This window comes from Bufo gargarizans, chromosome 5 (genome assembly GCF_014858855.1).
Source record: "Bufo gargarizans isolate SCDJY-AF-19 chromosome 5, ASM1485885v1, whole genome shotgun sequence".
Taxonomy (NCBI): domain Eukaryota; kingdom Metazoa; phylum Chordata; class Amphibia; order Anura; family Bufonidae; genus Bufo; species Bufo gargarizans.
Genome location: NC_058084.1, coordinates 119,223,511 through 119,800,226, shown reverse-complemented (window position 1 = coordinate 119,800,226; position 576,716 = coordinate 119,223,511). Strand labels below are relative to the sequence as shown.

The 576,716-nt window shown below is 44.2% G+C and overlaps 4 protein-coding genes and 1 non-coding gene across 9 annotated transcripts in view; 3 read left to right on the top strand and 2 right to left on the bottom strand.

The window, feature by feature from the left end:
- The window catches only part of PRKDC (protein kinase, DNA-activated, catalytic subunit), a 408,896-nt gene extending 358,271 nt beyond the window's left edge, over positions 1 to 50,625 (bottom strand). For both annotated transcript variants that reach the window (XM_044294047.1, XM_044294048.1), the window contains exons 1-5: positions 50,348 to 50,625; positions 46,048 to 46,124; positions 34,632 to 34,724; positions 19,551 to 19,625; positions 19,335 to 19,443 (exon numbers count right to left, since the gene is read on the bottom strand). In XM_044294047.1, coding sequence (XP_044149982.1) covers positions 19,335 to 19,443; positions 19,551 to 19,625; positions 34,632 to 34,724; positions 46,048 to 46,124; positions 50,348 to 50,552 — 559 coding nt within the window. In that variant the 5' untranslated portion in view covers positions 50,553 to 50,625. The remainder of the gene's footprint in view (positions 1 to 19,334; positions 19,444 to 19,550; positions 19,626 to 34,631; positions 34,725 to 46,047; positions 46,125 to 50,347) is intronic.
- Positions 50,626 to 79,667: 29,042 nt separating this feature from the next.
- Positions 79,668 to 97,108, top strand: MCM4 (minichromosome maintenance complex component 4). Its single transcript, XM_044293422.1, has 17 exons — positions 79,668 to 79,779; positions 81,763 to 81,836; positions 85,078 to 85,242; positions 85,512 to 85,675; positions 85,751 to 85,852; positions 86,448 to 86,543; positions 87,337 to 87,432; positions 87,988 to 88,126; positions 88,559 to 88,779; positions 89,089 to 89,209; positions 89,669 to 89,928; positions 90,512 to 90,877; positions 91,053 to 91,180; positions 91,260 to 91,467; positions 93,557 to 93,785; positions 94,411 to 94,544; positions 96,696 to 97,108. The coding sequence occupies exons 2-17, from the start codon at positions 81,767 to 81,769 to the stop codon at positions 96,786 to 96,788; spliced, it is 2,592 nt and encodes an 863-aa protein (XP_044149357.1). The 5' UTR covers positions 79,668 to 79,779; positions 81,763 to 81,766; the 3' UTR covers positions 96,789 to 97,108.
- A 19,714-nt stretch (positions 97,109 to 116,822) lies between these two features.
- Positions 116,823 to 116,895, bottom strand: TRNAA-AGC. Its single transcript has one exon. It is a non-coding gene; the product is annotated as a tRNA-Ala (tRNA).
- Positions 116,896 to 117,037: 142 nt separating this feature from the next.
- UBE2V2 (ubiquitin conjugating enzyme E2 V2) lies at positions 117,038 to 159,636 on the top strand. 3 transcript variants are annotated; one of them, XM_044293709.1, is made up of 4 exons: positions 117,038 to 117,178; positions 121,024 to 121,169; positions 123,824 to 123,949; positions 143,237 to 144,103. In XM_044293709.1, exons 1-4 carry the CDS (start codon positions 117,163 to 117,165, stop codon positions 143,378 to 143,380), a joined length of 432 nt encoding a protein of 143 aa, XP_044149644.1. In that variant the 5' UTR covers positions 117,038 to 117,162; the 3' UTR covers positions 143,381 to 144,103. The 3 variants fall into 3 exon arrangements, with proteins under 3 accessions (XP_044149644.1, XP_044149645.1, XP_044149643.1); XM_044293710.1 differs by lacking the exons at positions 117,038 to 117,178; positions 143,237 to 144,103 and adding exons at positions 117,204 to 117,347; positions 159,112 to 159,636; XM_044293708.1 differs by lacking the exon at positions 117,038 to 117,178 and adding an exon at positions 117,218 to 117,347 and having other exon boundaries at positions 143,237 to 144,104.
- A 4,177-nt stretch (positions 159,637 to 163,813) lies between these two features.
- On the top strand, positions 163,814 to 378,910 carry LOC122938527 (chloride channel protein D-like). 2 transcript variants are annotated; one of them, XM_044294077.1, is made up of 18 exons: positions 163,814 to 164,045; positions 170,708 to 170,759; positions 202,343 to 202,501; positions 203,197 to 203,326; positions 203,614 to 203,694; positions 204,856 to 205,031; positions 208,509 to 208,601; positions 211,856 to 212,099; positions 213,157 to 213,351; positions 214,127 to 214,218; positions 226,087 to 226,187; positions 227,245 to 227,416; positions 248,900 to 249,071; positions 288,135 to 288,301; positions 291,616 to 291,792; positions 344,271 to 344,361; positions 357,916 to 358,011; positions 376,035 to 378,910. In XM_044294077.1, exons 1-18 carry the CDS (start codon positions 164,036 to 164,038, stop codon positions 376,260 to 376,262), a joined length of 2,436 nt encoding a protein of 811 aa, XP_044150012.1. In that variant the 5' UTR covers positions 163,814 to 164,035; the 3' UTR covers positions 376,263 to 378,910. The 2 variants fall into 2 exon arrangements, with proteins under 2 accessions (XP_044150012.1, XP_044150013.1); XM_044294078.1 differs by lacking the exons at positions 163,814 to 164,045; positions 170,708 to 170,759 and adding an exon at positions 202,149 to 202,275 and having other exon boundaries at positions 202,346 to 202,501.
- Positions 378,911 to 576,716: the final 197,806 nt, after the last annotated feature.

The following is a 576,716-nucleotide window of genomic DNA, read 5'->3' as shown; positions in this document are numbered from 1 at the left end:
TGATTAATCACAGTCATTAATCCAATAAACATCCCTCCATACATGTTTCACTATAATAGCCTATGCTCCCAGGGATTTGCTTTCATAGCTATATAAGTTTCGCTAATACGTTAGAAAAAAAATCAATTTTTGTGTATAGAAAAGTTCTACTAGAGTAGCAGTAGGATTCATTTTCCAACCTTTGCATATAAAAATTCAATTATATTGGAGCCCTGGCAAACAGATGTTTATGGATCAAGCCGGCTTTATGGGAGGAATTAACAGGGCTGCTGGATTAGTAGCATGTGCTCCATCACCTGTGTCAAATGCTTGAAGACACCTCAGGTTCATTTAGGAAGCACATGCAATTCACCGAGGATTGAGAGAATTTAGTCATTACCGCTATGTGGAGACATGTTCATTTTACCACAACTCTCTGGCGGAGATGTGTTATGTTCCCTACACCTGCATGGATTTTGGATTATTCTGCTTGAATGAAAACTTAACAATAGTTAAAAGCTTTCTTAGGCTCATAATCCTTGAGAGAGGTAATTAAAAGGCTTCTGCTGAGGTTTTGGGTGCGGTATTTATTTAGACATTTTTTTTCCCTCCATTTTGTTGCATATCACCAAAATACAGTACAGGCTTAGCATAACTCGGTTTGTCATTTAGATACTGTTTCTGCATCATAAGTCCTGTAGAAACCAAATACAAAGATATCAACATATGTGGCAATAAATGACAAAATCTGGTCTACACATTAATGTTGTGTGGGATCAACCTACCATCTAATGTGCATGGTTAACTTCCATCTCATTCCCAAAGGCAGATGTCGGTGGAGATATGGATCGAGCAGTTGGATTTTGAGTGTCTAATCCTTGTTCTTGGGGGGTTAAGCAGGTATGGAGGGATCTGGCAGCAGATGTCTCTCTCTCCTTGTTCAGGATATAGCTATGATCAACTGAGATGAGCAAACAAGTGTGTGGGGGTCAGAAGAGAGAGAGCTGTCAGCCAAAGGAAGATTCAGTTGACCGCTATCTATGTGTATGGCCAGCCAAACTCAGCACTGCTACGTTTGTATATGGTTTTACGTTTGCTGTTTGTGTTACATGTAACCTATTGTTTATGCTACTTGGCAGCTGTCCTGTCATCTGTAGAAATCTGCATAAGTTCTATGTAGATGGTCACTCACTTGTTTTGGGTTATCCCAGTCCCAATGCAGCAGTTAGAAATAGGTGCAACACGGTCAGTGGTTCTATTGTACCTTTGCTGAGCCCTATTTTTCACATCAAAGTGACAGACAACTCAGTGAAACCTGAAGGACCCTATTATAAGCGAAAAAGGTCCATTGGGTGATACAAAAAACATCTCTCTGTTTCAGGGACCTCACATGCCCATTCTTGATCAGGATGGCCTATTGACTCCAGTGGGTATCCTGTAATGCATCCTTTCCCATGTGGTGCTGCAGAGAAATTGAATACTTGCTGCCGAGGCAACTTGTGGTCAACGCAGCTTCAGAGGACCTGTCTAACAAAAATGGATTGCAAAAAGTAGACAGCAGGGTGGCTCAGTGGTTAGCACTGTTGCCTTGCAGGACTGGGGTCCTGGGTTTGAATCCACAATATCTGCATGGAGTTTGCATGTTCTCCCTGTGTTTGTGTGGGTTTCCTCCCAAAAAGACATAGTGTTAGGAACCTTAGACTGTGAGTCTCGTAGGGGATAGTGTGATGCTAATGTCTGTAAAACGCTGCAGAATATGTCATCTCATTCTCTATATAAGTGAGTCTAATGATTAAATGAAATTAACCATCTATTTTAAAGGGGTTTTCCAGTTATAACACTTTGAAGCAAGTACATGCCTTTGAAGCAAGATTCATACTTACCTACTCTAGGCCGCCCCAATCCTTTGAATTGTCTCCATCTTCTGGCCCCCATACTGTTTACATCCGGCGGCGCATGGGCACGACAGCTGCTGGTCATTGACTGGAGGGATGTGTGGGCACTTGCTTAAAAATCATTATCACTAAACTTCTTTAAGGCTGTATTTGTCAACTGTTTAATATATATTTGGCAAAAAAAGGAAGCAAAAGCATAGTATCCTACACTTTTCTATCCTGCTGAGTGTAGCAAAAAAAAAAAAATATAATAATAATAATTCACTGAAAGTGGATAGATAGAAGATAGATAGATAATAGATAGATAGATAGATAGATAGATAGGATACCTTAAAAAGGTTATCTTAGAAAAAGATATGTATGACTTATCCTAAGGATAGGTCATTATTATCACATTAGCGGCGGTCCCGGCAGGCTCCCGGCAGCTTGCCAAGGACGGAACTGTAGATCATATAGTGGCAGTGCTTGGTATTGCAACTCAGTCCTATTGACTTGAATGGGGCTGAGCTGCAAATAGGCCATGTGACCAATGTACAGTGATGTCACAGGCCAAGGAACTGGCTGCGGCGCTCAAGGCCTCTTCTAACAGCAGATAGGTGGGTGTCCCGGATGTTGCAACCCTGCAGCTCTGATAATTATGACCTATCCTGATAAGTCATAAATATTTTTTCCTGGATAACCCCATTTAAAGGGGTTCTCTGGGCTTTTCATAAAGTCATGGCATCTTCTGTTCTGCATACAAAAGATAGTTTCATCAGTATTTACCAGTCTGTCACGCTGCCAATTCCGCCATCTCTGCAGCACTTACACTGGCAGCGGGCTCATTAGATGTGTTGCCAAGTCTTCCTGTGAAGCTGCACATACAGTATATGTAGCTGAAAAGGAAGACCCAGGACCACGTCCAGTTGGGACCCGAGCCCACAGCCAGTGTGAGCCCAGCAGAGACAGAGGCATCAGTGGCACAACAGAGAGGTACTGACCAATCCTTCTTACACTGGACAGAAGATGCCAGGAATAAATGCAAATCACAGGTCATATAGGCAGCGTAAAGGAAGCATGCAGCAAGCATGTATTCAGTAGTGTTGAGCGCGAATATTCGAATTACGAATTTTTTTCTCGAATATCGCAATTTCGAGATTTCGCGAATATTTAGAATATCGTTCTATATATTCGCGAATTCGAATATTCGTATTTTTTTTTTTTATTATAATATTTTTTTTCTTTCCCACTTCTCTAAAGTTGTTCTTACCTGTCCTTTGGATTCCTGGCTTCCTGGCTGCTCCAGTCAGTGGCGTTTCCAACTTACTGCTATATTCCATATTAGCTAAATTACAATCTAATCTATATGTGTATTTTACGAAATTTCGCAAGTTGCGATGCGAGTAATATAACACGAAATAATCGCATGAAGATTTCAATTTAGCACTGCTATATTCCATATTCTAGCCTAATATGGAATATAGCTGTGCTAAGTTAGCACTGCTGTATTCCATACTAGGCTAGAATATGGAATATAGCAGTGCTAAGTTGAAATCTTCATGCGATTATTTCGTGTTATATTACTCGCATCGCAACTTGCGAAATTTGCAAATGTTCTTAATATTGCTCTAACTTCGTCTTTTAGAATATTACGAATATTCTAAAAGACGAAGTTAGAGCAATATTACGAAATTTCGTAAAATACACATATAGATTGTAATTTAGCTTATATAGTGCTATAATCCCTTTTTTTCCTCTAATTTTTTTTGCCTCTTCTGAACTTAAGTTTTGTAAAATATGTACACTGTTAAAAAATATTACTATAGCAGTATATTAGCTTAAATACAATCTATGTGTATTTTACGAAATTTCGTAATATTGCTCTAACTTCGTCTTTTAGAAATTTCGTAATATTGCTCTAACTTCGTCTTTTAGAATATTCGTAATATTCTAAAAGACGAAGTTAGAGCAATATTAAGAACATTTGCAAAAGCCGAAATTGCGATGCGAGTAATATAATACGAAATAATCGCATGAAGATTTCAACTTAGCACTGCTATATTCCATATTCTAGCCTAGTATGGAATATAGCAGTGCTAACTTAGCACAGCTATATTCCATATTAGGCTAGAATATGGAATATAGCAGTGCTAAGTTGAAATCTTCATGCGATTATTTCGTATTATATTACTCGCATCGCAATTTCGGCTTTTGCAAATGTTCTTAATATTGCTCTAACTTCGTCTTTTAGAATATTACGAATATTCTAAAAGACGAAGTTAGAGCAATATTACGAAATTTCGTAAAATACACATAGATTGTATTTAAGCTAATATACTGCTATAGTATTATTTTTTAATAGTGTACATATTTTACAAAACTTAAGTTCAGAAGAGGCAAAAAAAAAATTACAGGCAAAAAAAGGGATTATAGCAGTATATTAGCTAAATTACAATCTATATGTGTATTTTACGAAATTTCGTAATATTGCTCTAACTTCGTCTTTTAGAATATTCGTAATATTCTAAGAGACGAAGTTAGAGCAAATCACGAAATTTCGTAAAATACACATATTAGCCTAGCCATAGTCAATTAGCATAGGAACGTTGCCTTATACTATCAAGATAAATAATCGCAATACGCGAAAAAAAATTCGTATATTATTCGCGATAATTGGAATAATTACGAATATTCGATTTCGACGAATATAACACGAATATTCATTCGAATATTCGCGAAATATCGCGAAATCGAATATGGCACCTCCCGCTCATCACTAGTATTCAGTACATCATTTATATTCAGGTAATTATATAAAAATGATACAGTAATGTGTGCAAAATTAGGTGAGGTTGAGGTTAAAATGAAGGGAACATAATGATCCATGTCATGAAAGACATTTTGACAAGAGCAAATCTGTGTAGGTATTTTCTGTATATATAATTCAGTTATCTAATATATAAAGCTGAGTGTGTGTGTGTGTGTATGTATGTATCTCCACTAAAGGAATCCACACCATCGCATTTATAATCACGAAATTTGGCACACAGGTACATCAAGTGTCCGGGAAGGTTTGAGACGTACTGTTCCCGAGATATTCCCCAAAAATGTATAAGCCAATCGAATCTTGGTCACATGACCCCTATCAGCCAATAGAAGCTTGCAGGTCCTCCAGCCTCCAAATTCACAGTTTTACTCCAGGTTTCCATAACAACCCAGCCATTTATCTTCACTGCTTTAGGAGAGCTTTAAAGGAAATCTGTCACCAGGGTAATTGCTATTGAAGTAAAGCCATGGCCTAATAGCACTTAGTACCTTATTTCAAGATGTGCCTTTGTTCCAGCAATAAATGTTTTTATCCTCTGAAAATCCAGTTTATTTGGTATGCAAATGAGTCAGTAGGGTGCCCCGAGGGGCATCACTCTTGCAGGAAGGAGCCCAGACATGCCCCTTGCCACAATGTGTCCACCCTGAAAAGACTTAAAACCTCACCCCCAGGCCACACTAAGCCACGCCCCTGATCTGGTTAGGCCATGCCCCTCCTACTACTGAGCCAACAGGGAGTGAAAAAATGAAGGTAAAAATCTACTTCTGTCAGCTGCAGGGGTGGGAGGGAGGGTGACTTTCTCCCTGCAGCTTACACTCAGACAGTACAGTGCTGCTGTATTAGAGTGAGCTGTTCAAAAGGACACGCCACTGATCCAGTAAAAGCCACCGTTAAGGGGGCGGACCCCTGTGGAGGTCATTGTCAAGGGGGTGGTATGCTGTGAAAGTCACTGTTAAAAGGGAAGGCTGCTGTAAAGGTCAAAGTTAAAGGGTGGGGGGCTGTGGAGGTCACTGTTTTGGGGCGGGGTTGCTGTAGCTGTCACTGTTATAGTGGATAGTGTTGATATATTTTAATAACACACACCCGAAGCCGGGTCCTTCAGCTAGTCAAACTATAAATATGAATTGAGGCCTACTACACTGCTACAGGCAAGCTGTTAACAATTACAGACAGCTAATTATGGTAATGTATGTGTAGTGAAAGGTATCAATTATCCTTCATCTTACTATAGTCATAGAAAATATAAAAACTAGCAAAAGCATCTGTCAATCCAGTTCTAGTATCAGTAGTCACAGTGGTACTGAATCTGCTGTGTTTTTTTTTTTTTTTTTTTAACCAGCTGACTATATGTAATGGGTCATAGTTTGACTCTGAATGTGAGAGACATTGTAATTTTCAAATTGCTTACTATAAATAGCAAATACAAGACCACAGTTTTCTTTCTATTATTTGTCCTAGCAGTACGATTACAATGCACTGTTACATTTGTATTATATCTCGATCAAACCAGGGCTATGCTGTGCATTAAAACGCTTCCAAAGCACAGCAATAATAGTGTCAGGGTGAATCAACTATTAATAATAATAATAATAGTAGATACATAAAAAAATAATACGATTTTATAACCTGAAGATAGATGCATCTGTGGATGGACGGACAGACAGTTATACAGAAGGAAAGCTAGACAAATCGTCTTTATTCTCTACCATATTGGTAAATGCAAGACAGAAGATATTCAGGATTCCTCACATCAGCAATAATTTGTTTTACTCTTCTCAAAGTTATCATCTACTGATGGTAAAGTATAACCTACGGTAGTATTTTTCAATCTCAGTCAAACTGCCAGGTCTTGTTTTAGAGTGAATCCTGGAATACGGGAATAAGTAGGCTTGCACAACAGCTAAGTGAATAATGATAACTAAGTGTGTTGAATAATATTACAAACAGTGTAAAGCAAATATAAAAGTCATACACAGCATTTTCAGCTAGTAAACAGCTTACTCTCCATGAAACACACAGAGAATTTATACTTTTAGTGCCCATGCTAAGTTGGGCACAGAATATTCCAGAAAGACTCAGAGATAAAGATAATTTTTGTGTGTCCTGTGCTTATGCAGTATTAGCTAGTACTCTCTCCAATTTAGATATGATTTACTTTATAATTTAAAAATAAAAAATAATTATTATGACACCTATGAGTCATAATATGATACACATAGAAGCCCTCATACCCGTACCAATTTTTTTTATAGCATATATCATATTCAGTAGTGGACTTTACCAACATGCAAACCAAACAAATGCTTGGGGTCCCAGAGACCAGGGGGTTCCCCGATGGCCACAATGGGTTGGCTAAAAAAAAAAAAACTGAATGGGGCAGACATACCACAGGTATTGCCAGTTCAGCTGCACAGGATCCCACAGCGGAGAGTTTAGGTCCTTCCCAGCACTCGACTCGTCCAAGTGCTCAGGCTACTGTTGAGAGTAGGACATACTGGGCCATGAGGCCCAGAGCTTAGAGGTGTGACATAATTTTGTTTGTGGTTAGGGAAGTGACAACTCTGCCTCTGTATATAATCTATATATAAGTGTCCTCTATCACAAGATGCAATATTATGGACATATTCTCCCTTCAAAGCATTGCTTGAGAAGAATACTTCCCTAATACACTCTCATAGAGTGCAACTACTTGCAGCAAAGTGTTCAACCTACAAATATGTGGTGTGAAAATCACAAAGTTGTAGACTCGATATTGGCTCCCTATACAGGGCTCTACATTCCAAAATTGCTCCTTCACACACAATCCTCCAAAATATGACTATTATTTTAACATGATCAATTTCCACCATTTGATCAAGCACAGTAATGTCATACATACCTAATCATGAAATATACTGTACATACTTTATGTGAAAATTATATTGTTGTTATTATTATTCTATATCAATCTGTCAGCAAGGTTTCTATCAAAAAGTACCTTGACACAAGAACATATGGTATACTCTAATAATATGACCAGCCCTTTAGCATTAGCTATTCCTGTTGTTTTTTAAGGCTGATACAATACTGACTTAATATCCCGGAGGCATCAGACTGTTAGACAGCCAGATCACTTCACTTTTCAGATAATGCAGAAGATACACTTATAGCTTTTCAATGTGATGCCATCAAATTTGAAGTCAGAGGATGTCATGGGTATTGTTAAAAAACCATCACATATTTACTTCATTGCTTGTACGCTTGTACCTTGTCACATGTGAAAGACCATCATCTCACGTGAAGGTCAGTTTATTTAGGACTGTCTCTAAGCTTTCTGGTTCTGCTGTTGGGTCTTCTTGCCGTTAGCATCTTGCCGCTGGGCTGTGGCCATCACTTTGTTTAAATTGAAAACTGTGCTGTAATGTTTCATTTTTCTTCATTTTTCCAGTCAATACAGAGGAACAGATTTTCCAATTACTGTATTCTTATCCTCAGCTTCTTAAGTCTCAGAATGAAACAGTATTTTCACTTTTTCCCAAGCCGGGGCTGAGTGTTTCTGAGCCCGTAATTAGCAGAATTGGTGGTGATTGGAGAGCTAATGCATTATCTAACAATGTAATGGTTGAGCTATTGACAATGCTCCAACCTTTCAAAACAATGCTCTGCAAGAGAGAATGAGTACAGAAACAATGGCTCAGAAAGTAATGTTCCTAAATATACAGTTAGAGGAATAAAGTAATGACAAGAAGTAGACCTACAAAAAAATCACAGGTTGCTTTCATTACGTTGCTTTGACTGATAGCATGCTAGCATGGGTCCTTTGTATCAGAACCCATTGTGAGAACTTTCTAAAATCATAAAGATATAAAAGAAATGTCTGTTAACCAGAGAAAATATCATTCCAGCTAACAATCTCATTAACTATTGTACAGTGATATGCGAAGAAACACCAGAAGTTTAATCAGTGGCTTGATGCTTAATGTAGCATCAGAAAATGCCCTCTTGTTTAAAAGATTTTTTTATTTTTTATTCTTCAAGTTACTTTATTACAAAAATACTGACCGCTAGTTTCGTAACTGATTGACCTATGCTGCTCTCTAAATAATTTTTTCAGCAGTCATCTTATTATCATGACAAGCAGCATTGCAATGAAAAATAATGCCTGTGTAGGGATAACATAGGATCACACCATTCATTCCTCTGCACAATAACTACTTACCGCTGTACAGGACACAGCAGAAAAACAGAGAAAACTCTCTCTTAGAAGTTAATGAACATCTCCAGTCTACAGATTTGGATGGAAGAAAGGGGTTTGAATCTTATCAAATGACAGCAGTGTCAACAGTGCCGTCCCTCTCGCATTAAAAGCAGTTGGGTTGAAGATCTGAGAATTCTTAAACATTCTGAGGCAGATGTACTGTTGAAAATGCACCAGTACTTTGGTACAATATGCACCCCAAAAAGTTATGCATATGCTATGCCCCACAATTAATAACAGTTTTATATGCATCCATTAAGGGTGTTTGGCTTAGCGGAAAAAGAATCAGACTTCATGGGAAAGTGGTTGTGGCTTAAATCTGACATTGTGCATCAAAAATGTGCCAAAATGTTGTAAAATGAGTAATAGTGATGTCAATAGATTACAGGTGAAACTCGAAAAATTAGAATATTGTGCAAAAGTTAATTTCTTTCAGTAATGCAACTTAATAGCAATTGCTTTAATGCAACTTAAAATTAGAATATTGTAAAAAGTTTTAATTTTTTAGGCTCAAAGTGTCACACTCTAGTCAGCTAATTAATCCATACCCCCTGAGCAAAGGGTACCTGAGATTGGGACTTTGGGGTTTTTATAAGCTGTAAGCCATAATCATCCAAATTATACCAAATAATGGATTGAATTATCTCGCTTTGCATGTGATGAGTCTATCTCATATAGTAGTTTCACTTTTTTAAGTTGCATTACTGAAATAAATGAACTTTGCACGATATTCTAATTTTTAAAGCTTCACCTGTATGTAAAGTTGAATGGGTTCTCTGACTTCATCAGAATAGATCATCGATATCTGATTAGTGGGGGTCCAATTCTCGACACCACCGCCAGTCAGCTGTTTGAAGAGGCCACAACACTCTGTTGGGTGCCACGGCCTCTTCCTAGACCAGTGATGTCACAATCATTGGTCACATGGCCGCGTTGCAGCTCAATCCATTCAAGTGAATAGGCATGGGCTACAATAGCAAGCACAGTCACTATACAATGTATGGAGCTGTCCCACGACTTTGGACCCCCACCAATTATATCTTGATGGCTTATCTTTAGGATAGGTCATCAATACTGAGCTCAGAAGTCCAGCAATACAAATAGCAAGCTTATACTAAGACAGGGTAACAATGTGTAAAACAATCAGTCCAGCAGGGGTACCCTGTTTGTTTGTTAGATAGCTGAGTTTAATAAGAAGTTAAGAATTTACATATACACATACATATACGGTTCTATGCAGTTGATCCAAGGAGAGGCCAGAGTCTGAATATATACCTAAGGTGAAGGTATATAGAGCGGGAGGCCGGGGAAGAATATCCCTAGCACCGATTCCCTAAACTGGTCCTCTGCCCAGGGACGTCTCCTGGTGGTGGGGGCGCCCTGTCCACGTGCCTAATCTCCAGCTCCTAGCTATCTCTGGTAAGGTGAGTGGTGGAGTGAGAGGCAATACGTGGTGTCTACATGGATCAATAGCACGGACAGAAAGGATTCGTTAAAGAGGTGTCCACTGTATACTGCCCTCGTGGCGTAACCAGGAGGTACAGGGCACACCAAGAGGATAAAATTCTTGTTAGAAAAAAATACGCACAATTCAGCATAGATATATTAAGATAGATAACCTACAAGCCCCGACGCGTTTCACCCATACAGTGGGCTCATCAGGGGGTTATATGTGGTAGGTGTGTTAAGGTCCTGGGACCATTACCAATGGTTATGGCCGTCCCAGTTCAATGATGCGTGCGTGAATAAATACATACAGGGAAAAACAACAATCCTTATTGACACAACAGACCCAAGGTAATTAGATGGTTGCCAAATGGCAGTTTACATACGGTTTTTTGGCGGCATGGTTAGTGACCTCGACTGCCAACATACACACTGCAGAAATAGACATATAGGGCCCAGGTTAGTACAGATAAGATAACAGAGAGTGATTGCCCTTAGCGCTGAATGTTAAATATAGATAGATACCTGAGGTTAGCAATGGAAGATTGCGTACAGACCGTTACTGAGAAGGCTCATAGATAAGAGCATGTATCTAACTGGCTGAAATACACCACAAGAGATACAGGCGCCCCAGTTAATTCAACCAAGATGTAGGGCTAACCACCCAGGAGATACCTAAAAAAACATATATGCCAAACATAAAATTAGGGCTATACATAAAATGTGGATATACAAGAGATGTTGTCAAGTACTTACATAGTGTGATCAGTAGTGTGGAGGAATGGGTCTGAGGTGGTAATCCTCAGTTAGGCCCTCCCTTTATATATCCCAGACGCCCAGTCACAGGTGAATGTAATTACGAGGCTAAGATGTGGCCATAGTAATCTGAGCGTTGCGAAGGGGGACGTCCTTAATATTAACTCCATGTTAGTGGTCTGCCCGGCGGATGCATGGAGGAAATGTTCCAGACTGTCCCGTGTCATTAGGGTTCCGGCCTGCGTGTCAGCTTGGGCCGCACGCCAGTATGCGTGTCAGCGTGGACCGCATGCCGGAAGTGACAAGATTGCCGTCACTATCTGGCCGGAAGTGCGGGGTGTGCGTGTCAGCTTGACACGCACCCCGCAACTGATGCCTCACAAGAGGTGCCGCGCCGGACGTGGGCAGTCCCAATAGAGCGAGACAGTGGGTTGCTCATGTAGTGAGATACACTATGATAATCAGAGATAGTGTGTGATCCGGATGGGCCAGACCACCAAAAGGATGATGTCCATGGGGGTAAAGTTAAGGAGGATGGGCATATTTAGGGGGGACATATAGAGGGTGGGGCATGAGGAAATGCTGTGCCAGGGAAGATGCACATAGGACTGTTAATATACATGCATGTAAATGCTAGGATGTAAAAAATGTATAAACGGGGCTACCTTGAAGATAACAAGGATGCCCACTAGGGGGTGTGACACTGTGCAAAGACACCCCAAAACTGTAACGTTCGGGTACTTAACGTACCCTGGCTATATATCATAGGAATTAATATCTAACTGAGGCCAAAGATGCAAAGGGGATGGCCACCGGACGGGGATACCCCGCAACGAGGCCTGAGCAATAAAACAAAAGGGAATTTAACAGCAGGATGGATGTTGTTATTAATGTAATTGGGCATACAGAGAGAGTAAGTAATTATAGAAAACAAGAAAAGGTCAAACTCTCGTTGAGTCCTCGGGGTGATTGGGAGCGAAACCTATGAATCCACTCGCTCTCCTTCTGTAAAATGCGTCTGTCCAAGTCACCACCTCTTGGAGAGGGGGATATCAATTCAAGGACAGAGAACCGGAGGCAGGAGGGGTCACCACCATGGCAGTCATTCACATGAGTGGCCACGGGTGTGGGTTCCTTTTTGATAACATCGTTCACGTGTTCTAGGATTCTTCTCCTGAATTTGCGTATCGTTTTGCCAACATAATCCATGGGGCATGGGCACTGGCACAGGTAGACCAGCCCGCTGGATAGACAGTTGGCAAAATCCCGGACCTGGAACGAGTGACCTGTAACCGAGCAGGTGACTGATTTAGTGGTTAGAATATATTGGCAGGCCTTACAACGACCGCATTTAAATATACCCATAGGTTTCCGGTCGAGCCAAGAGCCAGCCTTCTGGGGTGGTGAGAAATGGCTATGAACCAGACGGTCCCTAAGGCTCCTGCCCCGCCTATAGGAGACCGATGGGTATTTGCTTATAATATCTGAAATATCAGCATCCATATGTAGGATCAGCCAATATTTCTGTAGGATCTCTCTGGTTTCACGATTGGCGGCATCAAAATTGGCGATGATGCGTGCCGGTTGAGGGTCGTCATAGGTTTTTCTTCTTGGGACTAGGAGTTCGGTCCGCGGTCTAGTGGATGCTTTCTGAAAAGCCTCCCGAAGTATTCCTTTCAGGATACCCCCTTGCCAGGAATCTATCCTGGAGCCTACCAGCCTCGTGAAAAAAGGAGGAGTCATTGGAACAGTTTCTCCTCACTCTTAGGTATTGCCCCTTGGGTATACCTCGTCTAAGAGGGGCAGGGTGATAGCTGCTCCAATGGAGAAGGGAGTTGGTGGCCGTGCTCTTCCGATAGATGTTGGTTGATAGGCTGTCTCCCACCTTAGTGACCCTTACATCAAGGAAGGTAATGGATTCATAATCCCATTCACAGGTGAACTTGAGACCCACGGTATTGGCGTTCAGGTCCACAACGAATCGTTTAAAGCTAAGAGGATCACCCTTCCAGACTATAAACACATCGTCTATAAATCTGGTCCAAAATTAGATGTAATCAGCCCACCAGACGACGTGGTCCGGAAAAACATGAGTGTCCTCCCACCAGCCCAGGAAGAGGTTGGTGTATGACGGGGCACAAGGACTGCCCATAGCCGTCCCCCTGAGCTGGTGGTAAAACCGTGCATTGAACAAAAAGAAGTTGTGATTGAGAGTGAACGTCAAGAGTTCTCGGATAAAGGCATTGTGCAGGAAACAATGGGTGCCTCTGGTTTTAAGGTAGTGATCCACAGCCCTCAAACTAGCTCTATACCACATGAGCACGTACAGAGCCTCAACGTCAATGCTACCGAGGATACATGCTGGATCCAGATTCAAGGTATTGATTTTATTGAGGAAGTCCATCGTGTCCCTCGTATATGCGGGGAGGGACACGACGAACTCCCTCAGAATCTGGTCCAGATATACACCACTGTTCTGTGTCAGGCAGTTAACGCCTGACACAATTCGACAGCCTTTATGAGGGGAGGTGCCCTTGTGTACTTTAGGTAGGCCATAAAAAGTAGCTACCAAGGGTTTCACTGGTAATAGAAATGCATATTCCGTGGTGCTGATGACCTTATTTTGTAAACCCGTGTTCAAGATATTTTTAAGTTCACCTAAGTACCTAGCAGTTGGATTGTTCTGTAGCACCTCATATCCCTCCCTGTCTTTAAGGAGGTCAAGGCACATATTTTTATATAACAGGGAGTCGAGGATGACAAGGTTGCCACCCTTATCGGATGGCTTGATCACGATCGTGTTATCCCTCTCCAATGACCTAAGTGCCTCCATCTCCGAGACTGAGATTAAAGGACTTGGGTCTCACATGTCCCAACTGGTCAAGATCTCGTGTGACCAGCTGGAGGAATATATCAATATGTTCTGAACTCAATGGAGGTGGCATTCTACTGCTTTTGGGCCGCAGCTTGGTGAACGGGCCTGTGCCAGGGATACTATTGTGCTCACTATTGAGATCAACAAGGTCCTGCAGATCCCCATAGTCAGTCTCTTCCAAACCTAGTCTTCGGCACGTGTCCCTGTTGGAATTCTTAAAGAACTTGTGCCATTTAAGTCTTCTGCAGAAGAGATGGAGGTCCTTAGTCCTCAGTCCCCGCCTGAGGACCCCCATCTCTTCAGCACGAAGTATCCGGGCAGAGAGATTAATAATTTGGAGATCATCTGCAGGCACCTTCCTTAGCGGTTCCGAAGCGAATAAGGGTTCATAGCCATAGCCATAGCTCGACCGGAAACCTATGGGTATATTTAAATGCGGTCGTTGTAAGGCCTGCCAATATATTCTAACCACTAAATCAGTCACCTGCTCGGTTACAGGTCACTCGTTCCAGGTCCGGGATTTTGCCAACTGTCTATCCAGCGGGCTGGTCTACCTGTGCCAGTGCCCATGCCCCATGGATTATGTTGGCAAAACGATACGCAAATTCAGGAGAAGAATCCTAGAACACGTGAACGATGTTATCAAAAAGGAACCCACACCCGTGGCCACTCATGTGAATGACTGCCATGGTGGTGACCCCTCCTGCCTCCGGTTCTCTGTCCTTGAATTAATATCCCCCTCTCCAAGAGGTGGTGACTTGGACAGACGCATTTTACAGAAGGAGAGCGAGTGGATTCATAGGTTTCGCTCCCAATCACCCCGAGGACTCAACGAGAGTTTGACCTTTTCTTGTTTTCTATAATTACTTACTCTCTCTGTATGCCCAATTACATTAATAACAACATCCATCCTGCTGTTAAATTCCCTTTTGTTTTATTGCTCAGGCCTCGTTGCGGGGTATCCCCGTCCGGTGGCCATCCCCTTTGCATCTTTGGCCTCAGTTAGATATTAATTCCTATGATATATAGCCAGGGTACGTTAAGTACCCGAACGTTACAGTTTTGGGGTGTCTTTGCACAGTGTCACACCCCCTAGTGGGCATCCTTGTTATCTTCAAGGTAGCCCCGTTTATACATTTTTTACATCCTAGCATTTACATGCATGTATATTAACAGTCCTATGTGCATCTTCCCTGGCACAGCATTTCCTCATGCCCCACCCTCTATATGTCCCCCTAAATATGCCCATCCTCCTTAACTTTACCCCCATGGACATCATCCTTTTGGTGGTCTGGCCCATCCGGATCACACACTATCTCTGATTATCATAGTGTATCTCACTACATGAGCAACCCACTGTCTCGCTCTATTGGGACTGCCCACGTCCGGCGCGGCACCTCTTGTGAGGCATCAGTTGCGGGGTGCGTGTCAAGCTGACACGCACACCCCGCACTTCCGGCCAGATAGTGACGGCAATCTTGTCACTTCCGGCATGCGGTCCACGCTGACACGCATACTGGCGTGCGGCCCAAGCTGACACGCAGGCCGGAACCCTAATGACACGGGACAGTCTGGAACATTTCCTCCATGCATCCGCCGGGCAGACCACCAACATGGAGTTAATATTAAGGACGTCCCCCTTCGCAACGCTCAGATTACTATGGCCACATCTTAGCCTCGTAATTACATTCACCTGTGACTGGGCGTCTGGGATATATAAAGGGAGGGCCTAACTGAGGATTACCACCTCAGACCCATTCCTCCACACTACTGATCACACTATGTAAGTACTTGACAACATCTCTTGTATATCCACATTTTATGTATAGCCCTAATTTTATGTTTGGCATATATGTTTTTTTAGGTATCTCCTGGGTGGTTAGCCCTACATCTTGGTTGAATTAACTGGGGCGCCTGTATCTCTTGTGGTGTATTTCAGCCAGTTAGATACATGCTCTTATCTATGAGCCTTCTCAGTAACGGTCTGTACGCAATCTTCCATTGCTAACCTCAGGTATCTATATATATTTAACATTCAGCGCTAAGGGCAATCACTCTCTGTTATCTTATCTGTACTAACCTGGGCCCTATATGTCTATTTCTGCAGTGTGTATGTTGGCAGTCGAGGTCACTAACCATGCCGCCAAAAAACCGTATGTAAACTGCCATTTGGCAACCATCTAATTACCTTGGGTCTGTTGTGTCAATAAGGATTGTTGTTTTCCCCTGTATTTATTTATTCACGCACGCATCATTGAACTGGGACGGCCATAACCATTGGTAATGGTCCCAGGACCTTAACACACCTACCACATATAACCCCCTGATGAGCCCACTGTATGGGTGAAACGCGTCGGGGCTTGTAGATCAAGTCCTGGTTTAACCAGAGTGCAAACTCAGAGACCACTTTAGCCACCCAAGCAGAGGCGAATATGGGCCGAAGCGCTGAGCCATTTGCCGCAAAAATGGATTTCGCCCAAGGCTCCATGCGGCGATCCACTGGGTCCTGCAGGGATGAGCCATCGGCTACCGGAATGGTGGTGTTTTTGGCGAGGCGTGCTACCAGAGGGTCCACCTTGGGAGGGGAGGACCACTTAATCACCCAGTCCGCCGGAAAGGGATACAGCAGATCACGAAAAGTCGACATGTAAGGGGAAGGCATTAGGATTCTGCCTGGCTCAGAGAAAAGACACTCCCTGGTGACTCATTGAGGGGGAGTCGTCCTGTACCTCGAAGGTGTCACAGACAGCAGAAACTAAACTGTCCACCATGGAAGCAATCTTGGAAAATTGTTCCGGATCCATATCCGAGTCGGAGACATCAATTTCCCCATCTGACAGAACTTCCCCTGGGAGGGAGGATGTGTCCCAGCGTGACCCATGGGGGGAGGAGATGCTGAAGTGTCAGAGGAGGAATGACATCCTGCTCTGAGCCGCTTGTGCGAAGGTCTGCCCCTAAGGCACTCTCCAGAGGATGGCGCTGACGGCTCAGGTGGAGATTTATCAACTAATCGACCAGCTCCCCCTTGGCTGGCGGGAATCAGGGGAGTTGGGCTGCCCTCGTCCACTTTTGCCTCTTGGGGAGGTTGAGCTGTGTTTTCCCTACCTAAAAGGGAAAGAGATAAAACAAAAACAAAAAAAATAACAAAAGGAAGCTGCCCTGCACGCAGGGAGGTCTGCCTCCTAAGACACTAAGGTAAAAACTGATATGTTCTCTCCAGGTTGGAGGAGGAGCTAACAACACTTTTTAGCCTAGTGTCGCCACCTAGTGGCAGCAAGCAGCTATACCCATGGTTCTGTGTCCCCCAATGATACGAGCGAGAAAGATACGTTTTTTATCTGCGGCCTTAGTAGAGGACATCTAAGTTGTTCCTGTACCACTTTCAATGTTCTGCTGGTAGACTGTGAAGGTGTTACCCCAAAGGCCGCCTCTTTTATGAGCCCTGACATCCGCTTTCTTGGACCTGGTTTTATGCGCACTAATAGCCTTAATCAATAGCCCCCTCCGATATGCTTTCATAGCATCCCACACTGCATGTGCAGACGCTTTTCCCGCATTAAAAGCAAAGTATTCTTTAAGGGATTCAGCCATGCCTATCAGGTCACCCAAAATCTGCACTCATATTGCATTACATTTCCATAATTTCGGGCCCCAGGCTAGCCCCTCCGAGACTTAACACCTTTAATATGGAGTGGTCTGATAGCGATCTAGACTGATATTCAGAGGAGTGGACAAATGGAAACATTGCATTACTCACCAACGCCAAATCAATTCAGGATAGAGTGTGAGAAGTGGATGAGCTGCAAGAGTATTTACGTTCTGCAGGATGCCTCACTCTCCATACATCTATCAGACCTACCTTCTTCATAACGTTGCATAGCGCAGAGCTTCCAGGGGATCTCCCAGAGCCACCCACCCTACATCTATCTAATCGGTCGTCCGGTGCACAGTTATAGTCCCCAATGAGCATCCACAGAATTCCACGATAGTCAGCCACAATAACTAGGATCATTCTCAAGGGGGTCGGTGCGAATGGCGGGGGGGGGTATAAATCGCCACCAGCATTAATTGAATACCTTCTATATTACATAGCATACAGACAAATCTCCCTTCCTCATCTAGAAACTCTTTAGTGCATTGAAATCTAACACTCTTGTGTACTAATATACTAACTCACCTGGAATGCGAGAATACTGCATGAGCCGCATATCCCACCCATGACTTCTCAAGCCAATGTATTGTATTTTTAGTTAAATGCGTGTCTTGTAAACAGCAGCTAGCCGGCTAAAACCGCGATAAGTAATTATAAATGCTAAGTTGCTTATTCGCGTCAGCCAAGTCCCTCACGTTCCAGCTGAACATTTTAAATCATGTGTGTCATATTCCATAGTCCAGGTATATCTGTGATCCCCAACTATTAAAAATACCTGCATCACTAATTCAAAGTGCCGTACTGTTCCCATAACCATACCGGAGTGAGTACCCTCCCCCCTCCAATATAGGATCTAATCCAAAAGACGTAACTCCTAAACAACTCTTGCATAGGGCACTCCCTAACCAGCTTGCCCACCTTGGTAAATAACATGTTCAACCCTTCAATTTCTATTTACATAAACAGTAAGAAGAAAAAACATAAAATTGTTAACAGCACTTTCTGTGCAACTCACGATCCTGCATCAGAGGAACTAGTAGTATAGTGTTCATCGGAATGTTCCATCCATGGAACCGTCCCAAGACGCGTAGACCCCCATAGTATAACCCTTTAAAGGTAACTTGTCAACTGCATTGTACTGCCCTCACTACAGGCAGCATAGTGTAGTAACAGACCTGCTGATTTCTGCAGTATGTCACTCTGTGATGGTATTTATTACTTTTAAAGGTACTGACCTATGATAGCTTACAGCGTACACCAGCGCTGTGAGAGAGATAAGTCTGATGCTGCTTCTGGACAATGATTGAAGGGTTTCTTTCCTGTTGTGCATAGGAAACAATCCTGCCAATCATCATCCAAAGTCGGGAGAGGGCAGGGGCAGCATCTCTCTCGCAGCACTGTGTGCTTTGGCATGTCAATACTATAAAAGCCATAACAGCAGTGAGAGTAGGCTGCAATCAGTAGGTCTGCACTATATTATGCTTCCTTTAGTGAGGACAGCATAGTGAAGCTGACAGGTTCCCTTTACGTTTTACTGTTCCTTATTTTGGCACCAATAAGGGTGACAGGTGAATCTATTAACAGTTGCTATCTGCCCATAATGACACAGAGATGGACGTTTTATCCGTGCCTGCTATTACTGCTTGTTGTCCCTTATGCAAATGCATTGAAGATGTGACGCATCTTACCTGTGTCGGATAATTTGGTTTTATTAGCCAGTTCACCGTAAAATTTATTGAAAAGTTCACTGATCTTAAATTCTTCAATTGTGTAGGATTTCTTCAGAATCTGCAATAACTGAAATTACATGAAAGAAAACAGAATGTTCAACACCTCACAAACATAGATTATAGCATGACTTACCGTATATCAGTAAAGGACTCGACAAACCTTATCATAGTTACCTTAATTAGAAGATCTAATGCAGCTACTTTGCACTTAGCGTATTTTTCTTTCGTGTATGCAATGACACATATTTTCTAATGAAAAAGAAACATGAAATTAGGTATAGAAAGATGCTCGACCAACTCCATTACATATACATCTTAGGCTACTTTCACACTAGCATTCGGGCGGATCCGTTCTGAACGGATCCGCTCATATTAATGCAGACGGAGGCTCCGTTCAGTACGGATCCGCCTGCATTAATAACTTTAAAAAAATTCGCAAGTGCGCAAGTAGCCTGCGCGGATCCGTTCAGACTTTCAATGTAAAGTCAATGGGGGACGGATCCGCTTGAAGATTGAGCCATATGGTGACATCTTCAAGCGGATCCGTTCCCATTGACTTACATTGTAAGTCTGAACGGATCCGCACGCCTCCGCACGGCCAGGCGGACACCCGAACGCTGCAAGCAGCGTTCAGCTGTCCGCCTGTCCGTGCGGAGGCGAGCGGAGCGGAGGCTGAACGCCGCCAGACTGATGCAGTCTGAGCGGATCCGCTCCATTCAGACTGCATCAGGGCTGGACGGCTGCGTTCGGGTCCGCTCGTAAGCTCCTTCAAACGGAGCTCACGAGCGGACCGACGAACGCTAGTGTGAAAGTAGCCTTAGTCTCCACTTATATCAGAAACCGCAACACATTGCAGGATCAGTTACGCAAGGGACACCAACAGCGTGCAATGGACCTCACTGACTTATTACAAGGACCGACAGGTTCGGCCGAGATCTCAGTTGTTTTGACTGGAAAAATAGCAATGCATGGAATATGACACAAATCTGCAATGAGGTCTCTGAAAGGAGCTCAGGTGAGCATAGCCTAAAAGAGTAATGCAGTTTCATCCAACATTACCATTCACTTGCCGATAATGCTGAGGAATTATGTGTGAAAAAGTAGCAAAACATGCAGGACTTAACAACTTACGGCTTATCCTTGTCCTGCTCCCATTCACTTTGAAGGGCCGGAATCAGCCCAAAGCAGCCAATCATAAGAGTCAATAGAAAAATTCTGTACAACCCCATTAGGACTCAGTTCACATCTGTATTACAGTTTCTATTTTTAATGGAAACCACAACGGACATCATGGACAACCGACGCACCTCATTGACTTAAAATGCTTGCATCTCTCGAGAAATCTGCTCGAGAGGCTGATAGAGCCTCTAACACACATGAACAAAGGCTATGCTGCACTTACCTGGACTATAAATATACAGTAAAGTTGGGCAGTATGAAGGAAATTATCCATTTGTAAAAAGAACTTGTCACATCAAATATGGGAGTATGGACCTTTGTAACTATGCTTGCTCAGTGTTTGTAAGCCAAGTACCACTAAGACAAAGTAATTCAAAGCAAGTTCTCCAAAGAACAGCAATTTTGAACAACGCTTCAGTAAAATCACACTACAGTGGGCTGTGAATATTATTACGGCACTGTCCTTATAAAATAGCCAGCAAGCGACAATGATACCATAACAGAACGAGCATACAATTCATAACAGAGCCGTCATGCAATGCCCCTCCTGGGTAACAGGGCAACCAACCAACAGTGCCCCCATAACAGAGCCAGGATGCACCGCTGTCCCCTGCAACACTATTTTCCATAAAAGAGTCATCATGCAACAGAACTATCCTGAAAGAAGGATCCTACACTAGCCTGCACCCTACTGTATGAGTGGGAGGAAGAAGAGGGACAGAAGCCTATCCTGCTGGTTCCAAACTTACATCACAGATGTGAGTCATGCATCCCCTCGGGCAATGGTCATAAGCCAAGCTCCCTAAAAGCTATGACCATACACTGCGCTGCCTAGAAACACTGCATAAGCACGTCTGGAGAGACACGGATATGTTTTTTCTAAAATTGAAATGGGGAGATCTAAACCCAAACCCAGGCTGATTATTTGTGTGATTAAGGCCGAATGCACACGGCCGTGTTCCGCGGCCGTGAGCGGTCCATGGTATGCCGGCCTGGATTCCTGCTGACAGCAGGAGTGCACGGCGTCATTGGTTGTTATGACGCCGTGCGCTTCATGCCGCCGCTGCACTGCAGTAATACACTCGTAAAGTTTTCTAAATTTTAATCTCTCTGCTTTTAAGACAGATAGTGATGCCTCATATTATACTCATTAATTCACCATATGTCTACTTTATGTTAGCATCATTTTGTTAATGTAATATTTTTTTAGAACGTCAGAAGGTTTAGAATTTTAGAAGCAATTTTTGCAATTTTTAAGAAAAATAAATAAAAACAATTAAAGGACTAGTTAAGTTCTGAAGTCATTTAAAAGGAGCTCACAGAAAAGAAACCACCCATAAATGACCCCATTTTAGAAACTACACCCCTTAAACGATTCAAAACTGGTTTTAGAAATGTTGTTAACCCTTTAAGTATTCCACAGGAATTAAAGCAAAATAGAGGTGGCATTTCAAAATGCCCCTTTTTTTTTTGCAGATCCATTTAATCAATTGTTTCCTATAACACATCAAAGGTTAACAGCAAAACAAATGTCAATATCTATTACCCCGATTCTGAAGTTTGCAGAAACACACCATATGTGGTCATAAACCGCTGTATGGGCACATGACAGGGCTCAGAAGGCAAGGAGCACCATATGGATTTTGGAGGGCAGATTTTGCTGGATTGGTCTTTGGGTGCCATGTTGCATTTGAAGAGACCCTGAGGTATCCCTACAGTGAAAACCCCCAAAAAGTGACCACATTTTATAAACCAGATACAAAAGAAAAGATAAGCAGCTCTCCTAGCCCCTTAGTGGGATAAATCCATATTCAATGTTCAAGTCACCTGGTATGCATCCTGGGCAATGCGGTGCACGCAGTAAGGGGTCCTGGCTCGGGATCCCAGTAGAAACAGCAATGTAGAGAAATCCGCAGCACTCGTCCAATTCAATTAGTGGTGTTTTATTTAGTAGTTAGGCAGCATACATAGCGACGTTTCGACTCTCAAGTCTTTATCAAGCAGTGTGAAATATAACACAGGGAACCTTAAATAGACCACTAACGTGGGTGTAACCATAAGTGACCACCTCCTATAAATAAAAAGGTCACTTATGGTTACACCCACGTGTTAGTGGTCTATTTAAGGTTCCCTGTGTTATATTTCACACTGCTTGATAAAGACCTGAGGGTCGAAAAGTCGCTATGTATGCTGCCTAACTACTAAATAAAACACCACTGATTGAATTGGACGAGTGCTGCGGATTTCTCTATATCACATTTTGCAAACTACACCACCCAATTTTTAATGGGTGTAGTGAGCACTTTGACCCAACAGGAGTTTCATAAAATGTATAACTCCGCCTGTAAAAATGAAAAGCCGGAATTAGACTTACCGGTAATTCAGTTTCCACGAGATTACCACGACGGCTACGAGGAGATTGACCTCTAACCTCTGGAGGGGCAGGAACAGAGAGAGGGTTTAAATCCCCCCCCTCCCACCACCAACACCAGTGTGTCCAAAATTAGAGAGACAAAAAAAGGTGGTGAGAACAAAGCATAACAAATCAAGAGGGTATTACTTCATAACCTCCCAAGAAAACTTAATAAGGGGTAGGGAAAATACGTGCCGTCGTGGTGATCTCGTGGAAACTGAATTACCGGCAAGTCTAATTCCGGCTTTCCACCTCATCACCACGACGGCTACGAAGAGATATAAAAAATTATAGCCTGGGGGAGGGGGGGCCGCCTGAAGGACCTTACGTCCAAAAGACAGGTCTGAACTGGATAGGTCTAACCTATAGTGCTTAGTGAAGGTGTGGATGCTAGACCAGGTAGCAGCTTTACAGATATCATCAAGGGAAGCTCCTGCCCGCTCGGCTTGGGAGGAGGACATAGCTCAAGTAGAGTGGGCTCTCAGATTTGTGGGGCAAGGAAGGCCCTGAGACTCATAGGAAATAGAAATAGAATCCCTGATCCACCGAGCTAAGGAGGACCTGGAGGCTTTTAGACCCCTATTCTTACCTGAGAAAAGGACAAAAAGGTTATTGGATCTACGGAAATCTTTAGATACCTCGAGATATCGCAGGACTGAGCGTCTCACATCCAGAGAATGGAAGCTAGACTCCCTATCATTAGAGGGATTACTGCAAAAGGAAGGTAATACTATCTCCTGGTTACGGTGGAAGTCTGATACTACCTTAGGTAGAAACCCTGGATCTAATTTAAGGACAATTCGATCATCGGTGATACGGAGATAGGGTTCCTGAATGGATAGAGCCTGAATCTCGCCTAACCTTCTTGCGGACGTGATGGCCACTAAAAAGGCTGTTTTTAGAAAAAGATGTTTTATAGAACATCTGGCCAAGGGCTCGAACGGGGCGAGGGTCAGGCCTGTGAGAACCGTATTGAGGTCCCAATTGGGGATCCTGGTTTTCAGGGAGGGACGAAGTCGAGAAGCAGCTCTCATAAATCTCCTGATTCAGCGATGATTGGCTAGATCTTGATTTTAAAAAAAACAGGCTAGGGCCGAGACTTGTACCTTCAGGGTGGAAGGCCTGAGACCCAATTCAAGTCCCTGCTGGAGGAAATCTAAGATCTTCTGGAAATTGGGTGGCTCTAGATTTGGGGCAGGACTGCCGCTCCAGGAACAAAATCGCTTCCAGATCTTCAGATATATTGAGAAGGTAACTTTCTTCCTACTTGCTTTTAGGGTAGAAATCACCTGATCAGAGAGCCCCTGAGATCTCAACCTCTGGACTTCAGGATCCAAGCAGATAACTTGAGGAAACTCGAGTTTGGGTGAAGTATCGGCCCTTGATGAAGAAGGTCCCTCCTGGAGGGAAGAGGCCATGGGTCTTCTATCGATAGGTTCTTTAAGGAAGGGAACCAGCTCCTTTTCGGCCAATAGGGAGCTATTAGGATCAGAGTCGAGTTTTCTAGGTTGAGCTTTTGAATTATTCTGGGAAGCAGAGGCAAGGGTGGGAATGCGTAGCAGAGATCCCAGTCCCAAGGAATCGTCAGCGCATCTAGAGCCCAAGGGTTGTCTCGAGGGTTCAATGAACAAAACGTCGGCACCTTTGCGTTCTTCTTGGAGGCAAACAGGTCCACCTGTGGAGTGCCCCACTTTTCTACCAGAGTCTGGAACACGTCCTGATTCAAAGACCATTCGGTATGGTCTATCAACTGGCGACTGAGATAGTCTGCCTCCACGTTTAGTATCCCTTTCAAATGAATTGCGGAGATGGACCTCACGCGGGACTTTTTCTTGCGATGGACATCAGCTTCTCCGATCTCGTGCCTCCCTGATGAGAAAGGTACGCTACCGTCGGAAAGTATTTTTATGTGATGACCCACAAGGAGGACTTCTGCTGCCTTCAGAGCTTTTCGGACCGCTTCCAGCTCCCTGAAGTTGGAAGATTGGGAGCGGGTTACCGGAATCCAGGAGCCCTGAAAGAAGTAATCTCCCACTTTCGCACCCCATCCTTTTTCGCTTGCATCCGTAAGGACTTGGATGTAGGGGGTCTTCTCCCAGGCGACTCCCAAGGACAGGTTGGCTGTGCATTTCCACCAGTTCAGGGAGACCTTCACCACAGGGGAGATCAGAACCTTGTGGTTCAGTGAGGACTGTCGTCTGTCCCAAGATCTGAGGATTCATAACTGAAGATATCGAAAGTGGGACTGGCTCCAGGGAACGGACGGGATGCAGGACGAAAGAAGGCCCAGGAGGCTCATGGCTTCCCTTATGGGACAAGACCTCCTGTTCTGAAACCGACGAATCTTCAGTTGGAGGCTTTTGATCTTGTCTGGTGGAAGAAAGGTACGTTGAGCCCGGGAGCCCAGGATGACACCTAAAAACTGGATAGTGCTGGAAGGTACAAGATGTGACTTTTTCTGGTTCACCAACCATCCTAGATCCTGGATGAGAGATAGGAAGGTTAGTAAGTCTGATCTCAGATCGTCCTCTGAATTCCCAACCAAGAGGAAGTCGTCCAGGTATGGAACAATCACTAGTCCCTTGTGTCTCAGGAAGGCTACCATCTCGACTACCAGCTTCGTAAAGACTCTGGGTGCAGATGATATCCCAAAGGGGAGGGCCGTAAACTGGAAGTGGCTGGTTACCCCCCTGTGGTCCTGGATAGCAAATCTTAGGAACCCGCCCGACCAGCTCTTCATCCACAAGCCGCGGCGGGCAACGTTGGAAAGCCCAGCATCCTTCGCAGCGAATCTAACAGATTAGGCCGAGGCGTCTGCCATGAAGGCTGTGGCGGACTTCAATAAGGGGAGGGACCTAAGTAGCTCTTCCCTGGGGGTATTATCACTTATGTGAGATTCTAACTCGTCAAGCCACAACCTCATGGACCTAGCTACCGAGGTGGCCGCGATGTTAGCTTTTAGATTAAACATGGCCGCTTCCCATGATTTCTTCAGGAGACTATCCGCCTTCCTATCCATGGGGTCACGCAACTGTGAGGTATCTTCAAAGGGCAAGGCAGTCTTTTTATTAACTTTAGCGACCTGAATGTCCACTTTGGGAGTCTCATTGAAGATCTTCCCCTCATTAGAATCGAATAATAGCCGGTTCTTGAAGGCTTTGGATACCCCCAACCGTTTCTCAGGGTTGGACCGTTCGTCCAGAACCATGTCTCAAATATTTTCGTTAATCGGAAACACACAGGTTTTCTTCACCCGGAGTCTCCAGAACATCTCATCTTGTATTAAGTGGGCTTTTGGGGTGTCTTCTATCCCCATCGTGGCCCGGACAGCCCTTAGAAGGTCTGGCATCTCATCGAGCGAGAAACAAAATTTCCTCTCTGACTCAGCAGTGTCAATATCAGAGGAAGCCTCCTCGTCCTCCCAGGCTCTAGATGTAGAGGCATCTTCCCCTGTTACCTCCGGAGGTGGAGGCGGGTCCCTGAGAGGGGGGGAAATTTGGGATAAGGAGGTCTTTACTTCATCATGGATCATAGACCTCAATTCATCAAGGAAGGAAGGCTGTTCTTCCGCAATGACACTAGAAATGCAGTCCTTGCAGAGTTTCTTGCGGTAATCGTCCGGAAGCCGTTTGAGGCAGGACGCGCATTTGGCCTGTTTCCTGATTTTTTTCTGGGCCTCCTTAGGAACCTGGGGGAAATGATCCCTATCAGCCATGAAATAAATGAATGGAGATAAAGCCCCAAGCCTGAGAAGTGGAGGAGGAGGAGGAGTAGGCAACCTGGTACAGTGTTTAAAGAACAAGTAGCAGAGTAACAAGCGCTTCCCCACAGGGGACTTACAGTAGGCAGCACAGGAGGGTCTCCAGGGGAGCGGGGTTCAGCCGACATGACCGCACACAGACTCCAGGTATGCCAGTACAGGAGGCATTCAGCGCTTGCTGGCGCCAAAATTTGAAGCTGGAGACGCTTCCTGGATGACGTCACTTCCCTCGTCCACCAGAAGTGACGTCGGCCGCCTTCAGAAGCGCTTCGATGCGCCCCCGGCGAACGCCCCAAGGGCTCGGCGTGAGATCGCAGCCGGGAGCAGGTTCACATCTAATAATGGAGCGAGGCCTCCCTCCTTCACGCCCAGCATTAGTACGCCGACTGCAGGAGGGCAGGGGGAACACCGGTAGGTGCCAGGAAAATAACCATCTTCATCTCCCCACAGGGAGACTCTCTCTGCCCCTGTCCGCTGTAGGGACAGGAAACATGGTGTTGGTGGTGGGGGATTTAAACCCCCTCTCTGTTCCTGCCCCTACAGAGGTGTTGGTGGTGGGGGATTTAAACCCCCTCTCTGTTCCTGCCCCTACAGAGGTCAGGGTCAATCTCCTCGTAGCCGTCGTGGTGATGAGGTGGAAAAAGGAGATTTTTGTATAACTTACCAGTTAAATCTCTTTCTCGCTCTTCCTTGGGGGACACAGACCTTGGGTATAGCTCAGCTCCCTAGGAGGCGTGACACTAAGTAAAACTGTTAAGCCCCTCCTCCATCAGCTATACCCTCAGCCTGGAGATAGAGGCTACCAGTTGCGTGTCCAAGTAGTGAAAGGAAAACAACCAATAACAGGAACAACCAACCAGCAACCCAACGGGGCGCCAAACCATAACCCTGTAACCAAACACAGAAGGGTGGGTGCTGTGTCCCCCAAGGAAGAGCGAGAAAGAGATTTAACTGGTAAGTTATACAAAAATCTCCTTTTCTCGCCCATTTTCCTTGGGGGACACAGACCTTGGGACGTTCAAGAGCAGTCCAAGAAGGGAGGGACCACAAACCCAAGGCGGAAAACCACCAGAGCATCAGGAAACCGCTGCCTGCAAAACCAGGCGGCCCAAAGCAGCATCCGCTGATGCATGCGTATGCACTCTATAGAACTTTGTGAAAGTGTGCAGAGAGGACCAAGTGGCTGCCTTGCACAACTGTTCAGCCGAGGCCCGATGCCTCTGCGCCCAGGAAGCACCGACTGCTCTGGTGGAATGAGCAGTGATGCCGAAAGGCGGAGCTCTGCCCTGGGCTCGATAAGCCTCAGACACCGCCAGTTTAATGAAACGGGCAATAGCCACCTTGGAGACCGCCAAACCCTTGCGCGAACCCTCCGGAACCAAAAACAGGGAGTCCGTGCGCCGAAAGGATCCGGTGACCTCCAAGTAAATCCTCAACGCCCTGACCACATCCAGACGGTGCAGTTCCCGTTCTCTGGGGTGGGAAGGAGAGGGACAGAGCGACGGAAGGACGATGTCCTCATTGATGTGAAAGGCGGAAACCACCTTTGGCAGGAAGGTCGGGACAGGCCGAAGCACAACCTTATCCTGGTGGAAGACCAGGAAAGGGTCGGAGCAAGAAAGAGCCGCTAACTCCGACACCCGTCGGAGAGACGTGATGGCCACAAGAAAGATGACCTTGCAGGACAGAAGACGAAGGGAGATTTCCCGTAAAGGCTCGAAGGGGGCGGATTGGAGCGCCGAGAGCACCACATTCAGGTCCCAGGAAGGAACTGGAGGGCGGTACAGCGGAACAGAGTGAGCCACCCCTTGTAAGAAGGTCTTAATGGGCCCTAGAGGGGCCAGGGGACGCTGGAGAAGAATAGACAGCGCCGAAATCTGTCCCTTCAGAGAACTGAGGTTCAGCCCCAGGTCCAGACCCGACTGGAGGAAGGACAGGAGTGTGGGAAGGGAGAATCGGAGAGGAGGGATGCTCCGGGACTCACAGAACCCCAGATAGGACCTCCAAACCCGATAGTAGATCCTAGAGGATACAGGCTTACGAGCACAGATCATGGTGCGGATTACGTCCGCGGAGAAACCCCGTCGCGTTAAGACGGCGGTCTCAATAGCCACGCCGTCAAACGTAGCGAGCCTAAATGCTCGTGGAAGATCGGTCCCTGAGAGAGAAGGTCTTCCCTGGAGGGCAGTGGCCACGGTGCGTCTGCCAACAGCAACATTAGGTCGGCGTACCAAGACCGGCGGGGCCAATCCGGGGCGATTAAAATCGCGGGAACGCCCTCTGCCGCGATCCTCCGAAGAACCCGTGGCAGGAGGGGAAAAGGAGGAAAGACGTACAGAAGGGAGAATTCGCGCCACGGAAGGACGAGCGCGTCGGCGCCGTATGCCTTCGGGTCCCGTGCCCTGGCCAGGTATAGGGGGACCTTGTGGTTGAATTTGGAAGCCATGAGGTCCACGTCGGGGCGACCCCAGCGAAGACAAAGGGCTTCGAACACCTCTGGGTGCAGGGACCATTCTCCCGGGTCGATGGTGGACCGGCTGAGGAAATCCGCCGCCCAGTTGTCCACCCCCGGGATGTAAATCGCAGATAAGGCCGGCACGTGCGTCTCCGCCCAGAGGAGAATGAGGGACACCTCTTGCATCGCTGCAGCGCTGCGAGTGCCTCCCTGATGGTTTATGTATGCCACAGCCGTGGCATTGTCCGATTGGATCCGAACAGGGTGGCCCTTCAGTAGATGGGTCCAGTGTCTGAGGGACAGAAAAATCGCCCTCAGTTCCAGAATATTGATTGGAAGTCTGGACTCCGATAGAGACCAAACGCCCTGGACGGACCGGGGAGGGAAAACCCCCCCCCACCCCCGTAAGCTGGCATCGGTGGTAATCACCAGCCAGTTCAGTGGGAGGAAGGACTTCCCCCTTAGAGGGATATGCAACCACCAGCTGAGGGAAGCCCGAGCCAGGGGAGGCAGAAGAAAGGTCCTGTCCAGACTCCCCGGCGATTTGTCCCAGGCCGACAGAATTGCCCTCTGAAAGGTGCGGGATCGGAATTGTGCGAACGGCACCGCTTCGAAACAGGCAACCATCTTTCCCAACAACCGCATGCTGGATCTGAGGGAAGGGCGGCGATGACTGAGGAGACTGTGAACCGACCCGCGAAGGGCCAGACGCTTGTCCGACGGGAGGCGGACCTCCGCCAACTCTGTATCCAGGAGCATCCCCAGGAAGATCAGCCGTCTGGAGGGGATAAGGGAAGACTTGGGGTGGTTGATAACCCAACCGAACCACGTCAGGGTCTCCAGGGTGAGGTCCACACTGCCGGATGCCTGAGAGAAGGAGGGTGCCTTGACCAGGATGTCGTCCAAGTATGGGAGAAGAAAAACACTTCTTGAACGTAGAAGGGCCAAGACAGGGGCCAGGACCTTGGTGAACACCCGAGGAGCCGTCGCCAGACCAAGGGAAGGGCGACGAATTGGAAGTGATCGTCCCCCACCGCGAAGCGCAGGAAGCGGTGATGACATGGAGCAACCGGAACGTGGAGGTATGCATCCTGAATGTCGATCGAAACCATGAAATCCCCTCTTTCCAGGGAGGCCACTGCGGACCTGAGAGACTCCATCCGGAATCTCTGTAGTCGGAGAAAACGGTTCAGGCGTTTTAGGTCCAAGATCGGTCGCACTGAGCCTTCCTTCTTGGGAACCACAAAGAGGTTCGAGTAGAACCCCCTGAACGTTTCCGTCGGAGGCACGGGGGCGACGACACCCTTGTCCATTAGAGAGCGAATAGCCGCGAAGAAGGCGGCCGCTCGTACGGGATCCCGCGGAGGACGGGATCGGAAGAAATGGTCTGGCGGAATGGACGCAAATTCGATCTTGTATCCGCAAGATACAATCTCGAGCGCCCATGCGTCTGAGATGTGGGCCCGCCATACGTTCCTGAACAGGAGAAGGCGGCCCCCCACCCGGGTGGGTGGGGGCGCACCTTCAGGCAGAGGGCTGCTGGCCTGTGGGAGCCCGTGCAGGCTGGGACTTGCGCCAGGTAGGTTGCGTCCGAAAAAACGGCTTCTTGCGCCTATCTTGGACTGGGCCAGAGGAAGAAGAACTGGCCACGGGTCTAGACCCGGTGGTCTTGCGAAAGGACCGAAACCGGGACGAACCAGCGCGACCACGGGGGGCGCCCTTTGGCCTGGACTGGGGGAGGAGAGTACTCTTCCCACCCGTGGCCTCTGATATAAGTTCGTCCAGACGGGTCCCGAACAGGCGGGAACCCGTAAATGGTAGGCCGGCCAAAGAGCGTTTGGAAGCGGCGTCCGCCGCCCAAACCTTCAGCCAGAGTTCCCTCCTGACAGAAACTGCCAGGGCAGAGGAACGGGCAATGAGGGCACCCGCATCAAGGGAGGCCTCACAGACGAATTTTCCGGCCTGAACAATTAGTTGGGCTAAGGAGCGGAGGTCCTGAACAGGGACGTCCGACCCTAACTCCCGTTCCAGTTGCAAACCCCATTCAGAGACCGCTTTACCAACCCAGGCTGAGGCAAAGACCGGTCTAAGGGCCGAACCAGAGGCAGTAAATATGGCCTTGGAGAGGGATTCCGTACGACGGTCCTCAACAGACTGGAGGGAAGATCCGTCCTGTACCGGAATAGTAGTGCTTTTGGACAGGCGAGCCACGGGAGGATCAACCTTAGGCGGGGATGTCCACGTGGTCACAGAATCCGCTGGAAAGGGATAGCAAATGTCCAGCTTTTTGGGTGTAATAAAGCGGACGTTAGGCCGGGTCCAAGCCTTGGATACCACAGAAGAAAAATCAGCGTGTATGGGAAAAACCTTGGAGGCCTGTCTGGGGCGGAGAAAGGACACGCCGGCCTGTTCGGAGCTGGGGGGGTCATCGTGTATCTGAAAGGTATCACGGATGCTAGCGATAAGATGCCCCACCGCGGACGCCAATTTGGACGGAAGCTCTGAGTCCATGTCCACGTCCGAATCCGCCAGTTCTCCCTCAGAAAGCGTATCCCTTTGAGAGGATAGACTCGACTGAGCTCGCACGCATGGCGGAGAGAGCGAAGCATCTGGAGAAGATGTGCGCTCAACCCTTGAACGTTTCTGAGTATGCCGGGCCCTGGAAGATTCGCTGGGAGGCAGGGAACCAGTGGGGGCGGCAGAAACGGTAGTCCCAGCGGGTGCGACAGGGATTGTGGCAGCCTGCGGGAGAGGCGGTCTATCCACGAGACGGCCCACTACGTGTGTAAGGCTTTCCACTGCCTGAGACAGAGACCTAGCCCAGTCAGGGGGTTCAGAGGCACCGGGGGTCGCAGCGGGAAGCGGGCCCTGCATCGGGGCCTGACATGCAAGGCAATGCGGCTCAGATTGTCCACGCGGAAAAAGTTCCTTACAGGCGGTACAGGCATGGTACCAGGGTTTGGGGGCACCCGTGGGATCTGACATGCTGAAAGGTGGTTGTACTCTAATACAGAGACCACAAAGGGTTATAGCAGCTATGGCCAGGAGGGTTAGGAGAGGGTTAACTGTCCTACCAGTGCCTCAGAAGAACGTCAGGAGTAGAGATGGAGCAGATCAGCAGCAGCAGAGAGCAGCAACAACAGTGAGCCAGCAGATAGCGCCCACAGAAGCCGAGCGATGTACACAGGAGTTTAGAGTCCCCCACCGTGTCTCAGCTTCCTGTCAGGAGTGAGGAAGCGCGGGAAATCTCAGCAGAATCGCGGGGAAAACAAGCTCCGCCCCCTCCAGCGCTTGCTCCGCCCCCAACAGGACGCGCGCGTAAGCCACGCCCCCTGCTGCCGAAAATGCTCTCAGGGCTAAGAAGAAGCCAGATGCCAGAAAATAAAGGGCCCGCAGGCCCCTGGAGTGCGGCGATTTGCCCAGGTGGGTGACCCTCTGCCACCAAGTCCCCTGTTTCGCCGAGAAACAAGCTCCACCGCGATCTGCCCATGTCGGGCATAAGCCCCGCCCCCCGATCGGAACGGAGCGGGCGGCGGCGGGAAGGGAGAGAGGGAGAGAGAATGCCGGGCTGAAGAAAGCAGCGTGGGGGGAACGGCGTGGAGGAAGGCGGCCCCCCTGCTGAGGATAACGCGGCCCCCCTGCTGAGGATAACCTGAGGGGAGCTGGGGAGGGTCTGCTTGAGCGCTCAGAATAAGCGACCACGGGTGCCCCCCTTACCCAGAGGGGTAGGTGCTGCAAATAGGGACGGGGTATGGGCTGGAATAGCCATCTCACCGAACGACGTCTTCACCCTCAGTTCCTTCCAGCAGGGTCGCCCCTTCAGCCACTGGCACCGCAGTGGCAGGAAGCTGGTAGAGGGGCTTGGCGTGCGGGCGACCCCCTAGCTGGCGGGATGTAGGGGAGCCATTGCTGCCCAGATCCTCCTATTGCTTCTGTGGGGGAGGCAGCAGTGCAGATAAATTGGCACTGGCGCAGCTCAACCCCGGGAGAGCAGAGAGGTCCATGCGTCTCTGGTATCCCTAGGAAAAAGTAAAATAACAAAATTAGAAAAATAAAATATCAAGGAGAAAACAGCCCTGCAGTAGCAGGGAGTGTCTTGCCTCCTTGGACACTAAGCTAAAACTGGTAGCCTCTATCTCCAGGCTGAGGGTATAGCTGATGGAGGAGGGGCTTAACAGTTTTACTTAGTGTCACGCCTCCTAGGGAGCTGAGCTATACCCAAGGTCTGTGTCCCCCAAGGAAAATGGGCGAGAAATTAGCTTTTTATTTATTTTTTTTAACAAGAAAATTGTGCTTTAGGTCCAAACTGTCTTTTTCACAAAAGATAACAGTAGAATATCCCCCACAATTTGCTACCCATTTTCTCCTCAATACAGTAACATCCCAATTGTGGTCGTAAACTGTTATTTGGGGATACGCCAGGATTCAGAAGGGAAGGAGCGGTATCTGAATATTCTGCCATGGTTTTTAAAAACAATCATTTTATTTATTTATTTTGTTGACTGAGCTGCTTATTTTTTGTGGGACAAGCTGTAGTTTTTATTGGCACTATTTGGGTTACATTTGGCTTTCTGGTTGCTTTTTATCTAATTTTTTGGGAGGTGAACTCACAAAAAAAAGCTGGTGTCATTTTTTCCTATATTTTTTTCACACCATTTACTTAATGGGGTAGATCATGTGATATTTTTATAGATCCGGTTTTTATAGTCTATTTTATTTTTTTCTATTTTTATCATTTTTTTATTGACTTAATAGGGGAATTTTATTTTTATTTTTACATGTGAAACACATTTTTATTTTATATTTTTGGCCCCCATAAGGTCATACAAGACCTCTGGGGGACATTTAACTTCACTGAGGTCTACATTTACTATTGTGGTTGTGGCGGAATTCTGGAGTTATCACAAACAAATTGGGGCATTTTCCGAACAATTTGTCAGATCTCATTTTAGACATATTTATGAAGTAAGCAAGCCAAAAAGAATAATTCACTGCATCTTGTCCATTAAAGGGAGCATTAATATCTAATTGGCATGGGTACGACACCGAGCACACCCACTGATCAGCTGTCTTGAAGTAGCTCCGGCACTGGAAATAAATGGCTCCGTCCATTGTGCAGTGAATAAAGCTCATTACTGCACCACTGCTCCCAAGCACTCCAATGGCAGTAGCTCTACAGTACCAGCTTCATCCACCACATAGTGGGGACAGCAGTGTAGTTCTAGTGCCGACTCCCAGCGCCAGAACTACTGCAGAGCAGCTGACTGGCAGGGGTTCGGGGTAGTATCCCTGCAAGGTATATAGGTAAGTAAAATATGTTAATAGGGTCTTACAAAATATCTGAACATACCCTTTAGCACAATGACATTAACAAAGTCATAAAAGACAATGCACTTATCAAGATTGGCACAGTTGCTTAAAAAATTATAAAAAGATACAAGAGTTTACCTTGATTTCTAAGGCATATGGTTGTGAATTCTGGCCTATTTTCTCCAGAAAGGTGACCAGGAATTTTAATGCTTCTTCTCGACAGTCTCGATACTATAGCCAAACAGAAATCACATTGGAAAACCAAGTAATTAGAGTAAATACATGAAACTATAAGGGCTCTTTCACACAAGCGGATGCCATGCATGGTATCCGCTGCGCGAAAGAGAGCCCAGTTCCGGACAGCAGAGACATGGAGTATTAACATGATTAATAATGCTCTGTGCCTCTCTGATCTTTTTACTACAAAATCACAGTGACTTTATCTCACTGTGATTTTGTAGTAAAAAGATCACAGAGAGGCACAGAGCATTATCAATCATGTTAATGCTCCGTGTCTCTGCTGTCCGGAATGGGGCTTGGCTCTCTTTCACGCACGGCATCCGCTTGTGTGAAAGAGCCCTAAGACAGCAATCATGTACCAAAATATAGCACTTATCACCCACCCATATTATTTCTCTAATCAGAGGTTTTTTTTTCCCCTAACAAATTCATACACAATCTGCATAAATGTGAAAAAAAAATTGTGGCATGCTCTATGAAATGCCTTATTATGTAGATCGTCTCCATTAGAAGAACCAGCCAGAAGAGAGTGCTTCACTGAAGTGTCATATGGATACATAGCGTGCCTACAAACCCGCAAGCACTCTTTGATGCCGTGTGCAAGAGGACCTAAGTATGTATGCGTTACTTACAGCATGGCCAGTAGTAATAAATGCCTGCACAGTACTCTTAGGGCTCATGCACATGAACGTATTTTCTTTCCGTGTCCGTTAAGTATTTTTTGCAGACCATATGCGGAACCATTTATTTCAATGGGTCCGCAAAAAAAATAAAGTTACTCAGTTACTCCGTGTGCATTCCGTTTCCTTATGTCCGTTCCGCAAAAGAATAGAACATGTCCTATGGACAAGGATAGGACTGTTCTATTATGGGCCAACTGGTCCGTTCTAGAAAAACGCGATTTTTGTATAACTTACCAGTAAAATCTCTTTCTCGCTCTTCCTTGGGGGCACACAGAAGACCTTGGGTATAGCTCAGCTCCCTAGGAGGCGTGACACTAAGTGAAAACTGTTAAGCCCCTCCTCCAACAGCTATACCCTCAGCCTGGAGAGAGAGACTGTCAGTTGCGTGTTCAAGTAGTGAGAAAAGGCAATGTCCAACAAGTGGAACCAACAAGCCAACTACCCAACCGGGTAAACCAAGTCCGGAAACCGTGTAGAAAAAAAAAACAATGAATGGGTGGGTGCTTTGTCCCCCAAGGAAGAGCGAGAAAGAGATTTTACTGGTAAGTTATACAAAAATCGCGTTTTCTCACCCATTTTCCTTGGGGGACACAGAAGACCTTGGGACGTCCAAAAGCAGTCCAAGAGGGGGGTGGGGGAACCACAGCTCCAAGGCGAAGCACCCGAAGGCATCAAGGAACCGCCGCCTGCAAAACCAGGCGGCCCAAGGCAGCATCCGCCGAAGCCCGAGTATGCACCCTGTAGAACTTGGTAAGGCGTGCAAGGAAGACCTGTGGCCACCTTGCACAATTGCGCGGCCGAAGCCCAATGTCTCCGACCCAGGAGGCACCGACCGACCTCTCTGGTGGAATGAATGGTGACACCGAAGGCGGAATGCTGCCCTTGGTGCGGTAACCTCAGCAATAGCCATTCTGATGAAGCGGGGGAAAGCCACCCTGGAAGCCATCAAACCTTTGCGCGGACCTCCTGGAACCACAAGAGTCCGAGCGTCGACAAGAGCAAGTGATCTCCAAGTAAAACTGCAAGGCCCGAACAACGTCCAATGGGTGAAGCGTCCGTTCCCGGGGGTGGGAAGAGGAGGACGATGGCCTCGTTGAGATGAAAGGCAGATACCACCTTCAGAAGGAAGGAAGGAAGGAAGGAAGGAAGGGAGGGACGGGATGGAGAACAGCCCTGACCTGGGGAAGGACAGAAGCCTCGGAACAAGCAGGGCCACCATTCAGACACCCGTCTGAGAGACACGATGGCTACAGAAACACAACCGTACAGGACAGAAGGAGTAGAGAGAACTTCTGTAACGGCTCCAAGGCAAAGCTTGGAGCGCCAAGAGCTCAGTATGTAGTTCCCAGGGCAGTCCAGGGGGACGGTACAGAGGAACCAATGAGCCACTCCGTGGAAGAAGGTCTTGACAGGCCCAAGAGGGGCCAGGGAACGCTGGAAGATGATGGACAGCGGCGACACTTGACTCTTCAAGGAACAGAGTCCCAGTCCCAGGTCCAGGCCGGACTGGAGAAGGACAGAACCATGGGGAGAGAAAGGCAGAGTGGGGGAATGCCCTGCTTCCAACAGAACCCCAGGTAAGAACTCTAAGTTCGATAATAGATCCTGGACGAAGCACAGCCGGGAGCGAACACTAGCGTGCCCACTGGAGTCGCCTGGGCAAGCGGGGAAAAACCCAATGTGATCAGGCGCAGACCAGTAACACGGGCAGAAGAGTTCAACAAAACTGGTCCCGTCGGCCCCCGAGCAACGTCTTCCCGTATCCACCCGGAGTGGGGGAGCAGAAGGGCAGACAGAAGGAACCGAAAGGGTCCGCCGAGCATCCGACAGATGCCAGGACAAGACAGGCTAAAGTCCATGTCGATGTTGCCACCAGAGGAAGGGGTTCTACCGTCCCGGTGTGGGAGATCTAAGGACAATCTTGACCGAAGGGTAGTCCTCCCAAGTTACTGAGAAGGTAAGTCTACAGCAGGACCATCGCCTAGAATGGAAAACGCAATCTGCACCCAAGCGGGAGGACAGAACGCGGTAGACCCGGTAAATGGGCGCACAGCTAGTACTGCCAGTGTGAATGAGGGAGACGGTATGAGGCCACAATGAACACCGGAACCATCCAAGTGAAGGAACAGCTTCTGAAGCCTGGCCGGGGCAGAAGCCACATCAGAGTGATATGCCCCGAGTGGGAGCCAAAACAGAGCCGGCGAGAAAAAGCAGTCGAGACAGAGACCGGCATAACACCCTCCAACCGAAAGGAGGAGTGGGTAACAGGGTAGTCATAGTAGGACAGCTCAAAATCAGAACACCCGCTATTCTGTGAGACGCCCGGCTCACCGCCTCGCAGAAGGCAAATACCCTGAAGAACCCAAAGTGGAGGTCCCCCAGACCTGGATAATCGAGCACCCAAGAGAAGTTGGGTGACCTTCCCGAGGAGAGCGGGCCGAACCTGGTAGCAGAGCAGAACTGAAGCGCAGAGGGCGCCAATAGGAAGGACTCATACCACAGTGCATCCGAAGAGGAGGAAATGGTAGTAGGCGAGGGAACCGTAGTCCCGCCACAGCCAACATAGAACTCGAGTGGAGCTGCAGACAGCACTCTCGTCCATGTGATCGCTTGCACAGGGAAGCAATGCCACGGGAGGACAAATGGGTACGCATCTAGGAACCACAAACACTCCCCAGGTGGAAGGGCCAACGAACATGGTGAATACCATCACAACGGAACAGCAATATATGATCCAAACCCAAGAATGAGTACCGCCTAGCTTGGTGCAGTAAAAAGCAAGTAGCACCCGTCCGGGTCAGGTGGAAGCAGAATGATCTCTTCAGAGAAGAGTGCAAGGCTTGCGGCAAGCATTGTATCCCAAGAGAAACAAGTATGTCGCAGGAGGAAGGGAGGCATACGTACGAGCAGCCCCGTAAGCAGCGAGAAGGCCAACCCACCTACGGGAGGAGAAGGCATACACGGCCCAAACAACGCACAGAGCGCACAAGAGCGTCCGCTCACTGCAAAATAGTCAGTCAGCGAAGGGGGGCCTGCCACAGAGTCCCACAGTATCTACGGAAGTGCAAAGTGCAGCCTGGAAGGGAGTTATGCACAAGACTAGTACGGCATGCGATGGAACGCAAGCAGTCCGCCCAGAAAGGGGGGGAAATGTACCTGGCAAACACTGCAGTCGGCAAGAGTGCAAAGGCCCGCCCCAAAAGGGGATGATGCACAAGGCCAGTACCAACTTCAGAGAAGTAGGACATAGCATATTCCGCCCAGAAGGGGGCCATGCACATGGCCGCACAGTATACAGTAACAGTATACAGTAACGCAGGAGGTCCGCCTAGTGAAAGGGGGACATGCACAGGGTTATCCTAGCATTAAGCGATTGTGCAATAATCCACCCAACACCGAATTTCGTGAGAGTGCAACTACTCCGCCAATGAAGGGGGACATGTACGAGTCCAGCACAGCATATGCAAGGACAGCCGTGAGTCTCGTGAGCGTGCAAAATTCCGCTCATGCACAAGGCCAGCACCGTATCCAATGGGAGTGCAAGCATTCCACCCATGGAAGAGGGCCATGCTCATGGCCAGAAATGTATCCAGTGAGAGTGCAGTATTCCGCCCAGAAAGGGGGGGTCATGCACATGGCCAGCATCGCATCCAGTAAGAGTGCAAGCACCCCGCCATGGATGGGGGTCATGCACATGGCCAGCAATGTACCGGCGAGAGAACAACCACAGTCAATGAGAGTGTATGTATGGCGCAGCTCAACCCCGGGAGAAACAGAGAGGTCTATTGAGTCTCTGTTGTCCCTGATGGTCTGGAAGAAAAAGAAAAAAGTAAAAATCTAAATTTAAACAACAAGGAGAAAATAGCCCTGCAGAGCAGGGAGTGTCTTGCCTCCTTGGACACTAAGCAAAAAACTGTCAGTCTCTCTCTCCAGGCTGAGGGTATAGCTGCTGGAGGAGGGGCTTAACAGTTTTCACTTAGTGTCACGCCTCCTAGGGAGCTGAGCTATACCCAAGGTCTCCTGTGTCCCCCAAGGAAAATGGGCGAGAAATATCTAATGCACACCAACGTCATCCGTATTCTTTGCAGACCGCAAAATACATACGGTCGTGTGCATGAGCCCTTAGGAACCTTTCACACCATATTTTTATCTTCCATTAAAGTGGTTACCTGGCCTAGGAGCAAACAACCCCTACGGTCCTAACAAAAAAAAAAAAAACACGCAAGTGCAAAACATTTTTTTTTTTATTGTTTTTTCTGTATTCAGAATGCTATTATTTTCCCTTATAACCATGTTATAAGGGAAAATAATACAGTGAATAGACTGTCACCTAGCAACCATGCGTGAAAATCGCACCGCATCCGCACTTGCTTGAGGATGCTATGCGATTTTCACGCACCCCATTCACTTCTATGGGGCCTGCGTCGCGTGAAAATCGCACAATATAGAGCAATTTTCACTCAACGCACAAGTGATGTGTGAAAATCAACACTCATGTGCACAGCCCCATAGAAATGAATGGGTCAGGATTCAGTGCAGGTGCAATACGTTCACCGCACGCATCGCACCCGCACCGAAAACTCGCCCATGTGAAAGGGGCCTAAAAACGAGATTTTTGTATAACTTACCAGTAAAATCTCTTTCTCGCTCTTTCCTTGGGGGACACAGAAGACCTTGGGTATAGCTCATCTCCATAGGAGGCGTGACACTAAGTGAAAACTGTTAAGCCCCTCCTCCACAGCTATACCCTCAGCCTGGAGAGAGAGACTGCCAGTTGCGTGTCCAAGCAGTGAGAAAAGGCAAAGTCCAACAAGGAACCAACAAGCCAACTACCCAACGGGTAACAAAAACTTGGAAACAGTACAGAGAAAAACAATGAATGGGTGGGTGCTGTGTCCCCCAAGGAAAGAGCGAGAAAGAGATTTTACTGGTAAGTTATACAAAAATCTCGTTTTCTCGCCCAGTTTCCTTGGGGGACACAGAAGACCTTGGGACGTTCAAAAGCAGTCCAAAAGGGGGAGGGACCACAGCACCAAGGTGAAGCACCCGAAAGGCATCAATGAACCGCCGCCCGCAAACCCAGGCGGGGCAGGCAGCATCTGCCAAAGTCAGAGTATGCACCCTGTAGAACTTGTCAAGGCGTGCAAGGTAGACCTGTGGCCGCCTTGCCCAAATGCATGGCCGAAGCCCAATGCCTCCGGCCCAGGAGGCACCGACCGCTCTGGTGAAATGAACGGTGACACCAAGACAGAACCCTGCCCTAGGTGCGGGAACCTCAGCAATAGCCAATCTGAGCAAGCGGAGGACAACCACCCTGGAGTCCGTCAACCCTATGCACAGACCTCCTGGAAACCCAAGAGGCCGAACATCTACAAGAGTCGGAGATCTCCAAGGAAAAAAACGGCAAGGCCCAAACAACGTCCAAATAGGTGAGGTGCTGAAGCGAAAGGCAAACACCACCTTCAGAAGGAAGGAAGGAAGGAACGAACGAAGAAAAACGGGATGTAGAACAGCCCTGTCCTGGAAAAGACAGAAGGCTCGTAACAAAAGAAGGGCCATTCCGGCACCCGTCAGAGAAACGACTGATACAGAACACAACCGTACCGGACAGAGGGGTTAGAGAGAACCTCTGTAACGGCCCCAAGGACAAGATTGGAGCGCCGAGAGCTCAGTATATAGTCCCAGGGCGGTACCGAAGGACAGTACAGAGGAACCAAAGAGCCACTCCGAGGAAGGAGGTCTTGGCAGGCCCAGAGGGCCGGGAACGCTGGAAGAGGAAGAACAGCGCCGACACTAGACACCCCAAGTAAACGACAGAACCATGGGGAGAGAAATTCAGAGTGGGGAATGCACAGCTCCCCACAGAACCCCATACAAAAAAACCCCAAGCCTTACGACAGATCCTGGACGAAACACAGCCAGGAGTGGACAGTAGCGAACCCGCTGGAGTCGCCTGGCAAGCGGGCGAAAACCCAATGTGATCAGGCGCAGACCAGTAACACGGGCAGAAGGGTCGACAAAACTAGCCCCGTCGGCCCTCGAACAACGTTGTCCCGTATCCACCCGAGTGGGGGAGCAGAGGACAGATGGAAAAAACCCAAAGGATCCGCCAGATACCAGGAGAAGACAGGCAAAAATCCATGCTGATGTAACCACGTTGTACAGCCCCGGTGTGGGAGATCAAAGGACAATCCGGATCGAAAAAGGTAGTCCCCCCAAGTTATCAAGAAGGCAAGTCTACAGCAGGACCATGCAATCTGCACTCAGCGGGAGGACAGCACGCGGTAGACTCAGTAAATAGGCACACAGCTAATACAGCCAGTGTGAACCAGGGAGACAGCACGAGGCCAAAAGGAACACCGGAACCATCCACATGAACAACCATGCTCTCCCCAGAGGGGAGGACAGTGAAAGAACAGCCTCTGAAGTCCGGCGGGAAGCCACATCGGAGTGATCCGTACCGAGCGGGAGCCAAACAAAGCCGGCGAGATAAGGCAGCGGAGACAGAGGCCGGCATAACACCCTCCAACCGAAAGGAGGAGGGGAGGGCAACAGGGAAGCCATAGGCCAGCTGAAAAGCAGAACCCGCTACACTGAGAGACGCCCAGTCCACCGCCTCGCAGAAGGCGAATACCTTGGCGAACCCAAGGCGGAGGTCCTCCGGACCTGGGTAATCGAGCACCCAAGAGAAGTTGGGTGACCTTCCAGAGAATAGCAGCCCGAACCTGGCAGCAGATCAGACAGAAGCGCAGAGGCGCCAAGACGAAGGACTCATACCACACTGCATCCGAAGAGGAGGAAATTGCAGCAGGCAAGGGAATCGCAGTCCTGTACGAGCCAACGAAGCATTCGAGAGGCGCTGCAGACAACAGCACTCTCGAGCATGTGACCACTAGCGCAGGGGAACAATGCCGCGGGAGAACGAATGGGTACGCATCTAGGGACCACGAACACACCCCGGGCGGAAGGGCCACGAAAGGAATGAGCACCACCCAGCCAGGTGCAGTAGCGAACAAGTAGAGCCCGTCTACTGATAAAAAAGGTAGGTACCTTGAATACATTGGGCATTCATCTGCTGTTTGTTGGACACCACCTCAGGCCCACACAGTTGGACCGAATGAGCTCCTTAGAGAATAGTGCAAGGCTTGCTGGAAGCACCATATCCCAAGAGAAAAAAGTACATCTCAGGATAAAGGGGGGCATACGGACGAGCAGCCCCGTAAGCAGTGAGAAGGCCAACCCACCAATGGGAGAAGGCATACACGGCCCAAACAACGGATAGAGCGCACAAGAAAGTCCGCCCACTGCAAAAATAGTCACTCAGCGAAGAATCAGCCAGAGTCCAACCGTAGCAATGGAAGTGCAAAGTGCAACCCGAAAGGTAGTCATGCACAAGACTAGCACGGCATGCGATGGAACGCAAACAGTCCGCCCAGAAAAGGGGGAAAATGTACCTGGCAACCACTGCAGAGGCCTGCCCAAAAAAAGGGGGGGATGCCAAGGCCAGAACCTACTCCGGAAAGGTAGGACATACCATACTCCGCCCAGAAGGGGGCCATGCCCATGGCCGCACATATCCAGCAGAACGCAGGAAGGTCCACTTTAGTGAAAGGGGGCATGCACAGGTTATTCTATCATTAAGTGATTGTGCAAAAAAATCCACCCAACACCGAATGTCGTGAGAGTGCACCACTCCTCCAATGACGGGGGACGTGTACCAGTCCAGCACAGCATAAACAAGGACAGCCGTGGATCGTGTGAGCGTGCAAAATGCCGCCCATGGAATAATGGGGGGTTAAGCACAAGACCAGCACCGTATCCAATGGAAGTGCCAGCATTCCACCCAAGCTAGAGGGCAGGCTCCTGACCGGCAACGCATCCAGTGAGTGCAGTATTCCGCCCAGAAAAGGGGGTCATGCATATGGCCAGCCACGCATCCAGTGAGAGCGCCGCCATGGATGAGAGTGCACGTATGTCGCCTGAGGAAAGGAGACATGTCCATGGCCGGCAGCGAATCCAGTGAGAGTGCGGCACACCACCTACGGAAGGGGGGGTGGTCATGCAGATGGCCTGCAACGGATCCAGTGAGAGTGCAGTGTACCTATGAAAGGGGTTCACGCACACGGCCGGCACCGTATCCGGTGAAAGTGCAGTATTCCGCCTATGGAAGGTTTCATGCACATGGCCGGCAGCGAATCCAGTGTTCCGCCCATGGAAGGGGAACGTGCACAAGGCCGGCACCGTAACCGGGGAAAGTGCAGTACACCTCCTTATCCGGGGAGAGTGCAGTAGACCTCTCATGGAAGGGGTTCATGCACATGGCCAGCACCGTATCCGGTAAGAGTGCAATATTCCACTTATGGAAGGGTTCATGCACAAAGCCGGCAGCGAATCCAGTGAGTGCAGCGTCCCGCCTGTGGAAGGGGGTCGTGCATATGGCCAACACAGCATCCGGCGAGAGTGCAGCAGTCCGCCTAGAAAAAGGGGGATCATGCATGAGGCCAGGCCGCAGCCAGGGAGAGTGCAGTATTCCGCCTAGGAAGGAGGGTCATGCACCTGCAGCCACCAGAACTGGAGTGGGTGACGAAGTCTGGTCAGAAAAAAATTTGCATGCACTTGGCCAGCGCCGAATCCCGGGCGAGGGCAAGAAAAAACCGCCTGGGAGGCGCCGCGGCCGGGGAACACGACACACCGCCTAAGAGAGGGGGGCATGCATACAGACAGCAGTACTGAATGATGAGGCTCCCGCATCCTGCGCAGCCCACAAGTCCAGTTATTTAAAACAAAATAATAGTATTTTTTTTTTTTTTTTTTTTTTATTATTATTATTATTTCTATTATCATTATTATTTATTTATTAATATTACAGCCTCCCTGAGGCAGAAAGGGGGCCACCATACAGGGGCACAGGTCGTACAGGCCCTCAGGAGCCGGCCAGTACCCCAAGGGTTAACCGGCATCTGGCCTGGGGGCGGCGCAGCGAACCCCTGGGGGTGGGGGAACCTCCAGGCGGGAAATCAGCGCCTGGAGAGTTCCCGCCCCCCCCCCCCAGAGGCCAGAATGTTGCGGCCTAGCAGGCCGTGAAGCCGGGGCCTAAATTTTTGCGTCGCCCGGCTGACCGGGGCCGCAAGTATTTAAAGTATCGGCCGGGCCTAAGCCGGCCGCGGGAGCACCCGTACCGGTCGCGGGTGCCCAACCCGAGCGCCGGAAGTGCGCAGCAGGCCGCTAAACAAACTATGCAGCGCCCCGGCCGGCCGCGCCGCCATGGATGAGAGAATGCACCGACGGCCGGCCGGGACCCGTTGGAACACAGCGCTATCCAATGCCGGCTGCGGGAGCCCACCCGGCAGCCGGGAGAATCAGGGACCCGAGAGGAGCGTGAGGTGCGGCCCAGTAGGCCGCGATGTCTGGGCCCAAAGTTGTGGCGTCCGGCCAACCGGACGGATGGTCGGCCGGCCCAGTTATAGCATAGTGCGCACATGCAATGCAGACCGCGGGTGCTCACCCCGCGGCCCGGAAAAGTCAGGGGCCCGAGGAAAGAGCACCGGATGGTGCGGGCCAGCAGGCCGCGAAGCCTGGACTAAATTGTGGCTGCGCCCAGGATTACCCATGCCGTCAGGAGCGGCAGCAGGTCCTGAGCAGCGCACCGGTAAGCGCCCCCTCTTCGGTATGATCTATGGCGGGAGAGAGAGGGAGCAGATTGCCGCCTTGCGGCACCCCAGGGACCACCCTAGGTCCAGCAGGGCCACCCTATAGCCACTCTGCTATAAGAGACAAACATATTAAAACTGTCTTAGGTAAAGCAATGTCAGCCAGAGTCCTATGGGGGGTCAGTCACGCAGGAGACCGGGGAGGGAGGGGACGTAGGGCTGGAGAAGCCACTCTCTCACCACAGATGTCTTCGCCCTCGGTCCGTTCCAGCAGGGTCGCCCCTTCAGCTACTGGCACCGTAGTGGCAGGACGCTGGAAGAGGGGCTTGGCGTGCGGGCGACCCTTCCGCTGGCGGGATGCAGGGGAGCTGGGCTGCCCTGGTCCACCTTGCCTTCTGTGGGGGAGGCAGCAGTGCGGATGACCGGCACTGGCGCAGCTCAACCCCGGGAGAAACAGAGAGGTCTAGTGCGTCTCTGTTGTCCCGTATTCTGGAACAAAAAGAAAAGAAAAAGTAAAAATCAAAAATTTTAAAAACAACAAAGGAGAAAAGAGCCCTGCAGAGCAGGGAGTGTCTTGCCTCCTTGGACACTAAGCAAAAAACTGGCAGTCTCTCTCTCCAGGCTGAGGGTATAGCTGTGGAGGAGGGGCTTAACAGTTTTCACTTAGTGTCACGCCTCCTATGGAGATGAGCTATACCCAAGGTCTTCTGTGTCCCCCAAGGAAACTGGGCGAGAAAGTACTTGCTTCATTCATGTAAATACAGCGGGTACTTGTAATTACACCACGCTGCGTAGTGTAGTGAAGAAGAAACAGCGCTCGCATGGAGCACCAGCTGATCGGCGGGGTGCCGGGTGTCAGACCCCTGCAGATCTGATATTGGTGACCTCATTACTTTAAATAGAATGGCTGCGTTGTACTATACTGCAGTGCGGCCATACCCTCAGCGAAAAGTCAGAGCGGATCGTGTAAAACCAACTTACTTCTTCCATGATCAGGGATTTGTGGATGAACTCCAGCAGACCATAATCCTTAGAAAAGACCAGGGATGTGTTCAAAGCTTTGAAGAGAAAAAAACATTTCCAAGTGAATATAATTAAAGATGGATTTTCTTCAGTCCATCTCATTACCGGTAGGCGACATAGGATAGACGGTGTAGCAGCACTAAAGGGTATACTGGCCTTAATGTGGTGGTGCACGCGGTGTTGGACGCTAGTCCGTAGCGTCCCTCCAAGCAGGTAACCGGTTGCATTACTGGTAGGCGAGACGTTATTACTAGATGACGTTGTTGTGGAATACACACCTAAGTAGTCAGAGGACGGCCACACGGGGTGGATTTTGCTGTGGATAAAGGTGTTATCCCACGAAATGTATTTATCATCTATAGGTCGCATGCACACGACCGTTGTGTGTTTTGAGGTCCGCAAATTGCAGATGGTGTCCATGTGCATTCCGCAATTTGCGGAACGGCACAGACAGCCATTGATCTAACTGCCTATTCTTGCCCGCAAAACGGACAGGTTTTTTTTTTTTGCGGACCACGGAACGGATGCGGAAAGCAGACAGAGTGCTGTCCACATCTTTTGCGGCCCCATTAAAGTGAATAGGTCCGCATCCAAACCGCAAGCACTGCGGCTCGGATGCGGACCAAAACAACGGCTATACACAGAATGAATTGTGGGGTCCCAGAGTTCTCTATATGGTGCTTCTGAGTGAGAAAGTCAGGCCAGTGTCACACAAGCTTATTCAGAGCAGAAAACGTGCTCCGTGTGAGCGCTGTATTCCCCGGACTGAACACTGCTCCTCTGAAGTGAACTCACAGAATCATGATGAATGATTTATGATGCTGTGAATTCCCTTCTCACAGTGGGTCCACTGAACTGTAGTCTGGGAAATACCACTGCCGCATGCAGCTCGTTTCCCAGACCGAGACTGAAGCTGTGTTCTCCTGTGCATTGTACAGGGTATAATATATCACCAATAGCTCAGGGACAACTGAGCATTGGGGCTCATGCACACGACTGTATGTTTGGTCAGCATCCGATAAGTATTTTTTGCGGATCAGATGCAGACCCATTTTAATGGGGCTGCAAAAGATGCGGATAGTGAACTGTGTGCTGTCCGCATCCGCTTGTCTGTTCTGTGGCCCCGCAACAAAAGAGATGATGATGTCTTATACTAGTGTGAAAAAGAAAATGGCAGCAAGCACTTTCCGGGATCTGTCCTTTGCGGTTGCACAATTTGCGGACTGCAAAACACTAATGGCCATGTGCATGAGGCCTCAGAGACAGCGCCTGCAGGGAGAGCGAGAAAACTGCTAAAGATCTGCCACATACAGTTTCGGCCCGATCACGATAGTAAATAGGGTCCGGTGGTGGATAGCAGTATCCAGCTCTGCCTGCGTTACCCTACTAGCAGTAGTTGCATTCAGCACTTGAATAAGCAGTCTAAGGGTACTTTCACACTAGCGTTAAAGTTTTCCGGCATTGAGTTCTGTCCTAGGGGCTCAATACCGGAAAATAACTGATCAGTTTCATCTCCATGCATTCTAAGTGGAGAGCAATCCGTTCAGGATGCATCAGGATGTCTTCAGTTCAGTCCAGTCCATTTGGACGGAGAAAATACCGCAACATGCTATGGTATTTTCTCCAGCCAAAATTCCAGAACACTTGCCGGATCCAGCATTCATTTCCATTGAAATGTATTAATGCCGGATGCGGTACTAAGTGTTCTTGAAATTGCTGCATTGATGGATCCGGTTTTCCAATCTGCGCATGCACAGACCTTTAAAAATGTGAAAAAAATAAATACCAGATCCGTTTTTCTGGATGACACTGGAGAGACTGTTCCGGTATTTCAATGCATTTGTAAGACGGATCCGGAAACAAATTTTACCCATTTGCATACAGATTTCCGGATTCAGCAGGCAGTTCCGGCAATGGCACTGCCTGCCGAATTCTTCTAACGCTAGTGTGAAAGTACCCAAAGGCTACTTTCACACTTGCATTGTTGTTTTCCAGTACTGAGATCAGTCACACGGTCTGTTTAGTCCTCATGCATTCTGAATGGAAAGAGATCCGTACAGGATGCATCAGGATGTCTTCCGTTTCGGGAACATTCCGTTTTGTGACCGGTCACCCATTGACTTTCAATGTTTTTAGTGACGGATCAGTTTTGATTTCACACAACCGCATCCTAACGGGAACGGATGTATCCTTAGGGTACTTTCACACTAGCGTTTTTCTTTTCCGGTATTGAGTTCCGTCCTAGGGGCTCAATACTGGAAAAAACGCTTCGGTTTTATCCTAATGCATTCTGAATAGACAGCAATTCGTTCAGTATGCATCAGGATGTCTTCAGTTCAGTCCCTCTTACGGTATTTGGCCAGAGAAAATATTGCAGCATGCTGCGGTATTCTCTCCGGTAAAAATTCCGGAGCACTTGCCGGAATGCTGGATCCGGCGTTAATTTCCACTGAAATGTATTAATGCCGGATACGGTACCAAGTGTTCCGGAAAACCAGATATGGTTTCCCGGTCTGTGCGGACCTTTAAAAAATGCGAAAAAATAATAATCTAAGGATCCGGTTTTCCAGATGACAGCGGAGAGACGGATCCGGTATTTCAATGCATTTGTTAGACGGATACGCATCCGGAAACAAATGCTATCTGTTTGCATACAGATTTCCGTATCCGGCAGGCAGTTCTGGCAACAGAACTACCTGCCGGAATCATTAAACGCAAGTGTGAAAGCAGCCTTAGACACACCTGTGCAGATCTGTTGAGCTCTAAGGAGAAGACACTTTTTAAAAATAAGTAGATTCCATGTTCTGAGAGGACGGGCCCTTGCCCACTGGGGGCCAAAGTTCATCCCTCTTGTCAGAAAGACCCTCGTTCCCTTTGTTAATAGATAGGGCCAGGCGTCTGTGTGCTACTCTCTCCAGTCCCACAATCTTGCGCCCTTGCCTGAGTTTAAAGGGATTCTGTCACCAGGTTTCACCCCTGTCAGCTAAACATATTCTGATGTTCAGGGCCTCATCAGGATTCCTAATGTGGGCTTCTAAATGTGATCCGTAGCCTTATTTTGCTAAAAAAAACAGGTTTTACTCAAAGAAATAAGGTTCCCAAGGGGATGTCAAGGGATGCAAGGTGCCGGCCGCACCCACCGCCGTTCGTGCCCTCCCTCCCTCCTCCAAGATCTCGCGCGTGCGCACAGGGCTCTGAGAGGCTGGCGATCTTACAGGAGGAGGGAGTGAGAGGCGCCACAGAGGATTAGGAGGCGGTGCAGAAGTCTGGAAAGGCGGCGCTGGGTGCGGCCGGCACCTTGCTTCTTTGAGTGACAGGTTAGTAAAACCTGTTTTTTAGCAAACTAAGGCCACGGATCACATTTAGAAGCCCACATTAGGAATCCTGATGAGGCCCTGAACATCAGCATATGTTTAGCTGACAGAATCCCTTTAAGCGCATGCGCGGTACAGGTCTTCACTCCCGGCCAGGTACGAGATTCTGGCGCTCACTGCAGTTATGAGATTTCAGGGACAGGTGAGAGGACACAGCAAGGAGAAAGAGGGGCTTCATGAGAAGACAGGTGGACCAAGGGGCAAAGGCCCGCCCTCAGTGCTCCAAACGTCTAATGTGTATACAAGGGCTTTTTTTCCCCTCAACCCCTTTAAAGGGAGTCTTTCACCTAATCTGAGCGTTTTAGACCGCTCACATCAGGTTATAGACTCTTTGACCCTCATTACAATGTTACCTTTCTCTTCTGTGTCCCTCGTCCAGATAATGAAAATAACACTAATAACCAACTAAAGACAGCCGGCCGGCGCATGCGCAATACGAAAGGATGTTCCTCTGCCCATAATGGGCAGAGCAAGTGCGCAGGTGCGGGCCAGTTTCCAGCCTGTCGCCCTTTGGTGCCGCTCGTGACGTCCGCCAGCTGGAGGTGTGTTTTTCTGGGCACATCGCCCAGTAACGCCACCCCTGGGCACCTTCAGAAGATCATTTGCATAAATTTTAAAAGTGCTATTTTCATTATCTGGACGAGGGACACAGAAGAGAAAGGTACCGATTGTAATGAGGGTCAATGAGTCTGTAACCTGATCTGAGGTCCAAAACGCTCAGATTAGGTGAAAGACTCCCTTTAATTATGGGATAAGACATAAGGTGGTAGACAGGAATCCTACGGTAAATACACATTACAGGAAGAGTGACCAGACAGTGAACTGCAGAGCGCACACATGTAGTATATAGGAGCTCCTGTCAGCCGCCCGGTCTGCACACACACCCAGCACACTGCTCCCTGGCGCCGAGATCACACACTCCTCTCCCAGGCTGCGTAAGAGGCCGAGAGCCGCCGCACAAGTGCCGGGATCCCCGGAGCCGAGCAGGCGCTTGAGTTCGTGAAGACTGGCCAAGATGCCGCCGGCCGTTTCTGCGGGGCCTCCATCTCCTCCATCAGAACGGGATGTACCGGCGCCGAACGAAGACATGTCCGGGCCAGTAGTGACAGCCAGGTGAGGCGGGAAAACTGCACGGGGACGAGGCGGCGCTGGCAATACTTCAAACACGGGACGCTAGAGGGCGCACGTTGTGTACGTCAGACAATGAGGAACTAGAAGAGCTTCCTGTACACAGGGGCAGCCGTCAGCCTGACCAAGAAACAGCGTCCTCCACTGCAATAAGTCAGGAAATCATATAAATAATATATGTATTTTTTTATTTTAGTTTTTTTTTGGGGGGGGGGGGTTGCTGTAAGGGTAGGTGCACATGGAGATGGAGGAGGTTTTAAGTCCTCCTCGAAGCAAAGTTGCCAACCAAAGTTTATTTTATGTGGAGAATTTATCCAAAAATCACGGACAGACAATATTTTTTACAGACACATGGGAAAACTACAAGTCTATAGGTTAGATACAAATACTGAGCACATTATGAATACTGTGAGCTCTAAAATGCTGAGAATTAGGCCCTTTTCACACGAGCGAGTATTCTGCGCGCGTGCAATCCGTGAATGCGCACTGAATCCGGACCCATTATTTTAACGGGTCTGTGTGCATGAGCTTTGTTTTTCACACATCACTTGTGCATTTCGTAAAAATCGCAGCATGTTCTGTATTCTGGGTTTTTCACTCAATGTTGGCCCCATAGAAGTGAATGGGGCTGCATGAAAATCGCATCTGCAAGCAAGTGCGGATGTGATGCGTTTCCGAGATGTTTGTATACCTTCAGTTTTTTTATTACGCACGTGAAAAACGCATTAAATCGCATTAGAGCCGCATGATAAAAATTGAACGCTATCGCATACAAAACTGAATGAATTTGCTGGTGAAATCGCACATTTTTCACTGAACACATCTGGACCTAATCCGCTCATGCTCGTCTGCAAGGGGCTTTAGGCCTCTTGCACATGAACGTGCCATGTTTTGCGATCCGTAAATTATGGATCCACAAAACACAGATGCCGCCCGTGTGCCTTCCGCAATTTGCAGAATGGAACAGACGGCCCATTATAGAAATGCCTATTGTCCGCAAAACTGACAAGAATAGGACATGTTCTATAATTTTTGCGGCGCAACGGATGTGGACAGCACATGGAGTGAATAGGTCTACACCTAAGCCGCAAAAAATGCGGCTCGGATGTGGGACCAAACCATCGTCATGTTCAAGAGGCCTTACAAAGTGACCTGCTCAAGTACCACCAGCCTTCCGAAAAATCGGACACATGACATTTTCTTTCATGGACACTGGAAAACAGTCACCTATTTTTACGGACAGTATCAAAATTTCTGGACGGTTGGCAACTCTGCCTTCAAGCTCCATGTGAACCTACCCTTAAAGCATACTGGCATAGGAAGCAGCGACTGCTGCCTATAATGATGAAGCAAGAGCCGTCGTCGGCTCTTTGCTTCATCATTCCTCTCCCTGTCTGTGCTGCAGGTCTGGGCAGAGGGCGGGGCCGAACAGGAGCTCCCTGTGTCCTGCTGTTGGTGTTGCTACTGCTAGGGAACGAGGTGAGTATGTGGAGTTTGTTGATTTTTTTTTTATTTTTTTTTTGTCTGTGAAAGGGGCACAGCTGGGTATATTACTGCATGTGAAGGGGGTACAACTGGGTATATTACTGCATGTGAAGGGGGCACAGCTATGCCTATTACTATATGTGAAGGGGGCACAGCTGGGCATATTACTGCCTGTGAAGAGGGCACAGCTGGGCATATTACTGCCTGTGAAGGGGACACATAACTGGGCATAACTACTGTGAGGGGGCACATATCTGGTCATAACTACTGTGAAAATTTGGGGACATAATGTCCCTCTTCCTTCTTTTTAAAAGTTGGGAGGTACACTGCCTGTCCAAAAAAAAAAGTTGTCACCTGGATTTAACTAAGCAAATAGTTATGAGCCTCCTATTGGATAATTACTGCATGGGCGATTATCTTTCAGCTGGCAATAAGTTATTTAACCCCAACTGGTGCAATAAGTTGCCTCTCATTTCTTAAGCAACCATGTCGAAAGACAAATCTCGTGGTCGTGAAAAAGATGTTAGTCTGTTTGAGAAGGGTCAAATCATTGGCATGCATCAAGCAGAGAAAACATCTAAGGAGATTGCAGAAACGACTAAAATTGGGTTAAGAACGGTCCAACGCATTATTAAAAACTGGAAGGATAGTGGGGAGCCAGCGTATTAGAGGAAGAAATGTGGCGGGAAAAAAATCCTGAATGATCGTGATTGGCAATCACGTAAACGTTTTTGTGAAATCAGATCGAAGAAAAACAACAGTAGAACTCAGGGCTATGTTTAATAGTAAAAGTAAGAGCATTTCCACACGCACAATGCAAAGGCAACTCAAGGGATTGGGACTGAACAGCTGTGTAGCCGTAAGAAAACCACTAATCAGTGAGGAAAACTAGAAAACAAAGGCTTTAATTTGCCAGGGAGCATAAAGATTGGACTCTGGAGCAATGGAAGAAGTCATGTGGTCTGATGAATCTATATTTACCCTGTTCCAAAGTGATGGGCGCATCAGGGTAAGAAGAGAGGCAGATGAAGTGATGCACCCATCATGCCTAGTGCCTACTGTACAAGCCTGTGGGAGCAGTGCTATGATCTGGGGTTGCTGCACTTGCTCAGGTCTAGGTTCAGCAACAGTATGTGCTCCAAGAATGAGGTCAGCTGACTACCTGAACATACTGAATGACCAGGTTATTCCATCAATGGATTTTTTCTTCCCTGATGGCACGGTATATTCCAAGATGACAATGCCAGGATTCATCAGGCTCAAATTGTAAAAGAGTGGTTCAGGGAGCATGAGACATCATTTTCACACATGGATTGGCCACCACAGAGTCCAGACCTTAACCCCATTGAGAATCTTTGGGATGTGCTGGAGAAGGCTTTGCGCAGCAGTCAGACTCTACCATCATCAATGCAAGATCTTGGTGAAAAATTAATACAACACTGGATGGAAATAAATCTTGTCACATTGCAGAAGCTTATCAAAACAATGCCACAGCAAATGCGTGCCTTAATCAAAGCTAAAGGCTTTTTTTTGGTGGCAACATTTTTTTTGGACAGGCAGTGTATGTTAAATGGGTATTGGTTGGTTGAAGTTATCCCCTACCCACAGGATAGGGGATAGCTATTAGATTGATGGGGGTCCTACCGCTAGGACACCCACCGTTCATGAGAACGGGAGACCCTTACCCTTACAGCTGCCCTGAAATGAACAGTGGGTGGTGGCATGAGTGACATTGCTCCATTTATTTCTATGGGAATTCTGGAGATAGCCGAGTACAGTGCTCCACTATCTCTAGAACTCCCATAGAAATGAAAGGAGCGTTGGCATATATGCCCGACCACCCCATCTGTTGATTTTAGGGGAGCTGCAGGGGGTTACGGAGCCCCCTTTTTCATGATCGGTGGGGGTCCCAGCGGTAGGACCCCCACAGATCTAATAGCTATCTACTATCCTGTGGATAGGGGATAACTTCAACCAACTCAAAAACCCTTTTAAAACACCAGAATAACTGCTTGTGGTTTTTTAACCCTACTGTGTTTATGTATCATATTCTTTGTGGGCTTTTTGAATTGTTTCTTGCAAAAAATTGCCCACTGTCATTTTCTTTATGATATTTTTACACTATAGAGAAGATGGTGTGAAAATGTCTGCTAAAAAAAAAACACCAAGAGCTACAGCATGCTCATAATTACCAAAATTTTAGTTGGTAAATTCAGGGCATGTAAGCCCTGTCCCCCAGTAACTCCCCAAACCTGGCAGGTGGAGCCTAAATTTGCCAGAATTTTCTGTGAAGATTTGACTTCATGAGCACAACCTTGTCTGCAAACCACAAATCTGCATTTTCCAGGACGTCCTCCATGACAGCACCCATGGAGGATGCCCTATTGGCCCCTGTTGGGACAGGAAGAGAGAGAGAAATTAAAAGGCCCCTCCCCATCCCCTCTCTCCAGTGTTCTTCCTGTCCCTACGGGGATAAGGGGAGAGAGGAAGAAGTCCCGTATGGGGTGGAATATGGAAAGAGGGTGAGTCTGGTCAGGGGGTTATGCCTCTCCTCTTCAGACTCATGCAACCCCAAAAATCAGCACCCCTCTGTGAGTGGTCCCCTTTGTGAGGGATGAGACTCAATCTTGGTGTCTGCAGCAAACATTTTACATTGTATAACCTCTTTGAAGTTAACTTTGACATGCAAAAGTCCCTGCAGGAAGTAACTTAGCCCCACCTTTGCTATTTTCGATAGATGGAAACTGCTAGCTATAAAACTTATTTCCTGTATTCTGAATTGTATGCGTCTGCGGTTAATTGACATATACATTTTCGGTTTCTATAAGCACATATATGTACAAATATACCGTAGTCATGACATTCATTAAATGTGTGTGTGTGTGTGTGGCTTTTCCACCCCCTTCCTCGCCAAGACAGTATAATATGATATGCATTTTGTTTGAATAAACAGAGACTTGTTTGATCACTGAGTGTCGGTCAATCAATGCTCCAGATGGGTACCTATTACTAAATCTATGGGCAATGATTATTTGGAACTCAGCATAAATTAGAGTAAGGGGTCTTTGCCCCCACAAATTCTTTGGCGCCCAACGTGGGGCTTGACCAGTAAACTCTGACCTTACGGTTCCGGCCGCAACAGGAGCAGACCCGGACTCACAGATACTACAAACAGCGCTGTAAGGTAAGAAGCTTATTCTTACAAAAATATATCTATGTTTCCTGTGTCTTCATCTGCGACCGAGACAGTGGGCCTATTGAAGTTTCTCTGACGGTCAAGCCTTTTAAAATGGTAAGACCCAATTTATGCTGAGATATGAAATTTGATTGGTCCTGGTCTTGGGAAACGTTTGGTTATTGGTGTTGTGTTTTTCGTACTGGTTGTTGTTTGGATTTTGTATCATATCACAGAAAATGCCCGTAGAGGAAATAATGAACCATGGAGTCCTCTGAGAAAGTGTTAAGACAATATAGAGTTTTCCTATGTGTAATATAGTTGATACATTAACAGGAGATTAATGGGGAAGTCAGCTATAAGGAAGCAAATGGATGATTGTACAGTAATAACTAGATATTTCAGACGTCTGGTAGAGAAATTCTTAACACATAGACATGGGCAATATGAAGAGTATACCTGAGGGATATAAATTAGCCAAGCACTCTAGCACATAGTCAAAGATATAGGAGGAAAACAAGACAAGAAAAGACAAAGAAGGTGTTACAGAAGGCGGGTATGAAACATGGTAACTTAGATTCTGAAGTTTGGGAAAGGTTCAAAAGAACACATAGTGGTTGGATGAGGGATCAGAAATGTGAGGAGGTTGTGGAATGTTGGTGGGCAGCAGAGAAAGTGAAGAATGAGAAATGGCCAAATGTAACATTTGGAGGAAATTTGTTTTATGACACAAGTGTAAAACATAACAGTGAGACAGAAAAGAAAATATGTGGGGGCGTGGCCAACTGCCGGCATGACCGCACGCACTTGAGAGCGGCTCCGGTCCCTGGACTATATCCTGACTAATCCTGCCAAGCTGCATTCCTCAAACTCAGAGTGGCAAGTGCAGAGGAGAAGGAGGAAACCCAGACACCTCGACATGGGTCCCAGCAAAGCGCAGTCCGCGGCTGACAAGCTTAAAGAATATGCCCGCCAGGATAACCAACATGGCGCCGTGGCTCCCGCTACTCCACGTGCAGCGGTGACGCGTGGGCAGGCCGCACAACAGACAGAGGCCGAAGATGCTGGGGAACCGGAGATAACGCTGAAAGTGGTCTCTGAGCAGCTCCTCACAGCAATATCCTCCTGCCAGTCCTCCCTTACCTGTAAGATAGAGGAGGTGCGGGTCGACTTGGGCCTGCTGAGACAGGACGTGCAGCAGCTGAGAGAAAGAGTTAAGCACACTGAGGATCGGGTGTCGGAGCTGGAGGACTACACCAGACCGCTGGACTCAAGGCTGACGGAGGTGGAAAGAGTTGTGGGATTATGGCGGCAGAAGTGCGACGACCTGGAGAATCGGGCCCGGCGCAACAACGTGAGAATACTGGGGTTGCCAGAGAGAGCGGAGGGGAGAGATCCTGCCAGCTTTCTGGAATTGTGGTTTAAGGCCCAGTTTCCTGATGCCACGTTCTCTGCGGCCTATGCTGTGGAAAGGGCGCACAGAGTTCCGGCCAGACCACCGCCTCCAGGCGCGCCACCGAGGCCCCTGCTTGCCCGCTTATTAAACTGGAAGGATCGGGATTTAATTCTTAGCCAGGCAAGGAGCAAGGGTGCGCTGACGCACGAAAACGCCAATGTGTCGCTTTTCCCGGACTTTTCTGCGGATTTGCAGAAGAAGAGGGCCACCTTCGTTTTGGTCAAAAGGCGCCTCAGGGAATTGAATTTACAGTACTCGATGGCTTATCCGGCGCGACTACGTGTAGTGGATGGCGACCGGCCTATTTTTTTCACTGATCCGAAGGAAGCTGAGGAATGGGTTGCCAGACGCTTAAGACCGCACTGACCTGGCACACCGGGACTGAGTTGCAAGTATTGTTGGCCCCTTGAAAGGCGCGAAATGGATGTCTTGTCACTGAGTTAATTATCCTTATTATACGGTGCTATGTTTAGCCTTATTTACATGTCATGTGTTGCTCGCTTAGATACCAGATTGTTGTGTTCATAGATACAGTTATGGGGTTAATACTGTTCTATAGGTGGGCTGGTTAGACATATATGCACCTACTGCAGCTTAGTCACATTGCAGCTGCAATATCTACATTGACCGGGGAATGACCGGCTACCTGTGCGGGCATAACATCTTCTTCCCGCACTGGTCCCCGAATATATTGTCACGTTATTAATACTATAATGCATACACTGGATGTTTGCTCAGAGGTATTAAGAGTTTACCTGTTATGTTCTGTGTTTATTAAGTTATGGAATGCATGGTCACATCAGTTGTTCAATAGGAGTGTGTTGGGGAGGCGATCCATTAAGCTGAGTGGGGTGTCATCCCACTTGCCGGAAGGCGTTCAGCATTACTGGAGGGATAACCCTATGCTTGAATTATGGGATCTCTAGTGGTGATGTCCTGGAACGTGAGAGGCTTGGGTGATCCGAACAAAAGGATTGCGGTATTTTCGCATGTGCAACGCTATTGCCCTCACGTCCTGGGACTTCAGGAGACTCATCTGACGGCTGACACTGGGCACAGAATTGTTAAACAGTGGGTGCAGTGGTCACTTCAGTCGTACGGCACATCAAATTCTAAAGGTACGGCCCTATTAGTGCGCAAGGGACTCTTGTGGGAACCGCAGCAGTCTGTTGCTGACCCAGAGGGAAAATACTTACTGGTGTATGGCTTTATTGATCACATTCCGTATGTTATTATTAACATGTATAACCCCCCCCCCCCCCCCCGGCTAGTCTTTCACTTCTTCATGTTATTCTGGGGTTCGCGGCGCAATATCCCTCAGCCAGGCTGATTTGCATGGGAGACTTTAACATGGTCATGCAGGAGGAGTTAGACAGATTTCGACCACCTGAAGGGAGGGGGACTGGGGTCCATTCGACAACCACTCTGTTTAGAATTGCTGCAGAAATGGGATGGGTGGATATGTGGAGACTTAGGAACCCGCAGCTGAGGGAATACTCCTGTTTCACTCCCGCTAGGGGGGCACTTTCGAGGATCAACTATGTCCTGGGAAACGCTGCTATTTATGCGGATCTGGTAGCAATCACTTATGAGCCGCAGGGCCCCTCAGATCATGCTGCGGTTGTGGCACGTTTTGATATTCCCGGGGTCCTGTCTAGAGGGGGGAAGATGAGAATCCATCCCTTTTGGCTTTCCCTATTTACACAAAATGATAGGATTCCCGATCAGATGAGAGTTTTCCTAGACGTGCAGGGAGAGGAAACAGAAGGTTTGTTATTGTGGGATACCCTGAAGGCCTACCTGAGGGGATGTTTGAGGTCCTCAATATCTTATGTAAAAAGGGACACGTCTCGACGGGAACTGGAACTGCACACTAAATGTAGGGAGGCTGAGGCATCCTTTTGTTCCGCCCCCACAGAAGAGAATAGGATAGAGTGGATGATTAGAGGCAGGGCGTATATGATGTATCTTAAGGAGAAAAGTGATCGGAAAATGTTCTTCATGAAGCAGCAGTCATTTGAATCGGGTGATAGGGCGGGTAAGCTTTTAGCCCAGATTGCTAGGACCAACCAGTCGTCTCCCCCGGTGCTACGAATTTTGAACCCGGAGGGACAATTGGTGGAATCCCGTGAAGGAATACTGGATGGATTCGAACGGTTCTACCGATCCTTGTACAGTTCAGCAGCTCACTATACGGAGAGGGAACTAGATGATTATATTTCGGAGGTGGAACACCCTAGGCTCAGCGCGGCGGAGGTGGCCCTCTTGGATAAGGGCATAACTCTGGAGGAAATCCAGTTAGCCATTCATGATATACCAACTGGGAAGGCACCGGGCCCAGATGGGATCCCGATTGAAGTTTACTCTAGGTATAGTGAAATTCTTAGTTCCCAACTTCTTAAGTTGTACTCTGCATCATTCCAGCGCCATCAGTTACCTGAGACCTTATATGATGCTACTATTGTGGTTTTATTAAAGCCGGATAAGGATCCTACCGCGTGTGGCTCTTACAGGCCGATTTCATTGCTTAATTTAGACTACAAAATTCTGACTAGACTGTTGGCTTCCCGTTTAAATAAAGTAATCACGTCTATAATACATCAGGATCAGGCAGGGTTCATGCCAGGGAGGACCACCTCTGATAATATTAGGAGAGCCCAGGTCATTGCTCAGATAGGAGTAGCGGAGGGTCGTGAATGGGCCATGGCGTCACTCGACACGGCCAAGGCCTTTGACTCTGTGGAGTTGCCTTTCTTGTTGAGGATCCTGAAGGAATTTGGGTTTGGCCCGGGGTTCATGCGGTGGGTTGAGATTCTATACCAGAGACCTAAGGCGAATATACTGGTGAACGGAACCCTGTCGGATTCATTTACTCTACATAGAGGCACAAGACAGGGCTGCCCCCTTTCCCCCCTCTTGTTTGCGGTTGTAATTGAGCATTTAGCATTGCGGGTCAGACAAGATGGAGCCTTCAAGGGGATTTCTAAGGGAGATAGAGAGGAAAGGATAGGTCTGTACGCAGATGATCTCCTTCTGTTTATGGATGAGCCTGAGCGGACCCTCCCCATTGCAATTGAGGTAATTGAGAAATTTGGCATATACTCGGGCTTGCTCATAAACTGGACGAAATCAGCTATTATGCCTCTTTGGGATCATGGATGGCCGGAGTGTATACATAATTTACCGGTAGTGGACCAGTTTAAATATCTTGGCATTGTGATTACAAAAGACCCTTGCGTGTCTGTGGCGAGAAATATAGAACCGATAGAGTCCTTATTTATTGATAAATTTAGAACATGGAAGGCATTGCCGATATCGGTGATGGGGAGACTGAATTTGGTTAAAATGATTTTGCTCCCCAAGGGTCTGTATCTCCTGTCGCATGCATGCGCCCCGGTTCCTAAGGCCTTTTTTGATAGGTTACATTCCCTGGTTACGGCTTTTGTGTGGGGTAAAGCTAGGAGGAAGCTTTCACAGAAAGTGCTACAGAGGTCTAAGACGGGGGGGGGGGGGGCGGCAATACCGAATTTTTTTCTGTATTATCTGGCTGGCCAGTTGAAGTATGTAGCGGCATGGGTTAGGCAGGGTGAACTGCCAGGGCCGGAATATTGGCTGAGGGAACATCTTAACCTTTCTACTCTATGGCCTGTACTGGAGTATCCAGGTTTAGTCCCCGGGAGGTTACTTCCTGCTCATAGATTGGCTAACCAAGTATGGAAAGCAGCCAAATTTAACTCGTATGTAGATGTTCCAGATGCAACTCCGCTCTGGGATAATCCCACGATGCCGCACTTGATATCCTTGGGGGGGGGGGCCGAGACATGGAAGGGATGCGGGGTGCGGACACTGGCTGAGCTGTATGATGGGGGGGGTACTGCGGACTTTGCAGCAACTACAGGAGAAATTTGAGATTCCCCACTCTATGTTTTATAGGTACCTCCAATTGCTCAGTTTAGGGGGACGGGTCGCAGTATATCTAAATACCCTTTGATAGGGGTGCTGAGATCACAGGGACCCAAGGGCATTATTTCTATACTGTATACATACTTACTGGGTGATCGCATGGTTCTTCAACCATTGGAGGTAGAAGCGAAATGGAAGGTTAATATTCCAACTCTTGATGCTGAGGAATGGGAGGAGGCTATGTTGGTACCCACAAAGGTTTCCCCATCGGTAAATAATAAACTGATACAATTGTTCATATTGCATAGGAGCTATCTGTCCCCTCTTAGGTTGTATAGGATGGGGAGATTGCCCAGCAGCAGGTGCCATAGATGTCAAGAGGAGGGTGCCGATTTCTGGCATTTAATGTGGGGGTGCAGATATTTGCAAGTTTTTGGGGGTAATGTTCTAGAAATTCTCTCTGCAATGGTGCCTGTCTCGATAGGAGTCTGCCCTAAAATATGTATCCTGGGGATATTGGAGGAGGAACAGTGGACACATTACCAGAGAGTATTTTTGGGGGAGGCTCTCTTCTTGGCTAGAAAGGCAGTAGCGATGAGGTGGATGGCGGAAAGACTTCCGACGGTGGGCCAATGGAAGACCTTGATGAACCATGCAATGAATATGGAAAAAATTGTGTATATACATAGAAAGTGTCCAGGGAAATTCCAGAAAGTGTGGGGGGAGTGGTGCTCTTCGAATCACTCCTTACAGTCTGTGCATTTGCATTCCGTATCGGAGGATCCCAATGCGCCGGGTGTCTGAATACTGGTCTGCAGGTCTGTAGCACCTATGGATGCTAAGTTGTGGTAATATTGTCGGTACTTACCTAACGCACTATGTATCATGACTGTATTGTGTGGAGTTGGTGGCTCCCCTGCGTGGGCGGTCACTGCTCCGGAATCTGATGAACCATGCTTGTTGTTAAGCTTCAATAAAACGAGTTTAAAAAAAAAAAGAAAAGAAAATATGTCCACCACCTTCAGCTCCCCCACCGTCATATTCTGGGACGATGGACAGACCAGGCTGGACATGTACAATGTGTGAAAACCAGAATCTTAACTGGACGGAAACTTGTAGAGTATGTGGGGCACTTCGAAGCTTCATACTTACCAGCGAGCTGCGATGTCTGTGACCGGCCGGGAGCTCCTCCTACTGGTAAGTGACAGGTCTGTGCGGCGCATTGCCTATAGCACAGACCTGTCACTTACCAGTAGGAGGAGCTCCCGGCCGGTCACAGACATCGCTGCTCGCAGGTAAGTATGAAGCTTCTACAAATTGCTAAGCAACCATGGCAACCGGGACTGCAGTAGCGTCCCGGTTGCCATGGTTACCGATCGGAGCCCCAGCGATTACACTGGGACTCCGATCGGTACTCTCCACTGCCACCAATGATAGGGGGGGCGATTTTAATTAGGAGGGGGAGGGAGGGGTGAGGGCCCACTGGCCACCAATGAGTTATCTACAGGGGAGGGAGGGGGGCCCACTGGACACCAATGAGTTAACTACAGGGGAGGGAGGGGGGGCCCACTGGACACCAATGAGTTAACTACAGGGGAGGGAGGGGGGCCCACTGGACACCAATGAGTTAACTACAGGGGAGGGAGGGGGGCCCACTGGACACCAATGAGTTATCTACAGCGGAGGGAGGGGGGCCCACTGGACACCAATGAGTTAACTACAGGGGAGGGAGGGGGGCCCACTAGACACCAATGAGTTATCTACAGCGGCGGGAGGGGGGCCCACTGGACACCAATGAGTTAACTACAGGGGAGGGAGGGGGGGCCCACTGGACACCAATGAGTTAACTACAGGGGGGGGGGGGGGGTCTGCAGTCATGTACACAGTTTTTCAGTATATTCTAACCTGAAGCGTCCCCATCACCATGGGAACACCTCTGTGTTAGAATATACTGTCGGATCTGAGTTTTCACGAAGTGAAAACTCACCTCTGAAAAAGCTTTTATGCAGACGGATCTTCGGATCCGTCTGTATGAAAGCAACCTACGGACACGGATGCCAATCTTGTGTGCATCCGTGTTCTTTCACGGACCCATTGACTTGAATGGGTCCGTGAACCGTTGTCCGTCAAAAAAATAGGGCAGGTCATATTTTTTTGACGGACAGGATACACGGATCACGGTCTCGGCTGCAAAACGGTGCATTTTCCGATTTTTCCACGGACCCATTGAAAGTCAATTGGTTTGCGAAAAAAAACGGAAAACGGCACAACGGCCACGGATGCACACAACGGTCGTGTGCATGAGGCCTTACTCTCAGAACCAGGGTTCAGTGCACACCACTGGTCCGGTGACCTCACAATAGGAAGCTGGCAACCCCATGTCCTTATCTGCCATGACTGCAGCAGCCGTGGGCTGCCAAATTGAGAAACCAGTCCAAGTAGGCAACCAACAGGTTCCTTTCTTAATAGACACAGGGGCAGCCAAGACAGTGATCAATCCTGATTATATTAAGCCATGGCAGATAAGCACACAGTGTGTCCCCGCATCAGGGTTCACAGTGGAAGTGGTCTTCATTCCAGAGACCATACCTATGAAGTTAAAAATCAAAGACAGTACAGTGGTGACTCAGTTGTTAGTAAAAGAAAATATCCCATTCAGTTTGTTGGGTACTGACGTCCTGCAGGCACTGGGGGCTCATATTCACTTTAATGAGGATGGTACCACACATGTAGATATTGACACCCCCAATTATGTTTTAACTTAATTTAAGGGGTATTCCCTGAGACTACCCAAGAAAAAAAGCATGCCTGTCTTACAAATGGGAGGCTAGCAAAGTACCGGAGGCCGCTGCGATTGATAAAAAATATCAAAACTGATTTTTTTCTTATCGCCGCAGCGTTTGTAAAGTGATTGTGCAGTGATAAAAAAAAAAAATAATTGTCACTGCGGCGGGGCGGGAGTGGGTGAACACACGTGTGGGCGACCGATCAGGCCTGATTGGGTGGAGGGCGAGCTAAGGTGACACTAATACTATTATAGATCTGACTGTGATCAGTTCTGATCACTTACAGATACTATAAAAGTACAAATGCTGATTAGCGATACGCTAATCAGCGAATCAGTGACTGCGGTGCGGTGGGCTGGGCGCTAAACGATCGCTAAACTACCTAACCAAGGGGCCTAAACTATCCCTAAAACCTAACAGTCAATACCAGTGAAAAAATAAAGTGACAGTTTACACTGATCACTTTTTTCCCTTTCACTAGGTGATTGACAGGGGCGATCAAGGGGTTAATTGGGGTGCTGGGGGGTGATCTGGGGCTAAGTGAAGTGTTTGGTGGCTACTCACTGTGATGCCTGCTCCTCTGCTGAGACCAACCGACGAAAAGGACCAGCAGAGAAGCCATTTAACACCTTATATTTATAAATATAAAGTGTTAACTGGCTTCTGATTCGATTTTTTTAAAAATCATCAGCCTGCCAGCCACGATCATTGGCTGGCAGGCTTTGCCCGAAATCTCACGTCTCGGGAGATGACGCACCGGCGCGTCCACCCAGAATAACAGGGCCGCCGCCAGCGGTCCTGAGGTGGTTAAGAGATGGGTCGCACCTGGTTTCTCCACTATTGCCAGTAGATTTGTACAAAGCTGTATGATCTGTGCTCTAAACAACCCCTGACAGGTAGTTAAAACACCTAAGAAACATACACCTAGGCCATTTTACCCATTTCAGAGACTGCAAATAGACTATATACAGTTACCGAAGGTAGGAACATACGAATATGTGCTTGTGTGCGTTGATCTCTTTTCAGGATGGCCGGATGCTTACCCTGTATCTACTGCAAATGCCAAGAATACTGCAAAGAAGCTGGTCAGTGAACTTGTGTGCAGGTATGTAGTCCCTGAAGTGATAGAATCAGACAGAGGAAGCCATTTCACAGGGGAGGTGATGGGAGCCTTGGGGGTCACTCAGGCCTTTCACGCAGCCTGTCCAGCGGCCGTGTGGAAAGACTGAACCGCACTATTAAAAATCCAGAAGGCTATGAAGGAGACCGGGAAGCCCTGGACTGAGTGCCTCCCCTTGCCCTGTACTCCATCCGCACCCCAGGGAAAAGGTTCGCCTATCCCCATATGAAATCTTGTTTGGTTGTGTACCCAAACTGAGGCTGTATTTTTCTCAACAGTTGCAGCTCCAGACTGACAGCATGGTCAGTTACATGAAGACCCCCACAGTGATGGACCATGTGATTGGAGCATGTGATCTGACGTCACCAAAGGTCCTTTAGCCGACAGCTCATCAGAAGAGACCGGGAACTACACGATCAAGAGGAGAAGGTGAGTTAATTTTTATTTTATTTTTTTAACTCTCAATTGACCACCTACTAAGCATTCTGTATTCAGAATGCTATTATTTTCCCTTATAACCATGTTATAAGGAAAAATAATACAGTGAATAGACTGTCACCTAGCAACCATGCGTGAAAATCGCACCGCATCCGCACTTGCTTGCGGATGCTTGCGATTTTCACGCAGCCCCATTCACTTCTATGGGGCCTGCGTTGTGTGATAAATGCACAATATAGAGCATGCTGCGATTTTCACGCAACGCATAAGTGATGCGTGAAAATCACAGCTCATGTGCACAGCCCCATAGAAATGAATGTAGTCCAGATTCAGTGCGGGTGCAATACGTTCACCTACTGCATTGCACCCGCGCGGAAATCTCGCCCGTGTGAACTCAGCCTAAGGGGTCTTTGCCCCACACCCTGGTTTTCCCCACTACCTGAAACTGACTCCTTTCCAGGTGAAAAACAGGCCGCAGGATCGGGGACGCCGATGCCGCTTCTCTGTCATGGCTGAGGATGGGGAAAACCTTCAGCCATGCGATGACAGAAGATGGTAGTCACGACTTGGCCAGAACCACAGAACTAGGGAGCAGGTCACCTCCTATTGCTTCCCTAATCTGACCCTAACTCCTAGCGACATGAGCCGACCTTGAAGGTAGGAGGGCTCATGCTCTGGAACCTCGGGTCCCTACTAGCCCTCTGCAGGTCCCTAAGCTAGGAGCTGGTTAGACTACCTGTTGCTCCTGGACATGGAGCAATAGGAGTCTAAGATGGCCAAACTATAAAGAAAGGGGAAACAGAAACAGTAGTATGGCAATGGCAGGTAAGTGCAACTAGTACTAACACTTACCTGCCACAGACACAGAGCCTGGGACCCAAGTATCAGTGCTGCTGTCCACAAACACAAAAGACAGAGCACACACACCACACAGGACACCAGGAAACCATACACTGCAATAAATAGACATGACACACAAACACATCCTCAGAACATCGTGTATAACAATACATAACAATTTGTTTATGACCACAAGGGTGGCCCCCACTGGCAGATGGAATTACCAGGAGGGTGTCTCCAGCAAAGCATGGCTGAAGAACCCCCTCAGCTTCTGATCACCAAAGAGGCTTTATAGCCCAAAGTGGCCACACCCACACAGACACACAAGGAGAGGTAATTAACCCTTCCAACACTAACAGGGAGTGAAACCACTTAAAGGGGAAGTGTCCAAATGCATATCACACTGTAGCTGTTACCGCAGGCAACGACATGGGTGGCAACCATGTCCTGGGAGTCAGCCAGAAGGCCGGGACACTGCCACCACATGTACATCATACCTAACGTTGCCACGGGCAGCCACAGTGAAGGGAAAGTGTCACAGTGCACACCTAACATAAACAGCGGCGGGAGGGGGGCCCACTGGACATACAAAGTGCATAACATACACACACAAGCCAAGTGCAACCGCATGCACAACATAGCAAGCTGCCACGTACAGCTCAGGCTGCTATGCTGCCATATAAATACTGTTGCCAGCGGCAACCACAGGTGAGGCAAATACCACAGCACTCACCTGTGATTGACAACCAGACCAAACCGCTGACAACCGCATGCGGTTCAGGAGTCACGACCATGACCATGGTCGTGACATTCTCCTTTAGGAGCTCTGGGCTCGGCTGTGTGTCACTACCAGAGCTTTGAGACGTTCTCACAGCCCTGTTTCTCCACCCCTGTGATGATGTCACTACTAGAGCTTGGAGGAGTTCCCTCTGCCCTGTTTCTCCGCCCCTGTGATGAGGTCTTTACTTTCTGTTTCCTTCCTCCCAGCTGTCCCTCCTGTGTTTGATTTCGCTGCCTTTAAATCACCCCTCCTCCTTTGTAGAGGTGCGGATTATACTTTTCATTTGAGCTGTATCTCTCGCTTGAGTATCTTCACCTATGTGATTTCTTTTCACTGGATCTGTGTTCTGCTGAAGCAAGTACTTCGGATATTGTCTGCTGACTTTGGATCTGTTTTCACTGCAGCTGCAGCTCCTTCAGTTAAGTGTTCAGACATTGTGTGTTTCTGTTTCTTTGCTGACTGGATCCGAGGCGACCCCGGTTCCCTCCATATACTGAGCAGGGCACCGGTGGCCGTGCCCCTTCCACTATTGTAGGGGTTTCAGTGGTCATCAGCCTTAGGTACGCGGGCATGTCTCGATCCACCATCTGGATCTGGACATGTGCTTAGCAGCTTAGGGAGAGCATTTAGGGTCTGACAGGGGTCACCCTTTTATCCTCCCTAGTTTGGGTCCGGTCAGTTGCTATTCACTGTGTAGGCTCTTGTTGCTCACTTACAGCTGTGACACTGTGGCTCCTGCGCTCCCCTGCGGCGTGGTCCCGTGACCAGAAGTTCGGACTGCATCACCGGAAGTAAGATGATGGCGCGCATCACATACTGGAGACCTCAGGAACAATGAAGTACTGCATGCATGGGGGTTGACTCTTCCTAGGAATAAGTCCCCCTGGAAAGAACAGAGGAGGCGGAGCTAAGCAACGACGGGGGGGGGGAGGACCGATTAACCCCTTAGGGTTTCTACTCTAGGGGTGCATCATGGCGCTTCAAATGGGACATGGTGTCAAAAAAAACAGTCCAGCAAAATCTGCCTTCCAAAAACCGTATGGCATTCCTTTCCTTCTGCACCCTGTCGTGTGCCCATACAGCTGTTTACAACCACATATGGGGTGTTTCTGTAAACTACAGAATTAGGGCCATAAATATTGAGTTTTGTTTGGCTGTTAACCCTTGCTTTGTTACTGGGAAAAATGGATTAAAATAGAAAATTGGCCCAAAAATGTAAATTCTGAAATTTCATCTCCATTTGCCAATAACTCTTGTGGAACACCTAAAGGGTTAACAACGTTTGTAAAATCTGTTTTGAATACCTTGAGGGGTGTAGTTTCTTAGATGGGGTCGCTTTTATGGAGTTTCTACTCTAGGGGTGCATCAGGGGGGCTTCAAATGGGACATGGTGTCAAAAATACCAATCCAGCAAAATCTGCCTTCCAAAACCGTATGGCATTCCTTTCCTTCTGCGCCCTGCGGTGTGCCCGTACAGCTGTTTACAACCACATATGGGGTGTTTCTGTAAACTACAGAATCGGGGCCATAAATATTGAGTTTGGTTTGGCTGTTAACCCTTGCTTTGTAACTGGAAAAAAAATATTAAAATGGAAAATCTGCCAAAAAAGTGAAATTTTGAATTTGTATCTCTATTTTCCATTAATTCTTGTGGAACACCTAAAGGGTTAACAAAGTTTGTAAAATCAGTTTTAAATACCTTGAGGGGGTAGTTTATAGAATATAATTTTTGGGTGGTTTCTATTATGTAAGCCTTGCAAAGTGACTTCAGACCTGAACTGGTCCCTAAAAATTGGGTTTTTGAAAATTTCTGAAAAATTTCAAGATTTGCTTCTAAACTTCTAAGCCTTGTAACATCCCCAAAAAATAAAATATCATTCCCAAAATGATCCAAACATGAAGTAGACATATGAGGAATGTAAAGTAATAACTATTTTTGGAGGTATTACTATGTATTATAGAAGTAGAGAAATTGAAACTTGGAAATTTGCCTTTTTTTCAAATTTTGGTTAAATTTGGTATTTTTTTATAAATAAAAAAGATTTTTTTTTAATTTAATTTTACCAGTGTCATGAAGTACAATATGTGATGAAAAATCTATCTCAGAATGGCCTGGATAAGTCAAAGCATTTTAAAGTTATCAGCACTTAAAATGACACTGGTCAGATTTGCAAAAAATGGCCAAGTCCGTAAAGTGAAATAGGGCCGAGTCCTTAAGGGGTTAAGGTAAATACCTATTTACTGACTGATAAAAATAATTGTAATGTTGCATCATGGAGGTCCAGACGTCTGCCAAGCAGGAAGCTTGCTCAGACTCACTCGTCCAGGCCCTGGTAAGTGGTTTCCCTGCCATTGGCTAACAGGGTTACTATGTGGTACTAAAATGTGAGTGTTTCTCCATTTTTTCCTTAGACTGGGAAGGAGACAGGTCACAAGTCTCATGGAGACCCAAAAACGAAGGGGAAAAGTGTGCAACTTGCCCAATAAAGCTTCTGGATTCATATAAAAAATCATTATGCCCAAAATGCTTGTCAAAAATTCTTAAAGAGGAACAATCGTCCCTACTTTCTGAGTTAAGAGCTATAGTAAAAGAAGAGGTGGAGCATGGAGATGGACCACCTCTTCTTTTACTATAGCTCTTAACTCAGAAAGTAGGGACGATCGCTTCCCCTATTAAAGATGGCTTCAGGGTTTATGGCGGACGCCTCAGCGGAATCAATGAGATTCGCAGGTAAGACGCAATCCCTAACGAACACAGCCAGACGTGCCCTCTGGCTGAAATCCTGATCTGGGGATATAGCATCTAAGAATTGTGAAAAATTTTAGATTTGAGCAGCTCTCACCTGCCGAGGATTCCACTGTTATAGCACGGAACAACTCCTTCACCCGAATCAGGAGCAATGACGAAAATATGGAAAAAGAGGTTTTGTCCAGCTTGTGGTTGTGGTAATCCAAAAAGGCTTTATTCAAAATTCAATAAAATTCAATAAAATCTGCATTTTTGTACCTGGATTTTATTGAATTTTGAATGAAGCCTTTTTGGATTACCACAACCACAAGCTGGACAAAACCTCTTTTTCCATATTGGCATCTAAGAATAGACTCTCTGCAATACCGTTTACAGGTTCCTTTGTGTTTGGCCCAGTTCTAGACTCCATCTTGGAAAACGCGGCAGATAAAAAGCAGGGGTTTCCTGAGGAAAAAACAAAAAAAAACGCAGCCCTTTCGTAAACCCTCTAGTCAGGACAGGTCGTATAGAGGGAAAGGGAAATCGGGTAGATGGAGCTACTCAAAAGGGGGGAGAGGAAGGGGGTTCCTCTTCAACCCCAATACAAACACAAGGAAACAATGACGTCAGACCAGTGGGGGGAGACTACGACACTTTTGGCAAAATTGGAGACGGATCACCCAGAATCAGTGGATCCTGGACTCCATCAGAGACGGCTTCAGAATAGAGTTTCGAAGTTCTCCTCCTCAAACCTTCCAGCTAACAAAGTTCGAGTAACCCCATCTACAGCAACAGCTATGGTCAGATCTAAAAAAACTATTAGATCTGGAGGCTATTACACAAGTCCCTCCTTATCAAGAGTTTAAGGGTCACTACTCTAAGCTATTTGTGAAAAAAACTGACGGGTCAGTCAAGACTATCATCAACTTAAAGTTTCTGAACAAATGGGTGACCTATCACAGATTCAAGATGGAAAACATAAGATCCACAACCCCTATTCACAATCCTATCCACAATCCTATGCATGTTGGATCCCCATATATCAACAACACCAACAGTATCTGAGATTCGCAATCAGGAGCAAAGGGAAGATTCTCCATTAACAGTTCCAGTGTTTGCCGTTCGGGATATCATCAGCACCCCGCATTTTCACAAAAGTCGTCTCAGAAATCATGGCCTATCTATGCCAGAGTCAGATCGTGATCGTGCCCTACCTGGACAACTTCCTACTCATCGCAGATTCAAAACAGAAGTTGGAAGTGGACATTTATCACACCTTGTCTCTATTCAAAGATCTGGGGTGGGTCATTAACTACAATGACCTGATACCAGACACAAGGAAGAAGTTCCTCGGAACTCTCCTGGACACAGTAGGGCAACATTCATTTCTTCCAGAAAGAAAACAGATCAACATAAGAAGGAGAATAGAACACTTCAGGAAAAAGAAGACCCACACTCTGAGAGAGGCTATGCAGATCCTAGGTTTAATGACCTCCTGTATCTCTTGTGCCTTGGGCTCAATTCCATTTGAGGGTCCTTCAGGAAGCAATATTGGGGGCTTGGGACAGAAATCACCAATCCCTTAATTCCACAGTAATAATGCTGGACACAGTGTTGAACTCACTATCCTGGTGGGTGACGACAAAATATTTAAAGAAAGGAGTCCCTTGGAATACGACTTAGTCTAACAGTTACCAACAGTTACCATGAATGCAAGTCTCAGAGGCTGGGGAAGTCATTTGAAAGAGCTCTTCTTTCAGGGGACATGGTCCCTACATGACGAGCTAAGGTCTTCAAATTAAAGGGAATTGAAGGCTGTGTTAAAAACACTGAAAGCGGCCGAGCATCTTCTCCAGGGACAACATGTCAGAGTCCTATCAGACAACATAACAGCGGTCTGCTATCTAAAAAAACAAGGAGGGACCAGATGTCCACACCTACAGGGTCTAGCGGAACAGATTTTCACATGGGCAGAAAAGAAAGTCCTGTCAATTTCAGCAATTCATTTGAAAGAAACTCAGAACTCCAGGGCAGACTTCCTCAGCCACCACATAATCGACTCAGGGGAATGGAATCTAAAAAAACTGATTTTTCAACAAATCTGTCAGAAATGGGGCCGACCAGAGAGAGATCTTTTCGCATCAAGGGAAAATTCACAGCTGGATTGTTTCTTCTCTCTAAATCCCAAAGAAAATCCAATGGCGGTAGATGCTCTAGTTGCTCTACATAATCTTGATTGCACCAGACTGGACCAAGAGAGCCTGGTACCCCATCGTAAAGGAAATGTTGATCAGGGATCCTTTCCCCCTTCCATACAGGAAAGATCTACTATTACAGGGTCCGCTGGAACATCCAAATCTCAACAAACAGATTGACTGCCTGGATCCTGAGAGATAAACCTTGAGAAAAAAGTGACTCTCGGATAAGGTAATATCAACATTTAAAAAATTTCGTAAATCTGTTACTTCGGCCATATATAGCAAAATATGGAAAAAGTTTTCATCCTGGCTCTCCCAGATTCACCCAGATACCAGGACGCCATCAGTAGGCTGCATATTGGATTTTGTACAGAATGGGTTTGATTTGGGTTTAAAACCCAGCACACTCAAAGTCCAAATTTCTGCTCTAAGTTGTTTTTTACACATCCCCTTAGCAGACTATAGATGGATCAAAAGATTCATTAAGGCAGTTTCCAGAATGAGACCTACCTTGAGACAGATGTGTCCCCCCTGGGATTTAAATGTAGTATTAAATAGCCTGTGTAGTTTTCCCTTTGAACCAATTGATCAGATATCAGATAAATGGCTATCATTTAAAACTGTGTTCCTGTTGGCAATCACTACAGCCCGTAGAATAGGGGAAATACAGGCCCTGTCAGTTAAAGAACCCTTTCTTAAAATTCTAGATGATAGTGCAGCGTCCCACTCAGGACATGTGGGAACTGCAAAATAGCTTTGAAACTGCATTACAGTGTTGCATGTCATTCTGCATTACATCACCTGTTGTATCCCTGTTCATAGGCTGGTTAGGTCTATTTTTCTACATCCCACCACTAGATGGGGATAGCACTTAGGTTATATAAATACTTAGGTCAGGCCTAGTGTAAAAAGAGAGAAGAGCGGAGCAGAGTCAGTTGTTAAGCTGAGGCTACACACCACAGAGTAGTGGGTGAAGTCTGATGCAGCAATGAGGTAGAGCCAAGGAATGAGGGGCAGTAGAGCGTTTTCCTCCTGTGATCCTCTTAGTTCCCTTATATCCTACAACCAGAGGATAGTGTTGCGTCCCTGGAAGAAATCCAGGCTGAAAGAGAGACATCTGTGATAACAACCTCTACCTAAGGCTTAATGGGCACCTTTGCACATGGTGTCACGGATTATATTGCAGATAGCTGGAAGATATGGACAAACATCCGACTGGCTTGATCCCAAACTAAGGAGCATAAAGGTGGCCCCTGCAAAACCCTCAGACCTCACCCTGACTGCTAAGCACATACATGGGTCTCAGAGGTAGACAATTGCATGCCCTTGTACCTAGACTGTGTGACACCTGAAAACCCTATAATAGTGAGGGGACACGACCACCGGCTCCCTGCACTTAATATGGAGGGAGTCAGGGTCACCTAGAACCAAGCCAGAAAAGAAACACAATACAAGAAAGGACTTATCTGAACAAGCAGTAACAGAAGTCTCCAGCAGTGATCACTTCAATCCAGGAAGTAGTATAAACCGCAAAGTGAGGCAGTATGGGAGGGAATATAAAGGAAGGCAATTAGTGTGAATAGGTGACAGCTGGGAGAAGGAAAAGAGATGACAAAGTGAAACCAAAACAAAGAACATCATGCAAGAGGTACAGAAGAACATCTGCCAGACCTTCTCAGAGAGCTGGCGGTGACACATGGTGGAGGACCACCTAGCTACAGGCAGCCTCACCATACATTAAAGAAGACAGATTAGCTACCCAATCAAGGGCTTGGAAGATACAGAAACAATAGGACTAAGCATACCAGTGAAGTACTACAGACAACCTCACCAAATTACTCTGGTTCAAAAGGGACCTTGAAGCAAAGTCAAAACCTAGCCAACCCTATTAACAGTGGATCAACAGAATTCTTCTAAATATCAAAAGACTGTATTCTGTCTGGATGTATATGCTGCAACTAAAACCAGCCACAGTAAAAGTTGTGAGTTGTATCCTACCACTGTGTACTTCATTCTTCAATACCAACACTACAACTGGTTGTACCACCATTAACGGTACTGGCGTCACAACAAATACCACCAAGGGACCCAGCCGCCACAAGCACCCTAAAGTCCACTGCCATCAAGGGCACCTCAACCTCCATCTAGCCTGGTGCTTCCCTACCACAGAGTGTGCCGCGGAGGATTTTGTGCTGTCTTCCTCATCACTGTGCTGCTGGCCCAGGGGGGCTTTCTGCTAACCATGAGTAAACCGATGAACTGTATTATTACTGGCCCCTCATCGGCCCACCGTGCACCTCCCGTGTAGCCCCTGCGGTTCTGGCACGCCACAATAGAATAATACTTAAATTGGACCAATCCTTTTTACCTAAAGTTGTCTCTGTTTTTCACAGAGAACAGGAGATAATACTTCCCTCATTTTGTACCGCCCCCAAAAACTTACAGGAGGAACGGTTCCACTGCTTGGACGTAAGAAGAACAGTTCTCGCCTGCATTCAGTGGACTAAAGCAGGGTTCCCCAACTCCAGCCCTCAGGGCCCACTTGCCGGTCAGGATTTAGGAGTATCCCACAGAATGAATACCTGTGGTAAATCCTGATGGATGGACACTAATTATATCAGCTGCCCAATACTAAGGAAATCCTAAAAACATGACTGGTAGGTGGGCCCTGAGGACCACTGGACTAAAGCATGGAGAAAATCAACAAATCTGTTCATCCAGTTTGGTGTAAAAAATAAAGGATTCAGAGCTTCAAAGGCTTCATTGGCACGCTGGATCAAGAAGACTTTAAGAGAATCCTATGGACTACAGAACTTATCCTGTCCTATATCCTTAAAAGCCCATTCGACCATAGCCATGGCAACAACATGGGCAGAAAAGCAGAGGCAGGGGCCTCAATTGATCAAATTTGCAGGGCCGCAACCTGGTCTACTTTCACAACCTTTATTAAACACTACAGACTGGACGCTATGGCCAATCAGGATCCTGCTTTCGGTCTTAAGGTCCTACAGGCAGTGGTCCCCCCCCCCCCCCCCCTAAAATTTCGGTTTAAGTTGTTAGTTCTCCATGGGTGCTGTCATGGAGGACGTCCTGGAAACATATATTTAGTTTACCGGTAAATGGTTTTCCAAGAATCCGAAATGACAGCACCCAGTATTACCCCCCCCCCCCCCCTTTTTTTGTTTGAATTGTGTGGATCTAACTCTGTATACAATGTGAAATTAACATTGACGTTCAAAATAAATTAGTTAGATCCTATCCGGTGTAGTAAGTTGTAAGAACACTGGAGAAAGGGGGTGGGGAGAGGCCTTTTAATTTCTCTCTCTCTCTTCCTGTCCCAACAGAGGCCAATAGGACATCCTCCATGGGTGCTGTCATCCCGGACTCCTGGAACTCCCATCACTAGAAATGACTATTCGGGTTCGCAATACGGAGAAGAATAGGATGTGTTCTATAATTTGTGGAAAGGATACACAGTTGAAAATTGCGGATCGGATATGGATGAAAAATACAGTAGTGTGTATGAGCCCTTGGGAGCTCCCCAAACCCACCAAGAATGCCCAGTTAGAGGCACGGCTTACCCTAGTCCCACCCATTTTACCCCCGAACAACCCGAATTTGCTGGGACTGTCTCTGAAAATCAGTGACAATCCATGCACATTGGGACAGTTGGCAACTACATATGCTTTCTTTTTTAAAAGAAGCCAGAAAGAAAAAAAATGAACAAAAACTCCATCAGCAAAAAGGACCAGGTAAACAAAAGCCTCCCTGTTATAGAAAGGCTTGGTCTTTATTGGGGCTTGATGCCTGTTTAGAATTATTGGGTTTATATTTTTATTTAGGGGCACAGTGTGGGATGTTTGTATTCAGGTGGCACTATATGTGACACTAATTTTCGAGTGGATAGTGTGTGGATGTGCTGCAAGGAGCAGAGGGACATCTAGGGAGGCAAACTGTAGAGGGGAGTGGTGACTGGGAGACGTCTTCATGATGGCATGGACCAAATAAAAAGCAGAAGAAAAATAATAGGGGTATTTACTAAGATCGCCACTCTTGGCATAAAAAAGTCACAAGACCCTGTTTTACAACTTTTTTTAACACCTGTGCAGCAATATTTTGGTGCACGGGCATTTTCATGCCATCCTCGCCACACAGAAGTCGCCTGACACTTTGGCCCATACCAATTTACCATCTTTTACATTCACATTTTCACTCCAGATGCACAGACTCACAGACACCCAGAGATGCGCCTAATTTTTTACAAGGCGCACATCTCATCTTAAAGTAGCCAAATCCTCAGGTAGAGCGGGGGGAGGAGGGGGCAAAGACCAGTGTAAATGACCCACATAGACTCAAATTACAAGAAACTCACATGACTCACTAAATGCAAGGGTCCATTAACACGTCCGTAGAATGGGTCCGGATCCATTCATTCTCTATAGGGCTGGATGAGATGCGGACAGCACACAGTGCTGACGGATGCAGACCCATTTAACTTCCGTGGGGTTTCTGTCAGTGCCTCCGCACCACAAAAAAGTAGTGCATGCACTACTTTTTTGCGGTGCGGACCGTCGGAGGCAGATCGTGGACGGCACTTAAGTGAATGGGTCCGCGTCTGCAGACGGTGGCCACACAGTCAATGCCCCTGCATTGCGGACTGCAACTTGCAGTCCACAGCACGGACCTGGCCGACACATTTGTGTGCATGAGCCCTTATACTGATTTATAATGCATTAGACAATCTTTCACACGAGCGTTACGGATTCTCTCATGAGGTCTGCTCAGGGAAAAACTGATGGTTTTGCAAGCAAGTTCAGTCAGTTTTGTCTGCAATTGCATTCAGTGTTTATTTTTTCCACACGGGTGCAATTTTTCATACATTTTTCCCATGGAAAAAAAACCTGAAGATTAACAATCTACATCTAGCAACCATCAGCGAAGAACGCATTGCATCCGGGTTCAGCCCCATTCACTTCTATGGAACCAGAGCTGCGTAGAAAAACGCAGAATATAGAACATGCTGCGATTTTTCCTGAACACAGAAATGATGCGTGAAAAACATTGAAATGAATGGGTCAGGATTCAGTCCGGATGCTATGTGTTTGCTTCACGCATCACACCCTGACGGAAAGCTCACTTATGTGAAAGAGACCTTAGGCCTCTTTCACACGGGCGCAACGCGGGTGACATGCGGGAAAAGATGCGGGGGCGTTGCAGGAAAATGCGCAATATTTCCCTGTGAGTGAAAAGAGTTTTAATGCGTTTTGCACGCACGTGAGAAAAATCGGCATGTTTGGTGCCCAGACCCGAACCTAGACTTCTTCACAGAAGTTCGGGTTTGGGATCGGTATTGTGTAAATTTTATTATTTTCCCTTATAACATGGTTATAAGGGAAAATAATAGCATTCTTAATACAGAATGCTGAGTAAAATAGGGATGGAAGGGTTAAAAAAAATTATAACTAAACGCACCTCATCCACTTGTTTGCGCAGCCTGGCTTCTCTTCTTTCTTCTTCTTTGATGACCTGGGAGGAAAAGGACCTTTGGTGACGTCACTGCGCTCATCACATGGTCCACCACCATGGTGATGGACCATGTGATGAGCGCAGTGATGTCACCAAAGGTCCTTTTCCTCCCAGGTCATAAAAGAAGAAGAAAGAAGACGAGTTGGGCAGCACGCACAAGTGGATGAGGTGAGTTTAATAAAAAAAAAAATTAACCCCTCCATCCATAATTTACTGTAGCATTCTGTATTCAAGGGTTTCTACCACCTCATTTTGACCGAATTAGCTTTCAGACACTAGCGATCTGATAGTGTCTGATCTCCATAACCATGCAATTCTCAGACCTTTGTGTGGAGCGGTTTCATTAAAAAACTAACTTTTATTCCAATGCAAATGAGCCTCTAGGTGCTATGGGGCATCTTTTCAGCACCTAGAGGCTCGGTCTACTCACACTGTTTGCCGCCCCGCTCATCCGTCAAGTCCGCCCATCTCGTCTTGAATGCCTGCCTCCATCTCAGCCATCGGACGAATTCTCGCTCCTGCACCGTTCACTTCTGTCTTCGGCGCAGTGAGTGAATGATGCGCTCCTGGTGCCGGATTCCTCACTGCGCCTGCGCCGACTACGTCACAGTGAGGAAGCCGGCATCAGGAGAGCGGCCTTCACTCACTGCGCCTGTGCCGAAGACAGAAGTGAACGGCGCAGGCGCGAGAATTCTTCCGATGGCTGAGATGGAGGCAGGCATTCAAGACTAGATGGGCGGGCTTGACGGACGAGCGAGGCGGCATACAGTGTGAGTAGACCGAGCCTCTAGGTCAGTGATGGTGAACCTTTTGGAGACCGAGTGCCCAAACCGCAACCCCAAAACCCCCTTATTTATCGCAAAGTGCCAACGTGGCAAGTTAACCTGAATCCTACAGTCCAATATAGTATATATTCCTATGTACTTTATCATGTAGTAGCTATAATAGCCTGTCTACATTCAGTGCGCTGCCTGTGCTGTTCATGGTGCGTCCTGCGCTGATGAATGGCAAGAAAGGTCTAAGGCATATTGGTACACTCAGACTTTTTCCATTCGGGTGCAATGCGTTTTGATGCGTTTTTCACGCACGTGATAAAAAAACTGAAGGTTTACAAACGACATCTCTTAGCAACCATCAGTGAAAAATGCATTGCATCCGCACTTGCTTCCGGATGCAATGCGTTTTCACTGAAGCCCCATTCACTTCTATGTGGCCAAGGCTGCATGAAAAACGCAGAATATAGAACATGCTACGTTTTTCAGGCAACGCAGAACTGATGCGTGAAAAAAGTGCTCATGTACACAGACCCATTGAAATGAATGGGTCAGGATTCAGTGTGGATGCTATGTGTTCACGTCACGCATTGCACCCGCGCGGAAAACTCACTCGTGTGAAAGGGACCTGCCGGATCCGACAATCTGTATGCAAACGGAATCCATTTGTAGACGGATCCGTCTCACAAATGCATTGCAATACCAGATCCGTTTCTCCGGTGTCATCCAAGTCTGCGCATGTACAGACAGGAAGACCGGATTCGTCAATGCGTCAATTTTAATGCCGGATCCGGCACTAATACATTCCAATGGAAAAAAATGCTGGATCCGGCATTCTTGCAAGTGTTCAGGATTTTTGGCCGGAAAGAAAAATGCAGCATGCTGCTTTTTTTTCTCCGTCCAAATACCGTAAAAGGACTGAACTGAAGACATCCTCAACGGATTGCTGTTCTGGCGGATAGTTTTATTCCAGCCGCCTCGGCGTGTATGCTGTGCTGCTGCTGGAACTCCGTCCCATCCCCATTATAGTCAATGGAGCCGGAGTGGTAGTCCGGGGGCACGCGTGCTCACGCGGCAGCACAGATCCGACAGGCTGTTCACCCGCTGGAACAGCCTGCCGGAGTTCCTTGCCGCTAGTGCCCTAAGCACAGTGCCATACATTGTACAATGGCTGTGCTTGGTATTGCAGCTCAGCCCCATTGACTTGAATGGGGCTGAGCAGCAACTGGTGCACGTGACCAACAAACGGTGACGTCACTGGCCTAGGAAGAGGCTGCAGTGCTCATGGAGAGCTGTCCTCTTCTAACAGCTGTTGGCGGGGGTCCTGGGTGTCAGAGCTTCTACGGCCGGCAGTCTGTGCTCCTGGCTGGAGCAGTTTTTTGCCAATATTTACACCTGGAAAAATTGCATAAATGTTAGTAAATTTGCGACTAAAATAGTGGCAAGTCTCTACCTGACAGCCGTACTGCACATAACAGTGTGGCCCAGTAAAATAATGCTAGCAGCCATACTAATGAAAGCTTCCACTGCATTTCTTGTATTTTTTTCTTCTTGAACTTTCCGAACCCCGGCACTAGATGGCGCCCACGCTCCCTCAGCACTACCGAGGCCATATCACGTCTCGCTTTGTTGCCAGTAGAGGTCGGAAGTCGCGGTGACTGTACCATTAGGGAAAGAAATCTATTTTATTACATATAATTAATTAAAATAATACGGTATGCTCATATTTACGAATGCGTTTTATAAAACCACTCTTGCTAACTTTTCTGTGCTTGGGGCATAAGAGAACATACATTTTCTAGTAGTTTAACTTTACTCCCCCCCCCCCCTTCAAGGATCGAACATTCCTTCTAGTCAGAGCGAAGAAGAAAACTCCCGCGAAACTGGTCACGTGACACCGCGATTGGCGCGAATTCTTCTGGCGGGAGAAGAAGCTGCAGCCGGACAACAACGTGAGAGAGTTCAGAGCGGCTCCTCGGGTGAGTGTGTGGCCCCCACTAGGGTGCGAGCTGGACACCTCATTACTGCACTTAGTGTTGGTGGAGAGCTAGAAACCTCAGTGGACACTGGTTAGATCAACGGAATGGCTTCAGTTCTCTGCTTCTGGATTCCGGCTGTGTTTCCTGTGGGCGAGTGAATGTGATTGCCTAGAGCCAGGCTCTCTGTACACGCGTGTTTACATTGTGTCGCTATGCGGTTTTAACGCTTTAGAAGGTTTCTGTCACATAATAATAAATGTAAAGTTTAACCCCCCCCCCCCCCACACCACCACCACCTGCCGATAAAAATCTATTTCTTCTTTGATTCATGTGAACAGAGTTCTAGAAATCCCTTTCGCTTGGATGCACGTTTGATAAGAATTTTGTATTGTAAATCCCACACAAGTACTCCAGATCATGTGCTCTAGTCGGGCAGCATTATGTGAGCGCAGCTCTGCAGTGTGGGCGGATGTGATGGAGGCCCTGGCCAGTCTGGGTTTCTGGCGATCACCTGGTCTTGGCTCACAATCACTGATCCCAAACCACACATTGGTCTAATGGTTCAGAGGAACTTGATCTTCTCTATGTAACTCCTTATCCTACCTATCCATCAGATCAGTAGGGAGAGAGCTGAGCCCAGGACTTGGCTCTCTCTGGATCCCCCATAGAAAAGCGGCCGTTCTATCCATGGGAGCTGCAGCGATATGGTGCTGTTCTCGTGGTTGGTGGGTGTCACAACAGTAGGACCGCCACTGTTTTAAATTGTCCCCTGTCTTGTTGATGCAGGATAACTTTAACCCACTGGAATACCCCTTTAAATGGGTATTCTCTCCTAGACATTATGGCATATACACAGGACATGGGTGGGTGGCCCCACATGCAGATTTCTCCACTTCCATGGGAGCTAAAATAAATAAATGACCAAGTAAACTATTTCCAAACGCCAATGGAAGTGAATGGAGAAATCTGCACCTGAGCGGCCACCTCTCCATTAACAGCGGCTGTGAGATGGAAGTCTGTTCTCCATAGTTGCAGGTGGGATCTACGTCTGATATATTTATAGCAGCTTTTGGGGATATATACTCCTTATACCTATGCAGCATCCAAGGAGTTTGATAGCGGGAGGGTGCTCCTTTTGTCAATAAATTAGTACCCCCAGTGATGTCATTGTGGGGGGCTTAAAGTTGGACAACTGTTAGGTGCTGGCATAGCAAAAGTCAACCTTCGGCACATGGCCGTATCCATTTTTGTGATCAAGGATACCGGCTGAATACATGCCGCCATTTTTATTTTTATTTTTTTATAACTCCTGCAGAAATGTCCTTGTCCGAAAAACAAACAAGAATAGAACATTTTCTATCATTTTTGTGGAGCTGCGGAACTGACTAAAGTCTGCATGCCATCCACAAAAAAGGCCGATTGGATGCCGACCAAAACTAGGGCGTGTACACGAGCCCTAACGCTGAGGCCTCATGCACAAGACCATATTTTCAGTCCGGATCCGATTTGCATTTTTTTTGCAGATCTATTCTAGACCCGTTAATTTCTCGTCCGTGTGCTGTACGGCCGTGCCGCAAATTATGGAAAGTGTCCTATTGTCTGTCTTGCAGACAAGAATAGGCATTTTTACAGTGGGGCCTGTAATTTTTTTGGGGATGTACACAGACTGCATCCATATTTTGCGGGTCACAAAACGGATACTGTCGTCTGCAGGAGGCCTAAGGCTGAGGTCACGTTTGCATTGGAGGCTCCATTTAGTATTATACATGTGACTAGCTTTTTTTGTGAAATAATGTCGGGGGCGTGCAGCCTCTGATTCTCATTCTCACAGCAGACTCATCTTTTAAATGGGCATCAGTTGAAACGTATTTTGACATTTGTAACTTGTCATTTACGTAGTGAACTGAGCTTTATGTGCACAAGTCTGGAAAACCCATTTATTGTCATCTCTGAGAATATAATTCTTGTTTCATTCATTTCCAGCACCATGTCTTCCCCATCATCCACACCAAGCCGCAGAAGGAACAAGCGAGGGCGAGGCAGCAATCCTCCAACTCGTAAGTAATTCTTTATTCTGAGATGTGCAGTTGTTTGTGTCTAAGGCTACCTTCACACTCGCGTTTTGTGCGGATCCCTCATGGACGGATCCGTTCAGATTATGCAACAGTCTGGTTCCGTTCAGAACGGATCCATTTGTAGTATCTTTAACATAGCCAAGACGGATTCCTTTTTCTGTTGTGCCAGATTGTGCTTCCATGGGGGTTCTGTTCTGCATCTCCGGGTTTGCGGACCTATTCAAGTGAATGGGTCCGCATCCGTGATGCGGAATGCTCACGGAACGGTGTCCGTTTATTGTGGATCCGCATATGCGGTCCGCAATACGGAAAAGTAACCCATACATTCGTGTGCATCAGCCCTTATAAACATGGGCATAAGCTTTAACTGTTTCACTGCCAGGTTTTTGGGGGGCATTTTGCACCTCTGTTAGCTAAGGCAATGTGTGTATAGATAAAACCTAAATTATCAAAATCATACTAATCCCCCGTACCCATATATTTTCTGAAAGTAGACACCCTGCGCATTGTCAAAATGCTGCTTAGCGCTTCATACTCACACCATCATGCAATTTTGTTTCAATCTATTTTTTTTTTGAATCAAATCGTTTTTATTAAACCACTAAAGACAGAAGTTTACAAATCAATACAATGTCTTTTCTTACTCTATCCACATTACGGAATCAGTGTACATCAGTATCATATCAGTACCAACACACTTACAATACAAGTATCTGCATGTACTATATACTCATAGGAAAACAATAGACACCAGGAATTATAAATGTCTAAACCCTCCCAAACCCCACCCCCCGCCCTGTAAACTAGTCTTGTATCTGTCTGAGCCTATTTGACCACATGGGTATGAGATAACCAATCACTCCACAGTTTATCAAACTTCTGAGGACACCCTCTTTTCACAAACACGTTTCAATCTAATTTTAACTAATTTGAAATTGGTGAGGTCAGGTGACATTTATCTGATGCAAAGATTAATGACGTCTGGTGCACCGAAGTGTTCCATTCACTTCTGAGAGTTACTAGAGCAGCTGAGCAAGTACACATGCTGGTAGTTGTAGTTTCACAGCGGCTGAAGGTTGTCAACCCCTCATCTAACATGTACGGCCAGTTTCTCTTTAAAAGGCCTCATGCACACGACCGTTGTGTGCATCCGTGGCCGTTGTGCCGTTTTCAGTTTTGTTTTTTTTCGCGGACCCATTGACTTTTAATGGGTCCATGGAAAAATCGGAAAATGCACTGTTTTGCAGCCGAGGCCGTGATCCGTGTATCCTGTCAGTCAAAAAAATATGACCTGTCCTATTTTTTTGACGGACAACGGTTCACGGACCCATTCAAGTCAATGGGTCCGTGAAAGAACACGGATGCACACAAGATTGGCATCCGTGTCCGTAGGTTGCTTTCATACAGACGGATCCGAAGAGCCGTCTGCATAAAAGCTTTTTCAGATCTAAGTTTTCACTTCATGAAAACTCATATCCGACAGTATATTCTAACACAGAGGCGTTCCCATGGTGATGGGGATGCTTCTAGTTAGAATACACTACAAACTGTGTACAAGACTGCCCCCTGCTGCCTGGCAGCACCCAATCTCTTACAGGGGGCCGTGATCAGCACAATTAACCCCTTCAGGTGCGGCACCTGAAGGGGTTAATTGTACTATCATATCCCCCTGTAAGAGATCATGGCTGCCAGGCAGCAGGGGGCAGATTCCCCCCCCCCCTCCCCAGTTTGAATATCATTGGTGGCCAGAGCGGGCCCCCCTCCCTCCCTCTATTGTAATAATAGCTTGGTGGCCGGTGTGCGCCCCCATCGGGGCCCCCCCCCCCCCCCTTCCTCCCTCTATTGTAATAAATCGTTGGTGGCACAGTGTGCGCCCCCATCGGCCCCCCCTCCCTCTATAGCAGTAACAACATTGGTGGTCAGTGTGCGGCCTCCCATCCCCCCCCCGGTCATTGGTGGCAGTGGAGTTCCCATCGGAGACCCAGTTTAATCGCTGGGGCTCCGATCGGTAACCATGGCAACCAGGACGCTACTGCAGTCCTGGTTGCCATGGTTACTTAGCAATAGTAGAAGATTCATAGATACCTGCTTGCTGCTGCGATGTTTGTGTCCGGCCGGGAGCTCAACCTACTGGTAAGTGACAGGTCTGTGCGGCGCATTGCTAAATGATCTGTCACTTACCAGTAGGAGAAGCTCCCGGCCGGTCACAGACATCGCAGCAAGCAGGTAGGGGGGGGGAGATGGGAGGCCGCACACTGGCCACCAATGTTGTTACTGCTATAGAGGAAGGGGGGCCCGATGGGGGGCGCACACTGTGCCACCAACGATTTATTACAATAGAGGGAGGGGGGGGGGGGCCGCACTGGCCACCAATGATATTCAAACTGGGGAGGGGGGGGGGGGGGTCTGCTGCCTGGCACCCCTGATCTCTTACAGGGGGATATGATAGTACAATTAACCCCTTCAGGTGCGGCACCTGAGGAGTTAATTGTGCTGATCACGGCCCCCTGTAAGATCGGGTGCTGCCAGGCAGCAGGGGCAGTCATGTACACAGTTTGTAGTATATTCTAACCTGAAGCGTCCCCATCACCATGGGAACGCCTCTGTGTTAGAATATACTGTCGGATCTGAGTTTCACGATGTAGCTCATATCCGACAGTATATTCTAACATAGAGGCGTTCCCATGGTGATGGGGACGCTTCAAGTTAAAATATACCATCGGATTGGAGAAAACTCCAATCCGATGGTATAAAAGAACTCCAGACTTTACATTGTAAAGTCAATGGGGGACGGATCCGTTTGAAATGGCACCATATTGTGTCAACGTCAAACGGATCCGTCCCCATTGACTTGCATTGTAATTCAGGACGGATCCGTTTGGCTCCGCACGGCCAGGCGGACACCAAAACAACTTTTTTTTCATGTCCGTGGATCCTCCAAAAATCAAGGAAGACCCACGGACGAAAAAACTCTCACGGACCTACGGACCCTGTTTTTGCGGACCGTGAAAATAAACTGTCATGTGCATGAGGCCAAACTCAGAATCTTTCACATTACCTTTATAATATGTAAGCTTTTGTAGGTTTCAGTTTTGTATGTTTGAGGTGCCTTAATATTTATCGGTTATCATGCCTAAGCAAGCTAGTGCACAAGGAAGGAGGCAAGATGTAAAGTAAAATCGCATGCTGATTTTTTTATTTTTTAATTTTTTTTTAAATCAAGCACGCAGTGAGGAAGTTCACTCACCTCCATCTCAGAGACGAAGGACTGAAGATTCCACATCGATTAGTGAACTTTTGCCCATGCCAACTTCACCATCTGGTGATCAACAGAGCCCCAGTGGACAAGAACTGCTATTCTCTAGCCCAGCACCATCACGACATTCAAGTATGTTTAGGTTTCTGTGCAGTTATATGTATGTTATGTACCTTGTAAGTTCGATTTTTACCTGTTGTATTTTGTGTTGCCTTTTAAAAAAAAAAAAAGTTTTTTTTTAAGGTGAAATGTGGTAAATCAGTGTGGTATTTGCAGTTTTTATAGGTGATCCACACTGATTTGACATGTTTAAAAATTAATACAACTGTAGTAGATGTAAACTATCTAAATGTAAAACTTAAATATGTTAAGGTAAACGTTGCTGTTTTATGACATTGCAGTTGTTCAGAGTGAACTGGACTTGAGCTCTCCTTTGACATATGGAACTCCAAGCTCTAGAGTGGAGGGGACGCCTCGGAGTGGTATCCGAGGCACTCCTGCTAGACAAAGGCCTGATTTAGGATCAGCACGCAAACTAAAGCAGGTGGATTTGCAGTCCGACCAGGTGGGTTTATCATTATGTAGTGACTGATAAATTGCTGTGTCCTTCTCTACAATATACCTTTTCTGCTATTTGCAGCCTGCAGCAGAGGAGCTGGTGACTAATGAACAATCCATGGAACAAAAGTTAGTGATTTGGGGAACGGATGTCAATGTGATTACATGCAGGGAGAAATTCCAGGTGAGTAAACGGTAAAGGATCCTTTACTTTAGTTTTCAATATTTACCTTGTTTACCAGAGTTTTGACGCCATCATGGGCAATCGGACCTTTAGTAGGTGAATTGCATGCAGCCAGAAGTTAATGAAGCCGATCAGCTGGTGCATTTCTGTAAAAACATAGCTACTTAGTTGGAAGGGTTTGTCCTGAACACTAACATAAAGGGTCATGCCACACAACATGGCCGTACGGGCTGCAGCAGGCTCTTAATAAACGAATGAAGGACGCACTGTTCAGTCAGTCTACATTGTTAATTGCTTTGCGTTATTGGAGGTGCCATACGGCTGTTAACCATGCACACAGTAAATATTGTGGTCTTAATTGATTAAATTAGAACCCTCTGCTCCCCTGTACAGCTGCATGGTAGTTGACTGCAGCACAGGCATATCCCACATGAAGAGGGCACACTTATTTTATTCACACGTGTGAATGTGCTAGCTTTTTGCATAATTTTTTTTTTTTTATGTAAAATTATTCGTACTTCTTATTATTGCAGTACCTGGTGCAAAGTTTTGTTTGTTTTTTTTCAAATATTGTAACACTTTTTTTTTTTTATAGCGGTTTATCCAGCGCTTTATTGATCCAGCTGCCAAAGAGGAGGAAAATGTTGGCTTGGATTTGAATGAGCCTATTTACATGCAGCGTCTTGAAGAGGTCAGGTTGATGCTTAATTTAGCATGTATGTTGGTGATAAAGGGTTTTATGAGATTTTACTACTGATGATTTATTCTCTGGATAGGTCCTCGGTATCTGATCGATGGAGGTCCGATTCCCTGGGACCCTTGTTGTTCAGCGGTTTGAGAATGCACCAGATTTCCTGTGAACGCTGCAGACTTCTCTGCTTTTCCTAAGGCCCCATGCACACGGCCGTGTGCGGGCCGTGGAACCGTGGCCTGGATCCCTCCTGAGAGCAGGAGCGCACGGCGTCACTGGTTGCTATGACGCCGTGCGCTCCCTGCTGCCGCCGCAATACAGTAATACACTGGTATGATCTATACCAGTGTATTACTGTACTTTGCCGGCAGCAGGGAGTGCACGGCGTCATAGCAACCAGTGACGCCGTGCGCTCCTGCTCTCAGGAGGGATCCAGGCTGCGGTTCCACGGCCCGCACACGGCTGTGAAACACGGCCGTGTGCATGGGGCCTAAGCCAGTGATATCACTCATCTTTCATGTGGCCTAGGAGCAGCTCAGCCCTATTGAAGTGAATGGGGCTGAGCTGTGATACCAAGCACAGCCGTTGTACTATGTAAAGTGCTGTAAGAGCGCAGTTGCTTCTCTAGAACAGCTGGTCGTGGGGGTCCGATCAAATACTGATGATCTATTCTGAGCATATGTCATCAGTTAAAAAAAAACTCAGAAAACCCTTTTAACTTTTTGTTGTTTTACCAGTACATGTTGCTGCTCTACCTAACACCCTGCCTTTTTTCTTTCCACAAATTTTATAGATCAATGTCGTTGGCGACCCATTCTTAAATGTTGATTGTGGGCATCTCAGAACATTTGATCAAGATCTGTATAGACAGCTAGTTTGCTATCCACAGGTAATAATGCATAAATAAATGTAACCAGCCCTTAAGTGGCTGTAAACATGGCAAGTAAAGTAAGCAGTTAAGTCCTTGTTAACTTCTGTGTATTGCTTCCCATTAACCTTTTGGGTTCTGTTTTGATCTGACACTTAACAGCAAAATAGCAGTTTTTTTTCTGCCTCCTATAAAAACTGGCCCAAAAAGTTGTACCTCAAAATGCCACCAGTCCCACAAAAAACAAGCCCTCTCGCATTGATGTTGATGGAAATTAAAATGTTTGTCTTTTGAATGCAACAGTTATTTTCGAGTATATATTTTTGTTGTGGAAAGTAACAAATAAACCCAAATTTGGGGTACAAATACAACCCAATATGTTTGTACCCTGCTATGGTGCCATATCAAAACAGACCATTATACTCTTGGTAATCAAGTGTATTCAGTTCACCTGTTAAGATGCATGGGAGTTTTGGAGATGAAGTGGAATGTTTAAATTTTTTTTATTTTTTTTTTTGTATGCCCTAAATATTTTTCGTCTGAAATCATAACTTATCCCTATCAATCTTTTTCTAGGAAGTTATTCCGACTTTTGATATGGCAGTTAACCAGCTTTTCTTTGAGCGTTACCCTGATTCTATTTTGGAACATCAAATTCAAGTGAGACCTTACAATGCCTTAAAAACTAGAAATATGCGAAGTTTGAATCCTGAAGGTAATGCTTGTTACAGTACATGTGCAGATATTTAAATTTTTGTTTTGAGTTAATGCCCAAATAAGATTCTGTAATCTTAACGTGCCAATAGACTTGCAAAGTGGTAGCAACCAATCTCTTCTGTCCAACATTTTTTGGGGGGTTTTAAATCAAAGGCGGACACTAACACATGAATAAAAACCAGCCTTTGTTGCCAGTAGTAAATGTTCTACATAAAAAAAAAAAATTCAGTGCGGTTTAACGTGAAATTCAGTTTCCTGTGGTCAATAAAGTACCGGTATATCGAGTATCCTTCATGAATATGAAAATAGTAATTGACGGTCTTCTCACTTGTTCTCTAACACTTAATAAGACATTGGGATTTCTATTTAATTAGCAGCTGAAAAGAAATTCAGTGGGGAGTGATGGTTCACTTTCAAAAATATTTTACAGATATTGATCAGCTGATCACAATTGGCGGAATGGTTATTAGGACTTCGCAGATTATCCCAGAAATGCAAGAAGCTTTCTTTAAATGTCAAGTGTGCTCCTTTAGCACAAGAGTGGAGATTGACAGAGGTCGGATTGCAGAACCAGCTGTCTGCAAACATTGTAATACCACACACAGCATGGCGTTAATCCACAATCGCTCCATGTTTTCGGATAAACAAATGGTATGTCTGATTTACTCATTACTGTATTCTGTGCTGTCTAACAAAGGCTAGGCCAGCAGAGCACACTTTCTTTTGTAGATGGTAATAACTATTCGAAGTAGAATGATTGTGGGATGTGACTGAGCCTTAATAATGTAAACTGTAGCAGCACAGCTGTTCACATGAGAACATCTACCATAGTATAATGTATACTCTCCTTGCTTTCATGAATGGAAACATTTGTTAGTAAAAAAAAAAAAAAAAAGATTTCAGCAGCTGTAGGGATTCTTGGTCTGAAAATGCACTTTTGATATTGATGTTACTTTTCAGATAAAGCTACAAGAGTCTCCTGAAGATATGCCTGCTGGACAAACTCCTCACACTATAATTTTATATGGACACAATGACTTGGTGGATAAAGTGCAGCCTGGAGATAGGGTCAATGTGACCGGTAAGGTCCAAACTGTTCATAAATGTTTTTATCTTGGAATCTACAGTAATAGTTACAATACAGACCAGGAGTATAGTGCAGGTTTTATTTCTGTATACCACGGTCCACATTTACTAATGTGAGTGCATCAAGGTTTAGGTTTAAACTGTCCAAAAATTTGACGCATCTAGGATTAGAGAAAATTGTCTTTTTTCTATTCTGACAAGTGTGAAAGGGGACAAGCAACATTTTGAACCAAAATTGCACACAACTTCACAATTTTGGTGTAAAATTCTACATTATACTAATGTTAATATAGAGACTAGTGTGCAGCCATACATCAGGTTTGTAATCCAGCCTGAGCCGCTGTTAACTTTGGTTCCTCTGTAGACAGATGCGTTGTTTACACTGGTGAAGCATTGTGGGGTTTTTCTTGTTGTAGTGGAACATGTTAACTTAATTTTACATGTTAACTTGCAGGCATTTACAGAGCAGTTCCCATCCGTGTAAACCCCAAAGTTAGAAATGTCAAGTCTGTATATAAGACTCACATTGATGTCATCCATTATCGGAAGACTGACTCCAAGCGTTTACATGGAATTGATGAGGAGAATGAGCAAAAGATGTTCACTGAGGAACGTGTACAGATGTTGAAGGAACTGGCTGCTAAACCTGACGTCTATGAACGGCTTTCTTCAGCTCTAGCACCAAGTATATATGAACATGAAGATATCAAAAAGGTATATCCTTAAGCCACTTGGGTTTCTGCATGGCTACATTTTGGTTTATTGAAGTACATCCACACAGGGTGAAAAACCTTTTGGCTTTTCTGTCAGGATTTGTGGATGGAAAATCTGCTGCAGAATTTAGTTGAAGCAAAGTGGATGACGTTTAACAGATTTCATCCACATACTGCAGAAATCTGCTTTTAAATGTACCTTCTCAATGTAGTAGAAAAAAAGAAACCAAGATATGACATTTGAAAGGTGAATATATTCCATGATTGGGGAAGGGCGATACATCATAAAGGTCATTTATTGTATTCTGATCTGTGGAATGCTGGCAGTTGGACCCCCACCTATCTGATATTGATGACCTATTCTGAGGATTGGTTATCAATATAAGATAAGTGGACAACCCCTATAAGGTATATTACATAATTTGATGTTCAGCTGTACTGACTTATTCAGTTTGTACAGTGACCGTTTAAGCTCCAGTGCTATTTTAGCTGTGGTAGGATTTGTGGTCAAGATGTGAAAGGGTTAATGAATGTTAAGTCAATTTATTTTCTGTTTAGCTTTAAATATTTCTATGTCTGTGCAGGGTATTTTGCTGCAGCTGTTTGGTGGCACACGGAAGGATTTCAGCCATACAGGAAGAGGAAATTTCAGAGCTGAAGTTAATATTCTTCTGTGTGGTGATCCTGGCACAAGTAAATCACAACTTCTCCAGTATGTGTACAACCTTGTACCTAGAGGCCAGTATACTTCTGGGAAAGGTTCAAGTGCTGTAGGTTTAACAGCCTATGTGATGAAGGACCCCGAGACAAGACAGCTGGTTCTCCAAACAGGAGCTTTGGTGCTAAGTGACAATGGCATTTGTTGCATTGATGAGTTTGACAAAATGAGTGAGAGTACTAGATCTGTACTTCATGAAGTCATGGAACAGCAGACACTATCAATTGCTAAGGTATGTGTGCATACTGGTACAGCCTGAAAGCATTTGATTGTGTTTTGGGCTAAAATGTTAATTTTTTTGTCCCTCATAAAACAAGTTTAGTGCTTATTTCAGACTGCACTGAACAATGTGGATACCCAGATGTCTAAATGCTTATGGATGTTTTTCTTTGTTCTCCGTTCTTTAGGCTGGGATTATCTGTCAGCTAAATGCACGTACATCTGTTCTAGCTGCTGCAAATCCTGTGGAGTCTCAGTGGAATCCTAAGAAAACCACAATTGAGAACATCCAGCTTCCACACACCCTTCTATCAAGGTAAACTGGTTTTGGATTCACTGGTTTCTGGAGATGCTGCATAAAATCAGAAGTTCCAAACTCTATCTGTTTTTCTTAGATTTGATCTTATATTCTTGATGTTGGATCCACAAGATGAGACCTATGACCGGCGCCTGGCTCACCATCTTGTTGCTTTGTACTATCAGAGTGAGGAGCAGTTAAATGAAGAGCAACTGGATATGGCAGTATTAAAAGATTACATAGCATACGCTCGCACTTATGTCCATCCACGACTGAGTGAGGAAGCCAGCCAAGCTCTTATTGAGGTAATGGCTATGGACAATGCAGCTGTTGAAGCTAGGGGCATCTACAGAATTATATTTGAAGGGTTTTCTGGGATTTTAATATTGATGACCTATTCTCTGCCATGGCTTTCTCCATGCTCACCAAACACAGTACATTGTATAGCGGCTGTGCTTGGTATTGCAGCTGAGCCCCATTCACTTCAATGCGGCTTAGCTGCACCTAGGCCATGTGATCGATGAACGTGACGTCACTCGACCTGGGGAAAGCAGAGAGAAGGTTGTGGCCCTACTGCAAGCGCCACTGCCTTCTTGAGCAGCTGATCAGCGGGGGGTCCTGGATGTCGGATCCCCATCGATCCATACTGATGACCTATTTATAAGGTTCATGCACATGGCTGTATTATGGATCTGTTTTTACACAATAGTGGACTTCATGAAGCCCCTGAATGCCTTGATTTTCATTTGTAGTTATCTGACAGAAAAATTAATAATTCGGGCATGCTCTATGCATGTCAGATGTATGAGACAGTTATAGATGACATGGAGGCCATGTGCACTGCAGGGCAGACTTTGTGCGTGCATTGCAAATCCTGTAGATTCTTTAGCAACATGTATACAGTCCTTGTTTCTCCATGGAATTGAGTTCAATTTACTGCTAAGGCCTTGTTCACACATCAGTTATTGTGAGCGAAAACCAGGTTCGGGTCAAAAACACAGAACGGTTACAGATCTTTTCATTATGCCTTATCTCTGTGTAGCCTCCACTCCTGGTTTTGGCTCACAAAAACTGATGGAAATAACTGATCAAAAATCTGATGTGTGAACAAGGCCTAAATTTGGCATGTTTAAAAAAATAAAAATAAGTTACTTAAAAGGGTTGTGCCAAAATTTAACTGTATCCCGCCCAACAGATTATTGCAGGTATATCACTTTCCCCTAATTCCACCATTTATCAAAACTGCCTTATTTCAAAGTTGTTAGCCTATCGATGCGCCCCGTGGCAAGTCGGTTTCGATTTTCAGCTGCTGTTAGTAATGTCCTGTATTGGCGCCTTGTGATACAGGACGCACATGCTCATGGCACGTCTATGCTTTCCTTTTAATAACCACTCCCCTATGTGCAGTCAGTTACAGATGGATAGACCGGCAGATAGATAAACAGAATGTGGAATATTTATCAAAACTGGAACAAAGGAAAACCAACTTAGTTTCTCATAGTAACCAATCAGAAAGATCCTTTCATTTTCCAGCAGAGCTCTAAAAGAATTAAAGGTGGAATCTGGTTGCCTTAGGCTATGATAAATCTCCCCCCAATGATGAATTTTGTTATAAAAAATAATGAACAATCCTGTTACAGAGCATTGAGTGTGTGGAGGTAGAAAATGAACTGGTTAATGTCACATCTCCTGCAGATGTCGGGACACCTCTCGCTGCCCTAAGGCATGATGGGGCAGTAATTGCAAGACAAACCAGAAAGTAAGATTCAAGCATGGGGAATAATAAAGGGGAAAAAAAAGGCAAGTGAGGTAAATTTGAAGAGAATTGGGGGGGAAAAAAACATTCCAAGAAGGGGAATGAGAGCTAGAGTAAAATTAACCTAAGGGTCCATTCACACAACTGTGTATTTTCTGTCTGCATCGGTTACTCAGTTTTGTGGATTGGCTGTGGACCCATTCATTTCAGTGGGGCTGCAAAAAGTGAGGACAGCATGTGCTGTCCATATCCGCACTTGTGTTCCGCAGCCCAGAAAAAAGATAAGAATACTTATACCTGTCTGCAAAAATGGACAAGAATAAGACATGTTCTATCATGGGGAAGGACGTTCTGATCTGCAAAATGATATAGTTTTGTGAATGGACCCCTAGAGTGAAAAGCAGTTTATGGCACAGCCTCTATAATGTTCATTTATCAAGGGAGAACAAAATATCACTACCTGGCAGTTCATAAATCTCCTCATATAAGTGGTCCTTCAGGCAGAATGATGGCTTTATATTTTCCCAGCACCAAAAGAGATTTACAAATGCTTACCTTACAGCTTTATTTACTAGGTCTGTTTAAGACCTGAGGTGTAAAATGTTTTCAATGTTCCTATATTGCTTTTTATTTCAAAGGCTTATGTAGACATGAGGAAAATTGGCAGTGGTCGTGGAATGGTATCTGCTTACCCAAGGCAGTTGGAGTCTCTGATCCGTCTTTCTGAAGCTCATGCCAAAGTGCGCTTTTCCAGTAAAGTGGAAACCATTGATGTAGAAGAAGCTAAACGTCTTCATCGTGAAGCTTTAAAACAGTCCGCAACAGATCCAAGAACTGGCATTGTAGATATCTCAATTCTTACTACAGGTAAAGGCAATTTAGTAATACTTGACTAAATCTTCCATTAAGAAAAGTGTTGGTTTGACTTCTTTGAATTGGCGTGCGTGCACTTTGTGCATTGTCTTATTTATGACCTAACTGGTCCTTTTTATTTTCCTATGGGAGTGAAATTTGTTTGACAGCATCAGTTATGTCATTAAACAGATGCTGTATGTCCAGCTGGTGCCCAAAATGTCTTTGGTGGCTCTACATAACTAAAAAGCAATAATAAAACTGACCGGAAGGAACTGATAGAAGTACACAGTCTCAGACCTCTCATAGCTGGTTTAAATTAATGGGGCAGATATATTAATAGTGCAGAATTGGACTAGACAGTCTGAAAAATGCACTAGGCTTATCACAATGGCTGATGGTAAATATGGTAGACCTGCAGACTGTCAAAGCTTTTCCACCAGTTTGGTGATTTACTATGTAGCAGAATCTTACTCCTGATTTTTGGGCTTTTATGTTAACCATGCCCCTTTTTTGTTCTGTGAGGCAATATTAAATCTGCCCCAATGTGTGTGAATGTGGCACCCCCACTCCCCCCATAGGTTTTTAACTTTGTCTGTCGCTAGCGTGTTTTCTTACCCATATAAACTGAATTTTCTAGGAATGAGTGCTACAGCTCGCAAACGCAAAGAGGAACTGGCACAGGTCCTGAAGAAACTGATCCAATCTAAAGGCAAAACACCAGCGTTAAAATACCAGCAGTTGTTTGAGGATCTTCGAGGGCAGTCTGATGCGGTAAGCTTGCGGCTCTTTACTCATTGATTTAATGTTAAGGATCTATGTTTAAATAAAAATGTATATCTCTGACTAATCAGAAATATTACAACATACTCTTTTAAATCCAGTCTATTTTCTTTAAAGGGATTCTGTCACCTCCCCTAAGGCAAAAAACGATTTAAAACCAGCCATGCAGCACAGCTTACCTGGATTAGGCTGTGCTGTTCAATCTTGAAATCCGTCCAGCAGTTAGTTCAAAAAACGAGTTTGATCAATGAGGAAATGCGTCCTGAAGGTGCCCAGAGGGGCGTTTTTTTCTTCTGAGAGAGCCCAGTCCCGCCCCTTTTTCAGTGCCCAGCCCGCCTTCCTTTTACTTCCTAACCGCCGCCCCCAGCCTGCCACAGCCTCTCCTCCCTCTCCTCCCCCTCCCTCTTGCCGAACGAAGTCTCGCACAGGCGCAGTACCCACTGAGGGCTGCGCCTGTGCGATCATCAGGAGACTGAGGGCGGCAGCTTCATCTTCGTCACTGGGCATGCGCCGAGCCCAGTGACGTCCGATGCTCGCTCTTCCCTGCTGAGGGAAGAGCGAGCATCGGACGTCACTGGGCTCGGCGCATGCCCAGTGACGAAGATGAAGCTGCCGCCCTCAGTCTCCTGATGATCGCACAGGCGCAGCCCTCAGTGGGTACTGCGCCTGTGCGAGACTTCGTTCGGCAAGAGGGAGGGGGAGGAGAGGAAGGGGAGGCTGTGGCAGGCTGGAGGCGGCAGTTAGGAAGTAAAAGGAAGGCGGGCTGGGCACTGAAAAAGGGGCGGGACCGGGCTCTCTCAGAAGAAAAAAACGCCCCTCTGGGCACCTTCAGGACGCATTTCCTCATTGATCAAACTCGTTTTTTGAACTAACTGCTGGACGGATCAGTCTTTCCGGTGTCATCCGGAAAAATGGGTCTGGCACTTTATACTTTTTTATTTTATTTTTTTCGGTCTGTGCATGTGCTTACCGGAAGGACTGATCCAGCACCAATACAGTCCTATGGGGAAAAAAATGCCAGATCCGGCATTCAGGCAAGTGTTCAGTTTTGCAAAGGAAAACCGTTATAAATCGCATGTGAAATCTACACCAGCCCCTGGCTACTATAGGTTTCAGGCACATGGATCTCTCAAGATGCCTTAATATTGAGATGTGCATTTCTTAATAAGATGTTTCACTGGCGTAAGGTGGAAAGATGTACTAAATTTATTAAGACTGGCATACAAATTCAGTAAATTGGCCCAATTGTGTTCTCAGGACTGGTCCAAATTTGGAAAACTATCAATTTTAGTTGAAGGAACTCTGTGCCTGCACAAAATAATGTCAGTACTTTTATAGGAGGCTATTCCAACAATGGGTATTTTCTAGAATCGGACTATGGCCACTTTCACAGTATTTTGCTTCACTTTTATAAGTGGAATCTACAGATAAAAATGTAATAGATCTGCACATCTGTGTTAGATCTTGGATCCACTACTGTGTGAGTGGCCATAAGGTGAGTGTGTTGATGATGTGGCTCATGGCCTTAGACTTATTCCACACGCGTGATATGGAATGTGTCTGGGTCTGTTGATGGAAAAAAATTGTTTTGCTCACAAGTTGAGGTTTGTCTGTGGTTGCATTCAGTGTTTCAGTTTATCGATCGGATGCAATCAGTATTTTAAGCTTTTTCTATAGTTGTGAAGCATGTCACTCAACATCTAGGACTAATTAGTGAAAAATGCATTTCATCCAGATGCTTTCCATTTTTCACACAAACCCCATTGATTTCTATTTGGCCAGGGTCTCCATGCAATATGTAGAGAACGGACAGCGCCCTGACTGAATTCTGACTTGTTCATTTCAGTGGGTTTGAGCATATGAGTAGGGATGAGTGAACTTGTGTTTTCAAGTTCGGTGTACAAGGTTCGGGTTATCTAAGAATTCCATCATGGATTCCACTACCACAGAATCCATAGCTGAATTCTTAAATGTTTCTCAGTAGCGAGTTTGTCTTGTGTGACCATCTGCCTTTTTGAAGTTAATGGAAACACCAAGTGAAGAGTACTTCTGGATGCCTGTAATTTTAGCTTGTGATATTGAACTCTTTGGGTTTTTAAATGCTCTTTATAATTAGGAATTGCTTTTTTCTTCTCTGTGCAGGCTATTACGAAGGACATGTTCGATGAAGCTTTGCATGCCCTGGCAGATGAAGACTATTTGACAGTGACTGGCAAGACTGTTCGCTTGTTGTAAAAGACGTACTTGTAGTGTTTGCCGCTTTTCCTTCTTATTGAAGAATCCGAACCAGCATTTGTGACTTGTTATTCTTGCAAATGTAATGGGTTTATATCAATGTATGTAAATATATTTTGCTTTTTATGGATCACTGATTCATAGCATTCACAATAACCAGTGGTTTGCCATAGTTCATTATGTGTAACTGTTTTAGGCTACTAAGCAAAACACTGATGTAAGATTACAGGATAACTGTATTTTTCAAAATGTTGCGTTCTTGTAGAGTAATTTCTAAATGTTATTACATGCAATTAATAAACTTTTTTGCAAATCTGGTATAAATGTCTTAGATTTTATTCCTTTTCATTTGTGATCCTTTTCATTTGTGACTTTGAAATGCAATTGAACAGGTGCAGCTCCACTGTAACCAGCCCTGGCTACTACACAGTGGACAGGGCTTTGTAGTTTGGGTGTCTTAGTTTTTGAGCTACTGTAAGGCAGCTGATCAGTGGGGTTGTGAGGAGTCAGACACCATGCTGATCTGCTATTGATGACCTCTCAGGATCTTCAGAACTATCCTTTAGTAGCAAGGTCCTCCAAGCCTTGAGTGGGACAACCCTTTTCAGGAAGTGCACTGTCCAAGAGGCAGGTTTAGCACCAGGTCTTTTGTAGTGCTCATCTTCAGGGGCTGGCAAATTAGTAAAAAAACAAACAAAAAAAAAAACATGCTGCCCTTTGCACACTTTTTTGCTGCATTTGTTGTGATTAGTGCAGAACTGCCTTGTTTTTTTTATACTGTTGTGCTTAAAGCAGTTTTGCCAATTTTGGAAAAACTGCATCTGGACAGGGTGAAGGACAATCTGTGTCGCATGATTATTCTTAACCCTTTCATGACCAAGGGTCATTGATGCCCTAGTGTCAAAGTCAAAATTTACAAATCTGACATGCGTCACTTTATGTGGTAATAGCTTTGGAACACTTACTTATCCAAGCCATTCTGAGATTGTTTTCTCGTGACACATTGTACTTCATGATAGTCATATATTTGAGTCAATATATTTCACCTTTATGAAAAAAATCCAAAATATACCCAAAATTTGGAAAAATTCACAATTTTCCAAATTTCAATTTCTCTGCTTCTTAAACAAAGTGATAAATATTTTATTAGGTAACATTCCCCATGTCTGCTTTATGTTGGTATCATTTTTGAAATGTCATTTTATTTTTTTAGGACGTTAGAAGTTTAGAAGCAATTCTTAAAATTTTTAAGAAAATTTCCAAAACCCACTTTTTAAGGACCAGTTCAGGTCTGAAGTCACTTTGTGGGGCCTACATAGTAGATACCCCCATAAATGACCCCATTGTAGAAACTACACCCCTCAAGTTACTCAAAACTGATTTTACAAACTTTAACCCATTAGGTGTTTCACAAGAATTAAAGGAAAATGGAGATGACATTTCAAAATTTCACTTTTTTGGGCAGATTTTCCATTTTATTACATTTTTTTTTCTTTAACACATTGAGGGTTAACAGCCAAACAAAACTCTATTTATTGCCCTGATTCCGCGGTTTACAGAAACACCCCACATGTGGTCGTAAACTGCTGTTCGGGCATTTGGCAGGGTGCATAAGGAAAGGAATGCCATACGGTTTTTGGAAGGCAGATTTTGCTGGATTGTTTTTCTCAACGCCATATGTTTATTTTTCTGCCAATCGTCTTGTGTAGGGGCTAGTTTTTTGCAGAAAGTGTTGGTTTTTATTGGTACCATTTTTGGGTACATAGGATTTATTGATCATTCATTACACTTTATGGGGCAAGGTGACCCAAAAATTGGCTGTTTTGGAACAGTTCATTTATTTTTACAGCTGTTCATCTCAGGAGTTAGGTTATGTGATAGTTTTATAGAGCAGATCGTTACGGACGTGGCAATACCTAATATGTATACTTTTTCTTATTTACGTTTTACACAATAATAGCATTTCTGAAACCAAAAAAATGTTTGTGTCTCCATAGTCTGAGAGCCATAGCTTTTTTTTTTTTTTTTTTTTGGGCGATTGTCTTAAATAGGGTATCCTTTTTTTGCGGGATGAGGTGACTGGTACTATTTTGGGGGTCATAAGCCTTTTTGATCGCTCGCTGTTGCACTTTTTGTGATGTAAGGTGACACCTTTTTTTTTTCTTTTTTTTTCTTTTTTTTTATGGTGTTTATCAGACGGGGTCTATCATGTGATATATTTATAGAGACAGTCGTTACGGACGCGGTGACACCTAATGTGTATTTTTTCATTTTTATAGTAAAAGGCAATTTATTTTTTTAATTTACATTTTAATTTTTATTTCATTTTTATTTTCACTTTCTTTTTTTATCAAGTCCCTCTTGGATCATGAAGATCCAGTGGGGGCTTGATAGCTGTACTATACTTTGCAATGCTCTTGCATTGCAAAGTATAATACTATTAGATGCCCTGTAGGTGGCAACAGCAGACGCTTTTGCAAAGCGTCCGGTTGCCATGGCAACCATCGGGTGCTGCAATCACCCCGCTGGTTGAAAGAGGGAGCTCCCTCTATTAACCCCATGATTGCCGCAACCGCGGCATCTACGGGGTTACTACAGAGTGTCGGCATAGAGCTGACACTCTGCTGATGGCGGCGGCTCAGGAATGGAGCCGCCGCCATCACACACAGCAGGGGGGCGGGGGGATGTACGCCCAGCAACATTGAGGGAGGCTGGGGCGGGGAGAATGAATGGGGAGGGGGCGGAGGACCGCATCAGGGCAGGAGATGAGCGCCGGAGACGAGCGGCAGGCGGACACAAGGGGCGCTTGGAGCACAGATTAGGTGGGGGACGACGACTAGGACACTATCTGATTTCAGGCTCTGATCTGAACCGGCATTTTAACACTGCCGCGATCCGATTTGGTTAGTCTGCACAGACTAACCAATCGGATTGATTGCCGGCAAGGGGCCACTCTGATTGGACCCTTGCCGGCATTACTGCACTGTATGCTGTCCGTGACAGCAGCAGTGCAGGGGCAGAAGCTTTAATCCAAGCGCTTTGCAGCTGCCAGAACATTTTATATATGTGATAGGCTGCATGGGGCATGTGCAAATATCACGTATATAAATATATTACAGTTGTGAAGTGGTTAAAGTTGACTCTAACAATATAGAAATTAACACATCTGAACAGGCAAGACATACTACCTCTAATGTGCGTGATAAAATGCAATTCCCCCAAGCAGAGGCATGAACCTAGACATTTTCAGAAAAAAATATGCTTAGTCGTGATCTATTTCTATAACAAACTAGTTCTGAAAAAAATAAGCTTGGCATCTGGAAAAAGCTGTTAGATTTTTAGCATACTTTTTTCATCTGAAATAAGTCAACAGTCCCAACCTTTTCTATATCATTTCCACCTAGGTGAAAAATCGTGGTGTTTGGATTCAGGAATCTTCATCAAAAGAATTTTATTCAGCAGGTCATCCCATATTAGGCTACTTTCACACTTGCGCTTGATCGGATCCGTTCTGAACGGATCCGATCAGATTAATGCAGACGGATGCTCCGTTCAGTACGGATCTGTCTGCATTAATAACTTAGAAAAATTTCTAAGTGCGCAAGTAGCCTGAGCGGGATCTGTTCAGACTTTCAATGTAAAGTCAATGGGGGACGGATCCGCTTGAAGATTGAGCCATATGGTGTCATCTTCAAGCGGATCCGTTCCCATTGACTTACATTGTAAGTCTGGACGGATCCGCACGGCCAGGCGGACAGCTGAACGCTGCTTCCGCCTGGCCGTGCGGAGGCGAGCGGAGCGGAGGCTGAACGCTGCCAGACTGATGCAGTCTGAGCGGATCCGCATCCATTCAGACTGCATCAGGGCTGGACGGAAGCGTTCTGCTCCGCTCGTGAGCTCCTTCAAACGGAGCTCACGAGCGGACAGCAGAACGCTAGTGTGAAAGTAGCCTTAGTCAGTCATTTTGATGCAGTTTTGAAGTCGTATCCAGGGGTGGCGTTAAAAAAGAAGAGAACTAGTATGTGCCCTTAGTATTTCTTCTGCTTTTACAATACACGCCTCGTTTTGGCATCAAGAAACCTGTGTGTGGCAGTACCCTAATTCTTAGCCAGTAGACCTGCACCTTTTCTTGGACTAAAGTTTTTACTAAAGCAAAGTTGCATGGCTCTAATCTTGAGCCAATGTACAAAAAAAGTGGCATAATAATCATACTTGTGTCCTGTAAAAATTGTAAAATGCATATTAATCCAATAAAGCTGGCCATCATGAATTAAAGGGGTTGGCCAATTTCCTATGGCATTTCTCAAAAGGTCATAAGCAGTCATATATGATCCATACAATTATACATGACTGTATACTGTCCTAAGGAAGGACCTGGCTGCCCTGGTATCAGTGGCGTACTAATGCTCGCCTGCGATCCTCTGTATTCATAGGCTGCCAGATGACTGCACTGTCTTCTCGGTGTGTTTCTGAGGACATGTAATGTATTTCTGCTCAGAAGCTAAACGGTAACTGGACACCTCCACAGCATGTGGAGATGCAGGGGATCCTGCTGCCTATAACTGCATATGTGCTGGACACATTCACTTGCCATTCAGCGCCTGCGCAAAATGACAGCTACGCAGAAACATCCTAAGGGAACTGCTGCCATCTTACAGCCCATGGATGTAAAGAGTGACGGGGAAGTATGTTTACTTCTCTGGGGGCATAGTCATGTATGCTTGTATGGAGCACACATGACTATGCAGTGGTCCTGCAAGTTACAGTATTAATTGGTTCTGATGAAACCATTGTAACTTGTATCAATAATTGTATGGAAAACTAGTGCAACATCTGACAGCGGCAAAGGGTCCCTTTATGAAATATTTGTGACGCCAGTTGCAGTGAAGCAACAACAGGACAGAGTGCCTTTTAATAAATGGTGGTGGTACCCAGGCGTAGGAATGGCCGAGTGGTATAGGGTGGCCTACAATGTCCCTTAATGTCTTGTATGTGTCACAGTGCTCCTACCTGGATACAGCTGGACCTCAGGCATTGTCTGCCGAAGTAATAAAAGGGGGAAAGTTAACTTGGGGATGAAGTTCAACAACAGCTTTACTTGCAATAGACCTTTCCCCAAACAGGTTACAGACTTTGTCTTGGTTCCAGCAGGCTTTAGCGTTAAAACTTCTGGCAGGCGGGGGGCGTGGCCAGCTATCCAGGAGTGAGGACGTGTGTGCTGCCAGCTCCTCCACAGCACCAGAGATAATCCACCGCCAGCGACCCTTTAGCAATGGGCAAAGTTACTAAAAAGAGCAGGGCCTGCTCTGTGGTCCCCCTGACTTCCTCACAGGGGGACATACCCAGGCTCTTCGCCAGACAGCCTGCGACACCGGGCCCCGACATGGCCGAGCGCTTTCAAGATAGCGCCGCCAGCCCTGATGCGACTCCGCTCGCGATAGAATTAGCGGAGCCAGGATCTATCCAACACTCACCGGATCGACGCTTCACCAGACACACAGATCCTGGCTACCTCTACAGCGTCAGCCTCCCAGGGTTTTCCACCATCGCCCCAGAGACCCGCGTCTCATGCTCCTCAGTGTGACGAGGACTCTCGACCACCTACCATGGCGGACTTACGCAACCTAATGTGCTCGCTCCCCACCAAGGCAGACCTCTAGCTTTGCAGCTAACATTTTACAAGAATGTAAAAGAGAATTCACGCAAGTACGCTCTGAGATGGCCCTGATTGATACAAAGGTGGACGCCATTCAACAGGAACATGATTCCTTGTCTGCAGACGTGCAAGCCTTGAAAGACAAACTACAGTCCCACGACGCGCAACTGCACACCTTGCAATATCATCTGGATGATGTTGAAAATAGGAGCCGCCGCAACAATATTCGTATCAGAGGCCTTCCTGAGTCAATAACACAGGCGGTGCTTTTACCTACCATTGTGAAAATTTTCAATGACCTCCTGGGACGTCCACCAAGCTCCAACATCGATTATAATCTGCATGTCTACTTAGACATTCCTAACTAATATTCTTCTGTGATTTATATTGCCTGATGTCGGGTGTTGTGCACCCACTACAATTCTATAGACATCATACTTGTAATGTTAATATCGCTTGAATTTGCACTGGTTTCTATTTATTATGCTTCAAAAACTCAATAAAACCTAAATGAAGAAAACTTCTGGCAGGCAAACTTGTCACTGCTACATCTGTGGCTCTCTGGCTCTGCTGTACGGACAGACTGGCTATAGAACTCATCTTCTTTATGCTGTACTTCGCTTTGTAGTCTGGTCGGTCTGTAGATTTGCCCAATGAAAACTCCTGGCTTCTGAGGCTATAAGCTGTGGCCTCCAAATCCAGCGGAGCTGAAGGTGCTTTAGCTGGCTTGCTTTGCTAAGCTAGGGCATGTCCAACGGTGATGTGCCCAGCCCTTGCTTCCTTTCCCTAGCAGGAGGTAAGCTAGACTGCTCTAGAAACTGGTCCCACCCTTCCTGCAGAAAGTGCTACTCGCCCACTCCTCCACAGAGGGGGGGGGGGGGGGGGGTTAGAATGGAAAGCTCCATTCTATGTAACTGTGTAGCTCTGCCGTTCTTGCTGCCACCTGCTGGTGAACCAGGCACATTACACATGAACATAACAGTTGCAAACTAGGAAATGTGCAGTGTTTGCACCTGAAATAAATACATATGATGACATGAGGTTAACCAGTAAAGACAGTAGCGAGGTGCAAAGGTGTTAATGCCACTCTGGGGTGTTACATTCCCCCTTACTTAAAACGAAGCCATCCTTGGCTTGTGCTTAGGAGGTGCTCTAAGGGTGCCAAAGAAAAGTTAAAGTGCTGCATGAGAATATACACACATAAACTGACCATATAAAGACTGCTACCAATAGGTTTCTGCCCTTATGTGTAGGGTGTCCATTCACAGTTTTCCCTCTCCGTATAAACCAGTAAACCAAATAAGACTGCCCAAAGCGCTCAAATACTCCCGTTGTGGATACCGGATCCTAGTACCACCGGAAGCGTGGGGGTGTCATGTACTGTAATCTCTCCATGATGCTATGAGATGCCCGCAAATAGAAGGGTGGCTTCATCCTGTATTCCCTTCCAAGCACCAAGGTCTATAAATAGCTTTTCGCGGGGGCGCATGCGCGAGGCTTACGGAGCAGACATGTCTCTGTGGCTCCACTCCGACCGCTGGCGTTTACCCTTCATTTGGCTCCACAAGCCCTGAGCAGTCATGCAGGGGTCGCAGAAGACCACCCGAGGCAAGAGGGGATCGAAAATCCCGGGAACACCTGTTGCATCGCAGACCATACCGGAGATCTTCCGGACCATGAGACACTCCATCATGGCCGACAGCGTGGCTTCCCCGGCGAGCCCGGCCTCTTCAACTGAGAATGAACGTCACGTGGACGCGGGTTCTCCACAAGCAGGTCAGGCAGAACTTTATGCTAACATCGCAGCTCTCTTTAAAACCGAACTGTCCCAGGCGGTTGCAGAATTCTCCCCCCAGATTAATAGTTGGGAAACAGGGTCTCTGACCTAGAGTCCAGAACCGACGAGCTAGCTGATGCCATGGGCGCTGACAGAGAGGCGCACTCCCTCCAGCTACAAGCCCTTGAGACGAAGATAGAAGATCTGGAGAACAGATCAAGGAGAGGGAACTTGCGTATAAGGGGCTTACCTGAATCCTTTCAGGACTTACCAAGCACGGTGGGCGCACTGTTCACAGCCTTAAAAGCTCTACGGTGGACCGAATCTTACTACTATAGGTATGCTAATAAACCCGATTAAATGTTAGCCCGTCAACTCAAAGCTAAGCAGACCATTAACCAGGTATTTAAGATTAGATCAAAGTCAGGCAAAGTTTCTTCCAACCCTGAAAACATTTATCAGATCTTTCACACATTTTACCAAAAACTGTATGCTAAACAGAGTGATAAACAGGGGCAGAACCTTAACAACTTCCTAACCTCCATTAGATTACCACAGGCAGTGTGTGATCTAGGCAAAGCAGTGGTGAATGAGCAGGTGGAATTATCGATTAAGTCCCTGAAATTAGGCAAAGCACCTGGCCCGGATGGACTGTCAGCCCTTTACTATAAAAAATTTGCCCCCCTCCTAACTTCACATATCACTAAATTTTGTAACCATATAATGCAAGGTAATACCCCACACCCTGACTTTTTGGCAGCTAACATAACAGTTATCCCCAAACCCAAAAAAGACCACCTATCTCCCTCCAACTATAGACCAATTTCCTTATTGAACTTGGACAAAAAAATTCTCACGTCTATCCTGGCACGCCGGCTTAATGGTCTGCTTCCTAATCTTATTGGAAAAGACCAAGTAGGGTTTATTCCAGGTAGGGAAGCCCCTGATAACATATGTGAAATCCTCAACCTGATCCAAGTAGCAACTAAAGGGAATACACCATTAGCTGTCCTGGCCCTTGATATAGAAAAGGCTTTTGACTCAGTCACATGGGATTACTTGTACTTAGTCCTCCAGTCTATGGGTATTAAAGGTCCATTTGTACAGGCTATTAGGGCCCTTTATTCAACCCCAGTTGCATACCTTAAGCTCCCGTCCCTGAATCCTGCCCCTATTCAAATACTTAGAGGCACACACCAAGGATGCCCCCTGTCTCCGGTACTTTTTGCCTTAGCGATGGAACCTCTGGCCATCTCTATTAGAACTGACCAGAACGTGTCAGGGGTCAAGGTTGGAGACACGGAACACAAATTGAGTCTGTTTGCAGATGACCTCCTCCTTTCCCTTACCAACCCTCTTGTCTCACTGCCAAACCTCTTACGACTTTTAGAAAACTTTTCAGAGGCCTCTGGACTTCGAGTTAACCATCAAAAATCCGAGCTTATGTTATGTAATACCTCACCCTCCCTGAAGTCTCTCCTTCTAAAAAACTTTCAATTTCACTACTTGCCCAGTCACATACCATATCTTGGTACGATAGTGCCCACTCATCCTCACATGATGTATAAGATGAACTACATCCCTCTGTACCGAACCAACAGGGAAGACCTTAAAACCTGGAACACATTACCGATATCCTGGATAGGTAGAATACATGTAATCAGGATGGTAGTCTTGCCTAAACTCCTTTACTTATTCAGGACTATACCATTACCGGTCCCGGGTGGGGACCTCCGCGACCTACAAAGGGAGGTACTGAAGTTTATATGGGGCAATAAACGTGCCCGTATAGCTCGGGCTACCATGTGCCGACACAAAACACAAGGTGGTCTATCAGTTCCTGATTTCATAAAATATTACAAAGTGGCTAGACTAGCCCAACTTTTCTTGACACATACTAAACCTGAGACACAAACCCCTCATGGGTTTCGATGGAACAGTCCCTCCTTTCTCCTTGGTCGTGGAGAGCCTTACTCTGGTCTACACTACCCATTCTGAAAAGAATTCGCTCTGACTCTCCACTGTCGTACCAGGCCCTGCTGTTATGGAGATCAGTTAGGTTTAAGTTTTCACTACAATCAAAACTCTCTCCGCTCCTCCACATAATAGGCAATCCTGCCTTCCCACCGGGATTGAAGCCTTCCAATTTCAAGTGGTGGATTGACAATAAACTGATTGCCCTGAGTGATTTTAGAGATAAATTTGACCTCCCTAGAGGTGAATCATTCACGGCTAATCAAGTATTCTCATTTTTCCACTCCTTGAAGACTGATAATCAGACCTTGGACTTTACTCCCTTTGAACAATTTGTCAATTTTTCTTTATGTAGACTGTAGACAGGGATTATTGTCCAGACTGTATAGTATGCTGGACCCCTCATCTGAGGGGGTTCGTCTCCCGTACATGGTGGAGTGGGAGAGAGATACACAGGTGGAATGTCCACTATCCGAGTAGTTCCTTCGTTTCCAGATTTTGACCAAAACTTCTTGGCAGACCACGCTAGCAGAGACCTCTGTGAAAGTTCTTCACAGAACTCATTTAGTGCCATTTCGGTTACACCGTATATATCCAGATGTATCGCCATTATGCTTTAGAGGATGTATTGAAGATGGTACAGTATACCATATCTAGTGGACATGTCCTCATGTTCAACTGTTCTGGTCTAAAATTGGCAGGTTGCTTATCACAATTCTAGGATGTCCTTACCAAATTACGCCCGCTTTATGTCTTTTGGGGGATAAGCCTCCTGGGCTAACTTTTGCCAAATTCAAACTGTCACAACATATTTTAATGGCTGCCAGAATTCATATAGCGTTCAAATGGAAAATAAGTACCTTAAGCTACCAAGCAGTTTTGGACAGAGTTAATAGGATACTACTCTCAGCAATTCGTGCGGACTCTTTCGAAGCGTTTGAAAAGTTATGGGAACCCTGGGTCTCCTCACCCTATTCCGCCAATGTACAACGTAGTCTATCTTTGTAATGCACATTATGCCGTATGAGGCTATCTCAAATTAGACATGCATAGTCCGTTTAATTATGTGATGCTATTATAATATCACTTACTACTTTCTAGCTGATGATCGCTACTGGATTTCCCTTTGACGAATGTTATTGTCCTTTTTGTATTATTTCTTAATTATTATTTCCTTTTATGTCTATACCTAATGTATGATTGAAATGCATTTGTTTTTGCATTTGTTTTTGCTGCATTAAGATGCTTTTATGATGATGAAAAATACTTTTCAATAAAGCATTTGAAACATAAATAGCTTTTCGCACAGTCACCTTGATGACTAACAGGTAGCTACAAAATTTTTCTAAAGGTGGCATGCAAGGCCGTAGGCACAGTAAATTAGGAGGAGGAGGCAGTGCTCTCCCATATCTCCAGGAGGACTATTCCCTCCAAACACATAATTGCAGCGGGTTACCCTTGACGATGTTAGATCTGCTTGTGACTTACCACTTGGTCCCCCTTGTGTAGCAGAAATACAATACAATGCCTAGGCTTTCTGAGCTAACTCTGAGTCAGTCCATATGAGCATTGAAGTAAGGTTGCTATCTACAGTCAGGTCCATAAATATTGGGAGATCTATACACCACCACAATGGATTTGAAATGAAACAAACAAGATTTGCTGTAACTGCAGACTGTCAGCTTTAATTTGAGGGGATTTACATCCAAATCAGGTGAATGGTGTAGGAATTACAACAGTTTGCATATGTGCCTCCCACTTGTTAAGGAACCAAAAGTAATGGGACGATTGGCTTCTCAGCTGTCCCATGGCCAGGTGTGTTTTATTCCCTCATTATGCCAACTACAATGAGCAGATAAAAGGTCCAGAGTTCATTTCAAGTGTGCTATTCGCATTTGGAATCTGTTTCTGTCAACTCTCAAGATGAGATCCAAAGAGCTGTCACTATCAGTGAAGCAAGCCATCATTAGGCTGAAAAAACACAACAAACCCATCAGAGAGATAGCAAAAACATTAGGCGTGGCCAAAACAACTGTTTGGAACATTCTTAAAAAGAAGGAACGCATCGATGAACTCAGCAACACCAAAAGACCCGGAAGACCACGGAAAACAACTGTGATGGATGACCGAAGAATTCTTTCCCTGGTAAAGAAAACACCCTTCACAACAGTTGGCCAGATCATGAACACTCTCCAGGAGGTAGGTGTATGTGTGTCAAAGTCAACAATCAAGAGAAGACTTCACCAGAGTGAATACAGAGGGTTCACCACAAGATGTAAACCATTGGTGAGCCTCAAAAACAGGAAGGCCAGATTAGAGTTTGCCAAACGACATCTAAAAAAGCCTTCACAGTTCTGGAACAACATCCTATGGACAGATGAGACCAAGATCAACTTGTACTAGAGTGATGGGAAGAGAAGAATAAGGAGAAGGAAAGGAACTGCTCATGATCCTAAGCATACCACCTCATTAGTGATTCAATAGAAAAAAGGAATATCCCACGGCGCAAAAAACACCCAGTAGTTGGATTAATGAGGGTTCTTTTAATTAAGCAAGCGGTACAACGCATTTCGGGGATATACCCCTTCTTCAGGTACAATTGATTTGCAAGTCAATTGTACCTGAAGAAGGGGTATATCCCTGAAACGCGTTGTACTGCTTGCTTAATTAAAAGAACCCTCATCAATCCAACTACTGGGTGGTTTTTGCGCCGTGGGATATTCCTTTTTTCTATTGAACCACTGGCTTTCTGAGGGATTCCAGGCATCCCTGAACAGAAGTATCTATCCCGGGCTGCATACCATCCGTTGTGAGGGGCTTATGCCAACTTGATATATGTCTACATTAAAGTTGTGCCTAATCTTGCACAACTCTACCAGGTGAGCCTCCATTTATTGGAGATACTACTTTGTATCTATTTTAAATGTTATTACCCCATTTTTTTGTTCTACAATGGAACGAAGCCTGCTTTATAATACCTCATTCGTGAAGCATGGTGGTGGTAGTGTCATGGCGTGGGCATGTATGGCTCCCAATGGAACTGGTTCTCTTGTATTTATTGATGATGTGACTGCTGACAAAAGCAGCAGGATGAATTCTGAAGTTTTTCGGGCAATATTATCTGCTCATATTCAGCCAAATGCTTCAGTACTCATTGGACAGCGCTTCACAGTGTAGATGGACAATGACCCAAAACAAACTGAAAAAGCAACCAAAGAGTTTTTTAAGAGAAATGTTATGCAATGGCCAAGTCAATCACCTGACCTGAATCCGATTGAGCAGGTGTTCTGCCACTTTTCTATACCCGGACAAAAGTCTATACCCAGAAGTGATGTAGCTGCACCGGAAGTCACGTGGACGCGTTGGAATCATCTGGAGGAGGGGGTGTGCGCGCTGCGCAAGCGCATTCGGCTAAAGTATAGTAATCTGGCAGAACGCCGCAAGCCCGTAATCTACATTAATTTGTACCCTCGCGGGCTCGCTTTGCTCGCCACTCATCGGGCTCGGCCTCACTGCACTCGGCATTTGCTAAAACTAACTCTATGCCACCATTGATAGTAAAGAAAGAAATGGATGGTAAAGAAAGAGATGGATGGTAAAGAAAGAAATAGATAGTAAAGAAATGGAGGGCTGTGAAAATGCAGGGTCGTTCTGCCAGAATAACATACTTTAGAAGAATTCGCTTGCGCAGCGCACCCCCCCCCCCCCCTCCTCCAGCTGATTCCAATGCGTCCGCGTGACTTCCGGTGCAGCTACATCACTTCCGGGTATAGACTTTTGTCCAGGTATAGAAAAGTGGCAAAACACAGGCATTTCAGTTGCTGACGACAAAGCTGAAGGGAAAATGCCCCAAGAAGAAGCAGGAACTGAAGACAGTTGCAGTAGAGGCCTGGCAGAGCATCACCAGGGATGAAACCCAGTGTCTGGTGATGTCTATGTGTTCCAGACTTCAGGCTGTAATTGACTGCAAAGGATTTGCAACCAAGTATTAAAAAGTGAAAGTTTGGTTTATGATTATTATTCTGTCCCATTACTTTTGGTCCCTTAAAAAGTGGGAGGCACATATGCAAACTGTTGTAATACCTACACCGTTCACCTGGTTTGGATGTAAATACCTAGATGTCTATGACATTGTCTGCCTACCTTTAAGTCTTCTGAAATAATGATCCCTAAATCCCTTTCCTCAGATACTGAGGTTAGGACTGTATCACTGATTTTATATTCTGCTCTTGGGTTTTTACGTCCCAGGTGCATTATCTTGCACTTATCAACATAAAATTTTAGTTGCCAGATTTTTGACCATTCCTCTAGTTTTCCTAAGTCCTTTTCCATTTGGTGTATTCCTCCAGGAACATCAACCCTGTTACAAATCTTTGTGTCATCAGCAAAAATACACACCTTACCATTAAGGCCTTCTGCAATTTCGCTGATAAAGATATTAAACAATATGGGTCCCAGAACAGATCCCAGAGGTACCCCACTGGTAACAAGACCTTGGTCTGAATATACTCCATTGACTACAACCCTCTGTTGCCTGTCCCTCAGCCACTGCCTAATCCATTCAACAATATGGGAGTCCAAACCCAATGACTGCACTTTATTGATAAGCCTTCTATGCAAACTGTTGTACTTCCTACACCGTTCACCTGGTTTGGATGTAAATACCCTCAAATTAAGCTGACAGTCTGCAGTTATAGCACATCTTGTTCGTTTCATTTCAAATCCATTGTGGTGGTGTACAGGTCCTTCTAAAAAAAATAGCATATTGTGATAAAGTTCATTATTTTCTGTAATGTACTGATAAACATTAAACTTTCATATATTTTAGATTCATTACACACCAACTGAAGTAGTTCAAGCCTTTTATTGTTTTAATATTGATGATTTTGGCATATAGCTCATGAAAACCCAAATTTCCTATCTCAAAAAATTAGCATATTTCATCCGACCAATAAAAGAAAAGTGTTTTTAATACAAAAAAAGTCAACCTTCAAATAATTATGTTCAGTTATGCACTCAATACTTGGTCGGGAATCCTTTTGCAGAAATGACTGCTTCATTGCGGCGTGGCATGGAGGCAATCAGCCTGTGGCACTGCTGAGGTGTTATGGAGGCCCAGGATGCTTCGATAGCGGCCTTAAGCTCATCCAGAGTGTTGGGTCTTGCGTCTCTCAACTTTCTCTTCCCAATATCCCACAGATTCTCTATGGGGTTCAGGTCAGGATAGTTGGCAGGCCAATTGAGCACAGTAATACCATGGTCAGTAAACCATTTACCAGTGGTTTTGGCACTGTGAGCAGGTGCCAGGTCGTGCTGAAAAATGAAATCTTCATCTCCATAAAGCTTTTCAGCAGATGGAAGCATGAAGTGCTCCAAAATCTCCTGATAGCTAGCTGCATTGACCCTGCCCTTGATAAAACACAGTGGACCAACACCAGCAGCTGACATGGCACCCCAGACCATCACTGACTGTGGGTACTTGACACTGGACTTCAGGCATTTTGGCATTTCCCTCTCCCCAGTCTTCCTCCAGACTCTGGCACCTTGATTTCCGAATGACATGCAACAGTCCAGTGCTGCTTCTCTGTAGCCCAGGTCAGGTGCTTCTGCCTCTGTTTCTGGTTCAAAAGTGGCTTGACCTGGGGAATGCGGCACCTGTAGCCCATTTCCTGCACACGCCTGTACACGGTGGCTCTGGATGTTTCTACTCCAGACTCAGTCCACTGCTTCCGCAGGTCCCCCAAGGTCTGGAAACGGTCCTTCTCCACAATCTTCCTCAGGGTCCGGTCACCTCTTCTCATTGTGCAGCATTTTCTGCCACACTTTTTCCTTCCCACGGACTTCCCACTGAGGTGCCTTGATACAGCACTCTGGGAACAGCCTATTCGTTCAGAAATTTCTTTCTGTGTCTTACCCTCTTGCTTGAGGGTGTCAATGATGGCCTTCTGGACAGCAGTCAGGTCGGCAGTCTTACCCATGATTGCGGTTTTGAGTAATGAACCAGGCTGGGAGTTTTTAAAAGCCTCAGGAATCTTTTGTAGGTGTTTAGAGTTAATTAGTTGATTCAGATGATTAGGTTAATAGCTCGTTTAGAGAACATTTTCATGATATGCAAATTTTTTGAGATAGGAATTTTGGGTTTTCATGAGCTGTATGCCAAAATCATCAATATTAAAACAATAAAAGGCTTGAACTACTTCAGTTGGTGTGTAATGAATCTAAAATATATGAAAGTCTAATGTTTATCAGTACATTACAGAAAATAATGAACTTTATCACAATATGCTAATTTTTTGAGAAGGACCTGTATAGAGCCAAAATGTTAGAATTGTGTCCATGTCCCAATGTTTATGGACCTGACTGTATGTAGCTAACAATATAAAGTCCTTTGAAAAGTGCATAGGATCACATTGCGGCACCTGCAAAAGAATACACACAATGGGCACAATTTTTTTAAACGTTGCTTAACATAGAAACATAGAATGTGTCGGCAAGAACCATTTGGCCCATCTAGTCTGCCCAATATACTAAATACTATGGATAGCCCCTGGCCCTATTTTATATGAAGGATGGCCTTATGCCTATCCCATGCATCCTTAAACTCCTCCACTGTATTTGCAGCTACCACTTCTGCAGGAAGGCTATTCCATGCATCCACTACTCTCTCAGTAAAGTAATACTTCCTGATATTACTTTTAAACCTTTGCCCCTCTAATTTAAAACTATGTCCTCTTGTAGCAGTTTTTCTTCTTTTAAATATTCTCTCCTCTTTTACCTTGTTGATTCCCTTGATGTATTTAAAAGTTTCTATCATATCCCCTCTGTCTCGTCTTTCTTCCAAGCTATACATGTTAAGGTCCTTTAATCTTTCCTGGTAAGTTTTATCCTGCAATCCATGTACTAGGTTAGTAGCTCTTCTCTGAACTCTCTCCAAAGTATCAGTATCCTTCTGGATATATGGTCTTCAGTACTGAGCACAATACTCCAAATGAGGTCTCACTAGTGCTCTGTAGAGCGGCATGAGCACCTCCCTCTTTCTACTGGTAATTCCTCTCCCTATACACCCAAGCATTCTGCTAGCATTTCCTGCTGCTCTATGACATTGTTTGACTACCTTTACGTCTTCTGAAATAATGATCCCTAAATCCCTTTCCTCAGATACTGAGGTTAGGACTGTATCGCTGATTTTATATTCTGCTCTTGGGTTTTTACGCCCCAGGTGCATTATCTTGCACTTATCAACATTAAATTTTAGTTGCCAGATTTTTGACCATTCCTCTAGTTTTCCTAAGTCCTTTTCCATTTGGTGTATTCCTCCAGGAACATCAAACCTGTTACAAATCTTTGTGTCATCAGTAAAAAGACACACCTTACCATTGAGGCCTTCTGCAATTTCGCTGATAAAGATATTAAACAATATGGGTCCCAGAACAGATCCCTGAGGTACCCCACTGGTAACAAGACCTTGGTCTGAATATACTCCATTGACTACAACCCTCTGTTGCCTGTCCCTCAGCCACTGCCTAATCCATTCAACAATATGGGAGTCCAAGCCCAATGACTGCACTTTATTGATAAGCCTTCTATGTGGGACAGTATCAAAAGCCTTAATAAAGTCTAGATAAGCGATGTCTACTGCACCTCCTCCATCTATTATTTTAGTCACCCAATCAAAAAAATCTATAAGATTAGTTTGACATGATCTCCCTGAAGTAAACCCATGCTGTTTTTCATCTTTCAATCCATGGGATTTTAGATGGTCCACAATCCTCTCCTTAAGTTTGGTTTCCATTAATTTCCCCACTATTGATGTCAGGCTTACTGGCCTATAGTTGCCAGATTCCTCCCTACTACTTTTCTTGTGAATTGGCACAACATTTGCTAATTTCCAATCTTCTGGGACGACCCCTGTGACTTATTTGTATTAATTTTAGACAGTTGACTTAGAACCTCTTCCTCTGTAAAGACACATGCGTCAAAAGATTTATTAGTCTTCTTTCCTAACTGAGGTCCTTCTCCTTCATTTTCCTTTGTAAAAACTGAACAGAAGTATTCATTGAGGCACTACTCCTATCTGTGCCGTCACTACCACTCCTATCCACCTCACGGCTCTCCCCCTGCAAATCGCTGCAAAAGTCCTTGGAGAACTATACTGATTTAGTTACACTAATGTCCCCTTCACAGGGGCATCGCAGGTGAGGGTCGGATGCGTTCAGGGTGCATTACGGGAAACCCGCGCGAGTAGGCACGCAATTGCAGTCAGTTTTGTCTGCAATTGCGTTCTGATGTTCAGTATTTTCCGCGCTAGTGCAATGCATTTTGCATGCACGTGAGAAAAAACTGAATGTGGTACCCAGACCTGGACTTCTTCACTGAAGTTCGGGTTTGGGTTGGGTGTTCTGTAGATTTTATTATTTTCTATTTTAACATGGTTATAATGGAAAATAATAGCACTCTTTAATACAGAATGCTAAGTATAATGTCAATTGAGGGTTAAAAAAATAAAATAAAATTAACTCACCTCATCCACTTGATCGCGCAGCCAGCATAGTCTTCTTTCTTCTTCTTTCAGGACCTGCAAAAGGACCTTTGATGACGTAATCGGGCTCACCACGTGGTGAGAGTGGTGACGTCAGCGCAGGTCCTGCTGAATGAACATAGAAGTATCTTTTATCTTCATTCAGCAGGACCTGCGCTGACATCACCACGCGGTGAGCCCGATTACGTCATCAAAGGTCCTTTTGCAGGTCCTGAAAGAAGAAGAAAGAAGACTATGCCGGCTGCGCGATCAAGTGGATGAGGTGAGTTAATTTTTATTTATTTTTTCTAACCCCTCAAGGCACATTGTACTTAGCATTCTGTATTAAGAATGATATTATTTTCCCTTATAACAATGCTATAAGGGAAAATAATACAGTGAATAAACTTTAATGGGGTCTGGGATTGCTTTCATCCCTATCATCTCCTAGCAACCATGCGTGAAAATCGCACCGCATCCGCATTTGCTTGCGGATGCTTGCGATTTTCACACAGCCCCATTCATTTCTATGGGGCTTGTGTTGCGTGAAAAACGCTGAATATATAACATGCTGCGATTTTCACGCAACGCACAAGTGATGCGTGAAAATCACCTGCACAGCCCCATTGAAGTGAATGGGTCCGGATTTAGTGCGGGTGCAATGCATGAGGTGAACGCATTGCACTTGCGCGTGTGAAAGGGGCAAGATGAGCTCTCTCATCTTCACATGAAATGTGAATTCCTGCGCGCAGAACCACAACACCTTTTCATCTGTATTAGAGTATGACCACACCGTGCAGCGGTGCCATTTATGGGATACAACTGTATTGAGGTTCAGTACCGCTTAGCCTTGCCGGCTGCAGTGGGGTTCAATTAATTTGGTCTGCATTGTTTAGTCAATCTTCATTGTTAAAGGGATATTCCCATCTGCGACAATGAGGGAATATTCATAGATTCTTTTTCAAATGCCCAAGATTTGAAATAGCAGCATTCCTGGTGTCTGGTAATGCTGGTCATCCATATGTGCTTGGAAGCAGAAAAAGAAGATAACTTTTCTCTATTTCTGAACATCCCGTATGCCCAATCAGATAAAGCCGCTTATGGTAACTCACACAGGACTTCATTAATGTAAATGAGTCCATAAAAAACGGATTATATGCGCTCCACCTCCCTAATGTATACATCTAACAGCCACTATACAATTCCCATATGTATATTCATAAAATGACTGCCCCAGTAGTACTAATACCCCCTAAAATGCCCCCAGTAATAATAGTAATAATGCCCTCAGTAATAATTATAATGCCCCTATAGTGCCCCCAGTAATAATGCTCCCCATGCTGAGCATTTCAAATTTTCAGCACAGGTGAATTTACATTGCAGATTTTAATTTTTTTATTTTTTTTGCACTGTGTGGAAATGTACTATATGCTACAAAATTGCTACAAGCAAATCTACAGCAACAATTCCACTACATGTGAACATAACCTTACCGGCTGCCCGGCGCTGTGCTTGATAAACTGTGAGGAGGCAATGGCGCTCATTGGAGCGCTGCGGTCTGCTCAGACAGCTGATCGGCGGGGAAGCCCAGAGTCAGAACCCCCGCCAATCACATCAGTATTATGTGGTCATCCGTATTAAATTGTTGAACACCTTCAAACAATAAATAAATCACAAAAAATACCCCACCTCCCCAAAAAATGCTCTCGTGCAACTAAGTAAGACTCTATTGTAATTTGACATGCAATATATATAAAGTTACAGAAGGCAATGACAAATGCAAACAAAAAGTTTAATATTACTGCAAGAAAAATACCTAATTATAAAAAACTAACTTTTTTCAATTAAATTCTTTAGATTGATAAACTTAGACATTTTAAACCTCCCTGCAAAAAATAATGCATAAAATATTAGTGGACTAGTAAAAAATGAAAAGCCTGAATTATTCCCTACAAAAAATCCAGCAACAAATAAAAAAGTTGCAACTGCAAATCTAACGCACGTCAAACTGGGTCTTGTCCTGAAGATTAAAATCAGCCTGCTCCTGAACCGGGTAAACAGTGACTGGTATATATAATAAATAAATACAAAAAAAAAAATTAAAACATTTGGAGAATGCGGGCATCGATCCCGCTACCTCTCGCATGCTAAGCGAGCGCTCTACCATTTGAGCTAATTCCCCAGCTCTGTACACAACCTCTTCCATACTCCCTTCTATCTCCACACTGCCCCATGCGGTCATACTTCACACAAGCACTCGCCATACATATAATTGCGACCACCTCTAATACCGAGCAAGCTGCCTGCCGCCGGTTACCGCTGCTGCTGCTGGCTAATGTACGGAGCACTCTTTCACTTTCGTCTCGTGACGGAAATGACGCCTCCCGGTAGAGGGCGTTGAGCGTGCTGACATCAGCTGCGTGGGCTCCGGTGCTCGGAGGCCGAGAAGATGGCGGTGAGCGCAGGTTGGTGGTGGAGTAAAGACTGGGCAATGGTCACACATGCTGGAGAACTCCCATTATTAGTCACCGCCGTGTGTTATGGGCTGTCCGGTCTCCTCTGCCCCGGGTGTCGTCTCCTCGCCGGAGGTTCCATCATTCATTCCAGTGCCCCGCCATGTCCGCTGTCACCTGTGTACAGTACATACCTGTATATATATATGTATATGTGTGTGTGTGGTGTACAGTACATACCTGTATATATGTGCGGGGTATGTGAGCCCTGCACTGCCCTGTGTCAGCTGTGTACAGTACATACGTGTATATATGTGTGGTGTACAGTACATACCTGTATATGTGTGTGTGTGGTGTACAGTACATACCTGTATATATGTGCGGGGTATGTGAGCCCTGCACTGCCCTGTGTCAGCTGTGTACAGTACATACGTGTATATATGTGTGGTGTACAGTACATACCTGTGTATATATGTGTGTGTGTGGTGTACAGTACATACCTGTGTATATATATGTGTGTGTGTGGTGTACAGTACATACCTGTATATATGTGCGGGGTATGTGAGCCCTGCACTGCCCTGTGTCAGCTGTGTACAGTACATACGTGTATATATGTGTGGTGTACAGTACATACCTGTATATGTGTGTGGTGTACAGTACATACCTGTATATGTGTGTGGTGTACAGTACATACCTGTATATGTGTGTGGTGTACAGTACATACCTGTATATGTGTGTGGTGTACAGTACATACCTGTATATGTGTGTGGTGTACAGTACATACCTGTATATGTGTGTGGTGTACAGTACATACCTGTATATGTGTGTGGTGTACAGTACATACCTGTATATGTGTGTGGTGTACAGTACATACCTGTATATGTGTGTGGTGTACAGTACATACCTGTATATGTGTGTGGTGTACAGTACATACCTGTATATGTGTGTGGTGTACAGTACATACCTGTATATGTGTGTGGTGTACAGTACCTACCTGTATATGTGTGCGGTGTATGTGAACCCTGCACTGCCCTGTGTCAGCTGTGTATATATGTGTGGTATACAGTACATATATGTGTGTGGTGTACAGTACATACCTGTATATATGTGAGCCCCCCCCACTGCCCTGTGTCAGCTGTGTACAGTCCATACATGTGTATATATGTGCGGTGTACAGTCCATACATGTGTATATATGTGCGGTGTACAGTCCATACATGTGTATATATGTGCGGTGTACAGTCCATACATGTGTATATATGTGCGGTGTACAGTCCATACATGTGTATATATGTGCGGTGTACAGTCCATACATGTGTATATATGTGCGGTGTACAGTCCATACATGTGTATATATGTGCGGTGTACAGTCCATACATGTGTGTATATATGTGCGGTGTACAGTCCATACATGTGTGTATATATGTGCGGTGTACAGTCCATACATGTGTGTATATATGTGCGGTGTACAGTCCATACATGTGTGTATATATGTGCGGTGTACAGTCCATACATGTGTATATATGTGCGGTGTACAGTCCATACATGTGTATATATGTGCGGTTTATGTGAGCACTATGTGGGGTTTCTCTCCGTGCCTCTCTTTTTTTTTTTTGCGGTGCGGACGGATCACAGACCCATTCAAGTTGAAGGGGTCTGGATCCGTCTGCGGAATCTGCACGGATGTTGCCCGTGCATTGAGGACTGCAGATTGCTGTCCTAAATGCATGGAACGGGCCGACCAACGGCCGTGTGCATGAGCCCTAATCGTGATTTTTTTGGGGGCTATTTTGAGCATTACTCGCGCTCAGTTTGTGTGTGTTTCGTCAGGTTTCAGTTATTTTTAGTGGAAAAGAGAGCACAGCAGGCAGGATAAGTGCAACCCGACCGGACTGACACAAACTGCGCACAACTAATACTTGTCATATTAGAACAGAAATACAGGAAAAAAGACTGATGTGAACTCAGCCTAACGTGGAATGGGAATGGTGGGAGAACGGTGAGGTAAGTACCTGTTATTTTATTGTTTTACGCGTTCTGAGCCGGTGTTCAGCGCCTGGACATATTTAATAACAGCAATTTCAACCAACTATAAAAAGGGTTTCCGATTTTTTTTATTTGCCACCTAGGCAGCAGTACCTGCGGAGAAACCGTGTTAACATAGTTCCCACCACTCAGGGTCATGTGCACTGCTGCAGCGGTAACAGGACCCCAGGCGGCATGTCACTGCTGGGTCATTGGTTGCAGCGGCACATATGACCCCGCTGAGGTCCGGTGAAGAGAACCTGTTTTACTCTCTACTGAAGACACAGTACCGAGACATACAGACATCCCCGCGACAGTGAGTGGCAGGAGATCTGTGAGATTGGCAACACGTGGTTTGATCTGACAGGTTTCCTTGTGGATTAATAGACATCTGTGTTGTTTCTGATACTGGCCAACCACAATGCTGTGCGGTTTATAGCTTCAGTGGTATCTGTGGTCTGCTGGTGTTTGGTTCTCGGCTGAGTTCCTGTTGCTGCCATAGCTATTGGAAAGTAAAGTGTTTTCTTTCCCTTTTGCGTTTTGGTTTATCTGTGTGTTGTTTTTCCCCTGCCCTTTGTTGTAGGCCTGAGGGAGACTCCTGTTCATCCTTCCTTTCTGGAGGAACAGGCAGTCTCAGTCCTGTCACTATCGCCAGGGTCTTATAGGGTGAGTTAGGACTCTAGGTACTCCTTCGTATGAGCTCACCTACCTTTGGGGTCTGTTCATACTGATAACCAGTCAGGACTGTGACTAGGGATTTGACCAGGAGGTGTCCTTCTTTCTTCCCTAGCTTTCAGGTCTTGTTCCTTGTTCCCTCTCCTTCTTCTTCCGGTGTGGTTATCCCTCCCACGCACGGGCGTGACAACAGGTGATCATGGCCAGGCCGCCCCAAATCCCATTCACAACCTCTCGCAAGTACAGAACTGGGCACTGGTTGCCAGGGTGTCCAATTTTTCTGTTCCTCAGGTTACTTTCACATCTCCGGTCAAAATATCCAGCAGGCTAATCTGGCAGAGAGCAGCCTTCCAGAGTTCACCAGATCTGACATATTAATGCCAGATTCTACAGTTCACTGTCTTATCCCCATTGACTATAATGGGATCTGGTGCTCATCCGGCCACTTTCCGGCATAAATGCCGGCTTTCGTCCAGGCAAATACTGCGGCATGGAACGTTTTTAGTCTGGCCAACATTTCTTCCGGAACAGCCCTCCGGATCAGACTTGCCGGAGATGTGAAAGATGGGACTAAGCGCTAAACCCAGGTGGCCGGGCCTACAGGAACAAGCCAAGCAGGCCGGTTGTTTCTATAACTAATTATAGTGAATGGGAGCTAGGCAAACCATGTATCAGAACAAGCCTCTCTGCTTCCATAACTCCCCGGTAGATTCCTTACTTTAAATTAATCGCTTTCTGAGTCCTAATAAAATTGGGTTTGAAGTCAGTAAACCCCTTTTTTGACCCAAAATGTAAAATCAACAAGTCTTCTAATATTCCACCTACCCTGTTCTGCTCCCATGCCTTGCCACAGCTTTTTGCGGGGTTACAATAAACGGCCAATCAGTTTGCACCATAGTGAATATTCGTTCATAGAAATTGGTGCAGACGTCATATCATCGTTCCACTTTCAGAACCATAAGCAGCAGTTGTCACTGAGAGGGTGTAATTGGAAAGGGAAGTATATTGAAAGGTGTTTTTTTTTATATTTTGGGTTAATGAAACCCTAATTTTGCAAATGGGAAAACCCTGTGTAACTTTTTTTGCAAAAAAAATTAACCACTGTATGTAGAAAATATTTTGCATGATACCTAATGTCATCATCTTTTTCACTACCAGTTACAGTTCCTCGTAATTTCCAATTACTGGAAGAACTTGAAGAAGGGCAAAAAGGAGTTGGAGATGGTACGGTTAGTTGGGGCCTTGAAAATGATGAAGATATGACTCTTGCTAGATGGACTGGAATGATAATTGGGCCTCCACGGGTGAGTCAGCAGCAATCCTATGTATCAAAAGGCTACAAGGTTTCACAGGGGAAGGCAAACTTGGGGACATACAATGCATTCAGAAAGTATTCAGACCCTTTCATATTTTATGTTGTAGCCATGTCCTAAAATAGGGGAAAAAATGTATTTTTATTTTTTTATCAGTCTGCACTATGTACCCTATAATATGAAAGTGAGAACAGAATACTTCAGATCTTTGCAAATTTATTGATAAAGGAAAAATGAAAACATTACATTGACATAAGTATTCAGACCCTTTACTTGGGACTTCGTTGAAGCACCTTTGTCAGCAATTACAGCCTCCAGTCTTCTTGGGTATGATGTCACAAGGTTTGCGCACATGGATTTGTGGATTTTCTGCCATTCTTTGCAGATCCTCTCAAGTTTTGTTAGGTTGGATGGGGACTGTCCATGGACAGCCATTTTCAGATGTTGACTGGGCTCAAGTCAGGGCTTTGTCTAAGCCACCCCTGTGTTGTCTTGGCTGTGTGTTTAGGGTCATTGTCTGAAGTCCAAAGCACTCTGGATCCGTTTTTTATTTAGGGTATTCTGTACTTTTCTCCATTTAGCCTTCCCTCAACCCTGATCAGTCTCACTGAAAAACACCCCAAGGACATGATGCTGCCACCACCATGCTTCACTGTAGAGATGGTATTGGACAGATGATGAGCTGTTTTGGTTTCCTCCAGACATGACGCTTAGAACTGACACCAAAAATAAAAATCTTGGTTTCATAAGACCAGAAAATCTTGTTTCGCATAGTCTGAGAGTCCTTTAGGTTCTATTTTGCAAACTCCAGATGGGCTTTCATGTCCAATCAACTGATTTTACCACAGGACTCCAGTCAAGGTGTGGAAACATCTCAAAGATGATAAGATACATGGGAGGCCCCCAGAGCTAAATTTCAAGTGTCATAGCAAAGGGTCTGAATACTTATGTCAATAGGAGATTTTAGTATTTTCTTTTTTAATAAATTAGCAAAAACCTCTAAAACTTTGATTTCACTTTGAGTGTATATTGATGGGGAAAAAACTTTTTTAAATTTTTGTTTTGTGATGGCACCCTATTTTCTGAGATTCTGTTTCCTAGTACAGTGATAGGCCATATCATATTGGTATACTCATACATTATAAAAGCCATGTCCCCTGGTGAGAGTAAAAAAGTTTCTTTATAAACACAAATAAATAAATAAAACTATTTTCCCATGAAAAAGTGGTATCATTTTGTAAAAGTGGTAACCCCCCCCCCCCACATACATGGTATTGCGTTGTGTTCACCACAACCCATATAATAAAGATATAATGTTACTTACACCGTCCCATGAACAATGTAAAAATAAACAAAACGCAAAAGATAAAGGAATTGTTTCTTAAAAATAAATATTAGTCAGACAGTCCCATGTACCACAAAGTGGTACCAATAAAACCACAACTTGTCCTGAAAAAACAAGCCCGTATGTGGCTACAGTGGCAGAAAAATGAATAAGTATGACTCTTGGAATGTGACAACATAAAAAAACAATTGTTTTTGCATGAGCAGTGCCATAATTTGCAAACGTAGCAGAAAATAAATAAAACTATACATATTTGGTGTCACCATCCTCATGCTGACCCATACAATAAAAGTAACTTCCTAATTATGTTGCACAGTGAATGTCATATACTTAAAGTGCAAAAAACAATAGTGGAATAGTATTTTTCCATTACATTATGCTAGTGATGAGAAAAGCGGTTCGTCCCCATATGGACAAACACAATTTTGTCATCATATTATCTTTACTGTGGCCGAGGGACTGTCATTAATGCGCTGTTAAAATGTATTGTTTCCGATGTGGTTACTTTAAGATGGCCTCCAGTCTCGTGAGAACACCTTAATCTTGCGCCTGCTCCATTACTGTAAGTAGTGATGCATGCACAAATATACTTCATTATGAATCCAAACTTGGATTCGTTAGTATTCGTCACAAATCCCGGGTTCAGATTCGTAATGTAGTATATTTGTGCATGCACCACTACTCACAGAAACAAAACAAAAATTTACAGAAAAATGATAATATATAAAACCTGTATGGGAAAACCCTTGCACGTTGTATACACAAATCTACAGTATAGTATTCCAAAATATATCTTTATTAAAGTTATAAAATAACATAATAGAAGACATAAATGAATTGGCAATGGCAGACACAAACAGGTGTGCCAGAATAGGGTCAGAAGTGAATGAACATGAGATAAAGTAGATTCAAGAGGTTGGTGTATCCAGCCATATGGCTCACCCTCCTAGAAGTTAGAAAAGTTACACAGGACCCGCACCTATCAGACAATGGGGGGCATATCCTAGCGATATGCCCCCATTGTATGTGATGGTAAAATCCCTTTAAATAACATGAATGCTTATGAAAATAGGTATAATTCTGGCTTTTTAGTCCCCTTTTCTTAATTCATATCCCCACTTGTACTTTGCTTGAAGTTGATGGATAAATGTCTTTTTTCCAACAGTACTTACTATGGTTCTGTAGGTTATAATGCCAGGGTTATGTGACGGCATACTTATTGTCATGCCCTGTTGATCAGTTTGCATGTGTGGTGATGTACTAATATCATATGTGTATTCATATTGTGTCCATTTTTTAGACCAATTATGAAAATAGAATATACAGCTTGAAAATAGAGTGTGGACCTAAATATCCCGAAGCCCCCCCGACACTTAGATTTGAAACAAAAATAAACATGAATGGTATAAATAGCTCCAATGGCATGGTGAGTACGCATAATCTTGGTTTAAAATTTAAAAGGGCTTACCAAGATTGTAATACTGATGACCTTTCCTCTGACACCTGGGACCCCCACCGATCAGCTGTTTGAGAAGGCACCAGGGCTCCTGTGAGCGCCGCGGCCTTCTCTAGCTTATCAAGCACCGCCGTACATTGTATAGTGGCTATACTTGGTATTGTGCTTGGCCACGATGAACGTGTCGTGACAGACCTAGGAAAAGCTGTGAGCGCCGCTGCCTTCTCAAACATCTGATCGGTGGGGGTCCCGGCTGTTGGACCCCCACCAATCAGATACTGATGACCTATGCAGAGGATAGGTCCTCAGTATTAAAATCTCGGAAAACCCCTCTAAGGGTGACAAAATGTCTTTGAGATTTCAGTTTATAAAATAATTATTTAATACTTTTCTTATTGTTGTAATTGTGAGAATTTTTAAATACAGTTGTGTATGCCACTTGAAAAAATTCTTGACAAATCTATAAATTGTGGAAAAAACCGTGCATTGTATAGCAGCTGTGAGCCATGTCACTGATGAGGAGGCACTGTTGACAAGAGCTCTGGCACCTTCTTAACCACCTCCGGACCGCCTAACGCAGATGTGCGATCCGGAGGTGGCAGCCCTGCGCACGACGACGCATATACGCGTCATCTCGCGAGGGCCGGGGTTTCCTGTGAACGCGCGCACACAGGCGCGCGCGCTCACAGGAACGGAAGGTAAGCGAGTGGATCTCCAGCCTGCCAGCGGCGATCGCTCGCTGGCAGGCTGGAGATCCGAATTTTTTAACCCCTAACAGGTATATTAGACGCTGTTTTGATAACAGCGTCTAATATACCTCCTACCTGGTCCTCTGGTGGTCCCTTTTGTTAGGATCGACCACCAGAGGACTCGGGTAGCTCAGTACAGTCGCACCAAACACCACACTACACTACACCCCCCCCCCCCCCCCCGTCACTTATTAACCCCTTATAAACCCCTGATCACCCATGATCACCCCATATAAACTCCCTGATCACCCCCCTGTCATTGATCACCCCCCTGTCAGGCTCCGTTCAGACGTCCGTATGATTTTTACGGATCCACGGATACATGGATCGGATCCGCAAAACGCATACGGACGTCTGAATGGAGCCTTACAGGGGGGTGATCAATGACAGGCGGGTGATCACCCATATACACTCCCTGATCACCCCCTGTCATTGATCACCCCCCTGTCATTGATCACCCCCCTGTAAGGCTCCATTCAGACGTCCGCATGATTTTTACGGATCCATGGATACATGGATCGGATCCGCAAAACACATGCGGACGTCTGAATGGAGCCTTACAGGGGGTGATCAATGACAGGCGGGTGATCACCCATATACACTCCCTGATCACCCCCCTGTAAGGCTCCATTCAGACGTCCGCATGATTTTTACGGATCCATGGATACATGGATCGGATCCACAAAACACATGCGGACGTCTGAATGGAGCCTTACAGGGGGGTTATCAATGACAGGGGGGTGATCAGGGAGTGTATATGGGTGATCACCCGCCTGTCATTGATCACCCCCTGTAAGGCTCCATTCAGACGTCCGCATGTGTTTTGCGGATCCGATCCATGTATCCATGGATCCGTAAAAATCATGCGGACGTCTGAATGGAGCCTTACAGGGGGGGTGATCAGTGACAGGGGGGTGATCACCCTGATCACCCCCTGTCATTGATAACCCCCCTGTAAGGCTCCATTCAGACGTCCGCATGTGTTTTGTGGATCCGATCCATGGATCCGTAAAAATCATGCGGACGTCTGAATGGAGCCTTACAGGGGGGGTGATCAGTGACAGGGGGGTGATCACCCTGATCACCCCCTGTCATTGATAACCCCCCTGTAAGGCTCCATTCAGACGTCCGCATGCGTTTTGTGGATCCGATCCATGTATCCATGGATCCGTAAAAATCATGAGGACATCTGAATGGAGCCTTACAGGGGGGGTGATCAGTGACAGGGGGGTGATCAGGGAGTCTATATGGGTGATCACCCCCCTGTCATTGATCACCCCCCTGTCATTGATCACCCCCCTGTAAGGCTCCATTCAGACATTTTTTTTGGCACAAGTTAGCGGAAATTTTTTGTTTGTTTTTGTTTTTTCTTACAAAGTCTCATATTCTACTAACTTGTGTCAAAAAATAAAATTTCACATGAACTCACCATACCCCTTACGGAATCCAAATGCGTAAACATTTTTAGACATTTATATTCCAGACTTCTTCTCACGCTTTAGGGCCCCTAAAAAGCCAGGGCAGTATAAATACCCCACATGTGACCCCATTTCGGAAAGAAGACACCCCAAGGTATTCCGTGAGGGGCATATTGAGTCCATGAAAGATTGAAATTTTTGTCCTAAGTTAGCGGAAAGTGAGACTTTGTGAGAAAAAAACAAAAAAAAATCAATATCCGCTAACTTATGCAAAAAAAAAATAATTTCTAGGAACTCGCCATGCCCCTCATTGAATACCTTGGGGTGTCTTCTTACCAAAGTGGGGTCACATGTGGGGTATTTATACTGCCCTGGCTTTTTAGGGGCCCGAAAGTGTGAGAAGAAGTCTGGGATCCAAATGTCTAAAAATGCCCTCCTAAAAGGAATTTGGGCCCCTTTGCGCATCTAGGCTGCAAAAAAGTGTCACACATGTGGTATCGCCGTACTCAGGAGAAGTTGGGGAATGTGTTTTGGGGTGTCATTTTACATATACCCATGCTGGGTGAGAGAAATATCTTGGTCAAATGCCAACTTTGTATAAAAAAATGGGAAAAGTTGTCTTTTGCCAAGATATTTCTCTCACCCAGCATGGGTATATGTAAAATGACCCCCCAAAACACATTGCCCAACTTCTCCTGAGTACGGCGATACCACATGTGTGACACTTTTTTGCAGCCAAGGTGGGCAAAGGGGCACATATTCCAAAGTGCACCTTTCGGATTTCGCAGGCCATTTTTTACACATTTTGATTGCAAGGTACTTCTTACACATTTGGGCCCCTAAATTGCCAGGGCAGTATAACTACGCCACAAGTGACCCCATTTTGGAAAGAAGACACCCCAAGGTATTCCGTGAGGGGCACGGCGAGTTCCTAGAATTTTTTATTTTTTGTCGCAAGTTAGTGGAATATGAGACTTTGTAAGGAAAAAAGAGAAAAAAAAAAATCATCATTTTCCGCTAACTTGTGACAAAAAATTCTAGGAACTCGCCATGCCCCTCACGGAATACCTTGGGGTGTCTTCTTTCCAAAATGGGGTCACTTGTGGCGTAGTTATACTGCCCTGGCAATTTAGGGGCCCAAATGTGTGAGAAGTACCTTGCAATCAAAATGTGTAAAAAATGGCCTGCAAAATCTGAAAGGTGCACTTTGGAATATGTGCCCCTTTGCCCACCTTGGCAGCAAAAAAGTGTGACACATCTGGTATCGCTGTACTCAGGAGAAGTTGGGGAATGTGTTTTGGGGGGTCATTTTACATATACCCATGCTGGATGAGAGAAATATCTTGGCAAAAGACAACTTTTCCCATTTTTTTATACAAAGTTGGCATTTGACCAAGATATTTTTCTCACCCAGCATGGGTATATGTAAAATGACACCCCAAAACACATTCCCCAACTTCTCCTGAGTACGGCGATACCAGATGTGTGACACTTTTTGCTGCCAAGGTGGGCAAAGGGGCACATATTCCAAAGTGCACCTTTTGGATTTCACCGGTCATTTTTTACACATTTTGATTGCAAAGTTCTTCTCACACATTTGGGCCCCTAAATTGCCAGGGCAGTATAACTACCCCACAAGTGACCCCATTTTGGAAAGAAGACACCCCAAGGTATTCTGTGAGGGGCATGGTGAGTTCCTAGAATTTTTTATTTTTTGTCGCAAGTTAGTGGAATATGAGACTTTGTAAGAAAAAAATAAAATCATCATCATTTTCCGCTAACTTGTGACAAAAAATAAAAAGTTCTATGAACTCACTATGCCCATCAGCGAATACCTTAGGGTGTCTACTTTCCGAAATGGGGTCATTTGTGGGGGTTTTCTACTGTTTGGGCATTGTAGAACCTCAGGAAACATGACAGGTGCTCAGAAAGTCAGAGCTGTTTCAAAAAGCGGAAATTCACATTTTTGTACCATAGTTTGTAAATGCTATAACTTTTACCCAAACCATTTTTTTTTTATCAAAGACATGTAGAACAATAAATGTGGCGAAAAATTTATATATGGATGTTATTTTTTTTGCTAAATTTTACAGCTGAAAGTGAAAAATGTCATTTTTTTGCAAAAAAATCGTTACATTTTGATTAATAACAAAAAAAGTAAAAATGTCAGCAGCAATAAAATACCACCAAATGAAAGCTCCATTAGTGAGAAGAAAAGGAGGTAAAATTCATTTGGGTGGTAAGTTGCATGACCGAGCGATAAACGGTGAAAGGAGTGTAGTGCCGAAGTGTAAAAAGTGCTCTGGTCATGAAGGGGGTTTCACCTAGCGGGGCTGAAGTGGTTAAACAGCTGATCGGCAGGGGTCCCGGGTGTCGGACACCTTTTGCATTGAAATTTATTTTGTTTGTTTGATTCTTAAATGCAAAATTAAAGATAGTCTTTCGGCAATTTTGACCATGCTAAACTTTTGAAAGCACTAGTTAGGGTCTATGAGCAGCACAAACATACCTTTTCTCATATGAGTAGCGTGAATGTAAAGTTTTATTCTACCAGATTCTGCTCCTTAAGTGCAAAGGAGGCGGAGCATTACTCTGAAGTGTGCTAGGCTCAAAGTGAGCTGCTTCACAATCCCTCCCTTCTGTTTTAATAGGCAACTGTACTGGTCTCTAAGTTGGATGCTACAGATGTCACTCATGATAGAGGGGATAGGGGATAAGTGTCTGATCGGCTAGGCCTGTTCTCCCCTGTTTGAATTTAGTGGCAGTCCCACATGCGCACTGCTGGCCCATTCAGCTCTATGGGGCTGCCAGAAATAGCCAAGCACTTGTACTCTGCTATCTCTGGGAATTCCATAGAGTTAAAGGGTTTCTACCACTTCGGTTTCACATATTTAGCTGTCAGACACTAGCGATCCGCTAGTGTCTGCTCTGGCCAACCATCCTAATATAATTGCTTTTGGGGCGGTGGTTTGGCTAAAAAAACTACTTTTATTAATATGCTAATGAGCCTCTAGGTGCTATGGGGGCGTCATTAGCACCTAGAGGCTCCGTCTACCTTCAGAAACTGCCGCCGCCCAGCGCGTCCCTCCAGCCCGCCCATCTCCTCCTGAATGCGATCCTCCTTGTGAGCGCCTGTATTCGGCGCATGCGCAGTAAATGTCTGACAGCTTCCCTGCTCAGACATCTCCACTGCGCCTGTTCCTCGGAGCACTATGGCGTCATCGCGTAGGCGCAGTGGAGATGTCTGAGCAAGGAAGCAGTCAGACATTCACTGCGCATGCGCAGAATACATACGATCGCATTCAGGAGGAGATGGGCGGGCTGGAAGGACGCGCTCGGCGGCGGCAGTTTCTGAAGGTAGACGGAGCCTCTAGGTGCTAATGACGCCCCCATAGCACCTAGAGGCTCATTAGCATATTAATAAAAGTAGTTTTTTTAGCCAAACCACCGCCCCAAAAGCAATTATATTAGGACGGTTGGCCAGAGCAGACACTAGCGGATCGCTAGTGTCTGACAGCTAAATATGTGACACCTAAGTGGTAGAAACCCTTTAAGTGGAGTGACGGACGTGCATGCCTGTCTGCTGCTTCATTCAAACTCAGACACTTACGGGAAAATTCTTAATGAAACAATCCCTTTAACCCCTTAGTGACCAAGCCAGATTTTTTTAAATCTGTCATGTGTCACTCTAGCATGGAATAACTTCGTAAAGGTCTTGCACATCAAAGTAATTCTGACATTGTTTTCTCATCACATTTTGTTCTTTACTTAGGTGGTAACATTTTACCGATAAAATATGTGTATCTTAAAAAACGTAATCTATAAAAATTTGTAAAAATTGCCATATTTTCCTATTTTCAACTGCAATATTGCAGAAGCAGCCCAGCGAAGTGGAAATTGATGAGCTGGGCGGCACTTGAAAACGGCGGTTGGGGTGCGTGTGTGCGCCCATGTGGAGCTGAAACGCCGCCCCTTGGGCAGAAAGAAGAGCGATTACATTAGGTTATCAAACATGATTTTGCTGTATTTATAAGGTGGACAGGGGTTATACTTATGTTTTTAATACACATTAGAAGACCTATGCAGTCATATATATAGCTAAATATGCTTATTGGGTCTGTCAGTGTCCCTTTAACCACCTCCCGACCGCTGTACGCGTATATGCGTCCGGGAGGTGGTTGCTTTACTCCTCCTGGACGCATATACGCGTCTTCTCGCGAGACGCGAGATTTCCTGTGAACGCGCGCACAGGCGCGCGCGCTCACAGGAACGGAAGGTAAGCGAGTGGATCTCCAGCCTGCCAGCGGCGATCGCTCGCTGGCAGGCTGGAGATCCGAATTTTTTAACCCCTAACAGGTATATTAGACGCTGTTTTCATAACAGCGTCTAATATACCTCCTACCTGGTCCTCTGGTGGTCCCTTTTGTTAGGATCGACCACCAGAGGACTCAGGTAGGTCAGTACAGTCCCACCAAACACAACACTACACTACACTACACCCCCCCACCCCCCGTCACTTATTAACCCCTTATAAACCCCTGATCACCCATGATCACCCCATATAAACTCCCTGATCACCCCCCTGTCATTGATCACCGCCCTGTCATTGATCACCCCCCTGTCAGGCTCCGTTCAGACGTCCGTATGATTTTTACGGATCCACGGATACATGGATCAGATCCGCAAAAAGCATACGGACGTCTGAATGGAGCCTTACAGGGGGGTGATAAATGACAGGCGGGTGATCACCCATATACACTCCCTGATCACCCCCTGTCATTGATCACCCCCCTGTCATTGATCACCCCCCTGTAAGGCTCCATTTAGACGTCCGCATGATTTTTACGGATCCGATCCATGTATCCATGGATCCGTAAAAATCATGCGGACGTCTGAATGGAGCCTTACAGGGGGGATGATCAGTGACAGGGGGGTGATTACCCTGATTACCCTGTCATTGATAACCCCCCTGTAAGGCTCCATTCAGACGTCCGCATGCGTTCTGTGGATCCGATCCATGTATCCATGGATCCGTAAAAAATCATGCGGATGTCTGAATGGAGCCTTACAGGGGGGGTGATCAGTGACAGGGGGGTGATCACCCTGATTACCCTGTCATTGATAACCCCCCTGTAAGGCTCCATTCAGACGTCCGCATGCGTTTTGTGGATCCGATCCATGGATCCGTAAAAAATCATGCGGATGTCTGAATGGAGCCTTACAGGGGGGGTGATCAGTGACAGGGGGGTGATCACCCTGATTACCCTGATCACCCCCTGTCATTGATAACCCCCCTGTAAGGCTCCATTCAGACGTCCGCATGCGTTCTGTGGATCCGATCCATGTATCCATGGATCCGTAAAAAATCATGCGGATGTCTGAATGGAGCCTTACAGGGGGGGTGATCAATGACAGGGGGGTGATCAGGGAGTCTATATGGGTGATCACCCCCCTGTCATTGATCACCCCCCCCCCTGTTAAGGCTCCATTCAGACATTTTTTTTGGCACAAGTTAGCGGAAATTTTTTGTTTGTTTTTGTTTTTTCTTACAAAGTCTCATATTCCACTAACTTGTGTCAAAAAATAAAATCTCACATGGACGCACCATACCCCTCACGGAATCCAAATGCGTAAACATTTTTAGACATTTATATTCCAGACTTCTTCTCACGCTTTAGGGCCCCTAAAAAGCCAGGGCAGTATAAATACCCCACATGTGACCCCATTTCGGAAAGAAGACACCCCAAGGTATTCCGTAAGGGGCATATTGAGTCCATGAAAGATTGAAATTTTTGTCCTAAGTTAGCGGAAAGTGAGACTTTGTGAGAAAAAAAACAAAAAAAAATCAATATCCGCTAACTTATGCAAAAAAAAAATATTTCTAGGAACTCGCCAGGCCCCTCATTGAATACCTTGGGGTGTCTTCTTTCCAAAGTGGGGTCACATGTGGGGTATTTATACTGCCCTGGCTTTTTAGGGGCCCGAAAGTGTGAGAAGAAGTCTGGGATCCAAATGTCTAAAAATGCCCTCCTAAAAGGAATTTGGGCCCCTTTGCGCATCTAGGCTGCAAAAAAGTGTCACACATGTGGTATCGCCGTACTCAGGAGAAGTTGGGGAATGTGTTTTGGGGTGTCATTTTACATATACCCATGCTGGGTGAGAAAAATATCTTGGTCAAATGCCAACTTTGTATAAAAAAATGGGAAAAGTTGTCTTTTGCCAAGATATTTCTCTCACCCAGCATGGGTATATGTAAAATGACCCCCCAAAACACATTGCCCAACTTCTCCTGAGTACGGCGATATCACATGTGTGACACTTTTTTGCAGCCAAGGTGGGCAAAGGGGCACATATTCCAAAGTGCACCTTTCGGATTTCACCGGTCATTTTTTACACATTTTGATTGCAAGGTACTTCTTACACATTTGGGCCCCTAAATTGCCAGGGCAGTATAACTACGCCACAAGTGACCCCATTTTGGAAAGAAGACACCCCAAGGTATTCCGTGAGGGGCACGGCGAGTTCCTAGAATTTTTTATTTTTTGTCACAATTTAGCGGAAAATGATGATTTTTCTTTTTTTTTCTTTTTTCCTTACAAAGTCTCATATTCCACTAACTTGCGACAGAAAATAAAAAATTCTAGGAACTCGCCATGCCCCTCACGGAATACCTTGGGGTGTCTTCTTTCCAAAATGGGGTCACTTGTGGGGTAGTTATACTGCCCTGGCAATTTAGGGGCCCAAATGTGTGAGAAGAACTTTGCAATCAAAATGTGTAAAAAATGCCCTGCAAAATCCGAAAGGTGCACTTTGGAATATGTGCCCCTTTGCCCACCTTGGCAGCAAAAAAGTGTGACACATCTGGTATCGCCGTACTCAGGAGAAGTTGGGGAATGTGTTTTGGGGTGTCATTTTACATATACCCATGCTGGGTGAGAAAAATATCTTGGTCAAATGCCAACTTTGTATAAAAAAATGGGAAAAGTTGTCTTTTGCCAAGATATTTCTCTCACCCAGCATGGGTATATGTAAAATGACACCCCAAATCACATTCCCCAACTTCTCCTGAGTACGGCGATACCAGATGTGTGACACTTTTTTGATGCCAAGGTGGGCAAAGGGGCACATATTCCAAAGTGCACCTTTCGGATTTCACCGGTCATTTTTTACAGATTTTGATTGCAAAGTACTTCTCACACATATGGGCCCCTAAATTGCCAGGGCAGTATAACTACGCCACAAGTGACCCCATTTTGGAAAGAAGACACCCCAAGGTATTCCGTGAGGGGCATGGCGAGTTCCTAGAATTTTTTATTTTTTGTCGCAAGTTAGTGGAATATGAGACTTTGTAAGGAAAAAAGAGAAAAAAAAAAAAATCATCATTTTCCGCTAACTTGTGACAAAAAATTAAAAATTCTAGGAACTCGCCATGCCCCTCACGGAATACCTTGGGGTGTCTTCTTTCCAAAATGGGGTCACTTGTGGGGTAGTTATACTGCCCTGGCAATTTAGGGGCCCAAATGTGTGAGAAGTACCTTGCAATCAAAATGTGTAAAAAATGCCCTGCAAAATCCGAAAGGTGCACTTTGGAATATGTGCCCCTTTGCCCACCTTGGCAGCAAAAAAGTGTGACACATCTGGTATCGCCGTACTCAGGAGAAGTTGGGGAATGTGTTTTGGGGTGTCATTTTACATATACCCATGCTGGGTGAGAAAAATATCTTGGTCAAATGCCAACTTTGTATAAAAAAATGGGAAAAGTTGTCTTTTGCCAAGATATTTCTCTCACCCAGCATGGGTATATGTAAAATGACACCCTAAATCACATTCCCCAACTTCTCCTGAGTACGGCGATACCAGATGTGTGACACTTTTTTGATGCCAAGGTGGGCAAAGGGGCACATATTCCAAAGTGCACCTTTCGGATTTCACCGGTCATTTTTTACAGATTTTGATTGCAAAGTACTTCTCACACATATGGGCCCCTAAATTGCCAGGGCAGTATAACTACGCCACAAGTGACCCCATTTTGGAAAGAAGACACCCCAAGGTATTCCGTGAGGGGCATGGCGAGTTCCTAGAATTTTTTATTTTTTGTCGCAAGTTAGTGGAATATGAGACTTTGTAAGGAAAAAAGAGAAAAAAAAAAAATCATCATTTTCCGCTAACTTGTGACAAAAAATTAAAAATTCTAGGAACTCGCCATGCCCCTCACGGAATACCTTGGGGTGTCTTCTTTCCAAAATGGGGTCACTTGTGGCGTAGTTATACTGCCCTGGCAATTTAGGGGCCCAAATGTGTGAGAAGTACCTTGCAATCAAAATGTGTAAAAAATGGCCTGCAAAATCCGAAAGGTGCACTTTGGAATGTGTGCCCCTTTGCCCACCTTGGCTGCAAAAAAGTGTGACACATCTGGTATCGCCGTACTCAGGAGAAGTTGGGGAATGTGTTTTGGGGTGTCATTTTACATATACCCATGCTGGATGAGAGAAATATCTTGGCAAAAGACAACTTTTCCCATTTTTTTATACAAAGTTGGCATTTGACCAAGATATTTTTCTCACCCAGCATGGGTATATGTAAAATGACACCCCAAAACACATTCCCCAACTTCTCCTGAGTACGGTGATACCAGATGTGTCACACTTTTTTGCTGCCAAGGTGGGCAAAGGGGCGCATATTCCAAAGTGCACCTTTTGGATTTCACCGGTCATTTTTTACACATTTTGATTGCAAAGTTCTTCTCACACATTTGGGCCCCTAAATTGCCAGGGCAGTATAACTACCCCACAAGTGACCCCATTTTGGAAAGAAGACACCCCAAGGTATTCTGTGAGGGGCATGGTGAGTTCCTAGAATTTTTTATTTTTTGTCGCAAGTTAGTGGAATATGAGACTTTGTAAGAAAAAATAAAAAAAATAAAATCATCATCATTTTCCGCTAACTTGTGACAAAAAATAAAAAGTTCTATGAACTCACTATGCCCATCAGCGAATACCTTAGGGTGTCTACTTTCCGAAATGGGGTCATTTGTGGGGTTTTTCTACTGTTTGGGCATTGTAGAACCTCAGGAAACATGACAGGTGCTCAGAAAGTCAGAGCTGTTTCAAAAAGCGGAAATTCACATTTTTGTACCATAGTTTGTAAATGCTATAACTTTTACCCAAACCATTTTTTTTTTTGCCCAAACATTTGTTTTTTAATCAAAGACATGTAGAACAATAAATTTGGCGAAAAATTTATATATGGATGTCGTTTTTTTTGCAAAATTTTACAGCTGAAAGTGAAAAATGTCATTTTTTTGCAAAAAAATCGTTACATTTTGATTAATAACAAAAAAAGTAAAAATGCCAGCAGCAATGAAATACCACCAAATGAAAGCTCCATTAGTGAGAAGAAAAGGAGGTAAAATTCATTTGGGTGGTAAGTTGCATGACCGAGCGATAAACGGCTGAAAGTAGTGTAGTGCCGAAGTGTAAAAAGTGCTCTGGTCATGAAGGGGGTTTCACCTAGCGGGGCTGAAGTGGTTAAGAGACTTTGAAGGGTTTCTATCATGAGAAATAACGTTATGTAGCTGACTGACATTAGCAATGTGCTAATATCAGCAGTACATAACAGTATGCTTTATAACTCCCTGCCTGTCGCCGTTCTCTTAAAATTAAGACTTTCAAAATATGCTAATGAACCTCTAGGTGCTATGAGGGCGTTGCTTCAGCACCTAGAGGCTCGGTCTACGCACCATTTGGCACGCCCAGGTCCAGTTGATTGACATTTGAGTTCTCCTCAGTGTCCTGTAAATCCGGCGCCGTCCTGTTTAGTATTCGGCACAGTGAGTGAAGGACGCACTTCTGCTGCCGGCTTCCTCACTGCGCCTGCGCCGAAGGAAGGAATCTGGCAGCAGGAGCGCGTCCTTCACTCACTGCACCTGCGCCGAATACTAAACTGGACGGCGCAGGCGTGGGATTTACGGGACACTGAAGAGAACTCGAAAGTCAATCAACTGTACATGGGCGTGCCAAAGGGTGCGTAGACCGATCCTCTAGGTGCTGAAACAACACCCTAATAGCACCTAGAGCCTCCTTAGCATATTTTAAAAGTCTTTATTTTAAGAGAACAGCGGCAGGCAGGTCGTTATAAAGCATACTGTTATGTACTGCTGATATTAGCACATCTCTAATGTCAGTCAGCTACGTAACGTTATTTCTCATGACAGAAACCCTTTAATTTTAACATTTTTGAAGTACATATTTTTTTTTCCTGCAACAAGCTAAGTTTGCAGAGGCTTATAAGCGTCAGAATAATATAATCCCTCCAAAAGTGACCCCATTTTGAAAACTAGACCCCTTAACGTATTATCTATGGGTGTAATGAGTTTTTTGACCCCCTAGTTTTTTAAAGAAATGAATCCTTTTTTACACAAAAGTGTCAATTTAAAGACAGGTTTTTTTCTACAAAGCACATGAAAATGAAGAAGTACACCCCAAAATGTATCACCCCATTTCTCCTGAAATATCCCCATTGTGACCCTAATCTTATGTCTAAGGAGCACCTGGGGCCTTTCAGATAATAAACTGAAAATGGTGCAGGCCCCATTGCACACATGTAATGGCGTTGAGCTGTAAAATGATAAAAAAACCTAGATCCCTTAAAGCATGCATCTAGTGGTGTAGTGAGCATGCGGAGTGCAAAATTATTATAGGATGAAATAATGAGTATATATGGTTTTATTGTTAATAAAATATTTTTAGATGGGTAACCCTAGAAATCAACCACATTCTTATCTTTGTGGCGCATACAGATGAGAAGTAAAACTGTGCACTTATAAAGGAGGCAGATTTCTAAAAAGGCATTTGCCTGTACATATGACTATGTCTCGCCAACAAAGCAGTTGCCCTGCATTTCTTTTGTTCTGATGCTGTTGTGAGCAGCGTTCTGGTCTGACATATACAGTAATTACTAATTGCAGAAAAAAAAACTGAACTGTAGTGAAAAGCAACATGTCCAAGAAAACGGAGCAAAATGTCTCCAACTATATTGCAAATTCCAGTTTGTTCGCAAGATACAAGAACACCGATAGGGCTGTAATGACAAGCCAGGATTCAAGGACAGTGACTGCTTGTACAACGTCTCTTTAGCCCCATCAATCCCTATATGAGAGATGAATGTGCTAAGTGACGCGGTGCACCATAACAGGCCCCTGCCCGCCAAGGTAGAAACCACTATGCACACAATCAACCAGTCACCTACAGAATATATAAAAGGACAGTGTCCAGAACCGTCTGTAGGAACAGTAATGGATTACTACATCCCAAAATGATGTCAGGATTTCTAGATGTGTTGTGGGGTGTAAGAGGTGCACAAAAGAAAAATTCTTAATAAAGCCCTTAGTGTACTGGTGAGGAACAGATTAATCATTAGAGATCCTCCAAATATAAAAAAAATATCATGCCAATATCATGATACAGTAATGTGAATGGAATTAACAGCTTTGTGTGCAGGACATAGTGATAAAAAATGAAATAATGAAAATTAAGAAAACAAATCCGAAAAGGTAAAATTTGTTCCAATGTCTGAAAAAAAAAATTGCTCTACAACCCTTCCCAAAAGGATCCATCTCTCCCTGGAAAGCCCACAAACTAAACAGAAAATGAGAATAAATTGACTTCCTGAAAAGACCCATCCCCCCCCTTTTTGGTATTAAATAAAATGTATAATTCGCAACCGTATGGTATGTCTCAAAACAGGGGTAATTGCAGAGGCCTGGTTGTGATGGGCAACTGGGGCAGTAAAATCGGGTGTCCCTCCTCCTTCCATGTTTGCTACGCATCGCTTCTGAGGATATGTCTTGCTGGCAGTGACGGGTGAGGGAAGTGGCGTTCTGAAAGCCTTTGAACATCCTTAGAATCAACGGCTTGCCCAGATGCGGGGGACTCAAACAGGAGACTCTCAATCACCTTCTACTGGAACTCAAGGAAGTTGAGGGTTCCACGGGCCCTTTTTTTTCCCAAATGAAACAAAACTATTATAGGTAGCAATCTGAATGAGGTAGATTGCTACCTTTTTATACCAGGCCCTGTTTTTTCGCTTTACCAGGTAGGGTTGAAGCTCCTGGTCCGAGAGGTCTACAGCTCCCATAAATTTATTATAATCTGTCACACAGACTGGTTTGTGCTTGTTCGCCGTAGCCCCCCTCTCCCTAACTGCCACTGTGGTGTCTGCATGCACGGTGGTCAGCATGTAGACATCCTTCCTGTCCTTCCACTTCACTGCAAGCAGCTGGTCAGTTGCAAGGGCGAAGGATGTTCCTCTCTCCAAACGCTTGGACACCGGCGGTTGTGGGTATTCCACTCTATTTTTACGGACTGTCCCACAAGCCCCTGTGTTTGCAGCATGGAGGAATTTAAAAAGGGGTATGCTGGTAAAAAATTATCAGTGTACACGTGGTACGCTTTGTTTAGGAATGGCGCCAATAGATCCTACACAATTTTTCCTGATGCTCTTGCACACCTTTATATAATTTTACCGCATGTCTGGCACGCTTGGAGGGAATAAACTGATGGAAGGAAAGGTGGCCTTTACAACTAAAAAGGGATTAATCGACGGATAGATTTTTATCAGGGGTACATACTTTTAAGAATAAATCCTTAAAGGGGTTGTCCGGGTTTAGAGCTTCGGGACATAACTGCTGCAAACACAGGGGTTGAGTGGACAGTACTCGCAGCCCAATAGGATTAGACAGATGGCTTTTTTTTTACAATGCCCATGTCCAGGGTAAGCCCCAACATTTTTTTTATTTCGCGGAACACTTGTGGGGGTCCTCCGTCTTATATAAAAAGACGTGGGCTTTTGTACAGCAGACTGTGTGGCGTACAGATTAGTTTGCTGCACAATTAATTCCAGGACTTTATCGTCCACAAATTAATGTGGATGTCACCAATTTTACCCCTTATGATTTTTTTCATTTATTTGGGGAGTAGATAAAAATTGGGGTACTTCGGGGGTGAAAATGATGAAGCAGGAACCCACGTAGTAGACGGGAAAGGGAACGCTGGGTGGTGAATGAGAAGAGGTGGTGACTTCTACCACCATAGGGCTATAGGGTCTAGGGATGGAAGCGGACCTAGAGTCCCCGCTATCGGAAAATATTTCCGCCTCTGAAGCGGTGTCGGATTCAGAGTTTTCAGAGCATAGAAATTCATATGCCTGCTCTGCACTATATAATTTTGAACCATAAATACTCAACACAGCCGCATAGAATATAAGATAGAAAATCTTTATTGTTACAAAAACAACATATTGATAAGACATATATGTACGTGGCAATACAGACACAGGAATGAATAAAGACAATGATAGCATGTTTATACATGTAAAACTCCTAACGAGTACCAGGGGGATAAAACCCCAATAAATCATGGTAAAGTGCATTAAAACAGAGATGAACATAGGAGAGATAGCTGCCCAGTATATACAGACCAGATAGTCCTAACCCCAACGTGCGTTTCGCTGTCGCCTCCTTGGCCTTATAAACCCATTTAATTGAGTAAACGCTGAACACATGTGATAAGGTAAATAGCCGCCAAATACCCTGTAGTTGATACTGGAAATGACGTAGGTTGCTAGGGAACGCCTAAGCGTCACTTCCTGTATCGAGTAAACCTACACCCTGACATGTAAATACACCCATTTATAACTCTAATAGCTGCATAAAGCTACCTAGTATCAATCGGTGCTCCTCATCGCATCGCCTAGGAAAACTCTGCCATTCTGTGATGAGAATATCAGGGGATGGAGAAATCGCGGGCGCTCAGCCGGAAGGCACATGCTCCGCATAAAATGTGCGACGTGTGCATCATCACCGGCCGCCTGCGGAAACCCTGCGCCACGTCACATGATTGGACCAGCCAGGTCCTGAACGAGACGATATTGCATAACCCTTAATCCACATAACATTATCAGAGGACACCAAAAAGTGAATATTAAGGCGGATAAAACGCATATCGTAGATATAGTGTATAAGTAAGTCATATAAAAAAAGATTATATATAAGAAAAATCATCATATGCGCACAGTGTATATACATACAAACAATATATTGGACAAAGGATATCAACCTTTATATATATGGCCCATCGTGAGCCAAGTGCGTACAACTAGCACAATGAAAGACCAGTGCTAAGTGAAGTGAAAAAACGTGCGGTGCTCAGTGCAAACATGCAAAAACCAAAGTGTCAACATTTCATTGCAACAGTATGACAAGTGAGAATTAAGATAAAGAATTCCATCTATTTTGACCATATTGACAGCATTATGAGCTATGGTTTTGTAAATAAACATGTCGGAGGTGTGACTGGTATCCTAAACACAGGGTGCGTTTTGAAAACCAGTATATTATCTTTTGAGACACTCAAACACCATAGGTCCTTAACGTTACTCAATCTGCAATAGTGATCTGACTGTAACAGGCACTTAATGACGGACGCCCACTACCCGCCAGTTACGGACGGACAGTTTATAAATAGATTTTTCTTTTTTTCCACAGTAAGGATCCATTCACATGTCCGTAAGTGTTCTGCGGATCCGCAAATTGCGGATCTGCAAAACATGGACACTGGCAATGTGCATTCCGCAATTCGCAGACCGCACATCGCCGGCACTATAAGGGTCCATTCACACGTCCGCAAAATGGGTCCGCATCCGTTCCGCAATTCTGCGGAACGGGTGCAGACCCATTCATTTTAAATAGGGCCAGAATGTGCTGTCCGCATTTGCGGTGCAATTGCAGACAAGATTAGATGTGCGGTCCGCATATTGCAGAATGCACATTGCCAGTGTCCGTGTTTTACAGATCCGCAATTTGCGGATCCGCAGAACACTTACGGACGTGTGAATGGACCCTAATAGAAAAAGCCTAATCTTGTCTGCAGTTGTGGACAAGAATAGGACATGTTCTATTTTTTTGCGGATGCGGAAGTGCGGACAGCACATTCCAGCCCCATTGAAAATAAATGGGTCTGCACCCGTTCCGCAAAATTGTGGAATGGATGCGGACCCATTTTGCGGACGTGTGAATGGACCCTAAATCGCACGGCCAGGACAGAAGTCTGATCTCTCTCTCCTCACAGAACAACTGCACTGAGGGGGGAGAGAAGCACAGCCCATGTCCTGGCTGTGTTAGTAAATATAATGGATGTGATCTCCATGATCGGTTTATCATGGAGACCACATGATCAGGGACCAATATTAATGGTCCCTGATGGTTTATTTGCTGAGGGCAGATCTTCAGCACAGTAGCCAGTGTGCATATCTGCGCCATTTTTCTTATTCTATGGGGGGGGCTCCTGCCCTTTATTAAAATGTTTGGGGGCATAATTCATTACTCTCTCTCCTCTCCTGAGGAGAGAGAACTACTGTAAGAGTGGCCGGCATATAGTCTGCGCATGTGCCGAGCTGCCGTCTCCATTTGTGTTAAGGTACTGGGGGGGTGGGGTGAGGGTCGGGACCCAGCTTTCCCCTATGGGGAAGCTGGGGGACCCGATCCTCGCACCGAAGACTTTCTCCCTCCTCTCTTACATGAGAGGAGGGAGAAAGTTTACTGCCGGCAGCTCTGCTGCTGGCCTTTTCGGTGATCACAGACCGCTTGTCAAGGTCTCTGATCACTGCCCCCAGCTACCTGCGCTTTTTTATAGTGCTAGCTTGGGCTGAAGTGCCGCCGTAAAAAGGGTAGTCACTAAGGGGATAAGCATGGTTAATACTCCTAATAGTCTCTTTGGCTTTCCAGTCTTCGTTAAAACTTTCCTACCATTTTGCTTCTGCAGAGAATATGTAAATCCTTCACCTAGCTGTTGGTGCTTGTGAAACAAAAATCCATCAGAACACTATCCCTTTTTCTGATAGTTTACAAAATTGAACAAGCAGGATCTTTTTTTCAGCCAGTTTTAATGGATGCAGCCGGTTGTATTAAATCAAACAGAAGCATTTTCCTCTGGCTTTAAGTTCCCAGGCCGGATCTTATAACCGGAAAGGAAATCACATATGTGAAAGTAGCCTTACAGTAGCATGGATTATTAGATCTGCAGTCGGGCTGGGGTTTTGTGGCTAAAGTGTGCCCACATTATAGCTGCCGGAATGAGATCGTAGAGATAGCAGAGTGGACAGCAGGTGAAAGAAACCAAGAAGGGCAGTTCACACATGCTCTACATAGGAAAGAAAGAACACACATTGCACAGGAACACAGCAGAATCCTGTGCACAGAGCCAGCATTGATTACATGAGAAAAGTCTGAGATAAGGAGCAGGTTGTAAATGGAATATCACAGGGTCTGAAATTTAATTAAAAAAAATTTAAACTTTTTTTTTTTTTTTTTTGCTGCTAACCACTAACATATGCACATCACTTTTTCCATGTAAAGCTATCCATAGCTATCCATGTGCCTTTTTAAAGGAAACTAATAATGAGCTAATTTTTTCATTTTAATGCAACCTGGACCCTACCCATCCTGTGGTACCTAGGGCTCAGTTCACACCTAGTCTTTTTCCTTCCATCAGTGGTACATGCTGGGAGTACTTCCTGATATATACCTCTGACAGAAGGATGCAATGTCTGTCGCTGTATAGGCTCATAGTGTCATATGTCACCCATTGACTCCCATTGTTAAAAAAAAATCAAACATAAACCATGAGACGTATTGTTTTGGTAACTGTATAGGAAAGTGCAGCAAACCACCCTTTTCTGTACAGTGAAAAATAGGTACGTCGACACATATCAACCCAAAGTATCCTAAAAGGTCTCTCTTTTGGGTGCATGGGACCCTATGGATATGTTTGGTCTATGTGCAATGGGCTTTCCCGGTGCATATGGATAATGTAATGAAAGAAAGTAAAGTTGTGACCAGAGCCGAACACTGAGTGAGAAGACTCCTGTTCACCCTATTCACTGGAAAAACATCAGTATGATCTGCAGTATATGTGAACCATAGGTATTTGAGTTAAAGCTATGGTCTAAGGTTGGCACGTGTTGGCCCCATGTACACTACAGGATGGTACACTTATTCCAATTAAAGTTTTTACTTTTCTTTTCTTTTCCTTTAGGTGGATTCACGATGCATACCTGTTTTATCTAAATGGCAAAACTCATATAGCATTAAAGTTGTCCTCCAAGAACTTAGACGCATGATGATGTCCAAAGAAAATATGAAGCTCCCACAGCCTCCAGAAGGACAAACCTACAATTAAATAATGTGGGAATGTTTCCATTCTTCCTCCCAGCCCCTTCCACAAATTTCTAAAAGGCCTGCAATATGTATTGTTGCATGCCTCTGCCTCTCCAGCTCTGAGAGGGAAAGCCCTTTCAGCCCTGAAAACTAAAAACTGGGCACAATTTGCACATGACTTCTCATTGTTGTCTTGGATGTCTCCTAGTTTTGACTCCCATTGGTCATGGACATATTATGCAACGTGTGTTGCAGTGAAACCCCTATACACCTGCACAATAGAGAAAAAAAATAAGATAAACAGGGCAATGGGGTTCCAAATAAGTATTTTCTCTGATCTAGAGTTGCTTGATTTAAGGATTTTCACATTCATGATATTTTTGTTTCCTTAAAGAGCAGCAGTATTTTTTCTTTTCTTACATCTTTATTATAGGGTTCTGAGATTTGCTGTGTGACATTTTCATTTGTGTCAGATGCACCTTAGTAACAGACTGCATATTGCCTTCAACAAGATGTAGTCTGTTGCTAAGGGCCATCTTACAGAATTTTTAATGTTGTTTGTATCAACAAACACAATTTTCGGGTTGTACATAGATATAGTCTACATATTACTAAATGATTACTATGCATTGCTTCTCATCTGATCCCGAGTTGCAATCTGCTGGTTATTAAAGGGATTGTCTCACTTCAGCAAATGGCTTTTATCATGTAGACAGAGTTAATACAAGATACTTACTAATATATTGTGATTGTCCATATTGTCTCCTTTGTTGGCTTGAATCATTTTTCCATCTCATTATACACTGCTTGTTTCCAGAGTTTACAACCACCCTGCAATCCAGCAGCGATGGCCGTGCTTACACACTGTAGGAAAAAGGCACCGGTCTCTTCCCAGGCCTACTGGAGTGCGCATTGGCATGCACCTTTTCCTACAGCGTGCAAGCGCGTCCACAGCTGCTGGATTGCACGGTGGTCGTAACCATGGAAATGAGCAGTGTATAGTGCGATTGAAAAAATAAATTAATCAGCAAAAGAGGCAATATGGACAATCACAATACATTAGTAAGTGCCTTGTTTTAACTTTCTCTACATGATAAATGCCATTCGCTGAAGTGAGACAACCCCTTTAATGGAAACAATGAATAACACAGCTCAGTGGAGTTCCTATAATGCAGATAATATTGCCTGGTGTATACACAGCGCGTCCCAGAATTTAATTACAAAGGCAAATCTATACATAAATTAAGCCTGAAAAGGATTTTCAGAGATTTCAGCTCTGAAGCCTGCATAAATATGAATGAAGGTCAGGACTACAATAAAAGTAGTAGAATAATTTTAAATGTCATGCAAGAAATCTCACCATAAGGAAGGTTCTCGTTTAAGGTGTCACAGTAAACATGAATGTACTTATAAAATACATTGTTCCTTGTTAGCGCCTGATATTTATCTAGCTGTCGCAGGAATGTTTCCTTCTGAGATGGTTATGTTCTGAGACATGTATAGTATCTCAGAAGATCTTCAGCCTTTGAAGCAATGTGATTGTGTAAAGCAGTTCATAGTCTACTGGATAGCCAACACTTACTGTAAGCAGACGAGACGTCTACCTGTCCGCTTTATACACAGGGAGGGATCTCTCTATAGCGTAGAGACTGGATTGGACACACAAATTGGGCAGTTTACAACCAGCTTTAGTCCTGTACCATTTTTTTGCAAACTGGTAGCTCTTCTATATACGGAAGGAATCATTTTTGAATGGGATTTCTTGAGCTGTAATGTGAAAATGCAGAAAATTGCATTATTCTTGTTGGTTTCCTAAATTCAGCTACATCCCTTATCCATGTTCCCTATGGGGCCAAGTATAGAATATTATTGAAAAGTTATAGGTTTGGTAATGTTTGAGTGTACAGTATTATACTGTGGTATGGTTAGCATTAATATGACGATGGGGGTCATTAGCTTCAACGTACAAAGTGTTACGACCCACATCGAACATTTGTTGGTTAGTTACTATGGGTATGTGCACTTTTGGCTATGGCATTTCTGGACACAGTCAATAAATAAACCCTGTTGTGTCGCATTTACCGTATTTGCAGGGACTTAAGAGAAGAGCACGGCATGAATTACTTCTCCTTCCTCGGGTTCATATTGCCACATGTAGGGCAGATAGACAGGGCTGCACATGTTCATCTTCCCGTTTCTAGAGCAATGTGAGAATGTTTTATTTGCCTCAGTCATGCATATGTCACAAGAGAATAGCATGGGGATAGAGTGTAGTCACATTGACGTCAATATATATCACACTTAGTCAAGACGTAAAAAAATGAAAAAATAAAAAAAAATCTCTCTATACCCTGTTCGGCAAAGGGAATACTATTTTAAAGTCCATTGCTGCTGGAACACATGCTGGTGTTTCTTTTTGCGAGATGCATAGAAGCAGACTAGGAGACTATGTTGTGTCAAAGTGTGTTCAAGTCCAATCTTTTTCTTTGAATTTGAGATGGGTAACTCTGCGGAGCAGCTCCTGTTTGTTACTTATAACAGACAGCAAACATTTGTTTACAGCCTTTATTCCAATAAACTGCATTCTTATATAGCAGACGTCTATGAAAAGGATATGGATATCGTGACCTGAGACTGCAGCTAGTCTTACAGTGTAAATAAAATGTTGAGAGTGTTAGAAGACCTTTGTGTTTTTATTTCAAAGGGGAAAATCCTTAAAGAGTCACTATTTTGGGGGAATACAATATCTACTCATGGAGAGCGCCTTAAATGGCATGAGGACTCATAGGCCAGGCAACACTCCTCTAGAATATTGGGAAGAGGGTATACGAATGAGCTCTTAAAAAGCTCCATCTCTTTCAAATATCTTTTTATTAAGACAACATAGGAGTTACAACACCACCTAGGAGTACATTTTCCTGGTCTGCAAAATGAAGATAACAGTCTGGAAGATAGGTATGTGCCATACATATGACCATTGAGCTGTATCCAAAGAAGGACAAGCTTGATTGAGACCCCATACCTAAAAGCTCAATCCCCAATGCTAACAGATGTAAGGCAGCTATCCTATTAGTCAATGTTCAACCTTTTAAAAGGCCTTGAGATATGACTTTGAAAATAATTAAGCCAGCATCTATCTCATCTGCAGATAGCTGTATCGGGGCGATTGCTTCTCATCAGTGCAGAGCACAGAGTCATGGCTTAACTGGTTGAAAGGCCTAGGTCAGGATTTGGGGAATACAATATCTCCTTAAGGAAAGCGTCTTAAACAGTGTCAGGAGTCTTATAGGCCAGACAACAATACTCTGGAATTCTTTAAAGAGTTACTGTACTTTCACACAATTTCATTACATCTAATCTAACCACTTCAACCCCGCTAGCTGAAACCCCCTTCATGACCAGAGCACTTTTTACACTTCGGCACTACACTACTTTCACCGTTTATCGCTCGGTCATGCAACTTACCACCCAAATTAATTTTACCTCCTTTTCTTCTCACTAATAAAGCTTTCATTTGGTGGTATTTTATTGCTGCTGACATTTTTACATTTTTTGTTATTAATAATCAAAATTTAACGATTTTTTTGCAAAAAAATGACATTTTTCACTTTCAGCTGTAAAATTTTGCCAAAAAAACGACATCCATATATAAATTTTTCGCCAAATTTATTGTTCTACATGTCTTTGATAAAAAAAAAATGTTTGGGCAAAAAAAAAAAAGGGTTTGGGTAAAAGTTATAGCGTTTACACATTATGGTACAAAAATGTGAATTTCCGCTTTTTGAAACAGCTCTGACTTTCTGAGCACCTTTCATGATTCCTGAGGTTCTACAATGCCCAAACAGTAAAAAAAAAAACACAAATGACCCCATTTCGGAAAGTAGACACCCTAAGGTATTCGCTGATGGGCATAGTGAGTTCATAGAACTTTTTAGTTTTTGTCACAAGTTATTGTAAGGAAATTGTAAGGACATTGTAAGGAAAAAAATAAAAATAAAAAAATCATCATTTTCCGCTAACTTGTGACAAAAAATAAAAAATTCTAGGAACTCGCCATGCCCCTCACGGAATACCTTGGGGTGTCTTCTTTCCAAAATGGGGTCAATTGTGGGGTAGTTATACTGCCCTGGCAATTTAGGGGCCCAAATGTGTGAGAAGAACTTTGCAATCAAAATGTGTAAAAAATGGCCTGCAAAATCCGAAAGGTGCTCTTTGGAATATGTGCCCCTTTGCCCACCTTGGCTGCAAAAAAGTGTGACACATCTGGTATCGCCGTACTCAGGAGAAGTTGGGGAATGTGTTTTGGGGTGTCATTTTACATATACCCATGCTGGGTGAGAAAAATATCTTGGTCAAATGCCAACTTTGTATAAAAAAATGGGAAAAGTTGTCTTTTGCCAAGATATTTCTCTCACCCAGCATGGTTATATGTGAAATGACACCCCAAAACACATTGCCCAACTTCTCCTGAGTACGGCGATACCAGATGTGTGACACTTTTTTGCAGCCAAGGTGGGCAAAGGGGCACATATTCCAAAGTGCACCTTTCGGATTTTGCAGGCCATTTTTTACACATTTTGATTGCAAAGTACTTCTCACACATTTGGGCCCCTAAATTGCCAGGGCAGTATAACTACACCACAAGTGACCCCATTTTGGAAAGAAGACACCCCAAGGTATTCCGTGAGGGGCATGGCGAGTTCCTAGAATTTTTTATTTTTTGTCGCAAGTTAGTGGAATATGAGACTTTGTAAGAAAAAAAGAAAATCATCATTTTCCGCTAACTTGTGACAAAAAATTCTAGGAACTCGCAATGCCCCTCACGGAATACCTTGGGGTGTCTTCTTTCCAAAATGGGGTCACTTGTGGGGTAGTTATACTGCCCTGGCAATTTAGGGGCCCTAATGTGTGAGAAGTACTTTGCAATCAAAATGTGTAAAAAAATGACCAACGAAATCCGAAAGGTGCACTTTGGAATATGTGCCCCTTTGCCCACCTTGGCTGCAAAAAAGTGTCACACATCTGGTATCGGCGTACTCAGGAGAAGTTGGGGAATGTGTTTTGGGGTGTCATTTCACATATAACCATGCTGGGTGAGAGAAATATCTTGGCAAAAGACAACTTTTCCCTTTTTTTTAATACAAAGTTGGCATTTGACCAAGATATTTATCTCACCCAGCATGGGTATATGTAAAATGACACCCCAAAACACATTCCCCAGCTTCTCCTGAGTACGGCGATACCAGATGTGTGACACTTTTGCGCATCTAGGCTGCAAAAGTGCCCAAATTCCTTTTAGGAGGGCATTTTTAGACATTTGGATCCCAGACTTCTTCTCCTGCTTTAGGGCCCCTTAAAAGCCAGGGCAGTATAAATACCCCACATGTGACCCCACTTTGGAAAGAAGACACCCCAAGGTATTCAATGAGGGGCATGGCGAGTTCATAGAAATGTATTTTTTTGGCATAAGTTAGCGGAAATTGATTTTTTTTTTTTTTTTTTTTCTCACAAAGTCTCACTTTCCGCTAACTTAGGACAAAAATTTAAATCTTTCATGGACTCAATATGCCCCTCAGCGAATACCTTGGGGTGTCTTCTTTCCAAAATGGGGTCAGTTGTGGGGTGTTTGTACTGCCCTGGCATTTAAGGGGCTCCGCAATCATTACATGTATGGCCAGCATTAGGAGTTTCTGCTATTCTCCTTATATTGAGCATACAGGTAATGAGATTTTTTTTTCCGTTCAGCCTCTGGGCTGAAAGAAAAAAATGAACGGCACAGATTTCTTCATTCGCATCGATCAATGTGGATGAAAAAATCTCTGCCAAAAAAAAAAAAAAGGAGGGGAAAGGCGTCTGCCAGGACATAGGAGCTCCGCCCAACATCCATACCCACTTAGCTCGTATGCCCTGGCAAACCAGATTTCTCCATTCACATCAATCGATGTGGATGAATAAATCATTGCCGGGATTTTTTTTATTTCTTTTTTTATATTCAAAGTGTTTGCCAAAGCATAGGAACGCCGCCTCCTCCTCAGCTCGTATGCCTTGGCAAACGTATCTGTTACTGCAGAGTAGAAATCTCGTCTTGCAGCGCCGCATACACCGACTTGCGTGTAATCTGACAGCAGCGCAATGCTTCTGTCAGAATGCACATCAGTGCTGCAGCTAGTAGATCGGTTGGTCCACCTGGAAGGTAAAAAAATAAGAAAAAACCAGGCCACAACGCAATAATTTTATTAACTTTGGAACAGAATACATAAACTTTAACTTTTTGAACTAAACATTAACCTGTTTGCTTACTGGTGTTTTTTTTTTTTTGTTTTTTTTTTTACCTTTATAGAACAAACCTCTCCTTCCCCATGGGTCAATGTGCAAAGCGCAAATCGCCCAAAGATGTGGCGAAGTGCGTTATGCACTTTGTCCCATGTGAAAGGAGACGTTTGCAGCAGCTGTGAGTGAATGGGCCCTAATAGCCCTGTGTGCCTGTCCTGGTGAGATGATCCCTATGCTAATAGTGTACCTGTGAGTGGTACTTCCGGAAACACTCTCCAAAGCATAGGGCAGGGTGGTCAGGACAGTCAGGACAGAAATAGTGGGTGTCATGCCTTATTCCACTCCTGCTACAGACACAACATTTTTTTCGGGGTGGCGGTCGGTTTGAGGTACCAGGAACGACACTGGGGAAATGTCGCTCGTGTAGACGGCTAACTACACTGGTGGATGGGGCCACGGAACCTCCTGGGTACAGGAGGTTCGCGATGATCTCTTACTGAAATTTGAGGAAGGATCCAGTTCTCCCAGCCTTACTGTAGAGAACAAAACTATTGTACAGAGCCAATTGAATTAAATATACAGACACCTTCTTATACCAGCGTCTGGTTCTGCGGGACACTAAATACGGAGCCAACATCTGGTCATTGAAGTCCACCCCTCCCATGAGCAAATTATAGTCGTGGACTGAGAGGGGCTTTTCAATGACACGGGTTGCTCGCTCAATTTGGATTGTCGTGTCTGCATGAATGGAGGAGAGCATGTAAACGTCACGCTTGTCTCTCCATTTCACCGCGAGCAGTTCTTCGTTACACAGTACGGCCCTCTGCCCCCTTGCAAGACGGGTGGTAACGAGCCGTTGGGGGAAGCCCGCGCAACTAGTTCGCGCGGTACCACAGGCGCCAATCCGTTCTAGAAACAAATGCCTAAAGAGGGCCACACTTGTGTAAAAATTGTCCACATAAAGATGGTACCCCTTGCCGAATAAGGGTGACACCAAGTCCCAAACTGTCTTCCCACTGCTCCCCAGGTAGTCAGGGCAACCGACCGGATCCAGGGTCTGATCTTTTCCCTCATAGATCCGAAATTTGTGGGTATAGCCTGTGGCCCTTTCACAGAGCTTATACAATTTGACCCCATACCGGGCGCGCTTGCTTGGGATGTATTGTTTGAAGCCAAGGCGCCCGGTAAAATGTATCAGGGACTCGTCTACGCAGATGTTTTGCTCAGGGGTATACAAATCTGCAAATTTCAGGTTGAAATGGTCTATGAGGGGCCGAATTTTGTGGAGCCGGTCAAAAGCAGGGTGGCCTCTGGGACGGGAGGTGCTGTTATCACTAAAGTGCAGGAAACGCAGGATGGTCTCAAATCGTGTCCTGGACATAGCAGCAGAGAACATGGGCATGTGATGAATTGGGTTTGTGGACCAATATGACCGCAATTCATGCTTTTTAGTTAGACCCATGTTGAGGAGGAGGCCCAGAAAAGTTTTAATTTCGGAAACTTGGACTGGTTTCCACCGGAAAGACTGGGCATAAGAGCTTCCCGGGTTGGCGGATATAAATTGTGTGGCATACCGATTTGTTTCGGCCACGACTAAGTCCAAGAGCTCCGCAGTCAAGAACAGCTCAAAAAATCCCAGGGCCGAACCGATCTGAGCTGTCTCAACCCGAACTCCAGACTGGGCAGTGAAAGGGAAAACTACAGGTGCGGCTGAAGTTGGGGACTGCCAATCAGGGTTTGCCAGCACCTCAGGGATTCTAGGGGCTCTACGGGCACGTCTTTACGGTGGCTGCGACGGGGTCACTACTGCTCGTGCCACCGTACCAGCTTCAACTGCCCTTCTGGTGCTCGCCACTTCACCAGGTTGTACGGCAGTGCTGGTACTAGGTCCAGGAAGGGCTGGGCTGCTGGTGTATGCCTCACCACGTAATCCGACAGCACCAGCCCCACTCTGCTGCTCTTGAAGTGGATCCTGCGCAACCTGCGGTCTAGCGACACGGGGCCGGGTACGCCTGGTGCTATCAGGGACCTCAGCCTCCTCGTCCGAACTTTGGGTCAGAGAGCCACTGCTTTCTACAGGTTTGTATTCTGACCCGCTGGATTCATCAGATGAGGGTTCCCATTCCTCATCCGACTGGGTCAGAAGCCTGTAGGCCTCTTCAGAAGAATACCCCCTGTTAGACATTTGGGCAACTAAATTTAGGGGTATTCCCTGAGACTACCCAAGAAAAAAAAAGCAAGCCTGTCTTACAAAGGGGAGGCTAGCGAAGTACCGGAGGCCGCTGCGGTTGATAAAAAATATCAAAACTGATTTTTTTATCGCCGCAGTGCGTGTAAAGTGAATGTGCAGTGATAAAAAAATAATAATTTTTTTGTCACTGCGGTGGGGCGGGCGTGGGCGAACGCACGTGTGGGCGACCGATCAGGCCTGATCGGGCAAACACTGCGTTTTGGGTGGAGGGCGAACTAAAGTGACACTAATACAATTATAGATCTGACCGTGATCAGTTTTGATCACTTTCAGATACTATAAAAGTATAAATGCTGATTAGCGATACGCTAATCAGCGAATAACGGACTGCGGTGCCGTGGGCTGGGCGCTAACTGATCGCTAAACTACCTAACCAAGGGGCCTAAACTATACCTAAAACCTAACGGTCAATACCAGTGAAAAAAAAAAAGTGACAGTTTGCACTGATCACTTTTTTCCTTTTCACTAGTGATTGACAGGGGCAAGAAGGGGTGATCAAAGGGTTAATTGGGTGCTGGGAGGTGATCTGGGGGGCTAAGTGTGGTGTTGGTGGGTACTCACAGTGATGTGTGCTCCTCTGCTCCTCTGCTGGAACCAACCGACCAAAAGAAGGAGCAGAGGAGCACAGTAGCCATATAACCCCATCATATTTACTAATATGATGGGTTATCTGGCTGCTGATTCGTTTTTTTGAAAATCATCAACCTGCCAGCCAATGATCGTGGCTGGCAGGTTGATGACGAACTTGTTCTTTGAATTTTTGCCGGCCCGCGATGCGAATGCGCGGGCCGGCTTCCCCGGAAATCTTGCGTCTCGCGAGAGGACGCACCGGCGCGTCCACCCAGAAGAGCACGACCGCCGAGAAGACGCAATCCTGCGTACGGCGGTCGTGAGCAGGTTAAACAGTGTCAGGAGTCTTATAGGCCAGACAACAATACTCTGGAATTCTTTAAAGAGTTACTGTACTTTCACACAATTTCATTACATCTAATATAGAATGGTGTAACTAGCAAATCTCTAAGTCATTTCATTTTAAAAATCTGCCTGCATCCACCTGAAAAAAACAAAACTGTAAAGTCATTGTCACTTGGGGTCAGGCAAGGGTAATTTGCAATCTGCTTCCTGTTGTCAGGCAAGATCTGTCCCAAGTAACAGAGACACAGAAGGCGGCTCACAGGAAATGGGGGTGTGTCAGATCTAGCTGAAATCTGAGCCTGATAAGAGAACTGCTTCTACACTGCTTCTGAAGATTGGGTGGCTGTGTGATTTCCTCCCCCCCCCCCCCCCCCATCTATTCTTTGAGCTCCGGAGCTGAAAACAAACATAGTGGGAAGTAAGGGAAAGACGCCACAGCAGTAGAGTGCTGGCGGATTCCACAGAAGGCAGGTGCCCCCTACTTCTGAGAGAAATGCATCTACCTGTGCAGCCGAAACACGGAATAATATGGCTGAACAGACCGAGGTCAGGACAGGTGGAGTATGTGCTGTATGGTAAACGGCCCAAGGTCAGGCAGAAAGGGGTTAAGATGGAGATCAGGTCAGGCAGCGAAGGGTCACCCTCCAGTAAACAGGCTGAAGTTGATACACTTTTGCTAGCATCTGACAGGGGAAGGTGCCTTATATACCCCACAGTTGCCAGCCATTGGCTGGTGAAGATATGGGTACTCACACCTGTTTTTTTCTTTTCACGGATAGCACACTGACCCTTTCATTTGTATGGGGCCATGCACACATCCTTTTTTTTTTCTCGCGCTCCATCTGCAAATCTTAGCACAGGACCTATTCTTGTCGGTATTTGCGGATGAGAACAGCCCTTTATTTTTATGGGGATGCACACAGAAGCTATGCATATTTTGCAGACCAAAATACGAGCACGCCTTGTGCATGAGTCCTTGGGTAAGAAGATAGAGGGTTGCAGAAGGTGAATTTATTCATTTTGATATATACTGTTAAGGTACAGGTGTGATTATAGTGAGTATAGAGTCCTGATCTCAACTCTCTGACATCTGGACCTCCACAAATATGCTTGGCGTGAGTCATTCCTCAGTAACTGAATACATGCCAAGGCTAGCGATCATTTTCCAATAGAAATGTTCATTAGAGTGAAGGCTACTATGAGAAACATGGGGTGGCACCATCTCTATTTTAAAAGGGTTTTACCACATTTCAGTATTCCCTCTTTTTGGGCCTTATGCTGGAAAGACCCAGACACTGTGTAGTTACAAATAAGCTGACCTTAGAATACAATAATTGTGTTGTAATCGCGGTGGTCATGGTCTTGCAGCTACAATACTAACAATTGACATTACTGCCGGGGCGGATTGGCCATAGACCCTACAGGGAAATTTCCCGGTGGACCGATGCCTTGGTGGGCCACCTAAGCCCTCCTCATGGCTGCACATTATAGGTACATAATAATCTGATTCTCTCCTACTAACCTGGCCAGCAGCCCTCCTGAATTTAACTGTATCGACATCCTCAGGACAGTAATACAGTTGAATACTGTGGCACAGATGGCAGTATTTTGTGCTGCTCTGTGGTATTTGGTTCAGCTGGGGAGGTATATTGCTCTGCCCTATGGTATTGCTGATCCTCTTATTTCTGTTGTCCCTGCCTAATTATGTTGCCTTCTTTCTTCTTTCATAACTTTACATTTGTCAGTGTTAAACCTCATCTGCCACTTATCTGCCCAAGCCTCCAGTCTATCCAGATCCCTCTGTATACTGTCCTCTTCAGTGTTAATTACTTTACACAGTTTAGTGTCATCTGCGAAAATTGATATTTTACTATGCAAGCCTTCTACAAGATCATTAATAAATATATTGAAGGGAATAGGGCCCAATACTGACCCCTGAGGTACTCCACTAGTGACAGTGACTCAATCTGAGTGTGTACCGTAAATAACCACCCTCTGTTTTCTATCACTGAGCCAGTTACTTACCCACATACAGATGTTTTCTCCCAGTCCGAGCATTCTCATTTTATATACTAACCTTTTATGTGGTACAGTGTCAAATGCTTTGGAGAAGTCCAGATATACGACATCCGTTTATTCGCCGCTGTCAAATCTAAAACTTACCTCCTCATAGAAACGCATTAAATTAGTTTGACACGACCGATCCCTCACGAAGCCATGGTGATAGTAATAATGCAATAAACTCTAAAAGGACCACGCACTGCCTTTTGTCGTCACTGTTTTAGAGGGAGCTGTGAGCACCCCTGCTCTACGAATGGACTGAAGTAACACCTCTGGTTCTTAGAACAGCCTTGTGTTCTAAGGCCAGTATCGGGGGTATCTCCAGTCCCAATAGTTCAAACCTTGGTTGCCACAGTCTGTGACCAAATCATGATCAAAGTGGATTTCCCTCTCTGGTTAAGTCCAAGTGATCTGATCGGAGGCTGGGTAACCCTCTGCATTCAGTCCTGAGGACCTAGATAGGACCCCAGGAATGTACATTTAGTAATCCTGCTATTAAGGTACACTACTGTTGCCCTAATCGCAGCCTGTGCTTAGAGACACACAACAAAACCTATCAGCATACAGGACTATGCTAAAGCATTAAGTATAAAATAATTCCTTAATGGCATTATAAACAAATGTAATAAAAAAATAAAAAAAAGCTTGCAAAAAATAATAAGCAATTTTCATACATCTCATTGTGCATAATTTATGTAAATGACATAACCTGAACAATACATGTAACAGGCTTTTCAGTGTGAAATATGTACAGTAAAAAAAAAGAAAATAGCAATGTGGAAAATAACTTTTTCTACATTTGTGACACAAATACATATATAAATTATATAAAGTAATTTGTACCTTCAAACAGCACAGAAATTGCAATTTCTCTCTCATAAAACTGCTGCATTTATACAGCCATGTCAATGAAGAAAAAAACTAAAAATTATATAGCTGCTTAAACCTGGAGAGGTAAAAACTGAAAAAAATAGCTGTTCATTGAGGGGTTAATAAAAAATAAAAAAATAAACATTATTACATTTTCTAAAAATAGTAAACAATCTCTTATTGTGTACAGTCGGGATTATTCCACATTTTAAAAGAACAAAGCATAAACTCTTGCAGACAGTGACCTCTAGTGGTGAGACTAAATGTTGCACTTTTCTTTCCTAGGCAGCCTCTGGATGTACTGTAGGGAATATTTCTGCATTTATTTCCCATGGTTTATATATTGCTAGCATATTCCACAGTCGTGTGCAGAGATTCTCATCACATTAGTCCCTTTTCTGAATGCTTCTTACTATCTAAAGGAGAACAGTGTGGTGTGCTTCACCCAAAACCTAGCTTCCTTTGCAGTCTTCACCTTGTCCCTCTCTGTGTGTCCTCCCTCACAATAGTGACAATTGACATATAAACATACATTATTTACATATACATACAGGTGGTTAAGTGGGTTTTCTGGAACCCCAAAAATTGTAGCGAAGGATTGGAATGCTTCAGCTCAAATTCCCTGCTGTTTTAGCACCTTGCACTATACTTTTCGTGCTGCCACAGAGATGTGCCTGATTACTCCACATAAATGCTACAGCCAATCACTGGCCTCCGTGGTCACCTGTGGTAGTATTGCATGTCCATGCTGCAGCGATCTGTATGCAGCAATAACTTCCCCAACTACATCATTTGAACGCTGAGGCCAGTGATTGGTTTCAGCGGTCATGTGGTGTAGTTTCTCATGTAATCACTGGTGTGGGATTGAGCAGGTAAGGTTTCTTTTTATATTCTATATCATTCCCAGTTTTTCCCACACTTTCTCAGCACTGAAAAACCCTTTAATGCGTAAATTGTCTGTTTTGTAAAACATGTTTTTTTTGGGGGCGAAAGTAGAAAAAAAATAATAATGATATATATATATATTTTCAAACCAGCACCTGAATCTGAATACTTTTTGTAATTGTTAAACATTTAGTATAGCCATTATTCTCATTATTCTCGAAATTATTATCATTACAGAGTTATTCTCTGAAATCTATCTGTATAGCGCTACCAGGGGTGTAGCAAGTGAGCAGAGGGAGCAGGGGGGAGCCCTGCTTCACTGTTCAGCTGAGCTCCAGTGCTCCCCGGCAAGCCGCACATCTCGCTGCTGATTGTGATACCAGCAGCACGATATTTGTGTGGGAGCGCGTCATTCTGCTGGATGTGCCAATCATCAGAGAAGCAGGTAAGGATTTGTTAAGGATCCGGAGAACGCACCAAAAGGGGGGGGGGGGGATTGGTGTCGAACACAGGGAGGACAAAATGACTGTGAAGAGGCACAAAAGTGAACATAATTACTGTGAGGGGGCACAAAGGTGGGCATGACTACTGTGAGGGGGCACAAAGGTGGACATAACTACTGTAAAGGGGCCACAAAGTGCGCATAACTACTGTGAAGGTGGAAAAAGGTGGGCATTACTGTGAATGAGACAAAGATAGGCATAACTACTGTGAAGAGGCCACAAGGTGAGCATAACTACTGTGAGGGGGCACAAGGTGGGCATAACTACTGTGAGGGGGCACAAGGTGGGCATAGCTACTGTGAAGGGGCCACAAGGAGTGCATAACTACTTTGAGGGGGCACAAAGGTGGACATAACTACTGTGAAGGGGCACAAGGTGGGCATAACTACTGTAAAGGGGCCACAAGGTGCGCATAACTACTGTGAAGGTGGAAAAAGGTGGGCATTAGTGTGACGGAGACAAAGATAGGCATAACTACTGTGAAGAGGCCACAGGGTGAGCATAACTACTGTGAGGGGGCACAAGGTGGGCATACCTACTGTGAAGGGGCCACAAGGAGCGCATAACTACTTTGAGGGGGCACAAAGGTGGACATAACTACTGTGAAGGGAGACAAGATGGGCATAACTACTGTGAGGGGGCACAAATATGGGCATAACTACTGTGCGGAGGCACAAAGGTGGGCATAACTACTGTGAAGGGGCACAAAGGTGGGCAGACTACAGACTACTATGAAGGGGGAAAAGCTGGGCATAACTGTTCTGAAGGGGCAAAAGGTGGGCATAACTACTTTGAGGGAGCACAAAGATGGGCATAATTCCTGTGAGGGGGCACAAACATGGGCATAACTACTGTGTGGAGGCACAAAGGTGGGCATAACTACTGTGAAGGTGCACAAAGGTGGGCAGACTACTGTGAAGGGGGAAAATTTGAGCATAACTGCTGTGAAGGGGACACAAGGTGGGCATTAGTACTGTGTGGCAGCACTAAGGGGAAATACCCTAGATTATCCTGTTATACATTGAGAAGGCTCAGTCTTACAGGGCAGCTCTGAGAGGGGGTGTTGCGATCCTGAATCCTTGCCCTGTGTGCGGGAAAGTGTAGATACACCTCTGAACACCACCTGCTATTTGCGCTTTTTCTAAATTCTCTGTTGTCCAACTCAGTGAGGTTGACATAAACATGCTCAGTTCCATCCTTTAACTGCCACCATCTGCAGCACAAAGGACATGCCCCCTGGGAAAGGACACACCCCCTGAGCTGCCAGCTCAAATAAATCTAGCAGAGCAATTGCAGCAATAATTGGGCAGATCTTTGGATCCATGTGAGGTACAGGGCTGGTTCTAGCTTTGTTAGAAAGAGATCATTCATCATGTACAATACGATTTTCATTTTTCCATTACTCATGGGATAACCCTTTTAACTTGTAATTTATACTGCTTGGTGAATGACATTAAAACTAAACCCAAAAAGCAAACCCCCACAAAATTTGGGATTTTTTTAAAAAAAAATTCCATTCCCCCACAAAGAAAAGCAAAATCATAAAAGTTTCTTAATACATTATATATACCCTTAATGGTGCCATTAAAAATAGCATCTTGCTCCACAAAAAAAAAAAGCTCTCATGACAGAAAAAATAATAATTTGCGGCTCTCAGAATTTGTATGTGATCCAAAATGGTACCAAAACTGCAGCTTGTCCCACAAAAACAAGCCCTTACAAAGCTCTGTAGATATAAGCAAGATATGGGTGTCAGAACATGGAGATACAAAGACATTGTTTTCTTCAAAGTTTTTTTTTTTTTGTACTAAAACATAATAAAAAATATACAAATTTGGTATAATTTGAATTGCACTGACCTGTAGAATAATGTTGTCATGTACCGTAATTTGTAGTGTTATGCAGTGAACGGCATAAGAAGAAAAATAAAAAGAATCACATAATTTGGTTTGTTTTTTCAATTTTTACCTCACCTTTTCATATTTTTCATTGCAGGACATGGTGAAATATGGCTCGTCCTGCAAAAAAGAAAACAACTCTCATACGTCTATGTAAAATGAAATTTTTCAAAATTATGGGGGGAAGGAAAAAAGCTAACTCATAGTAACTGTTCAACATTGATATTTTACCAGCCCAGGATTTCCCTACAGAATGTGAATCGTCACAGTGCGGTTTCTTGTTTTGTAGTCTTTTGAGTTTGCCACAGACCAGTTCAGTAGGGAAACATTGCACAATTTTTGGTAGTGACGATATTTGTCACTGAGGGACCTTCAGACGCATGGTGTTTACTGTCAACATGGCATGACATTCCTGTTCTGCCAGATAGAGAGAATTACACCACAGGTTCGAGAAGGAGGCATGTCATGATGAACACGTGTCTACATTAACTTTCAATGGTGGAGTAGAGCTAAGGATATCATGGGTGATTTCTGTAAATTCCCCTCTATCGTCTTTTCCTAGGAACTAATGTGAGAGTCAAGACAACAGAAACATTCAAATCATCTAAACATCTTCTCTCTGATTTTAAAGTGCAGAATATGTTGCGCTATATAAATAAAGAGTATTATTATTATTATTACTAGCAGAAGGACCCGGCTTTGCATGGTTATATTTCATCTATTTCATTTAATGTTTGTGTGTGTCGTTAAAAGATATCAACAGTATCCACTATAACAGTGACATCTGCCTAACCCGCCCCTTTAACAGTGACCTCCATAGTGGCCTGTCCCCGTAACAGTAACATCCACAGTATCGCGTCTCATTAATAGTGATTTCCACAATAGCCCGCCCCCTTAACAGTAACCTCTACAGAGCTCTGTTACCTTAAAATGTGACCTCCACAACACCCCGCCCCCTTAATAGCGACCTCTACAGCAGCCCGCCCCTTTAACAGTGACTTCCACAGTGGCCTCCCCTTTATTAGTGACCTCCACAGTACCCCATCTCCTTGACAGTGATTTCCACAACACCCCGTCCCCTTAACAGTGGCCTCTACAGCAATCTGCCCATTAACACTGACCTTCATAGCGGACCGTTTCCTTAACTGTGACCTTCACAGAAGCCTGCCCCTAGGATGGCCAGAGGTTCGGTTTTAGGCCGTACAGTCTGGTTTCAGACTACCTGTCCTCCGTCTGGCGCAGGGCCTGGACGGACACAGGGATGTCGTTTTGAACAGCTCACTCTCAGACAGCAGCACTGTGCTGTCTGAGCGTGAGCTAAGCCATGCCCTTGACCCGGTTAGATCACGCCCCCTCCCACCCCTGCAGCTGACAGAAGTAGATTTTTACCTTCATTTTTTCAATCCTTGTCGGCTGCGGAGTGCGAGGGGGCGTGATCTAACCGGGTCAAGGGCATGGCTTAGCGGGACCTAGGGGCGTAGTTTCTAAGTCCGTCTTTTGAGGGTGGCCTGAATGGATACCCTACCTGCCCCCTTAACTGTGACCTCCACAGCACTCCACGCCCTTAACAGTGTCATCCACAGTGCCTTGCCCCTTTAAAGCTGACCTACAACAGTGAAAAAAAATGGCTGGGTTGTTATGGAAACCTGGTGTAAAACTGTGTGTATGTGGAGAATAAGGGCCTGTGAGCTTCTATTGGCTGATAAGTCATGTGACCAGACTTGAATTAGCTAATGCATTTTTTGGGAATATCTCAGGAATGGTACATGCTAGAGCGCTGAGACCAGGTCTAAAACCTTCCCGAACACCTGATGTACCTGTGCGCCAAATGTCGTGATTGTAAATGTGACGGTGCGGATTCCTTTAGCGGACATACACACATACACTCAGCTTTATATATTAGATTATTATTAGACTAGACAGTTGTGCTTGACCAGGCTCATTTCATTTGATTTAAATTCATATGTAGCAGAACTACGTTGTAGTTTGTATGTAAGCAGCAATAATCATGGTGAGGTTTTCAGCAGGTGAAATTACATTGTGATTTTATTGCCCTCTAATTATGTTTTTTGCTCCTCTGTATCTTTATACATTGCTATAAGGATGGAAACACTTATGCCTCAGTGATTTCCATCAGTGATTTTGAGACCAGAACAAGTGCAGATCTTTCCCTAAGGCTTCGTTCACACCAGCGTTCAGCCTTTCCGTTCTCCTGCTTCGTTATAGGAGCAGGAGAACGGAAAGAACGGATTCAGCACATAACTGAGCCGAGCGGAGCCTACGGACCCCATAGACTATAATGGGGACCGTTAGATTTACGCTCAGAAGATGATTTTGGAGCGGAGACAAAAGTCCTGCATGTACTACTTTCGTCTGTGCTCCAAAATCATCTTCTGAGCGTAAACCTAACGGACCCCATTAAAGTCTATGGGGTCCGTAGGCTGCGTTCGCCTCAGTTATGTGCCCAATCCATCCTTTCCGTTCTCCTGCTCCTATAACGGAGCAGTAGAACGGAAAGGCTGAACGCGGATGTGAACTCAGCCTTATACCTTATGTCTGTGGAGGCTCCAATCCTGCTTTTGGCTCACAATCACTGATGGAAATCACTGACCAAACACTGACGTGTGAATGAGGCATTACTAGCAATCACTATAAACATCTCCGTCTTTACGGTCACATAAGCTGCACGCTCAGCTTCTGGTAACCATGGGGGGGAATGTTTGAAATCAGTTTTACTTGATTCTGCGTTGATGTTACAGGTCCTTCTCAAAAAATTAGCATATTGTGATAAAGTTCATTATTTTCTGTAATGTACTGATAAACATTAGACTTTCATATATTTTAGATTCATTACACACCAACTGAAGTAGTTCAAGCCTTTTATTGTTTTAATATTGATGATTTTGGCATACAGCTCATGAAAACCCAAATTTCCTATCTCAAAAAATTAGCATATTTCATCTGACCAATAAAAGAAAAGTGTTTTTAATACCAAAAAAGTCAACCTTCAAATAATTATGTTCAGTTATGCACTCAATACTTGGTCGGGAATCCTTTTGCAGAAATGACTGCTTCAATGCAGGCGTGGCATGGAGGCAATCAGCCTGTGGCACTGCTGAGGTGTTATGGAGGCCCAGGATGCTTCGATAGCGGCCTTAAGCTCATCCAGAGTGTTGGGTCTTGCGTCTCTCAACTCTCTCTTCCCAATATCCCACAGATTCTCTATGGGGTTCAGGTCAGGAGAGTTGGCAGGCCAATTGAGCACAGTAATACCATGGTCAGTAAACCATTTACCAGTGGTTTTGGCACTGTGAGCAGGTGCCAGGTCGTGCTGAAAAATGAAATCTTCATCTCCATAAAGCTTTTCAGCAGATGGAAGCATGAAGTGCTCCAAAATCTCCTGATAGCTAGCTGCATTGACCCTGCCCTTGATAAAACACAGTGGACCAACACCAGCAGCTGACATGGCACCCCAGACCATCACTGACTGTGGGTACTTGACACTGGACTTCAGGCATTTTGGCATTTCCCTCTCCCCAGTCTTCCTCCAGACTCTGGCACCTTGATTTCTGAATGACATGCAAAATTTGCTTTCATCCGAAAAAAGTACTTTGGACCACTGAGCAACAGTCCAGTGCTGCTTCTCTGTAGCCCAGGTCAGGCGCTTCTGCCGCTGTTTCTGGTTCAAAAGTGGCTTGACCTGGGGAATGCGGCACCTGTAGCCCATTTCCTGCACACGCCTGTACACGGTGGCTCTGTCCACTGCTTCTGCAGGTCCCCCAAGGTCTGGAATCGGTCCTTCTCCATAATCTTCCTCAGGGTCCGGTCACCTCTTCTCGTTGTGCAGCGTTTTCTGCCACACTTTTTCCTTCCCACAGACTTCCCACTGAGGTGCCTTGATACAGCACTCTGGGAACAGCCTATTCGTTCAGAAATTTCTTTCTGTGTCTTACCCTCTTGCTTGAGGGTGTCAATGATGGCCTTCTGGACAGCAGTCAGGTCGGCAGTCTTACCCATGATTGCGGTTTTGAGTAATGAACCAGGCTGGGAGTTTTTAAAAGCCTCAGGAATCTTTTGCAGGTGTTTAGAGTTAATTAGTTGATTCAGATGATTACGTTAATAGCTCGTTTAGAGAACCTTTTCATGATATGCTAATTTTTTGAGATAGGAATTTTGGGTTTTCATGAGCTGTATGCCAAAATCATCAATATTAAAACAATAAAAGGCTTGAACTACTTTAGTTTGTGTGTAATGAATCTAAAATATATGAAAGTCTAATGTTTATCAGTACATTACAGAAAATAATGAACTTTATCACAATATGCTAATTTTTTTAGAAGGACCTGTATTTATGCCAAATTTATCATGGTACTTTGCTAAATTTGGAGCATCTTTACAAATAACTGTATTGTCTAGTGATAAATACTCTATTTATTACGACATTCTCCCTTACTGGAGTAAGTGCTGATGCTCTGAGCCTTCCTTCCTCTGAAGCCACGGAGTCATGTTTTTGGCTGCAGCGATAATGTCCCCCTATACTACATCCAATCACTGGCCTCAGAGGTATATGGGACGGGACCAGTGATAGGCTGCAGCGGTCATTTGCAGTATACAGGCATGTCACTGCTGCAGTCAGTAAAACAAAGCCCATCAGAGAGGACAGAGCGGCAGCGCAGGGATGGAGGGTGGTGAGTATACTTTTTTTTTTTATGATTCTAATACTTAACTTGGACAATCCTTTTAAGATAAAGGGGATAGATGGCCTGCACTGTAGTTTGCATTAGTCTGCTGGGGAGGGGAGCAGTGGGACAAGTGTGGAGGCTTCTGTCTCCTGTTATGACTATAAACAAGACAAAATGAAACTTAGTTATTTTTTTACCCAGTAAAACTGTTGATGGAATAACAGAGTGGGCTACACAGAGAAGCTTTCAGACCGGACAAACCTACCGTCCATACAAGGAACTCTTCTAAAAGGTGTTAAATCAAAGGGAAAGGGATCATCATAATTTATCCTACACACCATGATTTCAGGTAACAACCCATTGTCGTAATATATAATAAGGCTTAAGTGTGCAGTTGTATAGAGCTTTTTATTTACTGTTCAAATTCATATCAAATACATGTTACATGTTTCTTTTTAACAAATGAATTATTAGATGTGAGTATCATACTATTAAGAGTGGTTTCACACCCAGCGGTTTTTGCTTAAAGAAGCCACTGGATCCAGGTGTACAAGTCCTTCTTTTAGATTTTCCATTCCTTTTGAAACCACTTCTGGCTTTGGCCATACCCTACATGAAAAAGTGCCTCAAAAATAGTTTTACTGTGTGTTTTTCTGAAACAGAAAAAAAAGCTCTGTTTGCGTTAAATTTGTCATTTAGGCTTAGGCTACTTTCACACCAGGGTTAATATTTTCCGGTATTCAGATCCATCATAGGGTCTCAATACGAGGAAAAAACGCTTCAGTTTTGTCCCCATTCATTGTCAATGGGGACAAAACGTAACTGAACAGAACGGAATGCTCCAAAATGCATTCCGTTCTGTTTTCATACCGCATTCTGCGTTTTGCTTTCCGTCCTGGGATGCGGAGCAAGACGGATCAGTCATGACCCACAATGCAAGTCAATGAGGATGGATCTATTTTCTCAGACACAATAGAAAACGGATCCGTCCTCTATTGACTTTCAATGGAGTTCATGACGGATCTGTCTTGGGTATGTTAAAGATAATACAATCAGATGCATTCAGAACGGATGCAGATGTTTGTATTATCAGTAACGGAAGCGTTTTTGCTGAGCCCTGCCGGATCTAGCAAAAACGCTGGTGTGAAAGTAGCTCACATATGTGGTAAGAGATCCAGCAGGCTGTTCCAGTAGAGAACAGCGTCGGAGCTCTCTGGTTCCTGCATTGCCAATCAGTATCGAAATGCCCGCGGCCCCATGAACTATAATGGGTTCTGGATGAGATCCGACCGCTACCTGGCAAATATCCTCAGAATCCGTCCGACAAAAACTGCTGCCTGCATCAAAACTGCATCAAAACTATGGTGGTGGTTGTCAAGCAAAAACCGCTGTATGTGAAACCCCCCTTAATAGTAGCAGTGTTTTTTGTCCAGTCAGTTCTCAACATATTTGATGGGTAGGACCCAGATCTCCCCAGACCCCATTATATTTAATCGGGCTGGCAAGCATTCTGGTACCGACCGGCAATGCTGGATCCAGAGAGCTCTGGCAGGCTGTTCACTGCCGAAACAGCTTCCAGATCTCTTACTGAATATGTGAAACTAGCCTTACCTGCAATGCCATGTAAAACCCTTAGATAACAAAAGGTGATATCACAACAATTTGTGCGCAATGACAAGCTCTGCTTTCTGTATATGTGCCTATTCTGTTCTGTATATAGATTATACAACACATTTGATAGTGTTTATAATGATATTCATGATAATCATGCTTTATTTATTTCATTTTTAATCTGCATTATATGACCATTCTAGTTGTGGGTATACAGTCAGGTCCATAAATATTGGGACATGGACACAATTCTAACATGTTTGTCTCTATACACCACCACAATGGATTTGAAATGAAACAAACAAGATGTGCTTTACCTGCAGACTGTCAGCTTTAATTTGAGGGTATGTACATCCAAATCAGGTGAACGGTGTAGGAATTACAACAGTTTGCATATGTGCCTCCCACTTGTTAAGGGGCCAAAAGTAATGGGACAGAATAATAATCATAAATCAAACTTTCAGTTTTTAATACTTGGTTGCAAATCTTTTGCAGTCAATTACAGCCTGAAGTCTGGAATGCATAGACATCACCAGACGCTGGGTTTCATCCCTGGTGATGCTCTGCCAGGCCTCTACCGCAACTGTCCAGTTCCTGCTTGTTCTTGGGGCATTTTCCCTTCAGTTTTGTCTTCAGCAAGTGAAATGCATGCTCAATCGGATTCAGGTCAGGTGATTGACTTGGCCATTGCATAATATTCCACTTCTTTCCCTTAAAAAACTCTTTGGTTGCTTTTGCAGTATGCTTTGGGTCATTGTTCATCTGCACTGTGAAGCGCCATCAAATGAGTTCTGAAGCATTTGGCTGAATATGAGCAGATAATATTGCCTGAAACACTTCAGAATTCATCCTGCTGCTTTTGTCAGCAGTCACATCATCAATAAATACAAGAGAACCAATTCCATTGGCAGCCATACATGCCCACGCCATGACACTACCACCACCATGAGGTTGGATGCTTAGGATCATGAGCAGTTCCTTTCCTTCTCCATACTCTTCTCTTCCCATCACTCTAGTACAAGTTGATCTTGGTCTCATCAGTCCATAGGATGTTGTTCCAGAACTGTGAAGGCTTTTTTAGATGTCGTTTGACAAACTCTAATCTGGCCTTTCTGTTTTTCAGGCTCACCAATGGTTTACATCTTGTGGTGAACCCTCTGTATTCACTCTGGTGAAGTCTTCTCTTGATTGTTGACCTTGACACACATACACCTACCTCCTGGAGAGTGTTCTTGATCTGGCCAACTATTGTGAAGGGTGTTTTCTTCACCAGGGAAAGAACTCTTCGGTCATCCAGCACAGTTGTTTTCCATGGTCTTCCGGGTCTTTTGGTGTTGCTGAGGTCACCGGTGCGTTTCTTCTTTTTAAGAATGTTCCAAACAGTTGTTTTGGCCATGCCTAATGTTTTTGCTATCTCTCTGATGGGTTTGTTGTGATTTTTCAGCCTAATGATGGCTTGCTTCACTGATAGTGACAGCTCTTTGGATCTCATCTTGAGAGTTGACAGCAACAGATTCCAAATGCAAATAGCAGACTTGAAATGAACTCTGGACCTTTTATCTGCTCATTGCAATTGGGATAATGAGGGAATAACACACACCTGGCCATGGAACAGCCGAGAAGCCAATTGTCCCATTACTTTTGGTCCCTTAACAAGTGGGAGGCACATATGCAAACTGTTGTAATTCCTACACCGTTCACCTGATTTGGATGTAAATACCCTTAAATTAAAGCTTACAGTTTGCAGTTAAAGCGCATCTTGTTTGTTTAATTTCAAGTCCATTGTAGTGGTGTATAGAGCCAAAAATGTTACAATTGTGTCAATGTCCCAATATTTATGGACCTGACTGTATCTTAAAACACACATTGTCATTTAAAGGGTCTTGAGTAGATCAGGCCTACAATATCAGGCACATCTAATGGGCAAGTCTGGTGCTATTTATTGCCCATTTTCTTAATCCAGGTCTAACTTTAAGTCAGTAAAACACTCCACATGACATTAGGGAGGCCAATAACTTTGTATGTTGTGTCATATACTCACCTGGCTGTGCTCCCATGGCGAGTCCGGCTAATCTTTGTTGGCGTTGCCATCGTTGCGCCATTGCCGTGTCAGCCGGCAGGGCTGGTCAGCCTATCAGTGTGCAGGGACAATAGGCCAGCCTTTTGACTTTGCCTCTGACTGATGATTTGATCATTGACATTTCTCCCGGTGCTGACTCTACCTGGTATTACCTGTGTTTGTTTCTCGTTCTGGTCTTGAAGTTACTCTCTGGTTTAGACTTTGGCTTGTTCGTGGTTCTGGATGTGAACTCTGATTTGTTCTTGCCGTTCCCATCAGTTTTTGACCAGGTTTGTCTGACTACCCCTCTAAGGTCTCTTAGAAAAGTTAGTGTCCGTTGCTGAGTTGGGAGCCGCCATTTAGGGCAGATCATCGAAGTAGGTAGACAGTGGCATGGGTGGAGTTTAGGACTGCATTGTAACCTGCCTTACGTGACACTATGGAGACAAGGTTGAATGCAGTGAGTATTGGTGCATCTAAGTATATCACTAAACAAATGCACAGTAGTAATATGAAAATGGAAAAAAATCTAAGGTGTCCAGCAAACTAAAACATAACCACATGCTTTCTTTCTATGAGGACACGCAAAGTACCAATATCCACCCAGATGTTACCAGGTATCAGTTCCATAGTGCTGATACAATATTCCCTGTAACATATATTGCATGTGCCAAAATATATTTGTACCAATGTATTTCCTATATAATAGTGTTAATCATATGTAAGTGCCCAAAGAGTAATACCGATTTTAGTATCAGTCCTGCTATTTCAGTGCCCAGACAATAGAGCCAACCATTATAGTGTCTATTAACAATGTCAGCAATAGTTTCCATTTATACTGTGAGCCATATATACTATTGTATCTATAGCTGTCACGGACGTTCACGCGACAGGTGGCAGGAGATCTGTGAGACAGGCAACACGTGGTTTGATCTGACATGTTTTCCTTTTGGATCAAATGAAGTCTGTGTTGTTTCTGGTGCTTGCCACACCTTCTTTCCCCAGGTGTTGCTATTGTGGTCATTTACCCTTCCCTATTTATTGTTGTTTATTCCACTATGCTATGCGGTTTATAGCTTCTGTTGGACTTGTGGTTAGCTTGTGTTTGGTTCTCGGCTGAGTTCCTGGTGCTACCAAAGCTTCATTGAATATAAATATTTCTGTTCCCTTTTGTATTTTGTTTTGATATATGTGTGTGTTGCCTTTCCCTGTTTGCCTTTCCCTGTTTGTCATTAGGCCTGAGGGAGACTCCTGTTCATCCTTCCCTTTGGAGGAACAGGTAGACTCAGTCCTGACATTAGTTCCAGGGTTCTATAGGGTGAGATAGGATTCTAGGTATCCGGTGTATGAACTTGCCTACCTTTGGGGCTTGTTCATACTGGTAGTCTGTCAGGACTGGAGTTAGTGTTTTCTCTAGGAGGTGTCCATCTAACAGAAGGACCCGGCTTCGCACGGGAATATTTCATCAATTTCATTTAATGTTTGTCTGTGTTGTTAAAAGATATCGACAGTATCCCCCATAACAGTGACCATTACAGCACCCCACCCCTTTAACAGTGAACGCCATAGTCCTCCACCCAATCCCTATCGGCTACGGAATGGGAGGGAGCAAGGCCTAACCGGATTGAGGCGAGTCCTGGGGGCGGGGTTTTTAAGTCCGTCTTTTGAGGGTGGCCTGAATGGCCACCCTACCTGCCCCCTGAACTGTCACCTCCACAGCACTCAGCTCCCTTAACAGTGTCATCCATAGCTCCCTACCCCTTTAAAGGTGAAGAAAAATGGCTGGGTTGTTATGGAAACCTGGTGTAAAACTGTGCGTATGTGGAGACTAAGGACCTGCGAGCTTCTATTGGCTGATAAGGAACATGTGATCGTGTGTATGGCAGTTGGGATATGAAGAGAAAGATCTGCAGGCTTCTATTGGCAAATGTAGGTCATGTGAGGTGCCATAGTTGCATTTTTGGGGAATATCTCAGGAACGGTACGTGCTAGAGAGCTGTGACCCCCACAAGATTTCTTTCCAGGTAGCAAGGGATGTGTATACCAAGTTTCGTTTAAATCGATGGTTGCGTTTTTGAGCGATCGCAGAACATACATACATAAATACATACATATATACGTCCTTCTTTATATATATATATATAAAGTTAATACAAGACACTTACTAATGTATTGTGATTGTCCATATTGCTTCCTTTGCTGGCTGGGTTCATTTATCTCACGTTATATACTACTCGTTTCCGGGGGCTATGACCAACTTGCAAACCCAATGCATGTTTACCCATTTCCTCTGTTACTGAGTTTATCAATTTCACTTGTAGCCCCTCCATGAGGGGTGGCTCCTTCTCTCCCACCCTTCTTCCTTTATTAGTTGACTATTGTTCCCTACACTATTTCCTGGTCATTACTTTTAGTTTATCTTGCCTATTGTTCTGTTTAGATCCAATGTTAAACTTTAACAAAATTTAAATTATATAAAACATTTAAAAAAATTAAAAATGAAACTTACACTATGATTTGTTGCTTTGGACAAACAGTTGTCCAAAAGCAACAAATCATAGTCTCTGTCTATTTATTTTAAACCACTCTTGATGTAGAAGTGATTAGTTGTCCACATGTTGTAAAATCCCTACTTTTCTTATAGTAAAAGAAAAGGTCTAACAATGATTGTCTGATTTTGACAATCCCTTTTTAAAAATATGAAGCGACTCTGGCTTATTTAACTGCAACAAAAAGAAAGAACGCTGTGCTGGTGGCTCAGTGGTTAGCAGCACTAGGGACTTGCAGTGCTGGAGTCCTAGGTTTGAATCCACATGGATTTTGTATGTTCTCCCTGTATTTGTGTGGTTTCCCCTGGGTACTCCGGTTTCCTCCCACACTCCATAGACATACTTAGGGACCTTAGATTGTGAGCCCCATTGGGGACAGTTCGTACTAGATTGTGAGCCCCATTGGGGACAGCGCGAACTAATGCCTGTAAAGCGCTGCAGAATATAGTAGCGCTATATAAGTGCATAAAATAAATGCTTTATATGCAAAATAAAGCACATCAATAAACTTGCATGCTGAAAAAAATTTAAAAACCCTAAGTAAATCTAGAGAGCTGCCAGAAAGATGCACAAATAATGAAATGCTTCCAAGGTGCAGACCCATAATAAGGTCAGTGTCGTAACATACAGAAAAACAGATCTCTTATTGGGCATATGGAAATGGGTTGTCATAGCAAGACTAGCATTAAATACTATGAAGTTCTCAACTCCGCACAGAACAGTTACCTATTGAGTTTCATTGCTAACTGTTGAAAATCATGGAATTCTAAATGTCAGTTTTTTTTCCTGCAGCTTGCTGGAGGTCTGGATACACTCTAATTAAGGACTCCAATCCATCAACCCGGTAAGTTCAGTCTGGTGCTATAAGCTTGCAGTAAGGCCTTATTCACATGTCACTGATCATGTCCATTTGCAGTTTGGGTTCTCCATATGTATTTTCGGACAACATTGGTCTACTACTTTGGCTTGCTTTGCAGACGGAACGCACTCATTTTACTCAGTAGGTCCATGAAAACCATGAACAGGACACGGATGCCATTTGTGGTCCATTCTTCAGTGATCCATTTCATAGAAAATTGACAAAGCTTGTAAAAGCCATAGTGAAAAAACACTGTCTTGTCTTGAACTCGGTCTTTTAAAGAAAAACTCAAGAGAAAAATGGTCTAAGTTTTTGTTTCTGTAAAACAGACGAGGTCGTGTTAATATGACTCAGGGGGAAAAGTGAATTCTTTCCTAACCTTCTCCTCTAGATGCTGTCTCTCTCTTCTGCCTTACAGTCAATGACATCTGATAACTTCTACTTGATGATAAAACTATGTTCTGTGACTGCTTGTCACTTTCCTTTCCTTATTCCCTATAGCAGGTCATACAAACTACTGTATTTTTAGACTATAATATGCACCAGACAGCAGCGTACATAGAAATCATTGGGCCCGATAACAAGAATCTGAATTGGGCCCCCTAACTCCGCCCACTACCCACCCTGGACCATTCCACCACCTGTACTGGCTCCTCCCATGCCACACCCCCTTTGTATTCCTACAGATCCAGAGAATGAAGGGCAGCACAGGTCAGTTTTGCCGCAAAGGGAACACCGTAGGAACAAAACCCGTAAGAGGAATTTTTATTTTTTTTCAATTCCACCTCATTTGGAATTTTTTGCCTGCTTCCCACTACATTGTATGCCATAATAAAGTACAACTTGTACCGCAAAAAAATAAGCCCTCATATGGATATATGAACGAAAAAATAAAAAAAGTTGTGGCTCAAGGAAGATAGGGAAGAAAAATGAAAATGCAAAAATGAAAAAACCTCTGGTATCTTAATGGTTAAAAGGGTTATCCAACCCCTATTGTGCCCCCCAAAATGCAACAGTTCTTCACCCTTATGGCCCTAGAATAAGCGACATGCCCCCTCCCCTCACAGCAATGAGTTCTCCTCACTCACGGCATCTGAGAGTGTTAAAAACCGGATGTGTGGGATTCCTCTTCAGGCGCGATTTCGCTCAGCAGAGATCGGGAAAAGCACCATTGTTGTATAAATAAGCCACAGCCTGTACTAGGCTTCCAGGCTCATTGTTAGTATATCCCAGTTCCGGCCACTAGGTGGCAGCACTGAATTGTGATAGAGTGATTTCTATACAGACTAATGGAGCAATTTACATCTGATGATTGTAAGTTGTGGACCACTTGAGGACTTTGAAAATATATAAAAAAAAATTAAAATTAAAATCACCCCCATTCCCCAAAATAAAAAGAAACAAAAAATAGCATTATGGGCATCGCCACATGCGAAAACGTCTATACTATTAAAATACTTTAAAAAGTTAGCCCATATGGTGAATGCCATAACAGAAATTATTTTTAAGAACAGTCCGATTCGCATTTTTTCATCACTTTATCTCCCAAGAAAATTGAATAAAAAGTGATCGTCATACACACCTCAAAATGGTATTTTCAAAAATGACAGATCGTCCCATAAAAAATGAGCCCCCACACGTCTCGGTAGACATAGCTATAAAAAAGTTATGAAGGTCAGAATATCGCAATGAAAAGAATATTTTTTATTTTTTATTAATTGAGTCCTGTGTATTTAAAGGGAATCTATCACCTGGTTTGAGCATTTTAAGGTGTTACTACTGCCATGTACAATACGATACCTTATTTCTTGCTGTAGTCTTTATTTTGTGTTTCGTCATTTCATTAGCGATAAAATCCACTTTTTATGTTATGCAAATGAGTATCCAAGGTGCCCAGAGGGGTGTTATTATCCTTCTCTGGAGCCCATTAACTCCCCCGTACAGTGCCCAGCCCGCCTTCCTTTAGAGCCCAAGCACGACTCTTCCAGCATAAGTAACTGCCCACACCCGAACTCTTTGCCGCCGCTGCCCCCCTCCGCTATTTGAAGCTGTTGTCCTTAGGAGCTTCTACATGGCGCAGGCAGTCCACGGTACTGCGCCTGCGTGAGATTTCACATAGTGGAGGGGGGCGGCGGCGGCGGCAAAGAGTTCAGTGTGGGCAGTTACTTATGCTGGAAGAGGCGTGCTTGGGCTATAAAGGAAGGCGGGCTGGTCACTGTACGGGGGAGTTAATGGGCTCCAGAGAAGGGTAATAACGCCCCTCTGGGCACCTTGGACACTCATTTGCATAACATAAAAAGTGGATTTTATCGCTAATGAAACCACAAAATGCAAAATGAAGACTACAGAAAGAAATAAGGTATCGTATCGTACATGGCAGTAGTAACACCTTAATATGCTCAAACCAGGTGTCAGATTCCCTTTAGTTTTATTTAGACTCTATTTTTAAAATGTTTCTGTGGGGATTTGAACTCACAACCATCTACATTAAAGGCAATAACCTTAACCACTGGGCTATAGAGCTTAAAGGGGTTTTCCCATCTCAGACAATGGGGGTATATCGCTAGGATATGCCCCCATTGTCTGATAGGTGCGGGTCCCACCACTGAGACCCGCACCTATATTGAGAACGGGGCCCCGTAAGTGAAGGAGGGTGCACTGCACATGCGCAGCCACCCTCCTTCCATTTCTATGGGGACGCCGAAAATAGTAGAGTGCTAGCTCGGCTATTTCCTTCGGCCCCATAGAAATGAATGGGAACCAGGGCCGCGCATGCGCTGTACGCTCCCATTCACTTCTATGGGACGGTGGTGGACGGACCCCGGGAAAATCTGGAGTCCTCCAGCCACAGCTCTCCCCGCTCTGTTCTCGTTATAGGTGTGGATCCCAGCAGTGGGACCCGCACCTATCAGACAATGGGGGGCATATCCTAGCGATATGCCCCCATTGTCTGAGATGGGAATACCCCTTTAATGCTAAGTCATTGCTGAAATATAAGTTTCTCTTATATTAAAAACCTCATAGAAGATTCTCTTGTATGACACAAGAGAAACTTCTATGAGGTTTTTCAGTAATGACTTAGCACTGAGATCTATAGCCCAGTGGTTAAGGTTCTTGTCTTTAATGTAGATGGTTGTGAGTTCAAATCCTCACAGAAACATTTCAAAAATAGAGTCTAAATCAGACTTGTGTACACATAGTGACCATGTTTGGGAGTACCCCTTTTACTTTCATAACACTGACTCCATATATGGACACATCCATATATGGAGTCAGAAAAGGGACTGAGCACAGGGGAAGCAAGCAGGGCCCGGAACAGAAGAAAAGTAGGCGGGTCCTTCCTTGCGCTCCGGGCACCACGGGCCCCATAGCAGCTGCATGGTCTTCCTATATTGGCAGTATGCCACTGGGCAACTAGGATTTGGAGGAGGAAAATAAGAAAAATTGTCTCAGATTAGACGTTAAAAAAAGAAAAAAACGTATTTTGCTTGCTTTGGACAGCGCTGACACTCACTGCTCCCTGGTCTTCTTTAAGCCCATGCTGCACTGTGACCTGAAGTTGCACAGCATCAGGGTCCAGAAGAAGACCAGGGTGTCAAAAATAAAGGGAAGGGGAGGGACACAGAACTAGGCCTCAAGGCTAGGGAGAGGGGAAAGGTCACCTCCTAGGAAACCCCTAAACCTGGCCCTGACTACTGTCAGTATGGATAGAGAACCTAGATCCTAGGAGCCCTGAAATGTCCTTGAGGTAGTGAAAGGGAATGAGACTACTGGTTCCTTCCCAGGTGAACTAACCAGCGTCTCCCTGAGGCCTAGTAACAACAAGCACAGGAGAACAACCAAATACAAAGAGTAGTATAACTTAATTTAAAGAAAATGGATGAGCAGGAACACAGGAAAGGTCCACACACCAACTCTTCCAAATCCAAGCAGAGAATATCAACCGCATGGTATGAAGTGTGAGACCAAACTAAGTAGGGAATGCAGTAATGACCACAGCTGCACCAGACAAGAGGTGTGGTCATTACCAAGCAACAACACTGAGAATCAAGAGACTGTCAGTTAACCCCGCGTGCAGCCAGTCTCTCAGATTTTCTAACCTCTGTCACAGGAGGTACCGTGACACAGGGAGGGTGAGTAGAGCCAGTGCACCACTTCTCCATGTGCCCCCTACATGCCGATGACCACTTTCATAATGGAAGCGGTCATCGGACTATAAAACCATAAGATGCACTGCCACTTTTCCCTCGCTTTTGGGGGAAAAATATTTTTAGTCCAAAAAATAAGTGGCATAACATAATAAGAGGGGATAATGAACAAAAGCAAAGGTACTTCACGTGGTAAAAATAATGGGAAATAGTTTACCTTTAAAGGAATTGTCTGAGATACTTAAAAATCTCTGACATGCCCCCAAATGGTCGAACTTAAAAAGTGAAGGTAAACTTATTGCTTTCTCTGGCGCCATTTCACTGGTTTACTGGTCCGGTTCTCCTGCTTGTTTACAAACTGCAGCTGTGACATACAGGTATATGGCACTGACTGCTGCAGCCTATCATACAAATTGCCAGCTGTCTATCTAAAGTCCGTCATATAGGAACAATTATGTTAAGCCCTTTCAGGATGTCCTTTTGTAGGGCCGGAGAGTAACATAGTAACATAGTTTGTAAGGCTGTTCAGTCCAGTTTAGCATGTTAACCTGCAAGGAATTTTTTTTTTTTTTTTTTTTTAGGGAGAAAAATGTATTCCCAACTCCAATCAGGCAATGAGAATAACTCCCTGGATTAATTACCCTTTTTCAGAAATCTAGTAACTATAACTAGGGATGAGCGAACTCGAACTGTATAGTTCGGGTTCGTACCGAATTTTGGGGTGTCCGTGACACGGACCCGAACCCGGACATTTTCGTAAAAGTCCGGGTTCGGGTTCGGTGTTCGTCGCTTTCGTGACGCTTTCTTGGCGCTTTTTGAAAGGCTGCAAAGCAGCCAATCAACAAGCGTCATACTACTTGCCCCAAGAGGCCGTCACAGCCATGCCTACTATTGGCATGGCTGTGATTGGCCAGAGCACCATGTGACCCAGCCTCTATTTAAGCTGGAGTCACATAGCGCCGCCCGTCACTCTGCTCTGATTAGCGTAGGGAGAGGTTGCGGCTGCGACAGTAGGGCGAGATTAGGCAGATTAACTCCTCCAAAGGACTTGATTATTGATCGATCTGCAGCTGTGGGTCATTGAGCTGCTGATACTCAATTGCTCACTGTTTTAAGGCTGCCCAGACCGTTTGTCAGTCACTTTTTTCTGGGGTGATCGGCGGCCATTTTGTGTCTTGTGGTGCGCCAGCACAAGCTGCGACCAAGTGCATTTAACCCTCAATGGTGTGGTTGTTTTTTGGCTAAAGCCTACATCAGGGTGAAGCTGTCACACCAAGTGCATTTAACCAGCAATAGTCTGTTTATTTTTTGGCCATATACTACATCAGGGGCAAGCTGCGCCTGTCACCAAGTGCATTTAACCCTCAATGGTGTGGTTGTTTTTTGGCTAAAGCCTACATCAGGGTGAAGCTGTCACACCAAGTGCATTTAACCAGCAATAGTCTGTTTATTTTTTGGCCATATACTACATCAGGGGCAAGCTGCGCCTGTCACCAAGTGCATTTAACCCTCAATGGTGTGGTTGTTTTTTGGCTAAAGCCGACATCAGGGTGAAGCTGTCACACCAAGTGCATTTAACCAGCAATAGTCTGTTTATTTTTTGGCCATATACTACATCAGGGGCAAGCTGCGCCTGTCACCAAGTGAATTTAACCCTCAATGGTGTGGTTGTTTTTTGGCTAAAGCCTACATCAGGGTGAAGCTGTCACACCAAGTGCATTTAACCAGCAATAGTCTGTTTATTTTTTGGCCATATACTACATCAGGGGCAAGCTGCGCCTGTCACCAAGTGCATTTAACCCTCAATGGTGTGGTTGTTTTTTGGCTAAAGCCTACATCAGGGTGAAGCTGTCACACCAAGTGCATTTAACCAGCAATAGTCTGTTCATTTTTTGGCCATATACTACATCAGGGGCAAGCTGCGCCTGTCACCAAGTGCATTTAACCCTCAGTAGTGTGGTTGGTCAAGCTGTCACACCAAGTGCATTTAACCAGCAATAGTGTGGTTATTTTTTGGCCATATCCCAGTCTAATTCTGTCAGTAAATCTATACCTGTCACCCAGCGCCTAAATACTAGGCCTCAAATTTATATCCCGCTAAATCTGTCGTTACCGCTGTACTGTTCTGGCTGGGCAAGTTATTTAGTGTCCGTCAAAGCACATTTTTTGTTCTGGGTTGAAATACAATTCCCAATTTAGCAATTTCCTAATTTAGTGGTTTCTGCTGTATCAGAGCTATTTGAAATCTATCCCTAAAAGGGTATATAATATTCAAGGTGCACATAGGGTCATTCAGAATAACTTCACACACACGCTACTGTGCATTTCCAAGTCTAATTCTGTCAGTAAATCTATACCTGTCACCCAGCGCCTAAATACTAGGCCTCAAATTTATATCCCGCTAAATCTGTCGTTACTGCTGTACTGTTCTGGCTGGGCAAGTTATTTAGTGTCCGTCAAAGCACATTTTTTGTTCTGGGTTGAAATACAATTCCCAATTTAGCAATTTCCTAATTTAGTGGTTTCTGCTGTATCAGAGCTATTTTAAATCTATCCCTAAAAGGGTATATAATATTCAAGGTGCACATAGGGTCATTCAGAATAACTTCACACACACGCTACTGTGCATTTCCAAGTCTAATTCCGTCAGTAAATCTATACCTGTCACCCAGCGCCTAAATACTAGGCCTCAAATTTATATCCCGCTAAATCTGTCGTTACTGCTGTACTGTTCTGGCTGGGCAAGTTATTTAGTGTCCGTCAAAGCACATTTTTTGTTCTGGGTTGAAATACAATTCCCAATTTAGCAATTTCCTAATTTAGTGGTTTCTGCTGTATCAGAGCTATTTTAAATCTATCCCTAAAAGGGTATATAATATTTAAGGTGCACATAGGGTCATTCAGAATAACTTCACACACACGCTACTGTGCATTTCCAAGTCTAATTCCGTCAGTAAATCTATACCTGTCACCCAGCGCCTAAATACTAGGCCTCAAATTTATATCCCGCTAAATCTGTCGTTACTGGTGTACTGTTCTGGCTGGGCAAGTTATTTAGTGTCCGTCAAAGCAAATTTTTTGTTCTGGGTTGAAATACAATTCCCAATTTTGCAATTTCCTAATTTAGTGGTTTCTGCTGTATCAGAGCTATTTTAAATCTATCCCTAAAAGGGTATATAATATTCAAGGTGCACATAGGGTCATTCAGAATAACTTCACACACACGCTACTGTGCATTTCCAAGTCTAATTCTGTCAGTAAATCTATACCTGTCACCCAGCGCCTAAATACTAGGCCTCAAATTTATATCCCGCTAAATCTGTCGTTACTGGTGTACTGTTCTGGCTGGGCAAGTTATTTAGTGTCCGTCAAAGCACATTTTTTGTTCTGGGTTGAAATACAATTCCCAATTTAGCAATTTCCTAATTTAGTGGTTTCTGCTGTATCAGGCCTACTTTAAATACATCCCTAAAAGGGTATATAATATTCAAGGTGCACATAGGGTCATTCAGAATAACTTCACACACACGCTACTGTGAATTTCCAAGTCTAATTCTGTCAGTAAATCTATACCTGTCACCCAGCGCCTAAATACTAGGCCTCAAATTTATATTCAGCTGAATTTGAATACAATACATTGGGCCAAATAATATTTTTGTTGTTGTGTTGAACGATAACAATGAGGAAAACATCTAGTAAGGGACGCGGACGTGGACATGGTCGTGGTGGTGTTAGTGGACCCTCTGGTGCTGGGAGAGGACGTGGCCGTTCTGCCACATCCACACGTCCTAGTGTACCAACTACCTCAGGTCCCAGTAGCCGCCAGAATTTACAGCGATATATGGTGGGGCCCAATGCCGTTGTAAGGATGGTAAGGCCTGAGCAGGTACAGGCATTAGTCAATTGGGTGGCCGACAGTGGATCCAGCACGTTCACATTATCTCCCACCCAGTCTTCTGCAGAAAGCGCACAGATGGCGCCTGAAAACCAACCCCATCAGTCTGTCACATCACCCCCATGCATATCAGGGAAACTGTCTGAGCCTCAAGTTATGCAGCAGTCTCTTATGCTGTTTGAAGACTCTGCTGGCAGGGTTTCCCAAGGGCATCCACCTAGCCCTTCCCCAGCGGTGGAAGACATAGACTGCACTGACGCACAACCACTTATATTTCCTGATGATGAGGACATGGGAATACCACCTCAGCATGTCTCTGATGATGACGAAACACAGGTGCCAACTGCTGCGTCTTTCTGCAGTGTGCAGACTGAACAGGAGGTCAGGGATCAAGACTGGGTGGAAGACGATGCAGGGGACGATGAGGTCCTAGACCCCACATGGAATGAAGGTCGTGCCACTGACTTTCACAGTTCGGAGGAAGAGGCAGTGGTGAGACCGAGCCAACAGCGTAGCAAAAGAGGGAGCAGTGGGCAAAAGCAGAACACCCGCCGCCAAGAGACTCCGCCTGCTACTGACCGCCGCCATCTGGGACCGAGCACCCCAAAGGCAGCTTCAAGGAGTTCCCTGGCATGGCACTTCTTCAAACAATGTGCTGACGACAAGACCCAAGTGGTTTGCACGCTGTGCCATCGGAGCCTGAAGCGAGGCATTAACGTTCTGAACCTTAGCACAACCTGCATGACCAGGCACCTGCATGCAAAGCATGAACTGCAGTGGAGTAAACACCTTAAAAACAAGGAAGTTGCTCAGGCTCCCCCTGCTACCTCTTCTGCTGCTGCCGCCTCGGCCTCTTCTGCTGCTGCTGCCTCGGCCTCTTCTGCTGCTGCCGCCTCGGCCTCTTCCTCCGCCTCTGGAGGAACGTTGGCACCTGCCGCCCAGCAAACAGGGGATGTACCACCAACACCACCACCACCTCCGTCACCAAGCGTCTCAACCATGTCACACGGCAGCGTTCAGCTCTCCATCTCACAAACATTTCAGAGAAAGTGTAAATTCCCACCTAGCCACCCTCGATCCCTGGCCCTGAATGCCAGCATTTCTAAACTACTGGCCTATGAAATGCTGTCATTTAGGCTGGTGGACACAGACAGCTTCAAACAGCTCATGTCGCTTGCTGTCCCACAGTATGTTGTTCCCAGCCGCCACTACTTCTCCAAGAGAGCCGTGCCTTCCCTGCACAACCAAGTATCCGATAAAATCAAGTGTGCACTGCGCAACGCCATCTGTAGCAAGGTCCACCTAACCACAGATACGTGGACCAGTAAGCACGGCCAGGGACGCTATATCTCCCTAACTGCACACTGGGTAAATGTAGTGGCAGCTGGGCCCCAGGCGGAGAGCTGTTTGGCGCACGTCCTTCCGCCGCCAAGGATCGCAGGGCAACATTCTTTGCCTCCTGTTGCCACCTCCTCCTTCTCGGCTTCCTCCTCCTCTTCTTCCACCTGCTCATCCAGTCAGCCACACACCTTCACCACCAACTTCAGCACAGCCCGGGGTAAACGTCAGCAGGCCATTCTGAAACTCATATGTTTGGGGGACAGGCCCCACACCGCACAGGAGTTGTGGCGGGGTATAGAACAACAGACCGACGAGTGGTTGCTGCCGGTGAGCCTCAAGCCCGGCCTGGTGGTGTGCGATAATGGCCGAAATCTCGTTGCAGCTCTGGGACTAGCCGGTTTGATGCACATCCCTTGCCTGGCGCATGTGCTGAATTTGGTGGTGCAGAAGTTCATTCACAACTACCCCGACATGTCAGAGCTGCTGCATAAAGTGCGGGCCGTCTGTTCGCGCTTCCGGCGTTCACATCCTGCCGCTGCTCGCCTGTCTGCGCTACAGCGTAACTTCGGCCTTCCCGTTTACCGCCTCATATGCGACGTGCCCACCAGGTGGAACTCCACCTTGCACATGCTGGACAGACTGTGCGAGCAGCAGCAGGCCATAGTGGAGTTTCATCTGCAGCACGCACGGGTCAGTCGCACTGCGGAACAGCACCACTTCACCACCAATGACTGGGCCTCCATGCGAGACCTGTGTGCCCTGTTGCGCTGTTTCAAGTACTCCACCAACATGACCAGTGGCGATGATGCCGTTATCAGCGTTACAATACCACTTCTATGTCTCCTTGAGAAAACACTTAGGGCGATGATGGAAGAGGAGGTGGCCCAGGAGGAGGAGGAGGAGGAAGAGGGGTCATTTTTAGCACTTTCAGGCCAGTCTCTTCGAAGTGACTCAGAGGGAGGTTTTTGGCAACAGCAGAGGCCAGGTACAAATGTGGCCAGCCAGGGCCCACTACTGGAGGACGAGGAGGACGAGGATGAGGAGGAGGTGGAGGAGGATGAGGATGAAGCATGGTCACAGCGGGGTGGCACCCAACGCAGCTCGGGCCCATCACTGGTGCGTGGCTGGGGGGAAAGGCAGGACGATGACGATACGCCTCCCACAGAGGACAGCTTGTCCTTACCCCTGGGCAGCCTGGCACACATGAGCGACTACATGCTGCAGTGCCTGCGCAACGACAGCAGAGTTGCCCACATTTTAACGTGTGCGGACTACTGGGTTGCCACCCTGCTGGATCCACGCTACAAAGACAATGTGCCCACCTTACTTCCTGCACTGGAGCGTGATAGGAAGATGCGCGAGTACAAGCGCACGTTGGTAGACGCGCTACTTAGAGCATTCCCAAATGTCACAGGGGAACAAGTGGAAGCCCAAGGCCAAGGCAGAGGAGGAGCAAGAGGTCGCCAAGGCAGCTGTGTCACGGCCAGCTCCTCTGAGGGCAGGGTTAGCATGGCAGAGATGTGGAAAAGTTTTGTCAACACGCCACAGCTAACTGCACCACCACCTGATACGCAACGTGTTAGCAGGAGGCAACATTTCACTAACATGGTGGAACAGTACGTGTGCACACCCCTCCACGTACTGACTGATGGTTCGGCCCCATTCAACTTCTGGGTCTCTAAATTGTCCACGTGGCCAGAGCTAGCCTTTTATGCCTTGGAGGTGCTGGCCTGCCCGGCAGCCAGCGTTTTGTCTGAACGTGTATTCAGCACGGCAGGGGGCGTCATTACAGACAAACGCAGCCGCCTGTCTACAGCCAATGTGGACAAGCTGACGTTCATAAAAATGAACCAGACATGGATCCCACAGGACCTGTCCGTCCCTTGTCCAGATTAGACATTAACTACCTCCCCTTAACCATATATTATTGTACTCCAGGGCACTTCCTCATTCAATCCTATTTTTATTTTCATTTTACCATTATATTGCGAGGCTACCCAAAGTTGAATGAACCTCTCCTCTGTCTGGGTGCCGGGGCCTAAATATATGCCAATGGACTGTTCCAATGTTGGGTGACGTGAAGCCTGATTCTCTGCTATGACATGCAGACTAATTCTCTGCTGACATGAAGCCAGATCCTCTGTTACGGGACCTCTCTCCTCTGCCTGGGTGCTGGGCCTAAATATCTGACAATGGACTGTTGCAGTGGTGGCTGACGTGAAGCCTGATTTTCTGCTATGACATGCAGACTAATTCTCTGCTGACATGAAGCCAAATCCTCTGTTACGGGACCTCTCTCCTCTGCCTGGGTGCTGGGCCTAAATTTATGAAAATGGACTGTTGCATTGGTGGCTGACGTGAAGCCTGATTCTCTGCTATGATATGAAGACTGATTCTCTGCTGACATGAAGCCAGATTGTCTGTTACGGGACCGCTCTCCTCTGCCTGGGTGCTGGGCCTAAATTTATGAAAATGGACTGTTGCAGTGGTGGGTGACGTGAAGCCTGATTCTCTGCTATGACATGAAGACTGATTCTCTGCTGACATGAAGCCAGATTGTCTGTTACGGGACCTCTCTCCTCTGCCTGGGTGCTGGGCCTAAATTTATGAAAATGGACTGTTGCATTGGTGGCTGACGTGAAGCCTGATTCTCTGCTATGATATGAAGACTGATTCTCTGCTGACATGAAGCCAGATTGTCTGTTACGGGACCTCTCTCCTCTGCCTAGGTGCTGGGCCTAAATATCTGACAATGGACTGTTGCATTGGTGGCTGACGTGAAGCCTGATTCTCTGCTATGATATGAAGACTGATTCTCTGCTGACATGAAGCCAGATTGTCTGTTACGGGACCTCTCTCCTCTGCCTGGGTGCTGGGCCTAAATTTATGAAAATGGACTGTTACAGTGGTGGGTGACGTGAAGCCTGATTCTCTGCTATGACATGAAGACTGATTCTCTGCTGACATGAAGCCAGATTGTCTGTTACGGGACCTCTCTCCTCTGCCTGGGTGCTGGGCCTAAATTTATGAAAATGGACTGTTGCATTGGTGGCTGACGTGAAGCCTGATTCTCTGCTGACATGAAGCCAGATTGTCTGTTACGGGACCTCTCTCCTCTGCCTGGGTGCTGGGCCTAAATTTATGAAAATGGACTGTTACAGTGGTGGGTGACGTGAAGCCTGATTCTCTGCTATGACATGAAGACTGATTCTCTGCTGACATGAAGCCAGATTGTCTGTGACGGGACCTCTCTCCTCTGCCTGGGTGCTGGGCCTAAATTTATGAAAATGGACTGTTGCATTGGTGGCTGACGTGAAGCCTGATTCTCTGCTATGATATGAAGACTGATTCTCTGCTGACATGAAGCCAGATTGTCTGTTACGGGACCTCTCTCCTCTGCCTAGGTGCTGGGCCTAAATATCTGACAATGGACTGTTGCATTGGTGGCTGACGTGAAGCCTGATTCTCTGCTATGATATGAAGACTGATTCTCTGCTGACATGAAGCCAGATTGTCTGTTACGGGACCTCTCTCCTCTGCCTAGGTGCTGGGCCTAAATATCTGACAATGGACTGTTGCATTGGTGGCTGACGTGAAGCCTGATTCTCTGCTATGATATGAAGACTGATTCTTTGCTGACATGAAGCCAGATTGTCTGTTACGGGACCTCTCTCCTCTGCCTGGGTGCTGGGCCTAAATTTATGAAAATGGACTGTTACAGTGGTGGGTGACGTGAAGCCTGATTCTCTGCTATGACATGAAGACTGATTCTCTGCTGACATGAAGCCAGATTGTCTGTTACGGGACCTCTCTCCTCTGCCTGGGTGCTGGGCCTAAATTTATGAAAATGGACTGTTGCATTGGTGGCTGACGTGAAGCCTGATTCTCTGCTGACATGAAGCCAGATTGTCTGTTACGGGACCTCTCTCCTCTGCCTGGGTGCTGGGCCTAAATTTATGAAAATGGACTGTTACAGTGGTGGGTGACGTGAAGCCTGATTCTCTGCTATGACATGAAGACTGATTCTCTGCTGACATGAAGCCAGATTGTCTGTTACGGGACCTCTCTCCTCTGCCTGGGTGCTGGGCCTAAATTTATGAAAATGGACTGTTGCATTGGTGGCTGACGTGAAGCCTGATTCTCTGCTATGATATGAAGACTGATTCTCTGCTGACATGAAGCCAGATTGTCTGTTACGGGACCTCTCTCCTCTGCCTGGGTGCTGGGCCTAAATTTATGAAAATGGACTGTTGCAGTGGTGGGTGACGTGAAGCCTGATTCTCTGCTATGACATGAAGATTGATTCTCTGCTGACATGAAGCCAGATTCTCTGTTACGGGACCTCTCTCCTCTGCCTGGGTGCTGGGCCTAAATATCTGACAATGGACTGTTGCATTGGTGGCTGACGTGAAGCCTGATTCTCTGCTATGACATGAAGACTGATTCTCTGCTGACATGAAGCCAGATTCTCTGTTACGGGACCTCTCTCCTCTGCCTGGGTGCCGGGGCCTAAATATCTGAGAATGGACTGTTCCAGTGGTGGGTGACATGAAGCCAGATTCTCTGCTATGGGACCTCTCTCCAATTGATTTTGGTTAATTTTTATTTATTTAATTTTTATTTTAATTCATTTCCCTATCCACATTTGTTTGCAGGGGATTTACCTACATGTTGCTGCCTTTTGCAGCCCTCTAGCCCTTTCTGGGCTGTTTTACAGCCTTTTTAGTGCCGAAAAGTTCGGGTCCCCATTGACTTCAATGGGGTTCGGGTTCGGGACGAAGTTCGGATCGGGTTCGGATCCCGAACCCGAACATTTTCGGGACGTTCGGCCGAACTTCTCGAACCCGAACATCCAGGTGTCCGCTCAACTGTAACTATAACCTCTAATACTATTACACTGTAGAAATACAGTACATCTAGACACCTCTTGAATTCCTTTATTGTACTCACCATCACCACCTCCTCAGGCAGAGAGTTCCATAGTCTCACTGCTTTTACCGTAAAGAATCCTCTTCTATGTTTGTGCACAAACCTTCTTTCCTCCAGACACAGAGGATGTCCCCTCGTCACAGTCACAGTCCTGGGGATAAATAGATAATGGGAGAGATCTCTGTACTGACCCTTGATATATTTATACATACTTATTAGATCTCCCCTCAGTCATATTTTTTTTATAAACTAAATAACCCTAATTTTGATAATCTTTCAGGGTACTGTAGTCCCCCCATTCCTTATTTTACTTGCCCTCCTCTGTACCCTCTCCAGCTCTGCTATGTCTGCCTTGTTCACAGGAGCTCAGAACTGTACACAGTACTCCATCGGTGGTCTGACTAGCGATTTGTAAAGTGGCAGGTTTGTTCTCATCACATGCATCTATGTACCTTTTGATACAACCCATTATCTTATTGACCTTGGCAGCAGCTGCCTGACACTGGTTTCTACAACTTAGTTTGCTGTACATCTTGTCGACACCATTGTGGTGCATGCACAGTACATAAAGTGAGGCTGATGCCCAATTATATACTGCAGTGCACTGGCATTATTCAGGTCCGCGCCTGCACGAGATTTGGAGTGAGCAGAAAGTAGACGTTGCAGGCATGGGGGGACGGCAACAGTGATGTCACAGGCCAAGGGGACAGAGCTTCAAGCACAAAGGGGAGGTACTAGCAGCAACAGAGAAAGCGGGCATAGGCTCATTGAAGAGGCTATAATATATGCCCCAAAATAGAGCTATTTAATGATATCACTCGTCCTACAAAAATTAAGCCCTCATACAGTATATTTATGTAAATTCAAAAATAAAAATGTGACTGATGACTGTCCCTGCAAATTCGAGCTGTCTTGGGTCAACATAGCAGCCCCATTTGGGGCAATCCCTGGGGTGGGCCTATTTGTCTCAAATTTACAAACTGCAGAGTTCATAAATATGCATTAAAATCAGATCAGTAGGGGTCCGACACCTGTTTGCAGTAGCCACCGCATAACAGTTAAAGGGGTTGGCCACTTTCTGGTTATTGTTGACCAATATGGTATTTGTTTTAAGGCTGCACCATTTTCTATATTTCATAAGGTATTTTTCCTTGTTTACAAAGTCTTTTGTGCTGTCCACACAGAGGTCCTGTCCATAAGATGGCCACTGATGGAGGGTCATGTGACCAGGAAAATCACCTCCATGTGTTGTCTCCTCCATTCAAACACACTGCATCTGCTATCTGCACTTGTTCTGTTGGGAGTTTAGTGCAGGTGTAGTGTGTTTGAATGGAGGAGACAACACATGGAGGTGATTTTCCTGGTCACATAACCCTCCATCAGTGGCCATCTTATGGACAGGGCCTCTGTATGAACAGCACAAAAGACTTTGTAAACAAGGGAGAATACCTTATGAAATATAGAAAATGGTGCACACCTAAAACAAAGACCATATTAGTAAGTGCCATATAATCATCTCACAAACACATTGGTGAACTGTAACAGTAAGGTGGACAACCCCTTTAATGGAACCGGAATCAGAAGGCTCCATCCACTATGTAGCATCTCTGCTGCTGTAAAGCTCAGCTCTGTTCAAGTGAATGTTATGTTTCTGATGCCAGCCCCTTGGTGGGTGTGCCAGGTGTCCTTTGGATTGATCACCAATATCTAAATGATGGAAAACCACTTTAAAAAGGTAAAAAGAGTTTTACCCATTAACAAGATTTATCACCAAACCACAGGAAAGCTGATAAATAGTAGATCTCTGCGAGACTTTCTGGTTGAGCCACCCAGTTACTGATATGGAGAACCCTAATCCCCTTTCCTCCTCAGTAACACGTGCAGTAGGCAGGATTTGTACTGACCATTCTGACTCCACTGTCTATATACTCCTATAGATATGCTGTATACAGGGCAGCACCATGCATGTTTGACCGCAGCTCACTCCAACGCCTTCTCACAGCAGATATGCTGCTGAGGAATAATGGGAAGCTTCTGTCCCACATAGTAGTGATTCGTGGGGTTCCCTACAGTGGTCTCTCAGCAATCTAATTTTATGTTAGTAGGAGTCTTTTGCGTGTAGGAAAACCCTTTAAGTTTTCTTTGCATTACATCAGAAATATCCTTGAAATAATTACCAATCTACATATTTTCACAACTTCCCTGTTCTTTTAATTTTCCCTTTTTGTCAGGGAAGTGCATATTACTAAACACAGTTCATCAGGTGAGCCAGCCGGTCTGGGTGAGAAATACAGGCATGTGGGCTTGTTATATTCCAAGGCAAAACAATCATTTCTGGTTTACAGTAAGCATCATGTATCATTTTATGTCGGAAGCAGCGTGCGGTGATTCTACTATTCACTATACTACTGGTAGTAACAGTGTAACATGTAGAAGTTCTAACACAATAAGAGGTACATATATCAGGGCCAACACTCTTTTATCTGAATCTAAAAGTCACTAAATCCCTGAAAATATATTAGAAAATTACATAAGCTTTCATTATACAAAGAATACAAAGAAAATTTATTAAAAGCATAAATCCCTTTATTGTTAATCAAAAATCTCAGACAAGCCTAATATGCCTTAAAATATTTTTTAAAAAACATGTTAAACTAAACCATTTCTCCAGTGCAGTTCTCTGCGGCGCTGCTTCAGTTCTGCTGCTATTTCTTTACAAATAGCAGTGGTGACGTCCTGAGATAGGGTATGTTACTTCTGCAGCCTGTTCTCAGTGGTAGACCGTATCCTGGTATGTCACTGCGTACGTCACTGCTGCTGTTTGTGAACAAACAGTGGCAGAAGAACCAGAGACAACGCTGCAGAGAGAGGAGCTGGATAAAGAGGTGAAAATAATGTTTTTTAAAATGATCTTAAGCTATTTTAGGGCTTTTGCAAGATTTTTTATTATTCCGGACAATCTATTTAACCCTTTCCTGAATCAACGATTTTCATATATTTTTTTTTTTACTTCTTGCCTCACTTTATTGAGATTTTTCAGGTTAATAAAACAAATACACTAAACAGAGTGTATAGACTGTAAAGACAATACAAATAAATATAAAACCAGGAGAATGAATAAGAACATGATCCATGAAAGAACAGAAATTTGTGAGACGCACAGGACTGAGGAAAAATATGGAGGAGGTGCTTCCAGTAAAGAGGATCCGCCCTTCCTCTGATAATGGATAAATACAAATAAAAAATACTGGGCACTCTCACTTATGCAGAATCATACACTTTATTTACGTACATATAAATTATAATTAATTATTCTATAAACGCATAATCACAATAAAAATAAAATGGATAAAATAAATTCCCTAAAATCACTAAAACACAAAAAAATGGATCCGACCCGCCGTAGTGGGACTAGAGCTGGGGGGTAATCAGTCCATATGCATAAAAAATCCCGAGCTCCCGACTGGTGGCTTACAGTAGTTTTATAACTACAGATGGAACTTTCACAATGTCTTATACAATTCGCAGTCCTAATCCTTTGGAGGAGAGTGACAATACTGCGGTTCAGAGAAATTCACTTGGGTGAGTATATTCGCGGCGTCCCGCTTGTACTCACTGTGCAGTGCGGTTCTTTCAGATCATCAGCTTGTAATCCAAGATCACTCTTGTCTGCTCCTGTCGTCGCTGGATAATGCTGTGGCTTTCTTGCCCGTGTCTTTAAGGTCCTCTGGCTGCCGCTCCGTAGTGACTAAGAGCCGGCAGACACTGGGACTTAAACTTGCTACTATGTAACCTCGTGTGCTGCGCTTGTAGCCGCCGGTGTATCAGGGATTTAATAAGGCACGGAATCCTCAGTTGGTCTGAATAGCAACACAGACTTTATAGTTCCAGTGTATCTTGCTTTAGGATTACTCTGGGGGTCTCTTCACCAAACGCGTTTCGGGGTACTTGCCCCTTCCTCAGTGATCCATGATCCATGAAAGAACACAGCGAGTGATGGTCCAGTATTTATTGTCTGACATGCAGTGAAATATTAGGGCAGTGGTTGTATCTATGTAGTGGCTGTTCAAGGGGAATGTAACAAAAAAGAGCGCAACGCTGGCCAGACAGAACGAATCATGTAGAGCTCAAAGGCGGAAAAGTCAGGTCACAACCTGCAGCCAGTCCAGAGTACCGTCTGTCAGATACCATTCGCTCAGAGTGCAACTGTGCAATCTCTGGAATCATTCAGATACCTAAAAATAATTCTTTGAAAAATATATGTGCATGATTCTCTTTTTTTCTTTATGGTTCCATGTGCTTAATCAACAATAAGCAATTCAATTGTTTAGCAACATCTTGATGGGACGACATTGCGGACTGCAACCAGCACTGCAAAATTCAGAGTGGCCCATGAAAAAGTAGCCTGCCTCCAACCATGGTGCGACAAGATGAATGAGCAAGTGGATTTTTTTTAATTTTTATTACCCACCAGTCACAAAAGATGTTGAAAGTGGTCCCCGTTGAGATCTATGCATCTTTGGGCACGTTGGATTATGCTTGTGGATGCTGCGGATGGTGTTTGTGATGTTTTCCTTGAGTTTATCCAGGGGATGTAGACACTTTCTGTTTTAAATTTCCCCACTGATAAAAATCGCGTGAGGACAAGTGTGGGGGACATAGTGGCCATAACCCCTTGCTCACAGTTCACTCCTCTGTAAACAGTTCTGTGAGGAGTGGCATGTTGCCCCATCTTGTTGGAAAAAGCAGGACATTTCTTCTTCTGCAGCATCACTGATGAAGAGTCAACATATTCTGACATGCCCAAAAATGCACAGATGTGAACGGGGACCTTTTTCAGCATCTTTTGTGACTTGTGAGTAATTAAAAAAAAATAAAAATCCACTTGCTTGTTCATTTTATTAGATGTTTCTCCCCAATAGAAACAATGGCAAATTATTTGACAAAGTTTCTAACAATTGGGATACCGCAGATATCTCCTTATCTTAGGTTGACCCCCTCTGTGTTCCCAAAAACAAAAGTTCGGACTTTGTTTTCTGTAAAGCTGGAAAAGAAATCAAAATGCTGCATGACGTAGCTCTTTTGACAATTTTTTGGGTGATCTTCCGTAAATAATAATTTGTCAGTGAATAAAGTGACTCACATAGTCACAAATTAGGATCCTGCAAAAAGTCTGTTACCTGTCTAAGAATCTAGCCAGGGGTTCTAGTGCCAGGTTAAAGAGGAGAGGAGACAGGGGGCATCCCTGCTGTGTCCCCTTGCCTGAAGCAAATTGAGTAGATAAGTTTCCCTGTGTGCTAATCTGTTCCTGTGGGTTTTTGTATAGTGTCTGACTATAAACCCGTAAGGGGCCAGTCTTGCCACCCTGTCAAACACCCCTCCAGCCACTTCTACTAACAATATTGCACGCTTTTCCTGCATCTAAAGTGACCAGAGTGGGTGCCGATGTCCTAACCTCCCTGTTTCCATAAAGCTAAGGCTACTTTCACACTTGGGTTCAGAGCGGATCCGTCTGAGACGGATCCGCTCATATAATGCCGACGGTGGATCCGTTCAGAACGGATCCGTCTGCATTATATTGTAAAAAGTGTCAAAGTGTCAATTTCTAAGTGTCAAAGTAGCCTCAGATGGATCCGTCCAGACTTTACATTGAAAGTCAATGGGGGACGGATCCGTTTGAAAATTGAGCCATAGTGTGTCATATTCTAACAGATCCGTCCCCATTGACTTACATTGTAAGTCTGGACGGATCCGCTTGCCTCCGCACGGCCAGACGGACACCCGAACGCTGCAAGCAGGGTTCAGGTGTCCGCTTGCTGAGCGGAGCAGAGGCTGAACGCTGCCAGACTGATGCATTCTGAGCGGATCCGCGTCCACTCAGAATGCATTAGGGCAGTACGGATCCGTTCGGGGCCGCTTGTGAGCCCCTTCAAACGGAACTCACAAGCGGAGCCCCGAACGCTAATGTGAAACTAGCCTAATAGTGCTTTCCTGATATTTGTTACCACCGATCTCGCCTTCGCAAACCCAACTTGTTACAGGCGGATGAAGGTGGGCAAAACACCTGCCAGTCTGTTTGTGATTAGCGTTAAGTCCTGGTTTATTGACGAGATCAGGCAGTATGATGCCAGATTCTCTAGGTCTATTTCCTCCTTCACAAGCAACTTAATATGCATCATGTTCACCTGTGTAGACAGATCCATCCCCACCGGTATTCCATTACACAGGCATGAAATTTCCCTGAGTGGCCACATCCTAGAGACTTTCCCACAGGCAGCTGAATCATAGTTTGTTGAACCTCCTGTGCGGTTATCACGGCATTGAAAGCCTTCAACTGCTCCTCCACCCCAAGTTTAGGCAATTTCACTGTCTCTCAGAAGGCTGTTCCTTCAATGAGTCATATGGATTCTGCTCAGTGTTAGGGACATACAGTGAGGAACAGAAGTATTTGAACACCCTGCGATTTTGCAAGTTCTCGCACTTAGAAATCATGGAGGGGTCTGAAATTCACATTGTAGGTGAATTCCCACTCTGAGAGACAGAATTTAAAAATTTTTTTTTAGGGAATCTCATTGTATAATTTTTAAAGAATTTGTCTCGCACTGCTGCACACTTGGCAATCAGCAAGAATACTGACTCTCAAAGACATGTTACTGTGCCTTAAAAAGGCTACCTCTACTTCACTCATTAATCTAACTTAGTAGCACCTGTCTGAGCTTTTTAAAGACAATGGTCCGAGCTCTTTAAAGACACCTGTCCACCCCACAGTTAGTCAGACTCCAACTACTACCATGGACAAGACCAAAGAGCTGTCAGAAGACACCAGAGACAAAATTGCCACTCCACAAGGCTGAAAAGGGCTACGGGGAAATTGACAAGCAGCTTGGTGAAAGTAGATCAACTGTTGGAGCAATTGTTAGAAAAAGACGACTGTCAGTCTCCCTCGGACTGGGGCTCCGTGCAAGATCTCACCTCGTGGATGATCCAGAGGAGGCATGGGAGAAAGTCATGTGGTCAGATAAGACCAAAGTTTACTTATTGGTCTAAACTTCACTCATCGTGTTTGGAGGAAAAAGAAGGATGAGTTGCATCCCAAGAACACCATCCCTACTGTGAAGCATGGGGGTGGTAACATCATGCTTTCTGTGAAGGGGACAGGACGACTGCACTGTATTAAGGAGAGGATGAATGGGGCCATTTATTGTGACATTTTGAGCAACAACCTCCTTCCGTCAGAGCATTGAAGATGGGCCGTGGCTGCGTCTTCCAACATGACAATGACCCGAAGCACACAGCCAGGATAACCAAGGAGTGGCTCCGTAAGAAGCATATCAAGGTTCTGGAGTGGCCTAGCCAGTCTCCAGACCTAAATCCAATAAAACATCTTTGGAGGGAGCTAAAACGCCGTGTTGCTCAGCGACAGCCCCAAAACATGACAGATCTAGAGGAGATCTGTGTGGAGGAGTGGGCCAAAATCCCTGTAGCAGTGTGTGCAAACCTGGTAAAGAACTACAGGAAACGTTTGACCTCTATAATTGCAAACAAAGGCTTCTGTACCAAATATTAACACTGATTTTCTCAGGTGCTCAAATACTTGTGTTCATCAGTGCAAGACAAATAAATTCTTAAAAAATCATACAATGTGATTTCCATTTTTTTATTTTTTATTTTTAGCTCTCCATGCCATTGACCAGCTCCTCCCTTGTAGTTCTGGTCTGATTCCTCACCTTTCTTATCATCAATGATAACCCACGAGGTGAGATCTTGCATGGAGTCCCAGTCCGAGGGAGACTGACAGTCTTCTTTAGCCTCTTCCATTTTCTAACAATTGCTCCAACAGTTGATCTATTTTCACCAAGCTGCTTGTCAATTGCCCTGTAGCCCTTTCCAGCCTTGTGGAGGTCCACAATTTTGTCTCTGGTGTCTTCTGACAGCTCTTTGGTCTTGCCCATGGTAGTAGTTGGCGTCTGACTGACTGTGGGGTGGACAGGTGTCTTTGAAGAGCTCAGACAGGTGCTACTAAGTTAGATTAATGAGTGGAGTAGAGGTGGACTTTTTAAAAGCACAGTTACAGGTCTTTTAGAGACAGAGTTCTTGCTGTTTCTTAGGTGTTCAAATACTTGTGTTCAGCAGTGCAAGACAAATACATTCTTAATCCATACAATGTGATTTCCTGAATTTTTCTTTATTTTATTCTGTCTCTCAGAGTGGGAATGCATCTACAATGTGAATTTCAGACACCTTCATGATCTCTAAATGGGAGAACTTGCAAAATCGCAGGGTGTTCAAATACCTCTGTCCCTCCCTGTATATGTGAACTCAGCCTGTTATTGCCATGTTACAGGAGTTTTTCTGAAAACTCTGCAGCCTGTGTCTATTTATTTTAGGATTTTTGACTACTTATATTTCCTGAAGATTACATTTTTTCCCTGCAATGATTGATGTTACAGGATTGTTAAAACATACAGGAAAAAAAGTATGTGTGCAGCTTCAGGTCACCACAGAGAGCAAATACTTCAAGGTACAGAATATTAATCGATACCAGACCCTGATATAGAATACTGGTGCTCGGATTCTACATGACCAACATCACAGTCTAGTCATACAACAATGAGATACAATGTATCTGAATGTTTTGCCTTGTTATGTCTACCAATGCCTTGTTCTGTCTTAATCTGTTTCATTTTTCCTACCATATATGTAGCAGCATTATTTCTTCCATATTTTTTTTTTTAGATCAGTTTGTATTATCTTTACAGAAACACCGAACTTGCTCTTGAAATATTAAATTTCTTATGCGGAAATTAAATACCACCTCATGCAGGGATATTACGCTGGCAGAAAGACAACATTTATGCTAGAAACCTGCTGAATCCTATTATAGTGAATAGGGATCCAGCTGTGTCCGGCTATGCTGGATACGGTAACTCTGGTAGCCTGCTCCTCTGCTGGAACAGACTACCAGATTTACCAAATGGAGATGTAAACAAAGCCCATATATACAGGTCCTTCTCAAAAAATTAGCATATTCTGATAAAGTTCATTATTTTCTGTAATGCACTGATAAACATTAGACTTTCATATATTTTAGATTCATTACACACCAACTGAAGTAGTTCAAGCCTTTTATTGTTTTAATATTGATGATTTTGGCATACAGCTCATGAAAACCCCAAATTCCTATCTCAAAAAATTAGCATATCATGAAAAGGTTCTCTAAACGAGCTATTAACCTAATCATCTGAATCAACTAATTAACTCTAAACACCTGCAAAAATTCCTGAGGCTTTTAAAAACTCCCAGCCTGGTTCATTACTCAAAACCGCAATCATGGGTAAGAATGCCGACCTGACTGCTGTCCAGAAGGCTATCATTGACACCCTCAAGCAAGAGGGTAAGACACAGAAAGAAATTTCTGAACGAATAGGCTGTTCCCAGAGTGCTGTATCAAGGCACCTCAGTGGGAAGTCTGTGGGAAGGAAAAGTGTGGCAGAAAACGCTGCACAACGAGAAGAGGTGACCGGACCCTGAGGAAGATTGTGGAGAAGGACCGATTCCAGACCTTGGGGGATCTGCGGAAGCAGTAGACTGAGTCTGGAGTAGAAACATCCAGAGCCACCGTGTACAGGCGTGTGCAGGAAATGGGCTACAGGTGCCGCATTCCCCAGGTCAAGCCACTTTTGAACCAGAAACAGCGGCAGAAGCGCCTGACCTGGGCTACAGAGAAGCAGCACTGGACTGTTGCTCAGTGGTCCAAAGTACTTTTTTCGGATGAAAGCAAATTTTGCATGTCATTCAGAAATCAAGGTGCCAGAGTCTGGAGGAAGACTGGGGAGAGGGAAATGCCAAAATGCCTGAAGTCCAGTGTCAAGTACCCACAGTCAGTGATGGTCTGGGGTGCCATGTCAGCTGCTGGTGTTGGTCCACTGTGTTTTATCAAGGGCAGGGTCAATGCAGCTAGCTATCAGGAGTTTTTGGAGCACTTCATGCTTCCATCTGCTGAAAAGCTTTATGGAGATGAAGATTTCATTTTTCAGCACGACCTGGCACCTGCCCACAGTGCCAAAACCACTGGTAAATGGTTTACTGACCATGGTATTACTGTGCTCAATTGGCCTGCCAACTCTCCTGATCTGAAACCCATAGAGAATCTGTGGGATATTGGGAAGAGAAAGTTGAGAGACGCAAGACCCAACACTCTGGATGAGCTTAAGGCCGCTATCGAAGCATCCTGGGCCTCCATAACACCTCAGCAGTGCCACAGGCTGATTGCCTCCATGCCACGCCGCATTGAAGCAGTCATTTCTGCAAAAGGATTCCCGACCAAGTATTGAGTGCATAACTGAACATAATTATTTGAAGGTTGACTTTTTTTGTATTAAAAACACTTTTATTTTATTGGTTGGATGAAATATGCTAATTTTTTGAGATAGGAAATTTGGGTTTTCATGATCTGTTTGCCAAAATCATCAATATTAAAACAATAAAAGGCTTGAACTACTTCAGTTGGTGTGTAATGAATCTAAAATATATGAAAGTCTAATATTTATCAGTACATTACAGAAAATAATGAACTTTATCACAATATGCTAATTTTTTTAGAAGGACCTGTATACCTAACAAAGACAAATTAACAGAACTATAAATACCTAAGAACGCAATATCGACGACAACCAATCACCCAGGGGCACATAGTAGGAAAAGCACAAAGTAATATGAAAGCCAAAGGACCGACCAGCACATGCATTCACTGAACAACGATCTCTAATATCTTAGGAGTTGAAGTCTCACGAGAGTTGCTACAGATGATTGAAAGAACACTAGAAAAGGGGAAGTCAGCATCAATTTACCAAACTAGAGATGGAGGCAGTCGAAATAGGCCAGATCGCATGGATTTTTTTCTGGGATCCCACAATATATTTATATATAAATAAATTAGTTGTTAATATTGGAGGGAGCTATTCACAGCACAAATCCATTGAGCACAGGATGGTATAATGTCAATTATCTAGTTCCTAGCGATTCATTTCCTAGCTTGAAAAAGTGCTTAATGTAGGAAAAGAGCATGTGGTGGAGAAATTCATAGTGATCCTACGAGACCAAGTAGGCAAGTCAGAGGGACCGGAACACCCATAAGATCATTTAAGAATTGAATAACTTGTGCCCAATATCCCTGAATTAGTTTATATTTAGGGCATAAATCTGGTCTGCCCGACAATATGTAGCCACTCTAGCTGTAGTCAGGTATGCTTGGTGGACAATGTATAGCTGGAAGACTCAGAGTATTTGGGGGAGGTTTTCCTTTGGACCAATCTGTAGAAATCTTACCTATTACCATTTCCATTTGGATTTACTTGGTGCATTAATGTTAACTTGACGATAAGTGGGGAGGAATTTATAGATCGTAGAGATACTCTTGGTTACCTTTTAGTATAAGCGATGGTATAAGGAAGTCAGACAGAACCAGGTTCTGTGTCCCAAATTGCACAGTGTAAGCATGACGCAATTGGAGGTATCGAAACAGCATACGGGTAGACAAGTGAAACTCTTCCTCTAAAGTTTGAAAAAGGGTTAAATGTTCCCATTAGCAACAGTGTGGCCAAGATATTGTTTACTCGATCTAAGTAACAACTCCAGGTCTGGAATAGAAAGGAATTCTGGAAGCTGACTGTTAAACCAGAGAGGGGTATGGACATGATATAAGGCAGGGGCGTTGCTAGGGTTTCAAAAGATCCGGGGCCCAAGCACCAATGCATATGGCCCAATTCTCTAAGTTGAACAACCGCACCCCCCCCCCCTTCCCCCTGCTAGCAATAGAACTGAAAACATTTTGCTGTATTTGCTATACAGCAGCACATACCTCTCACATCCAAGGCCTCCCAGGTGACGTCTCCTCTGATGTAGATCTTCTCTGTCATCATCTTCTCCATTCGGTCCAGACAACTTCTCTCAGCTGCATCTCGTCTCTGCAGAGTGTGACACACAGACATCTTGGCTTCCTTACTTTTCTGTACCCCCAAATACTATCCTGAAGAAAAATGAGTTCCATGCAGATAATCATTCCCCATAGTAACAGTACTCCTCATAGACCCACCAATAGTAATTCCCTTCTAGAATGCTCTCATTAGTAATACTTCTCCCTACTGGACCCAACAGTGATAAGGCTCCACAAGAGTGCCTTCATTAGTAGAGCCCTCCAGTATTAATAATGCCCTTACAGAGCCCCCAGTATTAATAAGGCCCTCTATTGCCCCCCCAGTGGTAATAAAGCTCTCTACAGACCCCTCAGTAGTAATAAGGCCCCCCATAGTGCTCTTAGTAGAAATAATGCAGATCCCTCCTATAGTGCCCTCAGTAGTAATACGACGCCTAATGTCCCCTGGATTTAAAATGCCCCCACATTGCCCTCAGTATTTATATCACCCCTTACTGTTATGATGCTCGCCCTGAAGTGCCCCCAGTATTTATAATGTGGCCTGCAGTGCCCCCTGTAGTTATATTCCTCTGTTTAGTGTCCTTAGAAATTATAAGTCCTCAGCACCTCTGCCATACAGTCCCATGTAAATAACACTATTTCCCTCCCTCCGCCATAGAGTCCCATATAAATACCATCACACCATTTCTCCAGCCCCCTCCAATATACAGTCCCATGTAAATAACATCCCTCTCTTTCTACAGCCCCCTCCAAAATACAGTCCTATGTAAATAACATCACAGCATCTCTCCTTCCCCTTTCAATACACAGTCCCATGTAAATAACATCACCCCCTCCCCAGCTACCTTCAATATACAGTCCCATGTAAATAACATCACCTCCTCAATATTCAGTCCATATAAATAACATCACTCCCTCCCCCAGACACCTTCAACATACAGTCTGATGTAAATAAAATCACCCCCTCCCCAGCCACCTCCAACATGCAGTCCCATGTAAATAACATTACCCCTTAACATTCAATTCATAGAAACATAGAAACATAGAATGTGTCGGCAGATAAGAACCATTTGTCCCATCTAGTCTGCCCAATATACTCAATACAAGCCCTTTTCCCTATCTTATATGAAGGATGGCCTTATGCCTATCCCATGCATGCTTAAACTCCACTGTATTTGCAGCTACCACTTCTGCAGGAAGGCTACTCCATGCATCCACTACTCTCTCAGTAAAGTAATACTTCCTGATATTACTTTTAACCCTTTGCCCCTCTAATTTAAAACTATGTCCTCTTGTAGCAGTTTTTCTTCTTTTAAATATTCTCTTCTCTTTTACCTTGTTGATTCCCTTTATGTATTTAAAAGTTTCTATCATATCTCCTCTGTCTCGTCTTTCTTCCAAGCTATACATGTTAAGGTCCTTTAATCTTTCCTGGTAAGTTTTATCCTGCAATCCATGTACTAGTTTAGTAGCTCTTCTCTGAACTCTCTCCAAAGTATCAGTATCCTTCTGGATATATGGTCTTCAGTACTGAGCACAATACTCCAAATGAGGTCTCACTAGTGCTCTGTAGAGCGGCATGAGTACCTCCCTCTTTCTACTGGTAATTCAATTCCTCTCCCTATACACCCAAGCATTCTGCTAGCATTTCCTGCTGCTCTATGACATTGTCTGGCTACCTCTAAGTCTTCTGAAATAATGACCCCTAATTCCCTTTCCTCAGATACTGAGGTTAGGACTGTATCACTGATTTTATATTCTGCTCTTGGGTTTTTACGCCCCAGGTGCATTATCTTGCACTTATCAACATTAAATGTTAGTTGAATCACTGTCGTTTGGAACGCTACATTTCTGTTAAAACTGTTACTTTATTAATCAGAAAAACAAAAGGGAAGGGGGACTAACCTATATTAAAAATTCTAGGACACCATCCATTCAGTATAGGGTCGATATGAGGACCTATGAGCCGCATACACGGTAAATGCAACTGCGGGTGGGGTCACTAGAAATGCCGCAGGCTAGTGCTATACTGCAAGTGAAAGCAGAGGGCCATGGGGCCGTGCTAATTGATTCCACAGAAGTAAGCACTATGGCGCGGTCAGAGTGCTCTGAATCACTGCCAGCTCATGGATCCCTCGACTAAAGTTATGGATAGACTAATCCAGTGATAAACATCTGCCTGCAGAAGCCGATCTCAATTGAATCCATCCGTTCATGTGAAACGGATGTCTAAGAATCGGCCCTGCAGACACGAATCACTGGATCTAAGCTAAGCTGGGTGAAACAGACAGATCTGGATTGCTGTTGCTCATCTACCTGCAGAGGGCTGAGAGCCGCAGACCTCAACTGCAGTGTGAGCGCAAAGCAGATACATATGAACATTAATTCATCCCCACACCACACTCGACGCGTTTCGCCATAAGGCTCGTCAGGAACGTGTATCTGTGGTTAACAGGATAAATATTCAAAGCTGCTAAGCCTCCATTACAGAGGCTGCAGCTGTAAGTACGAGGTGGCCAAGCTTTCCCCTACAGTTATATCAGATACCAAATTCTAAAAAAGTAAGATTTGAATTCCATGTAAATATCACTCCCTCCCACAGCTGCCTTCAATATGCAGCCCCATATAAATAACATTACCCCTCAACATACAGTACCATGTAAATAACATCACCCTACCCCAGCCACTTCCAAATTTAAGTCCCATGTAATTAACATCACTCCACCTCACTGTCCCATGTAAATAACTTCCCTCCCTTCAGCACTAACATACAGTCCTAGTTAAATAACTACAACTCCCAACATTGCTCTGCCTCTCACACTGAGTAATCTAGCCCTCACTTACCTCCCCTCATGTAGCAAACCTCACCACAGCTTCTTCCCAGGGCTTTTCTTCACTGCTGAGGTCCTCTCCTGCACTGGTCACGTGATAGTGACATCATCCCAGGTCCTTTTCAGCTACTGCATTTAGAACTGATCACATGACCTGTGAGGTCATCACAGGTCCTTCAGCTCTTGCAGGGCATTAGATTCAATTGTATTGCCGTCCTGAGGATGGCAATACAGTTATATCTAACAGGCAGGCAGGACATTCGGGGCCAGGGACAAAACATCAGGGGCCCAGGCCCTGAATGTATTGACCTAGCAACGCCCCTGATATAAGCACACAAGCCCACACTTGTCTACTTGTTGCAATATGAAATTTAAGGAAGTAGGGAGAGAGGATACTCTCTATTTGATAAAAATAGCATATCTGGGGTCTGCAATGGGCATGGGTAAGTCATCCACCACTAGAACACGAGTCCTCTGAAGCTCCAAATCTTCCCAAGCAGTGAGTTGAGAAAGTTAAGCAGAAATATTTATTGTAAGGTGTATTGAGTGCTTTGACCCCACAAGAAAAATATTTTTTTTCTTCCAGAAAAAGTCGCTTTAGGCCCAAATGTTTCACTTTCACAAGGGCTAACAGGAGAAAATGGACCCCGCATTTTGTTACCCATTTTCCCATTTTTTATATAAAAATAATATATATTGAACAACAACAAAGAGAGTATATGAAATTCCTTAAATGAAATATGTTTATTAAAAATTATTAAAAAAGTGTACATGACACTAATACAAACAGTATATATAATGAGAATTTCCAAAGTTTACCGCAACTATAACGCCCAATTTACAAAGTAACAAAACAAGCAGTCATATTCAAGCAAAAATGTCACCTTGCGGTGTTGGTGGTAATTCACACCATGCGGCAATTCTGCCTCAAAGAGTCCTTGCTCATGGCAGCACCAACTGGTTTTCACGCCAAACAGGTAGCAAGCCTTCTTCCAGACACAAGGCTCCCAGATCCCAACACAGAGCCATGACTTCTGAGTCCAGCTGCCTATTTAAGGACAGCCAGGTGCTGCCAAAACCCGGATCAGCACTTAAAATCTGGTCCGGTATTTTACCTCACCTGGCTGTAAATCAGCCCAGCAGCACATGCTGGGAGGAAAATACCTGTTTTCCCAGACCAAACCTCTCACTGTGTCACAGTATATATTAGTGTTGAGAGAATTGAAGCATCCAAAGTGGAATTCGAATAAAATTTCGATTGGCAACGAATCCGAACTTTCTTGCACTTTGTGATAATGAAGCGTTTTTTTCCTAAAATGGCGGCTACACGTGTTACAAAGTGAAAGTTAGAAGCCCAGGAATGCGATATGACCCATAATGCTATTCAAGCAGCCAAACAGCAGATGGCCATCCCCTGTGATGTCACAGCCCTTTAAAAGCCTCATCCTGCACGATCTCCGCCATTTCTCTGTGATCTGAGCATGGGGAGAGACGTGACAAGCGCTAGGGACAGTGTTCATGAAGCCTTTAATGTAGAGAGATTGTAGGGAGAGTTTTTACACACTGTACTGTGAGCATGGGGAGAGCATAGAGAGACTGCAGGGACAGTGGAGACTCTGTGTACCAAACCCTGGTGTCCTCTGCCTGACCTTGGGGGAGACAGGTGCTGATTTACTCAGCACCAATCACCCCCGTCTGAACCCCCTGCAACACCATAAATGGTTGCCGGCGCTGCTGAAGATGGGATGGGCCGGTCTTGATTGCAGCAATCGGAGCTGCAGGACGGTGGAAAAAGCTGTTTGTGCCTTTAGTTAAGATGGCAGAGTAGCCATTTTATCCCGGTCACCATGCGATTAGGTGCGCTGACCGGAGTTTGCTATGACGTACTAGTACGTTGAAGGTCATCAAGTCACTTGCAGCCATGACATACTAGTATGTCAAGGAGTTAAGAATTATACATATTATGTTATTATAAGTACAATACATGTATTTTGAAACTTTGAAATGTATAACCTGTATCTCACTGATGATTAATGCTTCTTATGTATCTGTTCAGATAACTTCATTGTTTGTTGTCATGTTCTTCTTCTATGAAAAAATAAACAATAAACTCAGATTAAATATTAATTATGTTACTAATAACTATTTTATATTGTAAGTACAGTATATAGACGTGATCAAGATAAAACAGAACATGTCTGGTGTGTCCTAGTAACATGTAATAAAAACTACTTCAGCCAATCCCTATGATGGGCAAGATTTCGTTTTTGGTTTATTGCATGATTGATGTTCTTCTCCTGATTGCCAGTCTACGAAACTGGAGCTTTGGAGTATTTCCTTCCTTGGTAGTGGTGACCTTCTTGGAGTAGTGGATTCTTTACACTAATCGCCTAGTCATTTTATTATTGTTGCAAGAATTAGGGTGAGGACTCACTTTTTTGCTATAATTTTGTTTATGGGATTAAGAAAATTATGTCTTTGAAATCCAGCAGAAAACAGAAAGAAAAATCTGAAGATGCAGAAAATGGAACAACACAAATATTGCCCCCCAAGGCGACAAAGGTCCTCTCTGGAATACATGAAAGTCTGGACTACTTACCTTCTCATAGTGAAGTCTATAAAACATGGCTAAAACTGAAGCCCTACAGGTAACATAACTACTTGCTACTGTAAACTGAAGCGACTATACCTACAGTATATTTGTAAGTTTCTTGTTATAATGCTGCAAGCTGATTTATGGAGAAGCAGCTCCTTCCTTTACTTCTAGTCAATACTTTCATTTTGACCATTTAATCAATATTTTACGTAGACACATTCATATTAATGAGGCATAAAAAAAATTTGGCAACAAATCATCCTGTGAAAACAGGGATCTGCTGCCAACAAGCAATTAATCTCTATGGGGATGAAGAATCTCGGTAGTGATCGTTTCTTCCCATACAGAGGAGATGATTGCTGTATGTAAATATATTTCACACGATTGGGAAACAAGGCATTTCTAATCATGATAGGTAGTATCAGAATATGCAAATGGGCGCTTAGACTATATAGAACTTTTATTAGGCACTATAATGATTATTTTTAATTAAGATTATCTAATACTGTTACTTCATAAAATAAATAATATGGAAATTTACGAGGCAAAAGTGGAAGGTGCCGCAAAGTGTTCCAGAACAACCCATGTACCTCAGCTCTGTCTCTGCTGGTCTTTGAAGACCTACAAACATCTCATATTCTTTAATATTTACAGGCCACATTTCCACGTATGCTGGTGATATATTAACTGATTCATTTTGGATTATACAACCACAGTGAGATCAATAGCCATACTTTTTATCCGTAGGTCAGACTGGGATCGTTGGCTGATGATGGCACTTATTGGAATTGTAGTGGGCATAGTGGGTTTCCTAATGCACCAAATTATAGATACTTGTTTTGAAATGAAGTGGGAACTTGCTGAACAGTATATCAGGGTAAGTGTCTTCTGATATTGGACTAATATTTACATGTGACTTTTAGAGCTCCTACACCTGTGCAAAGCTTTGCGGAATGGAATAGTGCAGTCTGCTTCTATTAAATACAACTGATAAAGGTATGTCAACGTAAACCAGACCAATGGAGGCCAAAAGGACCGATGGATATGTTTGATTTATGTCCTGGGAGCTTTTCCACAACCAATTGAGTTTGAGTGTTGCCTAAAAAGAGAGAAAACAACTGAGAAGATATCTTCATGAAATGTCTATGTATAATTTCATTTCAGCATGGTGATTTCTTCACAACTTGGCTTATTATCCTTGGTATTGGCTTTGGCATGGTTTTTTTTGCATCTGGACTTGTGTTGGTAAGTAAAGATTTTATAATTGAATGAAGAAAATTTTAATGTTGTCAGTGCCTGAATATACCCTATATACTGTATATCAGTCTGGTGTTTAAGCCCAAGATGAAATGACCTTTATTGTTGTATCAATTATGTTTTTATGTTACATGTTTTTATTTTATATTGTTATACTTGTTCATACTACTATCTATATTTAAACAAAATCCTGAAATATTGCAGTTTTCACACTGATAACTGAACCTCACAATATACTGATACTTCAAACTCTGCAGTCATCTCATTAAGAAAAGTAACACATCTATTATAAAGGCAGGGGCAGATCAAGCTATTGACAATAGGTGATGTTCACAGCTCACTTCTTCCCCCTCCCTTCATAACCTCCTCTGCAAGGGTATCTCATAGAAACTAATGAGTTATCTCCAGGCACCGCTTTTCTATGTCCATAGAGCTGCTCTTAAGTGAATTTCCTAACTGATGTTCACAGTGCAGCCGCTCAGGCAGCCCCTGAGACCATAATCTCACACTGAAAACAGAATAGAAAATGTACAATCATACAATAAAAAGAGATTTATAATAAGGATGGGAAAGCTGATATTTAGGAATATTTAAATTATAGCCATGATACATGAATTGGTCAAGGCTGAATGTATGTATAATATAATAATAATAAAAAGTTAGACATCTTCCTTGTATAATATACAGGCAGATTACTTGTGTGAACAATGTAGAAAATTGATCCAGAAATCTGTGTGATAGTTGAACATCCGTATGGTCCAGTACAGTCATATGCATAAGACCTAATAGAATCCATGAATGGGTTTTTACCTACAGTAGTGATATTTCTTTTAGGTAAAGCCCATTCATTCAAAGCAAAGCATTGCATTTATAAGCAAAACAGGGGCCATGTTACTGGACATGGATAACAGGGAAAAAACACACAATGAAAACAGATGTTCCTAAATTCCCGTGTATGCTCATTGTCAGGTTCCTTGTTTATATGGATCACAGTCCTTGAAATTGGAAAGCTTTGATAAAATACCTAGCGGAACTTCACTTTAAAATATCTCTATACATGGCAATGTGAAGAATATCAAATACATGTATAAATGAAATATTTTTGTGTTCATTCAAAGTAAATTATATCTGTCATTCATGTCCTTTCAGTTTTTATGTCCAGCTGGATCACCAAGTGGCCTCCCTGAAGTTATTGGCTATTTAAACGGAGCATCAATAAGACACATCTTTAACATAAGAACATTTTTTGGAAGTTTTTTCTCATGTGCCTTATCTGTGTCAGCAGGACTCTTTTGTGGACCAGAAGCACCGATGATCCATATAGGGTAAGAGTATTCATAGGTATAGTTCAGGCTCAATGAACGAATGCATTCAGTCACTTTGCTCTAACTAGTATACTTGTGCATGTCAACTATAATAATGTCTTAACCTCTTACTAACATATGCTGAGCATGCTTGTCAGAAGCAGTTGGCATGAAGATTGTGCGGCACTGCTAGAGGGCTTCTAATGGCATTGAACGGATCCTCACAGTTCAACCTTTTGTGTGCCACAACCATGGCATAAAAAGGGAGATACTCAGGTTTAACCACCAGAATGTTTATTCACTCAGATTCAGTAACCCTCTAATCTTCTACCCTTCCTTGGTTCGTAAGGGGCAGTTGTCCTCAGAAAATGACCTATTATTTAAATTAAGGTGGGAATTTAACAAGCTGAAATATGCCTATATTAGGCGTATTTCAGGCGAACAGCTAGTTGTGATGCAAGCTGCGACTTCTCCCCACTCATGCCAGGTCTAAAATTGTAGGAGTGGTGTGGTCGGGGGAGGGGATGGGCCGGCAGGCCTGTCTCATTTACCATTTTCTACACCTGTTTCAGGCATAGAAAAAGGTCTAAATGTAAGATCCGTTAATGTTATGGAGAGGCCGGCGCCTCGACATAACTCGGGCAGATCCTCCGCCTGCTTAGGGCTTTATTAAGACCAGTGTCTAAAACGCCGCTCTTAATAAATGTTCCCCTAAATTTTTATTTTTGTCATTTTTTTTTACCAATTTTTATTTTAATTTTTTTTATTTTTCATGTCTCATGTCACCATTTATATTTAAAAATAAATACTAAAATCCCTTAATTGTATACTGATCACTTGCTGCCCCATAATAAAAAAATAAAATAAACAGAAAATAAAATTCAAAATGTAGCGAAAATAAAAGCAGATTAGCAGATAAAATATGTATTACTATCTGGTTTCAGTTATTAAAACATATAGATGATACATTCCCTTGTCTTCAGTCATATATGGTTATTCACCAACCGTGCGATGTTTCAACTTCACAGAGTCTTTTTCAAGCATATGAATTATAACAGTGAAGAGCCCACTTATATACACCTAGTACCAAATAATAAAATTGGGGGACTGCCCTAATCAGGATCCTCCCACCCTCACATAAATAACACCTGTGTTTAACTAATAATATAAATCACTTTGTGCATATATATCAAATAATACATTTCACATACCACACTTGTTCCCAATACATTCTAATGTCTGAATGGAAACCTCCCGTTTCCCAATACTTTCTAACGTCTGAATGAAAAGGAGCGTCTTGGGTTGCCTGGAGACGCGAGGCTCCACATAGGCATGACTACTCCAAGCGCTTCACCTCCTGTCCGACGGTACATTCTAGTACCAGGTCGGGATTATACTAATGGGATTGTTATAATTTATAAGTATAGGGATGTATTGTTTTATTTGATGAAAGGGGAGTTGAGGCTGTTAAGAATATTTTATACAGCAATCATAAATGGACATTTGATTTAACGATTACCTATGAACTTTGGCAATGCATGCACAATGGGGATTCAGAGATGCTGAGAGACGCCTTCAATGTCTAGTACAAGTGGGCTCTTCACTGTTATAATTCATATTCTTGAAAAAGACTCTGTGGGAAGTCGAAACGTTGCACGATTGGTGGATAAACATACAGTCCTGATCAAAAGTTTGAGACTTGAAAAATGGCAAAAAATCATATTTTACATTGTTGGATCTTAACAAGGTTCCAAGTAGAGCTTCAACAGGCAACAAGAAGAAATGAGAGTGAGACAAAACATTTTTTGAGCATTTAATTAATAGACAATAACGATTAAACTGAAACAGGCTGTTTTTCAGCTGATCCAAATTTTAGGACCACATGCCTTTAAAAGGCCAAATCTGTGCAAAGATGTGGATTCATTGTCATTTTCTGTCAGGTAGTCACACGTTGTGATGGCAAAGGCCAAAAAACTCTCCCTTTTTGAACATGGTCGGGTTGTTAAACTGCATAAGCAGGGTCTCTCACAGCGCGCCATCGCTGCTGAGGTGGGACGCAGTAAGACAGTCATTTGGAATTTGTGAAATTATCCTGAGGGTTGTGGAACAAAATGATCCTCGACCCAAATTAAGGCCCTTACTGGTGCTGACTGCAGCCCCATAACCATCAGACGGCATCTGAGACTGAAGGGCTTCAAAAATAAAAAACATCTTCAAAGACCTCGTCTCCTTAAACGCCACAGAACTGCTCGTTTGGACTTTGCAAGAGAGCACCAAACATGGGACATTCAAAGGTGGAAGAAAGTTTTATTCTCTGATGAGAAAAAATGTAACATGATGGTCCTGATGGTTTCCAACGTTACTGGCATGACAAGCAGATCCCACCTGAGATTTTTTCTACGCGCCACAGTGGAGGGGGCGCCATAATGGTCTGGGGTGCTTTTTCCTTCAGTGGAACAATGGAGCTTCAGGAAGTGCAGGGGCGTCAAACGGCCGCTGGCTATGTCCAGATGTTGCAGAGAGCATTCCTCATGACTGAGGGCCCTCGTCTGTGTGGTAACGACTGGGTTTTTCAACAGGACAATGCTACAGTACACAATGCCCGCAGGACAAGGGACTTCTTCCAGGAGAATAACATCACTCTTTTGGCCCATCCTGCATGTTCCCTTGATCTAAATCCAATTGAGAATCTTTGGGGATGGATGGCAAGGGAAGTTTACAAAAATGGAACACAGTTCCAGACAGTAGATGGCCTTCGTGCAGCTGTCTTCACCACTTGGAGAAATGTTCCCACTCACCTCATGGAAATGCTTGCATCAAGCATGCCGAATGTTTTTTTTTTTTATGATAAACAATAACGGCGGAGCTACTCATTACTGAGTTCATGTTTGGAAGTTGAATTTCTGTTTTGGGGGGGTTTCGTTTTTTTTTTTGGGAGGTGTGGTCCTAAACTTTTGATCAGCTGAAAAACATCCTGTTTCAGTTTATTCATTGTTTTTTTTATTAAATTGAATGCTCAAAAAATATTTTGTCTCACTCCCATTTCTTCTTGTTGCATATTGAAGCTCTGCTTGGAACCTTGTTAAGATTCCAGCCATGCTAAATATGATTTTTTGCCATTTTTCAAGTGGTCTTAAACTTTTGATCAGGACTGTATATGACTTAAGACAGAGAGTGCTGCGGTAATTATTCTCTTCTATGGATTGCTGGGGGCCCGTCGGGCTTGGACCTAACACCGCAGGCACCGCCACCATTGGGACAGATTTCTGAATACAACCAGCGAGTAGTGTTGTTTTGTTCTCTAAATTCCCTTTAAGAAGCACTATATTGCATGTATGGCACATATGCATGATATTGGAATCACATTTGCCTACCAAAATTGTTAGGGGATATCACACAAATATCGCATAGTAGGTAAAGGAAATGTTGTGGTAAGATGATAAACACACTAATTATTGTAATGATGATTATAATCTGAGCAGCCAATTATTATTTCAGAGCGGTGGTTGGATGTGGTTTAAGCCAGTTTAAGTCTGATACTTTGCGGATAACTCTTCCGTTCTTTACAAGGTTTCGAAATTCAGCAGATAAGTAAGTACAGCCCAATTATTTGTTATGTGGTGGCAGAAACTGTAGATCCTATACCAGTGGTTAGGATCATATATATATGGACACAAATATGTTGTGACCTATATCATTGAATGCAATATTTAATATCATGTGCCTTTTCTGATGTTATAGATAATACATATGTAGCAGTTTTAAATTTGAGTGTGAAAACACCTCACATCGTGATATCACGTCAAAAAATCATTAAAAGCCATTGAAAATAAAAAAGTGTAAATGTTTCTTGCCATTGTTTACTTAACATTTAGAATCAAGATGAGGCATGCTACATCTGTAGGTTTTGTGGGTTTACAGATGAGTTGGTATGGTGACCTACATGATGTACTATATGTACAGTGGGGAAAATAAGTATTTGATACACTGGTGATTTTGCATCAGTGATTTTGCACCTACAAAGAATGGAGAGGTCTGCAATTTTTATCGTAGGTATACTTCAACTGTGAGACACAGAATCTAAATAAAAAATCCAGAAAATAATATTGTATTATTTAATTAGCATTTTATTGCATGAAATAAGTATTTGATACAATAGAAAAGCCGAACTCAATATTTGGATATATTATTTATATTATGCAGTTGCAGAAGTCAGACGTTTCGTGTAGTTCTTGACCAAGTTTCCACACACTGCAGCAGGAATTTTGGCCCACTCCTCCATACAGCTCTTCTCCAGATCTTTCAGATTTCTGGGCTGTCGCTGGGCTTCATTGAATTTCACCTCCCTCCAAAGATTTTCGATTGGGATTAGGTCTAGAGACTGTCTAGGCCACACCAGGACCTTGAAATGCTTCTTATGGAGCCACTCCTTAGTTGCGCTGGCTGTGTGTTTCAGGTCATTGTCATGCTGGAAGACCCAGCCATGATTCATCTTTAATGCTCTTACTGAGGGAAGGAGGTTGTTGACCAAAATCTAACGATACATGGCCCCATCCATCCTCCCTTCAATACAGTGCAGTCTTCCTGTCACCTTTGCAAAAAAGCACCCCCAAAGTATGATGTTTCCACTCCTATGCTTCACGGTTCGGATGGTGTTCTTGGGGTTGTACTCATCCTTCTTCTTCCTCCAAACACGGCGAGTGGAGTTGATACCAAAAAGTTCTATTTTGGTCTCATCTGACCACATGACCTTCTCCTATGCCTCCTCTGGATCATCCAGATGGTCATTGGTGAACTTCAAACGTGCCTGGACATGTGCTGATGTGAGCAGTGGTCCTAGCTTTTCTCATCATTGATCGGGTCCTCCCGTGTAGTTCTGGGCCAATTCCTGACCTTTCTCAGAATCATCCTTACCCCACAAATCTAGATCTTGCATGGAGCCCCAGACCGAGGTTGATTGACAGTCATCTTGTGCTTCTTCTATTTTCTAATAATTGAGCCAACAGTTGTTGCCTTCTCACCAAGCTGTTTGCCTATTGTCCTGTAGCCCATCCTAGCCTTGTGTAGGTCTACAATTTTGTCCCTGGTGTCCTTAGACAGTTCCTTGGTCTTGGCCATGGTGGAGAGGTTGGAGTGTGATTGATTGTGTGTGTGGACAAGTGTCTTTTATCCAGGTAATGAGTTCAAACATGTGCAATTAATACAGGTAATGAGTACAGAGTAGGAGGGCTTCTTAAAGAGAAACTAACAGGTCTCTGAGAGCCAGAATTCTTGCTGGTTGGTAGGTGATCAAATACTTATTGCATGCAATAAAATACAAATTACCGTATTTTTCACCCTATAAGACGCACCGGCCCATAAGACGCACCTAGGGTTTTGGGGAGGAAAATAAGAAAAAAATTTTTTTAACCAAAAGGTGTGCTGTGTGTTTGGTGTGTTTGGAACTAATGGTGGTCTGTGAATGGCACTATTACTGGGGATCTGTGGATGACTGACACTGTTATGAGGGGGATCTGTGGATGACGGACACTGTTATGTGGGGGATCTGTGGATGACGGACACTGTTATGGGGAGGATCTGTGGATGACGGACACTGTTATGGGGGATCTGTGGATGACGGACACTGTTATGGGGGGGGATCTGTGGATGACGGACACTGTTATGGGGGGGATCTGTGGATGACGGACACTGTTATGGGGGGATCTGTGGATGACAGACACTGTTATGGGGGGGATCTGTGGCTTGCACTGTTACAGGGGGATCTGTGGATGGCACTGTTACACGGGGGGATCTGTGGATGGCACTGTTACGGGGGGGGGGGGATCTGTGGATGGCACTGTTACAGGGGGGATCTGTGGATGGCACTGTTATGGGCTGGGGGGGATCTGTGGGTGGCACTGTTATATATGTGCCATCCACAGACCCCCCAGCCCATAACAGTGCCATCCACAGACCCCCCCAGCCCATAACAGTGCCATCCACAGACCCCCCCCAGCCCATAACAGTGCCATCCACAGACCCCCCTAGCCCATAACTGTGCCATCCACAGATCGCCGCCGCCAGTATACTAAAATAAGATGTCATATTAAAGTAATACTTATTAAACATGCCCCCTCAGTCCTATTACTACCTTACATCCTAATCGCTTGTGTAGAATTCAGGCAGGCAGGCCGGGCGGCCGGCGCTTCTTTCACTGACGTCACTTGCCTGCGCCGCCTGCTTCATTCATAAAGTAGGCGGCGCAGGCACGTGACAAGAGTTACGCTGCCGCCCGCCCGCCCGGCCTGAATTCTACAGCAGCGATTAGGATGTAAGGTAGTAATAGGACTGAGGGGGCATGTTTAATAAGTATTACTTGGATATGACATCTTATTTTAGTATACCGGAGCGGCGGGGCGGGGCTATACTACACTGACTGCACCGCCCCGCCGCTATTGCCAGCCCCCAGATCCTCCTCCCAGTCCCTCCCCGAGTCCCCGCTCGCTCGTACATCGCAGCTTGCGATGTAAAACTGCAAGCATTCGCCCCATAAGACGCAGGGGCATTTCTCCCCCATTTTGGGGGAAGAAAAAGTGCGTCTTATGGGGCGAAAAATACGGTAATTAGTTAAAAATCATATAATGTGATTTTCTGGATTTTTTTATAGATTCTATCCCTCACAGTTGAAGTATACCTACGATAAAAATTACAGACCTCTCCGTTCTTTGTAGGTGGAAAAACTTGCAAAATCGCCAGTATATCTAATACTTATTTTTCCCACTGTATGTATGTATGTGAATTGTGAATGACGATTAAGGACACCGATATCAATTATGCTTTTACTAAGAAAATTGTTTATTCCTCAGGCGTCAGTTTATTACAGCTGGTGCAGCTGCCGGCATCGCTTCTGTATTTCGGGCTCCAGTTGGGGGGCTTCTCTTTGCTCTAGAGGAGGTGGCATCTTTCTGGGACATTAAACTGGCCTGGCAAACATTCTTCTGCTGTCTAATGGCTGCCTTCACCACAGAGGTTTTCTCTTCTTCATTCGGTGGATTTGTATATAATGGTTATTTTGGATTTTTCAAAGCTGAGCAGAGAATCTTATTCTGGGTATGTATTGGCTATACAACCAAACAAACGGACATTTTAATAATGCATAATGTTGGCAATGTATCCTTCATTTTGATACAGTATATGTCACTTATTATTCTGTTTTCTGTATGTTAGAGGTTTTTTTTATTTTTTAGTGTATAATACAGTAGGATTACTGAAAGCAGTACATGTGCTTACACTTCATAACAATAATATCTGTAGTACTAGATTTCATACAGTTCAACTTTAACCCCTTAAGTACCCCTTAAGGCCCATTTTAGTTTTTTCCTCCCCACATTCTAATAGCCATAACTTTTTACATTTTCTGGTCATATAGCCATATGAGAGCTTATTTTTGTGGGATAAGTTGTATTTCTTAATTGATATTACAAAAAACAAAATGGCTGCACACCGTTATATATACAAACAATAGAGCTAAGAAATGGGGGTCATTCTAGATAAAAGTGGTACAATACCGACTATACATGAATAATGGAAGCTCTTAGCGCACATACGTGTCAGGCCCATCTACCAGGCGTCAAGGTGGCTTCCACAGATGGGTCCCTATCACTAAAGATACTGCCTCATCTTTGGACTTACTTAAGCCTCCAATATTCAGGGCTGTGTAGGAACCAGCTACAAACGTACTCTGCTCGGAAGTCCCAGGTAGATGGGCATCTTCAGTCTAAAAGAGGTGCATTCACTATGCACTAAAAATGACACAATAAAAACATCTTTAAAGTGGTAGGCATGTTTTATAAGTCAGATAGTACAAACATCCAAAAATCCTTTTTAATTCTAGGTTGTAATGCAACCAAACAGGAACAACATCAAGGTGGTGAATACATTTGCAAGGCACTGCATATTGCTGTCATAATAATTCCTGATACTTTTTATGTGCCGGCAGTAGACTTTAGTTAGAAAATACTGTTTAAATGAAAAAAGTTAATGTCACTTTTGTAAAATAGTTGCCTACAAAGCGAAGTTAAAGAAGCCTGCAGATCTAGAACATTGATATAACATTACACAGAGATATTGATGTTAGTTTAACATCCCTTTTTTTGTTTGACTGAAGGTGAAGGACCTATTGAATGTGAGCGTTTTGGCCTTTATCCCCACCATTATCATTGGCATTATTGGTGGTTTACTGGGTGCCTTGTTTGTGTTTCTGAATGTGAGGATCAATAAGTTGCGTCTGAGGCTATTTAATTCAATTTCGCACAAACTTCTGAGACAGCTGAGTAAGCTCCTTGAGGCTTTGATATTGTTGGTAAGTAGAATAAGATACTTCAAAAGAGATCTTGTGTGTCCTATCAATGTTGAAACTAAGGAAAATTTAAAGGGGCTGTCTGCCATTCTTAAATATCCCATTAATGAATTTTCAGTTATCTGATGGGTGTGATGCATTCAGGGCCCTCATCTATTATCCAGAATTGGGCATATTTACTAAGCCGGTAGATGGCGTAAACTTAGACTGGCTGGCTAGACCTGCTCCAGATTGGATGATAAATCTAGTGCAGGGATGGACACTTTTCTCTCTATACCAACTATTGGTTGGCTTACTTTGGGGGAGAATCTTACGCCAGAATTGTGGTGCGTTTTTGTCGAAAAGTGTTGCATCACAGCCCTTGCCCTTTTTCACTAGACACGGAGACTTTCATTAAACCTAGATGTGCCAAAGTGAGCCAATTTATGGAACAATTTATGTCACTATCAAGGTGCACTCATTCGTTAATATGGGTCAATGGGTGACATTTGATGTGGCCCAAAGTATGCCAATGCAGAATTAAGCAAAACTGACTTCAAATATTACCTTAATAATAAATTCCCCCCTATGTGTATGTGTAACAGCCCCCCAAACAAGAGAACAAGCTAAACAAGGAAGCAAAAAGAACAGGGGAAATGTATAATTGTAGCAATACAACCAAACAGTACTGTGATCATTGCTCAACTGCTGATAAAAGCCACTTGTATAAAGAAAACCTCTTGCCAAATGATGGTAATGTACATAATGCATTACAATTTACTTTTATCTATTATTCCAGGTAGTAACCATGACAGTTACTGTCTACCTGCCATTTTTCTTTCCATGTAATCCAGACTCAACCTTGCCCCATGTTACAAACTCATCTCATGAGTAAGTATATATCTTTATTTGCCTATTAATATTAAATTTTTATAGGAAACCAAAATTAATTGTGTTTTAGAGACACACCATCAGCAATGAACTTGCCTAATGAATGCCATGTATCGGCTTTTCATCTATAACTCCAAAGGAGCAGTGTCACGACCATGGTTATGGTCGTGACTCTTGTGGTCGCATGCGGTTGTCAGCGGTTTGTTCTGTGTTGTCAACCACAGGTGAGGGCTCTGGGTTTGTTGCCTGACGTGTGGTTGCCGTTGGCAACATATAGTTTGGTGGTGTAGCAGCTGGAGCTGGTTGCTGGGCTGCTTACTGGGTATGCATGCGGTTGCCTATGGCAACGTGTGTTTATATGTGTGCACTTTCCTTGTCTGGTGTGCACGGGGTTTATTGTGTGTGTATTCCCCTTTAAGTTGCCGTCTTACCCTACTCCTAGTCCAGGGCCACCCTGAGGGCTAGTAGGAATATTAGGTTCCGGAGTATGAGCCCTCCTACCATCAGGGTCGGCTCATATGGCTAGGAGACAGGGTCAGAATTAGGGATTGATAGGAGGCGACCTGTTCCCTGATTCCTGTCCTGGCCTTGCATCGACCATCCATCTTCTGGCATCGCACGGCTGAGGGTTTTTCACTAAATGGAGCATTAAGACACGTGGGTACAAGGCTGTCCTCTCATGATGACTATTGCACACATATTCTGATGCATACTCCATAGAGAAAGCCGTGTAAAATCATCTAGTATTCCACCTACCATTGTTTTCCGTTGGGATCCACACTGTAGTCCATACTGTGCAGATTCTTATTTGTGCAGATTTAAAATCCTTACTAGTGCGGAAAAAAAGTGACGTGACCTCTTTATGAGAAACCATAGGCAGGTAACCACATGCAAGTTAAGCCCATTCAATGGGGCTGATCCACATTTGTATCAGTGGCATAACAAACTGCAAATTTGTGACAAATCTGAGGGTCAGCCTTTTTTCCATGGATTTTGATTTTTGTTGTTGTTGAAAAATCTACCATGGAAGCCAAACCTGCCTTGTCAATGTTTCCATGGTTCGGTTAAACTGTTGGATTCTAAAACCAGGGTTTTCTACACTAACCATTGAGATGCATTTCAAGAGGTACTGCAGCGGTGCATGGTGTAAGAAGGCCCTAGGGTAGAGGATGAGAGCACTTCCCTGGGGCCATGCACAGTGTGGAGAGGCCATACATATTCCCCCAGGGCACACCATGGTGAAAGAGGTCTCCTGCCAGTTGGTAGGTGGGATGACCTTTATGTTGAAGATGTGATAAGGTGCAAGGTCAGGTATCTGGTACAGCAAAACAATGATTAGGCCAACTTGGTAAAAAAAAGTAACACGTTCTTTACTGAAAACTTTTCAGTTGGCATAATGCGCGCACTTGCAGAAGTAGGCACAGTTCTTATTAAAATCCTGGCTGAAATAATAGAGTTGATGCAATGCACCACATCCAGCTGCTCTTTCTTCTCTGTGTTTCAGCCTGGGGTGTAATATTACCTCAAATGGTGCTTCTACCATGCCTACGTGTAGATGTTTAACAGACTTGTAATCTGTCTCTGTCTTAGGCTTTTATACCTAGTCAACACACTGTGAAGTCCAAAAGCCAGAATACATGCGTTACCTCTTCACAGGCAATAGTCCTCATTCTTCCCATGTGGAGACAGTATGGATGGGCTTTAGGAATTTCCCTGTCAGGCCCCACTCTTGTCTGTGGCTCCACTTTAGACTGCTTTAATAGCAGTTTGCTCCCATTATGACAACCTAGGAACGCTCACATTAGGAATTTACCAAGTCTCTGGTGACTACTGCTAAGCTATAGGTTGACTTTTAGTATTCCAGCTAGAAGTTACATGACATTTCAAAAATATAATACTAAATCCTGTTCACACATTAAAGAACATAACATATATCAGACCAGAGAAAGAGAACCATCTCGCTAGTGTCCTATTTTGGAAAGGGTTCAAATGAAGGACACTAGTGAGATAGATCTCTTTATCTGGAAAAATATACTTTTTTGCATGTCATTTTCCCACGGAGCATTGCCACTAGGTCTCCATACACAGCCGCTCTCCTTAAGGAGAGACAGTCCCTCTAAGCTATGACCAAACTATGATAGATATACTTGTAATTGTTGCCTTTAAACTAAATCCATTTGAATCTGTTGCTATATATGACTGCACTTATTCTAATTATTTCCTTGTGCAATACCAAAGCTAGCCACTAGTGGGTATTGTTTGACAGCTTTTGATATTGTGATACATCTTGTTAACATCTCTAGTGTATGTTCTGAATGAACATAGACTGGTCTGAGCTTATAATAAAGTGGTGGTCATACATAATATGGTCTTGAAGGACCTATGTATTTTTTCAACTTATGCAACTACAGTATGTTACTGAATCTTGCAATAAGCCAAAACTTTGCCTAAGGAAAACCTCATTACTGGTCACTTTGGGAAGAGATTTACTGTGTATATTTCCATTTTTTGCCTTATAATAAATTGATCTAGCAATAGTCAGACTTGCTGCACATAAAATTAACATGCCAAAGTTAAGCAAATCACTTACTAATGTATTGTGATTGTCCATATTGCCTCCTTTGCTGGCTTGATTAATTTTTCCTATCACATTATACACTGCTCATATCCAGGAGTTATGACCACCCTGCAATCCAGCAGCGGTGGTCATGCTTGCACACTATAGGAAAAAGTGCTGGTCTTTCTGGGGTCGGGACCGTGGGAGTGCGCATAGTCATGCATGTGCAGCTGCTCCTGTCCCGGACACCTTGTATCTGCACTGCATCGTTGGCCGTAACTCCTGGAAATGAGCAGTGTATAGTGTGATGGAAAAATGAATCCAGCCAGCAAAGGCAATTGTCACGGTCTCTAACGTGACAGGTGTCGGAAGATCTAAGAGACTGGCATGTGATTTGATCTGACAGCCTCTTTGGTATCACTTGTTTTCAGTGTTGTTGCCGGCATGACCACACCTCTTGTCTCAGGTGTAGCTTAGTGATCATTACTACTCCTCTATTTAGTCTGGCTTCACCCATCATGCTATGTGGTTGATAGCTTCAGTTTGGTATTGGAAGTGCTGGTGTGTGGTCCTCTTCTGATTTCCGGCTCGTCTATTTACTTCAGAAGTTAAGTGTTACTTCCCTTTCATATTTTGTTGTTCCCCTTTGTCTTTTGTTACTAGGCTCAAGGAGATGCTGGTTCTTTCATATTGGAAGGAACAGGCTGTCTCAAGTCCAGACACTACTCCAGGGCTATTCGGGGTCTCCAGGGTCTTAGGTTCCAGTGTATGAACAATTCTACCCTCAAGGTCCGTTCATACGGATAGGAGTCAGGGCTAGGATTAGGGTTTCCATAGGTGGTGACTGTTTCCCTTTCCCTAGCTTTGAGGCCTAGTTCCTTTTTCCTTCCCTCCTGTTGTCGGTGTGGTGTTTCCTCCCACATCACTACGTGACAGCAATATGGACAATCACAATACAAACCGGATTCCAAAAAAGTTGGGACACTATACAAATCGTGAATAAAAACTGAATGCAATGATGTGGAGGTGCCAACTTCTAATATTTTATTCAGAATAGAACATAAATCACGGAACAAAAGTTAAAACTGAGAAAATGTACCATTTTAAGGGAAAACAAATCCCCAAAAAGTTGGGACAAGGCCATTTTCACCACTGTGTGTCATCTCCCCTTCTTCTTACAACACTCAACAGATGTCTGGGGACCGAGGAGACCAGTTTCTCAAGTTTAGAAATAGGAATGCTCTCCCATTCTTGTCTAATACAGGCCTCTAACTGTTCAACCGTCTTGGGCCTTCTTTGTTGCACCTTCCTCTTTATGATGCGCCAAATGTTTTCTATAGGTGAAAGATCTGGACTGCAGACTGGCCATTTCAGTACCCGGATCCTTCTCCTACGCAGCCATGATGTTGTAATTGATGCAGAATGTGGTCTGGCATTATCTTGTTGAAAAATGCAGGGTCTTCCCTGAAAGAGATGACGTCTGGATGGAAGCATATATTGTTCTAGAACCTGAATATATTTTTCTGCATTGATGGTGCCTTTCCAGACATGCAAGCTGCCCATGCTACATGCACTCATGCAACCCCATACCATCAGAGATGCAGGCTTCTGAACTGAGCGTTGATAACAACTTGGGTTGTCCTTGTCCTCTTTGGTCCGGATGACATGGCGCCCCAGATTTCCAAAAAGAACTTTGAATCGTGACTCGTCTGACCACAGAACAGTCTTCCATTTTGCCACACTCCATTTTAAATGATCCCTGGCCCAGTGAAAACGCCTGAGCTTGTGGATCTTGCTTAGAAATGGCTTCTTCTTTGCACTGTAGAGTTTCAGCTGGCAACGGCGGATGGCACGGTGGATTGTGTTCACTGACAATGGTTTCTGGAAGTATTCCTGAGCCCATTCTGTGATTTCCTTTACAGTAGCATTCCTGTTTGTGGTGCAGTGTCGTTTAAGGGCCCGGAGATCACGGGCATCCAGTATGGTTTTACGGCCTTGACCCTTACGCACAGAGATTGTTCCAGATTCTCTGAATCTTTGGATGATGTTATGCACAGTTGATGATGATAGATGCAAAGTCTTTGCAATTTTTCGTTGGGTAACACCTTTCTGATATTGCTCCACTATCTTTCTGCTCAACATTGTGGGAATTGGTGATCCTCTACCCATCTTGGCTTCTGAGAGACACTGCCACTCTGAGAAGCTCTTTTTATACCCAATCATGTTGCCAATTGACCTAATTAGTGTTAATTGGTCTTCCAGCTCTTCGTTATGCTCAAATTTACTTTTTCCAGCCTCTTATTGCTACTTGTCCCAACTTTTTTGGGATTTGTTGAAACCGTGAAAATTTGAATCAACGTATTTTTCCTTTAAAATTATACATTTACTCGGATTAAACGTTTGATCTGTCATCTACGTTCTATTGCAAATAAAATATTGACATTTGCCATCTCCACATCATTGCATTCAGTTTTTATTCACAATTTGTTTAGTGTCCCAACTTTTTGGGAATCCGGTTTGTACATTAAGTAAGTAAGTGCCTTGTAAATGTACATGATAAATGCCATTTGCTGAAGTGAGACAACCCCTTTAAAAAGTGAAAATTAAAAAAGAGAAATCAAAAGACTTATAGCATATTTAGGTATATATATGTCAGTACAGGTCTTCTAAAGTCTATTAAAATCATCTAAGTAGCCCCCCTGTTCACCTTATAAATACCGAAATATAACGTTTTATAACCTGCCTGTCCGGTCACCAATCTGCCCAAGGGGCGGCGTTTCATGTCAAAATGCGCCCAGCCAGCCGCTCCCAACTGCCGTTCTGAAGCCCCGCCCAGCTCATCAATATTCACTTAGCTGGGCGGCGGCTACAACTCTCCCGACTCAAGTGCCCGGCGCATGCGCATAAAGCAGAGGCTGCAGCGCTCTGTACGCAGGCGCGATGTGACCCCGGCCGGGCGCATGCGCTGAAGATTGGACGGAGGACGTGCCCAGAGGATTGAATGGGCCATGCGCAGGATCGTGAGTTGGGAGAGTTGTAGCCGCCGCCCAGCCAAGTGAATATTGATGAGCTGGGCGGGGCTTCAGAACGGCAGTTGGGAGCGGCTGGCTGGGCGCATTTTGACATGAAACGCCGCCCCTTGGGCAGATTGGTGACCGGTCAAGCAGGTTATAAAACGTTATATTTCGGTATTTATAAGGTGGACAGGGGGGCTACTTAGATGATTTTAATAGACTTTAGAAGACCTGTACTGACATATATATCTAAATATGCTAATTGGGCCTGTCAGTGTCCCTTTAAAGGGTCATTTAAAGGGGGTTGCATAGAGTAACTTGAAAATCACTTCCAAATTATTGCAGTCAAGTGATCTGCTGGAGTGATGTACTGGAAATTCACTGCAATGTATTAGTTGAATAACTTCGGTACTTGAATTTTAAATTGGAAAACCACTTTAAAACTTGGAACCGAACCTCAGTTCCAAGGTACCAAAAATAAATTATTAAAATGAGTTCCCTGTTTTGTGTTGGTGGTTTCGATATATATATATATATATATATAAAAAAAAAAAAAAAAAAAAAATCGGACTGCACTCCAAGCGTATCTACTCAAAAGATGTTTTTAATCACCCATATGATGGCAAAAGCGACGTTTCGGCTCAAGCATGAGCCTTTTTCAAGCATTGGTGAACAGTGAATCACAGGTACATAAAGGTGTGTCAATACATACAATTCATCAAACAACATGATTGGTACTTTACAAATAATCCATGTTTACAGTATACAAATATGTGCAAAAACCGCATGATAGTCATAATTAATAAAGTGTCTTGTGCATTACATAAAATAAACTCTGTAATATGGCAAATTACATATGAAAACTCCATAAGATATAAGATTTGTTACACCTGCAACACATCAATATATCATTGGTGCATCAACTGCAATAATGCACATGTGCAAATAGAAACAACTAATGAATTACTACCAATGATATATTGATGTGTTGCAGGTGTAACCAATCTTATATCTTATGGAGTTTTCATATGTAATTTGCCATATTACAGAGTTTATTTTATGTAATGCACAAGACACTTTATTAATTATGACTATCATGCGGTTTTTGCACATATTTGTATACTGTAAACATGGATTATTTGTAAAGTACCAATCATGTTGTTTGATGAATTGTATGTATTGACACACCTTTATATACCTGTGATTCACTGTTCACCAATGCTTGAAAAAGGCGCATGCTTGAGCCGAAACGTCGCTTTTGCCATCATATGAGTGATTAAAAACATATTTTGAGACGATACGCTTGGAGTGCAGTCCGATTTTTTTATTTTTATAAGTGGGTAAGCACCTGTTACCATACTTGGATTTTGCACCCGTTTTCCTTTTGTACCATTTGAGGGTGGTGCTGCCAGTGGTTTCTTTTTCCTATATATATATATATATATATATATATATATTATGTATAGTTTTAGATGAACGAGCTGATAATGGTGACAGTTGTCGTTAGCAAGGACATTTGAATTTTTGGGGGATTTTATAATATTTTTAACTTGTTTTCTAACATATTTTTGACACATAATATGTCCCAAAAGAGTTAATAAAAAAAAAACTCAGGGGGAGTTTTTTGCATGTTTCCCTTCTTATTTCTATCCTTTGTTTGTACTTTATTATACATTTTTTCTATAATTTATTTTTAATCATTTTTTTGCTTATTTTTAAAATATATATTTGCTGCATAATATGTCCCCCAAGAAGTCATTGAAAGACCTCTGGGGGACACTTTTTGTTTGTATTTTGCGCTATTTCTACTGTAACTGGGGCATTTAAAGGAGCCTCACTTACAGGGAAAAACAGCCCCCTGTGTGGGCTTTGTGAAAGGCAGAGCTGATCAGGGTCTGCTAAGACCCTGCAGCTCTGCACCGTCCCTGAGACACCCTGCCATCACGAGATTGCCAGGTACAGTTGCTAACTCTGTTTCTGCATAGCACTCATTTGCTAGAGATGAGAAAACTACTTGAAATTCATTTTGTTATGGATTTGTGAATTTTTTTTTTAAATTCCATTAGCCTCTGAATTGCTTCTACACAAATCAAATATGCTCCAATTGGCCTGAAAATTGGTATATGAAACTGTGAGGTCACATATATTTTTATATCTTTTCTTTATTTTTTATTTTATTTTTAGAAATTTTTACTCTCTCCCCTTCCCATATGTATGAGACCAATAGCAAATAATGACACTGACATATATAGCTTTAGGTAAACGCATTGTTGATGGGGTTAGCAAACTGTGTTTCAAAACACACTACGTCGTAGCATTTGCTATGCTTTTTCATATTAGAAACCATCCAAAAAGTGTTGCTTATTAGAGTGAGATGGTGTTCAAACACACACAGTGTTATCAGAACAAGACTGTGGCTTGTTGGGAACAAGCATCCAAAAATGATCCCTTAAAGGGAACCTATCACTATAAAATTACAGTGTAATCTGCCCACAGCATGTTATAGAGCAGGAGTAGCTGAGCAAATTCATATATAGTTTTAAAGAAATAGATTCAGTATAAGTTGCATTTCAGTCATTTAAATTCATGCTCATTCTAGGCTTTGAAGTCAAGGATTCGGAGTCATAGAGGGAAGGCTATCAATCACTGATAGGACTGGCTCCTTGATTTCAAAGCCCATAATTGGCAGGAATTTCAATGAATAAAACACAAGTTTTTCTGAATCTTTCCCCATAAAACTATATATCAATCTGCTCAGCTCCTCCTGCTCTATAACATGCAGCCTACAACTCAGACACCATATTCCACGTGACACGTGACAGGTTCCCTTTAACTGTGGCAGATGCCTGCCCATGTTTATAAACAAAACTATTTTACAGGAATCAAATATTCTCCAACGGGCCTGAAAATTGGTATATGACACTCTGAGGTCTCGTAGGACTCAGATTTTTTTAATACCTTTTTGTTATCTCTTTTTAATTTAATTTAATTTTTTTCCTTCTCTTTCCACCCTTTTAAGATATTTAACAAAGCTGTGGTTTTGTGTGCTGGCCTTGTGGAGAAAACACAGCACACGGGAGATACTCAGTGAGAGCTAATGGCCGCCGAGCTTGGCCTAGATTTGGCACATTTTGTGCCTGCTCCCACAGTATCAGAGGCATCACCAAGTCCAGACCTGACCACAATAGAAGCAAATTTGGCCCTGGCAGTTCATTTGGAGGTTTTGGATGTATGTCACCTCAGCTTTTTATTGTTGCCGTGGCCACCACCCTTCTCCTCTGATGTCTCGCCCTCCTTCTCAGCATACCGATCAGACTGCCAGGTCCTGTCCAACACTCAATCATGATCCTAGACCTCACCACATTTTTCAGACTGCATGTTATCCTGCTGCATGGGCTCCTTGGCCCTCTTACCAACTCCCTGTGCTGTATTTGCCTGAGTGCCACTGTTGCTACCAATGCCCCTACTGCAATCACCTTGGCTACTAGTGCCACTAATACCAACACAGCTATCCATAGGATCCCCTGCTCGGCCTGACCCTTCTTCTCATGGCAGTCCAAATGTTGATGCTTCTCACAAAAGTCTTCAACAGGAAGATTCTCTTGAGGATCTTCCATAGTAGAGTTTTGCTGCCCCTTCTTAGGAAAAAAGACTGTGCCCCACTAGGAGGGGGCAGTGAAGACAGAAGTGTGCAACTGAAAGGCTTCTCTGGGGTTGCAAGGAGGAGGAGCAGGAGGAGTTCAGATGTCAGAATCAGAGGTAACATCCACATCATCTTGCTGTGACTGAGAGGAGGAGTGAATCTTGTCTTTTGCCTCAATAATAATGTGATGCTGATTTAAAACCAGGGAAAACTGTGGCCTATTATGACTATTACTGACCAGATGGGATGGTGCTGCTACTGTTGTTTGCACTAATGCACACATTCTGACTCTTGGACGATGAGACATGGGTCTTTCGTTTGCCTCTCTTCCATTTGCCAGATATTTTCTTATGAGGCCTATAAATGAGAAGTTACATGTTTGGTATCCAGATTATTAAACGACACTAGAACAAAGGCAAGTGTTTTTTTTCTGTAATTTAAAGGCGTTTTCCGAGATCTTACTACTGATGTGTAAGCCGTGTGCCGTGCTGGGCTCCCAGAATACAGCGAAGTCACGAACGAGGAAAGCAACTCCAACACCAGCTTTTGCTAAAACAGTATTTTACTTAAACGTGGCAATGAGCACAACCACAAATGCTGGGAACAGACAATAAATTTAAATACACCCAGCCCGAAGGCTGAGACCCTTGTGCTGCACAGTGCGGCACCCTCCGATGGATGCCAGAGAAAAGAGCGGTAATATACCTACTGGCGGGCACAACTAAGCAGCCACACCTTACCTGTGATTAGCCTAAAAAATCAAGAACAACTGTTTGGGTGTGTGGTACGGGCTAGCCTATGGTGCAGCACAACAGCTTGCAAACTTACAATGCTCTACAGTATTCCCCCTCCCATAACTGGTCTTGTAGCATGTGCCTGAGGATTCCTTCTGAGCAAAATGCCAGCCTGGCTTGAGTTTGTAGGAAAGTTTATCAGCTCTCCAGTGTGAAATGTCACTTTCAATTGTGGAGTCCTTGCAATGAACAGCCAGCAACACTCGTGCCCTGACACAAACAGAAACCCTATCTAACTCTAAGCCTGGTCTCAGTCTCTAGAGTTCTAGGCGCCAACACTGGGTCTGTTCTGCATCTGCTAGTGGATGTGGACCGACAAAAGCTTCTCCAACAAGCATGCAGTGCCACAGAGTGTTTCTTTGCTTCTCAGATCTCATCATCATTCCTGGAAGCAATCCTCGTTCCTCTGGACAGGATCAGGGCCTTGGACACAATCAGCTTCACTAGGCTGTAGTTCTGATTACCGAAGGGTGCTCCCACACCTGGATGTCAATGTATTCTCCTCACATACAGCCCCTGAATCCTCTTCCAAGCTCTCCCCAAGATGGCTGCTCTATCTTTTCCTCTCCAGGCTTTTGTAACTCCACCTCTCATTAATATGGAAAAATTGCAGTCTGTTAGGTCTTTTTAGGAAAAAGGGACATCTTGTGGCCAAACAGCATAACGTCAATACAGATATTTAACTTAATTTACACAGTGTTCAGACAATGAGAGCTGTTTCTCCATCTCACAGATGACCTGTCCTCTGGATAGGTTATCAGTATCTGATTGATGGGCCTCTGACAACTGGGACCCCCAGCAATCAGCTATTTGAGAAGGCACTAGCACTCGCAGTAGTGCTATGGCCTTCTCTCAGTATAGTCTAGGCAATGTGATGTCACATTCATCGTCAGGTGGCCTAGGCACAGCTGAGCCTCATTGAAGTGAATGGGGCTGAGATGAGATACCAAGCACAGGTGCTATCAAACAGCTGATCAGTGGGGGTCCCAGGGGTCACCACCCCCCACCAATCAGATAATGATGACCTATCCAGAGGAAAATGCTTTTAAAGACAGAGGCACAATGAAATGTCTCTCCCCTTCTACAACCACACTGCACACAGGTATTGCCAATTTACAATGGCAGTAATGCAGTTTTTGCATTAAAATGCATTCGCTTTAACACTGAAAGGTATCTTGCAGTAATATGCAACACGTTTACCAGGTTATAGTGTTCTAGTTTCCTGCAAAGATGTGCTGTTCTTCATTTGGTTGCCCATGTACTGACCTGCCTGCTTTCCATATTTGACCCTTCGCTGCCTGATCTGACCTCTGTCTTATCTCCGCTCTGACCCTGAGCTGCGTGTCCTGACCTAAGACTGTTTATCGGATTGCACATACTCTGCCTACTTTGAAGTCGGCCTGTCCCTGACTATGGTTTTGTCTGATCCCTTTGTGCTCTGCATCGGTGTCTCTTGATCTCCATGGGTCAACAGTCACTTGAACAGAGACTATTCCAAGGGGTAGCGGCCTGGTGGTTCCCCTGCAGCAAAGTCCAGGTCCCTGTATAGGAGTTAAAGGGTGAATACCAGAGGGAGCACTTAGATAATGCCCTTAGGAGTAGCCCCTAGTTAGAGCTGTGTCACTGTGACAAAGCAAATCCACATCTGCCTCCCTAACGCAAGATCTAAATTAGGATCATCACAACTAGAACATAGTGCAGGTGGGGATACCTGTTGCAGATTTTATATTCAGATCCAGCAGCTTCAAGTTTTTCGTCTGCAACTACAAACTAATTTCCCAATATATTGTATGCAATGAGAATTAACAGGTTCAATACTGCAAGCAGAAGTTCAATGTCCTGTATTTTATATTTTCACAGCACACATGAATTGTGGGATGTCGCTGAATATAATTGTCCAGTTGGGTCCATGGTTCTTGAATCAGATGGGTTTCTAAATTCAAATCGTACAATTAATCAAGGTAATAATGCATTTGTACAGAAAACTATATGTTGAGTGGAAATATTTCTCTACTACTGTATTTGTGGTCATTTACATTCTAAGAAAACTTCCCTCCTCATTTAATAGGTTCTGCAGTCGAAATTAGATCCCACCATTGATTCTCACACTAGTTTAGCAAGTGGAGACCTACAATCTCTGTACTGAAGTATAGGATGAATGATCTTTATGATAGCACAAATGCATTAAAAGGCCTTATTACCAGAGGCAGAAAGTTCATCTAGTACCAGTATATTAGTGAACTATGGTAATTCTCTGGTCGTTAATGAAAGCATATAATTGATTGCCAGTATTGCTGATATTCTCATTCAAACATATTGCGACTATGAATTGCAAAGGGTAAAATCTGTGATGAATAGCCATAGTCTATATTGACTTGCTGCAGGTTGTAAATCCCAACTACACGTCAATTACGATGCATATTTTTTCCGAGCCTGTGGGTAAGATTTCTTAAAATCTCATCCACTTTGCTGGTACTGTAAGACACTGTGCATTTGCTGCATGCAAATCAGCAGTGACATGTCTGAAGTATTTGCACCATGTGTAAACATACCCATACAGGAAAAAATGATTGGGCCTGTTGATATGCAACAAGCTTGGCCCTCTTTCCCTGAAATTTGCCATCAGGAAATAGTAAGCGGCCACATATACATTAGATTGTCAAATGATCCCATCAAAATTGTCAGGTTCCAATTTTATGTAATCTGTATGGTCAGTTTGGAAGTTGGAATACATTACAAGTAACCAAAGGTAATGACCACACATTCTGTGTACAGCCCTGTAGAATATGCTGATGCTATATACAGTACATAATTGACGATATAATATGAAGGGTATGCCGTATATTGCAGTAGATAATGTTTACTTTTACCATGATGTGTTGCAGTCTTCCTGGTTATCTGTTGACAATATACACATTTTCTTTCTAGTCATTTAATGTATGTCCGTTTTTTAAAAGCATGAAAATAATTTCCATTTCTATTTTTCTTATATATTTTTTTCTTTCTCTTTTTAAATAGCTGCTGCTCTTCTAGTTCAGAATGGGAAAAAAGGCATCATGCTTCTGTTCCAGCGCGGAACTCATGAAAAGTTTGGATTTCCTGCACTGTTTATCACTCTTATATTCTACTTTACTATTTCCTGCTGGACGGCTGGAACTGCAGCTGCAACTGGGCTTGTTGTACCCATGCTGTAAGCAAAGGATTAATCCTATAATTTTATCTATGCTATTGACCTTTAAAGTGATACTCTGGGCAAAATCTGAAACTATACTTATAGCCTAGGGTGATGGCACCCATCTCAGCCCTAAAGTTTACTTGGTTTCCACTGTTTGGGGATTCACCAGTGTTTTCTGGAACAATGCTCGGACAACAGCATTGGACAGAAGTTCCTTGGGCCCAGAAGAGGTCATGATCCTAAGGGATCACCCTCATAAAGGGCTCCTGTGCAAGAAAAGTATATGTATCAGCTACAGTAGTTTGTTGAGATTGAGGCGCTTATCATTAAACTCCTTTCTAGCAAATTGTTTAATGATGTACCAACTTCTCTTGTTGATTTTAATCCACTAGGAACAGCCATGACAATAGTTAAACAGTCCTTTACATGCAATGAAGTAGACACCTTGATAAAACTGTAGTGGATCCCTTTTCCTACCAGGAAGCTGCACATATTTAATTAGTGTTGAGCGAATCCAAGTTCACAAAGTGAGATAGAGGAAAAATTTGATTTGCCACAAAGCCGAATTTCCTTGTGGTTTGCGGTAACTAGTGCTGGGCGAACATGCTCGTCCGAACACCATTTTGACTACGCAACCAATAAATGCGTGGGGAAGTACTGGCACTCACTGTAATGCTGTAGCCATGTTGGTTACTAGCATTAAAGTGATTGGCTGGCCGGAACTAGTCATCGGGTGCTATATAGTTTGGTTCAATCTTAGTCAGGGAGAGCAGCAGCAGAAGGGACAGATAGTGTAGGGACAGGAATTTTTTTTTTTTTTCAGGCAGGGTTTACTGTTGAAGGGTGTTAGAGAGACCCAAAAGTCCTTTTAAGGACTAATTTTTTTATATGGCTGCAATATGTATTATTAGCGCAACCTGCGCGTGCAATTGCTTGGCCACTGCTGGCAGTGACACAACCTCTGCTACATCTGTTGTGTTACATTTGTGCATCCTAAATATCTGTGACATTCAGCGCAATTGTTTGGCCGCTGCTGACAGCGACAACCTGCTCTACATCTCCTGTATAACGTTTGCGCATCCTAAATATCTGTGATATTCAGTGTCATTTATTTGCGCATACACTTACAAAACCTGCGCTACTGTACGTGTGACATACTTGCAAGCATATATACCATTTAATATACTCAAGGCGAGCAGTAAGGGATGGGGTAGTGGCCGTGCTGCTGATGGTGCACGCAGAGTCCGCGGCCCTGGGCGCGGGGAAACTGTGCCTGCTGCCAGAGCACAAGAAACACGCTCATCCACGATACCTAGCTTCATGCCCCAGTGTGAAGGACTTTGATGCAATTGCCTATATGCTTCAGTTTAATTCTCTCCCTGCTATTTTAAGGTCTATATTGTTTGGTTCCAAATGTCAAGAATGAATGTATTCGTGTACCGAACAGGGAGGCTGAAATTATGTTTGTATGTGGGATGGAAAGTACTTTTCTGAAAGTGTTAAAAGTTGTAAATGTTCTGGCCAGCAGACAATTGAGCTGTGTGTATTCTGAAAGTGTTAAAAGTTGTAAATGTTCTGGCCAGCAGACAATTGAGCCGTGTGTATTGTTAAAACTCAATTATCTAGCCGGGCCCAGAGGAGGAGTTTTATGCTGCATAAATTGTGAGTTCTGTGCGCCAGTAAAGTTAGTCTCGTGTTTCCAGCATTAAGTTGACTCATGTGTGGATTACTCGGCGATTCCAGGGATATTCCTACTCGTGGAATATTGGGTGACTTTCTTTCATGGGAAGAAGGGAATGCTTGACGGGGATATTTTCTACTACCGTCACACCCAGTTTGCAGGGCGGCACAGGACACCACTCTCGAAGTCACACCATTGCGACCAGGTAGTCGGTTGGATTGCAGCAGATAATGCTTCCAGTCGGTTAAGCACCACCATGTCTTCCACAAAGTCCAGTCTCAGTAGCCAAGAGTCTGGTCAACAGAATCCTCACCCTGATCCTCCTTCCTCCCACCATGGAGAGTCTTGGCAAACAAGTGATCCCACACTCGGATATTCCGAGGAGCTCTTTTCAGTGCCATTCCTTGATTTGGGACTCTCACCAAGCCCGCTCGAAGAGAGACATGAGGAGATCTTGTGCACTGATTCCCAAACTCTTGAGCATCCACAGTCAGAAGAAGATGACGGTGGGGAACGGCAATTAGTGTTTCACAAGGTGGATGATGATGATGAGACACAGTTGCCAATAAGTGAGGTTTTTGTTAGGTCAACAAGTCAGGAGGATGACCAGAGTGAGGAAGTGGAAGAGGAGGTGGTGGACGATGAAATCACTGACCCAACCTGGGAAGGTGGCAAGCCGAGCGAGGACAGCAGTACAGAGGGGGAGGGATCCGCAGCACCACAACAGGCTGGAAGAGGCAGTGGGCTGGCAAAAGGGAGAAGGCGGGCCACACCAAACAGGCCCGCAACTATTCCCTGGAGCACCCCCTTGAAGCAATCTCTATTGCCAAGGGGTAGGTGTTCCGCAGTCTGGCACTTTTTTGAGGGAAATGTGGACAATAAAATAATTGTCATTTACAACCTGTGCCCTACCAAAATGAGCAGGGGCGTGAACACTAGCAACCTCACCACCACCAGCATGATCTGCCACATGGCATCAAAGCGCCCTAATAGGTGGGCCGAACGCCTGGGTCCACAATCAGTGTCTGCGGGTTATATCACTGCCTCCTCTTCCCCATATTACGTGCTGGCCAATCCCCTGTTCAAGACGCAGGACCAAATGAGTTTTTCAGAGACAGCACACCAATGTAGTTTGCAATTCAATCTTTATTTTACCAGTGGTATATTCTCAAGTTATTTCATGACATTTATTGCTGTTTGCAACGTTTCGGGCCCATTCGGTGCCCTTTGTCAAGCTATAAATGCAAGAAACAAACACAAGACGATATTAAAAACAAAAGGAAGACAATTCATATCTTCATAATTCAGAATTAATATACACACATATATACGTATACACAAACGTACACACACGTATACATATATATATACACATACATCTCAATTCACTTGAACCATATTGTGTCATTACTCTTTTATAGATGGGAATTTCATTCATGATATAATCGTTCATAATTCATATCCTTCAAAGGACTATAGTTCATATTTCAGTACTGGGTTACTAGCATAATAAAACAAGCTGTATGTGAATTGCCCGCATACATCAATTCATAAAGAAGAGTTGCGGGGGAAGGGGTAAATTCCCTGCACGTATGTGCATCAGAATCAAAAACAAGCATGATTCAAGCGAAATTCATAAGAACAGTTCATAATTTATAACAAAATTCATGAGAAATCACAGTTCATAATTCATAACAGATAAGACATGATTGAACAACAGCACGTGATACATGATTCGACGGCAACCTGGTTGAGGCATAATTTAGATAGTACATGATTCGGGTAGGATATATCAAGTTAGGGTAGAATATATACAATATATACAAAGAGAGGCTCCATGGGAGGCAATAATAGTGGCTGATTAGATTAATAATTGAACACATGATGACAGTATCAGATAGCAGGTTGTGTCCTTACACATTATTCCTATGAGCATTTCAATAGGGGAGAGAGGGGCGGGCATACATGATCCAATAAGGTACAATGCAATGTGGGACAGCAGAGACATGTGGCACAAGCGAAAGCATTAGAAACCTCCCTATTCAATAATATAGAACCAGAAGAAAGCACCAATATCAGAACCAATCTGACCCAGAAGATTAACTTCTTCAAAAGAAACTTGGAGGACAGAAAACGCACAAAATTCTTGAGAGATAGTCAAGATTACGAGTCCGGTTACGTCTACAGAACCCCCCAAAGAAACTCAACAACGTACCAACGGGGACGATCTAGAGCCTCCGGATCCTCCAACGCCAGTGACACGGATTTTTTGGAGGATACCCGACCACGCAGAGGAAGACGCCGAGGAGGTCTGGGAGGAAACACCGGAAGAGACACCCCCAATCCCAACTCATACAGACGGGATCCAATACAGACCAGATCCAGCAACAGGAGCAGATAGATGAGTACAGAGGACCTTTGACTGAGGACCCACCCAATTTGGTGGTAAACCTATCCAATACCACATTGGATCCAATCACTAATCTAGTCTTGAATAAAGGACTTGGATTCGCTAGTACCAACCATACCAATCCTTTCACTTTGGACCAAGAAATGGCGAAATTCTACCGTTTACTTCGGCTGAAAGCGCACATCAAATTGGACAACCCAACATGGGCGACCACAGATCCTACATCAACTCCGACCATCTTTCACTCAAGAACTCAGCAATGCAAACCAAAGAGCACCTTTGAACCACCACATGTTCACGACGCAGTGGAGACCTATATCTCTTTCGTCAAAACCGACCTATTGAAACTGGAGAAAAAGGGAGCATCCATAAAGGGATCACCAGAAGATCTACAGATTTTCCATGGGGACCTGAACGCAGCGGTGGGATCCATTGCCCTCTCCCTTGAGACCAGCCAAACTGGAATCCCGTTCCTAGACGTCCTCCTTCAGGATCATCACTCACCACAAATCCCCTTGGGGCCCATATAGAACGTCTACTTTAGACCTCCTTAGTCCTTACTTATACATCACTCACTCTGGGTATAGTATGCCTGTAGTTATAGGTTGAAATAAAAATGTACATGTTCGATACACAGAGACCTGTGGCACCACAGAAAATCGTGTACCTTAATGATTGTTTTAGGATCACCACATACACCTAATTGAAGTCATAATCCATGAGTGGATCCAGTCCCTTTTTATCCTAAATCATAATAAGGAACCCTATGGCAGCGCTGCAAATATGCTATGTCCTCTCCCATTCTAGTGCCAGTAACCAAAATGGCGCAGCGCACACAGGGCAACATTGCGCATGCGCCAGGCACCTCCGCACCTGAAGCCTCTTCACTCCTCCTCCCTGGGGCCGACCTCACTACCTTGGACCCGCCCCTCATGTGCCGGCAATTGCCGGATATCCGCCGGGACCTCTGAATAAAACACACCACGGCGTGCACTGCAGCTACCGCACGCCGTGGAAACATGAGGACCGGTCAATCAGGTATGTAACTCTGCCTTAGAGTACGCCAGCCCCACTCTTACTTACCCTGCGCTGCAGATAGATGACACACATAACTGGTGTTCTTACGGCTTTCGCTTGTGCCACATGTCTCTGCTGTCCCACATTGCATTGTACCTTATTGGATCATGTATGCCCGCCCCTCTCTCCCCTATTGAAATGCTCATAGGAATAATGTGTAAGGACACAACCTGCTATCTGATACTGTCATCATGTGTTCAATTATTAATCTAATCAGCCACTATTATTGCCTCCCATGGAGCCTCTCTTTGTATATATTGTATATATTCTACCCTAACTTGATATATCCTACCCGAATCATGTACTATCTAAATTATGCCTCAACCAGGTTGCCGTCGAATCATGTATCACGTGCTGTTGTTCAATCATGTCTTATCTGTTATGAATTATGAACTGTGATTTCTCATGAATTTTGTTATAAATTATGAACTGTTCTTATGAATTTCGCTTGAATCATGCTTGTTTTTGATTCTGATGCACATACGTGCAGGGAATTTACCCCTTCCCCCGCAACTCTTCTTTATGAATTGATGTATGCGGGCAATTCACATACAGCTTGTTTTATTATGCTAGTAACCCAGTACTGAAATATGAACTATAGTCCTTTGAAGGATATGAATTATGAACGATTATATCATGAATGAAATTCCCATCTATAAAAGAGTAATGACACAATATGGTTCAAGTGAATTGAGATGTATGTGTATATATATATGTATACGTGTGTGTACGTTTGTGTATACGTATATATGTGTGTATATTAATTCTGAATTATGAAGATATGAATTGTCTTCCTTTTGTTTTTAATATCGTCTTGTGTTTGTTTCTTGCATTTATAGCTTGACAAAGGGCACCGAATGGGCCCGAAACGTTGCAAACAGCAATAAATGTCATGAAATAACTTGAGAATATACCACTGGTAAAATAAAGATTGAATTGCAAACTACATTGGTGTGCTGTCTCTGAAAAACTCATTTAAAGCCATAATCTCACTCCGCGGGTGGAAGGAGGCACCAGGAGACGAGCACCCACAAAAGCCACTCAAGACGTGTGCTGAGGTGTCAGTATAACTAAGAAGATTTTGATCCACTCAAGAGACCTCGAGTCACCGTCCCAGGCTGATTATACATCACTTTGTCTTGATGTCTCTTTCCCATATTCAACGAGATACCAGTGGTACCTTCTCTTACACAGATGAAGATGCCTTGAGGATCACCGCAAGTGTGACGGCATCGAATGAATTCCTGAACAGCTCAGGGCCTAACGCTTCAGTCTCAACTCTTGAGAAATCACTTAAAAAAGTGACCGCATTGGAACTCCACGCTGTCACTTTGGCAGAATATTACAGAACCAGACGCATCCCGAGAGGATTAAGGTGCAACCTACGTCCAACATTATTCGCAGAGGATCCAGAATTCTGTCACAACTTCGAAAAAATCCTAAATAAGGCGTCCTTCGATATCATCTTACTGATTTTGGAACGAGCCGACCGAGAAATCAAAAAGACGAAAGAAGAAATCACTGCATTAGAAACCTCCCTATTCAATAATATAGAACCAGAAGAAAGCACCAATATCAGAACCAATCTGACCCAGAAGATTAACTTCTTCAAAAGAAACTTGGAGGACAGAAAACGCACAAAATTCTTGAGAGATAGTCAAGATTACGAGTCCGGTTACGTCTACAGAACCCCCCAAAGAAACTCAACAACGTACCAACGGGGACGATCTAGAGCCTCCGGATCCTCCAACGCCAGTGACACGGATTTTTTGGAGGATACCCGACCACGCAGAGGAAGACGCCGAGGAGGTCTGGGAGGAAACACCGGAAGAGACACCCCCAATCCCAACTCATACAGACGGGATCCAATACAGACCAGATCCAGCAACAGGAGCAGATAGATGAGTACAGAGGACCTTTGACTGAGGACCCACCCAATTTGGTGGTAAACCTATCCAATACCACATTGGATCCAATCACTAATCTAGTCTTGAATAAAGGACTTGGATTCGCTAGTACCAACCATACCAATCCTTTCACTTTGGACCAAGAAATGGCGAAATTCTACCGTTTACTTCGGCTGAAAGCGCACATCAAATTGGACAACCCAACATGGGCGACCACAGATCCTACATCAACTCCGACCATCTTTCACTCAAGAACTCAGCAATGCAAACCAAAGAGCACCTTTGAACCACCACATGTTCACGACGCAGTGGAGACCTATATCTCTTTCGTCAAAACCGACCTATTGAAACTGGAGAAAAAGGGAGCATCCATAAAGGGATCACCAGAAGATCTACAGATTTTCCATGGGGACCTGAACGCAGCGGTGGGATCCATTGCCCTCTCCCTTGAGACCAGCCAAACTGGAATCCCGTTCCTAGACGTCCTCCTTCAGGATCATCACTCACCACAAATCCCCTTGGGGCCCATATAGAACGTCTACTTTAGACCTCCTTAGTCCTTACTTATACATCACTCACTCTGGGTATAGTATGCCTGTAGTTATAGGTTGAAATAAAAATGTACATGTTCGATACACAGAGACCTGTGGCACCACAGAAAATCGTGTACCTTAATGATTGTTTTAGGATCACCACATACACCTAATTGAAGTCATAATCCATGAGTGGATCCAGTCCCTTTTTATCCTAAATCATAATAAGGAACCCTATGGCAGCGCTGCAAATATGCTATGTCCTCTCCCATTCTAGTGCCAGTAACCAAAATGGCGCAGCGCACACAGGGCAACATTGCGCATGCGCCAGGCACCTCCGCACCTGAAGCCTCTTCACTCCTCCTCCCTGGGGCCGACCTCACTACCTTGGACCCGCCCCTCATGTGCCGGCAATTGCCGGATATCCGCCGGGACCTCTGAATAAAACACACCACGGCGTGCACTGCAGCTACCGCACGCCGTGGAAACATGAGGACCGGTCAATCAGGTATGTAACTCTGCCTTAGAGTACGCCAGCCCCACTCTTACTTACCCTGCGCTGCAGATAGATGACACACATAACTGGTGTTCTCACGGCTTTCGCTTGTGCCACATGTCTCTGCTGTCCCACATTGCATTGTACCTTATTGGATCATGTATGCCCGCCCCTCTCTCCCCTATTGAAATGCTCATAGGAATAATGTGTAAGGACACAACCTGCTATCTGATACTGTCATCATGTGTTCAATTATTAATCTAATCAGCCACTATTATTGCCTCCCATGGAGCCTCTCTTTGTATATATTGTATATATTCTACCCTAACTTGATATATCCTACCCGAATCATGTACTATCTAAATTATGCCTCAACCAGGTTGCCGTCGAATCATGTATCACGTGCTGTTGTTCAATCATGTCTTATCTGTTATGAATTATGAACTGTGATTTCTCATGAATTTTGTTATAAATTATGAACTGTTCTTATGAATTTCGCTTGAATCATGCTTGTTTTTGATTCTGATGCACATACGTGCAGGGAATTTACCCCTTCCCCCGCAACTCTTCTTTATGAATTGATGTATGCGGGCAATTCACATACAGCTTGTTTTATTATGCTAGTAACCCAGTACTGAAATATGAACTATAGTCCTTTGAAGGATATGAATTATGAACGATTATATCATGAATGAAATTCCCATCTATAAAAGAGTAATGACACAATATGGTTCAAGTGAATTGAGATGTATGTGTATATATATATGTATACGTGTGTGTACGTTTGTGTATACGTATATATGTGTGTATATTAATTCTGAATTATGAAGATATGAATTGTCTTCCTTTTGTTTTTAATATCGTCTTGTGTTTGTTTCTTGCATTTATAGCTTGACAAAGGGCACCGAATGGGCCCGAAACGTTGCAAACAGCAATAAATGTCATGAAATAACTTGAGAATATACCACTGGTAAAATAAAGATTGAATTGCAAACTACATTGGTGTGCTGTCTCTGAAAAACTCATTTAAAGCCATAATCTCACTCCGCGGGTGGAAGGAGGCACCAGGAGACGAGCACCCACAAAAGCCACTCAAGACGTGTGCTGAGGTGTCAGTATAACTAACAAGACGCAGGACCAGATGCCTCCCGCCCTGCACCTGGAACTTCGCAAGCACCATCAGCTAGCACATCCACTTCTGTGTCCCAGCGCAGCGTACAGATGTCCATACCCCAGGCCTTTGAACGAAAGCGCAAATACCCAGCCACCCACCCACAGGCCATAGCACTAAATGAGCACCAAATTGCTGGCCCTGGAAATGTTGCCATTTAGGCTTGTGGACACTGAGGCTTTCCGCAGACTGATGGCGGCGGCTGTCCCTCGTTACTCAGTCCCCAGCCGCCACTATTTTTCCTGGTGTGCAGTTCTCGCCTTACACCAGCATGTGTCCTGTAACATCACCCATGCCCTGACCAACGCAGTTATTGGAAAGGTCCACTTAATGACTGACACATGGACAGGTGCTTTTGGCCATGGATGCTACATTTCCTTGACGGCACACTGGGTGAACGTTGTGGAGGCCATGACCGAGTCGTACCCTTCATTGGCACAGGTGCTACTGACACCAAGGATTGTGGGCCATACTTCCATCAGGATTTTCGCCACCACATACATCAGTGGCTGCAACCCGCCCTTCTCCTCCTCCACTTTTACCTCTGAATTCTCATCTTGCAGCACCAGTCAGCCATCAGTCAGTAGCTGGAAGCAGTGTAGCACTGCAGTGGGGAAGCGGCAACAGGCCAGGCTTAAACTAATTTGCTTAGGTGACAAACAGCACACCACCGCAGAGCTGTGGCAGGGTATAAGGAACCAGACTGAGCTGTGGCTCTCGCCACTCAACCTACAACCAGGCATAGTTGTGTCTGATAATGGCCAGAACTTGGTGGCGGCTTTGGAGCTCGGCAAGCTCACACACATACCATGCCTAGCCCACATGTTCAACTTAGTGGTTCAGCGGTTTCTCAAAACCTACCCCAATTTGCCTGAGCTACTGGGGGAGGTGCGCTGCATGTGTGCCCATTTCTGAAAGTCATCTACAGCTGCCGCCGGTCTGGCAACGCTGCAGCAGTGCTTGCAATTGCCAGCTCACTGGCTGTTGTGCGACGTGAGCACATGCTGGAACTCCACGTTCCACATGTTGGCCAGGCTTTGTGAGAAGCAGAGGGCAGTAGTGGAATACCAGCTGCAACATGGTAGTCGCCTTTCCAGTCAGCTTCCGCTCTTCACAAGTGATGAGTGGGCATGGATGTCTGACCTCTGTGAGGTTTTACGCAACTTTGAGGAATCAACACAAATGGTGAGCGGCAATGCCGCTATTATTAGCAGTAACCATCCTGCTTTTGTGTCTACTGAAATGCTCGCTGCTGACAATGAAGGCGGACGCTTTGCACGTGGAAGAGGTGGAAATGGGGGGAAGACAGTACACAGGGTGATAGCCAGACCACCCTCAGTTCGTCTTCTCAGTGCAAATTGGATGATGATGGGGTGGAGGAGGAGCAGCAGGAGACGGTTGCCTCCGCTACAGAAGGTAGTACCCATAGCAGATTTATTCCATCTGTTCAGAGTGGATGGGCCGAAGAGGAGAAAGAGGATGAGGAGATTGAGAGTCATCCTCCTGATGAGGACAGCAAAGTCTTGTCTGTTGGAACTCTGGCACACATGGCTGACTTGGTTATGCTGCCTTTCCCGTGACCTTTGCGTTATATGCATTTTGGCCAACACCAGTTACTGGATTTTCACCCTTCTCGACCCCTGCTACAAAGAGAACTTCTCATTTCTCATTCCTGTGGTGGAGAGGACTAGCAAAATGGTGCAATACCAGAAAGTCCTTGTGGAAAAATAGCTCCAAAGATTTCCAGCTGACAACCCTGGCGGCAGAGTACGTAGTTCCTTGGGCAACCAAGGAAGGGAGAAGAGGGGAACACACAGCAGTTCCAACAGAGGCAGGGCAACGCTCTCCAAGGCCTGGGACAGTTTCATAACACACCGCCAGCACCCTCACCATGATGCGTGGCATAGTGTCACAGGGAGGGAAACGTTTTGGAAGATGGTGAAGGAGTACGTAGCAGACCAGTGATCCCTCTGTGCCGTACAACTATTGGGTGTCCAAGCTGGACACGTGGCATGAACTTGGAGGTGCTGGCCTGCCCTGCCGCCAGTGTTTTGTCAAAGCAGGTATTTAGTGCTGCTGGGGGCATAATAACTGATGAGCGCATCCGCCTGTCAACTGAAAATGCTGACAGGTTGATTCTTACCAAAATGAACAAGGCCTGGATTGCCCCCGACTTCTCTACTCCACCAGAGGAAAGCGGCTGAACATAAAGGCATTTTAAATGTGGCTTTCGTGGTGTATTGCATACACTGTATTCCCATGCACCCCTTCCACCACAAAAAAGGGTATATGGTTCAATCTTCCTTTTCTCATCTTCCTCCTCCATCATTTCAACATGCTTATTAGGCTGCCCTCGCCCCTAATGTTTTAGAGGGTCAGCTCAGCAGCAGACCCTCTCACATAATGTTTTAGATGGTCAGATCAGCGGCAGGCCCTCGCCCCTAATGTTTTAGAGGGTCAGCTCAGCAGCAGACCCTCACGCCTAATGTTTTCGATGGTCAGAACAGCAGCAGGCCCTTGCCTCTAACGTTTTAGAGGGTCACCAGCAGGCCCTTGCTCCTAATGTTTTTGAGGGTCACCAGCAAGCCATCAATCATAATTTTTCAAGGGTGTGTATGATGCCCTCCTTTATGTGTAATAAAGGGTGTATTGTAGTGCCGGTTCCTTGTAATTTTTGGCAGCCGTTTCACTTAGTGCATAGGCTTTATGAGTGTAGGAGTCCCACTACCTGAACAATTGTACCACAATGTGAATGAGGCTCTCCTTTATGTGATATACAGGTTGTATCGGAGTGCCTCTTCTTCAGAGCAGGGGGGGTGCCTGGTTTAATGCTCGGGTTCCCCCATTGACTTCCATTGTGCTCTGGTGCTCTGTAGAGCACCCAAGCATCCCAAAGTGTTCTACTCAAGCACCAGAGCACTTTGGTGCTCGATCAACACTAGAAACATAGAAACATAGAATGTGTCGGCAGATAAGAACCATTTGGCCCATCTAGTCTGCCCAATATACTGAATACTATGAATAGCCCTTGGCCCTATCTTATATGAAGGATGGCTTTATGCCTATCCCATGCATGCTTAAACTCCTTCACTGTATTTGCAGCTACCACTTCTGCAGGAAGGCTATTCCATGCATCCACTACTCTCTCAGTAAAGTAATACTTCCTGATATTACTTTTAAACCTTTGCCCCTCTAATTTAAAACTATGTCCTCTTGTAGCAGTTTTTCTTCTTTTAAATATTCTCTCCTCTTTTACCTTGTTGATTCCCTTTATGTATTTAAAAGTTTCTATCATATCCCCTCTGTCTCGTCTTTCTTCCAAGCTATACATGTTAAGGTCCTTTAATCTTTCCTGGTAAGTTTTATCCTGCAATCCATGTACTAGTTTAGTAGCTCTTCTCTGAACTCTCTCCAAAGTATTAATATCCTTCTGGAGATATGGTCTCTAGTACTGCGCACAATACTCCAAATGAGGTCTCACTAGTGCTCTGTAGAGCGGCATGAGCACCTCCCTCTTTCTACTGGTAATGCCTCTCCCTATATACCCAAGCATTCTGCTAGCATTTCCTGCTGCTCTATGACATTGTCTGCCTACCTTTAAGTCTTCTGAAATAATGACCTCTAAATCCCTTTCCTCAGATAATGAGGTTAGGACTGTATCACTGATTTTATATTCTGCTCTTGGGTTTTTATGCCCCAGGTTCATTATCTTGCACTTGCACGTATCAACATTAAATTTTAGTTGCCCAATTTTTGACCATTCCTCTAGTTTTCCTAAATTCTTTTCCATTTGGTGTATCCCTCCAAGAACATTAACCCTGTTACAAATCTTTGTGTCATCAGCAAAAAGACACACCTTACTATCGAGGCCTTCTGCAATTTCGCTGATAAAGATATTAAACAATATGGGTCCCAGAACAGATCCCTGAGGTACCCCACTGGTAACAAGACCATGGTCTGAATATACTCCATTGACTACAACCCTCTGTTGTCTGTCCCTCAGCCACTGCCTAATCCATTCAACAATATGGGAGTCCAAACCCAAAGACTGCAATTTATTGATAAGCCTTCTATGTGGGACAGTATCAAAAGCCTTACTAAAGTCTAGATAAGCGATGTCTACTGCACCTCCGCCATCTATTATTTTAGTCACCCAATCAAAAAAATCAATAAGATTAGTTGGACATGATCTCCCTGAAGTAAACCCATGCTGTTTTTCATCTTTCAATCCATGGGATTTTAGATGTTCCACAATCCTCTCCTTGAGTATGGTTTCCATTATTTTCCCCACTATTGATGTCAGGCTTACCGGTCTATAGTTGCCCGATTTCTCCCTACTACCTTTCTTGTAAATTGGCACAACGTTTGCTAATTTCCAATCTTCTGGGACGACTCCTGTTACCAGTGATTGGTTAAATAAATCTGCTAATTGGATTACACTAGCGGTAACTAATCGATTTAGGAGGTAAAAATAATAATAATTTGAAAAAAATCATATTTACCTCATCCATTTGAGTGCACAGAGGGCGCGGCGGCCGTCTTGCTTGAAGCTCCTGCGCATAATCTTAGCACCATGATGACGTCATCATGAGCCGCGCAAGATTTTGTGCTGCGTCTTCAAGAAAGATGGCTGCGGTGGCCTCTTCGTGCTTAAATGGATAAGGTAAGTATGATAAAAAAAAAAAAATTGGGGTTGATCAACCCCTGAATGACCTTAATATTCTTCTCAGATGCCGTGATCAGCGACGAAGGCGGCATCTGAGGGGTTCAATGATGGGTGGCAGCTCAATTGCTGTTCCCTGTCATTGTACCCACTATTTACAAATTAATCCGCTTCGTAACAAAGTAATTTGCCACAAAGCAAATTTTTTTTAAAAATTCGGCGCAGCAGACGAATCAAATTCTTGAGAACTTCGCTCATCTTTATCCTTAATGACTGTTTATTTAACATCATCTAGGGGTATACAATCTGATATCACTGAACAAAAACATCTTAATATGTAACTTTTAGTATTAGTATTTAGTATTAGTTGCATTAAGAATCGCTCTGGTAGACAGGATTAAGGGCTCTTTCACACTTGCGTTCTTGTCTTCCGGCATAGAGTTCCGTCGTCCTAATGCATTCTGAATGGAGTGAAATCCGTTCAGGATGCATCAGGATGTCTTCAGTTCCGGAACGGAACGTTTTTTGCTCCGGCCAAAAATCCTGAAGACTTGCCGCAAGGCCGGATCCGGAATTAATGCCCATTGAAAGGCATTGATCCAGATCCGGCCTTTCTCAATTGTTACCATGGCTGCCGGGACGCTAAAGTCCTGGCAGCCATGGTAAAGTGTAGCGGGGAGCAGCATACTTACCGTCCGTGCGGCTCCCGGGGCGCTCCAGAGTGACGTCAGGGCGCCCCAAGCGCATGGATCACGTGATCGCATGGCACGTCATCCATGCGCATGGGGCGCTCTGACGTCATTCAGGAGCGCCCCGGGAGCCGCGCAGACTGTAAGTATACCGCTCCCCGCTCCTACTATGGCAACCAGGACTTTAATAGCGTCCTGGGTGCCATAGTAACACTGAAAGCATTTTGAAGACGGATCCGTCTTCAAATGCTTTCAGTACACTTGCGTTTTTCCGGATCCGGCGTGTACCTCCGGCAAGTGGAGTACACGCCGGATCCGGACAACGCAAGTGTGAAAGAGGACTTAGCAGATGCAGTATAGAGGCAGCAACAAGTTCTTCGGGTCAAACAGTTCAGTGTTTTATTCACACTTTAGGCAAAGACAGAAAGTCATAATCAAACAAAAAGTCACCTTGCGGTGTTGGTGGTCATTCACACCATGTGGCAATTCTGCCTCAAAGACTTGATGGTCATTAAACATAGCAGCACCAACCTGTTTTCACGCCAAACAGGTAGCAAGCCTTCATCCAGACACAAGGCTCCCAGATCCCAACACAGAGAACTGGCTTCTGAGCCCAGCTGCTTATTTAAGGACAGCCCGGTGCTGCTAAAACCCAGATTGGCACTTAAAATCCGGTCCAGTATTTGACCTCACTTGGCTGTAAATCAGCCCAGCAGCACATGCTGGGAGGAAAATACCAAGACAAAACCTCTCACTGTGTCACATATATTAAATTACATTTTTACATTTAAATTAACAAATGATATAAAAGACAACCTCACAGATAATACTGTGTTAAGGAAACAAGGGTCACCTCAGACACTCACAGGGTGCAACGTAGATGGGACCTCAAATTTCTTAGGTCCTTACTTACAGTCAGATGAATTCATAGAGTTGGTGAAGGTCACTGCAGAATTCACAGTTAAGAACCACCCTAAGATCTCCCTCTAGTACCCCTGCCTACAGGCGGAGCACCCACCCAGACAGGGGCGACCCCACCTCTAGGTGGCTAAACCCTGTAAGTATCCTATTGTGGCCATTACTCTCAAAGAATCGTGTGTCCCGATGCGTGTTCTTCCTCGCCACCAGGCTGGTTCTGGTACAAAAAAATAAATACATTTTAGGTCCACCCCTGATCTTATTCCAAAATCGACACCAAGTGAAATTCTCTTCTGCCTGATCTTAGGTACCCTGTTTTATTAAGGATCCTTTGTTGTACCTGAGCTTGGGCCCAAAGAGGATCCTCAGATCCTCTCGTGGGCCATTCTAACCCTGTTCAGCAGTATTACTGTACGCTCAGATGTGGGCACTATTGGTCATGAACTGCCCTGGAAACTGTATTGGAAGTAACTCATTGGATGCACAGTTGTTAAAGTAAACCACTTCCTATACTGGTTCATAGGTGGATCATAACCATCGCCGTCCAAAATCCAGGGCAGACTGAGAACTTAAAGTGACCCTGGAAAAAAAAACTAAAAGTGGCCACATGTTGTAGGCGGATCCAAATTGACAGACGGCAAAATACCACCCCAGCAGAGCCAATTGCTTCAGTGCAACACAATAAACTGCCTAAGCAGCATCAAAAGCCACAGTGTAGCACAAAATACCTTGTCAGAAGCTGCTCCTCTGTGGTGCCAGCTCAGCTGCCACATTCTGTCCTTCTTCTCAGTTGCCTCAGGATGGTAAAACAGTTGAATTCAGGAATCAGAAATGCCCCCAGCATTAATTAAAGGGGTTGTCCAAGTCATATTTATTGATAACCTATCCTCAGGATAGGTCATCAATATCAGATCGGCGGGGGTCCGACACCCGGCACACCCTCCGATCAGCTGTTTGAAGAGAAGGCGTGTGCGGTGTCAGCGCTGCCTCCTCTTCACTGTTTACCTTCTAGCCGTTGCATCTGCAGTGGTGAGCAGGTGTAATTACACCCAAGCCTTCCTATTGAAATGAATGGGACAGCTTGGGTGTAATTACACCTGCTCACCACTGCAGATGCAACGGCTAGAAGGTAAACAGTGAAGAGGAGGCAGCGCTGACACCGCGCATGCCTTCTCTTCAAACAGCTGATCGGCGGGGGGGCTGGGTGTCGGACCCCCTCCGATCTGATATTGATGACCTATCCTGAGGATAGGTCATCAATAAATATAACTTGGACAACCCCTTTAACTCTGGGAATGACAGATCATTCAAAAACAAACACAATGCAACAGCACTCTGCAAACACAAATAACAATTTAATTACAACAGTGCCATACTTACTATAGAAAATGTACTACACTAAGTACTACTTCCTCTGGTGCCATACTGGCCTCCATTAAATTCAGGGGATGCAGGTTCCACATCCATGCAGAGCCTACACTATACTATACCTCTTTTGGTGTCACAATGACCTCCATTAAATTCAGGGAATGCACGCTCCACAAGCTTGCTTATTCCTCTCTGTATTCCACCTCTCCTGGTGCCAAATGGCCTCCAATAAATGCAGGGAGAGCAGGCTTCAACTTTATGCTTGCAGTATTTAAAATCAGTCTATGTGACAGACAGGTTAGTTAGAAGTGCACGACCAATGGAGTCAGCCACACCTCCAATGTAGACTGCAAAGGAAAAAATTGGGTCAGTCAGCACATCCCAGTGCGCAGGTGCAAGTCGCCATGGCTGAAAGCGCAAAACAAACACAATGCAACAGCACTCTGCAAACACAAATAATAAAGTAAATGCAATAGTGCCATACTCACTATAAAAATGTACTAATGCTAATGCTCCGTTATAAATGTGAGATTCTTGGCAAATGCATTTTGTACAAAATTATTTGTTCCTGTCCTCCAACGACAAGAGACAGATCATCACTTACTTGGCTGATGGCCGTCAGGAGGGCTCTGGCGGCCCCTTAGTTATTGGCCCACCGATAAATTTCCCTGTAGAGTCTATGGTCATCTACTCCTGCCGAGACCTGAGTGCACAAGCAGCGGCATACAGAGAGAGAGAGAGAATAAAACTGTTGTATCTACTGTTGGATAATACCTTTTGTTGTATATATTTAAAGCATAAATTGCTACTTGGTATATGAATTATGGTCTCCGCTCTGAACATATATATATATATATATATATATATATATATACAGTATAGACCAAAAGTTTGGACACACCTTCTCATTCAAAGAGTTTTCTTTATTTTCATGACTATGAAAATTGTAGATTCACACTGAAGGCATCAAAACTATGAATTAACACATGTGGAATTATATACATAACAAAAAAGTGTGAAACAACTGAAAATATGTCATATTCTAGGTTCTTCAAAGTAGCCACCTTTTGCTTTAATTACTGCTTTGCACACTCTTGGCATTCTCTTGATGAGCTTCAAGAGGTAGTCACCTGAAATGATTTTCACTTCACAGGTGTGCCCTGTCAGGTTTAATAAGTGGGATTTCTTGCCTTATAAATGGGGTTGAGACCATCAGTTGCGTTGTGGAGAAGTCAGGTGGATACACAGCTGATAGTCCTACTGAATAGACTGTTAGAATGTGTATTATGGCAAGAAAAAAGCAGCTAAGTAAAGAAAAACGAGTGGCCATCATTACTTTAAGAAATGAAGATCAGTTAGTCCAAAAAATTGGGAAAACTTTGAAAGTGTCCCCAAGTGCAGTCACAAAAACCATCAAGCGCTACAAAGAAACTGGCTCACATGCGGACCGCCCCAGGAAAGGAAGACCAAGAGTCACCTCTGCTGCGGAGGATAAGTTCATCCGAGTCACCATCCTCAGAAATAGCAGGTTAACAGCAGTTCAGATTAGAGACCAGGTCAATGCCACACAGAGTTCTAGCAGCAGACACATCTCTAGAACAACTGTTAAGAGGAGACTGTGTGAATCAGGCCTTCATGGTAGAATATCTGCTAGGAAACCACTGCTAAGGACAGACAACAAGCAGAAGAGACTTGTTTGGGCTAAAGAACACAAGGAATGGACATTAGACCAGTGGAAATCTGTGCTTTGGTCTGATGAGTCTAAATTTGAGATCTTTGGTTCCAACCACCGTGTTTTTGTGCGACGCAGAAAAGGTCAACGGATGGACTCTACATGCCTGGTTCCACCCGTGAAGCATGGAGGAGGAGGTGTGATGGTGTGGGGGTGCTTTGCTGGTGACACTGTTGGGGATTTATTCAAAATTGAAGGCATACTGAACCAGCATGGCTACCAGAGCATCTTGCAGCGGCATGCTATTCCATCCGGTTTGCGTTTAGTTGGACCATCATTTATTTTTCAACAGGACAATGACCCCAAACACACCTCCAGGCTGTGTAAGGGCTATTTGACCATGAAGGAGAGTGATGGGGTGCTGCGCCAGATGACCTGGCCTCCACAGTCACCGGACCTGAACCCAATCGAGATGGTTTAGGGTGAGCTGGACCGCAGAGTGAAGGCAAGAGGGCCAACAAGTGCTAAGCATCTCTGGGAACTCCTTCAAGACTGTTGGAAGACCATTTCAGGTGACTACATCTTGAAGCTCATCAAGAGAATGCCAAGAGTGTGCAAAGCAGTAATCAAAGCAAAAGGTGGCTACTTTGAAGAACCTAGAATATGACATATTTTCAGTTGTTTCACACATTTTTGTTATGTATACAGGGAGTGCAGAATTATTAGGCAAGTTGTATTTTTGAGGATTAATTTTATTATTGAACAACAACCATGTTCTCAATGAACCCAAAAAACTCATTAATATCAAAGCTGAATATTTTTGGAAGTAGTTTTTAGTTTGTTTTTAGTTTTAGCTATTTTAGGGGGATATCTGTGTGTGCAGGTGACTATTACTGTACATAATTATTAGGCAACTTAACAAAAAATACCCATTTCAATTATTTATTTTTACCAGTGAAACCAATATAACATCTCAACATTCACAAATATACATTTCTGACATTCAAAAACAAAACAAAAACAAATCAGTGACCAATATAGCCACCTTTCTTTGCAAGGACACTCAAAAGCCTGCCATCTATGGATTCTGTCAGTGTTTTGATCTGTTCACCATCAACATTGCGTGCAGCAGCAACCACAGCCTCCCAGACACTGTTCAGAGAGGTGTACTGTCTTCCCTCCTTGTAAATCTCACATTTGATGATGGACCACAGGTTCTCAATGGGGTTCAGAACAGGTGAACAAGGAGGCCATGTCATTAGATTTTCTTCTTTTATACCCTTTCTTGCCAGCCACGTTGTGGAGTACTTGGACGCGTGTGATGGAGCATTGTCCTGCATGAAAATCATGTTTTTCTTACCTTGCAGACTTCTTCCTGTACCACTGCTTGAAGAAGGTGTCTTCCAGAAACTGGCAGTAGGACTGGGAGTTGAGCTTGACTCCATCCTCAACCCAAAAAGGCCCCACAAGCTCATCTTTGATGATACCAGCCCAAACCAGTACTCCACCTCCACCTTGCTGGCATCTGAGTCAGACTGGAGCTCTCTGCCCTTTACCAATCCAGCCATCTGGCCCATCAAGACTCACTCTCATTTCATCAGTCCATAAAACCTTAGAAAAATCAGTCTTGAGATATTTCTTGGCCCAGTCTTGACGTTTCAGCTTGTGTGTCTTGTTCAGTGGTGGTCGTCTTTCAGCCTTTCTTACCTTGGCCATGTCTCTGAGTATTGCACACCTTGTGCTTTTGGGCACTCCAGTGATGTTGCAGCTCTGAAATATGGCCAAACTGGTGGCAAGTGGCATCTTGGCAGCTGCACGCTTGACTTTTCTCAGTTCATGGGCAGTTATTTTGCGCCTTGGTTTTTCCACACGCTTCTTGCGACCCTGTTGGCTATTTTGAATGAAACGCTTGATTGTTCGATGATCACGCTTCAGAAGCTTTGCAATTTTAAGAGTGCTGCATCCCTCTGCAAGATATCTCACTATTTTTGACTTTTCTGAGCCTGTCAAGTCCTTCTTTTGACCCATTTTGCCAAAGGAAAGGAAGTTGCCTAATAATTATGCACACCTGATATAGAGTGTTGATGTCATTAGACCACACCCCTTCTCATTACAGAGATGCACATCACCTAATATGCTTAATTGGTAGTAGGCTTTCGAGCCTATACAGCTTGGAGTAAGACAACATGCATAAAGAGGATGATGTGGTCAAAATACTCATTTGCCTAATAATTCTGCACGTAGTGTATAATTCCACATGTGTTAATTCATAGTTTTGATGCCTTCAGTGTCAATCTACAATTTTCATAGTCATGAAAATAAAGAAAACTCTTTGAATGAGGTGTGTCCAAACATTTGGTCTGTACTGTATATATATATAGTCTATCACTATGTAACTGAGGGCAATGTCAAATCGGTTTTCCTCCCTTGATAACAATGCTGCTCTTTATTTGTAGATTACCAATTCCTGTGCAAAGAGATTCTGTTTTTTAGCAATATGCAAATGAGGATATAGTGCAACAGTGGTGTTGCTAATGCACTCAAGCCCTGCTCCTCTATCTTGCCAGCCATTACTTCGGACATCTGATTGATGGAGCCAAGCAGTGGTGACATAATCTCGCCTGGCCATGTCAATCCGAGGTAAGGGCTAACAAGAGAGAGGAGCAGGCTTTGAGTGCACCGAGAGCAATGGTGATGCCTTTGTAGTACTAAAGCCTCACTCAATTCAGATTACTAAAAATATGGAATTTCTTTGCAGGGGAACTGCCGAGCTACAAATGAAAGGCAGAGTTGCATCAGGTGATAAAAACCAATTTGACACTACCCATTGTTATATAGTGATGTCACTGGTGACAGGTTTTCTCTATTATATATAATTGATGAACAGGGTGTCTCACGGGTCCTCTTTTGCAGGTACACTGGAGCATTGTTCGGCAGGATTGTTGGGTTAATTATGGTGTACTTGTTTGGCATTCAAACTGATGGGTATGGGCAATGGATCGACCCTGGATTGTTTGCAGTACTTGGTTCAGCTGCTTATTTCGGTGGTGTTTCCAGACTGACCATATCTCTTAGTGTTATTATGGTAAGTACAAGTAAACTCCTCTGCCATGTATCTGAAACAATTATTGTGATTTAAGTTAACTTAAAATATGTCATAAAGTGAAGCCATGATTTGAATCCACTTTAAATAATGTGCAGCAGCAGTATTGGAATCAGGGATGTTGCTAAGGTCTCAAAAGATCCGGGGCCCAATTCTCTAAGTTGAACAACCGCACCCCCACCCCCCCTCCCCCCGCAAACACTAGCACTGAAGACATTTTGCTGTACTTGCTATACAGCAGACCATACCTCTCACACCCAGTGCCTCCCAGGTGACGTCTCCTATGATGTAAATCTTCTTTGTCATCATCTTCTCCATTTGGTCCGGACACTTTTCTCAGCCGCCTCGTCTCTGCAGAGTGTGACACACAGACATCTTAGCTTCCTTGCTTTTCTGAACCCCCAAATACTATACTGAAGAAAAATGAGTGCCCCTCATAGTAACAGTACTCCTCATAGTCCCACCAATAGTAATTTCCTTCTAGAATGCTCTCATTAGTAATACTGCCCCCTACAGTGCCCCCAACAGTGATAGTGCTCCCCAAGAGTGCCTCCATTAGTAGAAGAGCCCTCCAGTATTAATAATGCCCTAACAGAGCCCCCAGTAGAAATAGGGCCCCCTATTATTCCCCCAGTGGTAATAAAGCTCTCTACAGACCCCTCAGAAGTAATAAGCCCCCCATAGTGCTCTTAGTAGAAATAATGCAGATCCCTCCTATAGAGCCCCCAGTAGTTATAAGAACGCCTAATGTCCCCTGGATTTAAAATACAGTGCCCCCAGTATTTATATTACCCCTACTGTTATAATTCTCACCCTGAAGCGCCCCCGCCTGAAGTGCCCCTGTAGTTATATTGCCCCCTACTGTTATAATGCTTGCCCTGAGGACGGCAATGCAGTTATATCTAACAGGCAGGCAGGACATTCAGGGCCAGGGACAAAACATCAGGGGCCCCTGATTGGAATTAGTTTTCACAGTCCTGTAGGCACAGTATGCCTACCACCACTCAAACCATGCCCCCAAATGAACACTCGGTGGTAACCTGGAAAACATCTAATTGGAAATCACTGTGAAGAGTCAATAATTGCCTGACACACATGGCTGAGTGTATTCTATCATTGCATACAGCACAGAACTACATTATACTGGATGGAGACTGCTGCATCCACACCTACTACATAAACTACAATCGAGCCATGATCTTGTGGACAGATCTCTTCTTCTATTATTTTTTTTATGGGACCCATGAACACTAACTTTTTATCCGGGCCGTTTACAGACAAAGTGTGACCCGGTGCAAAATTAAAAGTGGGGACCCAAATAATGGACTATGGTACCAACAACACAACCACATTCAGTCAATTCAGGAGTCAGTGTTGAAAGCATTAATGGCTGCCAGGGGCTTTCAGGAGCACAAGCCCTAAGGCACATGTCCCACCCCCCACACAAAAAAAAGATTTAGATCCATATATAGTTATCAAATAATACCGCTATTGAAGGACCATATATTATCTCCATACTGTTACTAAACAAAACACACTATACAAGTCTCAATATTGGCAATGATAAGACTATACAAGGCAAATAATAATAAAACACTAGTGCCAGATAGATAGTGCCCCCATAAATAATTGTTCCAGGTAACTTAAAGGGAAGAATAGCGGTGCCCCTTTGGGGAAGGGTGCCCTTTCTTGGTGCCAAATAACCATAAACAGGCAACTGGCTGTAGCTGTGCAAACCGAATATTTACAGCGAGGGAGCTCAGTGTAGCAGCCCAGGCCTGGAAGAGAAGGAGCGGGGAGCCAGCATCGGGAAGCAGGTAAGTATGCTTCCCTTCATGGGTCTGGCCAAACTTGCACAACCCCTTTAAAGGGGTTGTCCAGGTTCAGAGCTTAACACGGACATATCCTCATCTTCTCCCATTCAGTCCCTCTGACATGAGCATCGGAGCATATCATGATCCGGTGCTCTACTTTGCCCTGCTATTCTGACTCCGATTGTTGTAATAGCGATTTATGCCTAGTGAGACCTCTATACCTGACCTGTATAAGCAGATATAATCACTGCGGACAATCCTTATAAGATAGCTTGAACTCACCAACACACAAATTTATCCGTGTAAGTTGTGTGGCATCTCCCCTTCTTACAACACTCAACAGACGTCTCAAGTTTAGAAATAGGAATGCTCTCCCATTCTTGTCTAATACAGGCCTCTAACTGTTCAATCGTCTTGGGCCTTCTTTGTTGCACCTTCCTCTTTATGATGCGCCAAATGTTCTCTATAGGTGAAAGATCTGGACTGCAGACTGGCCATTTCAGTACCCGGATCCTTCTCCTACGCAGCCATGATGTTGTGATTGATGCAGAATGTGGTCTGGCATTATCTTGTTGAAAAATGCAGGGTCTTCCCTGAAAGAGATGACGTCTGGATGGGAGCATATGTTGTTCTAGAACCTGAATATATTTTTCTGCATTGATGGTGCCTTTCCAGACATGCAAGCTGCCCATGCCACACGCACTCATGCAACCCCATACCAACAGAGATGCAGGCTTCTGAACTGAGCATTGATAACAACTTGGGTTGTCCTTGTCCTCTTTGGTCCGGATGACATGGCGTCCCAGATTTACAAAAAGAACTTCGAATTGTGACATGTCTGACCACAGAACAGTCTTCCATTTTGCCACACTCCATTTTAAATGATCCCTGGCCCAGTGAAAACGCCTGAGCTTGTGGATCTTGCTTAGAAATGGCTTCTTCTTTGCACTGTAGAGTTTCAGCTGGCAACGGCGGATGGCACGGTGGATTGTGTTCACGGACAATGGTTTCTGGAAGTATTCCTGAGCCCATTCTGTGATTTCCTTTACAGTAGCATTCCTGTTTGTGGTGCAGTGTCGTTTAAGGGCCCGGAGATCACAGGCATCCAGTATGGTTTTACGGCCTTGACCCTTACGCACAGAGATTGTTCCAGATTCTCTGAATCTTCGGATGATGTTATGCACAGTTGATGATGATAGATGCAAAGTCTTTGCAATTTTTCGCTGGGTAACACCTTTCTGATATTGCTCCACTATCTTTCTGCGCAACATTGTGGGAATTGGTGATCCTCTATCCATCTTGGCTTCTGAGAGACACTGCCACTCTGAGAAGCTCTTTTTATACCCAATCATGTTGCCAATTGACCTAATTAGTGTTAATTGGTCTTCCAGCTCTTCGTTATGCTCAAATTTACTTTTTCCAGCCTCTTATTGCTACTTGTCCCAACTTTTTGGGGATTTGTTGACACCGTGAAAATTTGAATCAACGTATTTTTCCTTTAAAATGATACATTTACTTGGATTAAACGTTTGATCTGTCATCTACGTTCTATTGCAAATAAAATATTGACATTTGCCATCTCCACATCATTGCATTCAGTTTTTATTCACAATTTGTTTAGTGTCCCAACTTTTTGGGAATCCGGTTTGTAGAATATATGAATGGTTCAATGAATTAAACTATATAGATTTTTACCACGTAGCAGCACACCTGCGCTGAATTGCACAGTGCAAGAGCTTTTACTGGAGATCCGGTGATGTTTTAGGCTCTCCATTGGTAAGCTAGGTGAAGGCTTGTGTTTAGCAGTGAGACCAGTGACGTCATCGGCACTAATGGGTAGGCTTTAACGCTGCCCTAGCCTGAAAAATGGCTAGGGCAGTGCTAACGCGCACCCATCAGTGCCGTTGACGTCACCACTAACACTGCTAGAAGCTGAGTGGGGAAGGAATACAGGCATTACAGATAGAATACTGGCATTCTGACCCCCCTTCAAACTTGCACAAGCTCCTTTAAACACAGAGGATGGGGTTAAATAACCAGCGTCATAGTAACTTCATCGTGACATTGCAGGTTATTATCGGCACCTTTACAAGGGACAGAGATAGCATTCTTCTTAATAACATTATATTTGGAAATTACTATCTGTATATGCAATATACAGTATATAATGCTGCTGCAAAGCCCCAGTCAACACATTTTTACTTATTTTTGGTATGTTAATAGAATTAATGTATATATTAATACAGAGATCAGGGTAGATGTTTCTAGATATTTGCTGTTAACCACCGTCCACAGAACCAGGACATTGCTCAACCGCAGCCTAGTTGAAGCTAAAATCACAGCTCCATTACAGGATGCATTATCAAGTTAAGTTCCTAATATTCGGATTGTTACTTGCCTTTTGCCATCGGTTCTACTGCTTGGTTCCAACGCCGTGATAAATGACAGCCCCAGAGAAAACATGTGTTCGTTTCTGTCTGAAATTTAGAAGGTTTTGTTATGGGACAGAGGATTTAAATGTGGCAAACATCTCTTAAAAGGACGTCTGGTGCATACATATTATCCATATTTGCTAACCAGGTCCAAAAATCTAGTTATTCTTGGCTTTTAATTTATAATCTTCCATTTGGAAAGAACCAGTGTAAACAATCTGAAAGACACTGTGTGAAAGGAAATAGTCAGCTATTTATTATACGTGATAGATGCATTTTGTATGTGGTGTTGAAGGACATTTTTCCAAATCATTCATAACTATATGAAGACAGAATTATTCATATTATTTTATTATGGCACAGGACAGGATGAGTAAGTGCAACATTAACACAATACATATTTCTTGCTATAAGGAGCTTCACTGTGTGGGGCCGGGACTAAAAGGATTGCTCCCCATGATCTATTCTTTCTCACATAGACTGCTCTCCATAAACTGTTACACCCATCGTATATGTGTTTTTATTTGGTTTTTGCTGCAATTTATATAGAATTGCATTAGGAATAATGCGGGTCTGCACAAATTTCAGCAAATTCACTGAAGTTTTGCTTTTCAATACAGGTGGGCAGGTGGCCCACTGTGTGACCAGCCCCCATAGGGCAGATTGCCAGTCCAGGCCTGGTTATAGCAGTTCATAGTTTGTGCATGGTTATAGGATTTAACTCACTTTGATCTCTGCTCAGCTTATAAAGAAAGTTGAACACTGTTGGGTGTGGAGATCACAGAGGCAATCCATGCCATTGCTGCGAACTGGCCTCATTCTCTTGTCTAGAAGTGGTGAAAAAAGTGTTAAAAGGGTTAAGATTGTTTTTTATTTCTCGGTGGCCCGAGCACTGATAATGCAAGCTCTGTTGTATCAGTGCAGTTCCAAGGTTACGAGGGCTAAAGGACTTGGCTGTGATGACATAATCTCTGGTCCTTCACCAGAGCCAGCCCCAGGTTCATGTGGGCCCTTGGCCCATAAAGTCTCAGTAGGCCCCCTTGTGGCATTTTGCACAACGCACCCAAAATTATATATATATATAAGGAACAAAACGGGACAAGCTGTAGTTTTTACCATTTTTGATACATACACCTTTTTGATCGCTTTTTTATTCAATAATAAAGCTCACCATAATCTTCCCAGTAGTAATAATTTTCCTTATATTGTGACAGTAGCAAAATGCCCCCTAATATGTGTCAGTACATAAAAATGCCCAATTATAACGTGTGGCAATGCAAAAATGCCCCCCTAATACTGTAAACGAGTACAAAAATGCCCCTATTCTATGTGACAGTACAAAAAAAGACTCCCTCTTAGTGCCCCCAGTTGAGCTAATTTCCCCATAGTGCCCCCCCATAATGTGCCAGTATAAAATGCCCCTATATAGTCCCCCCAGTAGATGCCCCCATAGTGCTCCTATTTCTCCCTTCCTCATAGTGCCCCCATAATGTGTGGTATTATTTGGTGCTGATGGGAGACATTTTGTGCTGCAAGGTGGTATTCATGGGCGTAGGGATCACCATAGCAGCCATAGCAATGGCTATGGGGCCCTACGCCATTGGGGGCCCGGGCCGCCGGCTGAGGATTATATATATTTTTTAATTCATGTGGCGTAGCTACAAGGGTTGCAGGCCCCTCCAGGACAGATAGAGAAAGCGCTATCTGCAACAGCCTGCAGGCTGTGGGCGATAGGGCGCAGCCGGAGGCAGAGAGGCATACCTGCAATGAGGAGATGGAGTGGTCCCGCTCCCAGTCTGGGCGGCAGTCAAACTGGCCGGAAGTGGAGGATGCAGAGCACACAGCGAAGCTGCGTGCTGCTGGGCCTGGCAGCGCTGCTGGAGTGTGGGCGCGCGGACGTTCGAGTGGCTGCGAGGTGAGGGCTGGCTGACTCTGGGACTGGTAAAACTTACTCTGGAGTCCTGGACCATTATATCTGGAGAGGAGGGGAGAGCAGCACCTTGGAGGTCTGGACCAGTACATTTAAGGAGAAGTGGGGAGCAGGACCCTGGAGGTCTGGACCAGTACATTTAAGGAGAAGGGTGGAGCAGGACCCTGGAGGTCTGGTCTGGACCATTATATAGGGGAGAACAGGACACTGGAGGTCTGGACCATTATATTTAAGAAGGGGGGAGCAGGATCCTGGAGGTCTGGACCATTATATAGGGGGGAACAGGACACTGGAGGTCTGGACCATTATATATTGGGAGTAAGGGGAAGCAGGATCCTGGAGGTCTGGACCATTATATATGGGGAGTAGGGGGAAGCAGGATCCTGGAGGTCTGGACCATAATATATGGGGAGTAGGGAGAAGCATGAACCTGGAGGTCTGGACCATTATATAGGCAGGAGGGGGGAGCAGGACACTTGATGTCTGGACCATTATATCTGGGGACTGGCGGTGGGAGATTTAGGGTGGGGGTGGGAGGTCTAGGAGGGGTGTGGGGATGTTGGGGTGGGAGGTCCTGGAAGGGTGTTTGGGTGGGAGCTCTGGAAGGGGTGGGGGTCTGAGAGGTATGTTGGGGTGGGAGATCCGGGAGGGGGGGCCCATAAAAAAATGTTGCTATGGGGCCCAGTCATTTCTAGCTACGCCCCTGGTGGTATTTATTGAGTGCTGATGGGAGGCATTTTGTGCTGCAAGGTGGTATTTATTGAGTGCTGATGGGAGACATTTTACCGGTATTTAATGCTGCTGGGGAGGTGTCTTGTCCTGCACACTGGTGTTTAGCTTTGTTGGGTGGTATTCTGTTCTGCCCATTGGTATTTATTTGGTGCTGTTGGCGAGGTATGTTGTGCTGAATGGTGTTATCAGATGCTGCTGAAGGGTACTTTGAGCTTTATCATGGTATGCTACTGGGGATAGCATATAGAGGTATATAAATTTGAGTGGGATATTTGGTAACATGGGATAAAAAACACCTTGATTTTAATGTATAAAAGCAGGATAAGACGTTTGATGTCACCTATCACTCCCTCCTGCACTGAAAATAATGATGGTTTTCAGTCGAGATGCCGAGTGACGTGGACGTGGTTTCACACTAGCACTAAACTTTTCTGTCTGGGTCCCATTATAGTCAATGGGCTTCGGCGGGAAAGGTAGTATCCAGCTATGCCAGATACAATGGACTCCGGAAGGAACAGTTTAGTGCTAGCGTGAAACTGGTCTTAATTCTGAATGTTGACACTGAGCACCAGATGTGGGTAGTGAATGTGGCACTACTATTCCCAGCACAAACATATGGTTACTGGCTTGTTGTGAATAGTCTAGCTTTTGACTATTTAATATTTGGTAATGTATTTGATACCTGTGATGTGCCTGTATGTGCAGTGGAGCAGCAGGTACAATAAGGCCGCTACTCTTGTGGGGTCTATGGACCCCCATTACTATATATGATGCAGATATATTGTATAAATGTTACCACTATTACAGTTACCTTGTGTAAGAAAGCATCAATTCATTTCATCTTATCGGTATATTCACCAAGAAACTGCTACTGTTTCAAATTCCGTTTTTCCATTCGATGAAGTTAATGTATGCATCTATCTTACGATTGGTTCAGTCATTAAAAAAAAAGCGACTTGGGGATGCACTTTGGAGGATGAAAGCAAATGGCTCTGTGAAAATACCTGTAATCTGCGAAAGGGCAATAAACAAGTTCCCCAAGTGCCCAATAGAGATGGAAAGCTATTAAATTCTCATATTAAAGGAACAAAGCGTGAATTGGATTTTCTCATAAACATAACTGCATTCATAGATCTTCTCCTAATTAAATGTACTTATGAAGCATATAAACAATTCTAATAAGACAGCAATGACAAATCCAGAGGAAGGTAATGGTATACTTAAAGAGATCCCAAAGCTGTCTTAGTCACTAAAGGAGTCTGCAAAGACTGCAGTGGAAGCAAACATGCTGGCTAAATAAAAAAGGCTAAGGCCTCTTTCACACGAAAGTGTGATGGCCGTGCCCGTGCTGCGGACCGCAAATTGCGGTCCGCAATGCACGGGCACCAACCGTGATCCAGTCGCACTTGAATGGGGTCCGCGATCCCTCAGTTCTGCAAAAAGATGGAACAAGTTCTTTCTTTTTGCGGAACTGAAGCATGGTACGGAACCCCACAAAAGCACTCCATGGTTCCGTTCCGTTTCGCAACGCATCTCTGGATTTGCGGACCCATTCAAGTGAAGTAAGGGCATTAGTGGTGAGTAACTCACTTGCCCAAACCTTGTAATTTCCTTCAACTTGATAAATCTTTTCAGAACTTTTTAATGCTCTTTTTTATGACAGTTTGTAATCTTTTGATAGAAGTAAACTGCAGCCGGTAGACAAAATGTTCTTCATTGTGCATGTATGTTCTGGGTATACACCAGAGGATGCAGGTATATTAAAGAAGTGTGCATGCAGACATTTGCAAATATAATTTATTAAGCAGATACATACCAGATACGTAAACTATTCATAAATCCCTGGTCTTTCTGGGCTCAGGAGTCCAGTGGGTGGTCTTATCAGTACCTGACATGTAAGAGGGTCAGAAATGTATAGGTGTGACCTTTTGAGCTTTACAAGGTGTCTCACTTGAGGATGGTACAGTGGCTCAGGTGGACTATGAAAGGTTTAATTTGAACAGTGGTTTACTCAGATTGAGGCAACAAGCTTGTGGTTAGTCTCTCATTGTTACGGTTGGTGTTGCAGAAAACTAGAAGACTAAAAAGATCTAAAAACTAAAAGATCCGACTGACTTGATCCCAAACTAAGGAACATAAGGGTGAGCCCTATAAAAGCCCTAGAGCTCTCCCTGACTGCTCAGCCCATGCAAAGATCTTTATGATAGATAATCACATGCCCTCGTACCTAGACTGTGTGACACCTGAAAACCCTATAATAGTGAGGAGACGCGACCACCGGCTCCCTAAACCTAATACGGAGGTAGTCAGGGTCACCTAGGATCAGGCCAACAGGAAAACACAAATAAAAGAACAGACTTATCTGAAGAGTCAGCAGTTGCAGCATCTAGCAGTGAGCACAATCCAGGAAGTTGTATAAACCGCAAAGTAATGCAGTATGGGAGGGGATATAAAGGGATGCAATCAGAGCAACTAGATGACAGCTGAGAGAGGGAAACAAGATGACAGAACGAAACCAAAACAAAAGAACCTCAAGCAAGAGGTACTGAAGAACGTCTGTCAGAGCTTCTCAGATCTCTGGTGGTGACACTCATAGAGGGTGTCAACTTGATGGTCAAACTCAGAGGCAAAGAGCTTATCAGTTACACACAGATGTAAGGCATGGAGCTTGGTGGTTATCAATTGCAATAGAACAGTCTCTTTATGCAGTTGGCAAAGCAATTCCACAAACGGTTGCCAACAGTAACAGGGCTGTAGTTATGACTCCTGAATTAGTCTAAGTAAGTAATAACCCTGCAATCTCCTTGGTTAAGGCAGTTGCCCCTAGCACCAGGAGAGTCTCTCTCCACAGCTCACAGTGCGCAACTGGTAGCCTCCACTAGCAACAGGTCAGTCTCTGTGATACACAATAACAAAGACGCCGTACATCACAATCATCAGTGCCCTCACAGTGGGGCCATTGCTGGACTGTGCAGACTGTTACAGTCCCAGGTCACCTACTAAATCCAGGGCTGCAGGTGGTGCCCACCCACATTACAGCCTCTAGGCCTGAAGGGGTTTGTAACCACTTGTGGTGTCCAGGGCCTTATCTCCACCTGGAGAGAACGCTCACACCAGGGGGCTCCATCAGCAACAGCATTCCCGAGCAGGTCCATGGCATAAAGAATGGTCTGAAAATGCTGGATCTCAGGGTCACTAGGGTCACAGGGTTCATAGCAGGAACAACTCCAACAAGGAATCATCCTCACTACGCTTGAGGTGAGGACAAGTGCGCTTAGCGGGGTAATCTCTCGCTGATGGATCATGAGACACTCTCAGCTCCTTCTTATATCATCAGGTCTGTCTCACTGCTGCCTCACTGTATATGCATGCAGGCACTTGGCTCACTCTGTCCCTATAGCTCAGTCCCTGCTATCAGACACTGTCTTTAGTAGGCTGCCCACAGTGTCTCCACAAGAATCTCTCAAGCATCTCATGTCCCTGGATCTTTCCAGCTCTTGGGGTACTCTGCTATTTCCACTAGCGGCTCCTCAAGCAGCTCCAACTGATCCCCATTTTCCCACAGCTCAGACTGGCCTACACTCCCAGAAAGGGAGCTGTGCAGACCACATGGGCATATGCCCAAATTCGTGTCCTATGTGGCTTTAGCAACATCACCACAGCAGTATTCTGTTCTCTGCTGCAAGCCCTTCTATATGATCAAAAATGGACACCTAGTGTCAAGAGTGAGTTCTCCAGCAGGCACTGAATTTTACATGTAAGTGGATAACTTTTTTTTTGAATTCTGAGTTAATACAGCAGGGTCCCCTGTTCAGGCTCCTCATATCGTGACCATAGCATCTACAGAGGAGCTGTCCTGTCTGACACAACAGAGACAAGCCATTGATTTGAATAGGCAGTGTGTAATGCTTAGGCTAGGTTCACATATATCAGTTGCGTCTGGCCAGTTGTTTTATGCTATAACTGGACACATACTGATATATGCACATGACCGTTGTGTGTTTTGTGGTCCGCAAATTGCGGATCCGCAAAACACGGATGGCGTCCGTGTGCGTTCCGCCATTTGCGGAACAGCACGGACAGCCATTGATATAACTGCCTATTCTTGTCCGCAAAACGGACAAGAATAGGACAGGTTATATTTTTTTCGCCGACCACGGAATGGAACACCGGATGCGGACAGCATGCGGAGTGCTGTCTGCATCTTTTGCCGCCCCATTGAAGTGAATGGGTTCGCATCCAAGCCGCAAAAACTGCGGCTCAGATGCGGACCAAAACAACGGTCGTGTGCATGAGGCCATATGTGCACAGATATTGCGTCTATCCATTGAGCATGCAACATTTTTTTGTCCAGCACTATTTGACATCCAACATCACAATTGATGCACCGGATGTGTGAGAGCAATCTCATTGAACAGTGTTCCCCAACTCGTCTGCAGGGCCCACCTGCTGGTCATGATGTAAGAATATCCCACAGAATGAATACCTGTGGTAAGTCCTGATGCGCTGACACTAATTATATCACCTGCTCAATACTAAGGAAATCCTGAAATCATGACCGGCCGGGGGGCCCTGAGGACTGGGGTTGAGGAACACTGTCATAGAAAACTATTGCATCAGTTCTGGCTTCAGTTCCACTCAGGCATTTTCTTCCTCATGCTGGAGGGGAACTGGGCTGGAGAGCTGCATCTGCCCATGGCACGGATTAAAATATCCGGTGGTCCGGGGAGGGGGGTTTGCAGACAATAGCAGGCCGCGATGGGAACAAGCATCCCTAGCGTCACCAGCTATACTAGGGAGGCTCGTTCCCATTGCGGCCTGCTATTGGCTGCCCCCTGCCCCCGACGTTGGATGTTTTTTTATCCGTACGACGGATCATAAGCGACTGATGCCAGTCCTAACTTTACTTGTATTCTGTCAGCACATCACAACAGCCGGTATACAATTACAGATTGCACGAACCCTAAACGACTTCTACTGATGGCATTGGGAGTATTAGCTGCTGGTCTCCAGGGGCTTCAATGGAGAAATCTATGGCACACCAAGGAATTCTTTTCAAGTGATGCTTTAATACATAATGTGCCGTTTCACATTGTTTTGTACTTAGTTTCCATCCAGAATATACATCAATATAAGAGGCCATGAAAATAGTCCCAATGTTTTGGTCGGATAACGACTTTTATCAAGGGATCTGTGGCCTAGGTAGAAAAATCTTGCCCCGGATGCGGGCTCAAGGGGCAGACTGGGAACTCAAAGTGGCCCTAGCAAAAAACTAAAAGTGATGCTATATCGTAGGTGGGTCCAAACTTACAGAAGTAGGCAGGGACAGCAATACTGTAGTGCAGAACAACATACCACACCAACAGAACCAAATACCACAGAGCAGCACAAAATACTGTTGCCCCTGCTGCAGTATTTTACTGTATCACCATCCTAAGAATGGCAGTACAGTTGAATTTAAAGGGAACCTGTCACTGGGATTTTGTGTATAGAGCTGAGGACATTGGTTTCTAGATCGCCGCTAGCACATCCGCAATACCCAGTCCCCATAGCTCTGTGTGCTTTTATTGTGTAAAAAACCTGATTTGATATATATGAAAATTAACCTGAGCTGAGTCCTGAACGTGACTCATCTCAAGTTAATTTGCATATGTATCAAATAGTTTTTTTTTTACACAATAAAAGCATACAGAGCTATGGGGACTGGGTATTGCGGATGTGCTAGTGGCCATCTGGCAGCCCATGTCCTCAGCTCTATACACAAAATCCCAGTGACCGTTTCCCTTTAAGAAGGGCACCTGCATCCACTGGCCAGGTGCACAAGTACCTGATGCTCCTACATAAAGTAATGCTGACAGCTAGTGTTGAGCAAATCAAAGTTAAAGGGGTATTCCGGTTACCATAAATATAACTTATGTTTTAGACTAATTCATCATCAATAATTACCTAATATAATGTAAATTCCACATATTTTCAGTAGTTATAAAAGTAGTTTCTCCCTCTGCTACTCATTGTGTTTTACTCAGAAATTACCATGACATCGACCTGTAGTTCTGAGCCTTTGTTAGGTCGAGCATGCTCAGTGTGTTGCTATCCATTCTCTAGCTAAATGTCTTGTGAAACAAAGGGCGTGTTAGTGTGCTGGCGATTACTGAGTAGAGGGGGCGTGACTGGGCGGTATATCAGGCAGCCAATCAATAAACATCAACACTCACAGCAGGAAAGCTAGGGATTGTGGGGATTGTAGTTTTGTGAGGGAGGATCTCAGGCGCCAAGATACTCTGTGTGTTGCAGGCTCATACAGGAACTAGACAAATGGATTGCAAGGGAAAATAGGTATGGGTTCTGGTTGGGTCACAGCGTGCAGCCTTAATGCAGTTTTTCAAAAATTAAGTCACTTTGCCGGAATACCCCTTTAACGAAATGGACTTCGGTCAGAATTTCGGGGAAAATGTCATTTGCCGCGAAGCCGATATTCCTCTTGTTTTGTGATAACGAATTGATTTTCCCTGAAAAATCATACTTACCTCATCCATATGAGAGTGAAGAGGCGGCATTATTTTGTGCTGGATATGTAAGTAAGATGGCGGCAGCCTCTGCACTCAAATTCTATGAGCAACCACTAAAATGCTTTAATAATGATCTCACATGCTGCGATCAGCGATGAACGCGGAATCTGAGGGGTTCAATGGATGGATGGTGGCGCAATCGCCATCCGTTGTCATTGCACCCACTACTTAGAAAAAATGCACTTTGCAATGAATTAATTTGTCACAAAGCGAATTTTTTGTAAGATTTGACAAAGCTTCCAAATCAAATGTTTAAGAACTTTGCTCATCACTACTGACAGCCTCAGATCTTCATGTAACTGACTGGCGGCCATGTGGTAGCCTTGAGTGGCCCCCTGGGTATTGGCCCACCAGGAAATTTCCCTGTATAGTCTATTGCCAGTTTACCCTTGCTGGGCTCTACCTTAATATCTAAATTGTATAATACATTCTATGGCAGGGTTCACACTAGAGTTCTTTGTGTTTGCAAAATTGCAACATATCCATTCTGACCCCCTATAAAGGAAGCGATGAGCAGCAATTGACAGATCTTATATGTTTCTATAGGATACTCAATATGGAATCATATGCCATCATTTAGGATTTTCTTTTTCAATTTCCTAGAAACACGTACTAATACAATTGTACGTGTACAGAGGTATGAGCTGATGAAAAAACTATAATAACTGTGAAAAAAACATGAAACATGCCTAATATATATTCCAAAGAATGTGTCCGGTGGATGGCTTAACTTTAAAGTAACGGAAATAATTCTGTGCGTGCTAATAGCTGTGGCCTGGGGATCTATACTAAGCCCTTGCAGAAGTCCTGTACCTTCCTCTTGTACCACTTGGTTGTGCTCAAGTACACAGCATAGCGGCATTTCAGGCATCGGAACAAGGCAGCTTTAATGGGAGAAGAACAAAGAGAACAAACTGCAGCCATCCTACAGTAAAGAGAACTTCAATCATTGAAGGTTCAGTGATTGAACTGATACAAAATGTGTTTTCTTTTCCTTGACATGTAGTGAAATGTAATGGGATATATGACCCACTGAGATTCTTTTTCTAACACATACTGCAGTGAGAGCCTCATGAATAGGTGCCTTAATTTACTGCATACCCAGCACCGTGTTATTGACAGCAAAAGAGGATGTGAGGAATGGCTGAACAGAATAGCACAGCGGTGCCGCACGCACTTTATGAAACTCTTTAAACAATGCAAACAATAATGGGAGACCTAATACCGCTAAACCGTGTAGTCAGGGCGCTTTGCTTGAATACTGTACAGAGTTTCATGTCGGAGAGGAAGTATGGGGCCTATTAATAATCCTTGAAGTTGTAGTCCCCTAGCAAATGTCAGGCATAGAGATCGACAGCTTTATATTACTTTTGGAATGTTTTGTCACATTTTGTATGTACGTTGTGTAAGAGAACATGTTGAGAAAAACACTGCAGACAGAAGTAAATTTGGCTTACATTACTACAGCAGAGATCTGCTTACTACATTGATTCATAATTTTTTTTACCGTTATTTGATCTGCCGTATGTGTCCACCCATCCTAAATTGGAAGGCATGTCCTATGAGGGTGGCCTTGTGATTTCATAGTGAGATGCCAAATTGGCAATATGAATGCAGTAGGCAGTAGCAGGCACTTTGCAGGTTAGGAGATTTAAGAACTCTACATCATATTTCTAGGCCCTGGTTCTCACAATGATATCTATGCCCAGCTGTAGACGTTCTGTAAGGCCTCATGGACATCCATGTCCATTCCACATTATTTTGCTGATTGCACAAGGACGAGCGTTTGTATGTCCATTCTGCAAAGTGTAAACGGTATTGTGGACAAGAATAGTAATTTCTAGTGATGGGAGTGAGAAAAATGTGGAATGCACACGGAAGGTATCTGTATTTTGAGGATCTGTGGCTTGGGGGCCACAGTTCGGACACGGTCGCGTGCATGAGGCCTAACTCATTGAAAGGCTTTTGCCTCCATAGAACATTGAAGACCTAAAAGTATTTAAACGTTTTTCCCACCAAAGACTAATATGATAAAGCAGATTGATATGCCATAACAGTCTAATCGGTTGGAATGTGACTGCTGGGCAGTGGCGTGCCTAGGGTGTTTGGCACCCGAGGCGGGTCCTTTCTCTGGCAACCCCCCCAATACTTTAAAAAAAATGGTACCCCCTCACAGTAGTATTGCCCTCATTGTACAACCTTCACAGTAGTTTTGTACAGATGTGTGCCCCTTCACAGTAGTTATGCCCACAATGTGCCCCGTCACAGTAATTATGCCCTCTATTATGCCCCTTTCAGAGTTGTAATACCCTCTTTATGACCCCTTCACAATAATAATCCCCATTGTGCCCCCTTCACAGTAATAATCCTCATTGTGCCCCTTTCATAGTACTAATACCCATTGTATCCCCTTCATAGTAGTAATGTTCTCTGGCTCTGTGCCCCCTCCATAGTAGTAATGCCCTCTGTGTCCTGCTCAATACTTTTAAAAAAATGGTACCCCCTCACAGTAGTATTACCCTCATTGTACAACCTTCACAGTAGTTTTGTACAGATGTGTGCCCCCTCACAGTAGTTATGCCCACATTGTGCCCTCTCACAGTAGTTATGCCCACAATGTGCCCCGTCACAGTAATTATGCCCTCTATTATGCCCCTTTTAGAGTTGTAATACCCTCTTTATGACCCCTTCACAGTAATAATGACCACTGTGCCCCCCTCACAGTAATAATGCCCACTGTGCCCCCTTCACAGTAATAATGCCATCTGTTCCCCCTTCATTGTAGTAATGTTCTCTGGCTCCGTGCCCCCTCCATAGTAGTAATGCCCTCTGTGCCCTGCTCCATAATAATAAAGTCCTCGGTGCCCCCTCCATAGTAATAAAGCCCTCTGTATTAAAAAAAAACCTAAAAACACAGTAACTACTCACCTTGTCCCATTCCTGAAGCTCACATACCTCTCTTCCCTGCAGGCACAGATCACTCTGCAGCACTGTGTGAGCGGGGCTTATGCAGATTTCTGGGCTGCTGGCTCCGCCCACACATGCAGGCAGCGCGATCTGTTCCTGCAGGCTGAATAGTGGAGCGGGGAGGAGTCTTCCTGCTTCACCATTCTGTGCGCTGCCGGCCTGAAGGAGGGGAGGAGTGCGGGAGCTGAGCGGTGAGTGACCAGACCGCAGCTCCCGGCGCTCCAGCAATGAGCGCTTCCATCTGTTGCCACTGCTGCTGGGTGATATTCAGTTATTTTCTTATCTATTTAACCATTTATTGACCCAATATAGGTTTCCCCTGTAGTTTTTACTGGGCTTTATTCTAGAGTACTGTGTTTCTACGTTGGCCTAGAATAAGCCATGCACGCATACTTCCCAACTTTTTGGACATTCAAAGAGGGACAATGCGTTATCTGGGGCCGCGCGTTCCCTATCCAGAAGAATGAAAAACCTCTTCAAGCTCGACCCATCTAATTTTAGGAACATAGGCAATTTATCAGGTCCCACTATCACCAAGGTTCCTGTGGGATGTCAGAAAATACGCTAATAGTGAAGTACTGTATGTCAGCAACAATCGTATTCACATAGTTGTACTCACAAGCGTAACTTGGTATAGAGGCACATCACACAACCTCCAAGGCTTTGCTTCTTATGTCTTTTTCTTAATTTCTTCTTTTCGCCACCACTAAATAAAACTTGAATCGCTGCAATAGTACCGCTTGAGAAATCAGTATAAAAAGGTTTTAATATACTCACAAACACAAGATGGTAAAAATAAGAGCAATCTCCGCAATTCTGCCCTGACGAAGCTTGGAGTGAAACCCGGGTCGGGCAGGATTGTGGCGATTGCTCTTATTGTTTTTTTACTGTCTTGTGTTTGTGAATATATTAAACCTTTTTATACTTATTTCTCAAGCGGTGCTTTACTATAAGGAGCGATTAAATGTTTTATTTAGCGGTGGTGAAAATAAGAAAATAAGAAAAAGATAAGCAAAGCCTTGGAGGTTGTGTGATGTGCCTATATACCAAGTTACGCTTGTGAGTACAACTATGTGAATGTTGCTGACATACAGTACTTCACTATTAGTGTATTTTCTGACATCCCACGGGAACCTTGGATTGGTGACAGTGGGACCTGATAAATTGCCTATGTTCCTAAAATTGGATGGGTCGAGCTTGAAGAGGTTTTTATTCTTTTTGATAGGGAACGCGTGGCCCCAGATAACGCATTGACTGAACTGTGATTTGTGCCCACTTCACTTTTAGGAATCACTGCGGTAAATCCTATACAACGGACTGGAACTAAATTGCTTTTTATCTATTCAAAGAGGGACACTTATGGTTCATTGCGTGAAAGATCCATTTTTCCTGCATATCTATAGACTTCAATAGTTTTCTCTTGCGAAACAGCCTGAAAATAATCTGAATATCGAAATTTCTAAAATCCTAACTGCATTAAATAATTAAATCATATAAAAGAAACTGGCTCTAATATGCAGAGAGGAACCAGATAAACACTTTCTAGTTCAATATTGTGGACATCATAATGCAAATCTATTCCTCAGATCAAAAAGAGGGACATTTAAGGATCAAAGAGGGACAGAGGGACTTGGGTCAAAAAGAGGGACTGTCCCTCAAAATGAAGGACACTCGGAAGGTCTGATGCATAGGTCCCCCGTGCATTGGAGAGCAGGATTCTGGCTGTTGCATGACAATCGGGCTCCTGCTCTAACAGCCTGGAATAGCAGAAGTGCTGATCTGGGCCATTTAACCCATTAGATGCTATAGTCAATAGCGAAAGTGAACAGCCCGCTGAAGTTTTCCAGATCCGGCATTGCTGGATAGTGCCTCCTACCCATCAGACCCCATTGTATATGATGAGATTGGGCAGAGATCTGACCGCTCCCCGGCAGATATGCCGGCATTTCACTAGACTCTGCTGCCACCAATGATCAGGGGGGGGGGGAGAGGGGAGGCCGCACTGGCCACCAATGAATTTAATACAGGGGAGGGAGGGAGGGGGCCGCACTGGCCACCAATTAATTTAATACAGGGGAGGGAGGGGAGGCCGCACTGGCCACCAATGAATTTAAAACTAGGGAGGGAGGGGGGTCTGCCTGAGGGGTTAATTGTGCGGATCACAGCCCCCTGTAAGCAGGGGCATAGCTATAGGGGGTGCAGAGGTAGCAGTCGCTACCGGGCCCAGGAGCCCGAGGGGCCCCAAAGACCCTTGTACCATATGAGAAGACACCTGTTTTATAGAAGGTGCATGCTGCTCCAGTTACACCTCTGGCTGGAGGGAAGGTGTTAGATCAAGAATTTGGCACAGAGGGGGGTGCAGTTTAAATTTTTGCCTCGGGCAGCAGGGAGGCAATGTGCTTCCCTGCCCCTGGCCACAAAGCAATGAGGGATAGGGGCCCAAGCTAAACTCTTGCACCAGGGCCCATGAGCCCTTAGCTACGCCCCTGCCTGTAAGAGATCAGGTGCTGCCAGGCAGCAGGGGGCAGTTATGTCCACAGTTCTTAGTATATTCTAAGTTGAAGCGTCCCCATCACCATGGGAACGCCTCTGTGTTAGAATATACTGTCGGATCTGAGTTTTCACTATGTGAAAACTCAGATCTGAAAAGCTGTTATGCAGATGGATCTGTGGATCCGTCTGTGCAAAAGTAGACTACGGACATAGATCACGGACGCGGATGAGAATCTTGTGTGCCTCCGTGTTTTTTCACTGACCCATTGACTTGAATGGGTCCGCGAACCATTGTCCGTCAAAAAAATAGGACAGGTCACATTTTTTTGACGGACAGGAAACCCGGATCACGGACGCGGATGCAATGGTGCATTTTCCGAGTTTTCAGCGGACCCATTGAAAGTCAATGGGTCCACAGAAAATCACGGAAAATGGAACAACGGACACAGATGCACACAACGGTCGTGTGCATGAGGCCTAGGGAGTTTCCTCCCTTTCTCTAGGATAGAACTGACAATCATCAGCAGATGGGTGAGAGTGCAGGAGATTATGAATAATCATAACTCTTCTCAGGTAGATTTGACTGTTCTGCAATGGTTATGATGTTGGTTCTCAGCAACCACTTACTTTTAGCTCATGAGTGACACTCCGCTGAAATCAGCATTTCTGTCACTAATTTATTCTGCCCTCAGTGAGGTTAGAATAAAGTTGATGACAGGTTCCCTTTAATGGCACCTCTGATGTACTATCCTGCTCATGACTCCCCCTTGAACTTCTGGCTAACAGCTTGAAGCTGGCACTTGTGGCTATATGTGGTCCCTGTAATGCAGGCTTTGAGTTGGTCTGGCCTGGTTGTTATATAGATAAAGGGTGTTTGAACTGTAGTCCCTCACCTGAAGCAGGGTCTGTAACTCTGTGGCTTGCTGATCACTCTGACTATGAGCGTTGTAGCTGTTGGTGTTCTTACAGTGTCTCTAAAATAGTGGTCTCACAGGATAATTGGATCTCTTGCTGGTCCCTAAGACTCTTGGAGTAGGAGCTCTTAGCTATGACTAGAACTCCTCCTCCTGGCAGAAAGCAGGACCAGTCCACCCCTACCAAGAGCAGAGGAACATGGTGGTTAACCCTGTCCCCACCAACCATGCCATCCATACCCCATATACTGGTGTGCATACATAACAATAATAAAGCATAACATAATGTAACATAACATTTGCATATAGCCCTAAGATTGAGGTACTGCAAATGCTCAACCTTTTAAACAGGCCCTGAGATGTAACTTAAAGTGGTTCTGTTATCAGGATCAACCCAACCTAAACCAGATATACTGGCTGGCAAGGCTCATCATGCTGATTAAAACAACACCTTTCTTTTGTCTGTATGCTAAACAGCTGCAGAGAAATCTGCATTTTATTCATATGCAAATGAGAAGTTTTAGCACCAGGAGGCGGATCTGAAGACTCCACCCTCCACTTGATAATAGGGTTAATAGGGTTAGATATGAGCATGCTGAGGGCAGAGATGTGTCCTAGGATCTACATATCATATACTCTATGTACTATAGCTTTACTACATTAACATCTGCTCAGAAAGCTAATATACATATTTCTGCTTTATTCGCAAGCACAATTTATGATTATAAAGACACCAGTAATAAGTAGTTCATAAGCATAGCATAGAAATAGCATAAGCATAGAAAAAATTGTTTCTCTATGTAGTAATGCTGTAGCTTTATAGTAAGTGCACATGTAGAGATCGCAGGTTTGAATTTAGAAACTTCCAGGTTTTTTTCTTCTGATATTTTTTTTCTTCCACATTTAACCCATAATAGAAGTCTATATCCTTTATCATATTGAGAATAATGTTTTTAGGGTTAAAATATAAAAATTATTGCTGGTTTCTTTATAATCATATATTGCGCCTATGAATAAACCAGTAATAGTTTTCAGATTTCTAAGAAAAAAAAAAAAAAAAAAAACACAATTGTCAATATAGTAAGGCCTTGTATTGTTATTATATGATTATATATTGCAGTATAGCCTTTTATTATGGGTTAAATAAGAGAGAGAAAAAAATAACAGAAAAACAAGTTTATGCAAGTCTCTCCCAGGATTCAAACCTGGGATCTCTATATACAAAACAATGTACTTGCTACCAAGCTATAGCATACATAGAGATACATGTTTTTTTCTATGTTTATAAGCTAATACTCATTACTTGTGTCTTTAAAATCATGTATTATGCTTGTGAATAAAGCAGTGATATGTATATTAGCTTTCTGAGCAGATCTAAATGTGGTAAAGCTTTAGTACATAGAGTATATGATATGTAGATGCTACGACACATCTCTGCCCTCAGCATGCCTAGCCCTGTCAATCAAGGGGAGGGAGGAGTGTGAAGAGCACAGGGGCTGTTACAAAGCAGTGCTCAAAGGATTTAGCCCCACCTCCTGGTGCTCTGACTTCTCATTTGCATATGAATAAGTGCAGATTTCTCTGCACCTATTTAATATACAGACAAAAGAAAGGTTTGGTTTTAATCAGCATGATGAGCCTTCCAAGCCAATATGTCTGATTTACTAGGGTTGATCCTGGTCACAGAAGCGCTTTAACCCCTTAACGCAAAATGCCGTGCATGTACGGCGGAGGATGCTGTGCCAGAACGCATTCTGCAGTATGTGCATGGCGGGCTGATCGGGTGGGTGCAAGAGCTGCGCCCACCCAATCACTGCTGGGGTCCGGCAGTCCCTGGTAGCCGGGCCCCTGCTTCATCTGCTGACATCGCTGTTTACAGTGATGCCGGCGGATTAACCCCTTCTATGCCACGGATTAACCCCTTCTATGTGGCGGGTGAAGAAGTGAATCGTGTCCCAGTTGTGTGACAAAATGCATCGGGTCCCAGTTGTGTGACAAAGCAGCCCGATGCCGTGCAGAGGCTGCCCAATGCCTTGCACAGCATGGGGACATACCTTCTACGGGTGCCCAGGAGATCCAGCCTCAGGCTAGGTCTCCTAGGCAACCTTGTTAGTGTATTACTCAGTGTAATCTACTAACAGGCAATGCATTACAATACAGATGTATTGTAATGCATTGCACAGGGGATCAGACCCCAAAAGTTGAAGTCCCAGAGTGGGACAGAAATACAAAAAAAAAGTAAAAAAAAGTGTTTTGAATAAATTAAGTTTCAAGCTAAAAAAGAAAAAAACGCCCCTTTCCCCTGATTTTACAATAAAAAAATTTAAAAATATAAGAAACCGGTGTCAAAAAATCTATTTTTGTGTCACCTTACATCACAAAAAGTGTAATACCAAGCGATCAAAAAGTCATATGCACCCTAAAATGGTATCAATCAAACTGTCATCTCATAAGACAGTTGCCCAAAAAATAAAAAAAACTATGGCTTTCAGAATACGGAGACACTAAAAAACAATTTTTTTCAAAAATGCTTTATTATGTAAAACTGAAACTAACAGCAACAAAAAAGTAGTCATATTTGGTATTGTCGCATCCATAACAACCTGCTCTGTAAAAAAATAGCTCATGATCTAACCTTTCAGATGAATGTTGTAAATAGCAAAAAATAAAAATAGTGCCAAACAAAGAGTGTAATATAGAGCAACAAAAAATCATCTGTACCCTAAAATAGTACCAACAAAACTGCCACCTTATCCCATAGTTTCCAAAACAGGGTCACTTTTTGGAGTTTCTACTCTAGGGGTGAATCAGGGGGTCTTCAAATATGACATGGCAAGTTAAAATTATCCCAGTGAAATCTGTCCTCCAAAAACCATATGGCGTTCCTTTCCTTCTGCGCCATGCGGTGTGCCTGTACAGCAGTTTATGACCACATATGGGGTGTTTCTGTAAACTACAGCATCAGGGCAAAAAATATAGATTTATTTTTGGCTGTTAGCGTAAAAAAATTATTACAATGGAAAATCTGCCCAAAAAGTGAAATTCTGAAATTTAATCTCCATTTTCCATTAATTCTTGTGGAACACCTAAAGGGTTAACAACAATTGTAAAATCTATTTTTTAATACCTTAAGTGGTGTAGTTTCTAAAATAGGGTCATTTTTGGGTGGTTTCTATTATGTAAGCCACACAAAGTGACTTTAGACCTGAACTGGTCCTTAAAAAGTGGTTTTGGAAATTTTCTAAAAAAATTCAAGATTTGCTAAACTTCTAAGCCTTCTAACGTCCCCAAAAAATAAAATGGCATTCGTAAAATGATCCAAACATAAAGTAGACATATGGGAAATGTTAAGTAATAACTAATTTATGAGGCATCGCTATCTGTTTTAATAGCAGAGAAATAGAAATTTGGAAAGTTGCAAATTTTTCCAATTTTTTTGTAAATTTAGATTTTTTTAAATAAATAAAAATGAAATATTTTGATTAAAATTTACCACTGTCATGAAGTACAATATGTGGCCACAAAACAATCTCAGAATGGCTTGGATAAGTAAAAGCGTTTTAAAGTTATCACCACATAAAGTGACACATGTCAGATTTGCAAAAATCAGTCTGGTCCTTGAGGTGAAAAATTGCCCAGTCCGTAAGGGTTAAGATATCTGTCTACAGATGAGGTACTACCTTAGTTATAATCCTAAATCATGTCTCAAGATCTGTTTAAAAGGTTGAGCATTAATTTATTGGATAGCTATAGTACCTTGCATTTGGAAGCATCAGAGGCTCAGCTTTCTTTTCTTTTTGGGTATTTATTGGAGTACTTCTAACCTAACAGGGGGTCTACTTGCCTCAGTGGAGCATTCCCAGTGAAACACACACCACACACTAAACCCTAATTTATTTTTCGCTATGCTATTTATTGCTGAAACATTGCCTCTCCATGTACTCATTACATTCTACATGGTTCAAGAGAAATCTTAAAAACTCTTAGTTTCAGGGTCCTCACTGGAGCTGTACCAAACACCATTGAGGAAGATTTACTGAAGCAAAGATTTTTTGGCATTTTGAAAACCTACAATATTACTTTTTTATGGAGCTGATTTTGCACTGGCATTTTCCCAGTTGAGCGTAAAAGAATATTTGTGTTGTTAAATCAAGCTGTCTTTAGTTAAGGAGTAAAGCTGGAGAACGTCTTTGATTAATTCCCCTAATCCTCCCCAAAAGAGCGAGCCGTTAATTTAATTCATCTAACAGATGCTTGGAAGACTTTTTTCATTTATAGGGCAGTTTATATGATTTTTAGCCTCTTACACGGTAGCTTTTTGAATTTATAGTGGCCACAAATATGTGGTTAATGAAAATTTGCATAGTACATTCTTACTATAAAAATCTGATTCTGTTCTACACTTTCATATAGAGGTTCCAGCCTTCTCATTTCTGACTTTTAGGACTATTATAGATGGGTGAGAGAAAACTCATCTGTGTTCCAGACAGTGACATGACTCTGTGTGCAGTCTCTTTTCCCACAGACCCATTAATTTCAATAAATAAGTCTTGCATGAAAAAACAACAAATTTAAAACATGTGATTTTCTAGGACCGATGGTCCATGCGGATAATCATTAGTGTAAAGATACCTATTTAGTTGAATTGGCTAAGGTTCAAAACAAAATGAGGGATAGAGGCAGCACTCCAAAAATCTTGCAAAAAATGGCTCTCCTTTATTCCAGATGCACCTGGAATTAAGGAGAACCACTTGTGGCAAAATATATGGAGTGCTGCCTCTATCCCTCATTTTGTTTCAGCTTTTTCATCTTTAGAGGCGAGTTGGACCAAACTCCCTTAGGGGCGCTCACCCACACGTCTTGAGCACTTGGAGTGCTGTATGCTTTAGATTGTTTTTGCAGTGAGCTAGTGTTGCCCATTTTAAACTGACCTAAAACTCTTCTCAGTTTCTACACTTGTCCGTTTCTACCACTACTTCAGGTAAAGCAAAAAATAAATAAATGGTTGTAACCACAAAGCTAAAATAGCAAAAAAGCAAAAAGGCAGGCAGCACAGCAGCAAGAAGAGTAAAAACAGAGTACCAGCGGCTGTAGAGGCGATCCACCCAAAAACATCAATACAATTCATATTGTGTATAGCCATCTATTATAAAAAGATAAAACATAGAAACATAGAATGTGTCGGCAGATAAGAACCATTTGGCCCAGCTAGTCTGCCCAATATATCTGAATCCTATGAATAGCCCCTGGCCCTATCTTATATGAAGGATGGCCTTATGCCTATCCCATGCATGCTTAAACTCCTTCACTGTATTTGCAGCTACCACTTCTGCAGGAAGGCTATTCCATGCATCCACTACTCTCTCAGTAAAGTAATACTTCCTTATATTACTTTTAACCCTTTGCCCCTCTAATTTAAAACTGTGTTCTCTTGTGGTAGTTTTTCTTCTTTTAAATATTATCTCCTCTTTTACCTTGTTGATTCCCTGTTTTTTCTATCATATCCCCTCTGTCTCGTCTTTCTTCCAAGCTATACATGTTAAGGTCCTTTAACCTTTCCTGGTAAGTTTTATCCTGCAATCCATGTACTAGTTTAGTGCATCCTCCATAAATATACTAAATTCATCAAATCAAAGTAAATCCTAGAATTTTGAATTATAACCTTTAATGATTACATGAATAAAAACATATGTGCAAATACCAGAATCATGATTGCATAAATAAAACCATGTATGAATTACCCAGTGTCAGGTGTGCGTATTAAAAACATAACTGAGAGAGAAGGACCTGTGTACTAACCAGCATGGTGTCTGTAGCATCCGGGGTTGAGCATGTCAGAATTGAGATAAACAAAAAGAAAAAAAACACATCCAGTTATGTGGCATGTAGAGATCACATGGCAAGGTCACATGACTTGTAAAAATCACATGATCACAAGCCAGTGAGTGGTATAAACAACAGTGCAGGGACAAGGAATAGCCCTGCTGTCCACATGACTCATCCTAGCCATGTGATACAAAGAATCACATGATCGGATTGAATTACAGAGCCTGCAAGGGAATATTAATCCTTAATAGTCTAGTGTTGTTGACAAAATGCGTCATGCCTTCCTGGCCAGTATTTCAATATATCTCAAATAAAATAACAATAGAAGTTCAAGTGAATCCAGCCAGACAAGATGTCAAAGAAAACATATATATCTTATTTTAACATATTATGGAAAAAGAGATGCGAAGTGCAATACTTGATAACTGTATACTTAATGTAGGGGACTGAGCGGCATAGAGAACCAAACCGCTACCAAACCGGACCAAGTAACTGACACCAATGCTGTACACCTCGTCAAAGGCATAATGCACGAATGTGCCAGGCCCTTGACAAATTAAAAATAAAAAGCAATACAATTCAATGTGCCCTATGCCATTGTGATGCATAGGGAATATTGATCGCAATATTAAATAACATTATTTAAGCAACTCAATATACCCCATGCCATTATGATGCACCGGGACTACCGGTCGCAAATGAGTTTGTGGGGGTCACACGCGTTAATGGCAAGTGAACCCCCACAAAAATGTGAACCCAAAAAATGAAAATAAAGAAAGAAAAATCATATATTAAACCACGCATCATATTCCTCCTAAGTGAAAAAACTATTTTTTATTTCAACTAGAGTATAGATAAAGTGTAAATGGGAAGATCACACATGAGCAATTCAATCAAAGAGTATAAAAAAAAATCACACAACAGAAATATCATGGCCAGAAGGTACTAAATAGAGTTCCCCACAGAACATGGATCCATGCTGGCTATATCAGTTTCAAGTCCTCCCAATCGTCATCTAAAAACAAAAATAAAGTAAGTAAATAGAGCACCAGAGCACAAAAAATGAGGCAAAATGATAGAAATCCTGTATAGCCATCAAGTGACAATCCAAGGTCTAAAGTCCACATTGAGTCCTATTGGCTTCAACGTATTAAGTGTTGTGATCCAATATAATTCCTGTTTCTTTAACATAAGATGTATGGTCAATTAGCATGCATTTAAGATCACTTTCTCTGTGTAATGGGATGGATAAAAATGCCACCTTTTTGTATGCATTGGCAATTGATGCAATTAAGACATGGGAAACATCCCTTTTTTTGAGTACGTAAATATGTTTGTCCCTTCTTTTTCTGTGGGCCGATGTCAGTATGTACTGCATGTACTGTATATACTGCAGGCTCATTGAGTGAAGCCGTCAGCCAGTGAGCGTCCTTCACTCACTGTGCCTGCTCCGAATACTGAACGGGATGGCGCAGGTGCGGGATTTCCGCGGCAGACAGGGCCGGCAAGAGGAGACCAGCGCTGCCTGTCCCCTGTCAATCAAGTGTAGCAGGGCGTGGCTAGAGGTGGGAGAATGGAGCCTCTAGGAGCAGGAGCAACACCCTCCGCTCCTAGAGGCTCATTTACATATTATAAAAGTTATTTTTTCTCAATAACTGCGGCACGCAGTGAGATGGCACTAATATAGTTATGTTCAGCTGACATTAGTACATCACTGTCAGCCAGGTTAATAACCATTTTCCTGCTGACAGAAACCCTTTAAATCAAATGTCTCAGGACCGTTGGTACAGTTCATCAATACAGTGCACTTATATGGCATAAAGGATGATTCAGAAATTAGTTTAGCTGTAATCCTTACAACAGGTCTGGCAATTGTCAGTTCAGGAGTTTTCCTAATGCTGTTACTTTACAGGCAAGACAAAAGTTCTCTTTAAGTCCAAAAGTTCTCTTTAATTCTACTTTAAGTCCAATCTCTAGCACTCAGGTACTGAATAATGGTTTCCTTGCTTTTATATTGAGCAATCCAATAAGGGCGTTCTCCCTCCTGGCAGGCAAACTCTCTGCTACATTATTTTATGCAGGATGCTCTCCTGAAGTATTCAGGTTCACTATGTCCCAGAAGGCATTTAGTGAAAAGGATAATTCTGCGCACTAATCATCCAGTTGTGTCCAGGTACCTTTAAGTTCCTCCTGGTCACTGGTGCTTGTGAAGTTCCTTGGCTAGATTCAGCTCTAATCTTCACTAGACTTGCTTTATATTCGTACATAGAATCACTTGTCTGTGCTGGGCTGCTGTGACTACTTGGTCTGTCCTCTCCATGCTTGATCAGGGCCCAGAGGAAAGAAAGGCAGCTATATCTTGGACTGAGCCTGCTCTGCTCCACCATACACTTGATTCCTTCTCTTTTTTTTTGTCTTCCTGATAGTCCAGCCATCACCTTTAGACGTGGTCGGAGCATTGGGGACACACTTGTTCATAGCCATCTAGAACCCCCTGTAACCAGTACATGATTACAAAACAAAGTACAGGCAAGTGTGGCAAGTGCAAAGCACTTTTATCTCCGTAGGTAACACATTCATGAGAATGCCAAGAGTGTGCAAAGCAGTAATCAAAGCAAAAGGTGGCTACTTTGAAGAACCTAGAATATGACATATTTTCTGTTGTTTCACACTTTTTTGTTATGTATATAATTCCACAATTGTTAATTCATAGTTTTGATGCCTTCAGTGTGCATCTACAATTTTCATAGTCATGAAAATAAAGAAAACTCTTTGAATGAGAAGGTGTGTCCAAACTTTTGGTCTGTACTGTATATTCTATATCTATCAGTGGTGCCAGCACCACCTAGGGGCACAATAATATAATGACACTGCCACTGTCAGCCTGATCTTAGGAAATACAATACATTAAAGACATATACAGAAATGTAAGGGAACCACACATAAGTGGGACGCTGCACATGCATGCTTGGCCAAGTTTTGCATGCATGTTTATGTAGGGGTCAGGAGAGACAGCTGTCAGCTGAACAAGCATTGGACTGACAGCTATGTAATCTTTATGGCCAGCCATAGAACTGTTGGCGTTGGAGTAGCAGGCATTTAAACGGTGTGTATATCCGTATTTGATATTTTAGGCTAGAGGCCACTGCCGTACAATTCTTACATCTGAAATGAAGAGCAAGAAACTGCTACAAATGTCATACAAAGCAGCAACTTCCCTGTATAGAAGTTTGTAGACCTAGCAGGCTGTGCACCGTGTGTGGCTGCAGCTAATGCTATTTACCACGAGGATATGAATGCTTTCACACTTCATCCAAAGCCACGCTTAGGTTAAATGTTAACTGCAGACCTTTCCGTGTGCGCCTAGTCAGTGCAAAGCTGATTCACATCAGGTTTTTCCCTCAGAGAACCAAAGCCAAAAAAGCACTTACTGTGAAAGAGGGCAGATGTTTCTGTTTCATAAAAATCAGTGGTATATGTTTGGATCAACTCCCTGTTCTGCTTTCCCAAGAGAAAATGCCAAAAAAGTACATTCCTCACGATTGTAGTTTACAAAAGTATTATTGAAGTAAATGAGCCGAACCTTTAAGAAACATAAATAGAAATCGAAGCTTTACTGTTTTTCTCAGTTACTTACTCGATTATGTTTGGTGCACTTATAAACACCAGAAAGGGACAGGGGAGAAAATAAAGGTTTGTAAAAGCCCATAGGACCGAGGGGCTGGTAGTCCAAGGTGGCATGGTATAGTGGCACAAATAATCAAAGAGGACCAGTCACCACAAAATGCAATGCAATGTGAAAGCACCATGTTATAGAGCAGGAGAAGCTGAGAAGATTGATATATAGTTTTGTGAGAGAAGATTCAGTAAAACCTGTGATTTATACATTTATATCTCAGCTTTTTCCACTTTCTGTGAACAGTTATCGGTACAGGAGGGAGGGATTATCAGTGACTGACAGCTATCTCTCTATGCACAGTTATACATGCAATATTATCAATCACTGATAACGCCTCCTCCTGTACCGATAGCGGTTCACAGGAAGTGGAAAAGCAGAGATATAAATGTATAAATTACAGGTTGTATTCAATCTTGAAAAAAAAAAATATATATATACCAATAAAATCAACTATCTATCTGCTCAGCTTCTGTTCTATAACATGCTGCTTTTAGATTGCATTACATTTTGTAGTGACCTGTTGTCACGACTGTGACTGATCCAGACAGGTCTGGGAGGAGAAGGTCGCAGCGACTTGCTACTCGCGATAGCTTGTGAGTTTGCTCCGTGGTTCAGGGTATGTCATCCGGGTTTTGCCTTGTGAACCTTTTTGTCCTGACTGGGAGTTTGTAGGCATCCTTCTCAGGTGAGTCCTGTCTGCCACTCCCAGCTACTATATTAGTTTCAGTTTCACTTGCAGTCATTGCCAGATATAGTCCTTACTTCCAGTGCTATTCTGACCTTTGAAGGAGATCGTTTGACGGTATTGCTGTGGTGCTCTGGTCTGGCGTGGACTGTCGTTATTGGGATCACCTTCTCTGCTCATGACTGGATAAGTCTATCTCTGCTGTAGATTGTTTGTTTGTTGCTGTCTTCCCCTGTTGTTCTCCTAGACATGAGTGATGGTGACTAGTGCTCCCATCTGCCTTTCCCCAGTCTAGTCTAGTTAGGGTGACTGAGGGTTTAGGCATCCTGCTCGTTCACACCCCGTCTAGGGTATCAGGGCAGACAGGTGCCAGCTTAGGGTTAGTCAGGGGTGGCCGTTCTATTTCCCATCCGTAGATAAGGGTCCCTCTTCCCCTCCGTCTTGTGCGACACGACTGCTGCTGGGATAGCGGTCGTGACACCTGTCCTCTTTAAATAACTCATGACCAAACGTATTCATCTATTTATCTATCTATACCTGTATATACAATAACATTTTTGGACTTTCTTGAATGTTAAAAAGAACCTATCTGCCATAGTAATAAGTACCAGGCCTATGGAGCCCAATAGTTGGGGGGCCTCCTCCACTAAGCTTTGATGCAATAGTTATCCCTGGTGATGATGGAAAGTGAAACTGATAGTGGAACATGTGAAGGTAGATCAGATAGAGGGCAAGACATGAAGGACAAGACAGAGACCAAAATAGCCATAAGCTTTTAATGTCCTAAATAGGGATGAGCGAATCGACTTCGGATGAAACATCCGAAGTCGATTCGCATGAAACTTAATTCCAATACTGTACGGATAAAGAGCTCCGTACAGTATTAGAATGTATTGGCTCCGATGAGCCGAAGTTATTGCTTCGCGAAGTCTCCCGGCACTTCTCGTAATAACTTCATAAATTAATTTGTACTGTAAAAAACCATTTCCCGAACTCGGGTTCGGTTCCAAGCAATAACTTCGGCTCATTGGAGCCAATACATTCTAATACTGCTCCGTACAGTATTGGAATGAAGTTTTACATGAATAGACTTCGGATGTTTCATCCAAAGTCCATTCACTCATCCCTAGTCCTAAACCCATGTCCTGCTGACGATGATGAGGTCACTTTTCAAGTTTTACAGTGGGGCCACATGTCATTTATCAGCACATTACAACAAAGTTTGGAACAAAAATAAGGGAGAGTTGACATCTCCGTTTCATTTTCTGTTCTGATCAGTCAGAAGAACAGAAAAAAAAACAGGATCCTGTAAAAAAAATGGATACCGTTGCATCAGTTATGCACATTTGGAATCTGTTTGAGACATTTCCGTCTGAGAGCCATTTTATTTTTAGATGGAAAACAAAGTACTGCATGCAGCACTTTTTTTCTGTCTAAAAAAACTGATCTCTGACGGAAATGGCTCAAATTTGCAACAGGATCCAACAAAAAAACAGATCCTGTGCAGAAGGGCTCATGCCCATGACAGTATGTATTTTGTGGTCTGGAAAACAATGGATTTGCAAAACAAAACACGACATCCATGTGATGTCCGAGTTACATCAGTTTTTTTGGCCAGATACATTGTAACAATGCCTGTCCTTGTCTGCAAAATGGACAAGAATATTACATGTTCAATTTTTGGCGGAACAGACTTGTAGTCATATGGATACGGAATGCACGTGGAGTCATTTCCGTTTCTCTGCGGCCCCATTGAAATAATTGTTACCGCATAAAGGCTGCAAAAAAAAATAAAAAAATGAATGGACACGCTTGTGTGCATGAGCCCTAACTGTTGCAACAGGATCCATTTATTTTTACTTTTTTACAGGACCCTGGTATTTTTCTGCTCTTCTGATGGATCAGATGAACAGCACATGAAATGGAGAGGACTAGAGCACTAGAGGAGTTGTTCTAGGTACACTTTGAAGGGTTCCTGAACTGCTTAGACTCCAAATATATCGTTCTATATAGTTGAATGTGAATGCATAACTATTCACATACAGGAAATCCGTGACTAAAGTATTAAACGATTTCAGACGGAGAAAGCCAAAATTTGCGGAAGCATGTTGTCACGGCACCTTCTGTAACAAAGGTTAGAAGATCTGAGAGATTGACTGCACGTGAGGTTAACTGACAGTCTCTTGATTCTCAGTGTTGTTGTTTGGTAATGACCACACCTCTTGTCAGGTGCATCTTGTAGTCATTACTGCTTCCCAACTTAGTGTATTCTCACACTTCATACCATGCGGTTGATATTCTCAGCTTGGACTTGGAAGAGTTGGTTTGTGGACCTTACCTGTGTTCCTGCTAATCCATTTTCTATAAGATAAGTTGTACTGCTCTTTGTATTTGGTTGTTCCCTTGTGCTTGTTGTTTCTAGGCATTAGGGAGACGCTGGTTCATTCACCTGGGAAGGAATCAGTAGTCTCATTCCCTGTCACTACCTCTAGGGCATTTCAGGGCTCCTAGGGTTTAGGTTCCTCATATGTATTTTTCCACCTTCAGGGTCTATACACACTTACAGGAGTCAGGGCCAGTTCTAGGGGTTGGGTTTCCACTCTCCCTAGCATTAAGGCCTAGTTCTTTGTTTTTTCCCTTCTGTTGTCATTCTGGTCTCCCTCCCCTCCCCATTATTCGTGACACATGTACATTTTTCTATAAATGACAAATAGGAGAATTTCTAATACTGCGGATGTGAATAAGCACGATACAGATGGCCTCATTCAGTCCTTAGAATAAAAACTCACAGAGTGTGTGTTTAGGTTCTTTACATGGGCAGATCATCCAGAAAGAGGACCTATCACCTCTCCAGACATATCTTTAGTAGCTACCTGCATTCCCCCTATAATAACAATTCTGAAGCATCTATTCTGATTACTCTATGTTGTGCTATTCCTTTATTATTCCTGCCAGAAGTTATGAATGAATTGCTAGCAGCTTTCAGTAAAGGTACCAGTTGGGGGGAGTTATCCCTGCACAGTATGACACCAGCAGCACTGATTGGACAGAGCCAGACACCCACTACTGGTAACACCCAGCAGTACCTTTACTGCAGACTGCCGGCAATTTATTTGTAAAATTCTAGCAGGAATAATACAGGAATGGCAGAACATAGAGTCATAAGAATAGGTGCTCCAAAATTGGTATTACTTGGGGAATGTGTGTAGTTCCTAAAATGTACATGTCAAGAGGTGACAGGTCCTCTTTAAACAAGCATATTTCGATGATATAACATGTTGTAGTCCATGGGGTCCAACAATGTGAGGCTGTGTTTTTGTCCCAGGAAAAAAAGGACACAAAATCGTAGTGTAATAAACTTTTGCATCCTGCAAATACCAGCAATAAAACATATACTTAAGTCCTCTTTTACACTTGTGCTATTAGGAGCAGAATAGCGAAAATAACAGAAGTGCCAGCTCATAACTGAGCTGAATGGAGCCAAACAGATGTCATTGACTATAATGGAATCTGTTTGGTTTCTGTTTGGAAGCCCACTTTTTTTTAGCAGAGAGAAAAGTCCTTCATGCAGGATTGTTTCCGCCATCGTTTTTGACAGAATCTGCAACGAAGGCTCAGGGCCTCAAACACAGATGTGAACAAAGATATGTTTTATTACAATGGAACCCTATGGTGAGGGATGGCACTGTAGGGCATCCCTCAGAGGTATAAGTTTAACATATACGTTATGCATATACCTTAAATGTGGGGCAACACTTATGTGAATGCAGCCTTAGTATGATAGTTTGCCCCCATACTGTGTCCTTGTTGCCAGCAGCCATTCCCTGTTTACATGGGGAGAGGTGCTGCCAAAAAACGAAAAGATGAGATCAGTGACAAACAAGCACTTACATTTTCTTTTTTGACTGATCAGTGGACATGGTTACACAGGGCAATGATTGGGATTGAATGTTTGTATGGACGTTTGGCTCATCATCAACCTGTGTAAAACAACCTTTACTTTATAATAAATGTATTTTATACAAAGAAGACCGTAGCCATAATGTTCCCATACAAAATGACAATTATTATTGAATACAATTAAATGAATGATCAATAATCAATATGAAGATCCACCAATATGTCCTACGACCAGGTAACAGACATTACAAAAAATACAGTGGATATAGAAAGTCTACACACCCCTATTAAAATGTCAGGTTTCTGTGATGTACAAAAATGAGACAAAGATAAATCATTTCAGAACTTTTTCCACCTTTTAATGTGACCTATAAACTGTACAACTCAATTGAAAAACAAACTGAAATCTTTTAGGTAGAGGGAAGAAAAAATATAAAAATAAAATAATATGGTTGCATACGTGTGCACACCCTTAAACTAATACTTTGTTGAAGCACCTTTTGATTTTATTACAGCACTCAGTCTTTTTGGGTATGAGTCTATCAGCATGGCACATTCTGACTTTGCAAGATTTGCCCACTCTTCTTTGCAAAAACACTCCAAATCTGTCAGATTGCGAGGGCATCTCCTGTGCACAGCCCCCTTCAGATCACCCCACAGATTTTCAATCGGATTCAGGTTTAGGCTCTGGCTGGGCCATTCCAAAACTTGAATCTTCTTCTGGTGAAGGCATTCCTTTGTTGATTTGGATGTATGCTTTGGGTCGTTGTCATGCTGAAAGTTCAGCTTTCTAGCAGAAGCCTGAAGGTTTGTGCCAATATTGAATGGTATTTGGTATATTGTTCATAATTCCCTCTAGCTTAACTAAGGCCCCAGTTCCAGCTGAAGAAAAACAGCCCCAAAGCATGATGCTGCCACCACCATGCTTCACTGTGGGTATGGTGTTTTTTTGGTTATGTGCAGTGTTGTTTTTGCGCCAAAGATATCTTTTGGAATTATGGCCAAAAAGTTCAATTTTGATTTCATCAGACCATAACACCTTTTCCCACATGCTTTTGGGAGACTTCAGATGTGTTTTTGCAAAATGTAGCCTGGCTTGGATGTTTTTCTTGGTAAGAAAAGGCTTTCGTCTTGCCACGCTACTCCATAGCCTAGACATATGAAGAATACGGGAGATTGTTGTCACATGTACCACACAGCCAGTACTTGCCAGATATTCCTGCAGCTCCTTTAAATTTGCTGTAGGCCTCTTGGTAGCCTCCCAGACCAGTTTTATTCTTGTCTTTTCATCAATTTTGGAGGGACGTCCAGTTCTTGGTAATGTCACTGTTGTGCCATATTTTCTCCACTTGATGATGACTGTCTTCACTGTGTTCCATGGTATATATAATGCCTTGGAAATTCCTTTGTACCCTTCTCCTGACTGATCCCTTTTAACAATGAGACCCCTCTGAGGCTTTGGAAGCTCTCTGTGGACCATGGCTTTTGCTGTGGGATGCGACTAAGAAGATTTCAGGAAAGACCAACCAGAGCAGCTGAACTTTATTTGGGGTTAATCAGAGGCACTTTAAATGATGGCAGGTGTATGCTGACACACTTATGCAACCACATTTTTTTAGTTGTTTTTGTTTTCTTCCCTCCACCTAAAAGATTTCAGTTTGTTTTCAATTGAGTTGTACAGTTTATAGGTCACATTAAAGGTGGAAAAAGTTCTGAAATGATTATCTTTGTCTCATTTGTTTACATCACAGAAACCTGACATTTTAACAGGGGTGTGTAGACTTTTTATATCCACTGTACATATGAAAGTGCTTGCACGTCTAATGCGACAGTGCCAAACAGAAAAGACTTATAGGTGTTTTCTCACCTTATCCAATGTATTTTTATCATGTAGAGAAAGTTAAAGGGGTTGTCTCACTTCAGCAAATGGCATTTATCATGTAGATAAAGTTAATACAAGGCACAAACTAATGTATTGTGATTGTCCATTGTGTCTCCTTTACTGACTCAATTCATTTTTCCATCACATGATACACTGCATGCATCCAGGGGTTACAGCTACCGCTGCAGTGCAGATATGAGGTGGCCAGAACAGGAGCTTCTGCATGTATACCTTTGCGTACTCCCATGGTCCAGGCCCCCATTGCTGCTGGATTGCAGGGTGGTCATAACCCCTGGATATGAGCAGTGTATAATTTGATGGAAAAATTAATCAAACCAACCAAGGAGGCAATATGGACAATCACAATACATTAGTAGGTGTCTTGTATTAGCGTTGCCTACAAAATGCCATTTGCTGAAATGAGACAACCCCTTTGAAAGCTATGTACACCTTAGGGGGCTTTTATGATAGCATTTTACTAATTTGGGGCTAAAGATCATTTTTTCAATTGCTCATCCGTTCTGTCACAAAGGGTTAACAGTTGTCTAGCTGTGAGAATCCTACTTTCACTTTCTCTTTGTGCTCATCATCTAATAGCCCTTTTCTCTAAATTACCAAAATGTCATAAACACTTATTTAAGCCACATTCTTATCAGTAAGCTAAAAACTGAGCTATAATGAGTATTTATAAGGTCAGAGATCAGAGATAAGGAGACATCAGCTGAGCTTCCTGATGGAACAGAGTAAAAACAGATAGCAGGCTACTAGAAAATGGCTCAAAATGGCTGTACAGAGAAAATGGCTTGCAATTTTTAATAAAGACCAATTGAAAAAATGATTTAAAAAAAAATAATTCCCCCAAAAGGTATACTGTCACGGTAAGGAGCAATAAGCCCTGTACTCCTGCCTAGCACTGTCCCTACCTATTTGCATGATCTGCCCTAAACAGTGGCCCACAACTGGATGGCAGCCTTTCCTATATACGTGCAGGACTCGAATCAGGGAAGGGAACAAAGAGAGACAAAATAACAGACAACTAGTAACAGAATGCCACAGTAGACATAAATCAGAACCAAAACGTATCAAGCCAAGGTCCAAACCAGAATCAGAACCAGCAACGCAAACCAGGCATAGCCATGGGTCAAAATTAGGAAAGTTTGTCAAATCCAAAGGGTCAGTCAGAAGGTAAAGTCAGGGTAAAAAGCAGTGGTCAGGGATCCAGAAATCAGGGCAACAAATAAAGGCTAGTGAGGCAATTCGGGGATTATAAACCAATCACAGGCTACCTGTGGCCAGCAGGTTGCCTGGTTAAATAGGCCGCGCGTCACGTGACCCATGATGTCAGCATGACCAGTGAATGAGCGCTGACTCTGATTGGCCGATGCTCTCTCACCAAGATACACAACATGTCCCCTAGCAACCAGGCGCTGGCGGTGTTGCAGGAAATCGCTGTGCCAGTCAGGTGACGTGACATGTACATAGCCTTTAAAGCACTGACAAGATGTAAACAACCACTCATTAGCAGTAATAGGAATAACTATGATCAGGGTACTAAAGATAAAAAAAATCACCCATTCACACAACCGTATTTTTAGTCTACAACTTATCTGTATTTTTCTGCGGATTGGATGAGGACCCATTCATTTCAATGGGGCCCCCAAAAATGCCGACAGCACACTGTGTGCTCTCCGCATCTGTATTTCAGTTACGCAAAAAAGAGAGAACATGTTCTATTCTTGTCCATTCTTCAGACAAGAATAGGAATTGTAGCAATGGGTCCGCAAAAAAAACAACTGGATACAACACGGACATTACCTGTATCTTTTGTGGACTGCAAAATACATTTGGTCGCTTGAATGCACCCTAACAGTGACTGTAAGGGATGAGCAAAATTACCTATTTTAACTGTGACTTTCTAGGAATAAGCCTCTGTATGTTAAATAGGTCTGTAATTATTGTAGCTCAGTCCTTTCTGACGACCTCCTAATGAAGCTAACGTGAAACGCACATCGAGATGATTGGCGATACACAGGGGTGCACCACCAATGAGGCCAGGTGAGGCGATCGCCCCAGGCAGCACCAGGTCAGAATAAGAGGGGGGGCAGCAGAAGGGCCATGGGCAATGAGCGCTTTCATTGTGGCAAAGGGGTTAGATTAAGAAATTGGCATTGGGGGGCCTCAGGCAGCAGAAAGGCTAGGTGCACCCCTTGCGATACAGCATTTTCATCTGTCGGTGAATTCCTCTTTGCTGTATACTTGGACATTTGTATTATTTATCTGAATTGGAGCATTAGTGCGCTGCTAATGAAATTCAGCATTCATTTGGAAGTATTTCTAGATTAGCTCAGCATGAGGGATTTAGCTACAATAATTATAGACTTATTTAAAATATGGAGACATTTCCAGTACGTCACGGTTATAGTAGGAAATTCTGCTCATTACTTTTATGGGAACATTATGCCATGTCTTTTATGGGAACATTATGGTCTTCTTTGTATATTATAGTCTTTTGGGTCACTAGTTCTCTGTTACAAAGTTAATCATGATATCTATGAAGAATTGTTTGAAGTATTGAATAAAAGTATTAAAGATATTAATCCTGTGTCGGACCTGTATTTTAAGTTTATGTCAGGTTGTAACCTTTGCCGACACTAACTCTTTAGTTGCTGCCCTGTTTGGCCTTCCTTCCTCCATGACGTCACAGAACTACATATCCCTGCACTGTTTAGTGTTTGGGTGTAGTTACTCCTGCACATTGTGGATACGTCGTCTCTTCTTGTCTCTCGGTGTAAATGTCTTGTTGCACCCAATAGGAAGCAGAAGGGACATGACATTAGGTGGACACCAACAACGATTAATGGGATCATGTAGGAAAGGGGAGGCGAGCGGAGATCCCAACCAACATGATGTAATCAAGCAGGTTCGTAATTTGAGAAAAAAGGCCAGGAGACCAAACTCCAACTCCATAAGGTATCACATTTTGATACACTCTACCTGGGTTGGTAAAAAATAACCATTTATAAGTGTAGAAAAAAAATGACACCAATATAATTCACATACTACATACATGGAGCTTTGGAGAATTTTCATTTTGACTGGAGGCACTTTAATTCTTATATGCAACATACTGTATGACATATGAGAAGGGGTGATTTAAGAAAAGTTGTATTCTGTACTGACTAAGGTCTATACTGTTATCTAATGGTTTACGTTTCCTTCTAGGTGGAATTAACAAATGATGTGCAGTCTATCCTGCTGATAATGGTGGCTGTGTTGATTGGAAAAACAGTAGGAGACTACTTCAACCATTCTCTCTTTCACTCTTTGTTACATCTTAAGTGTATACCGTATTTAAAGGCCGAGCCCTATGTTGTCCATGGGAAAAAGAAGTAAGTGTTTGCTGTGGTACTCATTTACAGTAAAGTGGTCAATGAAGATACAATGGCCTCAGGATACAATATTTTAAACATACAATGGTTCTTTTCTGACACATCATAAGTTCAAACCAGACTCAACATACAATGTCTCAAACTCCGATCCAATCATTTAAGGCCACTTCTCTGGTAAAATAAGTGCATAAGTTGCTAGTGAGCAGCTATTCCTGATTGTTATATGTAAGGACTTGTTTTATCTGTCTTAGTTATCTGTAGATTTTTCTTAAACCTTCAATTTATTTTATCTTGGATGACATTTTGGGGCTTTGGAACCAATTACTCAAGTTACAATGGTTTGTGAGGAACGATCAAAGCCTCGTTGATGCTCTGGTCCATCAAGATGAAAAAGTACTATTACCAGTTTATATACCACTTTATATACAAGTTTATAATATTATTATTATTTTTTTATTTTTATTTTAAGTACCAGTTTATATGCACATTGCAAAAAAGACCAAAGAGCAATAGACAAGAATGGGACAAGGGTAAATGACCTAGTTGGCTTTATCAGGTTTGTCAGGTTTGTCACTTTTATAGAAGGACAAGTCTGTTAAACTTTGCAGATCTCACATATATAGCCTCTGTCAGTCTAATTACTGTATGAGCCCTATGGTTAGTACTTTTATATTAAATCTTTGAGTCATATACTGTTTTGTGAATATTGTTACTACTCAGGGTAATGGTGGCAATTGTATTATAGGGACACAGGTTTTACTGTAACATAAAAACATTAAGAGATATACAGTGACTATATTTTGTACAGAGTTAATATGACTAGTAGAATTACATGGATACTGCTATGGCTAGTGATATTATATAGGAGACAACAATCCTTGAAAAATCTCCCTTTATACTTTCAATAAGATAAATTCTGACTTTTATTGATATACATTAAAATATAACACCCCTAATAAAAATAAGATAATAATAGTTTCAATAAATGTGGGTAATAAATACAGGATCTCTAGGTAGGACCAAAACTCAGTATGTATTCACGGTTTGTTGAGATAACAATTGCAATGGCGGCGATCTTTTCCTATACACAGTCAGGATTCTCCTACCTTGTCCCTAGGGCATCCCTAAACCTATCCCTGCCCACAGGCAGAGCACCCATGTGTCACATGTGACTACATTTCCCTATTTATCAGTTATGGGACCAACATTTTCAGCAGAAATTTTCTACTGTTAATATAGACTTCTTACAGCTTTTATTGGCTACCTTGTACCCCAGAAAAACAGATTCTGTACCTTCAGACTTCTTTTTCTACCTCTGTTGTAAACTATGGCCTTAGATTTTAATTAATTTTTTGTACTTTCCACCATAGGAATAGGCTTCACGGTATAGCAGTTTGTTATCCCTTTAAACAATTCCCATGTTTCCGCAGTGGCCTTATTTAAAGGGCTGTCTCACTTCAGCAAGGTGGCATTTATCATGTAGAGAAGGTTAATACAAGACACTTACTAATGTATTGTGATTATCCATATTGCTTCCTTCCCTGGCTTGATAAATTTTTCCTTCACATTATACACTGCTCATTTCCATGGTTACAACCACCCTCCAATCCAGAAGCGGTGGTCCTGATTGCACACTGCTAGATGGATTCATTTTTCCATCACATTATACACTGATCGCATCCATGGTTATGACCACCCTGCAATCCATCAGTGGTGCTCGTGCTTGCACACTATAGGAAAAAGTGCCGGCCTCTCTGGTGGCTGGGAGCGCACATAGGCTGGTGCTTTTTCTATAGTGTGTAAGTGTGGCCACTGCTGCTGGATTACAGGGTGGTCATAACCATGGAAACAAGCAGTGTATAATGTGATGGGAAAATTAGACTAGCCTGTAAAGGAAGCAATCTGGACAATCACAATACATTAGTAAGTACCTTGTATTAACTTTCTCTACATAATAAATGCTATTTGCCGAAGTGAGACAATCCCTTTAAGAGCACAGAGTCCCAGTCTATAGACTGAGTGTTTCCCTTAGCTTAGGAAAATTAGGCCCTGATTTTTGTTAAACCAGTCTTGAGAGGGACTGCGCTGCCAGAGGCGGCATTTAATTTAGGCGCAGGCCTCATTAGAAATTACGGGACATGACTTATTGCTGTGATGGTTAACCTCCTGCACTTCAGCTGTGGTAAAAGTACAACTCCCAAGATGTACACTTGCTTGGCTGTTCTTAGAACTCCATAGAAAGGAATTGAGCATGCTGGGAGTTGTAGTTTCCCCACAGCTGGTGTGCCGGAGGTTAGCCATCACTGCCTTATTGAGCAGTCTGTGCGCCAGTCTGTAATTCCTCATTATCACTGCGTCCCCTTTTTCGGAAATTGACGAGAGTGTAGTCAAAATGCCAGTTGTGACAAAAAAAAAAGAAGCTTTCGTGACTTTTTAACGCCAAAAAAGACACAGGGGAAATAATAAATCCCACTCCTTAGCTTTAAAAAAAAATATATAATGGTTTTATTTTGCTGAAAGGTTTCATTTCCGGCATCTGAAATCAATGGTAATTACATTATGTTCTCTATTTCCAAAGCTTTCCTTCATCACCAGATTTGAAATATGATCGGCAGTTAGTTATTATAATGTCTGACAAGGCACCATTTCTGGTTGAATAATTGACCAGCTGTCCCAGGCAGGGGCGTAACTACCATAGTGGCAGACTACGACTGCTATGGGACCCAGGGCAAGAGGGGGCCCAGTTGGGAGCATCCTCTCTTCTAATAGGGGTGAAAACTTGGTCGGAATTCTACCCTCTAAAGGAACAACTTTTAGCAAATGAGGCAGTGGAAAAAATGGCCCAAGGGTCATTGAAAGGGGTTTAGTCCTGTGTGGGGGATCTGGTTTCATCCTTGCTATGGGGCCCTTACATATCTATGTATGCCACTGGCCCCAGGTAATTATCATGTATAATGGGGCTTCAAAGAGAGCCTCTCTGTCTGGAGGACCCAGAATGACCATTCATTTCATGGACAAGGCTTTGATTTTAATAGCACTATGTAATGCCTCATTTACCCTGTAGTGGCGCTGCAGAGAAAGTGAATACTTGTTGATGGGTTTATCTGCAGATTACAGTAGATCACTGAGCGTCCCACTCTCAGGATATCCTGTGATAGGCTTTTTTTTAACGTGACTGCTCTAAAAAAGGAAATATCTTTAGCAGACTACCCCTTTAAAACATACACCTTTGTGCTCTGAAATGGCATGGCAATTAATTGTCATACATTATGTTTTACTATTATAATAACGATCTTAATGGTTTGTACTTTCAGGGTAGACCTGGAGCTGTTCACAGCTAGAGATGCCATGCAGCCTTGTACAATTATCCACTTACAGGAAAGTGTCTTCATGTTGGCCGAACTGCTCGTTAACACCAGTCACAATGGCTTCCCAGTTGTCCATAGACCCTCAACAGGTCAAGATGAGGTATTCTTAGGAACAATTTCAAGGTATGGCAAAAGTGATTTTTCCATATATGTTAAAGGTAATATTCATAAGTATGGATTAACATGGGTATCATATTGGTTCAGTGGTCAAGAAGACCCTTTTTCCGCTGATGCACGTATAATGCATGAGATCCAGTGTATGATGACAGTCCTTCATATGATTCAATATCTACCATCTATGACATATATCCAACATCAAGAACTGCTGCCACTTGTTTATAGTAGACACCATGCAGTGTTTGCACTAAAAACGTGGGATCGCCAATAATCAAAAGAACTTGGTGGCACAAAACAAGGATTCCTTTTTTTTCAAAGATGAAGCTACATTTAAAAGGATTCCTAGGATTTGATTATTAATGGCCTATCCTTAAGTTCACACCTAAATGATTTGATCAGAGATTTCCATCAGTGATTGTGAGCCAAAACTAGATAAAAAACTGGTCAAAAACAGAGGACCAGAGCAAATCTTTCTATTATACATTATTTCTGTGTAGGCTTCATTCCTGGTTTTGGCTCACAATAACTAATGTAATTCACTGGCCAAATTACTGAAGTGTGAACTAGGCCTTAGGATAGGTGATCAATATACAGTAGATCATAGGGGTCTGAGTCCCAGCAGCATCCCCACCAATCATCTGTCTTGAGATACTGCTGCCTAGGAACCAAGAACTACACAGCTCTATAAACTATATAGTGGCCGTGCCTGATTACTGTATTAGTTACCTGCTTCATTTTATTCCATCTTAGTATTTCTTATTTTGAATAATCGTTAGGGCTTTGGAGCGAATTGAAATTTCAAGTTACAACATTTTCAACTTCTAGGATGACTATGGTCATGTTGGAGCCAGTCAATATTGTAACTAGAGGAACCATTTGTACAAAGAATGCTAGAAGGTGTCTGAATGGACTTGGATAGCTGTCCAGCAACTGTCAGGGATGACCACAATGCATCTGCAACCTTTAAGGGCTGTTTCTCACGAGCGGATGCCGTGCGTGACATCCGCTCCGTGAATGACAGCCAAGACCCGATGCAGACAGCAGAGACACGGAGCAGTAACATGATTGATAATGCCCAGTGCCTCTCTGTGATCTCTTTACTACGAAATCACAGTGACAACTTTATCTCACTGTGATTTCGTAGTAAAGAGGTCACAGAGAGGCACGGGGCATTATCAATCATGTTAATGCTCCGTGCTTCTGCTGTCCGCAGGGCCGCCATCAGGGGGGTACAGCCAATACCCCAGTAAGGGGCCCAGACCCTGGGGGGGGGCCCGGCCAGTTCCAATGTAAAAAAAAATAAAATTTTTTTTTTATTTATTTATTTTTTTTTCAATTTTTTTTTTTACCCCTTCTCATTTGTCAGTGACTTGAGTTGAACTTTATTGCATCGCTAGAGGGGGGCAATTGATCATTCCTTGCTAGTGATGTCCAGTTCATGAACGAATCATTCATTTGAATCGATTCAGTTCACTGAACCGATCCGTGTGAAGCCGCTCAGTCTGAGTCAGTGAGTCACACAGCACACAATAGCAGAGCCGCCGGCAGCAGGGAGGGATTCGGGAGGAGTGTAATCTGATCCTAGAGTGGAAGCTGCTTCTGCCAGCCCCTCCCCTCCCCGCCCACCAACCAATCAGAGCTGAGTCAGTGAGTCACAGCACACAATAGCAGAGCCGCTGGCAGCAGGGAGGGGAGGGACTCGGGAGGAGTGTAATCTGATCCTAGAGTGGAAGCTGCTTCTGCCAGCCCCTCCCCTCCCCGCCCACCAACCAATCAGAGCTGAGGCAAGGCAAGCACTAGCAGCTCTGAGTCTGAGTCACTGACACAAGTGCATGGAGTCTAAGAAAGAATCGGATGAGTCACAGGTTAAAGGGTTTCTACCACATCGTTTTGACATAATTAGCTATCAGACACTAGCGATCCGCTATTGTCTGCTCTACCAAACAATCCTAATATAATAGCTTTTGTGCAGCCGTTTCCATAAAAAACGAACATTTATTGATATGCTAATGAGCCTCTAGGTGCTATGGGGGCGTCTTTTCAGCACCTAGAGGCTCGGTCTGCCTTCACAAAATGCCGCCCAGCACGTCCCTCCAGCCCGCCCATCTCCTCTGGAATGTGATCCTACCTCTGTCTTCGGTGCATCTGTCTTTGGCGCAGGCGCAGTGAATGTCTGACCGCTGCCTGCACAGACATCTCGGTCATCGGCGCAGGCGCAGTGGAGATGTCTGTGCAGGGAGCGGTCAGACATTCACTGCGCCTGCTCCGATGACCGAGATGTCTGTGCAGGCAGCGGTCAGACATTTACTGCTCCGAAGACAGACGCGCACGGCGCAGGCGCGAGAATTCGTCCGCTGACTCAGAGGTAGGATCGCATTCCAGAGGAGATGGGCGTGCTGGAGGGACGCGCTGGGTGGCATTTTGTGAAGGTAGACCGAGCCTCTAGGTGCTGAAAAGACGCCCCCATAGCACCTAGAGGCTCATTAGCATATCAATAAAAGTTTGTTTTTTATGGAAACGGCTGCACAAAAAGCTATTATATTAGGATTGTTTGGTAGAGCAGACACTAGCGGACAGCTAAATTTGTCAAAATGATGTGGTAGAACCCCTTTAAAAGAATCTAAAGATCAGACTTAGAAAGAGACTCATTCGATTCTTTGAGTTAAAAGAGCCGCGAGTCACCAGAACAGTTTACACTGAGGCTGAGGCTTTTGTGGCAGCAGTGATAACATTAAAGGGGTTGTCCGGGTTCAGAGCTGAACCCGGACATACCCTTATTTTCACCCCGGCAGCCCTCCTGAGCCTGGCATCGGAGCATCTCATGCTCCGATGCGCTCCAGTGCCCTGCGCTAGATCGCGCAGGGCACAGGCTCTTGTGTTTTCAATAACACACTGCCGGGCGGTAACTTCCGCCCAGCAGTGTGTTCGGTGACTTTACCGGCTCTGAGGGGCGGGCTTTAGCTCTGCCCTAGCCGTTTTACTGGCTAGGGCAGAGCCAAATCCCGCCCATCAGTGCCGGTGACGTCACCGGGGTTCCTGTCAGCCCCATAGAGAGCCCCGGTACGTCACCGGAACTCAGAAAAATGCCTTTGCCCTGCGCGATTTAGCGCAGGGCAAAGGAGAGCATCGGAGCATGAACTGCTCCGATGCTCATGTCAGGAGGGCTGCCGGGGTGAAAATGGAGGGATGTCCAGGTTCAGCTCTGAACCTGGACAACCCCTTTAAGGGACAGGAGCAGAGAGATAAGAGAAGTGACAGATGACTGTGAAGACCACGCGATCTGTTGCTCAGAAGCCATGAGATTGTAAGGCTACTTTCACACTAGCGGCAGGACGGATCCGACAGGCTGTTCACCCTGTCGGATCCGTCCTGCCGTTATTTCGCCGGACCACCGCTCCGTCCCCATTGACTATAATGGGGACGGGGGCGGAGCTCCGGCCCAGCACGGCAGTGCATGGCGAAAGGCCGCCGGACTAAAAGTACTGCATGTCCAACTTGTTGTGTGGTCTTTGCTCAGGGGTAAAATGCAAAGCTGTTTTCTGGATTATTCCACAGGGCCATGATGTTATTAACCCCTCCCTTGCCAGCCCACCCAGCCCTATTTAGCTTTGTGTTCAGCTTTGAAAAAAATGTTTAGGCCATGAAGGGGTTAATTAAGTGTTGGAGGGGGTGGGGGGTGTTATTGTGCATATTGAGTTTGTGATCCATTTAACAAGTTTGACCAGTTGGGTTTGAGAGTGGTTGAGTGTCATCCACAGATCCCTCATAACAGTGCATCACCCACAGATCCCCCATAACAATGTGTCATCCACAGATCCCCCATAACAGTGTGTCATCCACAGATCCTCATAACAGTGTCATCCACAGATCCCCCCATAACAGTGTCATCCACAGATTCCTCATAACAGTGCGTCATCCAGAGATTCCTCATAACAGTGTGTCATCCACAGATCCCCCATAACAGTGTCATCCACAGATCCCCCATAACAGTGTGTCATCCACAGATTCCCCCATAACAGTGTCATCCACAGATCCCCATAACAGTGTCATCCACAGATCCCCCATAACAGTGTCATCCACAGATTTCCCCATAACAGTGTCATCCACAGATCCCCCATAACAGTGTGTCATCCACAGATCCCCTCCATAACAGTGTGTCATCCACATATTCCCCCCATAAGAGTAAGTCCTCCACAGATTCCCCCCATAACAGTACGTCATCCACAGATCCCCCATAACACTGTAACAGTAAACCTTGTGCTTTTTTTTTTTTTTTTTTTTTTTTTTTTTTTTAAATGTGCAAGGGGAAGATTGCTAGGGCAGATTAGAACAAGTAGTGTAGTTAGTGTTAGTGGAGGGTCCTGCTTAAAAGAGTCTACCTTGTCGTGGTAGCAGGCTTCATATTATTTGGTCAAAAATGAATTCCTTACTGAAATCACTGATTATCACTTTTTACTGTCTTTGTAGTTGTAAAAAAATTATGAAATTTGGGGGTAGATCCTTGGGGGTGGAGGGGAGGTGGAGTCAGGACGGATTCTAAAGGGGCGGGGTAGGAGGGGGGCCCAGGCCTTGAGCTGTGTAAGGGGCCCCAAAATTTCTGATGGCAGCCCTGGCTGTCCGCATCGGGTCTTGGCTGTCATTCACGCAGCGGATGTCACGCATGGCATCCGCTCGTGTGAAACAGCTCTAAGAGTTTGTTCAGATGCCTGAGAATTGCTACTGATTTGTGATGCAATACACAAGTAGAATTACATGGCAAAATCTGTGGTGAAAAATATCCACTTTGGTCTTGTCCATATAAAGATCTCTGTGATCATCTTCTATGTTACAAAATAGCTGGTAGTGATGGATGACATAAAATAAGGATTTCAGATACAGGGCAGCAACAATTTGGGAACTTTATAATTTACCATTGAACCTCCTCCATTTTGCTAGTTCACTTTCCAGGCAGCAGAAAGTGTAGCGAATAACACCACCGCTTTTACTTGTTTTGTGCAAATTAAGTTGCCCCCAAGTTACTTTTAAACATTCGGTTTGTTGGTGTCCATTTGATGGATGTTTGCTTTAAAAGGATTTTTGGATTGAAAAAAAAAAAAAGCTAATTACTGGCTTCATGTATTATAACATGCTGAAAATTCTATAATCACCACTACGTCCCATGTGTCTGGATAGTAACATTGTATTGTATGTAATCTTAAAGAGCGGTTCGGGATACAGATATGGATGACCTTCCTCAGGAAGGATTGGTCATCAATATCAGATTGGGGTCCTATACCCATCACTACCACTGTACCACTGATCAGCTGCAGAGCTGAAAACTACAGTATTTTTCGCTTTGTAAGATGCACTCCAGGTTTTTAAGGAGGAAAATAAGAAAAAAATAATTTTCCTCAGATCAGACCGCCATATGAAATCCTAAGATCAGACCCCCATATGAAATCCTCAGATCAGACTCCTATATCAGGACCTCACATCAGACCTCAGATCAGAACCCCATCAGATCTCCATGTCAGACCCCGATCAGACCTCCATGTCAGGCTTCCATCAGACCTCAGATCAGATATCCATGTCGGACCCCCATCAGACCTTCATGTCAGACCCCCATTAGACCTCCATATCAGGCCTCCATCAGACCTCAGATCAGATATCCGTGTCGGACCCCCATCAGATCTCAGATCAGACTTCCACGCCAGACTCCAGATCAGAGATAAAATAAATAACTTTACTTACCTCTCCTGCTCCACTGTTCCTGTTCAAGTGAATGGGTCAGGTATTGGGTCACCATCAATCTGATACTGATGACCTATCCTGAGGTAAGTCATCCATAGCTGTATCCTGGACAACACCTTAACATTTACAATATCTACTGACATCAGTTAGTATTAATTGACTTATCATAGGGACAAATACACATTAAATATTTCATCCTCTATTTAACCAGCACATGACTGGTTGAATTTAGATGTAAAACTTTTCCCATTCTGCTGTATGCATGGCTCAAGATGTGGATTTACCAGGAAATGGTAAGCATGAGCTGAAGTTAAATATTAGTATAAAGAAGCTCTTCACTTTTTTAGTATTTTGGCTGTTTGCAGCTGCTGCCGCAGTTTTTTTATTTTTATTTCTGGTTATATTTCTTTGTATATAATCCTGCCTGCCACAACATATATGATGGATTCTTACAGTATACATTGTGGAAACAAACCCCATGTGTGAACCAATCTGTCATCCCAGAATGGGGAAGTTAAGTGATATATACTTTGCATAGATTTTCTAGTATGGTTCTGGGTGGTAGACTCCATGACATTTGGCTGATGTTACTGTGACATCACACTTAGTGACTTAGTCAATGTCTTCTCTATTCAGTATGTGAAAGAGGTTTTCTGGGCTACAGATATTATTGATCTATCCTTAGAGTAGGTCATCAGATCGGTGGGGTCCATACACCTGGCATTCCATCAAACAGCTGTTCTCGGCAGCCGCCAGCACTGGAACTAGCATAGAGAACAGAGTCGGAAGCACAGCTCCATTGTTATGTAGGGCCAAGCAGCTTTACTGCTCCTCAGCTCCCATTCAAGTCAAGGGAACCTGTCACGTCTTTTACGTTCAGTGTAATATTCAGGCAGAGGATTAAAGGGTAGGAGGAGCTCTGTGCATTGATATATAGTTTTGTTTAAAAACATTCCTTTATAACTTATGTGCGTAGGAGTCCAGTGGGCGGTCCTACTCTGTGATTGACAGCTTTATCTGTAATCACACTCACACAATGAAGGTTGTTAGTCAATTAATAGGACCACCCACACGACATCTAGACCCTGAATTTTCTTGATTTTATGCCTGCACAGCTTTAACCATGTGCAAAATGAAATCTATCACTATTCAGAAAATTATCATTAAACTCAATGACTATGCTGTTATTTTGAGATATTAAGAAACCAGTAATTGGCACAGAATGTTTGACCTAAAAATGATAGTGTTAAAATGTGGAGATTCACTTTAAACCTGGGATCTTGATGTAAAACATTTAAAGGGGTTGTCTCATGATCTAAGACATTGGTGGCATATTGCTAGGATATGCCACCAATGGCAGATAGGTGTGGTCCCACTCCTGGAATCCGCGCCTAGAACAGGATATCCAAAGTGAGCAGAGAGTAGCTGTGCATGGGCAGGCACCTTCCATTTATTTCTATGGGACTTCCAAAAAAAGGTGAGTGTTCTCATTCGGCTGTTTTTAGAGCTACCATAGAAATGCAGGGAAAGCACATGGTGGCCCATTCTGGAGGTAGGTGCGGGTCACACCTCTATATGACATTGGTGGCATGTCCTAGTGATATGCCACCAATGCCTCAGATGAGACATTTAACTTAGTTCCACTCTAATGATTTTTTTTAAATAACTAGCAACATTTTGGGTGTGCACCCTGTTTACATTCATACTATATACTAGAGATGGACGGAGTTTTAAAAAAATTTAATTCAGATGCTTTGCCGAATTTTCCAAAATATAAAAATCAACTATTTCCCGGCTGTAAGGAGCGTGTATATTGGTGGTAGTGAAACAGTTAGTGTGCGTCAGTATTACAGTCGGGTGACAGGCGTCACTCTTATGCCCCCTTCACACGGGCATCATGGGTGAGGGCCGGATGCGATGCAGATGTGTTCAGGGAAAATCGTGCGAGTAGGCACGCAATTTCAGTCAGTTTTGACTGCGATTGCGTTCCGTTCAGTTTTTTCTGCAGAAGTGCAATGTGTTTTAATTGCGCAGCCGGGATCCTCTTCTTTGCTCTTCTTGAAGGACCTGCAAAAGGACCATTGCTGACGTCAGCGCAGGTCCTGCTGAATGAACATCAGCGAAGGTCCCTTTGCAGGTCCTTCAAGAAGAACAAAGAAGAGGATCCCGGCTGCGCGATCAAGTGGATGAGGTGAGTAATGTTTTTATTATTTTTTAACCCTCAAGTGACATTTCACTTTGCATTCTGTATTAAAGAATGCTATTATTTTCCATTATAACGGAAAATAATAAAGTAAATGGGGACACGGGTCGCTCATCCCTCGTCTGCTTAGCAACCATGCGTGAAAATCGCATTGCATCTTCACTTGCTTGCGGTTGCTATGTGATTTTCACACAGCCTCATTTATTTCTACGGGGCCTGCGTTTTGTGAAAAATGCTGAATATAGAACATGCTATGACTTTAATGCAACACACAAGTGATGCATGAAAAACATTGCTCATGTACACAGCCCCATTGCAATGAATGGGTCAGGATTCAGTGCGGGTGCAATGCGTTCACCTCACGCATTGCACCCGCGCACAATACTCGCCCATGTGAAAGAGGCCTTAGAATCAGTTCACACCAAATAAAAGAGGTCAGTTAAGGTTCCAAAACTGACCAAATAACTCAAGTGTGAACTTACAGGTCAATGTCAGGTATAAAGAACCGCACAGTGGAGACAAGATTGTACTATAGAGTGAAAGAGCACACTCCTTTTACACCATCTGCTGATTCCACATAGATTTCTACAGATCCTGTTCACCCCAAAATCAGTAGTATGAGGCCACAATTTCACCCCAATTACAGAATCAAGGATTAACGGATTTACTTATGTATAAAAGAATGTGACCAACCTAAAATCTGTAGTATTAGAACACTTTTTAACCCCAATTAATGCAGCAAGGGGTAATAGAATAGCTCCTATTAGCCAAGCTATACACTGTTCAATTGCCCCTGCACTTTCCCTATAATGTGGATAAAGTCTCCCTATTATATCCCTATACTATCTCAGTGCTGTCCCTGAACTGTTAAAAACAAATATTTTTCTAAAAAAGTCTTTCCTAATCACTTTCCCTAGCGCCTGTCTCATCTGTCCCTATGCTTAGTTCACTGGAAAATGGCAGATATGAGGCTTTTATAGGGCTGTGACATCACAGGGGCTGGCTATCTGCTGATTGGCTGGCTGCACGGCATTATGGGTGATCCCTCATTCCCGGGCTTCTTTCTTTCACTTTGTAACATGTGCAGCAACCATTTTAGAAAAAATCTGATTAGTTACCACGAATCGCCAGGAAATTCAGATTTGTGACAAATTTTTACTGAAATTCAGATCGAATTCCACTTTGTCAACTTCGATCCGCTCAACACTACTATATACCCTAAACAGTATGTACAGTATACTAGAATGTTTCTATGTATTTTAATAACTAGCATATACAGTACACACCTTCTCATTCAAAGAGTTTTCTTTATTTTCATGACTATGAAAATTGTAGATTCCTACTGAAGGCATCAAAACTATGAATTAACACATGTGGAATTATATACATAACAAAAAAGTTTGAAACAACTGAAAATATGTTATATTCTAGGTTCTTCAAAGTAGCCACCTTTTGCTTTAATTACTGCTTTGCACACTCTTGGCATTCTCTTGATGAGCTTCAAGAGGTAGTCACCTGAAATGGTTTTCACTTCACAGGTGTGCCCTGTCAGGTTTAATAAGTGGGGTTTCTTGCCTTATAAATGGGGTTGGGACCATCAGTTGCGTTGTGGAGAAGTCAGGTGGATACACAGCTGATAGTCCTACTGAATAGACTGTTAGAATTTGTATTATGGCAAGAAAAAAGCAGCTAAGTAAAGAAAAACGAGTGGCCATCATTACTTTAAGAAATGAAGGTCAGTCAGTCCGAAAAATTGGGAAAACTTTGAAAGTGTCCCCAAGTGCAGTCACAAAAACCATCAAGCGCTACAAAGAAACTGGCTCACATGCGGACCGCACCAGGAAAGGAAGACCAAGAGTCACCTCTGCTGCGGAGGATAAGTTCTTCCAAGTCACCAGCCTCAGAAATCGCAGGTTAACGGCAGCTCAGATTAGAGACCAGATCAATGCCACACAGAGTTCTAGCAGCAGACACATCTCTAGAACAGCTGTTAAGAGGAGACTGTGTGAATCAGGCCTTCATGGTAGAATATCTGCTAGGAAACCACTGCTAAGGACAGGCAACAAGCAGAAGAAACTTGTTTGGGCTAAAGAACGCAAGGTATGGACATTAGACCAGTGGAAATCTGTGCTTTGGTCTGATGAGTCCAAATTTGAGATCTTTGGTTCCAACCACCGTGTTTTTGTGCGACGCAGAAAAGGTGAACGGATGGACTCTACATGCCTGGTTCCCACCGTGAAGCATGGAGGAGGAGGTGTGATGGTGTGGGGGTGCTTTGCTGGTTACACTGTTGGGGATTTATTCAAAATTAGCATGCTGAACCAGCATGGCTACCGCAGCATCTTGCAGCGGCATGCTATTCCATCCGGTTCTTGTTTAGTTGGACCATCATTTATTTTTCAACAGGACAATGACCAAAACACACCTCCAGGCTGTGTAGGGGCTATTTGACCATGAAGGAGAGTAATGGGGTGCTGCGCCAGATGACCTGGCCTCCACAGTCACTGGACCTGAACCCAATCGAGATGGTTTGGGGTGAGCTGGACCGCAGAGTGAAGGCAAAAGGGCCAACAAGTGCTAAGCATCTCTGGGAACTCCTTCAAGACTGTTGGAAGACCATGTCAGGTGACTACCTCTTGAAGCTCATCAAGAGAATGCCAATAGTGTGCATAGCAGTAATTAAAGCAAAAGGTGGCTACTTTGAAGAACCTAGAATATGACATATTTTCAGTTGTTTCACACTTTTTGTTATGTATATAATTCCACATGTGTTAATTCATAGTTTTGATGCCTTCAGTGTGAATCTACAATTTTCATAGTCATGAAAATAAAGAAAACTCTTTGAATGAGAAGGTGTGTCCAAACTTTTGGTCTGTACTGTATGTATGGTATTTTGGCGCAGATCGAGAAAGAATTCTGGCACATTTAGTCTCAAAGATCTCCCTCAGTGTTTTAATATCATAGGATTTTTATGCTATGATAGAAATAGTATTTTATGCGTTGCTGAAATTGTATCATAATTTTTAAAAATTTCTGTTGCACCATAAATCCTAATAATGGATATCCAGTGATGAAACATTATTCAATCAGCAGAGATCTAGGACTTTAAAACTAGAAGAATAAAAGCCCATTCTCCATAAGTGTGCTGCTCTGTTCTTCTAAAGTTCTAGAAAGACCAGTTGAGTGTTGTTCCATAGAGGGTGGCAGACCAGCCCAGCAAACACAGGGTAAAGCTTTCCGGAACACCAGCCAGCTCTGAAATTGTCTTTTTCTTTCTTCATTCGCTTGTGACCTTCTTCTAATTTCTAAAAAAACTCAAAGTATATTGCTCGAGTGCTGGACTACAAGTCACCGAGGCAATGTAAAAGATGAATAAATCTTTCATATTTATATATTTGTGAAAATATATATCACAGAATGACAACAAGGCAGCATTCCAGGATGTGAGAGCTTATTTTATATCCCACAGATTTAGTACTGAGAACCTTGGCATAACCTTCTATTCTGCTTACTAGTTGTTTGAATAACTGCATATCTACATACGGTATACCCAGTTTTCTTTTAAAACAGGCTCAGAGGGGCTTTAAATAAATAAACTGCTCTGGTTCCACCACTTCCAGGTTACTTGGAAGTTTCTACCTTCTACCCTCTTAACACTGAAATGTCAATTGATCACTGGCTCAGGCTGGTCAGTACTTTAGCCTGTGATTTGCCGGGTGGTCACATTTTTTGTGCTGAGAGATACCAAGAAGTAGAGACCAGTGGTAACCTGGGAAACATTGGCACAGGAGTGATGGTGGATCAGTGAGTATGACTTTTACTCACTGGACAACCCATTTAAGGATTGTCTATATGATATAATGGGAGCTTTAAAAGTAAAGCCTTCAAATTTGCTATCAGTGTAAAAATATACAAATGCTCTTGCAGGTAGGAGAATTTACGCCCAATATATAATGCTGTGTGAAAGTATTCAGTATTATGGGGCACATTTATTATAACTGACATTTTAGACATCATTCTTAATAAAGGCCCCTAGGTGATGGAGGAACCGCCGAGGTTGCGAAGAGGCGAGGGCTGCTTCATAACGTGCAGTCAAGGCCAGTTCTAAATGTAAGACAGCTTCTTAACTGTATTACATTTAAAATAAATTTACGCATAAAACAGGTGTAGAAAATTATGAATGAGACAGGCCTGCTGGCCCCTCCCCTTCCCCGCCCACTCCAGACCTGATGTGAGTGGTGAGAAGTTGCAGATAGCGGTGCAACTAACCATTGCGCCATCATCTGCGCTTGAAATACGCCTAATTTAGGTGGATTTCAGATTAGTTAACGACCTCCTATGTTTTTACTATTTTATTTCATTACAACCTGGAATTAAAAAAGATTTTTGAGGGATCTGTACCATTTAATCTTTGAAGGTGCAAAATATTTTTACTATGATACAAACAATAACTAAAACAAAAAACAGAACATAAAATGTGCATAAATATTCACCTCCAGGAAGTCAGTATTTTGCAGAGCCACCTTTTGCTCCAAATACAGATGAAAGTCTCTTGATGTATGCTGCTTTAACTCCAAGTTAGATGAGTTGTGTTGGTGTCCAGCAGTCTTCATGTCACAGGTTCTCAATACTTTAAAAAAATTGCAAACCTGACAAGAGAAGGCTGTCCACCAAAATTCACAGACTTAGCAAGGAGGGCATTAATCAGAGATTTAACAAAGACACCAACAGTAACACTGAAGGGGCTCCAAAGATTCACAATGGAGATGGAAGCATTTTCCCATAAGACCACTATAAGCCGTATACTTCACAGAGAGGGGCTTTATGGAAGAGTGACCAGAGAAAAGCCATTCCTTAAAGAAAAACATAAGTAAAAGCTGGAGTTCACCAAACAACATTTGGCACTCCCCAAACACATGGAAAATGTTTTTTTCTGGTCAGATGAGAATAAAACTAAACCTTTTTGCCATCATGGGAAATGCTATTTGTGGTACAAACCCAACACTTCCCATCACCCCAAGAGCAGAAATCCCACAGTGAAGCATGATGGTAGATGCTTTTCATTGTCTAGGACTGAAATACTGGTCAAGATTGATGGAAAGATGGATGTCAGTAAATACAGGACAATTCTTGAGGAAAACCTATTTTAGTTTGTCAGGGATTTGAGACTGGGACAGAGGTTCACCTTCCAGCAGGACACTGGACCTAAATCTACTGCTACACTGAGTGGTTTAAAGTAAATATGGCATCAGAAAATTGTTTTAATCAAGTTTTTATGGTAAACATATTTTTGAGGCGATTGTCAAAGCTTATCTACTCCTTGCTGACCTCTGCATAGTTCTGTGAGCCTGCCTAAAAAACTCTCCCTTACAAGTCAATATGTTCCCTACAGTCTTTTGTGTGTGTGCTTATATACTAAAAACAGATTATAAGTAAAGGATATGTGTTACTATCTAGTTTTAACTGGCAGAAGAATTATAGGTGACACATTTACTTTAAGGAGAAACATACAGTCCTGATCAAAAGTTTAAGACCACTTGAAAAATGGCAAAAAAATCATATTTTACATTGTTGTATCTTAACAAGGCTCCAAGTAGAGCTTCAACATGCAACAAGAAGAAATGAGAGTGAGACAAAACATTTTTTGAGCATTCAATTAATTGAAAATAAGTACAATTAAACTGAAATTTCAGCTGATCCAAATTTTAGGACCACATGCCTTTAAAAGGCCAAATCTGTGCAAAGATGTGGATTCATTGTCATTTTCTGTCAGGTAGTCACACGTTGTGATGGCAAAGGCAAAAAAACTCTCCCTTTATGAACGTGGTCGGGTTGTTGAACTGCATAAGCAGGGTCTCTCACAGCGCGCCATCGCTGCTGAGGTGGGATGCAGTAAGACAGTAATTTGGAATTTCTTAAATAATCCTGAGGGTTGTGGAACAAAAAAGTCAAGTGGAAGACCCCAAAAAATGTCATCAACACTGAGCCGGAGGATCTAATTGGCTGTCCGTCAAGACACTGGACGATCCTCGACCCAAAATAAGGCCCTTACTGGTGCTGACTGCAGCCCCATAACCATCAGACGGCATCTGAGACTGAAGGGCTTCAAAAACAAAAAACGTCTTCAAAGACCTCATCTCCTTGAGAGAGAGCACCAAACATGGGACATTCAAAGGTGGAAAAAAGTTTTATTCCCTGATGAGAATTTTTTTTACCTTGATAGTCCTGATGGTTTCCAACATTACTGGCATGACAAGCAGATCCCACCTGAGATGTTTTCTACGCGCCACAGTGGAGGGGGCGCTATAATGGTCTGGGGTGCTTTTTCCTTCAGTGGAACAATGGAGCTTCAGGAAGTGCAGGGGCGTCAAACAGCTGCTGGCTATGTCCAGAAGTTGCAGAGGGCCCTCGTCTGTGTGGTAACGTCTGGGTTTTATAACAGGAAAATGCTACAGTACACAATTTCCGCAGGACAAGGGATTTTTTCCAGGAGAATAACATCACTGTTTTGGCCCATCCTGCGTGTTCCCCTGATCTAAATCCAATTGAGAACCTTTGGGGATGGATGGCAAGGGAAGTTTACAAAAATGGACAACAGTTCCAGACAGTAGATGGCCTTCGTGTGGCTGCCTTCACCACTTGGAGAAATGTTCCCACCTCATGGAAGCGCTTGCATCAAGCATGCCAAAATGAATTTTTGAAGTGGTAAACAATAACGGCGGAGCTACTCATTACTGAGTTCATGTTTTGAAGTTGGATTTCTGTTTTGGGGGGGGGGGGGGGTTTAGTTTTTTTTGGGAGGTGTGGTCCTAAACTGCCTGTTTCAGTTTATTTGTTGTTTTCATTAAATTGAATGCTCAAAAATGTTTTGTTTCACTCCTATTTCTTCTTGTGCATGTTGAAGCTCTACTTGAAACCTTGTTAAGATCCAGCCGTGCTAAATATGATTTTTTGCCATTTTTAAAGTGGTCTTAAACTTTTGATCAGGACTGTACAAATGTCTTGGAATGGCCTAGTCAAATCCCAGACTTCAATCCAATTGAGAACCTGTGGAATTACACTAAGACTCCTATACACCAACACAACCCATCTAACTGGAAGGAGTTGGAACAATTTTGCCTAAATGGGCACAAATCCCAGGGTCTAGGTGTGCTAACCATATAATAATAAAAATACAATCACAATATAAAATATATAAAAATATATATAATGGTGCAATAAGAGATGATCGATGATTGCGCTGTTTTAAAGAGCTGGGGCTGATAACCCAAACGAATCCCCACTTTGTATCCTCAGGGCTGTAGGGTCCTGAGAGTTTGAAAATTGTAATACAGGTGGGATACTTGCGGTGATCAGTCCCTGCTCAAATCAGTGGTATTTCTCTATAGTTATATAAATGTGATGATTACACACCTATAAAAATGTTTTTCACCTATGGTGATATAATTGGTCCTAAGTGGTGTTGCCGCTTGGTTATCCTGTGTCTGATTCATAAACCTAGGAATAATGTTAACATATAGACAAAGTTTCCTCTATATTTGATAGTCTTTGTAAGATATAACCGGTCTCTTTATATATCCGCAAAAAAAAATGTTGCAAAATATAGCCAGTCTTTTTTATATCTCTAGGCAACTGTTGTATTTGTATCCAGATTGAATCACTGTGACGAAAGTCCTTAGTATATATCTCTAATACAGTTCGTTATTTCCCCATTGTTGTTTTGGAACATATCACAAATCTTTACCCACTGTGTGGGCTTACCTTTGCCTGCAACTTGCTGGGACTTGCGAATAAGCCTGTACTCCACACTATATGCCGGCGTCCCGGTTGTGGAGTTAGTCGCGTCCCACGTGTCTCTCACTGCTGATTTCAAAGTCCGATTTGGTGTGAGGATCACGTACCTTTCAGGTGCAGGTAAATGATGTCTTCAAGTCTTTTTTTAAATAAAGAGTAGAAAGAGTTCCTATTTCTTCAAAGTGCACTTGAATTCAGACGCGTTTCGGGGAGACGCTGTCCCCTTCTTCAGTGGCATACTCCGATTCTCTAAATCATTGTATTTTATACTGGTTTTCGGTCTTTCTCAAAATCCGTTCTGGATTTGAAAAGTGTCCCAAAGACTGGTCTGGATCCACTTCTTTACAGCGTTCTGAACTGCTTGCGGTTTCAATGCGGCTTTTTTGTAAAGATGCGTTTTTTTCACTATATTTGCAATTTTATGTATATGGTTGGATCCAATTAAAAATATTGCTTTTTGGTGTTTCATTTTCATGTTGTTGCCTTCTATATATGGGATATATTACCATCTCCCTAATATATTTTTTACCACTATCTTTTTTCTTTTTTTTTCAAATGAAAACTCTTCACCATAAATATCAACAGTGTTAAAAACATGTATGAATCGATATGTTAAAAAATAATTAAAAAAATAAATAGATAGTATGTATCAGCTGCAGACTTTCACAGCTTTCATGGCATTTTTGCCCATGAAGCCGCTATGGTATTATTCCATATGTGAAATATCAAAAAATGGACCCTATAAACCATAGGAATACCAATTGAAGTGAAAAGATAATTTATAAGAAAAACGCAGACAAACCGCATACGTTCTCAGTCAACTATGACCCTGAATAGACCCCTTTGTAGGGAGAAAATATTTCTGTATATACAAACCAAAAAGACAAGGTGGCATTAGCAGGAGGTGCTCAAACCCACATGCAGTCGTGCATATATACAGGGGAGCAAATCCTGCACTTGTGGCCCGTTGCTAATGGCGATCCCCATCAAAATGCATACAGTGGAGGATGCCCGCGGCGAACCACAAGTACCACAATAGACATCTCACACGAGGTAACAAGTGCGGATGTCATAATCAATATAACAATATTGTTACCTTTCTGCCATGAAAGCTGTGAAAGTCTGCAGCTGATACATACTATCTATTTATTTTTTTAAATTATTTTTTAACATATCGATTCATACATGTTTTTAACACTGTTGATATTTATGGTGAAGAGTTTTCATAAAAAAGAAAAAGAAAAAAAGATAGTGGTAAAAAATATATTAGGGAGATGGTAATATATCCCATATATAGAAGACAACAACATGAAAATGAAACACCAAAAAGCAATATTTTTTATTGGATCCAACCATATACATAAAATTGCAAATATAGTGAAAAAAATGCATCTTTACAAAAAAGCCGCATTGAAACCGCAAGCAGTTCAGAACGCTGTAAAGAAGTGGATCCAGACCAGTCTTTGGGACACTATTCAAATCCAGAACGGATTTTGAGAAAGACCGAAAAGCAGTATAAAATACAATGATTTAGAGAATCGGAGTATGCCGCTGAGGAAGGGGACAGCGTCTCCCTGAAACGCGTCTGGAGTAAGACCTTGGCTAAAATACCCCGTTTCTATGAATTCAAGTGCACTTTGAAGAAATAGGAACTCTTTCTACTCTTTATTAAAAAAATTACTTGAAGACATCATTTACCTGCTCCTGAAAGGTACGTGATCCTCACACCAAATCGGACTTTGAAATCAGCAGTGAGAGACACGTGGGACGTGACTAACTCCACAACTGGGACGCCGGCATATAGTGTGGAGTACAGGCTTATTCGCAAGTCCCAGCAAGTTGCAGGCAAAGGTAAGCCCACATAGTGGGTAAAGATTTGTGATATGTTCCAAAACAACAATGGGGAAATAACGAACTGTATTAGAGATATTGTCACGACCATGTTTATGGCCGTGACTCCTTGGGAGCCGCATACAGTTGCCCGCGGTTTGGGTTGTAGTGTCAACCGCAGCTGGAGGCATAATGTTGTTAGCCTCAAGTGCGGTTGCCGCGGACAACAGGTATGTGTGCGGTTCCCTTGGAGTTGTGTGCGTGTTTGTATGCACTTTCGTATGTCTGTGTGCACTCTGTGTTATGTGTGGTGTGCACTTACATCTTCCCCTCACTGTGGTTGCCCGTGGCAACGTTTGGTCGTTGTGTGTACATGTGGTGGCAGTGTTCCGGCCTTCGGGCTGACTCCCAGGACATGGTTGCCACCCATGTCGTTGCCGGCGGCCACAGCCACAGTGTGTGCTGGATTTGGACACTTCCCCTTTATGTTGTGTTTTCCCTTCTGTGGTATTGGAAGGGTTAACTCCCTTTATGTGGGTGTGAGTCACGGGGTGTGTCTGACTGTTGGGTGTGGCCTATTGGCCCTATAAAGCCTCAGTTGTAGGCAGTAGCCAGAGAGGGTGCTTCAGCCATGCTGGCTGGAGACATCCTCCTGGTTACTTACCAACTGCCAGTGGGGGCCATCCTTCTGGTCATAGCAAATATAATCGCATAAATTGAATATTGGAATGTCTTAAAATATATCTTTAATAATATCAATTAAAATGATAGGCTCAACAAAAAATATCAAAAACCTATGTCCCTACAGGTGAGAAAGAAAAATAATAAACTATGTCCCTACGCATTTCACTGGCGTTCGCCAGATCATCAGGGGACCTGAATATCACCAGGACCACAGGCAGACAGTGACAAGCAGTGTGTGCCTATCACAGCCTACAATAGAAAGCTGAGGCAGTTATAAACACAGTCCGATCAATATGTGAGGATGTACTTAGCTTGCCCAGTAGTCTGCTTGGGTCCGGGGTCCGCACCTATCCTGCCATACGCCAGTGAAACGCGTAGGGACATAGTTTATTATTTTTCTTTCTCACCTGACTTCTTTAGTAGTGACTGGTCTTTTTGCTTCCGACGATGCTGGGCAGTCAAAAGATAGGTCTGAGGGCCATCTAGGGTCAGACAGATGGAGTTTTCATCTACTGATAGAACACAGGGATATGTTTAGGGGTTGAGACCCATCATCTGTCTCCCTCTTCTTTTTGCTATCCCTGTCTTCTTCCCAACTCACTCCTCTGAGTGGGCCAGTGTACACACCTCCTGGCTCCATACATATTTTTTTCTACTCCTACCAGTTCACTGTGGTTGGCAGGGATTTTTTACCTCCTAGTGAGGTTTTTGATATTTTTTGTTGAGCCTATCATTTTAATTGATATTATTAAAGATATATTTTAAGACATTCCAATATTCAATTTATGCGATTATATACTTTGGGCGTCATTGTATTTAAGTGTGACCAGCTTTCTACTTAGGTTGTGTTCATATTCATAGCAAATATAATGTCGTTTGGTGTCTAGAAGATGTGTTTGGTTTTATGCTTGTTTATTGCACCTATGGTCCTGGGTTCCCGTGTGATGTGTGTTGTGTGCTGAGTCCTTTTGTTTGTGGATAGCAGTACTTTCACATGGGTTCCAGGCTTTGTGTCTGTGGCAGGTGAGTGTTATGTTTGTGGCAAGTACCTGCCATTGCCATAGGTTGTACTTGTTCTCCCTTCCTTGCAGCTTGGCCAGTGAGACCCCTGTTCCTCCGTGTTCAGAAGGAACAGGTTGTCTTACCTTGACTCCTAGTCCAGGGACCGGTCGGAGGGTGAGATAGGGCTCCGAGGTTCCTGAGCATGGGTCCTCCTACCTTAAAGGTCGGCCCATGCAGCTAGGAGTTAGGGTCAGGTTAGGGACGCGATTGGAAAGTGACCTGCTCCATAATCCTGTTGTCCTGGTCGAGCAGCGACCATCTTCCGTTATAGCACGGCTGAGGGTTTTCCCCATCCTCAGCCGTGACAGATATATACTAAGGACTTTCGTCACAGTGATTCAATCTGGATACAAATACAACAGTTGCCTAGAGATATAAAAAAGACTGGCTATATTTTGCAACATTTTTGTTTGCGGATATATAAAGAGACCGGTTATATCTTACAAAGACTATCAAATATAGAGGAAACTTTGTCTATAAGTTAACATTATTCCTAGGTTTATGAATCATCGACACAGGATACCCAAGCGGCAACACCACTTAGGACCAATTATATCACCTATAGGTGAAAAAACATTTTTATAGGTGTGTAATCATCACATTTATGTAACTCTAGAGAAATACCACTGATTTGAGCAGGGACTGATCACCGCAATTATCCCACCTGTATTACAATTTTCAAACTCCCAGGACCCTACAGCCCTGAGGATACAAAGTGGGGATTCGTTTGGGTTATCAGCCCCAGCTCTTTAAAACAGCGCAATCATCGATCATCTCTTATTGCACCACTTATATATTTTTTAATATATTTTATATTGTGATTGTATTTTTATTGTCAATTTTAACAATAAATTGTGTCTTACGTATCTCCATATACGAGTGCCCATCCATACTTCTTTTATATTACAATCCGCAATTTTGAGGGGTGTACTCAAACTTGGTTGGTGGACCTACCCTGGGGGAATAGAGGTGAGCGGGTCTCTTAACCCTTTTCTTGCCTAACCTAATAATAACCTTGCAGCAAAAGGTGGCTACACAAAGTACTGACTTTTTGTCATAATTATTGTTTTAGTACCTTTTAAGGCAGTAGGCATGTTGTGTAAATCAAATGGTACAAACCCCCCAAAATACATTTCAATTCCTGGATGCAATACGACAAAATGGAAAAATAGCGTGTGTGGATACTTTTGCAAGACACTGTGCACTTTTCATGCCTTTATTTCAGCATAAGTTACTTTTATTCATTGTATTATTTGATGGCATCATTATATGTTCCTATCTGAAAAAAGGCTTAGTGAAAACCGTTTGAAAATACTGCAATGAATCAATATAATGAGTTTAATTGAGTAAACTTAAATGGTTCAGTGGCTAATTTAATTAAAGAGATTCAAAAAAGATGTCAAATCAACTATTAAATGTAGAAATATGAAGAAATACAGTCATATTAAGTATAAAAAGTATTTTATGTGAAGCACTGCATATTTTAATAGTGTAAGATACAAAGGTTTATAATGTAGTTAATGAAATAAAGGTTTTAATTACGACAAATCATTGGTAATTATGTAAATATTTTCTTACAGCAGATTTATGCTTTTACTTGCTTCAGTCCTAGCAGAACAAAATGTTCCCCCTTTCGTGTTTTCTCCACAAGTTCTTTCATTATGAATATGATTCTGTAATGGGGGTGTTTCTATAACTCCTAAGGAAGTACCCATGTAAGCATGGTTGAACCATTAATGGGTGTCTAGTTATTTTTTTTTAGAAAACGTGTAGGCTACTAGGCTGGCTTAACACACGGCAGATTTTGTAGCAGAAATTTCTGCAACCGAAAATTTACTCATCTGCATGAAGAGTCCTTTAGGTCAGACAGGTTCTGGCTTTATTATTATCCAAGTCATGTCTCAAGGTCTTTCAGAAGGTCGAACATTGACTTATGCAGAAGCCCCAGTTATGGGTCTTCAACACAGAGAAAGCTAGATATCTTTCAAAGGAAGGAAGAACCGAGCAAAGGGGAGTCTCCATTACAGAGATCACCAGATCCACCATATTAAGTGGCCCCTATGTCAAGATCCCGCTCTTTTACAAGCTTTAAGGATGTGACTGGGGAAGACCTTTTGGATTGCTGTGTTGAGACTCTTAAATGAGGCTCCACGGTGTTTTCTTTCGCTTGTCTCCTTAAGATGACCTATTGTTTTGTTTGAGTAGTCTCCAAGGCATTGCTTCTGGTTAGCCAGAATCCTACTCCACACTGATGAGGGGCAACACCCTGAAACAGATGTCTGTGGATGGATAACTGGCTTAGGTCTTCCCCGTCACATCCTTAAAGCTTGTAAAAGAACGGGATCTTGACATAGGAGCCACTTAATATGGTGGATCTGGTGATCTCTGTAATGGAAACACCCCTTTGCTCGGTTTTTCCTTCCTTTGAAAGATATCTGGCTTTCTCTGTGTTTAAGACCCATAACTAGGGTTGCACAGTTATTTTGAATATTACTGTTTCCCAGGGAGCTTTGCATTTTGAATTGCTGTGTTGAGACTCTTAAATGAGGCTCCACTGTGTTTTCTTTCGCTTGTCTCCTTAAGATGAACATTGACTTATAGGATAACTACCTTACATCTGGTGGCATTAGAGGCAGAGTTTGCTAAATGCTGATTTGTATAGCCTCTTCCCAGAGTTCCAGAGGAGTGTTGCCTGGCCTATAATACTCATCACACCGATTAAGTACTCTCGATAAAGAGATATAGGGGGTCATTTCTTAAACTGGTGTAAAATGAAACTGGCTTAGTTGCCCATAGCAACCAATCAGATTCCACCTTTTATTTTGGACAGCTCCTTTGGAAAATAAAAGGAGGAATCTAATTAGATGCTATGGTCTACTAAGCCAGTTTTACTTTTCACCAGTTTGACAAATGACACCCATAGTATCCTCTGAATCCTGACCTAAGCCTCTTACACAGTTAAGCCAGTACTCGCTGCTCTGTACTGATGAGGGGCAATCCCTCTGGAGATGAGATATTGGCTAAATTGTTATCTGTGTCATGTCTTAAGGCCTGTTTGAAAGATCGAACATTGACTTATGGGATAGCTGCCTTACATCTGGTGGCATTGGAGGCAGAGCTAACTAAGAACAGATTTATATATCCTCTTTCCAGAAAGACTCCTCATGCTGATTAGGCACTTTCCATAAAGCGAAATAGTATCCCCCAAAACCTGGTAGGTAAAAAACAATTACTATTGCAAACTGTCAAGTCAATAGTATGTAGAAATAGGGAACAGGAGACAAGCAGGTAAGTAATACCAAATGCACATATTTTACTTACCTGCTTGTTGCCTATTCCTGTTAATAAAGATATAAATTTGTGTATGAAATTATGTCCAGCATGTTGGGATCTCTATACAGTTGCTGTGTAAGTTATTAATGTTGTCCATCTTGGAGAGGTACCTAAACAGGGGTGTACACAGATCTTAGTATGGGCCTCCTGCCCCAGCCAGTTTGCCAGTACTCATGCGTTAAACATTTCCAAGCAATGCAGAAAAGCATCACATCCCAGATTTATCATGAACTTATATGTATTTTTTCATTAAGAGGAAGAAAGTTTAATTGTAAAAAAAAAAATCACACCTGGCTTAAATTCAACTTCTATGTCAGACAAAAAGTGCTTAAAATATGGCGCTCATTCTCACCACCACATTTCTCAATGTATTCACGCCAGACAACTGACATAAAACATTGATAAAGCTCCTGCTTCTATTCTACTACAGTGAGCTGCCTACAGCCACCATTAGGGGGAGCTTAGTGCACAGGAAGTTATGTAGTTTATAATTGACTGAAATGGAAGCTGGAATCTGTTTGCACTGAGCTCCTCCTAGTGGTAGCTGCATGAAAATAGGATTCGGCACAAGGGCCCTGTCCACCCCAGGTCACACAGCAGTTGTGGGATCTGCCTCCATTGAAGGTATGCCACTGTATCTAGAAACATTTTCAGCAATTCAGTGCCAGGGTGTGTTATCATTTTTAATTTACAGGACTTTGCAATTTGTGCTACATCTTGCTACTTGCCTAAAAGTCCCAGGTAGCACAAGCATCAGCAATCTCTGCTCCTTGCCAGCCATCTGCTACAGTTAAGTTCAGCAGTTTCTTTAGGGTGCTGCCACATATAGTTTTGTCTTTTGCATTTTTGGCCATAAAATGCCTAAAAATACACCTGACTTAGCATTTTTGAGTTTTTTCAAGGTGTTTTTGCCCATATAGTGTGGTTAACCACTTGCTGTTTTTAATGGTGTTTTTTGTATGCAACACATATTAGCACTGGTATTTTTTCAAGCAGTAGAAACACCAGACCCAGAGCATGCTGCAATAAAAAATAAAAAATAACAGGAAACAAAACATTGACCCAAAAAACACAGCTTAAAGGCTATGTACACTATTTTTTTTATTATTATTGCATTATACTCATTTTGAGCTAAAAATCATTTATTTCAATTGGTCGTTATTAAAAATTTAGCTCTGTGTTTTTACTTTGTTGCATCAGGCAACTCCTGATCTCTGACATTATAAACACTCATTATAGCTGAATTCTCTTAGCTTACTGATAAGAATGTGGCTTAAATAAGTAGTTTAGAGATGAGGGTTATTAGATGGATTCACACAGCTAGACAAATAGATAATCCTTTGTGACAGAACAGCTGAATATTTTTAATAAAATAAAAATGTATATTTTAATGAAAATGTTTATGAAAAAATATTTTTTTGCATAAAATGAGTAAAATAAAATGCAGTAATAAAAAAAATGCTCCTGAAGGTGTACATAGCCTTTAACAGTCAAAAACGACACTACTAGAGTTGAGCGAACACCTGGATGTTCGGGTTCGAGAAGTTCGGCCGAACATCCCGGAAATGTTCGGGTTCGGGATCCGAACCCGATCCGAACTTCGTCCCGAACCCGAACCCCATTGAAGTCAATGGGGACCCGAACTTTTCGGCACTAAAAAGGCTGTAAAACAGCCCAGGAAAGAGCTAGAGGGCTGCAAAAGGCAGCAACATGTAGGTAAATCCCCTGCAAACAAATGTGGATAGGGAAATGAATTAAAATTAAAATTAAATAAATAAAAATTAACCAAAATCAATTGGAGAGAGGTCCCATAGCAGAGAATCTGGCTTCACGTCACCCACCACTGTAAGAGTCCATTTTCATAAATTTAGGCCCAGCACCCAGGCAGAGGAGAGAGGTCCCGTAACAGAGAATCTGGCTTCATGTCAGCAGAGAATTAGTCTGCATGTCATAGCAGAGAATGAGGCTTCACGTCAGCCACCACTGCAACAGTCCATTGGCATATATTTAGGCCCAGCACCCAGGCAGAGGAGGGAGGTCCCGTAACAGAGAATCTGTCTTCATGTCAGCAGAGAATCAGTCTGCATGTCATAGCAGAGAATGAGGCTTCACGTCAGCCACCACTGCAACAGTCCATTGGCATATATTTAGGCCCAGCACCCAGGCAGAGGAGAGAGGTCCCGTAACAGAGAATCTGTCTTCATGTCAGCAGAGAATTAGTCTGCATGTCATAGCAGAGAATGAGGCTTCACGTCAGCCACCACTGCAACAGTCCATTGGCATATATTTAGGCCCAGCACACACAGGCAGAGGAGAGAGGTCCCGTAACAGAGAATCTGGCTTCATGTCAGCAGAGAATCAGTCTGCATGTCATAGCAGAGAATGAGGCTTCACGTCAGCCACCACTGCAACAGTCCATTGGCATATATTTAGGCCCAGCACACCACAGGCAGAGGAGAGAGGTCCCGTAACAGAGAATCTGGCTTCATGTCAGCAGAGAATCAGTCTGCATGTCATAGCAGAGAATGAGGCTTCACGTCAGCCACCACTGCAACAGTCCATTGGCATATATTTAGGCCCAGCACCCAGGCAGAGGAGGGAGGTCCCGTAACAGAGAATCTGTCTTCATGTCAGCAGAGAATCAGTCTGCATGTCATAGCAGAGAATGAGGCTTCACGTCAGCCACCACTGCAACAGTCCATTGGCATATATTTAGGCCCAGCACACACAGGCAGAGGAGAGAGGTCCCGTAACAGAGAATCTGTCTTCATGTCAGCAGAGAATTAGTCTGCATGTCATAGCAGAGAATGAGGCTTCACGTCAGCCACCACTGCAACAGTCCATTGGCATATATTTAGGCCCAGCACCCAGGCAGAGGAGGGAGGTCCCGTAACAGAGAATCTGTCTTCATGTCAGCAGAGAATCAGTCTGCATGTCATAGCAGAGAATGAGGCTTCACGTCAGCCACCACTGCAACAGTCCATTGGCATATATTTAGGCCCAGCACCCAGGCAGAGGAGGGAGGTCTCGTAACAGAGAATCTGTCTTCATGTCAGCAGAGAATTAGTCTGCATGTCATAGCAGAGAATGAGGCTTCACGTCAGCCACCACTGCAACAGTCCATTGGCATATATTTAGGCCCAGCACACAGGCAGAGGAGAGAGGTCCCGTAACAGACAATCTGGCTTCATGTCAGCAGAGAATCATTCTGCATGTCATAGCAGAGAATCAGGCTTCACGTCACCCAACATTGGAACAGTCCATTGGCATATATTTAGGCCCCGGCACCCAGACACAGGAGAGGTTCATTCAACTTTGGGTAGCCTCGCAATATAATGGTAAAATGAAAATAAAAATAGGATTGAATGAGGAAGTGCCCTGGAGTCCAATAATATATGGTTAAGGGGAGGTAGTTAATGTCTAATCTGGACAAGGGACGGACAGATCCTGTGGGATCCATGCCTGGTTCATTTTTATGAACGTCAGCTTGTCCACATTGGCTGTAGACAGGCGGCTGCGTTTGTCTGTAATGACGCCCCCTGCCGTGCTGAATACACGTTCAGACAAAACGCTGGCCGCCGGGCAGGCCAGCACCTCCAAGGCATAAAAGGCTAGCTCTGGCCACGTGGACAATTTAGAGACCCAGAAGTTGAATGGGGCCGAACCATCAGTCAGTACGTGGAGGGGTGTGCACACGTACTGTTCCACCATGTTAGTGAAATGTTGCCTCCTGCTAACACGTTGCGTATCAGGTGGTGGTGCAGTTAGCTGTGGCGTGTTGACAAAAGTTTTCCACATCTCTGCCATGCTAACCCTGCCCTCAAAGGAGCTGGCATTGACACAGCTGCCTTGGCGACCTCTTGCTCCTCCTCTGCCTTGGCCTTGGGCTTCCACTTGTTCCCCTGTGACATTTGGGAATGCTCTCAGTAGCGCGTCTACCAACGTGCGCTTGTACTCGCGCATCTTCCTATCACGCTCCAGTGCAGGAAGTAAGGTGGGCACATTGTCTTTGTAGCGTGGATCCAGCAGGGTGGCAACCCAGTAGTCCGCACAGGTTAAAATGTGGGCAACTCTGCTGTCGTTGCGCAGGCACTGCAGCATGTAGTCGCTCATGTGTGCCAGGCTGCCCAGGGGTAAGGACAAGCTGTCCTCTGTGGGAGGCGTATCGTCATCGTCCTGCCTTTCCCCCCAGCCACGCACCAGTGATGGACCCGAGCTGCGTTGGGTGCCACCCCGCTGTGACCATGCTTCATCCTCATCCTCATCCTCCTCCACCTCCTCCTCATCCTCGTCCTCCTCGTCCTCCAGTAGTGGGCCCTGTCTGGCCACATTTGTACCTGGCCTCTGCTGTTGCCAAAAACCTCCCTCTGAGTCACTTCGAAGAGACTGGCCTGAAAGTGCTAAAAATGACCCCTCTTCCTCCTCCTCCTCCTCCTCCTGGGCCACCTCCTCTTGCATCATCGCCCTAAGTGTTTTCTCAAGGAGACATAGAAGTGGTATTGTAACGCTGATAACGGCGTCATCGCCACTGGCCATGTTGGTGGAGTACTCGAAACAGCGCAACAGGGCACACAGGTCTCGCATGGAGGCCCAGTCATTGGTGGTGAAGTGGTGCTGTTCTGTAGTGCGACTGACCCGTGCGTGCTGCAGCTGAAACTCCACTATGGCCTGCTGCTGCTCGCACAGTCTGTCCAGCATGTGCAAGGTGGAGTTCCACCTGGTGGGCACGTCGCATATGAGGCGGTGAGCGGGAAGGCCGAAGTTACGCTGTAGCGCAGACAGGCGAGCAGCAGCAGGATGTGAACGCCGGAAGCGCGAACAGACGGCCCGCACTTTATGCAGCAGCTCTGACATGTCGGGGTAGTTGTGAATGAACTTCTGCACCACCAAATTCAGCACATGCGCCAAGCAAGGGATGTGCGTCAAATTGGCTAGTCCCAGAGCTGCAACGAGATTTCGCCCATTATCGCACACCACCAGGCCGGGCTTGAGGCTCACCGGCAGCAACCACTCGTCGGTCTGTTGTTCTATACCCCGCCACAACTCCTGTGCGGTGTGGGGCCTGTCCCCCAAACATATGAGTTTCAGAATGGCCTGCTGACGTTTACCCCGGGCTGTGCTGAAGTTGGTGGTGAAGGTGTGTGGCTGACTGGATGAGCAGGTGGAAGAAGAGGAGGAGGAAGCCGAGAAGGAGGAGGTGGCAACAGGAGGCAAAGAATGTTGCCCTGCGATCCTTGGCGGCGGAAGGACGTGCGCCAAACAGCTCTCCGCCTGGGGCCCAGCTGCCACTACATTTACCCAGTGTGCAGTTAGGGAGATATAGCGTCCCTGGCCGTGCTTACTGGTCCACGTATCTGTGGTTAGGTGGACCTTGCCACAGATGGCGTTGCGCAGTGCACACTTGATTTTATCGGATACTTGGTTGTGCAGGGAAGGCACGGCTCTCTTGGAGAAGTAGTGGCGGCTGGGAACAACATACTGTGGGACAGCAAGCGACATGAGCTGTTTGAAGCTGTCTGTGTCCACCAGCCTAAATGACAGCATTTCATAGGCCAGTAGTTTAGAAATGCTGGCATTCAGGGCCAGGGATCGAGGGTGGCTAGGTGGGAATTTACGCTTTCTCTCAAATGTTTGTGAGATGGAGAGCTGAACGCTGCCGTGTGACATGGTTGAGACGCTTGGTGACGGAGGTGGTGGTGGTGGTGTTGGTGGTACATCCCCTGTTTGCTGGGCGGCAGGTGCCAACGTTCCTCCAGAGGCGGAGGAAGAGGCCGAGGCGGCAGCAGAATAGGCCGAGGCGGCAGCAGCAGAAGAGGTAGCAGGGGGAGCCTGAGTGACTTCCTTGGTTTTAAGGTGTTTACTCCACTGCAGTTCATGCTTTGCATGCAGGTGCCTGGTCATGCAGGTTGTGCTCAGGTTCAGAACGTTAATGCCTCGCTTAAGGCTCTGATGGCACAGCGTGCAAACCACTCGGGTCTTGTCGTCAGCACATTGTTTGAAGAAGTGCCATGCCAGGGAACTCCTTGAAGCTGCCTTTGGGGTGCTCGGTCCCAGATGGCGGCGGGCAGTAGCAGGCGGAGTCTCTTGGCGGCGGGTGTTCTGCTTTTGCCCACTGCTCCCTCTTTTGCTACGCTGTTGGCTCGGTCTCACCACTGCCTCTTCCTCCGAACTGTGAAAGTCAGTGGCACGACCTTCATTCCATGTGGGGTCTAGGACCTCATCATCCCCTGCATCGTCTTCCACCCAGTCTTGATCCCTGACCTCCTGTTCAGTCTGCACACTGCAGAAAGACGCAGCAGTTGGCACCTGTGTTTCGTCATCATCAGAGACATGCTGAGGTGGTATTCCCATGTCCTCATCATCAGGAAACATAAGTGGTTGTGCGTCAGTGCATTCTATATCTTTCACCGCTGGGGAAGGGCTAGGTGGATGCCCTTGGGAAACCCTGCCAGCGGAGTCTTCAAACAGCATAAGAGACTGCTGCATAACTTGAGGCTGAGACAGTTTCCCTGGTATGCATGGGGGTGATGTGACAGACTGATGGGGTTGGTTTTCAGGCGCCATCTGTGCGCTTTCTGCAGAAGACTGGGTGGGAGATAATGTGAACGTGCTGGATCCACTGTCGGCCACCCAATTGACTAATGCCTGTACCTGCTCAGGCCTTACCATCCTTAGAACGGCATTGGGCCCCACCATATATCGCTGTAAATTCTGGCGGCTACTGGGACCTGAGGTAGTTGGTACACTAGGACGTGTGGATGTGGCAGAACGGCCACGTCCTCTCCCAGCACCAGAGGGTCCACTAACACCACCACGACCATGTCCACGTCCGCGTCCCTTACTAGATGTTTTTCCTCATTGTTATGGTTCACCACAACAACAAAAATATTATTTGGCCCAATGTATTGTATTCAAATTCAGCGGGATATAAATTTGAGGCCTAGTATTTAGGCGCTGGGTGACCGGTATGGATTTACTGACAGAATTAGACTTGGAAATGCACAGTAGCGTGTGTGTGAAGTTATTCTGAATGACCCTATGTGCACCTTGAATATTATATACCCTTTTAGGGATAGATTTCAAATAGCTCTGATATAGCAGAAACCACTAAATTATGAAATTGCTAAATTGGGAATTGTATTTCAACCCAGAACAAAAAATGTGCTTTGACGGACACTAAATAACTTTCCCAGCCACAACAGGACAGCGGTAACGAGAGATTTAGCGGGATATAAATTTGAGGCCTAGTATTTAGGCGCTGGGTGACAGGTATGGGTTTAGTGACAGAATTAGACTTGGAAATGCACAGTAGCGGGTGTGTGTGAAGTTATTCTGAATGACCCTATGTGCACCTTGAATATTATATACCCTTTTAGGGATAGATTTCAAATAGCTCTGATATAGCAGGAACCACTAAATTATGAAATTGCTAAATTGGGAATTGTATTTCAACCCAGAACAAAAAATGTGCTTTGACGGACACTAAATAACTTGCCCAGCCACAACAGTACAGCGGTAACGAGAGATTTAGCGGGATATAAATTTGAGGCCTAGTATTTAGGCGCTGGGTGACAGGTATGGATTTAGTGACAGAATTAGACTGGGATATGCACAGTAGCGTGTGTGTGTGAAGTTATTCTGAATGACCCTATGTGCACCTTGAATATTATATACCCTTTTAGGGATAGATTTCAAATAGCTCTGATATAGCAGAAACCACTAAATTATGAAATTGCTAAATTGGGAATTGTATTTCAACCCAGAACAAAAAATGTGCTTTGACGGACACTAAATAACTTTCCCAGCCACAACAGGACAGCGGTAACGAGAGATTTAGCAGGATATAAATTTGAGGCCTAGTATTTAGGCGCTGGGTGACAGGTATGGGTTTAGTGACAGAATTAGACTTGGAAATACACAGTAGCGGGTGTGTGTGAAGTTATTCTGAATGACCCAATGTGCACCTTGAATATTATATACCCTTTTAGGGATAGATTTCAAATAGCTCTGATATAGCAGAAACCACTAAATTATGAAATTGCTAAATTGGGAATTGTATTTCAACCCAGAACAAAAAATGTGCTTTGACGGACACTAAATAACTTTCCCAGCCACAACAGGACAGCGGTAACGAGAGATTTAGCGGGATATAAATTTGAGGCCTAGTATTTAGGCGCTGGGTGACAGGTATGGGTTTAGTGACAGAATTAGACTTGGAAATGCACAGTAGCGGGTGTGTGTGAAGTTATTTTGAATGACCCTATGTGCACCTTCAATATGATCTACCCTTTTAGGGATAGATTTCAAATAGCTCTGATATAGCAGAAACCACTAAATTATGAAATTGCTAAATTGGGAATTGTATTTCAACCCAGAACAAAAAATGTGCTTTGACGGACACTAAATAACTTTCCCAGCCACAACAGGACAGCGGTAACGAGAGATTTAGCAGGATATAAATTTGAGGCCTAGTATTTAGGCGCTGGGTGACAGGTATGGGTTTAGTGACAGAATTAGACTTGGAAATACACAGTAGCGGGTGTGTGTGAAGTTATTCTGAATGACCCAATGTGCACCTTGAATATTATATACCCTTTTAGGGATAGATTTCAAATAGCTCTGATATAGCAGAAACCACTAAATTATGAAATTGCTAAATTGGGAATTGTATTTCAACCCAGAACAAAAAATGTGCTTTGACGGACACTAAATAACTTTCCCAGCCACAACAGGACAGCGGTAACGAGAGATTTAGCAGGATATAAATTTGAGGCCTAGTATTTAGGCGCTGGGTGACAGGTATGGGTTTAGTGACAGAATTAGACTTGGAAATACACAGTAGCGGGTGTGTGTGAAGTTATTCTGAATGACCCAATGTGCACCTTGAATATTATATACCCTTTTAGGGATAGATTTCAAATAGCTCTGATATAGCAGAAACCACTAAATTATGAAATTGCTAAATTGGGAATTGTATTTCAACCCAGAACAAAAAATGTGCTTTGACGGACACTAAATAACTTTCCCAGCCACAACAGGACAGCGGTAACGAGAGATTTAGCGGGATATACATTTGAGGCCTAGTATTTAGGCGCTGGGTGACCGGTATGGATTTAGTGACAGAATTAGACTGGGATATGGCCAAAAAATAACCACACTATTGCTGGTTAAATGCACTTGGTGACGGGCGCAGCTTGCCCCTGATGTAGTATATGGCCAAAAAATGAACAGACTATTGCTGGTTAAATGCACTTGGTGTCACAGCTTGACCAACCACACTACTGAGGGTTAAATGCACTTGGTGACGGGCGCAGCTTGCCCCTGATGTAGTATATGGCCAAAAAATAAACAGACTATTGCTGGTTAAATGCACTTGGTGTGACAGCTTCACCCTGATGTAGGCTTTAGCCAAAAAACAACCACACCATTGAGGGTTAAATGCACTTGGTGACAGGCGCAGCTTGCCCCTGATTTAGTATATGGCCAAAAAATGAACAGACTATTGCTGGTTAAATGCACTTGGTGTGACAGCTTCACCCTGATGTAGGCTTTAGCCAAAAAACAACCACACCATTGAGGGTTAAATGCACTTGGTTGCAGCTTGGATGCACTTGGTCGCAGCACCGCACAAGACACAAAATGGCCGCCGATCACCCCAGAAAAAGCTCAATGATGCACAGCTGCAGATCGATCGATTAATCAAGTGAAGTCCTTTGGAGGAGTTAATCTGCCTAATCTCGCCTTATGTCGCATCCGCAACCTCTCCCTACGCTAATCAGAGCAGAGTGACGGGCGGCGCTATGTGACTCCAGCTTAAATAGAGGCTGGGTCACATGGTGCTCTGGCCAATCACAGCCATGCCAATAGTAGGCATGGCTGTGACGGCCTCTTGGGGCAAGTAGTATGACGCTTGTTGATTGGCTGCTTTGCAGCCTTTCAAAAAGCGCCAAGAAAGTGTCACAAAAGCGCCAAGAAAGCGACGAACACCGAACCCGAACCCGGACTTTTACGAAAATGTCCGGGTTCGGGTCCGTGTCACGGACACCCCAAAATTCGGTACGAACCCGAACTATACAGTTCGAGTTCGCTCATCCCTAGACACTACTAAAAAGCCTGTTTGTCCTGCATTAAATAGTTCAACTAGACTCCATGTAAGATCTAGAGTTGTCACTTTTCTTCCTAAAAATGCTGCAAATTATAGCAAAACGGCAAAAAATGATGCGTGACACCAGCCTAATAAAGTTTCAGTGCATGACTGCATGTCCTAGAATGTAATGAAGCAGAACATGCTGTGAGTGGACGCACTCGTGGAAAATGTGGACAGCAAACGTCAGTTAAAAACGGAAATGTGAACGAGGCCTAAGAATGAAATTCTGGATGTAATACCATAGTCTGTCCTCCTTTTACAAAAGTAACAAAATAGTTATAGAGCTATCAAGTATATTATCACTACCCAGCCTTTCTATGTTCCCAAGATGTTTGGCTTGTGGATGCTGCATGCTTTTTATTTACTTGGTCAACTCAGCTGACAACAGAACTCTTGCCGTAGCCACGATATGTGGTATCACCGAGCATAAAAACATTGAATGTTTGTCATCATACACCAGCGTGCGAGGCGTCCAGCAGCTGTTACTAGTAAAAGTAATGACACTGTAGCTGAAGCAAACATTTCCATGAGAATTCTGGATCCAAACCACATTGTTTAAGTAAGGCATGCTTTATCTGCAGTAAAGTGGGATGTCACAAAGCAAGAAGTAAATCTAAGTGCCTAGAGTTTAGAAAATATGACACAGATTGAAACCTTAAAGCTGGTTCATGCTGTAACATGTCGGACTTCTAGCAACAATTGAGATCACATATTGTATATACTGTATTTTATGACGGTTTATTAGCTTGGTGTTTCCTCTGGTCATTGATACAAATACCATTCTTGAGACGTCACAGGGAGAGGGGAGAACCTTGTCTGGACTGGGATTTTACACTATTTTTGTATTAGGAAATTCTTTTAAAAGGAACCAGAGATAAGAAGATGCTATTTTAGATGAGGACACAAGCACATTGCCTAGTCTTAAAGTGGACCTGTCACTTCTCCTGACAAAGGCTCCATAGGCGAAACGTTGCATCTGGAATAAATTTCAACCATTGGACGTGCTGTCTCCATCCTTTTTTCTTTTCTCCTGACATATCTGTTTTAGTAACTACTTGCATCCCTCTTGTAATAATAATTCTGGAGCGTCCATTTTTATGACTTAATGATGTGTAATTTTTTTTATTATTCCCACTAGAAGTCATGAATGAATTGCTAACAGTTTGCAGTGAAGGTCCAGATGGGTGTTACCAGTTGGAGGTGTGTCCTTGCACAGTCAGACACCATCCAATCAGTGCTGTCAGTGTCAGACAGATCACCTTGTGAGCCCGTCTCATACATCCCTTCTGCACCCTGGACTTACAGTTACGCCTGGGTGTGGGAAGGGGTTAAAAGGGTGTCTCAGTTTTAGGTAAATCAAGCTTGCTGTATAAATAAAAAGTTACCATTTTCTAATAATATGTTTCCATTCCTCGCCATATACAAAATACTTTTTTTGCGATCGGTGAATGGTTTCACTCCTGATTTATAGGGGTTTTAAAAATAATAATAAATTACTATAATTATCATTCGTGTAAAACCATTTTAGGCCACCATTAGTATGGAAGCCATACTGAAAAAGCACAAAACTCCAAAAAGTGCAAAACTTTTATTGGAGGAGTTCTTCAAAAACACCATAACAAGTATGCAATGGGAAAATGTAGACACAGGAAATTGAGAAATATATATATGTATATATATATATATAAGGATGAAAAACTGACAGCACTCCAAGTAAAAATAGTGGTGTTTATTCACTCATGTGGATGGCAACGTTTCAGCTCATACAAGAGCCTTTTTCAAGCCGCTTGAATAAACACCACTATTTTTACTTGGAGTGCTGTCCGTTTTTCATCCTTATCATACGGGGTAAGCTGCTACATCCCTGGACCTAGCACCCACATTGTTTTCTTCCAGTGCCGCCATTTGTTTTCCTTTTATGTATATATATATATATATATATATATATATATAAAAAAAAAATTGGGCTCCAAATTGGAAAAAAATAATATGATATTGTGATCTAACATAGAAATTCAATATTTAATTGTGGGACAACATCTTTTGTGGGACAACATGATACAGATTTGTACACAAATCTCAAAGGGTACACAAGATTTGTCTAATCTCATACAGTTTTCTGGTACTATAATATGCTGTAGTTTTACCATGAAAAAACTGTGTGTAATCCACACTGTGTGCAGACACCCTTATGAATATCACCCAACAGGTTTTTTTAAATGGTCACCCTGCGCAAACAAGTCTCTGAACTTCAGGAGTTTGGCGCCTCTGCCCAAAAGGAAATGGCTCAACTTCAAGGCGCAATCCAGAGCTAACAGAGGGAAATTATCGACTTGCAGCATCAACTACTGGACGTACGCGGCACGGTCACACCCGCATGCCTCTTCCGTCAAAGTTTAACGATCGGAGCCAGTTTCGGGGGTTCCTCAACCAGTGCCGTATCTACTTTCAGATGCAGCCGGGCTCCTTTTCCTCAGACAGAAAGAAGATCCTGTTCATCATTAACCTTCTAACTGACGAGGCCCTGGCATGGACATCGCCATATGTGGAATCCCACAGTCCCTTATTAAATAACCTAGACAACTTCACCGCAGCCATGAGCCAAGTCTTCGACAACCCTAACCGCTGCGCGACTGCCGAGGCTAGGCTGCACAGTCTACGGCAGGGAAGACGCTCTGTAGCCGAGTATACCTCTGAGTTCTGCCGCTGGGTCACGGACACCACCTGGAACCCCGCTGCTCAGAAAAGTCAATTTCGCAGCGGACTCTCCAAACTTATAAAGGATGAGCTCGCCAGGGTAGACGCCTCAGACGATCTGGATGACTTCGTCCAACTGTGCATCCGAATTGACCGGAGACTCGCGGAAAGAAGGAGAGAAAGACTCTGGTCCTTAGATAACAGGCCCGCGTACCCTTTCACTCCAACGACTCAGCCAGCTCACCAACCCTCCACCGAACCGATTCAGGTCGACACACTGCGCAAGACTCTATCGGCTGCTGAAAAGGAGAGACGACTGGCCGCAGGCCTCTGCCTTTACTGTGGCGAGCCAGGGCACTTCGCTATTAGGTGCCCCAATAAGACTCGCCGAACCATTGCTGTCACTGAATTACGGGAATTACAACAAGCCACAATCTCACCCTTGGCCTCTGAAACCATGGACACTACAGGTACCGGGTCCCACTTCATTGTTCCCATCCTTATCACCATTGGGGAACGACAGCTTCCCTGCTTCGCAATGCTTGACTCAGGGGCCGGCGGAAATTTCATGGACTTCGCCCATGAGAACAACATACCACTGGTAACCAGGGCAGCCCCCATCGATCTGGAAACCGTCCATGGGACCCCGCTCTCTTCTGGGCCGGTTACGCACCAGACCGCTGATCTTCAACTCCTCGTCAATCCCGATCATCATGAAACCATTCACTTCTCCCTGATCACCTCCCCTAAGTTTCCGGTGATCCTAGGCATCCCTTGGTTGGAAACCCACTACCCCTCGGTGGACTGGGACGCCCGCTGCATACGGTTCCGCTCTGACTTTTGTTCTCAGAACTGTTTACGTCAATCCATCCCTCCTCCTGCCCGAAGAACCTACCATATTCGGACTATCCTCCAAGGAGCCTTTACCCCCTCAATATCGGGAGTTCCAGGATGTCTGTGACAAAAGAAATGCAGAAAAACTGCTTCCGCATCGGCCTTATGACTGCCCGATTGAGCTGCTACCTGGAGCCGAAATACCCTTCGGCAGTATATACTCCCTCTCCGAGCCGGGAACTCAAGGCCCTGAAGGAGTACTTAGACGAAAATCTAAAAAAAGGTTTTATCCGACCTTCCACATCTCCTGCAGGGGCCGCTTTCTTCTTCATGGAGAAAAAAGTCTCTTCTCTACGCCCTTGCATAGATTATCGAAAGCTCAACAACGTTACTGTGAAGAACCGGTACCCTCTCCCGCTGATTTCTGAACTCCTTGAGAGACTTCGGGCAGCAAAAGTCTTCACTAAGCTCGATCTCCGAGTAGCCTACAACCTGGTCCGAATTCACCCGGGGGACGAGTGGAAAACCGCCTTCCGAACCCGCTACGGTCACTTCGAGTATCTGGTCATGCCTTTCAGCCTCTGCAATGCCCCTGCTACCTTCCAACATTTTATCAACGACGTCCTCAGGGACATGCTTGATCAATTTGTGGTAGCATATCTGGACGATATTTTGACTTTCTCAGAAGACCCTGAACAACATCGTGGGCATGTCCGCAGGGTGCTACAGAAACTCCGTGAACAGTCTCTCTATATTAAACTGGAGAAGTGTGAATTTGAACAGACTTCCACCCAATTCCTCAGCTATATTATTTCCCTGGAGGGCTTAAGTATGGATCCCCGGAAGATCCAGGCCTTGACTGAGTGGCCCGCCCCGAAGAACAAAAAGGAGGTCCAGAGGTTTGTAGGTTTCGCAAACTTTTATCGGAAGTTCATCAGGAACTTTTCAAAAATCATCGCCCCAATCACTCAACTAACAAAAAAGACTGTCCCCTTCATGTGGACTCCGGAGGCACAGGAGGCCTTTGCTAAACTGAAGTCCCTCTTCACCTCTGCCCCGATCCTGGCCCACCCAAACCCTGAATTACCATTTACGGTCGAGGTGGACGCCTCCGACGCTGCGGTGGGTGCAATTCTGTCTCAACGTTCAGGGGAAAAGATGCTCCTACACCCTTGCGCTTTCTTCTCCTGCCAGATGTCCCCCGCTGAACGGAATTACGACATCAGGAATAAGGAACTGCTGGCAATCAAGGACGCTTTCACCGAGTGGAGACACTTGCTGGAGCGGGCCCACAATCCAATCTCTGTATACACCGACCACCGGAACCTAGAGTTTATCCGCAGCGCCAAGAGACTCACCGCCAGACAGGCCAGGTGGAGTCTGTTTTTCTCCAGATTCAATTTTGTTATCTCCTATTGCCCTGGGTCGAAGAACGGCAAAGCGGATGCTCTCTCAAGGATGTTCTCTGAACCCTCTCAGATCAATGAGTCTCCGGCCGGAATCCTTCCCGACAGAAGCATCCTAGGAGCCACCTACTTGAGGGAACTCCTGGGTTCCCTCAAGGAAGGGTATGAGAATGATCACCTCCTCACCTACCCACCTGGAGCTGTAAACCTTACTCTCAAGGGTGGCTACTGGTTGTACCGGGATCAGCAGTTGTACGTACCAGAATCTGCACGACTTGACGTACTTAAACTCAACCACGATTCCAAACCGGCCGGCCATCTGGGTATCAGAAGGACCCAGGAGCTCCTCTCCCGTTTCTTCTGGTGGCCAACTTACAGAAAAGATACCGAGAGGTTTGTCTCCTCATGCACGACGTGCGCCCGCAACAAGACCCCCCGCTCCTCCCCCGTGGGCTTGCTATGTCCACTCCCGGTTCCCTCCCGACCCTGGGGTTCAATCTCCATTCTTGTCGTCGTCGACAGTCTCACCAAAATGGCCCACTTCATCCCCTGCAAGGGCCTACCTACCGCCAAACAGACGGCCGATCTCGTACTCCGAGAGGTTTTTAGGCTACATGGGGCCCCTGACGATGTTGTTTCGGATCGGGGAGTACAGTTCACTTCCAGGTTCTGGAGAAACTTCTGTCAAGCCCTTGGGATCAAGGTGAACCTGTCTTCTGCGTTCCACGTCCAATCCAATGGGCAGACCGAGAGAACGAATCAAATCCTTGAGCAGTATTTGCGCTGTTTCGTCACCCATCTGCAGGACGACTGGCTGGACCACCTCTCTACGGCCGAGTTCGCCTATAACAATGCGGAGCACAGTTCTACCCAATACAGCCCGTTCTACGCTAACACCGGCCTACACCCAACCTTTATCCCTCACTTGCCCATTTCCACCACTGTCCCAGCTGTGGCCAAACGTCTTGCAAGTCTACAACAGGCACAGGAAAATATTTGGGACAATCTACATCGAGCCCAGAGCCGCTTCAAGCAGGCAGCGGATAAACACTGCAAACCCGCTCCGGAATTCCAGGTAGGAGACAAGGTGTGGCTCTCCACCAGAAACCTAAGCCCAAAGGTTCCCTCCCGGAAGTTGGGCCAAAAATACATGGGTCCTTTCCGGATCACGGCTCGAATCAACGAAGTCACCTTCCGACTCGACCTTCCCGACTCCATCCGAATGCACCCGGTTTTCCACTGCTCTCTCCTGAAACCACATGTTGAGAACACTTTCCCAGGCCGCCACCCCCCTCCTCCTCCTCCGGTAAGAGTACAAGACCAGGAGGAATACACTGTGGCCAAGATCCTTGACTCCAGACTCCACCGTGGAAGGCTGCAGGATCTAGTTGGGTGGAAGGGATATTCCCCCGAGGATAACTCCTGGGAGCCGGAGGAAAATGTCCATGCCCCCAGACTGGTAAAAGCTTTCCACCAAAGACATCCCGATAAACCATCATCTGCGGTGCCTGGAGGTCACCTTGGAGGGGGGGGGAGTACTGTCAGGATTCGAACCAGTGACCAGCCATGTCCCAGGCACTAGCCACTAGACTACCAACCCTTCTGGACATTTCCTTCTACTGAACTCCTTGATCTACCTTGTTCCAGCCTTGCCTTGTTAATCTCTGTGATTCCTTGCACCTGCTACTTCCTCTTTATAAGCCCAGTCTCTTGCACCAGATCCCCGCTGGTTATTGTTCTTCTGGACTTGATCCTGCTGCATCTACCGCTGTTCCTCTGTTGCTACTGCTACCAACTTGACTGCTGCCGACCTCGGAATTGTCCCCGACTACTCTTCTGCTTGTCCCTACCAACTGAACTGCTACCACCGTTCCTGATCCTGATTGTCTGACCACGCTCACTGCCGCCTGCCCTGAACCTCCGCCTGCCAACCGATTACGCCTCTGCCTGACTTCCTGCAACTACAACCTGCCTGCGGTCCTTGCCACTGACCACGCTCACTGCCGCCTGCCCTGACCCACCGCCTGCCAACCGATTAAGCCTCTGCCTGACTTCCTGCAACTACACCCTGCCTGCGGTCCTTGCCACTGGGCTTCCACCTCCAGCCAGCTGTCCTCTGACTCAGGTGAGCCTGTAGGATTGCAACAATCCGTCTGTTCAGAAGTTCGCCTCTGTGCACCTATTACTGTCATTCCAGTTCATCATTGTTCTCCCAACCACTGGGACACTCAACGGTGAATAGTACTGACATCTCAGCCTTGGCGCATATTGACCTGCTGGAGTGACTCAATGTAGATAACTGGAAGCTCCACAACAAGGAGGGACCGTGCAATCATCCCACACGACTTGATCCAATTTTTGAGGTTTAATATGGTTAAAAACTTTGCTTTCCATCTGGCTTTTATGCCCCTCCCACATACCACAGACTGGAGCTAGGTGCCTGAAAATTTGATTGTTTCTACAGGGAGTGCAGAATTATTAGGCAAGTTGTATTTTTGAGGATTAATTTTATTATTGAACAACAACCATGTTCTCAATGAACCCAAAAAACTCATTAATATCAAAGCTGAATATTTTTGGAAGTAATTTTTAGTTTGTTTTTAGTTTTAGCTATTTTAGGGGGATATCTGTGTGTGCAGGTGACTATTACTGTGCATAATTATTAGGCAACTTAACAAAAAACAAATATATACCAATTTCAATTATTTATTTTTACCAGTGAAACCAATATAACATCTCAACATTCACAAATATACATTTCTGACATTCAAAAACAAAACAAAAACAAATCAGTGACCAATATAGCCACCTTTCTTTGCAAGGACACTCAAAAGCCTGCCATCCATGGATTCTGTCAGTGTTTTGATCTGTTCACCATCAACATTGCGTGCAGCAGCAACCACAGCCTCCCAGACACTGTTCAGAGAGGTGTACTGTTTTCCCTCCTTGTAAATCTCACATTTGAAGATGGACCACAGGTTCTCAATGGGGTTCAGATCAGGTGAACAAGGAGGCCATGTCATTAGATTTTCTTCTTTTATACCCTTTCTTGCCAGCCACGCTGTGGAGTAATTGGACGCGTGTGATGGAGCATTGTCCTGCATGAAAATCATGTTTTTCTTGAAGGATGCAGACTTCTTCCTGTACCACTGCTTGAAGAAGGTGTCTTCCAGAAACTGGCAGTAGGACTGGGAGTTGAGCTTGACTCCATCCTCAACCCGAAAAGGCCCCACAAGCTCATCTTTGATGATACCAGCCCAAACCAGTACTCCACCTCCACCTTGCTGGCATCTGAGTCGGACTGGAGCTCTCTGCCCTTTACCAATCCAGCCACAGCCCATCCATCTGGCCCTTCAAGACTCACTCTCATTTCATCAGTCCATAAAACCTTAGAAAAATCAGTCTTGAGATATTTCTTGGCCCAGTCTTGACGTTTCAGCTTGTGTGTCTTGTTCAGTGGTGGTCGTCTTTCAGCTTTTCTTACCTTGGCCATGTCTCTGAGTATTGCACACCTTGTGCTTTTGGGCACTCCAGTGATGTTGCAGCTCTGAAATATGGCCAAACTGGTGGCAAGTGGCATCTTGGCAGCTGCACGCTTGACTTTTCTCAGTTCATGGGCAGTTATTTTGCGCCTTGGTTTTTCCACGCGCTTCTTGCGACCCTGCTGACTATTTTGAATGAAACGCTTGATTGTTCGATGATCACGCTTCAGAAGCTTTGCAATTTTAAGAGTGCTGCATCCCTCTGCAAGATATCTCACTATTTTTGACTTTTCTGAGCCTGTCAAGTCCTTCTTTTGACCCATTTTGCCAAAGGAAAGGAAGTTGCCTAATAATTATGCACACCTGATATAGGGTGTTGATGTCATTAGACCACACCCCTTCTCATTACAGAGATGCACATCACCTAATATGCTTAATTGGTAGTAGGCTTTCGAGCCTATACAGCTTGGAGTAAGACAACATGCATAAAGAGGATGATGTGGTCAAAATACTCATTTGCCTAATAATTCTGCACTCCCTGTAGATCCTAACAACAACTTCTACTTGTTACTTCCTTAATTTGCATAACCTTACGCCTTGTCTTTCTTGATGTTGCAGTTTCAATGTTGAGGAGTGTAGTTTACTGCTTCATGAGTAATTGTAATAGTGATATGATGCACAAGTTCTAGGATGATGAGTGAAGCCTCTGAATGATAAAAAATAAGTATACTGTAATTAATTTTTTTTTTATTCCGCTCCCGAAGTCTTCAATTCTATTGAACATGTCTGCAATCTGGGGCAGTGTAATGAGACTACAATATGGTAACTTGCATCAATGCAGCTAAAGCAACCCATTTCAGTTGGATGGTAGGTCCAGTGATGTATGATGATGTAATCCAAGCCCAATATTGGAACTCTTGTGGTCACTATTTAAATTATATATTTACCCAGGTGTGTACATATGTTTAGTAGATTTTCTACCCAACATTAAATTGAAAAACAGAGCCCTGAAGGCTTATAGATGTATACAGTGCTGCATATTAAATTCCCTAAGATTTTAACAAGGTACGCACTGTAAAAGCAAATCTATTAAATGCCGTCTTATTCACTAAAAGACTAACAGGGATAATTATTAAGTTCTTCCCAGTGACGAGATTAACTTCTTAAATCTGCAGAATATAGCACTATTTATTTTTATGACTTTACTTTCTCCCATTAACACAGGGAACTAGATTTGGAAATCGAGCTCTGTAAAGGTTGTGATGTTTGAATTTGTTTGTAATGATCCTAGGGACGTCAAATTTTCACTAATTAGGTTATTGCTCAAGCAGATTATTATTTATACTTAAACCTGTTTCTTCTACAACAGATTAACCTTGAATTGGATTTCATTTTATGCCATACACACACTTTACAGCTGTCTCTCTGCATTTATATGGACAGTTCTGTTGATACTGATTCATGGTGTCATATCATCTGGTCCTATTGTGGCCATAGTGAGTATGATCGTATCAGTTCACCAGAGGACAGCATCTATCAGTCATCATAAGAGAGCATACTATTGAAATCGGGATCAAGGTTAAGATTGCAATTTTTTAAACATTTATGAGATTTATAAGGGTTGCACAGATCTGTGGATATTCACATCATAATCTCTCCCTTGCCATTATAATATTTTCCAGGTTAGATGTTGGGTAAAACTGTTGGTTAATTTCACATCTCCATCCACTAGATGAGGGCATTGTGTCATGATGGTCTTAGGCTATGATCATACTGTCACTGGAGTCTTCATTGGCAGCTTTGTCACCTTTGATGGCAAGAATAGTGCTAAAGTGAAACACTGGCTCTACTAAAGGAGAGCAATTCCTTTTTTTAAAGAAATCTCTCTGTGGGAAGCATACAGTAGCAGCACGATGATTTTAATGGTCTGTCACTTACATGTTAAAGTGCAGCAAACTTTGAGAGTTTCCATTTTAATCTTTGTAGAATGTGGCCACCCAGGAGTGCTCTGCCGACAAGGAGTTGGATGATATCCATGCAATGCAGGCTTCCCCTGCTTTCTAGCCACTGATTGACAGACTGTTCAATTAGCAGCAAGGAGGCTGAAGATCACTGTATTTTTGTATTTTTGTAGTTTGTAATTTTTTTAAAAATAATGTTTAGATCTATATAGTCAAATATATATGTTTTTAGCACAGTCCCTATCCCAATATTTTTGTCATTCCGGACTCTATCCAACACTACTGATCATCTAGATTTCACTTGGCCTTGACCTCCTCTGGAAAGTGTTGTACAGTGCTTAATGAAAACTCTTGCAACTGAAAGGCCATGCCCATTTTCACTAGAGACATGAAAACTATTTGGAAAATGTGTGAAACAACGTTTTGAGATTTTACGACACTCTCGCCTCTTTTGAAAGGTGGATGGGAAAGTGGGCATAGTTAGCTGGGTAAGTAGGTGTATGCCAGATTTATCAAATGTGACTTTTTAAATGGTCACAGAAAAGTGACACAATCATACTCCAGTAGATTGATAAAACTGTGTGGTTGCCCCATGACATCTGTCACTAAGCAGTGGCCTGGAATATAGTGTCATCTGCCACAGAATACAGGCTTTATATTTATCAGGGAACTTTTGATAAGATCGTTCTGAGATAGAAATTACTTTCCTGGTCATATGCCCTATTAGGGGAGGTTCCCCCTCTCAAAATCCCTCTATGTGAGCCTGAGCAGTGGCTCGCTCTGCACCACTCAAGGTCTCCATTATTCTAAATGTCCATTACATTCATCTAAATGGCCATCATGTATTTCTACAAGCCAGATGTCATCTACCCCATCAAAATTAGACAATCCCGTTAGCTTTGTCATCATAAAATACCCAAATTTTGTATTAACAAAGTATTAGTGAAAACCTTAGGTGCTCAGTCATATACTGTAAGTGAATTACTTGAGCAGAACCTCATAATTATTTGGAGAAGCCTGGACCTAGACCCAGGATCTGCACACTAAGCAGGACATCACTGATAATCACTGGTCTGCTGGCAATGCACAGCTAGAGACTAGATAATAACACCTATTATTACATTTAGCTGAAATACAGCTCATTACTTGGGTTTCATTACATTTTATTTTACTGGTCCAAGTGTCATAAAACAGCAAATAGGTGATTGTTGTAATAGTAAACCGCAAGGCAGTGGTTACGTGAATGAAATAGGACCTTGATTAAAAATATGTGCCCACACACTAAGGCTTCCTGCTAAGCTAACAATCATGAATGGAGCTTTAAGACATGCATTTCACATTTGCTTCAATTTCATAAAAAAGCAAGGAATCAGGCCGATGTTTGCTTGCTACAAAAACGAACTAGGTGGCCCAGAACATTAGCATCTCGGTGAGTTAATATTAGTGTCATTCCATTGCTGTTTATTGAGGTTCCTATACAGGTGCAGAAGCATTAGTATGGTCATTATTAATATTGTCATCTCTTCATTAGTTTTATCAGCACTTCCATATTTACCAGCATGTCCTCTGCTAATACATGCAAGTGGTTACATGGCAGAAAGTGCAAGTTACACAAAGCGGGGGTAATATGGACCTCTGACCAGCTCTAGCCATGAAACACGTATCCGTGGACCTGAATCAATATGTGAAGATAGCGCATTGAATTAATGTGGACTATGCATCCTGAGCTCCACATTGGTGTGGACGTGCAAATGGCACGTACACAGTGCAGGCTGCATTTTCTTGTCAAAAGAGCTCCACTTTTAGCCAATGGATGTGTCTAGTATTGCAGCCCATTGAAGTGACCACTAATAATTTAGAGAAATCAATGAGTAAAGATGACATAGATGTAGGTTGAATAACAGCTATGCCGAAAGAGCTGTTAAACTGCAGGGAGTGGGAAACTATTCCAAGGTGGGGAAGGGACCCCCAAATAAGAAGGCCCGTGTTTTAATATGGGAGCCCTTACTGGGAATCTGGAAGCCTTACTGGTACATAATTGTAATCATTTCCCAGGTTATGTGAAAATAAGTTACCTTAAAGGGCTTGTCTCATTTCAGCAAGTGGCATTTATCATGTAGAGAAAGTTAATACAAGGCACTTACTAATGTATAGTGATTGTCCATATTGTCTCCTTTGCTGGCTGGATTCATTTATCCATCACAATATACACTGCCTGTTTACGCGCTATAGAAAAAGCGCAGGCCTCTCTGTTGGCCAGGACCGTTGGAGTGCATATAGCCACGCATGGCAGCAAGTTCTGTCCTGACCACCTAAGCAGTGGTCGTAACTAGAGATGGCCTTGCAGTTCGCCCGGCCGTCGTTTTGCGGTGAACTTTGCGTGTTCGCAATTCACCGAACATGCAAACATATGGACGAATTTGCGCTCGCCATATTCTTTTATATTGTGAAGAACTTTGACCCATGACACATCCATCAGGTGGTACAGGACTGCCAATTGAGACATTTCAGCACATGGACATACCCCCTACCTTATAAATAAACCTGATCTGGCCGCCATTTTACATTCAGTGTTTTGCCAGTGTAGGGAGAGGTTGTTGTGTGGAGCAGGGACAGGGCTGTTAGGGACACCAAACGCTAGCTAATAGGGCCACAAAAGTAATTTTAAGGACTGGTATAGATATCGATAGGTGTGATACACAGAGGGGTGCGATATACTTATACTTTTATAATGAGTCAAAAACACATAGATCTATATAGTGATCACCTGGAAGTCTAGGGGCTAGGAGCTTACTAGGGCCTTTTTTATATAGGGTAAGGTTCCGGACGGGGTCGCTCTTATCAGGACGGGTGGTCTGTGGTTAGTCTATCAGGGCCAGAATAGCACCCCTCTGTAGGGCAATATCAGGGACAGTTCTTTGCCCACCCTGTCCTTCAATACCACATCATCGTCTAGCCCAGGGATAGATGTTTTTTTGCTTTCTCTCCGGGATTCATGGATGTGCACTGGAACCCCCCGGATTGTGGTAGGACATATGGTTTCTGATTTAGTGCCGCCGAGCACTTGTTATTGCCTACCACTATGCTTTTTGCTTAACTTTAATAATTTTATTTATTTTCATTTTGAGGGATATCTTTTCCATTCACACGTCCGCAAAATGGGTCTGCATCCATTCCACAATTTTGCGGAATGGGTGCAGACCCATTCCTTTTCAATGGGGCTGGAATGTGCTGTCCGCATCCGCATTTGTTGATCCACATCCGCATTTACGGGTCCACATCTGCATTTGCGGATCCGCACTTCCGCATCTGTGCTTCCGTTTCCGCAAAAAAATAGAACATGTCCTATTCTTGTCTGCAATTGCAGACAAGATTAGACATTTTCTATTAAAGTGCCGGCAATGTGCGGTCCACAAATTGCGAAATGCACATTTTGTGGATTCGCAAAACATTTACGGACGTGTGAATGGACCCTCATAGAAACATTATTAAAGGTTACGTTTTACCTTCATGTATATTATAATGGATTGCCTTCCTTGTACAATGTTATAATATACTTTCTATGAATGGGACCCGCCGCGAATTTGCGGTTTGCGAACATTTGATCGCGTTCGTGCACCGTCCCGGCAGATGTTCGCCATCACTAGTCGTAACTCCTGGAAATGAGCAGTGTATAATATAGTGGAAAAATGAATCAAGCCAGCAAAGGAAGCAATATGGAGAATCACAATACATTAGTAAGTGCCTTGTATTAACTTTCTCTATGTGATAAATGCCACTTGCTGAAGTGAGACAACCCCTTTAAGGCAGACTCCATGAGCAGGATACAGTCACAATGTTTTGAGCCTTGCAACAAAAGTGATGTGATTATTCTTCAGATCATAGCTAATGATATTAGCTAATCTTACAGATTATTGATATACTACTAGTTTATCCTTATATAACTTATATCTCAATAAGGGCTCATTCAGACGACCATATCTGTTTTTGCAATCCGCATATTGCAGATCTGCAAAAACGGATCTGCAAAAACCGCTCAAAGTGACAATAGTCTCATACCGTCTACACTCACTTTTCCACAGGGTTGCCAACTGTCCAGAAAATAGGCAATTTTTTTTCCTGTGTCCCTCTTAAAAATTAGATGTCGGTTATTTTTTTTGGTGCTACTCGACTAGGTTATTTTGGTGGTAATCATTTTACAGCTTATGGTAAATGCTGGTAACGAGTTCTTGTCAGTATATTGAGCTATAGACACATAGCAGGAGATTTATCAAAACTGCTAGAACTGGCTTATTTGCCTATAGCAACCAACCAGATTCCACCTTTCATAATTCACAGCTCCTTTAGAAAATGAAATGTGGAATCTGATTGGTTGCTATGTGTAACTAAACCAGTTTTACACTACTTTGATAAATCTCCCCCACAGGGGCGTAGCTATAGGGGGTGCAGAGGTAGCAGTCGCTACTGGGCCCAAAGACCCTTGTGCCACATAAGAAGACACAGTATTATAAAAAGTGCATGCAGGTCAAGTTACACCTCTGGCTGGAAGGAAGGGTTAAGGTCAAGAATTTGGCATGGGGGGGGGGGGGGTGCCATTTAAATTTTTGCCCCTGGCCACAAAGCACTGAGGGAAGGGGGGCCCAAGCTGAACTCTTGCACCAGGGCCCATGAGCCTTTAGCTACGACCCTGCTCCCCCACATTACTTATATTACTTATTACATGTCAAGTTGGTATTTGGGGGGGGGGGGGGTTAAACTGAGAGGCCTGTGGGGCACTTGGATAGCACTTTTAAAGAGGCACTTTGATGACACTGTTTAGGTTAGCACTGTTAAGGGGCACTCATGTTTTACTGTAGCGAGAGGCTAGTGTCTTAGGTCCTTATGGCCTCATGCACACGACCGTTGTGTGTTTTGTGGTCAGCAAATTGCAGATCCGCAAAACACGGATGGTGTCCGTGTGCGTTCTGCAATTTGCGGAACGGCATGGACAGCCATTAATAAAACTGCCTATTCTTGTCCTCAAAACGGACAAGAATAGGACAGGTTATATTTTTTTTGCGGACCATGGAACGGAGCAACGGATGCGGAAAGCACACGGAGTGCTGTCTGCATCTTTTGCGGCCCCATTGAAGTGAATAGGTCCGCATCCAAAAACTGCGGCTCGGATGCGGACCAAAGCAACGTTCGTGTGCATGAGGCCTAATACTGAAGTAGATCCCCATATCTCTAAAGTTAGCGACCTCTGATATGGGCCTGCACACATAAATGACACCTAGTGATTAAAAAGGCTATCCCATAATTTATGTAGAGATATGAAACTCAGACGTCATATAATACATAACAATCCCGTTGTCAGAAAGCTAGAACCAGCCCTGTACCTCACATGGATCCAGAGATCTCCCCATTCGTTGCTCCAATTGTTCTGCTAGATTTATTTCAAGCTGGCCGCTTAGGAGGCATGCCCAGGGGGCATTTCCTGTAATCGTTACAGGCGGTTACCAGTTGGAGGTTGGAACTGAGCATGTACGTCCATCTCAGCAAGGTGGAGAAACAGATGAGAAAAAGAGCAAATAGCAGGTGGTGCTATACAGATAGATTTCATTGAATAACTCATTGGCTATAGTAAATTTTGAATTACATGCAATTGCAAAAATATTCAGATTCAATTTCTGGTTTGACAAATGTAGAATATTTTTTGTGGGACAACCCCTTGAAGTGCAAGATGGGTCTACAGTATATTCTGCTGTATATTCCTATATCCAACACAGAGACTGTTATTTTCTCACATGTGTACATTTTAATTCTACCGGTTTCTCATTAAGGGGTTTTCTATTCAGATGAAGTCCTAATTAAAAAATAAATAGATATACATTTTGGAAGATGAAAACATCCGATTTCCTCAATTAATGTCCTAGACTACAGTGGAATACGAGTGCTGGTTAATTACTGTAGCACAAGATAGATGGGCTCAGGAATAGTAATTATGTAATTATGGGAATTTTTGTGCAACTACAGCGAGCCTGTAGATCTGTGTAATGGAGCTTATGAGCAAAATGCCTTTCATCTTTACTAGACCAAAACAGAGGAAGCAAATGTCACCAGAGGGACCTCCATCCTAATCAGTGACCCAGCATCAAGCATATGACAATGAGGTGTCACTCATATATTATATGCCATATCACATCTGATGATGGGGTGACCAGCATTTTGATGATGTGAGAACATTACATGCAACATTTTCAATGTCATAGAAAACATCTGAAATTCCTTGACATTGACCCAAATGCAACAGATCCTTCTCACTGTGGTACAGCGTGACATTCTTATATTTCGATCATAAATATTCAGTTTCCTTTTTATGTTTGCATATGCTTTTATGAGTAGCCAAAATGTGCTTGCGTTTCCTAAAACACTTTAGGTAATTCTCAGTGGAAGCCGCTTAGAGCACTGCACTTCATTACCAACCAACAAAACTGCTGAAGCAAGTAACTGCGCTTTAAAACTATTTCCCAATCAAAAAAAGTTACATCTTTAGAACGTGCTCGGGCTTCATAGGAGAGAAGTTTGTGGGGCATGGAATACAAACTTTCCCAGCTCTTTTGCTCCAGTCTCCCAATAAAAGGTGTCACATCCTATAAAAGTCCCAAGTTTACAAGATGTTCTTGCATTTTCACCAGATTACAGAGGGTGGAAATATCTGTCGGTCAAGCTATAAAGACTGTGATACTCCTACGCTGAAAAAAGGGGATCAAGGTTTCAGCTTGAAGAAAATGTCTATATTCTGTAATGTGCAGTAAATGGGAGCGGGTGGCTTACTGTCTACATGGGAGACATCTCACATGAAGGAGCAGTATTTGCAAATGGCATGTCTCAATTAGATAGTGGAAAAAGTTTGTTCCTTCATAAGGCTGTCTGAATGGCTTTGTGTTTGTAAGACTGCACAGTTTTTGATCATGACACAAATGCACTTTACGGAACTTGTCACCATAAAAATTCAGCTTGTGACTCCTAAGCATAAAAACAATAAAACTATATATATCTATATACACAGTACTGTGCAAAACTTTTAGGTAGATGTGAAATTTTTTTGCAAGGTTAGAATGCTTTCAAAAATAAGTGTTGGTTTATTTTTTATCAATTTAAATGCAAAGCGAATGAAGAAAAGAGAAATCTAAATCAAATCAATATTTGGTGTGACCAGCCTTTTCCTTGAAATCTGCATTAGTTCTTCTAGGTACACTTTTTGAAGGAACTCAACAGGAAGGTTGTTCCAAACATCTTGGAGAACTAACTACAGATCTTCTGTGGATGTAAGCTTGCTCAAATCCTTCTGTCTCTTCATGTAATCCCAGACAGACTCAATGATGTTTTGATCAGGGCTCTATGGAAGACATATCTTTACTTCCAGGATTTTTTGTTCTTCTTTATGCTGAAAATAGTTCTTGATTACAGTGTCTGTATGTTTGGGATCATTGTCCTGCTGCAGAATAAATATGGAGCCAATCAGACACCTCGCTGATGGTATTACATGATGGATATCATAAGTATCTGACTGTGTTTCTCAGCATTGAAGACACATCAAAGGGGTATTCCAATCTCTGGGACCCACATCTATACTTAGAACGTAGCCCTCATCAGTCCCATTAAAGTGAATGGAGCTGTGGACCAACATGTGCACTACCTCTCCATTCACAGAGAGAACTATGTGACCTCTTATTCTTGGGGGTCCCAGCAGTCAAACTGCCCGATATCCAATATTTACCACCTATACTTTTAGTGGGATAAACCCTTTAAAAATGAAAAACTTCCTGAGATGGTTTACATACATTTAAAGGGTTTCTACCACTTAGGTGTCACATATTTAGCTGTCAGACACTAGTGATCCACTAGTGTCTGCTCTGGCCAACCATCCTAATATAATTGCTTGTGGGGCGGTGGTTTGGCTAAAAAAACTACTTTTATTAATATGCTAATGAGCCTCTAGGTGCTATGGGGGCGTCATTAGCACCTAGAGGCTCCGTCTACCTTCAGAAACTGCCGCCGCCGAGCGCGTCTCTCCAGCCCGCCCATCTCCTCCTGAATGCGATCGTATGTATTCTGCGCATGCGCAGTGAATGTCTGACCGCTTCCTTGCTCAGACATCTCCACTGCGCCTGCGCGATGACGCCATAGTGCTCCGAGGAACAGGCGCAGTGGAGATGTCTGAGCAGGGAAGCTGTCAGACATTCACTGCGCATGCGCAGAATACAGGCGCTCACAAGGAGGATCGCATTCAGGAAGAGATGGGCGGGCTGGAGGGACGCGCTGGGCGGCGGCAGTTTCTGAAGGTAGACGGAGCCTCTAGGTGCTAATGACGCCCCCATAGCACCTAGAGGCTCATTAGCATATTAATAAAAGTAGTTTTTTTAGCCAAACCACCGCCCCACAAGCAATTATATTAGGATGGTTGGCCAGAGCAGACACTAGCGGATCGCTAGTGTCTGACAGCTAAATATGTGACACCTAAGTGGTAGAAACCCTTTAAATGCAGCAGATCTAACACTTTTGCATTTTTTCTCATTTGAAGCACAAGGTTGGCTTTTTTGGGCAGGATATTGATGTAATTGCTAGACTTATTTTTCCCACTTGTTTCCAATTTGACTTAATTTCAGTGAAATTACCATAGTGTAAGTTATTCATCAATTCATTCCTGGCTGATTCAGTTGGGAATTTAGTAAAAACCTAGAGCAAAGCAGTGTGTGCCCCAACGAAAGAAGGTATGTTATCACTACATTAAAATGCACGTTTCACACAACTCCATGAAGTATTCGCAATTGAAGTGAGAGACGAAGAGCAATGTGGGTAATTCTCTCTGCATATGTTTTGGGTTTAGGTAATAATTTAAGGTAATAAATATATAAAACTTGTTATTGCTGCACATACGCTTGCTTGTTTTCTGAACAATCAGGGAGATCATAGTGTATAATAGGGAAAATATGGTTCACGTTCCATAACAGATGTTCATAGATAGAAAATATACACTAATTAGGCAATAATTGGTCTTTATAATCAAAGATCATGATAAATGAATATAATTTTTATAGAACGTGTGAAATAGGCATCTGTCGATGAGAGATTAGATGTGCTGTGTAATAATTCATTCAGTATGTCATGTTGATGTTGGACCTGCCTCTTATACTGTGTTGGACTATTGAAAATAAATACTTCAAGAAATTGCTTTAACAAGAACAATAGTTAGCTCAACATTTTGTGATTATATAGATGTATTTCAGAATGGTTCACTCAGTTTCATACATTGCTGTATTTCTTCCATTTTCACAGGTTAGAGCTGTGCATGATTCTTTGCAACAGTAATATATTCCAAAACCACGAGGAGGATAATACAGGCAAAACTCTACTCAAGTACCAAGAGGTTAGTAAGTGAATTCTACAAATTAAGAAAGCCTACAAGTTGTCTTCACATCATTCTCCATCCTTTGGTTTGTGCGATTAAAGATGGTGAACATTGTTCTTCAGAGGCGGATTGGCCATAGGCCTTTCAGGGGAACATCCCGGTGGGCCGAAACCCAGGGGTCCGCCTGAGCCCTCCTCACGGCTGGCCAGTGGAAGTTTTTGGGGATGTATTTTATGCTGCTGGCAGTATTTTGGGATGGACTTTGGTATTTGGCTCTGTTGGAGTGGTACAATATGGTATTTCTGGCCCTGCCTTCCATCAATTTGGACCCGACTATAAAACGGGGCCACTTTTAATATTTTGCCTGGGTCAATTTAAGTTCCCAGTCCGTCCCTGTTGTTCTTCATAGTTAAAGGGGATAGCTAAGGAGTGAAATAAGGTATTGAAGAGGCCAGTATATGACTGGGGTTCCTTGGGCCCAACAGAGGATATTATTCTTGCGGCCCAACCTCTATATCATTAATAAGTTTTCAATCGATGATATAGACCCTAGTGGCAAGTGATTATCTCCAAAGGGCTGCGATACCACACACAACCAACAGACAGGTGTGGTGCTGTTTTTGGAGAAAAATAAATCAGCCATATTTCTCTGATCCTGGACAACCCTATTATTGAATTGGAAAGTGATATTTAAAGAATTAGAAGTAGAGCATTGATTTGTATTAAGAAAATTAATGGGCGGTGGACAATATGGCTTGTATGCCCCTTGAAACTGGAAAAATTTATGTCAAGCACACTATGTATTAATATTGATGTTATATATGACAAAATTGCCAAAAAAAACTGTGATAAAAAGTGCAAATCCTCTCAGAATTTGCTAATCATCACCATTTCTCCGTAGCCAATGAGCCCACTTCAAGGTCAGACGGGCCCACCAAAATACCAGGGGTTCCCCCAGTGGGCCCATCAGAGCCTGGGCCCACTGGGGGAACCCCTGGTATTTTGGTGGGCCCGTCTGACCTTGAAGTGGGCTCATTGGCTACGGAGAAATGGTGATGATTAGCAAATTCTGAGAGGATTTGCACTTTTTATCACAGTTTTTTTTGGCAATTTTGTCATATATAACATCAATATTAATACATAGTGTGCTTGACATAAATTTTTCCAGTTTCAAGGGGCATACAAGCCATATTGTCCACCGCCCATTAATTTTCTTAATACAAATCAATGCTCTACTTCTAATTCTTTAAATATCACTTTCCAATTCAATAATAGGGTTGTCCAGGATCAGAGAAATATGGCTGATTTATTTTTCTCCAAAAACAGCACCACACCTGTCTGTTGGTTGTGTGTGGTATCGCAGCCCACCCTTATTCATTTCAGTGTAGCTGAGCAGTAATACCAGACGCAACCCATGGAGAAGTGAGGTGCTGTTTCTGGAAGAAATCAGCCATATTGTTTTAAAACCTGGACAACCCCTTTAGGGGGCGTTTCTAGCTAAAATAAAATAATATATATCAGCTCTAGAGTTCTTCTCCTCCTTTGCATTTTAATATTTTTTTTTTTTAGCTATTTCTAAGTCTACTTTCACTCTTGCGTTGTTGTTTTCCGGTTTGAGATCCAGCAGAGGATAACAATTCCGGAAAAAAAAAATGTTTCCATTTAGTCCTCGTGCATTCTGAATGAAAAGAGATCCATTCAGAAAGCATCAGGATGTCTTCCGTTCCGGCAGCATTCCGTGTTGTGACCGCAAGCTGCGGTTTTGTGTCTGGTCATAAAAACGAAAAAAATAAATAAACGGAAACAATGTTAGTCAATGGTGACAGATACATTTTTTTCGTTTTGATTTCACACAGCCGCATCCTAATGGAATGGATGCATCCTGATGTGCAAAATCAAAACGGATGTGTTTAATTCCGGTATTGAGATCCTTTGCCGGATCTCAATACTGGAATTAACAACGCAAGTGTGGAAGTAGCCTTAGTTACAGTTGCTTTTTGCCCCCCAGGATGTTCTTAAATTAGTTTTTCAGGAATTTAATATTTGTGACCTATCCCCAAGATAGGAGACATATGCGCATAATATCCCAAGCATAACATCATACATTGTAATAGTGGCTTTGCTTGGTATTCACGTTCAGTCCCATTTACTTACATTGTAAGCTCTTGCGAGCAGGGCCCTGGCTCCTCTTGTTTTAGGCCTCTTTTACATGACCGTTTTTTTTTCTGTTTTTGGGCCGTTTTTTGTGTTCCATATACGGTCTGTATACGGAACCATTCATTTCAATGGTTCCGCAAAAAAACGGAATGTACTCCGTATGCATTCAGTTTCCGTATTTCCGTTTTTCCGTTCCATTGAAAGATACAACTAGAGTTGAGCGAACACCTGGATGTTCGGGTTCGAGAAGTTCGGCCGAACTTCCCGAACTTCGTCCCGAACCCGAACCCCATTGAAGTCAATGGGGACCCAAACTTTTCGGCACTAAAAAGGCTGTAAAACAGCCCAGGAAAGGGCTAGAGGGCTGCAAAAGGCAGCAACATGTAGGTAAATCCCCTGCAAACAAATGTGGATAGGGAAATGAATAAAAATAAGAATAAAATAAATAAAAATTAACCAATATCAATTGGAGAGAGGTCCTATAGCAGAAAATCTGGCTTCACGTCACCCAACACTGTAACAGTCCATTGTCATATACTTAGGCCCCGGCACCCAGGCAGAGGAGAGAGGTCCCGTAACAGAGAATCTGGCTTCATGTCAGCAGAGAATCAGTCTTCATGTCATAGCAGAGAATCATGCTTCACGTCACCCACCACTGTAACAGTCCACTGTCATATATTTAGGCCCCGGCACCCAGGCAGAGGAGAGAGGTCCCGTAACAGAGAATCTGGCTTCATGTCAGCAGAGAATCAGTCTTCATATCATAGCTGAGAATCATGCTTCACGTCAGCCACCACTGTAACAGTCCATTGTCATAAATTTAGGCCCCGGCACCCAGGCAGAGGAGAGAGGTCCCGTAACATAGAATCTGGCTTCATGTCAGCAGAGAATCAGTCTTCATATCATAGCAGAGAATCATGCTTCACGTCACCCAACACTGGAACAGTCCATTGTCAGATATTTAGGCCCAGGCAGAGGAGAGAGGTCCCGTAACAGAGAATCTGGCTTCATGTCAGCAGAGAATCAGTCTTCATATCATAGCAGAGAATCATGCTTCACGTCACCCACCACTGTAACAGTCCATTGTCATAAATTTAGGCCCCGGCACCCAGGCAGAGGAGAGAGGTCCCGTAACAGAGAATTTCGCTTCATGTCAGCAGAGAATCAGTCTGCATGTCATAGCAGAGAATCAGGCTTCACGTCACCCACCACTGTAACAGTCCATTGTCATAAATTTAGGCCCCGGCACCCAGGCAGAGGAGAGAGGTCCCGTAACATAGAATCTGGCTTCATGTCAGCAGAGAATCAGTCTTCATATCATAGCAGAGAATCATGCTTCACGTCACCCAACACTGGAACAGTCCATTGTCAGATATTTAGGCCCAGGCAGAGGAGAGAGGTCCCGTAACAGAGAATCTGGCTTCATGTCAGCAGAGAATCAGTCTTCATATCATAGCAGAGAATCATGCTTCACGTCACCCACCACTGTAACAGTCCATTGTCATAAATTTAGGCCCCGGCACCCAGGCAGAGGAGAAAGGTCCCGTAACAGAGAATTTCGCTTCATGTCAGCAGAGAATCAGTCTGCATGTCATAGCAGAGAATCAGGCTTCACGTCACCCACCACTGTAACAGTCCATTATCATATATTTAGGCCCCGGCACCCAGGCAGAGGAGAGGTTCATTCAACTTTGGGTTGCCCCGCAATATAATGGTAAAATGAAAATAAAAATAGGATTGAATGAGGAAGTGCCCTGGAGTACAATAATATATGGTTAAGGGGAGGTAGTTAATGTCTAATCTGCACAAGGGATGGACAGGCCCTGTGGGATCCATGCCTGGTTCATTTTTATGAACGTCAGCTTGTCCACATTGGCTGTAGACAGGCGGCTGCGTTTGTCTGTAATGACGCCCCCTGCCGTGCTGAATACACGTTCAGACAAAACGCTGGCCGCCGGGCAGGCCAGCACCTCCAAGGCATAAAAGGCTAGCTCTGGCCACGTGGACAATTTAGAGACCCAGAAGTTGAATGGGGCCGAACCATCAGTCAGTACGTGGAGGGGTGTGCACACGTACTGTTCCACCATGTTAGTGAAATGTTGCCTCCTGCTAACACGTTGCGTATCAGGTGGTGGTGCAGTTAGCTGTGGCGTGTTGACGAAACTTTTCCACATCTCTGCCATGCTAACCCTGCCCTCAGAGGAGCTGGCCGTGACACAGCTGCCTTGGCGACCTCTTGCTCCTCCTCTGCCTTGGCCTTGGGCTTCCACTTGTTCCCCTGTGACATTTGGGAATGCTCTCAGTAGCGCGTCTACCAACGTGCGCTTGTACTCGCGCATCTTCCTATCACGCTCCAGTGCAGGAAGTAAGGTGGGCACATTATCTTTGTACCGTGGATCCAGCAGGGTGGTAACCCAGTAGTCCGCACACGTTAAAATGTGGGCAACTCTGCTGTCGTTGCGCAGGCACTGCAGCATGTAGTCGCTCATGTGTGCCAGGCTGCCCAGGGGTAAGGACAAGCTGTCCTCTGTGGGAGGCGTATCGTCATCGTCCTGCGTTTCCCCCCAGCCACGCACCAGTGATGGGCCCGAGCTGCGTTGGGTGCCACCCCGCTGTGACCAGGTTTCATCCTCATCCTCGTCCTCCTCGTCCTCCAGTAGTGGGCCCTGGCTGGCCACATTTGCACCTGGCCTCTGCTGTTGCAAAAAAACTCCCTCTGAGTCACTTCTAAGAGACTGACCTGAAAGTGCTAAAAATGACCCCTCTTCCTCCTCCTCCTCCTCCTCCTGGGCCACCTCCTCTTCCATCATCGCCCTAAGTGTTTTCTCAAGGAGACATAGAAGTGGTATTGTAACGCTGATAACGGCGTCATCGCCACTGGCCATGTTGGTGGAGTACTCGAAACAGCGCAACAGGGCACACAGGTCTCGCATGGAGGCCCAGTCATTGGTGGTGAAGTGGTGCCGTTCCGCAGTGCGACTGACCCGTGCGTGCTGCAGCTGAAACTCCACTATGGCCTGCTGCTGCTCGCACAGTCTGTCCAGCATGTGCAAGGTGGAGTTCCACCTGGTGAGGCGGTGAGCGGGAAGGCCGAAGTTACGCTGTAGCGCAGACAGGGGGGCAGTGGCAGGATGTGAACGCCGGAAGCGCGAACAGACGGCCCGCACTTTATGCAGCAGCTGTGACATGTCGGGGTAGTTGTGAATGAACTTCTGTACCACCAAATTCAGCACATGCGCCAGGCAAGGGATGTGCGTACAGCCGGCTAGTCCCAGAGCTGCAACGAGATTTCGCCCATTATCGCACACCACCAGGCCGGGCTTGAGGCTCACCGGCAGCAACCACTCGTCGGTCTGTTGTTCTATAACCCGCCACAACTCCTGTGCGGTGTGGGGCCTGTCCCCCAAACATATGAGTTTCAGAATGGCCTGCTGACGTTTACCCCGGGCTGTGCTGAAGTTGGTGGTGAAGGTGTGTGGCTGACTGGATGAGAAGGTGGAAGAAGAGGAGGAGGAAGCTGAGTAGGAGGAGGTGGCAACAGGAGGCAAAGAATGTTGCCCTGCGATCCTTGGCGGCGGAAGGACGTGCGCCAAACAGCTCTCCGCCTGGGGCCCAGCCGCCACTACATTTACCCAGTGTGCAGTTAGGGAGATATAGCGTCCCTGGCCGTGCTTACCGGTCCACGTATCTGTGGTCAGGTGGACCTTGCCACAGATGGCGTTGCGCAGTGCACACTTGATTTTATCGGATACTTGGTTGTGCAGGGAGGGCACGGCTCTCTTGGAGAAGTAGTGCCGGCTGGGAACAACATACTGTGGGACAGCAAGCGACATGAGCTGTTTGAAGCTGTTTGTGTCCACCAGCCTAAATGACAGCATTTCATAGGCCAGTAGTTTAGAAATGCTGGCATTCAGGGCCAGGGATCGAGGGTGGCTAGGTGGGAATTTACGCTTTCTCTCAAATGTTTGTGAGATGGAGAGCTAAACGCTGCCGTGTGACATGGTTGAGATGCTTGGTGACGGAGGTGGTGGTGTTGGTGGTACATCCCCTGTTTGCTGGGCGGCAGGTGCCAACGTTGCTCCAGAGGCGGAGGAAGAGGCCGAGGCGGCAGCAGCAGAAGAGGCCGAGGCGGCAGCAGCAGAAGAGGTAGCAGGGGGAGCCTGAGTGACTTCCTTATTTTTAAGGTGTTTACTCCACTGCAGTTCATGCTTTGCATGCAGGTGCCTGGTCATGCAGGTTGTGCTAAGGTTCAGAACGTTAATGCCTCGCTTCAGGCTCTTGTTTGAGGAAGTGCCATGCCAGGGAACTCCTTGAAGCTGCCTTTGGGGTGCTCGGTCCCAGATGGCGGCGGTCAGTAGCAGGCGGAGTCTCTTGGTGGCGGGTGTTCTGCTTTTGCCCACTGCTCCCTCTTTTGCTACGCTGTTGGCTCGGTCTCACCACTGCCTCTTCCTCCGAAAGTCAGTGGCACGACCTTCATTCCATGTGGGGTCTAGGACCTCATCGTCCCCTGCATCGTCTTCCACCCAGTCTTGATCCCTGACCTCCTGTTCAGTCTGCACACTGCATAAAGACGCAGCAGTTGGCACCTGTGTTTCGTCATCATCAGAGACGTGCTGAGGTGGTATTCCCATGTCCCCATCATCAGAAAACATAAGTGGTTGTGCGTCAGTGCATTCTATGTCTTCCACAGCTGGGGAAGGGCTAGGTGGATGCCCTTGGGAAACCCTGCCAGCGGAGTCTTCAAACAGCATAAGAGACTGCTGCATAACTTGAGGCTCAGTCAGTTTCCCTGGTATGCATGGGGGTGATGTGACAGACTGATGGGGTTGGTTTTCAGGCGCCATCTCTGCGCTTTCTGCAGAAGACTGGGTGGGAGATAATGTGAACGTGCTGGATCCACTGTCGGCCACCCAATTGACTGATGCCTGTACCTGCTCAGGCCTTACCATCCTTAGAACGGCATTGGGCCCCACCAAATATCGCTGTAAATTATGGCGGCTACTGGGACCTGAGGTAGTTGGTACACTAGGACGTGTGGCTGTGGCAGAACGGCCACGTCCTATCCCAGGACCAGAGGGTCCACTAACACCACCACGACCATGTCCGCGTCCGCGTCCCTTACTAGATGTTTTCCTCATTTTTACCGTTCACCACAATAAGAAAAATATTATTTGGCCCAATGTATTGAATTCAAATTCAGTCCTTTTTTTACAGACAGACACCTAACACTATCTGGCTATCTATTTAGGTACCGTATTACACTAATAAAGGCACAGCAGTAACGACAGATTTAGCTGAATATAAATTTGAGGCCTAGTATTTAGGCGCTGGGTGACAGGTATACGTTTACACACAGAATTAGACTTGGAATTGCACAGTAGCGTGTGTGTGAAGTTATTGAGAATAACCCTATCTGCACCTTGAATCTTATATACCCTTTTAGGGATATATTTAAAGTAGGCCTGATACAGCAGAAACCACTAAATTAGGAAATTGCTAAATTGGCAATTGTATTTCAACCCAGAACAAAAACTGTGCTTTGACGGACACTAAATAACTTGACCAGACACAGCAATAACCACAGATTTAGATGGATGTAAATTTGAGGCCTAGTATTTAGGCACTGGGTGAAAGGTATACGTTTACAGACAGAATTAGACTTGGAAATGCACAGTAGCGTGTGTGTGAAGTTATTGAGAATGACCCTATCAGCACCTTGAATCTAATATACCCTTTTAGGGATAGATTTAAAGTAGGCCTGATACAGCAGAAACCACAAATTTAGAGAATTGCAAAATTGGTAATTGTATTTCAACCCAGAACAAAAACTGTGCTTTGACGGACAATAAATAACTTGCCCAGCCACAGCAAGAACCACAGATTTAGCTGACTATAAATTTGAGGCCTATTATTTTGGCGCTGGGTGACAGGTATACATTTAGACAGAATTAGACTGGGATATGCACAGTAGCGTGTGTGTGAAGTTATTGAGAATGACCCTATCAGCACCTTGAATCTAATATACCCTTTTAGGGATAGATTTAAAGTAGGCCCGATACAGCAGAAACCACTAATTTAGAGAATTGCTAAATTGGGAATTGTATTTCAACCCAGAACAAAAACTGTGCTTTGACAGACACTAAATAACTTGACCAGCTACAGCAATAACCACAGATTTAGCTGACTATAAATTTGAGGCCTATTATTTAGGCGCTGGGTGACAGGTATACGTTTACGGACAGAATTAGACTGGGATGTGCACAGTAGCGTGTGTGTGAAGTTATTGAGAATGACCCTATCAGCACCTTGAATCTAATATACCCTTTTAGGGATAGATTTAAAGTAGGCCTGATACAGCAGAAACCACTAATTTAGAGAATTTCTAAATTGGGAATTGTATTTCAACCCAGAACAAAAACTGTGCTTTGACGGACACTAAATAACTTGACCAGCTACAGCAATAACCACAGATTTAGCTGACTATAAATTTGAGGCCTATTATTTAGGCGCTGGGTGACAGGTATACGTTTACGGACAGAATTAGACTGGGATATGCACAGTAGCGTGTGTGTGAAGTTATTGAGAATGACCCTATCAGCACCTTGAATCTAATATACCCTTTTAGGGATAGATTTAAAGTAGGCCTGATACAGCAGAAACCACTAATTTAGAGAATTGCTAAATTAGGAATTGTATTTCAACCCAGAACAAAAACTGTGCTTTGACGGACACTAAATAACTTGCCCAGCCACAGCAATAACCACAGATTTAGCTGACTATAAATTTGAGGCCTATTATTTAGGCGCTGGGTGACAGGTATACGTTTACAGACAGAATTAGACTGGGATATGGCCAAAAAATAACCACACTATTGATGGTTAAATGCACTTGGTGTGACAGCTTGACCCTGATGTAGGATATAGCCAAAAAACAACCACACTATTGAGGGTTAAATGCACTTGGTGACAGGCTCAGCTTGCCCCTGATGTAGTATATGGCCAAAAAATAACCACACTATTGATGGTTAAATGCACTTGGTGTGACAGCTTGTCCCTGATGTAGGATATAGCCAAAAAACAACCACACTATTGAGGCTTAAATGCACTTGGTGACAGGCTCAGCTTGCCCCTGATGTAGTATATGGCCAAAAAATAACCACACTATTGATGGTTAAATCCACTTGGTGTGACAGCTTGACCGATGTAGGATATAGCCAAAAAACAACCACACTATTAAGGGTTAAATGCACTTGGTGACAGCTTGCCCCTGATGTAGTATATGGCCAAAAAATAACCACACTATTGATGGTTAAATGCACTTGGTGTGACAGCTTGACCCTGGTGTAGGATATAGCCAAAAAATAACCACACTATTGAGGGTTAAATGTACTTGGTGGCAGCTTGTGCTGGCGCACCACAAGACACAAAATGGCCGCCGATCACCCCAGAAAAAAGTGAATGAAAAACGCTCTGGGCAGACTAAAAACAGTGAGCAATTGAATAGCAGCAGTTCAATGATCCACAGCTGCAGATCGAATACTGAATGAAGTCTTTTGGAGGAGTTAATCACTGCCTAATCTCGCCCTAACGTCGCAGCTGCAACCTCTCCCTACACTGATCAGAGCAGAGTGATGTGCAGAGTGATTCCAGCTTAAATAGAGGCTGGGTCACATGGTGCACTGGCCAATCACAGCCATGCCAATAGTAGGCATGGCTGTGACGGCCTCTTGGGGCAAGTAGTATGACGCTTGTTGATTGGCTGCTTTGCAGCCTTTCAAAAAGCGCCAAGAAACCGACGAACACCAAACCCGAACCCGGACTTTTACGAAAATTCGGGTCCGTGTCATGGACACCCCAAAATATACAGTTCGGGTTCACTCATCCCTAGATACAACATGTCCTATTATTGCCCGCAAATCACGTTCCGTGGCTCCATTCAAGTCAATGGGTCAGCAAAAAAAAGAAACACATACACATACAAAAATGCATCCGTATGTCTTCCGTATCCGTTCCGTTTTTGCGGAACCATCTATTGAAAATGTTATGCCCAGCCCAATTTTTTCTATGCAATTACTGTATATGCCATACGGAAAAACGGAACGGAAATGGAAACACAACGGAAACAAAAAAACAGAATAACAGATCAGTGAAAAACGGACTGCAAAACACTGAAAATGCCATACGGTCATGTGAAAGAGGCCTTAATTGTTGACTTGTTTGTTGCTATGTTATTCATGACCCTTTTTGTACATGAATCCCCTGATTGTAAAGCGCTTCAGAATATTTTTAAGCTAGATAAAGATTATTATTATTGAATGGGACTGAGCTGCAAAAAGGCCATGTGACAAGTAGACATAATGTCACAGGCTGCAAACGTTTGCCCGAGCGTCACAGCTGATTGGCGGGGGTACCAGTCAGACTCCCACGGATCGTACATTGGTGACTTATCATAAGGATAGTGAATCAATATTTAAGGTCTGGCCAACCCCTTTAAGGTGACACCAGAAAATGGTGACCATTATAGGTTCATTTAGAGGGTGTTATCTCCTGAATGAATAATCACCCAAAAATACAGTGATACTTTCATGACAGCAAAGTATTAATGCAGCATCAAGTAGATTTATCCTTCCAGAACTATGTAAGAGGGAGGTGATCACCTCCATACGTTTTGTAATGTCTGTCACTGAATTGGAAGTCCAGGAGAGAAGAATCAATTATAAATGGGACATTATCATTGTGATCCATCCGAAAATCCTGGACAGTAAACTAAACCGGATCTGTTATCTCTCCTGTTACATCAGTATTCCTCATAATGTGACAATTCTGGAGCAATTTCTCCTTCAACTCTTTGTGACAGATACATTTTATCTCAGACTGTATATTTCTGGATATATAATGCCCACTATATCTAATGGCCCCTCAGCCCTGAATGAGATCGGCTCTCGTCTTTACACAGGCGCTTTTTCATCCCCAATCATCGGCCTGTGTAAAAGGCCCTTAGACAGATGACATTATTGCACGAGGACGTTTCGTTGATACAGCATTCTTTCATTGATGAAGTCATTTTGTCAGAGATATCTTCGGGGAATACTCATTGTGCAGTCATCTGAAATGCTGAAATATTTAGTATTTTTATTTATAGGATTGATTTGGAAGGCTAGGGTTATCAGGGGCACTCTATGTAGGACACAATGGCACTTTGCTGTTCAGGTTTTGATTTTATTATGTTTCTTTGCCCCTGGCTACAGTGAATGGCTTGCAGAGGGATACATTCTGTAAAGTCACAATGTTATTTTTTCAAACACATGAGCAATGTAAAAAAGAATTGGAAACAGTAGTAAATGATCAGTCAAAACCGTGTACAGAGATTTTTTAGAGTCTTAACTGTAATACCAACAACTTAGTCATTTTTATGTTTCATGTTTGTGTGGTTCCAAAACTGTTTTTCTGATTGTATAAAGCTCGGTTTACATAGTTAAATATATTCTGCGGCTGCACAGCGGTTCCTCAGTATAACAGCAATCCTCGAACATTCACCATCATTCTCCACCCTTAAAGGGATTGTTCACCTTTATAATGTTTTTTATAGACCCCACAGTGTGGCTGGACCAGCGATGGTGATTATACTTACCTGATCCCTGCTGATGGGTGCCGGTTCCATCGCTGCCCTGCAGGCTCTGCAGGTCCCAGGTCTTCCCGCCTCAACATCTGGTTTGACGTGGGGCACGTGACCTATGTGGCATGTGACCCAGTGATGCGCTGCATGGGTGACACCTGACCACTGTGGACAGTCGTTGGCTGCAGCCGTCACGTGCCCCGCATCAACATCCGGAGACCTGGGACCTGCAAAACTGGCGGAGCAGAGATGGAGTTGGAACCCAGTGGCGGGGATCAGGTAATTATGATCAAATCCGTGGGTCTGGCCATGATGTGGGGTCTATAAAAAACATCATAAAGGTGAACAACCCCTTTGATAAAAGTGTACAGTCAGGGTAATGGTAGGGTGGCGTAGCAGACACAGAAGCCCCAGATTAGAATACATGGCAGAACTTCATGGAGTTAGTGCTTCATAAATATGGAGTGTGGATTGGCTACATATTTTTCTATTTTTTGTCCGCCTGTCTTCATGGCACACAATAAAATTGTATTAGCTTTTAGCCAATACTGGGGGGGAAATAGTGCATATGGATGTATACAGCTAATACAGAACTCTTCGGGACCTATAGAAATCTCTACTGTGTGAACTTACCTTTGTGGTAGCAGCAAGAAAAACCACGGTTGGGAATCAGGAGAGACAGTTCTGTGCCAGGTACCCTCTCACCATGGGCTTATATCAGTTGTGTTTTCTTCTTCTATGGTAAGTACACTAGGCTATAGGGTGGCATACTAGGGGATTGTAGTCATGTGCTGCTGAATGATGCCTGTCCACAACACCATACTTTGTAGATATTCTCTGTGATAAGATGGAATATGACACAATGTGACTTTTGAATCCCACACCCAAAAAAAAAAATCATTGCATTGCATGCTTCTGTATGGAGGTACAGTATGCCCCTATAGAGTGTTGCATTGGTCGGGCAGTTACCATGGAGAAAGATCATTATGGGGCCCATTGTGAGGAAGGGGGTCCCAGTGCTGAACTCTTTGTTCAGTCTCCTGACATAAAACCACAGCAATTACCTGAAGATGCCATTAAGGGCAGCTCAGTGCAAAGAGATTTTGCAGCTTCCATTGAGTTCAACGGAAGCTGCATATATGCCTATGCACCGAACTCCCCCTAGTGGAGGCTGCCGGTAGGATATTTTATATTGTTTGAAAGGAAGAAGATTTACACTATATAGCAGAGATTTAGCTATGTATTCATGCCATCTGTCTGAGATAAGTACATTAAGAAATATGGCGGTCAGAATGAGCAGCATATTTTTAAACCACCTGTTTCCCTTTTTCCAGCACAGAAGTTGATTTATTAAAAGATTCTTCCATGAATAAAAGAAATATAGTTTATCAATAATATCACTGAGTGATGTCTGTGCCCCTGCTGTGCATGACTCTGAGCTTGTCCCGCACTGTGGCATGGCCATGTGTATGAATCCTTAGGAAATATGAATGTACCTTGCATCCGTTTGGTTGCTGGTTCTAGCAAAGACGAGATCTGCATAACACTATGGCCGATTATACAGAAACATGAAAGAGAAAAGAAACAGAAAATGATCCTTTTTTTTTTTTTTTTTTTACCTTTGTCAGTCTCTTAAAATGTAATTCTGCAGGAGGCTTTGAAATGTCACAGTTTATTTTATATAATGCCCATAAGATTGCGGTGTAAATGCTCAGTCATCTTTTGTAGCTTAATGCTTTGCTTTGGGATGGCGATCATTCTTCTCTGCTTCTCAGACATATCTTATCTGGGCTTCTGCAGGTAACGGTGGAGAAGCTGCCTGATGAGGCTCGGATGAACACATTGCTGAACAAATACTCCACAGACCCTCAGTATCAGCAACTCTTCATCAATCTGGTAAGGACAGAGCCAAATACAAAAACAAACATTTCCTCTGTGAACAATGTGTTTGTTACATTGAAATCATTTGTTTATGATGGCTGTGTCAGCCGCACTGATTTACATAAACAGCGCCGATCCCCAGACTTTACATTTTCAACAAAAGTAGCCGAGTACAAACAGCATTCCTGGGGCTTAATTCACATTGTATAAACATAACAGATGTTGATAAAATGAGCCAGCGAGAAAATACAACAAAGAAGGTTAGGAGAGTTCCCTGTCTATTAAATGCATTCCAGATTGACACGGTGATACTGCGTTTGTACATCATATATACTTGACGTGTCATTTCTGGCTGTTTTGGTAAAGCTCAGGATATACGTAAAGTGTGACTCTTTGTTTTTGTTTTTTTTTCCCTAAGCAAATTAGTAATTTAAAGGGCATCTGTCAGCAGATTTGTTCCTATGACACCGGCTGACCTGTTACACGTGCACTTGGCAGCTGAAGGCTTCTGTGTTGGTCCCATGTTCATATGTGTCCACATTGCTGAGAAAAATTATGTTTTAATATATGCAAACAAACTGCAACAGGGGCGATGCCCTTATACCTAGAGGCTGGGTTCTCCCTACAACTGCTGCGCCCTCTGCACTTTGAGAGGGACAGTTGAAAACATCATCGCGCCTGGCCCTGACTTCTCCTAAAGTGGAAATCTTCTGAACAATGCCATTTTCTTGCATCCTATAGAATGAAAGGGCTTTTCTGGGAATAACAAATTTTTTGTGATGCCCGCAGCTTGCCTCTGCTTTTAAATTCATTCTGTACTTTCCTGCTCTCCACTGCTCTGCTCCTGCGCTCTGGCTCCCAAATGTCCTTCTTCCGATCCCCGGCTTGTTTACATCTGGCTGTGTATGGACATGGTCACCTGCTCCACTGCAGCCAACCAGTGGCTTCAGTGGTGAAATGTTGCTTGTGGACACAGCGCTGCTGATGCCCATATGCCCAGTTGTGGAGGAAGGCTGCGGGCATCTCTTAACATGTAGTTATTCCTGGAAAACACCTTAAAAATGTAGACTTCATTTTGCTTAACATTGCAACAAACCTAAGCAAAGGCTAGGGTGACTTTTTGTAATTGAGTTTAACTATTAAATGGCAGCTGCATTCAACAAGATTACATATAACTTAAAGGCTATGTACACCTTTTTTTTATTATTGCATTGCTCATTTTGAACTAAAAATCATTTTTTCAATTGGTTTTTATCACAGATATGGAGCCCTTTTTTCTGTACAGGGCTGAAATGCTCTAATAGAGGGATCTGAATTTTCTTTCTTTTCCGTCAGCCAGCTAATCTGACGGACTCCTTATCTCTGCTCTCTGACCTCATAAACACTCATTATAGCTCAGCTGTTACTGATAAGAATGTGGCTTAAATAAGTGTTTATGACGTCTTAGTAAATTAGAGATAAGGAATATTAGATGACCGGCACAAAGTGAAAGTAAAAAGTATGTGTCACGGAAGGTGTACAGGAAACTAGAAGACACAAAATGAAGATCCGACTGACTGGATCCAAAACTAAGGAACCAAAGGGAAAGCCCTGCAACAGACCTGGCTCTCTCCCTAACTGCTCAGCCTATGCAAAAATCTCAATGGTAGATGATCGCATATCCTCGTTCCTCGACTGTATAACACCTGAACACCCTATAATAGTGAAGGGACACGACGACCGTCTCCCTACACTTGATACGGAGGGAGTCAGGGTCACCTGGGATCCAGCAAACAGGAAAACACAAATGAATGAACAAAACTTATCTGTAGAAGACTCAGTAGTAGCATCCAGCATGCACACACTCCAGGAAGTTGTATAAACCGCAAAGTGATGCAGTATGGGAAGGGATTTAAAGGGATGCAATCAGTGCAACTACATGACAGCTGAGAGAGGCTAACGAGATGAGAAAACGAAAGCAAAACAAAAGGAACCTCAAGCAGGAGTTCTGAAGAACGTCTGACAGAGCTTCTCAGATGTCTGGTGGTAACAGTACCCCTCCTTCTACGAGTGGACTCCGGACACTCAGAGCCCACCTTCTCAGGATGGGACCTATGGAAAGCCCTGATGAGACGAGTGGCCTTAATGTCCGTCACTGGGTCCCACATCCTCTCCTCAGGACCATAACCCTCCCAATAAACGAGGTACTGGAGAGAACCGCGGACACCACGAGAATCCACAATCCTAGAGACCTGAAATTCAAGATTACCATCAACCACAATCGGAGGAGGAGGCAAAGACGAGGGTACAATGGGTTGGACATAAGGTTTTAATAAGGACTTATGAAAAACATTATGGATCTTCCAAGTCTGAGGAAGATCAAGACGGTAGGCAACAGGATTGATGACGGACAAGATTTTGTAAGGCCCAATAAACTTAGGACCCAACTTCCAGGAGGGAACCTTCAATTTGATATTCTTAGTAGAACCACACCAGATCACCAACATTCAGGTCCGGACCAGGCACACGTCTCTTATCTGCCACACGCTTATATCTCTCACTCATGCTCTTTAGATTATCCTGAATCTTTTGCCAAATAAATGACAAAGACGAGGAGAATCTGTCCTCATCAGGTAAACCAGAAGACCCCTCTCCAGAGAATGTCCCAAACTGCGGATGAAACCCATATGCACCAAAAAATGGTGACTTATCAGAGGACTCCTTATTTAAAGCAAACTCAGCAAGGGACAAAAAAGAACACCAATCCTCCTGATTCTCTGCCACAAAACAGCACAGATATGTCTCCAGATTCTGATTGACGCGCTCTGTCTGGCCATTCGACTGCGGGTGGAAAGCAGAAGAGAATGACAACCGAACCCCCAAGCGAGAACAGAAAGCCTTCCAGAATCTGGAAACAAACTGCGTGCCCCTATCAGAGACTATGTCTGAAGGAATACCATGCAATTTGACAATGTGATCAATAAATGCCTGCGCCAGGGTCTTAGCATTGGGCAAGCCAGGAAAAGGAATGAAATGCACCATTTTGCTAAAACTGTCCACCACCACCAGAATCACAGTCTTCCCCGAGGAACGAGGCAGGTCCGTAATGAAGTCCATGGACAGATGTGTCCAAGGATGGGAAGGAATGGGTAACGGAAGGAGAGGACCTGATGGCCGTGAATGAGGGACCTTGGCACGAGCACAGGTCTCGCAGGCTGCCACAAAACCCTCAACTGACTTACGAAGCGTCGTCCACCAGAATCTCCGAGCGATGAGATCCACTGTGGCTCTTGCCCCCGGGTGCCCAGCAAGGACAGTATCGTGGTGCTCCTTAAAAATCTTGTGTCTTAAAGCGAGAGGCACAAACAACCTCCCAGGAGGACAAAGATCAGGAGCCTCTGACTGGGCTACCTGAACCTCTGCCTCCAATTCAGGATAAAGAGCAGAGACCACCACCCCTTCAGCCAAAATGGGACCCGGGTCTTCAAAATTCCCCCCTCCCGGAAAACAATGTGACAGGGCATCTGCCTTCACATTCACATTCCAGGGCGGAACGTAACAACAAAATTAAACCTTGAAAAGAACAAAGACCATCTAGCCTGTCTCGGGTTCAGACGCTTGGCTGACTCCAAGTAGGCCAGATTCTTATGGTCAGTAAACACGGTAATAGGGTGTCTGGCTCCCTCTAGCCAATGGCGCCATTCCTCAAAAGCTAACTTGATGGCCAACAACTCCCTATCTCCCACATCGTAATTTCTCTCTGCGGAGGAGAGTTTCTTTGAGAAAAAGGCACACGGTCGCCATTTGGCAGGAGAGGGACCCTGAGACAAGACCGCACCCACACCCACCTGAGAAGCGTCCACCTCAACTATGAAGGACAGAGAAATATCAGGTTGTACCAAGATGGGAGCGGAAGCAAAACTCTCCTTGATACTAGAAAAGGCCTTACGCGCCTCTACCGACCAGGAGGAAAAATCTACCTCCTTTCTAGTCATATCAGTGAGTGGTTTAACAACAGAGGAATAATTCAAAATAAACTTCCTGTAATAATTGGCAAAACCCAAAAAACGCATCAGCGCCTTCTGATTCTCAGGAAGCTCCTACTCAAGCACAGCGCAGACCTTCTCGGGGTCCATGCGAAAACCAGAAGCGGAGAGAAGAAACCCCAGAAATTGAATTTCTGGAACCGCAAACACACATTTTTCCAGTTTAGCGTACAATTTATTCTCCCGCAGGATTAGCAAGACCTGACGTAGGTGGTCCTTATGAGTTTTGAAATCAGGAGAAAAAAATCTAAATGTCATCTAGATACACTAATACAAATTTCCCCATTAAATGATAAAAAATGCTGTTCACAAAATGCTGAAAGACGGCTGGAGCATTCATCAAACCAAAAGGCATAACCAAATTCTCAAAATGGCCCTCAGGGGTATTGAAGGCCGTCTTCCATTCGTCTCCTTCTCTGACCAGGTTGTATGCCCCTCTTAGATCCAACTTGGAAAAGACTTTAGCCCCAACAATCTGTTTAAACAGGTCCGGGATCAGAGGAAGCGGATAAGGGTCACGAATTGTGATACTGTTCAGCTCCCTGAAATCCAGACATGGTCTTAAAGAACCATCTTTTTTCTTAACAAAGAAAAAACCAGCGGCAACAGGTGACTTTGAGGGTCGTATGTGTCCCTTTCTCAGACTCTCAGAGATATAAGCACGCATAGCGACCCTTTCAGGTTGGGAGAGATTGTATAAACAAGATTTAGGCAGCTTGGCGCCTGGGGTGAGATTAATAGGGCAATCGTACTCCCTGTGAGGGGGCAATTCCTGAACACCACTCTCAGAAAACACATCCGAAAATTCAGAGAGAAAAGATGGTACAGTCTTAGTAGAAACCTCAGAAACAGATGTCGTGAGGCAATTCTCTCTGCAAAAGTCACTCCAACCATTTATTTGCCTCGCTTGCCAATCAATGGTGGGGTTATGTTTAGTGAGCCAGGGTAGCCCCAACACTAGAGGAGTAGGCAACCCGCTTAGGACGAAACATGACACATCCTCAACATGAGTATCACTCACAATCAAACGGATATGTGAACTATGCCCTTTAACGATTTCTGAGAAAGTGGAACGGAATCAATAGCAAAAACAGGTATATCCTTTCCCAAAATGCATACCTGGAAACCATGAGTTATAGAAAATTGATTATCAATGAGATTGACAGCTGCTCCACTATCTACAAAAATCTCACAAAAAATGTTCTTGCTCTTTAGCGCCACCCTGGCAGGTAGGACAAAACGGGAACTACAAGCAAACGGAAAACCTTCAATTTTCGCATCAACCTTGCCAATAGTAACAGATGGAACGTTTTTAGAGGATTTTTTTTTCTTTTTGTTTCTTTATTAGTCTCAAAAAACTGCCTGAATCTCCTAGAGGGACAAACATTTGCCAAATGATTTATACCTCCACAACAGAAACAAACCTTCCCATGAGAGCTGAATCTTCTATTGTCAGAGGCAAGCAAACCCAGCTGCATGGGCTCCTGCTCAGAAGGGATTGAGAGCGACTGAGACCCGTGTGCACTGAATGAGACCGCCACACTGTCCTTGGACTGAGTATGACAGGAAGGAGTGATCTCTCCTCTCTCTCTAAGACGCCTGTCAATACGAACGGCCCGAGACATGGCAGTGTCCAAGGAGGTAGGTCTCTCATGAAAGGCAAATGCATCTTTCAATCCCTCTGAAAGACCATGGCAAAATTGACTTTGGAGTGCAGCATCATTCCAACCAGTATCAGCTGCCCATCTCCGAAATTCAGAACAGTATATCTCTGCGGACTGTTTACCCTGGCATAAAAGACGTAGTCTAGACTCAGCTAGAGCAATACGATCCCGATCATCATATATCTGACCCAGGGCTAAAAAAAAATCATCCACTGAACAGAGGGGCCGTGCCCCCACCAGCAGCAAAAAGGCACAGGACTGAGCGTTATCCCTGAGCAGCGAGATGATGATCCCCACCCTCCGCTCCTCATCACCAGAGGAATGGGGAAGTAGGCGAAAATGGAGTTTGCAAGCCTCTCTAAAATGAACAAAATTCTCACTACCCCCGGAGAACGTATCCGGAAGCGAGATTTTAGGCTCAGAACAAATTCCATGAACGCAAGCAGAAACGGTCACCTCAAACTGAGAGACAGTTTTCCGGAGATCTGCTACCTCCAGTGAAAGACCCTGCATGCGGTCAATCAAGGTTGAAACCGGATTTATGCTTAAGATGGTTTTGGCGGTTTATAATGTCACGGAAGGTGTACAGAAAACTAGAAGACACAAAATGAAGATCCACAAAATGACTGGATCCAAAACTAAGGAACCAAAGGGAAAGCCCTGCAACAGACCTGGCTCTCTCCCTAACTGCTGAGCCTATGCAAAAATCTCAATGGTAGATGATCGCATATCCTCATTCCTCGACTGTATAACACCTGAACACCCTATAATAGTGAAGGGCACTTGATACGGAGGCAGTCAGGGTCACCTGGGATCCAGCAAACAGGAAAACACAAATGAATGAACAAAACTTATCTGTAGAAGACTCAGTAGTAGCATCCAGCATGCACACACTCCAGGAAGTTGTATAAACCACAAAGTGATGCAGTATGAGAAGGGATTTAAAGGGATGCAATCAGTGCAACTACATGACAGCTGAGAGAGGCTAACGAGATGAGAAAACGAAAGCAAAACAAAAAGGAACCTCAAGCAGGAGGTTCTGAAGAACGTCTGACAGAGCTTCTCAGATGTCTGGTGGTGACAGTATGAATCACACAGCTAGACAGTTAACCCTTTGTGACAAAATGGCTCAGTATTTTTTAATAAAGGCCAAATGAAAGAATAATTTTTAGCCCAAAATGAGTAAGATGCAATCAGAAAAAAATAGCCTCTGAAGGTGAACATAGCCTTTAAATACATTATTTGGACTGAAGCTCAATAATTAAAATCCATCAGTAATACTACAAAAGGGGTTCTGTCCCACATAGCAACCACCCCACAGAAGAGCATTGGTGGCCCAACAGTGGCAAAAACAGCAGCAATGCTGCACAGATTACTAATGACAGAAGCACTATGTCTGTGTCTGTCCCTCAATTTCTGGAAATGCACTAAAACATACAGTATGCCCTTTGTTGAAATATATATTTAAAGAAATACTTCCATGTACAATATTAGACTATCCAAGTGGGATGTATAAATACAAAATGTTAAAAGATCCTTCTCTCAAAATGGCAGGTCGTCAGCACATGCTAAGAGAGAATAAAATATGTCTCCCTGGTCTTGTAATGGGCTATATCCCAGCTTCTTGTGCTTCTGACTAGGTTTGTCATCCTACTCTGTTTACTCCCTGGAGATCTGTGGAGCGTTTTCAGGTCCTGGTTAGCTGGTCCCAGTGGCCTGTGCTCCAGCTGCAACAGATGCTCCACTTGAGAAGATGTACAAACTGCAGTTTGGGATCAACTTTTTCCACGCAAGACTTTCCAAGTCATATATTTCTGTAATTCTTAAAGGGAACCTGTCCTCATGAAAATGCAGTGCGATCTGCAGGCAGCATGTTATAGGGCAGGAGGAGCTGAGCAGATTGACACACAGTTTTGTGTGAAATTAGAGATGAGAGAATTGATTCTTTAGAAATTCAACCCAAATCTTTCAAAAAGTCATGAGAGAGGTCTGAAATGATTCTGCATAACTTGTCATTTACTCAGTTAAATCTCTGCTCTTGCTGAACTCAGTTGCCTATGTGAGCAGTCTTATTAGTGACTGACATCTATGCACTTATACAGGAAAGATTGTCAATCACTGATAAGCCTGCTCACATGGGCAACTGAGCTCAGAAAGAGCTGAGATATAAATGTATAAAGTACAAGTTTTGCTAAATCATTTCCCATAATACTGTATATCAATCTGCTCAGCTCCTCCTGCTCTATAACATGCTGCCTGCAGAATGCACTGCATTTCGTGGTAACAGGGTCCCTTTTAGTACATCTCTGCTAAATTGCTTATACTTCAGAAAATTGGCCCAACAAAGGAACCCTTTTCCCCCCAATTTTCTAATGATAGGTTGGAAAATAATGTTTCAAATAAATATAATCCTAGATATATAACAATGATGTGTAAAATATGTTGCAATTAGTTTATCAGCACCATGAATGATGGAATTTTTCGTCTGGGAAAAGCAGATTCTGTCGTTTCTATTTACATGAGAATATCAGTCCTGGCTGCTCACTAACAGGAGGAATGTGTCTGTCTGGATGTACACTGAACAGGTTCCTTAATTCTCACAGCCACCCACATCCTTCAGCTCAGTATACTTTACTATCAAGGAAATGAAATAGACTGTAAAGTGGTTTTAAACATGTAATATACTACTGCCACAGAAAAAAATCACATTGCTTGATTTAATTCTCAATTTTAATACTTGGATTCAGTCCAGTCACAATAGCTGAAGGTAAGCCTGTGGTATATAGTTTAACAAACCTTGCTTTCAGCACTTCGTTTCACAGTTTGATTCACAGCGCAGAAGGTAAGGTTTCATCTGTTCTCATGGGTAAATCTGGCTTGGTCAAGTTGCAATCTGCATGGTGCAATGTAAAATACCGTTCATGTCCCTACCGACAAGGAGTTTTCAGAACTGCTCTTAAGGGGGTCACTGAATTATGGTAAAACCTTTGATATATTACAGAGACATATCAAGGGTTTTGATGGGAGGGGATCTGAGCACTGAGACCTCCACCGATCACTAGAACGAAAAAAGAAAAGGGCCTGTATATCGCGCTCTCTCTCCTCGCGGAATCAAGATGGGCCCATTTCACTTCTACTGAGCCCACCTGTTGCGGCGAGGACCAGGATCATGATGTGCGCACATTTCATCCTGGTTCTAGCGATCATGGGGGGTCTCCGTGCTCAGACTCCTGTCCATCAAAACTTTTGACGTGTCTCTATGACATATCAAAAGTTTTACTAAGACTCAGTGAACCTTTAACAGATAACGATAGGATCATTGTCATTCGCACAATTCTGTACAAGATTTGCTACTTTGATCCTCTTTATAAACGTCTTACTGACAATGAGGGGGGCATATGTATGTTATCTATTAGGATAAGTCATCTCTTCTGTGTCTTTCATTTATCCCTCTTTTGCATTGAAATGATGACTTTCTAAATTTCATAACTTCACTGGCTAAAGAGGGAAATGTTTTATCTCAATAAAGTACTTGACTTGTTTGGCTAAAATATTAGAAAAACGGCATTATCTTCTATTAAATACATTATGAAGGACACTACATCATTTGAATTCACAGCAGATTCCTCATACTATGTTGGATCTCTTGCCTGTGGTAGGTGATTCTGTATTGTATTTGAAGGAGTTATTCTGCCCAAAACTGAAAAACTTCACTTTCACTCAAATGTATTTGATCTTCCAATACTGATTAAAGGGGGTATGGGTGCTTTATGTATAATTTGAACAAATGTGTTGGAAACAGGATTACAGCCTGCGTACTAATATATACTTTTTTTTTTTTTTTTTTCAAGGTCAGCATCAGGAAGTCACAATTATACTGCTCCCATCCTTAAAATGGGCACAGATGGAAGGGCTTGTGACAAGTGCAGATTTTAGTGTAAAACAGCCAAGCCTCCTTTACAGAAAGTCTCCACTCCTTCCTGCTAAGCCTCACCCCTCTTTTTCACGCAAGATGGGAAAAAGTATAGAAACCCAAATTGAGCCAAGTTACACCAAAATTGTGGCCCATTGTGCCACTTTTTAGACAGATTTTATGAATAGACACCTTATTAAATCTGGGCCATGGTGCACTGGGAACTTGCGCATGCGCAGTGTGTTTCAATGACGTGTAGTATTCCATACATATTGGTATATATTAGTAAATTGACCGTAATCATGTTTCCAACTCATTTGTTAAAATTTTTATTAAAATTGGCCCACCCCTTTGATTCTTCACTGTACTAGGTTGTATGACACAACTCTGTCCTGGTAGATTTCATTTTGTGCGGTGTATAATGCATACAGTACTGGCTGTGGATATGCAACCTATATCATGTCATCCACAATACCAAAAGCAGACATCTCTGGTGGTGCAGAAGCAATAAGTGGATGGGGAAAGAACAGTCAATAACCCTCTCAAAATGTACCCATAATGCATTTTTATTATTACTATTTGAGCTTATTATTGGGGGATAATAGAAGGAAAACCAATACATTTATAATACGGCTACACAATCAGGTTTCCTGATGACGTTTTGAAGCCAACACCAGGAGTGAAAAAGGAGGAAAAGTTACATCTGTTCTTTATATTTTCTCTCCATTTATGATCCACTCTTGATTTAGTTTTTTCCAAACTGTATCAGGAACCCTGACTGTGTGGCCGTACCCCAAGTGTGGCACAATGGTATACAATAAAATTATGCATTACTGGACAATTACAAAAAAGTGTATATAAAAGTACTTTTAAAGCTATGGATCTATATAATGTTACTTCATTTATCATAGACCTCTGTGCTACCAGATGATGCACCTAAATTATGATGAGGGTCACACCAATTAGACGCATTCTCCAGCAGTCCATTATTGGAGTAGTTTTTAGTCATCATTTATGTCCGTTTCCAGGGGTAAATGCTAGTGAATTTGCCCCTGTTCCATTTATACCTGCACCTCTCCCCAATGGCAAGAATAGTGTAAAAATGGTGGTGTGACAAAATCAATGGTGGGAATTTATTAGTGTTGAGCATCGCTATGCTCGGCACATTGCAGTGTTCGACCGAATACTGTGTATGCCCAAGCACAATTGAACACAATGTAAATCAATGGGAGACCCAAGCATTAAACCAGGCACCCCTTGCTCTGAAGAAGAGAGGGTGTCAGGTTCACAGAAAAGGTTAGAAATTGATGGACATGCCACCAAAATGGTTTGAAAACAGCATGGGTGATGTCTGGATGCATCCTGGACTCCCATTACCTATGACATACAATAGACAACCACACAAAGGCTATATGCCAAAAGCCGGGTATGTGCAAGCCAACAATCTATCCATGAGACAGATGCAGTCAACATACCTTACAATGGCAGCCTTGTGCACTATGAGACATTCAAAACCAGCTTTTGGATTTCTTGGGTGGCCCTGCACACCTAGATCATTATCATTAGGGTGACAAAAAGTTTTCTGATTGTCCTAACATAATATTGAATAGCCTTTCTATACAGTTTTGTCATGTAAACTAATTTGCATAATCATGGGCATATGCAAATTAGCTGAGTCTGCTTGTTTTTCAGCTGAAACACCATTTGCATGATGTGAATAAAAATTCACTATTAGAATATTCGCGATCAACACTACTCATAAACAGCACCATCTATTGGTTTTGTAGTCTTTTCATAAGACTTTGAATCCAATAAATGGCCTGTTCATGACTCATGAACAGCACCATCTATTGGTTTCATAGTCTTTTTTTTATACATTTTATTAGGTTTTGATAAAATTTGCACATTTACATTTAAAGGTACATATTGGATGTAATTACAGGTCATATTCCTTTTTTAAAGATATGTGCAGTGAAAACAAAGATAAAACACATATAAACAGTGCAATACACCTTTCCCTAAAGATCCCACCCCCCCCCCCCCTTCTATACAGGTGATGTGGTTTAAAGTTTTCTTTTTATTATAGGTATTCCTGGAGGTGTACAGAGTCTCATTTCGGAGTTCATGTGGATTTATTGTCGTGTAGTCTCATGGTAGTGCATCTTTATGTAAGGATTGATGATTCTCTACATGTTATTGGTTTCATAGTCTTATGACAAGACTATGAATCCAATAGATTGCGCTGTTCATGAGTATTGTAGATCGCAAATATTGTAATCGCAAAATTTTTATCGCAAATTTTCCATGCAAAAGGTTTTTCAGCTGAAAAACAAGGCAGATTCTGCTCATTTGCATGTCTTTCCTATATGCCCATGTTTATGCAAATTAGTTTACATGACAACACTGTATAGAAAGGTTATTGAATATTATGTTAGGACAATCAGACAACTTTTTGTCACCGTAATGATAATGATCTAGGTGCGCAGGTCCACCCAAGCCATCCAACAGATATGAAGCAACTTTAAGGCTTACTGGCTCCCAGTCAGATGGGAGCTGGTTTTGAATGTCTTATCGTGCACAAGGCTGACCTTGTAAGGTGTTCTGACCGTATCTGTCTCATGGATAGATTGTTTGCTTGCACATACCTGGCTTTTGGCATTTGTGTGGTTGTCTATTGTATGTCATAGGTAATTGGAGTCCAAGATGCATCCAGATGTCCTCCCCATGCTGTTTACAAACCATTTTAGTGGTGTTTCCATACATTTCTGACCTTTTACTATGAACCAGGCACGCTCACCTCTTGAGAGCAGGGGTGCCTGGTTTAATGCTCAGTTTCTCCCATTGACTTCCATTATACTCAGATGCTCAATCAACAATAGAATTTATGATAAGGGGAATATTTTAAGTTAGTTTTGCATGAGTCTGAGGTTTGCATAATCTTTCCATTCCACAAAAAAAAACATGTATTTTTTTGCGGTGAGCAGGCACGGACCGAAATTCTACAGAAGCTCTCTGTAGTGCTTTCGTGGCTTCCGTTCCGTGCCTACGCTCTGAACCGCATCATATCTTCTGGATTGCGGACCTATTCAAGTGAATGGGTCCACATCCATGATATAGTGCACACATGGCCAGTGCCCGTATATTGCAGACCTTTTGTCTAGGAAGTCTACTCCAGTTTTCCTACTCCACCCTCTTGGTGGAGTGAGATTGCAACTTTTTTTGTGACTTTTAAAAAAGTCTCAATGACACATCTGGACTGAGACTCTTTGATATAGTTAATCACACCCACTTTTCTGCTCACATTTCAAAACTGGAGTGAGTAGTATAAAAATGCAAAAAGTGGCAACATTTTTGCGCAAATGAGTGCAAAAAGTCACATAAGCCCTATTTTGCGAATATTTTTTTATTTTTTTTTGAAGCCAGAATTCTGGAGTGAAGGGCCAGTCGGTCTGCTGGTTGGGTGCTACAATTTATACTCCGAGCAGAAGCTCAATGCAAAATGTACTCTACAGTGAAGCCCTGCTCTGCACACTTGCAAGAGCAGAATAAGGCTACTTTCACATTAGCGTTCGGGGCTCCGCTTGTGAGTTCCGTTTAAAAGGCTCTCACAAGCGGCCCCGAAATGATCCGTCCAGCCCTAATGCATTCTGAGTGGATGTGAATCCGCTCAGAATGAATCAGTCTGGCAGCGTTTGTCCTCCGCTCCGCTCAGCAGGCGGACACCTGAACGCTGCTTGCAGCGTTCGGGTGTCCGCCTGGCCGTGCAGAGGCAAACGGATCCGTCCAGAGTTACAATGGAAGTCAATGGAGGCGTATCCGTTCGAAGGTGACACAATATGGTGCATTTTTCAAACGGATCCACCCCCCATTGACTTTCAATGTAAAGTCTGAACGGATCCGTCTGAATACAAATTGAACTTAGACTTTTTTAGTAAAATATAATGCAGACGGTTCCATCTGAACGGATACCATCGTTTGCATTATAGGAGCGGATCCGTCTGTACAAATACCAGACGGATCCGCTCCGAACGCAAGTGTGAAAGTAGCCTTAAACTTCATATTGACACTAGTCCTGCTAAGAAAAGCACCACAAAAAGTATGTGTGTCCTGCTGACCCATGCAGTTTAGCATGGTCAAGAGTGCTGACAGACTCCCTTTAAAGAAGTTGTCAGATTACAACTTATCCCCTACCCAAAGGTTAAAGGGTTACTGTCATCAGAATTAACCCTATTAAACTAGCTGACATTAGAGATGTGCTAATGTCAGCTGAACCTGACGAGCGTCCTTCACTCACTGCGCCTGCGCCGAATACTGAACGGGACGGAGCAGGCTCGAGATACATGGCAGACAGGGCTGGCAGGAGGAGACCAAGACTGCCTGGCCCTGTCAATGAAGTGCAGCGGGGCGCGTCCAGAGGTGGGAGAACTGAGCTTCTAGGAGCAGGGACAACACCCCCCTGCTCCTAGAGGCTAATTAGCATATTATGAAAGTTTGATTTCTGTCGTAACGGAGGCATAGAAGTAGGAATAGGCTAGTTAGGTTCAGCTGACATTAGCACATCGCTAATGTCAGCTAGTTTAATAGGGTTAATTCTGATGACAGAAACCCTTTAAGCGATAAGTGTCTGATTTGACAACTTATCCCAAAATTATGGGCAGCAAACATTTTTTACGGACAAATTGGAAAACCATAATGGATGATAAAGATTATAAGTAATACATGTCTATAGCTCATAACATACCTACTGTATATACAGGGAGTGCAGAATTATTAGGCAAGTTGTATTTTTGAGGATTAATTTTATTATTGAACAACAACCATGTTCTCAATGAACCCAAAAAACTCATTAATATCAAAGCTGAATATTTTTGGAAGTAGTTTTTAGTTTGTTTTTAGTTTTAGCTATTTTAGGGGGATATCTGTGTGTGCAGGTGACTATTACTGTGCATAATTATTAGGCAACTTAACAAAAAACAAATATATACCCATTTCAATTATTTATTTTTACCAGTGAAACCAATATAACATCTCAACATTCACAAATATACATTTCTGACATTCAAAAACAAAACAAAAACAAATCAGTGACCAATATAGCCACCTTTCTTTGCAAGGACACTCAAAAACCTGCCATCCATGGATTCTGTCAGTGTTTTGATCTGTTCACCATCAACATTGCGTGCAGCAGCAACCACAGCCTCCCAGACACTGTTCAGAGAGGTGTACTGTTTTCCCTCCTTGTAAATCTCACATTTGATGATGGACCACAGGTTCTCAATTGGGTTCAGATCAGGTAAACAAGGAGGCCATGTCATTAGTTTTTCTTCTTTTATACCCTTTCTTGCCAGCCACGCTGTGGAGTACTTGGACGCGTGTGATGGAGCATTGTCGTGCATGAAAATCATGTTTTTCTTGAAGGATGCAGACTTCTTCCTGTACCACTGCTTGAAGAAGGTGTCTTCCAGAAACTGGCAGTAGGACTGGGAGTTGAGCTTGACTCCATCCTCAACCCGAAAAGGCCCCACAAGCTCATCTTTGATGATACCAGCCCAAACCAGTACTCCACCTCCACCTTGCTGGTGTCTAAGTCGGACTGGAGCTCTCTGCCCTTTACCAATCCAGCCACGGGCCCATCTATCTGGCCCATCAAGACTCACTCTCATTTCATCAGTCCATAAAACCTTAGAAAAATCAGTCTTGAGATATTTCTTGGCCCAGTCTTGACGTTTCAGCTTGTGTGTCTTGTTCAGTGGTGGTCGTCTTTCAGCCTTTCTTACCTTGGCCATGTCTCTGAGTATTGCACACCTTGTGCTTTTGGGCACTCTAGTGATGTTGCAGCTCTGAAATATGGCCAAACTGGTGGCAAGTGGCATCTTGGCAGCTGCACGCTTGACTTTTCTCAGTTCATGGGCAGTTATTTTGCGCCTTGGTTTTTCCACACGCTTCTTGCGACCCTGTTGACTATTTTGAATGAAACGCTTGATTGTTCGATGATCACGCTTCAGAAGCTTTGCAATTTTAAGAGTGCTGCATCCCTCTGCAAGATATCTCACTATTTTTGACTTTTCTGAGCCTGTCAAGTCCTTCTTTTGACCCATTTTGCCAAAGGAAAGGAAGTTGCCTAATAATTATGCACACCTGATATAGGGTGTTGATGTCATTAGACCACACCCCATTTCATTACAGAGATGCACATCACCTAATATGCTTAATTGGTAGTAGGCTTTCAATCCTATACAGCTTGGAGTAAGACAACATGCATAAAGAGGATGATGTGGTCAAAATACTCATTTGCCTAATAATTTTGCACTCCCTGTACATCATTACCAGCATTTACTGTAAGCTATAAAATGATGATAATTACCACCAAAATAATCTAGTCAAGTACCACCAGCCTTAAAAAAAAATCAGGGACACATCTATTTTTTTTCACGGACACAGGAAAAAAGTTACCTATTTTTACGGATTGTCCAGAAATTTCTGGACGGTTGTCAACTCTGGGCTGAACCACTGGAACCCTTGATTGATAGAATAGGGGTCCGTGATCCTTAGTTTGAATGAAGCGACAGACACACATGCCTGTTACTGCTCTAATCAACTCTACTGGGCTTGTACTCGACTATCTCCGTCAGTCCCATAAAGTCCACATAGCAAAAAATCACTTTGTTGGCAGTTCTGCCTCCAGCAGTCCATAAATCCAAAAACCGGCTCTTACTCCACTGAGGCCAGGAACCTCTGTGACACGTACCTATCATCCACGATGATTCCTTGTACCTTCTTACATACCTCCCCCCTTTATTCAACCCTGAGGGGGTGAACACATGCCATACAGTATACGCAGAACAGGGCATCTGTGATTCCCTGCAAACGGCCTGCCCTGTGTTCCAGGGAGAACTTAAAGTTCTGTAAGGACAGAAACCACCTGGCAGTGATGGCCAGTTTGCAGTGTTCGCCAGTAAACACGTGTGGGCTGCCATCTTGACTCACAAGTCCGGCGATGCACAGGTAAGCCCTTACCTGTGCCTGTGACGGGAGCCGGTCTGAAATCAAATGCGGTCACGGGGAGCAGGCAGTTCCGAGAACAGCCGCCTAGGGCCTTCATTGGGCTGTTCCCGTTGACCGCATTTGTTTCAGACTGGCTCCCGGCACAGGCACAGGTAAGGGCTTACGAGTCTTGTGAGTCAAGATGCAGCCCGCGTGTGTTTGCTGGCGAACTGGCCATCACTGCCACCTGGTGACTCGGGCATTTTTCTCTTTGGCCTGACTCATCCATGGCAGAATGTTCTCCCCAAAAAATAATAGCGGAGAGACTCGAGTGCCCACTTAATAGCCAGGCACTCTCTCTCCACTATACTGTATCTGGTCTCGGCTGGGGTGAGCTTGCGGCTTATCTTCTTACAATATAGATACACAAATCATTTTGGCTTTCTTTTACACGGGTGTGAAAACAATTACCAAAACAAGAAAGATTCTGGAACCTGACACTTGTTAAAAGTTCAAAACTGTGGAGGACGCAGAAAAAGAACAAAGCAGATGAAGAATTGTTACTTTACCAGCTGTGTTTATTACAAATGTGGATTACAGTTATCAAAAAAGTACAGTGGTAGAGACAGTGGTAATACCAGGAAAGAATGGCTTATCGCATTTAACTCTTTGGCCCTAGGCATCTGTGGGGGAACCTAAAGATGGCCATACACCTTACATAGATGCCGGTAAAACAGTTGTTAAGTCATATATTTTTCCTGAGCCCCCCATGCACGCTTGGCTTAGCTAAAAATGTACGTGTCCTCAAGAGGGAAAGGGGAATTAACCACGGTTTGATATCTCCAGAAGTGGTGTATTTCCCTTGAGAACAAAGAATTTGACATGTTGAAATCCAAGGAAAGTCACCATTAGATGTTCAGTCAGTCCTGTTGCAATCTATGGATTAGGTTGATATTCATGTAATATGTATAACCACCTTAAAGGGGTTGCACAGTAATGCCAAACCCCCCACTTTTCCGGACCTTTAAAAGGAAGCTTACTTATCTTCTTCTCTTGGCCTTCTGGCCGTGAATATCTGGCTTGACATTGCCTGCAGCCAATTACTAGCCATTTGGCCGTGGGAGATGTCACACCGGATATTTAGATTGAGGGAGCCCAGTGAAGTACCACAGGCCAGGAGAAGAAGCGGGGAGCCAGCGCTGGGAAGCAGGTAGGTAAGCTTCCTTTTACAGGTCCTGCCAAGACTACGCATGTGTGTGTGTGTGCATGGGGAAGTTGCCAAAAATACCCCATTCTTGCACACACCCTTTAAGCCTTTGTTAAAGAGGACTACATCTCTGCATACTAAGCAGGTCATCATTTATGCAGATAAGCTGTAAATGCTAGTTCGCTTTATACAATATGTGATATGATACTATATATACTAATCACCTATAACCTCTCTCTTCGCAGGAGCCTTATATTAATAAATCTGCTGTCTCTGTTCAAGCTCATTTCTCCCTTCAACGAGCATACATTGTGTTTCGAACTCTGGGACTTCGCCATCTCACAGTTGTAGATCTTCAGAACAGGGCTGTTGGAATGATCACCAGGAAAGATCTCATATCTCTGTGGCTAGAGAAGAAGCTGATTAAATTGGACTCTAGAAAGCTGGATTCAGACGAAGAGCTGTTACAATAAAAATAAGTATGAGACCACAGTGAATGAAGTGGAATATTGTGGATATTGGCATCAGTCACCTGTAGTCTCAGCTACTATAAAGTTCAGAACACAAGCTCAATGGGGTGGAAAGCAACTAGAAATATGGAATAAGGATGACATTACTTTTTCTTTTACAAAAGCAAGGATATATCTTCAGACTTCTCTATCTGTTTCAAATGAAAAAAGGAAATAATAGTGTAAATATGAAATACTAAATCCTTTCAAAAGCAGAGTTAATTGGGTTCATTTACTAAGATTTACACAATTTTTGTTGCCACAAGACAAAATTTAGTTGCATGGGCTTTTTTACGCCAACCTTGCCACTTGAGTCAGCCCTGGCAAATTTAACTGCGACAATGTTAAAAATACTGCTCCCCATTGTAATTACGGGCACTTCCTGGATCATATGCTGGACATTCGGCACGTGATCCTAGCCCGGTTACAACCTGCACTGTATCTGGGCTGCGCCTGCGCTGTCAGCATACATCGCGGGTTGTAACTGGGCTAGGATCACCTGCTGAATGTACAGCACATGATCCAGGAAGCGCCTGCAAAGTAATTACACTGGGGAGTGCATTATCACCGTTAAAGTGCTAAAGTGCCTAAATGTGGTATTCCAGTCTTTAAAAAAAAATCCAATTTAAAAAAAAAAAAATAAAAAATCTGATAAAGGGCCATAACTTAAAGGGGTATTCCAGTATCTGCTAATTACCGTAATCTTATTTGTATAATAGAAAGATGTAAAGTTTTCCAATATATTGCAATTTCTGCATCAATTCATTGGAATTGTAAATATCACTGCATGCTGTCATTTGATAAAAACCTTAAAGGGGTTTTCTCATCCGAGACAATTGGGGCATACTGCTAGGATATGCCCTCATTGTCTGATAGGTGTGGGTCCCACCACTGGGACCCGCCCCTGTCTACTAAACACAGCCCTGAAAGTGGTGGAGGGCGGATTGCACACGTGCAGCCGCACTCCACTCACTTCTATGGGGCTGCCAAAAATAGCCAAGCACTGGCTCGGCTATTTCTATCAGGCCTATAGAAGTGAATGGGAGCAGTGGCCGGTCATGCGCGTTGTGCTCCCATTCACTTCTATGGGGAGAGCTCTTAGTGGTGGCTGGACCAGAGTCCTTTAACCACCACTTTGCCCACTCTGTTCTCGATATAGGTGCAGGTCCCAGCGGTGGGACCCACACCTATCAGACAGTGGGGGTGATATGCCCCCATTGTCTGAGATGAGACAACCCCTTTCATTGTTTACTTCCTGTGAATAAAATCTGTCCTAGTTATGTGATCACATTGAAGAAATTATATTGGTAAATTGTATAACTTTTATTATACAGCCAGAATACCCCTTAAAAAAAGCCCATACTCAAAGCCCATGGGTTCACATTGCTATAGCTGTGACACATCATATTGACCGTCAATCATTCTGTACACACTGACTTCATCAACCACTATGATTGGCTGCAGTGGTGGGGCATTTGAGACTTTTTCATTATGTAATGCCATATGAAGCTGGAAAAACCCTTTTTGCTGATTTTACTGCTTTAGGCCAGGTTCAAATCTGTGTTGTGAACTTCAGCACTCAGATCTGGTCACCGTATCCAGCATATATGCCGGTTGTCGGCCAGACAAAAAATACTACACAGTATTTTATGTCTGTCCGAAAGCAGGCATATATGCCCGAAAGCGTCCAGATTCCCTCTGGATCCCCATTATAATGAATGGGGATCTGGCGGTGCACGGTGGTATCTGGCAATGCCGTCTGCTGGAATAGACTGCCGGAGTTCATATCGCAGATCCTCTTCTGAAAATTGCACTGACGTCACGTCCTTTACCAGGTTTCCTGTCTTGTCAATGGACAGGGACATCACTTCTGCTGTGGATGAGGCCAGGACTATTACTCCTCTCCTTGCTGCATGTGCCGATGAGGTGGATTCAGGAATTTGCACATGCGCCAGGGAAAGGAATAGTTATGGCTGTGTATACAACGGAAATGATGTCGACCAGACCAGAAAGCTGGTAAAGGATGTGACGTCGGCAGAAGCAGGATTTTCAGGAGTGTCGCTTGACTGTAAGCTCAAGCAACCAATCTACACAGTTTATTCAAAACTTTCTTCCACAGGAAAAAAGGTGGGTTTGCAGGGTCCGCTGGGTCCTTGAAAACCCCATTCATTATAACATTTATGTTATTGTGTAATGAAAACATTACTTATATTTTTTATGGTTGAGGGGGTTGCATTCTCTATTACTTTTATTACATAGTTTTTATTAGTGTCTAATTATGGATATAATTCAAATTTACCAACAGAAGTAACATAACATGGTTGTTAGATTTACTAATAAAAATGAGCCTAAATTCTGCTGTACAGGCCTATGTTTAGTAAGTGTTTAGTAGACACTTCTTGCACCCTTAGGCAGAGGTGGCATGGCTTCACTTGAAGGGGGTGTAGATTAAAAGGCAGCGCTATGAACCATTGAGGTACCCCTAAACACTGCTCTTCTTGTTCTCCTCATAAGAAACCTCTATGATTAAACCATACTTACTGTACCATGTTTCTCTTTTTACTTCTCAAGAAAATGTTCTGCTGTCATACATTGATTGTCTGTCATAAAAAATAAAATTCTGTGTAATATGTTTCAATAGCAGATGTGGTTCCATTGTGCTTGCTGAACACATTTCACGTCACCCTTTAACCCCTATGCAGTGATCAGGACTCTGCTGCAGTGGAACCACCAGACCGCTACCTCCTGGAGCACTCTGCAGCTGTGTCGGCTGGGAAGAGAGAGGCAGTGCTGGGCAGAGACCATAGGCCTAGCAAAGGGTACTTTCACACATAATTTTTTTTAAAAATGCCACTGTTTTTTGGCAGCTTTTGATGCCACAGACTGGAGTGTATTTAGACGAGATTGGAAATATAAAGCAAGAACTTATACTTCTCTTTCCATCTGGATCCACTCCTGCCTGTGGCTTTAAAAAGTGGAACAAAAAGTACAGCGGTGTTTCTCCTGAAAACAGTTTGTGAAACCACCCTGCATTCACATATAGTTTTTGTGGTGTTTATGCCATTGTTTTTGCATGTTGATGCTTTTTTACATGCATTTTTGCTGTGTTTTAGATGGGAATAGACATATAGCAATAGCACTAAAATCCATAAACATTTTTTTTTATTCTTTATTAAATATATATAACAAAATGCATAACAAGCAATTAACTGAATCCGATATAACATAGTAACATAGTACATAAGGCCGAAAAAAGACATCTTTCCATCCAGTTCGGCCTGTCATCCTGCAAGTTGATCCAGAGGAAGGCAAAAAAAAAAACTGTGAGGTAGAAGCCAATTTTCCCCACTTTAGGGGAATAAAAAATTCCTTCCCGACTCCAATCAGGCAATCAGAATAACTTTCTGGATCAACGATCCCTCTCTAGTAGCTATAGCCTGTAATATTATTACGCCCCAGAAATACATCCAGGCCCCTCTTGAATTCCTTTATTATACTCACCATCACCACCTCCTCAGGCAGAGAGCTCCATAGTCTCACTGCTCTTACCGTAAAGAATCCTTTTCTATGTTTGTGTACAAACCTTCTTTCCTCCAGACGCAGAGGATGTCCCCTCGTCACAGTCACAGTCCTGGGGATAAATAGCTGATGGGATAGATCTCTGTACTGACCCCTGATATATTTATACATATTAATTAGATCTCCCCTCAGTCATCTTTTTTCTAAAGTGAATAGCCCTAATTTTAATAATCTTTCAGGGTACTGTAGTTGCCCCATTTCAGTTATTACTTTAGTTGCCCTCCTCTGGACCCTCTCCAGCTCTGTTATGTCTGCCTTGTTTACACGAGCCCAGAACTGTACACAGTACTCCATGTGTGATCTGACTAGCGATTTGTAAAGTGGCAGGACTATGTTCTTATCAAGGGCATCTATGCCCCTTCTGATGCAACCCATTATCTTATTGGCCTTGACAGCAGCTGCCTAACACTGGTTTTTGCAGCTTAGTTTGCTGTTTATTAAAATTCCTAGATCCTTTTCCATGTCAGTGTTACCGAGTGTTTTACCATTTAGTATGTACGGGTGACTTGCATTTTTCCTTCCCATGTGCATAACTTTACATTTGTCAGTGTTAAACCTCATCTGCCACTTATCTGCCCAAGCCTCCAATCTATCCAGATCCCTCAGTAGTAGTATACTGTCCTCATCAGTGTAAATTACTTTACACAGTTTAGTGTCATCTGCGAAAATTGATATTTTACTGTGCAAGCCTTCTACAAGATCATTAATAAATATATTGAAGAGAATAGGGCCCAATACTGACCCCTGAGGTACTCCACTAGTGACAGTGACCCAATCTGAGTGTGTACCGTTAATAACCACCCTCTGTTTTCTATCATTGAGCCAGTTACTTACCCACATACAGACATTTTCTCCCAGTCCGAGCATTCTCATTTTATATGTGTCATGGCCACGGTTATGGTCGTGACTCCTCAACCGCATGCGGTTGCCTGCGGTTTAGTTTTGGTGTTCAATCACAGGTGAGGGCCGCTGGTGTGTGGCCTCACTTGTGGTTGCCGCGGGCAACTAGTTGTATGCTGTTGGTTTCAGCAGAGCAGCCTGAGCGTTGCTGGGCAGCTTACTGCATGGCATGCGGTTGCACCTAACAACCTTCATGTTGGGTGTTGTGTTTGTTTGTCTGGTGTGCACTGCGTTTTGTGTTGTGTGTGCACTAGGACTCTTCCCTTCACTGTGGCTGCCCGTGGCAACGTTTGGTTGGAGGTGTACATGTGGTGGCAGTGTCCCGGCCTTCGGGCTGACTCCCGGGACATGGTTGCCACCCATGTCGTTGCCTGCGGCAACAGCCACAGTGTGATCTTGGTTTGGACACTTCCCCTTTAAGTGGTGTTTTCCCTTCCCTGGTGTTGGAAGGGTTAACTCCCTTTCTGTGTGTGTGAGACACTGGGTGTGTCTGTGTGGGTGTGGCCTCTTAGGCCTATAAAGCCTCAGTGTTTGGCATGTGCCAGTGGGTTTATTCAGCCATGCTTAGCTGGAGCAGCCTCCTGTGTATATCATCTGCCAGTGGGGGCCACCCTTGTGGTCATAGGTTTATCTGTGAAGTTTATGTCATGATGTTCAGTTTATGTTTTCCTTTGTCTCTGTTTATTGCAACTATGGATGTCCTGGTTACCTGTGTGTTATGTGTGCTGTGTCCTCTAGTTGTTCTATGGACATTAGTAGTGCATGCATGGGTTCCAGTCAGTGTGGCTGTGACAGGTATGTGTGGAACTAGTTTAGTTCACCTGTCATATCTGTATGTTGTATGTGTTCCCCCATTCCTTGCAGCTTGGCCAGTGAGACCCCTGTTCCTCCGTGTTGCTCCGTGTCTTACCCTGACTCCTAGTTCAGGGACCGGTCGGAGGGTGAGTTAGGGATCCGAGGTTCCTGAGCATGGGCCCTCCTACCTTCAAGGTCGGCCCATGCAGCTAGGAGTTAGGGTCAGGTTAGGGACGCTTTCGGAGGTGACCTGCTCCCTAATCCTGTCGTCCTGGCCGAGTAGCCTAACATCGCACGGCTGAGGGTTTTCCCCATCCTCAGCCGTGACAATATGTGGTACAGTGTCAAATGCTTTGGAGAAGTCCAGATATACGACATCCATTGATTCCCAGAATGAAAGAAATTATATCTTAACCCAACCCATGGGTTACTTGCCAGGGGAAAAAAAAAGCTTATATAAAGTCATACTCATGAAAATAAGTGAGCAGGATTTATTACTATGTCCAGAAATTTTTTTTTTTTTTACAGAATGAGTTACAATTCCTACTTCGATAATATATTGATATTTCTTTACAAATTGTACCTGGATTTCCCATTCAGATGTCGAAGGTGCTACCTGTATTTTTTAGTGGTCAAAAACGCCAAAGGAAATCGTATGTGGAGGGTACCTAATAGTGTAAAATATGTGTAATAATACTCCTAATTTGATCACTGTGTTCACTATGGTTATAAGCTGTCAATGGTAATTGTACGTGCACTATGGGGACGAAAAGGGATTCTTTGTTTGGAACAGAATGTGAACATTTTTCCAGTTGTCCTCCCATTAAAGTAACTTTCCATATAAAATACAGTGCCGACCATGCAGACCATATTAGCTCATAAATTATCTGGGCATATGTCTATTTTGGGAGGCTTTGGTCCATATAAGCCCAATTTTACAATGAGCACAATTTTTTACAGGCAACAATGGAGCTCTTAGAAAGTGCAAACACAGAAACATTTAAAGTAATATATATATGTGTAAAACTCGTAAAATTTTAATATCGTGCAAAAGTTCATTAATTTCAGTAATGCAACTTAAAAGGAGTTCCATTAATACAACTTAAAATTAGATTATTGTGGAAAGGTTCAATTTTCTAGGCTCAAAGTGTCACACTCTAGTCAGCTAATTAAATCATGCCCCCCTGAGAAAAGGGTACCTCAAAATTGTGACTTTGGGGTTTTAATTAGCTGTAAAGCCATAACCATCCAAATTATAACAAAGGCTTGAAATATCTCACTTTGCATGTAATGAGTCTATCTCATATGTTAGTTTCACCTTTTAAGTTGCATTAATGAAATAAATGAACTTTGCACGATATAAAAATTTATATATAGGGAAAGGTTTTATTTAATTATATTTGAATTATAATTATTATTTTAGTTCTTTTGTAATATTTTTAAAAACTTTATTGAACTTTAAAAAAAATACTTTTTCTTAATCCCCTTTGGGGACTTGAACCTGCAATGTTTTGATCTCTTGTACTATGCATTGTGATACGCCTCTTTTGCAGTGGGTTATGCTTTCTTACAGGTATGCAAATACATCTTGTTGGAGGCAGGATGTATTAGCGGCTAGACATGGATGGTTGGCTGCCATGCCGAGTACTCAGCACCCAGTGATTGTGGTCACTGGGTGCTGATCGGAGGACAGAGGAAGCTCCCTCTGTCTAACCACTCAGATGCTGCAAGTGTTATTGACTGCTGCATCTGAGGGGTTAAACTGCGTGGATCTGAGTTATCTCTGATCCCAGCAGTGAGAGATTGGTACTTGCTGTATAATGCAGCTGGCCCCCGCAAGCAGTGGTGCGAGCCCAGCTCCTGAGCCCCCAATCGCCATGTTATACTATTATAGCACAGAGCAGGAACAACCCTGCCGCCGTCACATAATAGTACGTCATAGAGCGTTAAGAGGTTAATATTCCTTTTCAAAAGATTTTTTAAATATTTGCTTACAAATGAGGTGTCAGTGAAATGGGCTACAGTGCTTTGTCACATCTCATCAATAATGTCAGCTAAGATATGAAGTTAATAAATCAAGGCCATTACGTTACCCAGACAGACTCACTTCACCTGCATGTTCCACAAGTCATAACATTTGTCTTTATCTTTAAAACGTATGCTGTAACTTTCTGCTTAAAGCTTCATTACCTCTCAATCTATTTTATATTTGTTCTCATGGCAGGGGCGGCTTTTTGCTGTGGTCGATGCTTTCAGATGCACATCATGGTATTATATTTTAGACTTTATTACGGCCTGCTGTTTCTTTAGTGAAAATTGACTGTAATATAAATACAGAAAGCTCATCATTTATTGTCTTGCTGTTGAAGTATCGGACATTTGATCCTGGAATACATTTTTTTAAAGAACTAAAGCCCCAACGGTGCTTAAATAACAATTGCTTCTTTACTTGAAGTACTAAACCACTAGCTCTATGGCCCTGGACACCATCTTTTTCCTGCCATACTACTGTGCTTGACACAATAAAAAGGTTCATGATAATGACAAACATTTGTAATTGTTGGTTGTGTGGCTGGGGCAACTCCCTGGGAAGTCAGTGGCTGCCATATAGTCACTAACCCCAACATACAACGCACACTAGAGTCAATTTCGATCAAAGGCAATGTTCCTATTTACCAAAGGAGACCTTCAGCAATCTTGTGATTTGTATGACTCAGTGGGTCAAAATGTGTTGATAGTATGATCAGTTTAAATAGAGACATCAAATAATCTGGGACTGTCACCGCCACTTCTGTGAGAAGGTCTGACAGACATCCTTCTCTACCTATTGCATGATGTTCTTTGTTTTGGTTTCACTTTCTCATCTCATTTCCTTCTCCCAGGTGTCACCTATTTAGACTAATCCTCTTTCCTTTATATTCCCTCCTATACTGCCTCACTTTGCGGTTTATACTACTTCCTGGATTGAAGTGTTCACTGCTGGAGACTTCTGCTGCTGCTTGTTCAGATAAGTCCTTTCATGTATTGTGTTTCCTTGCTGGCTTGATTCTAGGTGACCCTGACTCCCTCCGTATGAAGTGCAGGGAGCCGGTGGTCGTGTCCTCTCACTATTATAGGGTGTCAAACAGTCTTAGGTACGGGGGCATACAATCGTCTACCTTTGAGACCCTTGTATGTGCTTAGCAGTCAGGGTGAGCTCTTAGGGTTTTATAGGGGTCACCTATATGCTCCTTAGTTTGGGATCAAGCCAGTCGGACGTTTATTCATAACTTCCAGCTATCTGCAACATCATCCGTGACAGGGGCCAATCAAAAATATTTGAGTGAGTTTGTACCCGAAACTTGGTGCCTGAGGAAGGCTAAAGAATTCTCTGCCAGAGACGCATGAGAGGTAGGGTGCACACTGACAGATCATGCACTGTGAGCCAAGTGCTTTCAGTGATATCTCTCGTTGTCAAATGAGTGTACAGTATGCTCCTGCTCCTTGACACCTGTGTATGAAAAGTGATCAGCGTAAGGATGATACATTTCCTGGCCTCAAAAATGGACATAACAGAGCATGGTGGCTCAGTTAGACAACACCTGCATGGAGTTTGTATGTTCTCCCCGTGTTTGCGTGGGTTTCCTCCCACACTCCAAAGACATACTGATAGGGAACTTAGATTGTGAGCTCCATTGGGGACAGTTTGATGTTAATGTCTGTAAAGCGCTATGGAATATGTCAGCGCTATATAAGTGCTAAAAATAAATAAATAACAGATGCTTTGTGCTGCCAAGGAGAATATAGCAGGGAATATATATAAACACTGTGATAACTGATATTTCAGTTGTAACTGGAGTTTTCCTTTAAAGGGGACCTGTCACTAGTTAAAGAAATGTAAACTATGTACATTACCAAATTTCCACTGGCCCCCTGAGCATTCTCTTTTGTGGATCAGATCCCTTGTTCTCAAGGTATGGTCCCCTTTATTCAGCGTGTTCTATATGCTAATGAGTAATGATTTGCCATTGGGGATGGGGGGTGGACAACCACATATTGTCTCCAGAGGTGGAGTCTTCTGCATTGGTCTGACTCTTTCAAATATTACTGACAGCATCAGAGCAGTCTAGTCCAGTGTCATCAAGGGGATTTTTCAATTTACTTAAATGCTCTATTTCAGCTTCTTTCCTGCCTCTGTTGTGTTCTGTATCCCTGATGGCTAGGGTTTAGTATCTTCAACATTTAGACCCAGATATCCTCTAATGTCGCTGACGTTACAGGTCGGGATGAACTCAGAAAGTGTGCTCTTAGGAACTCTACAGTTTATCTTGCGAGACCACAATGTGTAAATCTTATTAGAAGACGCCTGGACTGGAAAGAAAATATACTGAACCCTTGCCAGCATTGACATGGAACACAATGGAGGAAATGTTGCAGCCAAAAATGTTCTTGGCAACACTGGGCCAGACCACTGTGACACTGTCCACGATGGTTGGACAAGGTTAGAGCAATGCAGGAGAGTGCATCTCAGGAGACAAAATTTGGTTGCCGACCCCATGGCAAACCATCGTACATCAGCGTATTGTGTGTAGTGTTCAGCGGCAGGGGCAATATTCGATTTTACAATATTTGTCATATATTCGTGAATTCGCTATCTTTGTTCAATTTTTTTAATCTTATTACTAAAATCGCTATGTAAAATCTGCTTAATACGCATTTTGCAAAAAGGGGCGTGGCCTTGCAACTGTTTTCCAACTACCTGAAGTTTGAGGCGATTGGAAAAGATGGTCGGAGACATTTTTCGAGACATTGAGGAAGCACTCCTGATCACTGTAAGTAATTTCACATTACACCAGTGTATTTGATTACATTTTTACATGCATGTCAGACCAATTGCTTTATATGCAGATACAGCGAAAATCGCTACTTATGATCCGAATTTTTTTTCGCGATACATATAACTTTTTATCAGGTCTAGGTAGATATTGCTGATTGGTGCACTAAGTATTGTTGTAACATCACAGCACTATGTCTGAAGAATGTATGTATGGACAGCAGATAAATATCTCTCACATGTACATTGCACATCCATTTTCCTGCTGCACACTATATACCCCACACACACCCACAAACACAATATATAGATTAGAGTTTGTGTCCTGTTGGTCAGGACTCAGGAGAAGCTTTCTTTTTCTGACTGCCAGTATTTGCTGGTTCATTTAGAGTTACCAGGGTGCACCATGGGGAGGCGAACCAGCTGTACACCCCATACCGTACCGTCACTTCACTAGACAGGTACATCTCTGCTCAGCTGGCCAATATCCGATTGCTCAGACCCCACACACATACAATCGCAATCCAATCCAATCTTATAACGGTAACATTAAATCTTTAAATAATATTTCCCCTTGATGTTTTGCTGAGGACATTATTTACAATACTTGTATTTAAAAAAATTGGGATTATATGCTTGCATCTTTATCCTGCAGCGCATGTTGGAGCTGAGCTATGACCGGTCCCGGGTCCACACTGAGAAGCAGGCCATTGTAAGGGAGATATGTTCTGAGCTCAAGAGGACTTTTGAGGGCAGTCACCCTAGGATGGCCATATTAAAAAAATGGTCGGATTTGAAGAGTAGGAACTCGGAGCGGATCAGAGAGATTCGTGACAGAAAATGCCCAGGTTGTCATGGTCTTACCTTCTTACTGTTCTCCTTCGTTTGACATGTGCTGGCGGCCATCTTGGTTTCTGGGTTTCTTGTAGCCTCCCACCCTGCAGCTTCTCCTTCCCACTGGGAGGAGCTGGATGCCTAGCTCATATATATAGGAGGTCTGTGGCTTCAGTTCCTTGCTTGGTCCTCCTGTGTTCACATGCTTCTAAGACTGCTGCTGCTTCTGGTTCCTGATCCTGGCCTCGTCTGACTACCCCGCTGGTTCCTGATCCTGGCTTCGTCTGACTACCCCGCTGGTTCCTGATCCTGGCTTCGTCTGACTACCCTTCTGGTTCCTGACCTCTGGCTACGCAAGACCCTGCTTCGGTTTAGCCATCCGTTTGGACTTTTGCTTACAGCTTGATTTTCAATAAAGCCTTCTTATTCCCACTTATCTCTTGTTGTACGTCTGGTTCATGGTTCCATGACATTAGGACCAAGCCATGAATTCTGACGGTACAGGGCCATCCTCGCTACCTACGCTGATTGCCAGACTTGATCAGCAGGATCACCTGTTGGGTCGGTTCGCTGTGGCGTTGCAAACCCTGCTTGAACGCACGGCTCATTTCGCTTCCGTTGCCGATGGGTCGGTTGTCGCTCCTGGGCCCGCTCCTACTGCCGCTCCGGTTGTTGCGCCAGAGTCTACCCCGACACCTGTTGCTGCGCCTGCGGTGTCTCGGGGTATGACCGGTTCTGCTCCCCTTCCACAGCGCTTTGGGGGAGAGCCAACTCAGTGCCGAGGTTTCCTTAACCAGGTGGGCATTTATTTCGAGTTGCTGCCACATGCCTTTCCTACTGAGAGATCAAAGGTGGGCTTCTTGATCTCGCTGCTCTCGGACAAGGCCTTGGCCTGGGCCAGCCCTTTATGGGAGAACAACAATCCGGTGGTTGCCGAGTTTTCCGGTTTTGTTGCTTCTCTTCGGAAGGTATTCGATGTGCCGGCTCGTGCTGCCTCTGCTGCGAAGCTCCTTATGTCCATCAGACAGGGTTCACGATCCGTAGCTGAATACGCCATTGAGTTTCGTACCCTGGCAGCAGAGGTGGGCTGGAATAATGAGGCTCTGGTCGCTGCTTTCTCTCATGGTCTCTCGGATGCCTTGAAGGATGAGGTTGCAGCTAAGGACCTACCAGTGGAGCTCGAGTCTCTTATTTCTTTCCTGATTTTGATTGACACCAGACTCAGGGAGAGACCTTCCTTTAAGGAGAGCCTGCGGAGGCCTTCTAACAGATTGGCGCCTACGTTTGCTGTCCCACCCGTGCCTCCCTCTCCTCCCACGCCTCCTGGGGATGACTTGTCTGGGGGTGAACCCATGCAGCTGGGGTTTGCTCGCCTGTCCGAGGGGGAGAGGGTACTCCGGAGACGCGAGGGCCGATGCATGTACTGTGGTCTCGGTGGGCATTTTCGGTTGGCATGTCCGAACCGTCCGGGAAACGCTCGCACCTGAGATCCTGTCGGGGGCAGATCTTGGGTGGAGTCTCCTCGTCCCCGGTTTCCCATGTTGACAAACCACTGATCACTGTTGTCCTCTCCTGGGTCGGGGGCTCGGTGACGACCCAGGCGTTGGTGGACTCTGGTGCTGGTGGTTTGTTCATTGATAGTGTGTTCGCTGCCGCCAATTCCATTCCTCTGCAGCCTCGAGGTTCCCCACTGGCTCTTGAGGCGATAGACGGCAGACCCCTTCTGCCGCCACACGTGACTCATGAGACCCTTCCAGTGGGGATAGCCATTGGTGCCGTTCACAGAGAGTCGGTCTGTCTCCAGGTGATTTCGTCTCCACACTACTCGGTGGTCTTGGGGTACCCCTGGCTCCAGAAGCATAATCCGACTTTCGATTGGAGATCGGCCGAGATCCTCTCGTGGTCACCGCAGTGTGGGGCTAGTTGCATCCATGGGCCTGTCAAGTTGCTGTGTAATTCCTCGGACTCTCTGTTGCCTCCTGAATACGAAGAGTACCGGGATGTATTCGATAAGGTGCGCGCGGTTGCCCTACCTCCGCACCGCCCATACGATTGTGCCATAGAGTTACAATCTGGTGCCGTTCCTCCTCGTGGCAAAGTCTATCCACTGTCGGTAGCGGAGAATGAGGCCATGGAGGAGTACGTGAGGGAGGCGCTTTCACGCGGACACATTCGCAAATCCTCGTCCCCGGCAGGGGCTGGATTTTTCTTTGTGAAAAAGAAGGGCGGTGAGTTGAGGCCTTGCATCGATTACAGGGGTCTCAATCGCATCACGATCAAGAACGCTTACCCGATACCCTTGATTTCCGAGCTGTTCGATCGCCTCAAAGGGGCCACGGTCTTTACCAAACTCGACCTGAGGGCGGCATATAACCTGGTAAGGATCAAGGCGGGCGATGAGTGGAAGACCTCGTTTAACACCAGGACCGGTCATTATGAATCCTTGGTTATGCCCTTTGGGTTGTGCAATGCGCCCGCAGTCTTCCAGGAATTCATCAACGATGTTTTCCGTGACCTCTTGCAGCAGTGTGTGGTGGTCTATTTGGATGACATCTTGGTATATTCTGAATCCATGGAGGCCCACATTATGGATGTCAGACGAGTGTTGCAACGGTTACGAGAGAACAGGCTGTTCGGTAAGCTTGAGAAATGCGAATTTCACCGATCCCAGGTAACCTTCTTAGGTTACATCATTTCCGCTGAGGGGTTCTCCATGGATCCTGAGAAGGTTTCGGCTGTCTTACAGTGGCCCCAGCCCAGTGGTCTCCGTGCCCTGCAGCGCTTTTTGGGCTTCGCCAATTATTATCGGAAGTTCATCAGGGACTTTTCCATGCTAGCCAAGCCTCTCACGGATCTGACCAGGAAGGGCAGTAATTTCCAGGTCTGGCCGCTCGAGGCCATCCGAGCTTTTGAGGCTCTAAAGTCCGCCTTTGTGTCGGCTCCGATTCTGTCGCATCCCAACCCTGGGTTGCCTTTTGTCCTCGAGGTGGACGCGTCTGAGACGGGAGTAGGCGCCCTTCTGTCTCAGCGTAGAACACCAGAGGGTCCTCTGCTTCCTTGTGGGTTTTACTCCCGGAAACTGTCTTCCGCGGAGTGCAACTATCAGATTGGTGACAGGGAGTTATTGGCCATCGTGCAGGCCCTTAAAGAATGGAGGCACTTGCTCGAGGGTTCGGTGGTTCCGGTTCTCATCCTGACGGACCACAAGAATCTGACCTACCTTTCTGAGGCCAAGAGATTGACACCACGTCAGGCCAGATGGGCTCTGTTCTTGTCACGTTTTAATTACGTGGTCTCCTACCTACCCGGTTCCAAGAACATCAGAGCGGATGCCTTATCACGGCAGTACTCCGAGCTGTCCAGGGAGGAGTCGATTCCGACTTCGGTCATACCTCCGAATCAGATCCTGGCCGCCATTCGCACCAGTCTGACCTCTCCCCTGGGTGAGCAGATTTTGGCGGCTCAATCTGGTGCTCCCTCTGGGAGACCCAACGGCAGATGTTTTGTGCCTGAGGAGTTGCGCACTCGGTTGTTGCGAACCTACCATAACTCCAAGGCCGCGGGGCATCCTGGAAAGAATCAGCTGTCCTGGGCTGTTTCACGTCTGTTCTGGTGGCCTTCTCTACGTTCCGACATCGCCGCATATGTAGCGGCATGCTCCGTTTGTGCCCAGAGTAAGTCCCCTCGGCACCTTCCGTTGGGCCTTTTGCAACCCATAGCCACCGGGGAGCGCCCATGGTCACACCTGGGGATGGATTTCATTGTGGACCTCCCTGCATCCCGAGGCCATACGGTCATTCTCATGATTGTGGATCGGTTTTCCAAAATGTGCCACTGTGTTCCTCTCAAGAAGTTACCCTCTGCACAAGAGTTGGCCACGATTTTCGCCAGGGAGGTCTTCCGGTTGCACGGTTTGCCCAAGGAGATTGTGTCGGATCGGGGGAGTCAGTTTGTGTCCAGGTTCTGGCGCGCCTTTTGCTCCCAGTTGGGGATTCATCTCTCTTTCTCCTCGGCCTACCACCCTCAGTCCAATGGGGCCGCAGAACGATCCAATCAGGCCTTGGAGCAATTCCTTCGTTGCTATGTCTCCGATCACCAAGACAATTGGGTTGACCTCCTGCCTTGGGCTGAGTTTGCCAGGAACACGGCAGTGAACTCTTCCTCTGGGACGTCTCCCTTCATGGCCAATTATGGGTTCCAACCTGCCGTGTTACCGGAGGTATTCTCTCCCCAGGATATTCCGGCTGTGGAGGATCACCTTTCCGTCCTACGTGCTTCTTGGGTACAGATCCAGAGGTCCCTTGAGGTCTCTGCGCAGCGCCAGAGACTCCAGGCTGATCGCAGATGAGCGCCCGCTCCTTCCTACCAGGTCGGGGACCGTGTATGGTTGTCCACCCGCAACCTCAACCTTCGAGTGCCCACTCCCAAGCTGGCGCCTCGCTTTGTTGGTCCCTTCCGAGTGCTTCGCAGGGTAAACCCGGTAGCCTATGCCTTTGCGCTTCCTCCTGGCATGCGGATCTCCAACGTGTTTCATGTCTCCCTGTTGAAGCCATTGGTGTGTAATCGTTTCACTTCCTCGGTTCCTCGGCCCCGTCCGGTCCAAGTGGGCAATCGTGAGGAATATGAGGTGAGCAATATCCTGGACTCACGCCTGGTCCGCGGTCGGTTGCAGTTTTTGGTCCATTGGTGTGGTTATGGTCCAGAGGAGCGTTCCTGGGTTCCCTCCGCAGATGTCCATGCTCCTGCTTTGCTCCGAGCCTTCCACGCACGCTTCCCTCAGAAACCGTTCCTTACTCCGCGGAGGAGGGGCCCTTGAGGGGGAGGTACTGTCATGGTCTTACCTTCTTACTGTTCTCCTTCGTTTGACATGTGCTGGCGGCCATCTTGGTTTCTGGGTTTCTTGTAGCCTCCCACCCTGCAGCTTCTCCTTCCCACTGGGAGGAGCTGGATGCCTAGCTCATATATATAGGAGGTCTGTGGCTTCAGTTCCTTGCTTGGTCCTCCTGTGTTCACATGCTTCTAAGACTGCTGCTGCTTCTGGTTCCTGATCCTGGCCTCGTCTGACTACCCCGCTGGTTCCTGATCCTGGCTTCGTCTGACTACCCCGCTGGTTCCTGATCCTGGCTTCGTCTGACTACCCTTCTGGTTCCTGACCTCTGGCTACGCAAGACCCTGCTTCGGTTTAGCCATCCGTTTGGACTTTTGCTTACAGCTTGATTTTCAATAAAGCCTTCTTATTCCCACTTATCTCTTGTTGTACGTCTGGTTCATGGTTCCATGACACAGGTACAATGCTTACATTACTTTTGTATCTCTCGCCGACACTCTGTAATGTATATATACAGTTATGAAAATAAGTATTTCATCCCTTTACAAATGATTACTTATTAACTTGGTGTGACATGTAGCAAAGGAGCCGGTTACATCATACATATCTACCTCAATCATGAGTATATATATATATATATATTTATACACACAGCGAGGTACAGATGTATGGTGTAACCGGCTGATTTTGTGCGTTTTACACACACAAAAATATATATATATACAGTACAGACCAAAAGTTTGGACACACCTTCTCATTCAAAGAGTTTTCTTTATTTTCATGACTATGAAAATTGTAGATTCACACTGAAGGCATCAAAACTATTAATTAATACATGTGGAATTATATACATGAAAGTGTGAAACAACAGAAAATATGTCATATTCTAGGTTCTTCAAAGTAGCCACCTTTTGCTTTGATTACTGCTTTGCACACTCTTGGCATTCTCTTGATGAGCTTCAAGAGGTAGTCACCTGAAATGGTTTTCACGTCACAGGTGTGCTCTGTCAGGTTTAATAAGTGGGATTTCTTGCCTTATAAATTGGGTTGGGACCATCAGTTGCGTTGTGGAGAAGTCAGGTGGATACACAGCTGATAGTCCTACTGAATAGACTGTTAGAATTTGTATTATGGCAAGACAAAAGCAGCTAAGTAAAGAAAAACGAGTGGCCATCATTACTTTAAGAAATGAAGGTCAGTCAGTCCGAAAAATTGGGAAAACTTTAAAGGTGTCCCCAAGTGCAGTCACAAAAACCATCAAGTGCTACAAAGAAACTGGCTCACATGCGGACCGCCCCAGGAAAGGAAGACCAAGAGTCACCTCTGCTGCGGAGGATTAGTTCATCCGAGTCACCAGCCTCAGAAATCGCAGGTTAACAGCAGCTCAGATTAGAGACCAGGTCAATGCCACACAGAGTTCTAGCATCAGACACATCTCTAGAACAACTGTTAAGAGGAGACTGTGTGAATCAGGCCTTCATGGTAGAATATCTGCTAGGAAACCACTGCTAAGGACAGGCAACAAGCAGAAGAGACTTGTTTGGGCTAAAGAACACAAGGAATGGACATTAGACCAGTGGAAATCTGTGCTTTGGTCTGATGAGTCCAAATCTGAGATCTTTGGTTCCAACCACCGTGTCTTTGTGCGAAGCAGAAAAGGTGAACGGATGGACTCTACATGCCTGGTTCCCACCGTGAAGCATGGAGGAGGAGGTGTGATGGTGTGGGGGTGCTTTGCTGGTGACACTGTTGGGGATTTATTCAAAATTGAAGGCATACTGAACCAGCATGACTACCAGAGCATCTTGCAGCGGCATGCTATTCCATCTGGTTTGCGTTTAGTTGGACCATCATTTATTTTTCAACAGGACAATGACCCCAAACACACCTCCAGGCTGTGTAAGGGCTATTTGACCATGAAGGAGAGTGATGGGGTGCTGCGCCAGATGTGGACCGCAGAGTGAAAGCAAAAGGGCCAACAAGTGCTAAGCATCTCTGGGAACTCCTTCAAGACTGTTGGAAGACCATTTCAGGTGACTACCTCTTGAAGCTCATCAAGAGAATGCCAAGAGTGTGCAAAGCAGTAATCAAAGCAAAAGGTGGCTAATTTGAAGAACCTAGAATATGACATATTTTAAGTTGTTTCACACTTTTTTGTTAGGTATATATTTCCACATGTGTTAATTCATAGTTTTGATGCCTTCAGTGTGAATCTACAATTTTCATAGTAATGAAAATAAAGAAAACTCTTTGAATGAGAAGGTGTGTCCAAATTTTTGGTCTGTACTGTATATAGTCAATTTTAGTTAGTACTAGTTTAGATTTTTGAACCCACACACGTGCCATCTGCGTGCGTGGGTCCTGCACCTGCTGAGCGCTGGTCAGTACTGTCAATTACTGACTGCATCTGCTCAGTTTTAGTGCCTTTTTTAGAATATATATATATATATATATATATATATATATATATTTTAGCCTTTGTTTCTAAATTTTTATCTAATTCTTTCACTTATCTTTTTCTCTTTTCTTTCTTTCTCTTTTTTTCTTTATCATAAATTTTATTTTAATTAATTCATTACAAGTCCCCTCATGTGTTAAATCACTACATACACCCCCCTGACACTTTTCACTTTACATACACCAATAAAAATAAAAATGTCCAGTTCATCCCAGAGAATGTACTCCGCTGAAGAGGCATACGTTATCCTTGCCTCTTAAACGGAGTCTGCAAGTGAGGGAGAAGAGGATGCCTCATTCCTCTACTCCTCAACTCCTTCATCATCATCGTCATCCGATGATGAGGGACCCTCAAGGAGATGCCCCAGGAGAGATGAAGTAGCCCCCCCCTCAGTGATCCCCTATGGTCCAACCCGCCTGAGGATTATGAGCCCCAAATTCCAGAGTTTGTGGGAAACGCTGGAATCCAGATTGACTGCACGGGCTTCACAGAAATAGATTTTTTCTAAATCTATTTCTCTGACAAATTCATAAATTTGATCGTGACCCAAACAAATTTGTACGCCCAGCAGTTTATTTCTCAAAACCCAACATCCTTATATGCTAGACCCCTAGGTTGGACCCCTGTAAATGCAGCAGACATTATGAAGTTTTGGGGGCTGTTGCTGCATATGGGCCTTGTAAAAAAAAAACTTGAAATGAGACAATATTGGAGTTCAGATGTCTTGTACAACACTCCAATTTACAATATGACCATGTCCCGCTCAAGATTTGAATCCATTTTGAAATTCCTACATTACAATGATAATGCACAGTGCCCCTTCCCCCCAAAATGTTCCAAATTTTGATCGTCTATTCAAAATAAGAACCCTTCTGGGGCACCTCAACTCAAAATTTACAGAAGTGTTCACCCCAGCAAAAGAAATTAGCATAGACAAGTCCCTTGTACATTTTTAAGGAAGGGTTAAATTTTACCAGTACCTGCCCAGCAAGCGGGCACGGTACGGAATAAAAATGTACAAGCTGTACGAGAGTACCTCTGGGTACACCTACAGGTTCTGGGTTTATGAGGGGAAAGATTCCTGGATACAACCCCCTGAATGCCCCCCCCCCCCCTGTCCTAGGAGTTACTGGCAAGATTGTGTGGGACTTAATGCACCCACTGCTAGATAATGGTTATCACCTCTATGTAGATAACTATTACACCAGCATACCCCTATTCATGTCCCTAAAAGCCCTGAGATCCCTGGTAGGGCAACTACTCCGAAAAGGTGACAGTAAGGCTCTCCTCCATGAGAACATGCTGGTGGTTAAGTGCAAGGACAAGTGGGATGTCCTTGTACTAACCACAATTCACACAAACACCAGTTCTCCTGCGAGGTACCACTACCCCTATCAACAAGCCTGACTGCATCCTTGATTACAACAGGCACATGGGAGGGGTTGATCTGTCCGATCAAGTTCTGAAGCCCTACAGTGCCATGCGTAAAACTAAGGTGTGGTGCAAAAAGCTTACCGTATACATTGTACAGATGGCAATGTACAATGCATACATTTTACATAGAACTGCAGGCCAGACAGGAACTTTCCTTCAGTTCCAAGAGGTGGTAATCAAGGCCCTAATTATCCAAAGTCAGGAAGGGGAGGGCCCGAGTACTTCAGGAGGTCATGGTGCCCGTGTTGTACCAGGACAACATTTCCCTGGTGAAGTCCCACAAACAGCAAAGAGGGGAAAGACCCAAAAAAGATGTCGGGTTTGTTACAAAAGGGGAATACGAAAGGACACCGTTTATCAGTGCGACACCTGTCCTGATAAACCTGGCCTCTGCATGAAAGAATGCTTCCGAACCTGCCACTCATCCATGGATTTTTTATTTCATCCTTTATGCTCCCTGTAATATTTCCATATCTCTGATTTAGTCCACCTCCCTTGCATACCCACTTTCCAACAACCACTACATAATCCATTCTATGAGACACCTGTTTGTTAAAAAGTACCCTTTCCACCACTTAAAATGTCCGTACGGGAGTGCTCTTTCCAAAATGGGGTCACTTCTTGGGGTTTTTCATTTCTGGGGACCTCTGGAAATTGTTTAAATGCGACATGGCAGCTAAAATCCATGTCTGCCAATTCAGGCCTGCAAATTGTACTTCGCCTGTAGCGGCCTGCTGTGCGCCAATACAGCAGGCTACGAGCACATATGGGGTGTTTGCAAAATGGGGAGAAAATGGTGAACATATGCTGAGGTGCATTTTCTCCTTTAACCCCTTGTGAAAGTGAAAAATTGGGGTCTACTAGTAATGTTTACAAATGTGTGCTATGAAATGCTTGTCTCAAGTAATTCTGCCTTCTCTGAGATACCTGTTTGGTAAAAAGTACCCTTTCCACCACTTAAAATGTTCGTACGGGGGTGCTCTTTCCGAAATGGGGTCACTTTTAGTGATTTTTCATTTCTGGGGACCGATGGAAAAATGTTTAATGTGACATGGCAGCTAAAATCCATGTCTGCCAATTCAGGTCAGCAAAATCCATATTTAACTTTTGACTCTAGAACCCTGCCATGCATCCATACATTATTTTATGAGCACATATTGGGTGTTGGCGTATTCGGGGGGAAATGGGGAAACAAAATGTGGGGTGCATTTTGTCCTGCTACCCCTTGTGAAAGTGAAAAATTTGGGTGTAAAGCATTTTTTATTTTCACAGCCAAGCGTTTCCTAATTTTGTGAAACACCCGATGGGTCTAAGTGCTCACTACACATATTTAAATATTCCTTGAGGGGTGTAGTTTCCGGAATGGGGTCACTTTTTGTGATTTCTCATTTCTGGGGACCTCTGGAAACATTTTTAATGTGACATGGCAGCTAAAATCCATGTCTGCCAATTCAGGTCAGCAAAATCCATATTTAGCTGTTTGACTCTAGAACCCTGCCATGCACCCAGACATTATTTTATGAGCACATATTGGGTGTTGGCGTATTTGGGGGGAAATGGGGAACAAAATGTGGGGTGCATTTTGTCCTGCTACCCCTTGTGAAAGTGAAAAATGTGGGTGTAAAGCATTTTTTATTTTCACAGCCAAGCGTTTCCTAATTTTGTGAAACACCCGATGGGTCTATGTGCTCACTACACACATTGAAATATTCCTTGAGGGGTGTAGTTTCCGGAATGGGGTCACTTTTTGGGGATTTCTACTCTAGGGATACCTCAGGGTGTCTTTATATGCGACATAGTTCCAAAAAGCCAATCCTGCAAAATCTGTCCTCCAAAAGCCCTATGGCGCTACTTCCCTTTTGGACTCTTCCATGCACCCATACATCATTTTATGAGCACATATTGGGTGTTGGCGTATTCGGGGGGAAATGAGGAACAAAATGTGGGGTGCATTTTGTCCTGCTACCTCTTGTGAAAGTGAAAAATGTGGGTATAAAGCTACTTTTTCTGGAAACAAATTTCATTTTTTATTGTCACAGCCTAAGCGTTTCCTTATTCTGTGAAACGCCCAATGGGTCTAAAAGCTCACTACACACATTAAAATATTCCTTGAGGGGTGTAGTTTCTGGAATGGGGTAACTTTTTGGGGATTTCCACTCTAGGGGTACTTCAGGGTGTCTTTATATGCGACATAGTTCCCAAAAGCTAATCCTGCAAAATCTGTCCTCCAAAAGCCCTATGGCGCTACTTCCCTTTTGGACCCTGCCATGCACCCATACATCATTTTATGAGCACGTATTGGGTGTTGGCGTATTCGGGGGGGAAATGGGGAACAAAATGTGGGGTGCATTTGGTCCTGCTACCCCTTGCATAAGTGAAAAAGTAAAGCTACTTTTTCTGGAAAAAAAATTAATTTTTTATTTTCACAGCCAAGCGTTTCCTAATTCTGTGAAACGCCCGATGGGTCTAAGTGCACACTACACACCTTGGAATATTCCTTGAGGGGTGTTGTTTCCAGAATGGGGTCACTTCTTGGGGGTTTTCACTCTAGGGTTACCCTAAGGGTGCGTTCAATTGCAAGATGGCGCCTGTGAATTATTCCGGTGAAATCTGCTTCCAGAAGCCATTTGGTGCTCTTTTCCTTCTGACCCCTGTGGTACGCCCATATAGCAGTATACAAGCACATATGGGGTATTGCTGTAATCAGGAGAAAATGGGCAATAAATTAGGGGGTGCATTTTCTCCAGTTCCCCCTTTTGAAAGGGAAAAATTTGGGGCTAAAGTCCATTTTTCTTGAAAAAATTGTATTTTTAATTTTCACAGCCAATTCCATGTTTTACCTTTGAGGACAAAGTTCTCACTACACATCTTGAAATATTCCTTGAAGGGTGTAGTTTCCAGAATGGGGTAACTTTTTGGGGATTTCAACTGTAGGGGTACCTCAGGGTGTCTTTATATGCAAAATCTGTCCTCCAAAAGCCCTATGGCGCTACTTCCCTTTTGAACCCTGCCATGCACCCATACATCATTTTATGAGCACATATTGGGTGTTGGCGTATTCTGGGTGAAAATGGGGAACAAAATGTGGAGTGCATTTTGTCCTGTTACCCCTTGTGACATTGAAAAATGTGGGTGTAAAGCAACTTTTTATGGAAACGCCCGATAGATCAAAGTGCTCACTACACACCTTGAAATATTCCTTGAGGGGTGTAGTTTCCATAATGGGGTGACTTTTTAGGGGTTTCCACTGTAGGGCCACCTCAGAGTGTCTTCACATGCGACATAGCTCCCAATTACCATTCCAGCTAAATCCGCTCTCCAAAAGCCATATGATGCTCCTTCCACTATGAAGCCTGCTGTGCGCACATACATCCGTTTTTGAGCACACATGGGGTGTTTTTGTAAACCCCAGATTCAGGGTAATAGATTTTGAGTTTTGTCTGGCTTTTAACCCTTGCTTTGCTACTGGAAAAAATTGATTAAAATGAAAAATCTGCCAAAAAAGTGAAATTCTGAAATTTCATCTCCATTTGCCATTCACTCTTGTGGAACACCTAAAGGGTTAACAAAGTTTGTAAAATCAGTTTTGAATACCTTGAGGTGTGTAGTTTCTAAAATTGGGTGATTTATGGGTGGTTTCTAATATGTAAGGCCCAGAAAGTGACTTCATAACTGAACTGATCCTGAAAAATGTGGGTTTTGGAAATATTGTTAAAAATGTTAAGATTTGCTTCTAAACTTCTAAGCCTTCTAACGTCCCAAAAATATAAAATGTCATTTTCAAAATGATCCAAACATGAAGTAGACATTTGAGGAATGTAAAGTAATTACTATTTTTGGAGGTATTACTATATCAATAATATAATATTTTATTATAAAAGTAGAGAAATAGAAATTTGGAAATTTGCTAATTTTTCAAATTATTTTGAAAATGTAGTTTTTTTTATAAATAAAAAATATTTTTTTTTTACTTCATTTCACCAGTGTCATGAAGTATTATATGCGACGAGAAAACAATCTCAGAATGGCCTGTATAAGTAAAAGCGTTTTAAAGTTATTACCACATAAAGTCAGGAAGGTGAAAATAGGCCCGGGGTTAAAGGGGTTAACGTCCAATGACGTACATGTATGTCAGATCTGGACGTGACTTAAAGCTTAGTGACGTAAATGTACTGCATGGGGATCGGGCGGGTGCAGGAGCACTGGAACCAACTCCCGTACCACGACCACAGCTGCCGGCACGCCCACGTGCTCTCTGTGTTTTTAGTTACAAAAAATTTGGGCAAACTTTATTGGGTTGGGGACAATGGGGCAAAAAAGGTAAAATACAATATACATGAAACCCTGAATACTTCACTGAAAAAAAGACGCTGACACTAATCCTACCCACAGGAAACCCTAAAACACTAACTCTAAAACACAGAAAAATACTTTTTTTTTTTTTTTTCAAAGACAAAAGACGCTGACACTAATCACTATCCACATAAAACCCCTAAAATACAGAAACAAACAACATTTTTTCCATCTAACACTAACTATCTGGATTATATATATGAGCTACCTAAGTAATGTACCTAACACCCTACACTGGAACCTATCACTGCACTATTGACTCACTAACCTACACTTTCTAACACTACCTGGATTATATATGTGAGGTATCAGTCACAGGAATTCCGCACAGCACAAAGATCACACTCCTCTCTCTCACACAACTGCATGAAACAGCTCAAAATGGGAGGTTCTCTTATATAGTAAGGGGTAGGCAACTTTCCTATTGGTTGCTAGGGAAGTTGCTAAGCTCTTGCAGCCTTCTCATTGGTCCACAAGCTAGAAGCAGGGAGGGATCATGTGTACTGTGGAAAAAAAAAAATTAGAATTTACGAATATATAGAGCTATAGTCTAAATATTCGCAAATTCTTGAAGTGCCGATATTCGCGATTAAAATTCGCTATTTGAATATTCGCGTCAACGCTAATTGTGTGCGCTAAACAAATGAGGATATATCTTAGGAGTGAAGTTTGCACCCACAAAATACCCCCAAAACACGGAATGTGCAGGGGGCTGGCGGGATTTGATTACTGCACACAGTTTGCATTTGTTGAACTAGTCACAGGTCCAATAAAGTTCTATTATAGTGCTACGTTAAGCTGCATCTTGAGCTACCACAGGTGATCTTTACTTTAGTTATAAAACAAGTCTAAACTTTGGGAAACAAGATTACTATGCTATGACATTCTAGTATTGTGTTCTGGCAGGGTTCTTTGAGAGTTATTCTAGTATTAATGCAAAAAATGAAAATAAGATTATATAGTACATGACAATTAGAGTTGAATAATTCAAATCCAACGAAGTGGAATTCGATCCGAATTTCAGGATATATTTGATTTGCCTCAAAGCCGAATTTCCTCCTGCTTCGTGGTAGCGAATCAATTTAACCTCAAATAGTGTAAAAAGCAAAAAAAAAAAAAATCATACTTACCTCCTCCATTTGCTCGTGATGGGCCGGCTGCTGCCATCTTGATTGAAGATCTCGGCCAAAATCCCATCATATGTCACCACGCCGGCTGGTGTGATGACGTCATCTCTGGCCGCGTGAGATTTCGTGCCAAATTTTCAAGCAAGATGGCGGCGGTCGGCCCGTCACAAGCAAATGGAGGCGGCATGAACACGGCATTTGAGGGGTACAATGATGGGGAGCAGCGCAGAGCAGCTAATTTTTTTGTAACATTCATCTCTAATGACAATCTACTTTTAAAAAAGCTAGAACCATAGATCTCTCCATTCATTTCTCCTATTGCATTACTAGATTTATTTTAAGCTGTCAGCTCAGGGGGCATGACTTCTTTGTTGCAGCTCTCTCCCTATCACAGTTCAGGAGGCATGTCCTTTCTCAGGGGATGTCCTTTCTGCTATAGGTCTCTCTGTGTAACTGTCACAGCTTCTAACAGTAGATGCAGCTGGTGAAAGTTGAAGATTTAGACTGAGCATGTGCATCCACCTTAGTGGGGTGGACAATGAAAGAGTAAACAGCAGGTGGTGCTATGCATACAGATTTCTTACTCACTGGCTATACTAAATGTTTAGTAATACAAAAGTATTCAGAGCTAAGTGCTGGTTTGCAAAAATGTACAATATTTTTTTCATGAGACAAGCCCTTTAAATGGGTTTTCCAAGATTGTTCAAAAGCTGGCACAGAGCAGAGCCCACTATAAAATGAATTAAAAAGGCATTACTGCCACTCAGGTCCCTGCTGGTACTGCAGCGATGTTACATCCATCATTTACATGACTGCTGCAGCCAATCGCTGTCCTCAGCAGTCACATGCTGTTCATGCCCGCTGAGGCCAGTGAATGGAAGAGATCACAGAAGGACCAGAGCAGCGGCAATGGACCACTCAGACAGTTAGAGGATGAGTAATGTTTTTTTATTATTTTTTTTTTATTTGGGTTATTCAGGCTCTGTGCTCATATTTTCAAAAAATATCTAAGAGAACCCATTTTTGGGAAAAAAAAATACTCCATTCTGAGTTTCGTTATTGCTGACTCTTTTTGCTATTAGCTCCAATTTGGAGGATTCTCATTTTTCTCGTATCAGTGGCATTGTGTTAGCTGGCACTGGATGCTGACGCTCACATTCTCTCAGTACACTAGATGTCACTATTGTTTTGTGCTTCTGAATAAGTTCTGACAGAGAAAAAAGGATCAGTGTTACCAGAGCACAGAGCGCACGTCTTTTATAAATATATATACATGTTCAATCCTATGGCGGTAAAGCTCTTTTGTGATGTCATTTATCTACCTCAGTGAAATAATAACCTTTTCTTCCGAGCAGTCCATGGATGTGAGCCTCAGCAAAGATTACAATTTCTGCTATGGTGAAAAAGCAGGCGCTATAATTGGAGAGATTTGAGGCAGTATATAGTATTCAATATCTAACAATTTACCTTAACTCAGCCATGCAGATATCTAAAAAGGAGTTATAGCTGATACCTTCAGAACCCCCTTCCTGACTTATTAGAATGCGTAGCCTATTTTGGGAATCTCTCTAGTATGATTACCGTAATAACTAAAATTGCAGATTCCCATTATTAGGACTCAGTTTGTTTAGCAAATAACAGACACCATAGAAAGAGGTGCCACCGATGGTTCTCCTTGGACCAGTTAAAGTGATCCTCCCCAAATTATTCAATATATCTGCCAAAAACTCATCCTAGAATGTGAATAGGACGAATTGTGCCCCATTGCAGAGCTACCGTGGCGTAGTGAGGGAGAGAGGGGTGGTGGCTCACTACAACCTGCGCTCTGTCACCTGCCGTCATCTTACAGCGCTGAGCGTTCCTGTCAGGCTGCTCAGCTATGAAAGCTTATCACATGCATCCTGTGGTGATTGGGCAGGAACACTAAGCACTCTGAAAGTAGGAGCAGGAGCATAGTATGTAGTAAAGCTCACTCCTCTTCTCATCACCATGGTAGCTCTGCAGCGGACACAACCCATCCTGTTCACATTCAGGTTACTGACAGCCATTTTCAAGAATTCCTGGAAAAAGTTGCTTGCTTTACTGGTGAATAACTGGTGATATGTACTCAAAAGTGCTATTGGAGTCTGGTGAGTCTAAGTCAGTTCAATGGATTGTGGCTCTCTTTTTTGGCTAACTTGACAGGGAATGTCTTTTAATGGAATGGTGAAGTTACATATTTCCTTTTTACATGATATTCATGTTGTAAGGATAATGTAAGATCCTCACCTGTCTTGCACTCCGGTGTGACCAAAAAGCGTTCTCGTGGAGCGGCGGGACAGGTTACGCGTGTCTCCACTGATACACCAGATCCGACCCCTTTGTGAACCGACGCGGGGATGCGTTTGCATATGCACCGGAGGGGAAGACTGCCGGGGTCTTAGGGATAGGTTGGTCGGGCTAGTGGCACTATGCCACGGCTGGGCTTGTCTCTGGTACCTCTTGTGGATTCCATTTCGGTGTCCATTTTGACGTTGAGCCTGTCGGGTTGTCCACGTGTACACTCGAGAACGGGTTCGCAAGGCGATGCGCGGTCGCGCGTACGCACTTCTTATGCGCTTCGCCGACCAGTGATGGGAATAACACCTGGCCACAAATTCAAAGTAGATTAGGGGGCCGGCATTGGTCTAATTGGCCAATGACTGGCCAAGGCCTTGTACACAGGTGTAGGGCAGTTTTATGACCTATGGGAGTGGACACTTGACTCCCTAGGATTTGTTAGCAGGCACATAAAAGGTGGGCTCCCCAGTCGGTCACTGCCCACTGTTTTCCTTCCCTTTCCAGATCCAGGTCATAACTACTTGTGCTAGTGACTGAATGTTACCTGGACTCCGTCCTTTCCAGTGGGACCCAGGATCCAGAATGCCCTGTGACGCATCCTTTCGTCTGGCAAATGTGCACAGCGATTTAAAGCATAGATTGGGACTACACCTAGCCTCCCCTCGTTTTCGTATTCCTGTTATTTGTTACCAGTGATGTTTGCCTGGACTTTGTTTATTTTCTTTTGAATAAACCCCTTGCTTCATCTACACCGGTCTGTCTCGTTGGTGCCTTGCATTACAGATAAAATAATAAAAAACAAAAAGGGACTGAGAGGCGCTAACAAGGGACTAATGTTTTATTATTCAATAAAAACACAATAAAACACAGTGATAACATGGATATACCCGGCTGAGGCTCTGAGGAAGAAGGGAACACCCCTTTGTAATGCATCACCCGGTATATCCTTGTTTTTATTATGTTTCTTATGTTTTTATTGCCTGATAAAACACCATTAGTTCATCATCAGCGCTCTTCAATCCAGTTTTGTTTTTATTATTATAACATTTCTATTCTGGGCTCTAGAATTGGAGTTCCAGCGGGAGGAAGCGGCAATTGAAGTGGACACCTAGATCGACCCTTGGTTCATGCCAGTGATACGTTTGCCATCAAGTCACCATTTGGTAAGCAGCCAACATTAGGTTTTTGGGCTCCCATAACGTAATAGTTTCACACACTGGCGCATCCTGTGCACATTTCTGTATTATTTCATATTGTAATGGGGCTACTTCTATATGCTAATATAAACAATCTTAGAGGTGCAACTTGAAGCTCTTAAGTCCTGACAAGATGTCTATACCAGACCATCCACATAATGTTCCATTTATAGTCCTTTTATGTGGCAGGATGGCCATTGGGTTGCCTCACACTCTGGTGCTCAAGTATACAACTAAACCCACTTCCTAAACCCACTTGATGTATCAAAGAAAGACCATGATGTAATCTTGATCTTAAACATGCTCACAATAGTTTTGCCTGATGATGATAATGAGAAATAGTACAACTGCATAAAACAGGTTTTTCAAGTTAATATACTGAATATGAAATAAAATACACTTTATGTAGTATAACAGGTAATGTAGTACATCATTAATCAGATATAGGCAAGAAAATGGTTAGTTTGGAATTTTTACATACTGCTGACAAATCTTGTGCTCAAACAGTACATATAACATGTATATTTCACATAAACCTATATTCTTTAATTGATATGAAAAGTCAGATATAAAAGAGGTTCTCTGGGTTAGAGGGGTCTTCAGGTTAGGCCAAGATTAGATTGGTGGAGGTCCAACTTTCTGCACCACTGTTAATGAGCTGTTTGATGGAGCCAAGGCAGTTGTGCTAATGCTGTTGTCTCCTCATTGTTTAGCTTCAGGCCATCTACCTGCAAATAGTCTGCTTAGTAGTGGTGGTGCAATATCCTGCACTGCCTCCAGTAGTAGATGGTGTGTAGGTAGACCGCTCCATATAAATAATGAAGATGCTGCAAGGCTCAACTCTTCAAACACATGATGGGCAGGAATGCTGAGAATTGGACACTCACAAGTTTGATAACCTATCCTAAAAAAAAGCCATCACTATCACAAACCTGAAAAATCCCTTTAACATGAAGAGATACGTGTCTGGCCTTTGGATCTTATAGTTTCATACAGTACTATTCTTAATGGTGGAATAAATTATCTTCTTTCATTATTCAACAGTTCTCTCACATAAAAATAAATAAATGTACCCAAAATGTCAATGCATGAATGAAATTCTGCGTGACCTTATGAATTTCATTAGCAATAAATTATTCTTCCTGCTAGGAGGACTACATTTCTTAGCTATGACCTGTTTAAGGTGTAGCTGTGGTTTTATATGCATATTTCTTGTATACTTTGTGTATCTGAATGATGCCTTTATGTGTACAAAGAAAAGAGCATACATGGGGCAAAAGGTTTTACAGCAAACCATGGCCTGAGTGGTCTATAGAGTAGAGATGAGCACATTTCTTGTGCACCAAAGCATTCCAAAAATTTGATTCAGGTCTGAATTGATTCTACCTGCATCAAAAGTGCTCAAATTGGGCTGAACATTAGTAAATAATACTCTGAGGTCTCTTAGAGTGTTTATTTGTGAGCAGCAGCGGTACAGTGAGGATGTGTAAAGGGTAAGGGCTGTTTCACACGAGCGGATGCCGTGTGTGTCAACCGCTGCGTGAAAGACAGCAGAGACACGGAACATTAACATGATTGATTATGCTCCGTGCCTCTCTGTGATCTTTTTAATAAAAAATCACAGTGAACTTTACCTCACTGTGATTTTGTAGTAAAAAGATCACAGAGAGGCACGGAGCATTATCAATCATGTTACTGCTCCGTGTCTTCGTGTGCTGTCCAGAGCGCGGCTTGGCTTTCTTTCACGCAGCGGATAACATGCACGGCATCCGCTCGTGTGAAACAGCCCTAAGGTGTATAGGGGTAATGGTAGCAGCAGCAGTAACAACACATATCACACAAGGCAGTAGATGTGTGTTCAGCTGTGTAGCATTAATAGTAGTGGCGGTTGTGTAGGGGTAATGGCAGTGGCGGTACTGGGAGTAGCAGCTATGGTGGCAGCAGCAGCTATGCAGTACGGAGCATGATGGTAGACATGCAGACAGCGACAGTGACATGATCAGGCCAGTGGAAAAAAACTCCACCATCAGCTGTAGCAGATCTAATCGTTGGCTTTATCCAGAAAACCCTCACAGATCCATGCCTCATTCATTTTGAGTGTGACGATGCCACCTGCCAGTGTCTCTGAGATTAAACTGGAGGCTGGACGAGACAGTACAGTAATATCAAACTGGGCCAGTGCTGACCACTCTTCCAATCTCCCTCCCAGAACTCTATGGGATCAGGGAACAGGATATGTGCTGGAGAAAGGGCACAGTCTAGGCTGTTCAAATGCATGTACCACTTGGACCCAAAGATGCAGGTACCACTTGAAACCGAACCCGAGTTCCGGAAATGTTTTTTTACAGTACAAATTCAAAGCAATAACTTTGGCTCATCGGAGCCAATACATTCTGATCTTGTACAGGAGCTCCTGCTCTGTATAGTACTGGAACTGAGTTTTATGCAAATCGATTCACTCATCCCTAAAACTGGAATATTTATGCACTGAAATGCCCAAATACAAATGGCAGCTAATTTGAAATTTGTTTTTCGGTAACCAACAAAGGCACAACTATATGTCCCGTTCTATGAACACTGGTATTGATGTAGTGAAATGCTCTGAAGTGCAGCAAATTGAAGATTTTTAAAAAAAAATAAGGCTGGCTGTTCACGTACAGGAAAAAAAGAGGTTGGTGCAGGATTTTGGTGTTTGCAGAATTTGCAGTTTATACATTAACTTTCCACTTGCTGCCCTCAGTATCAAACACACATAAGTCTATAGGCCTATTGGATTGAAAACTGAAGGACTGTCCACAGAGTTATGGTCAATGTTTCTATTCTGAATGGTCCATGAATGGACCTAGTGGTGGTTCCCCTATTATTTATTTTATTTATTGATGATATCGAGGATGGGGTTAATAGTGCAGTTTCTATTTTTGCAGATCAACTAAAGCTATGTAATACTGTACAGAAGGAAAATGCCCATAAACTGCAAGCTGACTTGAACACTGAGTATTTGGGCATCAACTTGCCAAATGAGGTTCGATGTGGATAAATATAAAGTTATGCATCTGGGCAGTAATAATCTAAGTGCATTATATATCCTGGGGAAGGAACACTGTCTTGTAGAAATGCTTATGAAAATGTGTAGAAATCTGGGTCTTATTCCTTTTTAAATTCACATCCCCACCTACCCCTTGGATGAAATTGATGGACTATAGAGGAATTTAAGTGACAGTCTAGAGATTGTGTACAAGGGAAATTAAGGGAACTCTATAAGGAAACCGTATATAACAGTATGATATCAAGTTGGTATATACAGAAATCATGGGCCCCCATAGTAAAGCTCAGAATGGGATCTAAAAGGGAGAAAAATATATGCTATAGCATTACCATAAAACTGGTATATACAGCTATATAGTACATGAATGCTATTCAGGTTGTCTGTAGTAACAGAAATGTTAATTTCTTACCACGCAGACTGACTTATGTACATTCTGGGTACAAGGTGTATGACATGTTACTCTTTACATGTTTCAGGTCTCTTGCCTTGTATAGAATAATAAGCCTACATATTGAATCCCATTGCATGACAATTTTCAGAGGGAAGTTGTGGTACATCCCAGAGACATTTCAATATGCATTAACACGATTCAAGCTGTGGTTTTAAATCACCCACTCATCCTTGTGGTTTTGTCCTTCGTACAATTGTTATTTCCCTGGCATTTTTCTGTGGGGGCGGTTTCCTTGTACACCCGTTGCTATCTTGCTTTTGTTCTGTATTATGTAGATCAGTTATTAATGTTTAGGGGAACAGAGAAGAAAATGGACATATATGATATAAATATTGATCTGCAAGCAAAGCTTAGTTTGTACTGCAACATAATGGCCATCCTATTATAATTATTATTGTTTTATTCTATATTAGTGTGATGCTGGCCTTCATAAAGCCAGAAATATACAGGTAGTGTACAATACAACCTTGAAACATTCTTTGCTGAAGTAGAATAGAATAGTTTCCTTAGCTGCATGGCATTTTTTTTTGTTTCTTTCTATATTATTCATCTCAACATCTGCTTGTAAAGTCTATACTATATCTAATCTGGTGGGAGTTACAGTTAAAGGAAACCAGTCATCAGTTTCTAAGCCTATTTATCCACTCACTTTTCTATAAATGCTTTTTAATACATTAATAATGATATTAAAATCAATTCTGAATTCAGTTCAGAGAAAAATCTAAAATAAATGTTCCCACCATATACAGTATGTAAATAGTTCCCTTTAAGCAATGGATAAGCTGATCTCACATGTGTTGGAGTGAGAAAATAGGTTAGTGAGGACCAATTGGGGTGCCAAACTACTGGAAGCAAGGTAATGGGGTTCCAAAGAATGGGATACCAAGGGGTGGTACATCAAAACACTCCAGATCAGGAACTGAAGCATAAAAACATTTGGGGACCAGGTACAATGAGAATTTACGAAGAATTAAAGGTCTTTGCCAATGGTTCTTTGAGCTGGAATATAAAACAACCAAAAGTTGGTTCCCTTCTGGTACAGATTCCAAATTACTGACCTGTAGAAAGTAGTTCATGTAAAGACAAATATTTTTCTTGCGTTATATGAAAATAAAAATAAAAATCTGAACTGGACTAGGCAGTACATAAAAAAAAAAAATGCATTTCAGAACTGGACTAGACCCTCTGTCAGGTTAAGACCCCTGGGTCCATCTAGCAATGTAATTTGGCTCAGTATAAAATAACATATTTTAGTGAATTGCCTGGATAGACAAGAGTAGATTGCACAGTTACTGCTTCATGGGAAAGACTTTTTGGCATATCACCAAAATGGAATTTACAGTATCTACAGGGAGAATAATTCGGGGGAGGAGTGTACTTCCCATGATATGTTTTTTATTATAGTCTCAGATCATAGCTGAGCATCACTTTCCTTTCCATATGCTTGGCAGTGGGTGTCAACAACAATTCCCAGAAAAATACATTAAAATAAAAAATAAAGGATCACCCTCAATGATATAAGGTTAAAGCATCAATACATTGCATTACACAGGCCCCAATGGTCTATGTGCAGCAAGTCATACCTGGGGGTATCTACAATTTCAAAAAGTTCTGTATTGTGTAATGTTGTGTATTTCATGTTTTGGTCATGTGTACAAGTAAGAAGAGGTATGGTTGGCCAAGGTTGGCTGGAACAGGGCTAACCACCTGTGGGCTGTTCAATCTTCCTGCCAGGAGGGGAGTTCCTATGTAGCTACTGAGAGGAGATGAAACACTTGCCAGAGCTTCAACTCCTGGGGGCGATATATACCATTCTTCTGTGAGACCAACAGTCCAGAGAGACCTACAAAATTCAGCTTCAAGAAAGCACCTGAGATATAAGACAGCAGAGTGATACGCAAAATACAGCTTTACAGGCACTGCTGCGAGGTAAGGTACCATGGTTGAGACACCCATCACCTATAACACCAATAGTGCAGATAAAGCTCGAGTCTGAACCTTACCATGGACACCTATACCCACAAGTGCCAGCAATTGCTAATCTATTGACATCCAACCTGCCACCATACCACCTCAACTGGTGCCAGAAACAGCACTTTGTGTTTATTGCTGCAGGATGTACCACCAAAGACCAATTGGGGTGCCAAACTACTGGAAGCAAGGTAATGGGGGTTGCAAAGAATGGGATACCAAGGGGTGGTACATCAAACCACTCCAGATCAGGAACTGAAGCATAAAAACATTGGGGGACCAGGTACAATGAGAATTTACAAAGAATTAAAGGTCTTTGCCAATGGGTCTTTCAACTGAAATATAAAACAACCAAAAGTTGGTTCCCTTCTGGTACAGATTCCAAATTACTGACCTGTAGAAAGTAGTTCATGTAAAGACAAATATTTTTATTGCGTAATATAAAAAAAAAATCTGAACTGGACTAGGCAGTACATAAAAAAAAATGCATTTCAGAACTGGACTAGACCCTCTGTCAGGTTAAGACCTCTGGGTCCATCTAGCAATGTAATTTGGCTCAGTATAAAATAACATAATTTAGTGAATTGCCTGGATAGACAAGAGTAGATTGCACAGTTACTTCTTCATGGGAAAGACTTTTTGGCATATCATCAAAATGGAATTTACAGTATCTACAGGGAGAATAATTCAGGGGAGGAGTGTACTTCCCATGATATGTTTTTTTATTATATTCTCAGATCATAGCTGAGCATCACTTTCCTTTCCATATGCTTGGCAATAGGTGTCAACAACAGTTCCCAGAAAAAGACATTGAAATAAAAAAATAAAAAATAAAGGATCATCCTCAATGATATAAGGTTAAAGAATCAATACATTGCATTACACAGGCCCCAATGGCACGTCATACCTGGGGGTATCTGCAATTGCAAATAGTTCTGTATTGTGTAATGTTATCTATTTCATGTTTTGGTCATGTGTACAAGTAAGAAGAGGTATGGTTGGCCAAGGTTGGCAGGAACAGGGCTAACCACCTGTGGGCTGTTCAATCTTCCTGCCAGGAGGGGAGTTCCTATGTAGCTACTGAGAGGAGATGAAACAGCAGAGTGATAAGCAAAATACAGCTTTACAGGCACTGCTGCAAGGTAAGGTACCATGGTTGAGACACCCATCACCTATAACACCAATAGTGAAGATAAAGCTCAAGTCTGAACCTTACCGCAGACACCTATACCCACAAGTGCCAGCAATTGCTAATCTATTGACATCCAACCTGCCACCATACCACCTCAACTGGTGCCAGAAACAGCACTTTGTGTTTATTGCTGCAGGATGTACCACAAGTTATATTTAGCACTAAGTAAAAAACAACTGATATATGTTTACTTCTGGCCTGATTATTCTAACTACATTTCCACTACACGGATCTCCAAGGAACAATGACCTGAGGGAGTAAACCATGACACAACAGCTCATCAGAGCCACTACCACTTGCATCGGGGCTCGCTGCATATGCAAGTACTCCTGTACATCCACTCACACTCCTTCTATAAGTGGGCACTGAATTCTTCTAGCCTGACTGTGTACCTGCATACAGTGCCACCTGCAAACTACCATGTTATGAATTATCTGGTCCATGATTTTAAATAGTAAGCAGTAGTGTTGATCGAGCATCGCGGTTTTCAGCCGAATACCGCGTGTGCTTGAGCGTGATGCTCGAGTCTCCTCGCCGCACATATGTTGGCTGGTACGCAGCCAATAAACGTGCAGGTAAGTACTGCCACTCACTGTAATACCGTAGCTATGTTGGTTACTGGCATTACAGTGATTGGCTGGCCGAAACGCGTCATCGGGTGATATAAAGCACCCGATGACACGTGGTTCGGCTCAGTCTTAGTCAGGGAGAGCTGCGCTGTAGAATTGACAGATAGTGTAGGGAATTGAATAGTATTTTTTTGTTAGGCAGGGTTGGTGTTAGAGACCCAAAAGTCCTTTTAAGGACTATTGTTGTCTGGCATCAATATATATTTTAAGCGCAACTTGCGCTAAATTGCGTGCAATTGTAGAGACCCAAAAGTCCTTTTAAGGACTATTGTTGTATCTAGCAGCAATATATATTTTTAGCGCAGCCTGCCCTAAATAGCTTGCAATTGTTTTCTGCTGCGGACAGTTACATTACCTGCGCTACATGTCCTGTATAACGTTAGCCGCTGGTGACAGCAGCGACATTACCTCCGCTACATCTCCTGTATAACATTAGCCGCTGGTGACAGTAGCGACATTACCTGCGCTACATCTCCTGTATAACGTTTGCGCATCCCAAATAGCTGTGACATTCCCTGTAAATTTTTATTAGCCGCTGGTGATGGCGACACCTGCACTTCATCTCCTGTATAACGTTTGCACATACTAAATATTGGAAATATAAAAATACAGCGGCTCACCCCCTTCCTATATGGATAAGGTGCACACCCCCTGGTCCCACCCTCAGGACCGAGTGAAATTGCGTCTAAATAACAGGTGTGGGGGGGCACACTTCAAAAGGAAACACTAAAATGGGATAGTGATGATACACTTTATTAAATAAAAATTATATTTTGTATATAAAACATACATAAAATATGGTACATCAATCCATATGAACCAAATAAGCGCACGCTCAGTTATGAAAATGTAATGAAACCGCCAAGTGGCTGTCAGTTGCAATCTCTGTTGTAATACAACCGCCAAATGGTTGTCAATTGCAATTTTCTGTTGTTATACACCATCGGTGGTGCTGTCCACAATAATATCCAGCAAGTCCAGCAACTATTTGTTGAAATAAATTGTGTCCCACAAGTATATAGAACGGATGTATACGTTTGCGTCCACTAGCCCACCAAGCTGTAAATGGGCCCATTCAGTCCGGTACGCTTCTGGTATACTGCCCGTAATAGTGAGCTCAATACCGCTTTTATGTAATAATATTTATGCTCCAAAACAAGCCCGGTCTTACCCGTCACCGCTGCTGTAGCGTTGGTCCATGAGGCTGCACACCCGCAGCGTCCCACGTGGTGTGCTTCTGCCTGTACGCGGCGTCCCACGTGACCTGGTAACCAAGGGGACCGGATGCAAGCTTGTGTGACATCAGTCTTGTGCGTCCACTTTCAATCAATGCTGCTTTATCTGCGTCTCTCTCTTTCCTTGCCGGCTTTGTTCCTTTTCTTTACTATTAGGTGGATCAACGCTCACGCTAGACAACCGCCAGACGCGTTTCGGGGTCTCAAGCCCCTTCCTCAGTGGCCTACTGAGTGAACGGATCCTCACTCTTTATATGTGGTCAACTCCACCCACCATCCTCCATATTGTTTTAGCTCTTTCTACTATGTGGGGTGGATTTGCCTTTGATGAACCGGATTCATATCCTTATAAGTACCTTTTAATCATACATTTGTCTTTAAAATACATTAAGACAATAAATAAATAAATAAATATACCCTACATATCTACCATTCTCTTAAAATTCTGTACTGGAGAAGGCTGCAAGGTCTCACACAAAAACGCATAAAAAACGCATCGAAACCGCAATAGTGTACCCTGCGTTTTCCATGTGTTTTTTCTTAAAAACTTGCTATCATATAAGGGGATGACCAGCCAGAAAATACATGGGAAAATTCATTGACTTTTTCATTAAAAAGGTTGAAAAAAAGATTCATTAACTTTATGTGGTTGAGAGTCAATGAATCTCCTCTCAACCACATAAAGTTAATGAATCTTTTTTTTAACCTTTTTAATGAAAAAGTCAATGAATTTTCCCATGTATTTTCTGGCTGGTCATCCCCTTATATGATAGCAAGTTTTTAAGAAAAAACGCATGGAAAACGCGGGGTACACTATTGCGGTTTCGATGCGTTTTTATGCGTTTTTGTGTGAGACCTTGCAGCCTTCTCCAGTACTGAATTTTAAGAGAATGGTAGATATGTAGGGTATATTTATTTATTTATTGTCTTAATGTATTTTAAAGACAAATGTATGATTAAAAGGTACTTGTAAGGATATGAATCCGGTTCATTAAAGACAAATCCACCCCACATAGTAGAAAGAGCTAAAACAATATGGAGGATGGTGGGTGGAGTTGACCACATATAAAGAGTGAGGATCCGTTCACTCAGTAGGCCACTGAGGAAGGGGCTTGAGACCCCGAAACGCGTCTGGCGGTTGTCTAGAGTGAGCGTTGATCCACTTAATAGTAAAGAAAAGGAACAAAGCCGGCAAGGAAAGAGAGAGATGCAGATAAAGCAGCCTTGATTGAAAGTGGACGCACAAGACTGACGTCACACGAGCTTGCATCCGGTCCCCTTGGTTACCAGGTCACGTGGGACGCCACGTACAGGCAGAAGCACACCACGTGGGACGCTGCGGGTGTGCGGCCTCATGGACCAACGCTACAGCAGCGGTGACAGGTAAGACCGGGCTCGTTTTGGAGCATAAATATTATTACATAAAAGCGGTATTGAGCTCACTATTACGGGCAGTATACCAGAAGCGTACCGGACTGAATAGGCCCATTTACAGCTTGGTGGTCTAGTGGACGCAAACGTATACATCCGTTCTATATACTTGTGGGACACAATTTATTTCAACAAATAGTTGCTGGACTTGCTGGATATTATTGTGGACAGCACCACCGATGGTGTATAACAACAGAAAATTGCAATTGACAACCATTTGGCGGTTGTATTACAACAGAGATTGCAACTGACAGCCACTTGGCGGTTTCATTACATTTTCATAACTGAGTGTGCGCTTATTTGGTTCATATGGATTGATGTACCATATTTTATGTATGTTTTAGGAGTATGTTCTTAAATATAATTTTTATTTAATAAAGTGTATCATCACTATCCCATTTTAGTGTTTCCTTTTGAAGTGTGCCCCCCCCACACCTGTTATTTAGACATACTAAATATTAGTGACATTCAGTTTAATTTATTAGTGAATACACTTAGAAAACCTGTGCTACTGTACGTGTGACATACTTGCAAGAATATATACCATTTAATATGCAGAAGGCGAGCAGTAAGGGATGGGGAAGTGGCCGTGCTGCTGATGGTGCATGCAGAGTCTTTTCATCGCCATTCCTTCAAGAGGGACATGTGGAGATTGTGTGCACTGATGCCCAAACTGTTGAGCATCCACAGTTACAAGAAGATGACGGTGGGGAACGGCAATTAGTGTTTCATGAGGTGGATGATGATCATGAGACACAGTTGCCAATAAGTCAACGGCAATTAGTGTCTCAAGAGGTTGAGGATGAGGATGAGACACAGTTGTCAATAAGTGAGGTTGTTGATAGGTCAACAAGTCAGGAGGATGACCAGAGAGAGGAAGTAAGCAAGCCGAGCGAGGACAGCAGTTCAGGGGGGGGGGGGGGGGGCATCTGCAGCAGTGAAAAACACAGAAAGAAGGGATCCACTCAGGTACAGTACAGCTATGAGTACACAGTGAGTAAATCAACTCAATATGCTATGAGTAAGAGTTGCAACTATGTACTGTACCTGAGTGGATCCCTTCTTTCTGTGTTCTTCACTTACAGGTATTTGGGCTGACTCGGACTACATACGTCCATTCAAGCCTGCGCAACCTTTAATCTCTTCGCCCCTTCCTCCATCTGTAATTATCATCCGGCTGGTATAGGAGTGGGGGCTTTCCCTCTACTCGTGACCCCTGTCCCCTGATGAGTTAGGGGGTCCCTAGAAGTGAAGGTACCTTGTTCCCTGAAGGTTTGATATATTCCTAAACGAAACGCGTAGGGACCACAAATATATCCATCATTATTAGTCCTTAGGGACTTTGTATTTTCCATCATTATTAGCTATCTACACCCTGATAGCCCAAGCCCCTTTACAGGGCCACTTCCCCTGTCCTTACAGGGTCATCTAGGGTGCATTGTTCAGGGTCAGGTTCCGGACGGGGCCACCCCTTGCGGGGATAGGTCCCCGTGTTAGGAGGTTACCTTAGGGCATAATAGGCCAAGTAGGGCATTAACAGGGTTAGATTTTTCCCTGTGGCCCTCAGCTATCAAGGCTCAACTTAGTGAAGGACGCGTTCAGGTGCAAAGCATTTCTTCCCTTGAGCATTGGACTACACGGTCTGGGCGTCCACTACCGGTAAGATCTACCCTGTTACTTTCGCCTAATGACATATTCTTAGACCTCAGGCATACTGCCGCGGTCTTAACACAGTGTTTGTTTCTGGTCATTTACACTTTCGCACCATCTTAAGGGCCCAAGTGGATCTGACCTAAGGGTGATCTTTTTAACTAGGTCCCCTGCAGTTGTCTGTTTATGTTTGTTTAGTTTGTCTGGTAGGGGCTCTCTCTTCCCATTTAGGGATATTAATTGTCCAAATAAACTATAGGTTTTAAAATGAAAGCCCCAGACTGCTCTCCCTCCGGAGAACGTGCATGCACCCCAAAGGCAGATGGCGATGCATGCTGCACCCTCTTTCGAAGGTAATCCATGCAAGGAGCCATTGTGGTCATACTGTCACGGCTGAGGATGAGGAAAACCCTCAGCCATGCAATGACAGAAGATAGTGGTCGCTGCTAGGCCAGGACAGGAATCAGAGAGCAGGTCACCTCCTATCACATCCCTAATTCTGACCCTGACTCCTAACCGTATGAGCCAACCCTGATGGTAGGAGGGCTCATACACTGGAACCTAGGGTCCCTACTAGCTCTCAGGGTAGCCCTGGACTAGGAGCAGGGTAAGACAACCTGTTCCTCCTAGATACGGACAAACAGGAGTCTCACTGGCCAGGCTGCAAGGAAAGGGGGACAAATACAACATATGGATATGGCAGGTGAACTAAAGCAGTTCCAAACCTACCTGCCACAGACACGCTGACTGGAACCCGTGCATAAATACTGATGTCCACACAACATAAAGGGACACAGCACACAACACATATCACACAGGTAACCAGGACATCCATAGCTGCACTAAACAGAAGACCATAAAAACATCTTCTAACATCAGACATATAGTTTATGACCACAAGGGTGGCCCTCACTGGACAGATGGTATATAAGAGCAGGAGGATGACTCCAGCAAGGCATGGCTGAAGTACCCCTCAGCTAGAGGGATCCAGCAGAGGCTAAATAGCCCAAGTAGCCACACCCACACACACACACACACCCAGTGTTCACATACTAAGAAGGGAGTTAACCCTTCCTACACCAGGCAAGGAACGGAAAGCACTTAAAGGGAAATACACCCATAAACATCACACTCCATCTGTTACCGCCAGCAACGGCATGCGTGGCAGCCATGTCCTGGGAATCAGCCAGAAGGCCGAGACACTGCCACCACATGCACACAAACAACACGTTGCCGCAAGCAACCGCAAGTGAAGGGAAAATGTCACAGTGCACACCATAGGCCGTGACACCTAACCCAATTTGCCTGAGCTACTGGTGAAGGTGAGCCGCATGTGTGCCCATTTCTGAAAATCATCTACAGCTGCCGGCGGTCTGCCAACGCTGCAGCAGCACTTGCAATGGCCAGCTCACCAACTGTTGTGCGACGTGAGCATGCGCTGGAACTCCACGTTCCGCATGTGGGCCAGGCTTTGTGAGCAGCAGAGGGCAGTAGTGGAATACCAGCTGCAACATGGTCGTCGCCTTTCCAGTCAGCTTCCGTTCTTCACAAGCGATGAGTGGGCATGGATGTCTGACCTCTGTGAGGTTTTGCGCAACTTTGAGGAGTCAACACAGATAGTGAGCGGCGATGCCGCTATTATCAGCGTAACCATCCCACTTCTGAGTCTGCTGAAACGCTCGCTTGTCACAATGAAGGCGGACGCTTTGCATTTGGCAAAGGTAGAAATGGGGGAAGACAGTACGCTGGGTGATAGCCAGACCACCCTCCGTTCGTCTTCTCAGCATGAATTGGATGAAGATAATGAGGAGGAGGAGCAGGAGACAGTTGCCTCCACTACAGAGGGTAGTACCCACAGCAGGTTTTTTCCATCTGTTCAGCGTGGATGGGTAGAAGAGGAGGAATAGGATGAGGAGATTGAGAGTCATCCTCCTGATGAGGACAGCGAAATCTTGTCTGTTTGGACTCTGGCACACATGGCGGACTTTATGTTATGCTGCCTTTCCCGTGACCGTCACGTTATACTCATTTTGGCCAACACCGATTACTGGCTGTTCACCCTTCTCGACCCCCACTACAAAGAGAACTTCTCATCTCTCATTCCTGTGGTGGAGAGGACTAGCAAAATTGTGCACTACCAGAAGGTCCTTGTGTAAACATTGCTCCAAAAATTTCCAGCCGACAACGCTGGCAGCAGAGCACCTAGTTCCTTGGGCAACCAATGAGGGGAGACTAGGGGAAAGCACAGCAGTTCCAACAGAGGCAAGGCAGCAGTCTCCAAGGCCTGGGACAGTTTCATGACACCCCACCAGCAACCTCACCCTGATGCGTGGCCTAGTGTCACAAGGAGAGAAAAGTTTGGAAGATGGTGAAGGAGTACGTAGCAGACCATGTCAGCATCCTCAATGATCCCTCTGTGCCTTACAACTATTGGATGTCCAAGCTGGACACGTGGCACGAACTGGTGCTCTACGCCTTGGAGGTGCTGGCCTGCCCTTCTGCCAGCATTTTCTCATTGCTGGTATTTAGTGCTGCTGGGGGCATAATAACTGATAAGCACATCTGCCTTTTAACTGAAAATGCTGACAGGTTGACTCTTATCAAAATTAACAAGGCCTGTATTGCCCCTGACTTCTCTACTCCACCAGAGAAAAATTGGCTGAACATAAAGGCACTTTAAATGTGGCTTTTATGGCATATTGAATAAACTGTATTCCCATGCACCCCTTCCACCACAAAAAAGGGTGTATAGTTCAATCTTCCTTTTCTCGTCCTTCTCCATCATATCAACATGCTTATTAGGCTGCCCTTGCTCCTAATGTTTTAGAGAGTCAGCTCAACAGCAGGCCCTCAACCATATTTTTTTTCCATTGTGAGCTCAGCAGCAGGCCCTTGCCCATAATTTTTTCCATGGTCAGATCAGCAGCAGGCCCTTACCCCTAATGTTTTAGAGAGTCAGCTCACCAGCAGACCCTTAACCATAATTTTTTTCGATGGTCAGCTCAGCAGTAGGTCCTCAACCTTAATTTTTTCATGGTCAGATCATCAGCAGGCACTCGTCCCTAATGTTCTAGAGAGTCATCTTGGCAGCAGACCCTCACCCCTAATGTTTTAGATGGTCGGCTCAGCAGCAGGCCCTTGCCTATAATGTTTGAGATGGTCAGTTCGGCAGCAGGCCTTCGCCGATAATGTTTTAGATGGTCAGCTCAGCATCAGGCCCTCGCCCATAATGTTTTAGATGGTCAGCTTGGCAGCAGGCCCTCGTCCCTAATGTTTTAGATGGTCGGCTCATCAGCAGGCCCTCGCTCATAATGTTTTAGATGGTCAGCTCGGCAGCAGGCCCTCGCCGATAATGTTATAGATGGTCAGCTCGGCATCAGGCCCTCGCCCATAATGTTTTAGATGGTCAGCTTGGCAGCAGGCCCTCGCCCATAATGTTTTAGATAATCAGATCAGCAGCAGGCCCTCACCCCTAATGTTTTAGATGGTGAGCTCAGCAGCAGGCTCTGGCCCATAATGTTTACACTAGTAAGCAGCAGTAAAAGATATGTACTGAGTCTGGATCCCCTACGAATTCATGTAGAGTTATGTGAAGAAACCACAGGATGTCACTGTTTCCAACACATTCATGCAGCTTGTATTATCCAGAGTCATATGCTGGGCTGAAAGCTGCAGAAAAGGCTTATATGCCACCGGTGTGACCTAATGTGCATTGTTGTTAAAGAACAGAACATTTGCTCCACACAATCAGTATATATCAAGAAGCAGTGCCTTGATCAGATTGTCAAACTACTGTAAGGAAAAAATCTGGCCAGTAAAGGCAAAGAAGAAGATATATAAAGGAACTGTCATATCTGGACAACTCCTTCTGACAATCAGCTATTTGCAAGTCTGAAGGAAGCAGCAGAAGTTGCAGCAAAAACATGAAATTAAAGGGCCTCTGCTCCTTGGTAGGTACTCTTTCGACCATTCCAGCAGATGCAGACCTTCGATAATGCACCAATTCACTGTTTCAGTGCTTCACAATCCAATATTGCTAATTTCTCCTAAAAACCTCGTCTCTCCTATAAATGTTAGGACGAAAGGAGCGAAACAATAGTGAAGCACCGCAAAGGACGTTCTTTATCAGGATATTATACTCACAGGATTAAAAGAATCATAGGCGTAACAAATATTAAAAAACGGTTTCACGTATTTGTTATGCTGGAATGGTGGAAAGAGTACCTATTGAAGAGCAGCTAGAGTTTCTATCTTGTGAAGTGAAACTTCACATCCATAGCTTGCAGCGTTCAAAGTAGGATTGACAATTTGGAACTTGTCATTTGTGATGATATTAAAGGGGTTGTTCAGGTTCAGATCTGAACCCAGGCATACCCATATTTTCACCCAGGCAGCCCCTCTGATGTTAGCATGTTATGCTCCGATGCGCTCCCTTGCCCTGCACTGGATAATATAATTATTTACAATAATACACAATAATACAATTATTTACAATAATACACTGCTAGTTGGAAGCTTCCGCCCAGCAGTGTATTTAGTGATGTCACCGGCTCTGATGGGCCGGCTTTAGCACTGCTCTAGCCATTTTACAGGCTAGGGAAACACTAAAGCCCGTCCATTAGTGCAGGTGACGTCACCGGGCTCACTGCTGGGCGGAAGCCTCTGCCTGGCAGCCCTAAGGAGAGCCCAGTTCGTCACTGGAACTCCTGAAAATGCCTTTGCCCTGCGCGATTAAGCGCAGGGCAAAGGAGAGCATCGGAGCATGAAGTCAGGGGGGGCTGCCTGGGTGTAAATGGGGATATGTCCAGGTTCAGCTCTGAACCTGGACAACCCCTTTAAATGATGTCCAGCCTCTTGATGGAGCGACTGTAGAATACATGGTCACCCTGAGTGTTAGCTGCTCTTATAATTGCCCACTTTGTAAAGCTGGCCTGAGGGAAACTGTTTGTGGTGAGCAAAGCACAATAACAACAATTTTTTCAAGACACCACCCCTTTCCTCACCTAGGTCAAACCCCTTTCATGATGTGGCACACCCGTTCAAAGCAAGTATGGGCTCTGGGACTAAATCTGATGATGCACCACGTAAAGTTAGAGCAAATGGAGGCCTGCTTTCTGGGAGAAAGCACCCCTCCATGCTCTGTGCAGGAGTTCGGCCAGCTCTTCTGAGAGTCTGGGGGATCTATCCCTTTTCTGGGAGCCTCCTGGATGTTGTGGGAAACTTAGCAAGTACACAACCCACTCCGACTTATAAAGACTGGTTGCTCTGTGATATGTATAGGCTTTAATGGCTTAAAGGGGTTGTGCAAAGATTTATATTGATGACCTATCCTCGGGTCGATGTCTGATTGAATACAGCAAGTACTTGTAATTACACTACACTTCATATATTTGGTACAGCAAGCAAGCCCCCAAATTCTAGTGCTATTTTTTTAAATTACTGATTTGTCTTTTGTACGTTGTCACACATTATTTGACCTGCATATTCATTTGTTAACTTGGTTTAACCTTTATTTAAGAAACAAATGTCTCTGTGTATGACCCACCATCTCTGCCACTGTAGCACTGATGTAGTGAATGCTCACTACTTATGCTGCTATGCAGTTCTTTATATGGTGCTGCCCGTTTTTCTGCATCATAAACCTTCTAAAATAGATTTTATGTCAGTGCTAGATATTTGTACATTCTAAAATAATGTATTTCAGTGATGCTGCTAAATTTACTATGTTGTATTACCCTATATACTTAAAGAGGTTGTCTGGGTTCAGTGCTGAACCCGAAAATACCCTTATTTTCACCCAGGCAGCCCCCCTGATGTTGACATCGGAGCATTTCATGCTCGGATGCGCTCCCTTGCCCTGCGCTAAATCGCGCAGGACAAGGTCTCTTTTGTTTTCAATAACCCACTACTTGGCAGAAACTTCCGCCCGGCAGTGTGTTCGGAGACGTCACCGGCTCTGATCGGCGGGCTTTAGCGCTGCCCTAGCTGTTTTACTGGCTAGAGCAGTGCTAAATCCTGCCCATCAGTGCTGGCGACATCACCGGGCTTCCTGGCAGCCCCATGGAGAGCCCTGGTACGTCACTGGATCTCCAAAAAATGCCTTTGCCCTGCGCGATTTAGTGCAGGGCAAAGGAGAGCATCGGAGCATGAACTGCTCCGATGCTCAAGTCAGGAGGGCTGGTGGGGTGAAAATGGAGGTATGTCCAGGTTCAGCTCTGAACCTGGACAACCCCTTTAAGTCTGAATAAGAGGTCTATCTATCTATCTACAGCTACCAAAAGAGAAGGTAAAGAGGATGAGGCTTTAGTAGTAGTGGTGTAGATGGGAGTAGTATTACTCATGGTGGTTGTCTTCTCCAGCACTTCCTAAGGCAGTTGTCATGGAACCATGAACCAGACGTACAACAGAGATGAGTGGAAATAAGAAGGCTTTATTGGAAATCAAGCCGTAGCAAAAGTCCGAACGGATGGCTAAACCGAAGCAGGGTCTTGCGTAGACAGAGGTCAGGAACCAGGAGGGTGGTCAGACGAAGCCAGGATCAGGAACCAACGGGGTAGTCAGACGAAGCCAGGATCAGGAACCAACGGGGTAGTCAGACGAAGCCAGGATCAGGAACCAACGGGGTAGTCAGACGAGGCCAGGATCAGGAACCAGAAGCAGCAGCAGTCTTAGAAGCATGTGAACACAGGAGGACCAAGCAAGGAACTGAAGCCACAGACCTTCTATATATATGAGCTAGGCATCCAGCTCCTCCCAGTGGGAAGGAGGAGCCGCAGGGTGGGAGGCTACAAGAAACCCAGAAACCAAGATGGCCGCCAGCACATGTCAAACGAAGGAGAACAGTGAGAAGGTAAGACCATGACAGTACCTCCCCCTCAAGGGCCCCTCCTCCGCGGAGTAAGGAACGGTTTCAGAGGGAAGCGTGCGTGGAAGGCTCGGAGCAACGCAGGAGCATGGACATCTGCGGAGGGAACCCAGGAACGCTCCTCTGGACCATAACCACGCCAATGGACCAAAAACTGCAACCGACCGCGGACCAGGCGTGAGTCCAGGATATTGCTCACCTCATATTCCTCACGATTGCCCACTTGGACCGGACGGGGCCGAGGAACCGAGGAAGTGAAACGATTACACACCAATGGCTTCAACAGGGAGACATGAAACACGTTGGAGATCCGCATGCCAGGAGGAAGCGCAAGGGCATAGGCTACCGGGTTTACCCTGTGAAGCACTCGGAAGGGACCAACAAAGCGAGGCGCCAGCTTGGGAGTGGGCACTCGAAGGTTGAGGTTGCGGGTGGACAACCATACACGGTCTCCGACCTGGTAGGAAGGAGCGGGCGCTCGTCTGCGATTAGCCTGGAGTCTCTGGCGTTGCGCAGAGACCTCAAGGGACCTCTGGATCTGTACCCAAGAAGTACGTAGGACGGAAAGGTGATCCTCCACAGCCGGAGTATCCTGGGGAGAGAATACCTCCGGTAACACGGCAGGTTGGAACCCATAATTGGCCATGAAGGGAGACGTCCCAGAGGAAGAGTTCACCGCCGTGTTCCTGGCAAACTCAGCCCAAGGCAGGAGGTCAACCCAATTGTCTTGGTGATCGGAGACATAGCAACGAAGGAATTGCTCCAAGGCCTGATTGGATCGTTCTGCGGCCCCATTGGACTGAGGGTGGTAGGCCGAGGAGAAAGAGAGATGAATCCCCAACTGGGAGCAAAAGGCGCGCCAGAACCTGGACACAAACTGACTCCCCCGATCCGACACAATCTCCTTGGGCAAACCGTGCAACCGGAAGACCTCCCTGGCAAAAATCGAGGCCAACTCTTGTGCAGAGGGTAACTTCTTGAGAGGAACACAGTGGCACATTTTGGAAAACCGATCCACAATCATGAGAATGACCGTATGGCCTCGGGATGCAGGGAGGTCCACAATGAAATCCATCCCCAGGTGTGACCATGGACGCTCCCCGGTGGCTATGGGTTGCAAAAGGCCCAACGGAAGGTGCCGAGGGGACTTACTCTGGGCACAAACGGAGCATGCCGCTACATATGCGGCGATGTCGGAACGTAGAGAAGGCCACCAGAACAGACGTGAAACCGCCCAGGACAGCTGATTCTTTCCAGGGTGCCCCGCGGCCTTGGAGTTATGGTAGGTTCGCAACAACCGAGTGCGCAACTCCTCAGGCACAAAACATCTGCCGTTGGGTCTCCCAGAGGGAGCACCAGATTGAGCCGCCAAAATCTGCTCACCCAGAGGAGAGGTCAGGCTGGTGCGAATAGCGGCCAGGATCTGATTCGGGGGTATGACCGTAGTCGGAATCGACTCCTCCCCGGACAGCTCGGAGTACTGCCGTGATAAGGCATCCGCTCTGATGTTCTTGGAGCCGGGTAGGTAGGAGACCACGTAATTAAAACGTGACAAGAACAGAGCCCATCTGGCCTGACGTGGTGTCAATCTCTTGGCCTCAGAGAGGTAGGTCAGATTCTTGTGGTCCGTCAGGATGAGAACCGGAACCACCGAGCCCTCGAGCAAGTGCCTCCATTCTTTAAGGGCCTGCACGATGGCCAATAACTCCCTGTCACCAATCTGATAGTTGCACTCCGCGGAAGACAGTTTCCGGGAGTAAAACCCACAAGGAAGCAGAGGACCCTCTGGTGTTCTACGCTGAGACAGGAGGGCGCCTACTCCCGTCTCAGACGCGTCCACCTCGAGGACAAAAGGCAACCCAGGGTTGGGATGCGACAGAATCGGAGCCGACACAAAGGCGGACTTTAGAGCCTCAAAAGCTCGGATGGCCTCGAGCGGCCAGACCTGAGGATTACTGCCCTTCCTGGTCAGATCCGTGAGAGGCTTGGCTAGCATGGAAAAGTCCCTGATGAACTTCCGATAATAATTGGCGAAGCCCAAAAAGCGCTGCAGGGCACGAAGCCCACTGGGCTGGGGCCACTGTAAGACAGCCGAAACCTTCTCAGGATCCATGGAGAACCCCTCAGCGGAAATGATGTAACCTAAGAAGGTTACCTGGGATCGGTGAAATTCGCATTTCTCAAGCTTACCGAACAGCCTGTTCTCTCGTAAGCGTTGCAACACTCGTCTGACATCCAGAATGTGGGCCTCCATGGATGCAGAATATACCAAGATGTCATCCAAATAGACCACCACACACTGCTGCAACAGGTCACGGAAAACATCGTTGATGAATTCCTGGAAGACTGCGGGCGCATTGCACAACCCAAAGGGCATAACCAAGGATTCATAATGACCGGTCCTGGTGTTAAACGCGGTCTTCCACTCATCGCCTGCCTTGATCCTTACCAGGTTATATGCCGCCCTCAGGTCGAGTTTGGTAAAGACCGTGGCCCCTTTGAGGCGATCGAACAGCTCGGAAATCAAGGGTATCGGGTAAGCGTTCTTGATCGTGATGCGATTGAGACCCCTGTAATCGATGCAAGGCCTCAACTCGCCGCCCTTCTTTTTCACAAAGAAAAATCCAGCCCCTGCCGGGGACGAGGATTTGCGAATGTGTCCGCGTGAAAGCGCCTCCCTCACGTACTCCTCCATGGCCTCATTCTCCGCTACCGACAGTGGATAGACTTTGCCACGAGGAGGAACGGCACCGGATTGTAACTCTATGGCACAATCGTATGGGCGGTGCGGAGGTAGGGCAACCGCGCGCACCTTATCGAATACATCCCGGTACTCTTCGTATTCAGGAGGCAACAGAGAGTCCGAGGAAGTACACAGCAACTTGACAGGCCCATGGATGCAACTAGCCCCACACTGCGGTGACCACGAGAGGATCTCGACCGATCTCCAATCGAAAGTCGGATTATGCTTCTGGAGCCAGGGGTACCCCAAGACCACCGAGTAGTGTGGAGACGAAATAACCTGGAGACAGACCGACTCTCTGTGAACGGCACCAATGGCTATCCCCACTGGAAGGGTCTCATGAGTCACGTGTGGCGGCAGAAGGGGTCTGCCGTCTATCGCCTCAAGAGCCAGTGGGGAACCTCGAGGCTGCAGAGGAATGGAATTGGCGGCAACGAACACTCTATCAATGAACAAACCACCAGCACCAGAGTCCACCAACGCCTGGGTCGTCACCGAGCCCCCGACCCAGGAGAGGACAACCGTGATCAGTGGTTTGTCAACACGGGAAACCGGGGACGAGGAGACTCCACCCAAGATCTGCCCCCGACAGGACCTCAGGTGCGAGCGTTCTCCCGGACGGTTCGGACATGCCAACCGAAAATGCCCACCGAGACCACAGTACATGCATCGGCCCTCGCGTCTCCGGAGTACCCTCTCCCCCTCAGACAGGCGAGCAAACCCCCGCTGCATGGGTTCACCCCCAGACAAGTCATCCCCAGGAGGCGTGGGAGGAGAGGGAGGCACGGGTGGGACAGCAAACGTAGGCGCCAATCTGTTAGGAGACCTCCGCAGGCTCTCCTTAAAGGAAGGTCTCTCCCTGAGTCTGGTGTCAATCAAAATCAGGAAAGAAATAAGAGACTCGAGCTCCACTGGTAGGTCCTTAGCTGCAACCTCATCCTTCAAGGCATCCGAGAGACCATGAGAGAAAGCAGCGACCAGAGCCTCATTATTCCAACACACCTCTGCTGCCAGGGTACGAAACTCAATGGCGTATTCAGCTACGGATCGTGAACCCTGTCTGATGGACATAAGGAGCTTCGCAGCAGAGGCAGCACGAGCCGGCACATCGAATACCTTCCGAAGAGAAGCAACAAAACCGGAAAACTCGGCAACCACCGGATTGTTGTTCTCCCATAAAGGGCTGGCCCAGGCCAAGGCCTTGTCCGAGAGCAGCGAGATCAAGAAGCCCACCTTTGATCTCTCAGTAGGAAAGGCATGTGGCAGCAACTCGAAATAAATGCCCACCTGGTTAAAGGAAACCTCGGCACTGAGTTGGCTCTCCCCCAAAGCGCTGTGGAAGGGGGGCAGAACCGGTCATACCCCGAGACACCGCAAGCGCAGCAACAGGTGTCGGGGTAGACTCTGGCGCAACAACCGGAGCGGCAGTAGGAGCGGGCCCAGGAGCGACAACCGACCCATCGGCAACGGAAGCGAAATGAGCCGTGCGTTCAAGCAGGGTTTGCAACGCCACAGCGAACCGACCCAACAGGTGATCCTGCTGATCAAGTCTGGCAACCAGCGTAGGTAGCGAGGATGGCCCTGTACCGTCAGAATTCATGGCTTGGTCCTAATGTCATGGAACCATGAACCAGACGTACAACAGAGATGAGTGGAAATAAGAAGGCTTTATTGGAAATCAAGCCGTAGCAAAAGTCCAAACGGATGGCTAAACCGAAGCAGGGTCTTGCGTAGACAGAGGTCAGGAACCAGGAGGGTGGTCAGACGAAGCCAGGATCAGGAACCAACGGGGTAGTCAGACGAAGCCAGGATCAGGAACCAACGGGGTAGTCAGACGAAGCCAGGATCAGGAACCAACGGGGTAGTCAGACGAGGCCAGGATCAGGAACCAGAAGCAGCAGCAGTCTTAGAAGCATGTGAACACAGGAGGACCAAGCAAGGAACTGAAGCCACAGACCTTCTATATATATGAGCTAGGCATCCAGCTCCTCCCAGTGGGAAGGAGGAGCCGCAGGGTGGGAGGCTACAAGAAACCCAGAAACCAAGATGGCCGCCAGCACATGTCAAACGAAGGAGAACAGTGAGAAGGTAAGACCATGACAGCAGTGCAGTGAAATGATGCAAACTGTAGTGGAGACTGAGATTTTGGTGCAAGAAATCTACTGGACTTTTCTGAAGCAGGTCAACAGGTGGTTCACACAAGCACTTCCCAAGGCTTTATATGGGAGGCTCTTCTTTCTCTTTTATTAGACAGCATAATCTTTCCTAATCTTTCATAATCAAAAGGATGCACTATTTCTACCTTCGGATATACAGTATATATTGTAGGGATCTGCGTGTGTGAACAGGGCCGGCGGTGACAGACTTCACTTGCTAGTTTTAAAAGTCCACTTCAGTTTATTTAGCATCCAGCAGACTCCAGGACAACCAAGTTGTGCAATCTCTTGGGTGAAGCCACCACACTACAAATAAACACAAATCACAAATCAAAGACCTTGCTCATCTGGGCACTTACTAACAGGATATCTACCTCAGCTAGGTACAAGTCACAAGGAAATCAGGCTTTCAGAGGAGACAGGTCTACCAGCTTCAAGGCTCTGACCTAGACTGAAAGTCTGAGGCCTCTATTTATTATCCAGTAATGACCCCAGTGACTACACCTGAGAACACCTCATTAATAGCTTTACTAGAGTGGGATGGAATAGTAGGTGCCTCTACCAATCCTACCTACCATTCAAAAAAAAATCCAGCTCATTAATAAAGTCTGAATAAACCAGTTCCAGCAAATTCCGGCACTGCTTGAGTATGAAGTGTTGATCTGTTTGTGTGTTTATTGGATTTGTTCCACAGGTGCCCAATAAACCAATACATTTCCTTGTTTTTTTAATGGAGAAATCGCTAGTAGCCCTATATACCCTGGCAGTTACACACTGTTTATTTTCTTAACTATCCCCCATAACGGTGAACTCCACAGTGCTCCGCGCCTTTAATTGTGACCTCCACAGTTCCCCTTAACAGTAACCTCCACAGCACTTCACCCCTTAACATTGACCTCCCCTCTTGACAGTGATCTCCACAGTGCCCTGCCCTCTTAACATGTCATCTCCACAGCACCATGTCCTCTTAACTGTGACCTCCAGAGCACCATGCACCCTTAACAGTGACCTCCACAGTGCTGCTCGTCTTTAACAGTTACCAAGCACAGTACTCTGCCCTGTTTACAGTGACCCCCAGCACCCCGCCCCCTTAAATGTGACCTCCACAGCACCAAGCCCCCTTAACAGTGACCTCCACAGAACTGCCCCCCTTAATAGTGACCTCCAAAGTGTCTACCCCTTAACAGTGACCTCAAAAGTGACCTCCACAGCACCCCGCACCCTCAACATTGATTCCTGCAGTACCCTGCTTCCTTAACAGACCTCCACAGCACCATGCCCCCTTAACAGTGACCTCCACAGCACTTTCTCCCCTTAACAGTGACCTCCACAGCACTTTCTCCCCTTAACAGAGACCTTTCACAGCACGCCACCCCTTAACAGTGACATCCACAGCATTCCGTCCCCTTAAGTGACCTTCACAACACGCCACCCCCTTAACAGTGACCTCAACATCTCTGGGCCCCATTAACCCTTAACAGTAACCTCCACAGCACCCTGCCCCCTTAACAGTGACCTATGACAGTGAAGAAAAATGGCAGAGTTGTTGTTGAAACCTAGTGTAAAACGGTGTATATGTCATATTGGCTAATAAATTACTAATTGCTTCTCCCCATGCGCGGATAAAAACATCTGGTATTAGGGGGCGGGGGGGAGCAGCCGATGGCAGGCGGGGATGGGGAGCCTCCCTAACATCGCAGGTGACACTAAGGAGGCTCCCCGTCCCCGGACCAGGAGCGGGGAGTGATGTAAGTATATTCATTGTGAGGGGCCCTGGCATATGGGGGGTATTTAATAGTCTTGGATAATCCAAGGGTAACACATATGCTATCAAATTGGTGTTTTTTAATCCACAGAGTAGTTTGATTCCCCTGTTGACATCTGCTCCTTGCTGCTCTTGGGTGTTTACTTATCGGCAGCTTGTAATACACAGAACACAACTGCTGTTCTGTCTTCACAGTGTGCAGTTTGACATTCAGCATAAACCATTCCTGTCTTCCAAATAAGAGGACTGTTCTTTGTAGTCTAACTTGTTTATTGGTCAACAGGTCGTACATATGTGATTGATTGATTGTATATGATCGATTGATTGATTGATAAAACAGGATTGTTTAATTGGTAAAACTACAAGAATACAAATAACATGTATAAGTATTAAGCATAGCATGTACTTGTCACAGCGGACAGGATCTCAGATATACAGACAACCAAATACACAAGTGTCTAGGCTAGATGCTGGGGACAGGTCACCTCCTAGCACATCCCTGACTTCTCTCCCTATGCTGCTAAGCCCACTGTCAGACCTTGATGGTAGGAATGAAGTGTCCTCGTGCCTGGACTGCAAACACCCTAGAATCCCTGAGATGGTGAAAGGGGAGAAGGGGCAGAAGACACACAAATAGCCTAGACCGCAAACAACACAAACAGAAATAAAACTTATCTGAGCTGGAACAGACAATCCTTCCTTCCTTGAATCCAAGACCAGACTGAAATCAATAACCCGCACGGCCATCTGGGATTGAAGGCAATTTAAGCCAATGACCCCACCCAGAGCACCTGAAGGAAGGCGGATCCAGCATGATTCCAAAACAAACAAAAGGTTAGACACGTGCTGCCAATCTGACAGACCTCCGCACACCGTCTGAGCAGGGCATGACAGTACTATAACATTACATTAACACTGAAAGCACATGTTAAAATGGTTGCCTATACATAAGATTGCATGGCTAGTTAACAGTAATAATAACTCCCTGAGTAACAATTACAACTAGATGAACAGCTCTGCAACACACAATATCCCTGAAACAAAGGTAAATCTCTCACCAGATATGCTTTTACAAGGGTGGTGGAGTTTAAGAAGGAGACTCCTTCTTAACTGTGACCTGGAGACTGGAGACTCCTCTTTCCCAGAATGCCTTGCACTCCCACAATGTAGTGCACCACCCACAATGCAGTAGTCTTTGTAACAGGTGCTATAACCACACTAAACACTTAAGAAATACAAAGACCGAGGCAGACGTGATCTGTAATGATTCTCTAACTCAGCTTAGCAGAACAACTGCCTACTAGAGAAGAAGTGGTGGTGCCAGCCCTGCCTAGCCACTAGGGAACCTCCCACTTATGGTGCACAGAATATAAGACATAAATGCAGTGACAGTAACACTTTGCAGTGAGGACACTGCATATCTATCTATCTATAGCTATTATTAGAAGTAAGCAAATCAACTGTAAACTAATCGTATTCGACCAGAATAAGGGAATGGGAGAGAGACAAATGGAGAAAAAGAAAAGAGAAAGAGACAGATAGAGTGCGTGAATTTTTTTTTTTGTGAGAGACAAGATATGAATTCTTGGAGAGAGACCTCAGACTGTTATACACAATATTTCAGGCCTATTGGAGATCTATCTATCTATCTAAATCACAGAAAAAATGCACCAAACGGATATGCCACTGACTATACTAGCTAGTCATACAAGCAGATATTAAAAGCTGAGACTTTTGCCAATATATTCCTGTCAGGAACACATCGGAGCCCATCATGCATCACGTCGCGGTCTCTCAGCATGGCAAGGGTCCTACCACTATGCTAACTATGGTGTGAACACGGTCTGAAGGTGATGAAATCCAGCTCACAGCCAAGCTTCCACACAACCGCATAGCAGGACAACTAATGCTCCCCCAATAAGAAACACGCTACAGTGTTTGGGGACTGAGCGGTTCCCCCATATTGGCCACTATATTTCTGTGATTTTATTCCATATGTATTGAAAGTGCCTTCACCTGGCATTTAACATTCTTTTGCACCTGGTAGCCTCCATCACACGGTCTGATATGGGTGTGGCTTACAGTCTTGCTTTATTCACATTGCATTAGTTGTCCTGCTATGCGGTTGTGTGGAAGCTTGGCTGTGAGCTGGATTTCATCACCTTCAGACCTTGTTCACACCATAGTTAGCGTAGTGGTAGGACCCTTGCCATGCTGAGAGACCTTGATGTGGTGCATGATGGGTTCTGATGTGTTCCTGACAGGCATATATTGGCAAAAGTCTCAGCTTCTAATATCTGCTTGTATGACTAGCTAGTATAGTCAGTGGCATATCTGTTTGGTGCATTTTTTCTGTGATTTATATAATTATATTTTCATCCGCACAATGCTCCGTTTTGTGTAGGATGCCTTTGTGGTGCATGTGTACCGCGCCGGCATCCTCCATTGTATGCATTTTTTGCTGGGGATGGTCGTTTGCTGCGGACCACATGCGGTGGGACTGCTCCCCCAATGAGAAACACGCTACAGTGTTTGGGGTTTGAGCAGTTCCCCCATATTTGCCACTATATTTCTGTGATTTTATCTATCTATCTATCTATCTATCTATCTATCTATAATCACTAGAGACAGATTTATCATTGAGGTTAATGGATTCATCCTCACTAAGCCTATTGCCTGGTGGTGGCTGCGGCTGTCCTTGGTATTGCTTATCTCATTCACTAAAATGAGCCACTGTACCTACAGTATATGACTAGTCATACACTGGTGAGTGATGTATTATAATGGCGATTGCTGGATTAATTAGTAATTTTCATGAACGCAAATTAAACTTTGCGACATGTTTTGGTGTGCACAATATATACCGAATATTCTGGGGATATATGTTATCTTGCATACTGAATGAAAGCTAATATTCTGGAGAACACAGCGCATATTTGTCAGGATTCAGGAAGCATTACTAAGAATAAATAACATCCTCCCTAGAACAGATAATGCGACCTTCCATAGCCAGTGCTACTGAGATATAAACTGTAAAACTATGTGTAAATATAATGCAATAAGGCAACGTAGTGCATGCCTTTCAATCAGTGTGGTTGTGCTCCCGCTAATCATATTTGTTCTAAGCTATTAAACAGATTTTTTTTTTCAGATATCTAATTGCATTGACCTTGTGTTCCAACGGCTAATTACATACCTGTGTACCGGTATTTATGAAGTCTATGGACATTTAGAATAATAGGGATTTTCAAAAAGAATGTGTTAGAATACTTTATGCATTGTGAGGATCCGGCAGGGAGTTCCGTTGCCGGAACTGCCTGCCGGAACCGGAAATCCGTGCGAAAACGGATAGCATTTGTAAACGGATGTGCATCCGTCTCACAAATGCATTGCAATACCGGATCCGTCTCTCTGATGTCATCTGGAAAAAACCGCATGCACAGACCTGGAAACCGGATCTGTTTTTCCATAACACTTACGTTAATGCATTTCAATGAAAAATAATGCCAGATCTGGCATTCCGGCAAGTGTTCTGGAATTTTGGCCGGAGAAAATACTGCAGCCAAATAACGTAACAGTGACTGAACTGAAGACATCCTGATGCATACTGAACGGATTGCTCTACATTCAGAATGCATTAGGATAAAACTGAAGCATTTTTTTCCAGGTACTGAGCCCCTAGGACAGAACTCAATACCGGAAAACTTTAACGCTAGTGTGAAAGTACCCTTACTCAGCTTCATGGTTCTTTGCAATAATAAGACATGGATAGTTGATAGATAGCACGGTGGCTCAGTGGTTAGCACTGTTGCTTTGCAGCTCTGGGGTTCTAGGTTCTAGGAGAACATCTGCATGGAGTTTGTATGTTCTCCTGGTGTTTCTGTGGGTTTCCTCCGGGTACTCCAGTTTTCTCCCACACTTTCCTCCCAAAGACATACTGATAGGGAACTTAGATTGTGAGCCCCATTGGGGACAGTGCGATGGTAATTATTGTAAAGCTATGCGGAATATAGTAACTATATATAGGTGCATAGCATAAATATTATTAAAAACATTTTTAATGGTTGGACAGCAAAGGTAAAAAGTTGAAATCCCTTGCAGTATCCAAACTAAAGGAATTTTAGCATTATACATATCTGTACCCTTAAATGTTATTTGCTTTTGCAGCCGATACCTGGAATTAGATTCTGCTGCTAAGCTTACTGATGACCCAAGTCCTTTTCTTGCTCCATTTCTGCTAGTTGTTTTCCAATTAATGAATATACAGTTATGCTATTATTATGGCCTAGGTCATTCCTTTATATTATTTAGAATACATTTCTTAACCAAATAACTTAGGCAGGGTGCAGTCTCTCAAAAAGAGACTTATTGGAATTGCTCCATGGGAAAAAAATAAGCAAAGAGGTATCTCTTAGGGAAAGAGAATCGCATACACAATTGGTGTCTTTAAAGGGGTTCTGCACTCTGGATAGATCATCAGTATCTGATCGGCGGGGGTTCGACACCCCGGACCCCCGCCGATCAGCTGTTTGAGAAGGCAGTGGCGCTCTAGCAGCACCACGGCTTTCTCACTGTTTACCGCTGGCCGAGTGATTGTATCAACTGGCCTAGGCGGGTCTAAGCTCCATTCAAGGGAACGGAGCTTAGCCGCTCCCAGGCCAGTGATACTAGTCGTGACGTCACTGGGCCTGAGGAAAACAGTGAGAAGGTCGCGGTGCTGCTGGAGCGCTGCTGCCTTCTCAAACAGCTGATCAGCGGGGGTCCCGGGTGTCGGACCCCCGCCGATCAGATGCTGATGATCTATCCAGAGGATAGATCATCAGTTTAAACAAAGTGCAGAACCCCTTTAAGGAGAGCCAGTACCCTGCCTAAGCTGTATCCAAGGCATCACGCTGAGCCAGCCCGAACCCTACTCCATACTGATGAGGGGAAAGCACTCTGAACTGTCTATGGATGGATATTTGGCTTGGATATTTTTCTTTGTCATGTACTAAGGCTTGTTAAAAAAGTGGACCTTCAAAAGGTGGAGCTAGCAGAATGGTTCTCTTTTCCTGGGAGATACATCTTTGCATATTAGCCTCATACCACTCACATTACCCCCCTTAAAGGGGTTCTCTGGGAATTAAAAACATGAAAATACTTTAATATTACTTTATTATAAATATATTCCCAAATACTTTTCATTATTTATAATAGCTTGTTTTGTCTGGGGAGCAATTATTAGAAAAAATAAAATGGCCACTGTCCTATTAGTACTCAAAACCTGTCCTAATTAAGGAAAAGCGAATCGCATAAAACTTCATTAGAATACTGTATGGAGCGAGCGTTCCGTAAAGTATTAGAATGTATTGGCTCAGATGAGCCGAGGTTATTGCTTCGCGAAGTCTCGCAAGACCGGGTAATAACTTCTGAAACTAATTTCTACTGTTAAAAATCTTTTACTGAACTCGGAACCACCCATCGCCTTGGAACCACTCCATGCCTTCCCAGTTTTTTGTGGGATAAGTTGTACTTTCTAATGCCACCATTTAATATTACATAGGATGTAGTAGGAAGCAGGAAAAAAATTCCAAATGGGGTGTAATTGAAAAAAAAATATGGCGCCACAGTTTTATTTTTATTTTTTTATAATGGCGTTCACTATGCGGTAATACAGACTTATGCTCTTCATTCTCCAAGCCAGTACAAATCCGGGGATACCATATGTATAGTTTTTCTTGAGTTTTAATACTGAAAAAAAAAAAAAAAAAAAAAATATAAACTTTGGGGAATTTTTTTTAGTTTTCATCACAATATTCTGACCACCACAACTTTTTTTATAGTTAGGTCTACGGAGATGTGTGGGGGCTGATCTACCAATTTGTGTGGGGGGGCTAATACAATTTTGGGGTGTGTATTATCCTTTTTATTCAATTGTTTTGGGAGATAAAGTGATGAAAAAACAGTTAGGCCATTCATTTTTTTTCCATTACACCATTCACCGTATGGGCAAACTTTTTTAAAATATTTTAATATTAAGGGCATTTTCGCATGATATATTTTAGTTTTATTTTGGGGAATAGGAGGTGATTTGAATTTTAATATTTTTATTTACCTATTTTTTATTTATTTATTTTAATTTTTTATGGCTAGCTCTACAACTTCATTTGATGCCTGAAGAGGCCCTGAACCCCCAGAAACATGGAAATCCACCTGAAGTGACTCCATTTTGGAAAGTACACCCCTCAAAGAATTGCGTGGACACATGGCAGTGCTTGAAAGCGAGTAAGCACCACAAGGATTTTGACAAATGAAATGACCAATTTAATCCAGAGAGGAATGGTAAATACGGAAGCATTCCTTGCAGAGTTCCGGTTTGGAGGGACTGATATCGCACTGGTATGTGGTGTCTTTCCGTAAACCCCTTTTTGAGCAGATGCAACACCTCTCTTGGGTCGTGCATTTTGTTTTTCTGTGGCTGGCACTTCATCCAGAAAGTGCTGCCCTGGAAAATTTCTAGCGACATTGCTGAAGGAGGTTGTATGTTCTCTTGCCTCTTGTAAAAAAGAAGGAATTTTATTAACATTATTTAATTCCCCAAGTACGTGCCCTGGTGGCCAGCCTTCCTGCAAATCACTAAAGAATTATATAATGGAATCTGAATAAGGTACACTGATATTTTTTAGTATTTTATTTTTGATTTATTTACTCATGGCATTATAAGATTTTGCTATTTGATTATTAAGATTGACTCCATAAATCTATTGGCTAATAAGGGTTTTAGGAAAGTGCTTTTGATTTTTTTTTTCTCACTGTCCCACATTCCACAGTGTTTTTTCCTCAAACATTTAAACAGGGGTACACTTGTGTACAAGTTGTCTACATACAGCTGGTATCCCTAATTAAACAGTGAGTGAAGGAGGTCCCAATCAATCTTCTCACTGGTGGTTATGAAGGGGGACAGTTTCGGGGGCTGAATTTTGTCCTCCCTCATAGATCCGGAAAGATTGTGTATATCCACACAAGTTATACATTTTGATGCCATGTCTGGCATGTTTTTGGGGCAAATATTGACAAAGTTTCATCCTGCCCTTGAATAACACAAGGGACTCATCAAAATAAATTTATTTTTGAGCGGTGTAAATTTTACATATATCTTTTTATCCAAATAATAATGAGAAGACAAACTGGGGACGTTCAAAATTGGGGTCATTCAAACAGCAGAGACCTGCAGCTAATGACCGCGACCAGCAATAATGCCAATCATGGTCATTAAAGCCTTTAGATGATCAAGAGTGATCATGGCATCTTCCGGGCTTCTTACCTGCATCCTCTGCGGCCAATGAGGATTCTGGTAATTGTTTTCAATGCTCTGGGTCTCTCTGAAGAGCCAAAAGACCCATGATTGTTCAGAATTGAAAAAAATATCATTTTGTAGGCTCAAATCACCCCTCTTTCAGTAGAAAAAATGACAATAAAATATATACATAACAAAAATATAAACATCATGGACATCTTCGCAACCGAAAGAGCACATACTATTAAAATATAAAAATATTTGTGCAATGTGGTGAATGGCATAACGGAAAAAAATTGTCAAAATGGCCTGTTTGCCATTTTTTTCATCCCTTCTCTGATATAAAAAAATATATAATAACATGTGATCATAAAGTCACACACACTCCAAAATGGTATGAATACTACAGATTGTCCCTTTCAAAAAATTAGCCCCTACACAGCTCAGTAGATATAACTATTATTGTTGATCAAGCATGCTCGACTGAACCCATCCTAAATATCAGTAACATTCAGTCTAATGTATTTGCGCATACACTTACAAAACCTGCACTACTGTACGTGTGACATATTTGCAAGCATATATACCATTTAATATGCGGAAGGCGAGCAGTAAGGGACGGGGAAGTGGTCGTGCTGCTGATGGTGCACGCAGAGACCGTGGCCCTGTGTTCAGTGAAACTGTGCCTGCTGCCAGAGCACAAGAAACACACTCATCCATGATACCTAGCTTCATGTCCCAGTTTGCAGGGCGGCGCAGGACACCACTCTCGATGTCACACCAGTGCGACCAGGTGGATGGTTGGATTGCAGCAGATAATGCTTCCAGTCGGTTAAGCACCACCCTACCTTTCACAAAGTCCAGTCTCAGTAGCCAAGAGTCTGGTCAACAGAATCCTCGCCCTGATCCTCCTTCCTCCCACCATAGAGAGTCTTTGCAAACAAGTGATCCCACACTCGGATATTCTGAGGAGTTCTTTTCAGCGCCATTCCTTAATTTGGGCCTATCACCAAGCCCGCTTGAAGAGGGGCATGAGAGGATCTTGTGCCCTGATTCCCAAACTCTTTTAGCATCCACAGTCAGAAGAAGATGGCGATGGGGAACAACAATTATTGTTTCACGAGGTGGATGATGATGATGATGAGACACAGTTGGAGTGGAAGAGGAGGTGGTGGACAATGAAATCACTGACCCAACCTGGTAAGGTGGCAAGCCGAGTGAGGACAGCAGTACCGAGGTGGAGGGATCCGCTGCACCGCAACAGGCTGGAAGAGGCAGTGGGGTGGCAAAAGGGAGAAGGTGGGCCACACCAAACAGGCCAGCAACCACGGAGCATCCCCTTGCAGCATCCTCCCTTAACAAGGGGTAGGTGTTCCGCAGTCGGGCACTTTTTAGGAAAGTGCGGACGATAAAAGAATTGTCATTTGCAACCTGTGCCATACCAAAATGAGCAGGGGCGTGAACACTAGCAACCTCACCACAACCAGCATGATCCGCCACATGGCATTAAAGCAACCTAATAGGTGGGCTGAATGCCTGGGTCCACAATCAGTGTCTGCAGGCCACACCACTGCCTCCTCTTACCCTGTGTTACGTGCTGTCCAATCCCCTGTCCAAGACACAGGCCCAGATGCCTCCTGCCCTGCACCTGGACTTTTGCAAGCACCATCAGCTAGCACATCCACTTCTGTGTCCCAGTGCAGCCACCTACCCACAGGCCATAGCAGTAAATGCGCACCTTTCCAAATTTCTGGCTCTGGAAATGTTGCCATTTAGACTTGTGGACCTTATGGCGGTGGCTGTCCCTTGTTACTCAGTCCCCAGCTGCCACTATTTTGCCCGGTGTGCCATCCCCGCCTTACACCAGCAGTCAGTAGCTGAAAGCAGTGTAGCACTGCAGTGGGGAAGTGGCAACAGGCCGTGCTGAAACTTATTTGCCTAAGTGACAAACAGCACACTGCCGCAGAGCTGTGGCAGGGTATAAGGGACCACTCAACCTACAACCAGGCATGGTTGTGTCTGATTATGGCCGTAACTTAGTGGCGGCTTTGGAGCTCGGCAAGCTCACACACATACCATGCCTAGCCCAAGTGTTAAACTTAGTGGTTCAGCGGTTTCTCAAAACCTACCCCAATTTGCATGAGCTACTAGTGAAGGTACTCCGTGTGTGTGCCCATTTCCAAAAGTCATCTACAGCTGCCGCCGGTCTGGCAGCGCTTCAGCAGCTCTTGCAATTGCCAGCTCACCGACTGTTGTGCGAAGTGAGCATGCGCTGGAACTCCACGTTACACATGTTGACCAGGCTTTGTGAGCAGCAGAGGGCAGTAGTGGAATACCAGCTGCAACATGGTCGTCCCCTTTCCAGTCAGCTGCTGTTCTTCACAAGCGACAAGTGGGCATTGATGTCTGACCTCTGTGAAGTTTTACGCAACTTTGAGGAATCAACACAGATGGTGAGCAGCGATGCCGCTATTATCAGCGTAACCATCCCACTTCTGTGTCTACTGAAACGCTCGCTGCTCACAATAAAGGCGGACGCTTTGTATGTGGAAGAGGTGGAAATGGGGGAAGACAGTATACAGGGTGATAGCCAGACCACCCTCATTTTGTCTTCTCAGCGCAAATTGGATGAGGATGAGGAGGAGCAGGAGACAGTTGTCTCCAGTACAGAGAGTATTAGCCATAGCAGGTTTATTCCATCGGTTCAGCGTGTATGGGCAGAAGAGGAGGAAGAGGATGAGGAGATTGAGAGTCATCCTCCTGATGAGGACAGCGAAATCTTGTCTGTTGGGACTCTGGCACACATGGCTGACTTTATATTAGGCTGCCTTTCTTGTGACCGTCGCGTTGTATGCATTTTGGCCAACATGGATTACTGGTTGTTCTTCCTTCTCGACCCCCGCTACAAAGAGAACTTCTCATCTCTAATTCCTGTGGTGGAGAGGACTAGCAAAATTGTGCAATACCAGAAGTTCCTTGTGGAACAATTGCTCCAAACATTTTCAGCTGACAACGCTGGCAGCAGAGTACGTAGTTCCTTGGGCAACCAAGAAGGGGAGACGGGGGGAACACACAGCAGTTCCAACAGAGGCAGGGCAACACTCTCCAAGGCCTGGGACAGTTTCGTGACACCCCGCCAGCACACTCACACTGATGCGCCGCCTACTGTCACAAGGAGGGAAAAATTTTGGAAGATGGTGAAGGAGTACGTAGCAGACTGTATCTGCGTCCTTAATGATCCTTCTGTGCCTTACAACTATTGGGTGTCCAACTGGACACATGGCACGAACTGTCCCTTTTACGCCTTGGAGGTGCTGGCCTGCCCTGCCGCCAGCGTTTTGTCAGAGCGGGTATTTAGTGCTGCTGGGGGCATAATAACTGATAATCGCATCCGCCTGTCAACTGAAAATGCTGACCGGTTGACTCTTATAAAAATGAACAAGGCCTGGATTGCCCCTAACTTCTCTACTCCACCAAAGGAAAGCGGCTGAACATAGAGGCACTTTCAATGTGGCTTTTATGGTGTATTGAATACAGTATATTCCCATGCACCTCTTCACATAAAAAAGGGTATATGGTTCAATCTTCCTTTTCTCGTCCTCCTCCTCCATTATATCAATATGTTTATTAGGCTGCCTTCGCTCCTAATGTTTTAGAGGGTCAGCTTAGCAGCAGGCCCTCAACCATAATTTTTTCGATGGTCAGCTCAGCAGCAGGCACTTACTGATCATTTTTTCCATGGTCAGAATAGCAGCAGGCACTCGCCCCCTAATGTTTTAGAAGGTCAGATCAGCAGCAGACCCTGACGCCTAATGTTTTAGAAGGTCAGATCAGCAGCAGACCCTCACCACTAATTTTTTAGCTGGTCAGCTCAGCAGCAGACCCTCAACCCTAGTTTTTTAGATGGTCAGCTCAGCAGTAGGCCCTCAACCATAATTTTTGGGATGGTCAGCTCAGCAGCAGGCACTTGATCCTAATGTTTTAGGGAGTCAGCTCATTAGCAGACCCTCATCCCTAATGTTTTAGATGGTCAGCTCAGCAGCAGGCCCTCACCCATAATTTTTTCCATGGTCAGATTAGCAGCAGGCCCTTGTCCCTAATTTTTTAGAAGGTCATATCAGCAGCAGACCCTCACGCCTAATGTTGTAGAAGGTCAGATCAGCAGCAGACCCTCACCCCTAATGTTTTAGAGGATCAGATCAGCAGCAGACCCTCACCCCTAATGTTTTAGATGGTCAACTGAGCAGCAGACCCTTACCCCTAATGTTTTAGAAGGTCAGATCAGCAGCAGGCTCTCACCCCAAATTTTTTAGATGGTCAGCTCAGCAGCAGGCCCTCGCCCATAATGTTTTAGATGGTCAGCTCAGCTGAAGACCCTCCCTCCTAATGTTTTAGATGGTTAGATCAGCAGAAGCCCCTTGCCCCTAATGTTTTAGAGGGTTACCAGCAGGCCCTTGCACCTAATGTTTTTGAGGGTCACCAGCAGACCATTAATCATAATTTTTCAAGGATGTGTATGATGCCCTCCTTTATGTGTAATAAAGGGTGTATTGGAGTGCCGGTTCCTTGTAATTTTTGGTAGCCCTTTCACTTAGTGCATGGGCTTTATGAGTCCCACTACCTGAACAATTGTACCACAATGTGAATGAGGCCCTCCTTTATGTGACATACAGGTTGTATCGGAGTGCCTCTTCCTTATATACAAGTAAATATACATTGATTTTAAAAATTTATTTTTTTCTTCGGTTTTGTGCGTATCATTGTCAGTCTGTAAAATTGCTACTCATACAACATCGTTCCCAGCCTTCTTTTTTTTGCAAGTTTACATTTATTTTTACACTATTTAAACATAACAAACCTGTGGCATCATTGTAATCATACTGACCCAGAAAATGAATGGCACACTTCAGTTTTGCCACAAAGGGAACTAGGGAGAAAACAAAAGACTTAAATTGGTGAAGAAATTGCGTTTATTTTTTTTTTTAAATCACTCCATTTTGATATTTTTTTCGCTTCCCACTATATTGTATGCCATATTAAATGGTGGCATTAGAAAATACAACTTGTCTTGCAAAAAATAAGCCCTCATCCAGCCATGTGAACGGAAAAATAAAAAGTTAAGCAAAATTGAAAAAACCTTCGGTATTCTAAGGGTTAAAGGGGTTGTCCGGGATTGGGGACATGGGTCTACATGTACAATGGTCACCTAAATATTACATTCATGCCTGTCCTTCCCTTACCAGACATTTCTGATGGCCCTTTTTCACTTCACAAATTTTCAGCCGGAAGTGCAGTTTCTATACAGTCAGTGACGTACCGGGTCCCTTTCTGCATAGCGAAGCCTCTCCTTCCGCTTCACAAGGAGCCCGGTGACGTCACCGTCAGCCTCTAATTATTCCAAGTGCATGGAGGGGCAGTAACTATGCGGCAACAGAATCGCTAAGCCGCGCCCCCTCACGGCGCAAAGCCACGCCCATCATATCGCTAAGCCACGCCCCTCGCCGAGCAGGGCGCATTCTTAGTAAGGAAGGAGGCGTTTAGCTGCGCTGGGACCCAGAAAGCATTGAGGCAGGAAGTTTGCACACATAAACAGAAAGGTAAACAATCAGTGGGGGATTGTAGGAGCCCTGCTGAAGTGTAAAAATACCTAAAAACATCTGGGGGGACCTTAAAACCGCTATTAATAGTGATTTAACTGGTTTTAAAAAAAATCTTGATCCCGGACAACCCCTTTAAAGGGGTTGGCCAGTTTCCTATACTGATGGCCTATCCTCAGAATAGATCAACAATATCAGATTGGCTGGGGTCTGACTCCCGGCACCCCCACCGATTAGCTGTTTAAAGAGAATGCAGTGCTGGTGTGAGCACTGTGTTCGCTTTTATTTAATTATTTATTTTATGCACTTATATAGCGCTACTATATTATGCTTTACAAACATTAGCCTCACACTGTTCCCAATGGGGCAACTCCGCCATCCCCATTCACTTCAATGGGAAGGAGCAGATGGAGTGTAACTGGAGTTGTAATTAGACTTGCTGCTGCAATATCGACGGTGAGCAGGTAATGTAAACAGAGAAGAGAGTGCAACACTCACACAAGCGCTGCATTCACTTCAAACAGCTGATCGGCGGGGGTGCCAGGATTCGGACCCCCGCTGTTCTGATATTGATGACCTCTCCTGGAAACACCTTTAGAAAGGAAACACCTTTAGCTATAACAATAAATAATTTTGTAGCGCAGGATTTCTAAAAGAAACACTCTGGGAAAACTTTTTAACATTTGGTCCATTTGTAAAATCCAGTAAGCAGATTTGTAGTTTATTTTCTTACCTATCGTATTTTTCTTGAATTATAGTCTCTGTTACATTCTAACCGTTAAGATGGCCATACATATTAGTCTTTTGTTGGCCTAACCCAATGAGAACAGAGGGTTTGGCTTACACTTATGTGTGTGGGGAGCTCCCAACTGTACCCCAAAGATGATGTCATGGGAGACAAGGTTCGGTCGAAATGAGCACTTTCGCCTGATTCTTTTGTTCTCCTTGGAGATAAGTCATCACCGGAAGTGTCTGGCAGTGGCTTTCTCTTCTCTCCCCATAGAATGCACATGTTCAGGTGATCCGAACGTGTATATGTATGGGGAAGGTGAGATGGAGTCTGGAGAGATAGCTGTGGGACAATCGTTCATCTGACAGATTTTGTATGGGCAAACAGCATCATCAGTCTGGAATTTAATCTTTCTATGCCAGCCTATTAAATTCTCCATATGCATCTTATAGGCTTGCAAAGAGAGACTGACTCCGGTTCCAATTTATAGACCCCGTAGGGTTTGTGGAATCAGAGTGCAGATATTTTGGTAATTCAAAAAGAAAGCCACCAATAAGAAAATTTACGGCAAACTTATTTACCACCATGTCCATTACAAATTAATCAAACTGGAGTGCTTCTTTAATATCTACTAGTGTTTTCCCTCTTGTTAGGCCGAATGCACACGGCCGTGAGCGGTCCATGGAACCGCGGCCTGGATTCCTCCTGAGAGCAGGAGCGTGCGGCGTCATTGGTTGCTATGACGCCGTGCGCTCCCTGCTGCTGCCACAGCACAGTAATACACTGGTATGATCTATATTGTGCATTCGGCCTTAATAGCCTATCACAATACAATGTTCTCATTTATGAACATTCCGTAATTGCTGTGTTTCATTTGTCCGCTCTAACCCAGGAGTCTTTTTCTAATCCCAGTCAACAATGGCAACAGGGGAGCCGGGCGGCCGACACAGCCACTGGCGGATCCAGGGACGCTGTAGGGGGCGGCGGTGGGGGGGGGGCACAGGGAGATGAAGCGCTCATCTCCATAGTCATCTGTATCGCCATCCTCAGGACAGCGATACAGATGGCTGTGCTGAGGCAGGGGAGGGAGAGGCGTGTCCCTTTCCCCTCCTCTGATAGGCTGCAGGCACTAGGTCAGCAGCCTATCAGAAGCCGGCGCAGGCGGCGCGATGAAGTCATCGCGCCGCCTGAGCCGTGCAGCGCGGGACACAGGCCGGAAGAGGCCTGCATCGCATCGCTGACACTGAGGTAAGTATAAGTGTTGTTTTTTTTTTTATATGTACAATACTTTTACTGGCACATTGGGGGGCTATTACTGGCACATTGGGGGGCTGTTATTACTGGCACATTGGGGGGGCTGTTATTACTGGCACATTGGGGGGCTGTTATTACTGGCACATGATGGGGGGTCTGTTATTACTTAAACATGATTGGGGGCTGTTATTACTGGCACATGATGGGGGAGTTGTTATCACTGGCACATGATGGGGGCTCGTATTACTGGCACATGATGTGGGGCCGTTATTACTGGCACATGATTGGGGGGGTTTCTCTTGTTACTGGCACAATATTGGGGGCACTATAGGGGCATCTACTGAGGCCACAAAGGAGGGGTATTTTATATGGGGTCTCTGTACAGTAGAATTTTATACTGGGACACATTATGGTGGGCACTATGGGGAAGGGGGAGAGGAGTACTATGGGGTCATCTACAGGGGGCACTAAGAAGGGGTATTTTATACTTGCAAATTAAGGGGGACACTGAGGGCATCTACTGGGGCATTTTATACTGGTACATTATGGGGGGCACTAGAAGAAAGGGGGGAATGGGGCACTATGGGGGCACTGTATAGGGGTATTTTATACTGGCACATTATGGGGGCACCATGGGAACATTAGCTCAACTGGGGGCATTACAAGGGGGGATTTTTTGCACTATATCACATTATAAGGAGAATTATTTCTACTGGGGGGGGCATTATGGTAGGCTTTATTACTCCCCCATTGTATGACCCCCTAGTAGCAGCACCAGACTCTCTCTGCTCTGCTATCCCTCTGTCCCTTCTCCAAATCCTTATTATGAAATCTTTCTCATTAGGATAAAGCACAACATCAGCTCCGCCGAGCCCCCGGTCAAGTGTTGAAGTGGTGTCCGAGATCCCCAAGGGCCAAGCCAAGTAATTTTAAGTTTTCATGTGAAATATGTTTGTTATACACATATAGCCTACACTGTGCCCCACAATATACAGTATACTGCTACACTGTGTAGTCTGTTCTATAAGCACCCTTGTTTTGTGGTGGCGGACAGAAAATAATCTGGAAGTGCCCCTCCCGAGACCAGGCTCTGGATCCGCCACTGGACACAGCTCGCACTCGGTCTCTTACAGCAGGCCGGCCCGAGACTGTGTGGAAAACTATTTGTTACAAAGATTGTTTTTCGGTGTGATTCACATATATATACAGTACAGTGTGTATTTATGTATTTGCATTACAGGGACAGCAACCATTTATGAATTGGTTTAAGGCTACATAAAGAGACAGTCGAGCTGTCTGCCTTGGACCTGGGAAACAGCCAAATTGTCCCCGGGAGGTAGTTAGCACAGAGATGCTAACGAGGATAGGCCCACTGGGACAGGACTGCAGACTCTCTGGAACCTTTTGTTAGCAGGGGGCTTCCTAACTAGAGAATGAACAATAATTTGTAATCCTTCATAACTTGTTCAGGAGGGCGCGGATGTCCCCCAAATCCAGCTCATCATCTCTGGTATGATGGAGCATCGCATGGACACCAGACATGGCGTATCAACTCGCCTTCATCTTCTTAAAAGATGGATCTCACCTTCCAAGCGTCCTGGATGTGTCGCCTTTGATATGCTAGGACTCGGAACAGTGAGATATGAATTATGAAGAAGGGGTTGGGCGTGTATTTTCACTACGGCAACTGGAAAAATATATTTGGGATATTTTCATACCTGTTCCCTAGATGCCCAGGGGGGGGGGGGGGGGGGTGGCTGCATATGTAATAAAGTCCAGCCCAGAGGGGCTGAGTCAGAGGTGTGAGGGAGAATCCCCCACAGGCCTGCCCCTGGAGGAAAGACATAAAAATGTAATCCCTGGGATATTTGGTGTCACAAAGTGGGAGATCCAATCGAATTGGTTTGTGCACAATTACTCTGCCCAAATCTCCTGGGAGGAAAGGACTTTTACCACGCAACTGCTAAGTATCAGAACTTTCTATGTTTTCTCCTTGTTATTTTACAATTGTTTGCCATTTATGTATGTCTCTTGTTGATCATTTTTCATAACCAAGCGCTGTTCATTTTTCATACATTAAACCTAAAAGTTTGATGGTTTGTCTTGTAACCTTAAGAACCTGTTAGCTCCATGAAGAGTGTGTGTGCTGTCTGTGGCTGTATGTTGCTTTACCATGAGGCTTACTATCGTGTGCGTGTGTGTGTGTCTGCTTGCGAGTGGAACACTCAGTGGTGTCCTGTTGACCTTATAATGGGCAGGTGGTGGCGGCAAAAGTTTTGTGTTATTGTGTGGGTGTGCTTGCAGGCTTCAGGTGGCGATTTATGCTCGAGTTACGGCCTGGTGCAGGGCGTAACAGCTTGTGAGGGCGTGAGGTGAATTGGCCTGAAGGGCTTAGGCAACCCTTGTCTCGTGACGCGGTGGGCCGGTCTGGTCCCCGGTATGTGACAACACTGTATAATAAGAATGTGCTATGACTAGGGATGAGCGAACTCGAACTGTATAGTTCGGGTTCGTACCGAATTTTGGGGTGTCCGTGACACGGACCCGAACCCGGACATTTTCGTAAAAGTCCGGGTTCGGGTTCGGTGTTCGTCGCTTTCTTCGCGCTTTTGTGACGCTTTCTTGGCGCTTTTTGAAAGGCTGCAAAGCAGCCAATCAACAAGCGTCATACTACTTGCCCCAAGAGGCCATCACAGCCATGCCTACTATTGGCATGGCTGTGATTGGCCAGAGCACCATGTGACCCAGCCTCTATTTAAGCTGGAGTCACATAGCGCCGCCCGTCACTCTGCTCTGATTAGCGTAGGGAGAGGTTGCGGCTGCGACAGTAGGGCGAGATTAGGCAGATTAACTCCTCCAAAGGACTTGATTAACTGATCGATCTGCAGCTGTGGATCATTGAGCTGCTGATCCTCAATTGCTCACTGTTTTTAGGCTGCACAGACCGTTTGTCAGTCTCATTTTTCTGGGGTGATCGGCGGCCATTTTGTGTCTTGTGGTGCGCCAGCACAAGCTGCGACCAAGTGCATTTAACCCTCAATGGTGTGGTTGTTTTTTGGCTAAAGCCTACATCAGGGTGAAGCTGTCACACCAAGTGCATTTAACCAGCAATAGTCTGTTCATTTTTTGGCCATATCCCAGTCTAATTCTGTCACTAAATCCATACCGGTCACCCAGCGCCTAAATACTAGGCCTCAAATTTATATCCAGCTAAATCTGTCCCTAGTGCTGTAGCTGGGCGAGTTATTTAGTGTCCGTTCAAGCACATTTCTTGTTCTGGGTTGAAATACAATTCCCAATTTAGCAATTTCATAATTTAGTGGTTCCTGCTATATCAGAGCTATTTGAAATCTATCCCAAAAAGGGTATATAATATTGAAGGTGCACATTGGGTCATTCAGAATAACTTCACACACACCCGCTACTGTGTATTTCCAAGTCTAATTCTGTCACTAAACCCATACCTGTCACCCAGCGCCTAAATACTAGGCCTCAAATTTAAATCCCTCTAAATCTCTCGTTACCCACCGCTGTACTGTTGTTGCTGGGCAAGATATTTAGTGTCCGTCAAAGCACATTTTTTGTTCTGGGTTGAAGTACAATTCCCAATTTAGCAATTTCATAATTTAGTGGTTTCTGCTATATCAGAGCTATTTGAAATCTATCCCTAAAAGGGTATATAATATTGAAGGTGCACATAGGGTCATTCAGAATAACTTCACACACACGCTTCTGTGCATTTCCAAGTCTAATTCTGTCACTAAATCCATACCGGTGACCCAGCGCCTAAATACTAGGCCTCAAATTTAAATCCCTCTAAATCTCTCGTTACCCACCACTGTACTGTTGTTGCTGGGCAAGATATTTAGTGTCCGTCAAAGCACATTTTTTGTTCTGGGTTGAAGTACAATTCCCAATTTAGCAATTTCATAATTTAGTGGTTTCTGCTATATCAGAGCTATTTGAAATCTATCCCTAAAAGGGTATATAATATTGAAGGTGCACATAGGGTCATTCAGAATAACTTCACACACACGCTTCTGTGCATTTCCAAGTCTAATTCTGTCACTAAATCCATACCGGTGACCCAGCGCCTAAATACTAGGCCTCAAATTTAAATCCCTCTAAATCTCTCGTTACCCACCGCTGTACTGTTGTTGCTGGGCAAGATATTTAGTGTCCGTCAAAGCACATTTTTTGTTCTGGGTTGAAGTACAATTCCCAATTTAGCAATTTCATAATTTAGTGGTTTCTGCTATATCAGAGCTATTTGAAATCTATCCCTAAAAGGGTATATAATATTGAAGGTGCACATAGGGTCATTCAGAATAACTTCACACACACGCTTCTGTGCATTTCCAAGTCTAATTCTGTCACTAAATCCATACCGGTGACCCAGCGCCTAAATACTAGGCCTCAAATTTAAATCCCTCTAAATCTCTCGTTACCCACCGCTGTACTGTTGTTGCTGGGCAAGATATTTAGTGTCCGTCAAAGCACATTTTTTGTTCTGGGTTGAAGTACAATTCCCAATTTAGCAATTTCATAATTTAGTGGTTCCTGCTATATCAGAGCTATTTGAAATCTATCCCAAAAAGGGTATATAATATTGAAGGTGCACATTGGGTCATTCAGAATAACTTCACACACACCCGCTACTGTGTATTTCCAAGTCTAATTCTGTCACTAAACCCATACCTGTCACCCAGCGCCTAAATACTAGGCCTCAAATTTAAATCCCTCTAAATCTCTCGTTACCCACCGCTGTACTGTTGTTGCTGGGCAAGATATTTAGTGTCCGTCAAAGCACATTTTTTGTTCTGGGTTGAAGTACAATTCCCAATTTAGCAATTTCATAATTTAGTGGTTTCTGCTATATCAGAGCTATTTGAAATCTATCCCTAAAAGGGTATATAATATTGAAGGTGCACATAGGGTCATTCAGAATAACTTCACACACACGCTTCTGTGCATTTCCAAGTCTAATTCTGTCACTAAATCCATACCGGTGACCCAGCGCCTAAATACTAGGCCTCAAATTTAAATCCCTCTAAATCTCTCGTTACCCACCGCTGTACTGTTGTTGCTGGGCAAGATATTTAGTGTCCGTCAAAGCACATTTTTTGTTCTGGGTTGAAGTACAATTCCCAATTTAGCAATTTCATAATTTAGTGGTTCCTGCTATATCAGAGCTATTTGAAATCTATCCCAAAAAGGGTATATAATATTGAAGGTGCACATTGGGTCATTCAGAATAACTTCACACACACCCGCTACTGTGTATTTCCAAGTCTAATTCTGTCACTAAACCCATACCTGTCACCCAGCGCCTAAATACTAGGCCTCAAATTTAAATCCCTCTAAATCTCTCGTTACCGCTGTACTGTTGTAGCTGGGAAAGTTATTTAGTGCCCGTCAAAGCACATTTTTTGTTCTGGGTTGAAGTACAATTCCCAATTTAGCAATTTCATAATTTAGTGGTTCCTGCTATATCAGAGCTATTTGAAATCTATCCCAAAAAGGGTATATAATATTGAAGGTGCACATTGGGTCATTCAGAATAACTTCACACACACCCGCTACTGTGTATTTCCAAGTCTAATTCTGTCACTAAACCCATACCTGTCACCCAGCGCCTAAATACTAGGCCTCAAATTTAAATCCCTCTAAATCTCTCGTTACCGCTGTACTGTTGTAGCTGGGAAAGTTATTTAGTGCCCGTCAAAGCACATTTTTTGTTCTGGGTTGAAGTACAATTCCCAATTTAGCAATTTCATAATTTAGTGGTTCCTGCTATATCAGAGCTATTTGAAATCTATCCCAAAAAGGGTATATAATATTCAAGGTGCACATTGGGTCATTCAGAATAACTTCACACACACGCTTCTGTGCATTTCCAAGTCTAATTCTGTCACTAAATCCATACCGGTCACCCAGCGCCTAAATACTAGGCCTCAAATTTATATCCCGCTGAATTTGAATACAATACATTGGGCCAAATAATATATTTGTTGTTGTGGTGAACCATAACAATGAGAAAAACATCTAGTAAGGGACGCGGACGTGGACATGGTCGTGGTGGTGTTAGTGGACCCTCTGGTGCTGGGAGAGGACGTGGCCGTTCTGCCACATCCACACGTCCTAGTGTACCAACTACCTCAGGTCCCAGTAGCCGCCAGAATTTACAGCGATATATGGTGGGGCCCAATGCCGTTCTAAGGATGGTAAGGCCTGAGCAGGTACAGGCATTAGTCAATTGGGTGGCCGACAGTGGATCCAGCACGTTCACATTATCTCCCACCCAGTCTTCTGCAGAAAGCGCACAGATGGCGCCTGAAAACCAACCCCATCAGTCTGTCACATCACCCCCATGCATACCAGGGAAACTGTCTCAGCCTCAAGTTATGCAGCAGTCTCTTATGCTGTTTGAAGACTCCGCTGGCAGGGTTTCCCAAGGGCATCCACCTAGCCCTTCCCCAGCGGTGAAAGACATAGAATGCACTGACGCACAACCACTTATGTTTCCTGATGATGAGGACATGGGAATACCACCTCAGCATGTCTCTGATGATGACGAAACACAGGTGCCAACTGCTGCGTCTTTCTGCAGTGTGCAGACTGAACAGGAGGTCAGGGATCAAGACTGGGTGGAAGACGATGCAGGGGACGATGAGGTCCTAGACCCCACATGGAATGAAGGTCGTGCCACTGACTTTCACAGTTCGGAGGAAGAGGCAGTGGTGAGACCGAGCCAACAGCGTAGCAAAAGAGGGAGCAGTGGGCAAAAGCAGAACACCCGCCGCCAAGAGACTCCGCCTGCTACTGACCGCCGCCATCTGGGACCGAGCACCCCAAAGGCAGCTTCAAGGAGTTCCCTGGCATGGCACTTCTTCAAACAATGTGCTGACGACAAGACCCGAGTGGTTTGCACGCTGTGCCATCAGAGCCTGAAGCGAGGCATTAACGTTCTGAACCTGAGCACAACCTGCATGACCAGGCACCTGCATGCAAAGCATGAACTGCAGTGGAGTAAACACCTTAAAACCAAGGAAGTCACTCAGGCTCCCCCTGCTACCTCTTCTGCTGCTGCCGCCTCGGCCTATTCTGCTGCTGCCGCCTCGGCCTCTTCCTCCGCCTCTGGAGGAACGTTGGCACCTGCCGCCCAGCAAACAGGGGATGTACCACCAACACCACCACCACCACCTCCGTCACCAAGCGTCTCAACCATGTCACACGCCAGCGTTCAGCTCTCCATCTCACAAACATTTGATAGAAAGCGTAAATTCCCACCTAGCCACCCTCGATCCCTGGCCCTGAATGCCAGCATTTCTAAACTACTGGCCTATGAAATGCTGTCATTTAGGCTGGTGGACACAGACAGCTTCAAACAGCTCATGTCGCTTGCTGTCCCACAGTATGTTGTTCCCAGCCGGCACTACTTCTCCAAGAGAGCCGTGCCTTCCCTGCACAACCAAGTATCCGATAAAATCAAGTGTGCACTGCGCAACGCCATCTGTAGCAAGGTCCACCTAACCACAGATACGTGGACCAGTAAGCACGGCCAGGGACGCTATATCTCCCTAACTGCACACTGGGTAAATGTAGTGGCAGCTGGGCCCCAGGCGGAGAGCTGTTTGGCGCACGTCCTGCCGCCGCCAAGGATCGCAGGGCAACATTCTTTGCCTCCTGTTGCCACCTCCTCCTTCTCGGCTTCCTCCTCCTCTTCTTCCACCTGCTCATCCAGTCAGCCACACACCTTCACCACCAACTTCAGCACAGCCCGGGGTAAACGTCAGCAGGCCATTCTGAAACTCATATGTTTGGGGGACAGGCCCCACACCGCACAGGAGTTGTGGCGGGGTATTGAACAACAGACCGACGAGTGGTTGCTGCCGGTGAGCCTCAAGCCCGGCCTGGTGGTGTGTGATAATGGGCGAAATCTCGTTGCAGCTCTGGGACTAGCCAATTTGACGCACATCCCTTGCTTGGCGCATGTGCTGAATTTGGTGGTGCAGAAGTTCATTCACAACTACCCCGACATGTCAGAGCTGCTGCATAAAGTGCGGGCCGTCTGTTCGCGCTTCCGGCGTTCACATCCTGCCGCTGCTCGCCTGTCTGCGCTACAGCGTAACTTCGGCCTTCCCGCTCACCGCCTCATATGCGACGTGCCCACCAGGTGGAACTCCACCTTGCACATGCTGGACAGACTGTGCGAGCAGCAGCAGGCCATAGTGGAGTTTCAGCTGCAGCACGCACGGGTCAGTCGCACTACAGAACAGCACCACTTCACCACCAATGACTGGGCCTCCATGCGAGACCTGTGTGCCCTGTTGCGCTGTTTCGAGTACTCCACCAACATGGCCAGTGGCGATGACACCGTTATCAGCGTTACAATACCACTTCTATGTCTCCTTGAGAAAACACTTAGGGCGATGATGGAACAGGAGGTGGCCCAGGAGGAGGAGGAGGAGGATGAGGAAGAGGGGTCATTTTTAGCACTTTCAGGCCAGTCTCTTCGAAGTGACTCAGAGGGAGGTTTTTTGCAACAGCAGAGGCCAGGTACAAATGTGGCCAGCCAGGGCCCACTACTGGAGGACGAGGAGGACGAGGATGAGGAGGAGGTGGAGGAGGATGAGGATGAAGCATGGTCACAGCGGGGTGGCACCCAACGCAGCTCGGGTCCATCACTGGTGCGTGGCTGGGGGGAAAGGCAGGACGATGACGATACGCCTCCCACAGAGGACAGCTTGTCCTTACCCCTGGGCAGCCTGGCACACATGAGCGACTACATGCTGCAGTGCCTGCGCAACGACAGCAGAGTTGCCCACATTTTAACCTGTGCGGACTACTGGGTTGCCACCCTGCTGGATCCACGCTACAAAGACAATGTGCCCACCTTACTTCCTGCACTGGAGCGTGATAGGAAGATGCGCGAGTACAAGCGCACGTTGGTAGACGCGCTACTGAGAGCATTCCCAAATGTCACAGGGGAACAAGTGGAAGCCCAAGGCCAAGGCAGAGGAGGAGCAAGAGGTCGCCAAGGCAGCTGTGTCACGGCCAGCTCCTCTGAGGGCAGGGTTAGCATGGCAGAGATGTGGAAAACTTTTGTCAACACGCCACAGCTAACTGCACCACCACCTGATACGCAACGTGTTAGCAGGAGGCAACATTTCACTAACATGGTGGAACAGTACGTGTGCACACCCCTCCACGTACTGACTGATGGTTCGGCCCCATTCAACTTCTGGGTCTCTAAATTGTCCACGTGGCCAGAGCTAGCCTTTTATGCCTTGGAGGTGCTGGCCTGCCCGGCAGCCAGCGTTTTGTCTGAACGTGTATTCAGCACGGCAGGGGGCGTCATTACAGACAAACGCAGCCGCCTGTCTACAGCCAATGTGGACAAGCTGACGTTCATAAAAATGAACCAGGCATGGATCCCACAGGACCTGTCCGTCCCTTGTCCAGATTAGACATTAACTACCTCCCCATAACCATATATTATTGGACTCCAGGGCACTTCCTCATTCAATCCTATTTTTATTTTCATTTTACCATTATATTGCGATGCTACCCAAAGTTGAATGAACCTCTCCTCTGCCTGTGTGCTAGGCCTAAATATATGCCAATGGACTGTTGCAGTGGTGGCTGACATGAAGCCTGATTCTCTGCTATGACATGCAGACTAGATCTCTGCTGACATGAAGCCAGATTGTCTGTTACGGGACCTCTCTCCTCTGCCTGGGTGCTGGGCCTAAATTTATGACAATGGACTGTTGCAGTGGTGGCTGACGTGAAGCCTGATTCTCTGCTATGACATGCAGACTGATTCTCTGCTGACATGAAGCCAGATCGTCTGTTACGGGACCTCTCTCCTCTGCCTGTGTGTGTGCTGGGCCTAAATATATGCCAATGGACTGTTGCAGTGGTGGCTGACGTGAAGCCTCATTCTCTGCTATGACATGCAGACTGATTCTCTGCTGACATGAAGCCAGATTCTCTGTTACGGGACCTCTCTCCTCTGCCTGTGTGTGTGCTGGGCCTAAATATATGCCAATGGACTGTTGCAGTGGTGGCTGACGTGAAGCCTCATTCTCTGCTATGACATGCAGACTAATTCTCTGCTGACATGAAGACAGATTCTCTGTTACGGGACCTCCCTCCTCTGCCTGGGTGCTGGGCCTAAATATATGCCAATGGACTGTTGCAGTGGTGGCTGACGTGAAGCCTCATTCTCTGCTATGACATGCAGACTGATTCTCTGCACACAGAGGTGATATCTCCTTATCATTACAGGCAGGATTAGATAATATATAACTGCAGTAAAGCCAGTGCAAAAGCTGCAGGAATTTATGGTTTTTGTTTAAATATAGTTATTGGCATAGAAAATTAAAAATAACATCACCAAAAATTCTTTAAATATTGATTAAACATAAAAATATGATTTAAACAATGGGTCCATTTCTGATGACACATTCCCTTTAAGGGAAATACAATGATATTCTTTCTCCGCTCCTTTTAGAATAGTGAATCATATTTACAATAAGTATCATGGCTAAGAACATGGTGACTCCATCAAGGATTGTTGAAGAATATTTATACAATAAAATGACCCATAATTACTCAATAGTATTTCAACACAATGTGTGAAAGGTGCCAAACTGTGCTTATCTGAATGTTGGCAAATACAATATGTTTGTGATAGAAATCTTTTTCAAGCCTGATGCTATAAATGCCAGAACTGCTACGTATTAAACCTAGAAAACTTAAAGTGTTTCCTTGAAATTGGCGATTTTGCTGGTAAGACTTAGTTTTTGGTTGTGAAATATTTCCTGCAACTGGAAATTGCTAGGAAAACACAGAATCAGAAAGAGACATTTAAAATGTTAAGCTTTATGAGTCTGACATAAACAAAAAAAAATATATTCCATTGTTTCTCATGTATATCCTGTAGGATGTAGTTATTATAAAAACATTTTCATCGGCAAATGTCTTTTTTTCAACTGTTATAACAGTGTAACTATTTAATAAAAATGTGATTGCTTTAAAAAAAAAATTGTAGTGTTAAACTGTTTCCTGATATACACTGACAAAGGAGGAGTTGTTGGAATCGAGTGAAACTTTATATGTGTGACTATTTATTATTTATTTTATGCACTTAGATAGCATTGCTATATTCCGCAGCACCATAATGGTTATAATATTAGAGTGAAAGGATATCACGCTGCATATTTGCCCACAGATGTTGCAGCTGGGTCTGTAGATCCTGAACACTTGTAGCTTGCTGAAGCTGGTGTCTCAGCTGGTCCCATAAATGCTCAATTGGCACTAAATCTGGCAATCGGGCTGATGAAGGAAGCATTGAAATTTGGTGAAGACATTCCTGGGAGTTCCTTGCTATGTGTAGGCAAGAATTAGGCCTCTTTCACACGGGCGTCATGTTTTTTGCCCGGATAAGAGGCGGGTGCGTTGCGGGAAAATGCGCGATTTTTCCGCGCGAGTGCAAAACATTGTCATGCGTTTTGAAACAATTGCCTAGTAATTAGATTTTTATTAGATTTTATTATCACATGGGGTTTATATCATTTTACTTTTTAGAATTAGTGATTTTTAAAAATACCTTTATTAGTGATTATCTGGGTATAGGTATGTATATACCAACAGAGTGTGCTACAATTTCACAAGAATTTAAAAATATATATTTCTTATGACCGGGGAGTAGTGACCCCTATACACAACATTTACTAGCGATACAATAAATCGGTAAATTTAGGAAATTCGAGGATCCAGTCAAAAAAATGATAAAGACAATAGATAGTAGTGAGACAAGGTCTGAGGGAAGGGGCAGGGCAGAGAAACCGCTTACCCTAAAAGGCCCTCAGAAAGCTGCTCAGCCCAGGGTGACCCCCTGATGGTGGAGGTTCCCTGTCCCCGAACCTAAAAAACTAAACAAATCCCTAAGTTATAGCTATTATTCCCGGGCTAGGGTCAACTTAGGGATTTGTTTAGTTTTTTAGGTTCGGGGACAGGGAACCTCCACCATCAGGGGGTCACCCTGGGCTGAGCAGCTTTCTGAGGGCCTTTTAGGGTAAGCGGTTTCTCTGCCCTGCCCCTTCCCTCAGACCTTGTCTCACTACTATCTATTGTCTTTATCATTTTTTTGACTGGATCCTCGAATTTCCTAAATTTACCGATTTATTGTATCGCTAGTAAATGTTGTGTATAGGGGTCACTACTCCCCGGTCATAAGAAATATATATTTTTAAATTCTTGTGAAATTGTAGCACACTCTGTTGGTATATACATACCTATACCCAGATAATCACTAATAAAGGTATTTTTAAAAATCACTAATTCTAAAAAGTAAAATGTCATGCGTTTTGCACTCGCGTGAGAAAAATCGCGCATGTTTGGTACCCAAACCCGAACTTCTTCACAGAAGTTCGGGCTTGGGATTGATGTTCTGAAGATTGTATTATTTTCCCTTATAACATGGTTATAAGGGAAAATAATAGCATTCTGAATACAGAATGCTTAGTATAATAGTGCTGGAGGGGTTAAAAATAATAAAAAAGTTAACTCACCTTCTCCTCTTGTTAGCGTAGATGCCGGTCTGTTCTTTAGCTGTGGGCTGAATGACCTGAGGTGATGTCAGATCACATGCTCCAATCACATGGTCCATCACCGTGGTGATGGAGCATGTGATCTGACATCACCACAGGTCCTTCAGCCCACAGCTAAAGAACAGACCGGCATCTACGCTAACAAGAGGAGAAGGTGAGTTAACTTTTTTATTATTTTTAACCCCTCCCACACTATTATACTAAGCATTCTGTATTCAGAATGCTATTATTTTCCCTTATAACCATGTTATAAGGGAAAATAATACAGTGAATAGACTGTCACCTAGAACCCATGCGTGAAAATCGCACCGCATCCGCACTTGCTTGCGGATGCATGCGATTTTCACGCAACCCCATTCATTTCTATAGGGCCTGCGTTACGTGAAAAACGCACAAAGAGGAGCATGCTGCGATTTTCACGCAACGCACAAGTGATGCGTGAAAATCACCGCTCGTGTGCACAGTCCCATAGAAATGAATGGGTCAGGATTCAGTGCGGGTGCAATGCGTTCACCGCACGCATCGCACCCGCACGGAAAACTCGCCCGTGTGAAAGGGGCCTTAGGCCTCTTTCACACTACAGTATGTCCATTTCAGTGTTTTGCGGTCCGTTTTTCACGGATCCGTTGTTCCGTTTTTTTGCTTCCGTTGTGGTTCCGTTTCCGTTCCGTTGTTCCGTTCCGTTTTTCCGTATGGCATATACAGTATACAGTAATTACATAGAAAAAATTGGGCTGGGCATAACATTTTCAATAGATGGTTCAGAAAAAACGGAGCGGAAACGGAAGACATACGGATGCATTTCCGTATGTGTTCCGTTTTTTTTTTTGCGGACCCATTGACTTGAATGGAGCCACGGACCGTGATTTGCGGCCAATAATAGGACATGTTCTATCTTTCAACGGAACGGAAAAACGGAAATACGGAAACGGAATGCATACGGAACAAATTCCGTTTTTTTTGCGGAACCATTGAAATGAATGGTTCCGTATACGGACCGTATACGGAACGCAAAAAGCGGACCGCAAAACGGAAAAAAAAACCAGTAGTGTGAAAGAGGCCTAATCCTGTTGAAAAGTGTCAGTTTGAAGCTCTGCCATTAGAGGCAACACATGTTTCCATGATCCAGGGTCTAATCAGACAGCAGGGTCGTAACTACCATAGCGGCAGACCATGCAACTGCTATGGGGCCCAGGGCAAGAGGGGTCCCAGTCTTAGGCTACTTTCACACTAGCGTTCGGGCGGATCCGTTCTGAACGGATCCGCTCATAATAATGCAGACGGAGGCTCCGTTCAGAACGGATCCGTCTGCATTAAAATGGCAAAAAAAAAGCTAAGTGTGAAAATAGCCTCGGATGGATCCGTCCAGACTTTCAATGTAAAGTCAATGGGGGACGGATCCGCTTGAAGATTGAGCCATATTGTGGCATCTTCAAACGGATCCGTCCCCATTGACTTACATTGTAAGTCTGGACGGATCCGCACGGATCCGCACGCCTCCGCACGGCCAGGCGGACACCCGAACGCTGCAAGCAGCGCTCAGCTGTCCGCCTGTCCGTGCGGAGGTGAGCGGAGCGGAGGCTGAACGCCGCCAGACTGATGCATTCTGAGCGGATCCGCTCCATTCAGACTGCATCAGGGCTGGACGGCTGCGTTCGGGTCCGCTCGTGAGCTCCTTCAAACGGAGCTCACGAGCGGACCAGCGAACGCTAGTGTGAAAGGAGCCTTAGTTGGGATTATCTTCTCTTCTACTGGAGGTGAAAACTTGGTCAGGACTCTACCCTCTAAAGGAACAACTTTTAGCAAATGAAGCAGTGGAAAAATGGCCCAAGAGTCATTTAAAAGGGTTTAGGCAGCAACCCTTCTGTCCTGTGTGGGGGGCCTGGTTTGATCCTTGATATGGGGCCCTTAATTCTCTATTTACGCTACTGTCAGACATGTAATCATTTTAATATCTGCCTGAGAAATAACTGCATGCTAAGCTTTACAGTAATCCAACATTTATGTTTGAGTGCATTATTTTATTTTATTTTTTTCCAAGGAGTGCAGCATAGCTCCACCGAATTACAATGAATTTAATAGGGTTGTCCAGGATTTAAAAAATGCATAGTTTCTTTCTTCTAAAAACAATAACAAAGCGAGAACCAGCCTGTGCCTCACATGGATCCAGAACTCCCCATTTATTGATCCAATTGTTTTGCTAGATGTATTTCAAGCTAGCAGATCAGGGGGTGTGTCCTTTCTCAGGGGATATGTGCTTTCTGCTGCAGCTCTCTCCTTGTAACTGTCACAGGTTCTAAAGGTAGATAGACAAGTGGCAGTTGAAGGATAGAACTGAGCATGAGCGACCACCTCAGTTATGTTACTGAGGTGGACAGAGAACTAAGGAAAAGAGCAAACAGCAGGTGTCGCTATGCAGACATTTTATTGAAAAATTCAGTGTCTATACAACATTTTTAATTATTCAAATTTTTTATGGGGTGACCCCTTTAAAGGGTTTCTACCACTTAGGTGTCACATATTTAGCTGTCAGACACTAGCGATCCGCTAGTGTCTGCTCTGGCCAACCATCCTAATATAATTGCTTTTGGGGCGGTGGTTTGGCTAAAAAAACTACTTTTATTAATATGCTAATGAGCCTCTAGGTGCTATGGGGGCGTCATTAGCACCTAGAGCAGTGATGGCTAACCTTGGCACTCCAGCTGTGGTAAAACTACAACTCCCAAGATGCCCCCTTGCTTGGCTGCTCTCAGAACTCTGTAGAAATAAATGGAGCATGCTGGGAGTCGTAGTTTCACCACAGCTGGAGTGCCAAGGTTAGCCATCACTGACCTAGAGGCTCCGTCTACCTTCAGAAACTGCCGCCGCCGAGCGCGTCCCTCCAGCCCGCCCATCTCCTGCTGAATGCGATCCTCCTTGTGAGCGTATGTATTCTGCGCATGCGCAGTGAATGTCTGACCGCTTCATCGCTCAGACATCTCCACTGCGCCTGCGCGATGACGCCATAGTGCTCCGAGGAACAGGCGCAGTGGAGATGTCTGAGCAGGGAAGCTGTCAGACATTTACTGAGCATGCGCCGAATACAGGCGCTCACAAGGAGGATCGCATTCAGGAAGAGATGGGCGGGCTGGAGGGACGCGCTGGGCGGCGGCAGTTTCTGAAGGTAGACGGAGCCTCTAGGTGCTAATGACGCCCCCCTAGGCACCTAGAGGCTCATTAGCATATTAATAAAAGTAGTTTTTTTAGCCAAACCACCGCCCCAAAAGCAATTATATTAGGATGGTTGGCCAGAGCAGACACTAGCAGATCGCTAGTGTCTGACAGCTAAATATGTGACACCTAAGTGGTAGAAACCCTTTAAGTCAGTATTTAGTAAAGGCACCTTTATATAGTCTATGTGGGTAATATGTGTACATTGTATTCTTTTTGCATAAGTACTAAAGCTCTGTCAAATTGCATGGATACCAAGAATTTAAATATATTTGAAAGCCCAGATTGGATTTCAGTCTGGACTTTGACTTGGACACTTGATGATATTAGAAAGGTCCAAATCCTTCTATATTAAACATAAAATATTGTATATTTGAGGTTATGGTTTTGCAACAAAATAGATTTCAGTGCCACTGCCACCGCTGAGACCATTGATTGGCCGGTGATGTGTGTGTAGATGGCACATCACACTTCTGGTCCACTAAGGACAGGAAGCTCGGCAGAAGGAAGCTTGGTGCTGGAACCAGAGCTCTATTGACAGGTGAGTCTTTTTTTAACCTGCACTCTGGATAATTTAAAAGTTCCACGTCTCTGAGAACTTCTTTAAGGAACTTGATTTCAGCCTCTGCTAAACAGATGCATCCCATACTGGATGATGGTGCCATCATGATAACTGACTGGTAAAGTACCTGGACATCAGTTGTTGGTAGAGGTTGTGCATCCATCCATGATAATCTCTAAAACATTGAGCATTGCCATAAGTTCTAGCCAGGGGCGTAGCTAAAGGCTCATGGGCCATGGTGCAAGAGTTCAACTTGGTCCCCCTTTCCTCAGTGCTTTGTGGCCAGGAGTAGGTAAGCACGTAGCTTTCGTACTATCCGAGGCAAAAATTTAAATGGCACCCCCCCTCCATGCCAAATTATTGACCTAACCCCTTCCCTCCAGCCAGTGGTGTAACTTGACCAGCATGCACTTTATATAATACTGGTGTCTTCTTATGTGGCTCCAGGGTCTTTGGGCTCCCTTAGGCTCCTGGGCTTGTTAGTGACTGCTACCCCTGCACCCCCTACAGCTACGCCCCTAGTTCTCACTTCTGCATGAATATATTTTGAAGGGAAACTGCCGTAGGAAAAATGTTTAATGACTTAGGATTCCTTTAAAAATGTTGAGTGAAATGGAAACGTCTTGTAATCACCCCCCCCCCCCCCCCCCCAAAATCTGGTACTTATCAATAACCTTGTTAAAAGTTGTTTTAGTATTTATTTATTTATCTTTTTGCTTCCTTTGTCTTGGTTTTGCCAAATAACAAGGAGGACAAAGTAGCACAGAACAAAGAATAAACAATGTCATCACTGGGTTTCTAAAAGCAAATTACCTATTTGATTTATTGCCTGTTGATTATATGGGAATGGAAAGAAGTGTCATCTGGGAAGCTCGCTGCCAGCTTCTCTCTGCCCGTCTTGATCGATAGTCCTCTCCATATTTGTGTATAGGAAGAGACCTGTAAATCTAGCTGAGCAGAAGCCAGCCTTTGAAGTGAACAGAAGCTGCCCAGTTGATTCTTCTTTCTATTCCCGGCTCATATATTTGCACATTCGTTCACCTATACAGTATTTATTATAGTGCAGTGATTGTGATATTCTTTTCTTTGAAATGTAAGCTCTAAATGACTTATCTTACCTTTAAATATCTGTGAATGAAGCATTCCTAACCTGTACTGAAATACAAGTTATGCCGTTGTCTTTTGCTCCAAGGTCTTGAGCTGTTATAACAAAGGAATATTTTTTTTATGTATTCTCGACACACGTTAACTCGGCAGATATCAGATACAGGAAATCACTCAGAACAAATACATTATTGCACAGGGGAAAACTTAAAATAAGCTTCTTATTAACAGGCTAAAGGCAATTACAAGTCCCTGTGGTCCAGTAGGATATACGTCCAGGAAAAATTCTCAGCACTCCTGCTTGGAGAACAAATTGTAAAAACTGTAAAAAAAAAAAAATCTTAAATGATCACAGCCAGCATTAGTTTTCTGCATCTAACGTAGTATTGTTGTTTTGACGGCTTCACATTTTGAATAGATTCTATTTTGTTTTTTGTCAGAAAGTATGTGATTTTAAAAACCAATAAAGGGCCATGTAAAAGAAAAGAACTTGTACTTCTATTCCTTAAAAAATTTAAGGGGTTATCTGAGATGTTGATATTGATGGCCTACCCTCAGGATAGTTCATCAATATCTGATTGGAGGGACCTGATACCCTACAGCCCTACCAATCAAGATCTTTCCAGGCCAGTGGTGCCAAGTTCATCATTCACATGGCCTAAGCACAGTTCTGTCCAATTCAAGTGAATGGGACTGGGCACAGTCACTATATAATGCACAGCAATGTGCTTTGTGAGCTGTCAAAAGGCTGCAGCACTCAACAGAGCTCCATGGCCTCTTCAAACAACTGATTGTTGGGTGTGCCGGGAATCAGACCTCCAATGATCAGATATTCATGACCGTTCCTGAGCATAGGCTATAAATATCAAAATCCTAGGTAACCCCCTTTAATCTTTTAGTTTTATGAACATAAAATGCACATAATGTAGGAGAATCACACGCTTGATAGAAACCATATAGTACAATATCCCTCATAAATTTTTATAAAACTACACTTATAGTAACAAAAATCACACAGTGAAAAATGTTATGGCCAAATTAGAAAAATACAAATTAATCATAACAATTTTATGTAATAAACAACCAGACCTAAAAAAAAAAAAATGATATGCATACACTACCAGAATTTACTGTAAACTGTAAAATGATAATTACAATCCCAGTAACCCTTGCAGGGCCAAAAAGCAATCTATAGGATGATTGCTAAAAGGGTTAATATTGTGGATCACTGCTAAAAAGGTGATTCATTGTTAGAAAGGTTAATACTCAGGTTTACTACTCTAAAATGTTTACTGTGATGATGATGTACACACTGTGAATCCCAAAAAGTTATATATGGGTGGAAAGTAGATAATCTGGCAGTGTTTAGTTGGTTGAAGGGAGACAGGCTAGCCCTACCGACCTGGCTTGTAGAGTAGAGAATGTCTAGCCAGCAGAGCTAATCTCTGCCTAGCCAGGAAAACATAGAAAACATAGAAACATAGAATGTGTCGGCAGATAGGAACCATTTGGCCCATCTAGTCTGCCTAATATACTAAATACTATGAATAGCCCCTGGCCCTATCTTATATGAAGGATGGCCTTATGCCTATCCCATGCATGCTTAAACTCCTTCACTGTATTTGCAGCTGCCACTTCTGCAGGAAGGCTATTCCATGCATCCACTACTCTCTCAGTAAAGTAATACTTCCTGATATTACTTTTAAACCTTTGCCCCTCTAATTTAAAACTATGTCCTCTTTTAGCAGTTTTTCTTCTTTTAAATATTCTCTCCTCTTTTACCTTGATTCCCTTTATGTATTTAAAAGTTTCTATCATATTCCCTCTGTCTCGTCTTTCTTCCAAGCTATACATGTTAAGGTCCTTTAATCTTTCCTGGTAAGTTTTATCCTGCAATCCATGTACTAGTTTAGTAGCTCTTCTCTGTACTCTCTCTAAAGTATCAATATCCTTCTGGAGATATGGTCTCTAGTACTGCGCACAATACTCCAAATGAGGTCTCACTAGTGCTCTGTAGAGCGGCATGAGCACCTCCCTCTTTCTACTGGTAATGCCTCTCCCTATACACCCAAGCATTCTGCTAGCATTACCTGCTGCTCTGTGACATTGTCTGCCTACCTTTAAGTCTTCTGAAATAATGATCCCTAAATCCCTTTCCTCAGATACTGAGGTTAGGACTGTATCGCTGATTTTATATTCTGCTCTTGGGTTTTTACGCCCCAGGTGCATTATCTTGCACTTATCAACATAAAATTTTAGTTGACAGATTTTTGACCATTCCTCTAGTTTTCCTAAGTCCTTTTCCATTTGGTGTATTCCTCCAGGAACATCAACCCTGTTACAAATCTTTGTGTCATCAGCAAAAAGACACACCTTACCATCGAGGCCTTCTGTAATTTCGCTGATAAAGATATTAAACAATATGGGTCTCAGAACAGATCCCTGAGGTACCCCACTGATAACAAGACCATGGTCTGAATCTACTCCATTAACTACAACCCTCTGTTGTCTGTCCCTCAGCCACTGCCTAATCTATTCAACAATATGGGAGTCCAAGCCCAAAGACTCCAATTTATTGATAAGCCTCCTATGTGGGACAGTATCAAAAGCCTTACTAAAGTCTAGATAAGCGATGTCTACTGCACCTCCGCCATCTATTATTTTAGTCAGCCAATCAAAAAAAAAAATCAATAAGATTAGTTTGACATGATCTCCCTGAAGTAAACCCATGCTATTTTTCATCATCCATGGGATTTTAGATGTTCCACAATCCTCTCCTTAAGTATGGTTTCCATTAATTTAACCAAGAAATTCCTAAAAGTGGAAAACTGCCAGAAAGCAACCTTACTAAGGATTACCCTCTGCATCCTGCAGACTGGGAATTGCAAAAAGTATATTGAGTGTTTGCACTCCTGTAGTTAATTTTGAAAGATTGCCTAGTGAATCTAGAGTCAAGACTCAGGGAGGACTACTACCATCAATGTCCACCTCCTATATACAGGTTTGGGAGAATTCTGTTGCTTTAAATACCTCAGAACTGTGCCTGCTGTTTGTATTTCTACTATCATCCCATCATCTATTCAGTAAAAAGAGATTTTTTTATTATAACTAAATGGGCCTGTCATTGACTCCACCTTCCATTCACTGGTACTTTACACTCTTGCTCTCTTGCCTTACTCCCTGCTAATCATCCACCTAACATAAAGGGCACCCCAGCATGCCTGACCCAAGGAGCGATAGAGAGATGGATTAGTTACTATTGGCGACTACAACCACCCTCACTGCCGCTGCCACCACTCCCATCTTTTCCATCACTCTACCACCACGCCTTCCCTGTGGCGCAATAGACTTAAGATTATTGATCCTTTAGTGATGTCAAGTAAGGCCTGTTTCACACTTGAGTTGTTGTTTTCTAGTATTGAGATCTCAATACCAGAGAAAAAACTTTCCATTTAGTCCTCATGCATTTTGAATGGAAAGAGATCAGTTCAGGATTCAACAGGATGTCTTCTGTTCCGGCAGGATTCCGTTTTGTGACCGGACACAAAACCGCTGCAAGCTGCAGTTTTTTATCCGGTCATAAAAACTCAAAAAAACGGACCCGGCACTGAAAACAATGTAGGTCAATGGTGACGGATCTGTCTTTCTAGGAGCCTGAAATGGATCAGTCACCCATTGGCTTTCAATGTATTTAGTGACGGATTCATTTTTTTCCGTTTTGATTTCACACAACCGCATACTAATGGAAATGGATGCATCCTGATGTGCAAAATCAAAACAGCTTCATTTAATTCCGGTATTGAGATCCTCTGCCGGATCTCAATACTGGAATTAACAACGCAAGTGTAAAAGTAGCCTAAAAGGTATCCTTTACAGAACTGCTTTTTCCTGAAAATATTCTTGTTCTGTGTGTGAAAACGAAATCAAATGGCCGAGTATCTTCACCACTACAATTTAAATTTGGACCAAAAAGAACATAATGTGGCCTGAGTGGACCCTTTCCAGTTTTGTTCAATCTCTTTACAACTACCTTCTTTTGGACTGTCACTATTGGACTTATTCTTCCACTTGGCTCATAACAAGATACTTGCCATCTGAACGGAATAAGAACCATGTTACCAAGCTGTATTAACATATTGTATGTGGCTTTCTGGTTGTAGTTTTGTGCTAAAATTTAGTTTTTTAAGTAGCGATGAGTGAATTGGATGGTCCAGCTATGTACTAACCCAATTCGTCCATCATATTATCTTTATTGTGGCCGTGGGAATACCTTTACTGGACTAAAATGTATTTCCTCTGATAAAGGCAGATTAAGATTGCCACTGGTATCACAAGACCATCTTAATCTTGTGCATCCACCGTTACTCACAGAAATGGCGCAAGCATCGAGATTAAGATGGTCTTGCAATACAAACGATTGACCATCTTGCTCTGACCTCATCAGAGGAAATACATTTTAAATGTGCAGTAAATGTATTCCCATGGCAACAATAGAGATTTTTTGATGAATAAATAGGGTTAGTCCGTAGTGGGATAAACTGATTTGCTCATCACTATCATTAGGCTGTGTCTTTTTCCTGCTAGACCACACCCCTTCCCAGTAATTCATGTCCTCTCGGTGGATCAGACACAGTGGATTATCCATTTTAGGTCACCTGCTTCATAAATATGTCTACAATGAGATGTGCTAAATTGTGCCCACAATGGGCCAAATTATGGTGCGAATCACCCCAGAAAGTAGGCGCAGTTATGATTATGATTGGATCAAAAGTTTGATTCGGCCGGTTTGCCAAATGTTTCTAAAAAATGTGTTTTGATCCGAGTTTATTTGCGGCGAAACACGTTAAAAACTGCTATTTCCTGGCTGCAGAGAGCCTTTATAGTATAGTACAGGGTGGGCCATTTATATGGATACACCTTAATAAAATGCTGTGAAGATACGAGATGTGCAGCACCTGAAACTACGGATACTGGAAGCCTGTGCTAGCATTTCTCCTGCAGTGTTGCTATCAGTGTGTGAAGTGTGGGAGAAGAGGGTTGCATTGACAATCCAACACAATGGGCAGCACATTGAATACATTTATAAGTGGTCAAAAACTTGTAAATAACTCATGAAAGAATAAAGTTACGTTAAAACCAAGCACACCATTGTTTTTCTCTTCCTATTGAAAAAACAAAAGTTGGATTCAAAATGGCCGACTTCAAAATGGCCACCATGGTCACCACCCATCTTGAAAAGTTTCCCCCCTCACATATACAAATGGGCCACAAACAGGAAGTTAATATCACCAACCATTCCCATTTTATTAAGGTGTATCAATATAAATGGCCCACCCTGTAGAACACTGTGCCTTGCAGTATCACGCATAGGGAGTTTGCTGTGGTAGTGAAACAATACTGTGAGTCTGTATGACATGCAGATGACAGGCATTGCTCTTCACTTATTTGGGCAGTTACGGGGCCAAAACTGACCAAATAACTCAAGTGTGAACTCAGCCTTACAGCTCCTTTTACACTGTCGGCAGCTGATTCCCCATAGATGTCTACAGAACTTGTTCTATTAAAAGCTTATACAAGTAGAGCCCACCCTGACAGAGTTGAGAAGGTGTCAGCAGTAAGTTTGTGTTGACGTCACTAATTATTTTGATCTTCCTCTAATCCATCAGAACAATAACCCCCAAAAAACGGATGCTGTCAGTGGAGCATCCACCTTCACTCGGTCAGCATTTGTTCAGTAGTCCATCAGTATTGCTAAAGTAAAAAAATACAGGAGTTGATCCAAAATTGATCCAATATTTTGCATGTCTTCTGTGTTTTGTACCCACTTCTGCTTTTGGTTACCAAATCATAAGCCAATTCTGATGCAAAATAGGGATCATGTCATGCAGGCCTTACAGCTGTTACATAGATAGGATCATTTTTCCTTCCTTCTGACAGATCAGAAGAAGGGTCAAATAAATGATTATGTCAGCCAGGCCAAAAGGCAAAATAGTGGCCCAGTCATGAAGTTGGGAGGGTGGGAACAGAATGAGGAGTTCACAGAGTGGCCCTATGACATAGTGGTGAGATGGAAGCAGCATAAGGAGACCACAGAGTGACCCAATGACAGAGTCTGAAGGTGGCAGCAGCATCAGGAGGAGGCCACAGAGTGGCACAAAATGGCAGTGTGGAGGTGCGGGCAGCATCAGGTGGCCACAAAGTGGTGCAATGACAGAGTGTGGAGGTGGCAGCAGCATCAGGAGGAGGCCACAGGGTGGCACAATGACAGTGTGGAGTCGGCAGTAGCAGTAGCATGAGGAGACCACAGAGTGGCCCAATGACAGAGTGTGGAGGTTGCAGCAGCAACAGCATCGGGAGGAGGCCACAGGGTGGCACAATGACAGAGTGTGGAAGTGGCGGCAGCAGCATCAGGAGAAGGCCTTAGGGTGGCACAATGACAGTGTGGAGGTGGCAGCAGCAGCATCAGGAAGCCACAGAGTGGCAAGGTGACATAGTGTTGAGGTAGCAGCAGCATCAGGAGACCACAGAGTGGCAAGGTGATATAGTGTGGAGGTGGCAGCAGCATCAGAGACCACAGAGTGGCAAGGTGACATAGTGTGGAAGTGGAAGTAGCATCAGGAGACCACAGAGTGGCAAGGTGACATAGTGTGGAGATGACAGCAGCATCAGTAGACCACAGAGTGGCAAGGTGACATAGTGTGGAGGTTGCAGCAGCATCAGAAGACCACATAGTGGCAAGGTGACATAGTGTGGAGTTTTCAGCAGCATCAGGAGACCACAGGGTGGCAAGGTGACATAGTGTGGAGGTGGCAGCATCATCGGGAGACCAATGAGTGGCAAAGTGACATAGTGTGGAGGTGGCAGCAACATCAGGAGACCACAGAGCAACCCAGGTGACAGAGTGGGGAGGTGGGTAGCAATACCAGTACCAGCTGAAGATGGTGGGTGAAAGAAGGAGCACTTGGCATCAGATTTGTGGCATCAGGCGGGTGGGAGCATCAGAATAGTAACTGAGGCAGGTACCTAGAAGAAAACGGTCTCTTTCATCAAAGTGTTGGTGTGGCACTATGGATGATCTAGTCTGATGCATCAGGCATTGGTGGGTGGAGCTGCTGCTGGAGCTGGAACTGCTCCCAGCCCCTCACCCTGCCACAGCAGCCATGGCAGAGGAACGTGAGCGCAAAGGGCCTCCCTGGTCAGACCTGCGAGAGGATGGACGATGGCGCAGATAGGCAGCGGCCTACTGACTACAAAGCATGTCTCTATAGTAGTTCAGTTTGTCCTCCCTCTCAACAGGTGTAAAAAGGCCCCCCTGCCTCCATTTTCACTGCATACTGCCATGGTGTGTCTGGGTCCTCTGCCTCGTCTTCCTTATCACCCTGTAGCTCCTCTGGCTGCTCCTGCTCCTCCTCTCCTGTCTCCTGTGTAGAAAAACTACCTATTTCGGTACACATTGCTTGTGCTCCAATGTCCTCCTTCTCCTCCTCCAGTCAGTGGCGTCTCTAGCTTTCAAATTTTGGGGGGGCACACTGGGGGCCAGGACAAAAGTAGGGGGGGGGGCAGCTATAACAACGATACATTTACACAAGTACGCTTAGAAATGCTGCGATACTTTACCCAATACCTAAAACCGCAACAGGGAAGAAAAGTCCAGCTGTCTGTGGATGACACTTTTATAGAGAGGGGGATCTGTGGATGACACTGCTATGGGGGGGATCTGTGGATGACACATACTGTGTATAGCATCTTATGCTATATGTGTTATCCACAGATCCACCCCATGACAGTGTCATCCCCATTTCCCCCTCCATAACAGTGTCATCCACAGATCTCCCTCCCCGCCTCTCACAGGAGTGTACATTTGACATTTCTAAACCGTAATCCATATCCTGCAGTAACTTTAAATCAGGATTCAGCAGCTGCTCATCTCTACTAGTACCTTAACCTTACACCACTCGGCTAGCTTCGGTAACAGGGCCAGGCTACAGCCTACAGGTCCTGCCTGTTAGTTGTTATCGAGCGAGTGCTGATTTCTGCAGGTCAGAGGATACGGATTACAGTTTAGAAGAAATGTACACTCCTATGAGCGGTCCAGACCAGTGGCGGATCCAGAGCCTGGTCTCGGGAGGGGCACTTCCAGATTATTTTCTGTCCGCCGCCACAGAACAAGGGTGTTTATAGAACAGACTACACAGTGTAGAGGTATACTGTATATTGTGTGGCACAGTGTAGAGGTATACTGTATATTGTGTGGCACAGTGTAGAGGTATACTGTATATTGTGTGGCACAGTGTAGAGGTATACTGTGTGGCACAGTGTAGAGGTATACTGTGTGGCACAGTGTAGAGGTATACTGTGTGGCACAGTGTAGAGGTATACTGTGTGGCACAGTGTAGAGGTATACTGTGTGGCACAGTGTAGAGGTATACTGTGTGGCACAGTGTAGAGGTATACTGTGTGGCACAGTGTAGAGGTATACTGTGTGGCACAGTGTAGAGGTATACTGTGTGGCACAGTGTAGAGGTATACTGTGTGGCACAGTGTAGAGGTGTACTGTGTGGCACAGTGTAGAGGTGTACTGTGTGGCACAGTGTAGAGGTGTACTGTGTGGCACAGTGTAGAGGTGTACTGTGTGGCACAGTGTAGAGGTGTACTGTGTGGCACAGTGTAGAGGTGTACTGTGTGGCACAGTGTAGAGGTGTACTGTGTGGCACAGTGTAGAGGTATACTGTGTGGCACAGTGTAGAGGTATACTGTGTGGCACAGTGTAGAGGTATACTGTGTGGCACAGTGTAGAGGTATACTGTGTGGCACAGTGTAGAGGTATACTTTATATTGTGCGGCACAGTGTAGCTGTATACTGTATATTGTGGGGCACAGTGTAGGCTATATGTCTATAACATAAACATATTTCACATGAACACTTACAGTTACTTGGCTTGGCCCTTGGGGGTCTCGGTCGCCACTTCCACACTTTGGCCGGGGGCTCGGTGGAGCTGATGTTGTGTTTTATCCTAATGAGAAAGATTTCATAATAAGGATTTGGAGAAGGGGCAGAGGGATAGCAGAGCAGGGAGAGGATGGTGCTGCTACTAGGGGGTCATACCATGGGGGAGTAATAAAGCCCACCATTATGCCCCCCAGTAGAAATAATTCTCCTTATAATGTGACAATGCAAAAAATACCCCCTTATGCCCCCAGTTGAGCTAATGTCCCCCATAATGTGCCAGTATAAAATACCCCTATATAGTGCCCCCAGTAAATGCCCCCATAGTGCTCCTCTCCCCCTTCCTCCTAGTGCCCCCCATAATGTACCAGTATAAAATGCCCCAGTAGATGCCCTCAGTGTCCCCCATAATTTTGCAAGTATAAATTACCCCTTCTTAGTGCCCCCATAGATGACTCCATAGTACTCCTCTCCCCCCTTCCCCATAGTACCCACCATAATGTGTCCCAGTATAAAATGCTACTGTACAGAACCCCCATAAAAAACACCCCTTCTTTGTGTTGCCTCAGTAGATGCCCCTATAGTGCCCACCAATAATGTGCCAGTAATAAGCCCCCCATTACGTGCCAGTAATAAGCCCCCCATTACGTGCCAGTAATAAGCCCCCCATTACGTGCCAGTAATAAGACCCCCATTACGTGCCAGTAATAAGACCCCCATTACGTGCCAGTAATAAGCCCCCATTACGTGCCAGTAATAAGCCCCCATCATGTGCCAGTATTAAGCCCCCCATCATGTGCCAGTATTAAGCCCCCCATCATGTGCCAGTATTAGGTCCCCCCATCATGTGCCACTATTAAGTAAGTCCCCCCCATCATGTGCCATTATTAAGTAAGTCTCCTCCCATCATGTGCCATTATTAAGTAAGTCCCCCCATCATGTGCCATTATTAAGTAAGTCCCCCCATCATGTGCCATTATTAAGTAAGTCCCCCCCATCATGTGCCATTATTAAGTAAGTCCCCCCCATCATGTGCCATTATTAAGTAAGTCCCCCCCATCATGTGCCATTATTAAGTAAGTCCCCCCCATGTGCCATTATTAAGTAAGTCCCCCCCCCACTATTGTAAAAAATAAAAAAATAAAAATAACACTTATACTTACCTCAGTGTCAGCGATGCGATGCAGGCCTCTTCTGGCTGCGCCGGCCTCTGATAGGCTGCCGGCCTAGTGCCTGCAGCCTATCAGAGCAAGGGGAAGGGACACGCCTCTCCCTCCCCTGCACCGCCGCTGGCACAGGCAGAGTACTAAGGAGATGAGCGCAATGAAAGCGCTCATCTCCCTGTGTCCGGCGGCGGCGGTGGCTCACTTGGGGTGGGGGGGGCGCATTTTAGTTGGGGGGGCACATGGGGGGGCACAGCATGATGTAGGGGGGGCCGTGGCCCCTTCTGGCCCCCCCCGGCGACGCCACTGCCTCCAGTTCAGCCCCCACAGGGCTCATGTGGCCGTGAGATCTAGGCGCCATGTCTCCAGTCCCCTGAACAGCCAGATAGCCAGATTTACCAGCATCTGTTCCAGGACATGAAGCAGTGGAATGACGTTGTTCATCCCGTAGTCCTGGTGACTGACAAATAACGTGGCCTCCTCAAAGGGCCTGAGCAAACAGCAGGTGTCACACATGAGCTGCTCCTGTCCGCTTGGATCATCAAAAAATCGTTAATGGCCTTTCTCTGTTCGTATAGTCAGTCCAACATATGGAGGGTGGACTTCCAACGGGTGGAAACGTTGCATATCATCCTATGTTGGGGGATGCCGTTCTGCTGCTGCAGCTCAAAGAGGGTGTGCTTTGCGGTGTATGAGTGGCTGAAGTGCATGCAAAGTTTCCTGGCAATTTTTAGGATGTCTTGAAGATGGGTGGAAGACTTCAGGAACCGCTTGACAATCAGATTGAACACATGTACATGCAGGGCGCATGGCTCAGCCCTCCTTGACGCAGCGCTGACACCATGTTCTTCCCGTTGTCGGTCACCATGGTTCCGATTTTCAGTTGTTGCCAGCCAGGATTCGATTTCTTGATGAAGGACACAGAACAGTTCCCTCCTGTATGACTATATTCGCCCAGGCAAACGAGGTGCAGAACAGCGTGCCACCACCGTGCCCTGCACATGTGGTATGCTGGAGGGGAACTGTGAATTGTCCCTGTGAATTGTTCCCACTCGTCGCTTGTGAAGAGCGGAAGCTGACTGGAAAGGCGATGACCATGTTGCAGCTGGTATTCCACTACTGCCCTCTGCTGCTCACAAAGCCTGGCCAACATGTGGAACGTGGAGTTCCAGCGTGTGCTCACATCGCACAACAGTCAGTGAGCTGGCAATTGCAAGCGCTGCTACAACGTTGCCAGACCGGCGGAAGCTGTCAATGACTTGCGGAAATAGGCACACACGCGGCGCACCTTCATCAGTAGCTCAGGCAAATTGGGGTAGGTTTTGAGAAACCGCTGAACCACTAGGTTGAACACGTGGGCTAGGCATGGTATGTGTGTGAGCTTGTTGAGCTCCAAAGCCGCCACCAAGTTACTGCCATTATCAGACACAACCATGCCTGGTTGTAGGTTGAGTGGCAAGAGCCACAGCTCAATCTGGTCCCTTATCCACTGCCACAGCTCTGTGGCGGTGTGCTGTTCGTCACTTAAGAAGATCAGTTTAAGCACAGCCTGTTGCCGCTACCCCACTGCAGTGCTACACTGCTTCCGTCTACTGACTGATGTCTGACTGGTGCTGCAAGATGATAATTCAGAGGTGGAAGTGGAGGAGAGAGAGGAGGAGTAGGAGGAGAAGGGGGGGGGGGGCGTTGCAGCCACTAACGTAGGTGGTGGCAGAAACCCTGATGGAAGTAGGGCCCACAATCCTTGGCATTAGTAGCACCTGTGCCATCCCGGGGTACGACTTGCTCCTGGCCTCCACAACGTTCACCCAGTGTGCTGTCAAGGAAATGTAGCGTCCCTGGCCAAAATAAACTTGTCCATGTGTCAGTCGTTAAGTGGACCTTCCTGCGTTAATAACTGCGTTCAATAAAATATTACTATTTCACTCCCTACACTATCTGTCCCTTCTTTAGCACAGCTCTCCCTGACTAAGACTGATCCGAACACGTGTCATTGGGTGCTATATAGCACCCGATGATGCGTTCCGGCCAGCCAATCACTGTAATGCCAGTAGCCAACATGGCTATGGCATTACTGTGAATGGCAGTACTTACCTGCACGTTTATTGTCTGTGTAACAGCCAACAAATGTGTGGGGAGGTGACTCGAGCATCGCGCTTGAGCACACGCGGTGTTCGATCATGCTCGCCCAACACTACCAGCCAAGCTAGCAACTTGCTGGCTCCGCCGCTGGCTCACGGGCAAGCTGCCACCCTCTTCTCCCGATGATGATGAAGCCCCTAATTCACCCGGATCCCAAGTGCGATCAGCTACATCATCATCATCGAGAATTGTCTGCAAGTCATTGATGTCCTCCTCAACGGTCTCTGGGTCAGGAGCCTGACCGCTCGCAACACCAGCTACCACGCCACTCTCCTCATTAATACTTGCCCGCCTACCGGAGGAAGCGGCGGATGTCTCCTCCACATCTTGACTGGCCAATAGCTGCTGACTGTCCTCTAGTAGCTCTTCCTTGCAGTATAGTGGAACTGAGCCCACAGCATATAATACTTCTCTGGCTGAGGGAACAGAAAAGGACAGAGGCAGGTTGAGGACAGGTGAGGGCACAGGGCCTGCTCCTGGGCCATGCCAACTAAGAGTTGTATCTGACAAACACACCGACTCTTGGCTGGGGGTGTCTGATGTCACTTGGGACGAAGTGGATGACCGAGTCAACCATTCAAGAACAGCTGGGTTGCTGGTCAAGACATGACCGCAAGATGACACCGGGAGCTCAGGCCTCTCGCTGCCACTCCTGCTGCCACGCCCTCTTAATGTAGAAAATAGGAAAATCCAGCTCACCCGCTTTGGAATCCAGAAAATCCACCCTTAGTGCACGGAGATGTAGGTAAGACCTCAGTGACTGTAAAGATGAAAGAATTCCAGCACCTGTAATCTTTGAGTGACGATTTCTTTATTCCAGCAGTGGATAATAAAAGATTGATGGCAAAATCTTCACACATCCAGTTACAGTCAGTTACAGTCAATGCGTTTCGAACAAGTAAATGTTCTTACTCATGACTGGTCTGCTATCTGCAATGCTCCACTTCTTTATGAACTTTGTGATTCACCATCCCCCTTTGCTAGGCGGGTGGTCAAGTTCAGGTGTAGACAATGGAGTGCATAATTGCAGGTAGAATGGCCGTCTGTTTTAACCTCTAATACCAAAAAACGTGTGCTACATGTTAGAAAAAACCCATATGGTTTTGCCTAGATTAAATAAATATCAAGTATTACTTTTCTATGTTCAGTGAAAAACCACGGTGTCTGAACTGTCATCTATGGAAAATCAACCTTATGTATAATATAGTTAAAAACAAACATAAAATGCATGGCTATAGCTTATATAAGTTAGAGGGGTACTTCCTTCTCAGTAAATATACATGAAATCTTTCCTTAGATTTAGTCCCATGGGATATCTTGTATTTAATTTCAAGATCCAGAAGGCCTCTCTTTGAAGAGTTAATTTTTTCAGATCTCCGCCCCTTTGTGGGAAAAAAATACGTTCAATTGCATATGCAGAAAAGGTATGCAGGCTTCTGTTGTGGGAAGTGATAAAGTGTTTCGCAGCATTCGATATTTTCACATATGCGCTGTTTGTGATATAATTTAAATGTTCCAATAATCTCTATTTAAATTTTAGAGTTGTACAATCTACATACAGAAGTCTGCATTCCACACATTCGATTGCACATAAACCACTCCAGTGGAGTTGCAATTAATGTACGATTTAATGGGAAAACTGTTATTGTCCGATTAGTCTCGAAAAGTCTTTTGAGGGAGAACATAACCGCAGGCTCTGCAGGGCTGACTACTGCATCGTGTGAATCCGATGTATTTCAACCAGGTCTGTTTGCGTTTTGATTTAGGTGGGGAAGTAAAGAGAGAGGGAGACAGTGAGGTTGCAAGAGACGGAGGTCGTCTTAAGACTACCCTGTGTCCATCTCTCAGGAATTGGTATAATGCTGGATCTTTGAAAAACAAAGAAATGCACTTTGAAATGGATTCTCGAATTTGATGAAACTGGTTGCTATATGTGAGTACTAGAGTTGGTAATTGTTTAATGTTTTTGAATCTATTATTGGATTTAATGTTTCCAAACAACAGATCCCTAAGTTTTTTTCATTATGCTATTCCCTGCACCCGTTGTATCAGCCACATAGGATAACCCCTGGATGTAAGGCGTGCAGTGATGACATTTTCTTTCACCATGAAAGTAAAGTCATCACTGCAATTTCATCTTGCGGAAATAAATTCGCCAACGGGAATGGACTTGATTGTATGTATGGGGTGATGGCTGTCCATCCTAAGAATAGTATTACCTGTTGTTGGTTTACGGTATGTTTTGGTTTGGACCATCTTCCCTTTAATACCTGTGAAGATTAGATCTAGAAAATTGATTGAAACTGCATTGTGTGAACACACAAAGCGGAGACCATAGGGATTGCTGTTGAGAAAGACTTCAAATAAGGTATGGCAGATGCATCGCCAGCCAGATCATGAGCAGGTCATCGATGTATCTGCCATACCACTGGATGTCTTCTAGATAAGGATTATCTGTACTAAATATATAGCGTTCCTCCCAATATGACATTGTCATGTTGGCCAGGGAAAGGAAAAAATTTGCCCCCATAGAAACTCCTCGTATTTGTAAATAATACAAAGCGTTGAAGCAAAAGTAATTATGCACTAACAAAAATTGTGTGACTTCCAGTATATATTGGATGTATTCATCGGTATGCTGGCTATATTTATGTAGATAGAATTCTAATGCCAAGAGTGCAATGTGATGTGGAAATAAAGGATATAAGCTCACTACATCAGCAGTAAGCCAATTGTGGTTGAGATACCATTTTTGGTAAAAAAAAAAAAACTTCTTATAACATCACTAGTGTCCTTAATGTACCCCGGAGTACTTTGACTAAGTGTTGCAGGATAGAATCCAACCACTGGCCCAACCTTTTGGTCAGTGAGCCGATTCCTGAGAATTGGGCGGAGCGGTGGTGGATTCATGCCTTTGTGGATCTTTGGTAAGGCATGGATAATAGGTGTAATGGGAGCCTCCACATCCAAATGTCTTTTGGTTTAAATTTTCTTCCATCTACTGACTTCGATATCTTCTCCACCCTCATTGATATTAACAAATTTGTTAGAAATCTAACGGTAAAAAAACTTTTTTCGGAGGTGGAGAACAACTTGGACTCAGAAGATCCTCCTTTGCCAGAAAGTAATTGCAATAATATATATATTCAGGTTGATCGTTCAGAGAACAAATATCTCTCATGACATTAAATGAGTTGCAGTCAGTCCCCAATAACGGAATTCTGTGTCGCCAATCCACAGTTCTATCCCAAACAGTCACGTACTGTGGGTATGGACATCTTTCAAGAGGGGATGGAGAAGGAATTGTCCTTTATTAATGAACACAAGGATAGTAAATATAAGTATAGTAATCTAACCAAACAACATAGAATAGCTCTCCAAGAATTAAAAGGCTCCCACAATATCGTGATCAAAATGGCTGACAAAGGCGGAGTGGTAGTGGTCCTTGATAGAAATGTATATGAAAGTCAAATCATGGATATTATTATGGATTCCTCCACATATAAAAAGTTAAAATCGAATCCCATCAAATTATATATAAAAGAATATTCGGATATTATATGTAAAGGTAGGGATTCAGGGTATTTCTCATACAAGGAATACTCCTATTTGGATGTGGAGGCTCCCATTACACCTATTATCCATGCCTTACCAAAGATCCACAAAGGCATGAATCCACCATCGCTGCGCCCAATTGTCTCAGGAATCGGCTCACTGACCGAAAGATTAGGCCAGTGGTTGGATTCTATCCTACAACCCTCAGCCAAACGTATTTCGGGGTGCATTAAGGACACTAGTGATGTTTTAAGAAGTTTTTTTTTTTACCAAAAATGGTGTCTCAACTACAATTGGCTTACTGCTGATGTAGTGAGCTTATATCCTTTATTTCCACATCACATTGCACTCTTGGCATTAGAATTCCATCTACATAAATATAGCCATCATACTGATGAATACATCCAATATATACTGGAAGTCACACAATTTTTGTTGGTGCATAATTACTTTTGCTTCAACAACTTGTATTATTTACAAATACGAGGAGTTTCTATGGGGGCAAAATTTTCCCCTTCCCTGTCCAACATCACAATGTCATATTGGGAGGAACGCTATATATTCAGTACAGATAATCCTTATCTAGAGGACATTCAGTGGTATGGCAGATACATCGATGACCTGCTCATGATCTGGGCTGGCGTCTATCTTAACAGCAATCCCTATGGTCTCCGCTTTGTGTGTTCACACAATGCGGTTTCGATCAATTTTCTAGATCTAATATTCACAGGTATTAAAGGGGAGATGGTCAAAACATGCCGTAAACCCACAACAGGTAATACTATTCTTAGGGAAGACAGCCATCACCCCATACATACAATCAAGTCCATTCCCGTTGGCGAATTTATTTCCGCAAGACGAAATTGCAGTGATGACATTTTCTTTCACCATGAAAGTAAAGTCATCACTGCACGCCTTACATCCAGGGGTTATCCTATGTGGATGATACAACGGCACAGGGAATAGCACAAAGAAAAAAATGTAAGGATCTGTTGTTTGGAAACATAAAATCCAATAATAGATTTAAAAACATTAAACAATTACCAACTCTAGTACTCACATATAGCAACCAGTTTCATCAAATTCGAGAATCCATTTCAAAGTGCATTTCTTTGTTGTTCGAAGATCCAGCATTATACCAATTGCTGAGAGATGGACACAGGGTGGTCTTAAGACGACCTCCGTCTCTTGCAACCTCACTGTCTCCCTCTCTCTTTACTTCCCCACCTAAATCAAAACGCAAACAGACCTGGTTGAAATACATCGGATTCACACGATGCAGTAGTCATCTCTGCAGAGCCTGCGGTTATGTTCTCCCTCGAAAGACTTTTCGAGACTCCTCGGACAATAACAGTTTTCCCATTAAATCGTACATTAATAGCAACTCCACTGGAGTGGTTTATGTGATCGAATGTGTGGAATGCAGATGTATATTGTACAACTTTAAAATTTAAATCGAGATTATTAGAACATTTTAATTATATCACAAACAGCGCATATGTGAAAATATCGAATGCTGCTAAACACTTTATCACTTCCCACAACAGAAGCCTGCATACCTTTTCTGCATATGCAATTGAATGTATTTTTCTCCCACAAAGGGGAGGAGATCTGAAAAAATTAACTCTTCAAAGAGAGGCCTTCTGGATCTTGAAATTAAATACAAGATATCCCATGGGATTAAATCTAAGGAAAGAGTTAATGTATATTTACTGAGAAGGAAGTACCCCTCTAACTTATATAAGCTATAGCCATACATCTATATGTTTGTTTTTAACTATATTATACATAAGGTTGATTTTCCATAGATGACAGTTCAGACACCGCGGTTTTTCACTCAACATAGAAAAGTAATACTTGTTGACACAGTGTCAGCAAAAATATTTACTTAATCTAAGCACACGTTTTTCGATATTAGAGGTTAAAACAGACGGCCATTCTACCTGCAATTACCCACTCCATTGTCTACACCTGAACTTGACCACCCGCCCAGCAAATGGAGGATGGTGAATCACAAAGTTCATAAGGAAGTGGAGCATTGCAGATAGCAAGCCAGTCATGAGTAAGAACATTTACTTGTTCGAAACGCGTTGACTGTAACTGACTGTAACTGGATGTGTGAAGATTTTGCCATCGATGTTTTATTCTCCACTGCTGGAATAAAGAAATCGTCACTCAAAGATTACAGGTGCTGGAATTATTTTACCTTTACAGCCACACCCCCTTACTCTGCTTTGACCTGTGCCTGCACCAGAAACATTCAGGCCTCTGCCACTCCCCTGTGCAGGGCCTGGCACTTCCCACATACTGTTAGATCAAATAAAAAAATAAAAAGGAAACTAAAACACCCCCAAAAAGTCTGTAATTTTCTCACTTCACCACACGACTAATAGGCCCTTTTTTTCTACTAATACAAGCCAAAGAAGGCTTTAAAACACATAACTGCACCGCTGAACGGCAAATATGCTCTTACTTTTTCCCACTTATACACGCCACAAAAGGCTTTAGAACATATAACTACACCACCGAACAACAAATAATATATATTTTTTTGCCACTACTACACGCCGAATAGGGCTTAATATAACTGCACCGCTGAATGGCAAATAGGCCCTTACTTTTTTCTACTAATACACTCCACAAAGACTTTAGAACATATAACTGCACTGCTAAAGGCTAATAATATGTATTTTTTCCACTAATACACACCAAAAAGGGCTTTAGAATATATAACTGCACTGCTGAAACGCAAATAGGTCCTTTTTTGTACTTATACATGCCACAAAAGGCTTTAGAACAGGGATGCTCAACCTGCGGCCCTCCAGCTGTTATAAAACTACAACTCCCCCAATGCCCTTCTGTAGGCTGTTAACTGTAGGCGGTCCAGGAATTATGGAAGTTGTAATTTTGCAACAGCTGGAGGGCCACAGGTTGAGCATGCCTGCTTTAGAACATATAACTACACCGCTGAACGGCAAATAATATATATTTTTTTGCCACTAATACACGCCAAAAAGGGCTTTAGAAGATATAACTGCACCGCTGAACGGCAAATAATATATATTTTTTTGCCAGTAATACACGCCAAAAAGGGCTTTAGAACATATAACTGCACCATTGAACGGCAAATAGGCCCTTATTTTTTTCCACTTATACATGCCACAAAAGGCTTTAGAACATATAACTGCACCGCTGAAGGCAAATAATATATATTTTTTCCACCAATACATGCCAAAAACGGCTTTAAAACAGGGATGCTCAACCTGCGGCCCTCCAGCTGTTGTAAAACTACAACTACCACATGCCCTTCTGTAGGCTGATAGCTGTAGGCTGTCTGGGAATGATGGGAGTTGTAGTTTTGCAACAGCTGGAGGGCCGCAGGTTGAGCATGCCTGCTTTAGAACATATTACTACACCGCTAAACGGCAAATAATATATATTTTTCTGCCACTAATACACACCAAAAAGGGCTTTAGCACATATAACTGCACCACCGCTGAAAGGCAAATAGGCCCTTGTTTTTTTCCACTTATACACGCCACAAAAAGGCTTTAGAACATATAACTGCACCGCTGAACAACAAATACAGTCATGTGAAAAAATTAGGACACCCTTTGAAAGCATGTGGTTTTTTGTAACATTTTTAATAAAAGGTTATTTCATCTCCGTTTCAACAATACAGAGAGATTAAAGTAATCCAACTAAACAAAGAAAACTGAAGAAAAGTCTTTTCAAGATCTTCTGTAAATGTCATTCTACAAAAATGCCTATTCTAACTGAGGAAAAAGATAGGACACCCTTGCCCCTAATAGCGAGTGTTACCTCCTTTGGCTGAAATAACTGCAGTGAGATGGTTCTTGTAGCCATCTACCAGTCTTCGACATCGGTCTGAGGAAATTTTACCCCACTCCTCAATGCAGAACTTTTTCAGCTGTGAGATGTTTGAGGGGTTTCTTGCACGTACAGCCCTTTTCAAGTCACCCCACAGCATCTCAATGGGATTCAAATCTGGACTTTGACTTGGCCATTCCAGGACTCTCCATTTCTTCTTTTTCAGCCAATCTTTGGTTGATTTACTAGTATGTTTTGGGTCATTGTCATGTTGCATGGTCCAGTTCCGCTTCAGCTTTAATTTTCTAACTGATGGTCTCACATGTTCTTCAAGCACCTTCTGATACACAGTAGAATTCATCGTGGATTCTATGATGGTGAGCTGACCAGGTCCTGCTGCAGCAAAGCAGCCCCAAACCATGACACTTCCACCTCCATGCTTCACAGTTGGTATGAGGTTCTTTTCTTGGAATGCTGTGTTTGGTTTACGCCAAACATGTCCTCTGCTGTTGTGTCCAAATAATTCAATTTTGGACTCATCTGTCCAAAGAACATTATTCCAGAAGTCCTGGTCTTTGTCAACTTTATCTCTGGCAAATGTCAGTCTGGCCTCGATGTTTCTCTTGGAAAGCAAAGGTTTCCTCCTTGCACACCTCCCATGCAAGTTAAACTTGTACAGTCTCTTTCTGATTGTAGAGGCATGTACTTCTACATCAACAGTAGCCAGAGCCTGCTGTAGTTCTCGAGATGACACTTTAGGGTTTTTGGAGACCTCTTTTAGCATCTTGCGGTCTGCTCTTGGGGTGAACTTGCTGGGGCGACCAGTCCTGGGCATGTTGGCAGTTGTTTTGAAAGCCCTCCACTTGTAGACTATCTTCCGGACAGTGGAATGGCTGATTTCAAAATCTTTTGAGATCTTTTTAAATCCCTTCCCAGACTCATAGGCTGCTACAATCTTTTTTCTGAAGTCCTCTGACAGCTCTTTTGCTCTCACCATGGTGCTCACTCTCACTTCAACAGTCAGGAGCACACCAAACTAAATGTCTGAGGTTTAAATAGGGCAAGCCTCATTCAACATGCAGAGTAACGATCTACTAATTATGTGCACCTGGTGTGATATACCTGTGTGAGATCTGAGCCAATTTAAGAGGGAATACATGTGAGGGTGTCCTATCTTTTTCCTCAGTTAGAATAGGCATTTTTGTAGAATGACATTTACAGAAGATCTTGAAAAGACTTTTCTTCAGTTTTCTTTGTTTAGTTGGATTACTTTAATCTCTCTGTATTGTTGAAACGGAGATGAAATAACCTTTTATTAAAAATGTTACAAAAAACCACATGCTTTTCAAAGGGTGTCCTAATTTTTTCACATGACTGTATATTATTTTTTTTGCCACTAATACTCTCCAAAAAGGGTTTTTGAACATATAACTGCACTGCTGAACAGCAAATACAGTATATATTTTGTTGCCACTAATACGCCGACAAAAAGGGCTTTAGAAGATATAACTGCATCACTGAATGGCAAATATATATTTTTTTGCCACTAATACACACCAAAAAGGGCTGTAATTTTCTCACTTCACCACACAACGGCTAATAAGCCTTTTTTCCCACTAATACAAGACAAAAAATGCTTTAGAACATATAACTGCACCGCACAAGGGCAAATAAGACGTAGAAATATTTCATTGTAATAAACCCTGTTAATGGCTGTATCAAACAGCACTTGCACCCCAATAACAATAGCAGTTTGCTGGAATTACAGAGCTGTATAATGACAATTTGGATCCCCAGTCAGTGCAGCAAGGTGTAATAGGATTGTTCCTATTACCCAGGCTGTAAACTCCCCTACGGAACCCTGTTCTGCTTCAATACTGTGAAATGATTCCTCCCTATCCTTTCCCTGAACTTCTATACAGCAAAATAAAAGTTTGAAAGTCTTTTCTACCACTGTCCCCAGCACTAAGTACGCTGGAAAATGGCTGAATCCAAGATGGCTGAGGCTATTTATAGGGCAGTGACATCACAGGGCTGGCTGGCTGCTGATTGGCTGCATGCATGGCATTGTGAGTGATTCCTCGTTCCCAGAGTTCCTTGCTCCATGTCCTAACAGGCGCAGCAGCCATTTTTAGAAAAAATGCGATTCGTTACCACGAAGCGTAAGGAAATTCAGATGCAGTACGAATTGAATTTTTCCTGAAATTCGGATCAAATTCCACTTCGTCAACTTCGATTTGCTCATCTCTAGTTATGATAGTAAATGTGGGCCATGGTGACTAATTTTTTCTTGACCTTTTTTTTTAATAAGATGTTACAAAAGTAGAGAACTAATTGAGCTATAGTTTCATCTCGGGGGTAGATCTCTTTAGCTGAATTTCTGCAGCTGTATAATAATAAGCCAGTTCCACACTCCTGCTGCACGCTTACGTAATGCTTCTGTAGAGCGCTACCTTTGGTGGTCAGTTTAGTAGGTTTATCATCTCAGTTCACTCGACTAAGAGCACCCACTCAGTGGCATTCCTGTGGTTAAAACCACCTTGTTAATGCAAAAGGTCAAAAGGAAGATGACGGGAACTGTACAGGGAGAAAACCACAACTAATTAAATAGCAGTTTAGTGCAGAAATTTTACACATACAAAGAGTCATCCAAGTTGACATGATCTGGTCCTATTCTGTCACCTGTAAAGGTCAATAAAGAACACAAACAAAAAAAAAGCATATGGATTATGGGGTCACAGTAAATGAGAGAGGGGAAATTGGAAAAGCGTAGCATGATTTCTGTAGAATGGTGATAAAATTATATGTATATGTAACGCTACAGAGGTGCATTACCACTTCTTAACCCCGTCACTATCTCCTATGGTTAACCAAATGTTATTCTATGTATTTATTTCCAGGTCTTGTATAATGTGCATATCTATTTAATGTTTATATTTAAAGGGCAGCACGGTGGCTCAGTGGTTAGCAGGGACCTTAGATTGTGAGCCCCATTTGGGACAGTTGGATGATAATGTCTGTAATGCGCTGCGGAATATAGTAGTGCTATAATAAATAAATAAAAGGGAATCTGTCACCTGCTTTGAGCATATTACGGTGTTACTACTGCCATGTAAAATATGATACCTTATTTCTTGCTGTAGTCTTCATTTTAGGTTTTGTGCTTTCATTAGCGATAAAATCCACTTTTTATGTTATGCAAATGAGTGTCCAAGGTCCCCATAGGGGCGTTATTATCCTAATCTGGAGCCCAGTAACTCCCCTGTACCATACAGTGCCCAGCCCGCCTTCCTTTAGAGCCCAAGCATGCCTCTTACACCATAAGTAACTGCCCACACCCAAACTCTTTGCCGCCGCCCTCCTCCGCTATGAGAAATCTCACGCAGACGCAGTACCACAGACTGCCTGCGCCTGCGTGATCTAGAAGCTCCTGAGGGCAATAGCTTTAAATTTGGCACTGGGCTCGGCGCATGCCCAGTGACGCATTTGAAGCTGTTGCCCTCAGGAGCAATTGGCACAGGCAGTCCACGGTACTGCGCCTGTGTGAGATTTCACAAAGTGGAGGGGGGGGGGGGGGGGCGGCAAAGAGTTTGGGTGTGGGCAGTTACTTATGCTGGAAGAGGCGTGCTTGGGCTGTCCTGTCAGCATTTTCAGTTGACAGGCAGATGCGCTTATCAGTTATTATGCCCTCAGCAGCACTAAATACCCACTCTGACAAAACGCTGGTGGCAGGGCATGCCAGCACCTCCAAGGCATAGAGCGCCAGTTCGTGCCACGTGTCCAGCTTGGACACCCAATAGTTGTAAGGCACAGAGTGATCAACGGTCTGTTACGTACTCCTTCACCATCTTCCAAAAAGTTTCCTTCCTTATGACACTAGGCCGTGCATCAGGGTGAGGGTGCATGAAACTGTCCCAGGCCTTGGAGAGTGTTGCCCTGCATCTATTGGAACGGCTGTGTGTTCCCCTTGTCTCTCCTCCTCGGTTGCCCAAGGAACTACGTACTCTGCAGCCAGCATAGTCAGCTGGAAACTTTTGGAGCAATTTTTCCACAAGGACCTCGTGGTATTGCACCATTTTGCTCATCCTCTCCACCACAGGAATGGGAGATGAGAAGTTCTCTTTGTAGTGGGGGTCGAGAAGGGTGAACAACCAGTAATCGGTATTGGTATTGGCCAAAATGCGTACAACGTGAGGGTCACGGGAAAGGGGCTTATTAGTACTATGTTACTAACATAAAGTCAGCCATGTGTGCCAGAGTCCCAACAGACAAGATTTCGCTGTCCTCATCAGGAGGATGACTCTCAATCTCCTCCTCCTCTTCCCCCTCTTCTGCCCATCCACGCTGAACCGATGGAATAAACCTGCTATGGGTACTACTCTCTGTAGCGGAGGCAACCATCTCTTCCTCCTCCTCCTCATCCTCATCCAATTCGCGCTACGAAGACAAAATGAGGGTGGTCTAGCTATCACCTTGTGTACTGTCTTCCCCATTTCCACCTCTTCCACATGCAAAGCGCCCACCTTCATTGTGAGCAGAGAACGTTTGAGTAGACAAAGAAGTAAGATGGGTACGCTGATAATAGCGTTATCACCGCTCACCATCTATGTTGATTTCTCAAAGTTGCGTAAAACCTCACAATGCCCACTGGTCGCTTGTGAAGAGCAGAAGCTGACTGGAAAGGCGACGACCATGTTGCAGCTGGTATTTCACTACTGCAGTGGTATTCCACTACTGCACTAGGTTCAGTGACAAAAGCCACAGCTCAGTCTGGTCCCTTATACCCTGCCACAGCTCTGTGGCGGTGTTCTGTTTGTCACCTAAGCAAATTAGTTTCAGCATGGCCTGTTGCCGCTTCCCCACTGCAGTGCTACACTGCTTCCAGCTACTGACTGATGGCTGACTGGTGCTGAAAGATGATAATTCAGAGGTGGAAGTGGAGGAGGAGATGGAAGAGGAGAAGGGGGGGTTGCAGCCACTAATGTAGGTGGTGAAAATCCTGATGGAAGTAGGGCGGGCAATCCTTGGCGTCGGTAGCACCTGTGCCATCCCAGGGTACGACTCTCTCCCAGCCTCCACAACGTTCCCCCAGTGTGCCGTCAGGGAAATGTAGCGTCCCTGGCCAAAAGCACTTGTCCATGTGTCAGAGACACATGCTGGTGTAAGGTGGAGATGGCACACCCGGAAAAATAGCGGCGGCTGGGGACTGAGTAACAAGGGACGGCCACTGCCATCAGGCTGCGGAAAGCCTCAGTGTCCACAAGCCTAAATGGCAACATTTCCAGGGTCAGCAGTTTGGAAAGGTGCGCATTTAGTGCTATGATCTGTGGGTGGGTGGCTGGGTATTTGCGCTTTCGTTCAAAGGCCTGGGGTATAGAAATCTGTACGCTGCGCTGGGACACAGATGTGGATGTGGTCGCTGATGGTGCTTGCGAAGACTTAGGTGCAGGGCGGGAGGCATCTGGGCCTGCATCTTGGACAGGGGATTGGCCAGCGCGTAACACAGGGGAAGAGGAGGCAGTGGTATGACCCGCAGACACTGATTGTGGACCCAGGCGTTCGGCCTACCTATTAGGGTGCTTTGATGCAATGTGGCGGATCATGCTGGTGGTGGTTAGGTTGCTAGTGTTCACGCCCCTGCTTATTTTGGTACGGTACAAGTTGTTGTAAATGACAATTCTTTTATCATCTGCACTTTCCTCAATAAAACGCCAAACTCCGGGGAACAGTTGCGGGCCTGTTTGGTGTGGCCCACCTTCTCCCTTTTGCCACCCCACTGCCTCTTCCAGCCTGTTGCGGTGCTGCGGATCCCTCCCCCATTTGTACTGCTGTCATCGCTCGGCTTGCCACCTTCCCAGGTTGGGTCAGTGATTTCATCGTGCACCACCTCCTCGTCCACTTCCTCACTCAGGTCATTCTCCTGACTTGTTGACCTAACAAGAACCTCACTTATTGACAACTGTGTGTCATCCTCATCATCCACCTCGTGAAACACTAATTGCTGCATTATCTGCTGCAATCCAACCGACCACCTGGTCGCACTGGTGTGACTTCGAGAGTGGTGTCCTGCTCCGCCCTGCAAACTGGGATATGAAGCTAGGTATCGTGGATGAGTGTGTTTCTTGTGCTCTGGCAGCAGGCACAGTTTCACCGGGCCCAGGGCCACGGCCTCTGCGTGCACCATCAGCAGCACGGCCACTTCCCCGTGGCAGGTTTTGTAAGTGTATGCGCAAATAAATTACACAGAATGTCAAAGATATTTAGGATGCGCAAACGTTACACAGGAGATGTAGCGCAGGTAATGTCACTGTCACCAGCGACGAAAAAAATTACACTACATGTCAAAGATATTTAGGATGCGCAAATGTTATACAGGAGATGTAGCTTAGGTAATGTTGCTGTCACCAGCGGCGAAAAAATTAAGCTGAATGTCACAGATATTTAGGATGCGCAAACGTTATACAGGAGATGTAGCACAGGTAATGTCGCTGTCACCAGCGGCGAAAAAATTACACTGAATGTAAAAGATATTTAGGATGCGCAAACGTTATATAGGAGATGTAGCGCAGGTAATGTCACTGTCATCAGCGGCGAAAAAATTTAACTGAATGTCACAGAAATTTAGGATGCGCAAACGTTATACAGGAGATGTAGCGCAGGTAATGTCGCTGTCAGCAGTGGCCAAACAATTGTGCTGAATGTCAGATGTTTAGGATGCGCAAACATTATACAGGAGATATAGCTCAGGTAATGTCGCTGTCACCAGCGGTGAAAAAAATTACACTGTATGTCACAGATATTTAGGATGCGCAAACGTTACACAGGAGAAGTAGTGCAGGTAATGTCGCTGTCTCCAGCGGCTAAAAAATTTAACTGAATGTCACTGATATTTAGGATGCGCAAACGTTTACAGGAGATGTAGCGCAGGTAATGTCGCTGTCAGCAGTGGCCAAACAATTGCTCTGAATGTCACAGATATTTAGGATGCGCAAATTTAACACAACAGATGTAGCAGAGGTTGTGTCACTTTCAGCAGTGGCCAAACAATTGCACGCAATTTAGCGCAGGTTATATATTTCAGCCAGATATATTCCAGTCTTTAAAAGGACTTTTGGGTCTCTAATACCTTTCAAGACTAAACCCTGCCTAAAAAAAATAAAAATAAAATTCCTGTCCCTACACTACCTGTCCCGATGACGTGTTCTGACCAGCCAATCACTGTAATGCCAGTAACCAACATGGCTACGGCATTACAGTGAGTGCCAGTACTTCCCCGCAAGTTTATTGGCTGCGTAGCAGCCAACAAACGCGTGGGGAGGAGACTCGAGCATCGCTTGAGTCAAAATGGTGTTCGGCCGAGCATGCTCGCCCAACACTAATAACCAATGTTATTGAAACTAGCAACCTTGCCGTACATCTGTGCAGTAGAGCGCATAATCATATAAAATAAGTTGTTTCTGTGTAAAGGTATGTAATAATGTTAGTTATACACCCGGATGTAATTATATCTGACAGGTTACACAGTGTGTAGTCAGCTGAGGACAGTTTGATCTATTGTAACTCCTTAACTCTTTAAATATGATCCTTTTCTTGATCATAATTTTCAAGAAATGTATCAAGGGAACTAATTCCTCATATAAATCCTCAAAAGATGGAGCTCCCTATATTTCCCGAGAAGTTACAGCTTACAGAGGGAACTTTTCTAGACTTTGTGTCTCTGCACTACGGGCTCCGATGAATTATTGATGGATGTTTTTAATTATGCCACACGTAAAGTACTGAATACAGCAACGTGTTTAATTCAAGCGTGAGGCCGGTTTATGTGAGCTCTGAGTTCAGTTTGAAAAATAGACTGGCTGGCACTTGTGCTGCTGTGGTCTTTCTATGGCACCATAACATTATCGGAGACTTTCCCACCCCCAGCTCCATTTTAAGGATAGAAGGCATTGCTGACTGCTGGGAAAGGAAATAGCTAATAAAACCAAAAACTCTGCGGCTCTCTGGAGCCAGAGATGCTGAGATCTGGTTAATTGCACAGAAATCAAAGATTTGGGGTGCACTTGCCAAACCTTAAGTATAATATTGTGTTTCACCTTGTAAGCCTCCTTCTTCCCAATTTTCTATATTTCTGCTGTCTATTTTTACATAGACACAGCACAGGGTTTGAATTAAGAGTGAAGCTGATCCGTGCTTGATTGCTGCTTGCTGCTTAGTGTCCAGTTCTCACCCTGCTCTTGTGGACATTACAATGTAGTATTTTTTATTTTATTTTTTGTACCATTTGATATGCTTGCTTTGACATAGCTAAAATTAGACTTGACAAAATCTACCACAATAATCTAAACCACCTGTAATGGTTTTGTTTTACACATTCTTTCCCATTTGAGATGGCAGAGATGATAAAGTCAGATCAGGTTAAGGAACGGTGCATGGTCAAATCTTCATAAGCAATGTTTGTGCAGACAGATTTAGTTTCTGGTAGCTGGTGACACACCTGAGCCACATATACTATAATAATAATCTTAATTTCTATAGGGCTAATACATACATTCCATAGCACTTTACAACTGGAGAAGTAAGTACAGTGGCAAGTAATCAACATAACACCAACATATTCAGCAGCACTGTACAGAGTTTGCCACAATTCACATCACATACCTATCTCAGACACATTCTCTATCCAGGTGCTTACTAAGTGTGCGAGGATACCCAAGCAAATGCAGGGAATGCATAAAGTCCAATCAAATGTTACCCTCCATCTAAATTTGAACCCAGGATCCCAGTACTGCAAAATAGCAGTGCCAACCACTCTATGTATTACAGAATTACCGCCCTTCATGGAAATTACCTAAAATAATTGTAAAATAAACCAATTATTTAACATTTTTTTTCAGCTGTAAGCAAAGGGGTAGACAGTTTTTGGTGTTCAGACTTCTTTTTTTTTTAACAGAAAGGATTTTCTTAAAGGGTAACTGTCATGTTTTCATTAAAAAAAAATCTATTTTAGCATATGTTACTGCTGCAGCAGCATTATGCATAAAGCAATCTTTAGTTTCTACACATACCACTGTTTTCCTTGAGTTTTTCCCTTAGTTACGGCTGTTTAAACATTTACAATATGAGGACCTTCTCAAGATGGCTCCTCTGCCAGTTCTCTGAGGCCAAAACTGCTTTCCCTCACTTCCCATACACACTTGCTGTAGCCAGAAGCTTCCTGCCAGCCAATCAGATTGGATTACTGAGAGACACGCCTCCTCACTCTGAAGCCTAATGCAGGCATGCAGTGTGAAGGACCGCCCCTCTGTCTTCTGTTTACATTAAGTTGGGAGACAGATGAGCCCTAGCAACGGTCTTTTAAGGGAGCAGTGGAAAGGGACAGAGGACATTAATGAAAGCTGTTATTATAAGGTAATTACGGATCTTTTGACAATCATTGACACATTAACTCAGGTATACATGCCTAGCTCTAATAAACTAGCAAATAAAAAAAAAATATGACAGTTACCCTTTAAGTAACTTATTTTTTAATATCTAGTAAAGCCTCCAAGAGAGTGACAACATGGAGCCTCTCCCTGTAATGCTTAACGAGGTTGGAGAGCTTGGACCACTCTTTCCAGTTTCCAGTTCCAGATTGTGTTCAAATCTGGAAACCGAGAGGACCATCACTAAATGTCTATGTAAATTTTGATGTGGATGTTAGGCCCCTTGCAGACGAGCGTGTCCGGATTATGTCCGGATGCTTTGCGGATGCGTTCAGTTTTTATTGCGCGTGTGCAATGCGATTCACTGCGTTTTACACGCGAGTGATAAAAAACGGAATGTTCACAAACAACATCTCTTAGCAACCATCCATGAAAATCGCATCGCTTCCGCACTTGCTTGCGGATGCGATGTGATTTTCACGCAGCCCCAGTCACTTCTATAGGGCCAGCGTTGCGTGAAAATCTTAGAATATAGAACATGCTGTGATTTTCACGCAACGCAAAATTGATGTGTAAAAACCACCGCTCACATACTGAAGTATATAACACATAGTTTTCCATATCCATCTGTTAAATGGAGAGCCCCTTTAGTCATTATCGAGGTCACCACTAATTGACTTGAATTAACATTGTTTGGCACCTTGGAGACTGTTTACCAGAAACTAAGAAAATGCTAAGCAAACAAAAGCATCAGTTGGTTTGGAGAACTTTTCAACTTACATTAGCATTTTCATTCCATCCCACAGACAGATGTCAACACTTGTGACCTTTCATTGAGTTATACAGGTTCGCTGCTTCCACTTGGTCAGGTTCGGACTTTTAGCTGTCAATATCTTCTTTGTTCAGTCTCTATTCTAGTCTATTCACACTTTAAACATCAATATATATTTGACATTTACCGTAAGTAGGATATGACTTAATTTAGTAGAAATGGAATGTAGCTATGAAATCAATAGGATGCATAAATCAGTATTATGAAAAATTTGCATAAAATATTCACTTTTGGATAATGTTTGAAGCACATATAATAGGATAAACACCCATGAAGGATGAATTAATAAAATTATGAGATCATGATTCTGTTCATGTAGACATTTGCTCTAATCAAAGGGCATTATTCGGTTTTATTATTCGCTCCATATTTGCTTTTTTATTATTATTTCTGTTCTGTGTAAGCATTTTGTCCCCTTTGTTTCCTGTTGTCACAGGTTTGCCTTTGTTCAGGCAAAATTTTGATTCAGTTTTTATGCACCTGATTGCTAACATTTCTGAATCACCAAAGCAGAATGAATGTGATAGTAAAAACTAGACATGGCCAGAAAATGGAGCACGAATTAATATCAGAGTGTCCATTGAAGATGGTTCCAGGCGTACAAGTTGTGGCAAGGGCAAATGTCAGTAAATCTCAAGATTGCTTAACCAGGATCAGAAAATTATAATACAAGAATATTTCAAGCAGTGGGGAAGTCATCTATAGCAACACCATGGGATCATACTGGTTACTGGGGAAACTGGATGCAGCTGAAGTGGAGACCCCAGGGAGGGTATGGAGAATACAGGTGGACCTTAACACTAATACTAGCCTACACATAGTACCCAAGCGTAGGGAGATTTTATCATTTGGCTTTTGAAAAAATTATATCTTATAAAAGATAAAGCAATGTCACAGAGGTACTGTAGTCTACTGCTGTGGTAGAGGGGCCTCTGGACCATCTCAGACAAAAGGGTCTGGGTACAATTGCTGTGTGCACCCTTTATGGTTATGTAATGTATAGGATTCCTTATCCTAAAAGCACGACCTCTAGGGGGAGCTCTACATGCCTGTAAACACTGGTAAGGACAATCTTGCTTATGTTAAACAGTTTATAAATGAGCAAGCTACATTTCTGTGCCTGTCTTCTGTTTACACATGTTAGTTATATGTTCATTAATTTTAGGCTGAATGCTCTTAATACGTGGATTATATGTTAGTGTATTCATTATATGTTAGTATTATAGTCAGTTGAGGTCTATATTAGATTGTATCTGATTTGGGCCTGTTGGGCCTATATTACCATGCCAAACAACTGATCTCCATCTATGGTTGATAATTGTGATGTGAGGAATATGGGTGTATCAGATCCATTTAGTTTGAAATATTAGAGATATTAAACAGAGTTTGTAACTGAGCAAGCTACATCTCTGTGCCTTGACTTACACACATACTGCAGACTGACCATAGACAGGTATCCTGTAGTCCAGGAAAAAAATATTACTGCAAATAGAATGAATGCTCTAGAGCTCTTTGTCTAACAAAGTTCCAGGCCAGGAGAATTGTTGATAAGGACTTTCAAACTCAAAACAACAAAGGTTTATTAGTAATCTAATTTAAAATGCATATAGGGGTGCATAACCTAGTAACGTGAAATAGAGAAGACTGGCAAAATAGGTAAATCTGTATGGGTCACTATGACTGCATAGATTAGATATTAGATTGCATAATATATCTGCCAGTCAAGTGAACCAATAGAGTGATAATACCTAGAAACCAGAGGTGGAGGTCCAGGTAAACAATAGTTCATATTGGGCAAATTGTGGAAAGAGTAGTGCGTTGTACCACTATATCATACTGCTGACACAAAGTATCCAGTGCCATACTGGGCTGACACAAAGTATCCAGTGCCATGCTCATTAAGAGCAACAGTGTGGCAGACCGGGTATACACAGACCGGGTATACACTTTTCTGCAGAATGGCTATAAAGACCTGGCGGGTCATTAGGAGTTGGTGTGGAGTTAAGGCATCACTTATTTGCACCCCATTGTGGCATAATCCAAAGCTAGTGAATTTAAGCGATCTGAATTGTTGCCAGTATTGGAGGACTAAGAAGGTTCAGTATTTACATCAGGTGGTTAGTGGTGGACAAATTCTGTCCTCGATGGAAATAGGGCACAGAGCAAATTTGGGTGAGGTGGCCTGGTACGCATATTTCCAATTGAGGTCTGCACTTTCTAGCACTCTGAATAGTCATCTTCTCCTTATAGATACTCCTGAATTCCTACACGATTTTATTATTAAGAAAGCTGCCACGAAAATCAAAATATCACATTGTTATAGACACTTAATGAAACACTTTTTTCGGGGTCTTCTTTCTCCAGGACAGAAGTCCTGGTCTTTGTTACTTTCAGAGGTGGGTCCCCCAGATTGGGAGAATATAGGGGATAGTTTAAAATATGTTTCACATAATTTTAATCACACTGTTGTACAATTTAACATTTTGCACAAAATATATGTGACACCTCTGTGGCTATATAGAAGAGGACTTAGAGCCTCCTCTGATTGCCCACGTTGTGGCGACTCCGAGGCAGACCACTTACACCTGTTTTGGGATTGCCCAATGGTGGGTAGTTACTGGAGATCGGTCCAGACCACCTTGGCTTGTAAACTTAACATTGTTGTTCCTCTGTCTCCCAGGATATGGGTCTTGGGAGACTTATCGGAGGTTAACTATCAGCCCATAAAACGTCAATTATTGATCAAGGTTATGTTCCTGGCTAGGCTTCTTGTCGCTAGACTATGGTTTAGCTCCTCCGCTCCAGACTGCAGCAACTGGCTGGCTCTGGTCGAGAAAGTGAAAAGCTATGAGAAGATTCTGTACAAACAAAGAGGATCTTATCTAAAATGGGGTAAACTGTGGGAAGAGTGGGACATGGTTTAATTAATTTGGAACTTTCCCTTTTTATTATATACCTCTTTTTTTTTTTTTTTTTTTTCCTGCAAGGTTGGAAGGGGGGGGATAGGTGGGGTGGGTTGGGGATGATCTCAGAATTTATAATATTATAAATGTTATGCGGATATGTATTTTTGCATTATAAATAAAATATGGAAATTTAAAAAAAAAGAGCAACAGTGTGGCGACTTAGTCACCTAGAAGATGGCCGTCCACTATGCCATCCACTGAGGACGATTCGAGGGAGGTGCCTCAATAAAGCCGGTGTGGATTACAGCTGATATGGCTCATACACAGCCAACTATCAGCACACATCGGCAAAATGTATATTATACATGGCTCGACGCATTTCTGTGCGTATTGATGGCGCACTTCCTCAGGAGCACCAAACATCAAAGCCTGCCTAAGTCGCACTTCTCTAGTCTGAGAGTCGGCGCGCTATTGTGGCTCTAGTGTGAACCACGGCACTGTGAAGGCCACGTAAAAAAGTTACAGGCTCATAAAAGTTCTCACCACACCTTTGTTTTGTATGTAGTTGTGGAGAAGTCGGTATGTCAAGGTAGTGTATATTCCTAGAGCTCTGTGGAGGTGGTCATCTTTCTTCTGTATCCCTCCATTGGAACACAATGGGAATTATTTGGCGAGCTCTAGCGGTACTACATCATTTCTTCCTCCTCTGCTCTTCCAAACTCTCTGGGCTCAACATAGTCTCTGGTCTTTGCTTCTGCCTGAATCGGCACTGGGAAATCAACGACAAAAACAAGCCCACAGCATGTATTGGGCCAAACAAGCATAAATGTTGATAAAATATAAATTGGTCCTTTTGCTTCCTCCTGACTGGTTTTGCAGGTCACTTTTTTTAGCTTATTTACAAAAAATATTCTATAGTTTTCAGACCAGCACCTGGATCTGCATACTTTTGTAATTGCATGTAATTAAAAATACAGTATAGCAACTGATTTATTCAATAAAATGTATCTGTGTAGCTCCGCCTGCTTATCTTACTTCTTTGTCCGGCCCACTGAGAAGGCCGGACATGCTCAAGTTCATCCTTCAACCTTCTCCTGAGCTGTGGTAGGGAGAGAGCTGCACCAGAAAGGACACCCCCCTGAGCTGCAGCAGAAAGTACACTCCCTTTGAGCTGCCAGCTTGATATAAATCTAGCAGAACAATTGGAGCAATGAATGGGGAGATCTATGGATCCATGTGAGGTACAGGGCTGGTTCTAGCTTTGTTAAAAATAAATTTACATGTACTATATGATGTCTGATTTTAATTTTTTAAATTATGTGATAACTAATTTAAAGTAAGAAGAGACATTAAAATTTGTAGAATTTTATCAAAAGGTTCTGTGCAAAGTGTTTTTGTCCTTGATCTCCCAGTGCAGATTCTGGTGGAACTAAAGACCTGAGACTTTGTTGAACCTGAGGAGTTTGGAAGGAGCAGAGGAGGAAGCCGTGATATAGTACTGCTAGGATCTCACCAAACAATTCCTGTTATGATCCAATGGAGGGATACAGAAGAAGGATAATCACCTACACAGAGCACCAAGAATGTATACTACATGCTATACCACACAAACTAAGAGACTGCTTGACATCTGGGCTGCTTCAAATCTACCTACCAAAGTATTGGAGAGAATGTTTATGCCCCTGTTACTTTTTTAATCAAGGAGGTCCAGGACATTGATTTTTTTTTTTTTTGCAATCATCCTTCTTTCACAAAATACCCATAACAGTTACACTTCATGTTCATATAAGCACTATATCTGACCATTATAAGACTTGTATGTGCCATTGTTCTCCTCTGTGGGTTCTATCTATAATTCTTAGTTGTCCCTGAGCTGGTGGGTGGAGACAAGTATGTATCATATCTGCCCATAGATTACACATGGATTACAAATAGATTCTGCTTTCTAACTCTCTCTCTCACAGAATTACCATATAGGACACTCCAGAGAGAGACTGAGCAGTATAGATGTGAGTAAAGCACTTGGGGTATAATATACCACTATTAGCTCCAGCAGTATTTGTGTTCTGTCTGTCTCTGTTTCTCTCTCACTGCAACTCACTTCTCCATAGACTTCTATGGTAGTGCGTAATGGACTTATGACAGAATTCAGATTCCATGTTAGTTTAGAAAAGAAAGGTGGGTGGTGGAGAAGGAAAATAACTGATAACTGGAGAACAAGACATATTTCTCTGATGATACATATTACAAAGTTTCTTGTATATATCCATACTATTGTTTTATGAAAAGTTGTGTGAAAGTTTGGGCAGCACAGTGGCTCAGTGGTTTGCAATGGTGTCTTGCAGAGATGGGGTCCTAGGTTCCAACAAAGGCTATCTGCATGGAGTTTGTATTCTCCCTGTGCTTGCATGGGTTTCCGCTGTGTACTCCAGTTTCCTCCTACAGTCCAAAGACATACTGATAGGGAACTTACATTGTGAGCCCAACTGGGGACAGAGCGATGCTAATGTCTGTAAAGAGCTGCAGAAAAAAATGTCAGTGCTATAAAAGTGAGTAAAATATATATAAATTAAAGTGACCATTTATAGAAATGTTCACCTTTGTAATCCTCTCATCTAAGCTCTGTAACAGCATGTAGACTTGAGGTTAAATATGTGACTTTTCCTGTAATGTTTGGGGTATGTACTTTTTTTTTTTCCTTAAAATATATGCTCAACAGTATGCCAATACAAATTCACACATCTGCCACTGGAAAGGGTTTACCTTTAAAGGGTTTTCTAGGATGCCAATAGCAAAATTTGGAAAGACCCCGACTCCTCCATGATCCTAATGCTTCTGCAGCTAATTCAGCACATTAAAAGCTTTTTTTATTTTTTGTTTTATTTTTTTATTTGAACTGTGTGCCATATGTTTTACCCTAATGCAAGGGTATAATTTATAATGTAGTCACAATTGAGGGATGATGCACATGGTGGTATCACAGCATCGATATAATACATATAGTAATGTCACAGTAAGGGCTCATGCACACGAACATATTTTTTTTCCATGTCCATTCCTTTTTTTTTTGCGGTCCGTATGCAATACCTTCCACTTTAATGGGGATGCAAAAAAGGAAACGACTCCATGTGCATTCTGGTTCCGTATGTACGTTCCGCAAAAAGTTTGAAAATGTCCTATTATTGTCCGCTTATGCGCACAAACATATTTTTTTTCCTAGTCCATTTTTTTTTTTTTGCAGTCCATATGCAGAACCATTCACTTCAATGGGGCGTTTGCGTTCAGTTTACATATGTCCTTATGTCTGTTCCACAAAAATATAGAACATGTCCTATTATTTGTACATATGCCGGACAAGGATAGGACTGTTCTATTAGGATCCAGATGGTCCGTTCCGCAAAATACGGAATGCACACGGCTGATATACATGTTTTACGGATCCGCAATTTATGAACCGCAAACCATCCAATGGTCGTGTGCATGAGCCCTAAATGTATAATTAAAAGATTGATGCTACAGCACAGACATCATGTGCACAGTTCAGTTATGTCACTGTAGTAGATAAACGTCTCCAGCAATATAACAATAATGCACAAGGTGATGTCACAGTAAAAGGATAATGAGCACAATGTTGTCTAATTGCAAGAATAATGCATAAAGTGATGTCACACAAATGGGATAAGATGCACATTATATCATGGCACAGAAATAATACATACAAAATGTAGACATGGACACATTGACATCACAGAACTAAAGCTTGGAACATGATGAGGCCACAGTTCAGGTCTTACAAAATGATGTCACAGCATGGGAATAAAACAATGCACATAAAATAGTTTCAGAATAGGCTTTATGTGTCAGGGATGAAAAGCTACACTTGTTGCTTGTGACAAAGTTATGCATAACACTGGCAGGCATTTATCGTTCGCACTAGAGCTATCAATAAGTAAGACCAAATTTAAACTTTAAATCAGTCTCAGAGTATAAAACTTGGAAACTCTTCTGAATTTGCCATAAATTGCTTGCTAAGTTTGTCTTCTCTTGTGGCGTCAGCTATTTTAATGGCATCTGGCAGCTTTATGTGCTATGTTTTTTATGTATTTTAAAATGGGGAAAATCTGCAAATAGAACTTTTCCAGTACATCACAAATGCATGTGCAAAACAGAGCCAAACATGAGTCAAACTGAGTTGCATAAAATCTAAGGGTTCCATACCAAATGATCATTTTTGTGTGCAAATTGTTTGCTGATCATGTGTAAAATCTCCACTAAAATGCACTTTTGGGTTGAAAAGTATATTGTATTCCTTTATTAGAACAATTCCATGCCTCCCAAATGTCCCTCTTTTTGACCCAAGTCCTATTAGACCCAGGAAACAAATGCGCATGAATAAGCATAGTAAACTGCTCAAAAATCTGTCTGGTTCCTACCTGTATTATATTCATAAACCCAGAGTGTACTGTCCAGGGTATAATTCATCAAAATAATCAACTAAATGGCCAAAGGCCACAAGAACCCTGTTTTTGACCTATCATAAAATCTCAGCGTCAACAGGGGGTTTCTGGAGCAAATAGCAAGCCGAGCCAGTTATTTTCATTTATAAGCAAGAGGGTAAAATAAGATACTTGGTGGCCACAACAATCGGCAACATAGTTACCCCTCTGTATTAATACTAAGTAAGGGCTCTTTCACACCTGCGTTCTTTTCTTCTGGCATAGAGTTCCGTCGTCGGGGCTCTATGCCGGAAGAATCCTGATCAGTTTTATCCTAATGCATTCTGAATGGAGTGAAATCCGTTCAGGATGTATCAGGATGTCTTCAGTTCCGGACCGGAACGTTTTTTGGCCGGAGAAAATACCGCAGCATGCTGCGCTTTTTGCTCCGGCCAAAAATCCTGAACACTTGCCGCAAGGCCGGATCCGGAATTAATGCCCATTGAAAGGCATGGATCCGGCCTTAAGATAAACGTCGTTTCGGCGCATTGCCGGATCCGATGTTTAGCTTTTCTGAATGGTTACCATGGCTGCCGGACGCTAAAACGGACTGTAAGTATGCCGCTCCCCCGCTCCTACTATGGCAACCAGGACTTTAATATCGTCCTGGCTGCCATAGTAACACTGAAAGCATTTTGAAGACGGATCCGTCTTCAAATGCTTTCAGTTCACTTGCGTTTTTCCGGATCCGGCGTGTAATTCCGGCAAGTGGAGTACACGCCGGATCCGGACAACGCAAGTGTGAAAGAGGCCTTAGTGGAGTTATGAAGGAAACAAAATACAATAAATACAAGAGTCTATAATAAAGAATTAAACCATAATCATTAAGAATATACATGTGGCAATAATGTCAATAGCTTGAATATTTACCTAAACACACAGGTGCATTATGTACAGATTAGTGTTGATCACGAATATTCAAATTGCTAATTTTTATCACGAATATCGGCACTTCGAGAATTTGTGAATATATTTAGAATATAGTGATATACTGTATATTTGTAATTTCGATTTTTATTTTTTTGAATCAGTACACATGATCCCTCCCTGTTTTTAGCTTGTGGTCCAATGAGAAGTCTGCAACATCTTTGACTATAGAAATAGTGTTGATTTGCGAATTTTCATAATGCAAATTTTTATCTCAAATTTTTCAATTGCCGATTTCCGCAATCAGGAAAATAATGACTGGAGATAACGAATTCTCGAAATCGCAAATATATGGCACTTTTTTGGGGGACAAACACTTTTTTGGGGGACAATGATTATTTTATTTACAAGATTAATTAAAAGTTAAGTTACCTGTATATTAGAACCCACCTTATATACCGTACTTTTCAGACTATAAGACGCACCTAGGATTTGAAGAATGAAAAATAATAAGAAAAACTAATTTCAGACCTCAGATAAGACCCCCAATCTTCATCAGACCCCCAAATCAGACCCTCATTCTTTATCAGACCTCAGATCAGACCTGAAAATCAGACCTCCAAGCTCCATCAGACCCCCAAGCTCCATCAGCCTCAGATCAGACCCCCCCAACTTCCATCAGATCAGTCCCCTATCAACCTCAAATCAGACATTTAAAATTATTTTATAAAATAAGCTCACCTTGCTTGCTCCGACGCTGCCACTCACTGCTCCCTGGTCTTCTTCTGGCTCGCACTGCACTGTGACCAAACGTTGCACAGTGTCAGGTCATGGTGCGAACCTACATGCACTACGTTCTGCTAATGTACGCCGCCAGGAAACAGTGCAGAGCACGGCCCGGAAGAAGACCAGGGAAGGTGATTACAGCCATGCAGCACTTTTCTCACCGCTCCCACAGCCATAATGGAAGCTGTCATTAGCATTTGGACTATAAGACACAAATACAATATTTATTATATAATTATTATTTACACACATATATTTTTACATATTTTGTACAATTTAAAAGGGATATTACTGCGCAAGTAAAAAAACTGTCCTAGGGGCACCTTACTGATTCCACGCCACTTTAGTTTTGATGCGCTCATTTCCTACTACTGTCTTGACAGGGCAGGAAATGGCTGTGATGCTGATCAACCAATGACTGGCTGCAGCCATAATCAAGTGATTGGATTTTACACACAAGTAAGTGTACCTCTGTGTCCATCCAAAAAGTTGGGTGGCATGAAGTTATATTATTATGGTGAATTCTTGTTTCTACACTCTTAGGCCTCATGCACAAAGGCCATTGTTCGGGCGTTCTGTGCATTGGGGACAGCAATTTGCGTAATACTTCCGTGGGGTTGTGGACCCATTCATTTCTATCGTGCGGCCTGGCTCCGGAAATGCGAACCCGCACTTCCGGGTCCGCATTTCCGTTCCCGAAAAAATTAAAACATGTCCTATTCTTGTCTGCAATTGCGGACAAGAATAGGCATATTCTATTAGTATTACAAACCAGCGGCTCAACCTATAGACCGAATGGATGTGGGTGCTTACCTCTCGGTCCACCCAGACCGCACGGTAGACAAAATTAGAAAATAGAAATAGAGGGGCACTCCGTATAAGGGAACAGAAGACGGTAGTAGAGATTAATATTTAATCTATTATAGACATAGCATCAGACAAAATAAAAGACATCCATATAAAATAACATAAAATAACAAATATCTATAAAATCTATATATAAGCACAAGTCCAAGGATCAGGGTCCTAGACAAACACTGGATGGTGGTAGAGATTCAAGAGTTCATAGGTGTGAACACTCCCCACAATAGGATCAGTCCCAGCAGGTGCAAATCCACCTAAATATGGCTCCAAATGGCAGTGTCTGCAGCATCAAATAGCAGGTATAACACACTCTCCAACTGCAACTTTCAATGTAGGAGGGCACAATTGCTTCCAATCCTAGGGAGAGTCTCTTTTCATGTGTTTGTAACAGATCACCCCGACCGACGATGTTTCTTCTCGGTCACTTGTAATTACTTGGGGCGAAGTTTACTCACTGTCCTAACAAGCCCAAACGCGTTTCAGGGAATACACCCCTTCCCTCTATTTCTATTTTCTAATATTCTATTAGTGCCGGCAATGTGCGGATCCGCAAAACACGCTACGGACGTGTGAATAGAGCCTTAAAGCGATCCAGATGAGATAACTATCTGCCCAATGTTTGTTTGGCTGACAGCTATGTCTACAGATCTGTCCATATACAGTACATGCATCCAAAACATTTGAGCCGTTGAAAGCCAAATCCCCTTACATCAACCATTGGGGGAAAGTTGGGAAGGTACTATACACATTACATGGTTGGCCGAACCTACTAAAATTGGTGAGTGTGGCTTATGTAGATCAAATGTCTATGGCCAGATGATCTGGCTGTCCAGGACTTGGACTATTATTCTGGTTTATTTCCCAAACTAGAACCACGCTTGTCAATTGGCTTAAGTTTGGAAGCTCAGCCTCTTTTACTTCAGTGGTGTTTTCCTGGATTACCAAATAAAACCCATGGATAAGTATAGCACTTTTTATCGAGTTAAAGCAGACTTTTTTTTTCTAATCTTCGGCAAACTATTAAACTTATTTTGCCTTCACCGTGGCTGTGCATGGCTAGCTCCTAAATACTTCTAAGTATAGCAGGATTTGGGACAGAGGCAAGAAGCCACAATCAAGCATGCACATTTAATATCGGTTGGCCGAACGATCGTCTGGCTGACACCAGCTATCTCTCTGGACTCCCTTCCAGCTCCCTTCATACACATAAACATTTGCCTCAGATGATTGTGTATGTGCATTCTATGGGGATAGCGGAGAAAGCTGCTACCAGACACCTCTGGCGGCAACTTATCTCCTAGGAGAACAAAAGGATTCAGCGAAAATATGAATTTTACCTGATCCTTCTCTCTTCTGACATAATCTGTCAGGGAAGAGTTGGGAGCTCTCTACATACATTAGAGTGTCAGCCGAACCCACCATCCGTCAACAAGTACTGTACACTACTGTGTATGGGGTATGCTAAAGTTGTATTCCCTCCTAATACATGTACAATAGGGTACAGTATATTCACAGGATGTGCTATAAATATCTCATAGATGTGTGTCCGGCCTCTAATCTGCAAAACGGGGGTCTCTCAAACCCTATCCTGGAGAGGTGGCTATACATAGGTGTGTCTCTTCCCATTCACTTCTAAAGATGCTACTAAAATAGTCAAGCAAGCTGTACTTGGCTGTTTCCATAGCTTTTATAGAAGTGAATGAAGATAACCACACACATCCACAGACATCTTTACATTCAACAAATGCTCGGATGTGTCAGGCCTGAGAATGCCTCACCAGGCCGGACAGGGGTCTGTTGCAGCGTCGGAGTTGCATAGGATCGTTTGGTGGGCCCAGACTCTGATACCATAGAGAGCCCCAAAGGTCCATGAGAAATGAAAAAAATAAATAAATAAACATTTGGATCTGCATTTGGAGCCAATAACCTGACACTAGGGTATATTTCTTTGAATCAACATCTATTAGACTTTATTGATGATATGGAGTTTGGGCCCCAAGAAACATTTTCTCAGGTGGGCCCAAGGAACACCAGTCCTCCAACCTTGATATCTATCTATCCATCTATCTATCATCCTCCCAGTGTGTTCTGGGAGAATAGAGGAAGCTGGAGAACCGCCATACATACCTACTATACCATCTAACCACGGAGGTTACTCTCCGGCAAAAGAATGAGCATCCCCAATAGTCTTGTGTTCTTATACAAGGCCATCATTGTGAAGTCACAAAATGCTGTGAATTTCTCATCTGCATATACAGCTGGCAATTGGATGCCTATTAAACTCTGGAAAGCCCCTCTTATTGCCTCCCAGACTAAAAACTTTCCACCCATATGATCCTGTGGACGCAATGTGAAAACAGCCCAAAATCAGGTATTAGCCACTAGACAGTGTCATATAACTCCACACTAATGTGCATACAATTTAGATAGCTGGCTATCCCTCCCAACTACACCATATAAACACAGGCCTAAAGGCTTTATCCCATCCCATGATTGATGTAAAAAATGAAAATCAGACATCAGATGATGCACAAAAATCTCCTTCTAACAAAGCTAGAACCAGCTGTGTACCTCACCTGGATCCAGAGATCTCTCCATTCATTGCTTCAGTTACTCTTCTAGATTTATTTCAAGCTGGCAGCTCGATGGGCATGGCTTTTCTCAGAGGATGTGTCCTTGCTGCAGCTGGTGGCAGTTGAAGGATGGAACTGAACGTGTGTGCCCAACTCTCTGAGGTGGACAGAGAAATAGCAGGTGGTGCTATGCAGATGGATTTCATAAAATAACTCAGTAGATATTATAATTTTAATTAATACCATGCCTGCTGTGTTTCCTAATACCTCCAAATTTTATATAATTTTGATTGCGAATATTCTAATTGCGAATTTAATTCGCGAATATCTAGAATATAGTGCTGTATCTTCGTAATCGCGAAAATTCTAGATATTTTTCAGCAGTAACCATGATCCCTCACTAATTCTTGCTTGTGGTCCAATGAGAAGGCTGCAATATCTTTGCCTTTAGGAGTAGTGTTGATCGCAAATTTTCACATCGCAAATTTTACGATTGCTGATTTTCGGAATCAAGAAAATTATGACTGGAGATCACAAATTCTCGAATTCGCTAATATATGACGAATATTCGCCAAAATATTTGCGAAATATTGCAAAAATAATAGTGCCATACAGATAGTCCCCCATAGTAACAGTGCTTCTCAAAGTCCCACCAATAGTAATTACCTCCCAAAGTGCCCTCATTATTAATGGTGCCTCATACAGTTCCCCAATAGTGATAATGCTCCTTTTAGTAGAAATGCCTATAGCATTGTGCCCAATAATATTTACTGTCCCCATAGTACCCCCAATAGTAATAATGCCCTCACAAAGCCTCAGCAGAAATAAGGCCCCACTTATAGTGACCCCAATGGTAATAAGGCCCCCAATAGTGCCCTCAGTAATTATAAAGCCCTCTAAAAGGCACATCTTTAGCCTTACCAGTAGAAATAAGGCTGATGTATAAGGCACTCAGAGTATGTGGCGTACATAGAGAAGTAAGGGCCCCATAGCAAGGATTAAACCAGGCCCCCCCACAAAGGACAGAAGGGTTTCTGCCTAAACCCTTTTCAATAACCCATTGGGACATTTTTGCACTGCTTCAATTTCTAAAGTTGTTCCTTTAAAGGGTAGAGTCCTGACCAAGTTTTCACCTCCAATAGAAGAGAAGAAAATCCCAACTAAGACTGGGCCCCTCTTGCCCTGGGCCCCATAGCAGTCACATGGTCTGCTGCTATGGTAGTTAACCCCCTGGGCACACCTATTGAGTCCCAAGTAGTAATAATGCCCCTTACTGTGCCCCCTTATGCTCCCTGAACTAGCCCCAGTAATCATGCCCCCCTGTAGTACCCTTTATAATGCCTCCTGTAGTTATATTGCCCCCTATTTATTTCCTCACTTAGTCTACTTTCACACTTGCGTTCGGGGCTCCGCTTGTGAGTTCCGTTTGAAGGCTCTCACAAGCGGCCCCGAACGGATCCGTACAGCCCCAATGCATTCTGAGTGGATAAGGATCTGCTCAGAATGCATCAGTCTGGCTCCGTTTGTCCTCCGCTCCGCTCAGCAGGCGGACACCCGAACGCAGCTTGCAGCGTTTCGGTGTCCGCCTGGCCGTGCGGAGCCAAACGGATCCGTCCAGACTTACAATGTAAGTCAATGGGGCTCCGCTTTGACGTGGATCCGTTAGAAACCGTTCACGTCTCTGCGCATGCCCAGTAACTTCCTGTCCCTCCCCTCATCGTCGGCCATTTTGGATCATCAACTTGATGAGACTGGTAAGTATATGAAGTTCTGTCTGTTTGTCTATCTTTCTTTTTTCTATCTATCTATCTATCTATCTATCTATCTATCTATCTATGTATCTATCTATGTATCTATCTATCTCTTTATTTCTAGGGGGGGCTGCTGGCACTTGCGAAGGGGTGTGTGTGTGTGTCTGGAACAGTGGGGGCTGCTGGCACTGGTGGTGGGGGCTGCCTTTATGGGGGCTTCTGGCACTGGGGGGGGCTTCTGTAAACTGCAGGGGGGGTGTGGCTGGAACTGGGGGTCTGCTGGCACTGTGGTGGTGTTTGTGGCTGAAACTGTGGTTGCTGCTGGCACTGCGGGGATGTGTGTGGCTGGAACTGGGGGTCTGCTGGCACTGCGGTGGTGTTTGTGGCTGAAACTGTGGTTGCTGCTGGCACTGCGGTGGTGTTTGTGGCTGGAATTGGGGGGTCTGCTGGCACTGCCGGGGTTTATGTGGCTGGAACTGTGGGTGCTGCTGGCACTGCGGTGGTGTTTGTGGCTGAAACTCTGGTTGCTGCTGGCACTGCGGGGATGTGTGTGGCTGGAATTGGGGGGTCTGCTGGCACTGCGGTGGTGTTTGTGGCTGAAACTGTGGTTGCTGCAGGCACTGCGGGGATGTGTGTGGCTGGATTTTGGGGGTCTGCTGGCACTGCAGGGGTGTTTGTGGCTGAAACTGTGGTTGCTGCTGGCACTGCGGGGATGTGTGTGGCTGGATTTTGGGGGTCTGCTGGCACTGCGAGGTTGTTTGTGGCTGGAAATGTACAGTGCTTCTGGCACTGCAGGGGTTTTTGTGGCTGGAACTGTGGTTGCTGCTGGCACTGCGGGGGTGTTTGTGGCTGGAACTGTGGGGGCTGTTGGACAGTACCACCAACCTTTACCCCCCCCCCCCCCCCGAGCATGTGTTTCCTTCTGCTTCTTTTTCTTCTCCTGCCCAATATTTTCCTCCTACTTCTTTTCAAACTCCCTCCACCTCTACACATGCTCGGGTCCCCTCCTCCTCAGACCCTTCCTTTCTCCACACCCCACAATTACGCCCTGCATCCTTTCCTGTGGCCCGTAGTTTCACCTCAGTGGATCGCCAGGACAGGGGGGCTACCATTGCCAGCCCCAGACCATCGAGCCCACGACAGTCCACCTCCCCTCACAGTTATGAAAATGTATTAAAAAAAAATTATGTTTATATAAATTTTATTTTTTTACGGTATCAAAAATAAAACATTATTTATAGTTTACTTCACTGTGTCTGTGTTTTTATTGTCCTGTACAGGGAACCTTGGCCACTACAGCTGTGTTGAAATTAAAACTACCCTAGTCTCACTACTGTGCGTTTATTACAACACCCTTGGTAGTTTTTATATCAAAACAGCATTAGTGCCAATGTCGTAAGATCCATTAACATGACCGTCAATAATCAGCTTTAGGCTCTTTATTGATCGTAGACCCTATGATTGCCACATGAACAAGCAAATGCCTGTTCATTGTTTAATCTTGTGCCCTTTCATATGAGCCCTTGTGGGAGTCACGGTCCATCAGCATCATCAGGAATTCATTAATAAATTGGTAATTTAACGTTTAATGATTTCCCGATGACGCTCTAATATAACTAGTGTGATTACCACAAGGGTCACGCAAGGGACATACAGTTTTTAAAGGGGTATTCACATAGACAATGGGTGGATTTTGCTTGAATATGCCCCCATTGTCTGATAGGTGTGGGTTACATTGGTAGGACCCGCACCTATATCGAGAATGGAGCGGGGAGCACTGTTTCTGGAGGACAAGAAATTTCCCATGGTATGTCCACCACCAAGCGCTAATCCCCGCCTCTCCCATAGAAATGAATGGAGGGCGGCGGCGCAGTGCGACCTCATCCACTTTCTTGGCTCCTTTCTCAATATATGTGAGGGTACCAGCGGTGGGACCCGCACCTATAAGACAATGTGGGCATAGTGTTATGCCCCCATTGTATGAGATGAGAAAACCCTTTTAAGGCCTCTTGCACACGACTGTATGCCCCCAGAGACATATGGTCCGTGAGCGGGCCATATGTCCCCTAGTGGCATTGATCGTGCACACGAGAGTACACAGCATCATAGTGTACAATGTTTCTGTGCAAGTTGAGCTGCCCACGGGGATATTGTCTTGCACTAATAGATCATATGAGTGCGGGACAATAGCCCAGTTTGCGGCACAACATGGTCAGCGTCATGATGCTCTGTACTCCTGTACACACGATCAATGACGATCAGGACATATGGCCCGCTAACGAACACTATACATCTTTAAGTGCATGTAGTCATGTACAAGAGTCCGAAAGGCGTGGTCCGTTAGCAAAGCCGGACCAACTTGGAATTTCAACAATATAGCCCTGGAGAAATATAGAAGCATTACAACACTATGGATCTGAATACATGAAGATGGAACCTAGCGATGCGACTCATTGCAAAACGGATCCGCTAAACGGATGAAAATGTTGCCTCAGACAGCAGCTGACTTGCCTCTAAGGGGGACAGCAGTTTACGGGGGGCATGAGGTTGCTGAGGCCGTCCCCCCGTTCAGCTTCATAGGCCTCAGACCAGTAGGCCTGAAGCTTATGAGGCAGTAGAATGGCACAGGACATTGAGTTGATGGAAGGTGTGGTGCAGGAGCTCATTGCAGCTACCTGCGCCAGGATGCAGCAGTGTAGGCCACAGGCAGGAAGAGACCTGAGCATCGCAGACGGTGGCAGAGAATGGGACAAAGGTGAGTATTTTTCTTTAAATATATAATTTCACACTACTGGGGCCAATACGAGGGGAACATTATATATATGGGGGCATTGTGCTACAGGGAAGGAGAGCAATATATAAGAGGGCATTATACTAGAGGTGGAGAGAATTATATATATGGGAGCACTATGCTACTATGGGGGGAGAACATTATATATACAGGGGCATTATACTACAAAGGGAGAGCGTTATATATATATATGGGCATTATATCACAGGCGGAGAGCGTTATATACAAAGGCGTAGCTAAAGGCTCATGGGCCCTGGTATAAGAGTTCAGCTTGGGCCCCCTCCCTCAGTGCTTTGTGGCCAGGGGCAGGGAAGCACATAGCCTTCATCCTGCCAGAGGCAAAAATTTAGATGGCACCTCCCCTATTCCAAATTCTTGACCTAACCCTTTCCCTCCAGCCAGAGGTATAACTTGACCAGCATGCACTTTCTATAATACTAGTGTTTTCTTATGTGGCACAAGGGTCTTTGGGCCCCCTCAGGCTCCTGGGTCCGGTAGCGACTGCTATCTCTGCACCCCCTATAGCCACACCTCTGGTTATATATAAAGGGCATTATTCTTGGAGAGCATTTTATATACAGGGACATTATATAACAGGGAAGCATTACATGTACGAGGTCTTATACTACGGGGGAAGGGGGGGGGGGCATTATATATACTACTGCTGCAGTAGGACATCATACTAGTGGAGCACAACGGGGGTAAGGGGAAAGTATTATACACTCAAAGGTGAGTATTATACACTCACCTTTGCCTTCAGAACTGCCTTAATTCTACGTGGCATTGATTCAACAAGGTGCTGATAGCATTCTTTAGAAATGTTGGCCCATATTGATAGGATAGCATCTTGCAGTTGATGGAGATTTGAGGGATGCACATCCAGGGCACGAAGCTCCCATTCCACCACATCCCAAAGATGCTCTATTGGGTTGAGATCTGGTGACTGTGGGGGCCATTTTAGCACAGTGAACTCATTGTCATGTTGAAGAAATCAATTTGAAATGATTCGAGCTTTGTGACATGGTGCATTATCCTGCTGGAATTAGCCATCAGAGGATGGGTACATGGTGGTCATGAAGGGATGGACATGGTCAGAAACAATGCTCAGGTAGCCCGTGGCATTTAAACGATGGCCAATTGGCACTAAGGGGCCTAAAGTATGCCCAGAAAACATCCCCCACACCATTACACCACCACCACCAGCCTGCACAGTGGTAACAAGGCATGATGAATACATGTTCTCATTCTGTTCACGCCAAATTCGGACTCTACCATTTGAATGTCTCAACAGAAATCGAGACTCATCAGACCAGGCAACATTTTCCAGTCTTCAACAGTCCAATTTTGGTGAGCTCGTGCAAATTGTAGTCCCTTTTTCCTATTTGTAGTGGAGATGAGTGGTACCCGGTGGGGTCTTCTGCTGTTGTAGCCCACCTTTTTTTCCCATTCTTACATTCAGTTTGGAGTTCAGGAGATTGTCTTGACCAGGACCACAGCCCTACATGCATTGAAGCAACTGCCATGTGATTGGTTGACTAGATAATTGCATTAATGAGAAATAGAACAGGTGTTCCTAATAATTCTTTAGGTGAGTGTATATGCAACCACTACAGAGGGACATTGTACTATGGAGAGTGAGAACATTATGCATGCTAACACTACAGGGCGCATTATACTACAGGGAGCATTATGAGGGGGAATTTTACTACAGGGGGACTGCAGGAGGGTGAGATCCTTATACGTACTGCCACTACAGGGGACACTATACAGGGGGCACTATGGGAGACATTATAATACAGGCCAAAACACTACTGAGGAATTATAATACAGGAGGCACTACAGGTCAGGACATTATAATACAGACCAGAGCACTAAAGGGCCATTATAAGACAGGGGGCATTATACATGTGGGAACTACAGGAGGGCACATTATACATACTGGCTTTACAGGGGACAATATACAGGGTTCACTATAGGTGGTTATTATAACAACAGGGGACAGTGCATCAGGGCCTTATGAATATACAGGGAGAACATACAAACTCCATGCAGATGTTGTCCTTGCTCAGATTTGAAACTAGGACCCCAGTGTTGCAAGGCACCAGCGCTAACTGCTGAGCCACCATGCTGCCCCCTTTGTAGCACTCCCATAATCCATAAATCTCCCTTTGCATAATGCCCCCTTGCATCCTCCTTGTAGTGCCTTCAAAAATAATGTCCCAGCCCCGCCAACATACAGACCCATATAAATATCATAATACCTCTCCCTCTGGCAACAGTATCATGTAAATAACATCACTCCCCAGCCTTCAGAACCTTCAACATGCAGTCCCATGTAAATAATATTGTTCCCCTTCCGCTCCTCCAATATACAGTCCCATGTAAATAACATCACTTCACTGCTTTCAGCCACCTCCAACATACTGTCCCATGTAAATAACATCACCCCCTCCCTCCAGTCCCATGTAAATAATAGCCCTAGATCGTACAGTGCATCTCATATCTCACATCAATCTTTGTCATATCCTGTCTGAATATGGCCCATCGGAGTAGCAGAGGATCCTCTGTTGGGCCCATCCTCTGACAGAAAATTGCCACTAGGGTTTATTTCTTTGATTTAAACCATTCACACCCACCAGAGAGAGAAGGGGGTGAGTGACTCAATTAGAGCATCACACGTTACACTGATATATGCATTGCCTGTCTGTGGACATCTTTTTGTAGACCTATTAAGAGAACAATACATCTGTTATCATAATTCTGCTAATCTACTATTTTACTTGCCGATACCTTAATTTCTTTACAGCACCAGTAAACTATGTATAAAGGAGTTAATCTCTCTGTGCTGAGTGCTACAGAAGGACAATATTTTGAATTTAATTTTCAATTTTTCTGTTTTTACCACCTATTAGGTGGGTTACTTTGTGCTAGAATTTATGAATTTTGGTGCAAACTGGGCACATATAAATCCATGCCGTCTCCGTCTCCCCTTGTCATCCAAAGGGAAAAAAATATCTGTAACACCTAAAAGGGGTTGTCTCACTTCAGCATATGGCATTTAAAATGTAAACAAAGTTAATACAAGGCACTTACTAATGTATTGTGATCGTATTATACACTGCTCATTTCTATTCTATATGACCACCATGCAATCCGGCAGCAGTGGCCGTGCTTGCACACTATAGGATAAAGCACCAGCTTCTCTGGTGGCCAGGATCGTGGGAATTTGCGTTTTTACCAATAGTGTGCAAGCTGAGCCACTGCCAGGGCTGGCCTTAGGTGTTCAGGCGCCCTGTGCGAGCTAATCTTGTGCCCCCCCCCCCCCCCCGGTTCACCTAAACATACACAAAGAGGAAAACAATCTTTGTAACAAATAGTTTTTCACACAATCTCGGGCCGGCCTGCTGTAAGAGACCGACTGCGAGCTGTGTCCAGTGGCGAATCCAGAGCCTGGTCTCGGGAGGGGCACTTCCAGATTATTTTCTGTCCGCCGCCACAAGACTACACAGTGTAGCGGTATACTGTATATTGTGTGGCACAGTGTAGGCTATATGTGTATAACAAACATATTTCACATGAAAACTTACAATTACTTGGCTTGGCCCTTGGGGATCTCGGACACCACTTCAACACTTTGGCCGGGGGATCAGTGGAGCTGATGTGTTTTATCCTAATGAGAAAGATTTGATAATAAGGATTTGGAGAAGGGGCAGAGGGATAGCAAAGCAGGGAGAGGCTGGTGCTGCTACTAGGGGGTCATACCATGGGGGAGTAATAAAGCCCACCATAATGCCCCACAGTAGAAATAATTCTCCTTATAATGTGACAGTGCAAAAAATACCCCCAGTTGAGCTAATGTCCCCATAGTGCCCCCACAATGTGCCAGTATAAAATACCCCTATATAGTGCCCCCATAGTGCTCCTCTCCCCCTTCCTTCTAGTGCCCCCCATAATGCACCAGTATAAAATGCCCCAGTAGATTCCCTCAGTGTCCCCCTTTATTTGCAAGTATAAAATACCCCTTCTTAGTGCCCCCCGTAGATGACCCCATAGTACTCCTCTCCCCCCTTCCCCATAGTGCCCACCATAATGTGTCCCAGTATAAAATTCTACTGTACAGAGCCCCCATATAAAATACCCCTTCTTTGTGGCCTCAGTAGATGCCCCTATAGAGCCCCCAATAATGTGCCAGTAACAAAAGCAACCTCCCCAATCATGTGCCAGTAATAACAGCCCCCCCATCATGTGCCAGTAGTAACAGCCTTCCATCATGTGCCAGTAATAACAGCCCCGCCATCATGTGCAAGTAATAACAGCCCCCCTAATGTGCCAATAAAAGTGTTGCATATATAAAAAATACTAAAAAAACAAACACTTATACTTACCTCAGTGTCAGCGATGCGATGCAGGCCTCTTCCAGCCTGTGTCCCGCGCTGTACGGCTCAGGCAGCCTCTGATAGGCTGCCGGCCTAGTGCCTGCAGCCTATCAGAGGAAGGGAAAGGGACACGCCTCTCCCCCCCCCCCCTGCCTCAGCACAGCCATCTGTATCGCTGTCCTGAGGACGGTGATACAGATGACTATGGAGATGACCACTTCCACAATGGAAGCGTTCATCTCCCTGTGCCCCCCCCCCCGCTGCCCCCTACCGCACCCCTGGATCCGCCACTGGCTGTGTCGGCCGCCGGGCGCCCCTGTTGCCATGGCACCCTGTGCGGCCGCACAGCTCGCACACCCCAAAGGCCGGCCCTGGTCACTGCTTCTGGACTGCAGCAATGGCCATAACCATGGAAACTAGCAATGTATAATGTGATGGAAAAGGGACTCCTATGGACAATCACAATACATTAGTAAGTGCCTTGTATTAACTTTGTCTACATGATAAATGCCATTTGCTAAAGTGAGACAACACCATTTAGAAATGTGGCCTAGCCTATGCCCCAGAATTTTGTCTCACTTTAAGCCAAAATTCTGGACCATTTGCAATAGTAAATCTACCTCATTATGTTACAACACTAGAATTGTATTTATAAAATGAGAAATACAACGATTATAATAATATTAATAATAAAACATAAATTCATCATCATCACAGCTTTTTTAAATACAACCAGTATAGTCAGATACTTGAATCCATTGAAGACCTAATCCTGAACAGAACATTGCACGGCTTCATACATGGGTAGTGTTATGGGTCGAGGGTAGCAGACCAGCACTGGGACTTCACAAGGATATTGCCAAAAAAGGAACAATCATCCACTTATCCTGTCGTTTTGAAAGCATGACATCAGCAGACATGAAAAATAACTCGCACATGCAAACACAGGCAGAAAACAAGTCTACTGTTGAGCATACAATAGCTGGAAAACATAGAGCAGTGGTGTTTTCCTCTGTCAGTTAGTCTATGTATTTTGTAAGCACTTCCATCCTGTCAAGTCCCTGGTTGGTCTCCACCTGCTATGCCGGCTCTGGAGGTAGTGCTGACCTAGCCTCTCCCTCATTTCACTGGCGCCAGCTCCTTGATGGGCCTTGCACTTTGATTATTTGTGTTAACAGTTAATTTAGCACCATAGACACGTGTGCCAAAGCTGCTTCTACTTCCTGTAGCCTTCTAACAAAATGGGACTTTTATTAGTTACCTTTAACAGCCAGTCTCTTCCAGCCCCCCTCCTCTTCTGCAGCTGTAATCTTTTCAACATCTTGCAGGAAGAGAGCTATTTCTGGCAGTGCAGCCCCTAACACTCACACCACTCAGTCGGATTTTAAAAAGATTTATAGATCTAGGGTCATGCAGCACAGAGACGCTTTCCTGCTGAGATTTTTCTCTTGGGTCCTGTGTATTATACTGAGATTTATTTATTTCTCGTTTACCATTGTTGTTGTTAGGTCACCTTTTAGAATGCAAATTCCTCTTATGAAACAACTTAGTAATACATAATGCTTAAAATATTATTCTTGGGAGGAGAAATGATTTAACTAGAGGATAGATCATCGGATCTGGGTTAGAGAAGAGTGAATTTTTAAAATTCATTTTGTGTCCAATATTCCGAACCTTTCCAAAAATTCTGTTTCGGTCCAAATCGATTCTATCTGAACCAAAAGTGCTCCAACTGGTCTGAAATTTGGTGTATGACTGTCTGAGGACTGATCATTATAGGACTGATCATTTTTCTCTCTTTCTTTTTTCTATTTTGAATTTTTGCACTTTTTCTCTCTGCAGAATTTATGATTTCTTAACCATTGTTCAGAGAATATGAATGATAACGCAAAAACTTTTCTTTCACTCATGGTTAGTGGTTGGCGATCGGAGGAGCCGGAGTGTGTATGCAGCAGCCCTTGTCTTTATGAATGATAGGAGGCTGCTGCATAGTATTTCCTATGGAGCCCTTGCCTGTAATAGGGCTCCATAGGAAAGTAGCAAAATCATCATAGATTCCGAAGTGCATTGGAGTCTATGATAATAGCAATCTTTTTTTTTTTTTTTTTTTTTTTAATAATTTTTTTATTTAAATTTCAAATACAAAGCAGATCCATAGAAATGGAGATAACACATTATTCTAGCTCTAAACATAGTAATTACAATTCTTTTTCCTTTTCTCTTCCCTTAATCTCCCTCCCCCCCCCCCCCCACCCTCCACGTGGGGACGCGAGAAAAGCAAGCATTGTAATCGTTTTTCTCTTACCTTCCATCAAAAGCCTATATCTCCTTGCGGTTGTTCCTCCTCCTTCCCCTACTACAGTAAACTTATCCAACCTGTCTGATTTTTCCCTCCTGTACCTATCCTCCTGGACCACTGTCCGCAATGCATTCCTGAGTTGAAGATATTTATAGGTGTCAGTATGGGGGATCCCAAATTCCAGCACCATTGTATTAAAGTCCTTCAGCTTATCTTCCTCGAAGATCTGGTCTAAATATATCATTCCTTTTTTCCCCCAGTCTATATAGTCCCTTATTGTTTCTAATTCTTTTAAATAAAATTTTTTCCATATCGGTGTATATTTCAAGAACCCTTTAATCTCCAATATCTTTTTAATTTCCCCCCATACGTGTTCTATTAGATTCTAATGATTGCATCTTATAGTTCCCTATGGGAACTTTAAAAAAGTCTAAAAAGAAAGTTTGAAAAAAAAAATAATAATAAAAAAAAATAAATAATTCATTTTCCCAGAATAAAACTAAAATAACTATGGAGTTTCGCTCTGGTAGACAGGATTAGTGGACACAGTATAGAGGCAACAACAAGTTCTTTGGATCAAACAGTTCAGTGTTTTATTCACATTTTAGGCAAGTGCCAAAACAAGCAGTCATATTCAAGCAAAAAAGTCACCTTGCGGTGTTGGTGGTAATTCAAAGAGTTCTTGACCATAGCAGCACCAACCTGTTTTCATGCCAAATAGGTAGCCAGGGTTCATCCAGACACAAGTCTCCCAGATCCCAACACAGAGACACGGCTTCTGAGCCCAGCTGCCTATTTAAGGACTACCATTTGGGTAGTTTGTATTGTGATTATGATTTAAAAAAAAGTAAATACAGTTGTTTGACAATAAATGGCTTAAGCCAATCACTAACCATGAGTGAAAGAAAAGTTTTTGTGTTATCATGCATATTCTCTGAACAATGGTTCAGAGAATCATACATTCTGCAAGGGTATGTAAACTTATGAGCACAACTGTATATAGCTATGGGTAAATGCGTGGTTGACAGCATTAACGTAAACAGCCTGTTTAGAAACACACTGTGCCATCACATTTAAAGAGGACCTTTCACTAGTATACAAACTAAAAACTGCCCACAGATAGAGTTAGTTTTTAGTTTGTATACTAGTGAAAGGTCCTCTTTAATATGTTTTTTTTATACTAGAAACCTTACAAAAATGGTCCTTTATTGGGGGCAGATGGTGTTTAAACATGCTGTTACTGTGAAAAAAACTGTGACATTCAAAAATAAAGCCTTAATGGGGGCAGACGCCTGCCTGTATTTATACCCACAAATAGTAGGAAGAAAACTTTGACTACTCCCAGTAAGAGCCATCCCGGATCAGCTATTACAGCTATACTAAATAGCAAGGTGTCAAACAGCAACCCCTGCTGACACATGAAAACTGGCTCTTACTCCACCAAGGCACGGAACCTCAGTGACACATACCTTCCGCCAACGACGGTCCCTTGCGCCTTCCTACATACCTCCCCCCTTTGCTCAACCCTGAGGAGGTGAGCACTTGCCAGACAGTGTACCAGGAGAGGGCATTCATGTTTCCTTGCAAGCGGCATGCCCTGTGTTCCACTGAGAATTTAAAGTTCTGTGATGACAAGAACCATCTGGTGACCCGAGCATTACTCTCTTTGGCCTGGCTCAACAACTTGAGAGGGAAGTGGTCGGTCACCAGACGGAACTTTCTCCCCAACAGATAACAGCGAAGAGACTTGAGTGCCCACTTGATGGCCAGGCACTCTCTCTCTACTATTCTGTACCTGGTCTCGGCTGGGGTGAGTTTGCGGTTCCTCCCATTGATTTCCTGAGAGAGTACAGCTCTGAAGCCTACTTCAGAGGCATCGGTTTGTACCACAAACTCCCTCTTGAAGTTGGGCGTCACCAAAACCAGTGACCCGCACAGGACCAACTTCAAAGCAGAAAAAGCCTCTTCCGCCTGGTCATTCCAGTGGACCATCGCGGACTTCCGTCTCTTCAAGAGCCCTGTCAACAGAGCCGCTAAAGTGGCAAAATGGGGAACGAACCTTGTATAATAGCCCACCAATCCCAGGGGCCAATTCCGAATCGCCTCTATTTTATTCACTTGGGGTTTGATGACTCCATGTCCAATGACGTACCCCATGTACCTAGTCTCCTCTAACCCTATAGCGCACTGTGGATGACAATATCGTCTAGGTAAGCCGAAGCATACTGACGTTGTGGACGCAGCACAATGTCCATGAGCCATTGAAAAGTGGCAGGGGCACCATGCAGACCAAAGGGTAACATCTTATATTGGTACAGCCCCTCTGGTGTGATGAAGGCAGTTTTCTCTTTGGCAGCATCCGTCAAAGGTACCTGCCAGTACCCTTTGGTGAGGTCCAAAACAGAAAAATATCGGGCTTGGTCTAACCCAGTGGTGGGCAAACTTTTTTGTCAACTGAGCCAAATATCGCCAAAACCACAATTGAAATTTCTTTTGAGAGCCACATTTTTAAAACCTAAAATATAGGTTGCTAAGCATCTGTGGATGACCCACAGTAAAGCTTCTGTGGATGACCCACTGTAAAGCTTCTGTGGATGATGCACTGTTATGGGGGATCTGTGGATGGCACTGTTATGTGGGGGATCTGTGGATAACACTGTTATGTGGGGGATCTATGGAGGACACTGTTATGTGGGGGATCTATGGAGGACACTGTTATGTGGGGGATCTGTGGAGGACACTGTTATGGGGGATCTGTGGAGGACACTGTTATGGGGGATCTGTGGAGGACACTGTTATGGGGGATCTGTGGAGGACACTGTTATGGGGGATCTGTGGAGGACACTGTTATGGGGGAACTGTGGAGGACACTGTTATGGGGGATCTGTGGAAGACACTGTTATGGGGGATCTGTGGAGGACACTGTTATGGGGGATCTGTGGAGGACACTGTTATGGGGGATCTGTGGAGGACACTGTTATGGGGGATCTGTGGAGGACAGTGTTATGGAGGATCTGTGGAGGACACTTATGGGGAACCTGTGGATGACGCTGTTATGGGGTGTATCTGTGGATGGCACTGTTAGGGGATGTGTGCTATAACACATAGGGCCATGAGGGGGGCCAGCATAAGACACACATATAGCATCTTATGCTGGTCCCCCTCATGGCCCTATGTGTCCCCTCATGTGTCCAAACTGCACACATAACTGGCTTTGTGTGTAAAGTATTTTACTACTGTCTGAAACAATCTCTCTTCTTTTGATAAAATGGCCAGCCTCTTTACTCACTTTCACTATGAATGCATGGTAGCGAGCGGGCCGGCCGGCGCGTGACTGACGTCACTTAGTCACGCTCCTCCCACTTAATTCAGGAAGCAGGAGCGTGACTAAGTGACGTCAGTCACGCACCGGCCGGTGTTCAGCCACTTTTCTATACCCGGACAAAAGTCTATACCCGGAAGTGATGTAGCTGCACCGGAAGTCGATCGCTGCAGTGCATTCATAGTGAAAGTGAGTACAGAGGCTGGCCATTTTATCAATAGGAGAGAGCTTGTTTTAGACAGTAGTAAAATACTTTACACACAAAGCCAGTTATGTGTGCGGGGCCCCTTCATATATAATCACAGCATTTTCGGGTCGGCCAAATCGCATTTGGAGATTATCGCGATTCGATAATTTTTTCGATATATCGAGCAGCCCTACAGGGAGTGCAGAATTATTAGGCAAGTTGTATTTTTGAGGATTAATTTTATTATTGAACAACAACCATGTTCTCAATGAACCCAAAAAACTCATTAATATCAAAGCTGAATATTTTTGGAAGTAGTTTTTAGTTTGTTTTTAGTTTTAGCTATTTTAGGGGGATATCTGTGTGTGCAGGTGACTATTACTGTGCATAATTATTAGGCAACTTAACAAAAAACAAATATATACCCATTTCAATTATTTGTTTTTACCAGTGAAACCAATATAACATCTCAACATTCACAAATATACATTTCTGACATTCAAAAACAAAACAAAAACAAATCAGTGACCAATATAGCCACCTTTCTTTGCAAGGACACTCAAAAGCCTGCCATCCATGGATTCTGTCAGTGTTTTGATCTGTTCACCATCAACATTGCGTGCAGCAGCAACCACAGCCTCCCAGACACTGTTCAGAGAGGTATACTGTTTTCCCTCCTTGTAAATCTCACATTTGATGATGGACCACAGGTTCTCAATGGGGTTCAGATCAGGTGAACAAGGAGGCCATGTCATTAGATTTTCTTCTTTTATACCCTTTCTTGACAGCCACGCTGTGGAGTACTTGGACGCGTGTGATGGAGCATTGTCCTGCATGAAAATCATGTTTTTCTTGAAGGATGCAGACGTCTTCCTGTACCACTGCTTGAAGAAGGTGTCTTCCAGAAACTGGCAGTAGGACTGGGAGTTGAGCTTGACTCCATCCTCAACCCGAAAAGGCCCCACAAGCTCATCTTTGATGATACCAGCCCAAACCAGTACTAGACCTCCACCTTGCTGGCGTCTGAGTCGGACTGGAGCTCTCTGCCCTTTACCAATCCAGCCACGGGCCCATCCATCTGGCCCATCAAGACTCACTCTCATTTCATCAGTCCATAAAACCTTTGAAAAATCAGTCTTGAGATATTTCTTGGCCCAGTCTTGACGTTTCAGCTTGTGTGTCTTGTTCAGTGGTGGTCGTCTTTCAGCCTTTCTTACCTTGGCCATGTCTCTGAGTATTGCACACCTTGTGCTTTTGGGCACTCCAGTGATGTTGCAGCTCTGAAATATGGTCAAACTGGTGGCAAGTGGCATCTTGGCAGCTGCACGCTTGACTTTTCTCAGTTCATGGGCAGTTATTTTGCGCCTTGGTTTTTCCACACGCTTCATGCGACCCTGTTGACTATTTTGAATGAAACGCTTGATTGTTCGATGATCACGCTTCAGAAGCTTTGCAATTTTAAGAGTGCTGCATCCCTCTGCAAGATATCTCACTATTTTTGACTTTTCTGAGCCTGTCAAGTCCTTCTTTTGACCCATTTTGCCAAAGGAAAGGAAGTTGCCTAATAATTATGCACACCTGATATAGGGTGTTGATGTCATTAGACCACACCCCTTCTCATTACAGAGATGCACATCACCTAATATGCTTAATTGGTAGTAGGCTTTCGAGCCTATACAGCTTGGAGTAAGACAACATGCATAAAGAGGATGATGTGGTCAAAATACTCATTTGCCTAATAATTCTGCACTCCCTGTAGTGTGCAGGATGGGTCACCGTGGGAGCCCGCACCAAAGAGCCGCATAGAAGGGTCTAAAGAGCCACTTGTGGCTCGCGAGCCGCACTTTGCCGACCACTGGTCTAACCTCTCAATAAGCTCATCCACCCGAAGCATGCGATATGCATTAAACTTAGAGATCTTGTTTAGTTTTTGGAAATCGTTACAAAACCAGAGTGTCCTGTCCGGCTTGGGTATTAGCACTATTGGACTAGCCCACTCACTTTTAGACTCCTCAATGGCGTCTAGCCTCAGCATCATCTGCACTTCCTCTGAGACGGCTTGTTGCCGAGTCTTGGGTACCCAGTATGGTTTTAGCCGGACTTTCGCCTGAGGCTCAGTGACAATGTCATGCCGAATTATGGAAGTGCGTCCAGGGAGATCCGAAAACACATCCATGTTCCGGCTAATAAACTCCCTGGCCTCCTGAGCCTGCTTAGAGGAGAGTCTGTCAGCAATTCTTACTGTGGCAGCTGCTTCCCTTGCTTCAGACAGAGGGTCTGAAACCGCTTCCCCTAGAAAACCTGGCCACGGGCTTTCTTTAGTACAGGTTTCCCTATCTTTCCACGGTTTGAGTAGATTCACATGGTACACCTGCTCCGGCTTTCGCCTCCCTGGCTGGTGTACCTTGTAATTTACCTCTCCAATTTTTTCAAGTACCTCATAGGGACCCTGCCACCTGGCCAGGAACTTACTGTCCACGGTCGGCATCAGAACCAAAACCCGATCACCCGGGTTAAAGATCCGGAACCGAGCCTGACGATTATAGATCTGACTCTGGGCTCGCTGAGCGGCCTCCATATGCATCCTGACAAGAGGCAAAATGGTCTCTATCCGCTGTTGCATCTTGGTTATACACTTTTATGCGGAGTGGGCTGCTGTTCCCACGTCTCTTTGGCTACGTCCAACAAACCACGGTGATGTCTGCCATATAGCAATTCGAAGGGCAAGAACCCAGTAGAGGCCTGGGGTACCTCTCGCACAGCAAACATGAGATAGGGCAGAAGAGGGTCCCACTCCTTCCCATCTTTAGACACCACCCTTTTTTAACATGGTTTTTGGTGTTTTGTTAAACCTTTCAACCAGACTGGGCATTTGCGGATGTGCACGGATGTCCGTAACTGTTTGATATGCAGCAACTTACAGAGTTCCCTCATGACCTTGGACATAAAAGGGGTCCCCTGGTCAGTCACAACCTGTTTTGGTAGCCCCACCCAGGAGAACATCTCTATTAGCTCTTTAGCTATAAGTTTAACCGATATATGTCGCAGTGGCACCGCCTCCGGTTACCGAGTGGCATAGTCTAGGACTACTAAGATGTGTTGGGCTCCTCTAGCGGACTTCGGTACTGGGCCTACGAGGTCTATAGCGATTCGATCAAACGGTACCTTGATGATGGGTAGAGGTACCAAGGGACTGCGTAAAAGGTGCTTGGGGGTAGTTGCCTGGCAGGTCGGGCAAGACAGAACTCGTCCACCTCCCTAAACACACTGGGCCAGTAAAATCGTTGTAGTATCCGGTCCTGTCTTTTCGGCATTCCTGGATGACCCCCGAGAACATGTTGATGGATTAACTCTGACATGAGTTTGCGATAAGCCTGGGGTACCACCAACTGTTCAATGGGTTCACCCTGCAGCTGGTTTACCCAATACAACATATCCTGGTGAACCACAAAACGGGGGAGCACTGACTCTGCTCCAGCTTGTTGTGGTTCACCATCTACTATTATCCCTGGAGGTCTGCCACCTCAGGTCCTGGATGCAAGTCCTCCACGTGTCCCACCATTACACTCAGTGGGGTTGTCTCCCCATCTATCAATGAAGTGGTGGTCACCCCTACCGCTGGCCCTTCGGCCTCAGGTTCCCAGGGTTCTGGCCTCCCCCCGGAGCAAGGCCACTCTGCTGGGGTTACCCATGTCTCATGGGTATCAGTCACTTTCGTAGCAGACCACAGTGCCGGGAAACCCGGGAAGTCTCTCCCGATTATAAGTTCGTAGTGTAAGTCTGTGGCAGCTGCCACTTCGTGAGTCAACCTGCCGGCCCCCGTGGTTAGAGACACCAGGGCGGTGGGATAGTCTTTTAAGTCCCCACTGACCCCGAATCTCCAGCCAGTATACTCAGCGGACCGTACCAAGGGAGCACTTATTAGGGACACCAGACTCCCTGAGTCCAGCAGGGCCTCCGCTGGAGTGTCTCCCACTTCCACTTGGCAAAAGTGATTTTGAGTTTCTGGGGTACCCGCTGCACACAGATTCCTGGCATATAACGACTGATGGAAGCCATAGTTCGTGTCCATGGGTTCCATCTGATGTGTACAGTGAGCTCGTACATGGCCAGGCTCCCGACACTGCAAGCAGACTATCGGAGCCGGGTCCACAGGGGGCACATCTCGGGTGGGTTTGGTTGGAACAAGTCGCCGGGTCTGAGCTGGAGATTTGTGGGATTTGACTGCCCCCTCCCAAAAGAACCCCCCGGTATATTCCGGGTAGCCTCATAGCGGTCCACCAGGTCGACCATCTTAAGGGCATTACCTGGAGAGACCTGGCCGATCCATTTCTGGAGAGCCAATATCAGCCAATATCCAGGTAAGTTTCGATGTCGTATGCGGGTGTCATCTTAGGAATCACCGCACGGACTGCCTTCTGGGTATCGTGGACGCTCAGGGTTTCTAATGCTGTCTGCAAAGCCATCACATGTTGTAGCAGCAACTGGTTGGTCTCTTGCTGATGCTTGTTAGCCTCCCATTGTTGCAGGTTTGTCTCTCACTGCTGCAGATTAGCCTTCATGAGGGCCTTCACAGCAGCCTCCATTTTGGGCTGTAATACCGCTGGTTTGATGTATGACATACAACCGTGCCCAAAAATGCAAAAATGCAAAAATGCAAACCAAAAAATATTTTGGCGTTCACGCCAGGCTCACTGCTCTTGCACACATCCTCCACCAATTGTGGGGATTCGCTCTGGTAGACAGGGCGAGCGGAGGCAGTATAGAGGCAACGACCAGTTTGTAACTCAAAAACTTCAGTGTTTTATTCACACTCATGGCAACAAAACAGTACGATATTCCATTTTCAGTTTTGGTGTTCGTATGCTTGGAGTTGTTTCAAGCATACCTTTATATCTGTTAAGGATATACTGGCAGCTGTAATTTCACATTGTATCACCCTTGGTTTTTGTGCTGTAGTTATGCACTGTGCTTGGTTCTTGTGCTGTATTTATGCAATGAGCTTGGTTCTGGTGCTGCATTTAATAATAAAATTGGTTCTGGTGCTGTGTTTATGTACTGAGCTTGGTTCTGTTGCTGTATATATGTAGGGAGCTTGGTTTTGGTGCGGTATTTATGTAGTGAGCTTGGCTCAGGTGCTGTATTTATATTATGAGCTTGGTTCTGGTTCTATTTTTATATAGTGAGCCTGGTATGCTATCACTACTACTGTATCTTAACTGCTTCAGCCCAGGTGATTTTCCAGTATTTTGTTTTACACTCCCTGCCTTCTTGGAGCCATAACTATATTCGTTTTCCATTCACATACGGTAGCTGTAAGTGGGTTTATTTTTTGCGGAATAAGTTGTACTTTCTAATGGCACCACTTATGGATGGATCATGTGATGGACCATGTGATGAGCGCAGTGACGTCACCAAAGGTCCTTTTCCTCCCAGGTCATCAAAGCTAAAGCTGCCTAAGATACTTTGTTTACAATTAAAATTTAAATGTCTGAAATTGGTGTTCTCGCTGATCGCAGACATTAGCCACGTGTATCTGCTTTTTAACGACGATATCTTGAAAGACCCATCTGTACATAAAAAGCTATGGTCACAAAGAGTAAATAGCACACTTTGCATGCATGGTGTCCTCTCCATTTACTGTTGTGTGACTTCAGAAAATAGCCAGCATTCAGCTATTTTCAGAAGTCAGACTTGCTCTCCATTCACTTTGAGAAAGGAGAGGACCCCTCAGAGATGGGACTCTCACCTGTCGGTCATATATGGCATATCCTATTGATATGTCATAAATGTCCCAGATTCAGACTACCCCTTTAAGCATTAGCTATGCATTATTTTCTCAATAAAATTGTTACGTTTCTGATTTGATGCTACTAATTTAGTGTATTTAATTTCCTTTAATGGTTGCGGAGGTGTGTATGTGTGTGTGGGGGGAGGGTGTTTGCCAAAAAAAGACTCAATATATTTCTGCAGAAAATCTCTTTACTTAGCAGTTTAATATACCAGGTTCGCTTGTCCACAGTACTGGCTATTTCTGGCACACGCTCCACTTGGGTTCGGAGAAGACGCTGCACTCACATTGACTGTTGTCTCTCCAGAGACCTCAGGTCTGAAGCTGACCAGTGGTCTGTAGCACTGCTTTGGTTGCGGCCGTCTCCGGTATGAGAACAGAACGGAATGCATTTTGGAGAATTCCGTTCTGTTCAGTTACGTTTGACAATCAATGGGGACAAAATAGAAGTGTTTTTTTTCCCCGGTATTGAGACCCTATGACGGATCTCAATATGGGAAAACATTAACGCTAGTGTGAAAGGAGCCTTAAGATGTGAAAATATGATTCTCATTTCATCTACAATAGTCAGTGTTACTAATATCTATTTCTCATAGTCTAAAAATCCAAAAGGTCATCCCTCCAAGATATGGCCAGGAGAAACTGGACAGAAATAAAAAAAAAACTGTACAATGACTTACACAAAATGACCACAAGACTGCTGGCTCAAATCAAAAAGTTCCCAGCCAACCTGAAAATGATTCTCATAAAGTTGCTTAATATATGATTACAACTCGTGTGGCTTTTCCAGGAACACTTCCCATGATGTATCTTAAGGCTCTACATTCCTTGGAAAAATGTATCCCATCTACAAGCGGTTTATGAAGCTTTAAAGTAGCTGAAATTGTTTTTATAGCTACGTTAAGCTTTCTGTTAAGTTGGAAGCTCTGCAGTCCGTGAACACAAGTCTTATATATAGACCTGTGACATCTGATAAGGTTTTTTTTTCCAGTGGGAAATACATTTGGGAAATCTATTGTTTTCATTAAAAAAATTTGCCCTTGATTTATCAACATGCAACAGTAATTTACCCCAGGTATACATTTTCTGCCTGTGGTGCCAACTCAGTCCATCTAATCATTGCTATGAAATTCTAGAAGGGATGAACAGACCAATTTTTCCTAAATAAACAAGTTCAAAAATATACACTCCTGATTCTGAAATGACAACACCAAGAAGGACAAGCCATAAGGTTATGCAAATCGAGGAAGTAGCAGGTGTCGCTAAGATCTGCACAATCACAGATGATTACATTCTCAAGCTTCAATCTGTGGGAAAGGCATAAAAGCCAAATTGAAAGCAAGTTTTTTTTAGCCACATGAAACTTCAAAAATACGGTTATGTGGGATGATTGTGCGATGCCTCCTGTTTGTCGATGTGCCCGTTATCGCCACTTGTCGCAAACTGAGAGGGACAGAATCCTTGAACTCCAGTGCCTAGAACAAGATGTCAGCACTGGTCAATATTGCTTATCCCAGTGGTTGCGAGGAGAATCACAAAATGGAATGATAGCAAGAGGTTCACAGAGGCAAGCTGTTAACACTTTCCAAACAATATTATGAGGTAATAAACAAGTCTTTTTAAATCAATGTGCATTAACCCTAAAGGAGATAGGACCCTTAAAATAGAACTTTTATTATTAATCAAGCTGGTGGATGTTATACGTGCAGTAATGCAAATTGTTCGCCCATGTTTTCGTTGTTATCCGTCACCGATACTGGGGCATATATATTTTTTTTAGCTTGATTAATAATAAAAGTTATATTTTAAGGACAAACCTCTGCACCGACAGCTCATGTGATTAGAAGAATGGTGCATACTGAAAGTGGTTTATTCTGTACTGCAAGTGAAATTGGACATCACTTCCCAAGCTTAGGGCAGCGAACAGTGTCTACACATACCATCAGAAGGCATTTGCACGACATTGGGCTGAGAGCCAGATGTTCACCTTCCTCACGACACTGCTTACAAAAGCTATCATAGTGCATAGCAGGAAGCCAATACAGGTGAAACTCGAAAAATTAGAATCTCGTGCAAAGTCCATTTATTTCAGTAATGCAACTTAAAAGGTGAAACTAACATATGAGACTCATTACATGCAAAGCGAGATATTTCAAGCCTTTATTTGGTATAATTTGGATGATTATGGCTTACAGCTTATGAGACCCCAAAGTCACAATTTTAAAACACCCTTTGCTCAGGGGATATGGATTAATTAGCTGACTAGAGTTTGACACTTTGAGTCTAGAATATTGAACCTTTTCACAAAATTCCAATTTTAAGCTGCATTAATGCAATTCGTTTTAATTTGCATTACTGAAATAAATGGACTTTTGCACGATATTCTAATTTTTCAAGTTTCACCTGTAAAAGCTGGAATGGAGGTCGATCCTCAGTGATATGTTCTACTTCTGTTTCATATGCAATTATAGCTGTAGATTGAAACAGCTAGTATGGTCCGAACACTCACATCCAGATTTCAAGGTAAAATAACAATTTCTTAAAAAAAAAAATCCTAAAACATATATAACAATTATCACTAAGGAACGATCATTCCAACAAGAAACCGGAGGTAATCACTGCAAATTCAAAAAAATAAAATTGAAATAATGTTACTGCAGGCACATACAGGTATATATAAGATGGCATATATAATGTCTTGCTCTAGATAAAATTATATTTTGTGCGCTTGATATCACAAGGTAGTCCTCAGTGACACATATGGTCACCTTTCAAGGGTATCTTCCTTAGAAGATATCTTCCTTCCTCAGTGGAAGGGGCCAAGAGTGGGTCCCGAAACGCGTTTGATTGATAACTGTCTATCCAAGAAGGACTTTTATGAAGTTTAATCCTTTACTGGACTTTTTGGGCTAGCCAAACGAACATTCCACTTGGAAGGATCCGCCCTTAAGCTCATGTCACGTGACACAGCATGTGATACACCACAGGTCCTACGATTGCTGAGAACACGGACACACTTTCTTACCTGCTCCACTCCACGAATACGAAAATCGTCTGGAGAGGTATTCGTGGTATTGGCAGTCCAGGCTTAGTGGGACGCCACAGAAAGCCGGACTCTATGCCGTACGACGTTGTGTTATAGAACTAAAATGTATGCTAGTATATTTGCACATGCTGTGGTTGAGCTTTTACAAACTGGTCAAATCACATTTCCGGTCTTCTGAAGAAATGTTATTACTTTGCCTTTAAAGGAAGATACCCTTGAAAGGGGACCATATGTGTCACTGAGGACTACCTTGTGATATCAAGTGCACAAAAGATAGTTTTATCTAGAGCAAAACATTATATCTGCCATCTTATATACCTGTATGTCCCTGCAGTAACATTATTTCTATTTTTTGAATTTGCAGTGATTACCTCTGGTTTCTTGTTGGAATGATCGTTTCTTAGTAATAATTGTTATTTATGTTTTAGGATTTTATTTTATTTTTTATAAATAATTTTACCTTGAAATCTGGATGTGAGTGCTCGGTCCATACTAGCTGTTTTGATATAATTTTTATTGTTGATGTGGTGGATCAATAGGAATTTGTAGCACCGTCCTTGTTGTTGTGGGGTGGGCCAGCATATCCGTTTCTTCATTTATAGCTGTAGATTGGTCTGAAGACTATGAGAGCAATGCCATGAAGAGGCCTTCACAAGGGAACCTCACATTGGTCCTACTCCCGGGCATTATGGTGTGAGGTTACGTAATGTAGGGTAGCCGGATCTCTTTAGTCTTCATTTTAGGTACACTAACAAGTCAGGATTACATTGATTTGGGCGTGAAACCAGTGGTATGGCCATTTCTCCAAATTGGTCGGCAATTGCAAAGAGAGCTGCCAGCAGTGGACCTTGATGATTTGCGTGCGCAGATGCATTCAGTGTAACAGAACAACCTCATTGATACTATGCAAAGGTGTGTACGTTCTTGCATTTCTGTGTGTGGAGCTTATACTTCATGATAAATAAATTGAGATGTTTTGACTATTTTGTTTCCATTTTTTTTATCATTTGCATATCATTAACATGCCTATTGAACCTGTGATTTACATAATTCCACAACTTTTCCTTGTTGGTATTGCAATTTCAATATTAGCATACACTACTCAAAACAAGTTAGGGAGAATTGGCTTTGGGGTGAAATTTATAGAAAACGTAAAAAAAAATTCACACTACAGTGATATCATGAACTTAAGTAGAAGCATGCAATGGTGATTTCCTCATCTCAAAAAATGTATTGAAAAAAGCCAACAGTAGTAGGTATACCCCCACAAAAATGTCAATGCCTCAAAAACTTGTCATGTAGCCTTGAGCATCAATTACAGCTTGACAATGACATCTCCTGCTGTTCACAAGCTTACTTATTGTCTGCTGAGGCATGACATCCACCTCTTGTTGAAGGGCGGCCCTCAGGTCATTGAGGTTCTGGGGTACAGAGTTACAAGCCTCTACACGGCGACTCAGCTGATCTCTTAAGTTTTCCATGGGATTCAGGTCTGGAGAAAGTGCTGGCCACTCCATTTGAGGAACCCCATCTCCAGCAGCCGTTCCCTAATGATGCGACCTCATTGAGCCTGCGCATTGCAAAGTTAGGCCTGTGTTGTTACATAGTTACATAGTTAATACGGTTGAAAAAAGACATAAGTCCATCAAGTTCAACCAAAGGTTAGGTGGGTATGCGAATCCCAGAAGGACGTGAGACTCGGATTTCTACACATTTTCATAAGCATTAAAGGGTTTCTGTCACCTGAAAAATGGGTAATAAGCTGGCTGACATTAGCCACGCCCTGCTACACTAGATTGACAGGGCCAGGCAGTGTTGGTCTCCTACCTCCGGCCCTGTCTGCAGTGTGAATCTTGCGCCTGCTCCGTCCCGTTCAGTATACGGCGCAGGCGCAGTGAGTGAAGGGCGCTCGCCAGCTGCCAGCTTCCTCACTGCGCCTGCGTGGAATACTGAACGGTGCAAGATCTCCCCACCGCACAGGGCAGGCAGGAGGAGGTGAACGCTGCCTGGCCCTGTCAATCTAGTGTAGCAGGGCATGGCCAGAGGTGGGAGAACGGAGCCTCTAGGACCAGGGGCAACACCCCCCCCTGCTCCTAGAGGCTAATTAGCATATTATAGAAGTTCATTTTTCTCAATAACGGCGGCAGTCAGTGAGATGGCACTAATATAGTTATGTTCAGCTGACATTAGCACATCGCTAATGTCAGCCAGCTTAATACCCATTTTTCAGGTGACAAAAACCCTTTAATGTCATTTACTTAGAACTCATCTAAACCCTTTTTAAAACTCTCCACTGTTCCTGCTATGACCACGTCCTGAGGAAGTCTATTCCACAGCTTCACAGTTCTTACAGTAAATAAGCTTTGACGCTTCTGAACTTTTTCTTCTCCAGTCGGAGGCAGTGTCCCCTTGTCTTTTGAGGGCATTTGACATGGAACAATTTTTTACAGAATTTTTTGTATGGCCTATTTATATATTTGTATAGGTTAATCATTTCCCTCCTTAGATGTTTCTTCCTAAGACTAAATTATTTTAATCTTTCCTCATAACCCTCAAGACCCTACATGCCCCTTATCAGTTTAGTCGCTCTCCCCTGTACTTTTGCCATCTGCAGTGCGTCCTTTCTATGGACTGGTGCCCAGAACTGATCTGCATATTGCAGATGAGGCCGAACTAACGCTTTGTAAAGGTAATATTACATACCTGCTCCGCGAGTCCATGCCTCATTTAATGCATGACAATATCCTGGTGGCCTTAGAAGCAGCTGATTGACATTGTATGCTGTTATTTAATCTATCATCTACAAGGACATCCAAATCCTTCTCTATAAGTGACTCTCCCAGTGTTACATCACCTAGGACAGTGATGGTGAACCTTTTACGACCAAGTGCCAAACTGCAACCCAAAACCCACTTTATCGCAAAGTGCCAACACAGCAATGTAACTTGGATACTACAGTCCAATATAGTATATCTTCTATGTACTTTATCATTTAGATATAATAACCTGCCTACATTCAGTGCGCTGCCTGTGCCGTTCATAGTGCGCCCTGCACTGATGAATGGCAGGAAAAGTCTAAGGCATATTGGCACACCATAGACTTTATCCAGGGTGCTGGTGCCCACAGAGAGGGCTCTGAGTGCTGCCTCTGGCACCAGTGCCATAGGTTCGCCACCACTGACCTAGGACATATGAAGCATGGAGATTATTACTACCAAAATGCATAACCTTACATTTATCCACATTGAACCTCATTTGCAAAGTTGATGCCCAATCACTCAGAGTGTTCAAGTCAGCTTGTAGTTCATGGACATCTTCTATAGACTGCACAGTACTACATAGCTTGGTGTCATCTGCAAAAATAGAAATGGTGCTATTAATCCCGTCCTCGATATCATTAATAAATAAATTTAATAACAGAGGGTCCAGCACTGAACCTTGGGGTACACCACTTATAACCCGGGAACATTCTGAATAGGAATCATTGACCACAACTCTCTGGACACGGTCCTTCAGCCAGTTTCCAATTGCAGACTATACTTTCCAAGCCTATAGACTTCAGAAGATGATATACATGATATATACGTGATACAGAAATGCATGAGGCTGTAAAAACTTTTCTAAAGACCTGGGTGTACATCAATCAACAGACAAAATTATTTACACATGAAGAAAATTTAGAACTCTTGCTACACTCTCTAGCAGCTAACATTACTTGAAGAAAACAAAAGAAAATCCTGAAAGAGTTAAGAAATAACCCAAGGATAACAGCTAAAGAACCATAGAAAACTGTATGAAATACACATCTGTTCATATGCCCTTATTAATAATAATAATAATAATAATGATTATTTACCGTATTTTTTGCTCCAGTGGGGAAAAATGGCAGTGCATCTTATGGAGCGAATACTACTGAGCTCTTCCATTATGTAAGCGCTTGCTAGTATATACTAGGACCAGGGATCAGTAAATACAGTACTTCTGGTGCTGACTGTATTCACTGCTCCCTGTTTTTTCCGGGCACCCCACTGCACTGTCCTGCATGATGCATGCAGCATACAGTAGTGTGCACACTATGATCTGGCACTGTGCGAATTCAGGTCACAGTGTAGCGAGGCAGCTGGAGAAGACCAGGAGTGGTGAGTGCAGTTAAAGCTACTTCTGCATAGAGGTGGCGGCGGGCACCATTCAGAGCAGGAGAGGAAAGTTTATTTTATGTCTGATGGGGGTCTGATCTGAGGTATTATGATGAATGGAGGTCTGATCTGAGGTCTGCTGGGGGTGTGATAAAAGATATAATAATAAATTGGGGTCTGATTTGGGTGTTTGTTTTTAGGTCTGATGGGGGACTGATGAGGAATGGGGGTCTAACTGGGGTCTGATCTGACTTCTAATGAGGAATAGGGATCTGATTTAAGGTCTGATGAGCGGGGGAGGGGGATATGGGGATGTGCTGGATATGGGTAGGGGAGAGGCCCTCTCCTATCACATAAGGCCCCTTTAGACAGGACAATTCAGCAGGTGATTGTCGGAAAGGAAGCGTTCCTTCCCGGCAGTCGTCTACTCAACATACATCTCATCTATTAGATCTCCTCCACAGTATGGGGAAGAGTGATCACTAATGCCATCACTTGCTCCCATACATGATCATTGTTTGCCAGCAGCAGGGTGCTGTTTACATGGCACGATTTGCTGCAGGCAAATGATGATTGAGGTATCCACATGAAGGATGCGATTACCTGATGAACAAGCATTTCGCTTGTTCATAGGGCAATCGGCGGCACCTTTATACCACCAGATAATCACTAACGAACGTTTCTAAGAACTGTTGTTAGCGATTATCTGACTGAGAATCAGCGTGTATAAAGTGGCCTAGTAGAGGCTTGGTAGTATCACACACACATATACAAGGGCAATATGTAGTCATTTCGAGGTTTGGTAACTATGAACACACATACATCATATATGAAACTGAGGCTTAGAGAAGAGCAAACACTGAGAATACAGTGCCATATATAGTCAAAATGAAGGTTGATATAGCAGGATATTAACACACAGGCACTATGTGTATGAAACCAAGGCTTAGAAAAGATCAAACACTGAAAACAAGGTAAAGTAAAAATGAGGCTAGGTATAGTAAGGAAGAATAATTACACACAGGTGCTATATGTATCGTAAAGACAAAACCAAGTCCAAAGAAAGTAAGATTGTTGTTGGTGTAGACTACGGGGGTCATTTATCAAACAGAAATATGCCTAAATTAGGCGTATTTCTGGTGCAGATTGCAGCACAAAGGTCCTTTGAGCGCAAACTGCAACTTCTCCCCGCTCATGCCAGATCTAAAAAAGTGGGTGTGGCGTGGGTGGGGAAGGGGCCAGCCCGTCTCATTTACCATTTTCTACCCCCGTTTTAGGAGTAGAAAAAGGTCTGAATGTAAGACAGTTAGGATACAGTCTTACATTCAGAAGTGGCAGAGGATCCATCGAAGTTATGTAGAAGCCTGCGCCTCTTCATAACTCCGGCGGATCTACTGCCTGGTATAGGGGTTATTAAAACGGGCGTCTAAAATGTAGCTCTTAATAAATGTGCCCCTATATTTCCATTCTAGTCAGACCTAACAGTGGGCTAGCCAGAATAGGGATGTTGTCAGGAGAATTGAATGGGAATGTCATCATGAAAACTTCAGATAGGCAACATCAGTAAGGTGCCCTATTGTGACTGTGCCTTATGGGTAAGAGGTAGAAGGATGAGCTTGTGTGTTGTCCAGCTGCTGGTTTAGAAGTGAACACTTTGGGCACCTCCCTTGCAGTCGTAGACAAATAGTCACCGGCAAAGGTTTAATGACCCTCTTAGGCTAGTGCACACCCGCACATAGATTCCGGGGCTCTGTTCTGGTATAGGAACAGAATACCGTAACAGCCGGATCCGGCATCCAGACATTGCTGGCACCTGATGGAACCATTAACTATAATGGGGTAGGTCGGATTTCGGCATGAATACCGGCATATTCAAAACAAAACACTGCAGCCCATCTTTGCTTTCTGGAATCTGCGATGGAGGCTCCTATCCAAAACATATGCCGCAGATGTGAACCTACCTTTACATGACATGTAACAACATGGTGATAAATTTGCCTGCTCCTATTTCATTGACCAGTGATGGCACTTATGTCTCATGGAGTATAATCCTATATAATAAAATCTCTGTGTGCGTGCGCGTCCGTGCATGTGTGACGATTTTGTTAAGTGCGCATGCGCGTCGCGCTGGCCAATCGGCACACACGCACGGACACCGCCTGCAGCACCCATACATGTGCGTCCGGTGGCAGTCTCTCTGAGTGGAGGTGAGAGGCCACATCCATCCCTATGTACCGTCCTCTGTCATCCCAAGCTGCAGGCAGCTGACGCGGGGAAACTTCCTCCCCCTATTACTCTGACTACATCTGTACACTTCGGCCATGACATTAGAGAGAGCTAGGGAGAGGGCTACAGAGTATATATTATAGAGATGGAGGGGAATACAGGAGGAAATACATTGCACTGTATACATATTACACTCCAACCTCCATCAGTTTATACTCCAACCTCCATCATTGTACACATATTACACTCCAACTCTCATCATTACACTACAGCCCTCATTGGAGTCTAATATGTGTATAATGATGTGGAGTGTAGGGACGCAGGGCACTTTTATGTGATGGGGGCTGGAGTGTAATCCTACATAATAAAAAATCCGTGTGACTGCCCTGTTTCCGTGTGTGTGTGCCGTTTGTTATATTGGGCATGCATGGTGCGGGGACCTATCAGCGCACAGCTCTCCACACGCCACCTGCACCTGCGCGCCGGCCCGCTGCTGTGCCCAGCTCTGCCATGCCTCCTCCTCCCCCTCCAGCTTCCTCTGCAGCCGCCTCACACCCCAGGATCCCCATCATTATACACATATTACATTCCAACTCCCATCATTATACACATATTACACTCCAACCCCCATCATTACACACATATTACACTCCAATGAGGGCTGTAGTGTAATGATGGGGGTTGGAGTGTAATATGTGTACAATGATGGGGGTTGGAGTGTAATATGTGTACAATGATGGGGGTTGGAGTGCAATACATGTGTAATGCTCTCTGCCTGTGATAGCTTCCCTCACTTGCTACTGTGCGGCCATTTCCTGACTTTGGTGGGCGGGGTTAGGGCGAAATAGGAGCGAGGAGGATGCGGCCGCTGCAGGGACTAACACGTGCCCCCTGTGCTGACAGATACCCGGGGTCCAGAATCAGAGGTCCCCAGTGCTCCCAGCTTTGTCCTCCCAGGCTCTTTGGGAGTTCTATGAACTCCAGGATGCGATGCTGCAGCAGGTACAGGGCCACTCTCTGCCCGGTGTGCAGGTGTGGGCAGTGTGTAAGGGTGTCCGGTGAAGTATACGTTGTGGCAGGCGGCTGTTGCAGGGCCTGGATCCCGGGGTGTCAGTCGGCTGCAGAGGAAGCCAGAGGGGGAGGAGGAGGCACGGTGGAGCTGGGCACAGCAGCAGGCCGATGCGCAGGGGTGGGCGGTACATGCGGAGCGCCGTGTGTTCATTGACTGACGCGCATGCGCACTTAACTAATCGGCACACAGGCACGGTCACACACGCACACAGGGATTTTATTATAGAGGATATATATCTACTATAATAAAAGTCCTCTGTGCGTGCTCAGAGCTGCGTGCACGTGCGTGTGTGTCGATAATTGAACTGTGCACGTGCGGAGCACCGTCAAGTCAACACATGACGCCCACACCAGTGCGCCGCTCCAATCACCGGCGCCCCACACGCAACCGCGCCGCACACACCAGCGCGCACGGTGCACGACCAATCACCACACGACGCTCCGTCCGTCGCCCACACCGCCCACACCGCCCACACCTGCTATATATGCAAAAATAATACTACTTATCTGATCGCAAGGACATAATAATAATGATCCAACACAAAAAAGTTGCAGCATACCATCAACAGCAACAGTTGAGAACAGCCCATGGAGCCTCTAAATGTTGTTGGTTGTGAAATAATGTTGAGGTTTTGGAGTAGACCTTTGGTGGGGCTGCGCTGTAATTCCATCCCACACCACAGTGCTGATTTTAATGAATTGTGATATTCTCCTCTGTGGTGAATGGGGAGGTGACTGGTTCTGCTGGGAATAGATTCAATTGGAATCGATTTGGCAGCTTCAATGAAGTTCGCCAAGCAATTTGATTCATTACAAATTAATTTGTCACTGATTGCAATAAATCCGGTATACCCAGGCCACTTTGCCTAATCCTATTCTTCCCACTTGGAGGCAAATCTCAGTGTGAAGGCTTGGAAGTTAACCCTTTCCTGACCGCAGACAGTAAATTTATGTGTTTTAAAGAGCAGACACTCCACACTAATTTCCACTACCGGCGGTAATGCTGGTCGCGGATTTTTAACTCTTCACATGCCGTGTCATCTGGGCATGCTCTGGCTCCACCCTCCGAAGATCAGGGAAGCCGGAGTGTGTATGCAGCAGACCTGTCCTCCTGTGTGATGATACCAGAGATGGAATCCACTCTGATGGTTCCCGGGAGAGGAATCCACAACAGGGATGACAATAATCCCATGTGGATCCCTCCATAAGGTCCAGGATCCCTCCTTACTATAAACCTAGTGGTATTTTGCTTTAAAAATGATTAGAGTTAAGACAAGATGGCAGAACATGGTGGATGGATCAAACATGGCTGCTGGATTATTGCAGCAACACTGTCCCTAGCGCATGAGCGCTTGTCACGTCTCTCCCTATGATCAGCTCACAGGACAAGGGCAGAGACCGCGCGGGATGAGGCTTTTATAGGGCTGTGACATCACAGAGCATTACTACCTGCGGATTGGCTTGTTGCATAGCATTATGGGTGATTTCGTGTTCGTGATATTCCTTTTTCTTTACTTTCTGTAAAGGATTAACATAAACATAAATGTTGTTATTGTTTTGATTTGGAATTGAATGTGTAGTATTTTCAGTGCATTTGCATTTATGGAAGTAAAAGTTATTATAATGATTTTGCTAATTATTTGTTTATTTAAATGCACTGATGTATACAATTCAATTGGCTAATGTCTGTGATCAACAATAAGGCTAGGTTCACACCTGAGCGTATTCGATAAGCGCTTTTTACAGTTTTTATCAGGCGTTTTTGAGGCGCATTTTGGGGCGTTTTTGTATATTGGAAACGCGCGTAATACTACTATTAATTTACTAATCTACTAATTGCTTGTTATAGTCAAATTTGAAGCAGGCTCCGGCCTATCACTACAAGGTAACAGTTTCCCCAATCTCAGCTGGGGTAAGCTGTTACCAGATCAGGACCATGCAGCTCCCGCATTTTCACCACTCGAATTCTGTGGTCACATTTGACCACGGCATCTGAGGCATTAAATGTTCATGATTGGCGTTATTGTTGATCACAGACATTAGCCCCAGGAGTCTGCTGTGGCAAACATCAAGCACCCAGCGGCTAAGGCGCTCGGTCTGCAGTGGCAGCCATCTTTAAAGACTTGACTGTGCTATTATAGCGGATGTTAGGAAAGGATTAGGCTAGATTCATACCATGTTTTCAATTGTATACATCAGTGAGTTTAAATAAACAAATAATTTGCTAAATTATTATAATAACTTTTACTTCCATAAATGCAACTGCATAGAAAATACTACACATTCAATTCCAAATCAAAACAAAAACAACATTTATGTTTACGTTAATCCTTTACAGAAAGTAAAGAAAAAGGAATATTACGTTGTTCAAAAAAGAGCTCAAAAATCGAATGTATAAACTGAAAAATTGTTTGAGATTCCACCTTACTTTTAATTACTGAACTAATATTTAGTGGTGTAACCATTGTTTTTGAAAACTACTTGACATCTGTGTTGCATGAAGTCGACTAATTTATGGCACCTATGAGCAGATATTCCAGTTGAGGACGATCGGCTACATTCCACAGTTCTGCATTTTTGGGTTCTGCCTCATAAACCGCATTTTAAGTTGTCTATGGGATTGAAGTTATGGATATTGTTCACTTACTGGTGTGTTTGGGGCCATTGTCATGTTGAAACCATTTCAAGGGCATTTCTTCTTCAGCATAGGGCAGCATGATCTCCTCAAGTATTTTGACACATTCATACTGATCCATGATCCATGATCATCGATATACCTGCTTCCACAAAATACTTATTGAGGGGATTGATATACCTGCTTCCACAAAATACTGATTAAGGGGATTACTATACCTGCTTCCACCAAATATTGATTGAGGCCTGCGATACACCTGCTTACACAAAATACTGAATAATGGGAATTAGTATACCTGCTTCAACAAAATACTGATTGAGGGGTGCGATATACCTGCTTCCACCAAATATTGATTAAGGGGTTCTATATACCTGCTTCCACAAAATACAGATTCAGGGGTGCGATATACCTGCTTCCACCAAATATTGATTAAGAGTTACTATATACCTGCTTCCACAAAATACTGATTAAGGGGTTCTATATAACTGCTTCCACAATATACTGATTAAGGGGATTAATATACCTGCTTCCACAAAATACTGATTGAGGGATGTGATATACCTGCTTCCACAAAATACTGATTTAGGGGATTGATATACCTGCATCCGCCAAATATTGATTGAGGCCTGCGATACACCGGCTTCCATAAAATACTCATTAAGGGGTTTGATATGCCTGCTTCCACAAAATACTGATTGAGGGGTGCAATATACCTGCTTCCACAAAATACAGATTCAGGGGTACAATATTCCTGTTTCCACCAAATATTGATTAAGGGTTTCTATATACCTGCTTCCGCAAAATACTGAATAAGGGGTTTAATATACCTGCTTCCACATAATACAGATTGAGGGGTGCGATATACCTGCTTCCACCAAATATTGATTATGGGGTTCTATATACCTGCTTCCACAAAAAAATTATTAAGGGGATTGATATACCTGCTTCCACCAAATATTGATTAAAGCCTGCGATACACCTGCTTCCACAAAATACTGATTAAGGGGTTCCATATAACTGCTTCCACAAAATACTGATTAAGGGGAGTGATATACCTGCTTCCACAAAATACTGATTGAGAGGTGCGATATACCTGCTTTAACAAAATACTGATTAAGGGGATTGATATACCTGCTTCCACCAAATATTGATTAAGGCCTGCGATACACCTGCTTCCACAAAATACTGAATAATGGGAATTAATATACCTGCTTTAACAAAATACTGATTGAGGGGTGCGATATACCTGCTTCCACCAAATATTGATTAAGGAGTTCTATATACCTGCTTCCACAAAATACAGATTCAGGGGTGCGATATACCTGCTTCCACCAAATATTGAAGATGTGGAGGATGAGAGAGCAGGGCTTGGGGAGCTAGTTGCACTGTAAGAGCCTGTATGCTGGAGTGTTGGGCTTTTGGTGGGTACACAGTTTTTGATTTTAAAACAATGACAACCATTCTTAATTTATTTTGTTAACCTTTAATTCATCACTTCCATGGCAGTATTTGGTGGAAACCTCTTGTGACTAGGGGTACTTTACTTGGAAAGGTTGAGAGACACTGGGCTAACATATAGAATAACTTATTTGTGTTTCAGAGTTTTTGCAGAAGTTATGATATGTAGTAAAAATGGCTAAATATTGGATCATGTTTTGATTGGATACATACCCACATTTAGCATGCAATAGCTCCCTAAGGCTGTGACCACATGGACAAGTTTCATGGTGTAGTTTTGTATCCAAATCCAGCAGTAAATTCAGAAGTGAGGAGTTGCATCAGTCTTTTATACTTTCTCTCCTTTAGTGATCTTCTCCTGATTTTGGTGTCTAAAACTGCATTTAAAAAAAACTGACCCTGTGGCTGTAGCCTAATGGACCCTTTTCATTGGCCACTTTTGTAGGTGATGTCAGGAAGGAAGCGTTCCTTCAGAGCAAGCGCCTGCTTGTCAATGAAGGAGACATCTGCATTTAAATGCAGCAATCTCCTCCACAGTATAGGGAGGAGCGATTGCTAATGTCATCGCTCTTCCCCATAGAGATTTGTAGTTTTCTGGCAGCAGAGGCTGTTTACACAGCACGATCTGCTGCCGGCAAATGACGATTTAGGTGCCTACACAAATTATCCAATTGCCGGTCAAACAAGCATTTTACTCTTTCATCGGGTAATCGGTGGCATAGTTACACAGCCAGATAATCTCTAATGAGAGTTCCTATGAGCGGAGGTGCTGGTACAATACATGTGGCTATTGGCTGGTTATCCAGGAAGACACGACATTGCTACACATACTGTTGTCCACTACTAGAATCAACAGTTTGAAGGTACAAGGTGCCATATGTACAATAAAATCTTCTTTGTGTTATTTTAAAAAGCTTTTGTTTTATGTTTAATGGACTTTAGCTAAAATACAGATATTGGTTGCTGGAAGAATGCTGCTAGGGAAGCATATTAGCCACAAAGATGAGATCATGGTGATATGATTCTTACACAGGCCACAGGAATGGTGGAAAAAGCTGGATGAAATATCTCGTGCATTCTTTGCTGATAGTCCAGTCCCACAGACCTACAGATTATTTTTCTCATCCAGTTTAATTCACATGACACCGTTTAATAAGAAACATAGGGAGCATTGCAATGAACTGTCTTATGCTATAAATCACAATCAATTACTGCTACAGACAATGGAGACATTGCATTTAGCGGTGTATATAAAAGGCACACTGTTTTCCTCTTACTCTACATTTCTTTTAATCCTACAGTTGGGAAATAATGGTAGTAGGTATTGGATTTAATCAAACATTTATTGTAGTTGGCTCATGCGATGTAGTACATTTAACTGCCTCTTTTAAAGGGAATTTGTCATCATTTTATGCTTCCCTTTCTAAGGGCAGCATTAAGTGGTGAGAGCAAAATGCTGGGAAAGTGGTGTGAACGGGGCAGCGGGGTGGGCACAGCAAATAAGTGTTTCTAATGGGGCACAAGTCAATAAGGCCAGACAACCCCTTTAAGACAAAGGGGTCTTGACGTTCTCCCAATGAGTTGTACCATATACCAAAGCATGTAACAGGTGAATTCTAGGACATATCTATACGAATAGGGTTTTGTGAACAGCAAACAGAATAGACTCTATGAATTTTTCAATATATCATTAGTACTTGAATTTGATTCATTTGGTTTGTTTAGATGGCATTTATCCATTGATCCGGGATCTACATAATGTGTAATTTGTTATCCATAGAAGTGCTGCATGTAGAGAAATAAAGTAGGATCTGTTGCTTTTGACCACAGGTTGAGAATTCAAGTTATATAAGATATTATAACGTTTCCTTTACTCTGTTCAGTAAATGCTGCGTACATTTGCTCTGTATTTCAGTGCAGTAAACTATGTTCTGGTTCTGTATCTATGTAGTAAACTTGTTCTGTAACTTTATCTATGTAGTCAGATTGGTTCTTCAGAATAATATATTTTTAAAACTGTACCTGGTTGCACAATCTTCACACAGCCTAGCCCTAAAAAAAGGTGGGGGGTGACGTGGACGGGGAAGGGGACGCCTGTTTTAGGTGTAGAAGATGGTCAAAATTTAAGCCTGCCAGGGATCTGACTTATATTTAGACAGGAGTTGGATGAGCTGAACTTATGTAGAGGCCAGAGCCACGGATTTGAGTTCTTTACTTTCCTTTTCTTTTCCATTTGGTCCAGACCAAAAGGCAGGAGTCTTTGGTCACTTGAGTACAGCCCCCCTGCCACATAAGAGTAAGAAGACACCAGTATTACTATCAGGGGCGGACACAGACACCAGAGGACCCCTGTGCAAAGAATGTGCCTTGGACCCCCCCTTCCCTCAGTGCTTTTTGGCAAGGGGCAGGAGTGCACCTAGCCTTTCTGCTGTCAGAGGCAAAAATTGAAATGGCACTCCCCCATGCCAAATTCTCAACCTAACCCCATCCCTCCTGTTAAAGACATATTTTGAAGCCCCTACATACAGCTCTACAAACATACAGGAGAATACAGAACACATACTTCTTTCATCCAATGACGTCTTCTCTGATGATCACATTCTCTTTCCTCATCTTCTCCATTCAGACCAAACCACCTTGATGACTTCTTTCAACCATTCCTTGTCTCCACAGACTTTACTAAAAAGATGATAAATAAATAAAATAATAATAACTAACCTAATAAAAAAAACTGCATCCAGGAAATAGTGTTTCTGACACTAATAGTGTATCCATAATGTCCTCCAAAAGAAATGCGCTAAGCTGATACTGTGCCAGGCTGCTCCCTAAAGTCCCACCAATAGAAATAATTTTCTGCCAGAGTGCACTCAGTGTTAACAGTGCCCCCGTAGTGCCCATACTAGTAATTATGTTCCCCGTATGTCATGGAACCATGAACCAGACGTACAACAAGAGATAAGTGGAAAATAAGAAGGTTTTATTGAAGAGCAAGCCGTAGCAAAGTCCGAACGGATGGCTAAACCGAAGCAGGGTCTTGCGGAGACAGAGGTCAGGAACCAGAAGGGTAGTCAGACGAAGCCAGGAACAGGAACCAACGGGGTAGTCAGACGAAGCCGGAATCAGGAACCAACGGGGTAGTCAGACGAAGCCGGAATCAGGAACCAACGGGGTAGTCAGACGAGGCCAGGATCAGGAACCAGAAGCAGCAGCAGTCTTGGAAGCATGTGAACACAGGAGGACCAAGCAAGGAACTGAAGCCACAGACCTCCTATATATATGAGCTAGGCATCCAGCTCCTCCCAGTGGGAAGGAGGAGCCGCAGGGTGGGAGGCTACAAGAAAACCCAGAAACCAAGATGGCCGCCAGCACATGTCAAACGAAGGGAACAGCAAGGAGGTAAGACCATGACAGTACCTCCCCCTCAAGGGCCCCTCCTCCGCGGAGTAAGGAACGGTTTCTGAGGGAAGCGTGCGTGGAAGGCTCGGAGCAAGACAGGAGCATGGACATCTGCGGAGGGAACCCAGGAACGCTCCTCTGGACCATAACCACGCCAATGGACCAAAAACTGCACCCGGCCGCGGACCAGGCGTGAGTCCAGGATATTGCTCACCTCATACTCCTCACGATTGCCCACTTGGACCGGACGAGGCCGAGGAATCGAGGAAGTGAAACGATTACACACCAGTGGCTTCAACAGGGAGACATGAAACACGTTGGAGATCCGCATGCCAGGAGGAAGCGCAAGGGCATAGGCTACCGGGTTTACCCTGCGAAGCACTCGGAAGGGACCAACAAAGCGAGGCGCCAGCTTGGGAGTGGGCACTCGAAGGTTGAGGTTGCGGGTGGACAACCATACGCGGTCTCCGACCTGGTAGGAAGGAGCGGGCGCTCGTCTGCGATCAGCCTGGAGTTCTCTGGCGCTGCGCAGAGACCTCAAGGGACCTCTGGATCTGTACCCAAGAAGCACGTAGGACGGAAAGGTGATCCTCCACAGCCGGAATATCCTGGGGAGAGAATACCTCCGGTAACACGGCAGGTTGGAACCCATAATTGGCCATGAAGGGAGACGTCCCAGAGGAAGAGTTCACCGCCGTGTTCCTGGCAAACTCAGCCCAAGGCAGGAGGTCAACCCAATTGTCTTGGTGATCGGAGACATAGCAACGAAGGAATTGCTCCAAGGCCTGATTGGATCGTTCTGCGGCCCCATTGGACTGAGGGTGGTAGGCCGAGGAGAAAGAGAGATGAATCCCCAACTGGGAGCAAAAGGCGCGCCAGAACCTGGACACAAACTGACTCCCCCGATCCGACACAATCTCCTTGGGCAAACCGTGCAACCGGAAGACCTCCCTGGCAAAAATCGAGGCCAACTCTTGTGCAGAGGGTAACTTCTTGAGAGGAACACAGTGGCACATTTTGGAAAACCGATCCACAATCATGAGAATGACCGTATGGCCTCGGGATGCAGGGAGGTCCACAATGAAATCCATCCCCAGGTGTGACCATGGACGCTCCCCGGTGGCTATGGGTTGCAAAAGGCCCAACGGAAGGTGCCGAGGGGACTTACTCTGGGCACAAACGGAGCATGCCGCTACATATGCGGCGATGTCGGAACGTAGAGAAGGCCACCAGAACAGACGTGAAACCGCCCAGGACAGCTGATTCTTTCCAGGGTGCCCCGCGGCCTTGGAGTTATGGTAGGTTCGCAACAACCGAGTGCGCAACTCCTCAGGCACAAAACATCTGCCGTTGGGTCTCCCAGAGGGAGCACCAGATTGAGCCGCCAAAATCTGCTCACCCAGAGGAGAAGTCAGGCTGGTGCGAATAGCGGCCAGGATCTGATTCGGGGGTATGACCGTAGTCGGAATCGACTCCTCCCCGGACAGCTCGGAGTACTGCCGTGATAAGGCATCCGCTCTGATGTTCTTGGAGCCGGGTAGGTAGGAGACCACGTAATTAAAACGTGACAAGAACAGAGCCCATCTGGCCTGACGTGGTGTCAATCTCTTGGCCTCAGAGAGGTAGGTCAGATTCTTGTGGTCCGTCAGGATGAGAACCGGAACCACCGAGCCCTCGAGCAAGTGCCTCCATTCTTTAAGGGCCTGCACGATGGCCAATAACTCCCTGTCACCAATCTGATAGTTGCACTCCGCGGAAGACAGTTTCCGGGAGTAAAACCCACAAGGAAGCAGAGGACCCTCTGGTGTTCTACGCTGAGACAGGAGGGCGCCTACTCCCGTCTCAGACGCGTCCACCTCGAGGACAAAAGGCAACCCAGGGTTGGGATGCGACAGAATCGGAGCCGACACAAAGGCGGACTTTAGAGCCTCAAAAGCTCGGATGGCCTCGAGCGGCCAGACCTGAGGATTACTGCCCTTCCTGGTCAGATCCGTGAGAGGCTTGGCTAGCATGGAAAAGTCCCTGATGAACTTCCGATAATAATTGGCGAAGCCCAAAAAGCGCTGCAGGGCACGAAGCCCACTGGGCTGGGGCCACTGTAAGACAGCCGAAACCTTCTCAGGATCCATGGAGAACCCCTCAGCGGAAATGATGTAACCTAAGAAGGTTACCTGGGATCGGTGAAATTCGCATTTCTCAAGCTTACCGAACAGCTTGTTCTCTCGTAAGCGTTGCAACACTCGTCTGACATCCAGAATGTGGGCCTCCATGGATGCAGAATATACCAAGATGTCATCCAAATAGACCACCACACACTGCTGCAACAGGTCACGGAAAACATCGTTGATGAATTCCTGGAAGACTGCGGGCGCATTGCACAACCCAAAGGGCATAACCAAGGATTCATAATGACCGGTCCTGGTGTTAAACGCGGTCTTCCACTCATCGCCCGCCTTGATCCTTACCAGGTTATATGCCGCCCTCAGGTCGAGTTTGGTAAAGACCGTGGCCCCTTTGAGGCGATCGAACAGCTCGGAAATCAAGGGTATCGGGTAAGCGTTCTTGATCGTGATGCGATTGAGACCCCTGTAATCGATGCAAGGCCTCAACTCGCCGCCCTTCTTTTTCACAAAGAAAAATCCAGCCCCTGCCGGGGACGAGGATTTGCGAATGTGTCCGCGTGAAAGCGCCTCCCTCACGTACTCCTCCATGGCCTCATTCTCCGCTACCGACAGTGGATAGACTTTGCCACGAGGAGGAACGGCACCGGATTGTAACTCTATGGCACAATCGTATGGTCGGTGCGGAGGTAGGGCAACCGCGCGCACCTTATCGAATACATCCCGGTACTCTTCGTATTCAGGAGGCAACAGAGAGTCCGAGGAAGTACACAGCAACTTGACAGGCCCATGGATGCAACTAGCCCCACACTGCGGTGACCACGAGAGGATCTCGACCGATCTCCAATCGAAAGTCGGATTATGCTTCTGGAGCCAGGGGTACCCCAAGACCACCGAGTAGTGTGGAGACGAAATAACCTGGAGACAGACCGACTCTCTGTGAACGGCACCAATGGCCATCCCCACTGGAAGGGTCTCATGAGTCACGTGTGGCGGCAGAAGGGGTCTGCCGTCTATCGCCTCAAGAGCCAGTGGGGAACCTCGAGGCTGCAGAGGAATGGAATTGGCGGCAACGAACACTCTATCAATGAACAAACCACCAGCACCAGAGTCCACCAACGCCTGGGTCGTCACCGAGCCCCCGACCCAGGAGAGGACAACCGTGATCAGTGGTTTGTCAACACGGGAAACCGGGGACGAGGAGACTCCACCCAAGATCTGCCCCCGACAGGACCTCAGGTGCGAGCGTTCTCCCGGACGGTTCGGACATGCCAACCGAAAATGCCCACCGAGACCACAGTACATGCATCGGCCCTCGCGTCTCCGGAGTACCCTCTCCCCCTCAGACAGGCGAGCAAACCCCCGCTGCATGGGTTCACCCCCAGACAAGTCATCCCCAGGAGGCGTGGGAGGAGAGGGAGGCACGGGTGGGACAGCAAACGTAGGCGCCAATCTGTTAGGAGACCTCCGCAGGCTCTCCTTAAAGGAAGGTCTCTCCCTGAGTCTGGTGTCAATCAAAATCAGGAAAGAAATAAGAGACTCGAGCTCCACTGGTAGGTCCTTAGCTGCAACCTCATCCTTCAAGGCATCCGAGAGACCATGAGAGAAAGCAGCGACCAGAGCCTCATTATTCCAGCCCACCTCTGCTGCCAGGGTACGAAACTCAATGGCGTATTCAGCTACGGATCGTGAACCCTGTCTGATGGACATAAGGAGCTTCGCAGCAGAGGCAGCACGAGCCGGCACATCGAATACCTTCCGAAGAGAAGCAACAAAACCGGAAAACTCGGCAACCACCGGATTGTTGTTCTCCCATAAAGGGCTGGCCCAGGCCAAGGCCTTGTCCGAGAGCAGCGAGATCAAGAAGCCCACCCTTGATCTCTCAGTAGGAAAGGCATGTGGCAGCAACTCGAAGTAAATGCCCACCTGGTTAAGGAAACCTCGGCACTGAGTTGGCTCTCCCCCAAAGCGCTGTGGAAGGGGGGCAGAACCGGTCATACCCTGAAACACCACAGGCGCAGCAACAGGTGTCAGGGTAGACTCTGGCGCAACAACCGGAGCGGCAGTAGGAGCGGGCCCAGGAGCGACAACCGACCCATCGGCAACGGAAGCTAAATGAGCTGTGCGTTCAAGCAGGGTTTGCAATGCCACAGCGAACCGACCCAACAGGTGATCCTGCTGATCAAGTCTGGCAACCAGCGTAGGTAGCGAGGGTGGCCCTGTACCGTCAGAATTCATGGCTTGGTCCTAATGTCATGGAACCATGAACCAGACGTACAACAAGAGATAAGTGGAAAATAAGAAGGTTTTATTGAAGAGCAAGCCGTAGCAAAGTCCGAACGGATGGCTAAACCGAAGCAGGGTCTTGCGGAGACAGAGGTCAGGAACCAGAAGGGTAGTCAGACGAAGCCAGGAACAGGAACCAACGGGGTAGTCAGACGAAGCCGGAATCAGGAACCAACGGGGTAGTCAGACGAAGCCGGAATCAGGAACCAACGGGGTAGTCAGACGAGGCCAGGATCAGGAACCAGAAGCAGCAGCAGTCTTGGAAGCATGTGAACACAGGAGGACCAAGCAAGGAACTGAAGCCACAGACCTCCTATATATATGAGCTAGGCATCCAGCTCCTCCCAGTGGGAAGGAGGAGCCGCAGGGTGGGAGGCTACAAGAAAACCCAGAAACCAAGATGGCCGCCAGCACATGTCAAACGAAGGGAACAGCAAGGAGGTAAGACCATGACACCGTAGTCCCCCAGTATCATTCTTCTTACAATGTGTGCCAGTACAAAAATGTCCCCTTATAATGTGCACCAGTACAAAAATACCCCCTATAATGTATAACAATACAAAAAATACCCCCATTCCTTTCAGATCAGACTCCCATATCAGATCTTTAGACCCCCTTATCAGATCCTAATATCAGATGCTCAGCCCCCCATATCAGATGCTCAGGCTCCCATATAGGACCCCCATATGAGATGCTCAGGCCCCCATATCAATGCTCAAACCCCATATCAGACTCCCATATCAATGCTCAGACACCCATATCAGTTGCTCAGACCCCCATGAGACTTCTGATCAGACTCAATATAAATAAACTTACCTTTCCTCTGCTGCTGCTCTCCATGTCCGGTGTCCTCTCCTGCAGTCCCCAATCGCTGGTCTCCTCCACAGCGCTGCACTGTCACCTGACTGCGTGCAGCATCTAGTCATGCGTACGAAGTTAGGACAGTGCAGCACGGCCCAGAGGAGACCATGGAGAAGGGGTGAGTACAGCATTCACATCGCTTTACTCCCCTGCCTCCTGTAGACTAGTGAGTGCTTCCATAATGGAATGGGCCCCCTCCCATGCTGGGCCCCTGTGCAGCTGAACCGGCAGTATGCCTGCCCCTGATTATTATATGGCACATGGTAGATGGGGGACTATTACAAATTTAGCAAATCAGCCCCCAAATTTATGCAAACCACAGATAAGCCCACCTTTTTATACAGGCCACTGTTATACAGCTGCTACTCCCAGTACTACACCTGCTGTGCTCCCACAAACACTATACTGTTGGAAATAATAGTGCCATGCAGATTCCCCCATTGTAATAGTGCTCCTAGATTGTCCTGATTAGTAATAGTGCCCCCAATAGTGATAATACTCCTCAAGAGTTCCCTGATTGCCAATGCCCTCCATAATGTGACCAACAATAATAATGGTCACATTATGCAGGGCATTGGCCCTACAGTACCCCCTGTAGTAATAATGCCACCAGTGCCCCCAATACTTATAATTTGCCTCCTGTAGTGCCCCCTGTAGCTCTAATGCCCCCTTGCAGTTATAACTTCCCCTGCACTGCCCCTTGTATTATTATGCTCCGTATAGTGCCTATATAGATACAGTATATTGTTCCCCCTGATAGTTTCAGTATATAATGCTCCTCTGCCCCCATCCACTGTAATTACTTTCAGTTTGAGATGAGCGAATCTAATTCCACAAAGTGGAATTCAAGCCGAATTTCAGGATATATTCGATTTGCCTCAAAGTTGAATTTCCTAGTTCTTCGTGTCAGCGAATCGATTTAACCTAAAAAAGTGTAAAAAACAAAAAAAATCATACTTACATCCTCCATTTTCTTGTGACGGGCCACCAGCCTCCATCTTGATTAAAGATCTTGGCCGAAATCCCGTGCGTGGTGACGTATGACGTCCACCATGATGATGTCATCTCGCGCCGCGCAAGATTTCACTCCAGATCTTCAAGCAAGATGGAGGCGGCTGGCCCGTCGCGAGCAAATGAAGGCGGTAAGTATGATTTTTCACACTGTTTTTACATTCAGATGCCGCTATCGCTGCTCCCTGTCATTACACCTGCTACTTAGAAAAAAATGCGCTTCGTGACAAAGTTATTCGTCACAAAGCGAATTTCTTTGTAAAATTCGGCGAAACAACTTTTCATAAATTCGCTCATCTCTCCTGCCAGTATATAATACTCCTCTGTCCCCCATTGTGCCAGTATATACAGCACAGACCAAAAGTTTGGACACACCTTCTCATTCAAAGAGTTTTCTTTATTTTCATGACTATGAAATATGTAGATTCACACTGAAGGCATCAAAACTATGAATTAACACATGTGGAATTATATACATAACAAAAAGTGTGAAACAACAGAAAATATGTCATATTCTAGGTTCCTCAAATTAGCCACCTTTTGCTTTGATTACTGCTTTGCACACTCTTGGCATTCCCTTGATGATCTTCAAGAGGTAGTCACCTGAAATGGTTTTCACTTCACAGGTGTGCCCTGTCAGGTTTAGTAAGTGGGATTTCTTGCCTTATAAATGGGGTTGGGACCATCAGTTGCCTTGTGGAGAAGTCAGGTGGATACACAGCTGATAATCCTACTGAATAGACTGTTAGAATTAGTATTATGGCAAGAAAAAAGCAGCTAAGTAAAAAAACAAACAAGTGGCCATCATTACTTTAAGAAATGAAGGTCAGTCAGTCCGAAAAATTGGGAAAACTTTGAAAGTGTCCCCAAGTGCAGTCACAAAAACCATCAAGCGCTACAAAGAAACTGGCTCACATGCGGACCGCCCCAGGAAAGGAAGACCAAGAGTCACCTCTGCTGCGGAGGATAAGTTCTTCCGAGTCACCAGCCTCAGAAATCGCAGGTTAACAGCAGCTCAGATTAGAGACCAGGTCAATGCCACACAGAGTTCTAGCAGCAGACACATCTCTAGAACAACTGTTAAGAGGAGACTCTGTGAATCAGGCCTTCATGGTCGAATATCTGCTAGGAAACCACTGCTAAGGACAGGCAACAAGCAGAAGAGACTTGTTTGGGCTAAAGAACACAAGGAATGGACATTAGACCAGTGGAAATCTGTGCTTTGATCTGATGAGTTCAAATTTGAGATCTTTGGTTCCAACCACCGTGTCTTTGTGCGACGCAGAAAAGGTGAACGGATGGACTCTACATGCCTGGTTCCCACCGTGAAGCATGGAGGAGGAGGTGTGATGGCGTGGGGGTGCTTTGCTGGTGACACTGTAGGGGATTTATTCAAAATTGAAGGCATACTGAACCAGCATGGCTACCACAGCATCTTGCAGCGGCATGCTATTCCATCCGGTTTGCGTTTAGTTGAACCATCATTTATTTTTCAACAGGACAATGACCCCAAACACACCTCCAGGCTGTGTAACGGCTATTTGACCATGAAGGAGAGTGATGGGGTGCTGCACCAGATGACCTGGCCTCCACAGTCACCGGACCTGAACCCAATCAAGATGGTTTGGGGTGAGCTGGACTGCAGAGTGAAGGCAAAAGGGCCAACAAGTGCTAAGCATCTCTGGGTACTCCTTCAAGACTGTTGGAAGACCATTTCAGGTGACTACCTCTTGAAGCTGATCAAGAGAATGCCAAGAGTGTGAAAAGCAGTAATCAAAGCAAAATATTTTCAGTTGTTTCACACTTTTTTGTTATGTATATAATTCCACATGTGTTAATTCGTAGTTTTGATGCATTCAGTGTGAATCTACAATTTTCATAGTCATGAAAATAAAGAAAACTCTTTGAATGAGAAGGTGTGTCCAAACTTTTGGTTTGTACTGTACATAATATCCCCATGTAGTAGCAGTATATAATTCTTCCCCCTACCTGTACAGCCAGTATATAATGCCCCCCTGTACAGCCAATATACAATGCTCCCCCAGTGCCAGTATATAATGCTCCCCCCAGTGCCAGTATATAATGCTCCCCCAATGCCAGTATATAATGGACCCCCAGTGCTAGTGCCTTGGTGCCCCCAGTGCCAGTATATAATGCTCCTGACAGTGCCTTAAAGAGGACCTTTCACCTTGAAAAACATTGTGAACAAAGTATGCTGCAATGGAGAGTGGCGCCCGGGGATCTCACTGCACTTACTATTATCCCCGGACGCCACTCTGTTCTCCCGTTATGCCCTCCGTTATGTTCACTCTCTAAGTTATAGTAGGCGAAGACTGCCCTTGTCCTGTGGGCGTCTCCTTCTTCTAGGCTGCAGCCTGGGAGGTTTTTTTCTCCCAGGCTTTGAGCTGTGCGCTGCGATTGGCCAGTGCTGCAGTCTAGGAGAAGGAGACGCCCACAGGACAAGGGCAGTCTCCGCCTACTATAACTTACAGAGAAAAGGTACCTGAGGGCATAACGGGAGAACGGGGCGGCGCCCGGGGATAATAGTAAGTGCAGTGAGATCCCCAGGTGCCGCTCTCCATGGCAGCATCCTTCGTTCACAATGTTTTTCAAGGTGAAAGGTCCTCTTTCATGCCTCCTGTAGGCTGACGTCTGCACTGCAGGCCACAGACCTCTTCCGATTGATGGCCTGTGTTGATGCATCAGGCGCAGATGGTCCGCACTACATCACTGCCATGAAGATCACGTGAGACCCAGTGCAGTTGCAGTGATGTCATTGCGGTGACATCATTGCGCTTCTATCGGTCTGAAACCTACGAGATTGAATGGCCTCAGATGCGGCCATGACAGTGCCCCCTCTTATGGGTAGCAAAGTGGCACCCTAGGCGGGAGCCTAGCCTCAACTACCTGTCTTACTGGCCCTGACTACATGTACTGTACTGCCTTCTATCTGTACACCTGTACTATATCTACTGTACTGCTCTCTACCTGTATACTTGTACTACATGTACAAATGGCTGCTTTCTACCTGAACTCCGGTGGTACATGTGATCAAGATGTTCCATTCTATTTTTACTATACACTGTGTGGACCGTACAGGACGCTGTACCTCTAAATATAAATAACACTGCAGTAAAATTCTACACGACTGCTGCAGCCAATCTCTGTCCTCAGTAGTGAAATTTTGTGGCCAGTAATTAGATGCAGCCATCGCATGTTATCGATGTAATGTCACCGGCAGCAAGCAATGTCAACACTGGCGGAAAGGACTGGAGTGTCGGTGCAGGAGCAATGTGCAATTCAGCAGGTGAATAATGTTTATTTTGTTAGTTTATCGCCGTTCCTGCCCATCCTATGTCCCAGTTGTTGCTAATTTTGGACGGCCCCATTAACAGACACCAATATTTTCTCCATTGAATATCTCTCATTTGCTGTAAATTTCAAACCTGGAAAATTGATTCTCCCACCTCCAATATTCACACTCTGTAAGACCTTTTCAGATAAGTTTATAACCCCATAACCGAAATAGTTTTTTAAATTATGCAATAGAAAATTGTAGTAATATCTATAGGTTTTCCAAAATAAGTAGCAAACAGGTCAGTATATATGATGGAAAGAACAAAAACATGTACAGTACAGCCTAATAACAAACCTGTGTTAAATATACACAATGGCTATCTATAGGCTCATATCTCAAAGGACTGTATCTAAGGTGTATTGTGGCTAAAAATACTGTGCAGAACAGCTGTGAAGAGAATGTATAGTTTGTTGGTTTTATAAAGGTTTGCCGGCTCTGAGTTTATTATTTACACATGTCGATATTGTGTAGAAGGTAGTGTTCGTCTTCCCTTTTGCTTATTTTATCTCTGAAAACAAATCAATTATTCTAGCAGTTTTTTTTTCTATTTCCTTCATGATAGAATCTTTTGTTTTCACTTGCTGCTTCTCCAACTTCCAAGAATTTGACTCTAACCTGGTTGTCGAGACGTTAGGTTCAGTGGTCTGCTGCTGCAAGAACACAGCCCAAGGTCGAGGATTCCCTCCTTTTCCTTCCCAGTATTGTCCTGCATCCTGCAGGTTCTATTCCTTACACCACTGCTCGTGTCGTGACTACGGAGACTGGCACCAGGCACACTCCTACTATCACTGTGACAGCTGCTGACTACTTGCCAAAATATAATTACAATAGGGTGACCTCAGTGCATTGTGAGGAAAAGAAGACTTAAGAAGAGGATGCACTTGGTTGCAATCATAATATTTGGAGATTTACTACAATACCATATATGTACCGTATGCTTTTTTAGATGTGGGAAAAATGTTTCCAATTTTTTAAAAAATCACGCGTTGTCTGCTTAGACAGTGTTTTTGTTAAAATAGGAAAGGTTATTTTTTACCTAACACAATACACTAATATTTGGACAAATGACATAATGGACTCATTTTTATATAAATTTCGTACAGCAGTGGGACTAGGGGGAACTAAAGGGCATTAGTAGCAGCAGGAATGGAGGCCATCTGAAACTGGAAAACACAGTTCTGGGCCACCACAGTCATGGCCAATAGTTTTGAGACTGACACAAATTGTAGTTTTCACAGTTGCTGATTCAGTGTTTTTAGATATTTTTGTCAGAAATTTCTATGGTATACTGAAGTACAAATATGAGCATTTCATACTTTAAAAATAAAAATAAAAAAACTTTTATTGTCAGATGATCAAGTTTATGCAAAGACTCAATCTTTACAGTGTTGACTCTTCTTTTTTAAGACTTCTGTAATTCGCCCCAGCATGCTGGATATCAGCTTCTAGGCCAGATTCTGACCAATGACAACCCGTTCTTACCTAATTAGTGCTTGACGTTTATCACAAGTTTTTGTTTGTCCACCCGCTTTTTGAGGATGGACCCAAAATTTCAATGTTTTGTTCACTAAGCCATTAAGTTATTACTTTTGCCTTGTACAGTGTTCATTTTAGGACATTGTCAGATATCATAGTTAAATGACACCTGACTCTCACACTTGACTCTGACACCTGACTCTGACATCTGACTTCTAACTCTGACATCTGATTCTGACACCTGATTCTGACATTGGACTTTGACATCTTACTCTGACACCTGACATTGAAAAATGTTAATTTTACCTTTTTGGAAGAGCTGGTACAGAGCCTAAAGATCAATGGTAAGGCGTCTGTCTTGCAAACAGTAGGTTTTTGGGTTCAAGACCCAAAAGAAATCTTAAACAAAAATTATTATTTTTTAAACTTACCTAAGAGATATATGCAAATGATGTTTGACTTTGATATCTGACTTTTGTCAAAATTAGTTTTAGGTTCACTGTATATTTGTATGCTAATTCCACTGGCGTACTGCTCATATAGGCAGACTAGGCAGTTGCTATGGGGCCCATGAGTGTGAAAGTCCTGGCCAAGCTGAATGGCCCCGCCCCCTTTTAAGACCTAAACGCACGCTCCCTTCCTCCTTGCCCCTGCAGCCGCTGCCATCTGCCTAATTCCTCTATTAGGTACAGAGCTGGTCAATAAGCAGGGAGATGCTGTGTTCCCTGCTCTGCTTATTGACCAGCTGACTTTTTTGGCACCATGACCTGACCTGTCTTCACTCTGCTGCTTCACTGTCTGATGCCTCTAGCATTATTACAGCAACAGAGCTCCATTAGAGAGAGGGGGCCAGCAAGTTCAGCATAACTTTACTGCTCTGATCTCCTCCTGACCTCACGACAAGTGACCTGCAGAGGTAGGAATTAACTCTTCCAGCTATCTACACTACAATGTTCATGGCTGCTGTACAGTATGTGTCTGTTGGCTGAGGCTAGGTGTAGGTGTGTAATATATGAGGAGCAAGCACACCGTAGGAGTGCTGGCGTGTGTTTATTATAACATATATACTGACTACACAGCAGCCTCCATATGCTTGCTACCTCTCACAGACGCATGCTTGAAATACAGGGAATTCAGTCTTTGGCCCTCATTGCCCTATTACGAATAGCGTATTTCTAATAGGGCAATAAGACACAGGGACTGAACCCTCTCTCTCTCTCTCTCTCTCTCTCTATATATATATATATATATATATATATAGAGAGAGAGAGAATGAGAATTTTCTCTCTCTCTATATAGATTTATCAAACTGGTGTAAAGGAGAACTGGCTTAGTCGCCTAAACCAATCAGATTCCACCTTTTATTTTTCACAGCTCTTTTGGAAAATGAAAGGTGGAATCTGATTGGTTGCTATGGGCAACTAAGCCAGTTTTACTTTATACCAGTTTTGTTTTTTAAAGTGCTTCCTGCTCTGCTATGTAGATGTTTAGCACAGTGATCACCTTTTGGTGTCAGGTATATACGATAGCTGATACATTGCTGAAACTGATAGGACTGGAACTAGCTCCAGTTCTGCCATTTTAACCCTTAAGATGCTGCGTGTAAACATTTGAAACATAATGCACATAAAACAATGCTGTTCTTATTAGGTTAATGCACTTATTTGGGTGGCAAATTAGTTTTGCTATGGGGCTCCATCATTTCTATGTACGCCCCTGGCTAAATCATATAGCTAAAGAAAACACACTTTGACTCTGACCTGTGAAGAAAGTCAGACATCACAGTCAGATGTCAGACTCAGGTGTTGGAGTCAGATGTCAAAGTCAGAGTCAGGGTCATGTGTCAGATTCAGATGTCAGGTGTCAGAGTCAGGTTTCAGAGTCAGTTGTCAGGGATAGTATTTGCCTCAAACTGGTATTATTCTTATACTTGACTATGATGTTCTAAAACAAACACTGTAGCCCCTTGACTTGTTGCTCCATCATGCTGGAAAAAGCATTGTTCATCACAAAATTTCTCCTGGATCATTGGGAGAAGTTGTCCTTGGAAGATGTTTTGGTCCCATTCTTTATTCATGGTAGTGTTGTTAGAAAAATTTTGAGTGAGCACACTCCCTTGGATAAGAAGTAACTCCACAGGACTTCGCTGCTGGAATGACACATGGTAGACCTCATCTTTTCTTCTCTAGACAATCATTTTTTCAAATGTCCCAAACAGTGTGATAGAAAATAAAAAATAACTTTACCCCAGTCCAGTCTGCATTCCATCCCTGTACTTCCTGGGGTATGTCAGTCCGTCATTGATGTTTTTCTTGGAGAGAAGTGGCATCTTTGTTGCCCTCCTGTAGACCAGGTCATTCTCCAAACTCCTTTGTCTCACTATTTATGCAGAAGCACTCAAACCTGCCTGCTGCCACTTCTGTACTGCTGATGGCCCAATCCTGTAGTTGATTCCTCTTTAAGAGATAGTTCTGGCACTTGCTTGATTTTCTTGGGTGTCCTGAATCTCTTTCCTTGAAGCTCTAGACCATCCTATAAAAGCAAGGTCTCTGAAGCCCTTTTTATGCAAAGCAATGAAGACTGCACATGTTTCCATGGAGGTAACCATGGCTTCATAGAAGACAACAATGATTTCAAGGACCACTATCCCTTTTAAAGCAACCAGTCTGCTCTTCTAAGTCAATCAGCATGACAGAGTGATATCAGCTGCCTTGCCCTTATTAAGGCTGAGTTCACACGAGCGTGACAGATTTGGTCCGGATGCGTTCAGGGTGCGTTCAGTTAAACTCGCACCATTTTGCAAGCAAGTTCAGTCAGTTTTGGCTGCAATTGCGTTTAGTTGTTCAGTTTTTTCCGCGCGGGTGCAATGCGTTTTGATGCGTTTTTCACGCGCGTGATAAAAAACTGAAGGTTTACAAACAACATCTCCTAGCAACCATCAGTGAAAAACGCATTGCATCCGCACTTGCTTGCAGATGCAATGCGTTATTAACGCAGCCCCATTCACTTCTATGGAGCCAGGGCTGCGTGAAAAACGCAGAATATAGAGCATGCTGCGATTTTAAAGCATTGCAGAACTGATGCATGAAAAAAAACGCTCATGTGCACAGCCCCATTGAAATGAATGGGTCAGGATTCAGTGCAGGTGCAATGCGTTCACCTACTGCATTGCACCCGCGCGGAAATCTCGCCCGTGTGAACTCAGCCTTAGGCCCCTTTCACACGGGCGAGTTTTCCGTGCGGGTGCGATGCGTGCGGTGAACGCATTGCACCCGCACTGAATCCTGACCCATTCATTTCTATGGGACTGTGCACACGAGCGGTGATTTTCACGCATCACTTGTGCGTTGCGTGAAAATCGCAGCATGCTCCTCTTTGTGCGTTTTTCACGTAACGCAGGCCCTATAGAAATGAATGGGGTTGCGTGAAAATCGCATGCATCCGCAAGCAAGTGCGGATGCGGTGCGATTTTCACGCATGGGTTCTAGGTGACAGTCTATTCACTGTATTATTTTCCCTTATAACATGGTTATAAGGGAAAATAATAGCATTCTGAATACAGAATGCTTTGTATAATAGTGCTGGAGGGGTTAAAAATAATAAAAAAGTTAACTCACCTTCTCCTCTTGTTAGCGCAGATGCCGGTCTGTTCTTTATCTGTGGGCTAAAGGACCTTTGATGACGTCAGATCACATGCTCCATCACCATGGTGATGGACCATGTGATTGGAGCATGTGATCTGACGTCACCTCAGGTCATTCAGTCCACAGCTAAAGAACAGAGTGGCATCTGCGCGAACAAGAGGAGAAGGTGAGTTAACTTTTTTATTATTTTTAACCCTTCCAGCACTATTATACAAAGCATTCTGTAGTCAGAATGCTATTATTTTCCCTTATAACCATGTTATAAGGGAAAATAATACAATCTTCAGAACATCAATCCCAAGCCCGAACTTCTGTGAAGAAGTTCGGGTCTGGGTACCAAACATGCGCGATTTTTCTCACGCAAGTGCAAAACGCATGACAATGTTTTGCACTCGCGCAGAAAAATCGCGCATTTTCCCGCAACGCACCCGCCTCTTATCCGGGCAAAAAACATGACGCCCGTGTGAAAGAGGCCTTACACTTTCTCCTGAGCTATCAAGAAGATCACTGAAATGTTAGCAGGTCATTTCGTGGCAGGGCTGAAATGCAGTGGAATTTTTTTTGCAATTTAAGTAATTTTTCTATGGCAATGAATGATTTTGTAATTAATTCCCATGATCATATTTTATAAAAAATCTACAGGCCAGTAGCAACTCTTTTAGGGCATGTATGGCTGGCACACATTAATATGGGGGCATCTGTCACTGGAACACAGTTATCTGATACATACTATTATATAGGCATGTGCAGCTGGAAGACACTGTTTCTGGGTTATCTGTGGCTGACACTCAGTTATGTAGACATTTGTGTCTGGCACAAACTGTTATAAGGTAATAATTAGTGTTGATCGAGCACCAAAGTGCTCGGGTGTTCGGGTCGAACACCTCGGGATGTTCGGGTGCTCTACCGAGCATCTGAGCACAATGCAAGTCAGTGGGAATGGGAAGACCTGAGCATTAAACCAGGCACCCCCTGCTCTGAAGAGCGGAGGTTGTCTGGTTCATAGGAAAAGGTCAGAAATGGATGGAAACACCACCAAAATGGTTTGGGAACAGCATGGAGAGGATGTCTGGATGCATGTTGGACTCCCAGGTCGCTGCTGGGAACGATGTTGTCCGAGTATTACACCACTTTGACAGACTGACAATAATACTCCCCAAACTGAAGATAAAATCGATTTTAGAGGAAATTTTTTTAGGAAACATTCTTTCCTGTATATTTAGTTGTATATAAAGTGCAAGTGCTGCCAAAAATTACAAGGAAGAGGCACTCCGATACAACCTGTATATCACATAATGGAGGGCCTCATTCACATTGTGGTACAATTTTTCAGGTAGTGGGACTCCTACACTCATAAAGCCTATGCACTAAAAGAAAGGGCTTCCAAAAATTACAAGGAACCGGCACTCCAATACACCCTTTATTACACATAAAGGAGGGCATCATACACCCTTGAAAAATTATGATTTATGGCCTGCTGGTGACCCTCAAAAACATTCGGAGCAAGGGCTTGCTGGTGACCTTCTAAAACATTACGGGCGAGGGCCTGCTGCTGAGCTGACCATCTAAAACATTATGGTTGAGGGCCTACTGGTGAGCTAATCCTCTAAAAGATTGTAGGTGAGGGCCTGCGGGTGAACTGACCCTGTAAAACATTATGGTTGAGGGCTTACTGGTGAGCTGACCCACAAAAACATTATATGCAAGGGCCTGCTGGTGAGCTAACCCTCTAAAAGATTGTCGTTGAGGGCCTTCAGGTGAGCTGACCCTATAAAACATTATGGTTGAGGGTCAGCTGGTGAGCTGACCCTCAAAAACATTATATGCGAGGGCCTGCTGGTGAGCTGACCCTCTAAAAGATTCTAGGTGAGAGTCCTGCTGGTGAGCTGACCCTGTAAAACATTATGGTTGAGTGCCTGCTGGTGAGCTGACCCTCAAAAACATTATATTCGAGGGCCTGCTGGTGAGCTGACCCTCTAAAAGATTGTAGGTGAGGACCTGCTGGTGAGCTGACCCTCTAAAACATCATATGCGAGGGCCTGTAGGTGAGCTGACTCTCTAATACATTGTAGGTGAGGGCCTGCAGGTGAGCTGACCCCCTAAAACATTATATATGATGGCGTGCAGGTGAGCTGACCCTCTAAAAGATTGTAGGTGAGGGCCTGCTGGTGAGCTGACCCCCTAAAAGATTGTAGGTGAGGGCCTGCTGGTGAGCTGACCCTCTACAACATTAGGAGCGAGGGCAGACTAATAAGCATGTTTATATTATGGAAGAGGAGAAGGAGGAGGACTCTTTGTAGCGGGGTTCGAGAAAGGTGAACAACCACTAATCAGTGTTGTCCAAAATGCGTAAAACGCATGGGTCACGGGAAAGGCAGCCTAACATAAAGTCCGCCATGTGTGCCAGAGTCCCAACAGGCAAGACCTCGCTGTTGTCATCAGGAGGATGACTCTCAATCTCCTCATCCTCTTCCTCCTCTTCTGCCCATCCATGCTGAACAGATAAAATTAAAATAAATCTTCCATGAGTACTACCCTCTGTAGTGGAGGAAACCGTCTCCTGCTCCTCCTCCTCATCATCCAATTTGCGCTGAGAAGACGAACTGAGGGTGGTCTGGCTATCACTCTGTGTACTGTGTTCCCCCATATCTACCTCTTCCACATGCAAAGCGTCGGGCTTAATTGTGAGCAGCAAGCGTTTAAGTAGACACAGAAGTGGAATGGTGACGCTGATAATAGCGTTATCGCCGCTCACCATCTTTGTTGATTCCTCAAAGTTTCTTAAAACCTCAGAGGTCAGACATCCATGCCCACTCCTCGCTTGTGAAGAGCGGAAGCTGACTGGAAAGGCGACGACCATTTTGCAGCTGGTATTCCACTATTGCCCTCTGCTGCTCACAAAGCCTGGCCAACATGTGGAACGTGGAGTTCCAGTGCGTGCTCATGTCGCACAACAGTCGGTGAGCTGGCGATTGTAAGCGCTGCTGCAGCGTTAACAGACCGGCGGAAGCTGTCGATGACTTGCGGAAATGGGCACACACGCTGCGCACCTTAACCAGTAGCTTAGGCAAATTGGGGTAGGTTTTGAACCACTTAGTTGAAGACGTGGGCTAGGCATGGGATGTGTATGAGCTTGCGGAGCTCCAAAGCCGCCACCAAGTTACGGCCATTATCAGACACAACCATGCCTGGTTCTAGGTTGAGTGGCGAGAGCCACAGCTCAGTCTGGTCTCCTATCCCCTGCCACAGCTCTGCGGCGGCGTGCTGTTTGTCAGCTAAGCAGATAAGCTTGAGCATGGCCTTTTGACGCTTCCCCACTGCAGTGCTACACTGCTTCCAGCTACCGACTGATGGCTGACTGGTTCTGCAAGGGGATAATTCTGAGGTGGAAGTGGAGAAGGAGGCGGAGGAGGAGAAGGGGAGGTTGCAGTCACTAACGTATGTGGCGGCAGAAACCCTGATGGAATTAGGGCCCGCAATCCTTGGCGTTGGTAGCACATGTGCCATCCCAGGATACGACTCACTCCCAGCCTCCACAATGTTCACCCAGTGTGCAGTCAGAGAAATGTAGCGCCCCTGGCCAAAAGCACTTGTCTACGTGTCAGTGGTTAAGTGGATCTTCCTAGTAACTGCGTTGGTCAGGGCACTGGTGATTTTACGGGACACATGCTGGTGTAAGGTGGGCACGGCAACCCGTTAGAAATAGTGGCGGCTGGGGACTGCGAAATGAGGGACGGCCACCGACATCAGACTGCGGAAGGCTTCAGTATCCACAAGCCTAAATGGCAACATTTCCAGGGCCAGTAATTTGGTAAGTTGCGCATTTAGTGCTATGGCCTGTGGGTGGGTGGCTGGGTATTTGCGCTTGCGTTCAAAGGGTATTTGTACGTTGTGCTGGGACACAGAAGTAGATGTGGTCGCTGATGGTTCGAAGGTCCAGGTGCAGGGCGGGAGGCATCCGGGCCTGCGCTTTCGACAGGGGATTGGCCGGCAAGTAACACAGGGGAAGAGGAGGCAGTGGTTTGACCCGCAGACACAGATTGTGGACCAAAGCGTTCGGCCCACCTATTACGGTGCTTTCATGCCATGTGGTGGATCATGCTAGTGGTGGTCAGGTTGCTAGTGTTCACGCCCCTGCTTATTTTTGTATGGCACAGGTTGCAAATTACAATTCTTTTGTCGTCCGCACTTTCCTCAAAAAAGTGCCAGACTGCAGAACACCTACCCCTTGGCAAGGGAGATTTCCGCAAGGGTGTGCACTAGGAAACAGTTGCGGGCCTGTTTGGTGTGGCCCGCCTGTGGTGCTGCGGATCCCTCCCCCTCTGTACTGCTGTCTTCGCTCGGCTTGCCACCTTCTCAGTTGGCTCAGTGACTTATCGTCCACCACCTCCTCTTCCACTTCCTTACTTTGCTCATCCTCCTGACTTGTTAACCTAACAAAAACCTCAGTTATTGACAATTCTGTCTCATCCTCATCATCAACCTCTTGAGACACTAATTGCCGTTGACTTATTGGCAACTGTGTGTCATCATCATCATCCACCTCGTGAAACACTAATTGCCGTTCCCCACCGTCATCTTCTTGTGACTGTGGATGCTCAAGAGTTTGGGAATCAGGGCACAAGATCTCATATCCCTCTTCAAGAGGGCTTGTCGAGAGGCCCAAATGAAGGAATGGCGCTGAAAAGAGCTCCTCTGAATATCTGAGTGTGGGATCACTGTTTGGCAAGACTCTCCATGGTTGGAGGAGGGAGGATCAGGGTGAGAATTGTGTTGACCAGACTCTTGGCTACTGTGTCTGTACTTGGTGGAAGACAGGGTGGTGCTTAACTGACTGGAAGCATTATCTGCTACAATCCAACCGACCACCTGGTCGCACTGGTCTGACTTAGAGAGCATTGTCCTGCGCCGCCCTTCAAACTGTGATATGAAACTAGGTATCGTGGATGATTGTTTTTTCTTGTGCTGTGGCAGCAGGCACAGTTTCAACACGCCCAGGGCCACAGCCTCTGTGTGCACCATCAGCATCACGGCCACTTCTCTGTCCCTTACTGTTCGTCTTCTTCATATTAGATGTTACATATGTTTGAAAGTATGTCAGACGTACAGTAGCGTAGGATTTGTAAGTGTATGTGCAAAAAAAAAAAAAAAAGGTATTTGGAATGTGGAAACATCACACAGGAAAAATACCACAGATAATATCACTGATGTCACCAGTGGCTAATAAAAGATTACAGGGAATGTCACAAGTAATTGGGATGTGGAAATGTCACACAGGAGATATACCGTAGATAATTTCAATGCTGTCACCAGTGGCTAATAAAAAATTACAGGGAATGTCACCGGTATTTGGGATGTGGAAACATTACACATTAAAAACACCGCAGATAATGTCGCTGATGTCAGCAGTGGCTAATAAAAAATTACAGGGAATGTCACAGGTATTTTGGGATGTGGAAACATTACACAGAAGATGTACCCCAGGTAATGTCACTGTCGGACACCGTCTACGGAAAAAGTACACTAGATGCCACTGATATTTTTTCTGTGCACACGTTACACAGGAGATGCAGCACAGCTAATGTCACTGTCCGTAGCGGACACCGTCTATGGAAAAAGTATACTGGATGTCACAGAAATTTTTGGGATGCGTACATGTTACGCAGGAGATGTAGAGCAGATAATGTTTCTGTCTGCAGCGGCCTAACTATTGCACGCTATTAAGCGCAGGATGCGCTAGAAATATATATTGCTGCTGCCACACACAACAATCCTTAAAAGGACTTTAGGTCTCTGACAAGTAGGACTTTTAGGTCTCTGACAAGTTTTTAAACTTACAAAAAAACTATTTCACTCCCTACACTAACTTTCCCTACTTCAGCACAGCTCTCCCTGACTAACACTGAGCCGAACACGTGTCAGCACCCGATGACGCGTTCCGGCCAGCCAATCACTGTAATGCCAGTAACCAACATGGCTACGGAATTACAGTGAAGGGCAGTACTTACCTGCTCGTTTCTTGGCTGCATAGCAGCCAACAAACGTGCAGGGAGGAGATTCGAGCATTGCGCTCGAGCACATGCGGTATTCGGCCGAATACCACCATGTGCAAAGCATGCTCGATCAACACTTGTAATAACCAAAATCCAAGAGTGCAGATAGCTGTGTAAAGCAAGGTTACTTCAAAGAGAAGTGTTTTAGATACAGTACCTTCTTTGGACAGTCTGAACCCAAAAGGATTAAATGAAGCTTGTAATTGGAAGGTCTTTTTATAAGTATTGGCATTTATTTAGAGTACAGTCGTGGACAAAAATTTTGGGAATTACATAAATATTGGAAATTGGAAAAGTTGCTGCTTAAGTTTTTATAATAGAAATTTGCATATACTCCAGAATGTTATGAAGAGTGATCAGATGAATTGCATAGTCCTTCTTTGCCATGAAAATTAACTTAATCCCCAAAAAAACTTTCCACTGCATTTCATTGCTGTTATTAAAGGACCTGCTCAGATCATTTCAGTAATCGTCTTGTTAACCCAGGTGAGAATGTTGAGATCATTATGTCAGGCTGATTGGGTTAAAATGGCAGACTTGACCTGTTAAAAGGAGGGTGATGCTTGAAATCATTGTTCTTCCATTGTTAACCATGGTGACCTGCAAAGAAACGCGTGCAGCCATCATTGCGTTGCAAAAAAATGGCTTCACAGGCAAGGATATTGTGGCTACTAAGATTGCACCTCAATCAACAATTTATAGGATCATCAAGAACTTTAAGGAAAGAGGTTCAATTCTTGTTAAGAAGGCTTCAGGGCATCCAAGAAAGTCCAGCAAGCGCCAGGATTGTCTCCTAAAAAGGATTCAGCTGCGGGATCGGAGTGCCACCAGTGCAGAGCTTGCTCAGGAATGGCAGCAGGCAGGTGTGAGCGCATCTGCACGCACAGTGAGGCGAAGACTTTTGGAAGATGGCCTGGTGTCAACAAGGGCAGCAAAGAAGCCACTTCTCTAAAAAAAACACATCAGGGACAGATTGATCTTCTGCAGAAAATATGGTGAATGGACTGCTGAGGACTGGGGCAAAGTCATATTCTCCGATGAAGCCTCTTTCCGATTGTTTGGGGCATCAGGAAAAAGGCTTCTCCGGAGAAGAAAAGGTGAGCGCTACCATCAGTCCTGTGTCATGCCAACAGTAAAGCATCCTGAGACTATTCATGTGTGGGGTTGCTTCTTATCCAAGGGAGTGGGCTCACTCACAATTTTGCCCAAAAACACAGCCATGAATAAAGAATGGTACCAAAAGACCCTCCAACAGCAACTTCTTCCAACAATCCAACAACAGTTTGGTGAAGAACAATGCATTTTCCAGCACGATAGAGCATTATATACTGGCAAAAGTGATAACTAAGTGGCTCGGGGACCAAAACGTTGACATTTTGGGTCCATGGCCTGGAAACTCCCCAGATCTTAATCCCATTGAGAACTTGTGGTCAATGTTCAAGAGGCGGGTGGACAAACAAAAACCCACTAATTCTGACAAACTCCAAGAAGTGATTATGAAAGAATGGGTTTCTATCAGTCAGGAATTGGCCCAGAAGTTGATTGAGAGCATGCCCAGTCGAATTGCAGAGGTCCTGAAAAAGAAGGGCCAACACTGCAAATACTGACTCTTTGCATAAATGTCATGTAATTGTCGATAAAAGCCTTTGAAACGTATGAAGTGCGTGTAATTATATTTCACTACATCACAGAAACAACTGAAGCAAAGATCTAAAAGCAGTTTAGTAGCAAACTTTGTGAAAACTAATATTTGTGTCATTCTCAAAACTTTTGGCCACGACTGTATATTGCTCCCCCTGATAGTTTCAGTAAATAATGTTTCACTGTCCCATCCCCTGTAGTTAGTGCCAGTATATAATGCTCCTCTGTCCCCCATAGTGCCAGTACAGTCATGTGAAAAAATTAGGACACCCTTTGAAAGCATGTGGTTTTTTGTAACATTTTTAATAAAAGGTTATTTCATCTCCGTTTCAACAATACAGAGAGATTAAAGTAATCCAACTAAACAAAGAAAACTGAAGAAAAGTCTTTTCAAGATCTTCTGTAAATGTCATTCTACAAAAATGCCTATTCTAACTGAGGAAAAAGATAGGACACCCTTGCCCCTAATAGCGAGTGTTACCTCCTTTGGCTGAAATAACTGCAGTGAGACGGTTCTTGTAGCCATCTACCAGTCTTCGACATCGGTCTGAGGAAATTTTACCCCACTCCTCAATGCAGAACTTTTTCAGCTGTGAGATGTTTGAGGGGTTTCTTGCACGTACAGCCCTTTTCAAGTCACCCCACAGCATCTCAATGGGATTCAAATCTGGACTTTGACTTGGCCATTCCAGGACTCTCCATTTCTTCTTTTTCAGCCAATCTTTGGTTGATTTACTAGTATGTTTTGGGTCATTGTCATGTTGCATGGTCCAGTTCCGCTTCAGCTTTAATTTTCTAACTGATGGTCTCACATGTTCTTCAAGCACCTTCTGATACACAGTAGAATTCATCGTGGATTCTATGATGGTGAGCTGACCAGGTCCTGCTGCAGCAAAGCAGCCCCAAACCATGACACTTCCACCTCCATGCTTCACAGTTGGTATGAGGTTCTTTTCTTGGAATGCTGTGTTTGGTTTACGCCAAACATGTCCTCTGCTGTTGTGTCCAAATAATTCAATTTTGGACTCATCTGTCCAAAGAACATTATTCCAGAAGTCCTGGTCTTTGTCAACTTTATCTCTGGCAAATGTCAGTCTGGCCTCGATGTTTCTCTTGGAAAGCAAAGGTTTCCTCCTTGCACACCTCCCATGCAAGTTAAACTTGTACAGTCTCTTTCTGATTGTAGAGGCATGTACTTCTACATCAACAGTAGCCAGAGCCTGCTGTAGTTCTCGAGATGACACTTTAGGGTTTTTGGAGACCTCTTTTAGCATCTTGCGGTCTGCTCTTGGGGTGAACTTGCTGGGGCGACCAGTCCTGGGCATGTTGGCAGTTGTTTTGAAAGCCCTCCACTTGTAGACTATCTTCCGGACAGTGGAATGGCTGATTTCAAAATCTTTTGAGATCTTTTTAAATCCCTTCCCAGACTCATAGGCTGCTACAATCTTTTTTCTGAAGTCCTCTGACAGCTCTTTTGCTCTCACCATGGTGCTCACTCTCACTTCAACAGTCAGGAGCACACCAAACTAAATGTCTGAGGTTTAAATAGGGCAAGCCTCATTCAACATGCAGAGTAACGATCTACTAATTATGTGCACCTGGTGTGATATACCTGTGTGAGATCTGAGCCAATTTAAGAGGGAATACATGTGAGGGTGTCCTATCTTTTTCCTCAGTTAGAATAGGCATTTTTGTAGAATGACATTTACAGAAGATCTTGAAAAGACTTTTCTTCAGTTTTCTTTGTTTAGTTGGATTACTTTAATCTCTCTGTATTGTTGAAACGGAGATGAAATAACCTTTTATTAAAAATGTTACAAAAAACCACATGCTTTCAAAGGGTGTCCTAATTTTTTCACATGACTGTATATATAATGTCCCCCCTTGGGTACCAGTACATAACGCTCCTCTATCCCTTCTGCAGTTCCAGGATATAATGCTCCCCCAATACAACAAGTATATAATGCTCCCCTCCCTGTACAGCCAGTATATAATGGCCCCCTGTACAGCCAGTATATAATGGCCCCTTGTACAGCCAGTATAGAATGCTCCCTCTACCAGTCACCAGTATTTTGTGTATAGAGCTGAGGACATGGGTTGCTAGATGGCCGCCTGCACTTCCGCTAGCACAGAGCTATGGGGACTGGGTATTGCAGATGTGCTAGCTGCCATCTAGCAACCCATGTCCTCAGCTCTATACACAAAATCCCAGTGACAGGTTCCCTTTAAGTCAGAATGAAACTTACCATTCTATTCTCCCCCTTTTGGGCACAAGTGGACTAGTTCTACCAAAGGAGGGGTTGCAGAAAGCTGTAGTTAGTTGAGAGTTGGAAGGAGACCAGACAACATGGACCAGTGAGAGGGCGTCCTCTCCTCCTGCAGCAGGAGACTTGCAGGGGAAGCAGCTAGGAAAGCACCCCAAATTCTTTCAGTTTATAAACTGAGCATTACCAGGGTTCAATGGCCAAAAAGTCCAGTAACCAGACTGCATTCAGATATTAGCACAGGAGAGAGAGAGAGAGAGAGAGAGAGAGAGAGAAAGCAAATTATTCAAGTTTACCCTTAGCCTGCTGGAACTAAGAGAAAGATCAAATATTGTTTGGATGACACAAGTTTATCGCAAGTTTATTCAAGTAAAACCATTAAATGGAACCTGAGATGAGTCCTGTCCCTGACTCATCTCAGGGACAGGACTCATCTCAGGTTAATTTGCATATGTATCAAATCGTTATTTTTATACAATAAAATCACACAGAGCTATGGGGACTGAGTATTGTGGATGTGCTAGCGGCCATCTAGCAACCCATGTCCTCAGCTCTACGCACAAAATCCTGGTGACAGGTTCCCTTTAAGCTTCACCAAGTCTGGAATCTACTTATTTCCACCAACTACAACCTTGTTGCTAAGAAGTCTAAACCCAGGGATGGGCAATATCCAGGTATGAGCACTGTGATACAGACTATTAAGGCCACAACGTATCAATCGGCATTCCTAAACACTGGGACTCGATCGCCCTGGGGGACCGCCCATTACAACAGCAGTGTATATTTTGGTTGTTTAATTATGCCTTTTTTCCCCAAAAACCTTCTGAAAATGTTGTACAGTTAATATGTCTACAAATAGGCATATTTAACTGTGTCACCAGCAGGGTATATTTTGGACAGCGCAATGTGTTTTAAAAGAGGCTGTTTGTTAACACGGTTAACCATTTACCCAAAGTAATTTTATGTCACTGTCACTCTGACATAAGCAATGCAAAAAAAAAATTACCCCTTCACTACCAGCACCGTACATGTACGACGATGGAGAGATGTGCGAACATGGCGCTCGCTCGCACATACAGTGGGTGTCATGGCTGGCAAGTCTCTGCTGTTTCATTAAAGGCTTTAGATGCCGTGATCAAGTGAGATCATGGCATGAAAATGCGCAAAAACCCGGACGCTCAAGCCCATTTAAAAAATCCCTGATAGTACAAAATGAAAAATGAAAAAACTATTTATAGGCTCATATATGAACTTTAAAAGCCTCACAGTAAGAAAAAAAAAGTTAAAAAATATATAAAAATGTAAAAAAAAAACTTTCCGTATAATAAAAAAATAAATACCTAAATAACAGTAAATATAAACATCATGGGTATCACCGCGACCAAAAACACCCATACTATTAAAATATAAATTAAAAAAAATCCAATATGGCGAATGGCGTAACAGAAAAAAGGTTTAAAATGGCAGCTTTGCCATTTTTTTATTGCTTCTCTTACCCCAAAAAATGTAATAAAATGTGATAAAAAAAATCACGCACACTCCAAAATGGTATCAATAAAATCTTTGGATTTTCTCGCAAAGTATAAAAAAGTTATGGGGGTCAAAATATGCTGCTGTAAACATTTTTTTTAATCAAAGTTTAAATTTATTTTTACACTATTTAGACAAAAAAATCTATATATATGAGGTATCGTTGTAATTGTCCTGAAACAGAGAATAAAGCGCATGAGTCAGTTTTGCGGCAAATAAAACACCGTGGGAACAAACCCGTAAAACGGTGGAGGAATTTTTTTTTTTTCTATTCCACCCCATTTGGAATTTTACTTACTACATTTTATGCCATAATTAACAATCCAAATAGATACTGGTGATAAATTTGACACTAAATAAAAATATCACAGGTAAAATATTCTGGGGCAAAATAAATCTATATTTATATATTATAATATTAATTATATATATAAACCCATATTAATATATTAATATTTCTGCCCCAATGTACACAGAATACCACATTTGACAAAATACCTTCAAATAGATAAAATACAATGAATACTATGACACTTTTCCTTTGCTGCCAGTGTAGAACATGTCCTCTTTGATTGCTTGCCTTCTCCTACAGTGGTTTATTGGCGTTGGAGAGTAATAAACAAATCCTCTTCAGTCACCTCTTTGCACTGTAGATTTGGCCTCTATAACCTAAGTGCATCCACTACAGTGAGAGATGTATTTTCTGATGGAGCATTGCTTGTTGTCACTTAATTAACCACAGCTCCATTCGTACGGAGAATAAGGAACAGACACGACCTTTGGCAATGTGCAATATATTTTTGAGAAAGAACAGTATTGCAGCTTCATATTTCTGTGAAGGTAAAATCATCTTAAGTAGTACATGCTTTTTTCAGTGAAACAATCAGTGAACCACTGTGGAATGTCCCAGGAGAGTAAAATAGGATACTTCCCATGAGACTTGTTTGTTCATTAGCATACTAAATACATCCAGGCCACTAACATCTGCCTCATATAAAGTCTTTCAGATTATTTCCCACCAGTTTGTGTAGGAAATGTCAATCGTTTTTTGAAATGGACAACACACATGGAGAGTACATCAAACATATTCCCACCACAGTCTGGGAAAAGATCCTACTTTTTGATTAGTTTGTATGTATATCACACCCATGAATAAATGATAAAAAGTAATACTCAACTCAGCTTAATATTACTAATAATATGGTTGAGCTCACATATTACTGAACTAAATAGGTAAATTTAGATATTATTCACTAAAAAAGTACGGTATGTACTTGCTGATCATTGTACAATGGACCGGATCAAAACATCCGACGACTGGGGGAGCAGCCAATAACAGGCCGCGATAGGGACGAGCTTTCCTAGTGTCACCCTCGATGCTGGGTAGGCTTGTCCCCGTCGCAGCCTGCTGTTGGCTGCACCCCCCCTGTCGCTGGATGTTTTGATCCGTGTGACAGGGAGATGCAGCGGCGGCAGTGCAGACATCAGAAGCGACGTGGGTCCCGGGATAAGTATAACCAGGAAGGGGGGCAAGGGCATTTTGGGGGGCATTATGGGGTTGGATAACCCCTTAAATGACAAATATTTGTAATGCACTTTTCTCACATAGTGGACTGAAAGTTCTAAGATGTGTAGCTAGGGTAACTCCCTGGGGAGTCGGTGGCTGCCACATAGGTGCTCATCCCCAACAGACAACAACACTCACTAGGGTTAATTTCATAGAAAACCATTTTTGTATATTTTTGGCATCTGAGAGGAAACTGAAGTACCCAGAGGAAACTCAGGCAAACATAGAGAGAACATACAGTGCTGCCCATAATTATTCATACCCCTGGCAAATTTTGACTTTTATTCAACCAGCAAGTAATTTTTTGACGGGAAATGACATAGGTGTCTCCCAAAAGATAATAAGACGATGTACAAGAGGCATTATTGTGGAAAAAAAACATTTCTCAGCCTTTATTTACTTTTAATTGAGCAAAAAGTGTCCAGTCCAAAATTATTCATACCCTTCTCAATAATCAATAGAAAAGCCTTTATTGGCTATTACAGCAATCAAACGCTTCCTATAATTGCTGACTGTACATATTCCAGGCGGATGTTGCCCTTGGTAAGGTTTGAACCCAGGAACCTAGTACTGCAGGCAACCACTGAGCCAACGTGCTGTGCTGCACATTAAAATATATTATAGACAACAAAGGAATAAAAACTGAATAAAATTAATATATACAGAATACCATGGATATCTAAAGTACATGTCAATAGTAGAATATAAAACGCTCAATAATATGTTTGTAAACCTGAATTGAACTTGTGTTTCTTAACAGAAAGAGCGAATGATAAAAATGCATTTTCATATTTTTTTTTCTGAAAACTTTCCATGTAATGTGAAAAACTACAGTGGTTCATCATCTGTTTATAATAGTTTTCTAAAATAGGTATAATATGTGGTATGAGTATGCTGCTTTTTAACAGTTTTGCACAACATAATGATAATCAATTTTGATACATTATGAGTCAAACATATTATACAATTTACTGCTAAATCCAGTCAATTCTACTCCTGCCATTATTGAAAATTAGAGGTGGGACGAATCCAATTTCTTTCGAATCCGAATACGAAAAGGTTCTCGAATATATTGAATCTTTCGAATCTCGAATCCTACGAATCCTGTACATAAGAATTCTGGGGATCTGTGGATGACACTGTTATGGAGGGGGATCTGTGAATGACACTTATGGGGGGATCTGTGGATGACACTGTTATGGAGGGGTATCTGTGGATCACACTGTTATGAGGAGGATCTGTGGATGACACTGTTATGGAAGGGGATCTGTGGATGACACTGTTATGGGGAGGATCTGTGGATGACACTGCTATGGGGGGATCTGTTGATGACACTGTTATAGAGGGGGATCTGTGGATGACACTGTTATGGAGGGCGATCTGTGAATGACACATACCGTATATAGCTTCTTATGCTATATGTGTCATCCACAGATCCACCCCATGACAGTGTCATCCGCAGATCCCACCCCCACACACCATAACAGTGTCATCCACAGATCCCCCTCCTTATAACAGTGTCATCCACAGATCCCCCTCCATAACAGTGTCATCCACAGATCCCCCTCCCCCCGCTCACAGGAGTGTACATTTGACAGTCACATTTCTAAACTGTAATCCATATCCTGCAGTAACTTTAACTTTAAATAAGCGGCAGCTCATCTCTACTATTACCTTACACCACTCCTCAGCTAGCTTCGGTAACAGGGCTAGGCTACAGCTTACAAGTAGTGCGCGGGCAGTGATGTCACGTGCCTGTGCCACCTAGTGGGAGGAGCAGGCGCGTTGCCCGCACTGCCTGTTGGGGGGGCCATATGGGGGGGCACAGCCGTGGCCCCCTCTGGCCCCCCCTTGGCGACGCCACTGGGGAAATAGCAGGCGTCTCGGGAGGTGCAGGGACATGGAGGAAGAGAGTACAGATTAAAGGTTTTTTATTTAGATGGTGAAAAGAATTGACTCTATTTTCTCATCAATCCAGTCCTCTTTCCACTAACCATTTTATAAAATAAAAAAATGGGTATTCTCAGCAATGCTTTATAAAAATTAGACACCGATTTTGATAGAACCAAGTAATCAAATGTAAGAGTCACACTGATAACGTAAGATTAGGCCTCATGCACACGACCGTTGTTTTGCTCCGCATTCGAGCTGCAGTTTTTGCGGCTCGGATGCGGACCCATTCACTTCCATGGGGCCGTAAAAGATGCGGACAGCACTCCTTGTGCTGTCTGCATCTGTTGCTCCGTTTCGTAGCCCTGCAAAAAAAAAAAAAATAACATGTCCTATTCTTGTCTGTTTTGCGGACAAGAATAGGCATTTCTACAAATTGCGGAAGGCACACGGGCGGCTTCTGTTTTTTTGCGGATCATCAGTTTGGGGTCCGCAAAAAACAGAACGGTCGTGTGCATGTAGCCTAAAGTAGAGAATCAAAACTATTTCCAATCCACTTTTCATAGCTTGAAATATTGTTACAGGACTTTTTGACAACACTTTTGTTTTGCCTTTGAGCTGACGAAAGTTGTGGCAAATTTATCAAAAACTGCATAATGTTTGTTAAATTTGTCACATCTTAAAACCTTATACTTCTGTCTAGAAATGATACTCCAGTTTTCCTACACCACCCTCCACCTGGAGTGATTTTGTGACTTTTTCTTTTAAGTTGCGATGATAAATCTGGCTGGACAGTAATTACCTAAGCATTCCCATTTTTAAACCACTTTTCAAAAGTGGCAGAAAGGGGTAAATATTCATGCAAAATGCCCTTGCACTAAAATTTTTGATTTTTGCATACGAAAAAACTGCTGTACAGACTTAATACATTTCCCCCTGGTGCTGCTGCAATGCAGTGTCACGTTATTACCTTCTTTTCAAGCAAGATGTAGATACCTTTCCTTTCAACCTTGTAAACCTCAAGATCAATATGTGTGTAAGCGTGTGTGATTTTAACAAGGCCACTCGAGTCACACGTTAGTTTTTTTTAGGTTTTTATTGTTGTAATCTATATGTATTGTTTCAGAATAAAAGCATTTACAAAGTTAAAGGTGGTGGACCCATGTTCCTCTTACGTTGCCTGGCATATACATTAAATTTACAGTCCAGTATTATGGGAATGAAGTTCTGATGACTGACTCACAGGAACTTAGAGATGGAGGAATGAAGTATACCATTTCGTTTTCATTATATCAAGTAACTATTGAATTTATAGAGGCAGAGCTATAACAATGGATGTATCTTGTAACTCAGTATGTTTAGAAAAATCGGGCCAAAATACCTCCCAAATGTAAGCCATAAAAATATTGTATCTATGTGACATAGAAGTATATAAAATCAGTTAGTATCTAATTCCATGATAGGTGACCTTAGTGAGAGTCACTTGTATGAAACATGACCACTTCCATGTGTTTCTTACAAAGAGATTTTTAAAGAGCTCTAAATAAATGATGCTGTATAATAAATAAATGACATCTATAGTCTACGTATGTTTCCTGAAGTCCATTGATCACACTAGTCAAACAAAATTTGTTTGTACCTGAAAGTAAAATGTTAGGCATAGTACTCTCATATGTTCCAATAAAAACAAACATCACTTTCCAAACCACAGAAAATGATTACATTGACCAAAGAATGACAAAACATTGCTTATTTTTGTATTTCATTCAGTTAAAGAGAAATGTTAGCACAGGGCAAATCCCACAGTGATCAGATTTAATACACATTCATGCATCCAGCCCGCACGTGGTATACAATTCTGTTGCTCTACTCTTTTATTCTTAGATATTTTTATAGATAAAGGCTGCCAGTGAAGAAAGAAATAGACTAAAATGGATGCAAAACAGCTAAAACAATAAAATAATATTACATTGTGAAATCACTGTCACGTTCTTCAGCACCTATAATGCTGTCAAATGTTATCCCCATTTATGGCTGAATTCCCACCAACATTATAGGTCCCCTGGCGTTTAGCTGTAGAGCTTTTTGTGCATCCTAGAGTTTTATGTTTTTCATGTCTAATAATTTTCTACAAAGAAACTCATCTCTAAATATTATATGGTGATGGATGCAGATATTCAAATGTGGCAAATCCACAGCAAAATCTTTTTGCCTTATATTTGGATTTTGATGTGGTTTAGGGCTCATGCACACGGAACATATTTTTTTGTCTGTGTCCGGCCCGTATGCAGAACCATTCATTTCCATGGGGGCCGCAAAAAACAATGGAAATGACTCCATGTGCATTCAATAACAAGGACAGGCATTGTTACAATAGATCCACCAAAAAAACGGATGTAACACGGACGTCGTCGTTTGCGGACGTCGCATACCGCAAAATACATACGGCCATGTGCATGAGCCCTTAGTTGCAGATTTGCAATGCAAATGGTAAAATACACAGGCACATGAATGTGTGTGCCCCGTGCCCGTGCTGTGGACCGCATCTTGCAGTCCACAATGCCCAGGCACCGGCTGTGTGACCACCGTTTGTGGATGTGGACCCATTCAAATATGGATCTAATTCTACTGAAAATGTCATGCTCGCTAACAGAATAGTTCCTGCAGCAAGTAGGGGGGCTCCGGAGAAATGATGGTGTGTTTCTGGTGGCTTTACTGCAGGTTCTAAACTGGTTTTAGCATGTGCTCTACGGACATGGCTATTGAACGTGACGCAGAAGGATTTCTAGTGGCAATATACAGATGTAGTATAAGGGAGTTCTCCAAGATGTTTGTTCATATACGGTACCTGCAATCAAAGGTAAAAGAGATTGGGAATAAAAAGGGCCAGACTGTTTGCCTGGGATTGTAGCTCTGCCCATAGTTACTGTACATTAATAAAGATGAGCTGCAATATAGGACACAATCCATAAATAAGAAAAGCTCTGTTTCTGGAGAAAAAAAAAAAAGACATATCCCTTTTCTCTAGTCATGGACCATCTCTATCATGTGAGCAATGAACAGGACTTCACTGGCCTGGGAAGAGGTTGCGGCACTCGGCGGAGCGCAGCGGCCTCTTCAAACAGCTGATTAGCGGAGGTGGACCTCCCCTGATCAGATATTGATGACCGATCATCAATATTGTACTTCTGGAAAACTCCTTTAATCAAGGAACTGGCACGTATGGATCCTAGTATAAACCCAAGTGGTTTAGGGATCCTAAGTGATTCTAGTATAAACCTAATTAAAAATGATGGCAATAAAATGATCTTAACCAGCACCATTAGTATCGCTAATAAAAGTCATGTTGTGACATATCAGGATATGTAATTGTTTTATACCATTCTATTTAATTCATTTTAAGTGCACTCTTCGCCTAACTCTATTATCTATTGCATAATGTGCAATCCTAGTAACATTATGGCGGAAGGAAAATACAATATATTGCCATCAGAAGAAAGGAGATTGATAACACACTGCACAGTCACTCGGGAAAGGAGACCTTTAAAGTAATGTTCTAAGGAATCTTCCATTTATTTTACATGAAGATAATGATTGATGGGTCTGCACTGCACAGAACTGCAGCGGAGTGAATATTAACGCCAATGACTAAAGAAAACACATAACTGTTTCAAATGGAAGACGTGACTGACAGAAAAGAACATATTTCAATGTCAATAGACATA

Bases quoted from the DNA above. Each gene is read 5' to 3' on its own strand.
- MCM4 (XM_044293422.1), top strand. From the start codon at position 81,767: ATGTCTTCCCCATCATCCACACCAAGCCGCAGAAGGAACAAGCGAGGG. The intron at 88,780-89,088 runs GTATGTCTGATT...GTTACTTTTCAG, and splicing joins TGTTTTCGGATAAACAAATG to ATAAAGCTACAAGAGTCTCC. The intron at 94,545-96,695 runs GTAAGCTTGCGG...TTCTCTGTGCAG, and splicing joins TTCGAGGGCAGTCTGATGCG to GCTATTACGAAGGACATGTT.
- LOC122938527 (XM_044294077.1), top strand. The intron at 203,695-204,855 runs GTAAGTAAAGAT...ATGTCCTTTCAG, and splicing joins TTGCATCTGGACTTGTGTTG to TTTTTATGTCCAGCTGGATC. The intron at 249,072-288,134 runs GTAAGTACAAGT...GTTTCCTTCTAG, and splicing joins TATCTCTTAGTGTTATTATG to GTGGAATTAACAAATGATGT.
- UBE2V2 (XM_044293708.1), top strand. From the start codon at position 117,254: ATGGGCTGTCCGGTCTCCTCTGCCCCGGGTGTCGTCTCCTCGCCGGAG. The intron at 117,348-121,023 runs GTACAGTACATA...TTTCACTACCAG, and splicing joins CCATGTCCGCTGTCACCTGT to TTACAGTTCCTCGTAATTTC. The intron at 121,170-123,823 runs GTGAGTCAGCAG...TCCATTTTTTAG, and splicing joins TGATAATTGGGCCTCCACGG to ACCAATTATGAAAATAGAAT.